The sequence below is a fragment of the Triturus cristatus genome, chromosome 5_2, assembly GCF_964204655.1.
Source record: "Triturus cristatus chromosome 5_2, aTriCri1.1, whole genome shotgun sequence".
Classification (NCBI taxonomy): Eukaryota; Metazoa; Chordata; class Amphibia; order Caudata; family Salamandridae; genus Triturus; species Triturus cristatus.
In genome coordinates, this window is record NC_140588.1 from 567,750,529 (window position 1) to 568,231,487 (window position 480,959).

Sequence of the window (480,959 nt, forward strand, 5' to 3'; positions counted from 1 at the left end):
GTAGCTTGGCTCGAGCAGACAGGCTTATCCCCAAGGCAATGTGTTAAGTATTTGCAAGTAACCACAACAATGACCCCCCAGTACACCACAAATGCAGACCACACAGGTGAGTATATTAAAAATATATCTTTATCTAGTTTCAGCAATAAAAATCAACTACCATAGCATTGCACATTAGTTTCTGGTTCTCTCCAGCTTTCTCTGGTTGTTAGGAAAATAAAAAGATAGTCTCTAGTCTCTTGTGTGACTTAGTATTCAAAAAGAATAAGTTCGTAGGCTCTCAGTATTTAAATAAACATGTTTCTCCAGCGGTGCCCCTGCGCTTATAACCGAAGCGCTCCTCTCAGGCTGCTCGGTGCAGGGTTTCTGCAGCTCTCGAGCGATGGACCAATCAGGTCGCGGCCCCCAGTGACGATGTCAGATGTCACCGGAGTCAGCCACTCGCAGCGCGGCTCCTCCGGCCAAGCCTCCACCAGCAACCAATCAGGTCGCGGCCTCCTCGCTTCTTTCTCCGCGGCTTTGCGGAGCGGGGAAAAGCAGCTACTGATCAATTTCGGGCCCTGGGCCGTGGCGGTGAATTGCGGGCAGGGTATTTTAAGGCGCCCAGTGTCAGCGGGTCGATCGAGACGCCGCCAAGCCTCACAGCAGCTCAGTTAGCACTGGGGACGCCCACAATCTTTTGGCCACAGCAATACACGTGCCGATGAGCACGTCGGTCTTCTCAACGCGGCAGCCGGTTTCAGGCAAAGATTAGCGCGTCGCTCTCAAGCAAAGCAGAGAGCAGCCAGCGCACTTCACAGGGCAGATGTTTCAGGAACTTGATAAACAGCCCACGATCTCTGCAGTACACAGCAGCCCAGGGGGGGACACAGCAGAGTCTTGAAGTCTTGGCAACCTTTCTGTCCCTGGGTTGCAAAACAGGAGGCCAGCTCTTCTCAGGCCCTTGGAGATTCAAAGTTGAAGACACAGCACACAGCAAAGTCTCGTTAGGTCAAGTAGGTAGGGTCACAGCACACAGCAAGACCCCTTCTCCTCCTCAGCTTCAGTTGCACAGCAGAACAGGTCAGCCCTTAGAGCATACAGCAAGGCAATCTTCCTTCAGTCCTTTAGCGGTCCGTCTTTCAGCAGAGGTTCCTCTTGATTGTAGAATCTAAAAATCTGTTGTCAGGGGTCCTGTACTTATACCCCTAAAAGTCTTTGAAGTCTTTGTGCAAGTGGGTCCTGAGCCCGGTCTGATTCAGTTCTGGGTGTTGCTGGAGCACTTTGTTTTCCTGGCTTCTGCTTTCCTTTCAGAGTGAGGGGCAGAGTCGTCAGCCGCCCAGCAGGAGGTGGAGCCAGCAGTGTGGCAGGCAGGCACAGCCCTATTCACTCCCAGGTGCTATCTCCTCCTTCCACTCTACTTGCAAATGCAGTCATTCAGCAAAGGGCTGACTCATCCAATCTCCTGGGGGCTCCCCAGCCCCTGTCACTCTCAAACCAGACAGTCAATCCACAAGCATGCCCAGGCACACAGAAGGGTCAGACAAGAGAACAGCTACTCTCTAAAAAGTACTGTTCTCCAGCTCAGGATTTAAAAACAACCTCTCCTAAAAGATGTGTTATTAAATGCTGAGCTCAGGGATATCAAACACTCATGTCTTATCTTGTTCCTATGAGAAGATAGGCTGATGGCCATTGGCACCAGCCTCCCCCATGTTAGCCTATGGAGCAAGATAACCTTGCAGCAGTGAACACACAAAATGGCCGCTGTTCACTACCAGAGCATGATACCTGCACTAGTACATGCTCTACCTTTTAAATACACTGCACCCTGCCCAGGGGGGTACCTTGGGCCTTCCATAGGGATGACTGATGTGCACAAAAAGGGAAGGGTCAGGCCCGGCCAGTGTGGACACTGGCCAGGAGGACATGGCAGTCCAGGGACTGCAGGCAGGCCTGCGGTGGCAGGCCTGAGACACCATTTTAGGGCTACTCGTGTGGGTGGCGCAATCAGCGCTGCAGGCCCACTAGTAGTATCTGTCATCACCAGCCCTGGCACACACAGTGCACTTTACTAGGGACTTCATGGTGATACAGATATGCCAATCAGGTATATCCAATCAATATGATATTTTACACAGGGAGCACTTACACTCTGGCACTGATTAGCAGTGACAGAGTGTCCAAAGCATCTAAACCAGCAAAAACGAAATTCAGCACAGCATCAAAAATCCAGGTAGCAGAGGCAAAAGATAGGGGAAAAACCCACGCCAAGGATGTCAGGTCTAACAGTGGTTAATTGAAAAGCCTGGTTGTAGGGAAGTGGAGTATTATGCAGTGAGGTTGGTTAGACTTCACCATGCAATACTCTCACAATACCCCAAAATAGGTCATTTGGATTCACGCTAATAAATCCCTAGCTCAGTCCTGGTAGTATGGCACAGAGCAGTCAGGCTTTGCTAGAGGAACATGTGTTAAGCATTTCAGAGTACTAACATGGACGATAAGTAATTGACACGACTCAAAAGAAATCTGATACCAATTTTATACAAATAAAGCAGATTTCTATATAAATTTAGACACCAAAAGGAAGACAATTGGAGGAGTATAACTGGAGTTATGGATTGTAAAAGGAAAAATAAATCAGCGGAATTCACTACTGCAAAACTTTAACGTTGTGGTCAATGGGAAAAAGCACTAGTGACAATTGGTCACTTGCAGGTTGAGTTGCGTGGAACTCACTGGGGGTTAAGGTGATGCGAGTCCCAGGACCAGGTCGCGACAGTCAGTTGATTTTTAGCTGGCTCGTAGGGAATGGGTGCAGAGTTGTCCTGGCTGTCACTGGTGCTGAAGAAGGAGCCATAGGGGAGACGGCTTTACTGCTTAGACTGTGCTGTTGAGGAAATGGACGCAAAAGCTTGACAATGGAGCCACTGAGGTGGTAGGTTGATGGTTCTGCGGAGTTTCCTCGAGGCACAGCGTCGAACAAAGGTAGTGGTAGCTTGACTGGCCACCAACAATCCTTGGCATCTCCGCCCTACCCCAGGGTCAGACCATTATTGGAGGTGACTTCAATGCAGTTATGCAACCGTCATTCGACACAACGGGTGATCCGTCTTCATTGCGTCTCACTGGTTCCAAGCGGCTATCCGATTGGTCAGCTGCCCTTGGTCTCTGTGATGCTTGGAGGGTTTGGAACCCCCGTACGAAACAGTACACTCACACTTCAGCGGCCCATCGTACCCACTCCTGAATCGATTTGGTCCTCCTGCCTGGCACTGACTGCCAACAGGTCTCTAGCATCTCTATTCTCCCCCGTGGTATCTCGGACTACTCTGCCATCTCCCTCCGCTTGGGAGGCACATTGATGAGGTACGAGCGGTTTGGCAACTGAACGCATGGTTTTTGCAGGTCGCGGACATTAAGGACGCGCTTGCAGTAGAGTTGCGGCACTACTTTCTTGCTGACCAGGGTTCGGTCCCTTCCTCGGGCACACTATGGGAGGCCGGTAAGGCTACCCTACATGGAGTAGCCAGAGGTCAGGTACACACAAAACGGGCGACACAGACTGAGCGCCTGACCCAGCTTGAGGCACAGGCTCTGCTGCTGGAATTGACGACGCTCAACCCGCCAGACAGCTGGTGGCAATCCGGGATGAGATCCGTTAGATCTCCCTGGAGTCAGCCAAGATACTATGGCGCTCCTCTGTGGCCTGTACGGTTGGGGCAACAATAACAGAAAGTTGCTTCATAACTTCATAACTTGGTCTCCTACCCTAAGGCTAACAGAATCATCCCTGAAATCCGAGACGCTGATGGGACTCACCAGTGCACCTCGCGGGTCATTGCCCATGCTTTCGCGGGTTACTACACACAGCTCTATTCCGCCCAGCCCCCCGAGGCCTCTCTGGTTGGCTTGCTGGAACGAGCAGGGGTCCAATTACCCCAACTTACCCAGGCGGAATCAACAGACCTGGATCTCCCCCTTACCCCGGAGGAAATCCATGGGGCTATTTCCCTACTGCACTCTGGGAAGACGCCAGGGCTGGATGGCTTCCCACAAGAGTACTATGCGACTTACCGAGACTTATTGGTGCCCCATCTGGTCAACCTCTTTCATCACGTCGCAGAGAGAGGTGCCTTTCCCTCCGAGACCGATGTCAACACTATAGTGGTCATCCCCAAGACCCAACCACCTTCTACTTCCTGTGCGGACTATCGTCCGATTTCTTTAATTAACACAGAAATGAAAATCTTTGCCACAGCTCTGGCCCAGCATCTCTGTCCATTGTTACACAATTGATTCATCCGGACCAATGTGGCTTCATGCTCGTGCGCGGTACTCGGCATTGTATACGACACCTTCACCTTGACTTGTCCCACCGTCATCTCCTCACGCCATACCTGCTCATTGATTTCGAGAAGGCCTTTGACATGGTTGACTGGGGCTACTTGGAGGATGTTCTCACCATGATGGGATTTGGCCCCCATTTCAGACGCCTCATCCTTGCCCTGTACTCCGATCCCAGAGTCAGAGTTCTGACCAACGGTGCCCTCTCGGAGGCATTCCCAATCTGAAGAGGCAGGCGTCAGCGGTGTCCTCTCTCACTGCTACTGTTTGTGTTGGCGATGGAGCCCCTGGCCTGCCTCATATGCAACGACCCCCAAATCCGAGGATGGTCCTGGAACCCCATCAGGTGAATAAAATCGCCCTCTACGCGGATGACGTCATGCTTTTCTTAGCTGATTCGGAGAGCTTAGGCCCGCGTTGCCTGGAGGTGCTTCAGGCCTTCGAGAACGCCTAGGGCCTATGACTTAACCCGCAGAAGTCCACTTTGGTCCCCCTCCATCCCTCGAGGGCATGCTTTGACTGGCAGTCTAGCATCCTTCTACGGAGGCTATTGTTCAAATATCTCAGGATCTGGGTGGCTCTGCTCCCGGAGTTGGAATGGACCCTCAACATTACACCCCTGATCACGAAAGCTAAACATGACCTTAAGCGATGGTAATCCCTCCATCTCAATCCCCTTGGAAGAGGGGCACTCTTTAAAATGATGATTCTCCCCCGCTTTCTATACATTTTACAGAACATCACCTTTCACCTTCCAGGTAGTTAGTTCCGAGACTTTGATGGGGTAATTACTAGGTTCCTGTGGGGAGGTGGGAGACCACGTATAGCCCTGGCCCGATGCCGGATTTCTCCCTTCGATAGGGGCATGGGCATGACAAATCTCCACCTCTACTACTTGGCCACCAGACTTATTGTCGTCCATGACTGGTTTACTGGCGGCTGGTCTGACCTGGCCTATCGGATCGAGCTCCACACTATGGACTTTCCGCAAATCCAAGCCTACTTATACAGGGCCCCTATCCCACAAACGATTCCACCTACTAGGGCGGTTCTAGTGGCCTGGCGCCCCGCCCTGCATTACAAGATATGGGACAAGAGACTTACCCAACATACACCTCTGTGGCATGGCACGTGGCTTAGTGCAACATCGCTCCTCGAGGGCTTTCGGCAGTGGGACCGGGTCGGGATCTCGTTACTTGGAGATGTCTGGGTGGGCAATCACGTTAGGGCCTTCTCAGACCTGCAACAGTGTCACTCTCTTCACACCACCCAATTTTACAGGTATCTACACTCCGCCACGCCCTCATTGCACACATACACAGACTCTGGGGTGGCAGACCCCTCACGATCCTATAGGCCTTCTGGGAGTTTTCGATGGCCTGGGCGGCTCCAGAGCCGACAAACGCTTCCTGGGCCCAGCAGTGGCGGTGGCTAAGCGAGACATCGCAGCGGCCTGCGCTCAGGCCAAACCTCTTACCTTACGAAAGTGCCAACGGGGGGTGGATTAGTGTGCGGCTCAAGAAGAAGCCCTCTTTGAGGCCTGGGGATATCCTGAGAAATGTCATAAGATATGGGGCAAATGGCTGAATCTACTGTCTTGAGTTATGTGCCTCTTCTTTCTCCTACACTGTTATATTGCTTTCCCAATGATGGGACAGGCTTGAAAGGTGTAAATTATGGTTGGGTTTTTTGCTGTCGGCCGAAGATGGACTTTGACTTACTGTGTAATCACCTACTGTCTATTGTTTGTATGTTTCTTACAAATGCAAATACATTTGATTATCCAAATAAAACAAGCCTTGGCAGTGGCAAGCACAGCCTTGAGTTATTTCAATGACCTAGAGTCCAGGGGAAAACGGTGGCCACCTGAAACTTGCTGGAGGTCAGGACTACATTTCGCACAATGCACTAGACCATTTCATTTTGGGTGATCCCTCAACGGGCCTGATGGCCAGTGATTCTTTGGTTCCGGGAGCGTGTTTTACCTGTGGACTGCAGGGGATTAGTGCCACTAGTCCAAGAGACTTCTGGCATTGCCTTTGGCTCTCAAAGGGGTCCCTCTGTCTGGGGGAAACAGTCGTTGATCCAGGACGAGCTGCAGTTGTGCAGCTGCAGGGTGGTTGCTACAGGTGCAAGCTATTGCTCTTTTTTTTTTTTTGCAGGTCGGGAAGTCGGAGACTCGGGTCTCTTCTTTGTTCTTCATGCAAGTCGAATCAGATCTGAGGTCCTGGTGCCAGGGGTGCCCCTAAATCCTAGATTTAGGGAAGTTATGGGTGTGGGTGCAAGTAGCCAATGGGCTACTGGCTCCAGTGGCTAATCTGCCCCTGAGGGAACCACATCTGGGTGTGTGTGCCACCTTTGCTACCCAGAACCCTCTATTCTGCCACTTTAAAAACTACCAGAAACCTTCCTTGGCTGCACAGACCGGTTAGCCCATCTGAAGGGTGTGGCTAGCCTTCTGGGGGTTAAACCTCCTGACTACCTAATTTGCCTGCCTACCAAGGTGCAAATGTGCCTGGGCAGGGGCATGGCTGTTTCCTCCTTTAGGAGGCAGCCTGAAAGCATATAAGAGGCAGGGTCCCTTTTAAGCTCACCGCCTTGATGTGCCACTTCACGAGCCATTGTGTTAGGGAGGGAGGTGTCACCTCCTTCCCAGCCAGGTCTTTGCTTCCGACTCCTGGGAGTATTCACACCTCCTGGCTGGGAGACAGATTCTTGTCTTGGTGGCAGCAGCTGCAGGCTGTCAGTCAGGGCAAAGGAAAGGCTGGGGCAACCAAGTGGGCAGCCTCTAAGTTAGTCACCTGGGTGCATTCCGCATTAAATCTTACTCTGTGAAGAAGTGGGATTTGATAAGACAAGTTGTTTGATACTAAACATGACACTTTTCAGTGGGACCATAATAGAGCTGGCAACCTTGGGCCCATGTTAGCCTATGCCCCCTGAATACTTACAGTAGCCCTTAATCGGAAGAGTCTACTAATGGGACATATACACTTGCATTTATATGTCCACACCTTTAATATAATGCACCCTACTTCCTGAGCTCAGGAGGCCTACCCTAGGGGTGACTGACATATATTAAAAATTGTGCAGGTCCAATGTTTTTTTGGGAGAGAGAACCCCCTTACTATTTAACTGTCACCGCCATGTGACTAAGTCCTCTGTTTAACTAATTGGCATCCGCATTCCCAATTGTGGAGTGATATACTTTGTTGATGAATCGTGCCTCGGCAATTAGGTGTCCTCGTTGCAGGTTATGCTGTATGTACTGCATACCAAGTTGTAAAAGATTGTTGCTTACCAAATGTGAGATTCACCCAAGTGATTGAGATTGTTGCACTCACCCATGCATAGATCCTGGCTGAAGAAAAGATTGTAACTGTGTACAAATTCAAAGTACACTTTTGGAGTAATGTATCACTTAGGCTCCTTTCCATGCAAAGGGGGTTCCCAATATCCGCCGGAAACCCCAACAACAAAAAACCCAGCAAATATGTACATAATCCTCTTAATGCTGTAATGATGCTGAAGCAGTTATCAATGATCAAGTGTGCAGCCCATCAATACTTGCCTGATTAAGTATTTTAAATGAAATGCCCTGGTGAACCAGCAGCTAGCAAAGCTGTGTTGTCTGAAAATGCAGATGTTGCATTGTATGTTGTACAAACTGATTTATAATGAGCCTCTGAAAGCGAGAAACAATATTGGTGCAAGCAGAAATGTCAAAGGAGCCCTAAGGAGGTGTGAAGAGACAGCATTGGATGCATGTTTGCACTGAGATTTCTACACCTCAACCTTGAACGGTTGTACCACGGAGAAGCTCATGTCAGTTGGTTTGCCCTGTTACATGCCACAGCAACCCAAAGGTTTGCATCTGTTTTTCATTCCATTGCCAAAAACCATTGTCCTCCTGTGTCACTTATCAGCCCAATAATGCTGGTAAAATGATTGAGACCACCTCACTGCTCACCCATCCTCCATGGGGCCCATTCATGCATCTGTAGATGCCAAGGTGTGCCTTATAATCTTATTTCCTGGTGACAGTTTATATGTTTTCAGGGTGGATGGAAGCTTACCTCTGCACAAGAGCAGATGCCATCACAGTTACAAAGCAAAGCACTTACTTAGGGATTTTATTTTCTGTTTCGGAATTCTAAACCAATTATCGAGTGACCAGGGAATGGACTTCATCTCAACCATTGTGCAGGAGCTTTGCAAAGTCTTTGGGATAGATCAGCAATCCCATTGCGCATACCACCAAGATTTCGCTGGCAAAGTAGAGAGGATTAATGTCCCCTTCATGAGATAGCAAAGGCATGTTCAGAAATGCATTTAAACTGGCCCAAAGACTTGCCCTTAGCTTTGTGGTCTCTCAGAGCCGTACCTACATAGAAAGCGAAGCTATTCCCTTATGAAATCGTGATGTTGACCTATGTTACCTTCAAACCCTCCTGTCTCTGCTGCCAAGGTATACTTAACACTGAATAATGATGTAGTTCTACAGTATTTCAGAAAATGTATATACTGTTTCTATGGTTTCCATTCTCAGGTCCAAGCTGCCTTACTTGAGTGTCCGACAGAGGCCTGCCTATCCTTCCAGCCTGGGGATTGGATCTCTATTAGAATGCATCAGAGAAAGGCTGCTCTGAAAACTCATGGGTGTGGACCCTACAGCTGCTCATAACCAACACAGCCAGTAGGAGTTGTGGTCTGACGACGTAGATTCACTCCTCAGTGCAAATGTGCAACACCTCCTAAAGACAACACCCCACCATCATCTGCCTCCAGCCCTTGCCTCCAACCAGTGGGCCAAGTCCCTATGCACACCCCCCTCATCCGCCCACCACAGCCCTCCATGTTGTACCCATCATCTCTCATCATTACCATCTCTCCTTGAGGTAAGCAGCTGCCTCCTGAAAATCAGATCCTTTTGTTGGTCTGGCCAGCAGTCTTTACCAGCTGCTTTGAGTATCTGGCTCTTGGTGGGATACATCACCACCGTGGAATGAGGAGTTATCAAAAGGCCTCACTGTACTCAACCTGTCCATAAACGGTGTTGCTGTCCTCTGTGTGAATAACTCCTACGTGCTGTTGCTTGAGAAATGCTGACCAACTCATCTTGCTGGATCTTAACTCAGTTGCTTGTTGATGTAGGGTGTAATGTGCCTTTGATCAGTGTGCCCCTCAATAAAAAATAAACCCTAAGATGACTTGCTCTGCCATGAGCACAGGCTGCAGGTATGTGCTAGTACCTTCCACCAGTCTTTCCAAGGTCTTGAAAAGAACAACAGTCTCTTTGACCATTACAAATCTAATGTTACTCATCTAGCTATGTCAGAACGGGGAATGATTTGCGAGCGCTGCAACCCAAGAAACCAAAGTGACTTTGTGGGCTGAAGCAAGTGTAACATTGTTGTAGAGACCATAAAACCTAACCTTGGCTGCCCCAAGTGCAGGCTGGAGTCTGGTATTCTGGCTATGAGACATTCTGTCATTCACCCTCTCCAGAGATGGTGAGGCTGTCGTAAGATTTCTGAAACATACATCTTCTTTTCCATTTTCTTTGTCTTTTTTGGTGTAGTGCAGGCTACTTGAGAAACTAGATGAAATGCTAAATGTTAGGAGTAGCAGCAGACACAACCACCATTACCTTGGGATTGATTACTGATCAGTTAGATGCCCAGAAAATCATGCTCTTACAGAATAGAATAGCTTTAGATCATCTCCACGAATCAGAGGGGAGCGTCTGTGCCATGGTAGGTACCAAGTACTACATAACACCTCACTTACCATACATGAAAAAAGTATCCACATTAAGGGTAGTGTTAAGAAGCTACATGAAACCCAGAATGGATTAGATTTCAACCTAAGTAGCACCTGATCTTGGTTGTCAGGGATATCCGGGAATTAGGAGATGAAAATCTTTGAACTAGTGGTTGCTGTAATTTTGATTGTGGTAACTTTATGTTTACTAAAACTATTAATGTGCATCATCCAATAACCTTGCACTAATAAAGGCTCTGTCTACATTTATACACTTGCTACATGTGAGAAGAATGAAGATAGCCGTGATAGACATAGTGATGAAATTAATAATGAAAAAATGAGAGTGTACAAAATTGAATTGTAAGAAGTTTTGCCTCGTGGGGAAAACGGTACTGAGAAAGCAGAATAATTTTCTGGTTAAATCTCCTGGAATAAGGTGTCCTCCTTACCATTGCTGGGACCTGGTTTACAGATAATCACAAAATCATAATCAGAAAATGAACAATGTCCACCTAAGCAGACTGAGAGTCACTACTCTTGCTGATTTCTTTTTTTTTTATTACTTTCTATTATCAGGATATACATGCATGCTATGCTTGACGCCTCTTAATTGATACATCCCTCCCTTCCTTAAAGGTTTTTTGCCAATGATGGTAAATTTTAATTCTCCTAGGTATCACTTTTGTTAAAAATAGGCCAATGGATGTACTGGTCCAGTCAAACAAAACACCTCCTATAGCACAATATGAAGCATCTGTTGTGAAAATAACAAGGATGCTCAACATTTGGGTGTCGCAAAATATAGGCACAGGAAAAGCATTTCACAATGTCTGGTCGGCCTCTTTCAACCATACGAAAGCAGCTTCTTTACACAGACGTTTGGTAATGGGCTTTAATATTTAAGGAAATTAATGAATCTTCTATACAAGTCAACAATGCCTGAGAAACTTTGTACAGCTTTTTGCAAAGGGTGTTGTCCACTATTGCTTACAAAGACTTGTCTATATTAATACATGTAGGAATAATCATGTAACCTAGAAAATATACCATAGTGGTATGAAAGATTATTGTTTTCTAGTTTATCAAATTGATGATGGTCTTTCACTTTTTCTATTATTGCTGTGACATGTTGTGCCTGTCTCTTAAAAGAAACTGACTAAATCAGAATATCAACTATGTAAACTATTCAGAACATAGCCAAAAAAACTCAAAAATCAATTGATGAAATGTAAAAGGTAGCTAGGGCATTACACAGTCCAAATGGCATGATCCAATATTCAAATAATCAAAACTTAGTGTGAAACTCAGTTTTTAGCTCACCGTTGTTTTGGACGATACACTCAAAGCTCAAGTTGTTTTTTTCATAATATATTTTATTGAGTTTTCATACCATATGGGCCGGCTTGAACCGGAAACGTAATGATACACATAATTGTTAAAAATGACATCAACTGTTCCGGTTTCCTCACCATGAATGGATTTTACACATTTGAAAATGTAAAGACAGACAAAAGTCCAACGGAATATAACATTTCGTATCGAAAACAATTGTTCTTGGTCCCATTCCCATCCCTTTTATTAAGGGCCCTGATCTAAAATGTGTAACTTTGATTGTGTGCAAATGACCTGCTTTCATCCTCCAATCGCTGTTCTGATGAATTATGGGGTTCCAGTGTTAAACCCCGATAATCTGCCCATCTCTGCCATATTTTACTATGTTTTTGTGGGCAGTCGCATGCCTTAAATAGGGGGAATTCTAGGCTCATATTAAAGTCCTCTGCCTTCCAGAGTCTTGCTATGACTCTTTTTGCTAAGGTTAGGCCAAGGAAGAGTAGATGTCACTTGTATCTATTCCTCCCTATGCCCTCGGTGCAGTGTAGTAGTGCAAGCTTGGGGGAGATCTAGGGAATTCCCAAGCCAGCACTTATGTTAAGCAAGGCTTACAGTGCAGGGTGAGGCGGTGCTCGATGTGGTGCTGGCAGGTTGTGGTAAAAGCGACCGAGCCGATTAGCGGGAGCTGGCGTCGGTCGGCCCAGACAACTGCGTGGGACGAGGCGTGCATCGTGAAACTTATGAGTGATGCCCCCAACCACGATGTGGTCACGGGTGTCGAAGTCAGCAGCGATGGCGTCGTGAGACCAGGATGGCGAAGTGAAGCGAGGCGGTGCGGAGTGCTGTGCCCACAAGTCACGGTGCAAGCAGCTGCTCGGTGGCGGCAGCAGCGTTTGTCATCGTAGGTGAGACCAGGATTGCGGTGCGAGATGCGGACAGTGCCTTTTGAGGAGCTGTCAGGACACATAGCCAGCAACGGAGTCGGTTGCGTTTCCCTTCTCTGTGGCAACAGAAACAGCGTTTCCAGAAGCAGTACCCAGAGATTGGTGAAGTCTTTGTAGTCCCAGAGACTTCAGAACAGGAGGCAAGCTCTACTTCAGGCCCTTGGAGATAATCAGCACAAGTAAAGAAAGTTCAGTCAAGTCCTTTCACTGCCCAAAGCAGAAGCAGCAACTGCAGGCCAACCCAACAAAGCAACAAGATAGCAAAGGGGCAGTACTCCTCCTGGCAGCTCTTCTTCTTGGCAAGTCTCCTTCACTCCAGCGAGTTCTAAAGTTCTGGGGTCTGGGCCCCAGTATTTATACACAAAATCACTTTGTTCTCTCAGGCAGAGAGTATCTGTGCTTAGTCCAAGCCATTTCTGTCCTCTATGGCCCAGCTTCCTGGCAGGTGGTGGAGACAGCATTGTTCAAGGTGCTCCAGCGGAAAATGGCAAATTTACATATCCTCCCTGCGTCACAGACCCGTCATCACACTTACTCATTCACACACGCAATCATTGGTGGGGCCCATAACACCAACACTCACACGTCTCACTCTAGTCTGCACACAGGAGGAAAAGAAGCGCTGGACATGTGGGGGTACCTTGTTACCTATCGGGAGAAATTTCTTTACATTATATACATTATATACATCAGTACATTTAGAATCCTAACTTTAACATCAAGGCGGGGGCGTGGCCAAGCCGCGAGCTAAGATGGCCGCACGGCGTTGAAGCTCCGCCATCGACCCGGCGCAAACCCTGCTTTCCTCGCCCTCCTGATGCGGGTGCGGGACGCCAGACACCGCCGCTGACCCTACTACGGCCCCGGAGTGCGCTGGGATGCAGAACGGACCTCCCGGGCCACGGGGGTGCCCGGCGACGACCACATTATCCTGAGGCCTAAGATGGTGGGCTGATCCGGGGATGGGGGACGCGAGTGCGAGGAAGGCGGCCGGCCGAGAGACAGGTACCCGGGGGGTTCAGGGGGGGGGGGGGGGCATTGAGCACCGTGGTGCTGTCTGGCGGGGACCCGCTTCTCTCCCTGTGCCGTTGCGGACCGGAGGACGACCGGGCGCTCGGCTCTTGCCTTGCGCTCCGGGCGCGGCCTCGCTCGTTATCTCCTCCCTGGGGCCCCGGGCTAATTCGGTCGGGGGGCCTGGGAGGGGTGGCGAGACGGCCTGCTAGCGGTGGGGGGGGGGGCGGTTGGGGCCCTTCGCTGGGCCTGGCACCCGGGCTGTCTCTGCCTCGATCCCTGGGCCCTCTCTGGGTTGGCCATGTGCTCCGCGGCCGGTTTGTGCGTTCCTCCCTTGCCCCTTCCGGCGGCCTCGAGTCGCGGCTGCTGACTACATCGCGCTGGTGCACTTGATGTTCCTTTGTGACCCTGCTGGCTCCATGGAGTTGTGACCCTTGCCTGCTGCACAGTGAGGTCGAGATCTGTCCGGTGCCGGTGGGCCCAACAACGCCCGTGGTCCAGAACAGCTTGGCTAAGGATTGGCCTGCGCCATTGGACTGACGCTCCATCGCACCGGCGCCTCCCCTGCTCTACACACGACTGGCTGGTGGCCGTCTGGCGGTTGTGGGCATGGGTCGCAAATACCCCAAACAGAAAACGCTGCAGTTTGAGAGACTGTCTGAGCAGCCCGCGGGAAACCACCCTGACATGCCGGACCCGGCCGGTGGAGCGACCGGCGGCTCGACGGCCCGTGCCCCGTCCCCGGACTGGCTACAGGAGATGCGCGCCGGCTTCAGGGCCCTGGATGGTCGCTTTGACGCCCTAGATAAGACTCTGGAAACTATGGGGGCCAAAATCCAGGCCCACGACAAGCGTTTGGGAGAGGCTGAGGCCCGGATCTCTGCAGTGGAGGATAAATCGGTGCAGGAGATCAAAAGGGTGGACAGATTGGAGCGCATATTGAAGGAAGTGGCCAGCAAAAACGAAGATTTGGAATAGCGCAGTCGGCGCAACAATGTGCGCATTATTGGGGTTCCGGAGTCCACGGCCACGGGCAGGCTTGATGTTTTTGTTGAACAACTGTTGGCTGATATCTTTGGGAGAGACTCCTTCACTCCTGGCTTCGTGGTGGAGCGTGCTCATCGCTCCCTGGGGCCGAGACCTAACCCGGGGCTTCCGCCTCGCCCGCTGATTGCCCGCATTATGAACTTCCGAGACCGCGACACTGCCTTGCGGCTTGCCAGAGAGAAGGGCGAGATTACCTGGCAGGGCTCAAGACTCTCATTCTACCAAGACTTCACCGCCATGGTCCAGGAGGCCAGGCGTAAGTATGCGGGGGTGAAGGCGGCGCTCCGGAACCTGGGCCTTAAATATGGCATGCTCTATCCGGCCCGGCTCCGGGTCGAGGTTGATGGCCGAGCTCGGCTATTTGACAATCCCGCTACGGTGCAGGATTTTTGCCGTACCTACAAGCCGCGCAGAGGCCCGCCGGGGGGGGATGAGGGTGGACGGTCTCCCCCTGGTAGTGGGTCTGCGGGCAGCCAGGACCTGTTCTCGACCTCCGGTGTCGGCTGAGACGGCGCCCGTCACCGAACTTTGCACTGTTAGACTTTGGTTATTGAGGGACGTATTAACATTTGGAGTATATTTGTGCTGCAGCGCTGGGTGGATTGCGGATCGTTGTCACCCCCCTTTGGTTGAAACCGATGGGACCGTTTTTTGTTGCGATGCTCTGCTTTCTACTGTTTGGTTACACTTGGTATTACTGTCTAGAGCTATGTTCTTTTTTTCCAGGATTGGGGTTGCCTCACGTTTGCGTGGTTTGGCTGGGTGGGGGGAGGGGGGTAGGGGTAAGCATTTTTGATTCTTCTAATATGGCTATGTGTGAACGAACTTTATTGATACACGGTGACATCCCGGTTTTGTTGCTCCCATTACTTGCTGACTGGCATCAATGGCCCACTTAGGTTTGAATGAAGCTCCTCTCAATCTATCGTTAATGACTTGGAATGTCCGGGGCCTGAACAACCGGAGTAAATGCAAACAAATACTGCACTACTTAAATCGGCACCGGGTGGACATTGCTTTTCTTCAAGAGACTCATCTGCACGCTCCAACGACCTCCCGCTTTGCAGCTTCCTGGGGCGCTCACCGATACTTTGCCAATTTCAGTAATTACGCCAGAGGCACTGCGGTGCTGATCCATAAGAGAGTCCCGTTTCAGTGCCAGACGTTTCTGGGAGACAGGGAGGGGCGCTACTGTATTGTAAAGGGGGTTTTGATGGGCCATGTTGTCACTCTTGTCTGTGTGTATGCCCCCAACACTGATTCCCCTGACTTTTTCCATGCGCTTGCGGCCCAACTGGTAACCCTAGCGCCGGCTGGCGTCCTGCTGGGCGGCGACCTAAACATGTTACTGGATGTGGGGCTGGATAGCACCTCTGGGGCCACAGATTCTAAGCCTAGGGCAAGGTGCGCATTCCAGGACCTTTGCCGTCGGTTCTCACTGACGGATATATGGCGCAGGCGAAACCCGAACACTACTGACTACACACACTTTTCAGGACAACACAACACTTGGACCAGAATTGACTACTGGCTCCTCTCCCCGGGCCTGTCCCCTTGGTTCCGCGCGTTGAGGACGTTCCCGAGAACGTACTCGGACCACTCCCCAGTCCTACTTGGCTTAGACGTTCCTCGTCCTGAGGGTTTTGAGCGGCAGTGGCGTTTCCCTGGGAGGGCGCTATTGGATGACCTTTTTGTACATGAGGTTTCCGAGGCGATAGAGGACTACTTCACCATAAATACTGGCTCAGTGGACTCGTGGGCAGTGCTCTGGGATGGGTTCAAGGCATATATCAGAGGGGTTTGCATAGCTAAGCACGCGGGGGTCCTGAAGGTATTGCGTGCAACAATAACACAACTGGAGACACAGCTAGACGCGCTAGACACTGAGGCGCAGCAGGCACCCTCTGACGAGGTATTTACCAGGCGCTTACGCCTGTTGTCCGACTTCTGGGAGGCCGCGGACAGGGAGATCCTTTATTTGGGGAAATACCAGGTTGCACGTAGGTATGGAGAGGGGGACAGGCCAGGGCGCACGCTAGCGCAGGCCTTACGACCACCATACAGCAAGTCCCTGATCGCCGAGGTGCGGGGCACGGATGGTGAGCTCCGCACAACGCCCGCTGAGATCCGGGACGAATTCCTGGCCTACTACACAGATCTATACACCACCAAGTTGGGTGACTCCGCGGCCGCTCGTGCGGCCTATCTATCGGAAATCGCTCTTGTGTTCCTGGATAGGGGCATGCAGGAGTTCATGGCGGAACCTATAACGGTGGCGGAAGTGCGGGGGGCGATCAAAGTGCTTCGGGGCTCTTCAGCCCCGGGCCTTGATGGCTTCTCCGCTGACTTTTACAAGGCCTTTTCTGATCTGCTGGCGCCCAAGTTAATAGAGGTGTATGCGGCGGCCTTGGAGCGTGGCTCCCTCCCGTCTACTCTGAGTGAGGCAGTCATTGTGCTGCTCCCGAAGCCGAATAAGGACCCGACGTTGTGTGGGTCGTACAGGCCCCTCTCCCTCTTAAACACTGCCTATAAGATCTTGGCCAAGATAGTAGCCAACAGGCTTTCCCAGCTGATGGAATTCATTATATCGCCCGCACAGTCTGGCTTTGTCCCCCGCCGCTCGACGTCGCTGAATTTGCGTACGCTGTTCACGGTTCTGCACAGAATTAACCCGACCACACCGGCTGCAGCGATCCTCCTAGACACCGAAAAAGCGTTCGATTCTTTAGAATGGCCTTTCTTTCTTTCCGTCATGGAGCGCATGGGCATGCCTGCGAACTTCCTGGCGACTGTCAGACTTCTCTATAGTCGCCCTACGGCCCGTTTGCGTCTCAACGGCATGCTATCTCGCCCATTCTCGCTCACGCGCGGTACGCGGCAGGGTTGCCCGCTTTCACCGCTCTTGTTTATTTTGGCTATGGACCCCCTGATTCGGCATTTCCAGGAGCGGCACCTCCACAGGGGTCTCCAGTTTCGGACGGGCCCATTGCTGGCCTCTCTCTATGCCGATGACACAATCCTGTATGTCAGGGAGCCGCAGGCCAACCTTGCCCCCTTGATACATGAAATCCTTCGTTTCGGTAGCCACTCGGGTCTGGGCATAAACTGGCATAAGTCCATCATCTTTCCATTGACTAGTGGCACCTCCCCATGGCAGTGTGAGTTCCCTCTGGAGTGGTGCCCGGACTCGGTGCGGTACCTGGGCATACAAATACATCTGAGCACGGACAAAATCATCCGCCTCAACTATGGCCGCGCGATTGCGCGACTGGAGACTCAGGTGGATGGGTGGCTGCGGCTCCCGCTCTCTATGTCCGCTAGGATAGCTATTCTTAAAATGATAGTGCTCCCCAAATTTTTGTATCTTTTCAACAATATCCCTATCCCTCTGACCCGGACCTTTTTCCGCACCCTGCGGTCCCTCATGATTAGACTGGTCTGGGGCGGGAAACACCCCCGGATCCGCTGGGCGACTCTCACACTCCCACAGGATCGAGGTGGCCTTGGAGTGCCTGATTTATATTTATACTACCTAGTCGCTCAGTGTGCACATGCCTATGCCTGGTATCACCCTGATGCTCGGATCCCATTCCTTCGCCCAGAGGCGGACTTTGTCCTCCCGGGTCGCTTGTCGGCGGTGTTGCCCAGAGGTGTCCCCAGAGACCCAATGGACATTCAAACGGTATCTACCACCAGCTGGGCGTGGAGCAGGCTCTCGCGCTATTTGGCTCAGCCTCTGCTGTATTCTTCTTCCCTCCCGATACCCAACCCTGGGCTGTTACCGGGCACGGATGAAGCACTGGTGCAACGAACGTTGACGAAATTTGACCTCACCAGGATCGGGGACTTATACCCGGGTGGGCACATTTTCTCAGCATCGGAGGACGCGCGATTCAGTGATGCTACATTCATGGACCGGTTCGTTCTTCGCCGGCTCTATTGCGCCGCCCGGGCGGAGATTAAGGGATTTCCCCTCGAGCCGACCTCCTTGGAACCCCTCACCACCCTGATTGACGCCGATACGGGGGCACATATTGTTTCCAAGCTGTGCAGGGCGTGCGCAGCACGGGTCCCCTGTACGGACGATCGTGCGCGGGAGGAATGGGGAACAGACCTGGGTAGGCCTATCACGGACGAACAATGGACGGCATGTTGCAAGGTCACCGACACGGTGTCACTGAACAGTCGTCACAAACTCCTACACTATAAATTCCTACGCCGTTGGTATATGACCCCTGTTAGACTCCATGCCATTGATCCCGCGCGGCCACACACCTGCTGGAAATGCGCTACACCGCATGCCGATTTTGCACACATGTCTTGGACGTGTCCGAGACTACAGACATTCTGGACACAGGTTCACAAGATCCTAGAAGAGATGCTAGAGCTTACACTGGTTCCCACTCCTGAGGTCGCACTGTTGGGGTATAGCGTCAATTTCCCAAAGAATGTCCGTAAATTGGCCTCTCTGGGGCTTCTCCTGGCCAAGAGGGAGATAGCAAGGCACTGGGGGAGGAAGACAGCTCCCACGTCCAAGACGTGGCTTACGGCCATGGCTTTCTGTAGCACGAATAGCGAGATCTACTCCAGTCTCCTCCCCACGATAGCGCGTCCTAGGGACATCTGGGGCCCTTATAAAACGTACATTGCAGGCTTACCTGGCTCGACCCCGCCATCCCCGAATCCCGGAATAGCTCCCACTGGAGTGGGGTAGGTTGTAACAACCAATGTTACGCAGATGTAGTGGTCCTGGGAGGGTGCGGACGCAGGGATATTTAACTCCTGGGGTCAGGTACGGTGCGCCACATGGCGTTTTCCCATGTTCGAGATATGAGCAGGGGTGGAGGGTGGCTTTAGTGCCCTAGAGACAGAGCACGGGTCAGAGATCCCCCTGGTTCAGGTTCGGGCAGGTGTCGATGATGGATTGGTAGATGGGGTCTTGTTGTCAGTTGCATTGATGATGTGGTATTGTTTATCTAAGAACCGGAAGTGTCACACAGTGGCTACTGATTTGCTTTTTGTTGCTTGCACAGCCGTAAACTTTGTATTATTGGATTTGCCTAATTTCAATAAAAAAATTCAAAAAAAAAAAAAAAAAAAAACTTTAACATCAAGGCACTCCACCACTTGGTCGATGGACCAATTAGTTGGACTGGTTGATGGTGATTTAGAACCAGCTAAAACATATTTAAAGCTTCGGAACCTTTCAATTAACTCTCAATACCTTATTAAAGAATCACAAACTCATTTCTTATTAATCAAAGTTTAGTTTATCTAAATTAGTTCACTCTGTGTTGGCGTATTCAGGATTACAGTCCATATCATATTTCTATTGAGCGATTTCCAATCTTTGATCTTGAACATAAATTGACATAACACTTATATTTACCTAAATTTGAATATTGGCGACCACCTCCAGAAGAACCCGTCAACCCACAGCAATAATCAAAATCCCTTCAGATGGAGTCGTCCTTTTATAATGAAAGAAAACTCAGGTAAGTCCAGGAAATCTCCTTCAGCACGATGCAGTCCCCACGATTTAGCTAAGGGACCAGGCGATCGCGCCAACGAACCAACAATCCAGCAAATCGACTCTCCACACCAACAGCCGCCGACAGCGAAAATCATAATACCACCCCCTCTTCCATATCCCTCTCTTTTATACTCGTTTCCTCCTTACTTTTAGGATAATGCTCAACAATTTAGGGGTATAAAGTGTTCGGATTGGCTAAACCCTCTGAAAATTGCAAGTCTCTTCAATATTCCCATGTTTGCCTGTTTCCCATGAGACCGGGTATGACATTTCTCAATTGTATTCTTTTTGGTAGTTTCACAGGCAAATGTTCTGAAGTAACAACATGTAAGCTTTCTTGTACAGGTCTCTCATTGTCCATCGGTCAATCACACTAGTTCTTATCTTGGCAGTCTTCCATGTTCCTATCCTTGACAAGGAACATCTCGTTTCTCGTCGGAGGTCGCTTGGAGATCTTCAGAGCCATCCGAGTCTGCACAGTAGACATTGCGCTCACATGATGGTGGCCACTTCCGAACTCCATTTTAAGTACTGCGGCCTAGTAGGCCTGAATGCCAACTTAAGCAAAAACAAACATAACAGTAATTAAGATGTAGAAAGGAAGATTCTAGTGTTAAACCCACTCTAATCCCAATATATATTAGTATTTGCCTAGCTTGCAGCATTATTTAAAGCAATAATACTCACCATTCTGCAGCAGTGTAAGCACAAACCATCAGAAAAGCAACATGAATCATGCAATTCTCTATTTCAACACATCTTAAGGTTAGTTTGCGTACCACAGTTCATCATTTAATTAGTTGCCATGCAATTAGCATTTTAGTCCCACGTGTATCTCGTGTTTATTAAGGTGCACTTGTAGATTAATTATACCACTCCACACAATTAGTACAAGTTAATATTTAGAATGATTACGTAATTAATATTTCATGCAAAAATAGAGGAGGTATACAAAATTTTGATTCACCTGCTCCATCAATCCCCCCTTTGGTGATTTTTAACATCACCACAAATCCCAATAAATGTCAAAAATGTTCGCGGAAATGATTACTCAGTTCCCTTACATTTTGTTACGTTACATCATAGTATCTCCCATCTCATCTTCTCTTGTTTTCTTGTACATGTTCTCTTTCCATTCGTCTAGCTCTATATCTCCTACTTCTCTTTCACTTATTTCCTTCTCTTTTCTTTTCCCAATTTCTCTTTTTAGTCTACTTTGTAATTTTCTTCTTTTTACACATACACACCCTAATCTTAAGATCAGTATCAGTATTACCACACAAGTCACTGGCATCAGTATTTTACCTACAAATGAACTACCTAATTTTGTTAATAAACCCTTTATAGTAGAAAACCCTTTACGAAGCTTCTCCCAAACACTTTCAACCTCCAATGGAACAATTTCCTCATGCAAATCAATTATATTCTTAATGTATTTCTTTAAATTTTGGCTCTCGTCAGGAATGTAAGTACAGCAATGTTGTACCTTCAGCATTCCACAGACTCCTCCCTCTTTGGCTAATATAATATCAAGGGCAAGTCGATTTTGCATTATCATGGCTCTCATGGCAACCATTTCGGTATTTACCATTAAGAACCCTCCAGCTGTGCTTGTCGATAAGCGATCCACAACTGTAGACAATTTTCTAATTTTATGTGCATTCAGAGATATTCCAACGGCTGGTATCAGTGCTTAAAAAATATCCCCTACGGGGGCGTGGCTTGCGGCCGTGAGCAATGGCCGCCACCTAGAGAAGCTCCGGGGACACAGTACTCTCCCCGATCGATCCGGGCATTAATCCGGCATCAAAATCAACCTAAAGGGCATACATCGGCATCCGGAAGGCGCTGGGGATCCGGTCACGGCCTCGGCGCGGCAATATTTAAATCCAAAAAAACGATTCGGCGGCGGCGCGAGGCGGGGCCTGGCTGTACGTGAGGAGCCGGGGACTCGCCTGGCCTCTGAGTCCGGCGAAGCGGCACTCTGCCTCCCCACGGCGCCCGGAAGCGCGCTACGAAAATCAGGTAACTGAGCTCGGCTGGGGCGGCGGGGAGTGGCACAAGCGGCGGACGCTCTCCCCCCCCCCCTGCTCTGGTGACTCGGGTGGTGCTGCACCGCCCGCCCTGGACCGGCTGAGGGCGAGGCAGGGGCGGAGAGGAGAGAAATAGGTGCACATGGTGGGGGGAAAGTAAACCCCAGCACAGAAGACCGGAAGGATCGCCGGATAACAGGGCCGCGGGGCCCCAGTGGAGAGGTGCCCCGAGGCAGGGGTGGGGGCCCGGCGACGACCAGATCAGTGGAACGGAAAACGGGGGCAGAGGAGCCAAAGGAGGCGTGGGCAGTCGGAGAGGGCCCTTGATTGCCGTCTCGAAGACCCTGCTGTGACGCTCCGCCGCCTGGGCATGCTGAACGGTGAGGAGCTGGACGGCGGCGCTGACTCAGGGAAGAGAGCCCCCTGGGGTGGTTGTGCAGAGACCCACAGCCTCGGAACCATAGCGGGTGCTGGGGCAGCGGGAAAACCGACAAGCCGCACACGGAAACCCTACCCCGTGGCAGGCGGCGGCGATTACCGTCTGCGACAGAGCTTCTCGCGGAAACATGGGAGGCAGGGGCCCGCGCGCGAACGCCCAGGGCAAGCTGGAGAAATACACCTACGCGAAAGAAACGCCGGCTTCCATGTCCAACAAAGAGATGCAGGAAAAAGCACCGAACCAAGGAGAGGCGAGTAAGGTGACACTTGAGGACATCATGACCGCGCTTTCTCAGGTCCAGTCTACGGTGGGCACCATATCAACCGATGTTTCCTTCCTGAGAGCCGACTTTCAAAAGAAGGCGGCACGAGTTGCGGAGGTGGAGCAAACGACGATAAATCCTTGGTTGGTGACACCACAGCGCTGCTTCGGAGGGTGACACACCTTGAAGCTGAGAACAAAACTATGGCGACTAAGCTCGATGATCAGGAGGGACGCTCCCGCCGCAATAACGTCCGCATTACGGGCCTTCCCGAGAGTGAAGGGGGTCAGGCCATGGATCTATACGTTGAAGACCTTATTAAGACACGACTCCAGCCGAGGGGATTATCATCCTTCTTCTCGGTCGAGCGGGCACATAGGGTGCCGGGTGGTCGGCCTAAACCAGGGGCACCCCCCAGGCCGGTGCTGGCACGCATCTTTAACTTTCGTGGCAGAGATGCAATTTTACAAACTGCAAGAGTGGCCCCACCAATTGGGGTGCAAAACTCACTCATCTCCTTTTTTCCGGACTTCACAGATGCAGTAACAAAGCGCCGCAGAAGCTTCCTTGAGATAAAAAAGGATCTCCGAAAAAAGGGCATTCCCTACTCAATGATAATTCCGGCGAAACTGAGAGTGGTAGCTGACGGAAAAACGTGATTTTTTGATCGCCCGGAGGAAGCCCGAGAGTGGCTTGAGGGGTGGCGACAAGTGGAAGGACGTCAGAGACCAAACAAACATCAGCAACGGCGACGAGTGGAAGAGACCTCCGAGGGTCACAAGCAAGCACGAGAAAGAAGCACGACGCGGGAGGCAGAGACGGAGAAATGAGAGGAGGCACCGTGGAACTTGCATACCTAAGCACGCAGAGACAAACACTGGGGGTGGAGGGGGGCTGCCCGGATTGTTGGCCGGTGGGGGTCGCAAAAGATCTTCTATGCATGAGGAACGGGCGGGCGAGGACAAGCCGATGCAGGGACTCATGGCGGCTTCAGACCAGTCTCGATTAACACTGGCCCTAAGGAAGGGGATGAACTGTGGTGAACACCGGACTTCTCACCCCCGACACACAAGTACTGTTACTGGGAGCGGGTGTAAAGCGCTCTGCAAACTTGGGGTGGCGGGTAGTTGTAAGTCCGTCTAGCAGGAAGGCAAGGTGGGGGGTGGAGGGTTTGGTTGTAGTGTTTTGGTTTGGTTCTATGTGTTCACGTTTTGTATGCAGGCACTTGAAAATAATATGTCCTCACGTAAGAATGGTAGAGTCTCCTTACACAAATATCCGTCCCAATGACTATGCGTCCTAATGATTAAGACAATGTCACAAGCGCAGTCTACAGAACCAGGGCAGAGATCAGATACAGGGGATAGATCCCTCACACTAATGACGTGGAATGTACGTGGTCTAGGAGATAAAATTAAGCGGGGTCTTGTGTTGCAGTGTCTTAAGCGAAGCTCCCCAGATGTGGTCCTACTGCAAGAAACGCATCTCACTGGGAGTGCATGTCAAGCGTTAGATAGATGGGGGTTCAGGATGGTGGCACACTCTGAGTTCACGTCGGGATCTAGAGGGGTATATTGGTACGTAAACAATCGCCACTTAAAATACATAAAACAAAGACAGACACGAGTGGCCGCTTCGCGGCGCTGATGGGTCAATGGGAGGGGCACTCTATCAATATAGTGTCGGTGTATATTCCCCCGGCGCTACAGGCAGTGGCGTTTCTGGCCCTGAGTGAATTCCTCCTTGATCTCCCGGAGGGGGGGCTACTGATTGGGGGGACTTTAATGACAGGGTGGACGGAGATAGGGATCGGCACCCTGTGAGGGAGCGGGTGGTGGGGGGGTCCCGACTCGGCGGATTTCTGGAGGCAATGGGGCTAGTGGACACCTGGCGACATCAACATCCCATGGCGCGTCAGTACACTTTCCACTCTGCGGTGCATAATAGCTTATCACGAATTGACCACTTTATGGCCTCCTCGGAGAGTCTCAGACAGGTAGACTCAGTGGACATCCGGCCCAGAGGCATATCAGATCACTCGCCCGTGGTCTTAACATACAAGTATCACCAAGGGGGAAGGCGGCGAATATTCCCCATATTTCCGGGTTACTTGAGAGTTCCCAAGATTATGAAATCCATACACAAAGCTACAAAGCAATACTTCGGGGATAATGTCGGGACGGTCCAATCCCCGTCCACCCTCTGGGAGGCCTATAAAACAGTGCTCCGGGGGCAAGCTATCTCGGATATCCCAGGCTATAAGAAAGAACAGCGTAGAGAACTCACTGCCCTAGAATCTGAGCTACAAAAGGCGGATACACAACATTCGCGGGACCCGACTCCTGATACGGCCCACGCCCTACGCCTACAACAACACTTATATAGGGAACATCTGAGGGAGGTGACTGAACGTGGGCTGGCAACAACAAGACACAAAATATATGAGACCGGAGATAAAGCAGGGAAACTGTTGGCGTGGCTCGATAAGAAGGAAAGGGATAGATAATGGATAACACAGCTCAAAATGACAGATAATGCAATGAACGCCGACCCACGAGCCATAGTACACAGGCTGGTGCAACACTTTCAGCAGGTGTAGACGACACAGTCAAAGATGACAATGGAAGAGGCATTGACATAAATCCGGGATATAGAGATGCCCAAGCTCGTCCCAGAGACAGCCCTCGCGTTGGAGGCGGACTTGACAACGGAGGAGCTACAGGTAGCAATTGGCTCCTTACAGACGGGAAAAGCGCTGGGACCTAATGGAATCCCCGTAGAGCTCCATAAAAATTTGGCAGAGACGGTGGCCCCGCACCTACTGAATATGTACCGGGATAGCTTGATAAAGGGAGAACTCCCGCGGGATCAACGTGTGGCCACAATAGTGGCGATCCCCAAGCCGGGGAAGCCCCCAGAAGACTGTACATCATATCGCCCCATTTCCTTAATTAATGCAGAGGCTAAAATATTAACGAAGGTCCTGGCGTTGCGGCTCACTCCGATTCTCACGACCCTGGTTCACCCGGATCAATCGGGGTTTATGCCTAATAGGAACACGGCGCTAAATCTGAGGCGACTACATGGAGTGATGGCCCGTGTACCTTATCTTCAGGAACCAGCGGTTATCCTGTCATTGGACACCCGTATGGCGTTCGATATGGTGGAGTGGCCCTTCCTATTTGCGGTCTTGACACACTTAGGGTTTGGCCCACGGTTTTGTGCGTGGGTAAGCCTACTCTATACAAAGCCGATGGCCCATGTAACGGCTAATGGACACATATCCGAGGACTTCCCACTGTCCCGAGGCACGAGGCAGGGCTGTCCGCTGTCACCATTACTGTTTGCACTGGTGTTGGAGCCACTGGCGGCATGGATCAGGTGGGAGCCTTAAATACGTGGACTGAGATGGACGGCAGACTGGGAAGATCGCATTTCGCTATATGCGGATGACGTTCTGCTTTACCTGGCCTCCCCTAGGCGCTCCATCCTGGTGCTTCTCAATTTGTGTGACCAATTTGGCCGCGCATCAGGCTACACTATCAACTGGTCCAAGTCAATACTTTTCATACTCCGAGGCCCGCCGCCACAGCTCCCGGAGGATTGCCCATTGCATTACTCGGTAGTGGGATTCCGATATTTGGGAATCTACATCACTCCGGATCCCGAAGAATTTTTTAAGCAAAATCTTTTGCCTCCCCTGGACCGTCTAAAAAGAGATGTCACCCATTGGGGGACTCTCCCCCTAACGCTGCTTGGGAAGGCAGCGCTTTTTAAGATGATGGCGCTGCCTCGATTTTTGTACGCCCTCGAAAATACGCCATACTCAGTGCCGCCTGCGTATTTCAAGTACATCGCGGCACAAGTCGCGGGGCTAATGTGGGGGAGCAAACCGGCGCGCATCGCACAACGCAAGATTAACAAAGGGTGGTTTGATGGGGGCATTGCGCTTCCGGACATCCAGCTATATTATTGGGCGGCGCACATGAAAGTCATTAATCAATGGGTACACGCTACACAGGCGAATCCCGCCTATAAGGCAGACAGAAGTGGGTTTGGGGCGGAAGGCATGATGTGCGCACTATATAACAGAAAGCGCACACCGATGCTATTCGGACCCACTAGGTTGACGGTTGACATCTGGCACATAGCGCATGCTAAAATGGGATGGGCAGGAAGGATAACACAGCTCACCCCTCTGTGGGTGACACAGCGGTTGGGCGGCTTGGGACACTGCAAGGGCTTTGACAAGTGAGATGCAATTGGAATATCTACAGTGGGTGACATGTGGCATAAGGGAGGGGTAGCCACGTTCGAGCATCTTAGGGCGCATTATGACCTGGCGCCCTCTGAACGCTTTAGGTACCTGCAGATTAGACATGCGCTGCGGGCGGCCATTCCGCCGGGCACAGAGGTCCCTGAAGCCACCCCCCTGGAGGATAGGCTTTTGACAGATTGCATGTATAAACGAGCCCTTTCCTTCACATATAGAAAGATAGTGAACAACCTCCCGGACCCTCACAGGGCACTCAGGGAAAAATGGACACGAGAGGTGGGCGATTTCGACGAATATGAATGGCAAGAGACACTAGCATCACCGCGGGAGGTGAGGATACCGTCCAGACTTAAACTGGTACAATTAAAAATCCTGCATAGAGCTTACTACACTAGATGTGTCCTACACACAATAGGGTCGGCACCACATCCGTATTGCCTGAGAAGTTGTGGGGAGGAGGGCACTCTCCTCCATATCCTGTGGGAATGTCCCAGGATAGCAGAATATTGGGTAAAAGTGATGAGGACTATCTCACAAGTGGTGGAAATATCACTGTTGCCCGAGCCTAGAAGATGCATTCTAAATGTGTGGGAGCCAAATGACCTCACCCGCCCTGCGCAGGAGTGGGCAACAATGGGGATAATGGTGGCAAAGCGCAACATCGCACAAAAGTGGGGAGCGAAAGAGACACCGTCATTGGCAGTCTGGTGTAGGGATCTTGATTTGGCTATGGTGGCAGAGAAAGCAGTATTTGTAAATAGGGGTTGCCCCCGGGAAATGGATTAAGATATGGGGGGTATGGAATAAATACAGGGGAAACATTTGTGAACCCCCTGAGATTGAAGTAGAGGAGGACTCAGACAATGAAAACGGAGGAGAGTTGGAAATGTAATATGAGGACACTTGCCAGTTTAAAGAAATGTTTGCGATTTTATAGTAACAAGTGCCACAATGTTCATCAATGCAAAGGTAATGATTACATGTATTTGCTCAATTATGTCCGAAATGTATATGCCTTGAGCAAGAAAATAATAAAAACAGTTTACAAAAAAAAAAAATATCCCCTACAATTTATGACCAACTTTCCCTCCTTCTACGTGTTAGTTGTCTATCTATTTTGTGCGAACTGTCCTCTCCCCTTCCCACATGAAATATTTTTGGGAAGACCAGGCCTAGGTAGCATGTACCATACCAGTGGTCCGGTAACCTATAATAAGCCCTGTTCCCACAGATGTAATATATTCCAGGGAATACCGGATCATTTCCTCCTTTAAATCCCCATCCTCCCATGATTTTATATACATCATGGCATTCACTTGCACCTACAAAATAATTACCATAAACAGTGTTATGTCTACTGATGCACAATTTCCCTCTCTGAAGCCAATCCAAGGCCATTGCAGGATTTGTTTCTCCCTTCAAATGGTTTTCCTTTTCAGCATCCCAAAATGTTGTTTCCATCTTTTCACCAGACACCTTTCTTTGCATCTTAATTTTCCTCTCTTCTACCATGTTCAAGACATTTTTTTCTTCTTTTCTCAAACTACAAGTAAGATTATTCTTAAACACTTCTTCTAACGTTAATTCTCTAGTTTCTAAGAAAAATTCACCTAAAATTCTGCCAGGAATCACCTTATTTAGTTCAGGGACTACAGGTATCTGTGAGAAAACATTATCTACATCAGTATAATAATACTCTAATTTCCCTGTTCCATAAAACAAGCTTGCTAATACACTACAAGTTATCCCATATGTCAAAGGAAGGTGATGATAGGTGACACCTTCTGACACCGATGCAGGTAACTGCATACAAACATAGCAATCTCTAACTTCCATAGTCTTTACATATTCATACAGCAACTTTGAAAAAACATTATTAGAAAAATCATTTATAGACCTATCCTTGTGGAAATCTGTTCTACCTACCAGTTTAGTAACATGGATATCATAAACCTCTTCTCTATTAGTCCTGTTTTCAGTGTGGTTTTCTACCCTTTAAAACGTCACCTTAAATGAAATCGTTATTGCTAATATAATCCATAGAAGCATTAGTAATCCTGTACAACAACAACACACTTTGCACCATCTTCGGAAAAACCCACATGTAAGTTTTCTACCTTCTATGTTTGCCATTTCGGAAATGATCAGTGTCTTTTGACTTAGCCTCTTTTCATTCACAACTTAATTTTCTCTAAACCTAAGGCTTTGGGGTCTACTTGGTTCTTTCAGTTACTTGTCTTCCAGTGTTTTAAATTCTCTGCGTCTTTCTTTGTCACTTCAATCCGTGCATGGATCGTCTTTGTCTCCGTTTTCACAATCTTGGTTCAGAACTTCCTGATCATCCGTCTCTTCTCTGATATCAGATAAGATAACTCTCAGGATTTCCGAATCTTCTTCTTCTTCAACCACTTCCGGTATAGTCACTCCTAGACTTCCTTGGCTGTCTGCTTCCTCTTGTATATCAGGAAGTGCCACATTCGTCCACTCTGGTGACTTGTACTTCTGGTTGGGTTTCTTTATTCTCCTCTCTCTTTTCAAGTGTGCCTGAAAAGTGTCTTCTGATTTCTCTTGACTAGACACTTCATTCACTTGTTCAGCGTTAGGAAATCTTACTCTCGTTAGTCTGTATCTTAATCTTTTAAGTTTATTAGGCCAAATTTCCTCTTTCAACGGTCTTTTCAATCTGTTCCCCTTCTCACCTCGCTCTGTTTCCAAGCCCTTTTCCTAAAGATTCGTCCTCCTTGGCCTTTTCCTTCACCTTCTTCAGATTATGTATCGGTTTGACTTTTACTTTCTTTCGATTTTATTCTCAGGGCCTCAGGTTCACTATCTACGTTTTTCCCTCCTCGTGTTTGTTCCATGCAATCTTCCTGCTGACTAACTGTCCCTTTTTCTACCTGGATGTGTGTTGTCCCTCCACCTCCTCGGGGGTCTTCCGCAATAATCTTACCCTCACTCTCTGTATCTAATTCCTCACCTTCTGTTTCAATGATTTCAGGCGGAATTTCTCTCGTGCTTGCACTTGGTACTTCTTTATCAATAATTTCTTGCTCAGTTTCTTCAATATTCTCTTTTATCCTTTCTTGTATTCCCACCTGTTCAGTCTCTGATTCAGAGCTAGTGTCAGAAATTTCCAGTCGTCTCCTCAGTGGTATGTTCTCTGGCTCCGCAACTTGGCTCAACTACGCTTCTTCAGTTCTTGGAGTTTGTCTTGTTCTTGATTCCTCTGATTCCGACTCAGAACTGGTATCAGACTCTTCCAAATACACTTCCTCAGATCGATTTATAGGACCAGGGATTCGAAGAGTATGACTAGCATGAATCCAATTCTTTACCTTGGCACACTTTACAGCAGGCGTCGTTGTCATAATCACTTGACGTGCTCTCCCCCAGCGTGGGACCAGACAATTTCTCCTTCTATGCACTTTGATTCGCACCCAGTCTCCAGGACACAAATCATGAGCTGGCTTCTTTTCAAGGGTGGTTGCATCCGGTCCAACCTGATGAAACACAGAATGAACGGAATCAGCCAACCCCTTGCAATAATCCAAAACGAAGTCATCAGATATAGGCAGTAGTTTGTTGACAGGAATGAAAACATATCTCATCGCTCTACCCATAATAATTTCATGGGGGCTCAGGCCAGTGTTCCTACCAGGAATCGACCTAATAGTCATGAGCACCAGAGGCAAGACATCTGGCCATTTTAGACCTGTGGCCAAACACATTTTTCCCAATCTGTTTTTAATGATGCCATTCATTTGTTCCACTACTCCAGAAGCCTCTGGACGTTAGGCACAATGCAGTTTCTGTTTTACATTCAATGCTTCACAAATCAATTTTATAATTTCGTTCTGAAAATGCTTAACTCTATCTGATTCAATCGTCACTGGGAAACCAAATCTAGGAATGTACTCTCTCAATAGGAGTTTCGCTACAGTAACTCCATCGCTCCTTTTAGTCGGGTAAGCTTCCACCCAACCTGAAAACAAGCAGACAACTACCAGAACATATCTTAGCCAATTACATGGGGGCATTTCAATGAACTCAATCTGCATTCTAGTGAAAGGACCTCACTCCCGTCCTATAGTTCCCAAACTCACCACTGTTTTCCTTCCTGGATTATATTGCTGACATATAAGACATCTTTGACACAGGCTCTCAGCTACAAGCCAAGACTTGGCGTTATACCAGGTCTGTTTGAAAAGTCTAATCATGGCATCCCTACCTATATGTGCCTGTCCATGGTACATCCGTGCCATGGTAGAGATCATGCTATCAGGAATTACTGGTCTTCCATCACGATAAACCCAAACCATGCCTACCTCGCGTGGTGCACATCCTGACTTTATCCACTATTTCTTTTCTTCCTCTCCTGCCTCTTCCGGTAACTGCCTCACCTCCTCCCAGGTATTCACAGTATTAGTAAAAAGCAAGGGACATGAGTTCATTTCCTTTTCCCGATTCCGATTCAAGGAGTTTTGGTTTCGCGCACAATACTGCGCTATGTCATTCGCAAATTCGTTGCCCGCAGACACATAGTCTGCACCCTTTGAATGGGCTGCGTATTTTACAACTGCAATTTGCTTAGGCAGCTGTGTCGCCTCAAGCAATTTTCCAACCACTTCAGCATTCCTGATCGGAGTTCCACTCGATGTCAAGAACCCTCTTTGAGACCAAATCTGTCCAAAATCATGCACCACTCCAAACCCATACTGAGTATCAGTAACCACAGTGACTCGCAGATTCTTTCCCAACTTGCATGCTCGGGTCAGTGCAAACAATTCAGCAGCCTGAGCTGATTTTACTCCTTTCAGGCAAGACGATCCCAACACAGCCGCTACAGTACATACTGCATATGCAGAACTCAGAATTCCTTCTTCAGTTCTTAAACATGACCCATCCACAAACATCACATAGTCACTTTCTTTCAGAGGCACATCTTTTATGTCCGGACACAGCTTAGTGCAAAAATCAAGCACTTCCAAACAGTCAGGATCCACATCATCCTTCACTTCCACATTCACAGCATCAGATAGCAATGTTGATGGATTTACATTAAGACACCTTACAAGGCTCACATTTGTAGCACCCAGAATGACCTTCTCATATTTAGTTAGACGACTATGCATCATAAATTGTGTGCGGCTTCTTGTCAAAAGGATTGCGACATCACAATTCCTTCACTCTGCTCCAAACTCTTACAGGTAGCAGCCACTGCTTTCAAACAACCAGGCAAAGCTACAGCTACAGGATCTAGTACAGCTGAAAAGTATGCAACCGGTCGTCTTAATTTTCCATGCCTCTGTACTAACACAGAGAGTACACATCCATCGCTCTCACTGCAATAAAGCTCGAATTCCTTTTCGTAATCAGGCATTCCAAGAGCGGGTGCTTCACACAAGCTGTCTCTCCGTTGTCTAAAAGCCTTCATCTCCTCTTTATTCAGTTCAAGGGGGTCTTTCACATCACTTTTTGTCAAGCGTACCAAAGGTTTCGCAATCAGTGAAAAGTTGCTGATCCACTGGCGACAATATCCCACCATTCCAAGAAACATTCTCACTTCTCTCTGAGTCATTGGTGCTCTCATTCCTTTTATTATCCTGATCCTATCTGCAGTCACTTTCCTCAGGCCTTTCTCAATCTTATGACCTAAGTATTGTACTTCCTTCTTACAAAACTGTAATTTTGATGGGGATACCTTAAGTCCGCCATCCGCCAAATGATTCAACAATGCAACTGTGTCCACCAAACATGCCTCTCGCGACTTCGATGCCACCAATAGGTCCTCGATGTATTGCACTAGTACTGAACTTTCGGGCATATTCAGATCTTCTAAGGACTTCTTTAGAATCTGATTAAATATCGATGGACTTTCTGTATACCCCTGTGGGATACGACACCATGCCAAAGTACGTTCGCCGAACCGGAACACAAAATTTTGTTGGCTATCGGGGTGCAATGGGATCGAAAAGAAAGCATGACACAGGTCGATGACTGTGTACCATTCCGCATCATGGGGAATCTGATACAGGATTACCGAAGGGTTCGGTACAATGGGACAGCAAGGTACAACAATTTTATTCACTTTTCTCAAATCTTGTACTATCCTGAAAGTTCCGTTAGGTTTCTTTAAACCCATGATCGGAGAATTACATGGACTGCTCATTATTTCTCTCATAATTCCCTGTTCAATCATCTTGTCTATTACAGGCGTCACTCCTGCAATTATTTCTGGTGTCAATTTATACTGGGGAATATATGGGTAGCTTACTCCTTCTTTTACAGTTATTTTCACAGGATCTACTCTTTCCATCAATACCATATCTTCTCCCGTGAAATCGGATACCTCGGGTTTCACTGTCTTCTTCAATTCCTGAGGCAATTCCTCTGGATCAAATACAACAAATGCCTCAGTAGTTTCAAGTTCCGAATTTGCCATTGTCATTCTATACAGTACATCTTCATCAGGAGTTTCAAAAGATATGCCATCTGGCGTACAGAAGATAGTGCAATTCATTTTGCATAACAAATCTCTCCCTAGCAAATTCACGGGGCTAGTGTCACACACGACAAATCGATGCATTTCGAAGAATTTCCCTATTTTAACTTTAACAGGATCAGTAAGATAAGTCTTTATCTGTCTATTTGAGACTCCTACTACTTGGATTGTGTCACCAGAGAGAGGAAGATTTTTAACGTCAGCTGATCTAACAGTTGAACGAGTAGTCCAGTATCTACTAGGAAAGTAATATTTTCATCATTTACCTTTCCATCCACAAATGGTCCTGTCTAGTCTACCTCTAGAGTTGCGCCAAGTACGCACTCCTCTTCCTCTCCTAGGCACCGTCAATAACTCTCTTCTGACTCACTCTCATCACGCTGCAGCCAATACTGCGAAATAGCACTAGCGTGCGGTAGCTTTGTTACCTGTTCCTCGGTGTAGAATCCTGTCTCATTACTGTAGCTCTGACGATTTACGGTCTGTGGAAAAGGTGGCTTTGGCACCTGACACTGTTGGGTAACAACATGCTGCTGTCGCGGCGGTTGACTTCTCACCTCATTCTGTACCTGTGGATTCAATGATGCATTATAACTATTAGCACTCGGGGGCAATTTACACTCGGATTTCCAATGCCCTAATTTTCCGCAATTATGACATGGCCATTTCTTTTTTGCTTCCTCTAAGCTGATTTGTCCCTTTCCGTTTCCAATATTAGGTTTTTGTCTAACTTGGCCCATGCCATTAGCTTGTTCAATCAGCTGGGCTTCTTGTCTCTCCGCTACCTTAACTTGTGCCCACATCGCCTTCTCTTTCAGTTTGCGTTGTTTGGCTTCGATTTCATCACTAAAATATTTTGCATGTCGTAACACTTCATCTATCTTTTTATTCTGCCAATCCACTGTATGCTGTCTGATCATTTCGCTTACCTCATGTCTTAAACCATAAACAAATCGATATACAAAATGACTTAAATCCTTCTCGCTAAATTTCTCATCACCACTGTATTGCTTAAAAGCTAACAGTAACCTTTCATAATAGGCGTGAACAGATTCTTTAACCTATTGGTGAGTTCAATCAATTTTTACCCAATCGGTTTCCTTGGCGGCACTTTGTTTTTCAAAAAAGTAATTACCTGTTCATATTTCCTCATTACCTTTGGATCAGGGGCTTCCGTCTTAGGATTCCTAGGGTACTCTTGAGTTGGCCAACCTATTGTAATTTTACATTCTGCCCATAAATCTGCAGGTACAATTATATCAAAAAGACCATTCAGATCTATCCACAATACTTTCGATAATTTAACAAACCTTTCCACCTGTACCATTCAACTGGTTTTTCTCTTAACCTCGGGAAATCATTGGTAAATGACAAAATATCCTGCCTAGTCCAGGGAACATGTACATAGCCCCCTCCTGGGATCTCCCTCATGGGACATTCAGTTACTACTGGCTCCTTTTCTCTTACCGGAAATGCCGAAAAGGTCTTATCTGTTGTATCCTCTCTCTTTCGGAACCACCTACTTTTCCACCTATCTACATCACCCCATTTCCTTAACAAGGCAATCAGTTCTTTAATTTGAGTCAGTCTCCCTGCAGTATTCAGATTTTCAATATATTTCTCAGAAAAATCTACTCTATATGGTTTCTGTAATGACCTTATTTTCTCAAAGTCAATACCCATTTCACTCGCTGTCTCTTCAAGTTTCTCATGCAAACTCCTCGCTCTCCAAGTTATACTTTTGCAGAGAAACATTAGCTCCTCATCCTGATATGCTTTTAATTTTTCAGTTGGAATAGTCCCTGCTATTAATTCTTCCAAGGCTACTTTTAATTTTGCCACATCTAAAGATTGAGGTTCTGTATCTTTCCGCTGTAAACTTCTTAGCCAATCACTTAATTCTTCAGAAGTGGGACCTACAGGGATTGTTTCACTTCTTATTCTCTCCGCATTTCTCTCTGGGGTTTCTGGTGCCGATTCTGTTGTCATCAGCGTCTTACTTGCTGGACTTTGATTTATAGTCAGATTTTTAGCAGTACTTAAACCTGATGTTCCTGCCATTTTTCCCCATGCATTTCCTCCAGCTCCACTTCTTTCTGTCTCGATTTGTTTACTACAATTGTAGGGAACTGTAAAACAATGCTCACTATATTTCTGTTTATCAAAGACAGGCATCACCAGCCCTAAAGTTACAGGTACAGTCACTGCTTCCATATTTTTGGTTACTTCTCTAATTTTCTCAGTTAATTCCGGAGTAGTTCTAGCTAGTTCAACCGAATTTTCATTTCCACTCCTAACAGGTTGTGACATTTCAGAGTCTCTAAATGGATTAATTTTCCCTAAATCAGGTGTCGTTTGCTCAAGATTTTTATTTAGCATGGTTTCTTTCACCGGCGCACTCGGCATCAGCAACGTAGAATTTGGTTGATACGGGGGAGGATTTTTATAAAACATGTCCTCTAGCACTTCATCCTCCGATTCACTCACACCATATTTATAACCTTCTGACCCTGTATTGTTTCTCTTTTCTGTACACTTTCTTCCACTTGTCTCTTCAGTATTTCTCAAAGGAAACATCCCATCAGTCATGTTTGCATTCCGCCATCTTCGGTCCTCATGACTTTCCTGCCCACATTGTCTACCAAACATGTAATTATACCTTCTTCCACTCCGATGCCGTTCCCTTTCATACATCTCTTCTTCCCACTCCGTCAAAGCCTTGAACTGAGTAGGTCTAGGTCTCGGTTCTAACCTCATCATTCTTTCTCTTAAGTTTCTTAATACAGCTAAACTAAACAAATCACTTTCTGGAAACGCTAGAACTCCAACCTCTTTTGTATACTTTGCCCAATTCTCTAGCCAAATACATGTATGGTACCCATATTTCACTACCATAAAAGATGCCGAAGATTTCGGTGGAGGAAGTATCTGTCCTTCCCTAGTCACAATCGGCTTATCCCTTTTAAATAGACTTTTAATTTTCCCAAACCATGATTTTTTCTGTTTTTCTCAGGTGGATCATAGTACATCATTTTTATTTTCCCTAGTTCTGAATCACTAGACTTTTCAAATCACCTCTCTTGCGACTATCCCGTATTCTCTCCAATCCCAGCGTGACTCACACTAACGCACCAATCCTATGCATCTAAGTCACTCCTGAAGTTCTCCAATCCCTGTGTGACTCACACTAACGCACCAATCCGGGGCGTCTACGTCACACTGGCAAATTCTCCACTCCTAGCGCGGCTCACACCAATCCGTGAAAGCTTCGTCTCTCTACGGCTGGCCAATCCCAGCGCGGTGTTTCTGACGTCAGCGTTTCTCTCTACTCCTGCTTCTGCTGATCCCTCCTTTACAAATTTTATCGGAAAACTTTTCTTACCTTTTCTTTCATCACAATCTGTTAGTAACAACATAAAAACACCACCATTGCCTGTTTCGCTAAGCCAAAGAGATAGTTTTGTTCATTTACACAAGAATTCTGTATTTCCGATCTTGAGGCAAGATGGCGGCCGGTGTTACGGCCGAGTGAGCTGGACCTATGCACTCCCCACGGTGACTTCCTTCGCTGATATGCCACGAATATGACTTGGTTCTAAAAAGCTCAAGGTTGACGTTGTGATCCTCCGGGGCAAAGAGGAGATAATGAGAAGTGGTGTTTGCGTAAGCGGCTGAAAAGTTACCAGTGATGAGCATACTCACCGCGGCGTCCGCTTTGATCTGGGCGCGTAGAGGCGTTTGGCGGTTTTACCTTCAACAGTGTGGGAATTGGTGCTCGCTCACTGTTTTAGCGGTTGGCAGGTCCTTTCGATCTGCTAGTGAAATGCCGCCGAAAGCAGCTCCCAAGATCTTGACAAAAAACCACAAGCCTCGCAGCGGTAAACCACCAACGAATGCAGAGTCTGCAGCCGGGGGACAGGTGAAGGCAACAACGGCTGATACTGGGTCTAACGATTCCATCGGCTCTGCCTCCAGTTCGCTGCCTCGCTCCAAGACCCCTCTGGGTAAGACTTCTGTATCCTCTTCTGTTGCTATTACGCCTGCAGTAAAACCCATGGCCCCGCTGTTTGTTAAACGGGCAGCCAAAGTCTTGACACAATCCGTAAACAAATCGACTGATAGCAGGATACTGCAACCTTCAGACGCTATCCTGGGTTCTCAACAGGAGGGATATAAATTAGCTGATATGACGGGTGAAACAGCGGTGATTCATGGTGATCGTCAATCAGAGATAGGAAACGCTTTGGATCCATCTGCAAACCTAGATTTGGATGTCGAGCCCCCAACTGTATCGGCTGGTCTATCAAGATGCATGCTGGGACTTGCAGTTCTCCCTCTCAAACCAGCAGTAGTTCCTATTGACTCTCTTGGAATGAGTTTGATACAAGATGGTTCAGGTCCTGGTCTAACCTAGATAATGACCCATTAGATAATTTTTTTTCCCTATCTGATGGGTCTACAACATCTGATGATGATGCGACCAGTAGGGATTGGGCGGAGTATGAACAAGGAGAGATTGATGATTGTATAACGGGAGGATATATGAATGTGGCCCCTCCGGGTGGTACAGTTCGGAAAAGCAAGATCTCGAGTGGAGAGGTGAACTATCTAGGAGCCACCTTACCTAATAACATCCCTGATGCCCCAGGGGAGAACTTGGCTTGGGATTATTCATTCTCTACCACAAAGCCATCCGCCTCAGGTCATGAAGTGGGCCTAGGGAATTCTGCCACATCTAACTCACTTGATCCTCCCAAATCTATTACGCTGGAGATGATTTACGACACGATGCTGTCGCATAGAGCGGAGACTAGGCTTGAGAACGCTAGAACACAGGGGGCCTGCCGTAAACTACAAAATGCCATAAGACGCATAAATAAGACAAGTGCTGAGATTGGCACTAGGGTAAATGAGACAGAAAGTCGCATCTCAGTTTTGGAGGATGAACTATCGGCTCAGAAAGGAGTGGTCACTGCGCTAAAGAAGCAAAAAGACGACTCCACCTGGAAACTATCTGAACTTGAAAATCAGATGCGGCGGAATAACTTACGAGTGTTGGGTATTCCGGAGGGGGCAGAGCGGGATGATGTGAGGCAATTTATCATCCAATTGTTTACAGAGGCTTTCCCGGAGCTTTCCCAATGGGATTGGGAGATAGAGATACAGAGAGCCCATCGATTCCCTTTTCATAAAAAACAACAAGCTACTCGCTTAGGACATGAATCTGCCTATCCTCGTGCCATCTTGATTTCAATTAATAATTTTTTAGCGAGAGAAGCTGTTTATGACCTGGCCAGGCCAAACCGTAAGAGATTGGCCAAAGGGGTTCATTTTTTTGTTAGACCTGATTTTTCTCATGAAACAGTGTCTCGTAGATGGCAGCTTCGTCAATTAATACCTATGTTTCAAGCTAAGGGTGGGCAGGCGTTCTTAATGAATCCTGCAAAGCTAAAGGTTGTGGTTCAGGGCCAGAATAGTTTTTTTTTCTCAGAAGTGTTGGCTAAGGAATATTTGCAACAGCTGGGCCCTGTGGGCTGAAGATAATGTGGCATAAGGTGATATATGGTGTTATAGTTATGGCTGTTTTTTTTCTTGTAAGGGGTACCGTGGGTGAGTGCTCCCAGTTCCCCATCACTAAGGACCGCGGTCCTATTGCCTCATTATTGGGAGGGTGTGGTGGGAAGGGGGAAGGTAGCTGGTGGGGTGGGGGTTTTTTTGGGTGGAGGGAAGGGTGGGATCCGGCGGGGTATGGGGGGAAAAAAAGGAAAATGATGTTCCACAAAAGGATTTTAGATTTACTCTGTTTGGTTTTCTTTTTTGATGCACTTATGATCGTGTTTACTAAAGGGCTTTCAAATTATGAACTCAATGGCTAATTTGAACTTAAAGATTGTAACATATAATGTTTGTGGTCTTAATAACTATGAGAAACGAAGGAAGATGCAAACTGAATTGAAATGTATTAATCCTGATATTGTGTGTATTTAGGAAGCGCACATTTCTTGGTCCTTAAGGCAATAGTTAGATGATTTGGGGTATGTTACTTTGGTGGCTTCTAAACAATCGGATACGACACGGGGAGTGGCCATTCTGGCACGCCCCTCTTTAGTCAAAACTGAACGTTTTTTGGCAGATATACATGGCCGATGGGCTATTCTTGATTGTTTAGTGGGAGATATGCGGTTTACCCTTTGCACTGTATATGGATCCAACCTTGATGAAGCAAATGTTTTTGATTTTTTAAATGGTGAGCTTGCTTTATGGCCTTCACCAGTAGTGTGTTGCGGGGATCTTAATATCCATTTGGATAGTGACTGGGCAAGCCCTTCTGCCCGGTTATACAGGGGTCGTAAACCTAAGGTTTTCCAGGCATTAAAGAACCTGATGGCTGACCACGGCTTGGTTGATGGTTGGAATTTCTTATACCCACAAGCTTCTGGCTATACGTTTTTTTCCTCACCTCACACTAAATTATTTCGGTTGGATTATTTTATTATTCCTGCTGCTTGGGCCTCCTGTAGTCAAATTCAAGTCTATCCTAGACTCTTATCTGATCATGCTCCTGTAGTTATTTCTTTATCAAATGTGGCTATTATAAGATATATTAAGACCTTTTCCTTTGATAGGAAACTTTTGCTTGATACTCTTTTTTTGAAGCATATGAAAAAATGGATCCCAGACTTTTTTCAACTCAACCGTGGTACAGCTGATCCCGCGGTAGTCTGGGATTCCTTTAAGGCATGTTTTAGAGGTGAGGTTCTCAGTTATGGCCTACATGCTCAAAGACTGCGCAAACAGAATATGATACAGCTATTTACCCAATTGCGGAATGCTGAGTTAGATCTTATAGCTCAACTTCAGGTAGCTGATGATCCTAAGGATAGCCTTGATAGATTAGCTCACTGTAAGGCAAAGATTAATCTTGTATGGGCCCAAGAGATTTCGCTTAAATATCATCTTTATAGGAAACAATTGTGTATGAGTTTGGGGAATCTTCAGGGAGATACTTAGCTCAAAGAATCCGTGCGAAAAATCAAATATCAAAAATTAACTCTATTTACAATGACCAAAATGTATTAGTTCACGAACCCCAAGCTATTATGAAAGTATTCCATCAATTTTATTCTGATTTGTATAGCCAGCCGGATGTTGGAGATCTCCCGCCTGACTTCGGGCTACCAGTACTAGAATGGGATAAGCTCGACCCTGTAGAGGCATTAAGACTGGATTTGCCATTTTCTACCGAAGAGATTGAGCATGCACTGCTTAAATTGCCCTCGGGTAAGGCGGCTGGACCTGACTCTCTTCCATCAGAGATTTATAAGACCTTTTTTCCAGAACTTCGAGAGGATTTGTTGAACACTTTTCAGGCAGCTAGACTAGGATTCCCTCCCCAGTCATGGGATGCAGCTCATTTAGTTATATTCCCGAAGAAGGGGAAACCTCCTGATCAACCAGGATCATACCACCCGATATCTCTGGTCAATTGCGATGGCAAATTATACGCTAAATTGCTGGCAAACCATATGGCCCCGCTTGTTGCTGGTTTGGTATCGCCGCAGCAGCATGGTTTTGTGCCAGGTCGGGGGACGGTTGATCACATTAATAGGGTCATTGCACTTCTCGACGTCGCGCAGGCTGATTCCAGATTTCTGGGTCTTGTCCTGCTCGACGCCGAGAAGGCATTTGACCGTGTGTCTTGGGGCTTTTTATGGGAGGTCATGGCACGCTTAGGGTTTAATCCAGGTTTTCTTCATGCCCTTCAGATCTTTTATCGGTCCCCTACGGCAAAGATATGTGCTATGGGTCTTAAATCAGAGGAGGTTCAGATTAGCCGAGGGACCCGTCAAGGCTGCCCCTGTTCCCCAATTCTTTTTGCTTTCTACATCAATCCTTTCATTAAAATGCTTGATCTTAATTTACAAATCCCTCCCTTTATAGTTCAAGATACGCAGTATAGCGTTCTCGCTTACGCGGACGATATAGCTGTCGTCACGTCTAATTTAAATATTGCTCTACCCGTTATAGAACAACTAGCGTAATGTTTTGGTAAATACTCCGGGTATAAGCTCAATAAAGCCAAGACACAATGTTTGTGTACGGATCAAACGACAGTTTCTGACAGTAGGATTGTGGAAGAAGTGGTTTATTTGGGTATTAAGATCAGACCTAATTTGGATGATTTGATTAGCGTCAATTGGATGGACATTTTGGATAAAACCAAACATGCCCTGGATTCATGGCAGAGTCTTCACCTTACTTCTACTTCTTTCGTGCTGTTCCTCTTTTGATTCCTAGATGTCAGATTCGCCAGCTACAGTCGGTTTGTGAAAAATATCTTTGGGCTCCAGGAAAAATCCGTAGAGCTTCACGTTTTATGACGCTTCCGCCTGCTCGCGGGGGGTGGGGAATTCCGGATTTTTCTCTTTATCAGACTTCTTGCTTACTTCTAAGGATGCGTATCCTCCTGACTGGTGAGGAAATGCCCAATGTGGCAGAAGCACCTTCGATCTATCAAATTATTCTTGGTTCTATTGCAAAAAAATGTTTGATTTCTAATATCGATGGCAGCTATTACAAACGCACTCGGTTTAAAATTATTATGTCCGCTTTTAATGTCTGGAAATCTGTTAGGAAAATTTGTAATATACCTAAATTTGCAATATATACTCCTCTTAGTGCACCATATCTCTTACCCCCTATTTTTGGTGATTCAGTTATGCGATGTTGGTATTTTAAAGGTATTACATGTTTGGGTGATTTTGTTTCTGCGGAGGGTGTTTTTCTTTCTTTTGATGCATTTAGACAGAAATTTGATTTATCTAATAACCAATTTTTTTAATTCTTACAGATCCGTGACTTTCTCTATAAACGTACTACGCAGCTGTTATCAATCCGCATTATTGACGCTATTAGATCTCAATCACGTATTAGAACTATCTATAAGGAGCTTTTAGAACGGCTTATAGATGATATTGATAAAACAAATGAGAAGGGGTCATGCCGGCTTTTATCTTCGTCCATTAGCATTCAAGAATCTATTAAGATGGCCCACATGGTTCTTTATTCGGCGTCACTAAAGGCCCAACTTTATAAAACTACTTTTAATCTATATCGTACTCCGGCGGTGATGATGAAATGGGGTAGCTCTTCTCAATACTCTAATTCGGGTGAATGTTTTCGTTGCAGAGCTTGTAATGCTGATATAGTACATGTTTTTTATACTTGTCCTTCCTTAATATTTTTTTTAAAATCAAATTTCAAGCTTTTTGTCTGATGTTCTTGGTAAATCTATCTCACTATCATCGAACTTAATTTTATTGGGTATTGGGGATGAAGCTACCCAAGGGCATCCTCTTTTTGAGTACCGTTTTTTTCTCTTTATTATAGCAGCTGTGATACGTTTGTCAATTGCCACGGCATGGCTGCAGCCACAGACGCCGAGTTTTGATATATGGCGTACTAAGTTATTTAATTTGTATAATCTTGAAATTAGTATGTATCTGTTGAAAAAACCACGCAAGAGGCGATTTGGTCTCACTATCTGGCGTCCGTTAAAAGATTATTTCGATGAGTAAATAACTGTGTTTAGCCCTGCTATATACGACAAGCATATGATGACTAATTATTATGGTTTTTTTTTATTTCTTTTGTTTTCTGTATTATATTAATTTTGTTGGTTAATTTGTAATTGAATGTTTGTTGTGCAACATCAATAAAAAATAAAAAAAATAAAAAGAATTCTGTATTTCCAGTAGGCAGCGCTTACCTCTACCCTACCACAGAATTATTCCGTTTTGCGGATAAAGTAGCACTTCCCTCTACCTTACCCTTCTAACATGCAAAAAGGCTAACCGTTTCTCTGGGGATAAAACACATCCGGAGACTACACTGCTCCTGAGAATTAAGGCCAGAGTTTCACGAGAGAACGTGTGCTAACGCACTCTTGCACGTTCACACAGTAAATGTCCCTAGCGATAACACACAACGATGTTACCAACTCGAAACCAGACAATGCGTTGTGCGACTTCAATTGCCACACATTTCCCCGTGTACATACAGGGCAACCAGACAATACCCCGTGCGACTTCACTTGTCACACGTTTCCCCGTCTACATACAGGGCAACCAACTTCCTACGTCCCGGAAGTTTTCAAACCAATTGACAACATAAAACGCAACACGACTCAACATAGAATGTTAGAACATAAATCAATAATCACCAAACCAATGCAATAAAACCATAACTCTGCTACCAGAAAACTGCTACAGCGGAAAAGGGCAAATTTACATATCCTCCCTGCATCACAGACCCGTCATCACACTTACTTATTCACACAAGCAATCATTGGTGGGGCCCATAACACCAACACTCACACGTCTCACTCTAGTCTGCACACAGGAGGAAAAGGAGTGCTGGACATGTGGGGGTACCTTGTTACCTATCGGGAGAAATTTCTTTACATTATATACATTATATACATCAGTACCTATAGAATCCTAACTTTAACATCAAGGTACTCCACCACTTGGTCGATGGACCAATTAGTTGGACTGGTTGATGGTGATTTAGAACCAGCTAAAACACATTTAAAGCTTCGGAACCTTTGTTAACTCTCAATACCTTATTAAAGAATCACAAACTCATTTCTTATTAATCAAAGTTTAGTTTAACTAAATTAGTTCACTCTGTGTTGACATATTCAGGATTACAGTTCAAATCATATTTCTATTGAGCGATTTCCAATCTTTGATCTTGAACATAAATTGACATAACACTTATATTTACCTAAATTTGAATATTGGCGACCACCTCCAGAAGAACCCGTCAACCCACAGCAATAATCAAAATCCCTTCAGATGGAATTGTCCTTTTATTTTTTTATATATAAAGTTTTTTTATTATTTTGCTTTTCAATCATCATCATAACATCTTCATACTTTGCATAGAGTACATGCCTATTAACTGCCCTCTACCCCTTATGTACAAAGTTGTTATCCTTTCCAAACATAGGATTAGATATTATCATCTAGGCAATTCTTTACGGTATCTCCTGGTACAGCGACAGTTATTGCATACTAATATCAATATCGCTCAGCCCTCCCCAACAACATAACTACTACCCCCTTCCCACCCCTACCCCTATCCCCCCTCCAGTGTGCCCTCGCTTCTGTGTACAATTTCCAATGTGAACTGGTCTATGGGGTTTGCCTGAAATGTGCCTTCTCTGTGGTATGACCTCCCTCCCCATGTTACCTGGTACTCTCCCTGTCTACAGCCCTTCCAATCCTCGCGTTCCCCCCACTGCTCCCAATGGTCCACAGTCTAGTGGAGGGTCAGGTTCATCTTCCAGGTCCCTGTCGGGCCTGCGCAGCGCCTCAACTAGCGCTTCCCAGGCACGCGCCACTTCCAGCATCGTCTCTTTCTGCGATCTATGCGCCAGCCGTAGCTTAATCACACTTTCGCTCGCTGCCCACTTAAGAAATTCGTGTTTCCATCTCTGCACCCTAGGTCCCTGACTGTGCTTCCAATGGCTGTTTATCTCCCTTTTAGCTATTATCAGTCCCAAATCTATAAATTTGCTGGTCACTTTGTTGTGTTTTGTATGCGGGAACCAATGCAATAAACTCACCCCCATATCCTTGTTAAGTGTTCGCTCCGTTGTCAACTCCAGTGCCGTAATTACTTATCCCCAATATACTATCAGATTCGGGCAGGACCACAGCATATGCCGAAAGTCTGCATCTTCTGTCCCACATCTAGGGCAGCTAGCTTTCTCCACCTTGAAGATCTGCTTAATATGCTTCGGGGTCATATATGCCCTATGTAACACGTAAAATTGTATTAGCTGGAACCTAGCATTCCGTGTAATCTTCCATGCTCTTTCCACTAGTTAAGGCCAAGTAGCTTCCGGGAAGTACCTCTCTAGGTCCTGCTCCCACTTCACCTTTAGCCGGTCCAGCTGTTGCCTTCCCTCCTGTTCCATTCTCCTATTAAGGCACGTGACGGCCTTGAACGTGCCAGCCGCCATAGCTACATATTGGCAAACCAACGACGTCTCTGGTTCTGTCAGCCCCGTCTTCCACCTGCGTTGGATCCCCGCCACCAGCGCCGCATGCAATAAGTAGTGTCCCCGCGGCAGGTCATATCTATCTCGTAAGCTCGAGAACGGCAGTAAGGCACCGTCTTCATAGAGGTCGCCCACCATAAATACTCCCCTCTCCTCCCAATCTCCCAGAGCAGACCAATCTCCTCCGTGGGGTAACGCTGTACACGCCCCTATTGGGAGCTCGGGCGCATAGGGGCGCTCCACTCCGTGCTTTTTATGACTCCTGACCCAGCAACGTTGCAGTGTTCTCTCCTCATTAGTAATGGTATCTCTACGCAATCTCTGCCCCAGCAAGATGTAGGAAAGCACATGCCGCGGTATCCAGCAGTTATTGCCTAGGTAGGGCCCTCAAAACGTCGCTGCCACTGCCTGTATGACCCACTGGAGCTGGGCTGCCAGATAGTATCGTTCAAAGTCCGGTACTGCCCAACCCCTCGCCGCTCTTGGGCGCATCATTATATCCAGGGCAACCCGTCTCCTGCCGTTCCCCCATTAGAAATCTCCCACCATCGCTTTCAACTGCCTGAACATCGCACCAGGTATCCATATTGGGAGGGTCCTAAAATAATATAACTGTCTCGGTAACACTACCATTTTTAACAAGGCCACCCTCCCTGCCACCGACATCTTCAAGGTAGTCCAGAACTCCATACTCCCCTTGACTCCTCGGATTGCCCGACTAATGTTGCCTTCCAGGAGCCCGTCCTGCGTATGATAAATGAGGACTCCCAAATAGGGCACTGTGCCTCCCATCGGACCCCTTGCTTCCAGGCGCAGCGCCGGCTGGTTCGGTCGCACTGGGAATAGAAAAGTCGTCAGCCAATTGACCTGCAGCCCTGACCTACTCCCATACCCTGTCAGCAATTGTTTCGCCGCTGTCAGAGCCTCTCCGGTGTCCTCCAAAAACAGTAAGAGATCGTCTGCATATAGCAAGATGTATTGCACATCTCCCTGCAGTGCTAGGCCCCGGTACTGCTCCCCCGCTCGCGCCAGCATAGCTAATGGTTCTATCGCTATTGCAAATAGCAGCGGGGAGAGAGAGCAGCCCTGTCTCGTCCGCTCTACTTTATACGCCCGAGGAATTGTCGTACCCGTTCTTACTCTAGCTGTGGCCCCATTATAAAGAATCCGAGTCCATCTCGTGTAGTCGTCCCCTATTCTCATTTTCCCCATCACATAATGTAAAAAAGACCATTCTAGGCTGTCAAAGGCCTTTTCGATATCTACAGCCAGCACCGCTGCTCCCGGCATAGTGTCTCGTTGTTCCTCTAAGATACGCAGGAGATGTCTAATATTGCCGGCCGTATTCCTTTTGGGGATAAACCCCCCCGATCACTGTGGACCAGGGAGGCCATATAAGGGAGCAGTCGCGTCGCCAGTATCCTGCTCAATATTTTATAATCCACCGTTAACATTTATAGCAGCCTATATGCTGCTAGCTCAGCAGAGTCTTTGCCTGGTTTTAAAAGGGGAATTATAATAGCCTCCCGAGTAGTGGTTGGCAGCGTTCCTGCCTTCCAGGCCTGCTTATACAACGCTTGCAGCCGGGGCGCCAGTATGTCCACAAATGTGGCGTAGAACTCGATTGGTAGCCCATCAACTCCCGGGGTCTTATTTCGGGTCATGTGCTTGATTGCTGACCGGATTTCCCCTAACGATATCTCTTGTCCCAGTGCTAATGACTGTTCCTCCTCCAACTGGGGCCAAACCAACCCAGCAAAATAACTCTCCATATCTGCGACATCTGCCGCCCCCAGGCTACTATACAGCGTTGCATAATAGCTCGCGAACAGATCGTTTATTCCCTGTTGGGTATATTCCATCGTAGCTGCCGTAGTTCGGAGCCCCAGGATTGGCGTTCCTCTGATATCAGGAGAATCAAGCCGCGCTAAGAGCTTACCCGTTTTGTCCCCCTCGTCATGCATTCGTGCAGTATATGCTTTACAATCAAACGCCCTGAGCCTTTAAACTTGTCACGCTACCTCTTCCCTCGCTCCCGACACCTCATCGTGGTCCCTCTCCTCTGTGTGACTACACTTCTCTGCTTCTCGCAACCGCTCATCTGCCTCTGAATATCATCTAGCAAGGTTTTCCGTACCCCCACCTTCTGAGAAATACATATCCCTCGGACTACTGACTTGAATGCCTCCCATTCTGTCGCTATTGTTGTCGCTGTATTTTAATTTTCATTAAAATAATGGGTGATCCCCTGCTGGAGCTCGACCCGGAATACCGGGTCTTCTAGTGTTTCAGGGCACAATCGCCAAGTTGGTATCAACGCCCGTTCTTTGCGCCATCCCAGGTGGATCAGCAGGGGGTTATGATCTGACAATGTTTTGCCCAAATATTCACTGTGTTGCACTTTAATACATACATCAGACGTTCCCAGCATCGCATCTAGCCTAACATGCAAATCATGCAGACCCGAATAATATGAGTAATCTCGCTCTTGCTGGTGCTGCTCCTGCCATATATCTATCAAGTTCCAATTTGACTGCCATCTCCGCCTCTTATCCGCAAGTCTCACACTCGCCGACTCAAGCAGCGGCGGGTGAGATCTGTCTATGGTTACATCCAACCCTGAGTTGAAATCACCCCCCAGAAGCAACGAGCCCGGCGCGTGCGCGGCCATGACTCCAGACAGGCGGTCAAAGAAACTTCCTTGTTCAACATTTGGGGCATATATACTCCCTATCATGACGTCTACCCCGTTTAAGCGCCCCGCCAGCAGGACATAGCGCCCCTCAGGATCAATCATCTTGTGCAGCAGTTGGAATGGTACTCTCGCCCTGATCCACACCAGCGTACCTCTCACGTATGCCGAATAGGTAGTATAATACACCTGCCCTCGCCATCTGCGCTGGAGCACCCTTCCCTCTGCCATTGTGAGGTGCGTCTCTTGTAAGAGAGCAACATGTACTACCCGGCGCACCAGATAAGCATGCACCTGATGGCGCCTGGTCATAGTGTGGAGTCCCCGGACATTCCAGGTTATGCACTTAAAGGCAGGGATGGAGGCCGTTATCTTATCATCTATCCCCATCAGTCTGCCGTGTCATCTGGAGCACACTGGTTCCCCCCCGATACCCGTAAACGTAACTAAACACACCCCAACTCCTCCTCCCCAGGACAGATGCCCCACACTGAACACCCATCCAAACTAAGAAAGTAACCAGAGTGCTCAGACCCCGGAGGAATCTCAAACACCCTATGACAATGGGGGTAGGCGCAAAGGTCCAAAGAAGCCCAGTTCGCCCCGCACCCGCCGAACCCCAGCTTTTAGTAAGCTATGTCCTCCCCATCCAGCAATATACAGACCAGTTCGGCAGGAGTCAGCCTCAAATGTTCAGGAGTAGCTAATCATAAGTCCACCAGCTCATCCGCCGTCCTCGCCGTCACATGTGGCAGCCGCACACTGTCCGCCCTTGAAGCATCCGAGTCCGAGCCGTCTGTGCCCCGCTCCGAGTCCCCTTTGCGGCTCTGCGAATCCATCCCTGTCTTGGATAGTGCCACTACCGCCTCCACCGCTGCCGATCTCTCCTTTTCTGCTTGTCGCAACGTTGGCCGTGGGGATCCCGTTCGTCGTTTCCGAACCTTTGGAGTGCGTCTGGGTTTAGGCTGTGCCAGGACCCCCCTTCCTTCATGAGTTGGTTGCGCGACTCCTGCTCTGTAACGCTCCAGCCAGTCCCAGGCATCCTACGGTCTGCTGTGAAAGTAGGACTTGTCGTCAACCAAGATTTTTAAGTTCGCCGGATACATTAGGGCATACTGCAGTCCCTCTTCACGCAGCACCTTTTTGACCGCCAGGTAGGATGCCCGTTTACGCTGTACTTCCCATGTGTAATCCGGGAATATTGTTACAGAAGCATTGTCTACTTTATACGGCCCCTTCCTGCGCGCCTGGGCCAATAGCCAGTCTCTGTCTTTATAATGCAGCAACTTAGCGATCACCGGTCTGGGTGGGCGCCCCGGCGCTAGCGGTCTCGCCGGCACTCTATGCGCTCTTTCCAGCGTGTAGAAAGGGGTCAGACCTTCCGGTGCTACTACAGTTTTCAGCCAGGTTTCCAAGTATTCCAGCATGCTCTTTCCCTCTATTCCTTCCGGCAAACCCACCACGCGAATGTTACTTCGCCGGTTTCTCCCTTCTGCATCCTCCGCTCTTTGTTCCAGTGCATGTATCCGATTCTGCACTTCTTTCATTTGGGCCGTTAATGTCTTAGTAGTCGGTTCCATGCCTTCCAGGGCTGTTTCAGTCATTTTCACTCTGTCTACCAGCTTGCTGTGTTCCGTTCTCAGTAATCCCAAACTCTGTGTTACTTGTGCTATATCCGCCTGCAGCGTTTCTCGCGTGGTTGTTATGGCTTGCAAGATCTGGTCGACTTGCTGCTGCGGTAGGCAATCAGTTGGTGTCGGCTATGTTACCTGCTCAGCCGATGAGCTCGCCTCTTTGTCCCGGGCCGACTGCCCCCCGCCCTATTTGTGTCGGGTTTTCCCCATCATGCCCGTAGGACCCCCGTCTCTTTACACCGTCTCCGTAGATATCGTGGTCCTGCAGATATCAGGTCCAATCGCGATGGTCTATCCCGCCCACTCCGGGCGCTAGTCGTGGTCTCCAACGAGGCAGTACGTTCCACCGCAGCAACCCTTCCCGGGGCTCCTTCCCACCACCGGTACACTCCCTGCTCGCTTCCCTTCCTATCGCCGTCCAGCCCCACTCATCGCCGTCCAGTCCGTAGGGGAACCACGCTCCGGCCCATACACTCCGCGGGACTCAATGTTCCAGGTCTAGCTCCTCTCTCTGCGCTTGTTCGCAATAAATTTGCCACTCTGGGCTGCCGGGCTGTCGAGGCTCAAGTAGCAGCTCGTTACCGCACTCCGGCGAGCGCCTCTGAGTCCCTCAGCGCCTCGCCAGACTGCCAGCGCTAGTTTCTTGCGCTCCGGGCCGGGCACTGTTCAGGGCCCCCGGCGCAGCAGAGGGTCGTTCTCGCTCTTCAGTGCGATGCGATCCGAGCCGGGGCTCCCCTCCTCGCTCTCTGTAATTGCGGTCTCCTCCGCACTGCTGCCACTCTCCTGTTAGCCTCCACTCCGGCTCCCCCCCTGTCAACTTTTGCGCCTTCTTCCTGGGCCAGGAGGGGAGAGAAAGTGTTCCGCAGTGGGCCGTCGTACGCCGCAGCTCCGTCTGCAGGATATGCCGAGCTGACGCCTCTCAGAGCAAGCTCCCCGCACACCTCATCGACCTCCTCGAGCCACTCAATCGTCCTGCGCCTGTGCCCAAGCCGCCGCCTCCACCAGCCTCTCGGTCGTCGCCGTCGGTTCACGTCCCACGCCCGATGGAATTGTCCTTTTATAATCAAAGAAAACCCAGGTAAGTCCAGGAAATCTCCTTCAGCACGACACAGTCCCCACGATTTAGCTAAGGGACCAGGCGATCGTGCCAACGAACCAACAATCCAGCAAATCGACTCTCCACACCAACAGCCGCCGACAGCGAAAATTATAATACCACCCCCTCTTCCAAATCCCTCTCTTTTATACTGGTTTCCTCCTTACTTTTAGGATAATGCGCAACAATTTAGGGGTAGAAAGTGTTCTGATTGGCTAAACCCTCTGAAAATTGCAAGTCTCTTCAATATTCCCATGTTTGCCTGTTTCCCATGAGACAGGGCATGACATTTCTCAATTGTATTCTTTTTGGTAGTTTCACAGGCAAAAGTTCTGAAGTAACAACATGTAAGCTTTCTTGTATAGGTCTCTCATTGTCCATCGGTCATTCACACGAGTTCTTATCTTGGCAGTCCTCCATTTTCCTATCCTTGACAAGGAACATCTCGGTTCTCGTCGGAGGTCGCTTGGAGATCTTCAGAGCCATCCGAGTCTGCGCAGTAGACATTTCGCTCACATGATGGTGGCCAATTCCGAACTCCATTTTAAGTACTGCAGCTTAGTAGGCCAGAATGCCAACTTAAGCAAAAACATGCCTCTCTATAACTGAATAATGTTTTTCTGCATCTCTCAAAGCTCTTGAGGCGTAAGCTACAACCCATTCTTTGCCATTATCTCTTTGCAAAAGGACACCACCTAATCCCATACTGCTGGCATCCACCATGATAATGCATTGTTTACCACACATAAAAGGTTTAAGACATGGGGCTTTTACTATGAAATCCTTTAAATCTTGGAACGCTTTAGACATATCTGTGGTCCAATTAAATTTTGCATTTTTCTTCAATAAACACCTAAATGGATCTACTTTGGAGGCAAAATTAGGTATAAAATTGGCATAGAATTCAATGAGACCCAAAAAAGCAACAAGTTGTTCTTTAGATATAGGTGTGGGGGCATTTATAATACTTTCAATATGATTGCGTTTAGGTTTGATTCCATCTCCGCTAATTGTATGTCCTAAATATTCTACTTCTTTTTGTTTGATCTTACATTTATCCAGACGAAGAGTAAGACCTTTTTGAGCTAAGGCATCAATTACACCTATTAAGTTTGAATCATGTTCCTCATTGTTTTTACCATAAACAAGGATGTCATCCTGAAATGCTATCGCCCCATTTAGGCCCTCCAAAGTGTCCCTCATAAGCCTCTGAAACACTGAAGCTGCGCTAGCAAGACCAAAGGTAATGCGGCAATACCTGTAAAGCCCTTCAGGTGTGATGAAAGCAGTGATATTTTTAGATTCTTCAGAGAGAACAACTTGGTGATAAGCACTAGCCAAGTCAATACAGGAAAACACCTGAGCCCCCGCCAGAGTGGAGACCATCTCATGAAGATTAGGCAAAGGATGAGCATCCACCCAAATTGCATTATTTACACTGCGCAAGTCCACACATAATCTAAGCTCACCAGAAGACTTAACAGAAATCACAATGGGGGAAACCCAGGGTGATGACTCAATTGGCTCAATAATGTTCTTACTGCATAACTCCTTAAGCATATCCTTCAATTTGCCCCTGTAAGTGAGAGGAACATTTCTTACTCTGTGGCGCACAGGAACTGCATTATCTTGTAACCTGATGACATGTTCGAACCCTTTGTATCTTCCTAACTCACCACTAAAAACGTCGGGAAAGGATTGTTTCAATCTATTTACAAACTGAAGATCTTGATTGTGAGTGATACCACAAGAATCTACTACGTAGACAGGGGGATCAGCTCTAGGATCAATTTTAATCCCATCCTCGTCGCCAGTGTAGGAAGAACTGCATTCACAGAGAAAGGAATTACGGACCAGAAACGTGTGAGAAGACGTGGCGTTTAATATGCGTCCACATGCAATCCCGTTCAGGCTCAGAATGCCGTCTCCAACCTCCACCCGCAAATACCCAACCTTCTACCATGTCTTTCAAATACAAACATTCCTTCCACAACACGAGATAGTCACGAGCTGGCATGCATGGCTCCGCTCGTGACTACTCATGACAGTAACACGTTCCCAACAATAACAGTAATTAATATGTAGAAAGGAAGATTCTAATGTTAAACCCACACTAATCCCAATATATATTATTATTTGCCTAGCTTGTAGCAACATTTAAAGCAATAATACTCACCATTCTGCAGCACTGTAAGCACAAACCCTCACAAAAGCAACATGAATCAGGCAATTCTCTATTTCAATACATCCTAAGGTTAGTTTGCGTTCCACAGTTAATCATTTAATTAGTTGCCATGCAATTAGCATTTTAGTCCCACGTGTATCTTGTGTTTATTAAGGTGCACTTGTTGATTAATTATACCACTCCACACAATTAGTACAAATCAATATTTAGAATGATTACGTAATTAATATTTCATGCAAAAATAGAGGAAGTATACAAAATGTTGCTTTACCTGCTCCATCAAAGGCAACCAGGCCCATTCAGGTGCAAGGAAATTTCCTTTCACTACTCTAAATGCAGCCCAGGTCTATTCAGTCCAGCCCTGACTCATCCAGGAAAAGCAGGACACACCTCGACCCCCCCAGTGGCTGTCTGAAGAGAATGCACATCCCTAGCCCCTGTCACTCCACAGCCAGACAGTCAATCCACAAACCCAGCAGAGGCCCACACACACACACACACACTGAAGAAACAAAGGGTAAAGTAACATTATAGTTTGGTGAAATATTCACCTTTAAAGTCTAAAAACCACTGATATTCACCATTATCTCAAGTAACTATAACTCATGCCCTATGGTAACTATAACTCGCGTCCCACTATGCACAGTGATATTATCAATAATGTCAAAGAAGATGTCAGGAGTGATGTAATATATCAGGTAATTAGCAGTGCATTGCGAGGGTGCAAGTTATAGTTACCTTACTGCAAGAGTGATGGGTTCCCCAGGGGGATGGAGTCCTCAGGGCCATTTATGCTCAGGGAGGGGGTTGCACTTCCCCCTCCCTTTTGCAGATGCGCCTGGGCACCGGGGATGGGGTCCCCGAGCTGAAATTGGGCGGGGGAAGCGGGAGCCATGCGGCACCCCTCCTCTTTGGCATATTTGGCCAGGCCCGGGGGATGGGGCCTCCAAGGACAAAACTGGCCCAGGGTAGGAGGGCCGCCTGGTGACCCTCTGCATATTGGGCTGGGCCCTGGGTCTCCAGGGCTAAAATCGGCACCGGGTCGCATGTCCCACTTAACAACGTGGCCTGGCCTTGGGGGATCGGGTCCCCGGGGCTCAAAATGGCCCCTCCCCAAAATATAAATATTTGTTCGCATAGGGACCTAGCCCAGCTGGGGGGCTTTTTTAAAAGAAGCACAAGAGATTGCGCTGGCTTTTTTATATTTATTTTGCCGCTGCTTTGCGGATTCTCCTTGAATTTGTGGCATTTTTTTTTTACGTGTTTGGCCCCAGGATGGGTCCCTCTAGACCAGAGGTCTTCAAACTTTAAGGTGCCGAGACCCGCCTGTCAACATTTTCAGTCGTAAGGACCCCCTCCTGACAAACATTTCTAAACCTGTAGGCAGGGCTACTGGAATTATGAGACAGGTGAGGACCAAGTTACGCGACAAGCTTGACTAAATTGTGTGGGAAGAAAATGTAAATAATGTTATGTGATGCCGCGTTATTTTGGGATAGAATTGCTTCATTATTTGGACATTTTTTGCAATCTAACACTGATGAAAGATTTCACCCCATCAGTACCAGTTTATAACCAAAATACAGCAATTAACATCAGAAAGATGTCTAGTCAACCTTTATGATGGGTCTTCCACTCCACAGGAATACCTGCTGCCACATTAGAAGCTCCCCTGGCCCTGGCCGGAAGCAGCAGGGGTCCCTTAAAACCCTGGCGGTCTTGTGCAGAGCTAAGCAGTTTACTCATGCTGCTTTCCTCTCTCACTTTGCAGGCCATTTTCTTCCACCTCTTTTTACAACTTCTGAACTCTCCCCATTCAACTTCTCACTTCACCCTTCATCACCTCCTGCCATTCTTTCTTTTCACTGCCCTCATCTCTTAACAGTCTCTCTGGCCCCGTCACCTCCTGTGCCCATCTGCACTTCTCATTCACCTCAAGTCTCTCCATTCAAATTGTTGTCTATTTGTATCTTACACCTCTCCAGTCCCCCCATTCATCTTTCACATCTCTCCTTTGTTCTTCCACACCTTCTTGAACCAATGTCCCTCTCCTGTGTTACCTCAGCACCAGTGCTTAATTTGAGCAGGTGGTTTCCGGTGGTCTGCACTGGCACCTAATTGTGCATACTGGCACGATGACCGTCTGCCACATGGTGGCTCTGTCTGTGTAATTTAGAGATGAGTAGAACAGCTGTTTATTAATTCAATATATATTAAAAACGATGAACTCCAACACCCATGCCATTCTTATAGCTTTGGGGGCTTGAAATAGTCACACTTGAACAAGTGTTATGGTTGGTAGTTGCGTAGGTATGGTCATTGGCTGCACAGGCAAGGCAATGGGTGGGTGGTTAAAGTTGCAGTGGCCTAGTGGTGAGGTCCCTGGCACATGTTTTATTACAAATTAATCACTGCTCAGCACCCACCCCAGTACTCCCTCTCATCCCCCATTGCTGTTGTCCCTCACCCATGTTGCATCAAATTACTTTTTAGGTCACAGATCATCTCTCAGCTATCTTCTCTCATAGTTTAACAGTAGCCCTCCTCTGGGCCCTCAACTTTAGCTCACACTCACTTCTTGCGTGTCCGTACTTCCCTTTGGCACTTCACATTTCTCCTCATCCCTGACCTCTTCAATCGAATTCTCTCACTCCCTTGCTGTCCTTTCCCATCCTCTCATCTCTCCTCACCAAGCACACGGGTTGGACCCGTATGCTCCTCTCGACCTGTGCCACTCTGCTTATTATTCCCTAATTCAGGAAGGTACAAATTGTCGGTCTCACTGCTTTAGTGCACGCCGCACAGTTATGGAACGTGCACCCTCCTTTGCTTCGCTCCACCAAGAATCTTTTATCCTTTAAGAAGATATAAAAACCTGGCTCTATGCTCTGTAGGTCACCCCATTTGGCTGGTTCTCCTTCCTCTTCTGTGTGTTTCTCATTTGCCTTCAGGCAGCAGATGGCTATAAGCCCCAGGGCACCTTTTGGTAACAGTAGTGCACTACAAATGTAAATAATAATAATAGTCAGAAGCAGGGGAGCCACTAGACCCAAACTTCACGGGGGGCCTACACTCCCAGGCAGGGCTGGCCCTAGCACTGGTCGCATACAGTGCAACAGTCTTTTTTGGTGCCCTCTCCCCCGTTTCTTCCTTTTCCATAAATTCCCTCAGTACCACTCACCAACAATGCACCTCATCTCTCTGTAGCACCTTTCTGACAAACATTTAATTTTTTTATAGCACTACTCATAGTTTACTCACACTCAGTCCTGTGCTCTGCATAGTACATGTTCTTTGTAGCAAGCACATTAACCCTCTGCACTGTGTGGATGACAAGAGTGCCCATGTGAGTGCACGGCGAGCGATGCAACAGTGTGAGAGTAAGGAATGAGGAGTGACTGCAGGGTGAGTGAGGTGCCCATATGAATTTGGGTGCGGATGTAAGTGCAGAGTGGGACGAATGAATGCATGGTTAATGAGGGGCTTGTTTGAGTGAGTTGCAAATTGAGCAGTGAGGGGGGACAGGTGAATGAGGTGTCACATGAGTGCAGGTGAGTAGTGGGACTGCAGGGTGAGGTACAGGATGAATAGCGTACGTGCACTGTGAGTGCAGAGTGATCACTGTGAGTGCAGGGTGAGCGTGAAAGTGAAGTGCGAGAATGAGAAGTGAGTTCTCTGAATGCAGGGTGCATTCCCAGACACTTGAAGTAACTCATCATATTATTGACGGCGGCGTAGGGTTTAAGATACAAGTTAAACTATTGGTATTATGGCATTAATCAGGAATCGAGGGTGAAGGAAATAAATAATATGCTGATCCTGCTACACACTTCCAGTCCTATGGTTAGGGTTGCCTGCTCATTATTTTGATGTACCAGATGGTACAAAAATAAGCAGTCACCTAAAGCTTTATATTTCAGCACTATCTGTGCGTACTTGGAACAGCAAATATAAATAGAAAGCCCTTTTAATTGTGTTCTAGGGCTGCCTCAATGACCCGTGACTGATAATTAAAGGGAACAAAGACAGAAAAGTCACATTACAAATGAATGCATATGATTTTATTTACAATCCTAAATGTCCAAATGGAACAACGGCGGACCTCCAATGCCACACCTCACACCATTTATTTATTTATTTTATTGTTTTATAGAGCACGAACGTGACCCGTGAGGGTATCAGAGCGCTTTACATGGTATACAGAGGTGAACAAACAAAAAGTCTAAAGTACAGAAATATACAAAAATATACAAAAAAGGTTGGCGAGGGGCAGGGGTGCTGGGAACATAGGGGGGAAAAGGGGATACAAGTGTATGGGTATAGTCATAGTTGGAATCAGTAAAAACAAAAGCCCCACATATTCTCGGCGGGGTGAATTGGTGATCTGAGGAAGAAGCGATAGTCTTAGATTCGACAGGCACACTGTGGTGGTTGAGGGCAGGCCTTAGACGAGGAATTTACCTATGAGGAAAGTTTTGGCCTCCTTCTTGAAACGTGCTAGAGAAGGGATTCTTCTGATGGCGGGTGGGAAAGAGTTCCAAATTCTTGGTGCAGCCCCGGTGAACGCCCTATTTAAGGTTTTTTTTTCTGAAAAAAAGGCAGGTTGGAGCAAGAGGTTTTTAGCGGACCGGGAGTTCCTACTTCCTCCAGATACCACTAGTTTCTGTGCCAGATAAGCAGGGGAGTTTGCGTATAGAGCCTTGTGTGTAATGCATGCCAGTTTCAACTGAATTCCGGCCTCTAGAGGGAGCCAGTTCAGCGCTTTCATATGTGGAGAGATGTGGTCGAATTTCCTGGTGCCGGTGAGTAGTCTGGCGGCTGCGTTGAGGCATGCTTTTAGAGGTGCCAAGGAGATCTTGGGTAATCCTATAAGGGTGGAACATCCATATTCCAGTTTGGAGATGACTAGTGCTTGAACTGCTATTTTTAAGTCAGGAGCATCGATGAAAGGTTTCAGCTTCCATAGGTAGCTCAGGTGGAATCTGGCTGATTTAGCCATTGAGTTAATGTGGTCTTGCATGTTCAGGTTACAGTCGAGGATTATGCCCAGGTATTTGGCAGAGTCCACAATGGTCGGCGGGCAGTTTAAGGCTGTGATGGCCTTGATCCACATCTGAATCTCTGGGTTGGCTTTTGACGGGGAGATTAGGAGAAATTCAGTTTTCTTTGCGTTGCGTTTGAGTTGGTTAGTGGCTAGCCATTGGCCAGTCAGTTTCAGGGTCTCATTCAGGGAGAGGATCTCCTCGAGCAATGAAATATTGATGTATATTTGTGTATCGTCCGCGTGCATACGGTAGGAGATGTTGGTGGTACGAACAACTTTGGTGAGTGGCTCTAAGTAAAGATTAAAGAGGGTGGGGGGCAGGGTTGAACCTTGTGGGACTCCAACCGTGACCACCACTTCCAGTTATGCATTTCGCTGTGCAATCAACCCAAACGCAAGCCGTTGATTAGCGTCACTGTGTTCCAGATCAAACAATATTTAATTGAGTGGGGGTGCGCAGCTCAAAGAGTCCAATAAACAGATATTAGTAGAAAAGTGACTTCTTTATTCCAATTTTAACATGATCATCTGTTATAAAACCGTCCGGCCAACGCACTTCATTCTCATATCGGGAACTTCATCAGGGCAAGAAACATGTACGTAGTGGCAGTGTCCAAAAGTGCTACACAATTTCTGTAATCTACGCTAATAAGTTAGCGTAACTTCTCCAAAAAGACAAAGTATTTCTTCATGTCCACTTTGTGTCTCTTTCAAATTTCCAATGATTCAAAGAGTTAAGTGTATTGCACTTAAACCCCTGTATCCTAGATCGTACATCCAAAGATTCCTTTCTTTACTTTTCTGTCCGTCCCTACTTTATATTTCTTTTTTTTTTTTTGTTTTTTTTTTTTGAAACCGTTTATTGCAGTTTGAAAAAGTTACAGGTATGGGCCTACAACCACTCGGCCGGCCGCTAGAGTGACAAAAGCATTTTGCATACATACAGTAAGAGTCTCTTGGCAGTGCAGATTAGCAAAACAGGAGAAATCAATGTTGCAGGCCGCATAGCTCCATGCCCACAGTACGGTTCCCTTTTATCAAAACAAAACAACACAAAAAACCACACCCGCAAGGCAACCCGCGATCCAAAGTGACAGCACGTGCTCCATAAGTGGGGGATCCCAACCAGCAGCAGAATTCTGGAGAGGGGAATGGGAATGGATCAGGGACTGGGGGACCGCGTGCCCAAGGCCGAGGGAGGGGGCCCATCTAGGGAGACGGAGCAGGCGAGGCAGCCGGTAGCAGTGGCGGCTCACAAATACCCCCGCGGTAGGCGTTCCAGGGGCCCCAGATTTTCACCCACGCCCCAGGCTTACCCCTCGCCACATACACCACCTTTTCACGAAACATACACCAATCCATATGTTCTTTCCAGGCCAACACCGCAGGGGGCCTCTGGGATCCCCACAATTGAGCAATGTCACGCTTAGCTATCATGTATCCCAGAGTCACCCACCGCGTCTGCGGGACCGAATAGTCATTTGGTTCCCACACATTCAGCAAGCATCTCCTCGCTTCAGGCAACAGCGCGACACGTGTAACCACACGCAGGACCTCATGCACACCACGCCAGAATCGCTCCACCTTTGGGCACTCCCACAGTATATGCATGAAAGTTGCCAACGCGCCACAGCCACGCTTACACATTCCGTCACCAGCAAAGCCCATACGTAGAAGCCTTGGCCCCGTCACGTAAACCCGGTGAAGGATCTTAAGCTGGACGAAACGAAGGCGAGCCGGGATGGCCACCTCTTTTGGAGAGGCCACCGCGGAAATCCAATCCTCGTCGTCCAGCTCTAGCCCGTCGGCAACCCAGGCCTCGCGGAGACTAGTCAGCAGGCACGATCTGTCGTTGATCAGTTTTTTATATATGAGGGAGATCGTGCTGTCTGGGACATGGCCATCCAGCACTCTGTCCTCCAGGGGGGAAGACTCCGGAATGGACGCGACATCCGGGAAGACGGAGCCCAGCGCATGGCGGACTTGCAGGTACCGAAAGTACTCACTGCCCTGCAGCTGAAACTCCGTCTGCAGCGTCGCAAAAGTCTTGAATCCCCCCCTCGTCCAGAGATCTCCCACAGTGCTGATTCCGATCGTGTCCCACTTCTCAAAGCCCTTCGATGTCCACAGGGAGCCCAACCTCTCAGACGCATATAGCGGTGACGCCCGGGTCAAACGGTCCTTCCACCCCATAGCTGCATTAGCCGCGTGCCAGACACGCACCATGACACGCGTCGGTCCCGTCAGACGGGGGTCGGGCGCGGCAGAGTAAAGCGCTCGATTGTAGTCGCCACCGGGCAGGAGCATCTTGTCCATCTCAAACGCCGGGTTCAAGGCGGGCCCGTAAAGGCCATGATTAATTGCAGCCAGTTGGGTGGCCCAGTAATACCGTTTAATGTCCGGGAGGGCGACCCCCCCATCGTACCACGGGAGCGTCAATTTAGCCAGAGCAATGCGCGGCCTCCCGTCCCAGAACAGGCGCCGCTGGAGGCCCTCCACCTCACGGAAGTAGCGTGCCGGAACCAAGTCCATAGTATTCTGGAGGGCGTAGAGGAAGCGCGGCAAGGACATCATTTTAAACAAGGCCGCTCGGCCGAGCGGCGAAAGCGGCAGACGCCGCCAGCGCACCACGTCCTCCTTCAAGCGCTGGAGGGGGGGCAGCAAATTCCGCTCATAGCGGGCCTCCGGGTCAAGAGTGATATATATACCCAGGTACCGAAACCCCTGGGAGGCAATCTGGATCGGACAGTCCCGTGGTAGGACCGGAGCCTCCCCGGAAAGCACATATACACAGGATTTCGCCCAGTTGATGACCAGGCCTGAGTTGCGACCGAAGGAGCGCAAAACATCAACCAGGACGATCAGTGATTTACGCGGGGAGGCGAGATACAGGAGGATATCATCAGCATAGAGGGACACACGGTCCTCATGCTCGGGGGTCCAGCGGAGACCACGGATGGAAGGGTGCCACCGCAGCCACTCCGCCAGGGGCTCCAGGGCCAGTGCAAACAGGAGAGGCGACAAGGGGCAACCCTGTCGCGTGCCCCGCCCCAGCGCGAATGGGACCGAGACTCGCCCATTCACCACCACCTGCGCCAAGGGGCCCGAGTACAACAATTTGACCCAGCTAATAAAGCCCGGTCCAAATCCAAATTTCGCCAGCATCGCCCAGATGTATGGCCACTCAAGCGTGTCAAACGCCATGGTGGCGTCCAAGGACGCCAAGATGGCCGGCTCCCGCACAAATGGGACACGCGCGAGCACACCGTGCAAGCGCCGCAGATTGAGCGCCGTGTTGCGGTGTGGTATAAAGCCAGATTGGTCTTGGTGGACCAAATCGCCCACCACGCCAACCAACCGGTTGGCCAACACCTTGGCGAGGATTTTGGGCTCCGCGTTCAAGAGCGAGATCGGCCTATAGGATGCGACCCGTTCACGGGGCTTCCCCTCCTTGTGGATCACCACGATTGTGGCCAGACGCTGGTCCGGCGGGAGGGAACCCTGCGAGTGTGCCGCCAGGAACATCGCGCGCAGGTGGGGCGCCAACACATCCGGGCGTAGCTTGTATAGTTCGATGGGGATACCGTTGGGGCCCATGGCCTTGCCGGATGCAACCGAGCGAATAGCCAAGGCAATTTCGTCCGAGGTGGGAGGAGCGTCCAGCGAATCCCTGTCCTCCACCGTAAGGGAGGGCAGTGTAATGTCCCGAAGCAGGGCATGGGAATCTTCCTCCGAGCAGGGGGAAACCGGGGAGTAGACTTCGCGGAAATAATCCGCAAAGCAGGAGACAATGGCTTCAGGCTCGGTGACACACGCACCATCCGCACTCTCAATCAAAGGAACCACGCGACTCGCTCTCTCCCTCTTATCCAACCACGCAATCAATTTGCCAGCCTTATCACCCACATCATACAATCGCCCCTGCTGCTCTCGACTGAGGCCCCTGGCCGCCTCCGTGACGAGGGCCCGATAGGCCGCCTGCTTTAGGTGTAGAACATGCAGCTTGGCATCTGTTACCCCGCTCCCCAGGTCACCCTCCAGTTCTGCAATCTCGGCCTCTGCCCGGGTCACCTCCTCCCGCTCGCGCTGCCGGGCATGGGAGATAAAGGAGAGGGCCTCCCCTCTAAGAACTACCTTAAAAGCCTCCCACAGGGAGATGGCCGAAGGGACCGACCCCACATTCTCGTCGAAATAACGCTGTAAGGATTTGATCAAATCGGCACGAATGGTGGGGTCGCGCAAATACCATGCATTGATTGGAGCCACCCTGCCATCCCCCCTCGGGAAGACATCGAAATGTAACAGCAATGGGGAGTGGTCTGAGATACCCCGCGCCAGGTAGCGCACCTCCCCCACCCTCCCTGCATGGGCCGCCGGGACCAGGATGTAATCAAGCCGCGACAGGCTACCATGGGCACCCGAGTGGAAGGTGTATTGCCGCTGTGCGGGATGCTTTAGTCGCCAGCAATCCACCAGGCCCAGTGTGTCTAAAAGGCCGGGCAGCCACGCCTGTGCCCGGGGGAGGTCCCTGGGGGGATGGCGATCCATAGACCCAGAAGCTACCGCATTAAAGTCCCCTCCAACCACCAGCAGGCCACTCGGAAGGTCCAGGAGGAGGCGACCCAGGTCCGCAAATGTGGTGGCTTGTAACCCAGGCGGGACGTACACTGATATCAAAATAAACACTCTACCCTCCATTCTTCCCACCAGGACAGTGTAGCGTCCCCTCTCATCATGGCGCACCTCATCGATCTCCAACGGGAGCGAGTTCTTGATCATGATACCCACCCCCCGCGAGCCCGAAGTGAAGCCAGAATGGGCCGCCAAACGATAGCCCCGCCGATTCATTGCCTGAAAGGAGTTACCTATAAGGTGTGTCTCCTGCAGGAAGACAACATCTGGTGAAATACGTTTCAAGTACTGCAGGACCACACCACGCTTAATCCTGTCCCCCAGGCCGTTAACATTCCATGACAACACAGTCAAATCCCTACCCCCCATCATACGTCGAAACAATCGGTCGTCCCCCACAGAGCATCTTAAAAACAACAATACAGTAGCGGGTTTGCCTTGCGGTGCAAACAAACAACACACCCCCCCCACCCCCCCATCCCAACAGAACTCCCCCCTCCCTGCACCCCTGCATGAGCCCAGACAGCCCCCCCAAAGTGCAGTGTGCCTGTCGCCCCATAGCTAAAAACTAACTAGTCCCCCAGAGGAGGAGGGAAGCCCCCAACAGATCCCGCACGACCTCCATAGGAGGGGAACATATGCAATCAATAAATGGGGAAGGAACATCGTCCAGAGCAAGGCCTATTCAGTCACCCCTCAATTCTGATCCGGCGGGCCCTCCTCGCCAGCCGCGCCCCCCCCCCGCCCCCCCGGCCCCGATCTCCGGGCAGAGTGTCCAACCAGTCCCCAGCCGCCTCGGGCCGGTCAAAGAAGTGCGTGCGACCATCCACCTCCACCCTCAGCTTAGCTGGAAAAAGCATTGAGTACTTAAGGTTCAGGTCCCGTAGGCGACGTTTAACACCAAGAAAGCTCTGTCTCTGCTTCTGAACCGCCGGAGTAAAGTCTGGGTAGAAATGCACATCCATGTTGTCAAGCTTGACCGGTCCCTGTTGCCTGGAGGTCTGGAGGATAGCATCTCTGTCCCGAAAGTTAAAAATCCGGGCAATGAGAGGCCGCGGCGGGGCACCGGTCTTAGGTCTGCCCCCAGGGACCCGGTGAGCACGCTCCACCGCAAAAAGCTTACTCAGCCCCCGGGGCTGGAGATGGGTAAGGATCAATTCTTCCACAAAAAGATCTGCCGCCTCCGCCTCTCGTCCCTCCGGCACCCCCACAATACGGACATTATTCCTCCGGGCCCGACCCTCGGAATCCTCCAGTCGCCGGTCCATCAGGGCGCTCGCCTGGCCAAGCCGGCGCACCTCCTTTTGGAGGGCCACCACGTCCGTCGTGAGGCTCGTTGCGGTGTGGGCCAGGGAATCGACCCGGTCATTCGTTTTGGACAAGTCTGCCCTCACAAGGCTCACATCCACCAGGACCGAGTCTATTTTTTGCGCTAGGGTGTCGAAACGCTGGCCCACCGAGGCCTTCATCTCTGCGATGGCGCCCATGACGTCCCGGAGGGTCAGATCCACAGGCTGAGCAGATGCCTCCGTCGGGCCCGCCGGGGATGTGCGCGATGTCTCCGGAGAACCCTTCTGGAGAGTGTAGCGGTCCATACTGTTAGCTTGGTGCGCCGTGCCACGGCGGGTCGTCTTCACCTTCGCCCGGTCGCCATCTTGTTTGGTGGACATGCTTGCTCTCCCACCGTCGTGCCAAGCTCCTCGAACGGGCCGCTATACCAATTCACGGGCTCCGGGGGGGGGTGGGGGCGACCACCGAACCGCAGGTCAACCCACAGCCGGCGGGTCAGCCGGGCACTTGGACAAGACCACTCCACCGCACCCCGCTCCGCAACCCTACCTCGCTTGAGGGCAAGGAGGGCGCAAAAGCGAAAGTGAAAGTGCGGGGTACGCAAGTCGCCCAGCCTTGCCCGCCGCTGTTGTTCACTTTGTCCCCGGATCGCCCCACTACTCCAATCCGGGGGGCCGGCGAGGAGAAGGCCGCAACCTTCGATCGGTGCTCCCACCGGTGTCCGGGGTCCGATTCGAGCCCGAAAAACGGGTGGCGCCTCAGCTCGGGTTCCCCGACACAGTCCCCTCAACAAGGACAGGATATCGCCAGGATTAATTTACTTTATATTTCTTATCATGAAATGCATTCTCACACTACTACAGTAAATGTAAAATACAAATGTAAAGAATAGGCAGAGTGAGGGCCCAGGGGGGTACTTGAACTAGAAAAAAAATTAAGCCTCGGTAACCAGTTTTTCAAAAGGTATGTAAAGATGCAAATGGTCTTTAAAGACCAGTGAAACACTCAGGCGTGCTGGAGATAAGACGGCAGACACACCCCAGCGGAGCCCACAGCAGCTGGAGATGAGACACACGACGGGGAGGAGGGCGGCTGAATCCCTTGTAGTCCTATGGGCCTGGGCAGAAGTGTGACTGGGAATGCGCGACCCCCTATCCATCACACCACGGCCCCCCTGGGAGTCGCGCCCTACACTTTGAAGACCCCTGCTCCAGACCTCATTACCAGGCTTAGGGGATCAGGGTATTCCTACCCTGCCCTCTTATGTCTTTTCTTTTGCATTTTTCTTTTTGAATCAGGAGAGTCCCAAGTCCTAGGACAGCTGCCACTACTTCCTGGTTGAGGTGGTGGCAGTCAATCAGATCTCACTTTGAAATCTATCGGGATCAATGGAGCCTCCGCGTCCCTAGATATACGAAGTTGTGAGCACTAATTGAACAAAAACTACTAAACGAATTCACACTAAAATACAAAAAGCACTCTTTCTGGAACTAGATCTAGCTTTCTGCCAAAATGTGGTGTAAATCAGTTCAGCTGTTTCGGCTGTAGCTGTGTTTAAAGTTCCTATGGGAAAATGAATGGGGAAAATGCGTTTTGAGAGCACCCTCATTTCTCGACCCCCGCTTGGTGGATCACCCCGAAACGTTTCATGCGCAAACTTGGCAAAACAGGAGAACTTTTTTTCAAAGTTTTGTGGAGATTTGTCAAATAGAACTAAAGTTATTAGCAACACAAAAAATGCATTTCCTAAGGAAACAAGGTCCTAACTATAACTACCCCATGGCAACCACCACTGGGTAACATATCCTGCATTTTATACATGCAGTTCCCTTTTCCCAAACTAACATGGGCTACTTTTATTTCCTCCTTGCAACTTCCTGTTCCTGGGTCAATAATTTTAAGACACTATATAGAGAAACCTGGAATTGTTGACTAGTGCGTCAAAATGTGGGTTTTTCCATAGTTGACACCCAAAAAAATCTTGCCTCTTGTGTTTCATCTGCCTGTGAGTTTTAAGGCTTTTTCTGATTCTATCAGTTTTTCTCTTCAAAAGTTATGACGTTTTCTTCAGTCTGCCATCTGCCTTTCTTCCTCTATGAATTAATCTTGAGCCGAAGGGGGAGGGTGAAGGCTGCCGACCATTTAGTCGACTCAGGAAAAGTAACTGTTGCCTGCAGAACCAGCTATTGATGGTTGCTTCATTGATCATGTATGGAGTAATAACCTCTTAACCGACCTATATTTCTTTTGGTGTCACAGAGAGGAAAACCTTGGATGGAAGGTGCAGCCACAGAGGATCCGCGCGACTACAGCTCGAGGCATAGCATCACCAAAGAAATAGACGAGCAACTCCTAGCTCACCCGTGTCTCCCTGGGACACACAAAATTATAACAAACGAAAGAAATCATTAATGTGACCTACTACAGATATCAAGGATTATACTAATTGTGGACACTTTTATGGTATAATATTCGTTTGATTGGAAGCCATAGGGCGATGAGAATATGAAGACCTCTGATGTCTCGCCTACAATATTCCCCTTTGTAGCACTGAAATAAAAAACTGTTTGTTTATTGGTCCTGAAGAAGGTGATACCAAAATACAGTTCACCGAAACGTACGTAGACCAGCTACAACATAACTGGACGCCAAACCCGACAAGGATCGACTAAATCAGAATAAAGGAGGAAACACATTTTGATTTGCTATTTGTTATACTTGATTCTGGGAAACAAACAAAAATAATTATATCCCAGTTTAATTATTTTATTATACACACAACTGCTTAACAGTTAAGGTTTTTTGCTTTTTTCTTTTCTTTTCTCTCTCTTTATTGTGCGGTATGACTGTTAGAATGTAAGTACGTCTGTGAGGTGAGAATGGAGAACTTATGGTGCTAATTGGGGTTTTCTTATTTGTCTAAATAACTATGACTTGATATCTATGAATATTATGTTTACATCAATGATTGTATGTACATATATGTTTTAGGATTTACTGCAAACTACAAGAGAAATTATAGAAATGAAATAATAATGTATTTTGATATTTTTGATAAATAAAAACAAAAAACTAAAAGTAAAATGATCTTGTAGACAACGAGTCTTTCGGTTATGGGGAACTATTGATGTATTTGCATTAAGATTTTCTGCTCAGCATTTATTGACACCAAAGAAATATAGGTCGGTTAAGAGGTTATTACACCATACATTTCTTTCCCCCCCCCTCTTGGACCTAAAAGTAAGCTGGGATAACCTTCCTTTCAATAGTTGCTTCATTGATCATACAATCACAGATCGCCCATTACCGATTGCCCTCTTGCTGGACAGGCAGTTGCGGATCATTGGGATGCACTCCTGATCTTCACTAGGGCTACATTGAGGGTGTGAGATATAGTCGGTGTTTTTAAAGGGCTACACCCTTTCCCTCCCTGCTCTAATACTGATTTTACACCTCAACTCCATCCATGATAGAGGGTTTCCACTGGGGAACGATAAAAAGTTTGTAAAAACAAGTGATCTGTACACAGAGGTGGTAATTAAATCCTCTGAGCAGATGAAGGACGAATTAGCTGAGGTGAAGTTCAGATACAGAAGAAAGCATCTGTGAGTGTGACACTACTATTAAAGCGAGGGTCACAAGACCACTTTGAAAAACGGTACATGAGCAAACTAAATTTCAGAGAGCTATAAATTCCTCTGATCGAGGCTAAGGGGCAGTGGAATTAGGTTCCCTGATTGGCCTTTGTTGGGGTTCTCCCCGACAGCTCACTTGGCCTAGTTTTACAAAAAACAAAATCATTACAACAGGTAACCCATAAAGGTGGTGCTATCTTTAGCAAGGGCAACACCTGAAAGCAGGGTAAAATATCCTGCCCTGCTGCCACATTCCGCTTCAAGGAGAGGTGGGATTGTCCATGCTAAATGTATGTGCTTCTTTATTTAGCAGGGCCATGACCCTCAAAATGGTGGCAGAGCACGCCAGAGAGAGTTTGCAAATATCACATACGTTGCAGTCTACCAAAAGTATCAAATACAGCGCCTACAATGAATCCAGTGCGACTCTTTTAATGGGGGTGGAGAGGTGCAGTATCTAGTGTTTGAAGAGAGGCCTACCATATTCAACCCTTACTTGCGAACATCGGGGGAGCCTCATGTTGTGGCAACATCGACTATAGTATATGTGATGCGTGCCGCTTTAGGTTCGTTGCAAACATTTTGGTGAGCAGGCTAAGCGAAGGCGGGCTGGCAGAGAGTTCCTAATCTTTGTGGCTTGTCCAGCTAAAGCACGCTTCCATGATGATATTTTCTTGAAGGTGGGGGTGTCGAGTCCGGGGATTTAATCTGCTTCTTGGTGATCTTTTTCCACCTGAGATGATCAGTTTAGGCGCCAAGTACTCCGGGGTGTATGTAAGTGCCTTGAATCTGTGGTTGTATATGTGCTACTGACCTCAGGGCAGCCGGGAGAGAGGAACTGGTTGGACAGATACCAAGTGTGCGCCCATTTCAGGGAGCAGGCAGACCCAGGGGGCACAGATGGAGGTGAGCTCGGAGACACCGCTCCATTGGACTGGCAGATGTGTTATGAGGTGGATAAGCTAGTGCTCATCTGGGTCGGATTGGGAAGGTGGGCAGTCGGGCATTGGGCGATCGGCCGGTGCTTTAAGGGCACCAGTGGGCCCGTTTTTTGGGCCCCTGTAAACCTGCCCAAGAGACTTACTGTCTTCCCCAGGCCTCTGTAACATGGCGCCAGCATCCTGGGCACTCTCTTGACCTGCTGTAAATTGAGGCGGAGGGCCTGGTGTTGCTCTGGCCTTACAGGCATTCTAGCCTTGGTCCCCTGCCTTGTGGGGTCTGCCTGGCCAGGAGCAGTGTCACCCACTGCCGGGCCATGATCTTCAGGTTAGGGGGGAGGGTGTGACTATGTAGGGGCCTCCATGGGGGGGGGGGGCAAGGGAGGAGTTGATTTTGTGGCAGTACTGCCATTCTCACCTCAGGCTATGGTGGGCTGGGTGGGGGTAAGAGAAGCGGCCAGTTGTTGTCACCTCAGCCCCAGTGTCTTTTAGGCCTTGTTAGGAGGGGTGCTGAGCTTAAATAATTGGATATGGCTTTACCGTCAATTCTTAAGCGCTGCACACAACTGTGCCTACAAAAGTACAGAAATTACAGAGTGGAACAATGTCAGTGCTGTAAACGAGCATTTACAACAAAACTTAAATGAACAGTACAGAGTAAGAAGATGTCAGCGAGGCTTAAAGTAAGTGCACTCGTGTGGCAACACCAGATGGGCCCCTGACTGGAGGTAACTGAGTAAAGCTGAATTAAGTAGTGCATTATATCATGAACTGAACGTAACCTGTAAACTGTGAGCAGAAAGACGAGCTTCCTAGGTCTAATGATCAGAGGCTCCTATGCTGTCAGACAGAAAAGATGTTATGCAGCCATAGAAAGGGGTTCCTGAACCAGTGTGCCACTAGAAGATTTAAAATATTTAATTTAGCAAACTTTTCTCTAAAAAAGTAGTCTAATGAGACTAACCAGATGGTGATCCATGAAAGGGACGATCCGGGAATGTGGGCCACTTTTTTGGTGAGCGCCCTGGCCGAACTATTATCCCAATCCGACCCTGGCACACATTGATGCCTATTGTAAGGGTACTGCCAAGATCTGGATGGAAGAGGAGGACATTCACCTGGGAGGCTGGACAATTTCAGTGTGCAACGGCCAGAGATGGATTTAATTAAACGAATGCACTCCCCTGTATTCGATCATACATGACGCAGTGATTGCCCACAAACACGAATAAAACGCACAGCTTGCCTGACAAATTAACAATGCTCTGCAGGGCTCAGACCTTTTGCATGCGTGCGCCTCCTAAAAAGACGCATCAGGTGTGCCCGGCTCACGGCCTCTTCCTCTTTGGAGTCAGTCCTTCTTGGGATGGTTTACTTCTTTGGAGCTTAACGTTGGCCGGTCTTTTAACTCGTATTGCTGCGCGCCCTTCTGTGTCCCTCTCTTCACACCTCCATTGGTCTTAACGGGATGCATATCCCTGCGGAGGGGGTCACCAGCTTGTCTAGCTGCCACTTGTGTGAGGCAAATATACGTATCGGGGAAAGAAAAGAGCCGTCCGTAGCCCTAGCTGGGCTCAGCCCGCCCCGCGGGCTCTCTGGGGACAGTTGTTTTGCCTCTCATATATTTTCTGGGAGCCTCTCCCACCTCCCCGGGGCTCTCTGTGGACAATTGATATGTATGATCCTCTCGGGAGCCTCTCCCACCGCCCGGGCGGGGTGGTTTCTGTAGAGAGTGTGTCTGATCTTTCCTGAGGGGGGCGTATTCCCCTCGGGGGGGCTCCTTGCGGACAGTGTTCATCCTGGAACCTCCCCCAGTGCCGCGAGGCCCTCTGCGGAATAAGCCAGGCCCTTTCTAGGAATCTCCCACCTCCCGGACTTCTCTGTGGACAGTGGCTCTCCCTTCGGACAGCATCTGGTCCTCTCTAGGAATCTCTCCCGTCCCGCGTCCGCCCGGTCTGCGGGCAGTACACTCTTCGCCCTCCAAGGAGCCTCTCCCACCTCCGGGGTTCTCTGCGGACAGTGGCTGATCACCCCTCAGAGCCTCTCGCTGGATCTCTCTACAGACAGTATATGGTCCTCTCGAAGAGTCTCTTCCACCTCTCGGACATCCCAGTACACCCTCCAGGGAGCCCCTTTCAGTTCCCGCGATTCTCTGCGGCAGTACGTAGTTCATCACCCCCGGGAGCCTGTCCCAGCTCCCGCGGGCTCGTTCGGAGAGTATCTCAGCCTTGGGACTTCTCCCTGGTCCTGTCCGTGGACAGCGTGCGCCAAACCTTCCCTGGCCTCTGCGGACACTGGTATCTGATGCTCGCGGGGAGCCCCTCCCAGCTCCCGGAAACCCCCTGCGTGCAGTGCGCGCGCCCTGCTCTCCCCCTCCGCGGGAGACGCCCCCACCCCTGCCCCCCGTAGGGGCGCCTCGCCTCACCTGCTCCCGCAGGCCCGGCCCGCGCAGGGGGTGGCGCTCGGCGCCGTGGGAGGAGGACCTCACCCTGAAACGGCTGACTCGCCTTCTGAGTCACGCACGGCGCTGCTGGGAGTTGCACTTCTGCTTTTCGGACTCAGCCTGTTTCTTCTGTTTGGAAAGTGGAACATTCGGAGGCGGCGGTGGCTGACTGACTGACCCTTCTCGGAACCCCCTGGTCGCAAGGAGTGATACGTCTTCCTAGGTTTTGCGCGCTCCAAGAGCAGCGGTTCTCACTCTCCGCTGGATGCTCCCTGTGCACCTGGACGTGGCCCTGGAGGCGAGAGCCGGGCCCCCCTGAGGTATGTGGCTGCCAGCGGGTGGGGGCCCCGTGTGTGCGCGCTGCTGTGGGAAGCCAGGCTTTCAGGCGCTGAAGAACTGTCAGAACTCTTTATCAGATATGGAACAGTCTATTTTTGTTTGAAACGTAAGTTGTTCTGGTGTTCTGTGCTGGGAGGGGGGAGGGGGGGGCGGTATATCACATTATCCCCAGCTTTCAGGGGATCTTCCACTCTCACGTTTTACTTCGCCAGGCATCTGCCACGCTGCATTTGACATCTACAGGTATGATACCTGGCTTAAAGTTACTGTACTTTGTTTGTGCATTTAATTTCTGTAAGGGCGGGGGCATATAGCCCTACATGCAATGCCCAGGAAGAGGCCATGCGTATTTACCTTTCACCTCGCCTATCCTTTCCAAAACGTGCTTGGAGGAGGTCGGGCAGGCGGTCTATCGTCACTAGACCTCTTTGTCTACCGCTCTCCATATAAGATGTGTACAGTCGTCCAAACACCCCTTTGTTGTGTTGCACAGTGTGTTTTATGCAGCTGTCTTGTGATCGTATCTGAGTTTAGCTGGGGGTCGAGGCAGGCATCTTCCATGTAGCCCGGGGCTGCCTGCAGCCGGTGGTGCGCTCGTCTCCCGGCTGCATCGCCTGTCCCTGTTAATAAGCAACAGTTTATGGCCCTTGGTTGTTGTCAGTGAACCTATCGTTAACCCCAGACCTGTGCATGTGTCACCCTGCCCGGGGCTGGTGGGAGCCGAGGGTCCGGTGACCTCACAGCCCCAGAAGTAGCCTCTTGACGGAGTCTGAGCCTCACTTCACCAATTTTTAGTTAAAAGGTAACCTTTCTCCTCTGTACTCACAACCCCCCCCCCCCTCACGCCTCTAATTTCAAAGGAGCCAACATTGCCATGTCCAAGGTCTTTCGACCTACTGGTTACCAGGAACGAGCTTTGCTTTCTGCAGAGACCTGATGTACAGGGTTATGGGGTCACTTCACGTCATCAGGGATGCCATGGCCAGTTCCTGATGTTTACAGATGACTGCTTTCCGCTTCTGTTGTTCTAGATAATTCAATAGAAGTGAACAAAGACGACAACTCCCAGAATGCATTAGATTGTTAAATTAAATCCCTGGGCGGACAACTGGTGTATCTGGTGACATGGAGTCATCTGGCATTCGAGTGATGTGAGAGCGAGGGTGTGATGCTGCCATATTGCTTTACACAGATCTCTTGAGTTTTTCAAATTCAGTGCATGAGAGGCCCATGCAGTGTTTTTTTATTGTGGTATTTGTAGTTCTGTTTATCTAATTTTACAATCAGAATGCAAATGCTGGGAGGTTGAATTTGATTCATGTCTGGTAGCCAGTGCTGGGATTTCAACCCTCAATGGGTTGGGGGGGGAGGGGAATTGGCGTTATGGCACTTGTTATTGGATTATTGCACATTTTAGCATTTTCCCAGCTGCATGTTTTTAAACAAAATCTAAAAAACACTTGTTATTGAGGGCTTGATATGTGTGCTTGTACATTTTCAAGAAATATCTCTTCTCTCTCTCTCTCTCTACACACATGTATACATCTGTTGCTACTTCGCTGATATCACATGCATTTTTAAGTTTCCCTTTTGTTAAAGCCCAAAGTTAGCAGGGAACCCTTCTCTGAGCTGCGTGGGTGTGAGTATAGAGGGAAAGGAGCCCTGATGCCCGACCTGCATGCTCTGTGCATCCCAACTGGTTACTCCGGTCTCTCTGCCTTGCAGCGACTGGCGTAACCAGTTGCCGGATCAGGGCTCGGCCTCGCCTGGGTTGGGCCTGCTGTGAAGTCATTGCTCGTGACCTCTGCGAGAAGGATTACTGGGCCCTGCTTTTGTTGCCACACCTGTCGGGCAGGCGGAGATTAGCACAGGTCAGGAGTTATGGCGGTCAAAGTCTACACACCTGACGAGAGGTGTGTTGGTTAGGCATCAAGATTATAGCCAGACTGTTTGGAGGCCTCTGAAATCAATCCGCAGGCCCCACACAACAACGTCTTTATTGAAACCTGCAGGCTCAGAGGTATGAGCTGTCAGCAGAGACGCGTTTCAGCCTGGCTCCTCCCTCGTCTGGGCCTCCTGCAGGTAAATTGGTAAAGAAAGGCTGCACTTGCAGTACAGGAGAGCAGCGTAGGCGCACTCCAAAGTACCCATCACGAGGCCTAAGCACTAGAGCATCGGGCCCACTGATGTAAATATAGTCGTCATGGTCTGATGCAGGATAGCCATAGAGAACCAGCACACCTGGCTCACTTTTTACCATGTTACTCTACAGTGTAACAGTCTCTTTTCCATGATCATGGCTTTTGTACAGACGCTCCTGCCCTAGCACCATAGAAAATGTTACGGTGGCATCATTTAGTTATCAGGAAAAGATGCAACCTCAGTAAGGTGAGTTCCGGTAGTAAGACGTTTTAGGTTAGTAATTGGATTGTCAACAGTGGGAAAAGTGAAAATGGAGATTTCATCAAAATGCAGTAGCTCCATTTTGCTTGTTGTAATAGAAACCTGGTCTTCAAATGACCCCAAACCGATGTGCGTCTTATTGAATAATTTTGAGACGCATAACGTTTTACAAAACCTCAGCAAAAGTGTAGCGGAAAGCCTTTAGCAACCAACTGCGGCACACATCCGCCCGGCAATATTGCATGTGAAGCGCTAATCCATAGCTGCATAATCCTCAGGCCCACGCCGTCTCGCGCGTAAAATGTTTTGTTGATCCATCACCCACCTGGTCCTGAAGTCTGATTTGCTGACCGCTAGGAAGCCCAGTTGGCATGCATGATGATGATCAATACAGACCCAATGCGATATGAGTATCTGTTCTGATCATCCTGACCATCTTGCTATCTAGCAGTTTCTTTCCAATCCAAGAGAGGTACATCCAATTTGTTCACAAATATCCAATTAAACCACTCTTAACTGTTTGCTGTATTCTAGGTTTAAAAAATGAGCTGGCCTATCCAACCGTCAGGTTTCGCAAGCCAGCTGGAGAGGAAGTACCAATGAAACTGTTGGCACAAACTTTTTATGAGGAAGGCACTTTCTTAGTGCTCTTAAATTCAAAAATATACTAAGACGACCTTAGTTTTTCAATTAAAGAATCCAATGCCTTCTAATGTTTCTTTCTCCATCCAGTCAAAAAAGTATTCCAACCCCTTCTTAATTATATTTCAAACCCTGTCACTACAATAGCATATCCAACATGTTTCAGAAATCTTGGTTTCTTTCTCATGGTGCAATTTAATAATGTAACTTCGTACAGAATTTGCTGAAGATAATCTTAAAAGGGTCTTTAGTGTCTATAAAAGGTTGAGAAACTACATCGGTACCCCGTAGAAGAAAGGGGTGTGTAGGAAGAGCACTATGTGTCAGGGTGCCAGACAGCATCAACGCTCCTTCTAAAAACCATCCAATGTAGGAATTGTAACATTGAAACAGTGACCTGCAGGCAAATATTAGAAGAATTAATGACATATATGAAGATATGTCTTGTGGAGAGTAGAGTGTGGTTGCCAGTGCTTAAAAGGGAAATATAAAAACTGCAGGTATTCACTATTTAGAGTGCCTATTTTCTCCTGAAAAGTGTAGGTACTGCATTAAATGTACTGCAAAAGTGCTGAGATGTGCAGGTACTCTCCCTTTCAAATGAAAGAAGAGCAGGTACTCTGTACCGGACAGCACCTGCCCATTTAAAGCCCTGGTGATCTCCCATGGCAGGAACCCGAGTTACTAGTTTTGGCCATGAAGGCCCCTTACACTAAACCTGGGCCTGTTTTCTCAGACTTCCAGCTTCTAACATTGGCGTATTTTATGACGTTTGTTCCTTCTTTCAAAGTGTGAGGACAGCCCTTGATGGCATTATGCAAAACATTGTTTGGAACCCAAAGAATACCATCTGTTGTGCTCGATCGGGGGAACAATTCTGTGCGAACGGGTATTCTTCAATTGCATCTGCAAAAAAAGGATAAAAAAACGAATTTGGACCCAGAACACCCAAGCAGTTTTCCACACATTTCCAGTCTCCCATTCCAGATTGCTGAAAAATGAGTTGTAGTTCAAGCAAACCAATTCTTTGAATCCAACAACAGTTTCAAGTATCTGAAGAAAGCTTCTTATTCTGGAAGGGGCACATCATTGCCAAGGATGAGTCAGATGTATGGCTCATTAGAACACTGTTGGGGACCTAGATATTTTTGACCTTTTGGTGACCTTTGACGCCGTCAAACACCACGGCCTACTCCATGAGGTCACTGAATGGTCAGAGACCTTTCTGCTGAGAGGGTCCAATCATTTTTACGTTGTCTGATTTTGAAAAACCAGGGCTCAAGATACCCACAGTAACCGGCATTCTTACCTTTGTTTTTCAATGCATACCTTCTACTGCTAATTACATTTACATGTGGACAACACCCAGATTATTGTGCAAGTTCGGCTCACGATGGAACAGGATGCAGATTGTCTGTCTGACTGGTCGCCTCCTGTCAGTGCACAGATGCCTCGGCTGGCTAAAATTACAAGCAGCAAAAATGAGGTTGAGATGGTTGGCCGAGACTCAGCAAATCTGGTTAGGCTGGTTAAAACCATATGGGCAATGCCCACCATAACCGATGATGTAAGCAGAACCGAGGGATTTGCACTTAGGCAAGGGTCTTTCCATAGATGCGTCTTACCCATTGTGGACTGCGTGCACTGAGTCCAGCTAGTGCTGCATGAGTCGTCGGACAGATGTTATGTTGGCCTTGGGAGACGCAGTCTAAACAGATTCCGGCAACTTGAGAAAACAACTGCGAGTCTATCCACAGAGAACATATATTATGCTAAAAATCTAAGTTCCAATAGGCAGTTTAAGGCTCTGCTTAGTTCACTGCTACTGTTTGAAACCAACCCAGAATTCCTGTCTAAAAGCTTTTAAAAACATGTCCTTAAACTGGTTTTCCTTGCAAGTAAAACTTTGTTCTTTTGAGATTCCAAAATTTCGCAACCGAATGCCAGGTTTTTCCAGTGCACGTGCTTGCACTGGTTCTCACACACCTGTAATCTGGAAAAGACAGAGACATAAATAGCTCTTTTGTTAGAGTTCAGATAACGTGCACCTATTTATAAACTGTACATGTCATTCTTATAGCGCCAAAAGGCCATTAATGCTTAATCATGCACTTCGCAAGAAAAGTAGCCGTCTACTCCACACACTCTGCTTGCTCGTGACACACACCCCATGCATGGCCTCCAGCTTTACTCAGGCCCCGTCTGAGTCATTAAATGTTTTCCCGTTTAAGCACTGCCTTGTCTGCACGCCCGTTATCTGTCCCGAAAGATTATCAATTGGTTATTGGTCCAGGACGCAGCAAATTGCAACAGCCCTGACTTTAAAAAAACAGGGAACCATTTATTTGTAGAAAAACACATCTCGGGTCATATTTTTTTACACTTTCATTAAGGATTAAAGCCTACTTCCAAAACTGCAGTATTCAGAAACCCCGGCGACATATAATTTACTACATTCCTGTGTCCCAAGGTTAGAATTGCACTGCCTTTGGGACAACAGTTCTTTGTGCTTACATACTTACCACTCCATGACTGGTGAGCGTACCAACAGTTTTACAAGTGATAACTGTGCCAAGAGCTCAAACCCGCCTTTGCCTTCGGGCATCCTTTGTGAAGACAGTCCTGGGAAATCCTTCTAAATCCTGAACCTCTGGCCCAGACCCATCTCCTTCACCCTACAGAAGATAAAGCCAGCCACAGAAGCCACCTGCACCCTACAGACAAACACCCCTGGAAACAGGAGGATGAAAAAACAGAAGAGGTGAGAGCCGCTGGCATCCTCCGGGGCGAGCTGGAGCCCGGGGCCTGAAAATGCCCAGGTAGGCTTGGGGTTAAAACAGGACAAAATTGCCAAGCGCGACCATCCGGAAGCGCGCCCTTAGGACCCGGCTCCCCCCGCCCGTGCGACACACCCCCCTTCTCGGTGGCGTGGCCAGCAGCCGATTGGCTGCCGGGCAGCGGTTGTTCTTCCGGGGCAAAGCGACGTTGGGCGAGCGCACGCTTCCGGTCAGGATGGGTGGAGGTGGGGCGTAGGGGCTATTTAGGCCCGGTTCTCGCCTCCACTCATCCTCTCTTACTGCGAAGACGACGACGACTCCGAATCTCGTGGCGTGGACTATCGTGGGGGCGTAGGCGCTGGTTGGCGAATCGTTGGGGCCTCCTGTTGGTCGTGGATCTTGTCGGCGGGTCGGCGGACTGCGGATTGCGCGGTTGTTGTGCTACTCGGTGCATGCTGGTGGGGTCTCGAGGTGGCAACGGAGCTTGGTGTCGGGTCCGGTGAAAAGGTCAGGTAAGGTGCTGGGAGGGGTGAGGATTCGGGTCCATCGTCCGGGGTTCTGCGGGCGGCAGTGTTAATTTTATGTACTGCTCCCACGGGGCTCAGGGCGAGTTGGTGGGTCCTGCTCCCCTAGCATCTGGGCTGCGGGCGAGGCGTGTGGGTTGGTTCTCCGGGGGGCAAAGCAAGTGTTAGTCGGGGATTGGGTAGCGTGGTGTGCTGCTTTCGTTCTACACGGGACCGGGGTCCGGGAGTAGTCCGCGGCGTGGTGTTGTGGTTCGCATCGGTGCGAGCGTTTGAGCGGGAAACAGATCCCGTTGCAGCTCACAATCGGTGCCGGGGAGGGCTCGGGTACGATCCGATCGGTCGCAGCAGAGAAAAATAGCGTGCCTGCGTGAGCCAGTGCTTGCATTTTGTATTTAAGCGCCCATAGGCGGGGTCAGTGGGGTGAAGCAATTCAGAATCCGTTCATTGCAGCGTTGCTACGTTGAGAACTGCTTGTAGGGTGCGTCTCGTTTTTTCCCCTCGTAATTTGGGTAGAAGGGGGAGCGTCGTGGGGCCGCCCAGGATACCTAATCGCCTGATCCAGCCGGGGCAGGATGCCTCCCAAGAGGAATCAGAAGAGAAAAGGGGGGGATTCCGAGATAGCACAGCTATTAAAATTGGTGCTAGCGAAGTTGAGTAGGGATGAGGACAGTGAGGAGGACGCGGGGGGGGAGGCTCCCGAGTCAGACAGTGAGGGGGTTACAGAGCCGGTGGTGCCGGAACGCCCGCGAAGGGCGATAGTACCGCCGAAGGCGGCCTTTCCGCCGTTGGTTAAGAAGGCAAAAAGGGTCAAGAGGAGGAAAGAGTCGAAAGGGGGTGATGAGGCCGTTCCAGGGGGGCAGGAGTGTCAGCCGGCCGTACCTCAGCAGGTGATAGAACCTGCGCCAGCAATGCCCCTTGCTCCTGTGCCTCCTTTGCCCACACCTGTGCTTCCTGCCCCTGTAGTACCATTACTAGCACCTATGCCACCGCCTATGCTTCCTCCTGTAATTCCAGAACCCATAGTGACCCCACAAGAGGGACCAGGGTGCAGAATGCAGAATGATCAAATCCGGGGACGGAAGTCCCTCGCGTTTCTGAGTCTCCACAACCAGATGGCGCAACTGCCGGATCTTCAAGCCACCGACGCCTCGCCACAAAAAGGATGCCCTCTTCAAACCGGCTGGTTTCACCACTCGTCTCTGCCGCAGCCGAACCGTGGCGCGCCGCACAAATGAATGCCCCAGCACCCAGATCACCTTTGTCGACATACTAAAAATTGATGGAAAAGAAAGCATGTCAGCATACGAGAAACCTGCCTCCCATTTCTGTCACAGCAACTCTGGTCGCACATAGCGTTTGAAGCATGATGATGTCCAGCGCCCCACTTTCTTTACAGCCTCAGCCGGCAGCCCAGCTCCCGCTGCGAGGGTTGCTGCCCCTATCCTAAAGGAATGTGATGAATACCCCGTGCAGTCCAGCCCCAGAGCGCCCAAAGCCTGCTTAAAGACGGCATTGAACTGGAATTTTGACAAACAGGCGCCCTGTTCATGAAGAAACAGCGCCTGCCCCCTCCCGCTGGGGCGTATGGCCAAATAGGCCTCCATATTGGCTACAGGACAGGCCAAGTCGCCGGGGGCCGGTGATAAGCAAATAATGGATCCCTTACCCAGTGGGTCAGTCTTAGAACGCCTCAAGACCACCTCCAACCTCCCTGGGACTATCCTAGTGTCCTGCCATTGCAGTCCCCCTGTCTGATCCTCCCTAGACGCCCCTACCAATTCCCCTACTCGAAAGGCCCCGTAAAAAGCTAATGAAAAAACTGCCCTGAACAGAAAGCACTCGTACCGTGATGTGCAGACAGCCTGCAACACTGCCAGGATGTCCCGTAACAATTGCACGTTAAGGGGCCTTCTCGTATCCTTCCTCAGCCCTTCTAGTCTGGCCCACCCAGACAGAGCCCTCCTCACCATAAAGTTAGCCCCAGGATCCTGAACCCCTGCCACCTTCGCAAAGAAACCAATTGCTGTTACGCGCGCCCTGGCATAAGAAGCTGCCCTGCCCTGGTTTCTCAATATCATTAAATATTCGCACAGCGTCCGCGCTGAAAAGAGAGACGAGCAGCTTGGGCTTGCTCGCCCCGCAAAAATCCTGTAATCCCTGAAATGCTGCTGGTAGGTTCGTCTCGTGTTGTTGCTCAAAGATGCTCCCACTAGCCCTGCTAATCCGGCACTCCAATCCTCCATAGAGAAGCTGGGAAAGCCGTCATCTGCTCGTCCGCCAGCGGATGGTATTTCCTGAAATCCTGCAACTTGAGGCGAGACAAACAGGGTTAAAACAGGACAAAATTTGTGAGATGGGTTTTTAAACCTATTTGTGCAGGCGTCTCAATTCTGCGCGCCAGGCTGAGACAGTGCCAGAAGCAGGCTGCCACCCGCCAGTCACAAAATGCCCACCCAAAATCGACAGTGGTGTTGTGCCAGCGCCATTGACCTCATCAGCCTGAACTAAACCAGTGGTGTATCATAAAGTGATGGCCCCCTGCAGAATGTGTTGCGGGGTCTGTGTCTCCCTTATCTCACAGATCTGCATTGGCTTTGGTCTGAATGGTGGCCTCAGGAGGGACTGGGGGCACCCTGATTGGTTAGGGCCCCCTGCATGACGTCCCTGACCTAAGCGTGCCTCTCCACATGTTGGGTGGCGGGCTCTGCAATTGTTTTTGTCGCTGCCACTTTTGCTGAGAAATTGCTCGAGAGTTTTTCTAAACAATATCCGTAAACATGTTTTCTGATGTTATGTCAGAGACTTCCCCCTCCCTTCAGTTCCATCTGATGGTCTCTGCGACTCTTTTACTGAACAAAAAGGTTTCATTGTGTTTGTTCCCTTTAGGATTAGGATGTCTGTCATACCTCTTTGCTCCTTTAATATGAGCATCAGAGTTAGATATCAGGTATTACTATTAACCAACTGCAAAGCATTTTGAGTCCCGACCAAAACATTTTAAAAAGTGGCTACAGTGGAAAAGGCTTGCTTTCTGAATAAAATGCATCGATGAGAAAAATAATGTTGTGTATAATGAATGATGTGGTGTACTTTTACGATGTAAAACACCCTTATTCCTTGCAGTGCTCGTGGGGGGCAAAATGATACCCTAGGCAAGCAGGTAAAAGCATATAATAATAATAATAAAACAATGTATGAAGCGCATGGCTACTTCGGCAGAAGTGTCCCAACTCTGAGAAGGTCTGGCTACCGAAAGAAGACACAGAAAGCCTGAAGGAAACCCGGGAACTGTTTAAAAAAAAAAAAACACGTTTTGGGTTTTTTCCGGAATAAAAACTCTTGTTTTAGATAATCTGAGGTGCAGCAAGAGTGAAATACTCCTCGTGTGGAACGTAAGACCACTTACTTTCTACATATTTTAAAGAATTGGTAACAACAGGTTAGCAGGCGGCTGTCCTGTCAAGCCAGACCTAAAAACTAGGAGGCGTCACGCTGCGTGGTGTTGGCAATTCTCCGAGACGCCGCTGTGGGTAAAATGGAAAAGCCGTGGTTGGGACCAGGATGTTCTCTCCGGTTGGGTCCGGTGTTGGCATCTCTCCTGCCTGGTGTTCGAAGGGAGGCCGCCGGAGCTCGGGACGGTGGTATGTCCCGAGTCTCAGGGTGAAATGAAGAAGTGGATTTTCAGGCCTCTCCGGAATAACCGAAAGTCTTACTCCGATCTTCAGAGTTTAGGGGGGCCGATCCGGGGCCAAGGAGCCCGTGCATGGCGCGATCTGACTGGCTGGTAAGACCGGCCTCTGGAGGGCTGATATGGCTGGGGGAGCTACCAGGGGTGCGGCCAGGCCTCGCGGATTAGGCACCGTGTTTAGAAATGGGATCATTCTTGGACAGTGAGGATGAAAGGCCGGGTCACGTAATAATTATTCAACAGTGTCCTGCCAGGTTACTGCATCGGATGCATCATCCCAGCGAGCGATCTTATTGACACTTGGTAGACGGGTACTTGTGCCCATCTTTTTAGGTCTCGCCTGGCGAACGCAGCGCGAAGCGCTGCTGTCCACCAGCGAGATCGATTGTTGCTGACTTGCCTCGGAAGTGGCAGTGGCGTCACTAGGGTTGGTGTCACCCGGTGCGGGTAACTTATGGTGTCACCCCCTCACGACTTACTGCATGGACCTCCTCCGCTCCGAGTCCGCCAGTGGACACAGTTGGCAAATAACGGGACCATACAGAATCCTTAGTAACGTTTGTAAATGTGGGTCCTATATTTACAAAATGTGCGTGTTAACAACAGTGTGATAATGATTCATTAATCAGGTTGTACAGTGGGCTACCTGCTAGTCAACAGTTTATTGGAATTTATAATATCATAGGTATGGTACTTTTTACTGGTGTGGTGTTCCCACTATCCAGCAACACGATATAGCAGTGGTCGAAGTGGGGGAAAAAAAGTAGGGGAACTGTGGGCGGAGAATCAGAGGGCGGGAATAACCCAAGGATTGGATCAGTGGGCAGCAGAATCCTTAGTAACGTTTGTAAATGTAGGTCCTATATTTACAAAATGGGCGTGTTAAAACAGTGTGATAATGATTAATTAATCAGGTTGTACAGTGGGCTACCTGCTAGTTAAGTTTATTGGAATTTATAATATCATAGGTATGGTACGTTTTACTGGTGTGATGTTCCCACTATCCAGCAACACGATATATCAGTGGTCGAAGTGGGGGAAAAAGTCGGGGAACTGTGGGCGGAGAATCAGAGGGCGGGAATAACCCAAGGATTGGATCAGTGGGCAGAGCCAGAGGCGTGGCCAGAATGCGCAAACATCCCAATTTTTTGTATTTGTTTGGTTTCACTGCCCAGTTTTATCAACCAATGGATACACATGATTATTTAAGGTTATAATGAGTTATTGACAGTAAAATGTGTTCACAAAGTGGGATATGCTTCTAATCGCAGAATGTCCCCAAATACGATAAAATGTGGAAGCACAAGCCATTTGTCTCCGAGCCATGGAGTTTCTGTCATCAGCACTTCTCCCTTTTCCAAAACAGCAGTTCAAACATGAATGGCTAAAAATCCTAGTTTCCAAATGTTTTAAAATAATAATGGCTCTGCCATATTTGCCTCATGATGCAAGATGTGCATCATGATCTGACCATTTAAACTAATAAATTGTTTGTAGCTCAAACGTATCAAAAGTTAATAAAAAATGTGACTTGTGTTGCTGCGGAGTAGATGACAGTTAATAGCTCACTGATCTATGTTAGGATTTTAACTTATAAACTGCAAGTAACAAAAGGATCTCTGTGACAAAAGCAGTAGCCCACTGGCCTCTTTACATTATGTGCACTTTGTGATCTGCATGGTACATGTTCTTTGCAGCAGGTACATTAACCCTCTGAGCTACCTTTGCATGAGTCAAATCTTCCATTAGACAAAATTCCGATCTCTCTCTAGGAAGAACATTAATCAACTGAATCATCATGACATTTTTATTGTTACCGAAAATTACTGGAGGCCAGGAAGGAGGCAGCAAGTGCTTTTAGAACCATAATATACTTGCAAAAATGATGCCTCCACCTAAAGTGAGCACCTGGTGCGGTCACACCGGTTGCACCGCCCTAGAGCTGGCCCTTCTCAAGGGTCCTGTGATCTCAGTGACAGGGTCACTGTTCTAGGGTGTACTGCTTCATAGACCTGCCCGCAAGACTGGAGGTGAACTTCAGTATGAATAGTGGTGGACAAGCCTTGAAGGTTAACCTACACTTGTCATGCTAGGGTCCACCTGCTGGTGCTACGACACCGGGGCTTCTAATGTCTTGCGAAGCCTTCTAAGGTCTAGCATGAGATAGTGCTCTCTCATGAGAGTGGTCTGGTGGACTGGTTATTAAGGCTGAACCTGGTTCCCCAGTTCCAAATTCAGCAGCTCTGGCCATAGTGCCAAATCCCCCCCCCCCCCCCCCCCCCCCACTGAACACCATACTGCCCCACTGAGAAAAACTCAGACTGCCTTTAACTTCAACCCAATTGTTGCCGGCTATAAACACCTGGATGCGGCTCAATTTAAATTACGCACTGGGCAAGAGCAATATGTGGCCAAAAAAAAAAGTGACAGCATCCTGGAAAAAGCAAACAATCATAGGGAATGCAAAATTTTGCAAACCATGTGAAATGTAAGCAGGAACAACATGGTTACCTTAACGCTTTTACACTCACTGTTCAGAAATCAGTGAGTGCTTTTGCCTGAAAAGTTAAGGACATGACAACAGAGCCCTGAATGGACCCATTTCAATGTCCATTGCTTATATCCTTACAAAACGTAAGCAGTATGGTAAAAAAAGACAACATCCCTAGATACAGAGCAGCAGTACAAATTTTGTTTTTCAATCCTCACATTGCAGTACCTCCAGGATTGGTGCACCAGTTCCAAGCCCAGGGAAAACAAAGCCAAGACAACAAAAATAGCACTTCACTGGCAAACTCTGTAAAAGTGGCGCTAATGTGTTTGGGTGTGAATAAAATCAATCTGGACAGTTTGCTACCACTCTGTCTTACTTTATTTAGTTATTTATTTTTCATATTTTTAAACTATTATTCCCGATGCTGAATTTTTGAATTAAATGTCAGAAAAATACGACATTGATTTCCAGCAAAAGTGATTTTCTTTTTTGGATCCATTTCACCTGGAAGTAAATAAAAGAAAGGAGAGGAGACAGTGCGCACAGGCACCTCCTCCTCCTAAAAGGTTAGGTTGCTCTGCGCCCACCGGCCCTGTTGGTGTCACCCCATGTGAGGGTGTCACCCGGTGCGGTCCACACCCCCCGCACCCCGATAGTGATGCCGCTGGGAAGTGTGACAGGAGATGGGCACGCGCAGGCTTTTGGCGGATCTGAGTTGGTGTACGCGCTTACAGCCACGCAGCGTGCACATCTCCTGTCCCCCTTCCCTCGCAAGCCAGCATGCAGTTTCACTTTTTTTTTTTTTTTAAACTCTCCCTTTCATTGGAGCGGCCCGCAACGGCGGGTCCGCTCAGGAAACAAACATTGACACTGTGCCTTGGAGAATCCCCCACTCACCCGGTCTGCGGGGAGAATCCTCCTGAATGGCGGCTGGCTGCGCTGGTTCCGGAGCACTCCAGCTCCACTACTGCCAGCACGACGCGAGGCTCTCTCCTTAGGCATGGGAGCCCCGCACAGCTATCTGCCGCTCTTCACCCGGGCCCCCTCCTGGGACCCGGGACTTCAGCTCCCGCACTTCCTCTCGGGCGCCGGGGCTCTCTCTTCACCACGGGAGCCCTGGAAGGGGACAGGCGCTGTCTGCACCGGCCACACGCGCCACCACTGGGCATGCAAAACTTACTGGTACCGCGCATGCGCGGGCAGCCCTCGCCCTCCCGGCCTGGATGTGGAGCTGCTTTCTGTTTTGCTTGTTAGATTGGTTCGTGAAACGCCTTCACGGGATCCCTCAGATTCTCAGCAGATTGTTCTGTACACGTGGGCCCTGCCTCAGGCGGTGTGAATCCGGTTCAGGTGCCGGGAACGATAATATAGTGTTTGTAACTGGCAGGGTGTGTAGGTGTGAGTGCACACGTCCGCCATAGGCTACTTGCTGTCCGGTTGCCTAGGGCTGACACTGTCCGGCTTTGACCGTTGCCCAGAGCCACAAGACTGCTCAGCTGGCGTCCTCTTCATCGGAGGCTGTGCGGAGTCGGACGGTCCGTGCTACATCCTATGCGTGACGTCCCCTGGAGCTACAAGCCTGTTTCTATTGGCCGGATAGATGAGCTCACCAACGCCGCGGGACGGCTGGCCTGCTTAGAAAGGGCCGTAAGTGGTTCATCCAAGGGCTGCTGGCTTTTTAGTGAGACCTGTGAAATGCTACTGCCTGCTCCTAAGCCCGAAGATCCGGCGGCTTGCTGCCTTGCCTAATGAGAGGTGTACATTATGGGCAGAGGCATCCATGCTAGGGACTCATGGCCTGCTTAGCAAGGCTTGATAACTGGCGACTGTGTGCCGAGGTACAAGGCCGCTGGTCAATATTGTATTCTTTTGTAATCTATATGCATTTAAATAGCGCATTCGCGGACAGGTGGCACGCCACTAAATAGGGGAATGCTTTGTTGGAAGGTGCTGTCTTACAATGTGGCCTGTGCTATATGGGTAGCATTGTGGTTATTTTGTTTGGTTGTTCATGGTGATGCTCGTTTTTATTGTCGATTACATTTTGTTATGGTAGCCTCGGCTGCAGGACATATTTCTCTTTATAAATCTATTCACTGTGTCATTTTAGATCGGAAATGCTACAACAACTAAATCGGCAGCAAATGTGTTTCTTGGGCTGGCAATCGATCAGCAAAGTTGTATGCCAGTGACCAAATACCCTATCTAGCAGTTTAAGAGAATTACGGCTGATAAGCTGGTTCTTGGTATTTCTATGGACACAGAGGTACGGGGCTCCATCCAATTTAAAACAAGCATTTGCAATGCAATAGGTCTCGCATTTGCGAGAGTTGGAGCTATTGGCATTGTAAATGACAATGCCTTTTATTTATGCATTTGAAAACCTGCAAGCTGTGCCTAAACAAGCACTTTGTACTTATAGTCCTTGCTTATGAGAAGCAAGGCTGGCAGTCACCTTTACTGCAAGCCTTGCTTCTCGTAAGCAAGGACTATGCATACAAAGTGCATGTTTATGCGCCGCTTGCAGGTTTTCAAAACAAATGAATAAAAGGCATTGTCATTTACAATGCCAATAGCTCCAACTCTCGCAAATGCGAGACCTATTGCATTGCAAATGCTTGTTTTACACATACTATCATAGGTAAGAGAGACCAGTGACCTAAAGAAATATGCCCAGGATCACAGAATTGTGTGAAAGATTGGTGCCCGAGTCTAGTATTTGCAGAGCCCAGTATAACCCAGCGTGTCGCGTTGAACAGCAGTCGAGGCCCGTCTAGTCAGAATGGACCAATGAAGGGAGAGGTGCAGTGGAAGGTACTGAGTCCTTTCAACAGCTGCTACCAAACCTTTCTGTAGCTCGTTATCAGACCTGTGCCGCGCTCTCAAATTTGCCAGGTCCATGCGCGAGTAGAACCTCCAGACCAGGATTTTTCTTTGCGTTCTGGGGCATTTAATACTGCTTTTTCTTATAAATTCGTCTTATTGCATATTAACCGCTTTCACATGCCTGTTAGCTCTTCACAAAAACAAAAAGTGCCGATTTGAGTGTAGGCTTACAGATATGTCGCAATTTCCTGTGACGTTTGCATTCACCTCATACATTTACCACCACAGTAGGTCGTTGGGTGCCTTCTACTGTGCATGCAGCCGGATGCCCTACCTTCAAACTGCTTCAAGTTTATCACGCAGGTCTCCCCAGGTACCCAAACCGTCGACGTATCTAGGGCCAGTTTGTACCATTTCTACCCCTGACTTTCTAATGAGATGTTATTCACATCCGAGAACGCAAAGCGAAAGCTGTACTAGACGAGTCACTCACCCTGGGAAGGGAGAACTTCCGAGCTCTGCCTGAGTAAATAAACCAGTTATGCTTCTTTCTTTTGCTTTCTGTACTTGAAGTTCTGCAACCATTATGGAAAGAAAGAGAAACTGCAACAATCTTTATGCACAAAAAGCAAACACAGGGGAGCGGGGGGGGGGGGGGTGAAGGTGTCAGCTTTTCACCTCTGTGTACCGCAAGTGTTGGAGAATCATACTTGTCAGCTCACTTGGAGTGACACCCTCGGCGAGGCCTGTCTTTCTGCCTACGTGACTGCATTATGAGCAGGGCCACCGGAATTATGCGGCAGGGGAGGCCATTATTATGCTGCTACACTGACTAAATTATGTGACAAGAAAAGGCAAAATATGCGGCACAATGCAGCAAATTTTGTGATAGTATTAACTTTATTTTGTCATTTTTACACTTTCTAACACGGTCTGTGCATAAATTGCACCTCATTAGTACCAATTAAACACCCAAATATTGTAAAAAGCAACAGAGAGGTGACAAGGCAACATTTGCCAAGGGCCTTCCACTACATAGCAACCCATGTCGCTGTGTTTTAGTAATCATTGAACCGTTTGAGCTAGAAACTATTTTTTTGTATTAGAATCTACATATTATGTAGCGGATGATGGATTATCTGGCAAATGCGGCTTATCCAAAATCACGCAAAAAACGCAGTGGCCTCACAATCGCATAATTCTAGTGGTCCTGGTTTATAGGACATGTAGTTTACCCTTTCCGGTTCAAAGTACGGGCTGAAGTCCCAGCATGCAAAGTGCGGTTAGCTACAGAGCTAGGGCTGACTGTGAGTGTGGTACATAACATTGGCCTTCTGCTCAGCTGTGACGATGCTAAAGCTTGTGACAAAACATGAGCAAGCCAGTGTTACTGTGCTGGGAATCCGACTCGCACAAAGCCAGGGATTGCAGTACTTCCTGAAAACCGCAGGTTCAATCTGTCCTGGGTGAGTTTTCCTCGTGGTTGCAGCCGCAGCCTTTGTGCGCCGAGGGAGTGGCCTGCCAGCAGCTATGCATGGCATGTAAGGGAGTTCCTCTGTTTGCTTGAAGGGTTGGTTAATTACTGCCCACCCCTTTAACAGTTTCAATGCCTTGTTCTCACCGGGCCAGCTGGAATGGAGCAGTCTGTGCCCAGGGCCAGAACTCCACCCCTTCCCCCAGCAGCGCTTTAAGAGGCACAGAGCACAGGTTACTAGGCACTACATCACGGTGCAGTAACTTTCCACAAACCAGCTACCTCTTAATCACTTGTTACAGCCCACAGACCATCTACCTCTCAGTCACTTGTAACAGTCCACAGACCAGCTACATCTCAGTGACTTGTAACAGCCCACAGGCCATCTACCTCTCAGTCACTTGTAACAGTCCACAGACCAGCTACATCTCAGTCACTTGTAACAGTCCACAGACCAGCTACCTCTCAGTGACTTGTAACAGCCCTCAGACATGCTACATCTCAGTGACTTGTAACAGCCCTCAGACCAGCTACATCTCAGTCACTTGTAACAGTCCACAGACCAGCTACATCTCAGTCACTTGTAACAGCCCTCAGACCATCTACATCTCAGTGTCTTGTAACAACCCTCAGACCAGCTACCTGTTGTAGATAAGGATGACACAAAGGCACGTAACGTTATCAGTAGGTTTATTCCTCACAAACACATAGAGTCGCAGTGTCCCTTGCGCCTCAGCCAGCAGCAACCGCCAAACTGACTAAGTCGCGAGGAACACCGCATCACAGTGGAACACTCGTACAGTGAGATTCCACGGAGGCACGCGGCCTCAAACACCAGTGGAATCATAACACTGCCTCTCAGTCACTTGTAACAGCCCTCAGACATGCTACATCTCAGTGACTTGTAACAGCCCTCAGACCAGCTACCTCTCAGTCACTTGTAACAGCCCTCAGACCAGCTACATCTCAGTGACTTGTAACAGCCCTCAGACCAGCTACCTCTCAGTCACTTGTAACAGTCCACAGACCAGCTACATCTCGGTGACTTGTAACAACCCACAGGCCATCTACCTCTCAGTCACTTGTAACAGTCCACAGACCAGCTACATCTCAGTGACTTGTAACAGCCCTCAGACCAGCTACATCTCAGTGACTTGTAACAGCCCTCAGACCAGCTACCTCACAGTCACTTGTAACAGTCCACAGACCAGCTACATCTCAGTGATTTGTAACAGCCCTCAGACCAGCTACATCTCAGTCACTTGTAACAGTCCACAGACCAGCTACCTCTCAGTGACTTGTAACAGCCCTCAGACATGCTACATCTCAGTGACTTGTAACAGCCCTCAGACATGCTACCTCTGTCACTTGTAACAGTCCACAGACCAGCTACATCTCAGTCACTTGTAACAGCCCTCAGACATGCTACCTCTCAGTCACTTGTAACAGCCCTCAGACCAGCTACATCTCAGTCACTTGTAACAGTCCACAGACCAGCTACATCTCGGTGACTTGTAACAGCCCACAGGCCATCTACCTCTCAGTCACTTGTAACAGTCCACAGACCAGCTACATCTCAGTGACTTGTAACAGCCCTCAGACCAGCTACCTCTCAGTCACTTGTAACAGCCCTCAGACCAGCTACATCTCAGTGACTTGTAACAGCCCTCAGACCAGCTACCTCACAGTCACTTGTAACAGTCCACAGACCAGCTACATCTCAGTGATTTGTAACAGCCCTCAGACCAGCTACATCTCAGTCACTTGTAACAGTCCACAGACCAGCTACCTCTCAGTGACTTGTAACAGCCCTCAGACATGCTACATCTCAGTGACTTGTAACAGCCCTCAGACATGCTACCTCTGTCACTTGTAACAGTCCACAGACCAGCTACATCTCAGTCACTTGTAACAGCCCTCAGACCAGCTACCTCTCAGTCACTTGTAACAGTCCACAGACCAGCTACCTCTCAGTCACTTGTAACAGCCCTCAGACATGCTACCTCTCAGTCACTTGTAACAGTCCACAGACCAGCTACCTCTCAGTCACTTGTAACAGCCCTCAGACATGCTACCTCTCAGTCACTTGTAACAGCCCTCAGACCAGCTACATCTCAGTCACTTGTAACAGTCCACAGACCAGCTACATCTCGGTGACTTGTAACAGCCCACAGGCCATCTACCTCTCAGTCACTTGTAACAGTCCACAGACCAGCTACATCTCAGTGACTTGTAACAGCCCTCAGACCAGCTACCTCTCAGTCACTTGTAACAGCCCTCAGACCAGCTACATCTCAGTCACTTGTAACAGCCCTCAGACCAGCTACATCTCAGTGACTTGTAACAGCCCTCAGACCAGCTACCTCTCAGTCACTTGTAACAGCCCTCAGACCAGCTACATCTCAGTGACTTGTAACAGCCCTCAGACCAGCTACCTCACAGTCACTTGTAACAGTCCACAGACCAGCTACATCTCAGTGATTTGTAACAGCCCTCAGACCAGCTACATCTCAGTCACTTGTAACAGTCCACAGACCAGCTACCTCTCAGTGACTTGTAACAGCCCTCAGACATGCTACATCTCGGTGACTTGTAACAGCCCACAGGCCATCTACCTCTCAGTCACTTGTAACAGTCCACAGACCAGCTACATCTCAGTGACTTGTAACAGCCCTCAGACCAGCTACCTCACAGTCACTTGTAACAGTCCACAGACCAGCTACATCTCAGTGATTTGTAACAGCCCTCAGACCAGCTACATCTCAGTCACTTGTAACAGTCCACAGACCAGCTACCTCTCAGTGACTTGTAACAGCCCTCAGACATGCTACATCTCAGTGACTTGTAACAGCCCTCAGACATGCTACCTCTGTCACTTGTAACAGTCCACAGACCAGCTACATCTCAGTCACTTGTAACAGCCCTCAGACCAGCTACCTCTCAGTCACTTGTAACAGTCCACAGACCAGCTACCTCTCAGTCACTTGTAACAGCCCTCAGACATGCTACCTCTCAGTCACTTGTAACAGCCCTCAGACCAGCTACATCTCAGTCACTTGTAACAGTCCACAGACCAGCTACATCTCGGTGACTTGTAACAGCCCACAGGCCATCTACCTCTCAGTCACTTGTAACAGTCCACAGACCAGCTACATCTCAGTGACTTGTAACAGCCCTCAGACCAGCTACCTCTCAGTCACTTGTAACAGCCCACAGGCCAGCTACCTCTCAGTCACTTGTAACAGCCCACAAGCCAGAAACTCTTCAGCGCCTTATAACAGTCCACAGACCAGCTACCTCTCAATCCTTTGTTTGCCCGTATCCTTGCCTGTGACCTTGAACAGCTCTAAGCTGCCCTTGGCTAGGTTTGCACTCTACAAATCCCGCAGACATACGCCTGGTTGTTTCTGCTCTGAGGTTATTCCAGGTAGCGCTGCCCTGGTCACAGAAAGCCTCAGAGCACTTTGCAAATACAATTGTTATTGTATCTGGAGCCCCTCAAACACCAGGTGCTTTGCGTATGAACATGTTGAATGAGGTGTGCTGCTGGCACCAGATGACTGCTGCTGCTTGTGACTGGAAGAGTGCTTGGTGGCACTGGTGGCACTGGTGTGATCCGCAGCCAGCTCTGTGGTGTTAGCCAAGACCGCAAGACGCTGCGACTTGAAGTGCCAACGCCGACTGAAGCCATCCTCGTGACATGAGGGCCACCTGACGGCTGTGATTTCCTGGGTTCTTTACAGTCCGCTGATAAACCACATGCAAAATAAGGTGATTGGCGCAGGACGGGGCGTTTGTTGGGTCAAACGCCAGTGCCCTCTTAGAAACTGCCTCAGGGTGCCACGGTCGACCCAGTGCAGTAACGTTAAATGATGCCCCCCCATCCAGAATGTGATGAGGGGCCCCTGAGTCTCCCATATCCCACAGATATACATTGATTGTGAGAAATGGGGCCCCTCTGAGGGGCATGGGCCCCTTGCGCCACGCCCTGTGGGCGCGGAGAGGGGGGAGGGGCTGCTTGGACGCCAGCTCGCATCTCTTCATTTTGAAGTGTCTGATTCTTGGAGGTTGGAGCGTGCCCGTCTCGCCCCTTATCCAGCCAGCACCGAGGACTACCGTCGACCTTGGGCAGAGACGGGCTGTCTGTGCTCTACAGGCCGGAGTGTGCACGCCTCCCTGGTTTCGTCCGAGGACAGGGAAAAGACTGCAGGGCTGAGCCCCGGACCTGAAAAGGCGTCCTTTATCAGACGAAAAAGCCTTGAGTGATACGGGTTTATTGTGCCTTTTGGCAGAACCTGGGTCGACGGAACAGCCTTTCTATTTATAAGTCCGTTTCTAAACAAAATATACCAGTGTTATCTTAAAGTTCTTTTTGACCTCAGCCCTACTAATTTTTGACATTAATGTATACATTATACGACGTGTTATTAATGAAGCCAACAGTTTCACAGAAAACGCTGATAAAGAGAAGTTATCAATAGCGCCTTAAAGCCCGTCCTGTGGTCACCCACGGAGTCCACGTTCTACAAACCATTATTTTGTAGTACTTACTCCATTCCCACGTCGAGCACTGATTTACTCCAGACCTTGACCAGGAGTCGATGTTTGAGTGTTTCTTTCCTGGAGTTTGGAGAAAGGAAATCTTGTGAAAGCCACAAATGTACTGGTATGTCGATGGAACCGCCTTTCCAGGCCATAGCTGCCCCAAAACACCCGCTCCCCACCCACTGGGAGAGGTCTTGAAACTTAATGGCAACAGGTTTAACTACCTAATTTCAGAGTAAATATGTCAATTTGTATGTACTCCTGTGGCAACTTTTTCTCGCGATCCATGGCAGACAGGGGTTACCGAGTCAATGTCAAGTCCGTGCTTTCTTTTTAAAAGCAAAAGTAATTTACTTTCAAAACACAACAAAATAGTGTGCATACAAACTCGGAAGCTCACGCAGTGTGAGTGACGGAGTCCCCCGGTACTAACTTTGGCTGCCACCCAATAGTAAGGAATCAAAAATAGACAGTACAAGTGGAGGTGGGCGAGCCGAGCCAAGGGTATGGCTTGGCACTTCGAGCCCTACACGAGCCGAGCCCTGAATGCCTAAATCATGCAACAAACCTCACATAAACTATGATAAGCCTTTTCTAAATTTAAAAAAAAGTGCATTTCCTAAACACGTGATAGCTTTGAAATCCCGTCACATTGTAGCACTGCAGTGAGAAGTACTTAACAAAAGTGATAGTTTTTAAACATGAATTCCTTTCGCGGCCCACCTCCGCCCTGGCGACAGTGCCTTAGTAAATTAACAGGCAACACAGTTGTCACGTGAATCCTGTGTGTGGCCCAGACTCGTATGGGCGGAGTAACATTCCTGTCTTTTACATCAAACACCAGGTTTTTGTACAGATGGTATTCTGAACTCGTGTATTTGCAGATGCCTTCGGATGTGAAAGTGAAGTAAAAGGAGGATCGATGAAATACAATCAATATTTGCCTACAATTACTCAATTTGGTTAAACGGGGAAGCCGCTTTTAATCCAGATTTTCTGGTTTCACTTTGTACAAATTAAACACTAAATGAGTATCTGGTTGTCTCTCATGTTTTCCTGGAATGTTAATGCTTTGACACACATTGTAGCACACAAGTTGCACACGAAGAGCAGCAACAGGACCACTTTTGTTCCAAGTTTTGTTGCTGCGGCTGACCCTTTCACCTGACCTGACGCTTGGGCGTTGCCAGCAGGGGTGCCCGAGTTCCCCTACCAGCAGCATGTGTCTTCTCGTTGCTTGTAGTGCAGCCGGAGCCCCAGCTCGGCCTACCGGCGGCTGCTGTGATATCATTGTGATCAAACTCTCCTGGCAGTAGAACGCATGCGATTGTAGCCCAGTAAACTCCCAGAAGGTTTTATATGGCAGCCTCTGTAGTGAAAGGAGATTTTCATGCATTAAGTCCCAGCCTGGCAGGCACAGATGCTCACAATCTATCTGTATTTATGTGGTAGAGCATGCCACACACGGCAATAGCTTCGGGTGTGTTATAATAAGTCCCGTTATTATTATTCCTAGTATATTATGGCCACCGGAAGTTATATCAAACGGTGTATATGACCTTCAGATGGCCAATGATAAAAAAACTCAGGGGTTGATAGAGGACAGTGAGTGAGACATGACCAAAGCATTAGAAGTGTTAAAAAGAATATTGCACACTATAGTTGGGATGTGCGTGCCTCGGTCTGTTCTTGGATCCTGTGTACCTTTTGACCCCTCTCACAACGAGTGTAGCACTCAACCCCCTCAGACCACACGATCAACTCACATTAAGAAATACACGAAAACAAGACCGCGCTCGCCTATCTGCAGTGGGACTCCGGGATGTGTGAGGGTCTGGTTACGCCTCTGAAGGGGGAGGCGGCGGGACAGCGGTGCTGTCTGGCCCTCTGGGGCATGACCATCCCTCCCCGACGCCCTCGCAAAGACCGCGCTTGTTTTACCTGCCCAGGAGGCACATTCTTCGCCGCCTCACCCCATGAATGCCAGAGGTCCGTAGAATCCGGCCCCCTCCTCGCTGCATCTCGTGGACGGCGTCTAGGCAGTGTGTCACCGCAGTGGGGGCGTGTCCAGGGATCGTGGAAAAACCCTAGACGAAAACAGCCAACTTAATGATGACATACCAGGGATTCTGCAGAGCCATCTGGCGCTGCGCGACATCTCGTCTCTTCTGAAATTTAAGGCAAGACTTTCAGATTGTGTCAGTGGCGTAACGCAAAATGAGGGCGGCCCCTTGCAGAATGTGACGGGGGCCCCCAGAGTCCCCCACATCTCAGAGCTATTCATTGACCTTTGGGCTGAATGGGACCCCTTGAAGGGTTGGGTTCCTTGGAAGGTTGGGCCCTCCCGCGCTGCAGGAGTCTACGTAACACCCCTGGAGGGTTTAAGAGACAAACTGCTTTGTTTTGAGGCGTGGGGCCATAAGGAGCATTCTAAACCTTGTCCGATTCACCAGCGCTCACTAGTTCATTCATTCACATATTTGGCTTTTGGCATAGCTCCAAGCAATCTGTAGATTGATGCTTCAGAGCGCAGGTTAGCGCACAATGCATGTTGTCATGCAGTGCTGACGTTCAGCGTTCTCCGAGACATACTTTATGTGAGTTATAGGAGGTAGAAGGGCCGTCACCAGGGAATTATAACTTAGTGACATTGTTTGTACGTGCTTTTTGTTATGTGCTTTTATTTAGTGCTTTACTTCCACTTGTTGTTAGGTCTTGCCTGCCAACAGTGCAAGTGTTGTCGCTGCAAGATGTATTGTTCACTATAAGGGGCTTTGATCCCTCCCATTGCTTACCATTCATAGGCTCGATTTTCACTCTTATTTGCTGTCTCCTAACTGGCTAGCGCTTGCTGATGTCACTTCCTGTTCTTACATTTGGAGCATGGACCAAGTAATACTGATTTAGTTTAATCAGTGTCCTTCCGCTGTCCATCCACTGCTTGCTGTGATTCGGGTACTATTTGCTTTATTCTTCCTGTCCATGTTGCTGCTTTCGGTCTCACCCCCAACTTGTCAGTGTCACGTTTTCCCCTCTCTCATCTTTGTATTGCTTCTTACCCTCCCACCGCTATCCATTTTGCTTCTTTCCTGCCCCCCCACCTTCCTATTGTTCTGTAATTCTTCTTCCTTACCACACCCCGTTGCTTGTGTTACCTCCCTGTCATAAGAAAAAAAAACTATGACGTGGCCAGTGCTGGCTTTCTCACAGCACTTTTTTCACTCATCCATTGACGTTCTCACCCCCCTCTCATTGCCCATGTTGCCTGTTTCCACCCCTACCCGCCAGTTGTCTGAGTTGCCCACTCACCACAAGAAAAAAAAGCGCTTCAATACTGTATGTTTGGGACACAATCGTAATCCATTAGGAACTGTATGTGGTGTAGCAGTCTCTAAAGATTATAGGACATTATGTATTTTATCAGTACTACCGCTCCATATTTAGTAATGGGAGGGCGCGTAGCTGGAGGAACACTTAGTTTGTCTGATTCAAAAAAGATGAACCCACAATGAAGCCAAGTCAGCCCTTAACCATAATAATCTTTTCGAAGAATTGTGCAGGATGGAACGTGAATGCCTATCCAGTCTTTGAGACATGGTTGAATAGAGGAGTGACTTAGTGGAAAATACCTTACTTAGCTTTATGTGCTGGGTAAAGAGGGAAGCCCAGCAGTCTCCAGGAACAGTGATCCATTATAGCTTCAATTTTCATTGCAAGAGACAGAATGTTAACTTTTCGGTCCTGATAATGGTTCAAGGCATCTCGTCTTCTAGAGCCAAAATGACCCTAACTGGAAATGATCCTAAAACACAAAGGTTATTTTAACTTCTGTTCAGCGCTCCAAGTTGTATTGAGAAGGACAGTCTATTTAAAGTGTTTTTGTGCACTTTGTTTTTTGTCTCCCACAATTTTTACTAATTCATGTGTCCTGTGTGATCAGAATACATCGGATGTATGTCATTTGTAATACAACTGCACCATTCCATCACTCACCATGTAAACCAGCCAGAGTATTAAGATGGTTGATCATTTCCCCACACTGTATTCTGTGGAGGGTGGAAGCAAAATATGAATGCCACTTGAACTGACCAATGAAGGAAGAGGGCTGACCAAAAGTTCTTGTATATAGATGTGCCTCTTTGGCATGCATTTTTGGGAAAATATGTGGCTGACAAAATGGCTAAAGTGGTTTCTTGCCCAAGACCTAAAAAAAGGATGTTAGACCAAGTCAGGTGATGGGTGAAAGCAAGGATGCGAGCAAATGCCAAAATTGAGTTCTAGGTGTTAGAGAACCATAGTTGACTCCTGAAAGAACAGTCCCACTAAAGCTGATTTGATTGGCTCTGCACTCCGAAGCTCCACAGTCCTTTCTTCTGAGACAGAGAGTAAATTCCTGGAAAAATGATCTGTAGATCATGAAATGTTGTTGTTCCTTTTTTGAGTCTACCTAAACTAACCTTTTAGCCAGGTATGGCATTTCCTTCCATAAATGCCACATGTTCATGAATCCTTATCCAGTCTCACAATTAACCCCCTTGCTGCATGTTTTCTTAAGTTTCACCTTGACATTTAACAGCTGAGTAGTGTCTTGCAGAGATCTGCAAGTACATCCCCTGGGTAGGCACTCCAATGGGTAATCAAACTAAGTTGATTCATGCGAAAGCGAATCCTTTTAAGATGCGTGTTTTTAAATGCTTTTATTCAGCAAATTAGTTCAATTCGATATTGTTTGGCATATCAAATGTTCATTTGTAATCCATACTAGCAGATCTATGAATCTTGATCTCCTATGCATTTCGGGCTGGGACGCCCTTGGTCACGGAGCACTGTTGAGGAAGGGAGGGAGGGATGAGTCAGTGAGGGTATACCGCCTGGATTTACACGTGCTTAATGTGACTAAGTGCAACAATAACTAAAACGGGTGTGTTTGCTAACGTTTTAGTGACTGAGTGAAGGTACTGGGTAGTGCAATGGAAATTACTGCGTGTGTCGGTTGAATGCGCGCTGCGCAATGACATGCTGGGTTCTGTAGCGCTGTGGGCGAAGAACACTTACTTCGTAGATACCGGTGGCAAAGCGTGCCGTCCATCGCTTAGTCGATGGGTCTGCGTGTGGTGCGGGCGGGTGCTCGTTATGTTTAAACACTCGGTGATGTGACGTGAAGAAACGTAAACATAAACAAAGGACTACTCGGAAGTATGCACGGTGGCGGCCATCTTAGAATGTGGGGAGATAGAGTACAGGTAATGCAAACTGGGGAGAATGCAGAGAGACAATGTCAAAAAACAGAAGTAGTATTACATGAATAAACAGTAACATAATAAGCAATGCATCATATTAGTATTACAGGTAACAACTATACTCAATACGGTCATTAAGACCATGCGGCTTCAGAGTCTGTAACAGATAAATCCATTCAAGTTCTCTTTTTAACAAGAGTTTATGATTGTCAATCCCTTCTCGTTTGGTGAGGGTTTCAAGTACTATGAATTTTAATTGGGCGATGGAATGCCGAGCCTCAGCAAAATGCATGGCGATGTTGGATTTCTCAACTTTCAGCCTGATGTTAGATTTATGCTCGTTGAGGCGAGTTTTAATTTTCCGTTCGGTTTTACCGATGTACAGCTTTCCACAGGGACATTTCAAAGCATATATCAAATTCATCGAGTCACAGGTAGCATCAACTTGAAGTTTAATGTTGTGACCTTTCATTGGGTGCTGAATACTGTTGCCTTTGATGACACTATTGCAGTGATTGCAATTGAAGCAAGGTATGGTGCCACGGTGTTGTGTGTGGGTTTCAATGGGTTTAGACAAAATTTCCTTGAAATTTCTGCTTCTTGTGTGTGCAAAAATTGGTGGTTTCTCAAAAATGCCCTTGAAGTCGGGTTCACTTTGTAAGATGGGCCAGTGCTTCCGTATGATCTTCTTGTATTTAGGGCTGGCTGTGGAGTATTTGGATACTATCACCATACGTTGTTCTTGCACTCTATTGCTTTTTAAAAAGCTATCTTCTCTGGTGATGAGAGCAACTCTAGATTGTGCTTCATTCAGAGTATGTTCAGGATATCCTCTAGCACGGAATTGTTCACGCATCTCATTAATGCGCATGATGTATGTCTGTTCGTCTGAAACGATGCGTTTAACACGCAACATTTGCGAATATGGCAGGTGTTGCTTCAGGGACCCTTGGTGGAAGCTGGAAAAATGTAAGGTATTGTTTCTGTCTGTGTTTTTTCTGTGTAAGTCGGTAATGAATCCCTCCGGTGTGATCTTGATATTGACGTCAAGGAAGGAGATATCTGTGTCACTTATGTGCCATGTTAGTTTTATTCTTGGATCTTTGCTGTTGATTTCTGTTAACAGATCCTGAAGAGACTCTTTGGTGTTGGACCACATGAAAAACAGGTCATCTATATATCTGACGTACATTTTGGCATGATCTTTGAACTTAGAGTTGGTATATATGTACTGTTTTTCAAAGTTCTCCATGTACACATTTGCATACGTTGGGGCAGCACAATTTCCCATCGCCATTCCGGATAGCTGTAAAAACCATTGATTGTCTAGCTTGAAGTAACTGTGATAGAGAATAAATATCATCAGTTCCATGAGGAAGGCCTGCATGTATGTCTTTATCTCACTGTTAAGCAAAATTAGTTCGATGGCTTCAATGCCTCCAAGGTGAGGTATAGATGTATAGAGAGAACTCACGTCTGCAGTGCATAAGATCAGTGGTGGCATATTGTTGACTTGGATGGATGATAGTTTCACAAGGAAGTCTGTAGTGTCTTTGATATAACTAGGTGTGTTAACAATGAGAGGTTGGAGGTACTTGTCGAGAAATTTGCCTGTATTCTCATGTATGGATCCTTTTGTTGACACTATTGGTCTACGGGATGGGTCTGTAAGATTCTTGTGTATTTTGGGACACATGTGGATCGTTGGACTTCTTGGATGTTCTGTTATCAAGTAATTTTTAGTTCGGTCTTCAATTGTACCAGCTTCATGGGCTCGATTAATGATTTCTTTAAGTAGATTCTGGAACTCAATGGTGGGATTATTGTCCAGTGCCTGATAGGTCTCCGTATCTTGTATATGTTCCCATAGTTTTTGTGTGTACATACTTGAGTTCATAATTACTAATGCACCTCCCTTGTCAGCTTTGGTACATTTTATTTTGGGGTTGTTGGCCAGTGCTTTAAGTGTGTCACGATCCTTGTTGGTAAGGTTGAATGCTCTCCTTGGTGCTTTGTAATTGATCGTCTGTAGATCGTTGCGTACTAGTGTTTCAAATAAATCAATACATTTATGACTACATGGAGCCTGGTAGGTGCTGGGGGGTCTTAAGCCTTTAAGCTCATCCTCTCTTGTGCTAGTTGTGGTGTTTGTTACTGGTAAGACATTGTCAAAGAAATGTCTAAGTCTTAATTTCCTTGTGAACTTAAAGGTACTGACCTCTAGTTCAAGCAAATTAGTCACAGTGGTTGGAATGAACGAGGTACCTCGTTCAAGCAGGTTCATTTCATGGCTCGAGATTTGTATGTCAGAGATGTTAATCACTAGACTGTCTTTTTTGGTTTCAAGTCCTTTTTGGCTACCATGCTTCGGGTGTTGGGTGGGCTTTTTTCTTTGTCTTTTGGCCTGGCTGCGCCTGAGTCTTCGAGTTCGGTGGTGTCCACCTCTAAAAAATGACTCATCGATGTTTGCTCATGACTAGTGGTTGAGGTGCTAGCTCTTTCAGAACTTGGTGCTGGTCTTGGGCCAGTGGTGGATTTTCTTGAAGTGCGGCTAGTGGTGTCGGAGTCAGAGGATGATGTGTCAGTTTGAGCATTAAAGGGTTTGTTGCGTCGCCTTTGGGCGTACACGTCGGCCCAGGAGTAAACCTCATCAAGCTTGTAATCAAGCGTGTCCCGTCGGAACTTTCTAATTTTGCGTTCATTGATGTCTTTTTGGTGTTTGTCCAGAATACCTTTGATGTCTTCTAAGGTAGACGATAGTTCCTCGGATGTGAGAAGATTTTTCATTTCATTGTCAATTTCTTTCATCTCTATTTCCAACTCTTTTAGAATGCCGGCTAGTTCCTCCACTATCGAGTATTAAGTCCAGGCTGCACTTATTCAATATTCCATTCCATTTTTCTAGGAAAGGTTTCGAATTTTTGCAAAGGGAAGGCTTCAATGCTATGCGCAATCCACGTGGGATTCTGAGTGCCCGGTGGTATCTCAGTAATGTGCTCGCGTGCAGCTTTTGGTTGATATGATGCTTGGATAGGTATAACAACTGTTTAATGCATTGTTCCTTGTTACGACTGGTAGGAGCAGGGGTGATGTCTTCCTCAATCAGTGAATATATTCGTTGTCTCGCAGTTTCATCATATGCTAATGTATGGGCTCTCGCTTCGGTGCTTTTACTAATTTCCTCGAATTGCATTGTGCTTGAAGTGCGTGCTAAACCACCTCGGGGCGGACAAACGTCGGGGTATCTACGAAGCAAGTGTTCTTCGCCCACAGCGCTACAGAACCCAGCATGTCATTGCGCAGCGCGCATTCAACCGACACACGCAGTAATTTCCATTGCACTACCCAGTACCTTCACTCAGTCACTAAAACGTTAGCAAACACACCCGTTTTAGTTATTGTTGCACTTAGTCACATTAAGCACGTGTAAATCCAGGCGGTATACCCTCACTGACTCATCCTCCCTCCCTTCCTCAACAGTGCTCCGTGACCAAGGGCGTCCCAGCCCGAAATGCATAGGAGATCAAGATTCATAGATCTGCTAGTATGGATTACAAATGAACATTTGATATGCCAAACAATATCGAATTGAACTAATTTGCTGAATAAAAGCATTTAAAAACACGCATCTTAAAAGGATTCGCTTTCGCATGAATCAACTTAGTTTGATTACCCATTGGAGTGCCTACCCAGGGGATGTACTTGCAGATCTCTGCAAGACACTACTCAGCTGTTCATTGATGGTGTTAGGACGGATAACACCACCCTGATTGCGCACCCAGACCTTATTGAACGAAAATACCTTTCACCTAGCTTATGCAGTGCACCACCCACGCCTCTTTCTGTACCTTGACATTTAAAACATCCTAGAGGTTCCAATCAACACACCACTCGTATTCTATGATACATTTCATATCCTACAGCTATCCAGCTCAAAAACAAAGAATGGATCTTTTTGAAGATCTCATTTTTACCTACACGCTAAAAACTGTCACATCCTGTGTGGGGATTCAGCTTGCAGGCCCACTCACTCACAAACTGCACAGCCTGCATCATCAAACTATTAAGCACTGTAAAGAGATCATAGGTTAAGAAGGATCCTTAGGCCCAACAGGCTTAGTGGTGGTTCAAGTAAGAGCCGCATCCTCTTCGTATGAACCTTCCAACCCTTCCCTGCAGCAAGCAAGGCTGCCTGTCAAATGACAAGGGAAGCCAGTCTGTTAGGCTATCTGAAGTAAAAAATAAAGTGATTAATGGGGTGCTTGAATTATTCTTAGCCACTGGTAATTACTCGAGGCTGCATCCCAGTCCATCGTTTATATGCCCACAAAGCAACCTTGGATTAGATCCAGCCTCAATCAAATCAGTCTTGATCCTGCTCCAGTAGGTTTGATGGAGCCCAAATAAGTGGTTCTCAGTTACTCTGTGTTGGCAAAGGTCATTTGTGTGTATGTGGCATATCCAAGTGGATTGTGCCCCAGCTAGGGTGAGTTTAGGTGCTCATGTGAGATACTGCCTGTTGAATATTTATGCAGCAGGCCCAGTGCATTTTATATATGGGCCTCTTGCATAAATATTCAAGAGTGCTATTTATCCTCTAGGGCTTTAGTAGCCAGAGGATTTTCTCACCTGATCAAGTCTCCCACCCACAGTGCAAGACACACCCTCAGCCTAATATTCAGGAAACCGTACATTCACTACAAAGCTATCCCATTTGTGATTGCCCTGAAAAACAGATATCGAAGAGTACAACGGAGAGGTGCAAACAGTCATATCACAAAAACAACTCTTTACCACACTCGCTTGACCCCATCTTTTCCAACAGCAACCACGTCCCCTTCAGCCACACCACCGAACTCCACTGGACTGACCACCGCTGTATCCACTTCTCCTTCGAGAAACATACCACGCACAACCACCCTCAACGCATCCCCCACCGCAGCTGGAACAAGGTCACCGAAGATCAGCTAATCACCACCCTCACCCGAGACCCACCTACCAATCCCACGACACAGCTGCCCGCAACCTCAGGCAATGGATTGACGACTGCGCCAACACTCTTGCCCCGATCAATAAACCCTCAAACAGACGTACCGACAGAAGGGCCAACTGGTTCACCACCGACCTCCAGGTATCCAAGCAGACCTGCAGTAGACTTGAGAAGAAGTGGTGCCACGAACAGACACAGGACAACCACGCCACCCTCAAGAACGCCAGCCGCAAGCACCAACAACTCATACGAACCGCCAAAAGGACCTCCATCAAGGAACACATCAACAACAATGCGCACAACAGCAAATAGCTCTTCAACGTCATGAAGGAACTCGCCAACCCCAGCTCCAGCCCCAACGACATCCCACCGTCGCAAGACCTCTGCGACACCCTAGCCAACTTCTTTCACTGCAAGATCAGACATCCACGACCGCTTCAACATCCAAACCCCCTCCTACAGCCGCCGACACCCCAAACCCACGGCCCCCAGCCATACCGGCCTCCTACTCTCCTGGAACCACGTCAACGACGACTACACCATCAAAATCATGAACACCATCCACTCCGGCTCGCCATCCGACCCTTGTTCCCACCACATCTTCAACAAAGCAAGCTCCATCATCGCACCCCAACTCCGGAAGATCCTCAACCGCTCCTTCGAGACAGCCACCTTCCCAGAGAGCTGGAAACACGCTGAGATCAATGCCCTACTCAAGAAAACCAAGGCAGACCCAAAGGACCTCAAGAACGTCCGGCCCATCTCCCTGCTCCCGTTCCCGGCAAAAGTCATTGAGAAGATTAACAGGCAACTGACCCACTTCCTCAAGGAGAATAACACCCTGGACTCGTCCCAATCCAAATTCTGCAGCAACCACAGCACCGAAACCGCCCTCATCGCCGCCACCAACGACATCAGGACCCAGCTGGACAACGGTGAAACCGTGGCCCTCATCCTCCTGGACCTCTCGGCCGCCTTCGACACCGTCTGCCACCACACCCTTCACACACGCCTCCATGACACGGGGATCTGCGACAAAGCCCTGGACTGGATCACCTCCTTCCTCACCGGCAGAACCCAGAGAGTCCGCCTCCCTCCATTCCGATCCGAAGCCACCAAGATCACCTGCGGCGTGCCCCAAGGATCATCCTTCAGCCAGACCCTTTTTAACGTCTACATGGCACCGCTCGCCAACATCGTCCGATCACATGACCTCCACATCGTCTCATACGCCGACAACACCCAGCTCTCCCTCACCAAGGACCCCGCCACCACCAAAACCAACCTCCGCGAAGGAATGAAGGCCGTCACCGAAAGGGTGAAGAACAGTCGCCTGAAACTGAACTCAGACAAGACTGAGGTCCTCATCCTCGGCTCCACCTCCTCCGCCTGGGGCGACTCCTGGTGGCCGGCCACGCTGGGAGCTGCACCGACACCCACTGACCATGCACGCAACCTGGGGTTCATCCTGGACTCATCCCTATCAATGACCCAGCAAGTCAACGCCGTCCCCTCCTCCTGCTTCAACACCTTACGCATGCTTCGCAAGATCTACAGATGGATCCCCACTGGAACTAGAAGGACAGTCACCCAGGCCCTCGTCAGCAGCAGACTGGACTACGGCAACGCCCTCTATGCAGGAACCACGGGCAAACTCCAGAAAAGACTTCAATGCATACAGAACGCCTCCGCACGCCTCATCCTCGACATCCACAGCCACATCACTGCCCACCTGAGAGACCTGCACCGGCTCCCCGTCAACAAGAGGATCACCTTCAAGCTCCTCACCCACGCTCACAAAGCACTCCACAACGCCAGACCAGCATACCTCAACAACAAACGACTCCCCTTCTACACCCTGAACCGCCAGCTTCGCTCCGCTGACCTCGCCGTCGCCACCGTTCCACACATCCACCGAACGACCACCGGCGGCAGATCACTCTCCCACCTTACGGCCAAGACATGGAACACCCTCCCCATCCACCTGCGACAGGACCTGCTGACCTTGAGAAGACTTCTCAAGACCTGGTTGTTCGAGCAGTAGTAGCACTACGACCCCCCCCCCCCCCCCCCCCCCCATAGCGCCTTGAGACCCTCACAGGTGAGTAGTGTGCTCTACAAATGCATTGATAGATTGATTGACTCCTGCAAAATAACCTCGCCAGAAGCAACCCAAAAATGCTTTGCACATATTTGCCTGAGCGTGCATTCGCATGCTTAACCTTGCTGTACTTTCAGTGACATTTTATTCTACAAAAGAACTAGTCAGCTAAGAAACTCAACTTGGCTCACCAATGCTTTTACCTGAATATAGTAGAGGCAGAAGGGTAAAATCAACATTGTACGGAAATGTCTCTTTTTTGCATGGTCATCCCCAAAGATTTGGACTGATGCTGCTGTTTGTTGGACTCTGAGTGCACCGAGGCCTGCTAACCAAACCACAGTTCCAGTGTTCTAACCCCTTCCAAAGTGTATCTTAAATTGGCTATGTCCAATTCGCATTAGCTGACTTAATTATAAGTCCCTAGTATATGGTACCAAGGGTACCTGAGGCATGTAAGTTTTGGTGTCCACCCAGGGATGCAGCACTGATTGTGCCACCCTGTGTGTGACAAAGTACAAAATGGCTCCTAGCCTGCCAAGGCAGCCTGGAAGAGCAGTTTTAAAACTGCTAGTTCGACTTTGCCATTTAAATCAATGGGAAAGCCCCCACTTCCCTTAACAATAGATAAAAGTCTCCACTAAGTAAGGGCTATATAACCCTAAGGCATGTAGCTGTATATTGTTATGTAGAATATATCATTTTTAATATATCCTAACAACAGCACAGATTCAAAATTGTTGTTTTTGGGGTGGGTAAGTTAGTTGCTTATTGGCCAACACAGAGTTACCTGCTAATCTCTCATTCCGGCTAACTTCTGAATGGGATTACTAAAATGGGTACTTCAAGGTATCCAATTAATCATGGTATTAAAGCAGACATGATACCCAATTCAAATTCTTCACTTTTAAAGAAAGGCAACTTTTAGAAAGTTGCCTTTTTAGGTGGATTCTCCCAGTTGCTGGCCACCAGACAACCTTCTGCCCTCCTGGGCAGTAGTGTGAATAATTCTGAGGCTGAGGAACAATAGTAGCCTGCTACATGGGAAGGTGTTACCACCTCCTTGCAGGAGGCTACACAGGACGTTGGCCCAAATGGCGAGCTTTAAAGATGAAGCCACCTTTGGTGGGCAAATGGCGATCACACTCATGTAGGGTTACCCTTTGTTCAGGTGGACAGGCTGGCGGTGGGAACAAAGAGGGAAAACCAGTGGCCAAACCATTTTCTCACATGGCTTGTACACCTCTAGTGTAGGCTACCAAGCTCCTAACATCCAAGGAATTGTTCAGACATCTTGAGAGTGGGCACAGTAGTGTACTATGGGATTGCTAAATACTACACATAGACAAGTCATCAGAGGGCGGGAGGGATCCAGGCTAGTGACTGCAACCTCCCCCCAGGGCACTCTCTGGACATAAATATGGCACTCCCAGCACCCTGCACCTCCAATCATGACGGAACTGGAGAAATGACTGAAGGAGAACTGCCCTCCTGGTCCCTGGACTTGGCAAGAAAGGCTACACGGACTGCACCTGCTGCACCTTGGACTAGCATAGAGAAGACTGTGCCTGTGGCTCCTGGAATATTCACTCATGAGCCCCAGACCAAAGAAGTGACTACAAGGGACAGTCAGCTGACCCCATGCAACCAGCACCATGGTCATCAAAGCTGAAGTAGCCCCTTCCGCAAGTCAGTAGCCACATTCTTCGAATCACCGCTAGCTCCCAATGGGCAACCAAGATACCAAAGGCTGAAAGTTGCACCGTGTCTGCTGGACCTGTGAGTGTCATCTGAGTCCAGATCCGTCACCAAAGATGGACACTAGCCTTCACCAAAGAATACTGGTGAATCTGCTATGTACAGAGATAAGTAACCCAGCAGCTGGCCTTCTACTGGCTCCAAGAGGACTTCGAGGGACATCAACCCTATGGCCAGAGTCTCCTCACCTTACCCATGAGCCGAGGAATAACTGCAAGGACACCCCCGCTGTCTGCACAGCACCCAGAGCATCTTTCATCATCCTCTGCATTCTGCATCCCTAGGACTACTACATTGAAGTTTATAACAACCTTGTTGTAAAGTGTGTAACTGGCCTTGAGACTGCTTTATTGACCAGTTAGCTCTCCAAATACTCCTTTTTGGATTCCCTGACATTCCCCCTCTAGGAATTGGTCACCCCACTAGGGACAGAGTAGCCAAATACAACTCCTTCAAACTTTTCAAAAGTTTCTAAACTTTACGGTTACCAATGCTTGTTTCCAGTGTTTGCTAAAAAACTGAAATTTATGTTTTACTTAAAAATGTATATCTCCGGAACCCTACGCTGGATTTTGCTCATCTTGATGTCTAAAAATTCATAATGTGTGGCTGTTTTATTTTGTTGTTTGGTGCTTTTTAAATGCTTTACACTAGTTCATTTTTTCTAAGCCTTGCTGCTCGAAATCATAGATTTCAGTGCTTAAAAATTGATTAGCTTACGCAAAATCCTATGTTATATCTGTACTCTCCTGGACCATCACTGATATGTAACAAAACTCACGCTTTACTGTATCGCCTACTGATTGTTCTGTGCCAAATGTTCAATAAAAATAATTTAAAAAAAAAAATGTGATTAGCAAAAATCTCTGAGAACCGACAGTTTCCAAGACACTTAAAATCAACACGCCCAAACTCTGCCTCCAAGTAACATCAGACGTTCTGTAACTTACTCTCCCATTTCTTCATTAAAAAGATAACCAAATCTGAGGTGACATCCTCCTAAGTAAGACAAATGCCCAACCTACAACTCAGACAACCCTATCAACACCAAACCACCACCAGTGACATTTGAAGTTACCCTCGGCGACATTGCATTTGTCAAGAACCGTGAGAGTACAACAGCCACAACATAATTCCTACTGAATACTAAAAAAAGTATGAACTCCATTGCTCACAGTATTGTGTCCCCTACCAACAAATCTCATCAGCCATGTACTCCATGAAACAATCTGTTATTACACTTGTGCTAAAAAGGCATTCTTCAGTGCAGGAAACCTCCCACAATACACCAAATCTAGAAAAAAACATAATATAACTTTGAGGCATCTAAACAATGTCCATCTCTTTTCTTCAGTCCACGCCGGTCTATCTTCTGCCTCAACCATGGAACTGCAAACCGCACTCCTCAAAATATTGGACTTTATTCTCTACATTGCCACAAAAGGAGATCATGCCTGCTGGCCTTAATGTAGCTGAGGTCTGCCTATGACATGACAGTGTATGGCTATTGTGTTCGCTATTGACTGCCTCCTGTGTACTGCCTCAGGGATCCCTGCCCCAACCACACATTCTGGTAAATATTTACCTGCTTTCACTAAACGATAATAAAACACCGAGGCTGTCTTTACCATTCCTATTCTGAAGACAACTGAGTGTACCTGCATGTTGCAGGCATTCACACCCAACTCCTTGCCAGAGCACTGCCTCCAGGTCATCACATTCTTGAAGGTCAGGAACTTCTTCTCGAGGTCACAGGTACAAAAAACGATCTAAAATTCCTAAACTCAAAGTAACACATGAACACACGCGTCACACACTCAGCAATCCGCCTACCTTTCTTTGACCCTCATAAAAGCTCCCCAGAAACAATAGTATTTGAGTTGTCCCAAAGTTGTGATGACTCCTGGTGCCTACATCGGAATAACAGTAGTTGGTTCATTCCACCACTAGTTTACCATTTATCCCTGCAGATGAAAGACTAGTGGTCCTACAGTGATATATGCACTGACTACTTGAACTTGGGATGGGCCACATTTTTTGAGTGTATAATTAGTAGCAGCAAAATACCTCGCTATCATGAGGTCCACTGGCTCTCGTGAGTTCCTGGGCAACCTTTCAATTTGCTACCTCACGCAGAAGTGTGGTCACAGAGAAACAGCCAGTGGCGGCTCCTCTGCTATGGCGGAGGAGCGTCGCCCCACTGCTTTCAAGCAATGCGAGAAGAGGAAACATAACATGATAATAACTTTGTTATTATCATGTTATGTTTCCTTTGCAGGCGGAAGGGTGGGCAGGGCTGCACTCCTCACATAGCAGGGCAGGGGCAGAGTGGTTTGCCCACTCAAGTCCGCAATGAATGTTTGGTCTGCCCTCCCGGGCCGCCCAAAACAGTTATGCGCACTTCCCTGTTATCCATGCAGGCTACATTACAGCTTGCATGGAGAACATGCCCACCCCTACAGCTCCTGAATGAGCGCCGTGTCACGGTGCTCAGACCAATCACAATGCTGCATTGCAGCATTGTGATTGGCTTAGGGGAGGGAGCCTGGCTGCCTGCTTCCTGTTCCTGGAAGCAGACTCAGGAGAGCAGGAGCACAGAACACGCAGTACCCGGCTTCGAGGTAATTTATTATTAATTTCTAAAGCCCCGCTCCTCCTCCCCGCGTGACATCCCCCGCTGCCTCGGCACCCACGAGCCATGGAGCCTGCCCCTGGAAACAGCCAAGTACCTCAGCAATCCTTCCAAGGATGACCCACAGCTCTGCAAATACAAACTAGGGTGCGCTCATTTTTGTGTCATTAAGCAAAATGACACATGCTGCAAGCCCGGCATTTTATGGGGGGGCAGGCGGGGGGGCGAAAATCACACATGACAGTTATGGCAGTTTATCACATTTTGTTCATTGGTCTTGTTTTCTTGCTCTTGTGATAGGATTTTTCCATGACTGGACTGAAAATAACATCCGGCGTAACATTGGGCATTTTGCGTAAAAAGCTTCACTTATAATAATGCTGGACAGTTCCGGCAATGTAAGATGGTCTACGATTGGACCATTGAAGACACCTCAGCCAATCCTGGTGCGCCGTGCAGAATTCCGAAGTTGAACTGATTGGCAGCGTCTTCCGCGTGGGCCATTCATTCTCGTGGTGGGCAGGGCTTGGGTGGATCTACGCAAGACAAGAGTTAGTCAGGGGGCTCGGCGGTGACGGGTGTCCTTATCCGGGCAGGCTAGGCTGCTGCCTTATGCGGCTCTGGATGGGACAGAAGAAGGGAAGGAAGAGTGTGGTGGCCGAGCAAGGCCGGCCACAGATGTTCAGAGTGAGCGATGACTGGCCCTGGTCAAAGGGCAGTCTGTTGACTAGTGACAGGGCCTGGTTGGTGCCCATATCCTTGGGTTTCTGCCTGGTCGGTGACTACCATATGGGTCTCGACAGGATACTAGAGGTTGTTCTAGAAGGCGTGTCTGCCTTATCTAGCATTTACACTTTTCCCATTACTGTTGCATTAACTCATCAGGGTGTAGAACTGCATGGGAGGCTTTTGGGCATGAATGGCTGGGCAGGTCACGTTCCCCATGGTTCCCTTGTAGTTGACATGCTCCATGGCATCTACATACAGATCCTGTTCTGCATTGGTCTTGTGCAAGTGACAGCTACAGTGACCAGGCGAGCAGGAGGAGGTATTTTCCCAGCACTGTCAGTGACTGTGTTGAGAGTCAAAGAGCACGTGTTTTTTAATGTTCTTGCTGGAGAGAGATCGGAGTTTTGTCTAGTGCAAGTTTTGACTCACCAGTAGCGCAGAGGGTTAATTGTACCTGCTGCAAAGAGCGTGTATCATGCATATTACTGAACCTAATGTTGCTAAAAGGAGATAGGGTACAAAAGCATTCTTATTAGTAAAGCTAACCCCAATCACTGTGGTACGTTTTAAACCGGAGTTTCTACTTCTCCATACCAAAAACCCTTAAAATATACTGCCTCCTAGTACATCTGACATGTGACCGCTACACCTTGTAATCCTCATTGTTTTATTTAGCGTTTCCTAGACTGATTTGCACATGAATGATTCATTGTCTCTGTGTAATGCGTCTGTGATAAGTGCTCTGACACCCTATACTGGTATGAGCAGCGCTATAAAACACAAAGTATTTGTGACAGAGGGACTATGGAGAGATGAGAGTGTGAGGGAAGCCGTGGAGAACGAGGTCATGGGGCCCCAAAAAAGATTGTTGCACTGGGCGCCATCTGCTGGTCATGAGAGAATAAGTTATGTCTGTCACTGTGCTGTTTGAGATTGATAGTTTTCTGCAGTTGGGAAGGTGTTATCAGTCTTGACTGTATGTATGTATGAAATTTAATAGCACTTTGCTTATTTTATAATGCAAGCAACAGTATTTTAAGTAGGTGGAGTTGAATTATACTAATTATGTGGGTTGGGTGGAGCTTTGGGGCTGTGGGTGTGGTCAATTTTCAAGTAAGTAATTGATAGCTGCGCTGCAAAGTCTCCCTGGAATTTTTTCTCAAATGTTGGCAACTGTACACGAGATAATGCCAGTGTAACAAAATGTCCCCGGGGCCTACATTTACAATATTGCTGAGCAAGAAACACTGCTCCACTTGGGTTACATTCTCCACTACCTTTGCCGAAGACTCCCTTGTAGTGACTAATTGTAATGTTTTTTTTAACGTTTAGTTTGGCAGTGCTGCAGCAGAATTATTTACTATCCCGCGTTGTAAAACTGAGCATTCTATCCATGCAAATACACTTAGGCTTTGAGGTAAACACCCTGGAAACCTGTTTTATGTACCCACTTCAGTTCTGGATCCAGGCCTTGAAGGGCAGGAGTGATACAGCTGGCTTCAGGGAGTGACCAGGACATGGTTCTGATGAGGTGAAGGCAGAGTGAGTCTGATGGTTGCGATCGTGCGCCTGCGCCTTCCTTCACTTCACTGTGCTCCAGTATGTATCCACTTACACAGGAGCAGCCTCCTGCATACTAACGGGCAGTTACCACCAGCTTGTAGTTAACAGCAGCTTGGCTTTATAGAGCACACCCTATTGCCCCTCTAACCTTTCTGACCAGAACAGAAGGTAACGTAACTCAATTTAATGACTTGCGAAGGATGGCCAAGTCTGCCCTGCTGGGATTTGAACTCGTGACCTTCAGAAGACTGAAGGTGACGGTGGGAAGTGTTAATTCTTTAAACCACCTTGCCGACATAATCTTAATGGTTCGTGTAAAACAGTGTGCAAGCCAGCATATGGTGCAAAACACATTCGTGAACTCACACTGATAATAGTCGCTAACATAATCTGCACTGAGGCACAACAAGACTCCCATGTTAATGTTATTTGCACCAAGGTGTCGTTTTATTTTTTTCACTTTATTACCCCATCGATCTCATTGACCCCTTTTGTATGCAAATAATGTATTTGCATCTCAAATGTAATTGTCTTCAAATGTTCCTTAGTTACATCTCAGGGGGATAGAGGGGGTTGGGTGACTTCAGGTATCCACCCGCTGGATGTTCTAGATCAGTGGTTATTAACCTGAGCAGGGGCAGCTCCTCCTCAAGATGGGAGGAGCAGAGCCCCTCCTGCTGTGAGCGCAGCAGGCAAACACAAATATTTTATTTATTCGCCACTGCATCATGTCCAGCATGTGGGTAGGGTCGAATCCTGCACATGCAGGAGAATGCACTGGTCTACAGTGCGCATGTCGGATTGGCTGGCCGTCTTGCAACGGCCAACCCGACATGCGCACTGTAGACCCAGCAATCCAAAGGCTGTGAAACAGCCTGAAGATTGCTGGCACAGGCCCCCAGCCTCAAAATGAGTGCTGGGTAGCCTGCTCCAACCAATCCTGGAACTACTCCTATGCTGATGATTAGCTCCAGGATTGGTTGGATCATGTTCCACTGAGCAGGAAGGAACTCCTTCCCTTTCCTGCTCGTGGACAACCAGAGAAGTGCCGCACCAGTCGTGCTCCCGCTGTGTATTATGGTGAGTTGTGCGCCATCATGCCCCACCATAATTTATAAATGATAGCCGCATCTGAACCAGCGCTCCGTGACACCTACTGAGGGAGCCCAAAACAGTTTACAAAATTAAACAGCATCAGCTGATTAATAAAGTACATATATATATATATATATAAAAAAGCAGAACATACATTTGAACCTTTTAAAATGCTCTGTAAATGTGTAGGAATTTGAAAATTGGAGCCTAAAATTAAGTTGACATCCTGGGCTTGATTTGTGGAAGCAGCTCAAGTACAGTGAACGAAACTTAGTGTGGATTATTGGTGGCCTCCAATTGAAGCAGCAGTGGTATGGCCAACAAAAGGAGCGCATGCATTATGAGCAAAAAAGACATGGTGGTATGCGACAATGTAGCGTATCGCTGCATCTTTTAGAGTGAACACTGATCTGAAAAGCTTCAACCCTCAGTGTAAACTGGCATTTCAATTGAGGTTCAAATCATGGAGACTTATTAGGCTGACATCTCTGGCGTTCAGTAGTGATTCAATGAGGGTTCACACAACTCAAAGTTAAGAAACACTGGCCTAGAATACTGTTGACACTTTTGCTTTAGCGAAGAGTCCATTAAAGGGGGTGTTCTAAAAGGGGGTTTATACAATTAAAAAGCAATTATTCATGTGCTACTGCAATTAATGGTTACAATTAATTATTTTAAAATGATTTCCCACCTGGGCATCCAAAGACATACGGCGTGAGGAACATCATCACTATTTGTGCACGTGGATAAGCAGAATCCTGGGATGTCAGCACCATATCTGTATCCAGAAAAGGATGCAGTGTAGGGCCGATAGCTCTGGAGGATTCAGATGTCTCTTGGTTGCAACATAGGTGCCCCCCTGAACTAGCATTCGTAGTTGGCAAGTAAGGGCAAAATGTGGCATGTATTTGTCTTTTTGGGAAGTGTATAATAAATCAGCCTGTAGAATTGAGGCTTAAAAAGAGGATGAGCTTTCTAAGGCATTGGCTTATAACCTGTGGTCTGAGGGTGTCTACTTGGGGGGTTCTATGACAGTTTTGAAAATTAAATAATATTACCAGAATAATAAAGTGTGTATATATACATAAAAAGCAAAAGTGAAAATGTCAAGTTCTAAAACATTCTTTAGAGGTGAAGGAACTTGAAACTGGAAGCTAGCAATTAGGTTGTTATGCTTATCTTCATTCCTTGGAACAGAACAAGTGCAGCAAATGGAATCTAGTAAGAATTGGTGGCCTCAATTGAAGCAGCACTGGTTTGCGCTTACAAAAAGAGAGCACGTATTAGAAGCAAAAAAGAAAAAGTGATATGCTAGAGTCTAGCATTTTGCTCCATTTTGTAAAATTAAAATTTTAGATTTTCACATTTTTATCTGTTTGTGAATTTAAATTAAGTATTGCATGTTTTGAGACTTTATATGAAGTATACCTATTATTATTTTTGTGTATTGTTTTAAGGTTCAAATTGTAGACCTTGCTTTTGCAAGGTTTCCAGCTTCTAGTAGTGGTTCACTGGGGATTCACATAAGTTAAACGTTTATTAACTACTGTTCTAAAAATATTTGTGCCAGTTTAGGCCTTTTAAGATAAGGCTGCTGCGACACAGCAAGGTTAAGGGGCACTTGGTTGGTTACACGTGGACATGAATGTGCACACGTGTGCAGGCTACACATGTGAGAATACCGTTGTGAGCAGCACAGTCACTGTGCACAGGTAGCCTGGCACAGAGGGGACTCTACAGGATGTGTTATGGTTCTGGGGTAGGCCTTATAATGTTAGTGTACACTAATAGGGAAAGTCAATGTGATTTACTGTTTTGTCCGTAGTGACACTTAATTCTACACCTGGAGGAAAACTGCCTTGGAGTACCTCAAGCGCTTCCCTTTGGCCTACAGAGACCAGTGATGTATCAAAATGGGGCATAACGTGCGAGAAAATCAAATCTGCAAGTTCCACAAATGAATCTTTCCAACTTATGGGTCATCTAAAATGGTCAAATTTTTCAGGCTCAACTTGGGATCAGAGTCCAGGCCTTTTGTCACCCTGCTGTGCCAAGTTAACTACATTTCTCACCTGCAGCAGGAACAAAGACCTCCACATACAAAGGGAGTAATTAACAGTGCTTCACTCCACTCCTGAGGATGAAATGGGTAGGGTGATATAATCTGCATCAATCAACCAATCAGCTGCCATACTGTACCAGGGATGGGCCGGACAAAGTCCACTGAACAAAGTAGGGAACCCAGACATCTGGAGCCAACACAAGAGGGTATTTCTCTTTGAAATGTTGGTAAGAAAGGCCCTGATAGTGATTTTTCACCTTTGGCAAAGATAACCGACTTACTATACATGTTTTTGTGACCCCTTTAGGGGGTCAAAGGTGATTATGGGATGTCATCTATGGTATTTTCCATCTTCCTATGAACATATTTTTAAATTACCACATAGTATTTAGTAGAGTGTGTGTATGTGTGTGTAATAATAAATGTACTTTTCATTTTTCTAAAGAAAAAGCACTGACTGGACAGTCAAATCAAATCAAATCAATCTTTATTCGGGAGCCAAAAAGGCAACCATAAAAGTACATAGAAAAACAGTTGACAAAAGCTTCAAGGTTTTCAGCGTAAAAGAAGCAGACATATTAAAACCAAAGAAAATATTTAAAAAGTAATTTAACAAGTCACAAATTCTGCCTATGTCTCACTACCAATTTCAAAAAAATAACTGTTTGTTTAGCAAACAACTCGGTGTCCAGTAGTTGCAAGACAAGGAAGGCGGGACGACATCTGCGTAAACCCCAAATTTTAAAAATCGGGGTTAACCACTGCTTTCTCAAGTCGTTGTAAAAATTACAAAACATTACTGTATGCATTGTGGATTGAGAAGAACTCCTATCGCAGGGACATGGTTGAAGATGTCTTTCCCAAGATTTAGAAATAGGAAAGGTAACCGAATGGTGAAAAACATTCAGTCTAAGCCTTGTTAAAAGAGATTTCTCATAATCAGTAATGTTAAAAGTCAGGTAGGGCTGAATTGAAAGAGTCGTTTGGGTCAGTAAGGAGTATTGAACTGTGGGTTTGTGGGCTTCGCTAGTTAACCTCAGGGATTCAAGCTGAGCGAGGCACAACTTTTTAAATTGCTTCCTAGGAATTTCAGCAATTTTCGAGGGGGAAAGATAATACTGGATCATGCCCAGATCACCTAAGAATCTCTTTACATAAGCAATCCATCTTATGTACTCTATCCAAGGCCATACAGTCTTTTATGAACCCTTGGGTAAAGGTAGTGTCTATAGAGGTCCAAATGCGGTGCCATAGTAACAAAGGTTGGATCCTTATTAGATCTGCTACAAAGGGCAATCCTACTTCTAAATGGCATACATAGGTTGAGGTAGACCGCGGGACTGCAAGAAGAAATCTTAGGAATCTGTTTTCCACCCTTTGGACCTCGTCAATCATAGCGTAGCCCCACACACCCGCCCCATAAATTACGCTACCGATGCATTTTGCCTTGTAAATTTCCAGGAGTTCAACAGTGGGTCGTCTACCTAATTTGCCGGCGAAATTGACCAAAGCGGCAGTTGTTCTTGCAAAAATGAGTTTTCTAGACTCGATGGCACTCTTCCAGGAGCATGTTTGATTGAAAACAATACCCAAGTATGGGTACGTGTTAGTACTCTCTATTTTTTGGTGATCTACAGAAATAGACATTTTGTTCTTTTTCGATGACCCGAGGGACATTATAAATGTTTTTTTAATGTTAATCCTCAGGTCCAAGTTCTCCATAAATGAATCGTATTTTGTGAGGGAACGCTGCAGTTCAAGCGGGGTACGCGCCAGAACTACAGCGTCATCCGCGTAGAGTAGGGCCGGTATGGGACGATTGTTTATGGTGGGGAGGTCCTTTGCCCCGGATAACATGGCTTTCTCCAAGCCGTTTGTGTATAAGTTGAATAAAAATGGGGCCAGGATGCATCCCTGTCTAACACCGCGCTCTACTCTAAACGGTTTTGTCACCTCACCCCCCAAGCCATATCTCACGCGGGCTGTAGCATCTGAGTACAGTCCGCGCAGGAAAAGTATTAGGGGCTCCTCTATTCCCATATTCTCCAGGATGATCCACAGTTTGGTGTGGTTGACACAGTCAAATGCTGCGGAGAGGTCCACATATGCCAAGTAGAGGGCCCCTCCTTTAGCACTAACATATTTGTCTATCATCAAGGAGAGGTTAAGGGCTTGCTCTGTAGTACCCAAGCCCTCGCGAAAGCCATACTGAAGATCAGAAAGAACTTTATTATCCAGTGCCCATTGCTGCAAGCGCTCTAGGATAATACGACCGGCCACTTTCCCGAGTGAGTCTAATAAAGAAATAGGTCGGTAGCAGGATGGCAAGTGACGGTCCCCCTTTTTAAAGATGGGGACAAGAATTGATTTAGTCCAGGAATCAATGGGGCCTACTGCACAAGAAGCTTGTAAAACCCTTGTTAAAATTGGAAGCCATAAGTCCATCATGAATTTAAAAAAGTCAATTGGGACCCCGTCGGTGCCCGGGGCTTTACCATTTTTGCTAGCTTTTAAGGCTTGTTCCACCTCCTCATATCGAATATTAATTGACAGAGGGAAATTCGGGGTACATGATCTGGAAAGTGTTAAAGGGCCAGCAGTTGAGGGAAGGCTGAATATCCGCTCAAAATATCCAAGCCAAGTTTGTTCGTCTATTGCAACCTCAACTGTTGGTTTTGGCGCAGAATCAGTTAGAAAAGGGGATTTCACAACCTTCCAGAAGGCAGCGGTGTCCCCAAGAATTTATGTTTTATGTAATTGATCCAGGAGTTCTTTCTTTAGGTTATTTTCCCTATGCCTTAAAGCTGGTTTATATTTAATTCTGGAGGCTGCAATTTCCTTACTGTACCTTGCCTTATTTTGGCGGACAGTTTTTAAATTCTTGTGCGCCTTGGAACAGCAAGAATCGAACCATCCCTTAGGTTTTCCATTTTATTTCTTTACTAATAGGGCATCCTTTATTGCAATCAATAGAGTTGCAAAGTTATCCATGATTCCCTCGTTAGAAATGTCTGGATCAAGACATTTGTTGATCACTGGACCCAGTTTTTTGACTAAAGATATTGTAATAGACATGGGTTCAACCTTTTCCCATCTTAGTGAGTATCCGTTCAGTCTATCTAAGGTTAGATTATTTTGGGCTAAAGTTCCCTCAATATTAAACCTCTCTCGAGTATTAGGATTTTTTAAAACAAGACTAATAGGATAATGATCGCTAATGGCGATATCGTGTGTTTTGCAGTTAACCTCTTCAGTGCCCATGACGAGCTGGACTCGTCATGGGCCGCGGTAGCGCTGTGCCCATGACGAGTCCAGCTCGTCATAGACCCCGCCCGCTAATGCAACGGCCGGCACAGGGCGGGGAAAGGGGCGGGCACTGAAGGGGTTAAAGAGATCTTTACCTGCTGCCATCGAGAGAAATATAAAATCAATGGTGGATGGCCTGCCTCTTCCATTAAAAGTTGGTAACACGGGTGTGGGTGGATTCAACAAATTATTAGCTAGTGTAAGATCTGTTCCACTCAATATCTCATTCAAGAGATATCCAGTAGAGGTGTGCGCGAAGTGAGGTATTGGATCATCATTCTCATCCACTATGCCGCACACTATATTATCACTATGAGTACAAAGATTTTGATTAAAATCCCCACCCCATATTAGAACTAACTCCTTGTGGGTTTTTAAAAGTATTTCTTGAAAGTGACCATGTAATTCCTTAGTTACATTCGCCAAATCGGAAGCAGAAAGATTATTATAAAAATTCACTAGAACTAAGGCTTTACAGGTATTCCAATGAAGAAGAAGAATTTGGAAATTTGCTTTCAGCGCTATTGGGACTATTGATGTAAAACGGAGGGTGTTAGAAACAAAAATAGTCAGGCCCCCCTTGGCCCTGCCAGAGGGAGAAGGTAAAGCTGGGGAAAAATATGTTTTGAAGCCCTGGAGATGTATTTCAGTGGAAGCCCAAGTTTCCTGAAAGCAGAGGATATCAAAATCCTGAATGAAAGTAAGCCAGAGGTCGTTCAAAACCTTTGAACGGAGGCCAGCAACGTTCCAAAATAAAATATTAAGCAGTGAGATATCTTTATGGGTCACTCCGTCAGGAAGCAGTCTTGACGAATCAACCTGATTAAGAGACTGAACAATGGGTGAAGAAAGGGACCCAGATGTTTCAAAGCCCTCAAGAAGATGGTCCGACTCTACACTAACGGGAAGTGGATTACACATTGGCATAGCTGACAAGCCATCTGATTTAAGTCAATCCACTCTCTGCAGATCAGAAAGTTGATCATAATGATTGAAAGTCGGAATATTATAACATAGTCTGGGGGCCTCATTTCTAGCCAGAGCTGTTAAATCACGAAAGTGTATGTCTGATAGGTGGGAAAAAGGTTGGGGATAGAAGAAAGTCAGATCCCTAACTTGAATCTTGGATTTGGCACTAGATGGAAAAAAATTACAGATATGGTGGATCACTCGCCTATCCCTGAAGTTTATTACGATACAATCTCCTGAGATATCCTTTGGCCTGTGGCCCACCCAACTTAACCTTCTTGCGAATAGAATCTCTCCGGACATAGAAATGGGTAATGGTCTATTCGTATTCAACCAATGAGCAACTTTATTTCTTAGCTCAGAAAAAGTTTCTAATTTGCCCTGTAATAGCTCTGGTACCCCAACTAGGACAACAGTGTAAGGAGTTGATTGTGGGGGTAAATCAATATGTGAGAGAGACTGCAACGGGGTTGGTTGTGTGGAACGGTCCCTAGAGGGACCTAGGGTATGAGTGGTATTTGTTACACGGCTTACGGGCTCAGCGTCCCTGTATGGGGCAGCTGCCCCTGTTGTCCTGGGTTCGGAAATCCCCAAGGGAGCTGATAAAATGTTAGTGGGCGGGATGGACAATACCGGAGTGGTAGAGCGAGTTGGTGTTTTTTACCAGAATGTGAATCAATTTTTTGTTTATCCTTGGGGTGTAGGTTAGTTTCCGCTTGGCCAGAACTAATATTAGAAGTGTGCATTATTTTTTCCATATTGTCCATTTTTTCCCCTAAACATTTTACCCTTTCCATGAGTGGAGACATTAAGGACTTCATAAGATGTTCAATTCTTTCCAATAAATTCTCATTTGAAAAGTGGGAAGGAACTGGGATAGGTAACTGATCAGGAATATTTACGTGCAAGCCATTATCCTGGGACGGTTTAGCTGCACTCAAGGTTACATTTTTGGTTGCTTTTTTCCCTCTCGTGGCGGGGGATTTCGGGGTTACCTTTTTATATTTGTTATCGCCAGTGGCGCTTTTCCGAATTGTAGCAGGCTTTGCCTTTTTTATATTAAGCCCATCCCTAGTGGGATTTTTTAGAATGGACCTGTTTTTTTGCCCTCTTGTTATCACCCTTGGAGTATGAGGTAATGGAGTTACCGGGGGGGTTGACCCCGAGGAAGAATTTATGGGTAAATCACAAAATGAAGTTAGGGAAACAGCTCCTGAATGGGGAAGAAAGTCCGTAGGCAAGTCATTGGAAAAAATGGTAGGGGACTGAGATAATCTGGGTAGATCTGGGGTTACGGCTGGGGGGTCAATAGCAGTGATAGATAAAGCAGGCTGGGTGGTGGAGATGGGGTGGGGTCCCGGTAAAGCCACAAACGACGGAGCTAGGATCGAATCTTGAGAATTAACAGTTACAAACGAAATGTTGGCAGCTTGTGGGGGAAGAAAACTACCAGCAGGTAAGGAAAGGCGGCGTTCAGTGTTTTCGATTGCATTGGCCACCACCCCTATTGTCTTCTGTAGCATGCGATCAATAGCGGTCAGACTAGGTAAGGGTTTAGTTGCAGGCCCAGTATGATTTTTTACGAGTGTTGTGCCAGAATGGTTTCTCCTACTCATGTTTTCACTGTTACAAACAGACAGAGCACGGGAAACAGTAAGCGGCAAAATAAACTAGCCAATATGGGTGGCCCAACCCGACCAGTCCGGCCACTAACGGCCACACACGGTCCCACCCTTGTCCCGGGCTTCTCCCGGTGCGCGACCGCGCGCGACCGCGCAGCGGGAGTGGCAGTCAGTTAAATGTCTGGGGCGGGAAGAGGATGCAGCTGATTCAGGTTACGGGGCTGCTGGTCCTCGCAGTCCCGACCTCAGCGTCAAACCGCCAGCAGCTTTCAGAAGGGTCCTTGAGTCACACACAGTAAAACTGGAGATTCAATGAAAAAGGCAGGCTTCCAAAGAGTGCACAAGACTCCTACGGCGAACGGCTCCCGCGAAGCGGGGGCCGTGAGCAGTTATGTAGTGGCTGGCAGCGGGGGCGGGAAGAGGATGCAGCTGATTCAGGTTACGGGGCTGCTGGTCCTCGCAGTCCCGACCTCAGCGTCAAACCGCCAGCAGCTTTCAGAAGGGTCCTTGAGTCACACACAGTAAAACTGGAGATTCAATAAAAAAGGCAGGCTTCCAAAGAGTGCACAAGACTCCCACGGCGAACGGCACCCATCAACAATCACCCTGAAGCACCCCGAAGCAAAGGAGGACGCACGCAGGAGGACGCCGCAGCAGCAGTCCTGCAATCCTGCAGCTCCACAGCTCCACCGCAGCATGTGAAGCATGAAGAGCGTCTCCCTCGCGATGCACCTGGAAGTGCTGGGGCGCTTGGGCACTGGGCGCCAGCCACGAAGAAAAGACAGGCAGCTCCTGCAGCGATGGGCAGGCTTTTCTAGGCAGGTTCTCCACAGCACATCGCTCCCCGCGGCCTTCCGCGGCTCCTGCCTGCCGTCGTACAGCTTTTCGCGGCACCCCCTGCGGCTCCAGCCGCATTCACACTTCGTTTTCAGTTCTTCCCTGCTGGGCACTGAGACCGGAGCCGGCGAGAGAGGCCCTCAGGTGAGGCGTGCGAGCCCGTCAGCTGGTCACTCACCTCGCTCACCTCCGGCTGGACAGTCATTTATTGAGTGTTCATTTTTGTGTGCCAGCTAACTGTGATTATTAGCCCGCACCACCTCCCCTGAGAAGGCCTTGGACTGCTCTGCTTCAGTACGCTGAGAAAGTCAAGTGCTCTAATTGGGTGCTTTGTTCCCAGTAAGGGGGATTATAGTCTCTATTACTTGTGCAGGCCACACAACTAATAACCCAGTTTCCTACAATATGTCACTGGGAAGAAACCTTCAGGACTTGGAGGCCTGGGAAGGGGGGCACAGTGGTTGTACCACTACTTCCTCAGAACTGTCATACTCCTCTGGCATCCTTTCTCCATAGCGCCAAAAACCTACAGGGCTCTAAGGGCTGGGAAGAGGGATACTAGAGCTCTACCACCACCTCCTAGCTGTCAAACTACTCTGGAGGCATCCTCTCTCCATAGCTCAAAGAAACCTACAGGGCTCTGAGGCCTGAGAAAAGGGGCACAGTGGTTGTACAACTATCTCCTCAGAGCTCTCAAACTCCACTGGCATGCTCGGTCCATAAAACCAAGAACCCAACAGGAATATAGGGCTGGGAAGATGGATACTGGAGCTCCACACACCTCCACCTCATAGCTGTCAAACTCCTCTGGCATCCTCTCTCCATAGTGCCAAGAAACATACAAGGCTCTGAAGCCGGGGAAGAGAGGCACAGTGGCTATACCACCACATCAGAGTTGTTGGACTCCACTGGCATTCTTTCTCCTTAGCTCCAAGAAACCTACAGGACTCTGAGGCCTGAGAAGAGGGGCACAGAGGTTGTACCACGACCATCTTAGAACTGTCAGGCTCACTGCCAGGCAGCATGTACTGATGCTTGATCTTGATGAAGACTGGGACATGGCAGCCGCTATGTGTTTCAAAACAGAACGTAAAGAGGAGAGTAAATATGTTTTTACATTGGCGGACAAACATTGCATGCTTAGGTGTGATCACGCCCACATAATTAAATGTACTTAAACCGTAATGTTACTAAATTGACAAAATGCATGTCCAGGGTTTTAAGTGGGATATAAAGACTGGATGGGGCGGTATGCGGGGGGACTCTAAAAGGGGGTGGCCAGTGTAATTAAGGGCGTGGCTTAAAAACACGTAAGCTAAAAATCTGTGCTTAGCATAGTGTGCCGTCCGGCTGGTATTTTGCTGCTTCTGTCATTGCATCCAGATATATCATACAAGTTACATTACACCTACAGCAAGCCAGGACTATTGACTTTATCAATGATTGTTAGTTGCATAAGATAAATAAGCAACAACTACGGCTTTGTTGTATAAAATATGAAAATGCTCCAGTTCTGAAATGAGACTGTGAAAGAACTATAAGGAGTCTCTTTCAAGTTACCTCAAAGACAATGAAGGGTGGTACTGCTGCAGAGTTAAGATTTGTTTGTCACCCTGAGAGCGAGGGCAAAAATGGGTCAGTCTCACCACCTGCTTTTTTCAGAACTGCCGGTGCCTAGCACCGGCGGGACCCGGTCCACTTACAGCCCTATGCATGTCTAAACCATATTTAGTATGTATGGTACGGTAAAACAGACTCTGTGACTTTTGACCTCCGTGCCTTGTGAGTGACTTCAAAGAGCTTGCTGAGAAAGTGTCTTCTGATATGTAAGCAACCTGCTCTTTACTTTAAAACGGTGCACGTGCAACGACGCTACTGCTAAACAAGTGTATGGAAACTGTATCAACCCTCTGCCGAGCCGCTGAGTGCAACCCTTAGACGTACCTTGTCGACTGTAAAAATGTTGCTTAAAAGAAATATTTGAGTCATAGTAAAATTGTTGCATAAAAAGTACTCTAAAAGTTCAGACTGATGTATACATTCATACAGAATTGATAGCTAAGAGCCAGATACCTCACAAAAATGTTTTGCGATTCCCTTATTGCCAATCTTTGCGATTCGCAATTAGGGAATCTCAAAACGACATGCATGAAAGTGTGCAGTACACTTTCTGTGATTCCTAAGGTGTCGCAAATGACCTACCTCATGAATATTAATGAGGTAGGTCGCAATTTGCGACCCCCTAGGAATCTCAAAAATCACAGGGATGGTGGGAGAGCAACAGACATGGGGAGATTAAAGTAAAAAAATTGAAAAGCCAAGGTGGGGTAGAGGGGAGCAACACGAAGCGTGTAGGTTGTGGGGCAACTAAATAAATCTTTTGTCGTAAATCGTTACCAAGAATAGGCATCAAACTATGAAACTGTGAGGTTGCAAAATCCTCAATCCACGCCCAGAACAGGAAAAATGTCAATGATTCATGGTATGTATGTTTGTATATGGTATTTCTACAGTACAAACCTAGCCAAAAGGCAATGGTGAGCAGAACATGGTCAATGGCAAGCGTAAAGTCCATGAGTAGTAGGAGATGAAACTTGGTTGTTGATGGTTAATGCATTGTGATATAGTGTTCTTTAAAGAGGTGAGTTTTCAACTCTTTCATAAATTGGCATCGTCTGGGCAGTCCTGATGGATATGGGAATGTTGTTCCAGATCCTGGGTGCATAAATGGAAAAGGCCTGCTGGCTTGTTTTTTTCTTTATTACACTTCTTAGTCTGCAGTCTGATGGTGTCCTGGCTGCGCATGGGGAAAGGCCACCATAGATGGTGATCTTCTCTGCAAGTTGAGCCAGAGTGTTGGTCCAGATGGCTTTGTAAATGCTGCAGCTAGTTTTGAAAATGATGCGGGCCTGCAAGGGGAGTCACTGGAGTTCCACCAGGGTAGTGATGATGTAATCATACTTCTTCAGGCCCTGGGTGAGCCGTTGGATGTCTGACATGGATGAGACTTTCAAACTGAGTTGTATATCACCGGCATGTTTGTGAATTTTGATGCTGTCAGTAGAGCACCAAGTGGCTCCATGTAAAGATTCAAGATGAACGGAGACAGAATGGAACTCCCCTGGGGGACTCCACAGGTGATAAATATCTTTTGCAACCTGAAAAGTGCTTATGTGAACAAACTGGTGTCAGTTGGAAAGGTATGACGAAAGAGAGAAAGCACTACCATGCCGCCCCTCCCTGTGATCAATTCACGTGGCCTCCAAGTGGAGGATGCACATAGAAATTGGCACAATGTCACAGAAACCATTGTTTCAGGGCAGTGTTGTGGAAAGTTCATGATAATAAGAGGAATCGAATCATACCTATGCACCATGATGCAACAGAAAGTGACGGGGTGTATTTTAACAGGTGTCTTGCAGTGTGAGGCACTTAGCGTGTGAAAACAACATTTAACATTTGAAACCATAGTTTCTTACACATGCTTACATCTAAGCAGTAGATGTGTGTGATCTTGTACACTAGCCTTTTTGTGCTCCTTTTGTTCGCCCAACAACTCCTATCACAGCCTATAATCAACATGGGTGTTTCGCACTGGTGCAGCTACAAACTTTATTTCTAGCTTTCCAGTTGAAGAAATAGTCGGCAGCGTATTGTGTTTGCGATTTGCTCAGACTGGAATGTTTTCTCTTCTAGGGCACCAACGTTATGCAATGATGCTAAATGCTACATGCCAATGACGTTAGATATGTTGATACTAGAGTGGCCAGACTAACTGGTTTTTGCTTTCCGTCTTCTCTGAGTTGGGGCCCATCTTGGCCTTTCCTGTCCTTGTTGCTGCTGTGCAACCACTCCCTATAGCATATGCTTGCTCCTTACAAAGCTTTACAAAGACTAAAACAAAAACATGGGCTTTCACTGGTAAGCCAAAGGTTACCTAGTGTTCTATCAGTGCCTGTCATAGGACTCAGCAATAACCTGTATGTTTCTCTCCATGTCCACGTGATCTGCTTGTAGATACAGATTTATCTACGTGGCCACCAAAAAGCACACGGCTTGAGGGCTTCAGATGGTTAAGGTGGAAATGCTGGAAACCCAGCTACTGGTTCATAGCCCTGTCATCTGCTGCCCCCATCTAAAGTTCCCTGGAAGGCCACCTGTCAGGGACAGCCTCACGCTGAAGCGACTTCTGTCGTTAACAGTAGTAGTATTCTCAAAGGTGTTGCAATTAATACCACTTAATAATCATCAAAGGAGATGTTGTGTTGATTCTGTAGAAAAACAGACAATAAAAGGCAGAACTTTAAGAATTCTCTCTCTCTCTCTCTCTCTATCTATCTATCTATCTATCTATAATAAATAAACAACTCCTCACTCAGAAAAGGAATGACGACGCCACGTCTTGACAATCTATATCGGATTTTAATCTTCGGCAGTGTCGGACGCGTTTCGCCTGAACCAGCAGGCTTGTTCACCAACAAAGGTTTGTAAAAAAAACACCATTTTAAAGCTGTGCACATGACCAGTCACATGATAAACTACAAATGAAGTGCAACGAAGAACAGACTCGTAGTTCATTTAAAATTCACCATCAAAGCAAGAACAAGCATAACGGAATTAGTGTGAGTAAAAAATCCAAATAGTTCATATACTTTTAAGTTACCCTACGTAAATACGCAATGAATACTAAACTCCTTATTATTTAATTCGACACACAAAACCGCAAACGTTGCCCTTGTGGGCATGCACAATGGTTCTTGCTACCGTCTGTCAGATTTAGCCCTAGTGGGCATGCACTACACATAATTCTGCAACCTCTTGTAGCGAATATGAACTCATCTTGTTCTGTATGATACAGTGCCACCCAGTGTAAAACTAACAAAACATTACAATTACACAAACATGTTTAAAAAAAGAGATTACGGAAAGATAGCAGTAATAGCATCATACTAATGGCCTAATTGGTAACTTGTCTCAGTCCCTTATAGATGTGTATACAGGTCCTCCTCCATGTTAAGGCCTGACGGGGCTCTGCTGTTTAGTTCCAAAATATAGCGGGATTCCAGTTTTCTTAGGTTTTTTTCCCTATCACCCCCTCTAATATTTGGAGCAATCGCATCAATGACAAAATATGTGAGGCCTAGAACATTATTCTCATGGTGTTTTGCAAAATGCCGAGCAACAGGGTACGCCTTATCCCCGTTTTTAATAGCTCGAAGATGCTGCAGGATTCTTTTATGGACTGGTAGAATTGTGCTGCCCACGTATGATGAATTACATGGACAGTTAAGTACATATACAGCAAACTCAGTTTTGCAATCATATTGCCCTTTGATGTTTTTTTCAATTTTAGAGCAACCCGTTACATACTTTGTAGTATTTTTACCATGATGACACGCTTTGCACTTAGTGCATTTGATAAAACCATTCTTGCGTTGCAACCAAGAAGCTTTGGGACGTGCAGCTATGGGTTTGGGTGCCATATTACTCACAAGCATTTGTTTGAAGGATCTAGCTCTTCGAAAAGTTATTAAAGGTCTAGCTGAAACTAACTTGTTTAACACAGGGTCGTTACGGATCAGGTGCCAATGTCTTGCCAGAATATTTCTTACTTGGCCATGTTGTTCACTATAGGTTGTTATCATTCTACACTCATTTGATCCCTCTTCCCTGCTCTTGACTTTCTTACTAGACCCAGTTTTTTTTAATAGAACATCTTCTTTTGTTTTATCCTTAACTTTATGGACAGCTGTTTGAATACATTCATCCCCATAGCCTCGGGATTTGAAGCGGGAATATAGATTTGCCAATTCAGTCTCCCTGACTTCATGCTCACTACAATTACGCATAGTTCTCAAGCATTCCCCATAGGGGATGCTTCTGATCAAATTATGCGGATGAAAACTTGTTGCATGAAGCAACGTGTTTCCTGCCGTCGGTTTCCGATAGATTTTAGTATGTAGCTTAGCATCTTTTACATACACTGTAAGATCAAGGAAATTGACTTCTACATCACTGATAGTACTTGTGAATTATATATATATTCACTGAAAAAACCATAGGTTTCACACACGTTATAGTTAGGAATTAGCATTTAAAAAACCTTGCAAATTCACTGAAAAAACCATAGGTTTCACACATGTTATAGTTAGCTGGACATTTTACTGATAAAAAACCAATGAAATTCCCCCGTTATAGTTAGTGCAGGCAACTATAACTCACGCGACCGCAATCCTCTGCTGATGCTAATACTGTATTTAGACACTTATTTGCCCATGTCTTCTTGCATTAATTTTTAGCTATACATATATTACAAATATTTTTTTTTCATAAAGACACATATGTCATCAGCAGAAGATTGCGGTCGCGTGAGTTATAGTTGCCTGCACTAACTATAACGGGGGAATTTCATTGTTTTTTTATCAGTAAAATGTCCAGCTAACTATAACATGTGTGAAACCTATGGTTTTTTCAGTGAATTTGCAAGGTTTTTTTAAATGCTAATTCCTAACTATAACGTGTGTGAAACCTATGGTTTTTTCAGTGAATTTGTACGTTTTTTTAAATGCTAAGTTACTTTACGCCATTCGTGGCGTTGCGCGCCCAGTTAACGCAGTTCGTTCCGTGCGCGCACAGTGAGCACGCGGTGCGCTTCGCGCACCGTGCGCCCACTTTACGCAGTTAGTGCCGTGCACACACGGTGGTCACGCGGTGCGCTGCGTGCACCGCGTGCCCACATTATGCGGGATGGGCCATGTACGCACGATGCGCTTCGCGCACCGTGCGCACATGGGGGACATATTATGCGCATCTTTTTGAAATGTATTCTTTGTTAATTTTATTGTTGTTATATGCCATGCACAAATGGTGCCCTTCGGGCACCATTTGCACACGGGGTGGAGAGCATGTGGATAATTTTTTTTTTTTTATAATTTTTACCGTACGCGTACGGTAAGCGTAATCGGCGAATTTCCGAAAAAATTTTTTTTTGGTTTTTTGGGCTTGAGGGTTGTTTGGGGACCCCTATATCAATGCTGGGTGGTTAGGATGTGACGAAACTGCCTCTTTAGCCATTTTTTGGCTTCATTTTTGCTGCCCAACTCAGAGAGCGAGAGAGAAAATGGCGGCCGCCGCTTCCTGGTTTCGACCGATTCGAATGTTTACTAAGATCTAAGAGCCAATCAGAATCGCGCTCGCGCACGCCACCGTACGCGTACGGTAAGCGCACCGTAAGCGCACCGTAAGCTGGCTCAGATATATATATTGATTTAAAGGCTATTTTCTCAGAATCTACTGAACAGATTTACACCAAACCTACAAAAGGCACTTCCTTGACCTGAGGACTAGCTCTCTGCCAAATTTCAAGTAATTCTGTTCAGCCGTTCGGGCTGTAGCTGTGTCTAAAGGTCCTATGGAAAAATGCATGGGAAAAACGCGTTTTGGGACCCCCTTTTATCTCAGCCCCCGCTTGACGAATCCCCCCGAGACTTTCAGGGTAGGAGCGGAGCGTAGCGCCCCACCTATTTTGAAAAATTTGCGAGGATTCGTCGACCGGCGCCAAAGTTATTCAAAATAGAATGTTGCGGATTTCCTATGGAAACAGGGTCCTAACTATAACTACCTACTGGCGACCGCCAGTAGGTAATATATATATATATATATATATAAGTTTCCAAGACGCTCCCTCTGACTGCCTTGGGACCCGTGGGAGTTGGCGTACTCGCCGACGGTGCACGCCGGAAAATTCCTAAATCCGTAATTGCCAATAGTCATACGCTCTCAGTACCAAAAGATTCCACAGTGCAGATGGTGCGGCAATGAGGGTGTTTATTCACAACGCGTTTCAACTTCAGAAAAGTCTTGATCAAGTTAATAAAGTGCTCGTGTTACTACCTTGCTAAGTACTGTTGGGCAAAGAAATGAACAAAGGACAAACTGAGATTACACCGTACAAGTGCGGCAGACATCTTGGAAAGGTCTGAGCCTGTGAAGTGATTGATGTGGTACACCATAAATATCACCAATGCAAAAATATAACCTAAGCTGTTTCAACACTGCGACAGATAAAACATGTCAAATGTTGTCTCTTACACTTCAGAAAAGAGATTGTCTAAGTAATATAAATGTCGGACAAGTGTCCAAATGTATAGTTTGCAACAGACAAGCAGTATTTTCACACCTAAATTCTAAAATAGAGCCAGTGACATAAATAAGACCATATGAACATCAATTAAGAACGGTATTTCGAAAACAGTTCTAGTCTATATTAAACCACACAAGTTATGCAAGTTATCTGGGCAAGTGCCCCTGAATGTCTCACATTATCTGACCACAATTGGAAAGGGTTATAACTTCTAAATTTAGGCCAAAGGCACCAGGACGACACAAGATGCAGCAGCACCTGCGACCTACTGTTGTTAGTGGACAACAGTCAAGTTGTGAATAGTCGTGACTTTGGAGTCCTAGCCCGTAAGATTTTTCGCAGCTGGTATCGTACTGGCAGTTGGCAAATTTCCTCAACAGACCAGACCAGGATTACGATCCTTGCGATGTCTATATAATAGAAGTCTGTAGATGGACACATCAGTTCCCCCACATTCTTCAGTGGTGGAAGTAGAGAGACCCAGATGGAGCATTCTTCCTCTGACTAGAATTCTCGTGAATATAACATCACAAAATGAGATGCCAAGAAAGTGATGGTGACATGTTGACAATGCTTAGGCGAGGGTACTAAGCAGACTGAGATGTTGTGAGCAATCGCTACTTTTGCAGTGAGTAGAATTGACACTGGTAGCTTGGTGTTCCAATGAGTGAGAGATGTATAGATGAGTATCCTGTTGGACAGGTCTAGCTCTAGACGAGGACATTTTTTTTTTATTTCAATAAGATTTTATTGAGATTTTTGTCATATAAAAAACAAAACAGAAACACACAAAACTAAACAATTAGTCATACAGTAACATAGAACATGCACAAAGTCTGTGAATTTCTACTATCTAAGGTACCTTCCGCTTCCCTCTGTTTCTTTATAGTCTGCCCTTCCCCTCTATTCTAGACGAGGACATTTAAAGCGAGACCCAGGTGCAGAGTTTCAACGCAGCGCTTCAATCGTGATTGATGGAGGGCCGTTGAACATAAGAAACTTTTCATAAACCTTTCATAACAAAACACCACTTTAAATATGTTTCCTTGAAGCTCAATCACCCACATGTATGCGATGATGGCACGAATCATTGATATTAGCTGATCAGGGTGTCTGGAGATCAGAAAACAAGAAGTGGTGTAGAAAATATAGAAATACACATTTTACTAAAGTACTTTGTGGAACTGAATTGAGTTGAACTAAGGAAGCATGCTAATGACATCACTAGGAGTGGTTAAAATGTTTCATGAACTCTGAAATGGACCCCTTAAATACTGACTGATGGAAAGTAAGGGAGGTTTGCAATTTCTTCACTAGATTTAAGGATGTTGAAAAATGTAATAGGAATAATGTTTTTGTTTGGACTCTGAACTGGAATTTGTCATACTGGGATTGGGGACTATTTGGATTTTCCCAAACCGGAGCCCACAAACAGCCAGTCGTAGGAAACAACTGCCCATAAAAAAGACCTTGGAAGAAAGGGTGCCTATGCGAATGTATACCAAACGTGCCATTACCACCGAATTCTAAATTAGGCCCACAGTATCTGGGATCCAGCCCCTGAGGGGAAATTGTTGTCTTCTGTAGAAAGAGTAAGTTCTGTCTTAGAGCGTCTGTGGCAATCCTCGGTGCCTCTGAACCACATATAATGCATACATAGGCTGTTGGTGTCTGATATTTTTCAGTTCATTAGCCCAGGTGGTGGGTCAGTCGAGAGCGATCAATTTTGTGATGTGGCAATATATACACACACACACTCTCTCTCTCTTTACTTTCGCTTTCTTATTTGAGAGTATTGCTTAAGCGGCCTGTAGACCGTCAATGCAACAAATTTCATAATATAGGTCATTTGTTCCCCTTGCACAACCATTACTCAAGGGGGAAACACAATACAAGTGAGTGCTCACTAAAAAGATAAAACCGCTAGCTATGCAAGGTAGGTCGTGCTGCAGGTTTAGCGCGAGATACTGCTTTTTCTATGTATGAGCTCATAGTTAGCTGTTTAAAAATAAACTGCAAATAAACTTAAGTTTCTGTTAGGCACGACTTTGTTTTCCTAGCAGAAAAACAACGTGACTCTGCCATACAATGTGGTGGAAAGAATTATGTTGTGATTCACCATTGGAAGTGTTGTAAAAAACGTCATTAGAGACGTGGGCTGTAAAAACTGCCTGGCAACCAATCAGAAGTTCCTATTCTATAAAGGCTCGGTGAGTCACCGGAGGTCAGTACACGGTCGACCAAAGTATGACCTCATCTGAAACCATTCCTATTGGGCGACAAAGGGCCAACGCCCCTCTTCATGCATTGTGGTTTGTGTGTCCAGAGCACTGAGGAGGCCAGGAAGAGTGTGAGGCAAGGGATATATGGATGGTACAAGATCACAAGCCAGTGTGCGCTGAAAGAAATGAGTCTTCAATGCTTTAACGTTGAACCTCTGGCTCTAGGTCATACAACTACTGGCCAGGGTGGAGTCTCCCTGTCTGAGGACCCAGGCTGTTGGATTAGGTGGCTAGACCAGTGCCTGCCAGAGAGGTGCACGCTCTTCTTGTGACTAAGGGACTGGGAAGAGGACGATGATGAGGAGATCAATGTTGCCAGATTGGGCTATTTCCCGCACAATTGGGCGACTTTTTTCCCAGTTGTGCGGGGAAAACCCATGCCTGGCGGGGGGCTACTTTTTGGGCTAGATTTAAAAGGGTGTGCGCAATTTTACTGGCCTGGCCTGGGCGGGCGCCGACCACGAGGAGTCCGTCGCGTTATGGTGGCAGTCACTGTCAGTGGCAAGCGCTAACTTGTTACGTAGGGCACAGTGCACTCACTCTTATTTTGCACATGCGTGCTGCAGGGGTCACCTAGCTTTGTTGTTAACTTGTGTGTGTGCGGGCCAATGTGGGGGTCCCCCAGGGCCGTAAATCCAGTAGCGCGCGAAAACGCTACCAATGACGGCCCTGGGTATCATTTTTTGGCCAGCCCCTGCGGTTCTCTATAATGCTGGGACTGCGTGCGTGACGTGAGCTCTTACTTTCGGCGCGGCGCTCGGCTCAACGGTGAACGCCAGAACGCATCATCATCATCATGAGGAGTCGGAGTCGGACGCACGTGGTGTCCCTGCTGCTGCCGCCTACTGTGGTCCACTGGTGGTCACCCAGGCCACAGGCGGCGGCGGGTGGTGCTCGCAGGCAGCGCTCTCTGCGCAGCGCAGGCTAGCCAGCCCAGTGAGCCCACCACCAGTCGACAGCACAGCCTGGAGTCACGCAGCACAGCAGCAGCCAGCAGGCCGCCCGGCGGCGCCCGCAGTTGCTGAGTCCGGACTTCGACGCCCGACCTCAGGTGAGTGAGTCAGAGGCGCAACTAGAGCCAAATTTTTGAGGGGGGGTGCTGAGTCTTTAAGCAATAGACAGAGTGGAGATTGGGGCAGGGAATTAAGGGCGCGTGCATTTGTAGGTAGGGTGACCAACCACCGTCCATAATTTGGACCTCTCCGGGGCAACGTGTAAACCCCAGCGACACTGTCAGAGGCCGTGATTGCCCGTCAGCTGAAGGAGCAGAGGGCGGCTCCCGCCCGCTGGGGGGAAAGACAGGCTGTGGGGCAGCCGAGAGAGAGACCGGCTGGGCTCACCCGCACACGGCACCGCTGTGGTCCTGCAGGAGGGGCTGACTTTAAGTTCGGGGTGCCAGCTGAGGAACAGAGTTCGAGACCCCTGGCTGCACTTTGCCCACGGGCAGATGAAAGGAATGTGCAAACACGCCAATGCTGGTACAGAATCTAGTTAATTCAAAGAAGCTGGTGAAACAAGTTGAAAAGAAGGGGCTAGAGTTCTTTCAGTCTCATCATTTTAGAAAAGTGCAGTTTCAATATTATATTCAAGGAAACCATGGTTGCTGCATTTTTATTTTATGCAACTAACAACCATTAACAAAGCAAATGGTTCTGGCTTGTTGTAGGTGTAACATTACTTGTTGTGATATATATCTGGATGCAATGACAGAAGAGGCAAAATACCAGTCCGGCGACACACAATGGTAAGCACAGATTTTTAGCTTAGTTGATTTAAGCAACACCATTAATTACATCAGACACGCCCCTTGGAGAGACCCCCAGCTTTTTCATCCCGCTTAAGGCCCTGGAAACACCATGTCACAATCACCTCATGGCCTGGCACTGTGCATCATGCATGACTCATGACTTCCACTTTTTCAGATTGCCTATGTGAAGGTGCATAGTGAACCCTCCCCCACCCTTTGCCTATGTGAAGGTGCATAGTGAACCCTCCCCCACCCCACCCCTTGCTTTAGGAAGACAGCAAGGGCGAAATTCTTGATGGGCCTCTTCTGTCTGCAACTCTGCAGACAAAGGCTCAGCTCATAATTAAGAGGAAAAGGTGGGCGAGTGAGTAAGTGAAGGGATGGCTGGATGGCTGGATGGATTAGTGAAAGGGTGAATGGATGAATGAAAGGGTGAATAGATGGATAATGAGCGGATGGATGGATGAGTGAAAGGGTGGCTGATCGGTGAGTGAATGGGTGGATGGATGAGTGGATGGATGAGTGGTAGGGTCAATGGATGGATTCATGAGTTGAAGTATGGGTGGATCGAAGAAAGGAAGGATGGCTAAGTGAAAGGGTCAATGAAGAGAGAAAGGGAGGATGAATGGATGACTGAAAAGGGGACTGGGTGGAATGATGAGTAACTGGATGGATGAGTAAGTGAAAGGATGGCTGGATGGGTGAGTGGATAAATAACTGGATGGATGAGTAGATGGTTGGGTGGAAGAGTGGATGGATGAGTGTACGGATGGATAGGGTGAAAGGGTGGATGAATGGATGAGTGAAAGTGTGGATGGAGGGATGGATGAGTGAAATGATGGATGGAAAGATACGTACATTTTCAAATGGATGAATGTTTGGATATAGATGGAATTACTTATACACTATTACGCGACCTCCTTTGATGTGCCTGTAAAACGTACCTTTTGTCCCGAAGTTTTGTCCTGAATTTTGACCTCCCGTCCTGAATTTTTGTCCTGAATTTTGACCCTTTGTCCTGAATTTTTACACTCACCGTCCTGAATTTGCACCCATGCCAGTTGGTCACCCTATTTGTAGGAAGTGATGAATATTGATAGATGCCAGGAAGTTGACGTAGGTAAAGAGAGTGTTTTAACACCCATACCAAAACTGACCACATTGGTTGTTCGTAGGCCAGCCCAGCTTCGAAAATGGTCGTGCAGGGGCCACCCAACCTCGCATGCTCCTGCTGGCAGCACCGCGTGCATCTGTTTACCACTGTCCTGGCATGGATCTGACACTCCGTGCTTCACCACATTGCTGATGCCAAGGCGCGCACTGACGCACACTGTTTGCTGCTCAAACTGAAGCTGATTTCGGGGGGGGGGGGAGCTGAATCTTTAAGCAATAGGCAGAGTGGAGCTGCAGGGGCTCTTAGAAGTCGCAGTGAGAACTGGTCTTAAAAATTAATAGCATTAAGGCAGGTGCCCAGCTAACACCCTCCCACCATCTGTATATTGAACAGAATGTATATTTGTCGTTAAAATTGTTTCTGATGACAATTTGTGCATTATTGGAGACTTGCTAATTTGGGCTGGTTTTTGGGTTGAAACTGGTCTGATTGGGCTTATTTTAGGCTTATATTTGAGCAGCTTTGGGCTTGGGACGGGTCTAAAAATCTGGCAACACTGGAGGAGATACTGATGCAATTAGGCCCCTGGGACAGCTTAGAGTGCCAGAGCACGTGCTGCAGCCTACAGTCCGCCGTGGACTGCTTGGAGGATGCAGACTGAAGTTGTAGTGAAATGCCTCGTCCTTCTGGGTTTATGAAAACTAGCACCATAGAGTTGGATAACAGTCCAGTAGGGACTCCAGAGTGTAGAGGGTTTATACGCTTGTACAACACGGCTCCTCACTTTTAATGAAATGCTACTTGGAACACACATTGCTTGAGGGCCTGGGTACTGCTGCCAGTTTGGATCTGTGCTTGTTTTGTCACTGGAGGGGGTTGAGCATTTTGCTCACCTGGACCCCGGGTTTATAAATCTGATAGAACAGGCCCTTTCCAAACTCTCTCCTCTTCCCCCATTTCAAGCGATGCAGCGTCTCCTTGTGTCACTAAGTTGTTGTCTAAAATGTATTAGTAGAGTGTGATGGGACTCGGATGGGGGCTGTGTTTCTCCTAGATGTAGTGGTGCAGGTTACATCATTGCTCATTGAAATGTATGTATAGCTCACAATCACTATGTGTCTGTCTCTAAGCGCTAATATGAACAGGCAGCGGGCTACCCTTACTGGGGTCATTGGTATGCCTGTTTGAACATCCATGTTTTGATGCCCAGCAGTGAATAGATGGATAGGTAGAGAGTGCCACAGTTTTGGGGCGTGCACACAAAAACAACAAAATCTAGGCCCCCTTGACAGATGAACTAATGCAAATCTCAGTGGTCTCGCAGGAAGATAGCGAATCACCCTCCCGCTTCCTCGTGCCACCTCCCATCCCGTCAGCAGGCACTGCCTGAGGCCCGCAACGCACGATCAGCCTGTCCGGCGCGTCTTTTGAAGAAGGCCACGCTACGCACATCGCACCCCCCTCTCCCCCACACACTTCCCCGAACCACCTTTTAGACCATCTTGGTGGCATAAAGCTATGGAAATAACAAAACACAACAGTGCCGCAAATCCTCCTCTTTATAATTGAATCTGCCCGTTTATTTCTATGAAATCACTGAAAATCCCAATGCACCGGTATCCGGCATTGATTCCACGCCGCAATGATGCCGTTTTTAGGGAGTAAAACATTTTACTCCATTCCGAGGGCTTATCCGCGCCTCTCAGTGACTCCAGGCCGCTTCTGGCGAAAAGACAAAGGCCGTGCCCATGTCAAACAGTGCGCTCCGAGGGTTGTGGTGTTCTACCCACGCCCTTGTCAGCCAGTGTCTACACGTGGCACGACCGCGTGAGGAAACCCTTTCTGCTCGCCCGTCGACATCCTTCTACAACCTGTTCCTTAAAGGAGCAGGCACCGCAAGTCGTCTCTTTGTTTTTCGAGCGGTAAGTTAATAAGTGGCTCGTACTTGCAAAGGGAGAGAGAACTTACTGGAAATGAAAAGTGCAGATATGGTCTGGCGGAAATTGCAATTACAAGTTCACGAAACGTCGTTGATTCTCAGCGCCTGGAGAGACTCTCTCCTCTTCGAGTCGGTGTAATGTCACTCACGCCCATGCTTGGGCTCCTGTTACACCCTTTGTGTCGGGTGCTGTGATCGGTCTCTGTCTGGCAGCCGATTCCCCCATTCATTGGCACTACTTATGAACTGCTCATTCTGCAAACGGGAAAGGTCTGTTGCTCCTTAAATAACAGGTGATACTTTTTGAAAACTTAGCCGTTTTGTTTTATCAGCCGTGGAGGGATGACATTTAGAGCCAGCCCTGCACAGATCTGAACCTCGAAGGTGGGCCCTCGCCCCCCGCCCTCAACCCACAGAGCTACCTTGGCTTGTCTTGTTTTTAGCTCCACCCACTTCTGCTGTTCAGAGCAAGTTTTACATATAAACCCGTTGCATTGAAAAGGGCATTGCCATGTTGACTAGAGGCACATGGTGACATGAGAACATTATAAATATGTGCGATCTCCAATGCTTAAAAATGTACACACAACGAGGGGGTCATATACGGATACAGTTCCCCAGCCCTGATCAGAATCTAACCCCCTTGAGAGCTCCCCCAATGTTGCTGGCTAGAGACCGAGTTATGGAAAGACTTCTCCCTGTGACCTTCACGGCCTGCAGTCTTTGACCTCCGTCTCCCTCGTTGATGCAGGTGCCGATCCTAGGGGGTGGGGGGGGGGGACTTGTGTGCTCTCGAGTCGGGTCCTCCTGACAGTTTGCCTCGGAGCAGTGGACTCGTATCTCACTCAGTTCGACGTCTTCTGCATCACCTGGGGTGAGGGTCCCTGGGAGGGGGCAGAGTGAGAGGGGGAGGGGTAGAAATGGAGACCGAGGAAGACGAAGCACGGTGAAGGAGTATGACCTCATTATCCGGTTACCTTAACTCTTCTCTCAGACATATTCCTCGCGCCCTTTCTCCCGCCCTCTCCACCTGCGTCACGAGAGCGCACATGTCAGATTCTGTGACATGCGTCTTTTGTTTGCATCTGAAAAGATGCCAAAGGTGAGATTTGAATCTAGTTTGCATTCTCGGCTGGAAGAGATCACCTTCCCTGTCCTCGCGGGGGGTAGGCAGGTGCAGCCGGATGCAGGATACAGCCAGGCCGCAGGGGGTCGGCAGTTCTGGCACGAGGGCTTTGTGCTCGTATTACTTCTCAGTCTAAGGGCTTCATGGCGAGCTTTGCAACAAGTGAAAAATTGGGCGCAAACTTTTTTTTTTTTTTTTTTTTTTTTTATAGTTGACGGATTTTCACTGCTGAACCCCCCCAAGACGCGCAGACATTAATCTCTATCTCGCTCTCTCTCACTGAACTACTGCCTATGCCCTGAATATCATTCCACAGTCATTCGCCATAGTAGTAGGTGATGCAAGCTGTGCATTTTCCACTTCAATAACAGCTCTCGTATCTAAATGCAATTAAATAGTCTTTAACTTCAAAGCACCGATGGTAAATAACCGTATCTGCCTCTCCTGCTGCCCTGCAACCATCTACTGCCACACGGACTGGTCCAGTAGGTACCTTTTAGCAATGGAACTCGGATGCTTGGCATCTCGGCTCGGGGGTACTGCTCCAGCTAAACATGATGGAAATGAACTCTGTATTCTAAATCTAGGCAGGACCCACATCACAGCGACAGTTCCCCCAGAAGGGCAGGCCTTTGGCCTTGCCACCAGAATCCCTGTCACCCTAGTTCTGTTAACGTGGAACCAAGAGGCACAGTTTTAATCCCATTTGGCCCAATTGTGTGCTGTTATGAACATATACCTCTGCTTCCTGTTTTGAAAGATTGGTAAGATTTGGGGGAGGAGAAGGGACCAGTCTCATGTTATATTCACCAAAATGCAATATAGTGGCATTTTTATCCTGTTGGCTGCAAGTGGCAGGGTGCTGCAGTCTAGTTTCTATTTCTTTGGAAAACTGTTTCCTCCTGCTGCCCCTGTTCGCATATCTGAAAATATATCAGCACTTTGAACCTGGCTTCATTGACGAAATAAACATGAAGGGCCTGCACCCAGGACAGGTCCCCATCATGATGCTGGGATGTTTATGGGCAGGTGCTAGACTAGCATCACCACAGCTGAGCATACCCCTAACGCGGCACAGCCCGGGACCCCCCTGGAGCTGCAGCTCCTTCCTCTCAGCCGCTGATGGGTACCGCTATCACAGCTCCTACAGGGCTCAGACAGTAAGAGCTGGTGGTCCCTAGAGAGGATGTAAAGTGGAGTGGTGCCAACATTCAGAGCCTCTCTGTGGGCAGCGGGACAGGAGCCTCTACTGCAGGACAGACGCCCAAATACTGAAAACAACGAGACCAGAAGACCATACCCCAAAAAATACTCACCTGTTGGATTTTATGATCTTGATTAACAATCATCACCACTGAAATCCCTTTGCCAGTTTGGAAATTTTGGTTGCTGGCTCAGTTCCTAAAATTATCAGTGCGAATCATTTATACTATTTCAATGAAGCCCTGAAGAAGTCTCTTTTGAGACGAAACGCGTCGGCTAAGATTCTTCATGTCTATGTGACCATGACTTCTCGTATCCATGTGACCGTACAATAAAGAAAAATATTTTTTCAAGAAGAACCTACTGACGTCTTGGACATTTTTTAATTGACTTTCCTTGAACGGTGCTGAACCCTTTTGTATGGGAAATTTGTGACAGGACCTGGTCCTAGTGAGGAACATAGAGGGGAGTGTTCCTTGGTTCTCTGCACTGTAACAATCATACATGAAGCAAACACTTTTCATTTGTAAAGTGCGGTATTTATAGCCTCTACCCTCATCTTGTGTGTATCAAATACAGGATTGTTGGCCACCCTAGCCATGGCTCATCCAGCCCAGGTTTCTTCTCTGCATTTATGGAATTTTAAAATGGGTTAAACCGCACTAGACATCCCAGCATGCAACGACTGAAAACCCTGGACTGGATGAGCTACTCACGCAGGGAAGTGGGTAGCTTGAAAGTTGTGGCCTGGTAGGCACAATACTGTGTGCAACATATGTGCAGAAGCCTTTTCTCATTGAGTATATAGTAGTCAATAGTAGGTGTGAATGGTATTTTCCTTCATTTTTTGTGCCCTTTATTATTGTCCTCAACATTTTGTGTGCGAATATTCTCCAATCCACTGTTGTGGGAGCACAAGAGAAGGCAGAGTATTTTAAATGAACACCTATTTTAGACATCTTTTTGATCCAAGGCCTCGGCTTGAGTGAGACTGTACAGTCGCTGTAGGTATAATCACCTTGTTGTCGCATTGGAAGTGTATTTTGTGCAAAAGGGATTTCTTTTAGATCTTTCGGAGCCGTGACGCTTGTCCCACCTGAGGCCACTTGAACACGGGCACGCGCTCCGATGAGCGCTTCTTGTCACCCAGAGCAGCTCAGCCTCGCTAGGCACATCCCTCCCCAGCATCTGTTTGTGGATGCTGATTCCGGCGTTTCCCCCTAATGTGGGATAAGCGTTTGCAGACCTGCTCAGACAGGAACGGGCCGAATTCCTGAGCCAGGGCATGCTAGGGTAATGTTCAGCAAGGCAAGCAGTCGAGTCTCGCATCCATTTAACGCGCCTGTGTCCGGCGCACGGGTTCAAGCTGCGCCGCATCTGTGACTTCGGACTTTCTTCTCTGGAAGCTCTCGCGGACGCACCACTATTGCACTTTATTTCCGACTTTATTTTGTTTCTTACAAAGCACTTGGTGCTCAAAACGAAAACAATAAGAACACTGCAACAAAACACAAGTTCATCGGACAACTTTTGCAGTAAGAAGTTACCGCTTCGGGCTCATCTCCATCCAGGTGACTCCTCTCTGCTGCAACCCAGGGCGCCTCTCCGAGCTTCACGAATGACGCCTCAACGCAGTTCGGGAGCTGAGTGTTTGGGCTTACTTGCTGATTGTTGGCCTGTTTTGTCGCCACCGCTCCCAGGGCAGAAGATTGACACAACGTGGCAACTGGATTCAGGCTGCGTTGTCGCTCCTGAGCCTCGGAGACCTACCAGGAAAATAAACTTTGCAGTAAACCTGAAAACTGACGGCGCTGGCGTGCACATCTACCCTCCGAGAGTAACAGTGATGATAGGATACAACACATTGTGGAAAATATAGCTCGTAATACACAAGCACTCTTGTTTTCGGTGGTACCTCGGCCGTTTGTGAATGTCCTTTTATGTCACTTTTTATTGGTTGAATTTTACACCGACTGTTTTTAAGTGCCCTATTTTACCTGGCTTGCCTATTGATGTCAGATGTTAAAGGTGCCACCAAACTAGATTGGTTGATTTGTAAAGTGCTGATACACCACCGCCACGTTACCTCTTTGCGGTAGGACACAAACAGCGCAGAAATCCCTCGACCTAAAGGTGGCTGCATGGTCATTAGCAATCCTCATTGGTGGATTAACAGAAGAGGAAGGTTTTGAGGGTTTTTCTAAACGTGACTTGGTCTGCAGCGGCCAGTGCTTCATCTGTAAAAAAAACATAAGTGCCGGGGCTCTCGTCAGGAGGCCACTGCAGCTCCCACCACACATTGCCTCTGCCATGCTGCCAAATATAGTAACACAGCAACTACCAACCATCACACTCCTACAAGTGTGCCAATTCAGACTATTCCAGACCCCAAAGCTATAAGAATGGTTTGGGCGGCAGGTACTTGTAATTTTTAATGTACATTAAATTAATAATTGAAAGCTGTTGTGGTTATCAGAAATTAGCCAGACATCGCCGCCTTGTGACACTGTCACAAGCGCAGGTGTTGACAATGAAGTTCCGGTACCGAGCACCAGAAACCACTGGCTCAAATTAAGCACTGCTGCAACCGGTTCAATATGGAGGGGCTAGGCATTCCAGTGTTTGCGTCCAAGAACCCAAGTGCCAGGCCTCTGCATCAGGCATGCCTAAAGCCAGGTACTTGGAGAAAGATATGGGAACCAGTGCCAAGAAGCCCAGAAGACCTATACTTAATATAGAGTTTCATAAGCGACGGGATCCCATACAACAGAAGGCTCTGTGGAACAGAATGAGAACTTTGAATGGGGCTTGCTGTTGAGTAGAGAACCAGTGCAGTAATATACGTGAGGCAGAGACGAGAGTCAAACCTGTTCTGCAGGCGAAGTGCATAAATATGGAATTCTCTGAGACTTGGTTAGGAAATAAGCTGGTGGGCCCAATAAAAAGTATTCCTGTAAATTAATCAAACCATACATAGTAGCAGAAGCAACAAATGTACAATACTATGCCTTCGTAAGGAAAAGAGGAACTTTACAAAGTATACAGAGTAGCAGTAACTTTGCTGATCATATGGATTAAAGAGAGATCTTGATTTAGCCCCACATTAAAGGTCTTAACTGTAACTGCCAGAGTAGAAGCACAAAGCAAGGGTCCAGTCTGTCCATCCATCAAAGCTCTAGCTCAGCTGACTGCCAGGTTAGCTTGTTTTAGACTATTCTGCATCCAAGCTTAAAGCCCAGTGCTGACCCCTAGAGTAACCATTGTCTGCTCAGCTTTGGCACCGCTGGCAAGTCCAGTTCCCGGAGGGAAGGGTACCTGTTAACCAAGGTGGTGGGCACCAGTGATGAGCACCAGTCGCCACCACAGCTAGAGACCAGACCCTCTGGCCTGCTCCAGGACCCGGTGAAACACCTGACCCCCTGCCTCTTCATCCTACCACTACAGCTGCCTAGCGTGTGGCGCCTCCTTTATGTCTATTGATTGGGGTACCTTACTCCAGGATATTATCCATTTGCGGGTCTCCGAGTGACCGATGCAGATTTTTTATGTTGACGAATCTTCCTGCTTGCTTCCACTGGGGTGAAACTGGTCAGTTTCCACACATGTGCATTGGTCCCACAGATCCGAGGTCTGTCCTTACTGCTCTGAGGCAGGCACTACAGGCATTGGAAGCCCTCAGTCTTTGTTGTGATTCGCTGAATTGTCTTTTGTTTAAGCAGATCGCCGTTCCCTGCTAAGTTGCATCCTCGTGTGTGCGTGTGTGCGCGTGTGTGTGTGTGTGTGTGTGTTCACACACTGTACGGTACATGACGGGTTGTTTTCTTTCCTGTCATTATTGATCTAGCCTGCCGCACTAAGTAAATAAACCAGTTCGCAGCAATGGTAGCCTCATACGGTTAGTACACCGTGTAGACATTCTGTGAGCGGGTTGTTTTCCACCAGCTTACAACTCGCTCCTCATTTCATCCTTCCCAGAGGTTTTAGACTAGTCGCCTCTCGAGCACAAGCTATCCTAAAGCAGTGTTGTGTGCACCCGGTTCTGGTTGAACTTACATTACTGAACCGTAAATATGTAAATGGGAAAGTACTATTTCTTTATTACAGTATTGCTAGAAGGCCTCGCCCAATGGCAACATTTATTTTACATCGCACATATGTACACGATACTCAGTTGCACATACTTACATTGCATTTTACGTGTTTTCAATTCGAGGCAAAGGAATGAAGGAGATTTTCCGAGGAGATGGTTTTTGGTCATGTTCTGCATGTAATGACACATTTGCTAATTCATTGCTTGCGAGTGTCAGGGTGGTTTTTTGGGATCATTGGCCCCAGGGCCGGCTTTAGTGCTGGTGGCGCCGTGTGACACTTTTTTTTTTGTCGCACCCCATCTGCCCGCCTCCTCGGATTCCCTCACTGCCACCCAGCAAAAGTGCCCCTCATCTCTCCATAGCCCCTCTCTCACATACATTTCACTTGCTTTAAAGTGCTGGTGTTGGCTGGCTTTACTAATCCACTCAGCTATCCACATAAAACAGATCTGTTCTTTGCAGCAGGCATAATAACCCTCTGCGCTGCTTTATGGCGAGTCTAAACTGCCACTGGACAAAACTTTCATCTCTCTCTAGCATGCACATTAATGGCAAGAATTATCATGACATTTTAATTACTGCCAGAAACCTGGATACATTAGCAAACTTGCAGCAGATGCTTTTAAATCCTACTTATTGCTAAACACAGCGCCCCCTCTGAGGTTAGTGCACCCCCGCCCCCCCTTCCTCAGCGCCCAGTGCGGCCGCACCAGTCGCACTGCCTTAAAGCCGGCCCTGATTGGCCCCTTGTCACTATGGGAACTGTTTTTCTGTGGCTCAGCATCTTGGTCGTTGTGGGGTAGAAAGGGCCATGTTAATTGTCATAGCACAGCACTGTTCGCTGACATGTCGACCGCAGGCAAGAGATGACGCAAAGGGCCATGGGAGACATGCTGCAGTCACAGGAGTGCGGTGGGCTGGAGGGGGTGAGGCAGTGAGTGCGGTAGCATATGTAGGACAAGCCGTGTCTAGCGTCTTTCCTTTATGACACACGTACGAGGCTCTTTACAGTATCAAACGGAATGCAAAATAATGCTTTTTTATTACACCTCAGTAACTGCTGGGGCATCATAACTCTAGCTGGTATTAGTTTATATTTCACAAATGTTGTTTACTCCGATTTTTTTTAAAGTAAATATTTCAAGAGAACGTACAGTAGTGTTGAAATTCTGACACTAAGCACACTTGTTACTGGATCAACTCTTTACCCATCTGCCCACCCACACAGGGACACAATGTATTCTTCTGAATTGAGGTGTACTTCTACTACGATAGTATTTTTCTCAGATTTTCCCGGTAATATTCAGTGATATGTTTGTGTGTGTTCCATAAAACATGCCTCAGTGCTTACGAATAGAAAACTTATTTATTTAAAACAAGAATTGCATTTTAAAAATATCACAGTGGCGGCACATGCTAGCCTCCACCATTTTAGGCCTGGCAGTTTGGGGGGACTCTCCCCATGAGCGGGGCTGGTACTGATTTGCATGCGGCGGGCCTTTGTCTAGTGTGGCCTGGTGGACGAAGAACGGTGGACTAGAATGCTGAATGCTGCCCGACCGATCGCCAGTGGCTAGAATGAAGTCCAGCGTTGTATCCATCACCTTGGTGCTGTTGACCCCATTTTTGGAAGCAGTTGCCTCCTTTTCTCATTTATTGCGTTTTCCTGTAGTGCCCAGGGCTGGGAAGGGTGCCTAATGTTATGCAAATTGATGGTGAGGCTAAAATGCATCCAGAAGTGCCGTGCACTGCTGTATGTTCCGTTTCAACCCTTCCTTGTCCGTGGGAGCGGAGCATCATCTTGTGTTTCACAGGGTCCTGCTGGCATCAAACGCATGGAACAATCCACTGTCCAGAATCTTCGCCAGCCGAGGGACTAAAGCCTGCTGGTTCGTGATGGCTTGCCACCTTCCCTTGAGTTTGGCATGCTGCTGCTCAGCGCTAGCTTCCACTTGTTGAAGCCCCTCTACTCTGAGCATCCTTTTTGTTCAGCATGTTTCTGTACTGACTCAGTCATAGGATGGCTCAGTCAGACTTCATGCTCTTCGAATGCGCTCTCTTTGGACGCAAGGGATCGGTTGTTATTGGTCTGAAGCGCCTGCTTCTCTAGGTGGTTTAAGGCTCTGAGCTAGGTTTACCAGCAATGATGCGCCTGAAAAAGGACACTTAATAATTATAATGAATTATTTATTAAAACTTTACCTGAAGCAAATCTAAAGGAAACTTGGTAAATGCAGTCTAGTCTAGATTAGCAGTGATAATTTTGAAGCCAATTCATCATCAAAGTTGATAATCAGGTGTTGTTATGGAGTGTTTGCTATCGCGTTAAATTGAGTTCTGTATTCACGTGACACAAGGTTGTCACTGCTGTCTTTTAATTAGCCGCCTGCAAGTGTATGAGGCATCCATTTTCAGGGTCGGACTGGCCTATACGGCAATCAGGCACTGCCCGATGGGCTGGCCTGACAGATTAATGTGTTGGCTGTTTTTTAGTAGTATTGGGCTGGTTTTATGTCCGGTGGTTAGGGTTTTACTATTATCCCTGATATTTCCCTTTTTTTTAGCTACATGCTGCGCTAATGTGGGCCACTTTTATTTAAGGGCATGGGCCTATTTTTTGTCCCTGTCCGACACTGTCCGTTTTTGGTTGATCGCTTGAAGTGTAACAAAGTATTTATCAAGCAGAAGGCTGAGAGGACAGGGAGTCGGGCTGAATATTGAATCGGAGATACCATCATAGCAAGCAAAGAATATTCTAAATGGGTTGATGGGTGAAATCAATTATTTTAATTCTCGAATATGAGCGAGGCTCTCTTTACTCAGAAAGTTTGCCCCATTTGGAAAACCTGCCAATACAATGATAACAACAAGGGATATGTATTGGATTTATAATAGAGTATTACCTAAAAAGCCACCTTTGTTTAAAATAGAGAGTCAATATTCAGCTTTTTGATTTTCAAATATAGCAATATTTTCAGTTTGGAACCGAGCACATAGCAAAATCAGCTGAAAAACGTTGTCATTAGTTAGACTGCTAGAGCTGTCCATCCCCAACGAAATGAGTGGCGCGGTCTTGTGACTTGAGATTTGCTCCTGCCATCTTGTGACGGGCTTCAGTCTGTGAACCCTTGTCCTGCCATCTTGTGACGGGCTTCAGTCTGTGAACCCTTGGTCATTTGTAACCCGTATTAAGACTGCGTCGTGTACATTTTGATAAGGGAGCCAGCCACAGGCCAGTGTGTGAGGCTTGGCGGAAGGCTTTATGCTGTGGCACAGAGTGTATTTAGAGGGGTGGAGGAGATTAACCGTGGCCAAGAGCACCGTTTACGGTCAGTGCCAGGGAGGGCAACAAGACCTGGTGTTGAAGCAGAAAATGAGCAGCTTGCGTCACCTACTACTATGGTGAATGACTCTGTAGAATGATATGCAGGGCATAGACAGTAGTTCACGAATAGCTTTGACGCATCTTTTGGAAGTTTGAAGTCTACGGAGCGCGTGATGGCTGCGCGTAGATGCATCATTATCCTGGAGCAAGGCGAGCCCGAAGCATACAGAAGGATGCTCCTCAGCGAAAGGATCACCCGTCTGTCCCTTAGGGGCGCGGCGGGCGCAGTACGGTGTGGCGTCCTTCACACTGAGTATGAACACAGGTACAGAGGCGGTTCTAGGTTACTGCGGAAGGAACACATCCGGAGTCCAGTGTAGATGGTGACAGTCAGACCTCACAGATATCTAGGTCCTAGAGGTCTGGTCTGTCCACGTTTAAGAGGTACCCCAGTACGGAAAGAAGACCTCATGTCGCTGAAGTGCACAGATGATTACTCGGGAGGGTCCGTGCAGACAGCAATGCCCCTGGAAGAGGGAAATAGCGGGAGGTAAGGGGCGAAAGAGAATCTGCCAGCTCGGACTTGTTCTTGGCGTGCATTTGGTTTTCTAGGCGTGCTTTTCACATATCGAGTTAGGACTTTCGTCTGTAATATTGATAGCAGGTAGGTGAAAAGAAATCCTTATTTCGGTGAACAGTTAAAAGATAGAAGCCAGCCACTTTTCTTTGAAAAAGTACAGAGAGTGCAGAGGGTTGACGCCTGATCACCTTATCTGCCGAATCATGTGCAAGAACGGCCCTGAAGACAACCAAACCACAGGTGGAAGCGAGGACAGCTCGGGCAGTCCAAGCAGAGGACACTACGGGCTCCATATGCAGGGACCTCCTCCCTACGAAGGTGCGGTGTGTACCCTGTTTCCAGAGACCTGGCGAGCCGGATGGCCCTTGAAGCCAGGGGTTCAGCCTTCGCAGATCCCCACTCCCGCTCTGCTGTATTAAGGCCCTCATTTTGTAAAACATAATGTCCGACGCCTATCCTGCTGAGTAAGTACTCGCCTTACCCAGTGCATCCACGATTCCTCGTCCCTAAGGCCTGGCGCTAAGCCCACTCATGCTGTAGTGGCACACGGCTGTGCATGTAATATATATATATAACACATGTGCCACACACATTGTGAGTGCTAGTGCGAGGAATGAAGCATTGGAAACGCCATGAAGCATAGCTTGTTTCCAGAACGTCCATACAGTGGGAACAAAACATATGAGTATCTATGCAAACTGTTATGCACTCAGACCCTACAGACATCCATTTTCACATAGTTCAACAGACAGATACCCAAACTGGTATGGGGGAGAGAAACAAACACACACAACACCCACCCCCACCCCCGTGCAGGAGGGGTGGTATGTGGTGCACGTTAGTAGCACACATGATGGTGTTGGTGAGAGGGGCACAGCAGCTGTGCACCCACGAACCATTACTGATGCACCTAAGAGGCGCACAGTGCCGCGGGGAGCACTGGGGCTGTGCATCAGGGATCTCTGGTCATTCTTCATGAGGTGAGCAGTGAGTCTACTGTATTTCAGGAGCAACGGATGAGGAACAGTAGAGGGACACAGCATTGTGCATCATGAAAACGCTCTCTCATGCAGCAGGGGGTACTTAAGGATTCTGGGTACAATAGGAGAAGCACGTTGATGTGCCCCTTAGCATGTGTGACAGTCCCGGGTTTGGGGTCAGCGACATTGTGCACGCTGGCACTTTTGCCTATGCTCACAATGGTAACTATAATGTCAATTTCTGTTGGCTAACAATGCAAAGACATACTGGAGGGGCCACAGAATGCAGCTATCTCCCTTATAGACACCCATTAGCTGGTTACAGTTAGACAAGGCAAGTTGTAAATAAACATGCATACGTCATATATTGTTTAGGCTTGCCTGTGTTCACTTTCATTGCATGCAGTAATGAGGGTGCAGCTGTAAGGCTGCTGTGCAGGTAGATAGACCATGATATTCATATCTTCACAGAAGTGTAGCCTTTTCACACCTCCGCCTTCTGCTACAGAAAAACACTTGAAAAGAAAACACGGTATTGTAAGAGCCCAGTGAAGAGGCAGCGCTCCATCCCTGGAGCGTGGTACAACCGTATCCAACACGTATCGCCCCCAAAAGGCTTTAGCTCCTTTATAAATGTGTAAGTTGAAATGAGACGTCAGCCCTACGTCATCTCTCTGTTTATGGTTGGCTTTCCTGAGGGACCTAAAGTTGTTTCAATCCAAATTCTGAAAGTGCCATGCCTTACCCTGCAAGGCCAATCCGGGTGCAGCTATATATAGGGGCTGTAGGAGCAAGTGTGTCCATGTTCACTACTGCCAGTGTTAAGTACTAATGTCTGTTATGAGTCCCTATACAAAACAAGTTGTTATAATTAGTATTTACATTTCCAGGTGAATGTGATGAGAATGATACAAGAGTGTGGATGGATGCCAGTGGGAAGTCTTGGAAGCACACCCAGCGTACAGCAATGAACGAGGGCAGCTGGCGTCCCTGCTCTCTGGTCAACTGGAAAGTTCTATTTTTGTAGAGGTTGGGTAGTTGTATGCTGTTTGCACAGTCCTCTCTATTGAGGTGACACACTAATGGGTGGTATTACGAGACAATCCAAAAGGGTATGCAGTTCCTAACTGTTACTGGGGGACAAGAGGGTTGGATGGTCATGAGTTACAGGGGGAACGGGCAGTTCCTGCTGTTGAAATTAGGATCCTCACATGCTGGCTGGGTGTCATGCTTCATCATAGGGCTTTGCTCCTCGTCAGGTCGGTGCTGCAGAAGCCGCGCTTTACTTTATTTCATTTTGCTCTTTCCTCCAAAGAGGCGGCATTAGCCGTGATTCGTCCTCTCTTGTTTTGACTCAACTCTGCTAATGCCGCTGCTTATTTCACCTTTCTCGTTCTATAGCCTACTCTCCTAGAGGCTGGCTGTGCAACTCTGATATACACGAGCCATGCCTCGGCACAAAGTCGTCTTCGGCACCGATACATGCCGTACAGTAGGAACTGCATACCTTTTTTGTACTGACTATTGTTGGGGCACGTATGCTGGACCTCTAAAAGCCCTTTGTCCATCTTTTGTGAGGTATTACGAGACTACAGGCAATAGGGTGGAGTGTGTGGGTTCATTTGAGCAAAAAGTAGATGTTGTAAAGAGAGAGGTTTGCAGAGTACACATAAACATGTAGGATGATGAAGGGGCATTGAAAGGAGGTGACCAGGCAGCAAGGGAATGTTGGATACAAAGTTTGTATGTTACTATGTCTCCAGCCTCTACATTGATTACCACTATATGCCCTCCGTCCACTGCATCGTCAGACCTTATATTGTCTCCGGTATAGATCTGCCTGTAATTGATACCTTAATCTTACTTTTAATCCTATAAACTGTAGCCTATTTCAAATACCTTAAAATGACAATGCAATGTTATGCTATGCAGGGATGTAATGTAGCGGTCAGCTGGTGTAGCGGGTGTGTATTGTTTTGCCCACGTGCACCAGTAGCATGGCCCGAGGGAACAGTGGACCTGGCCAGCCTATCTTCTGTTTTTCATGGACCATCGTTAAGTCCACAGTTAACATCAACAACTATAATAAAGAGGGCACGTCCGCACTGTTCGGGGCAGAGACCTGAAACGAAAGTGCCCGTGTCCATGTCATCCTGCGCGCTGCTCCGCGCCTCCAGGCCAGGGCCTATGCTTAGTGTAACAGGGTGCACCAATTCCTGACCCTTCCTCCCCCAACCCCAGCATGCCATGCGCAGACATGGGAGCTGACCGCGCCAAGAGCAACAACCAATTCTTATTTGTCACATGTCGCTCGGCAATAGGAGCTGTGGGAGCGCTCAATCTGGAGAACATCAGTGACCAGAATGTGTAATGCCGCTGAGCTGATTTTGAACTAGAATGTCCATGTCCCAAAGTCTGCTTATAACTAATGTATGCATATATATACTTCTTGTCAAACCACAAAAATTAATAAAAGAAATATAATGTAATGTACAGGGTGTACCAATTTATTTATATAAAAATGGATGAGGCAGCAGGGTTAGTTATCTAAGGTCTTTGAATATTACAGGTGAAAGCCAATGATGATTCATTGCACTAAAACCCTGCATCCCATAACCTCCTGTTTAATTTTTTTTAATAGGTGCCTACTGTGTGACACTTTCCCTGGGCGCTTCAGAGTGCTCCAAGTCCTCCGCAGTAGAACAACAAGTATGAGGTAAGTGGATTCCTCCGTCCGAAGTAGGCTTTCAGTGAGCTCATCAATGACATTTATTGCCGGTTATTCTTAGTGAAGTGAACACAATGTATATCTCCCTTAAGCTTTGTAAAGTAGTTTGGGTTTCTGTAAATGTCATGGTAGACCATCCCATGGGGTTGAGCCCTAACTTTTAAAAGGCTTGGCAGTGCCTTTCAGACTCGTGTGTTGTGAGTCGGCAATTGAAGGCATCGGCTAGCCACGATGGACCTTTGATGCCCAAAAGGTTTATTTTTTGGAGGTCAAAAACTGAGTTTGAAAAAAACGAACCTGAAGACTACATCCAGACACTTACTGCGATGCATGCTTTTAGTGGCGGCCAATATAAGTCCCTGAAGACTGGGCTAATATAAATCTGAGGTGCTTATGCTCAGTCCAAATACAACATTTTAGATCCTTTATTCGTTCATGCTACAGTCCAAAAGCGGCAAGAAGCATATGACACAATGGCCTCGACAAGTCACGACAAAATATACAAGCAATCGGTAGACAAACACAGGAAAACATATGAATTAACAATGCATGCAAAAATATAAGTAACCACAGGTAGTCCGTCTTCTGAAGCAGAGAAGACAAAAATAGGTCTTACTTTATTGGGGCCTTTGGATGGAGCTACAGATACTTGAAGAATTGAAACTTCTGATCTGATCCTTAGTTTGTGTTGTCTTTATAGGACCGCCTCTCTGACGTGTTACCAGGCCACATAATCGGCTCCTTCCCTCCGTCTGACATTTTGCCTCACGCGCAGGCATGGGCCAATAGGCTGCGCTTCCAGGAAGAGCTCTAAAAACCCAAACAAATGTGAAAAAGAGATCATAAAATATGAAAGGTATCACGATTAATTGTTCATGCACAGACATAAACAATTATTGCACATTTGACAGCCCCTTGTAGCACGCTCTTCTGAGACAGACTCGCAGGTTCTTTGCTTCAAAGCTGTCCCTGCAGCAGAGAGAGAAGTATTCGTTTCACATCTCTCGGTGACTTCCGCTTTCACAACTTCACGGACTACTCTTATCTCGGGTGGGGTTGTGGTATTGCCACCACAGAACTAAAATAGTGAGCGGCAAAAACCGAACATAATTGCAGAAAGAAAGGACGCTGGCATTGGAGAACGAGAAACCGGGCAGGACGGTCGACTTAAGCGATGGTGCCTGTGGAAGAGGGGTGTCTACCATGGCGGACACGGGATAATCCTGAACAAACACATCTGGGGTAGTGGAAGGAGTCTCAGGTACGCACTCGTCTCCTTAGCAGACATTCCATTTTTCCAGTGATCATTACAGCCCTTGGGCCTTAATGTGGTGCTATTGCTGCTATTTGGGCATCCAAATGCACGTGCTCGGCTGGCTGTCTCACCCACGCACACCCCCCCCCCACACACACCCCCACGCACACACCCACACATCTGCTGCATAATGGGCTACTGGGAGGAAAGGTAAGGGGCTTGGTACAGCCCTCGAAAATCTCCCATGCAGCTCACAGAAGCTGACCCTTTCTTCAAACAGCGCCTCATCACATTCACTCTAGAGCAGAGGTCTTCAAACTTTTGTAGGTTGAGCCCCCCAAGTGAATTTTTTTAGATGTTGGGCCCCCCACCACCTGACAGAAATTTCTGGAATCGACCGCCACGTGCATATTCGGGGCATATCCAGCAAATAATGTTCAATACATTAAGAGTGTTTGGTAAACTGCAGGTATGTGAGTGGGTGTGGTGAAATGACAGAGGCTTATTACACAGCTCAAAACACCACTTTCCAAGAGCGGGTGAATGGTGTGAGTGCATGTGATCAGTTTGAGCGCATTGTGATCGCTGCGAGTGCAGAGTGATCACTGTGAGTGGAGGGTAAGCGGGTGAATGGTGTGAGTGCATCGGGATCAGTGTGAGTGCAGGGTGAGGGTGAAAGTGAAGGGCGAGAATGAGGAGAGAGATGTGTGAATGCAAGGTGCAATCCCAGACACTTGAAGTAACTCAGCATGTTATTGACGGCAGCGTAGGGTTTCAAATGTGTTAAACTATTGCTATTATGGCAGTAACCAGGGATCAGGGTGGAGGAAATAAATAATGTGCTGATCCCTCAACAAACTTCCAGTCTTATGATTAGGGTTGCCAGCTCATTATTTTGATGTCACAGATGGTATAAAATAAGCAGTCACCTAAAGCTGTATTTTCAGCACTTGTCTGTGTATACTTTGAACAGCAAATATAAATAGAGAGTACTTTTCATTGTTTTCTAGAGCTGCCTGAATGATCAATGACTGATAATAAAAGGGAACAAAGACAGAAAAGTCACATTACAAATGAATACATTCTTCTTTATTTATAATCATATTTAGTGTCAAGACAAGCAATTTGTAAGCTGTTTAAACACATGGCTGCCTGGTATTTTGCGCGCCTGCCTGTGTAATTTTAAAAGAAACTTTCAGGGACGTTTTATGGATTTTGGGGGCCCTGGGCCAAATGTATTTTGGGGGCCCCTGTTCGGACCAGCTTTGATTTTATGATCCCGTCTCAGCTCTTTCATGCCTTCTTTGGTCAAATACTAAATGTGTGTACATCTGATATTCAGTGATAGTGATGTGTGTTTTTAGTATGTAACACAACTGCAGCTCACTAATATTACTGCAAATAATCTCTGTCACACCCTCCCATTTCTCATAAGTGAGGTCCTCTATTGAGCTTAAATAAACCTTTTATATGCATGACGCATAAACACATTTTGTCTGTAATAGAGTCTTACACATTAAAAATGAATAGATAAACACTATTTACAACATTGTGTTTAAAAATTATTCAAGGTCATGAGGGCAAGACTCCATAGAACAGAGCTGGCTATTTCAGCCACCCTCACCCCACCCCCTTTGAAAGGCTGGGGCCCTGGGCCAGAGCCCACTTTGCCCATGCCTTTAAAGGTCTCTGGAAACTTTGTCTCCTTTCTGGGAAGAGCTAACTCTCCCAGGAGGGGGTTAATTCATAAAGCTGAAATACTTCAGCTGCAGTGGGAGGCAGGGGTCTCCTCCGCGATGATATCAAAAGCAAATGAACAGGACTGTATTGGTAGGCTTTTGGTTTTCGCAGACGAGAAGTCCTGCCTCCCACTGCAACTGAAGCATCAGCTCTATCAATTAACCCCCTCCTGGGAGAGTTAACAAGACAAAAGCATGGGCACATAGTGCCCCATCGATTTCGCCTCCCTCGGGAAAGAAAGTAAGATTAGAGTGGAGTGCGCGCCCCCCCTGAGATGGTGTGGCGCGCCCCACAGATTGAAGAACTCTGCTCTAGAGAGAGAACACACCCGGTGATGGAAGCCTCCAACCATCTGAAGAGTACTGCCCAGAGTACCAAGGGTGCCGCAGTGCCATACCAAGGCCACCCTGTGTCCCATATATAGGACATTCACCACCAAACAGCCTCTTCACGCTAATATCCTAGACCTAGTTCATGAGAAAAACTGATATTGAGCAAAAAGTTGCCCTGGTATCTCGATGGGGCCAGTCAGGGGCATTCTGGGGCAGGTAAATACCTGGGATTATTCTGGGGCACTCATGACCAGGCCCCAAGAGCTGATTTTGTTTCTGGAGTGTAATAAGTCTTTCACCGCTCTCTGGGGAGATTTCACATTATAGCCTCTTCCACCGGTGCCACACTTAAATCGACTGGCCGGTGACATCAAAACACCTTTTATGTGTGAGGGGAGAGAGAATATCAGTAGAGTGGGAATGCAGATGTCAAAACCTGTGAAAATTAAAGAGCGTTCGCATCTCACCTTTGATCACACAAAATATCAAATGTGAAGACTGCTCACCACAGGACTGAATTTGCCCCCAGACTTAGCTTTGCAAAGTTTACAAATGTAATTTATAGTGAAATGCTTTTAAATTTAACGATTCATATGTAAACAAGTGTTTTTAAATGATATTGGATTATCTGAGGCAAATAGGCGGTAAGCATGTTAGAAACATATGGAATTAGACAGCATCAATTTCTCTCTGAAAACCTTCTTTGCATGTTTATTAATTTCTCCTCGACACTGCAATCAGAAGCGGTAATATTTGCTTTAGTGGTTGTTGCATAAGGAATGTGCTGGCTTGATCACGTCTGCTTTAAGTTCTCTATTGAGAATGAGTTGAACTCCAACTGGTTATGTCTTCTAGACTATACACAAATTCCACATTTCAGCAATTGGAACTCTTCTGCCTTCCATCAAGTCTTTATGGCCTCTGACATTCTTCCTTCAGTCTTGCCCTTGTTGATTCGTCAATCGTCAAAGGTCTCAACTAGATGGCCCTGCTCCAGATCCACACACCTATGACCGTCAAGAAGAAGGCTCCATTGCCTACTGAAAACACAGAGAAAGAGCTATTGAATTGTGATGCTGCACGCCTCCAGTGCAGCGCATTCACTTAGGTCTCTGGGTTATGAGGATGCTTGTATCCAAGTCATGAGTCCCATTTTCAATAAAATAGGTGAGACATTGAGGAGCCTACCCCACCACACATTTTCTTTTGAGATGTATTAATAACAGGTGCCCCCTAACCTTGCCCCACGGAGTTGACACCCCAAGACCATTCCAGCAACCTCATGCCATTGTTCAGCAATCAAAATACTACCCTGATTGTTAACCTTGCTTTTCCCACCTCCCCATCTTGTACACTATTCTCCGTTCCTCCTGCCTGCCTCTCTGCATGGTTACCTGATGTCAGAATCCAACATCAGCAGTGGTCGGCACAGGTAGGCAAGGTGGGGTGCGGCAGGGCGCAGCAAGGCACGGCAGGGGGGAAATCTACAGACTACGGAATAGGTATTATTTAATTATACTTATTCCGTCGTCTGTCAACCAAACCCCCCCCCCCCCTCCAACCCCGACCCCACTGCGTTTACCTGTGCCGGCTGCCACTGTCCAATATTATCAAGATCCTATCATCCTTCAAGAGATCATCAACCCTACTGACTCAGTGTCTGCATCCCAGCTCTTACAAACTACACTCCTGAACATTAAAAGAAAGGTGCTTCCTGTTTCCAGAAGCAAATACCAAAGATGTACCCTATTCGTTTGACACCACCAGCCCCAAATTCCTGCTTGATCACTCATCCTCGCGTTCTGGCATGGTACGACTGCACTTGCAAGCTTTACAGCCTTCTTGACTGTCACCCACCATATCAAAATGGGTTCTAATCTAAGAGCCACCGCAGTTTTCATTTGTGAAATCCATACGATTCCACCCTCTGCCTTAACTTCTTGAACATCTGTATGGCCCCTGTCCAACCTTCATGGAGGGCACAGTAATAAGTATCCCAAGCCTGCTGAAAACACCCAGTTGCACAGCGTTTTGGGTGAGGCTCAGAGGTGGCCACCAGGTTCCAAACTGTGTTAAGGAGACCCAGACCTGCAGAACTGGATGCAACAAAACTGACTGAGTTTGGTTTGGCGGATCCCAAATTTTTTCCTTGTACTTGGTCTGACTTATTGGCCCCCACCAGTTCTGAATTAAGGAAACGTGTGCACTGTTCAATAAGGACCTCACTAAATCTACCTTATGCAACCGCTACGCACATTTTCCCCTTTCTTCTTCCCATAGAATCACCCTGGTGTTGGTGGTAGTGCTGTCACATCTGGTCTACCAAAACAGCCTTTCCCGTAGTCGCTAAATGTCCACTCCCAGTAGGTTGCGGAGAGCTCATACTCTCACTGCTCTTCACATTTTAGCCTAAGGCGATATGAACCCATCTGGTTCCCTAGCAGATAGAGAGCACAGTTAAAAACCTTGTGCTTAGTTCACAAGGCTGTGCATGATTCATGGCGTAAGAAAGTTTTTCTAGCCATATTTCCCAGCTAAACATTCGAGTCAATTACTCTGCAGGACTCTACCCACCAAAACGTGAACGATTTGGTGCCAGGTACAGCCATTTTCAAGGTTCTACCCTGCGGAACACTCAGCCACTGCACCTCAGACTTGAGGATGATTTCATAACATCCTGTAGGGTTCTGAACCCTTCTGCTCGGCCTATAACTTGATAGCTTTACCAAGGCTTTCAGATTTCTCATTCGTATACTGTTTACATCAGAAATCAATTTCTACCCAGTTGTGAGTGATGAGCAGGGCTGCTGTAACTATGTGTTTCTGTTTCTATTTCCACATATTTATGGGTTGGCTGCATTTGTCACATAATCCATCATCTGCTGTATAATCTACAGATTAAAAAAAAAATAGTTTCTTGCTCAAACAGATGAAAAGTTATCAAATGTTGTGATGTGTTAGTGCAGTGGAAGGCCTGTCGGAAGGGTTACCTGCTCATCTTTCAGTTGCTTATTTCTGTATTCAGTTGTTAAAGGGGTACAAGTGAAGTAAAACATTTGCCCAGATAGAATTACCATGTGCAAAAAAGACAGAAAAGGAAATACTATCCAAAAATGTGCTGCTTTATGCCACATAGTTTGGGTTTTCTTGCCGCGTAATTTAGTCAACCCTGCTACATAATTTGGCGCTTTCCTGTCGCATAATTCCAGTGGCCCTGGTGAGAATGGCATCCTCACCTGCATTAAGACTCCTCTGTCTTCTGGTCGATTCTCAAGGTCTGCATTGCTGCCCTGCCCATATTTACTGCCCGAGACCGTACCACGGCGTGCTGGTTGGCTGCTTGCGACCAAACCTTGTTTACTCTCATGTAATAGGGTTCTGAGATGGCAGCAATGCGGTATGAAGAGCTTTGTAGAACATTACAAAGAAATAAAATACTCCTAATATGCCAGCAGCCAATGGAATATGATGTTGATCGGTTCTGCAGTGATGTCAGTTGACGTGAACTCTTGCTTCTCTGCACCTTCTAAACTGGTGATGCAGTTACAGTAAGCACCATTTCCCCCTCTTAAGACGCATCTCAGAATGAAAGGATGAACAGCTACTTCCCTTCTGTGCTATCAGCATCACCCGGGAGATAGTTGGACAGCCCTTGCATATCCCGATTGGGTTGTTTGCCTGGCGCTGTGACTGTGACTTCCTTGAAGTGGTCCTGATGCTGACTGGCCTTACTGAAGCATGTAATATGGCAATTGTTACACAAGGTGACAGGCGGGTTATCTGGTATTCATACAGCTGGCTATACCAGAAAATGTTTGCGCAACCAGTGTATATTTTCTTGTCACTCGCGAGATCCGCTGTAAAGTGTGCTGCCCTTGGGTGCTGTTGATGGAATTTGAAGGACTCATGGCTTTTGTTGGTTGATAGTATTTTAATTTCTGTTTTTAAGGAGGACAGAGCTGTATGTTCGTTCCTGACCTGTTACAAATGTCTACCGTGGCTGGCTCTAGAATTCCTTTGCTGATTTTAAATGGTCTTATTTGTGATCTCTTCTGTTTGGGAAGTGCTGTTTTCTTTTTACATTCTACTGCTTTTTTCAACTTATTTTCACCAGTGTTCTAACCTTCCTTTTTTTTGTATTTAAATCCACTAGCTCCGTGGTCAGCAGTTTGCATTTTGAATTAGCGTCCTTCAGTTTGAGAGGGCAAATTTGTCTATATTTTCTGTAGTTAAGTATTAAATTAACGTAGTAGATTTACTTTTAAGGTAAGGGATGGTAGGGCTCGTGTGCTATGGCCGTTTGATGGGCAGAGAGTCAGTTTGGATATGGGGGCTGCATAGTAAACTTGAGATTTTTTGTGGTGTCAGAAGGAATAATATTATATGTGTGTCTGATTGTTTTGGGTTACTCTGTGCCTGGACGCAATCAAGTGAGCGTTATACCACTATGTAAAAATATTAAAAATGCTTGAGTTCTACAAAACGTCCTCGAATGGCATTTCGATGCCTTTGTAGATGGTGGAGGTCCTATATATATAGATCAGTGACTGATCCTCATAAGTGAGTACATTGACATATCCTGCTCTCAATAACAGTGCACGAGGAGCCCAAGGAGGCGGGCCATTGCTAGGATGCTTGCCTCCCCAGACAAGTGACGTTTTGCAACCCCAGTTCACTGTCGAATGAATCACCAGTGATGTCTGTGGGCTCTTGTGGGAACCCCGGCTCATGGTCCCCTAGTATTCTCATCAGCTGGGGTCTCCTCCACCGTTGCCAAAGGTAGGTAGCTTGATTGATGTACACAATACAGCGTCTTGGGTCCCTAAACTATCTGGAGCTTCTCACTTCAGAAATGTCTGTAAACGGTGCATTTTCGAAGTTGTGTTTTCTGTGAAGGCTTCCCCAATATGGCAGCCGTCACTCTGTGAATCAGAAGTGTTTGCATTTGAGACGCGTGGCTGCTTCCTAGACAGAGTCTCCTGTGAGTTCTCAGCTACTCTTTCAAGCCCATAACAGAGAATCTCTGAGCTGGTGTTCCTTGGCATATGTGTTCTTGTTTAATGATAGGAAGTTAGGGCACCCTATGTAAGTGATATACATTTAACACTACTACATCAGTACCTGCATTGCCACATTGGGTTCCCTGAGGCCAGCCTATCTACACAGAATATGCTCATTAAACTGCAGCATGTGGACTGTGTTTTCTGCACTGGGTTCTTTGTTGGCTTGGCACCTTCACGTTGAAGTTCTCCCCCAGTTTTCCTCGCTCACACTGGGTAAAATCCTGGCACTTAATATTGTTTGTATCGCTCTGTTCTGCCTTTTTTCTTTCTGCTGTAGACCTGCAAAATATTTTTAATGCACTTCCATAGGGTGTGTAAAGTAGGTCATATTATCATCTCAGAGACCATGATGGAACTCAGAAGGATTTTGTAGTAGAGGATGCCACGGCTCCCAACCTATCGGAGTATCCAGGGAGATGGCTCTGTTGCCCCATCAACCCCGGAGGTGGCCATACCCAGTTCATCAGACTGTTGCTGATGCACTGGAAAGAGACCAACACAGAATGTGACTAGTCTGGGCTAGCTGGTCTTTTTCTCTTCAATAACTTGGCCTCTTGCATTAGTTATTGGTTCTGGCTTGACAGTGCGCCTGCCTGCTGACCTCTTTTTTTTTCAATTGGTCAGCTTCTTTTAACAATTGCTTTGAAACAGTGCTGATCTAACTTTGATCGGCTAGGAGGTGAATACATCTTTCAGTTCGTGCCATTAGCAGTTTGGCGTATAATTCCACTGCCTAGGAAGTGGTTCTAATACATCTGTAAAGTACACTCAATCATCACACATTTTGTCACATTCGAGTATTTCTCTTGTTTATGCATTATATGCAAAAATTAATCATTCTGTCTTAGTTTTTTTCACTGCGACCTACATTGGTTCACTTTACAGCAAATGTAATTGATACAGTTTAATTGAGAGGAACATCCCTTTGGCTCTTTAGAAACCACATTCAGCCATGTGGCCTCTGATAAGATTTAGCATGTCCACCAGCTACCCTGTGTCTGCCACCTGGCTGCTACTTAAATAAAAATTCATTGTGCACAGAAGGTTTGGCAAAGTCCATAGGTCTAGATTATGAAAATGCATGCCAGTCCTATTGATTTTACCAGTGCTTGTTTTCAAATGTGAATGCTCGGACATATTCTCCTTCATCATGTTTACCCCCAAACAGGCAGCTGTGGTCCATGCTTGAGTGACCCGGGCTTGACTAAGGAAGCAATATGTATCTGGGACTACCAGAGAATGCAGCAAACATGATACAGGGCACTCAGAGTGCAGCTGTGAGATTATTGATGAAACTTTGGAGTCCAGCCCATGTCACTCCAACCCTGGCTAACTCCAATTGGCTGCTGGTGATAGTGCAATTTAAATGTTTGACCATTAACCTTAGGGCCATCTATCAGATGAGAACAAAACTGCAGTTCTTATTATGAATGTTCCTACCTTAGGATGTTACGTTATTCGCATTTGTATGCCACCAACCAAAATTGGTTCCTTCAGGTTCATATATAAGAACATTACACTTTGAGATATGATTGTTGTCCCATACCTGACTTGAAAACATTCAGAAGTCCACACCGACCAATAAATACCAAACTTTTTTTACAAATACCTTTAAGCTATTTTGGGAGTATTTCAATGGTGGTAGGGCATTCATGTTATCTTTTTCATTCTAAATCAAAACTGTGCAGTTCTGCCTCAATATGTAGGTTACAGGGCATCACTTTAATAAAGCAGTCGAACAAGAAAAGAAACAAGTATTTGCAATGCAATCGGTTTCGCCTTTGGGACCTTATATGTATTTTGCTATGCAGTACATTAGCCTGGGTGCTGAAACATCTTCTGTTCTTTAACATGGAGGGAAAGTAAGCACCAAACTGCGTAACAAGCCAGGTATGGGAACACCTGGAGCGAAATATTGTCTTTCAGCGGGAAATGGTATAGTCCAAAGTTCTGTTTTTAATATAAAATTAGGGCCATCGGTGGTCATATCATTGAAAATACAAGATTTGAAAACAATATTATGGTCTGCGGGTGCTCGTGGAAGACCATTTCTATGGACTGGAATCTAGAGAAGGCTAAAGTGATTCTGGTATTTTACTGACCTCTGCTGGTCATTTTTAATCATGAAAGTTAAATAGAGGCAGTTGCCAGAAAAATTTTAAAAAAAATATAGTCCCTAAGCAGAAAGCAATTCTAGTATTTTACTGACCTCTGTTGGTCATTTTCTATTAAGACAGTTATATAGAAGCAGTTGAACAGAAAAAAAGTCCCTAAGCGCAAGTAGACAAGTCCTAGGGCTGAATTCCAGAGCCCACAAAGTACATACACATATATATATATATATATATATATATATATATATATATATATATATATATATATATATATATACTAAAGTATATACAAGAGGTCTTGAATGCTCGACCTAAAAATGAAACCACTATAACATATTTGGAACAGTGCATGCCTGGAATCCTGGCTGTGCAAATATTAGCATCTTTAAACGCAGATCTCTGTGTAAAGGAGTTTTTCTTGGGGGTGTTAACCAAGGTGTCAATTGGGAAGCAATTTGATTCCATGAACATCCAATACCTGAAGGACTACCTAGAACTGTAGTTTACCAACAGCAAAACCTTCCACATTGTGCCTATTAACATTAAGCACCCATTCTAGGTCGTTCACTGAGTGCAGTGATGTCGGATTGTACCTCTTTTCACAGTTGGTTGTTTACGTCCACCTCTTTTTCTTGACCATGCTGAGCAATGCGTTCACAATTTATCTACTTCACTATAGCTGCTCGCCATCTGTTTGTTAGTGGAGCCAGGGTGGATTTCCATGTCTTAACAGTGGCTCTCTTTGCCAGTGACAGGGTGAGGCCCTGTTCTCTGTCCTCAACTTTCCGAAGTTGTGGGCGAGCGGACAGGCCCAGTAAGAACCGACCAGGGGTGCAGAGATCTGGTTTATTTAGGGTCTTGGTGAGGTGTGTGGTTACCACTGTCCAGAAATGGGCCACTATGGGGCACTCCCAAAAATCTGGAAATATCCTGCATTTTGAAGTATGCATTTGGAGCAGCCTGCTGTTGATGAACTAAATCCTCGGGTAACCCTTTTGGGAGGCCAAATAAGTAATACGTAAACAATTAAATAAAATGTATTTCATGTTTCTATGGACCGAATGTGTATATTCAAAAAATCTCATCCATTGCGCATCCTCCAGTTCATTGTTTAGGATAAGCTCCAGTTCTCTTCTAGTGGAAGACAGTTTGTTCCTAGAAATTAAGAGGAGAGCTCTAGAAAACCAAGTTAGTAATTTATGTTCTTTGCCTATTGTGAAAAGGTGCAGCGTCACTCTGTGGGCTTCATGTATTCAGTTCCCCAGTGTGGGTAGTTAGAAGACCGTGTGCGTCAGTCAAGTCTGTTAGGGATTGAATTTCGTCCAGGAGTTATAGTCTCCTACAGTCAGTAAACCCACCATTGTCCAAGCCTTCAGGGTTTGGCTCGGAAATGCTTGTGCTCTTGGGAGACCCACCTACAGCAGAGCTGGGGCCTAAGGGTGAGTGGATTTGGTTTTCAGCAGACATAGCCTCCAACAGAAGAAGACGTGCTGCTGAAAAGCGTTCAAAATACTGTAATTGTTTGAGGGTATCAAAACATGTTGGTAAAAAGGTACCCTGCATTTAGGCAGTGAAGGATGGATACATGGAGCTGCACGCCTTTGTAGTCTCAGTGAGGAACCATGATTGCTATGGCCTCATAGTACATTTTCTGTCTGGGTGCACTTTTGTGTAGATCTCGGAAGGCCATCAGTCAAGTAGGAGGAAACATCTTTTGATAGTGTCCGTTGTTTTGTTGGTGTCTGGAGAACAGCGTCAGATCAGTATCCAGAGAAAGAGTTTGTGGGTTCAGGGTAGAGATTTGTTCATTAAAAGCAGTTTAACTACTTTTTTGAATGAAGTGATTGAAGGGATCAGTCTGATTTCCGGGGGCAGAGAGTTCCAGATTCTCTGGGCCAATCTGGAGAAGGCTTGGTTGTAGGTTTTCTTCTTTTTATTACATTTTTGAGGTTCCAACAGTAAGGTGCTGGTGCTTCTAGATGATCTGCCACCACCAGACAGTTCCAGTTTGTCAGATCGGTACTTCGGTGTATTGAAGTGTAGGGATTTGTGGGTCATGCATCTAAGGACTGCTAATGAGTGTTTTTCTTCCCAGCCTCCCTCCTGTCCAACCTCTGGTATGTGGTGGCATGGGTCAGTGGGTCCTCAGGACATAAACCACAGCCAGTTGTCACTGTGGATTCTGGGGTCACACACTTTGCATTCCTCCAGGGAGAAAATCCATGATCTCACCCAGCCCGATTTCACCTCTGTTAAAGCTGACTGACGCATTCACCCTAGAGGAGGCTGAAGCAGCCATGAATGCACAAAAAACCCTTCATCTGGACCGTGTTCTGATTGATCCTCAAGTCCGACCTTGCTGTGTGAATGCCCTTAAAGTATGTGTGGAAATGCAAGTATTGCACTGGGATTCGTCCCTCCATCCTCTTGGACCATTGTAATAGTCCACATATGTCGGAAGCAGGATTTAGCTAATGCCAGAAATTACTGACCAGTTTGCCTGTTTGATTCCATGGGGAGACTATTTTGTGAGATGATGATTCTCATGGGTGCAATCATGGGAGGTGAAAGTAATGTCCTTAGTGGGACCTATGCTTCGAACCTTTTCTTATTAATATGAAATCCGTGAATACTTGCTCTGTTTGCAGCTGGAATATGACTTGGAATCCTTCAACTGGTCCAAGTTTCGCTCATAAACACCTTGGTGCGGGTTGACTGTTGCCTGAATAAGAGTATGTGTGAACCCCATATTCACTGAAAAGTGAGAGCTGCATGGCTATTCTTTGGCTTTTATCCTACTCAATATATTTATCACTTCTTTGACTTCTTCCTCCAAGAAGTGGCCTTGAATATACCTACATTTGGAGCGGTTCCTGTCCCCATGCTGCTCTAGGGCTAACTAACACTCCCATGTGCTTGCACAGAGAACGGCCTTTCAGACTTCTGGCATGCTTTGAGAGATTTTGTGAGATCAACCAAAAAATAAAGTATACGTTAGTGGGAAACCATTCCTCCAAAATACGAGGATGCAGAACAGGGTTCTCTGGGAGCAAGATGCTCACTTTTACTACTCGCGTTTCTTATTCTCAACTATGGGGATATTGTCTGTCACGTAATGAAATCTAAACTGATTTTCATATCAACTCCAAGAAATTGTTCTACTTTTGACGACTTTGGGATCTATGAAGCTTTAGCAATATACACTAAGTCAGTTTGAGTGCCTTACATGTAGCTGAACTATTGGGGCAATTTTGGTATCTCTGGAAAATCACTTAAGATCTTTCAAATGTTGTCCACAGGCGGCTCTTGCCTTCTGTCTATGGGAAGAACTTGGTGTTAGGTATTGCTCGCAGACAGCTCTATCGCTGCTTGTGTACTAGCTTCACCTTTGGGCCAATCCTAGAGGCTTTTTGAAAAACAATGCTGTGACGGATTTACTCAAATGGCAAATACCTTCTTTGGCTACCATTCGTAATGAATGCACCAGCTGGATAAGATTTATTACACTTTTGGTCCCCAGTTGGCACCATCATAAAGACATTGGTATGGGCAGTGTATAGCTTTATAGGATATTGAAGTTGTAGATACTAGTAGCCTTGGCATCATATTTAGACATGAAAACCCTGGAAGTAAGGGAACCTGAATGTACCTACTGCACACGCACTCTCTAGATTCTCAACTAAATTGGGAATTTTGCATTTGGCCCAACGAATACAGATGACGATTGTGCAATAAACTTTATTTCATGTTTCATTGCAGTGCCCATGCTACAAAGTTCTTTAGACAGGATGCCTTGTTCCACTGTTTAGGCACAATAACATATGTCCTGTTTCTCTGCAATGAAATTGTCTCTCGCCACAGAATCCCATGCTGTTGATTCCATTGTTGTAGAATTTACCAAGGTTCGTGCAATCTATTCATTTTTATTGTGGTACCTTTCTATAAATTGATTTTTTTATGTTAGTCCCTATGTGTGAGTTGCTTCTTTCCTCGCATGACCCACTGGTTTTGTAGTTTGCATTATTCACAAGGAGATGTTGCTATGAGAAATAGGCTACTGGAGTTGTTTTATTACTTTTTATTATAAATCAGTATATTAGCATTCAAAGTATTTTGTATATTATAACTTGTATGAATTTTGGGAGGATATAACGTGCAACAGTTTTAATGGAATGATATGAACCGAAGCAAATGTTTGTGATGGTGGTTGAATTCTCGTCCAATTGCACTTTGCAGATGTTCCTGAAAGCACTTTAAACCCTTTCGCTCAATAAAGTGAAATAATGCAGCAGGTGGATTTCTGAAATGTGCAATTTAAAAAAAAAAAAATGCATTCATCTTTTATTTTTTTAATTTTACATTCTCTCATTGACACATACATCTTTGTTTTTCAATTTTCCATTTTTCCAGTAAATAACAATAGCATAGAGTAGTTTTTTTGTGGACTCCGGTAGCATACATTTGAAAATAAAGAAATCTAAGAGTGTATAATAATGACGTTAAATGAACCACAATAACAGCCACTTCATCTATGCAATAATTCTCTATGGTCCTTCTTCAGTTTCTGCTGCAGATATTGTCAACATAAAAATGGTATGATCTTGGGCAATCTAGAGCATGGCGGTAAACGAGCGGTAAGAAGCAGCCTCCAGTCAGTCGGCCATCATTCAATTTGTCATCTGTTCTCGCCCTTTCCCTATATATAGGCTCTACCTCTAACCGCTCCTCAGCATCTATGAACTGCTTTTTGATGGTGGGATTGAGGCTCCTTACCAAGTTACCAAGCCGTGATAGCAATGCATCTGTTTCCAGAATACCCCTCAATCTTTAGTGCCGAGAAGCCCTCAGGTTAAAGTGCACTCATAAATACATTAGTTGTAGCCCAACGTCTGGTAAAAACTCTCATTGCTGAAATTGGACGTGAAGGGAGTATACATGGAAGTCCCTCTCACGGGTCCTGAGGCAGTCAGTGGCTCTCCGTGGTGGGTCCGTCAGTTGTCACTGGTGCTCCATGACCGAAGATTCTGCTCCACCGTGGAAGGTTAGCCGACGCTCCCTTTGTGTTCGTAGCTTCGTCGGGCAGTCAAGGCTTGGACTAGGCAGTGGTAGAAGGTCGAGTCCAGGTACAGTGTGACGCAGTAATCGTACTCAGTAGAGATAAATGTCCAGTCAGCTGTGTTGCTTTCAGTGAAGCAGGACAGTAAGCAATCGGGGAAAGATATTACACTCAAGGAGAAGATGAACAAAATGAACGTAGAGATCCCAGCTCCTTCAGAAGCTGAGCCATGACTCTGAACTGGTTTGGGGCACTGGAGGTCGGCCCCTTATTCATTGAGCACACCTCTATGGAAGCGTAAGTGAAGACTGTCATCTTCTAATCCGGAGCAGTGCAAAAAGCACGTGTTTGGAGGAGCTAAGATATCCATTTTTTGTGTCGGTCGGGGAGCTATAGTGCATTTAGCAGAGTGGGGTAGAATCCGTGAAGTCCTCCATTGGGAGGGGCACATAGATGAGACCATCAGGGGGTGGGGGTGGGGGGGATTAGTGGAAGAGAGCTTATGAATAACTCAGGTGCTGCAGTGTGCCGCCTCATTCTGATACTATGTCTTACTTGAGCAGTGTTGCAGCTTTTCACGTGTTGCACATATAGCAGGCTTGCAAAGCATTTATTCTTAACTAGCAGATGATGCTCCCTTCCCATTGGTTCTGTATTCCAGATTGATGCCACATGCCACGACATTATGACTTTCCCTGAAATATTTTAATTCGGTCATTACTTAATTCGGGATCGTTTGTTTCGCCTGGGACCAGAGAACTGTCCTCGCTGCTGTCTTGGACCGCCAGAACTGGGATTTTACCTGCTTCCAACGCTGCTCCTCGCCGGACCCGCTGTGCGGGTCCCGCTTCGTTCTTCCCTCTTGCGGTGACTCTGCGTGCTGTGAGGACCTCTTGGGCATTATTGCTGTTGTTGGTGTGTGTGTGGGGATCACCAGGGCTGCGAGCTGACCCGCAGGGACTCAAAGTACCAGGAGTCCCTGCGTGAGGTCGAGACCCGCAACACCTGGGTCGCTCTCCCTGCCTGCCCCACCCCTTCCTCAGCAAATAAGTTCCTGCAGCTGTGTAGCACCATTGGGATCGTTTGTTTCGCCTGGGACCAGAGAACTGTCCTCGCTGCTGTCTTGGACCGCCAGAACTGGGATTTTACCTGCTTCCAACGCTGCTCCTCGCCGGACCCGCTGCGCGGGTCCCGCTTCGTTCTTCCCTCTTGCGGTGACTCTGCGTGCTGTGAGGACCTCTGGGGCATTATTGCTGTTGTTGGTGTGTGTGTGGGGATCACCAGGGCTGCGAGCTGACCCGCAGGGACTAAAAGTACCAGGAGTCCCTGCGTGAGGTCGAGACCCGCAACACCTGGGTCGCTCTCCCTGCCTGCCCCACCCCTTCCTCAGCAAATAAGTTCCTGCAGCTGTGTAGCACCATTGGGATCGTTTGTTTCGCCTGGGACCAGAGAACTGTCCTCGCTGCTGTCTTGGACCGCCAGAACTGGGATTTTACCTGCTTCCAACGCTGCTCCTCGCCGGACCCGCTGCGCGGGTCCCGCTTCATTCTTCCCTCTTGCGGTGACTCTGCGTGCTGTGAGGACCTCTGGGGCATTATTGCTGTTGTTGGTGTGTGTGTGGGGATCACCAGGGCTGCGAGCTGACCCGCAGGGACTCAAAGTACCAGGAGTCCCTGCGTGAGGTCGAGACCCGCAACACCTGGGTCGCTCTCCCTGCCTGCCCCACCCCTTCCTCAGCAAATAAGTTCCTGCAGCTGTGTAGCACCATTGGGATCGTTTGTTTCGCCTGGGACCAGAGAACTGTCCTCGCTGCTGTCTTGGACCGCCAGAACTGGGATTTTACCTGCTTCCAACGCTGCTCCTCGCCGGACCCGCTGCGCGGGTCCCGCTTCGTTCTTCCCTCTTGCGGTGACTCTGCGTGCTGTGAGGACCTCTGGGGCATTATTGCTGTTGTTGGTGTGTGTGTGGGGATCACCAGGGCTGCGAGCTGACCCGCAGGGACTCAAAGTACCAGGAGTCCCTGCGTGAGGTCGAGACCCGCAACACCTGGGTCGCTCTCCCTGCCTGCCCCACCCCTTCCTCAGCAAATAAGTTCCTGCAGCTGTGTAGCACCATTGGGATCGTTTGTTTCGCCTGGGACCAGAGAACTGTCCTCGCTGCTGTCTTGGACCGCCAGAACTGGGATTTTACCTGCTTCCAACGCTGCTCCTCGCCGGACCCGCTGCGCGGGTCCCGCTTCGTTCTTCCCTCTTGCGGTGACTCTGCGTGCTGTGAGGACCTCTGGGGCATTATTGCTGTTGTTGGTGTGTGTGTGGGGATCACCAGGGCTGCGAGCTGACCCGCAGGGACTCAAAGTACCAGGAGTCCCTGCGTGAGGTCGAGACCCGCAACACCTGGGTCGCTCTCCCTGCCTGCCCCACCCCTTCCTCACCACTTACCTTATTACTGGTCTCTGTTCCCGCTGCGCGGGAGCGCCCGGGGTGAAGCCCGGGCAAAGGGCGGGCCGTCTGAGGCCGGGCTGGGCCGTGTCTCTTTCGCCCGAGCAGGATTGTTTGTTGGTGGTCATTACAGCTGTCAGGGAGTATCATGGCTTCAAGTCCCACTGTTGGTATATCACTGTTAGCAGGGGGACTGAACCAAGGGACCCTAGATGGTTATTTTACTAGGACTTTACTAGAAGCTGATAGGGAGCAAGCACTGGTTGAGCGACGAATTGAGCGTCGTCGCTCGATTGAATCCATGAAGGGTAGACGCCCATCTTTAGACCCCCTACAATTGATTGTTTCACCTCCTCTGAGTATCCTTAGCTTATCCGAAGGCCCTGATGTGTCTCAATTAGACAGCACTCCCGTACTCTTCAGCGAAAAATCTCCTGTACCTGACATAACTGCTCCTTTGTCTCTTATTCCTGTACTCCCTGTTAGAGGCCCAACTACAGTGGTGGAGATTCATCATGAGCCATGTCCTATAGTTGTAGGGACCGCACATGTGAATAGAGCTAGGAAAAAAGCGACTTCTAAGGTGCTGGGGCCCCCTCTTAGTAAAAGGAGAAAGAGGGGGGGTGAGCAACCTAAAGCCAAAATTAGTCACTCAGACTTTGGTAAACCGTCTAAATCTTTTGTATTGTCCTTAGATAAGCCAGCAACTACATCCCTACAGGCACAACCTACGGGGAATGAGGTAGTATCTCCTGCTCTCCTAGGTGGCATAGAACAGCTAATCAAATCCCTCATGTTCCCTATCAAACAAACACTAGACAGGTTGGAACAAAGGTTAGGGACCCTAGAGCAAACCATTGCTGCTAATACTGGGTTGTTAAAAACTTTTGAGAAATCGGTACTGCCCTCTCCAGCTCCCGCAGCACTTGCTGCTATTAGTACTACTCGCAGCAAAGAGGCAAATAAAACCACTAAATCCACCATTAGTGTTAAGCAGAAGGCTCCGCCTAAAACTATTGAGCAGCCTGCACAGAATGATGATAGAGTAGCTGTGGGGGGGCACAGTATTCTCCACCCAAAACCTGATAGCAATAGAGGGGTATGTAATGCGCAAGCAGTGACCACAGAGTATAATGGGCGTACAGTTGAGCTACCCCCTGAATCAGTACCATATGTGGTAGTCCTTACTGGAGTTCCCGCGCTAGCAGAAGGTACAAGAGAGGGTTTCTTCCAGCTAAAGCACAAAGTTATGCATTGGTTGGCCCTGAATAGACCTCTCCCCTGTAATATCGATGGCGATATCTTGCATGTTCGGCGCCTCCCGTGGCTAGGTCGCAGGGTTAAGGACCTACAGGGGGATATTATTATTGTCAACTTCAGAGAGCAGGGAGTTGTTAGGCATATATTAAACTGGTTCCCGGGGAGTGGAAGTAATCTTATCACTCCCTACGACCTAACGTATTTCTATCCAAGACCCCTGGTAGGTCCCCCAGTAAATCCTGGGATCTTAGCTTGTGATAGACCTAGTCATCATCCCGCACCCCGAAGCAACTGGCCTGTGCCCCATGCATTGTACCCCTTGGCTCCTAAAAGATCTGTTGGGTGGCATAATATTCCACAGAGTCAGTGTGGTCCTAGATGGAGAGGTATAACAGGCCCACTGACTCCACTGACCCCCCTGGATGTGTCAAATAGATTTAATGCCCTCTCGGGTATGAGCGATTGTGATTGACAGTCAGGGCCCTTAGGGTATTCTATACCTGCCTCCATGGAAGTGGAGGGATTGGCTGACCGTGGTAACACCCCTAAGACGCTGTTACCCGACCAGGGATTGTACTCTCCAGTGGCCATCCATTCTCCTAATCGATCCACACTAAGCAATCCAATAGTGGTAGCGGAGGTTGTGAATTCAGACGACACTAGTGCTTCTTGTATAAAGAATACTGCACATGTACAGGGAGGGTCCGATGGCAATGGACCGATGATGGGGGTTATGTGTTGGAATATAGCGGGCATTTGTAGGAATCTGGACCTCCCCGAATGGCACTCACAGGTAGAACAGCACTGTATCTGCATCTTCCAGGAAACTTGGAGAATTGAACCTGTATACAAAGTTGGATATTCCACATATTATCTGCCTGCCCTTCAGTCACCATCTGGGAGGGGCCGGTCTTCGGGGGGACTCCTCATCTGGGTGGATATCTCTTTGGGGTGTAGTATTACTCAGAAGTATAGTGGCTCAATGGACATCCTTAGAATCTCACTGAAAGGCCCAGGATTTAGGGGGCACCTAGAGATTCTGAATGTGTATGCCAGAGGTACTAGAGGTAGCTCTCTTTCCCCCACTATAGTATTACTGGAGAAAGTCTTAGATGAGTGTGGTGAGGATGCCCAAGTTATGATTGCAGGAGACTTGAATTGCACGTTCGAACCACTTGCCGCAGAAGATATTCTGGGTGTGGTAGAGGATGATGTGAGGAGGGGTATCCCAGCATTATCTGTTGAGCCGATAAAGAGATGGACAGAGAGGGCGATACAGTTAAATTCTATGACCCTGGAGCACGGCCTGCGAGCCATTAATGGAAGAACCACCTCTGACCCATTGGGCAGTCATACATATAACAGGGCTAACCATTCTTCCCGGATCGACTACATCTTGCTTGATTTTGACCTTTGGCAGTCTGTTGTGGATATGGCTGTAGTACCTACCATAGATAGCGATCATAATTTCCTTTCGCTTTCCCTAAGGCACCTATGGTCAAATCATAGTACCCCAACCTTATCACCAGCCAAAAGGTTAACATCGGATGTCACCCTGTCTAATTGCGGTAGGCGTCTCAAATGGCGGAAAGTAGCCTCTGACGCACCAAAATTACAGGCCATAGATCAATTTTTGGAAGCTACACTAAGTGAGATGGCAACAATCTCCTTAGATCATTCTGCTATACCCAGGATTACGCTGATGTTCCAGGAGACCATCAATTCGATTGGTAATTTTTTCAAGGCGCAAGTACGTGTAGGTAGGCCGGATGGCCACCCCAGGTCAAAAGATAAGCAGGGGTGGTATACGTCAAAATGCAGAGAATTGAAGGCGTGCCTTATTCAAGCTGTTAGGACAAAATCGCAGCCCCTTGTGCTGCAGGCTAGAGCAGAATACAAACGAGTGATTGGCATTGCAAAAAAGGAATGGGAAGACGAATACTGGCAAACTCTAAGAGAAGCAAGCACTGGGCGGGATGCAGCCCGTTTTTGGAATACTATCAGGGAAAGGAACAGACCTGATAGTAACTTTATAACGTGCAACATAACTGGTCAGGCCTGGTTCGAACATTTTACTAACTTGTATTCGAATCTTCAAGAGGCATTTGCCCCCCCCCCCCCCCGCATCCTACGGACCCCTAGTACCCACGAGAAATGAAATGGTTTCCCCATTTACAATTAAAGAAGTAGAACACGCAATTGGGTGTATTGTGCCACATAAAGCAGCGGGACCTGACGGAGTTCCGGGGGATCTGCTGCGTTCAAACCTGCAGAGGTGGGGGAAGCTTATTCACCTTCTGATTAGTGCAATCGACAAAGGAGCAGCCATTCCCGACTCTTGGAAGGGGGCAGAGGTTGTCCCTATCTTTAAGAAAGGCCGGAGGTACGACCCTGCCAACTACCGACCAATAAGTCTATTGGATTCAACCCAGAAGGTTGTGGGAAAGGTGCTCCTAGAAAGAATCCTCCAATGGATTAAGGACGAAGAGATTCTGTCCGACTATCAGGCTGGTTTCAGGGCTGGAATGGGCACGATAGAGCAGGCCTTCAGGCTCTTATTACTATATTGGAAGGTGGTAGTGACAGGCGGAGGCAGTCTTTATTTGGCATTCATCGACCTGAAGACTGCCTTCGACCTTGTGCCCAGAGAACAGTTATGGGGCGTGTTAGCTGAAATGGGGATTCCACTAAACATCCTCTCCATCTTAGTGCTCCTGCATGATGGCAATTATGCGCAGGTACGTTGGGGTACCGATGGCCAGAAAACTAGCAGGATCCCAGTGGCAAAAGGGGTGCGTCAGGGCTGTGTCCTGGCTCCAACCCTTTTTTCACTTTATGTGAATGGGGTTGTGGACCATCTACACAAACAACCTTCGGACGCACCATCATTGGCAGGGGAGAGAATTCCCACCCTTCTCTTTGCCGATGATACGCTTCTAATCTCAAAAAGCTCGGCGGGTCTACAGAAACTTTTAAACAACTTTCAGACCTTCTGTGACCAACGGGGCCTAGTAATAAATACAAATAAAACTAAGTACCTGGTATTAAACTCCCCCAAAAAATTAGGCCGACCCCCTGTTCTTAGTGAAACCCCTCTGGAAAGGGTCACTGTTTTTGACTATCTAGGGATCCGTATTACAGATTCCATGCAGTGGACCCCTCATTTATTAAAAATGTCTCTTAATCATAAAAGGGTTATAGGGGCACTTGTTAGAGAGCAGAGATCTTCTTCAACCAAGCCCATTGCCCCTGTTCTGGATATCTACAGGGCAAAGGGAGTTAGTTCCGCTTTGTATGGCGCTGAACTTTGGGGTACCTCTAACATCAGCGTCCTAACTAGGTCTGAGAATACGTTTTTAAAATGTATTATGTCTCTCCCGCAGAGTACACCCACGCTACCCCTCTTTTTGGACCTTGGTTGCCAGCAAATTAGTGACGTAGCAAAACTGCGTCCACTGCTTTTATGGGCTAGGCTATGGCGTGTCCCCGAACTCGCCAAGTATGCTAAAGGCCTAGCAGAGGTGATGTCGATGGTAGGCTGGTGTAGGATCAGATGGCTTACTGATGTCAAGTCTATGCTTGGCAAACTAGGCCTTAGTGAAGCTTGGGAAAACAGGTCTTCCCCTCCGAAAGCAGCCTTGAAAACCTTATATTGGAATTGGGTTAGAAGCAGAATTTCCACGGATCCTTCTCATGGTAGGCTCACAGAAGAATTTTTAGTGCATAAGGACTCACCCTGTTTGGAGCTCTACCTGGATTTGGTCTGGAAGCCATATGATCGGCCCCTTTATTTTAGATTTAGAGCAGGGTCCCTCCCTGTGCGTGCCCTAACATCTTGCTGGAAACCGCCCTACCAGACAGTTGCATCTTGTCCCTCCTGTAGCACTTCCAAAGAGACAATTGAACATTTTCTTTTTGCGTGCCCGACCTATGTTAGCCCAGGGCAAACGTGGCTTAAGCCCGTGTGTAGGGCCTTGGGCACTAGGCATTCATCTGTGGCACTTCGAATTTTAATATCAGATACCCGGCCCTTGTATGTTTTTAGCCTCTCGAAATTTCTGTCATGGGCTTGGTCAATCAGGGCAAAACGGCTGTTAATCACTGTTTAATTGATGACTTTTAATTGTTTATTTGTTTGATAACTCGCTTTTCCTTTTTTGCATAAAAACCTGTATTTGTTTTTCTTGTTTTTAGATACAAAATTTTAAACGATTGTGCTTTTTTTATCTGTCGCTTTTATGATGTAACAATCGAAATAAAGCTGTTGACTGACATTACCCAAACAATGACAGACCATTTTAGTTTGGGGCACAGATTTCTGTAGTTTCCCAAGTGTAATGCACACAGATAACATTTGTTGATGCCTTTGCATTTTATGCAGTATTTTCAGTCACTATGCATGCTACAGGCTTTCTTTATATTCTTTCTGACATAATTATTGATTTAATTAAGATCGAGCACGCTTTACAAGTAAACACCTGTAGTGACGTGGTGTCTAGCTAAAGACCATCTTTAGTTCAAGATATAGAAGGATCAAGAGTTCCAAGATGGCAGCACAGTTCTTAAGTCATGTGATCCCGGTGTAGTGAGGCTCCTTCGTGAAGATGGGGAGTGCTCGCAAATAAAGACTCACACACAGGTTTTCAGGAGTAACTGCAGGGGTGCCAGAGTATGACTTCGCCCGTATCGTTACTGCTTCCACGACACTGTGCCCGGTATTAGGATGTACGCATGTGTGAACATGATGACGCCACTTGTGTCACATGACACACTACATTTCTCCCCAAATGTGTTTTTCTGTAAACACTAACTTACAAACACAACATATGCAGTCCACAACGTTGCCTGCTAAATCTAACCCCATTTGGAAATTAAGAGGACACAAAGTCTGTCAGTCTGGTGGACGGCTGTTTGTGTGGCCTTAAGTGATTGGAGTGTTCTGTGTCTTTGGGGTTAGCGGATTATGTTGGGCGCTTGTCAGTCTCTGAAGGTGAGGGTCCTAGGCTAGCAGGGGCTTCTCCCTGTTAAGCATCCTGTCATGACCAAACCTATCTCCAGAATAGTCGTCGGGGAGTCCTCTTCATCAATACCCCGTCCGCTTTCCATTTGTGAAAGGCAGATATATTTCTTGTATCTGGCCATATCCTTGTTTCGTGGTCACCATAGTCCCTCAGATGTGGGCCACCAGAAAAGGGTGTCCTTCAACATGAAGACAACCCCCCCCCCCCCACCCTCCCCCTCACTCTCTCTGTTACGGAGGAGCACATAGTCTCTTACAGTAATGTTTTACTCATGTGCCCGTCTGTGTGACTTGCATGGGTACTATTTTGTGTTCAGGCTGGCTGGCAATCACATCAAGAGGAGTGGGCGACCATGAATGAGTGTGGGGGAATCGCATCTTATGTGCCCGATCCAAACAGGACTTCACCCGGTGATTGTCAGGTAGTACTGTGGGATGTTAACCTATAGGCACCTAGGAACCTGTTCTGGCAGCTACAAACTCTTTAGCATGCATATTGCTTTTAGCAGAGTCAGGAAGTTAACTAAAATAGACAGCACAGGCAGGGAAAAAGACGGATAGAAGAATTACATAGCTGACAAAATTGATGCCACAAACAAGATGGTTTCAGTTTATGCTAACCGAGATTATTTGCGATTTCCACATGCTCAGAGTTGGTACTTGTCACAGTCTCTACAAAAGGAAATTTGAAACCTGCGTCCGTTATTACCAGCATGTGGCGGCCACCTGGTAGTGACATAAAGTCTGCGCTGACGTCGTGCCATAACTCAAAGCTTGGTTCTTCTGTGATGACAGGGGCAGACTTGCCAGGTGCACTGTTCACTTGGCACTGGGCCACAGTCTGATCCATGTAGGTGTCAATACCTAGACACCACATCTTTTCTTGAAGCCGTGCTTTTGTTTTGGTAGCACGCTGATATCCGGTATGAGCTAGGTCGACAAACCGTTGTTGCAGTACTGAAGGGATGGTGAGTGGAGGCCCTCTGAGAAGAATGTCCTCTCCTGTGGTGTTTAATTTGTCTCGCATGTGCAACAGCGCCTTCAGCTTTCGGTTGCTGTTCTCATCGCAGCAGCCTATATCTTTGAGAAAGTGTTATCACTGGTTGTCACACGCTGCTGTGTATGCTCAATGGAGGCAAGGATCATTCTGCGTAGTTACGGCAATGTTGGACAGCTTGGTGGTGCGAGGACAGATAAACAAGGACCGCCCACTCGACATTTGCTCCAGCATGACCCGTTGTCATTGCTGGGTCTGAAAGCCGGGGGTATCTGGGGAGATAATCAGCTGCTTTGGTACATCTTGGCTTGTATCATAGGGTGAATTGATATTTTTGCATTGGTACACCAACTTTTCTATTTATGTAGGCGGGTGTGGCACTGTTCCTTCAAATAGAGGCATTAGTGGCTCGTGGTCGATGGTGGTCTTGAATCTTTGCCCATAAAGACATGTGATAATGGGTGCAACCCAGTTTAATCGCTAGTGCCTCTTTTTCAATGTGAGTGTCGGGTTGTTCTGTGACCATGAGAGCTCTACTCACTAATGCAACAGGTTTTCATTGGTCAGGTCGGATATGTTGACTCAACAGTTCCCAGTCCAGTGGGGCTGGCATCGATGATGAGCTCAGATTCATGAGTCAGATTAAAACATGTCATCGCCCTATCTTGCAGGGGAGCATCTTTTATACTCTGGAAGGCGCCTACTTCTTGCTTCTCCCATCACCAGGGCATCAAAGCCTTAGTGTGTTCTGGGAGTGGGCCTGCTAATGTGGCTAGGATTGAACCTTCCACAATACATCACAAGGCCCAAAAAATGCCTAACTCCATGAGGAGACTTAGAAGTGCAACGTCCTTGATGTCTGTCACTTTTGCTGGATCAACTCTTATTCCCTCCACAGGGAAAATATAGCCTTTGAATTCCACTTTCTTTTATAAAAACCGGCATTTCAATTTGTTGAGGGCAAGTACCATGTCCCTAATCCTCTGGAGTCTGGCTGCTAGTCGTTCCGAATAAGCTGTGATGGTGGGGGTGTCAATCAGGATGTCAACGCTGCCATTTGTGATACCTTCCAACCCTGTGATCATCTCTCGTATTGCATTTTGAAATCGTATGCTGCTAATGAGGTGCCAAAATTCAGGCGGCGTTATCGTCCGAGGTCCACATGGGTCAAAAATGTTATGTAGCAACAGTCTTCTTTTAGTTCTAACTGATGGTAGCCAGAGTTTAAATCAACCTCTGAAAACCACCGGGCTCAATTTAAATCATTGATTAGGGTTATCTGTCATTGGAGTTATATGGTGCTCTCTGTTGATTACCTTATTGGAAAGGTGAATGTCAGTGCAGATTTGGATGTAGCCTGGCTGTTTGGGCTTGCTCTCTACGACCACTGGTGAGACTCAAGCAGTAGGACCTGCTACTTTCTCAGTGACTTCAGCGTTCTCAAGTATTTGCAACTCCTCAACCGCTGGACAGATGTGAAACAGGATCTGCCTGGGCTTGAGGGTAACAGACTTTATTGAAGTATCAATGTGGAGCGACACAGGAGGCACCTTAAGTGTCCCCAGCCCTGTGAAAAGGTGTTGGAATTTAATGAATGTTTCCTCCACCCTCCTACAATGTATAGCTGATGCAAATTGAAGTTACTCGGCTGTGTCACAAGTGAAGAGGAGCTCCATTCCTCTGGTGGCAACATAAAACTTTGCCGTATAAGACTTCTCTGCATACACCAGCGAACATTCAAATATACCTTTAACAGGGATGAGAGTGGATCCCACATATGCGTAGATCTTGACACAGTTGAGCCATAGTATGGGTCTGATCGGCATTGCTTCAAGCTGCCTTTTGCTCATTTCATTAACTGAGGTGCCTGTGTCTAAGAGGGCAATTATGGTCATCCCAGGCATGTGAATTCAACATGTTGTTCGTAATAGTTTGGCATGTTTCATGTATTCACCAGCACACGAGACGAAGATTTTTTGTCGTCGTCTTTGGGTTCCTCATCTGCAAGGTGGTTCCATGAAGTAAGTGTGAGATCAGCAGCCTCTGTGATTGCCCATGCCCCTTGATGTCATGTTCTGCATTTTCCATGTGACGGATTTAGGTGGCGCCCACATCTGCAGACTCTGATGAAGTGATTGAGGCGTTGAGAGTTGGAGCATGTTTTGTTCTTGGCTGGGGGAGTCTTGGAGCGGATGGGATGAGAGCCCTCAGTGGTTCTTTGGCTACATATCTGTGCGCTTTCGACCCAGTGTTGCTTGTGGCGCTCTGACTCTTGGGACGGCTCAGATGGCCTCAGTCTTGATGGGTCGTGCATCGCATGCCTCGGGCTTGTTTATACATTTACTTCAGCAAGTTCTATTTGCTCAGCCCAGTTTTGAGACAGTTCGTACGACCTGGCTAGCATGAAGAAGTTGCCCTAGGGTATACCAGCATCCCGGAGAATGTGGCATTTGGGGGTGGCCAACCTGCACCCCTGAGTTTGAAGTGTTCGAAGTCCGGATTCATTTGTTGGTCTAAATAGGTGTTAAGCACTGCTACTGCGCCATCGTAATCCGCATCCCTTCCAGTGTTGGGTAGATTAGTGAAGAGCTTGCATATTTCTTCTCCAGCATAGTGCAGTAATAGAGACATCTTAGTTTCTCCGTGCATCACTTTGGTTGCTTTAAAGTAATTGTTAAGGCTAGGGACCCACGTGCGCCAGCTAGGCCCTGCCAAGGCTGGCTCGTTAAGTTCACTGACAGATGGCAGGGGGTTTGCTCTCTCACCCCGCCCTTCCATGTGGTGCTGTGGCCGATCCCACTGAGGGACACCTGAGGTTGTACGACAGCAACTTGTGCTTGCAGAGCAGCACTTGCCTCATCTTGGTGCATTGCAGCAGGCATTTGCAGCCAGTAGTCGCGCATGCGCGCTCAGGCCGTACAAACACCAAAGAGAAGTGATCCCGGCCAAACTGACAAGCAGGGAGTGCAGGCAGTTGAGGGAGGCATGTGAGATGTCAGCCGTCGTTGTTAATATAGTGAGGCTCCTCCACAAAGTTGGGGAAGCCTCCAATGCACAGACCATCAAACAGGTTGTGAGGAGTAACTGTGAGGTGCCCGAGACAACCTCGCCAGCTTCTTTATTGATTCCCCCTGGTGCTGCGGCCAGAGTCCAGATGTAGTCATGTTTGAACGTCACCACTTGTGTGTTACATGACCCATTACACCCTGGACTCATGTGAGTTGTGAACAGGGATGAAAAGGATCCCTGGAGTCATTTAATTTGATCAGGGAAGGATAGACCTCAAGCACTCCTTTATGTCCGGAGACAGAGTTTACTGCATTGCACCACACTGGATCAGAAATGGACTGGTTCTCGTTTAGGCTAAAGGCAAAAAGCATACTCAGATCATGCTGGTGCCTCATAGAGAGGGGCGAGGATGGATTCATGTGTAGGGTATCTACATGAGAATGCAAACAAGTCGTTAGTGAACCTGAGATACCCCCGTGATAGTGTCTCTCAAGCGTTTCATTGTTGCAGTATTAAGAGGCTGGTTGTACAGGGATACACGATTGTGAATGACAGTCTTGCTAACAAGCCAAGCTACGATACTGCTGCGCTGAGGTTCAAAAGGTGCAACATAGCTCCTACCAACTGCTACAGAGTGCACATTTGCTGGGCTTGCACATTTGCTGAGCTTGCACCGGGTAAAAACACTTTGCTTATTGCTGTTACAAGATTTTTGAGCAAGTTACAGTGCTGGAGTATTAACAAGCTCACTGTGTGCTCTCGCAAGCTCTGGCCTGCAGTTGGCTGTCCTGGACCACAGCCGAAGAAGAATCCGAGCGCAGGAGAATGGCGCTGTCCTACGTGGTAGTGAAACAACCCTACTCCATCAAGAGATCAATCAATCTATCAATACTTTTGTTTAAGTTAATAAAAACTGTAACAAAATTCCAAAACAACTTTTAAAATGTTAACTAAGAAACGTTATGGCCATCAGTATTCAAAGTCATTAATTGTGCATTATGACTTGTCAATTTTGATTCCTGTGGGCACACGCCATCAATTACTCTAAAATGCTACAATGTCATTATGATCCAACTAGTAAGATTTCATTTATAATGAAGTCCTCAATTCCATTGACCGAATAATGCAGTAGATTAAATCGATAATGATTCGTGAATTTTAAGTCAAAAATCTTCACAGGGTGCTGTATTTTTTCCTAAGACCTTATTATTTTTTCATAAAGCATCAAAAATGTCTTTAATTTACAGTTGAGCTGAGGATCAGTTGGGCCAAGACCCTTAAGTGTGGCTGTCCTACAATAAAGAATGCCTCTAATGTTAAAAGCTTTTTTTAAGAATGAATCTGGACTAGATTTTAAAAAGGGACATACACAAATCAGATGAATAAAGTCCTCACTGCTGCCCCACATAGACCACTTGAGATGATTATTACATCTAAAGGATGGGCAAGTGTAATGCAGGAATGAATATTTGGAACTTGATACACATTTTTTGTACAACAGGATAAGGAGGCCTGTAGAACGTTCCCATCTGCAGAGGTTGTGAAAAACTATGCTGCATCAGATGTCTCAGTATTGCATTACTTCCGCCTTCACAATCCTTGCCTGCTTCCGTACCGCTGACCGTACTGTGCTGCAACTTCCCCTCGTGCATCGACCGGTACTGCAGCACTGGGCCTCTTCACAGCCATTTAAGTTTTTAGCTTTGACCATGGGCACAAAGATTCTTGGAACCAGCACTTTTCAAAGTGCCTGTACTGAAGAAACATTTCAGAGGGCATCTGTAGGTGAAGCTTCTTCTCGAAGTCTGCAGCACTGGGCAGGAAGCTGGAGTCCCAGTTTTGCCTCTTAGCCATTTCTTACATTTACCTACCCTTCACATATGTCTACTACCCCAGCACTTATTCATGAAATGGTCATTTGAGTATGCCCTGAGCGGATACTGATATTTTTGCAAAGCCACTAGCCTCAGAGGCAAACCAAGCTCTTAATTGGATAGTTTATCAGGATCAAATTTGTTTCAGGGATGCTGTAAAAGTGTTTTAAGTTGTTACTAAATATTACATACCTGCCAACTTGAAGAACAATCTCACCATGTGAGGAGGGGGCATGGGCCTTGAAGGGGGCAGGGCCTCGTGCCGAGAAGTACCTACGAGGCACTTTTGAACCCCAACACACCTCCACACCCTCCTCCCCCCAAAAAAGCTTGCTGAGACTGGTGCCGATGTCCTGGGGTATTTTTACACCCCTTAACGAACATCAACAGTTCAAAACCTCGGAAAAAGAGCTGGAAAACCAATATTTACAGTGGTTTTCATTTCATTTTCCCTGCCACCGTGTGATATCGGCTGCTCACCGGGTGACCGGGTGATGGGAGCCAATATTGTGTGTCACATGGTGGAACCATGTAAGTTGGCAGGTATGTTATTACCTTTGAGTGAAGTGAAATTATTCATGTGCTGTCAGACGCTGTTTGGGGGCCCACGGTGCATACAGGGGTTGCTGGGCCCCAACTGTTCAACTGTGGTGGTTGAGGTAGTTTGCCACTGGGATCCGTCCTGCTATGGCTCTGCAAACTTAGCTGAGTGCCTCATGTGAACCACAGAGCAATGAGGACGAGCAGTCCAAGGCTTCTCAGGGACTTAATGGGGGCGAAAAAAACTCAGAAATCAACAGTCCAACAACAGATGCAATAAATGTGTTATCCAGCCCAGTGTTTATCTTATCGGTATGAATGTCCTTTATTATCACAGTAAACAATAGTATGAGACAATTCAGTTGGGTGCGGTTGCCAGGTCACAATTTTAACCATAATGCCTTGTAAAATGACCCACCTGCTCTGTCTATTCTAGGAGTGGTTATCCTGTCTATAGACCTATGCTAATGCAGTTATGGGCACGGATCAACCATTAGGTCTCTACTCCCTCAGGGTAGCTCACAGTTTACTTCAATGGTTTGAAGTTCAATTGAAAGGATCACTTAGGCAACATTCATATTTCCCGCTACAAAACACGTTCTGCAAGTCTGGCTTGGTAGGGCACTCATTTGGCTAACAGTCACATCGGCCTCTCTACTCTCGCTTGGTAGGGCACTCATCTGGCTAACAGTCGCATCAGCGTCTCTACTCTAGCTTGGTAGGGCACTCATCTGGCTAACAGTCGCATCAGCGTCTCTACTCTAGCTTGGTAGTGCACTCATCTGGCTAACAGACGCATCGGCGTCTCTACTCTAGCTTGGTAGAGCACTCATCTGGCTAGCAGTCGCATCGGCATCCCTTCTCTAGCTTGGTAGGGCACTCCTCTGGCTAGCAGTCGCATCAGCGTCTCTACTCTAGCTTGGTAGGACACTCATCTGGCTAGCAGTTGCATCAGCGTGTCTACTGAGATGGGACCACAGCGGCGGCTTCGCTTGAGAGTGGAGGTGCAGTGGTGGAGCAGCACAGCAGGCCGGCTCTGTGGGCGCCTATCCTGACAGGTAAAGACCAGATGGGTAGGAATACAAGCCTATTTGCCACAGAGGGGACATTCCCTTCCCAACATCAGCTGTTAACGGCTTATGGATAATCTTGACTTTATCCCAGGTGAGTCGTCCTCCTTCGTTGAATTTGTGCCTTTCGTTATTCTTCTTCTCATGGTGCTCTTTTACAGCTTCCTGGAAAACTCCACACCCTGGCACGCTGCTTGGCACTCCTTGGAGCAACCAGTGACTCACAAACGTACTTTGTGTGTTCAATGATGTCCTTTCCCAGTTTGCATTTCGTAAGGGTGAATTGTTTGTGATACTTTTTAGGCTCAACTTGTCAATGAAACAAAAAATTCAATCAGTTGGTAGTTGTGGCCATCAATAAAAGTGAGTACTTACTACTGCTGCTGCATCATTCTTGGGGGATGATTTGGATTCCACGTTGTAAATGAAGGATACTGATTGGGCAATTAAAAATGAAAACACATTCTGACTCCATCCCTTCCCAGCTAGGTTTGCTACTTGGCGTTACCAACAGGGGCTGAGATACAGGCTCCACGCAGAACATGCATCTCAGACAAACTACATAAATTTGATGGTTTCATAACCAAATATTGAAGGGGAAATCTACAGATGTGCGGCTTTCATAGTTGGACATTGATGGGATAAATTATAGGTGCAGATCTTTTACATTTAAAGATTCTGAAATTATTTTAATTTCGCACAAAATAATTGTACAGAAATTGTGAAATACCCAGATAGGTTATCCCATCTTGAAAGTGCTGATGTGAGTAGTTTTACACCTTTTATTCCTAATCAAGGATGCGTTTGCACAAAATCGCTTCAGATGTTCTGATATAATGATCAATTGGTTTTCTTCAGACAAATAATGCTTTTAGAAAATGCGACCTCTATGTTGATGGCTTTAACAGAACAAATCCAGACAAAACTTTACATATTGGAATAATTCTTACTTTGGATACGACTTCAACACCATCTCTAGCCCTGTTGGCTATGTCGCCGCACAGCAGTGGGCAGAGTGCTTGCCTAAAAATATATACTCTCTACTGTGTCAGAGCGACTCAGCCTTTTGCCTGGTCGAGGCTGATAAAAAGTAGCACGTTTGAGTTGGCTCTTAAATACACCTACTATTCAAGGGGCTAGAGAGAATTCACATCGAGGTTTTTTCCTACATTAAGAGTAGTATCATGTTAGGAGTATGATTCCCAGGTATGGTCCTCTAGCAATACACCCAACAGGTGTGTGTTGTTACCAAGGGTGGTGGGCAGGGGATGGCCCAGAGCTCCATGTGCTGCATTACACTGTTGTTATAGTAATGCTAAGGGATAAAGTAGTAACTATTCCTTTTGGGGCTTGTAGCTTATGAGGTGCATGTTGTGAGGCTGTGACTCAGTCTCTTATGCATTTGTGCCTTCAACATGCGCTTTGTCAGTTGTGAGAGGGGCACTGATGTCCCTGGCGTTTTTCTCTTCAGCGATGGTGGCTACGTCTTATATCAGTGTTAGAAATTGAGGTTTCTGGTTGGCAGAGTTATGCACCCTGTCCAAGCAGGAACCACAATCCTGGTCAGGGTAAGTGTAGTACACACTAAATGTTTACCTTTGCTCACCCTCTGGTAGCTGGGTACAGATCAGTCGGGCTAAACTAAAGAGGCAATTTGTAAAGTATTTGTGCACACAAACTAACACAGTGAAAACACCACAATCGTACCCAACACCAGTTTAGAAAAGTAGCCAATATTTATCTGAGTAAAACCAGACCAAGATGAACATACACAAGTCCAGTTATCAATTTTGCAAGATTAAACAAAGATTCAGTGCTTATAAATCCATCGCTCCATCTGGGGCTATCTAGTCGCGCTTGACTGGGGCAAATCCAAAAGTTCCGTCCAACCACGATGGAGCACGGGACAGATTCAGGAGTCAAGCAAACCCACTGAAATTACATTGGTTGCGTAGAAGCTCAGGGGCAATGTGTTGAGCAAAGGAGGGGATGTGTTGCTATTGACGGCGATGCTTCGTTTCTGAAGTCAGGCAACCTTGTAGATACGTGTATGTCAAGCAGCGATGTGCGTCAGACCAATGGGTCGATGTCGAACCGCTGGTCCATAGACAATATGTGCAGCACAGAAGCGATGCGTTGGCGCAAAGCTGTGCAGGACTGGGAATACATTTCCGATATCAGCGATGCAGTATCTGAGACTTTGCAGATGCAGCGCCACGGTATCACTGCTGCTGCACAAGTCATGGCTGCATTGCAAGTTGTGGTCATTGCGTCACGCAGTCTGCGAGCAGTGTCCACGGCTTTGGTGCAAGCTGCACTGATGCGTCTATCGCAGGGAAATGTGCCGGTTCCGATTGACACGTCAATCTCTTGGGTTGCAGCACCAAACACTCCCTTTCAACGGCCCGGGACTGGATTTGGCACCACTTGGCAGAGCAGGACTCACAGCAGAGGAGCCCAGGTATCTAGATACAGGTGAGGTCTTTGATATCCCTGAGACTTCAGAAACAGGAGGCAAGCCCAGAATGCCCTTGGAGAACCTTTAGAGATGCAGGTTGTAGAGAGTCAAGCCCAGTCCTCCCACTCCCAGGCAAGAAGCAGCAGACCAACACAGCAATGCAAGCAGCAAAGTGTCAGTCCCTCCTGAAAGCACAGCAGCTCTTCTTCATGGTACAATATACTCTGTTCCAGAAGCATTCTGAGTATATGGTGTCAGAGGTCCTGTGGTTATACCTATTTTAGCCTTTTGAAGTAGGGAGACTTCAAAGTAAAGTCTGTGTAGTGCACAAGACCCTGCCCTGGCTCCAGACGCACTACAGAGGGGTATGCAACCCTCTGTGTTGGAACAGGCACAGCCCTATTCAGGTGCAAGTGTCAGCTCCCACCTCTCCCTCTAGGTCAGGAAGACCCATCAACCTGGGAATGGGTCATCAGGATGTGAGTGGTACACCTCAGTTCCCTTTGTTAGTGACTGTCTGGAGGGAATGCCCAAAGCCCAGCTGTCACCCGCCCCAGACGTGTATTCCAGAGACAGGCAGAAGGCGCCAAATGGTTAAACTAAGAAAATATCAACTTTCAAACCCAGAGAAACCAAACTTACTCTTCCTATCTTTTCCCAATTGGAAGTTATACTTGTAAAATTTTACAAGACCGGTCCAATAATAACATATGGAAGAGATAGGCCTTGCAGTGGTGAAAAGCGAATGTAACAGTTTTTCACTACCAGGGCATGTAAAACTTAAAAGCGCATGTCCTACCATCTATGTACACCGCACCCTGTCAATGGGCTGTCCAGGGCCTACTCTAGGGGTGACCTATGTGTAAGAAAAGGAAGGTTTAGGTCTGGCAAGAAAGTTATATTGTGAGGTTTAAATAAGGGTTCAAAACTGCACATACAGGCTATGCAGTGGCAGGCCTGAGACATGTTTGAAAGCATCCTCATGTGGTTGGCACATGCAATACTGCAGGCCCACTAGTAGCATTTGATTTACAGGCCCTGGGCACATGTAGAGCACTGTACTAGGAAATTATCAATAAATCAAATATGCCAATCATGGAGACATCAAATGCTATTATATTTCAGACCAGGACACAGGCTCTTTAGCACTGGTCAGCAATGAAAAAGTGCAGAGTCCTAAAGCCAGCAAAAATGAAGTTTAGCACACAGTCAAAAACAGGGGCCAAAAGGCAAAAAGTCAGCGGAAACCACGCCAAGAGATACCATGTCTAACAATCACTATTGCTGTGGGGGATTTTTCCCCTAGGCTTGCTATGTGAAGTTGTTTTTGATCACCTCCTATCAGCCTCCTCTTGAAGCTGCCATGTATTCTCTCAAACCAGTGACTAGGCTGACAAAAACAACCCATCACATACCCATATCTTCAAACATAGTGGGACCTTAGAGCTTTCAGGCAAAAGGTTATTGACATTCACTGAGAAACTGTTACTTTTCATTAAAAAAACATGATTTAGACTTTTACAAAATCTATTGTTACTATTGGGTCTGGTCAGGATGTGAGGTGCCTGCTGGTTCTTTAAATTCTAGACTCCCCATAGGTTTACATTTCAGCCATACAAATAATATTCACTGAAAACGCTGTATATACAGATCAGGTGTTTGTGCCTAATGTCGCCATTTCCTGTACATAGAAGGCACAGGAGAAAGAGGCGCCTAAATGTTTGGAATCTGTACAGTTCATGAGTGGAATCTCACGAGAAGCTGATGTAGGTTCTTCACTCAGTATTCCTGCCTGAAGAAATGTTTCATTCTGCAGCTCCCCTGCGATGGGCGTATACAAATCATGAGATCCTTGTTGTGGATTTTTCATGCCCCATTTTTGTTATGCGGATGAGAGAAAGGGATTCACAACAGTGCTGAACTTGCCACAAAGCCACTTGGTGATGTCTGTACTACTAAATTAGGAAATATATCAACACATGCCCAAGTAACCTTTCAATGACCGGATCCGAGTAGTAAGTATGAACAGAATAGGACACAAAGTTAGTCTCTCTCTTTCTCGCTCGCTCTCTCTCCTATCTATCTATCTATCTATCTATATATATATATATATATATATATATATATATATATATATATAATCAGTCACCACTGGGTGGTTACAGTTAGAATCGTGCCCTAAGGTAACTATAGCTCGCGCCCTCGCCATGCACAGCTAATATCCCTACATATTACATCCCTCACAACATCTTCTTTGAGATCATTGATAATATCACCGTGCATGGCGCGGGTGCGAGTTATAGTTACCTTAGGGCACGAGATATAGTTACTTGAGATAACTTTATAACTTGTAACTTTCAATGGTTTTTAGAGTTTAAAACAGAACGCGGGTGTGTGTGTGTGTTTGTGTGTGTTTTGTTTGTTTGTTCGTTCCTCCGGTATGCCCCAAAATAACCTGAGTAGGAAAGCAGCGCCTCAAACTGTAGCACAGAGGTTAGGTCGAGTGTCTGCCTGGAACATAAAGTAAGTTTGTAAAATGAACATGTGGGTCACACCGGCATTGCTCGCTCTTTCTCACACCGCGGTGCTCTGCGAAAAGGAGGGCGAGGGAAGGAAACGGATAGAGCCGGTGATTAGCATAAAGCCCCCGCTGTCGGCAGCCTGCACCGGAAATCCGACACACCATTCATTCTCAGGGTCACGAAGGCACAGCACTGCGACCATGAAAGAGTCTAACGCTGAAAAGGCGAAACATGCCATCTCCCGAAGGTGATATTGGTGCCTAGAAAGTAGATATCTGCTGGTAAGCAGGTGCCACGGGCTCTGGACTTATGTATTAACTACAGAGACGTTTTGCCAGTGATTGAAGGTTCTATTTATTTTAAAAGGTTATCATTCCTGATTAAGATACATTTTCCAAAACGAAAGACTGCTCTCCATGAGGCAGAATAGTCGTCAAGAAATGTTTGCAAACTAAAATGACCTTTTTAATAACCCGCTAAAGAAAATTGTGTAGCCAACATTCTTTTACTTTTTGATGTTTAAATTGTTTCAGGAAAAAAATATTACTCGTCTTTGAAAATTATTTTACTACTGCGTGCCTGTGAAGCAGCTCTTACTTTTTTTCCTAAATAAAATGTAAGTGAGAGGAGTGAGACCTAAAAGACCGTTGCTTGGCTTGGCACTCAGTGCCAAAAGCAGGTCTGGTTGGCATCAAGAGTAGGTAGGGCACAGGTGGTTGGCCTGACAGTTGCTTGGGGAGACCCATCTGGTAAGAGCTTCCCGTGAAACTAACATACCAAAATGAATCCAAATGAAGCAAAGCGAAGAGAACGGAAGATTGTTTTGGAATTCTCCCACCCTCAAATATCTGTTGTCTCTATAAATCAAAGAAATTCTGATGCCATCCTGAGTTTTCAAGGAATTAGAGCTGTGCCTTCGACACCCAAACCAGAGACTCACCATTGCTCAAGAAGACCCTGAATTTTTTTAGAGAATGAGTGATGCGAGTAGAGACTCACCTAAGTCTATAAAAATACCCAGACCTTTTAAAGACAAAGTGCATTGTGAGTTCAGCCCTCGCCACACAACTCTGGAGAGACATGGATGTGAGGGTGATCTGGCTGCGACATCTGTCACCCCATTTGTCGCTAGGGTTGATTTGGCCGATATGGCTGGCTAGGCGGGTGTCCCCTTACTTCCTCACCGCTCCTTGTGCGTCCCTCCCAAAGCTGTGCGCTCGGTTTTAGAAGATGGCTCCTCTCCGATAGAAGATCCAGTCTGTCTCCTGGGTGTACGTGTCGCTGAGCTCCCCTGCTAGTACCTCCAAACAAGTCTCAATTCTGGCGGGTCATAACCCTGGTCCAAGAAGAGAGAGGGAAATGGGTAGTCCTAAGCACAGACTCCCACATCAGGAACAGGCAAACAAAAGACAGGTGCCCAGAAACAGCAGAGAGGGCAATGAAAGGTTGCCAAGCTTTACACCTACTTAACAAATTGTCCCAAAATTCATCATTCATGTTTAAGGAAATGCAAAACTGTTGTAATGTAATGTTGATTACAACATCACGACCTATCATGCCATGATTCTATGTAGACCGTCTTGATGAGTGTCTAGGAGGTGCCATAAAGCTAAAAAGATTTTTTTTTAATAACTGCTAGCTCAGTCGGTAGAGCATGAGACTCTTAATCTCAGGGTCGTGGGTTCGGGCCCCACAGTTGGGCGAAAAACACTTGAGCCTTCCATAGCTCAGTTGGTAGAGCGGAGGACTGTAGTGGAGAGACAGACATCCTTAGGTCGCTGGTTCAAATCCGGCTCGAAGGACTTTTGCTCTTGTCCGCTCGTTCACCATGCTGCAGTCCGTCGTGCTCCGTCGTGTCGCCCGTCTTTACTTCGGTGAGTCTGCCGGTTACTTCCCTCTCGCCCCGGCCTTGTCCCTGGGCAGTACCAGGAGACAGGGCCCTGTGGTCGGCGTGCCACGGGCGGGGGGGGGCCGTGCTCGGGGAAAGAGTTTATGAAGGGGCAGGATTGTGTGTACGTTGAGGGCAGAATGCTGTGGGTCGCGTGTCGCGAGGGGAGAGTAGAGTGCGAGGGGGCTAGTGCTCTGGCCCTGTGCCCCGTGCTCCTTGTTGTCCACATCGATCGAGCGTTGCCGCTCAGTTGCGAAGAATCCTAGCAACAATTAGAGCGTACTCAAATGTAACCCGGGTGGGTTTTAAAGCACTGAGGCACGTTTGACCATTCTGGGGGAAGAGGCTACCACTTTTGAAACAGGGGGCACAAGATATGCCCTAAGAATCGCGGAAGATGTTACTGGCAAATGATTGTATTTTAAAATACCTCACATAGCAAGCCGGTATCCAGGCTATAAAGACTATTTCTAGAAGTACCTTGTGCGCTACAGTGCACAAGTTTCCCGAAGAATTCGGAAAGACATTTTACATGAGAGCAGGAGACTGTGTTATCAGGTACGTGACCGTCTCCAGAAATCCGATAAATGTAATTTATGAACCGTGTTACCGAAATCTGCGAGGTCACGCTTTTGTGTTTGTATCAACACATAGGCTACCATCTTACAGGGCGGCAGGGGGCGCACCATACCCAAAGAAAGCCAAACATTATCTACAGATTATAAGGCTGCCCGGGGGGGGGGGTTGCGCAGCCGCTCGCAACTGAGCGGCAACGCTCGAGAATGTACAAAACACGCACAACAATAACAGTGACCATGAGTCGCGGGAGTCATAGTTAAAACATAACAGCTTCAATCCAATATCCTCCTCAGAGCAGCCAGAATGTCTCGGCTATCGGGCAGCGTGTTTTCTATCTCACACATTATCCCCCCACCCTTACCTCAGACTAAATAAGGGCAGCACTTAAATAAAAATAAGAGGAAACGCTCTCACGCATATTACGTTCTGAGGTCACAATAGGTCTTCGCCGGGGCTGAGCCACAGTTCTGGCGTGTCAGCGTTTTGTTAACAACGGGGAACTAAAACGCTACGTACCAGAATGCGATTGTCCTCGACTTGGGCCTGTCACTTGCGCCTATTTCGCAGCATTTTCTGTAGTCAGCTTAGCAATCAGTCGAAAAGTAATAACGCTGGTAGGATGGCTCAGTGGATTACGGTGGTTACGCAATGTCCGCAAAAGGCGTATGTTCGAACGCCCGCAGCACTATCTCAAAAGTGTATTTCTTGAGCCCGGGGGTCGCGTCCAGGCTAAGGAAGTGGTCCGTCGGCTGCGCTGCCGCCTCTAGTGCAGGACACCAGGGTTCGAGCATCGATGTCGCGTCCACATCATGTAATTTTGGGCAAATCACTTAATCTCGCCGAGCCTGAATGTGTTATGTAAATACGGTGCTATGTAAAGCGCTCCTTATGCAAAAAAAAAAAAAAAAAAAAAATACCACGTTTTATCCAAAGGAAGACTGACCCTTTGTTGGCACATCCACTCGTACAAAACCTGGTAATGAGCCAATCTGTGACCATAAGATCGTGTGCAGGGTACTCCGCGCACAGCCCAGTCCATCTCCTGATAGTGCCGTCCTCTTGTACATTCATTGTGCGCGCGGCGACGCGCCCTTTCCACCCGGGCGTCTTTGTACGAGCACCACAAACCGCCCTAGTTACCTTCCGGCGGACCATTGAGCTGTGGAGACTGGCTTTCAGTATCGCCCGCTACCAACACAACGTGAAGGCTGTGCTTCGTCGCGTGCCATTGTAAGACAGTAAATTACCAACTATTAATGATACGTCATCAAAAGGTAGCATCTCGCACCGTGGTCGTACTATTGTAGCAGCACACTCTCCACGTTTCTCCCCGGTTACCCCGATCTTCAGTAGCGAGGGAGCTGTAGTGTCCGGGGAACTGGGAGATAAACTCAGGCCTGTTATGAATGCCTAACATCCATGATTCTGCGCGATCACCTCACCTCCATGCATGTTGGTCAGAGCAGCAGGGAAGTGATATTGTCGTTTCATCCTCTCTTCTCTTCCTCCTAGATCGTGCGAAGGTTCGTGCGAAGGTTTAGGTGTATCAGACGATCACGCTTGCTGCCGGAAAGGGGTGTAAGTGTGCCAAATGGTGGGGAAGGAAGGGGAGAGTAGGCTCCTGGCTGGCTCGGCCAAGGACAATGTCGCCCTGGGCGCGTTTTAACAGCTTTGTTCTTTGTATGCAGGAAATCTGGGACAGCATACGCTCTGAGCTGAAGGAGGTGCGTTCGCTTCCGCGAGAGTAAGTAAGAGCGTGTGTGACGGCGCGGATTGGTTAAGGGTGGGTAGGGGCCGGTCTCAAGTGGTATTGGCCGATGCTTACGTTCATTTCTCTTTCAGGTTAGGACCCAGTCCGAGATGGATAGTGAGGGCACCCCAGCGCTCTTCTCGACGCCGTCCCAGGTCGATGAGACCCAGCTGGGCAATTCGCAAGACGCACAGTTAGCAGCAATTATTGAGATGGCCAAATCCAAAGGACTGGCCTGGGTTGCAGACCTCCTCAAGGCCAGCTGCCCTGATGACTCTGGGGTCATCTCTGGGGGTCACACGACGGGACAAGAGTCGAACGAGGAGGCGGGACCTCCCCGCCCCAAACGAATCCGCAGGGCCACAGTTAGAGACTTCCCGGCTGAAGGAACTGCACACAGGGTCCGCTCTGTGCCCGCCGTCAAGGGCTCTTCCGGGCTTCCGCCCCCGCCGTCCCCGGCTGGCCCGCCACCACCGAGCAGTTTAAGCTCTCATGCCACTAACTTTGCATCCAGGGAGGATCTCGCCAATCTCAATGAGACCCTTAAAAATTTCATGGAAGAGGTCAGGGCGGGTTTCTCGCGGGTAGCCTCAGCCGCGGGGCGGCCGACTGCTGACAGTGCGGGAGGGAACCCTTCCGCTGCAGCCACTGTTTGGGCACCACAAGGGACATGTCGTCAGGCCCCCGAGCTGTCCACGGTGCCGTGCACACCGCCTATTTCCTTGCCCAGAAGTGCAGAACCGGCGGCGGTGGCAGGGCCTGTCATGTCCGCCAGACAGGAGAGGGCGGCTCCCGCTGGCCCCCCGGCTCCAGGGCCCCTCCCGGCAGGGGGTGAGCAGCGTCAACCAGCAGGAGGTGAGCCGCTAACCGGGCAGTCTGCTGCCGCCATTGATACCACCGCCCCCCCCCCCCCGCCCCGGGGGGCAGCGCGTCCACACAACTAGCTAGCGCAACAGTACCACGCTCACCACTGCAGGTCCCAGCCAAGAAGGAGTTTACTCATGCCCCGCTCCTGTCTGGCCATAGCTCGCTGATCTGGGAGGTCCCCTTAGCAGTAAAAGAATTCATCTGGAGGCGTGAGTTTTTAGACATCTTTTCACTACTTCTGCTGGGCCAGCATGGGCAAGACGCGCGTAGGCTTGGGGGGGAAGGAGGACGATAAGAAGGTCAGGTTCCAGCAGTGGCCGGATAAAACAATAGATAACTGGCTAGCCGCCTTTTCCATTCTTCAATCGGTTATACTTGAAAAATTTCCTGAACAGGGCCAGGCCTTGGTACTGTACCAGAGGCTAATTCACACAGAGGCGCAGAAGTGGGGCGGGGAAGGGTGGCTCAATTATGACATGGAGTTCAGAAAGAAGATGGCCATTTGCCCAGAGATGGAATGGGACCAGAAAGAGGTACAGCTGTGGATGGACCACATGGGGTCTCGGGGATCCAAGAGTCCTGCCTCGCTTCCAAAGGGTCAGGAGGAGGGGGCGGACAGCCAGGGAGCTCCCAGTTCAATGTTAAGCACGCGAGGCAGTCCTTTCGGGGGGGGCGTAGAGGAGGTGGCAGGGGAGGGGGGGCCAAGCGGGTCTCGCCTGGGACTTGCAACCTTTTCAATGCCGGCGCTTGCTCTTGGGGGGTCAAGTGCCGTTTCCAGCACTCATGCAGCAAGTGCGGGGGGCGTCACCCCGCTTCCTCGTGCCAAACCAAACAGGACAAGAAGCCTGCTGACTCCTCCAAACCATCTGCTTGAGTCGCCCCCACTCCTTTCCCCAGCTGCGGCCTCACCCCTCCAGCACTCTCCCACCGATCTAGTCGCCTGCACTCCTGCGCCCCTGGCCAGCAAGGGTCCATCCCCGGTCATTCTGGACCGCATGCTAGAGTTACTCAGACTGTACCCCCTCTCCGCTGACAGTGCGCTCCTGCTTGAAGGCTTCTCGCTGGGCTTCACCATCCCTTATGTAGGTCCCCTGTCCGGCCGCGATGCGGAGAACCTCAGATCTGCCAGGGTCCTCCCACAGGTCTTAAAGGAAAAAGTTCAGAAGGAACTGAGGCTGGGACGGGTGGCGGGTCCTTTCAGGGAGCCCCCGTTAGACAACTTTGTAGTCTCCCCCCTTGGCTTGGTCCCTAAAAAAGAACCAGGGTCCTTCAGACTGATTCACCACTTGTCTTACCCAGAGGGGAGCTCAGTAAACCACGGCCTTCAGGAGGGGTCATGCTCGGTGTCTTATTGTACATTGGATGTCGCACTTGACCTGGTAAGGAGGGCTGGCAAAGGAGCTTGGTTGGCGAAGGCCGACATTGAGTCGGCCTTTCGGTTACTACCAGTGCACCCCAGCAGCCAACACCTGCTGGGTTTCAAGGTGGACAGCATGTACTACTTTGACAAGTGCATGCCCATGGGGTGCGCGGTTTCCTGTGCCTTCTTCGAGGCCTTCAGCTCTTTCCTTCAATGGGCCTTCCAGCACACTTACAGCGTTTCTGGGGTTTCCCATTACTTAGATGACTTCCTATTCATCGGGAGGGATGGCACTCAGGAATGTAGGGCAGCCCTTGTTGATTTTCAGGTCCTGATGCATCATCTTGGCGTTCCCTTAGCCCCTAGGAAAACGGAGGGCCCGGCTCAGGTTCTCTCTTTCTTAGGGATCGAGCTGGACACAGTGGCGGGGGAGGCCAGGCTGCCAGCCGACAAGGTGCGGGACCTGAGAGATCAGATTAGCCAAGTGGTAGGGAGGGAGAAGGTTTCCTTGGCTGCCATTCAGAGCCTTCTGGGGAAGCTAAACTTTGCTGCCAGAGTCATCCCCGCGGGCAGGGCATTTGCGCGAAGGTTAGCTAGAGCTACGGCCTCGGTGAGCAAGAAGTACCACATGGTTAAATTGAACAAGGGGATGCGTGAAGACCTAATCATGTGGGCAGACTTCCTAGTCAACTTTAATGGGGCTGTCATCTGGCGCGACCCCTGGGCCAGCAGCCGGGAGCTGGCCCTCTTTTCTGATGCGTCTGGCCGGGAAGGGTTCGGAGTGATTTTGGACAAGGAGTGGTGCGCAGAGAGATGGCCTAACGCCTGGCACAAGAAAAAGGTCACGTCCAAGATCACCGTCCTGGAACTCTTCCCAATTGTGGTTGCTTTTCATCTCTGGCCCAGGGCTCTGGCCGCCAAACGGGTGCTTTTCTGGTCAGACAACCTGGCGGTGGTGCAGGCCATCAACTCCCAGTCTGCCAGCTGCCCCCTAGTCCTGTGTCTACTGCGAGAGCTTGTCAGGGCCTGCCTATTTAACAACGTAGAGTGCAGGGCCAGGCACATTCAAGGGATTTCTAATGTTGCCGCTGACTCTTTGTCTCGTTTCCAGTGGCACCGCTTCCGGGAGGCCTGGCCGAGCGCACGTCAAGAGGGGACCCCTTTCCCGCCGCACTTGTGGCGGCTGCTGAAGTGGGACCACGGATGAGGGAGCTGGGAGAACGGTCCTTAGCCCCCAGAACTGCGAAGCGCTACGGGAGCTGTGTCACCCTGTTTTGTGCAATTACAGGGGGCTGGGAGGAGGATCAGGTGGCCCTGGAACTTAGAGTCCAACAATTCTTGCTGTGGGCCAGAGGGGAGGGCAAAACTCATTCCTGGATATCGGGTCACCTCGCTGCCATCAGCCACCACGCCAGACTGAGGGGTCAGGCTGATCCCACCAAGGCTTTTGTGATCAAGGCAGCCTTGCGAGGGTGGGCCAAACTGGTTCCGCGATCCCCTGATCCCAGGTCCCCCATTACTTTCTCACTGTTACAAGGAATGTTGGACTGTATGGATAGGGCCACCCACTCAGGGTACGAAGCTACACTGTTCTCGGCCTGTTTTTCCCTAGCCTTCTTTGGTGCCTTCAGGATAGGGGAACTAGTGGCCCGCTCAAAATCTGACTCCTCGGGGGTGGCTCTGAATGTAAAGGACGTAGAACTAGAGCCGGGGTGCTTGAAAATAGTCATTAGACAGTCCAAAACTGACCAGCTAGGGCGAGGGAGGGTAGTGGTGCTACATGGCTTGGGGGATGAGAGATATTGCCCGGTAGCTTGGGTCAGAACCTACCTGCCGCTTCGCCCGCGGGGGGCGGGTTACCTGCTGGTGCATCAGGATGGCCTCCCGGTCACGAGATTTCAAGTGGACCACATCCTCAAGGCCTGCCTTAGGCTGTCTGGCCATGAGGTTAGGGGCAAAATATTCAGCAGCCACTCGTTCCGCATAGGTGCGGCCACCACAGCGTTCCTGGCAGGAATGCCCGCAGAAGGTATTATGATGGTGGGGCGCTGGCAATCGCATTGCTTCAAGCGGTACATCCGGCCCTAGGGGTGGCCGGGGGGGGGCTGTGGGTCACATTGGTTGGGCTGTCTAGTCGTGACCTACAATCTTATTAGGCCTCCCCTCCTTCGCTGGTTTCCTGATTGACGTATACCTTGACTGTAGATGTGCTGATTTTGCTTATGTTTTTCGCTTAATAAACATATACTCAAAACCAATTTTCTCTTTATTAGGTATGAAGGTGTGGGTAATTGGTCACTCAATTATTGCAAGACTGGCACATTGGGCGGCGGCAAGAGAGTGGCAGAATGGCTTTGCCAACACGGACATCACGTGGTTGGGTTTCCCAGGCTTGCGCTGGTGCGACCTGTTACGGAAAGTGAAGCAGAGACTCCGGGGAGGGTGGCTCCCGCCCAACCTCTTGGTGGTTCACCTGGGGGGGAATGACCTCACATCACTAGGAAGGAGAGCTCTACTACAAGACATGAGGGATACTTTCTGCAAGTTGAGCGTGTTGTTGGGGCCGTGTGAACTGTGGTGGTCTGAGATGACACCACGCACGATTTGGCATGGTGCTCGCTCAGGCGACGCCATCGAGGTATCTAGAAGAAAGGTTAATAGCGCTATGCGCAAGTTCACTGAGCAAAGAGGCTTTGGTTTCATCAGGCATGGCCTTCTGCATGCCAAATCAACGGGATGTCTGAAAGGCGATGGGGTTCACCTCTCGGATTTAGGCATGGAGTTGTTTTTACTGGATCTAGGGGAAGCACTGACAGCTGCGGGTTGCTAATAATAGGGGTCTTGGTGGGGGGGCCCTGGTAGTGACGGTGGCCACTCCCAAGGCTGTGGAGGAGTTACAGGGCGATCCAGGGTCTGCACATACCAAGGGGTATAGCATGCAGCAGCACCGTGTGGTGCTAAGCCAGGATACCCAGGGATCTTTTAGCGTGTCCACTGGAAGACCTACGGCGCCCCGCTAACCGACAGGCGGTTGTGGGTCTGAGCAACCGGGGGCTGCCATGTATGCTCCGCCCACCCATCACGGGGGGGCGTGTGAAGCATGTGGACTGGAGGTCCACGGATGGGAGGGGGGGGACCCTCCCAACATTTGGTATACACCAATTGGCGTTGCCATGGTGACTCTAGGCTTATCAGACGGGCAGGCGGCATGGGGCTGGCCTGCCCTGGGATCGCCCGTAAGATAGCCCACCGTGTTTGCATATTTATTATGCTAATAAACCTGCAGCAATATTTCTCCACTTACATTCAGTGTCGTGTGTTTTATTATGATTATGTACTGATGTGTGCTGTGATAACGGTTGCCGATATTGGCACTATGTAAGGCTGCCCGGGGGGGGGGGTTGCGCAGCGGCCCGCCCCTTTGAGGGCGGCCGCCTTAGTGCCACAGGAAGGCACAGGGGTGGGAGGTCGTGTCCCTGGGTTTGACCAAGGGAGACCCCAGACAGGTAGCTGCTTCCGGCGGGGAGGAGCTAAGGGGGGTACATATTCTGTCCCCGCCCCCTCCTCGCCCTCTTGTCCGCTCGTTCGCCTTGCCCGCCCATCCGCTTACCCGGCATCCGGAGGGACAAAGGGGGGGGAGGTTTTTTCTAACAAATTTTCACTTTGTGTTGCAGGAGGAGTTACAGGGCGATCCAGGGTCTGCACATACCAAGGGGTATAGCATGCAGCAGCACCGTGTGGTGCTAAGCCAGGATACCCAGGGATCTTTTAGCGTGTCCACTGGAAGACCTACGGCGCCCCGCTAACCGACAGGCGGTTGTGGGTCTGAGCAACCGGGGGCTGCCATGTATGCTCCGCCCACCCATCACGGGGGGGCGTGTGAAGCATGTGGACTGGAGGTCCACGGATGGGAGGGGGGGGGACCCTCCCAACATTTGGTATACACCAATTGGCGTTGCCATGGTGACTCTAGGCTTATCAGACGGGCAGGCGGCATGGGGCTGGCCTGCCCTGGGATCGCCCGTAAGATAACCCACCGTGTTTGCATATTTATTATGCTAATAAACCTGCAGCAATATTTCTCCACTTACATTCAGTGTCGTGTGTTTTATTATGATTATGTACTGATGTGTGCTGTGATAACGGTTGCCGATATTGGCACTATGAGTGATGCGAGTAGAGACTCACCTAAGTCTATAAAAATACCCAGACCTTTTAAAGACAAAGTGCATTGTGAGTTCAGCCCTCGCCACACAACTCTGGAGAGACATGGATGTGAGGGTGATCTGGCTGCGACATCTGTCACCCCATTTGTCGCTAGGGTTGATTTGGCCGATATGGCTGGCTAGGCGGGTGTCCCCTTACTTCCTCACCGCTCCTTGTGCGTCCCTCCCAAAGCTGTGCGCTCGGTTTTAGAAGATGGCTCCTCTCCGATAGAAGATCCAGTCTGTCTCCTGGGTGTACGTGTCGCTGAGCTCCCCTGCTAGTACCTCCAAACAAGTCTCAATTCTGGCGGGTCATAACCCTGGTCCAAGAAGAGAGAGGGAAATGGGTAGTCCTAAGCACAGACTCCCACATCAGGAACAGGCAAACAAAAGACAGGTGCCCAGAAACAGCAGAGAGGGCAATGAAAGGTTGCCAAGCTTTACACCTACTTAACAAATTGTCCCAAAATTCATCATTCATGTTTAAGGAAATGCAAAACTGTTGTAATGTAATGTTGATTACAACATCACGACCTATCATGCCATGATTCTATGTAGACCGTCTTGATGAGTGTCTAGGAGGTGCCATAAAGCTAAAAAGATTTTTTTTTAATTTTAACTTCATAACTAGTCTGGAAACGAGCATTTTTCAAAGCCAATAAGTCTGTTTTTTATGTGCTTATTCATGTAAACACAGACATTCACTAATGCAGTTTATCAAATTAAAGTCAACCATATTGGTTTGCCCATGCTGGAGAAAAAAGTAACTAAAAGGGATTTTTTTAATATGGAATGCACTGGAGACCAATAATTGAATAGAACACAAATTGTGATGATTGAGTATACTTTTCAAATACAAAATAATCCCTTGTGCGTGCCAATGGCAGTTCATTGAAGGTGAAATTAGTATCGCTGGCATAGCTCGCGGGCACGGGGCGGGGGAGAGGGTCATTTGGAGGGAGGGGGATGCACAATATAAAAAGAAATTTAAAATATAATAAACTTACCTTGCCACCGGGTCCCGCATCTCTGCTCCTGCTATCCTCGTCGAAATCGAGGAGCAAGAAGCACAGCTGGGCCCCACTGACCAATCACAATGCTGCAATGCAGCGTTGTGATTGGTCTGAGCGTCCTAGTTCGATGCTTAGCCAGGGAATGGAGGCTTGGGCATGTTCTCCACGCAGGCTGTAATGCAGCCTGCATGGAGAACATGGAAAGTGCGCATGACTGTTTTGGGCATCCCGAGAGGGCTGGCCAAACAGTCATGTGCACTTAGTAGTGGGCAAACTACTCCTCCCCTGCCCTGCTTCGAGAGCAGAGCAGCCCCAACCACCCACCCGCCGGCAAAGCAACATGGAAGCATAAAATTATAATAACTAAGTTATCATTTTATGTTTCTGCTTCGCACTGCTTAAAAGCAGTAGGCCGACGCTCCTCCGCCATAGTGGCGCAGCCGCCACCGCCACTGGAAATGATACACCAAACAGCCAATAGCATGAAGTTAGAGGGTTATACTCCTCTAAGTGGAGCCAAAGTCCACTCTAAGTGTACTTTGAAAAAATTGGTAACAATACAGACATCAAGCAGACAACTGGGCTGTCAAACTAAAAAAAAAAACTGTAAATTTATCACTGCCTTCGAACAGAACAAACAAAAACCAATGATCCCCCTGGACATAAACTCTCCTTGCTCTGTGGATCACTCCCACCCACCCGCTACATTCTGGAATGTGGACAGCATATTAAGTCCTGCTCCAATCCCCTTTTTGTGTTGCATGTATACTTGGTCAATTGTCTGGCTGAATCCTTACTAAATTCCATATGTGCTCTTATAGGATGCTCTCTGTAGCAGATAGTTTTCGGTTTGATGCCTTAATACCACCTCCAATGAATACACATATGTCCACCTATATTAGCATTTGAGAAAGTAGGCAATACTTTACTCATAACAAGTGGGATTTATTACAATTGTGCTCAGCGTCTGGCTGTGGTTGCAGGCAAACTCTCAGTTTCAGTAACTCCTAAACCACACTTATTCTGAAACTGGTGTCGTTTTCTACTTTTTATCTCCCTGGCAATTGGCCAGTGGATGACGGTGTTGTTGTCCACAATGTGTTGCGTGTTACTAGTTACACATTCATTCACTCGCTCAGAAGAGGCTAATGGGACTGACTGAGGACACAGGTTGCAAAAGAGAACGATTGGATTACCAGATAGTGGCTGGTGACAAATAATATATAAGAGTTAAGGGTTAGGGTCATAAGAGGGGTATTCCACCTGAGTCAAGCCAGGGAAAGGGCCACCCTCCCCAATTACATGGTCTTTGCTCCGCTTGCTTCAAAAGCCTGTTTGAACAGATAAATTATCACGACTTTTCTACACAGCAAGTAATCTGGCTTTGATTGCAAGGAAAGATGGATATTGTTCAGGGCCCTTAGTGGGGCTGCCCCTGTGGTTTTGCAGTTTGAACGGTGTTTGACCGGTTGTGGAACTTGCCTCATTGGGCTTCCTAGTGTGTGATTAAAGGGGAGGCAGTTGTCCGCTTTGGTAGCTGCTTCGACTCTTACTCCAGAAAGCATCATATGTGGTGCTGAAGATTTTCAGATGTATCTTGTGTTCCAAAGGACACACATTTTAGGGTGATGTTCATATAGTCTTATTTTTCTGTCTACTCATACTCTGGTTAGTTGGTTTGGCATTCATTGTACATTTTCATTCGTTTTTGGGGAGGTCTGTGTGCTTTTTGTTGCTGTGGGCCACACTTTACCATGGGATATGGATCTGTTAATAAAAAAAACATTTTACTAGCATGAAAACGATTATTTTACTAAAAAAAGGAATGTGGACAGGCAACAGGAGTGAGGTGGGGAGTGGGTAGGGGGACGCCATGGCGAGTGTTCATGGAAGAGGGGAAAGCAGCACACGAGGGACAGAGCAACACGAGGGAGAAAGCAATATAGAGCAGAAGGAAAATACACTAAAGAGTGCCAGAAGCACACGGGAGAGAGAACAGGAGAAACACACAAAGGAGAGAGCAGTAAAACAGAGACATTGTCGTACCATGCTTAACCATAAAGGAGAAATATTTCTCTAATGCTGAGCGGTGTAGGATACACCTCAGCCAGTCAAAAGTATGGTAAAGAGGCTATGCTCCAGGTGAGGGAGCAAAGACCAGTGGAGGGAGGCAAGCCATTGAATGAGAAGTAGGCACATGAGAGTGACATAAAGTCAACCCCTGGTAAGCAACAGGTGGGCTGTAAGCCCACGGTACGTTTTTGGGAACCCCAGAATAGGTCTTTAGCTTGCCCTGTCTGGTAGGTGAGACCATAAATGTAGTGTTGTAAGGTGTGCTTTATAAAAAAGTTAAAGCCTTCTTCAGCTACACCTCTATAATATAGACTTGCAAAATGGCCCACCACCATAGCAGAATCTCTTAACTATTGCTGGAGAAGAAGGCCGCCTAGTACTATGCTGACAAATATCAAGTGTGCCTTTCACCACATCTGGTTTTTGTTGTTCTTTTTTACTTCTTTCAGAGTGCGCTGTCAAGCAAGACTGGCATAGCAATCGGCTTCAGTTGATCATCTAAGCAGTGGAAAACCTGTGGACAATTCATGCCAAGAAACGGGAGGACCCAGCAGACCACCATGAAGTAAAACAATTCAGCAGCTCTGGATGTGCGTAGTAAAGAACATTTCAGACCTAAAGCGGACTCTCTACTGTGCCCAGCTTAGGATATCCCCAGCAGTCTATGAAATCTACCTCACGCCGCGTGTTTGCAGCATGGCTACGGTGCTTCAACAGAATGAACTTGTCTTTGAATTTGCCAGCAACGGCATGGATGAAATACACCAGGTACTGGGGTAACAAGTATTTTAAGTGGGCATTGTACAGTAGTTGGGTTTGTAAAACAGTCTGTGTGCATCGTACAGTAGTTGGGCTTGTAAAACAGTCTGTGTGCATCGTACAGTTGTTGGGTTTGTAAAACAGTCTGTGTGCATCGTACAGTAGTTGGGTTTGTGAAACAGTCTGTGTGCATCGTACAGTAGTTGGGTTTGTTAAACAGTCTGTGTGCATCGTACAGTAGTTGGGTTTGTTAAACAGTCTGTGTGCATCGTACAGTAGTTGGGTTTGTTAAACAGTCTGTGTGCATCGTACAGTAGTTGGGTTTGTTAAACAGTCTGTGTGCATCGTACAGTAGTTGGGTTTGTGAAACAGTCTGTGTGCATCGTACAGTAGTTGGGTTTGTTAAACAGTCTGTGTGCATCGTACAGTAGTTGGGTTCGTGAAACAGTCCCTCTCATTTCAGATGCAGTCCTGCAGAGACTCTCACAAACCAGGTAGTGCAAATCAGTCCCCTTAATGTCACACTTAGGATGGCTTGGACATGGCAGTGCAGCAAGGCACTGTGAGAACCATAGGCTGTATGCCCTTAACAAGGTTTTAAAATAGAATGCAAGAAGGACAAGTGTACACGTATATGTTTGCTATGTATGACTCCAATAGAGAGCCTCTATTGTTTATTTCAGTTTCTGAAAGTCATAACCCAGTGCTATGACATCGCAACGTTGATAACTAAACTGGTTACCCACCGTTGCGATATCATAAGGGCCTTCCAGGCCTGGTGGCAGGGCTCTGAGAGCCTGTCAGCTCAGCTCTGCTGGTCTGTGTTGACTGAAAGCAGAACGCATTGCTGCAGGAGGGCGGAGGAAGGTAGTGGGTTTGGTTACGGGCAGCCGGTGAGATATTTATTTTTCACATTTGCGTCAGGGAGGAGAGGGCATGCTATGTATAGCTCTCCCATTATGTATATCTCTCCCATTATCCTCTGCCCCTGCACAGTAGCTAAGGGACTGAAGATCTTGGGGGCCATACATAGCATAAATCTATGGATGGGTAAAAAGTGAATTACGGAGATGTTTTTCACCTCGGGGTTCTGATTGACATCATAGACAACTCGAGCTTTGCTCTCGTTGTCTATTTGATGTCACTCAGAACCCCTCGGTGAAAGGCATCCCCGTAATTAACTATTACCCACCTATACTTTTATATGTTTACTACATATTTGCCCCAGCTGTGGGATTTAGAATTCTGGATACTATGCAAAGCTGTAAAGTACACATTTTGCAGTGTGTATAAGTGTGTAAGAGTCGATTCCTGGGTGCTGCATCTCTGCATAAGGTTAATCATGGAACTATGGGGGTGCATTGTTACTGGCAAGCATCATTTTCTTTCCTTTATTTTTATGCATTATCTTCTTCCATTTTGGAAGTGCCGAGAATGACGCTTAAAAGCCTTTATAGGTGTATACAAATCTGCTTAATTCCTGAGGCAGTTTTAATATTATATAAATGAACGTCCTTGGTCCAGTCACTTTACAAAGTAAAATGTCGGAAATGAAAAGTCAGTACATACATGTTCCTATATCTACACATTGAGCAACCACCATTATCTCTAATGCCTTCTCTTCTGCTAGCCCTTTTGGCTACTGGCCTCCCACATCTCTCAAATAAGGGACCTATCCGCACCCCATCTGGAGCCCCTAGTCCTAAATGACTAATATCACTTTCTTGTTAGCACCCACCGGACCTCCTCCAAGCTTCCCCGGCTGGATACCAGAGACACCCCAAGACCTAACCCTTGTTATCTATCGCAGTAGTCCTAAATTCCCTAGCACTTTGACATTATTCAAACTTTGATTTATTCTGGCAGTCTCCCAGGCAAACACACTCATTTGTTGATTTCTGGCAAGCCAGTTCTGTGTGATACAACCTGCTCTAGCACTTCGGTAAATGTATTCATCCACATTTCTGTCTTTAAGAACAGCACATGGATCTAATCTTATCAGAAGTAATCTGAGTTGCTAAATGTTATATCGTTGTACTTTACCAATCAAATACCCGAGGCCACTGAAAGTAGATGAGTCTTGGAAGCAACATTTTCTGAGATGACGTTAGTATCCCTAGTTGATGGACTGGATAAGAGCGTTTGTTTGTAGCTGTAAACACAAGCCTTACATATTTGAATGTAATTCACAGAGTTAGGAAGAATGGTTCCTTCTTTGTTGTGAAAATATTTTGTTTCAGTATTGATGGAAATGCACATTTATTTATGGCACAGACTTTGTTCTCAAAGTCACAGTTATTTCTAGAGACACTCAAAGTTTAGATGACTCTAAGACACTTTCTGTGATGTCTTCAGAGTTAAAGTGCTTCCTACGGAGATGTGTAAGAGACAAGTAATGTACTATACCCTTCTGCAGGGATGTTTCATAATGAAAAGTTGTGCCTCCAGAGATCCTACAGTTTGAACATATAGCATCTATGCATGTTTATGTCGATGAGGATCAGGACAGCGCATATCTCACTACAGAGCAACAGAGCGCTGGACAAATGGGGCAACAGATAAGAAGTGTACAGAAGAGGGGGGTGCAGGCAGGGCAGGGGAATGACCAGCTGTGAAAGGTCACATGCACAACGGGTTCTTGAGGAGGTGGTCTTCATCTTCTTCCTCAGGAGAAAGAATGAGGGCTCTTGTCTGATCCTGGCGGGAAGACCATTCCAGATCCAAGGAGCGTAGCAAGAGGAGTATCGGCGTCTTGTCATCTCCTTCTTGTACCTTACGGTCTGGAGCCTCAGGAGGTCACTGTTGAAAGTCTTCTGTAGACCAGATATGGCGAAAGCTTGACTTTAATGCTTTAGGAATGATGAGGTGATGCGGCTTGATGGAGTAAACCAACAACTACAACGTTGTAAAGCATAACTGGGATGCACAGAATAAGAGATGCGCATTGTATTACAAGATGGGTACATATGGTATTCCATATGTTCTACAAGCTCCAAGTTAGAAGAAATACTATTATATGCTGTCCCTGTGCCTTCACATTAGACAAAGTGATTAAATACTGGCTTATGAAAAACATTTTGAATATGATCTGAATATAGATAGTTTTATTACTTTGAAACATATTTTATTTAACATTAGGATATTTTTACATCGGTGGGCATACAAATATACAAATATTTGGGTACTAAATTTGACACAATGCACAGATTAATTTGCCTTTGGTTTAATCACAATTTGCCTTTTCTTTGCTGCATTATTTAGTCAACCATGCCGCATTATATGGTACTCCAATGCTGCGTAATTCCAGTGGCACTGCTTTACACCTTCCTTCGTACAGAAATCAGTGGCTTCTTCCCCCTTCTCACATGCTCTCAGACAGTACTGTATCCTTAGCTGAATTAATAGCCACGGAATGTGCTTCCTTTTTTTTTTACCTGTAGAGACCTTTGTCTCTAAATATCCTTCAGCACATATGTAAGAACCCCAACTGCCCTAAGCTGCTGAAAAAGCAAATGAAAGGCACAGTTGGTCTCAACATTTCAAACGGCGCACCCTCATCAAGTCTCAACTGCTGATTCCTAGATCGGACCCTTGTGTTGTTGTTTTTTCTGAACTAATTATTGTCAAATTACTTAGAGTCGTGACCTGTCACCACCTAATTCCTCAGCGCTCTTCTCCACCTGCCCACTGTGTCTGACCTAACTGTCTGAGTTTATTCAGCCCACTGATATAACAGGGTGGGGTTTTGAAGCCCAAGGGGCTTCAAAAATTACAACAAATATTACCTCTTTATCTCTTTTATGGACCACTTGGTCACTCCCTACCTGCCTCCTATTCCTCTTTACGTTGGTTCCGCTTCTCTTACCAAGATGCCCTGTAGTCACATAGATAAGTGGGCAGGATGTCTTCAAGCAAGGATTACCAAGGTGCCCTGTACTCGCATAGATAAGTATGCAGTCTGTCTTCCATCAAGGATATGTGTGCAGTCTGTCTTCCATCAAGGATATGTGTGCAGTCTGTCTTCCATCAAGAATATGTGGCACTCTGCCTTCTATCAGTCTCTCCTCCCATGAGGGGGTGGATCTGTGACTGATGACATCTGAAGCGAGATCTTTGGCGGTTCTTCTTTCTAATCTTCTACTTATCTTATCTCCCGCCAGGATTTCTCTCTGCACATACTCACGCCTTGCCATGTAACGTGATCTGCCTCACTCACTTCACTTTTCTGGGTTTCTGGCCCTAGTCTATTTGTTGAGGTTTTTTTTCCTGAATTACCTCATTTACATAACGCACTGCTCAGTTCTATAGTCATTTCTGTGTATTCCCCTCTGCAACCCCTTCATGCAGTAGAAGGTGTACCTCCTTGAACTCTTCCCTGTTGCATGGGGGAAATCAAGGGGAGGGGCACACAGCTCCAAATAATGGACTGAAAGACACGTACGTATACTCATGAGGTGACCGGAAGTCCCGCTGTCCGGGTTCCGGTCATTTTTATTCCACTACTAGATGACCGCCCTAATGGAGACACACCCACTAAACATAACATTCCACCTATATTTCAAATGAAAGAAACAAAAAAAAAAATAGAGAGAAAAGAAAAAAAAAGAGAGAAAGAAAAAGAAAGAAAATGGAAAACAACCACCTAGAACACTGGTTGAGACTTAAGATCAACACAAAGTCCTTCAGGCGGGAGGAGACTGCATGGCATGGTTGGAGGTGATACCTCCCAGCCCCGCGCCGACCATCGACCTCCAGGGCGACTTCTTCACTGGTCCAACGTGGGCGCGCACAATCATCAAGGACTTCCTGGGTAAGAGGTTCTGGGGCCGGACAGGTAACCGTTACAGAAGGGTCCAAACCTAATGTCCCTGGCAAAAAGACCTCATCATCAGGGTTTTCCAGAGAAACAGACACCATCGGAATCCACCTTCCCATCCGGAAAGGGTGTTTCTATCCCTGGTCTCGGATCTCTGTACTCCTTAAAACATGATACATTCCTTGTGATGGTCTCACCTGACCTTGGGCCGTAATCATTGTTCCTTTCACAGCCTGTATTACTCAGGGGTCTAACTCAAAAGGGAGCGTGAATTTACCCCATGGACAGCGGTTCTTCACCATCACTGCATCGCCAACAACAAAGGATTTTGTCTTTGCTCCACGGACCCTGGACATGTGGTCATTCTTGGCATGCCGTTGCCTCAGTTTCACCACAACACAGTCTTGTAGGCTTGATGACTGTTCCACTTGAGGTATGATATCACTCACCGCTCGGTTAATACAGAGAGTGAGCTGGCTGGCTTGGGTTGTTGAGTGGGGTGTGAGTCTATACTCCCTCAGAAATGTGTACATTATTGGGAAAAGAATCTAGAATAGAATTACATAAGATTTCATATTTAACTAAATCAGTGGGGGATGAGTTATATTTATTACGTAGATCATCAAATGATAAGTATTATTGTGGTAAATATCCTTTAATTAAAAAATACCCGCTTTGATCAAGGAATTCCAATATTTTACTGATCAATTTAATTTTAATTTAGGATTATGCCATAATGACATATCAATAGAATAGGAAATAGTTGATTGGAAAAGAGCATCTAAATCATGGAAGATTAATTTTGTAGATTTCAAAATAGTAGAATTCTTAAGCAATATTGACTTGTTAGACATCGTTAGTAAAGTTGGTAATGGAAATGGTTTTATCAGATTCTTTTCTATAAGAAGCCAGGTAGGGAGATTATTTAGATGGGAATGATTAAACCAAAGAGAACTCTGTTTTAATATAAACGCTTTATGATAATTTAAAAAAATATGGTAAACCAAGCCCTCCATTACATTTAGCCATTTCTAATTTTTTGAAGCCTATACGGGCAGTTTTAATATTCCAAAGAAATTGAGAAAAATGTTGATCAATACTCTTATAAAACTGCATAGGAAATTGACTAGGAATCATAGCTAGGGAATAAAAGATTTTGGGGGCAATTACCATTTTTATTGAATCAATTTTTCCCCACCATGGCAAATGGGGCGATAATTTGATACAGTGGTTGAGTCTTAGTTAGGTTTTGGAAGAACTATAATCAAAGCTTTTTTTTTATCTTTTTTTATATGTAAATAGTTAGCTCAAAGCCTTCAAGATCTATTAGCATCAAAGCAAAATTTAGCTTTAGTATTAGAAAGTTGTATACCAGCTCTTTTGCTTAATATGGAATTAAACTCCTAACTCGCTTTTGCAATTTTATTTTAATTTGAAGATCATTAGTTGTTATGAAAAAGGCTTTCAAATTTCGCAATTTGTTTATCTAAATCTTTCATTTTAGATTTGAAAGATTTGTTTTCATGAGCAATAATAGTTAGATGTCCCTCTGATATATGCCTTAAAGGCATCCCATCTAGTTACCAAGGACGTCGAGCCTTCTGGGTTAAAATCAAAATAACCCTGTAGTGCTGATAACATTTTTGCTTTATTATCATCACTAAGAACAGTATGAGAATTCATACGCCATCTGGATTGAGCTTGAGAGTCTAACCCAAATTGTAAGGTCATAGAAATAAGAGCGTGGTCAGAATTATCAATATTATAGATATGAGGATTAATAACTGAGTGAATTAATTGACGAGAAACCAAAAAATACTCTAATCTTGAATGAGAGTTATGAGGGTTTGAGGAAAAAGTAAACATTTTCTCAGTAGGGTGATACAGCCGCCAAATATCAACTAACTTAGTTGATTTAGAAAAAGACTTTAGTGTAAAAAAAAAGCTCTGGGCGGATGGTGTTTAGTTTGGAAAACAGCATACAGCGCTCTCCATCAACCTCCACAGAGTGAGGGATGTCCAAGACATTGACTTGCGGGATCCGCTGTCCCCTACGAGCAATAGAGCGACACACCTTTGCCAAATGATTGAGTTTATTGCATGCAGAGCACTTTTTTCCTTGAGCAGGGCACGGGCCTTGATGGGGAAAAGGCCCACCACATCCATAGCATGTCCTGTTGGATGTAGGTGTCTTGCCACGCACCATCTTCCTAGCAGAAGTATCAGACGCCATAGCATTGACTGGCTCCACCTTCACCTGGCGCTGTAACAACGCTTCCATGCGCGCCGCCTGCACCTTAGACAACTCATTTGATCTTCCCATAGTCAGCATGTCTGCCATGGCCATCTCTGGGACTTGGAGTATGTGCTCCCATAATTTAGCAGAGGCACACCCCTGGATAAATTGCCCATTCGGCAAGGTGCACGTACTTGCTAGCTCTTTTAGCCGAGCTTAGACATCATCTAGAGATATATCCGGGAGTTGTCTCGCCTGTCGCAGGAGGAATCGCTCGTAGTCTGGGTTAGTGAGATGTCCAAAATGTGCGGTCAAGGCTGCTTTCAGGGTTGCGTAGGTATGCGGCGGTCCAGCTTCCACTACTGATTTCCCAAGCTTGTGGAGCGCAGCATCACCCAGGTGCAGAAGCATGGGACATTGGCTTTCAGCTGGCAAACCCACCACTGCAAAGTAGGTCTCAAGGCGCTCTAATCAGTCCCTCCAGTTAGCCGCCTGCGCTGAAGGTTGCCCATCAAGTAGTAACGGTTTGACAGGTGGCACACTAGACATGATGGCAAATGACAGATGGTAAATGACAGATGGTGAAGTACAGATGTCCTACACACACACACACACAATAAAGTCTCAAGTTCATGAGATGTCAAATTGCCTCAAGTGCCCACTCAAAACACAGATCGCCTTCCACTGTATGCAGGAAATCTCATGCAGCACCGGATCATTGTAACAGTATGTCAATTAGTGTCCCAAAACACAAACGTCATACCTCCTTACTGTGGTTCTCCAGGTGTCTGTCGTTTTGTTTTAGAACAAAAACCTCAATGTCCTTCTGACATCCGCATCCGTCGTGCACCAAACCCCAGAGTAAAAATACATTCACTACGGCGGCCTCCAGACATTCCGAGGTCGCAAACAAATAACCTCCAGGCCCCCATGAGGCGTGGCACAGCCGCCCAACGCAGGGCGGGCGGGGCCAATCTCCGCAGGCGATGTTCACCAGGCAGGAACACAGCACACTGACAAAGGCGGATAGCGAAACATGACAAACACCGCCTCACTTGCCGCCGATGCTGCACACCACACACTGACCAGGGACACCACCGCGAAATGAAGGCAGGTAATGGTGGCGGCAGGCACCAAGGCAAATCCCACCTTCGTCGCCAATTTGTTGCGTGTGGGGGAAATCAAGGGGGGGCCTCACAGCTACAAATAATGGACTGAAAGACACGTATATTCATGAGGTGACCGGAAGTCCCGATGTCCGGGTTCCGGTCATTTTTATTCCACTACTGGGTGACCGCACTAACGTAAACACACCCACCAAACATAACATTCCCAAATCTCCGTCTCATGGCTTCTTTGCAGTCTTTCTCATTCGTTGCACCCTTCTGTGTTTGAACGTGCACCATTTCACACCAGGTCTGTGAATAGAAACCAGGGGTCTTCATGCACAAACAGACACCTGTTTTTCTGGTCCCCTTAGGAGATCCCCGACTGCAGTGTTCATTGTGTTACGTTCACTTCATCTGTCCGGACAAGTGGAGACGCCCAGGCCCTGTTACTCCCATTGTGTGGGTGGCCGCATTCCATCACTCACCTTGAAATCCCTCCCTGGGGGCAAGGCTGCTGCCTGTACTGCTTCTCACTTCTTTTTCCATGGCCGAGCCCTGGCACTCCTTTGTGCTGCTCGATAGCAGCTCTGGTACCCTGTAGAGCCCCACTTCAGCCTCTGTCAGACGTGTGTTTGTCCTCTCTTTCCTGCTGCACGTTTTGGGGCATCCTGTGCCCAAACATTTTCTTTTCAGTCTGTAACTCGTCATCCACAAGTACACTCTTTCGTGCTCATTTTTTTTCTGGTGACTCAGGTGCCCACCTGGTAATCTGGTGCTTTGCTTCTGCACTGGGCCCCTCCCTCATCATCGCAGTGAGGCACTTAAGAACCAAGCCACTGCTCTTCCCCTTTATTTTCCTGTTTTTTTCAGTACCTACCTCATCCCCGTTCCTAGTTCCAGCCCCTCCCTCTCCAGGATGAGGAATTACGGCAGGTCAAGATGGCTGCCAGAGCCCCTGTGGAAGCTGACCTGTGCGGCAGATGCTGTTTCTGTGCTGGCAGAAGCCCTGTATGTTTGCCACTGTTCACCAAATGCCCCAAGTCACCCCTTCCCCTCACCGTTATGAGGACCTTCAGACCACCCTCCTTAGCCCACCCTTCTGAATGACGGGAAAGAAAGTGTGACTTTCACTTCCGTGGCTTGTGCCCAGAGCTGTTGGTAACATCCATCGGCCAGCCAGAAAGGCCTCGACACATTCTCTTGCATCCACCCAGCATAATTTCACTGCCCTAGAGGGAGAGTTCCCTTACTGTCCTTTTCCTTCCCCCGCATTTACAGTTCTCAGTTACATTGAGCCTACAAAATCTTTTAGTCACTGGACAAGGCGTACACGCCCTCCGATACCTTCACTTCAGTACCGTTCAGTGAATGTATGTTCGCCCTTACAAGCAGGAACACTTTCCAGCTAAGGCCTAGCAGATGGATTAGTAGCCCCGAGGCTACAGGGAATTGCCCAACAAAACAAAAATCACCTGACATGTGAGTCACAGTTTTATTTAACTGCAAACCTTGCAGTGTGTTCCGTGGTTTTGGTTTCGAAATAATTCATGGGCGGGTTTGCGATTGCACAATAACTGTAAGTCCCAGTAAGCAGTTGGAGGAAGACAGACGACACCCAGCCGTGTCTCACCATACGTACTATTTTTATCATCAAAAAAATTGACATTGTTTCAAAGTAAACTGCTTGAAATCCGTCCCAACGTCCACATAAATACACAAAACCAAAGACACACAAACTGCTCTAAAGGTGAAGACACAAACGAGCCAGCAGACTTGAACACAGACGCACGTACACAGAGAACCGCAGACCAACACATTTCTTTGTGTGGCTTTGTTGAGTGTGTGAAACTGGTCCTACCTGCTTTCAGAGTGCGATGGGCACCTAGTACAGGGATGGGAAACAGAAGAGGCGGAAATGAACCAACTGCTATGTACCACAACCAGTTTAGCGTGCTGTGCATCAGCTGAGGAAGAATGCTGGCTAGATAATGCTGGTTATAAAAAAGAACAATTATTGCACATTAGTTGGAATGCCGAGTGCAGGATAGCCAATCCTACCAATCAAAATACAGCCTTTAACCTCCGGTAATGGCTCTCCGCCACAGCTCTCAAAATATACAATGGCCTTTTTAGAGTGGCAGAAGCAGGGGCGATGACGGAGCTAGCACATGCATGTACTAATAGCATTAGTACTCTAAGGAGCAGTCAATAACTCTTGTTATGGCCCTTACACTTAAGATGGATGAGGGCCAGTAACTAGAGTTGTTGACTGGCTTCCTGGTTATCAATGCTACAATGTCACACACAGTAAGGTATATGCATAAGTTGCCTTATTAAAAATGGGAGATAAATTAATTAGACAAGTTGGTGTATCAGGGCTCGAGAAGGGCTGTTGTAGGTAGATATTGGCATTTTGTGCTAAGAGCCGTGAAGAGGGATGATAACTGCCATTTTACCGCCCAATAGGGTATTTAAGGTTAATCAGAAGCTTTCATCTGAGGCAAGATGAGAGGGAGGATCATCACTGAGTATTCTGGATTTGCATGGAATGGGACTGATTAGAAGGTGTCTTGAGAAAAGGAGCCTCGATTGGTGGCGCCTCCAACAAACCATGGGCAATTCAGCTTTCAACGTTTGTGTGTTGGGAGGTTGGATATACCATTGCCATTGACTGTTCGGTGACAGATCCTGCAGTATGAAAGCAGGAACTGGCCTTTGACAGGTCCTGCAGTATGAAAGCAGGAGCTGGCCGTTGACCGGTCCTGCAGTATGAAAGCAGGAGCTGGCCTTTGACAGGTCATGCAGTATGAAAGCAGGAACTGGCCTTTGACAGATTCTGCAGTATGAAAGCAGGAACTGGCTTTTGACCGGTCCTGCAGTATGAAAGCAGGAACTGGCTGTTGACCGGTCCTGCAGTATGAAAGCAGGAACTGGCCGTTGACCGGTCATGCAGTATGAAAGCAGGAACTGGCCGTTGACCGGTCCTGCAGTATGAAAGCAGGAACTGGCCTTTGACAGGTCCTGCAGTATGAAAGCAGGAACTGGCCGTTGACAGGTCCTGCAGTATGAAAGCAGGAGCTGGCCTTTGACAGGTCATGCAGTATGAAAGCAGGAACTGGCCTTTGACAGATTCTGCAGTATGAAAGCAGGAACTGGCCTTTGACCGGTCCTGCAGTATGAAAGCAGGAACTGGCTGTTGACCGGTCCTGCAGTATGAAAGCAGGAACTGACCGTTGACCGGTCATGCAGTATGAAAGCAGGAACTGGCCGTTGACCGGTCCTGCAGTATGAAAGCAGGAACTGGCCTTTGACAGGTCATGCAGTATGAAAGCAGGAACTGACCTTTGACAGGTCCTGCAGTATGAAAGCAGGAACTGGCCTTTGACAGATTCTGCAGTATGAAAGCAGGAACTGGCCTTTGACAGATTCTGCAGTATGAAAGCAGGAACTGGCCTTTGACCGGTCATGCAGTATGAAAGCAGGAACTGGCCTTTGACAGGTCATGCAGTATGAAAGCAGGAACTGGCCTTTGACAGGTCCTGCAGTATGAAAGCAGGAACTGGCCGTTGACCGGTCATGCAGTATGAAAGCAGGAACTGGCCTTTGACAGGTCATGCAGTATGAAAGCAGGAACTGGCCTTTGACAGGTCCTGCAGTATGAAAGCAGGAACTGGCCTTTGACAGATTCTGCAGTATGAAAGCAGGAACTGGCCTTTGACCGGTCCTGCAGTATGAAAGCAGGAACTGCCTTTGACAGGTCATGCAGTATGAGAGCAGGAACTGGCCTTTGACAAGTCCTGCAGTATGAAAGCAGGAACTGGCCTTTGACAGGTCCTGCAGTATGAAAGCAGGAACTGGCCTTTGACCGGTCCTGCAGTATGAAAGCAGGAACTGGCCTCTGACAGGTCCTGCAGTATGAAAGCAGGAACTGGCCTTTGACAGACCCTGCAGCACTAATGTGGGATGGGGGAGATATTTCCAAAGTCAAACAACGACAAAGCATTACTGGGACCATTTTAATGTTGGTTGAAAGAACATAAAAATTACCAGGTTGAGGTCAGTGGGGAGCTATTTGGTAGAACTTGTCAGTGCGTTCCAAAATCTGAGGGCCACACCCCGATAATTCTCAAGTGTCTGTGGCTTGTTGACGCTCCACATTTACAGGAGTAGTGCCTTCTTGATGGAAGTGATCTGCATCTTGTGAGATTGAGCGTTTATCCACCAAATGCTTAAGAGAGATGGGGTATACAGCTTTGTAGATCAGCCAGGTCATCTTGAACAGACATTTGGCTTGTGAAGAGAGCAAGGCTAGGAACACCTGATCAGAACATCCAGTGACTGAGACCCGAGGATTGTACAGCTCTTATCAAGGCAAATCTTTTTTCTGTAGACCTGTCAACAGAGCATGTCCGCGGTCCAGCCAGATTTAAATGTAGTGTGAGAAGCTGGCCTGGTATATGCTGTCCACTAGTTATAGTGGGCACCTTGTATCAGTCCAAACAACCCTTATTGATGATAGGTTTAAAGACAACCTTTATTGAAAGCTATCCTAGTGGTAACTATGGAGAGCAGCCTTCAGGCTAAGTCTTGAAGGAATGTAAAGCAGCTTGGTTTACCAGATTATAACCTCTTGAATTACTAAATGAAAGGAGTACCACACAAGGTATATATAAAATATATGTATTTATTTCTAAACACTCACTACTAATCCAAATATTCTTTATTCGATGAAGATTCATCATAAAAGAGCAATTAATAACACAATACAGTATAAAATTTCCAAACAAGAGATTAATAAAACACAATTAGCATTAGACCACTTAAGGGTAAGCACAGTCGCATATCAACATGATGAAAATCCTAACCAATACTCTTAACTAATAAGTGGTTCAGAATGGGTTTTACAACACCTCATGCGGGATCGCCAAGCGTTGCCCAAAAATTTTGCGACTCCACAGACCATGGCAATCGAAGAGGTATCGGTGGTAAGTATCCGCAAAGCCGATACGTGGCATCTAACGCCCAAATTCTTACATAATGGCTTTAGCCAGATCCTCCTAGCAACCCTATAAGCTGGGCAAGCAAAAAAGAAATGTGCCACTGACTCTGTAGGGGCTGCGCAGCCTGGACATGAGCTCATTTTGCCGACATTCTTTTTCCACCCCGAGGTATAATCATTTACTGGGAGGATCCCAAGCCTAACCTTCAAGTAAAGAGATCTATCTAATGGCTGCTCGATGTAATCCAAAAAAGGTTCAAAGCTCCTTGACCACTTGAAGGACAAGAAGCGCTCAGTAAGTGAGCCCACAGAACTACTAGAAAGTGTCTCCTGCTGTACTAGATTCCAGTAGAGCTTTTTAATCACCATATTGGGCGGAGGTGATTGGTTTGCCCATGAGTCGCTCAAACCCAGGAGCACCACCAACCGCTTCAAGTTGCTCAGCGACTTAATCCTATTATTGGTATTTAGCTGGATTAATTCATCTAGGGCAGCCGCGTAATCCAGGAGCTCCCTTGTCCTGCACAGACGAACCCAGAAAAGTAACGGGCGTAAGCGCACTAGATCCTTAAGGGGGCGCCTGCCCATGTCAGCCCTTAAAGGAATTAGGGGAGTGGAGACTGGGAGGGCTACTGCGTCTCTCAAGAACTTGTTTTCAGCTCTGTCCAGCTCTGCAGTATTTTCAAACCCCCATAATTCTGAGCCATATAGAGCGGACGGGAGAACTTGGCCTTCGTAAATAGTTAGGAGCGGTGAGAGGGGCTTGCTTTTAGATTTGCGATATTCACTCATAACCGCCCCAGAAGTTCTTTTATAATTTAACATCATTTTAGCCAAGTGATCCTTCCAGCTCATGCGACTATTGACCCTGATGCCCAAATAGTCATAAGAGTCTACCTGCTCCAAGGGCTCTCCATTTAGTAAAAGGTTATTTCTAAATCTGGGTGAAGGTGCTAGAGCCATGAGCTTAGTTTTTAGAGTGTTGATAGTGAGACCTCTATCAGAGCAAAAGGCACTAAATCGGTTCAAGAGCTTTTGTAAGCCAGACGGCGACTTAGAAATTAAAATAGTGTCGTCGGCGAAGAGGAGAGTGGGGATTTTGACACCTGCCAGGGATGGGGCGTCAGCTGATTCTTCTCTTAAGTAATCCACCACTCCATTCACAAAAAGAGAGAACAGCGTAGGAGCCATGACACATCCCTGGCGTACACCCCTCTTCACGGGGATCTTTTCAGTTAATTCCCCTTGGGTACCCCACCTAATCCTGGCATAATTCCCCTCATGGAGATGCACAATTAAACTCAAGAGGGGACCAGGAAACCCCATATTCTCCAGAACCTCCCACAACCTCTCGCGTGGTACCAGGTCAAAGGCCATCCTAAGATCAATGAAAGCCAGGTATAAACTACCTTTATTGATAGTAACCGACTTCCAATAGATCGCGGAAAAGCGAAAGACCTGGTCCATCGTGCCCACCTTTTGCCGGAACCCTGCTTGGAGATGTGACAACACATGCATTTCTTCCATCCAGGTGCCGACCCTAGATATGATTACCCTGCCAACCACCTTCTGTAACACATCAATCAAACTGATTGGTCTATAGTTGGCAGGGTCGTCTCTGGCACCCTTCTTAAAGACAGTAATTACCTCCGCTCCCTTCCACGAAACTGGGACAGGGTAACCATGGGAGATGAGGTTCATTATTTTTGCAATGAGTTTAGCCCATAACTCTGGAGCCTCCATAAGGAGGTCACCAGGTATCCCATCTGGGCCAGCTGCTTTCTTAGGTGTAAGATGACTAATAGCTAGCAGCACCTCCGATGGCAAAAAGGGTTCCCTGACCGGGAGCGTGGGGTGGACACTGGAGGCATAAGGAGTAGGGGCAAGGGAAGTTTCTGACCCACCATAAATTGAAGAAAAATGGGAATGCCATTGCTGACCTGTTATATGGCTATCTAAAGGGCGAGAGCTATTCAGCCTGGCTTTGTTAATCAGATCCCAAAACAGCGAGGAATTCTTTCCTTTAGAAGCTGTCTTGAGGTCTTGCCAGCGTTGTTCTTCCCATACACGTTTTGCTTGCTGCAAGGCCCTAGCGTATTCTTTCCTGGCTATACTAACCCGGAGTTGTTTCTTTTGACGCAAGGCAATTCTAATCTCATTTCTTGTAGCTTTACAATGCGCCGTGTACCAGGGATTGTTCGATATAGCTTTGTTGTTAACCCTGCCACCACTCTTGACCTTATTATTCCCTTTTAAGAGGAAAAATTCCCCAACTTTCTCCGTTAAACTATTGTATGCCTGGACAAAAAGCGTGCCCTGTTCAGGCGCTAGGTCCGGATCAAACACCCCCATTTCTGTGCTAATGTCTTCAACAAACGTCCTGATTTTTATCAAATTGTGGGCCTGCGACTGAACCTTCTCCCACTTAAGTCTTCGATTACCCTGGAAAGGTATCACCTCCTTAGTAGACCTCGGGTGCGATATCCTCTCTGTTATTCCGCCTCCCCCATCTTATCGACATGCATAAGGGATTGTGGTCACTGTCCTGTGAAGGAGTCACCACCATATCTACTAGATCGCACCATAATTCCACGTCTAATAAGATGTAATCAATTCTTGACGGGCTGCTTAACCTATTAAAGGTCATTGCCCCATCAGGGTCAGAAGGGGTCCTACCATTGAGAGCCCTGAGGTTATGTTCTACGGTAAGGGAGTTAATCTGTATAACCCTAGGTGACCATTTCTTGATTGTGGGCAAAGACAGGGACGGGATTCCCCATCTAGAGTCCACTTCCTCTATACCCAAGGGATCGTCACCTTCTAGTGGTTCAAAGGTACAATTAAAATCCCCTCCCACTATAATTTTAGAGGAGGGGGGGCAAGTAACCAATGCCTGGTCTAAAATAGATATGGTATTTGAATTTATGTCCCCTGTGGTACCTCTTGCATAGACATTAAATAGGTCAATCCTACTAATTCCCCCCTCAAGGGAGATATGTTGGATGTCGCAACATCCGGAGTCGTGAGTAGTTATTTTAAGGTTCAGGGCGATCTTGATCCATACATGCAGACCCCCAGCTGGTCTACCCCTGCCCTTACTCAGGGCTGGTATGAAAAAAGTGGTGTATCCCGATTTATATAATGGAGAAACGCTCCATGTTTCCTGAAATATGCATACATCGAATTGATCGATGAAGACATTCCATTCAGGCAAGACCAACTTTCTTTGCAGACCCGCCACGTTCCAAGAAACTAGATGTAAAGCTTCATTATCTTTCAATTGCAAAACTGAGGGGGTAGCTGCAGGCCTGTCCAAGTCCAGCATGGTTTGAATACCTATAGGTTCTGGTAGGACTAGGTGGTCTATCATCGAGGGGATTACAACACTGTTGTCCAAGGGGGTAGAGGGAGGGGTGGATACGTTCCCGCCGCTAGCAAATCCACTTATAGTTGTTGGTCCTGTGATAGCAGGAACAGCTCCGTGGGCTTCCATACTCCTCTCACAAGCGGTGTTCTTGGGGCTAGATAAACCTATTGGTCCCCCACAGCCCCGAAGGGGCTTTAACCTTCAATCGCAGTCAGCCAGGTTAGAGAAAGCTTCAAACCTGTTCGTCAACACTAAAGGATTAGAAGGCTTCACATTAACACCTCCTCTGTTAGAATTCCTATTAAAACTAGGAGGGATATAGTGCCACCTAAAAGGATCAGTAACTTGATGGGTGTGTGAGGGGCCCGAAAAGTAGTTTGGCCTATATGTGCCTGATGGAATGGGCAATAGGGAGGGTTGCTTAGATGGATCAGAAGGGGGAAACACCGATGATCTAGGGTAAAAATAGGTTAGTGCATATACTTAACTACATTTGCACCAAAGATTGCCCGCCTACACTCCACGGGTGTTCCGTGAGCTGGCCCTTTGTGTTTTTTCTCGTGCAAATGTTGCTCGGGGTCAAGGCTACAAGTAACCCAAAGCTCAGCTGCAGGAGTCGTTGAAAAGCTGATGCTTCTGCAAAGTGACGCGGTGTCCAGGGGTTCGGGTTGCACGGTCGCCACGAAGGATACGGGCCTCAGACTTGCTGTGGGCACTGATCGACCTCGAAGTCCACGGAAACCCACATCCTGTGTTGCAAAATTCTTCGGAGTCCGGCGGCAGCTTCGGAGATGCAAACTGGTCAGAGGCGTCTTTGGTGCCTGCCTTGCAGGGGAGTATCTCCTTTACTCCAAGGGAGATTCTTCAGTCATCTAGTTCAATGTAGATCGTCGAAGTTCCAGGATTCAATATCAGAGTTTCGTCCAGGTGTAATCTAAAGTCCTGTAGCCAGGGGTTCCTATCTTATCTTATACCCAAGGAAGGGGTGGGACAAACTCTAGGGGCCCACCTACGGGAGGGTCAGGAAAGAGGGTTGGCTACACCCATTTCCTTTGTCCAATTTCGCGCCATAGCAGGGGCTGGTAGCCCCTGCAACCGGTTTGAGCTGGACTATGCACAGGGACACCAAATGTGCCCCCAGTGCTGACTTCAAAGCACTCTTGGAGTGCACCCACCCAGCCCCAATACACTAAAGCCTGTCTGGGAGGTGGTGACACCTCCCTGTGACAGGAAACCTATTGTCCAGGCCTCCCCTGCCATAGTTTCGTCCAGCAGGAGGAGGGCAGACTCATGTCTGTGGCTGGCAGCATCCATTTTGTGATGCCAGGTTTCTGTTAGCTGGTACCGGGTAGACTGGTGCTGTCATGTCTCTCCCTCTAGAAGGGTGGGATCATACTCCCACACCAGTTACTGGTGAGGGGGTATGATTCCAAGGTGTTTGACACCAAACACGACATGTTTCATTGCAGCCATCCCAAAGTTAGCATTTACCGTTTGGTTATAATGCACTTAAGAGTATATGGTTGGCTGCATCACAAACAACCCCGGAATAAAGGTTCCGAAGGCTGCAGAGGGGCTCTGCTCAAGCATGGGCACCCTCTCACATAAAACCCAGCACCCTGCCTTCAGGATTGGTAAGGCCTTCCATAGGGGTGACTGATAGGTTAATATGTGCAGTGATATGGAGAGATATAGTGGACCTATATCTCAGTAAGGGGTGCATGCACCACCTTACCCAGGCTGCAGTAGTAGTCCTGTGGTGTCATTTTGGAAGGCCTCCCAGGGGTGGCATAATACATGCTGCAGCCCCTGGTAGGCCACTGGGGTACCTATGCCCTGGGTACATAGTATACCATATACTAGGGACTTATAAGGGAACCCCATAATCGAATCTGGAGTGTACCTTAAGTACTGGTAATCAATTTAGAGAGGAAGCAGCTAGGCTGGGGTCCTGGTTAGTAGGGCCCCAGACAGACTAAAGTCGAAAAGCAGTGAAACATCAGCAAAAAGTGGGGGTAACTATAAGAAGCAGATCCTACTCTCCTACATGTAGTACAGATATAGTTTAACGGTCTAATTCTGCTGGGCTGTCTTCGCAAAAGGCAGTGTTGGTTTCACACTCCTTCCACCATATTTGTTGCATATGGACAGGATGACTCAGTAAGATAAACAATGCAGTTGACATCTGCTGTGATCTGCAAGTCATGAACTTGAATTTAATTGACTTCATACGAAAGGGGGGGGCGTGGATTTGGATCTTTCAGTTTTAATCATGTCAGCACTGGTGTGAAAGAACAACCATTCTCCAGTTGCTTAGCTGTCGATAAGAATTTGGGTTTCATGCTGTTGTTGAATATCACATGATCAACAGTGCACATGGCTGTACCTGGACTGGAGTAGGCTTTATTCTGGAACGCACAGGAGGTATAGGAGACTGAACAGTCTCCTGTGTCGAGCATGCCAAAGGTCACATTCATTTCTTGCTCAGTGGATGTGTTCATGCAGCATTCTTGCTGGACTGACAAGCCCCAACTAGAGATGAATTTCATTGGTTGCTGGTTCACACAGTTCTCAATGGTTTTAGGGAGAACCAAGGACAGTAAAGGTTAGGCATACAGCATGGGGCAATAGGTCAACCGATGTGATACTCTTACTGTCTTGCACTGCAAGTTATTGCATTGTTCCTGATCAAATGTCCACAGTGGCCTGAAAAGGAGCGCACTTAACCCCTTCGCCGCGGCAGGAATTCCGCCGCGGCGCTGGGTGCGGGGGGGCGTTTGGGGGCAGGTGCGGTGGCGCTGTGCTCGTGACGGAACCACTCCATCACGAGCCACGGTTGAGCTGTGCTCATGACGGAGTGGTTCCGTCACGTCTCCGCCCACTGCGCTAATCGCCCGCACAGGCGGCGAATTAGCGCCGCGTGGGCGGAGCGGCCGCCAACGGCCGCTGCATGACAGAACCACTCCGTCATGAGCACAGCGCAACCGTGGTTCATGACGGAGTGGTTCCGTCATGAGCGGGGAAGGGGTTAAGTGTCATGGCTTGTGTTCCAGGACTACTGGAAAACTCCTTTATTTTCATATTCTATAAATATTTGACTTTTGTGTTTATTAGTTTTGTTAAAACAAGAGTTTAACGAATTGTACACTTGCCAATGCCAAGCCTTTTGGCTTTGCCAGTGTGTTCTATTTAAGGATATAGTCTTTGGATGGGGGCTGGTAAGGAGTCTGGTGTGGGGAGGGTTAGTAATGTGAAATGTAGTGTGTGCCATCTTGTTGTTGACTGCAGTGAGGCATCTCTGAACGTGCTCAGTGTTTATGGTCTGATATTGTACGTTTTGTCTGCAGTGAATACAATTGGTCCTGTGCATTTCTCCACTGAATGGGAATCACAGCTGAAGGGAGTGGGTTAGAGATGGGTCTTATGTGCAGGAGTCTTTGGGCAGTTGCCTGCTGCCACTGTGCGTGTGCCTTGATGTACTTGCCTATGGCCTGGCAGGTGTAATGTTTACATATTCCCCTCGGAGACAAGAGTAGACTTTCTTGTACATATACGGCTTCTGAGAACCAATGCACTACGATTGTTTATCTTTTACATCTTGTCGGTCCGGCTACCTCCGTTGAGTTGTGATTCATGGTAAGACTTTTGAAGCAAGACGTAGGGTAGTATACTGCACTTAAGATTCTCTACTCTAGGTCCTTGGATTTTCTCTGCAGGAGCCGAGTGTGCCTTTAAATGTTTGGCAGCCATCTCCTTGCTGGAGTTATTTATGTTTCAGACACCCTGTTTTTCTGTTGCTTGAGTTGGTCCGTGGAGCCTTTGTGTTTTAATGTTTATTGTGAAGATTGAATGGAGGGGCTTGACCAGTTGAGTAGCATCACCTACCAGCATTGGAAGCCGAGGGCTTCAGACATGAGTAAATCAAGGGTTACTGTAGTGTAATTGCTAGTCCATGTTCATGGGACTCTGTGAACTTCCTTCACATTGAACAAACATGAGGTATCGCCGTACTATGAATGAGTCTATAGCACTGTTTTAGAAGTCTTCTCAGACCTCCCGAACGTTCCTTCGTAGAAGAGAAAGGCTATGGCGTGGACTCTACAGCGGACGATGATCTTATAGATTTGTCTACTTTGTACCATTTATAAAACCACATTGACTAAATGTGTCACTATGGGGAGTTGAAGCTTAACTTTCTGCACCAAAATGTATTTTCTCAGAAGATGATATTGGTGGAAAGCGTTAGGCTTACAGGCAGAGATGTCCAATGTAGATACAGATGGGCTGGATATTTAGAATTACCCCTATGTAAATAAGTTCAGTTTACAGGATTCTGCTTTAATTTCTGTCTGATTAGTCTAAGCGGCTAGAAGCACTCACATCCCACAGGTACATCTTGTTTTTGATTGCACTAGTGCCATCACGGTCATTCCAAGTGTCGTACTCGCGCTCAAACGCAGCAGATGTTACGCCTAAACCCTAGTCTGCTGATTCCTAATGTATACTCTGTGTATACTGTGCTTAGGGAATACTTTGAGGCCCCTGCAACAATCCAATCACCCGACTAGATGCCAACCTGGTTTCAAGGCAAGAGGCTCTCTACTGTGTTGCAGCGATGGCATTAGTCAGAGACACAATTAAGTTGACAGTAACCAATAACCACTGGATTAACCACTAACCTTGTGCTCTGTGGCATTGCGATACTCCCCATAAAGTGCAATGCTATCTCATTCGAGTAGTACATGCTATACAGATGCTATTACAATACAATCAGTCCCTTTCCTATCCTTTTAGCCATGTTTTACATTTCATCTGCCACCTGGCATAGGTGGGTTATATTGTATTGCAGCTTTTCTATAGCACTTCACACCTCTTTGTTGGGTGCCAAAGTGCGTTTTTGGACAGATAGCACACTGCACCACGAGGGAGCGTGTGCTTGGTAGTGTTGCTGTTGGGATCATGTGGGAAGCATTTTGGTGTCTTGCAGAGTGACCAGAGAGGTGGTCTTCTCTTGTCCTGGGGCACAGCACCTAGCAGTGTAATGCAGGAGGAGGTGTAAGAGAGAGAGCACACACAATAGAATTGTAATTAGCTGGTGGTTCTAACATACTGTGCATGCCCTGTGTATCTTTTGTGGTTTCTATTATGCAGGAACCAGGGAACATAGCGTGTTGTGGGGTGAAGTAGGAGGGACTAAAACATTTCGGTTTCTACAGAACACTAATCTAGGCAGGGGGATGCTGTTTGTGTGTGCACCAAAAAAAAGGAGCAATCCAAGAAGGCCCAGTAATGCACATGGCAACATGCACAGAGATGCTGTCTAACGAGTAGAATGATTCCAAAACAGCAAGAATAGAAGTTAGCGGCATTAACACTAGCCCTACGTCTTATTAAAGGAAGGGATCGTGCCTGCTGTTCTACAAACACACATCATGAGCGAGGAAAGAAGTGGTACCAATGTGGCAAACCCGACCAGAAACTATACAACCTTCATAAGGGCCCAGATTCCACCTACTCCTGCTAGGCTGAAGGAAGCCAACATTTTAAATAGGGGTTCACACACTAATTCTCTGTTCTGCTTCCAAAGGCAGATGAGTATCAGTCAGGCAAACCCTAGTCAAGTTATATCTCAGACCCTAGCCAGACCAACACCCTACACGTGCAAGGGTGTGAGACAAAGCACTTAGTAGCTTCCTGCCATTCCTCAACCCTCCATGTGAGCTCAATAATTCTCATAGCTACCAGAGACACTTTCTCTTTCCAGTTTACATGAGGATGCATCCGCCTGCCTTTTTACATCTACCCAGCCAACTTCCACTTTCATGATTACTAGTGAATGACATTTCAAGGTTAAAAAAGAGCATGTGGAGAGAGGGGTCCTACCCTGCTTCAAGTGTTATGGCTAAGACAGCAGTACTCTATAGGTTTGGTAGCTCTCATTTTGTTCAGTCTTATCCCTCTTCTTTTCTGACCTGTCAGTGTTTGGAAGACCAGCTTTGATGTATGTCTTTGCAAGTAAACCTTCATTCCAATCTGCTTTGCTTGGTCCATTTCCACTCTTCCACTCTCCAGCCCCTCATTTAATTTGCTCTCATCGCTAGGCCATGGTGGGTTCCTGATCGAATAATACTGGAAATTCCAGAGGTGCCCCACTTGCTAGCCTTATGTAACGAGGCAATAGTGAAAGGCCACTTCCCGAGTGATTGAACATTGCAAATATAGTGGTCCTGCATGGGGCCAGGCAACACCCCGAGGACTGCACGCCTTACCGCCCAATTTCCCTTATCAATAGTGAACTCAAACTAAATGCCAAGGTCCTGGCCAACAGACTCCTTAAAGTCTTGAACAAGTCGATTCATTTAGATCAAAGTGGTTTTAAGGCCGGCGCAGCACGTGGCACTCTATTCAAAGGGTGCACGCGGCCTTGGCATATTGACATCGTAGGTCCAAGCGCCTTCCTAGTTATTGGCTGTGAAAAAGCCTTTGATTCTCTGGACTGGGACATCCTGTGGGAAGTGTTACAGTGCTTAGATTTCGGGCCCGCTTAGTGTCCTACTTATGTGCACTTTATGCTGCCCCCACGGCACAGTTGCGGGTCAATGGGACCATATCAAGGGCCTTTTAAATACAATGTGGCACCAAGAAGGGTTACTGCCTATCCCCCTCTCCTGTTCCCTCTAGTGATATGCGTCCACTGCGATGCCCAAATGCGGGGGTTTTAATGGGGCATAAGTCTGGAAAACCGTAATCGCCTTCAATGGGAACAACGTCTTACTTTTTGTCTTCAATCCTTGGAATCGAGACTGTGTGTTATGTAAAAACTATACGGGCGAGCCTCCAGGTCTATTGGTTAACTGGACCAAGTCCCAGTTGGTCCCCCAGACTGGATTCTCGGAATAGACGGCCTGGCAAACCTGGTGCTGATCCGTAAGCTAAGCTATTTATACCTGGGCCTATACATCTCATTGCTTCCAACACTTACCTGGTCCCTTAACCTTACGCCACTGGTCAGCAAGATGCGGAAAGACCTGGAATAATTTGCCACTTAACATACTGGGAAGGATGTCACTCTAAGATGATCGTCCTACTGCAATTCTTGTAGGCCCTGAAAATTTCCCATACCCGTTTCCCAACAGTGGTATGCAGGTATACAAATGAATGTGCACTCCTTCCTTTGGGCGGGCCAGGTTCCACACATTGCCTTAAGGAAATGCATGCAGTCAGTCTTTGTCGAGGCATTGTAGCCTCGGTTTTGTGTTTATACTACCGGGCCTGCCAGATTGTGGTTCTGAATGACTGGCTCCATGGAGGATTGGAAGACCCAACCTACAATGTGGAAATGGTGTCCATGGGGTGGAATACTGTCATGGACAGGTCGTACGGCGGTCGTAGAGTGATATTTTTGATGTGGAGATTGGTACAGCGCTGGTCTGGTTGCCCTGGTAGGATAACGGGTCAAACCCCCACCTCTGGGGAGGCTACTTACTGGGCCAGGTCGCCAACCTCACCAGAATTGGTAAATAGGATCTGATTGGCGTATCTCCTGAGTGTATAGATCTCTAGTTATTATTTCCCCCCTCTTTATTCACCCCCTTGAGTGCACGATTGGAATTTCCGATAGGCTCTTTAGAAGACAGCCAATGGAGAGTTGGCGATCTCCTCTATGTTCCGTCTGAGCCAACTGGAATTCCTACACATCACATACCTGACACCATTGAAACTATGGCAGGCTGGCGCTCATCCTCTGCATGCTCACACTATGGTGTGGAGGCGGCAGACTTTTGACCCGAGCCTGCCCAGTGATTGAGAGGTCATCTATTTTTCGCTACTTGTCCCGAGTATTGAACTGATCCATTGACATACCCTCTCGCATAGCCCATCTTGGCCGACAGGAGGACTTGGAAAGTAGCAGGAGTTATGACTCTATGTTGGGTCTGGGGACATTAATTGCTAAAGGGATATTGCGTGGATGTGGAACTCAGTGAACCCACAGACTGTGCCGGCCTGGCATGCGATTATGGACTGGTGAGCAACACCAGACGAACCTATTTACAACTCCAGAGGCTGCCCCCTCAAACACAAAAATATATCGGAAAAATGGAGGGGCTTCTATGGGTTGCAAGGTATTACGTTTTAAGTATGCCTGTACTAGTTCATCTTGAAATGTTACGGATCGCTCGCACTGCACTGCTAGTGGTTTTCTTTGATTAAATCAATAAAAGCTAGTTTATAAAAAAATAAATCTGCTCTCACCGCTAAGTTTCATTTCCCTTTCTAGACGGCTCCTAGCTCAACCTCTCTGAATGCTGGCTCTAGCTAACAAACTGTGTTGATTGAGTGTGCAGGAGACTGAAACCTCTTATCTGCATATGAAGTGGAAGTGCATGGAGGTATGCCAACCAGGAGCATCTTGACTAGGGTGGCTCATGTAAGACCAATTTGGTCTTACATGATTGAAGTACAGCTTGAGTTGTTTAACCTGAGAACCCCTTTAAAAAATTGAATTTTCAGGCAGCTGACTTTTTGGAAATTATGAAAAGAGTTTTTGCTTACCCTGCCTCATCCTACAGCATCTGTCTGGAAGAATTATACTCGTGGCCACGTTCCCTGGCACCTTTGCTCTCCTGAGATTTTTTTTAAAAGCAGCCTCTGTCCTCCTACTCTTAACACAAAGTCATCCCTTGATGTTCTGGGTCAATTTCTTGGATGTCTTCATCTTATCCCCAATTGCTAATGACCTTGGTAAGTTTGCCTGTCTCCAGAGCTGGCTACCATCACACTTTCATCTTACCTTTTCGAAATCTGCTTGTCTCCTGACAAATAGCTCTATGTTGTGTGAACACACAGCTGCTACAAAGATGGAGAGATCGTCAGTGCCCCCACGGTGCTAGCATCTTGGTCTTACATGGGCACTGCACTTCCGGGGAGGGAGGGAGGGAGGGGCAGGCTGCCACAGTCTGGCCTCTGGTGGTATTTCTTTCATCAGATGTTTCCTTGTGTGAAGAGGCAATCTGATACCCTGATACTGTAGGGTTGCAGGTAGTTTCTCCTAGAGGTCTGACACAATGGGATCTCGGGTCACACGCCGAGAATCACATGATGCTGTATTGTGAAACTGAGTGATTGCCTGTCCACTTCACGTCACTGGATACCTCGGGAGTATTCTATGTTATCGAGTTAGCTTGGTGTCCATGAAAATGTTTCCCTTCAGGGTGTGTAGAGTGAAACTCCTAGTGTCAGAGGTGAAGGGACCCTATGCATGAGATCAGCCTGGGTGGGTGAGGAGGTTTGCCTGTGAAAGGAGTCCAGTGCTCCTGAAGCCTGTGCACAGACAGCACTGGGAGTGGCTGCCTTCCGTTTCACGCACTCGGCATCCTGTTCGTAACTCCATTCAAAAGATCTCCACGGGCAGCTTATGAACAAAACGCATGCATTCGACTAAAAACGGGGGCTGCTAACTTTACTGAGTTTTATATTGCCTAATATTTATTCATATTTCCTTTTTACAAGGTCCAGGACAAAATAACATCAATATATGCTTCCATATTTTTTTATTTTCTTTATAAACTTTAACAATTTATGTCCCCTTTTTCCAACATCACACTCCAGTGAGTCTGCTGTGCCTGCTATTTTAACAAGTATTTAATATAGGTAAAAAAAAAACTGTTTATGCAGACATTAGATATTCCTTTTGTATTTGAAACAAAAGCCCCATTCCAGCTATATCCCCACAGGGGCCCCTCATTTCCTTAGCCACCTCTCACCAGCTCCCCGTGGTGCACATTATTATTGACTTTACCGGCAGGGAGAGGGCCCTGGCAAAGAACGGCTCAGAGGAAGGACTCAAGGGCGCCCTATAGAATGTTACCTAAAGATACCTCACTGGAGGAGTCCTGGTCATGAAGCTGCCTTTAGAGAAGCTTCAAGGGCCAATGAAATGAGGATGTTGGAGCGTCACTAAATGCCCTCGCACTGCATGTGTGACTGAGGTGTAGCATGTTTACCCAACCTTTGTGACTAAAGATGTAGATTGTTTGTCCAAGTTTTGTGACTTAGGGGTAGCATGCTTACCCAATCTCTGTGACTTAGGGGTAGCATGCTTACCCAATCTCTGTGACTTAGGGGTAGCATGTTTACCCAATCGTTGTGACTTAGGGGTAGCATGTTTACCCAACCTTTGTGATGAGGTGTAGCATGTTTGCCGGACCATTGTCAGTGAAGTGTAGAATGTCTGGTCGAACTTTTTGTTGACATGTAGCCTGTTTGCCCGACCTTTGTGACTAAATAGTAGCATGTTTGCTCAATTTCTTTTGAGAAAGGCATGCTAAGCAAGCAGTTGTAAAGTTTCTCTCTGCATCAGTCCTGATATTGTTCTTTTCTGTTTCTCCCCAGCTGGATGATCCCTCGGTCTTCCCTGCAGTGATAGTGGAGCAGGTGCCGAGCACAGACCTACTGAACGTGTACTCGGAGCTGGAGTCCGATGAGGCCTCCAGTGGAATTATGGCCGACCCTATGGACGAAGACGAACAGATTGTGGGAAATATTAGCCTATCAGGTTTGTGTGAAAAGAAAGTCTGATGCTGCAGGCTGCTCTTTTTTCCAAAGTTTAGGTCAATTGAGGAGTCTCCTCTAAATCAGAGGCTTCCCGTTGGTTTCACGTGTTTTTTCCCAAAACCTCAACCACGGATTCTAGACGCTGAGCTTCCTCTCTGTTCTCCGGCCTCTCCATTCTTGGGTGTTTGCATGTTGTTTAAGGCTTTATTTCAAGTATATATGGCTTTGGATGAAATCTAAGATGCTGCCTCTCCGTGTGCACATTCCAATAGGGTATCATTCATTTAAGGTAAATGGAAAATAATTGCCTAGACGTCCTGATATTTAGAATTTGAGAAACAACAATGCTTTCCCACGTATTCGTGCGTTTATGGAAATGTATCACTGAAGATCTTAATATTTTAAACATGACCGATATTACGGCAGCCATTGGCTGTATCCGGTTTCTGCAAAACTACCAAATGAAACATTGTCAAAAATACCTCTTTCCAGCAATGTCAAGACAAGGTAGAAATAATGCTGAAAATGGGAAATGCACCCTCTGTGGGACAACCTTTACTAAACAATATGATGAGATAGCACAAAGGCTGGTTTCCCTGTTGGGGGATCACACAGCTTATGACGGTGAAGCGAACAAACTTCATTTGCATGGAGTCACTCCCTATAACACGCATTGGAAAAGCCAATAGGTCTCGCCTATATGAGATCAATAGGCTTTGTCAATGTTTCTTAGCTATGTTGCAACATGGCTGAAAGTAAAGAAATAAAGCTGTATGACACAGCCAGCGTTGACTGCATCATAATGCTTTTTTATTTTTATTTTTACTTTCTGCCATGCCGCACTGAAGCACAATATGGCTAAACAAATTGTCAAACTCTATATATCTTGCATATGTGAGACCTGTTGGCTTTGCCAATGCTTTTTTCATTGTCCGAGCACTTCTACACCATTGAACAGGCTACCAATATGTAAACAAATAGGATCTCAGATATGCAGGCATTGGTGAGGTTTTTGCTGGGTGCTCTGCTCAAAATAGCATTAGAGGTTGATCTCTGAATTGTTCTGATAAATCTTTGAGTGTTACTGGTTGGCTATATACATACCATAGAAAGGGCCATCCTTACGTGATGCGTATCAGCGGGTCACGCTTACATTCAGAATGCAAAGCCCTGTTCCAGATAAATAAAGGCATATTTTTTACATTTTCCAGGAGATGTCTTTTAATCACAGCATACTGCGCACAACTCTGTAGGATTCCTATTGGGGTTCCTGTGTCTGCATTGATAAAAAAACAATCCATTAATCTGTATGAGTCCCCCATTCTCCAGCTGTTAAAAATGTGAGAGCTCTATGGCACATGCGATGGCAGTTGCCAAGAGCGATGTAACTGCGTCACTGCGAGGAGGCTAGAAAGAAATGGGTAAATTAGGCTTCTTTGTGGACAGCCCTCAAACAAATCACTCTCTCTCGACAAACTCCATTATTGCGAGGAGCCCTTCGTGGAGCCACTGATGAGCTACTTTAAGACAGCTTTCTGTGGTATGCTCCGTCATCATGCTGTAAACCCAGCAGCTCAGCAGCAGTCTGCATAGATGTAGTCACGGCCACAGGGGCACATAAACTGATCTGTGATTTGTGGAAAGGTTAAATGGGCTGGAGTGAGTACGTGAAATTGAATGAGTCTGGGACACCTGTCGGCCTCTGAGGCACCAGCCCGGTTTATTAACTGGCTAGTTTGCCATTATGCCACCATCTCTTTCAATATACTGCATATAATTATATCTGTATTTTCTGCTCTCACCAACAACCACATGGGGAAAACCTAATTTAAAAGAAGACCGCAATCTTGCCATACAGTCCAATATGAATGCACGATTTAAAACAAACCAAGGCAAAAAAAGTTTTCGCAACATGCAATGAAGCGAACGTAGCATGAACGCAATGTCAAATTTCCCATGCTTGTGTGGGAAAATGAAACCATAGGTAGACGTATAATATACCAAAAAATCAAGGGCTTTCCAACAGACAAGAGGAGGAAGCTAGGTTTCAGTAACAAGGAAAACAAGTGCCCTCGGAAGACAGCTCCTCACATTTGACCTCAGTCTTTGAATGCCGAGCAAATGTAACAAGATAAGTGCAAGATTTACAGGCCTGTTTATTACAGAAAACGAGTTAGTAGAAGAATAATGTAAACATGACATTTGCATAGGGAGGTACGAACTCAAGCTGGACAGCTGGAAGTGAGTTACAAACCACAAAGCCAATGGCAGGTGATGGACAGAATGCATTCCCAGGTCAACTTTCTGAAACTCCACAAGATGTTTTTCGCATACCACACAGCTGGGCTATCTGGTAGGCTGCGACCTAAAATCGAGGTCTCTCTGCCTGACAGTGGTGAATGCGTATTTCAGAGCCCATAGAAGCAAGGAGAAATGTTGCCCACCTTTTGCCTCCGAGGTTAAACACGATCTCACATTCAGATGGGCGATAATACATTTTTGTAATGAGGCCTGAATTAAGTAAATGAGCTAGAAGGGGTTATACTGGTGAAAAGGTTACTAGTTACATGTGAGGGGGTGTTGCTGAGTAACCGGTTGGTCTCAAGAAAAATTTTGTTTTTGTATTCCTGTGAGCATCCTATCAAAGCCAATTGTGGATTTTCTTCATACTTTGTGTCTTGAGATTGTATTTGTTTAGATTTCTGTATTTTAGTTTTTATAATTGTGATTCCCACAACACATTAGGCGAATCATTTTCCCTATCTCCAGAAAAGAAGCCAAAAGCAGGCAAGGCAAAATAACATGAGTGCCAACTGAGAATATGTCTGAGGCATGTTTAAATAAAAACTATCAGATAAATGTGGCCTTTGCAATAGACAGCATGGAACTATAGTAAGTGAGCTGAGGCAACAGACTGGTGGGCTACTAAAGCTCGTCATTAGTCCTTCCTCACCCTTTATTTAAAGCCAAGTAAATTCAGTAGATTCTTTGGCATTTGCATGGATTCAAACAAAAATGTGCAGCAGAGCCTAGTTTAGGAAATTGTTACTGAAATTAAACTCTCAGTGCATAAATGTACTCATTCCCGATAAACCAGGCCTGACGGGCCACCAGGTGGTATACCATCTGCTGCAGTTTTTGAGGACCAGCACCTACAATAAGTCCACTAAAGGGCAGACCTGCGTTGCATTCACATCTGATCTGCTGGAAGGGTGTGGCTTCTGCTCAGCCCTGCCAAGAATCTGAAGTGGAATGTGGCACATAGGAAGAGTCCCAGGCATAGTGAATAATCGACATCTGACGTGGATTCAGCCTATTGCCTAGGAGGACCCTGAGCAGCAGTTGTCTCTGATATGCGATAACCACACATTATGTAAAAATGATGTATTCACTGTAGACTGCTGGTGAGTTAAAATTTAAGTCAGTAGCTAGTGTAAACACCACCTACTCTCCCTGCCTGAGTGGTTACGGGCACAATGGGCACTTACTTGTAGCTTAGGCAAGGCTGAGCAGTTGGCAGTGGGTTGGCAGGCCTGGCAATGGCATTAATCATTAAATAACTACCATCTTCCAAATGAATTGTATCCCCTCTAAGGCAAGGAAAGGAAGTACAGGAGCAGCTAAAAGTGGGCACATTTTATTGGGCAGGAACCATAATGCAAACAATTTCCATTCCTATGGTTCTGAAACAGGTAGTCATTTGACATTTAAAGTGGTCATCTTGCTATTAAACATTGATAGTATTACTTTACACTTAAATGAGATCAATACCAAGAACAGGATCAGGATCTGAATCAATAAGTGTAACAGTAGCCACATTTACAAAAAAATTCTGGATTCAAAGCAAAAGATCACTTTCACAAACCGGCTTTGGAAGTGCACGCTGTGATCAGTCTACTGTAGAGAAATGCCCGAGGTCAGCTGAAAAGTACACAGAAGAACGCAGGGACCTCTGCCAATGAATGCAGTAAACAAAGAAGAAATCCCTTGCATCTATATCCTAAGTGAGTAGGTGTGTTCCCACTGGTATTAACTGCTAGTGAGTAAACAGTCCTAAGTGAGTAGGTGTGTACCCACTAGTATTAACTGCTAGTGAGTAAACAATCGTGCTTCAAAGGAATTCTTTGTCATATATGAAATATAAATGATCTGCTTTTCTTTGGATTATATGGCTTCTCTGCAGTACTGCTTTTTCAGCATGCGGCTTTAAATAAAGATTTCAAAGGGGGAACTGGAGATACATGGTCAGGTGGAACACTGTTCATAATCCAGAAAGGATTGGAGTATCCAAACCAAGAGAGAGAACGAATCTAATCTCATACATAAAGAATAGATCAAGCCAGTCTAGTAATATGCTAATTGTAGGCTCAGGTGAAGAGCAACTACATATGGACTGCCAGCAGCTTACACCAACCCCACCTCATCATAAGCGCAATCACTCACCAACCATAGGAAAGGCCATAATCAACCTGTGTAGCAAAGGGTGAGGTGAGACCTCAAGTGGTGGGCTACACTTCCACAGCTGACTGGTTAGAAGAAGGGTCAAAAGACCCACCACCCACAGTGATGCACCCTGCAAAGACAACCCAGACATACTTCAACTTTACACTTGTTTGGGTGGCAGGTTACCAGGCCTACCCCCCAAGACACCCATCTGGAAGGAAAACCCTACACTCATTCCACACCTTATTTACTCATTTGCCTAGTGCCTTTCCATGGACGTGCACCATCGCCCAGTTTTTAGGTAATCCCAACAACCACAGACGAGCTCTGTACCAAAGTGCTAAAGAACAAAGACATTTGTAAGCATATGGTAAACAACAACTGTGGAGAAGTGTGGCTCACTGGTTAGAGTAGGCAGACCTGGAAGCAGAGGTCAGCCCGGGACCAGGGTTCAATTCCCGGCTCGGCTGGGTCTTGAGTCCATAAATTGTCCATGGACTCGATAATTCTCGCTCCAGTGCATACTCGATTCATGGGTTCACACTCTGCGACTCTGGGCAATAGCTTGCTTAATCTCCACAATGGCCCCTCGCGGCGGGATGCCTGGCTTTCACCTTGTGGATGCCCTGCTGGGTCATCTCACAGGGGAATACCAGGACGGGTTCCCTAAGCAAGCGCTTAGAGACCGGTTGGTGATTTGCGCTATATAAATATCTGTACATTTACATTTACATTACTGGATCTGGCTGTACTTGATATGAGATTGTGGGTCACTTTGAAGAAGGAGACCTGTATTTACTGTTCTTCCTGGATTCTACATCACTGTTCCGACTTGTTGCATTCTAAATTTATCAAAGCTCTGCTTAACATTGTAGCAGCTTCTCCCTTGTGGTGCCCAAACTTGTTTACTATTAAATATCGAAATCACTGGAAGTAAATGTGCAAGACAAACAGTAACACAAGGAAAACACTGTTACTGCATCTATAAAGATCAAATACCACTCAAAGTAGAGCTATACGGGGGCGTGGCCAAGATGGCGGGGTGAGCGGACGCTTCCTCCCGTAGCTCCTCCGGCCCGGCCAAGCTAAAGCCCTTTCCTTATGCTTCTCTCCCCCCGCTGACGCTCAGCGCGGGAGAGGAGCGTGGCGGAACATCAGGGGCATACACCGGTGCTGTTTTTGTCCGGATCGCCCCGGGGAAACCCCCCCCAAAAAGTTCGCCCGAGATCACGGAACGACGGCGGCGAGCCCGAGGGGCGGAGCGTATTGGAGAGCTGTCCGGGCGCCTCGGTTGGGCCTGGTGCTGAAAGTTGCGGCCTGGAGGGGATCTGGCCCGCCGCTCGACGGTGACTGAAGGAGCCTGGCGGGAAGGGGCCCGACGGTGTGGAAGGCTTGGGACGGGTGCCCCGGCACTCGGACTGGCGATGGCGACACCTTGCACTGCGGAAGCCCTGACCCCTAGCCGAGGTACGGCGGACTCTCTGATGGGGTCGGACCATCTGGCCCCCTGTGCGTGACAATCGGGGGCCGGGGGTGGAACTTATTTTACTGCGGGGTGCCTCGGAGGCCCCGGAGGTGTCGCCGGGCCTAGTCGTTTTGGCTTGCCCCGACCGGCCGCCATTTTGTCCCCGAAGGAGCAGTGGTGGCGGCCTCCGCTGGAGTCCTGGCTGCTGGCTGCGGGCGACCTCCCGCTATTGCTGGATTGACTACCGGAGGGATGAGCTGTTGGGACCCCTCCTCTGCGGCCCCCTTGGTTGTCTCACGCTAGCTCTTGCGGCTGACGGTGACCGGACTAGGCCGCCATTTTGTCACCTGTGACGCAGCGACCTCACTTGTGGGGGATACCCGAGCCGAGTGCTTGCCGGCGGCTGAGCATCCCTGGGGCGCCTGGATCAGTGCCCGACTGCGGAGCTGGCGATGTCTGGAAAAGGAGGCCCGAAGAAAGGGGACCGTACTCTGCCGGACATGCTTGGCAGGGCCCAGCACTTGCGGGACAGGACACAGCCCTCACCGGGGCCCTCCCGGGCTCCGGCAGATGTGACTGGAGGGGAGCCACCCGTCACGAGGGCCTTTATGGAGGAACTGTTTAGCTCCCTCAGGGAGGACTTCCAGACACTGAAGCGGGAGGTGGCCAGCGAGGTCCGAGAAGTGCGCAGAGAGGTGGAGGGCCTAGGTGAGCGTGTGGAAGCGGCGGAGACGGAGGGCCAACAGCGAGCGGAGGAGATAGTCCATCTCCAGCAGGACGTTCTTCGCCTCCGGGAACAGTGTGTGGAGCTCCAGGCCCACTCTGAGGACCTTGAGAATAGATCTCGGAGGAACAACATCCGAGTGCGTGGCGTGCCGACTGCGGATGAGGGGTCCGATCTGGGGGGCTACCTGCGGGCCCTGTTCCGAGAGATCCTGGGGGAGGCCACGGACTTTCCCATCAGCATCGACAGGGCGCATAGGGTTGGCCGTCAGCGCCAGCCATCGGCACCCCCACCGGACATTCTGGCCTTCCTGCCCGACTTTCCACTAAAGGAGCGTATCATGGCTGAAGCCCGCAGGAAACAGCCCCTGACCTTTCGGGATCGGCCGGTGGCGCTTTACCAGGATCTCTCCGCCATCACTCTGCAGAAACGCAAGTCCTTTCGGATTGCCACTGACTTTTTGCGCGAGCATGAGACGCCGTACTCTTGGGGTCACCCCTTCCGCCTGATTTTTCGGTGGAACGGAGTATTACACCAGCTACGCTCCTTGCAAGACATTTGTGGTGTCCTGGGGCTCACGGCAGCGGAGGAGGAGGGAGCTACGCCGTCGTGGAGGTCCTCGGAAGGACGGAATCGGCGGAGGTCAACGAGGCGGCGCTCAGCGACCGGTGCAGGGCGCCCGGACTCCCCTACCATTAGGGCGGACAGGGCTGACGCCCTGAGGGCGGCGGCCGGGGACTCGACCGGCTCCTCTAGCGTGGCCTTGACGGCCTAACACACACTCCGGGGGGAGATGTCTTTAGCTTCTTAACATGCTTGGCACGGGGCGGGGGGGTTGGGGGGAGCGGGTGGAGGTAAGTGGCTGGACGTCCACTTTGCTCTTTTCTACGGACTTGCCCTTTTCGGGGCTTGACTGAGACTATGGGGTGTTTGAGTTTGGGGAGGGCTAGTTGCCGAGGTTGGGTTTTGGGTGGGGGAGGGGGTTGTTTTGGGGTTGGGAAGGTCCCGTCCGATGTTGTCTATGCCCGCTTTGTTTTGGCTTGTCCCGCGCTGCGGCCCCGCGCGCCCCACCCGCTGATTCCCTACCCATTGCATGGCGCTCCCGATCCCTGCGAGGAATGCCGGGCCTAAAGGTAGTGACCCTTAATGTTCAGGGTCTGAATAACCCGGTGAAGCGCAGAGCGATTCTGTCGTTGCTGCAGGGGACGCAGGCGGACATTTGCCTTTTGCAGGAGACACACTTATTGCCCCGAGACTGCCATAGGATGCGCTCTGCTAAGTTCCCCACCCAGTTCTTTTCCTCGGCAGCGAACAAGACAGCGGGGGTGGCCATTCTCCTAGCGAGCTCCTTTCGGGGGGAGGTGTTGCATAAGTGTGCTGAACAGAAGGGGAGGCTCCTTGCGTATCGCATGCGCCTGGGAGGCATAGCATTTACGGTTGGCTCCGTTTATAGCCCAAACGAGCATCAAGAGCGCTTCCTAGATTCCGCGCTGGTGGATGTCACTGCTTCCCCAGACCGACACATTATCTTGGGCGGAGACCTCAACATTGTCTTTGACTCTGGGATGGACAGATCGGCGCAGCGCTTTCCGCAGACGGGGGAACTGTCCCAGGCTGGGAAGGCCCGGATTGCGGAAATGGACTTGCACGACCTCTGGCGCTCCCTGCACCCCACGGATAGGGACTACTCTTTCTTCTCGCACGCACACCGCACCTACTCACGGCTGGACTACCTCCTGGTGAGTGGACCGATGCGTGCCGCGGCCACGGCGGCGGACATCGGGGTCCTGACCCTGTCTGACCACTCTCCAGTCACCGGCGTTTTCCGGTGGCCGGCGGCCTCCCCCTCTCGGGGGGCGTGGCGCCTCCGGGACACACTTCTACACAAAAAATCGGTGGTACAACGCGTCGGGGAGGTCATACAGGACTATCTCACTCACAACAGCAACACTGACACTTCGCAGGCGACACAGTGGGCGGCACTGAAGGCCGTCCTACGGGGGGAATTCATCTCTATCTCTGCAGCCGAGAATAAGGAGCGGCAATTGAAGAGGGAGGAGTTGACAGCCCAAGTCCGGGAGCTTGAGCAGGTCCACCGCCGTACGGGAGCGCCGAGGGTATGGAGGCAGTTGAAGGCAGCGAGGAAGCTCCTCTCGGCTCTGGATCTTGACAGGGCGGAGTACGCCGCCTTACGCTTGAAACATGCCTACTACACTGGGGGGGACAGGTGTGGCAAGCTCCTAGCACACCGGCTCCGGGTCGCGCAACAGCGCAGCGTGGTGAAAGAACTGGTGGGTGCGGACGGGGGGGTTGTCTCCGGGGACGCGGAGGTAGCGGAGACTTTCCGCGGCTTCTACGAGGCGCTGTATGCTGAGGAGCCCTCCTCGCCACGGGATGCCGATTGCTATTTGGAGTCGGTGACCCTCCCGGTATTGGACCCGGCTCAGGCGGACCACCTGGAGCGGGACATCCATGTGGAGGAAGTGATTTCGGCTATCGCGCGGCTGAAACATGGCAAGGCCCCGGGCCCGGACGGGTACACGTCGCTATTCTACAAGACTTTCTGCACGACCGTGGCCCCTGTCCTTACGCGGCTGTTTAACTCCTTCTCCGAACCGGGAGCCATCCCTCCGGATCTCCTGAGGGCGACGGTCGCGGTAATCCCGAAGCCTGGGAAGGACCGGGCCCTCTGCGGCTCGTACCGGCCCGTCTCGCTCCTAAATGTCGACCTCAAGTTGTACACGGGGATTCTCGCATCCAGGCTGGGTCCACACCTCCCCGACCTGGTGGAGGCGGACCAGGCTGGTTTTGTGCCCGGTAGACAGACGGTTGACAACACCAAGAGAGTGACGCATGTTCTTGAGAAGGCCTCAAGGATCTCGGGGGAGCGGATGTTGTTGTCCGTTGATGCGGAGAAGGCCTTCGACAGAGTTCACTGGCCGTATCTTGAGCGGGTCCTCAAAAAACTGGGAATCGGCGATAAGTTCCGCACCATGGTATTTAATTGCTATAAGCATCCTTCAGCGTCGGTGCGGGTAAACGGGTGTAGCTCTGGTGGCTTCGCCATCGAGCGCGGCACGCGGCAGGGCTGCCCTCTCTCGCCGCTCCTGTTTGCCCTCTACATGGAGCCGTTCGCTCAGAGGATCCGTAATAATCCGGATGCTGTCGGGGTCCGGATGGGCCAGTACGTCCACACCGTCAGTCTCTACGCGGATGATGTCCTGCTGACTTTGGACGACCCTAGGAGGTCGCTGCCTGCTTGCCTCCGAGAGCTGGACGCCTTTGCGGGGGTGGCCGGCTTCAAAATGAATATGAGCAAGTCGATGGCATTAGACGTGTCCCTGGCTGCGGAAACCAGGAGGGATCTTCAACGGCTCTTCCCCATGCAGTGGTCCTCGTCCACGGTGCCGTATCTGGGGATTCTGCTGGCGCCTACATTATCGGAGATGGTTACGGCCAATTATGCCTCCCTCAGCAGGAAGATCAAGGACGAGCTTGGCCGATGGAACAAAGGCCTGCTGTCCTGGCTGGGGCGAATCGCGGCGGTCAAAATGACGGTGCTGCCCCAGATACTATATCTTTTCCGAGCCCTTCCGCTCCAACCCCCGGTGGGCTGGATCCGACAAATGCAGGCTGACATCTCCCGCTTTGTCTGGCAGGGCCGCAGGCCACGCATGAAGAGGGTCCTCTCCACGCTTGCTCCGGAAGCGGGGGGTCTCGGCATTCCGGACCTCCGTAAGTACTTTCAGGCGGCACAGCTTCGCTATCTGGTGGAGTGGAGCAGGTGGGAGTCCGACAAACATTGGCTTTTTCAAGACCAGGCAGTGGCGGGCCGCACCTTACAAGAGGTTCCATTCTTGCGCCGCACGCATCGCCCCCCTAATCTTTACGCTTCCTTTGTTACGCGGGTCCCCCTGCGTGTGTGGGACGCGGTCTGCGAAACCCGGGGCCTCACCACCTTCCCTTCGCCGCTCACGCCCATTGCGGGCAACCCGGACTTCTCCCCAGGGATGGAGCCAGGGGTTTTCTCCCACTGGGTACGGGCGGGCTGCAGGGCACTCTTTCAGATTTATGGCCCGGAAGGCGTGGTTCCTTTTCAGCAACTCCGCCAGGAGTTCGGCCTGACGGAGCTGGACAGATTGCGCTACATGCAAGTTCGGCATTGGGCCCTCCAGCCTCAGGTGCGTGCCACCGCTGCCCGTCCAATTACACCGTACGAGCGGTGGTTGGCTACTCGGACCTCCGACGCTAAACTGATCACTGATCTGTATAAACACCTACAACCCCCGCCGTTTCACTACTACAACCCGGGGAGGGAGCGTTGGCACAGGGAATTGGGTAGGACACTCAGCCACAAGGAATGGGACCAAATTGCGTATCGGGCTCGGCACTCTGCATATCACACGGGCCTTACGGAGACATTCACTAAGGTGTCCACATACTGGTACTACACCCCGGAGAGACTGTATGAAATGCATAAACACACTGACAAGGGGTGCTGGCGGAGCTGCGGGCAGGAAGGTACCCTTACACACATTCTATGGGATTGCCCAGTGCTGACCGCCTACTGGAAAGAAGTCTTGGACGAGGTGGATGAGCACTTTGGGATAGAGCTGCCGCGACTCCCGGCGTATGTCCTGCTGGGCCTCCCCAATGACCTAATGTACCCACTGAAGTCCCGCAGGGGTAGGCAGATTGCAATAGCGCTGGGGTCTGCGGTTCAGAACATCCTGATCCACTGGCGCACATCCACCGTCCCCTCCATCACCGGTTGGTTGCATAGGCTCTGGCATGTGCTGGGGATGGAGAAGCTGTCGCTCACGGTTGCGGGGGAGATAGACCAATTTGAAGAGCTATGGCAACCCTTTCTAGCGCTGCTGTCCACTGAATTCCGGGAGCTCACCTGCCCGAGGTACCTTAGGCTTCTTAGGCTGAGGCCGCCGGTGATCCCGGCGGACTAGCTTACATGTGAGATGGGGACCCCCGGGGAGGGGGGGGGAGGCGGGGCTTCCTGGTTAGGGCTACTTTGATGCGGGACCATAGGACGGGGGGGAGGGGGGAGGGTTGTTGTTTTGTTACTGGGAGGATGGGGGATGGGAGGGGGGGGATTGTGTTCTGTTGAGGTGTTGATGGGGGGGGATGCTCTTGCTCAGCTTTGGGGTGTCGGATACGCGCGTGGGATTCCACAGCTTGTAATTCTAGCGTTCAGTTACTGTGTTCTTCCCTCTGAGCCACCGCGCCACCTATTGCCAACCCTCTGGAGATGCATCCCTTCTTCTTTGACTGTATTCCATGTATCCTGCCTCCTATCCCCCTCCCCCATGGTTTGTCTTGTCTCAATAAAAACGTTTTAAACATAAAGTAGAGCTATACAATGTGAGCTGAGAATCATGTTTTTTAAAAAGATATTGTGGAATGCTCCCCATATTTTGATCTGTGTGTCCCAAAATGGGTGTGATGTCTGCATTGTCCAGTAGTGATATGTCAACAATAGCCAAGGAAAAACATATATCCTGTTTCCAAAGGTTGTGGAACATTACAATTCGCACAAAATTCCACAGTGTAAAGAAACCTTTCTAAAGAGAGTAACCCGAGTTAGAAGAAATTCTTTGAATGAATGGGGACCTAACTGTGCCTAGTTGTCGAAGATTGTACTTTTCACGACCGAGGAGACATTTCAGAAGACCGGATATTGATGAACCCAAAGGAAAGTACATGAAACGCTGTTTTGGAAGAATGATCATACACTTGCGAAAGCAGTCAGGGTTGCGAAAACATTTGAAAAGTCAAGCGAGAACATGCAGCTTCGGAAAGAGACCCAGCCCTAAGCCAATGCAATTGAGAGATGTCTCAACTCATACATACTCATCCATAGGTAACTTTGCCATGGAAAGTTTTACTCATGCTGTGCGAGGGAACAGGTTTGTAATGGATGCAGCAAGACCAGGCCAAGTATCAGTTCAGGAAATAGCATTGCACTGGTGGTGATTTAAATTATGAATGTCATGATATTGGTAGCTATGTGAGGATATAGCTTACAAAGATGCTCGGTTGTATGAAATTACATAGGTAGTAAGGGCAGTTCAGAGAAGAACTGTTTAATTTGTTAGCCAAAGAAAGCTAGAAGATTATTAAGGGTCATTCCAGTAAGTGGTTAGACTAGCAGTAGAAGGTTAAGACACTGACCATTCTTACCTAGATGGAAACGTTGCAGTTGATTCGCTTGGTTTAAATCCTATGAATCAAGATAAAGGCCACATGTGAAATGGGTATTGGCTACAAATATCCAGGTTCAGGGTGTGTCAGAGATGGAGTATTCGATCAGACCTGGCAATTCTAAATAGTTGGAAACATATCCAACATACTCATAAAAGACTCACCTCTCCAAATAAAGGTTTGGAAACAATATATGAAGAGTCACTTATGAAAAATAACATGCTTCCATGGCTATAACAACTTAGCAATGTTGATTCCATTGAGGGAACTATGGCCCTGATAGACGAGTATAAAGACCGGCTCAGATATAGAACTATGACATGTCTCAGTCCAGTTTGTCCTTCAGGACTGACAAAACATCTCAGGACTGGTACTCCCGGGAGCTGCATGGTCTTAAATGTGTATTTGGGTTGTCTGTGGTTAGGTGACAGAAGTCGTTAAGTAAAGCACACAGGGTGGTAGTGCACTCAGCTAGGAAGGCATACCTGAAAGCTACTGAGGGAGCACAAGGGACTTGAACAAAAGAATTGTTTCAAAATTCTGAAAGGAGTTAGCTAGATTAGCTTAACCATTTATAAACAGTAACAAGTGCAGTAATTCACAAGTATAATATCAGCAAGACAGTTGAGGATGATCTGGGGCCAGTCCCTCATGGTACAGCTAAGAGACGCAATTGAAGCGTATTCAGCATAGTCGACTTCCGAAACACTGTCTAGAATAGCTGTGACTTCGGAGTTTGTGCTGGTCAGAGTTGCACCTGAGGATACAACCCCTGTAAAGAAGGCTTGAATACTGCACATTGTTGAGAAGACCTGGCCCACCACTGTAATTTAGAATGCACAAGCTCAGGCCAAAATAAAAGGAAAATAATAGACATTATTGTACAGTATCATCACCCAATGCCTACATGGTCGGGCCAGCTTCTGACCTACAACTAGTGCACCTTTCCTGACAATGGTAATGGAGGAACCTGTGGCACTGCAGCTAGTCCAGCATCTCAAGAGGTTCTCCCTTTTGTGTGATACTTATGGAGCTAGTGGCTGGCACACCCTGCAGGGAAACCAAAACGGATCTAAAGGACCTCAAAGAACAGCATGCAAGAACTTGTGAAAAGGATGGTGCTTCATTGTTGCTCACGTTGGATTTGTCCACTTTCTGAAGGCTTTAAGAAGTAAAAGGAAGGTCAGAAATGCGTTGGGTGGGTTTACATGTTTCCTGAATAAAAGGACATCTGAGGTCAAACAGGTGATTTTGTGGTACTTCGGGTCACTCCAAGAAAAGAGGTTTGCAAAGTTCTCTGCTGGCCACAGTATTATAAGTCTGGCATTAGGACTGCTGCAAAGTGGTTTAATGTATGTCCAAGCCAAATGAAAATAATGTCTAATACGTGATGTGGTATTAGCAGTGCATTTGCTGGCTTTGTGATTAGTAGAGTTGCAGGCGGTATGCTTCAGGAACTGATTTTTGCTTCTATTTTGTATTCTTGTTTTTGTTTCCTTATTTTTTCAGGGAAACCTATAGCGCATACAAAGAAAATATAGGAGTGGCAAGTCTAGGCGTGTCTACCAAATGGGCTGTATCCCTTAAACATATTTACAAAACATCTTGGCATTAAGCTCTGTAAGAAACTGGGAAGGAAATGGATGGGGGAAGTGAAGTGGACAGAGGAGGAACAGGGGGAATGGGAATACACTGATAGGCAACAATGTTTTGCATTATGAGTCACGTATGTTCTCCATCACCCACCATAGCCAGGAAAGACTTCAACTTCAACTTGTATGAAGATGTGAACTGTATCTTCATGCACCACTTTAACTTTGAATGGATGTCACAGGGATCCCTCCAGATCCTGCACCAGTAAGTATTTTCTCGATTTCTACCAATCTTAAATCCTTTGTTGAGTTAACCTGCTATGATTGGGGAACATTACCACTCCGGCTCTGTCCAGTATTGCCTCCTGTTCTCTAGTGCCCCCAGAAATGCAATCATTGTTCCCTTCAATTGAGTATTGGATTGCCTTTTATGTGCAGGTAGCCTAAAAGCCCTGTGTACTTTGGTCCTCTGCAGTGAATCAGGAAGCAAACCATTCTTGATTAAGGAAGTTTGTTGAGCAGGGGGTACTCCTTTGCCAACCTGGGAATGGAGGTAAAGCACACAATATTGTTGCATCATTTCAGTTTAGAGGAGTGTAGCTCAGAATGATGCAGTGATGCCATCTTTGGTAAATACCACGGTTTGCAGTGTGTGTTTGAGCTTTGACCATACATAATTTTGGAATGCTTAATAGCATCAAAAGATCTGTATGCTCTTATATTATTGAGAATCCAATAAAAGTAGCAATGGTGAATCAGTTACATGCTTCTGATGGATATTGATAACCACAGATTCCTCACCTTTAGAATATCCCGTCACTAGACTGCATCTGAAAGTTTTCACAGCAGTGCTCGCACGTGCTGCTAGGTGGTGATGCGTGGCTCCTCACAGACTTTGTTCTCACTCAGAAGTGGGGGACCGAGCGCCATATATGTGCCATCCCTGCAAGCTCGCATCAGTTAATTTCTTTCTGCACCTTCAAAGGTGTATCCAGGGCTTCACTCCTCTTTTTCCAGGGAATTGACAATTTATTTCTTTAAAAAATTGAAATCCAGTGTGCAAGGGAAAGATGTCCCCACCTAATACTACGTGGTTCAAACCATGCTACAACTGCTGGAAACAGATGTTGGTGATGGACTCCATGAAATTTGCCTTAGGTATTTGGGCTAGGGCACAACTTCAGGTCGTGTGAAGCATTTGCTCTCATGAACCGAAAGGTGAACCAGGACGTAAAGCCAAGCTGAATGTATCAAAGCATCAGAAAAAGTCCTGCAAGTCCTGCTGCTGCTCGAAGTCGAGGGTGCGGAATCTTTGCTGCTCTCAAAGCCATTCCTGTGGCAGGTCCTCTTTGCGGTCAATATTATCTTGTAAGTTGAAGTCTAAATCCAAGTGGAAACACCAGAAGACCAAGCAGGGCTTGTCCCCATCTCACCACTCTCTACCCTCAGAGAAGTTGCAAGGACATTAGGTTCCACTCGGTCTTGCTCTGGACCTCCAATTAATAAGCTGATGTCACAATTGATCCTGTTGTACCCTGAGTTCTCACAGCAGATATAGGCCTTTAAGGAGGCCATGTTTCACATTTTTGGCATTCGTCCGGTTCCTTCTGACACGCCTTTGGGTCCCAAAGATCCGCTAGGGCCTTAGGTTACCTCTAGAGGATCCGTCCTCAGCACAATCTATGCCGACTTACACTCAAGCGCCAAGACCTGCGATGGTCCCTTAGACTTTGAAATCGATCTGACACTGGTGGTGCGAGAGAAGAACCCCTTTCCTACACTGATATTGGACTCCGAACCAAACTAGTCTCGCCCCCAACCGAGGTTTGGTTCCAACTTCTCCATTCCTATGCACCCGGTTCCTATACAGTCCGTTCCAGACAAAACACTCCTCTATCATGGAACCACTCTCAGTTGCTGTACCAACTTTTCAGTTCTTCTAGGAGATGACAATGGGGATGGTATTCCCCAAGATTATGATGGTTTCAATTGACTTACAGAATGCCCGTGGGCTTGCTACTTCCCCTGATACTGGGTTGGTTTCTCTTCTTCCTCTGTGTCACTAACGGAAGAAAGTGCTTCCTTTGCAGTAGTAATTAGATGGGCTGCTGAGGTTCTGGATCTACAGCTTCATTCAGTAGAGATCAACACTAATGTTCTGAATGACATTTTATAGTCTGGTCAGGTTTCTCTGAACGCTCACTGCTATTCAACGAAATTCTAGCAGGTACATTGACGGGCACCTGGCCTAAGCTTTGCTCTTGCCCGCCACTAAGCAGGCAGTGAGCCAGATGCCACAGACTGGCACCAGGATTAGCTACCTTCCTAGTCCCTACCATTGCGGCATCAGCCTCCAACACATTTTAGTTTACCTTTGTGGCACGTTTACCTTTGTGGCGCACATCTGCCCTGCTGGAGGCAGAATCAAACATTTTCTCAGAGAATGGCAAACTATCATGTCTAACGGATGAGTCTTCCAGATTGTTCAGCGGCCTATGCCGTTCCATTCCTTGCTGACCCACAGCATATTCCACACACATGAGAGCAGCTTTCAGAGGAGCACCTGCCCATCTTGTTGCGAGAGGTGCAGGCTCTGCTCTTCAAAGCAACCAAAGAGATAGTACAAGAATTGGAAATAGGGACTGGTTGTTATTCTCCTAAGAAGGACAAAAGCATTTGTTATATTTTAGATTATCCATCTCTGAATGCCTTCCTATGGAGGGACGAATTCAAAATGCTCACACTGGCCCAAGTTCTGCCTATCCTGGATCTGGGTGGCTGGATGGTTGTCTTGGAGCTACATAACACATGCTTTCATGTGCCCAACCTGTAGCCCCACAGACATTATTTGCAGTGCAAGGTCAGCTAGGAGCATTTTCAGTTTGCTATGCTACCCGTTGGCCTTACCCACACCCTTTGAGTGTTCACAAAAGTTTTGGCAGTGGAGAAGGTTGGGGATCCAAGTTTTCGGCTACCTTGACAATTGACTGTTGAAGGCAGGCTCACCACAGTCAGTAGCAGACCACCTCCAGACCATGGCAAAGCTGCTGACATTGCTGGGGTTCCCAATCAACGAGTCAAAGTCACACCTAACTTCTTTGCAGAGGCTTTCTTTTAAGGAGCTGTCCTGGGTGTTGTGCAGTTCAGGGCCTTTCCTCCATCACAATGAATTCCAGACATTCGAGCTATGGTCCAGATGTTTCTGCCTTTGGTCCCCCGGATCACGGTGAGAACACCTCTGAGGCTTCTTGGCCTGCTGGCCTCATGCATCCTGATTGTCCAGTTCACCTGGTAGCATATATAGATTCTACAGCATGATCTGAAGTTTTAGTGGGCCCAACACCATGGAAACATGTTTGATGCCTCTCTGGTTTCGAAAGAGACTGCACAAATTCTGCTGTGGTGGCTGCTCGATTCCAACCTGACCAGCGCCAGACCCCCTTTCCTTCCTCACTCAGAGCTGACTGTGATGACCGTTGCGTCCCTGCTGAGATGGGGAGTTTATTGGGAGAGGTGAAAATCAGAGAACTCTGGTCTATGGCAGAAAACCTGCTCCACATAAATTTTATAGAGCTGCGGGCCATTCGCCTGGCGTTTAAAGGCATTCTGTCCATCAAGGGAAAGGCTGTGTAAATTCTCAAGGACAACACCACTGCCATGTGGTACTGCAACAAGCAGGGCAGGGCTCTGTCCTGGGTCCTGTGTCAAGAGGTGTTATGCCTCTAGAGTTGGTTGAAGTGTCATGGCGTCTTCCTGATGGTGAAACACCGGGCATGATCTTTAAAGGACAGGGTGCAACAAGCTCAGCCGGCGATGCCTGATGGATCACAAGTGACATTTACATCCTGAGGTGGTGCAGGGCATCTTCCATCAGTGGGCAGAGCCATGGTTTTGATTTTTCCCCACCATCAAGAACACGTAGTGTCAAAAACTGCTGCATGTTGAAGTTGCCAAACATGCTTTCTGTAGGAGACGCATTCTGGCTAGAGTAGAGCATAGGACTTCTGTATGCCTTCCGTCTCTGGCTCTCCTGCCCCTAGTTTTTAAAGATAATCAGGATAGACTGAGTCCAAGTTATCTTATTGGCTCCAGATTGGGCCCGGAGCATGTGGTATGTGGAACTCCTGGGCATCAGCATTAATCCTGCATCAGAAAGATCTTCTGTCGCAGCAGCAGGGCAGGGCATGCAAACCTGCACCATCAACACCTTTTGTTCAGTCTACCTCTCAAGGTTGTGGATGTCTTCCTCGCTGACAGGCGTCCTCTACAAAGTCCATTTATGTCAGGTGCTGGGACAAATTTGTGGAATCTGCAATACAGACCAGTTACGTGCACCTGATAAACTGAAATATTGGTGAAGCACCAATGCAGCATTGGAGAATATCAAAGGACAGTGTTTTAAATGGGCCAGGGACTGCCAGGGCTGAGCTCTGGCAATAGAAAACAAGCATTTGTACTGCAATCAGTCTCGCCTTAAGGACCTTATATGTATTTATCTAAGCAGCACTTTAGCGTGGATACTGACACATCTACTGTTCCTTAACATGGAGGGAAAGTAAGCACCAAACTGCGTGACGTGCCAGGTATGGGAACACATGGAAAGAAATATTGCCTTTCAGTGGTAAATGGTATAATCCAAAGCTTTGTTTTTTAATATAAAATCAGGGCCTTCGGTGGTCACATTACTAAAAATACAAGATTTAAAAAAATTATTATTGTCTAAGGGTGCTTGTGGAAGACAATTATTATGGACTGGAATCTAGAGAATGCTAAAGTGATTCTGGTATTTTACTGACCTATGCTGGTCGTTTTCTATCAAAAATGTTAAATAGAGGCAGTTGTCAGATAAATTGGAAAGAAAAATAGTCCCTCAGCAGAAAGCAATTTTGGTATTTTACTGACCTCTACTGGTCGTTTTCTATCAATAGAGGCAGTTGAACAGAAAAAGTCCTAGGGCTGATCTCCAGAGCCCACAAAGTACATACACATATAAGTATGTACTAAAGTATATACAAGAAGTCTCAAAAAGTTCGACCTAAAAAGGACACTGAAACGTGGCCATATGGGGCCCTCTATTTCTTTTTTTTTTTTTTGTGCTTGCAGATTAAAAACCTGTAACTATCGCATAGCCTATCACCATCACTAAAAAGTCTCTGTGTGACATAGGAAGTAAGCAGTACATGGTCGGTTTAGTTTGGGTGTCTGTGTTAGTTTAGGTCAGGGTGAAGCATATTCTTATTGGCATTTCCGGTGGTCCATAAACCCTGCTGCCTGCTCTGACCAGCCTTTGTGACTATCCACGATGTACTTGTCATGCTCGCCCTTGCCCTTGTTTGTTTTTGGATCAGCCTGCATCCCACTTGACACCAATTGCTGCTCACTGTGTCTCCTGCCTCTCTGCCATGGCCTTGTTTGCTGGGGCTTAATGATGGGTTTCTGTGAGAGCTCTTTGTGTATTATATCACCACACCGGAGGTAAAAGCCACAGGCCTGAATTCTAGGGAGCCAATCTCCGGGATTCTGTGATGTACTCTTTGCAGTGTGCACAGCATGAAGACGGGGGGGGGGGGGGGTGGGGGTGCTCAGGGTGGGAAAGTTGAGCTCAGAAAGGCTGGAGCTTTCATTAATCCAGGGTTTAGTCCTATTGGCGCTTAGAGGCACAACAGTCGCTAGATGTTGGTAGAAAGCTTGGGGCTCAATGGCATAAAGAGGTTTTTAAGGCCGATCTAGCACGGACTACAGGGTATGTACAATACTGTATTTTTGTATAAGTGATATGCCTTGGCCCTGTAAGCGCTGGGTGTGTGCCTGGAACATGTGAGCGCTGGGTGTGTGCCTGGCCCTATGGGACAATGGTATGTTCCAGGACCTTGGGAGCAAAGGATATGTGCCTGGCTCTCTTAGCACTAGGTATGTACCGCGATCAACACCGCTCACGTCCAGAAGTATAACTTTGTGACTGCAGGAATTGCTTGCAACCCATTGAACAACACTCTGGAAATTCACACATCTTTATTGTAATGATAAAATTGAAAGACAGGATTGAGACAAAGCATTGCATTATGGTGCTTTGTTAAACTAGGGCCAGTGGTGCACCAGGTGGTCATCTTGTCAAGAATACTCTTTTAGCCATGGAATTATGATAAAATCATGTATGAATTAAAACTGTTCTCTGGCATGTCCTGAGAATATTCCCTTCAAGCTATTTTCCCCATGTTGAGTCTATTTTGTAATTCTCACATAATGGAAAATAAGTGGACAAATACAGGCAGGACATGATTTTTCCAAGATCAAATACTTTTTTCAAGAATGAGGAGACGTGACATATTGCTACACAGCTCCAGGGAAATGTCCTGTGCTCATTATATCACCAACTTATTTTGGTAAAATCTGGGTTACATGCAAGTCTACTGGACCCCAACAATTGGTGGACGTTCTGCTGTTTGCCAGACCAAGAGATCTGCCCACCTTGTGAGGTCTCCAGTCAAGATTTTTATAAGCATGGTCATTGTTTGCAAGTAAGGGGCAAAAGGTAAAGGAGTATCTCACCTCGACGCCTGTGTGCCATGATCCCTAGCGTGGTGTCGACATGCGCTCGATGCTGGGCGGACGATGCGGGATTCTTCCATCTGGTGTGGTCCTGTTCGACCATAACACCATATTCAGCTACTGTGTTGCAAGTTATTTGCTGAGTTGTGGATAGGACTTTTGAGCGTACTCCACAACTGTATTTGCTTGGCCTGCATTTCTGCTGCACGGCCCAAAAGGTGACTGATAGATTAATGGATCTGCGCTTATACTTGCCCGTAGACCACTCTCAAAGAGCTGGAAATCAGCCGATGGTGTATGTATGTATGTGTGTATATATATATATATATATATATATATATATATATATCTATCTCTGGCGGTCACCAATAGGTAGTTCTAGTTAGGACCTATTATCCATAGGAAATCCGCAACATTCTATTTGGAATAACTATGGCGCCGGTTGACGAACCTTCGCGAAATTTTCAAAGCTCGTGGCCCGCTCCGGTCCTCTCCTATCCTGAAAGTCTCGGGGTGATTCGTCAAGCGGGGGCCGAGAAAAAAGGGGGGTCCCAAAGCGTGTTTTCCCCATGCAATTTTCTATAGGGACCTTTAGTCGCAGCTACAGCCCGAACTGCTGAACGGAATTACACCAAATTTGGCAGAAAGGTAGAGCTTGGTTCACACTCGTGCCTTTTGCTTAAATGGTGTAAATCCGTTCAGTAGATCCTGAGAAAATCAAAAGTAAAATCATAGATATCTCTATGGGCGCGATGGATCCGCGCACCCTGCCAAGCACGAGCTGTATGCTAATTGGCTGTCAACACTCCAAACCAGGAAGTGTTGGCAGCCATCTTGCACCCGAGGCACAAGAAAAGAGAAGAAAAAACGCGCAGAACGCAAAAAGGGGAAAGGTAGAAACACCCTGACCCCCTAGCCCTGCTTAGGGGGTCCCACACGGACCCCCGGGCCCATATTTTTTTTTATTTTTTTTTTTAAATCGTCAAAATCCGCGCTGGGAGCGTGGATCCTGCCGATTTCCCCCCCCCCCCAAAAAAAACGAAGCGCGGGCTCCCCCGGGGGCATGTTATAAATAGTGTGGGGGGGCCCAATCCCCCCCACACTGCCCCGGGGACCTCCACCCCCGGGGCAAAGTATGAATAAATGCTGGGGGGCACATGCCCCCCCCCCTGCAGTCCCGGGGACCGCCACCCCCCGGGGCTTAATAGTTTATTGTGGGGAGCCTCTAAGGCCCCCCGAGCCCCGGAGACCGCCACCCCCCGGGGCTCAGCTTTATTAGCATTGCGGGGGGCACACAGCCCCCCCCTGCAGCCCTGGGGACCGCCACCCCCGGGGCTTTCTTTAAATATACATACCTTGTGTGGGGGGGGCTCAAGCCCTCCACACGCCCTGGGGACCGCCACCTCCCCGGGGCATTAAAGATTCAAAATGGGGGGGTCTGTCACGGAACCCCAGCCCCGGGGACCACCACCCCCCCGGGGCTTTGTAAAATATGGGGGGGGCCACGCGGCTCCCCTCCTTGAGCCTTGTTGTGGCCCTGGGGACCGCCACCCCCCAGGGCCAGCTCCTGCAGTGTCCCGGGGTGCCCATTCCCGGGACACTGTAGTTTGCTATGGCAGGGCGGGAGCTCCCGCCCTGTCATAGCAAATTGCTTTGCTATTTGGAAGAGAGAGCAGGAAACCTGCTGTCTCCTCCAAATAGCAAAGAAAAATGCTTTTCCACAGCGGGAGCAGCATGTTAGCTGCTCCCCATGTGGAAAAGCAATGCCGTCTTCCGCAGGAGGCGGGGAGCCGGCTGGGACCGTGGGGGGATTTTGGACCCCCCCCCCACGGTCCCCAACGGAGAGGGCCAGCCCTGGGGGATGGGGTCCCCAGGGCCACAACAAGGCTACGCAGCCCCCCTTCTTAAAATAAAAATACCAGCATCTCGCCGGAGGCCACGCCCCCTCATTTCAGCACTCTGCAAACGCGCCCCCTGGCGCGTTTGCGGATCGGGGAATGAATTCCCCTTGAATATTGGGGGTCCCTGGGGGCCAACTAGACCACCAGGAACCTCCAGTATGCGCCAGGGGACTGCGTTGCAGAGAGGTGTTCTGAGGCCACGCCCCTTTTTACACCTCTCTGCAACGCAGCTCTGTGGCATTTAATGGAGGTAGGCGATGTGGTAGGTGCACCCCAAGGACCCTCAGGATTCAAGGGGGGGTAATCCCCAAACTTAAAACGTGCCACGGGGCGCGTTTGCACAGTGGTGAAGGGAGGGGGCGGGGCCTGAGGTGATATGTGTGCAAACACACCCTGTAGCGCGTTTTAAGTTCAGGAATTAATTCCTCTTCAATCGGGAGGGTCCCTGGGGGCCAACCAGCCCACCAGGTACCTCCAGTAAGCGCCATGGAGCTGTGTTGCAGAATGTTGTAAAAAGGGGTGTGGACTCTGAACACCTCTCTGCAAGGCAGCTCTCTGGCACATACTGGAGGTACCTGGTGGGCTAGTTGGCCCCCAGGGACCCTCGGGATTGAGGAGGAATTTATTTCCCAATTTAAACCGCGCCACAGGGTGTGTTTGCAGACATGTCACATCAGGCCACGCCTCCTTCCTTCACCACTGTGCAAACGCACCGTGTGGTGCGTTTTATGTTGGGGGATTAACTCTCTTTTAATACTGAGAGTCCCTGAGGGCCAACTAGCCCAAGAGGTATCTCCAGTATGCGCCAGGGAGCTGCGTTGCAGACAGGTATTAAGAGGCCACGCCCCTTTTTACACCTGAATGGAACGCAGCTCTGTGGCGCTTACTGGAGGCACCTAGTGGGCTAGTTTGACCCGAGGGACCCTTAGGATTCAAGGGGACCTTATCTCTCAACTTAGAACGGCCACAGGGCGGGTTTACACAGTGGTGAAGGGAGGGGACGGGCCTGAGGTGACGTGTGCAAACACGCCCTTTGGCGCGTTTTAAGTTGGGGAAATAATTCCCCTTCAATCCTGAGGACCCTTGGGGGCCAACTAGCCCACCAGGTGCTTCCAGTAAGTGCCACTGCGCTGCGTTGCAGAGAGATGGTGCAGGCTGTGCCCCTTTTTACACCTCTCTGCAATGGTGCTTACTGGACGTACCTAGTGGGCTAATTTGCCCCTACGGATACTCAGGATTCAAGGGGAGTTAATCTCCCAACTTAAAACGGCCACAGGGCGTGTTTACACAGTGGGGAAGGGAGGGGACGGGGCCTGAGTTGACGTGTGCAAACACGCCCTATTTGAAGTTGGGGAAATAATTCTCCTTTAATCTCGAGGGCCCATGGGGGCCAACTAGTCCACCAGGTGCTTCCAGTAAGCGCCACTGTGCTGCGTTGCAGAGAGGTGGTCCAGGCCGTGCCCATTTTCTCTGCAACGTAGCTCTGTGGTACTAACTAGAGATGCCTGATGGGCTAGTTGTACCCAAGGGACACTCCGGATTCAAGGGGACTTTATCCCCCAAATTAAAACGGCCATAGGGCGTGTTTGCACACGTCAGCTCAGCCCCCCCTTCACCAGAGTGCAAACGCGTTTTAAGAGGTAGTTTTAATACCCCTGCCCTATCATATACTAGGGGCTTACAGAGGAGTTCATGCTAATAACAGGGGTACTGTAACACATAGTGTTCCCTAATGTATGTAGGTGTTTTAACTGTATTCTAAGTGTCTTTTAGCATAGCACTGTCTCTAGGAATGGTTAGTCAGTCGGTTACCACCAGTACCCATCTGAAAAAGTTGAGGGTACAGGATGATTTTGCAACACAGACTCTTTCTCCTCCCCTGTTTCGTCTTTCTGCACGTCTTCCTTCTTCCGGCACTTTTCTTTGTCTTTGAGGGCTTCTGTAGCGTCTTTCTGCATTTTCTTTTTCTTATTTCTGTGTGTTTTTTTCTTCTTTCTTCACATGTCCGATCTCTGTAGGCATAGTTAGAAATTAGCATTTAAAAATCCTTTGAAATTCACAGAAAAAAACATAGGTTTCAGGGGTGTTATAGTTAGCTGGACATTTCACTCGTAAAAAACCATAGAAATTCTTCTGTTATAGTTAGTTCAGCTAACTGTAACTCGTGCCCCCGCAATGCACTGCTGATGACGTCACATATTACATCACTCATGACATGGTCAGTGACATCACTGATGACATCTCAAATGACATCACTGATGACATCATCCCTGTGATAATTTGATGCATCTTCTCACACCCTAATATAAGCTTTGATACACCCACTCTAATTTACAGACTGGCATTCTCAAAACCATAGACACTCCAACACCAATAACTACATACCCACTTACTGATTCTTAGGTCTACACACCCATCCACTCACTCACCCGTACAGTCACTCATACTTATGGTCACTCATTACAGGACTATCATATGCCCTCATACACCTATATAGACACTCACACACCGTCACTTATCCACAGAGGTACTCACACACCTACTCAGTCATGCAAATAATTCATCACACTGCCATTTACTCACCTATAAAGTTATACACACACCAGCTCAATTACTCATACAAATACTATCACATTCTTACGCTCTTATACAGTCAATGATACAAGCACACACTCATCCATACAGCCACTCTCACAATCACACACTCTCTCACTTATAGCCATTTATGTACTCCAACACACATATATACTGCCTTTCACATATGTAGCTACTCACATATGTACCACTGAAATATGCATTCACTCACTAACACAAGCATACACACACTCACCCACCCATACAGTCCATCACAGATGCACTCTTGAAACCATGCACCCAGTGAATCACCCACTCACACATCTATGCACAGTCACACACACCCCACCCACACAAACACTCAGGCACCCATACAGATACTCAGACAACCAATCTATAACCCATATAGACACTCATGTAGCTATTTGCAAACCCATGCAGCCGCTTACACACCAACAGACAGACGGATACAGACATTCACACAGTTTAGTCACTAACCCATGCATTCAGTAAGATACGTTTAATCACTCACTTATAGTCAGTCACGCACCAACAAAATTATCAATTCACTCACTCATTCTTCAATATGACTTTCCCTATATATAATAAACATATTTAAACTTTACAGAAACACACAGACACTGGATGATGTCATCAGTGATGTCATTTGAGATGTCATGAGTGATGTCATGAGTGATGTCACTGACCATGTCATGAGTGATGTAATATGTGACGTCATCAGCAGTGCATTGCAGGGGCGCGAGTTATAGTTAGCTGAACTAACTATAACGGGGGAATTTCTATGGTTTTGTACGAGTGAAATGTCCAGCTAACTAGAACACCCCTGAAACCTATGTTTTTTTTCTGTGAATATATATATATATATAGCCGGAACGCGTGTGTTGATATTTGCCTTGGAAACGCAAATAAAATGAAATTCTTTTGATTGAGCTGGAGTGCGCAGCGTGTTTTCTCCGTGAGGGACGTAGTAAATTGGAATATATATATATGTATATATCTAGAGAGAGAGAGAGAGAGGGAGAGAGGCTCAGACTGGTGAAGTGGGCAGATTGCGAGAGGGAAGTCATTCGGAAAGAAGTTAGGGGAGTGCGGAAGGCTCCAATACGGCCAATTAGGGATGACATTATAGTGACCTATTACTGAATAGACGCCGGAAGACCAGTTGTGGCTGGGAGGTGCCCTTTGAGACATCCTCTCCAGCAGCTGAGGCACTAATATCGCCCCCTTCCCAAACAGTATCTACCTGAATTCTCGGAGCTTTGATTTTTTTGACTGGCACTGCACTATTTGCTGGATATGGCTGGGATCAGGCGCGCAACACCCATTGGACTCAAAGGGCTTCTCTATCGGGCTCTGTTTTGTGCCCTGGCGGTCCGTTTTTTGTGGACTGCAGTGAAAGCAGGCTCATCATGTGAGCGTGCTCACACTGCTCACTTCTCACTAGTGAAGAAGTTACGGCATGACGTCATGCCAGGTGAGCGTAGTAGGGGAAGGGGAATCCTTTACAGTGAGTCATTTTCTCTCTGGATTTCCCTTCTCTTTTTGAAACTCAGGAGCAGCAACTTTGTCCTGGTGTCACCAGGGCTTTAAGTGGAGGCTTTTTCAATATTATATACAAGCCATGGTTGCTGCTTATTTATCCTATGCAACTAACAACCATTGACAAGCCAATAGTCCTGACTTGTAGGTATGATGTTACTTGTATCATATATCTGGATGCAACGACAGAAACCCCAAAATACAAGTCCGGCAGCACACTGTTCTAAACACAGATTTTTAGCCTGAGTATTGTAAAGCCACGCCCTTAATTAAATAGGCCACGCCCCTTTAAGAGCCCCTCCAGTTTTTTAATCCCACTTAAAGCCCTGCCTCCTCTTCTGTTTCGTTGTCAAAGTATGCTTATTGCGGCCGCTGGGCTGGCCTTCCTCTGCTGTGTCAAATTGATGCTATCTATGTCACTTGATGCTTCTGTGCAGAATCTTTTTAATTCTGGTTGCCTAATGGACAGTCCTTACATCCCCCCCTGTTTTGTTTTGTAGAAGAGTAGGTTTGTGTAACAAAAATACAAAAAAAAATGTCAAAGGACTAAAGGCAGACCCGGATTGCGAGGACTTTTCTCCAGGACCTGTGGCAATAGGTGATTACTGGACAGTATCCTTGGTGCTAACTACTAGTGGCCCACCGCCTAACATATATTTTCATTCAAGTTGTCTTGTCACTCACCAAGGATAGCAATAGCAAGCAGTGAGACGCTGTTTACTTTTAAATGCATTTTATCAAGAGTTTTATTGACTATGGACCAGAATTATGGTGCTGTACAATATGTCACATAATTATCTAATTGTTCGCTGGTTTGGTTATTCTTTGTCCAGTAAGTCTCTATTTATAATTTTGGCAAGCACTCGATTCTATTTCACTTCTATAAGGTCACGCCATTAGTTGCGTAGGCCATGCCTCCTGTGGAGGGTTCTTAGTTATGCTTCTTGGGTTACACTCTTTTAGATCTTTTTTTACCGTTTTTCAGTACCACTTACTGCACTTTGAGGGCTGTCTGTCGACGATCCAAGCTCAGGGTCACAAGCAAGTAGCCCTTCATGAGGGTAGAGTGTAGTTATCCGATGGTGACGTGTTTAGAAAATGCTCTGACAACTTCAGAAAAACAATATGTACCAAACAGAAAATGTCCCACGTCAGTACGTGGTCAGCTAATGACTGTTAATGCCTGCCTAAGAACCTATATGGCATTATATCATCAAAATGCCACTCCGGTCGGATTGTTAACAGGCCTCTGAATACATGCACATGCTGACAGGACTGGCTTCCGCGTTGGTGGTACCTGGCGCGACAGTCTTGCTCCACGGATTGCCTCACTACCACGCTCTAATGGTGTCCCTCATCTCCCCGCAGCCCCTCTCGCAAATGTATTGCATTTTTTGCATAGTGCTACTCATCCCAATGTATGGTTTCGGAGCGTTTTATATTACACACATGTATTATACCGAAAAAATGAATCAAACAAGCGTTTTAATCACTGTATATGACATGGTACATAAGACAATGAGAGCTACAAGGTGTAGGAGTCGCACGTCATCAATACTGGTAGGCATTTTAAATGTGTTTAGTCTGGATGAACATAGGATTTAAAGCGTAACACAGTGGGTGGGGCTATATATATGCTAATCGGAGTTTATTACTGCCCTGAAGAACCCTTCGTAACCTGAGAATAACGAGAGGTCAGGGAAAAAACAATAACGTTCTAAACCTATGACCCAGTTTGCATGCTTTTTTTTGACCCAGGTTGATGACTCATTGTGCCTTATTGGAAGGATTGTAACTTATGAACTGCTAGTAACTTAAGGATCTCTATGACACCAGCAGTAAGCCCCTGAGCAATCCACGTTAAACATACATCGGTGATCTGTATGTTACATGGACCTTGCAGCAGGCACATTAACAGTCTGACAAATGTATGATGAATCAAAACTGTGGCCATACAACACATAATCTTCCCAGCAAGTACATTAACCACTAGAGTTATCCAGTCATTGTTATCTCCTGAAATGTGCAGGGCACACCCAGATCTCTGCAGGCTGCTCTTGTCTCGCCTGTCACGCCACACCCATCTGCTGAGACCTCCCCGCAGAACTCCCCTCCCCCCCCCCTCCCCCTGTGAGTTTGGCATCGCGCTTTAAGTAGTGCCTTGATTCCCACAGGCACTCGCTGAGACCGCTCTGTGAAGATGCTTCATTCTTTAAGGAGAAGGCAGCATTACTTGACAAACCAACAGCGCCAGTGGGCTGGTAACAAGTGCTGGAGTTCAGAAAGAGACAGGGCCATAGCGAAAGATAGGAACATCCCAGGACTCGCCTTGGAATGAGAAATGAAGGCTACCTCATTGAAAACAGGTTGCATATGTAGTTGATTGAGTAATACTGTTACAAATGTGTCTCCCCTGCATCTTCACATGCCATCTGGGTAAAATCTCTTCTATGCATGGGTAAACCTCTTAGGTGTGAGCAGCCAGGCTGCTTTGAGCTCTGCCAGAGCTCCAAGGAAAGTAATAAATGGAGTTCCCTGCACTCGCCTGCACATGCTGCTAAAGCCTTGGGATGTGACCCTAAAGTGCACTCCCGCTTTTTTTCTTCCAGATGACGCGTCCTGTCCAGACACTTCGGCTGAAACCACGGAGGCAGCAGAGATTCTTCTGGACATCGAGTCCCCAAATAACATCTTGGACGAAAAGCGCATGCGTGAGTTATTCCCTCTTGGTTGCATTGGAAACACGTCATTTTGTTTTACTTCCTCATATTTGAACTTTGAGCTGGGAAAAAACACAAGTGTAGAGCAAACAGTCCAGGAACGTGCTCTGCAGATATATGCAAATTACACAGTGTATAAGACCACACAGTCTGTGGTCAGTCCGACTGGATAAAATGGGAGTTTTCGATCAGTGGAAATAATCCCACTTTCCATCGCTAATTTCACCGGTAGTCATTCGTGCCACAGCTAATGATTAATACTTTGTTTGAAATTGGTTGGTGTTTCGCTGCGTACCACCAAATATCAGTACCAGAAAGATACCTCTGTTGAGTGCTTTTTCAGACTTCTAAATCTGGCCCGCACATGTCCAGATCCTACTGCTTGGATCACGCACTCGATTGAGTTGTCATTTTCTTTTCTAAACTTTCAGTTCATGGCTATGGGACATATTTGGACGGAGACAATTCATCCCTCCCAAACTATATTTTTATAAAACCATCTGAAGCCGAGGAACGACCCAGTGGTATGGAGGAGGATGACTCTGCAGATGAATCATGGCAGAAAAATGGCAGAAAACCACAGAGAAAAAAAGGTATGGCAAGTAAACTGTCTTGGGTTCTGTTATTCATCAAAGCAGTGAAAGAGCTGAGCGGCATCTGCTTTGAACCCTTTACAGACCTAAAACAGTCCTTTTTGCAGGATAATCCAAATGTTTCCATTAGCCCTTTATGCTGCGATTAAAATGTATACCACAGATTATGTGTGCATTTATGCTATATAGCTATCGTGATAATTTGACTTGGTTCCGGTCCCCTGGTCCTGCGCGGGACACCCCGGTGTATTGCTTTGGTCACCTTAGGAGAAGTAACTCAGTGTTGCTGACTTTCACCAAGAGTTCTTTTATCTTCTTTTTTGTTCATTTGCAAAGAAAGATTGGAAACATATATTGAATTAGTGGGATCACAGCAGCCTAGTGGTTCGCCCAGTGCTTTGGGATTTCTGTGCTTTCTCGAACATTTGGGTTTGGATATTAATGTCATTACTTCCATTTACCCTGTTTTTACTTTGATTGTCAAGGCTATCACTGTCTTTCTGGGAAAAATCCACAAGTTAGTCCCACAATACACTTAGAACAGAACATAGCAGGGCGTCCAACATAGGCCAGGCACGCATTGAGTGGCTGTAATGGGCCCAACAGCACTCTACAAAGCACATTATTTTATAAACCTTTTTATTGGCATTTATGTAATAGTACATACAACACATCTGTTATTGCAGTTGATATTGACTTACAAGCAAGATTGCACAATCATGCCCTATGTTGACGTTTGAGCGTGTAGACCTAGAGTATGTAGGCCCCCACTCAGTCTTTGAGCTGGCGACAGTCCCAAGTGGCCTGTGTCGAAGTATAGCTAACCAGCTTGCATGGTGGGCGCTGCGCCTTGCTGGGGTTGTGGGGTGTGTCTGTTCCCCCCTTGTACTTTATCATAGGGACGCGCTTAACAGACCGACTGGAGGGCGAGTGTGTGCCTTTGTTCACCTGCTTCCTGCCCCTGCTCCCTGTAACTTTCATCGACGCCGTGAGGGGAACGGCTGCAGAAACTACATCCCCCCAGCACCACCAGGGCCCGGCGCATCGCTCGACGTCATCGGAGCGAGCCGGGGCCCCACAAAAGACGACAGGAGCCTCCGCAGCGCGGGACGCGTGCGGGCGGCGCCCGGGCGAAGCCCGGGCCAAGGGCGGGCCCGTTTGAGCCCGTGTAAGGCCGGGCCCTCCCTCGTTGAACTTCATCAAAAGGTCTGTTACTGCTAGATATTTGTAAGTTGTCTGCTCATATTTTCCTCGGATATAGTGGGCTTAGCCCCCCAATGTGCTATATTTATATAATCTGAATTGGTGCTTAGAGTACTTGGTGGCCAATTGAGACTGTATGCAAGGAGTTAATTAATCGCCCCTGAATGATGACTACCGCTCCAGTAATAGGTCGGAAGTCCCTTGTCGGTACACTAGACCAATTTTTGGTAAGAGCTTCCTCTATTTTGGACAGGGAGATTGATGTCACTGAGAAGCGATTGTCGCTGGGTTCTCTTAACAATAAACGCTCCTCGCTGGGCTATTTGTCACAAATACGTTCCCCTGCTCGCAATATGGAACCGGGAACTGATACCGGCGACGCAAGCCTTGTGCTGGATGCCCCTGGAATTAACTCCCCTTGTCATGATTCACCAATGTACTGTATCCCAGATTCTGAGGGAGCTAACCTCAATACCAGATCAAAAAAGGGCTCCTCAAATCCACCACAAACCATTGGTGTGTCGGAAAGTGTAAAGACTAGGTCTGCCACGAACTTAAAGGCTAAAGCACCCATTTTGATTAACAAAGAAGGCCCGAAAACCTTGAAACCCAAGAGAAAGCGGAATGAACCGCTAAATGCCGGACACACAGCGAAGTCCAGAAGAATCAGCCTCGGGGTCACACCGGTGAACATTCCTGATCCCAAAGGAGTAACTTCAGCCAGTGGGAAGGAGAGTGTTCCAATGTTGCCTTCTTTGATTCCGCCTAAGGACTTGCAAAATCCGGGTGAAGATTTTGGGGGGAAATTGGAGACAATCTTCTATAAAACTTGCCAACCAATTTATGATAGGTTGGATAGTATAGAAAATAGACTGACTTGTTTGGAGCTGATGTGTTCTTCATCGCAGTCCCGGCAGAAATATGCCACCAACTGCCGGGGGTGCGAAAAATCTACCGAGAAACCTCCAAACAAAAATGTCCCAACTACTGATACTTCACCCACTCTTAACCCAACTATTGCTAAAACTAACCCGCCTGACAAGGTAACTGGGAACACAATGCACACCCCCTATGTAGGTAACCCAGAGAGAGGGGGGAATTCACAAGCGACAATTATTAGTAGCCAGGCGACAAAAGAAGCAGAAAGGGAAGCTTATAGCCTCCTAGCAACAAGGAAATATCCAAACATACACCTCCCCCCTGAGTCAAGCCCCTATGTGATAATATTGGCAGGAGTCAAGCCCTTGGGTTTAGACTCTAGGGAGGACCATAGGGATCTGAAGAATAAGTGTGTGTATTGGCTAAATTGCAATCGCCCCTTACCCCAGAATGTATCAACAGAAATCCTCTTTGTGCGCCGAGTCAACTGGGTGGGCCCCAAAAAGAAAAATATAGAAGGAGATTGTGTAATTATCAATTTTAGAGATCTAAGGGCAGTTGAGCATATTCGCCACTGGCCGAACTCAAATCCCTGTTCTCCTATTCTCTCCCTGCCTTTGTCCTTCTTTTATGGCAATTACCAACAGCCCAACATAGTGGATTTCGGCCACAGAGATATTGATACATGGCCTAGAAATAACAGATACCCAAACGTACAGTCCGATGGTATTGGGTCCTCTGGCCTGGAAGACTGCGATTGACGACCAAACTCTTGTAGGTCAAGGAAACACCCATGCAACGTAGATGTAACTCTTGTAGAAAAACGGGCAGCTTGCTTTACCCCAACTGAGGATGATAATGCTGGCACAGACATTATTAATCAAACATTACCGGTTCTGCGCCAGCTGGGGGAAACATACCGGTCACCATCCGGGATCGGACTTATAGCTCCATTGAGTTCTGCCACAGTGGCAGTTGGTACAACTGGTAATGTCGAGCTTGATATTCCTACTAATGTGAGTACTAGTAGTACTAACAATTTGATTTCTCTAGCAAAGGAAAGCTCTAGTCAATCACAAGGGATCCCAAGACCTTATAAGGATGGACTGTTAGCAAGTGGACAATTGTTAATAATGTCCTGGAATATAGCAGACCTAGGCCAAAAAATAGTAGATCCTGAATGGTTGGGTTTTATATCAAAATTTGATATGTGTCTCTTCCAAGAGACTTGGCTGACAGATCCCCTGTTATGCAGTGGTTTTCTCAACTATTATATCTCAGCCTCAAAAAGAGGTAGAGGTCGCCCATCAGGAGGGCTAACTATATGGATCAAACAAAACCTAGGATGCCGAGTCACTCAAAGTTCTATCATTAGTGAAGACATCTTATCTGTAAAGATTGTTTCAAAGGACGGGGTAAACCTCGAAATTTTTAACGTTTACGCACGAGGTCAGCAGGGGGGGAAAAAGTCCCCAGTAGTACAATTGCTGGAAGAACTAATCGACTCTTTGCCCTCAAACTACTTACCTATCATAGCAGGCGACTTTAATGCCTCGTTTGAGCCCCTGGACCATGACATATCTCAGCTTACTGCTGAAGAAGACGCAAGTTGGGGAATCCCACCCCTTGAGATTGCCCCAGTAAAAAGGTGGTCCGGGGCAGCAATCCAGCTAAGCGGATTATGTCTAGGGAGTCATCTGAGAGCAGTCAATGGCAGGAGCCCGTCTGACAAATGTGGCTCAAATACCTTTGATAACTGTCGTAGGGCAAGCAGAATTGATTATTTATTGATTCATGCTAAACTCTGGCCTTATTTTATAGATATGGAGGTAGTTAACAGAATCGAGAGTGACCATCACCCGCTAGTCTCATCATTTAATTCATCTTTACTTGGCGCTATTGAAAAGCTACAAACTATACACGAGCCAGAGCACCACCTGTCTAATGATATGCGCCACTTAAAATGGGAACGGGTTGCCGACGACCCAGAGGTTCTATTAGCGATAAAAGAAGTCACTATTGCACTGGAAGAACCGGGTTTATTGGCCGAGGGTCAGGACTCCCACCAACGCATAGTGGAAATTCACGTAAGGCTTTTTGCGGGCCTGCGGAAATATTTCCTCAAACCCGCCCCTACAAGGAGTTCCATGCCCCAAAGATAAGTGGGCTGGTATAATAACAAGTGCAGGAAAGCCCGGGATGAACTAGGTAGTGCGCTAAAACAGAAAGATCCAACTCTCGTAAGATTTGCCAGATCCATTTATGGGAAATCTCTCAAAGAGGCAAAGGTAACCTGGGAAAATGAAATTTGGAAGGATCTCCTCGAGGCCTCAAAAAGCAAGAATAGTAAAGTTTTCTGGGACACATATAAATGGGATAGGGGTGGTATAGCAGAGCGACCACAAAATAGTGTGCCACAGAACGCCTGGTTAGACCACTTCAAACCCCAATATGCCGCGCCCTCCCAAAATACCCCTACTGAGACCTTACCCTATGTATTTTACAAAAAGGCCATATTTACACTTAAGGATGTGAATAGAGCACTAGACGGAGTTGTCCGGGGAAAGGCCACGGGAATGGATGGCATCCCTGCTGACGTGTTCACTGATGACAGAAGCCTCTGGTCCAGCTATTTCATGCGACTTGCCAACGCAATTGTTCAGGGAGCGGAAATTCCGCCCTCATGGAAGGGCGCTGAAATTGTCCCTGTATTCAAAAAAGGAGACAAATCAATCCCAAGTAACTACAGACCAATCAGTTTGATTGATTCGGCCCAAAAGATCGTAGGCCGTATGCTTCTTTATATAATTCAAACTTGGATGGATGACCACGACATCTTAAGTCCAATCCAGGCAGGGTTCCGCTCCCGGACAAGTACAATCGACCAAGTCTTCCGTTTTGTTAATCTATACTGGAAGACGGTGGTCTTGGGGAAAGGCGCCCTCTATGCGGTCTTTGTGGACCTAAAAGCTGCATTTGATTTGGTCCCAAGAAGCAAGCTTTGGCAGGTCCTGAAGGAACTGGGAATTGCACCCGAACTTCTCACCGTGATCATCCGCTTGCATGAGGGAAACGTTGCCAGGGTGCGCTGGGGTGGCCCGGGGGAGGTGACTGACGACTTCCCGGTTGACAGGGGAGTGAGGCAGGGGTGCGTTTTGGCGCAGACCCTGTTCTCGCTCTTCGTCAATGGGGTGGCCGGTTGGCTCTCGCGGACCCCCACCGACGCGCCGATTCTGGCAGGAGTGCGTATCCCTATCCTCATGTTTGCGGATGACACGCTGATAATCTCTAAGACCCTAGCGGTTTGCAGAAGGCTGTTGGGCGTTTCGAAGAATTTTGCACTGAGAGGGGCCTGGAGGTAAATACGGGGAAGACGAAGTTCATGTCTTTTAACGGATCAAAAACCTTTAGAGGGAAAATATACATGAACAAGTTGCCCTTGGAGGAAGTGACATCATTTACATATCTAGGGATAACATTGCAAAAAGACATGCGTTGGGGTTGCCAATTAGATCGTGCCGGCTTACAACATAAACAAAAAGCAGGGGCCTTGCTGGCTAGATTCAAAACCTAACTTACTAAGCCAATCTCCCCAGTTTTAGAAATCTATGGAACTAAGGTCCTGGGCTCATGCCTCTATGGGGCTGAGCTCTGGGGCTTTAACAACTTGAATAGCTTGAAAGCTCTAGAAAATGCTTTTTTGCGTAAAGTCACAAACCTTCCTTCCAGTACACCACTGCGGCCGCTATTATTGGACTTGGGCAAGAAAACCCTGGAACACCTGGTGAGGCTACGTCCAATATTATACTGGTGTCGTCTCTGGTGTACTGATGAATTAATTCATTATAGGAGTGGCTTTATGAACATCATAGAATCTGACAGGTCCCAAAAAATACCATGGCTGTTAGGAATAAAATCTCTTTTGGGAAGTATAGGCCTGTTAGATCTTTGGAAAAACCCTGCAAACACCGTTTTCCCATCTAAAGAAAACCTGAAAAACATGTATTGGGAATGGGTTTACAAGTTGGAATTCACCCAAGGCCTTTCTACCCATTTAACAGCCCGTTTTCTTGATCTAAAAGTTCTTCCCCACTTAGAGGATTATTGGGATATTATTGAAAAAACTTCTGATCGCAAGTTATATTTCCAGCTGCGGGTGGGTACACTACCCATAGCAGAATTCACCTCTAGATGGGGGAGGCAAGGCAGTAATAATGATAAGTGTTACAGATGTGCTGAATTATGTGAAAATATCGGACATGTCCTATTTTTCTGCCCTATGTATGTGGCACCTCGTAAAAGATGGATACAACCCATCTGCAAGCTTTTGGGTACCAGAAGATATGCCATAGCTCTTCGCATTCTGTGCACCGATCCTACTCCCCCAACATGTATAGCAGTGGCCAAATTCCTAGGGTGGGCCTGGAGTATAAGAACAAAAGCCCTGAGGCTAGCTGCCAGCTCCTTTCTTTTGAACTAGCATTGATCTTACAAATTTCCCATGGAGAAATACCTTGATATCGAGAGCTGGAGAGTTGGGGTGTGAATGTAATGTCTAGCTACCTTCTGTATACTACAAATCGACATGTTTAGCTTTTTTAACTTTTATATTTTATAATCCAAGCTCGTCGGCCATTTATAAATTTAATTGCAATTTTAACTTTTTAATTAATTTATATGTATCTATATGTAATGTCTGTAAATGTGCTTTTATGACTTAATTGCCGAATAAAGCTAATTGAATATCATAGGGGTTATGCGATGTCAGCCGTGTGTTAACCATGAACAAACTGGGGATATATAAAACTGGGGTGCACTGTGTCGCAGATGATGATTACTTATAGTATTTCTCCTGAGAGCTATGCCATTGCGAGGTATCATGCTGGAGTTACGCAGGTGTGGGGGGGGAGGGAGGTGGGATCACTGCCCGTGCGAGGGCGTGGTGATGAATCAGTCGTGGCATGCAGTTGCGACCTGTCGGGTGTCTGGACCCCCTGTACGTCTCCCTGGGTAGTCTCAATGGCCATGGGAGCCCTGGGGGAACCGATCGTCCGCGGTCCCACCTCTGTTATTGTTTCTTGCTCAAAGGAATGTAGTAGCATGGCCCAGGGCATGGAAATTGGGTGTTTGGAAAGTCCCTGGACTTCCTACGCTTGGAGTAGTCCTTCTTCCGCCATACCCCACTGTTTGACCGTGCCCACCCATGCCGCCAGGGGAGGACCCTCCGGTGCCTTCCAAAGCACCGTTTGGCCAGGAGGAGCACCAAGGAAGCAAATCGCCTCTCTCTCTACAACACACATTAGACAGAACTCTGTACATACAAGCACGGCAGACATGTCATCAAGTTACTTACTTCACATCTTCATTTGCCGGGTTGTGGACATCCATTACAAGTGAGGAAATACACAAGCAATGTTGTACAACTCCACCAGAAAAGGAAACAAAATACCACGGGTACTAAATGTGACCACACACCTTCTGCAAAACTGAATGACATCTTTGTCTGTGATGCAAACATTTAGAATTATACCCCGGACTATAGAAAAGCATCACAGAGCTATACTAATGATATATTGTGGACAAATAAGTGCTAATTCTCAATAACAATATTTTTACTATTGCAACCTCTGATACATTGTAACGTCATTAAGTTGTCAGAGCTTGAGCACATTACAGCATGAAATTGCTCGCACTGGTCTAAATGCGAGTTACCATTGAAATGCATTATGGTACTCGAAGGCCGACTTCATGCAATGTAGCTCATTCAGAAGCCACTACACTTGAAAAGTGTACGTCTTTCCCGCAAACCTTGTAATCGCACTGCGTTTACCTTAATACATGGCTGTCATAAGCTTTGTTCCGTGTGCATCTCACATCACGATACGCTGCTGCCTTAGCATTCGTTTGGCTTATGTAACACAGTGTGTGTTACTATTGAAATGTATTGTGGTTGGTATCTGAATGCACGATGTTTCACACTCAAACTTATGTTCGTATTAAATAAGGACTCCACTAAATATTGTACATATATGGTTAACAACATGGTTGTGTAAACAAGCACTATTCATTTTTTTTTTTTGCATTCATGTGATTCTCATTTGTATAATATATGCAATGTCATTGTTGAGTCTATTTTGTGGAACATAGTATGTTTACTATGTCCTTTTAAAAAATGGTGATTGGTGATGGTATATACTTTCGTAAGGAAGTAGGCACTTTACTTGAGAGGCTGTAAACCTATAACACGTTGTCGAGGCATCGTGGTATTAAAGACTTTAACATTGTGAGGAGTGCCCTGTGTAATTTAGCATCAACTCATAATGGTTGTTAATTTTAAATCCCTGCCTCCATTGTTTTCTATGGAAGTGTTGTGGTACCAACCACTGCTTGGCCATGTGTGGTGAATGACTTACTCAAAGGCTGAGCTGGGCTGAAGGACATCTATAGCTGTTTTGAAACCTTTAGGATTGTACCAACATTAGAAGTGTATTTTGTGACTTGCAATGTTCCTACTATTGTGTGGGTGTGTGTTTTGTATTTGTGTCTCTTCCAAACTCCCTCCTTAAATTTTCCTTAACCCAACCCTTTTTGAGTGATTAATACCTATTTTCTCACCACACCCTGTGGTCCCCCCCACATTGACTACAAAGTAGCTTACATGTGTGGAGATCTGTAATAAAGACGAAAATCCTCCAAAAAACCTAAGCAGAATTCAGATGTATATCTCCAAGAGGCTTACAAGTCCAAGAGAACAATCCCAGGTATCCTGAATACAGCTGCACCAATTCAAAACTAAACGTCCCCCTTTGGAACAAACATTACCTAACCGCATTCCACGCATTTGAATTGCATCACTAATTCATATACTACAAGATCTCCACCACTGTGGTAGAGATCTCTGCAAAAAAAGATAGGAGAGGCAGAGGTTTCCATCTGTAGGAATGTGAACTGCATTTTTCTAGCATGTGAGTAGTGCTACTGTAGTATTGCTTTACACCAGTGCTTTCCAAACTCTTTAGAACCATGACTGACTTTTTAGTATAAACAAAACATGGTCACAGTTCCTAAAGGGGAAGATCAATGCTCAACAATCTGACTATGGTTGTGAGTCATTAGTCATTGTCTCCAAGGGGTAGTTGAGTGTGCTAGAGGTGGGTGTGTACTGCAGCGCCACCCACACGAGTAGCACCGCCCAATGATGATGCTTTACACTCGTACGAGTGTGTGAGGGCACATAAGCAAAAAAGGAGGTACACCCCCACTTCTAGCACACTCAACTACCCCTTGGAGACAATGACTAATGACTCACAACCATAGTCAGATTGTGGAGCATTGATTTTCCCCTTTAGGAACTGTAACCATCTTTTGTTTATACTGACTATCTTAGGAGCATTGGTACAGGACCTTCCTTCATTTTCTCTAACTAGCTCCTCATCCCTCCTCTTATGTTAGTGTATAAAAAATTACTTTTTAGTACGACAAACGTTTGCGACCCACCTACCAATAATGGACGTGAGGAGGTTGATTTTTTTTTTTTAATGTAACTAAAGCATTGTGTGGTAGTGCATTGTCATTTACAGACAGCACATTTTCCATTGAAATGGTCATTACATTTGCACAGATCTAGTTTTATTGCTAAACTATGTTGCACCCAACAGATAATATGTAGAAATCGGGTTTCAGTGAATATTGATCATTTGTGTCTCACCAAGTAAAGTGTCTTGATTTTTTTCTTAGTCTGTTAAAATCTTCGTGTCCATCACACATCAGAATTACTAAAAAAAATGTGCTTGATTTTTTCCTTTCCTAGCTGCTGAATGTGTTCAGTTCATTTACAGGCATCTATATTTTGTTGTTTCTTACAAAAAAATGACATCTGTCAAACTTGCCTTTCACATTTGATGTACCCCAGCAAGATTGTTACATAGTTGACTTTACTTTTCTTTATCTGGTTGTAAAGTTAGAGGAGCTTGTTCAAGAAATAAGCAGCAGAAGACACAGCCTGACATTTAATCTCTGCCTTTAAAGCACAGCAAATGTGACAAAATACATACAGAATTGAAAGGCATCTTTATTTATTGCTTGGACTTTTGCGACTCACCAAAAATCAGCTCATGGCCCTTAGGAAACACTGATTTACACACTACAAAATGCAGTTTGTGAATCTAGCCAATATGGTTTTCCGTAGTCCTGAAAAATATGACTCAGAACATGAGGAAGTATTTAGATTGTCAAGTAAGAAGCACTCTGAGTCAGCGGAGACTTTTTGCTGACTTGATAAGAACACGTTCTTTTAAAATTCCCAATGACATACAGCACGAAGGACCAGCTGTCATTTTTTCTTTTTACATTTTTCAAATACAAATCTTGAAACAATGTATTTGTTTTTTCAAAAATGTAAAATCAGTCAGGGAAAAATATGGCAAACATAGTGCTGGGCGCCTTGCCTAAAATAGGGCTGGCCCTTGGATACCATGGAGACAATGGTTTTGCAGTGGCTGGTAGCTTCGAAATTGTTTTCTACAGCAGAACCATCTGAGGCTTTGCCATTGGAAACTCCGCAGTTACCCCTGTAGGAAGCTGACTCTTTATATACTATATCAAAAAGAGATATAGTGTGCAAAGAGTCCAGTTATTCCCTTACGAGTGGACATGGGCTTGCTCTAGCAAACCCAAGTTGCTCTTCTAAGGGGTAATGTGGTCGAGCTGCCTTATGCTTATCAGAGCGGAGTGTTAGACATCTTTAAATACACACAACAGTCAATAAATGATGCACACGACTCAATATGGAGATCCACGCCAATTTATAAATATAACATGTATCTTTATATATATCTAGGCCCCAGAATCGATACAATCAGGTAAGCACGTTTTTCAAGAGATACTTTTGCATTTAAAAAGTCAACAGTACATTTTTTGGAGGCTGCAATGTTATCCTATGGGAGGAATAATACAGCATTCAGGTACAGTACAGTGACTTATGAGACCAATCTCCTGGACTTAAGGTGGGTATGGGGCAAGGTCCAAGGCAGCATCAGCAGGTCACCTCCAGCGGCATTAGGGCGGGAGTGTGCAGTGGTGCAAAACAGCTTCAGGTGTGCAATGTGAGTCGATGGAGATCGGTCTTCGGGAAAAGAGGTTGCAGGTTTGCCCTAGGAAACCAGTCAGGATGAACCAACCAGAGGGTTCAAGTCTTGCAATGCTAGGGGATGTGGGGACACCTGTGGTCCTGTTCTCCTCGGGCGGGGGTGTCTGGGTGCAGAGGGTCTTTGAGGTGTCAGATTTCTTTGTCTGGGAGCACTCGCAGCAGAAGGGGCCTGCAGACAGAGCATGCAGGCGAAATTGGACAGTTCACAGGGGTGAAGCCAAGGTGTACTCTGTCTCTTGAGGGCTTGGGGACCACCCTGACACCATTGGCCCACTTCGACTTGGGCTGGGGGGTGCAAGGGCAGTGGTGCTTGACAGCGTCAGGTTTTATGGTTCTGAAGTCCTCACGGTTCTGCTTAGGGTGTCTGCAGGATGCAGGAGAGTAGCTCTGCTGCTCAACGGGTGTCCTGGATCTTTGTTGAAGGCAGGCAGTCCTCCCAGGCTTTAGGAGGCATAACAGCCGCACGACGAGATGACTTTGGCGCAAATACGTCAGGAACAGCAGACAGGCCGGCAGGGCTGGAGCCAGGTCAGGTAATCCTCCATCAGTCTTTGCTTTCACAGCTCTTCAGTGTCCTCCTTCGTAGGTAAGCAGGATCTGCTTCGCTGGTACCAGGGGTCCCCTAAATACTGCATTTTAGGGGTGTTAGGGGTGTTTAGGGTAGTAGCCAATGGGCCACCTATCCTTGGTGTCACTATGCCCCCTATATGACCACTAGCTGTGGGAAGTGGGCATAACCCTGTCCCAGAATTCCTAAGTTTGCCATCACCAAGATGGCTAACTTTTAAAAGTCGCCTCCACCTCAAGCAGCTCTAGCCTGAGGGTGGACACGCCTATCTGACCATCTAATTTTCCTGCCTATCCAAGTGTTAAAGGGCAGTGGACAAAGGGAGTCGGCTTCCTGTTTTATGAGAGATACCATATTTGCATAGTCCAAAGGCGTTGGGCTCTTTGAAGCTCCCCTTCCTTGGAATGCACATCTGAAGGTCATCTTGTGGGAAGGGGTGAGCCTAAAAAGGCTTGGTTTCTGGCCTCCTGAGAGCAAAGGCCCTCACACTTGGAGGGGTGGTGGTCAGAAACTCATCTCTGGGGCACTTTCCTACAACCCCGTCCTATAAAAGAGAAAAGGGTTGGTGTCCCATCTTCTGATTTTTGACAGATTTTTGACAGATATCCCATTGCTGCCCACTTCTAAATAAGACCCCAAATCTAATCATTGTATTTTCAGCAGCATAATGAGGAGTGAGTCTGTCTAAGGCTTGATGTATAATTGCAGGATGTTCGCTTACAAGGACCCGGTATGCGTTACTCCAGCTAAAGAGAGTCGTTTACCTATACAGCTCTATAATACACAACAGGTCCTCTATTGTTAGGGGAAATGGGACTGGGGCAGGATCACGGTGGCTGGTGCTACACTGCAACTGTTAACAAGTGACATTTGTTTCTATTCTCTGAGGGTATTCAACATTTCTGTAATTTTAATTTCTGTAATTACACAAACTTTCGGAAAAATTGAGTTAATTTACTCAAAATGTAAATCTGGCGTTTAGAACTATGGTTTAGTTTAAAATGTGTCCTTGCGTCCGTTTTGGTATTTTGACAAATGGTGAAATAAAGATCTGGGTTTAATGCAATTCTGGAGCTATTAACTTCTCCCTAGCAGGGCTACCTTTAACAGACCAAAAGCAGCAAACACTCGCGGGTTGTTGGAGTCAATAATCTAAATGACTGCTCTTCTGTTGGGGAGCCGTAATCTGTTATGCTAGAGTGCTTTGCACGAGCATGATCCCTCTTTGGTGGACCCTGCAGTAGAAGGGGCATTCCAACCCTTTGGTATGAACATAGCTGGCGGAACTGGTGCTATTTCGTCTACCAGTGGATGTATGCAACTATGGGCCCAACTTAAGAAAATGACTGGCCCTAATTTTGGCAGAAATTCTCAGCCTTGTTATGATCTACTAGAGACCGCAGACCTGAACGGGTTGAAGACAGGTGTGGCACCTTTCATGGCGCTCACCTGAAGCAGATTTCCGCTGTCTGCACTACCATCGCCACCACGCGACACCACGCGACAAGAAGGCCTGGTATCGGCAGTCCCAGGCATTCTTCAAGCTTTGCAGAATAGTAGTACTGCACTGTTAGTGTTCTGCTACTACTGGTGGGGATCTTAACACAAATTCTAGGTTAAAGCCCTGATTAACAGAGGCTCCTTGTATTATTTGTTTTGGGGTCGTTAAATAAACAAGCATTTGCAATGCAATAGGTCTCGCATTCACACGATTTTGAGCTATTGGTATTGTAAATGGCAATGCCTTTTATTTATGTGTTGGTTTTTAAAACATAAAAGGCATTGTTATTTACAAAGCCAATAGGTTAAACTGTGCAACCCCTTCCCCCCCAGTAATTATGTGTCCATGAATCCCTCCCCTCATTTAGTATCCACTGCGCAGGTTACCTGCACGTTCGTGTAAGTTTGATGTGTAGAAAGGATTCGCGCATTGCCACTTTCAGGCTCAAAATTAAGTCTGACCTAATTTGTGAAAGTTGTCCCACTTTTGTTGTTTTTTTGCAGTTTTATACAGCGCGGACTCGAGACAGAATTATTGGAGCGCTGTAAAAGAGTACCAGTTAAATTATATGAGATCATTATTTTTTAGGTGTGGTGAGATTAAGTTTTTTGCCCAGAATCATAGGGTGTTGAGCCAACGAGTTCAAGGATCGGCAGTTTTAGCGTGATGCCACATCCTCTCCTGCATACATTTCTTTACATATCTCCTCCCCCCTTCACAGTTGAACGGAATTCCTGTGAGTTAAGGGAGTTATAAATCCATTTGAAGTAAATGGCAGAAGAGCAGTTTTAGTTGGTCGATCACATTATAGTGAATATAGGGAAATCCTGCACTGAGGATGGCATAGGTTTGCCTAGAGGTTTAACTCAATTGAGGTTTTTGGATGCGTTTGACGTATAAAGAAGGATAGTGGGAAGGGTTTCACAATGTCAGTCAAGAGTGCAGCTTGGTTTTAGTCTTTATAAACAGTTTGGTTAATATAAGTATTGTTGGCTTCGTGTATGCAATTTTAGTGTAACTGAAGACACGGAAAGGTGCACGTGTTTTGCCATCGTTATTTCTTGAGATGTAAATAGCGTTACTGGAGATTTATGCAGTCATTTTCAGCTTTTTAAAAATACACAAATATACATACGTGTATATAAATGCACACATGCATATATGGTGTGAATATTCCAGCTACACATGCAATTTTGCACGCAGTCCTTGAAGACCCGGAGAATGGGGAGATATGCGTGCTACCGTGAAAAGGGCACATACGTGGCAGCACATTCCGGCTCCACCCCCACCTTCAATAAAACTTCTCCAGAGCCGTGGGTTCCCCTCCTTCTACTCGTCCACGATGCAGGAAAATGAACCATCCTCGCAGCCTTGAGAGCACCATGGAAACTGCTGTTTTTTGTGGAAACGGTAGCCACAGTAAAGTCATTCGACTGCCTCCTTTCCTTTGAAAACCGAAACAAAACGAAGTTAGGAATGTTTTCGAACTACGGCGTCGACGAGATGCTCGGTCGAATTTCAGACTTTTGGCTTCAGTCGAGGTGTGGGAAGATGGCTTTGCACAGTTGGTTTTCATTAAATGCAGCATCTGATAGTTTATTTCAGTGCGTACAGCAGAGGTATTCAAACTTGTTAATGCCCACCCCCCCACAAGTGTTTAGAAAACCCCCCAAAACTGTGCCCTCCCCGGAAATTTTCACAATGTGATTATCAGAAATAGGGGCGGGTGGTAACAATGTACCTATGGAGCTCTGGGTTTCACTGCGATTAAATACTGCCTTTCCTTACTGCACTCCCTCCATTCTTGCTGCTAATCTCTGGGTATGCTTGACGCAATGTGGCGTACACTCCATCTGAAAAATGCGCCGTCCAATTGCTTCAGGCAGGCACATTTAGAAAAAAAAAACCAAGACTTCGGAATCATGATCCGTCATTACATGCCTCCTTAAAATAAGAAATACCCTCACGACAGCCGTGAAGCAAACGATCCAGTCCTGAAGGGCTGTCCCAAAAGGAGACGGGGCGGGAACAAAGAAGCCTGATTTCCAATCGGAGGCCACCGTTTAACATAAGCGATGACGCCAGCCAATGAAAATAATGGGTGGGGCTTCAAGTCCCCTTCTGAAATCTCCTCTACCACAATATGTCCCGCAGAGCGAGCACCGCATGCACGCTGCAATGCTAGGCGAGACCTTAAAAACAGCCTCTCCCATATTCTACACTCTGGACTTCCCTCCCCTGTTCCTTTTCGAAGACCTTGCTACTGCATGTGAACTCTTGAGTGATCATATCCTTCAGTTTCATTCTCTTGACACACTTCTGCTTCCATTTTCTTGTTTTCATAATCATATTTTGTTCTTCTTATGGGTCTAAAAGTAATACCTCAGTAGAAGGAAGGACAAATATGTCAAGTCCCCGCTCGGTTCCTACTTGTAAATGAAACTGAACAAGATCTTCATCTCCACTGTAGCCAATCTTATTTAGTTCTAAATGTTTATTTTTTAGTCAGATCAGAAGGCTATTTCACTCTCCTAACTACCCTTCATTGTTTTAAATGTACTGCTGATTAAGCGAAAGCCAAATCTTTTTGTGAAATTAATTTCGATTTTCTTACACAGGCTAAAAAATACAAGTATTAAATTTCAATTTCTCTCGCGTTTTACTAAATGTACCCGCAAAAGACATCAATGATCCCTGAGGGGCAGCTCCATGGCTTTTTGAGCTGGCTGTAGGCCGCAGAGTAGGTCTTCTCCTGGGGTCCAAAGCAAAGTAAAACCCATTATAGACCAGATGTATCTTTTTATTTTGCGTTTGTTTTGCTGAATTGTATCTTCCTCCCTTGACGCTCCCAGTGCTTTTACAAATTATTTTATAAGGCACCGCGCCTGTGGCCCCCAGGGCAGTTGTCTATTTTTGAGATGCTAATTTGCCAGGTGTGAAGCTATCTCCAGAGGTATGTTGGTAATCTGTTGTGTTTGCATGCTGTTATCTCTTTAGCATCAAAACCAAACTACATATAAGAGGGACGATATGGGAAGAACACATGCACATAGTCTGTTCGCCAGACCACTCTGTCCCAAAACACACTCCTGATGTTTCATTACAACAGATATGACCTCATTCTGTTAGGCACTTGCTTTCATGCATGACAGGCTGAGCTTAAAGCTTCTTGAGTTGTGTATTACTTTCCTTCCACAATTTCATAAGCTCAAATCTTCACTTCTAGTTATAATATTATAAGACCGCAAACTACCTCCATCAGGCATGGCCCTTCAGCTTACTGTGTATAAAGATGTGCACCGAATCACCTTCTGCAAACCGTGTTTTGGGAAGTAAATACATAGCGATGCTGATTCAAGAGTAGAAATATGGGTAGGTTTAGCAGATGAATAGGGAGGGCGATATAGGAATGCGAGATAGGACTTTTTAATTTCTAGAAAGGGTGCCATCCCCTGGGGTTTAGAGGAACCTCTTCTGCTTTCTGGAATTCTGGCTTTTCCAACTCCTGGTCTTATGTAGCTGGATGCCCTATTCTGTTTTGTTTTATTAACGTGCTAGGTGTTCTAAGCAATGAACTGATCACCCCTAGTGCCAGTGACCACGGCTTCCTTTTTTGCTATTACCACTATGGGACATGGCCATAATTTAGATCAAGTTTCCTGCAAGCGAACCAGTTTTAGAACAGTACTGTGTTGCCTACTTTCTTTATACAGCTGGCTTGTAGCATTTCTGGTGATAGGCTAGGGTAGACTAATGTTCTATAGCCTCAGTTTCCCACCAAGATACAAAAGCTGGAATGGTTGTGGGGCTATCCAAATGCTAAATCGTTGGGTATAACTGGTGGATGAAGTGAGTTTCTTTTTGAACATTTTGGGGAAAATACCATATTTGTTCTGTTGCTGCTCTTGGACAGTATGTAAACTTGACTTTACTTTCCTAATTATCTGTTCCACCTCTCCATTAGCTTGTGGCCATTATGTAGTTGACTTTCTTTGTTTTATCTCCGTTTGCAACAGATTATCATTAAAGTTGTGACCTTGAAATGGGGGTCTATGATTCGCTATCAGTTTCTCCAAATTGGAGATAATTTGCTGCAGAAAAAAAACCTCACTTCCAGATAATTTGAGAATCTATGCAATGCTACAAAGAGGTAGAATCCATTGGGTAGCAAATACATATTTATTACATCGCTAGTCCAACCGCTTGACATACGATGCATTAAGCTATTATTGTTGCACTGTCCAGTCAAACCCTCAGCACGACTGCTTCTCCTTTAGAAACGTATTGGTTTTGCCAGTGCCTTGAGGAACCCTAAGGCACACCACCATTTTGCTAGTTAGAACACTTTTTGACAACCAGTCTGCAGGAGTACCAGTGTAAGCAATTATAGTAGGCGTGGTTCCAGTTGTGATACCTTGATTTAACACAAAGGCACCAGTTAAGTCTTCACAGGTTTCAAGCTTGGCTGGATGATAGTCCAGTTTTTTCTCTTTGTCTTCAGGATATCCATGCATATCTTGAACTAGCGGGTCTGTTTGTGCCTTCCCATTATGGCAGACACCTAAATCTTGCAACGAGCCCTTCAGTCTCAAGCTTTTTTATCTCATCTCTACCTCTACTTTGACATAGAAAGGTACACTGCTGTGTCTTAAGAATTTCTTCCACATGCTGCACCACTTGATGTCCTTTAAAACTATTAATACCCCAGAAGAATGTCTTGTAGGTCATTGTCCTGGAGGAAGATTGTAAATTGAATTCAACTAGGTACTCAGCCAGGTACTATCTTAGAAGTATCCCACACGACCACTCGTGATGAAGACTCTGGTTCTAACCAATCTGAACGAGGGACTGATAGGGTCTTAATAATTCCCTTCTTTGTGCATGGTTTGAATGGATTCCTGAATTAGGGAGTTCTAATTCCTTGAAGACCTTAGATCATTTTCGGCTGTAGTTTAGGTCGGACCAGGGTGCTAGTTGATGGATACAAAATGGCCAGATGAATCTTAGCACTTCACCCAATGACCAGTTTTTAGTGTTTTTAAAGGATATCCGGGGTACTCACTAATAAAGGAATTCTTTGGGTATACCCCTGGGTGTTTTTAACTATAATTACTTAAAACGGGACCTGAGTAATTGTCCTGAAACAAGATTGATAAGAACTCCCAGGGCAATTTGTTTCCTTGGCCGATCCGCTGGGGATTTTTGCTGTTCCTACCCCAGTGTGAGAGCTCACCAAAGATGAAGCATGCCTTGATACGTTAAGGGTGTGACTATTTCTCAAATATTTTTTGATGACCCTATCCTCTTAAGTCTGAACTGTAAATTAACAGCGGTGACTATAAAATCCTCGAGTATATTTTTTGTGTTGCTCTCTATCCGGTACACATTTCAGCAACATACCTGGCCCAAGGAGCACTTGGTGCCAGAGCTTGATGGAATAAAATTGCTGGATACATCTCATAATATGTGTTGGCGCTGTCACATGTGCTTACCAAGTGCCAGAGGTGGAAATGGAAAGCACAAATAGACTTTCTCTTATATTCTCAGACTGAATATTTCAAATTTAGTGTGCAGTAGCTGACTAATTGAATTTTTCTACAGATGTATACATTTGTACAGTGTGCTAGTGAGGCATCGCGTCACTTTTTGGCATTTTTGGGATGGTTTTCAAGGTAGTTTTAAAGGGTTCCAACACCGACCAAAGCCTGTTTGATTCTGGAGAGCTCTGCAGTCAGTTCAGTGAATGAAGTTGTATCTCTGTTACGTGAATGTGTCTGAATTAAAGAAATATAAGTTTGATGGATTAAATTGTAGGGCTGCTCCAAATGGCTTATGAGACTTCTCCGGCTCTGCGCATACGCAGTGAGTATCAGATGTTGGCGTGTGGTAGGAGGCTGGTGGAGGAAAAGCTGTTGGGAGAGCTGAATGGCAGTGTGTTGCATATTTTGGTGTGTTGGATGTTTGATCAGAGTTCTGATTTAACGTTTCCTATCCACGGATAATGTATGGTGTGGTATTTTTTGGTGTACAGTGCTGTCGGTGGTACTGTGATATTCACCTATATGGCACGTCTGTGCGGTGTTGTGGGAACGTGCAATATTCTATTTCAAGTGTTACGTTGGAAGTTATGCTTCTCACCCATGATTATGTACTTGGGCTAGGGTGAAAGGTTTTTAAAACCAAAATACAGGACATTCCACAAATGTAGAAGTAGGACTATAATTTTGCATTAACCAAGGGGCACAGAATGACTTTGATAGCGCTCACCAATATAGAAAACACAGTCAATGAGGCACTAAGGGGTAATTAAATGAAACTGCGACATCCAGAATCATCTCTGTTAAGTATATTGATTTCAGATAATAGTTGCTACCTAAATCTACACTGAACCCCATAAAATCATATCTCTCTCTCTCTCTCTCTCTCTCTCTCTCTCTCTCTCTCTCTCTCTCTCTCTCTCTCTCTCTCTCTCTCTCTCTCTCTCTCTCTCTCTCCTCTCCCTCCTCTCTCCTCCTCCCCTCTCCTCTCCTCTCTCCTCTCTCCTCTCTCCCCTCCCCTCCCCCCTCTCCTCTCCCCTCTCTCCCCTTTCCTCTCCCCTCCCCTCCCCACTCTCCCTTCCCCTCCCCTCTCTCCCTTCCCCTCCCCTCTCTCCCTTCCCCTCCCCTCCCCTCTCTCCCCTCCCTCTCTCCTCTCTCCTCTCCTCTCCTCTCCTCTCCCCTCCCCTCCCCTCCCCCCTCCCCTCTCCTCTCCTCTCCCCTCTCCTCTCCTCTCCCCTCTCCTCTCCTCTGTGAGTGTGCTGGGACATGGTGGCTGCGTTGCATGCTGTAAAAAGAGCAAGTCATCATGGACCCCAAGTTTCCCAAGAGTTTTCAGTCCATTCTGGGATTTGTAGATCTGTTTATCTTATTATTACATCAGGACTACAAGTCCCAGAATGCAAAGGAAAACCTGAACTGAAAAAAGATACTCATGCAAGTCCCCTGGTAACTTAATAACTCCATAATATGTTTAGACCAGTAAACTTCGCATGGGAATGATGGTATAGGAAATAAAGAAGAGACACAGGTAAAGGTTGCTCCTTGCACCCGAAACGCAGGAGCCAGACTGTTTTATTGAAGCTGGAATAACGTAAGCTTCAGTTGGAAGCAATATGGCCTGAAGGCCAAAGTTGCCCTCTTTGGAACTAGGGAACCAGGTTCGACTCCTAGTGTCAGCTCAGCATCCTGTGATTCTATGGACATCACTTAATCTCCCTGTGCCATAATCATTAATATGATCTGGTGCTCATTTAAAGTTGTTCAATGCCCTTGGGCTGCATTTGTGCTAAATAAACAAAGGAACTGGAAAAATAACAAGCCGTGGCAAAACCAGTACGTCTCGCCTATGCAAGAGCTATTGGATTTGCCAATATATTTTAGCAACATTGTACACCAGCCTGGCTGCTGTTCAGCATGGCCAAAAGTTAGTGGGGGAAAAGGAGCGTGGAGTGTTGTAAAGTGGAATAGAGTGCAGTGTTATGGAGTGGTGTTACATGATGTGGAGTGGTGTGGCACGATGTAGAGTGTTGTGAAGGGAGTAGAGTGTCGTAAAGTGGAGTGGCATAGTTTTTTGTGGAGTGTTGCAGAGCACAGCGGGGTGCCATGGAGGTTGATACGTAGAGTGTTGTAGAGTAGAGTGGAGTAGATGGTCATAGATGGGGTGGCATATAGTGGAATGGCATAAAGTGAAATGGAGTGTTGTAGAGTGGAGTAGTGTCATAGAATATAGTAGAGTAAAAAGGCATGGATTGGCATAGAGATAGTTAGGTAGAGCTTCATAGAGTCGAGTAGTGTTCTAGAGTGCCATAGTCGAGTAGTGTTGTGGAGTGGCATTGATTGGAGGTTTCATAGGTGTAGAGTGGGGTAGAGTGGGAGAGAGTGCAGTGGTGCAGAGTAGCATACAGTGCAGTGATGTAGAGCAAAATAGTGAATAGTGTCGGAGAGTGCAATTTTGCAGAGTAGAGTGCTAGAGACCGCTGGCGTAGAGTACAGTGGTGCAGAGTAGATAGAGGGCGTAGAGTGCAGTGACGTAGAGCGCAATGATGTAGAGTGACGTAGTGTGCAAAGGCTTGGAAAGCAGTGGCACAGAGTATAGCTGTGTAGAAAGCAGTGGTGCAGAGTTTTTGGTGCAGAGAGCAATAGCACAGAGTGCATTGGATTTGAGTAAAGTGGTGTTGAGTGCATTGACATGGAGTGCTGTGGTTTAGATTAGAGTGGTGTAGGGTGGCGTAGAGTGCAGTGGCGTAGAGTGTGGTGGCATAGAATGAAGTTGCATAGAATAGATATTTCAGAGTAGAGTGAAGTGGCGTAGAGTGGAGCGGTGCAGGGTACAGTACAGTGGCATAGAGTAGTGGTGTAGAGTGGCGTAGAGTGGAGTGGTGCAGGGTGGTATAGTGCAGTGGTGTACAGTAGATAGTTTCAGAGTAGAGTGGAGTGGTGCAGGTTAGAGTGCAGTGGCATGGAGTATTGCAGAGTAGAGTATAGTGGCATACAGTGCAGTCTTGCACTGTAGATTGGGGTAGAGTGTATTGGTTTTGAGTGAAGTGGCATAGAGTGGATTGGTGTAGAGTGGAATTGCATGGATTGGCATGGAATGCAGTGTCGTAGAGCACAGTGGTGCAGAGTAGGTTAGAGTGTATTGGAGTAGAGTTGCGCAATGCAGAGTGGAGTTGTGTAGTGGCATACAGTGTTGGTTTAGAGTAGAGTGCAGTGGTGCAGAGAAGAGTGCCGTAGAGTTCAGTGTTGTAGAGTGGAGTGATGCAGACTGTAGTGGCATAGAATGAAGTGGCTTAGAGTGCATTTTGCATAGATTGGTGCAGAGTGTTGTAGAGCAGAGGGCGGTGGCATAGAGTTCAGTGGCAGAGAGTGCAGTGTTGCAGAAAGTGCACTGGTGTAGAGTGCTGTGGAGTACAGTGCAGTGGCATAGAGTACAGTGGTGCAGAGTAGAATAGAGTGGCTTAGAGTACAATAGCATATAGTGCAGTGGCGTAAAGGGTTGTATAGTGGTGTAGAGTGCAGTGGTGCATTGGTTTTGAGTTATGCATGGTGTGGTAGCATACTACCATTACAGACAACACATCTTCATTTGAAATTATCAATACTTTTGCACGGACATACAATTTTACTGATAAAAGTATACGGCGCACAAACAATATTGTGTGGAAATGTCATCACCTAGTGTATTGATTTGTTTTGATCATATTAAAATATTTGTGTCCATTACACTTCAGAATTACCCAAAAATGTGCTTCATTTGTGCTGTGCTTTTATGTTTCTGATATATTCTGAAATATCTGCACAGTTCATTTACAGACATTTAAATGTTCTTGTGTGCCAGAAAAAAAATAACATTGTACAACCTTCCTCAAGCACACCCCAGTAGCCATCCTGAATTGTCACAGTCATCCTCTTACTTTAGAGTCAGAGAAAGAAAAGTCAACACCAAGCCTCATGGAAGAAAGAGTCTGACATATGACTAGGGCCACTGTAGTTATGTGGCAGAGAAGCACCAAATTATGTGGCAGGGATTACTAAATTATGTGGCAAGAAAAGCCAGACTATGCAGGATATTGCGGTACATTTTTTGATCCAATTGCTTCATTATTGTGCCATTTTTACACATGGTAATACAGTTAGGGCAAGGATTTCACTTCATTAGTATCAGTTTAGCAACCAAATACAGATAAAAGCAACTGAAAGATGGCCAGTTGACCTTTTTAAAGGCCCTTCCATTGCACGTTTCTAGAAACTTTTGATCCGTAAGAGCTAGATAAAATGTTTTTGTTGAAGTCTCCAAATTATGCAGTGGATGACGGGTTTTGTGGCAAATGTGGCAATTTCAAAAGTATGCGAAAAAAGCTGCAGCCGCGACATCGCATGATTGCAGTGGACCTGCATATGACCTCTGTCTTTGAATGCACAGCAAATCTGGAAAGATGACAGCAAGATTTAAAGGCCTGTTTACAGAAATCCAGCACTAGTGCAAAAATACAGTAGATCGGGTTTGGACAGCGCATTGAGCAAGCTCAAGCGGGACAGCCTGAAACAAATAGAGGCAGCAATTAGATTAGAAAGCAAGCAATTGGGAGTTACAAACCCAAAGCCAATGGTAAGCAAGGTGTGGAATGCATTCTCATGGAAGCTCTCCTAACGTCTCCAAAATATCGTTAGCAAACCTTTGGCTTCGACCTCAAAACTAACCGTCATTTCTCCGGACTAGTGCATGTGTACGCAGGCAGGCTCACTCTGACAGGAGCGGCGGCTGTCTCCGCTACAGTGCGTTTCTGCGCGGGAAACTTACGTGGCGCTCGAAATTGGGTTGCCTTGTAACTATTGGCATATGTATATTAAGCTTACAACCCCTGATGGGGTTTTGGAATATCTATATTGCGCTTATAACACCTGACGGGGTGTTGAAGCGCTTTCTAATGAGTTTTCGTTTCAGGTTAAAACCCCCAGGGGGCTTATTTACAAGCCCCTTGCGCCACTTTTTCATCACTTTTCCAATGTTATAAATGAGGCAAAAGTGGCGCAAGGGACTTGTAAATCTTCCCCAGGTGTTTTAACTGGTCAACTGCTGGCCCACAGTAAAATTCAGTGGTGGGTCTCTCTCCCAAGCACCTTATACATTTCCAAAATGAAATGTAAAATCGCATGTCTACTGCGGATAGTTATGTCCAATCTTGTCTTGACTATATTAGACATATTTATAAGTACCTTAGAAAAAACAGTCGGCAATTTTAATTCGTATTTTCGTTCAGTAAAACTAATGCTAAAGCGTCCTCTTGTGGATAGGAGAGGAATGAATGTTCCTAGAGAAACTGCGAGGCAGACACCGACGTGGTCTGCCAAATCCTGTCTCTGCACCCACCTCCACTGTGCTGCCGACTACCGCACCGCACGTGAATTCGTTTTCTCCCAATGGTTTATTCCCGCAAGTCCAACATACACTCCTTTAGCCTAGCACAGGGGCATGTTACTCGATACTCTAATTTTCCTAGAAGGGCACGTCCATTCGTTCTGTACTCGTATCGTGTGGTGTACCGCCTCCTAGATCTGCTGGTACGTCACACCCTGCTCCATACTTACATTCTCTTGTCGCCGGCTAATTCATTTTAATAGCGTATAGTATTACTCGCTATAGATTCGCGTATACAACAGTTTTCTTTCTTTTACTTCAGTTTATTATTTGTTTATTCTTCGTAGAAGTTCGGGTGCTGCTGTTATATTATTTAGGGAACTGGAGAGAGCTATTACCCCCAGGTCCCTCCGGTCCTCGTCCCATTCCTTACAAAGTGGAGATTACTATCTCCGCGACAGAAAAAAAGAACAGGAGCATGCTGGGATACCTAACCCACTCCCTCCCGCTGGGAGTACATAAGCGGTACCAGCCCAGCATGCAGCCTGTTCTTTTTTTCTGTCTTCCGACAGAATGGGACGTGCTGTTACTTACCTATGTGTTTCTTCCTTGGATGTCTCGTGGGCTGCTGGGCTGTCCTCGACGTCCTGTTTCCGCGTCTCCTGGCAAGCCGGGCTTGCTGGGAGTCGCGTTGATTGGTGCCCGGCCCTTTGCGGCTGGGGCGCCGGACCTCCGGATTCTTCTGGGTTGAAGCGCGCGTCTTCCTACGGCTTGGCCTTGCTGGTAGACGCGCTGATGTTGCTGTTCTGGGGGTCCAGGGGCTGCGCCGGGCGGTGCTCCTGGTCCCCCTGCCTGGTTTGATGGGGTGCTGCTCGCCTTCCTTCCTCCCGGTAGCCCCTGCTGATGTTGGTGCATGGGCGGACCTTGATGGGGGTACGGTCTCTGGCCGGTTGCTGCATTCCTCTTCAGCGCCCAGCGCTGGTGTCTTGGAGGGCGCCTGGGCTGTTTCTTGGGGGCAGGGCGCTGGTTGGGGTGCTTTCCTGCCCCTGGGGTGAGTACCGCATAGCGGCTCCGCCTTTTTTCCTTGTTCCTCTGGCTATGTGGTCTGTGCTTGCCTGGCTGGTTCTGGCTGTGCGCGGTGGGCTGCTTCGGCGGTCTTGGCTTGGGGACCTGCGCGGCTGCTGTGGTGATATTCTCGCCTTGCTTGCTGGCGCTTCTGGTGCTCTGGGACCCGGAATCCTCTGGTCTCTCAGTCTGCTGGTTGGTTCCGGTTGGGGTCTTTCCATGCTGGCTTGTGGCGCTCCCTGTTCCTGCTTGCTGGGTTGGGGGCATTGCATGACTTTCTGCACTCTGTCTCTGCCTTGCTTCCTGATGCTGGGGGGGGGGGTTCCTCCTCCGGTTGGGGGTTCCCTGGCCTCCTTGTTTTCCACTTGCTCGGCGCTTATTGCTGGCTGGCGTCTGGTCGTTGGAGTTGGGGGTCAGTCTCTGTTTGATGGTGTTGGCTATTCCCCCTGGTGGGTGCCGTGTAGCGGGTTTCTTTTTTTCCCGTGCTGTGCTCTTCTGCTGTGCTGGCTTGCGGCCTTGGCTCCTGTTTTCCGCTGCTGGGGGTGTGCCGGGGCTGGCGGGTGCTGTGGCCGTCCGCCCGTTCCCCTGTGCGCGCGTCTGCTCCCGGGTGCTTCTTCGTGTTTGGGTGAGGTTCGGCCTAGGTTCGTTCCTCTGGCCTGTGGGCTTCTGGCCTTCCTGCCCTGCGTGCTTTTGTTCCCCCTGGTTGGATGTCCACCTTGGTTGCCTGTTGCCCGGCTTCTTCCTCCTGTCCGCCCTGTTGGTTCATGCCTGTTCTTGTGGATTCGGGCCTGGTGCGTGCTTGTCTGTGTGCCTGCCTGCGACTCCTGGTGCTGGGCTTGCGTTCTTCCGGGGGTTTTGGCGTGGCCCGTGCTTGGGGTGCCTTGTTTCTTTTGCCCCCCTGTGCCTGGCCGGTGCTCTGGGCTTCCCTGTGTGGGGTTTCCTGGCCTGTGGCCTTTTCTCTCTGCTGGAGCCAGGTCAGTCTGGGTATTACGGCTGGGCGCTCAGGTGCCCTTGCGTTTGCTCCTGTCCTGCCCTCCGGCGTGCCCTCCTGCCCGGTCTGGTGGGCTCCTTCCACGGCGGGTTCCCTGTGGGTGGGGTTCGTGCTGGTTGTGGGTCGAGGTGGTGGCTCTGCCGCCCCCGATGTTCCCCCGTCTGCGACTCCTCTGCTCCTGCGCTTGTCCCTGCTTGGGTTTGGCTGGGTCGCTACTTGCGTCCTGGGTCGGGGTCCTTGGTGCTTCCGGAATCCCTGTTTTTTGGGTTCCGGGGGGGGGGGGGGCAGGGGGATGTTGTGTCCCCCTCTGTCCTGTTTGGCCTTGTCCTTGGTTGACGGTTGGCTCCGGGGTTGTCCTGGTGGGGCCCCTCATGGGCTTTCTGGCTGGTGTTTCAGATTGCCTCTTGCCTGGTGCTGTGTTGTGTTGCGCTGGGTTGGCTGGTGGGGTTTGGTTTCCTGTTGTGGTTTCCTTTTCCCCTCTTGTGTCTCTTCTTTGGGGCTTGGGGTCCTTTGCCTCTCGATGCCGCTCATTTGTCTCCTGTGGTGGCTGGGTGTTGTGGGTCTTCCTTGGCTTCTGCCTGGGTGGCTCCTTGGTTTCTTGGGTGCGCTGCTTCTGTGCCCCAACCCGTCTGTGGGTTCGGGCTGGCCTGTGCCCTTCTTTCCTGCTTGGGGGTGCCGTTACTGGTTTCCTCCTCGACGTGCCTTCTCTTAGGCTTGGCCGGTGGCTTTGTTGGTGGGGCTGCCGGTTGTGGTCTGGTGTCGGCCTCCCCTGTTGTGTGGGTCGCGTTGCTGCGTCCCCGCTCCCTTTTCGGCCTTGTGCTGGTGGTTGGCTTTGCCTGGGCCCTGGGGCTGTGGTTTTCCCCTTGTGGGCCTGTCCTTGGGCTTCTGCGTTTCCCGCTGTTGTGGGTCTGCTTTCGGCCTGTGGTGTCTCTGGCCGCTGCTCTTTCTGGCTCTGCGTGGTTTCTTCTGACCTTTTGGGTCTGTTCCCTCTCCCTCCGGGGGTTGTGCGCCTTTGGTTTCTCCGGGCTCCTCTCCTTTGGTTTGGGGGTGCCTGGGGTGTTCCGGGGTGCGGCTGGGGCCTCGGCTCTGCCTCTGTGGCGTTTGCTCTCTTACGGTCCTTGTTTTGGCCTCCCTTTGCGGGCTCGCTGCCTGGGTCCCTGCCTGGGTTCTTCCCTGGCCGCTTGTTCTCTGGTGCTTTTGGGCCTCTTTTTGGCCTCTTGATGGCCGGTGGTTCTGGCCCTGCTGGTCTGGATGCCGGGTTGGTCCTGTGTCCTTTCCTGTGCTGCTCTTTTGCGCCTGGCTGGTGCGCTGTGGCCTTTGTGTTGGTTGACGGTTGTGGCTCTCTTGGTGGCTTGGCTTGCATTGGTGCCGTTCCCTGGGACCCTTCTTGGTTGGGGTTTTTGGGGTTGGGTCGGTTGGCCCTTTGCCTATCCTTTTGGGTTCTGATGCTCCGTATTGGGGTCTTCCGGGCTGGCTGGCTTGTTGGTTGTCCGGTTGGCTTCTGGGGTCTTTCTGGACTGCCTGCGTTGTTGGGCTGTTGGCCTCCTTGTTCGTCCTTCCTGTTTTGCCCTTCTCGGGGTTCGCCTTGGGTGGTTCCTTGGTGTCCTCCTGTCCTGTGGGTCAGCTTTAGGTTGGTGGGGGGTTTCTCCTTCCTGGTTCTGGGGTTTGTGTCCCCGGTTCTGTGTTAGGCCCTTGGTTGTTCTCTCTGGGCTGTGCACTGACCGTGTGTGGAGTCTGCTTGGGTTGCGCTTGTTGCTCTCCCTGGCCTTGCTCGGGTGGGTTTCTGGGTTCGTGTCCCTGTGTCTCCTGCTTTTGGTTGCCCCGGTCCTGGCCTCTGGCTGGTTCCTGTGCCCGGGGTTTTCTTCTCTGGGTGTGGCGGCCTTGGCTGCTGCCGTCTGGTGTCTCTGCTGGGGTTGGCGGACTGTCTTTCCTGCCTTTTGGCCTGGGCCTTCTGTGGGTTTTCTGTGCCTCCGGTTCCTTTTTGCCGCGGTTGTCGGCTGTTGGTCGGTTGGGGGGCCTTGTCTGGGTTCCTTGGCCCCTTTCTTCCTGTTGTTGTTCTGGGTCGGTGCCTGTTTTCTTGTCTGGTTCCTCCCTCTTCGGTTTTTGCGGCTCTGCTGGTGGCTTCCCCTGGTGTGTTGGGGTTGGTCCTGTGGTTGGTCGCGTTCGTTGTTTCACTGGGTTGGGGGTGCCTCTTCGTTCTCCTCTTCCTTCCCCTCGCCTCTTGGTGTGGTCTTTTGTGGGTTGGTCCGGCTATGGGTCGCCTTCTTCCCTGCTCTGGGGGGTTCGCTTCTGTCTGGCCCTGCTGTGTTCCTTCCTGGACCTTTGGCCTGTCTGCCTGTTCTGCCTGCTCTCGTGCGCCCTTTGGCGTTGGGCCTGGTTGTCCTGTTTTGTCCCTGTTGGGGCGGCTGATTGGTGGTGTTCCTGGCTGGGATGCTCCGTTGGGGCGCTTCGGCTTCTCCGGGCTCCCTTTACCTGGTGGTTCGGGGGTGGTTTTTCTTTCTGCCCCTCTGGGGGTTCCCTTGCGGCTTGCCTCTGGGTGCGGTGATTCCTTCGGGCTTGCCTGGGTGGTCTTGTGCTCGTTTGCGGTCCTTCTTGGTCGTCCCCTGCTTGTTTTGGGGTCTCGGCTCTGTCAGCTTGGTTGGGGGCGTGGCTGGTTGTGTGCTCCTGTCTGCGTTTTCTTGTGGGCTCCCTTCTGTTTCGGTTGGGTGCCGTTTTTTCTCGGTCGGGTGCCCCTGGCTTTGGTGGGGTTCCGGAAGGCCGGGTTCTCTGCTTTGGTATTCTCCACTTTGTAAGGAATGACCCGAGGACCGGAGGGACCTGGGGGTAATGTCCTATTACTTACCGGTAATCTTCATTACTCCTGGTCCCGTGGTTCCTCGTCCCATTCCTTACTTCCCTCCCTCCCTGGCGGCCGGCCTTCCGGTGTTTGGCTTGGTATTTTCAGGCTGCATGCTGGGCTGGTACCGCATATGTACTCCCAGCGGGAGGGAGTGGATTAGGTATCCCAGCATGCTCCTGTTCTTTTTTTCTGTCGCGGAGATAGTAATCTCCACTTTGTAAGGAATGGGACGAGGACCTACGGGACCAGGAGTAATGAAGATTACATATATATATATATATATATATCTATATATATATATATATATATATATATATATATATATATATATATATATATATATATATATATATTTTTTTTTTTTGGGGGGGGGGGGATAGATTCGAAAATAGTTGTGTGTAAGTCTTCGTCCTCTCACTGGTACAATTCTCCTGCCATGGGCAGTGTCTGTCCTTCACACTCGTACTCTCTACAAATGCCACTGCTGAGAGGAAAGGACAACCCCCGATTACAAAGCAGAGGGCTGCATTAAAAATCGGTGTTTATAAGCTTGAAGTTTGGTATATCATTCCAGTGGAAGTGAACAATAGCTTTTAACATGGTCATTTTGCCAGACTCCATGGGGTTACATGTTCAGCTGGTAGAAGCATACCCAAATCGAAAATACAAGCTCCATTCTATCTTAGTAGTAAAGCTCCGTTGGACCCTTGGTTACATACGTCGTGGAAGCTAAGGTTAGGTGTGTCCATCGTAGACAAGTCTTTACCTGTACACTTTGGTGCACCGCCAGAAAGCTATTGGGGCATACTGGTGTTCAGTGTACTCTTCCTTGTACTTGGGGCGTCTGTAATTTTAAGAAGTCTGCTATGTTCTTTGAGGGTTGGAGAAGCATATCTATTATACAGATCGGAGTAAATAACCACTCCTGTTTAGTTACAACTGACATGTGTAACACACGCACCTACGGTGCTGAGGTCACCACCTCTTAGCAGGCCATCCTCGGCTCAGTTTTGGCAGGGAACATTTTAGAAGGTACAATATGGAAAAGTTGGACTCTGATATGGATTCATGTGCATCCTGAGGAACTGTGTTGTAGAACCAGAAACCAATATCAACAATGTAGACATAGCAGCATCCCATTCAGTGGCGGCTGTTGGCAACAGAAAGTGGCGAGGCAACGCAGGGGAAAATAATGATACAAAAATCCACTTACATGCCGCTGCCGGCCGCCTCGGTGCTCCTTCGTTCCTGCCAACCACTCCGCACAAGCTTCCAGAATCCAAACCCAATCCAGAGGCTGCTGTCATGCTATTACCCAGCATGAGAGCAGCTCTGGGATTGGTCTGAGTTGGCTGGTTTAACACTCACTCAGGCACAGGCAGTCTGTGCTTTTTCTCCACTCAGCTGTACAACACAGCTGGACTGGAGAAATCTAAGTGCGCATGTCGGTTTCGCGGTCCTCAGATGGCCGGCAAACCGACATGTACATTAACAGTACCCACCCGGGACTGAAAAATAAAATGATAATTAAATCGTTTTATTATTTTATTTTTCATTTTCTTGTGCTGAGTAGTGGGGCGACGCTCCTTCGCCATTACGGAGGAGCCGCCGCTGATCACCTTATAGACAAATGTTAGGTGGAGAGGAAGTGCCTATTAGGAAATGGAAAAATGTGATTTTAGGTCAAATATAATCAAGCCGCAAGGGGTAGTAGCATTAGATGACAAGGTGTCGCACATCAAACACCATGTATCAGTGGTGCCTTTTTTACTAGGGCTTTCGGGCTCCGTCACGCTGATTTCCAATTCTGTAACATTTTTTGCCTCACTGCTTGCAATTTGCGTACAATACATGAAGTGCCGGATGCTTATTTAGAGCATAGTACGACAACCTCGCAATGATGGGAGCCTCAGTGCACATGTGCAGGATTTTTTCACGTATGGGGTAGCTTTATACAGCTTTTACATTTCATAAGAAAGGTGCTGCAGCAGTGGTTTTGATTGGCAAATATGAATTTCATTCCAAGTGGGCGCTGCACGCTGAAACTATGCACAATGCGTCCCCCTTCAATGTTTCCATGAAGAGACTGCCTGCTAGTGGGGCACTGTAGAGCAGCAGGTCAATGAGGGTATAAAATACCACCACACCATGGACGTAGGTCACCGATTCTGTAGCTTGTGCCTTCATGAAGGTCGTGAGTGGAATGCAATACTAACCTTTTGTTTGCATAAGTGCATTCATTGAGATCATGGCAGTGTATATTCAAGTCTCATATTTGTTCTTGGTAAGGCATTACTGTACTGCTCTTGGTAATGTAGATTAGATCAACCAAACCGTTTTGGAAGTAGTTTAATAGACAGAGCCTCTTTCAGGATTATGTTCAATTTAATCCAAAGTAAAAAAAATAAATGCAGTTTTGTCATCTCTGTGCATAACGCAAAGCACAGTGTTTCTGGTGTATTTGCAGCATGGACAAATATGTTCCAAACAATTAAATAATGACACGAGTCACTCACTTCTTGGTAGTAACTATGAGATGTAAACTGCAAACAGAGGCCGAAGGTGTTACTGCAGCGAGGGATTTTACTGCACGGCAGATTTCATGTCTAAATCCTCATTCTGGCAGTTTATTAAAATCACTGAGTCCATCTTAATTTACTCCTGAATCTGGCTTTCAGGGAGCAGCTAGAATGGAGAGGCCGGAGAACGTAGAGAAAGCTCCCATCCATGGGCCGTGCTACCCTAGGACCTTGATTTCAGCACCTCAAACCAAATGCTAAAGATCTAAATTCCTTTGCCTCAGATTTCAATGCATGAATAATTACAGCCCTTGATACTATAGCTCCTTCTAGACACCATCCCAAACACCCTCCTGCACCATGGTGCAAAGATCAAATATAGCAAGCTAAGCACTTCTGCAACTTGTTTGAACAAATCATGAGGAAATAGTATAAATACCGGTATAAAATTCCTTACAAACAATTGTTTCTTAGTTATGCAAATCTTCCTATTTCTGCTTATAGTATGCTTCCGAAATCAACAAAACCAAACAAAAAACCTTTGCCATTGTAAAGAAGTTTACCAATTACCTCATCTGACATTGGTTCGATTGCAAAATCTAATGTCTTTACCAAGAACATTTCTAAAATCTATTATAACTTTTTCACAATCCCCTTACCACACTCTATGCTCTGCGCCTGATCTTCAGTCCAGGCCCCAAGCAGAGCAATCCTGGATACATTCGATCTTCTAAGCCAAGATCAGATTCAGTCTCTTATGAATACGATCACTTCTGGGTCCCCCATGATCTGTCTTCACTTTCTATTCTTAAGCTCATTATTGAGGAAGCTGTTCCCTCCTTAATGCATATATCTTAACTCTCTCCCTCCCAGAAGCATTTCTACCTAGCTCCTGGAAAACTAGCTAGGTTATTCCGCTGCGTATTCTACTGCACTCTCTAATTTCCAGACGATTTCTCTCTCCACATACCCGTTGCAACTTTTGGAAACGTCAGCTAATTTTCAATTATTTCAAGACTTCACAGTATTGGTAAGCAGGCTTTAAAATGACTACATCCTCATCACAGACCTCTTTTCTGCAGTCTGTCTCGCTCCCTTCACCTTCTCTGCGAATATGTCATTACAACGCATTCCGTTGCAACGCATGCTTTTACTACGCATGCGTTACAACGCGAATGCTTTACCACGAATAACATTTATCACGAAAATGCATTTACCACGCATATCGGTAAAAGCATTTTCGTGGTAAATGTTTTTTTTTAATTTTTAATAATACCCCTGTGCGACCCCCCAACCCCCCTGTTTTTAATATTACCTTTACCACACATGCCTTTACTACGTATCTCGTAGTAAAGGTATGCGTGGTAAATGCAATCGTGGTATCCATGCATGCGTTGTAATGCATGCGTGGTTACTGTTATGCGTGGAAACGGCCGCGTTGTAGTGGCCGTTTCCCCTTCTCTGCCAGCCCATTGAAACATGGGGTCACTTAGGGGTCATCTCTTAGCCCCACCTTTTTTATCATTTATCTTCATCGCTTGGCTTTGTTTCGGTTGTGAGGTCAGCTCATACACAGACAACACTCCGATTATGTTTTCCATTTCGTTCGATACTCTTGACAGCCCCAACACATTTAAAGCCTGCATGAAAGCAATTGTTGATTGAATGTAAGTCAATTGCTTAGAGCTATATGGCGACAAGACTGAGGTGCTCTTCTTCAGCTAAAACCCACTAGCCTGGTGACCTGCGGAACTTTGCCTCTGTCATACACCGGTTAATTCAACCAGGAACCTAGGTCATGGATGACAAACCTTTATTCTCCACACGTCTGCCATATGGCAGCAACATGTGTTTATTTCCAGAGCCTGTTGTGCAATATCTTTCTTCTGCTCTGCACTGATCTCAGAAATCCGTGGTACAGGCTTACATGGCTTCCCGCCTTCTCTACGCCAATTCCCTGTATTTGGGGTCTCCCAAGTGCATGATCCCACGCCTCCAAATAGTCCAAAACACTGCAGCCAGATTCTTGCTTAACTTTCCTTCTCATACCTCTGTCGTGACACATTTAAAAGCCCTTCACTGGCTCCCCATCCTAAAGCATATATTATTCGAGCCTGTGTGCTACCCCTACAAAGCAGTGAACTCTCATGTCCCCTCTAACTGAGAGCGAAGTTCTCAGTGTAGTGCCTGCCTGGCACACTCAGGTCATCTGCCAACAAGAAACTTGTCCTCCCCGAGATGATGAGCAGCAGATTGGAGGACGCGCCTTCCTCTTTCTCGCCATTAAATACTGACCCTGTCTTTCCATGGAGTTGGCATTGGCTCCCACGCTCTGACTTTTCCAGCAAAGGTTAAAAACACGACTATTTTACATTCTTTTCAAGATCTTCCTACAAAGATGACTCAGTCTTTCAGTCCCCGCTTCCTTGTTGTTTCGGAGTACTGCGCAACATCTAGAAACATAACTGGAGCACAATCGTTATCCATTCAAGCAGCTGAGTCAACTGATCAATTATTTTAAAAACTGTCGGAACGACAGAGGAACAAGTCTAAAGACCAGGCAGAGGCCATGGCAGAGATGTTGAAAAACCCACACAGAGATCAATGTAATGTGTTTCATTTGAGTTTTTCTGGATTTTCACAGGAGCCAGTACCTTACCCTGCAGTATGCTCTGCGGACCCCAGTCTTGTGCAATTCCCAGCTTGGTCACATTTCTTTGACTTGAAGACAAAGGAGCGCATTACAGTATATCCCATAGCAAGCTAGTATAGAACTAAACTGTTCCTACAGCTTTATCGGTCCATTTTATTGGAAAACATCAAGAGCATACATCGTGGTTACAGAAAAGGTATCATCTTGTTTGGCCCATGTTATGCATTGATGCCTGCTGTGTTTGTCACAGCTATCTCAAGTGGTGCCTGTGACGGAACTAGGAGTGGCGGGAAGATGTGACATTACTGAAGTGCGCTCTTCTAAAAACTCACAGGTTGACCAGATCCAGTGGCTGTACAAGTTCTTAGTTCCAATATCAGCAACATACCCCTCCCGCAACTGCAGCAATCCCATAAGAAAGAACACACAAGACACATTGTTTGTTGGAGAAAACATTGCTGCAGGTTTATTTGCATAAGAAATATGCCAACATGGTGGGTCAATTTACGGGCGATCCAAGGGCAGGCAGCAGTGACACCCCTAATCTGCCCTACCCACCCGAAGAGTCAAATTGCACCGTGGCCCTAACCAATCGGTGCTCACCATTTTGGGGACTGCCACTTACATCATATGGACCACCAGTCCACCCATTTACTCACGCCCCTTGTGGGGCGAAGCGTATCCAGGCAAGCCCCTGGTTGCTCAGGTTTACAACCGCCCGCAGGACTAATGGGGTGCAGTCGTTCCTCCGGGATCCTGCCGTAAGGACTTTCTGGGGCTGTTTGGCATTTGCACCATTGTTGTGCTCCTGAAGAGGGTACCTCTATGTACCATTCAGCCTTTGGATCACCCTGTAACTCCGCCTGCAACACAAAATAACAAGTTAACAACCAACCTACCCTAGCCATCACGCCGGTAGGGTGGGAGACGACGTGATGTCACAGCGAAAAAGGATCGCCAGGTGGGCGGGAGAGGTAGACATACCTGGCTTCCAGCCCACCGTCGCGCCGGAAATGACGTGTGACGCGCCAGACCCAAAGAAGGTCCAAACACTAGACCAGAGGATTATCTGCCATCATGTGGCACTAAGGTGGCCGCCCTCAATGGGGCCCCCTGTGTGGGCGTGAGTAGCCTCATAGTGCCAATATCAGCAAATACCCATCCCGCAACTGCAGCAATCACATAATAAAGAACACACAAGACACATTGTTTGTTGGAGAAAACATTGCTGCAAGTTTATTTGCATAAGAAATATGCCAACATGGTGGGTCAACTTACGGGCGATCCAAGGGCAGGCAGCAGTGAAACCCCTAAGCTGCCCTGCCCACTTGAAGAACCAAATTTCACCGTGGCCCTAACCAATCGGTGCTCACCATTTTGGGGATTGCCCCTTACATCATGTGGACCACCAGTCCATTCATTTACTCATGCTCCTTGTGAGGGCGGAGTGTATCCAGGCAAGCCCCAAGTTGCTCAGGTTTACAACCGTCCGCAGGACTAACGTGGTGCCGTTCTTCCTCCAGGGTCCTGCCGTAAGGACTTCCTGGGGTTGTTTGGCATTTGCACCCTTGTTGTACTCCTGAAGAGGGTACCCCTATGTACCATTCAGCCTCTGGATCGCCCTGTAAATCCGCCATCCATGGCTCTGAGTGTGGCACCTATCACACTAGGGCCTGCCCCCCACCTGGGCAGGCATTCTTACTTACACCCGGCTGATTCTACGGCATCTCCCAGGACCAACAAAAAAGGTCTATGCCCAACCTAGACAAATGAACCCTGTCATCATCAAAACATCCAGTGGACTTGGCATGCAAGAGGTGTCTGATAAATCCCAAACCCCTCTGTTCTGTGAATTTGCACATGGCACTGTTTACTCTCCTGCAAGAGATTTCCACTGCCTCACCAGACCTGGCCCCATGCCACACTAAACGTGGCGTAATCTCAGACCACCATAATTCACATGCGCCTAATTGGTTTCTCAACTTACACATAGTGGATTTTATCACTTGATAGCAGGACCTTCCTACCCAGGAAAGTCAAGTCATTTACTCATAAGTTGTCCTGCACCCCTATTGATACCTGGTGCTACACCACTCACTCGGCCCTTGCCGGCTTTATGGGCAGATGTACCGCTTGAAACACTGGGATTTCCACCGCCCAACCTGTCTGATGCGGTCTGGTGACATGCCTACCTTGAATGCTGAAGTGGCTGTCCCTATCCTAAAGAAATGGCTCAAACGCATGCCAGGACCCGCATTACCTGACAGTATTAAGCATGGCTTCATAACTTGTTCTACCTGAAACTCAATAAGGGGCGTGCGGTTTGCATAGATAAATAAGTAGCCTCCCCCAGGGGGTCGAAGGGCCAAGTAAGCTGCGACCAGGCCCACCGGGCAGTTCCTTGTGTCCCCCAGTTGATGTAACCAGATCACCTTCCCCTGCCCTGCCTGGTCAGTTTGGGCTCTTTTAACTAGGATTTTAAGGGATTCTCCTTTGAGCACTGCATCCTGTACCCCTAATGCAGCCCCAGGTCTATCATACTTGGACCTTGCCACTAATTCACTTATTCTCAGAGCCCCAAAAAATGCCAGGCTGAAAGCTGCTGAAAAGAGGGCGGCTTGGAAAGAAGAAAAGGTTACCTTGTCTACTACATTGATCATGCCCGAATTCAATGGGGGACCTGGTGTCAGGGGCCCGGGGTTCTCCTCTCGCCCAACCCTTTAGCGCCGCCCTGATGAGGAAAGACTTAATGGTATCGGTCTGGCCCTTCAACTTAGCGTAATGACACACTACAGTCTGGTGGCCTGAGACCCAGGAGTGGCTCTTGCACTGGTCCTTGGCCCACACTATAAAGGTTTGGACTTTGTGGTCCAAGGATGTGATCTCCTCCTCCCAGGTGCCCGCCACCTTGCAGAACATAACGTAAGCTTTGTAACACCTCCTGGTCCCTGGTGCTAAGGAAATCTCCCCTAGTTCTCTTAGTTGTCATTCCACTGGAGAAGGAACCAGAGGTGCGGTGGGAAAGGGGTCATTCTCTCTCTCACCCTCGGCCACGCCTCCCAGAAATGGCGCCACTAAAAACGAGAGAGCGCGTCAGCTGTCACATTCTGCACCCCTTGGAAATGCCTTGATCTGCATTCCACATTTTTGTACAAGCAAGCCCACACCAGTTCCCTCAACAAGCAAAGCACCAACGGACAATTTGCTGTTTGCATGTGTATAGCCTGAACCACTGCCATGTATCTGACCAGAAAAGCACTCGTCTGGCTGCCAGCGCCTCCGGCCAGAGATTAAAAGCAACAACTTTTGGAAACAGTTCTAGAACTGTTACATTGGCCGTGAATTTACTCTTGTGCCATGCATTCGGCCACCTTTCAGCGCACCACTCGCTCCCCAAGATTGCCCCAAAGCCCTCCCTGCCCGCTGCATCGTGAACAGGCATAGCTAGATGACTGAAACGTTGAAGTTGGCCAGAAACTCTGCCCACATGCTGAGGTCTTTCTTCATTCCTTTACTCAACCTAACTAGATGGTGTCTCTTCTTGACTTTGGCCTTGTTCCTGGCTAACCTCCTCGCAAAGACCATCCCAGCTGGATTCACTCTTGCTGCAAAGTAAAATTTCCCTAAGAGGCTTTGGATAGACATCTAGGTGACCTTCTCTTTTACCAGGGCTGCCTGAATATCCTGGGTTAACGCCTGCACCTTGTCTGCCGGCAATCTTGACTCAACCACAATAGTGTCCAGTTCAATCCCTAGGACAGTCAAGACCTGTGCTGGGCCCTCAGTCTTACCTGGGGCCAGTGGGACCCCTAAATGGTTGGCTAACCTACCAAAATCCAAGAGAGGCTTTCTGCATTCCTGCATGCCCTCCTCCCCAATGAACAGGAAGTCATCAAGGTAGTGGGTAACCCTTTTCACATCATGGGGAGAGGAGTTGGCCTAATGGCTAGGGCGGTTGACCTCGAACCTGGGGAACTGGGTTTGAGTCTCGTCAATGACGCTGAACATCCTGTGATTCTGGGCAAATCACGTAATCTCCCAGTGCCTAACAAAAATGAATGTGTCCTCATGTAATGCAACTGGTGCTATGTAAAGCGCTCTGATACCCGATTCGGGTCAAGTTCGCGCTATATAAAACTCTGGAAAAAAATAAATAAATAAGTCACCTGGAGCGCCCTTTGCAAAAAGCAGCTGAAAGCTTCAAAATACACACAGGAGACTGCGCAACCCATGGGAATGCATTTGTTATAGTAAAACATGCAGCCCAGTTTGAAACCTAGTAAATGTTGACTACTCGGGTGGACAGACAGCAAGCGGAACACTGATTTGATATCTGCTTTCACTAGCCAGGCCCCCGCTCTCCTGACAATCTACTGCTACATCAAGGGCGCAATATGACACAGAGCAGGTACCTTCTTCCAGACCATATTTAACTGAGTCGCCTTCAGAGTAAGACAGACGGTATCAACCTGAATGTCCCAGGATCCTTCTTTGGGACCACCCCCAGGGGGGAGACAACAAAGGTGTCCAGCGCAAGGGTCCCGCCAATCTACCCAATGCTCATTCTTTCTCAACCTTGGCTTGCACCACAGCCGAACGCTCTTTCGCTGATCTAAGGTTGTCTGCCTCTCGACTTGCTAGGGTGCCGACATATGGGATCTTAAATCCAAGGTTAAAGCCTGACAACAGCAGCTGAATGTCCTGCCTGTTGGGGTAACGGCAGAGCAATGGGATGAGGCGATCGAAGGCTACCGGAGACGAACCCTTGTCTGTGCAATTGGGTGCTGGGACGCCATCCAACTGAGGCTGGTGTGCGCCATATTGTAGGGGTCAGGGAGAAGGGGCGAGCTGTGTTGCGGCGCTGGGGGCGAAAGGAGGCGGTGTGGGGCGCAATGTTCCTTCTCAACTGTCTTCCTTGTTCTTGCCGGGGGGCTGCTGCTTGTGCTTGCTGTAACATGCAGCTGCTGGGTGGGGGGCCCCACACTTTTTGCAAGTGTGTGCAAATATACACGACTTCCCCCAGGTGCAGGCCCCGGCGTTGTAAAGCCCACAGGTCCCTGAGAACCTGTGTTTGAAACCTCCCCTCTTGCTCACCGCCCCTTGCACGCCTCAAAAGGAGTGTTTAAAGTTGCGCCTCCCAGAATGAAACAAACCCCTTCCTGCTGAGTGCCCACCCTGGTATTTGGATTGGTATTCCTTGTTCTGCGGAGTGTGCTTACCCATACGCCACATCCATAATTGAACTTTCTCTGGTCCCAACGCATCTGGGGGCACATGGCCTCCTATCGTAGTTATACCAACCAATGCCGCCCCCACTTGAGAGCCTTGTTGTGGATGGTACGGGAATATTGGAAAAAACCTGGGCCCAAGTGAGGGTGTTTTTCCATTATTACTGCAGACAGTATGGAGAAAGCCTGGAGCCAGTTTTCAATTGTCTTCTTCGGCCAGGCTTGATATTTAACCTTTTTCTCATCCTCCTTCCCGCCCATCTTCCTCATGTCTAAACCATCCAACCCATGCATAAGGAGTGTAAAGATGTTGATGAACTACCGTCGCCATATCCCCTTCTTGGCTGCCAGGGGGACCTACCACGCTAGGAAGCAATGACTAGACAGCAGGGGGCAACAGTAATAGGAGGGGGGGTGGACTGGTGCCGACAGCGGTACCCTCTGGAAGTCCAATCTGGCATCCAGGGTGACTGGGGCTGAAGTACCGGGTTTTTAGAACCCAGCGGTGCAGGGGGACACACCCTAAGACTTCGGGTTCTTCCTGTTTCAGACCTACAGAAACACAGAGTCTTCTAGATGAAATCAAAGATCGTATTTATTGGCTGCAGACCAATCACAGGTATCTGAGAAGTACAACACGATGTATGTTCTCAGGAGACTGCTCCCGAACCAAAAACCAGTCTTTACTTATATACACAAAATTACGCTTGGGGGCAACACCGCCCCTGTTTTACAAGTGGTCATTCACATATTTTAGTTTCAAAGAAACAGCAGAGCCATAACGACAATCCCACATTTCAGTTCATTAAGCATACAGTCATTGTACCCAGCAAGGCTCAGAACCCTCATCAGATAACAGCGGACCCCAATAAAACGGGCACCTCCTGCTCGTAAAACAAGCCATAAAGTAGGAAACAGAGTCAGGTGTGAAATAGCTTAGTCAGAGATCGTGTGCGAAAAAGGACTTTATGATGGGTTGAGCCCTGATGCTAATCACATTAGGCCGCGAGAAAAGGAACTGGCCGGACAGGATTGACCTCGGGCAGCGGAGTCAGTTTGCACGGGTCAGAGAGAAGTCACAGAAGGTGTACGTGTCCTTTAGGCCTAGGCAGGGCCTTAGTGCGCAGCCTATGTGAGGGCAACCACAAAATGGCTACTGTTCTAAAATGGAACCCTAGGGTTCAATATGTGGTATCGTATGCACGGTGAATTCATCAGTGAAACATGACGAAAACACTCATACATACAGCGTTACTCATTTGCGGTTCGCTGATACCAAAATTGGCATGGTGGGACCATGCCACCGACATGGTTCCGAATTTTACAGTACCACAGGGCCTCGGCCGGCATCACCGGTGCCGCTGCGAGGGGGTCGCTGGCGTACCCGGAGTTGCCTCTGGCCTAGCAGGGGAGGGTGTAGATGAGGAGGAAATGGATGCTGGCGCACCACTTATCAGTGCTGTAACAACTGTTGTCAGTTCAGGTCCCGTTTGCTTACCCACCTCAGCAGGAGTTGACGGCGTGGCTGCTGCGGGGACCAAGCTGGGTGTTTGAGTTTCATTAGACTGTATCCCCACACTTTCGCAATTGCTTGTCCTACCTCCCCACTACTGCTAGGATTGTTGTGGGGTGACGTGGGCCGTGTCCTGCCATAACGGATTTAAATTCTGACATGAAACTGATCATAATGTCCATGAGCTTATCCATTCTGTCCATACCATCAGTGTTTGCTGGAGCTGCACCCCTGTCCATCATAGCCCCAGGCCCTGGCCCGGAGCATGGGTTGTTGAAGTCTATGGGACGACTTCCCGAGGGGTCGATTGTGCTCTACCTCTAGGTGCCGACGGTTCGGCGGGGAAGTCTTTGTTGGTGGGTCTGCATGCCCGCTTCGGCCTAGAAGGTCCTGTGTCTGAGTTAGTCTGCTGCTCAGGGACGGGTCCGTCGATGACGACTCCCGAATCTTCCGGCTCGTGCGAGTTCACGATTCCTTTAGCCCACGCCAAACCCATGGTGTTGGCCAACTGCAAGAACGCAGCCCAACTGAGAAAATAGGGGGGAGGGCCTGGCTATCCAAACCGCTCTTTGGGACGAAGGCCACTGTGTGAGAAAAAGCTGCGTGTGAGACAAAAAGTCACACCTACACGACTGATTCACAGGCTGGCCCAACGTGCGACCCATGTCTACCCCAGGTCCTCTCTCCACACCCTGCTTCCCTGTACTTACTTATTCTGTGTATTGACCTTATCATAACCTGATGTTGGCATTCGCCCTACCGAAAGCTTGACGATTATTCTGAATGCGAAGATGGAAAAACAACACATTAGCCCCTGTACCCCTGCTCATATGCAGCCATTCTGTGTTGTTCTAACCGGGTTGCTAACTCCAGCTAGTTCTCCGCCTCCGAACTTCCTGTCCACCTGGTAGGAGTTACAGGGTGGGTGTTCGATCGCTACCCCCCCCCCCCCCAGCCTTATGCACCTGCGTATGCATACCTAGAAAAAGCCCCTGTGATTCCTCTCTCCTGCGAGACGGCTGCCTAGTCAAGGCTTGCTCCTCCTAGATACGTGCTGCTCCTGTAAATAGATTATTTCATTACTTCACTTCCTCAAGTCCCTTGGCCCGACCCATGTTGCCCCTTCCTAAGCCGCTGTTAGCTTCGACGGGTTTCCTCTCCACTCAACCTGTACCTGCTGTGGGCAACCTGGTCTGTTCGTGCACGCTCCCAATGTTGCCATTCTCGATAGGCCCGGAACTGTAACGCTAGCTGGGGACACACGATAAAAGTTAATGCTCACCTCCCCCTACATCACGCCAGGTAGATCCCACGCAGGAAGTGCCTGCGCCCTATCTGCACCTTTTCCATCGCCCAACTGCTCACTGGGGAGGACGGGGCGCGAGACTGCGCCCCACGCACGGACAGTCCCTGGCAACGATTATTTCCTCTATCCCCCTCATCCCAAACCCTGGACTGGCCATTCAGTCTCTGAACACAGCGAGGCTGGAGAAAGCCTGGGTCAAAGGCCTCACCTTCGTGCCCACCCTCAGGCCTGCACTATGTGCCCTGCAGTGAGGCCCCCCTGATGTGCCTGATTGGTGTACCCATTTGAATGCTTAAACTAACCTGCACTCTATTGCAGAGTATATATGTTTCACCCTACATTAAACATGCTGCAACAGTATGCAGCATTTTGTATCAGCCGTATTGGAACGTATTTCTCTCTCATATTATACTGCACTTTTAACGTGCCCGTAAACTTTGGGCGACTTCGCGTCACCCTCTCCCGCCCCCATGGTGCCGCCAAGCGTGCTACTGGTTGGGGCGGAAGCAGCCTAACATTAATTTCACCCCAGAAATCACCATACATTACCTCTCTGGTAACCTGAACCCCTAGGTCTCCGTGACTCTTCCGTAGAAACGCCAGGGAGTGCCTACCCGCTCTCGTGGCAGCCTCCCCCGCACCTGGCAACCCAAGTGAGGGTCCTGCCTACCTCGGTGCCCCCCCACCGCTAACGCCCCAGCGGGCCATCGACCTTGTTGGGGGGGGAGGGGGGGGGGGGTTATTGCGACAATTACTGGGTGCTAGCAGAGGCTGTGGTAGCCCATGTTCCCCGCTGCTCGAAATCGGGCACACCACCAATATGGAATTGCCCCGGGGAGCTACGATCCGGCCGCCGTCCCGCTCCAGCACAACAGCTGCCAAAGACCGCAACAGTCAGGCCAGGAAGCCACCTCCCCTTGCACAGTCATGTGAATTATGGCCCGAGATTTGCCTCCCGAAGTAAAACCCTTACTCCCGCCAATCGCTGAGCTGCAAAACAGATACGGGTGCAACCCAAATTGTTATGTAGACCAGACGTGCGGTTCCCAACACTGTTATCTTTTGGCTACGTTTTGACTAATGCGGCCGATGGCACCCCCTCGCCCCCGGCCTACAGCCCTGATCTGTGAGGTACGGAACGCTTACTTCCCATTCCATCTCACTACGTCAGGATGGCGGCTTGGCCGCTGATCCGCCTGGCTCACTTCCCTGTAATTAACCAGAGCTCCCAAGCCCCATGTTCAGGCGTGGCGGTCAAGCTGGAGACCGCGCATCCTGAAGCGGGCCTTAATTATCGCTCTCACTGTGGGCAGTCCAGCCTGGGAGAGGGGTACCTGGATACCTGATCGGGGAGGGAAAATAAGAAATAAGGGGAGTGGGGGTTGGGGCTTTCGAACTTACCTAGAACTCGCAGATCCAACCCAACCGGACACGGCGCAGTGCGACGAACCGAAGGAGACACCGCAGCCCGGAGGGAACACAGACGGCGTGATGTCTCAGCAAAAAAGGATCGCCAGGTGGGCGGGAGAGGTAGATATACCTGGCTCCCCTGGGGGGCAGATTGGGGGCTACTACCCCCATCTGGGGGGGGGGGGGGGGCAAAAAGCCCACTAGACACCAGGGAATTTTTTTTAAAGTAAAAATGGGGGTGGGGGCTGCCCAAAACGGGCAGGCCCATGCCCCCACCCCACTCCCCAATTATTAGTCTTGATGGGGCATTGGCCCCTAATCTGCCCCTTCGGGGGGCGGAAAGCCCACTAGACACCAGGGATTTTTTTAGAAACTATAAATAAGGGTGGGGGCTGCCCAGAACGGGCATGCTCATGCCCCCCCCAAATTATTACAGTCTTTCTGTCCCCCCCGGGGGGCAGATGGGGCATTGGCCCCTAATCTGCCCCTTCGGGGGGGGCAGAAAGCCCACTAAACACCAGGGATTTGTTTTTAGTTTTTTTTTAGGGTGGGGGCTGCCCAAAACGGGCTCGCCAATGCCCCAACCCACCTGCCATCATTACAGCCTTTTTACACCCCCTGGGGGCAGATGGGGCATTGGCCCCTAATCTGCCCCTTCGGGGGGCGGAAAGCCCACTAGACACCAGGGATTTTTTTAGAAAGTAAGAATAAGGGTGGGGGCTGCCCAAAACGGGCATGCCCATGCCCCCCCCCCAAACATTACAGTCTTTCTGTCCCCCCGGGGGGCAGATGGGGCATTGGCCCCTAATCTGCCCCTTCGGGGGGGCGGAATGCCCACTTGACGCCAGGGTTTTTTTCGCGTAATTTTATTTAGGGTGGTGGATTGTATTTAGGGTGATGGCTGCCCGAAACGGGCTCGCCAATGCCCCCACCCCCTGCCACCATTACAGCCTTTCTGCTCCCCCTGGTGGGCAGATGGGGCAGTAGCCCCCAATCTGCCCCCCACCCGGGGGGGGCAGAAAACCCACTAAATGCCAGGGATTTTATTTTGGACCCTTGCCTGTGGCGGATCCTTAGGCCTCCCACGCGAGTGAGGCACCGTTTTTTTCGGGAGACCCGGGGGAATGCTGGGTGGTAGGAAATTTGTGTCAGCCCGGTGATGCCACAACCTTCCCACACAAAAATGTGTGAAAAAGGTGTTTTTTTTCAGGTAAATTTGAGGTTTGCAGGGCATTCTAGGTAAGGAAACGTTGGGGGATCCACGCAAGCGATACCTCCCTGGAATCCCCCGGGTGTCTAGTTTTCAGAAATGTGTGGGTTTGGTAGGTTTCCCTAGGTGGCCGCCGAGCACCGGGCCAAAAACCCAGGTGACCCCCCCCCTTGCAAAACCAGGTCGTTATGAGGTAGGCAATTTTGATGTTGCCTCAATACGTTTTGGGCCCTTGCCTGTCGCGGGTACTTGGGCCTCCCACACGAGTGAGGCACTGTTTTTATCGGGAGACCTGGGGGAACACTGGGTGGTAGGAAATTTGTGTCAGCCCGGTCATGCCACAACTTTCCCACACAAAAATGTGTGAAAAAGGTGATTTTTTTTCAGCTAAATTTGAGGTTTGCAGGGCATTCTGGGTAAGGAAACGTTGGGGTATCCATGCAAGCCATACCTCCCTGGAATCCCCCCGGTGTCTAGTTTTCAGAAATGTGTGGGTTTGGTAGGTTTCCCTAGGTGGCCGCCGAGCACCGGGCCAAAAAACGAAGTGACCCCCCTTGCAAAACCAGGTCGTTTTGAGATAGGCAATTTTCATGTCGCCTCACTACGTTGTGGGCCCTTGCCTGTCGCGGATACTTGGGCCTCCCACACGAGTGAGGCACCGTTTTTATCAGGATACCCGGGGGAACGCTGGGTGGTAGGAAATTTGTGTCAGCCCGGTGATGCCACAACTTTCCCACACAAAAATGTGTGAAAAAGGTAATTTTTTCAGCTAACTTTGAGGTTTGCAGGGCATTCTGGGTAAGGAAATGTTGGGGGATCCACGCAAGCCATACCTCCCTGGAATCCCCCGGGTGTCTAGTTTTCAGAAATGTGTGGGTTTGGTAGGTTTCCCTAGGTGCCGGCAGAGCTAGGGTTCAAAAACTACAGCTAGGCACTTTGCCAAAAAAGGTTCCTTTTTCACTGCGAAATTGAGGTGTGTCCACAATGCATTTTTCACCGTTTCCTGTCGCTGGCACTAGGCTGACCCACACAAGTGAGGTATCATTTTTCATGGAAGACTTTGGGGAAAGCGGGGTGGGTGGAAATTTGTGGATCCACGCAGATTCCAAAACTTTCTTTATCAGAAATGTGGGGAAAATGTGTTTTTGTTTGGCAATTTTTTAGGTTTGCTAGGGATTCTGGATAACAGAACCTGGTGGGAGGCAGTCAAGTCACCCAATCCTGGATTCCCCTGGGTGTCTAGTTTTCAAAAATGTATAGGTTTGCTAGGTTTCCCTAGGTGCCGGAAGAGCTATGGTTAAAAAACTACAGCTAGGCACTTTGCCAAAAAAGGGTCATTTTTCACAGCGAAATTGAGGTGTGTCCACGTTGCGTTTTGCACCGTTTCCTGTCGCGGGCACTAGGCCAACCCACACAAGTAAGGTACCATTTTTCTCGGAAGACTTTGGGGAACACGGGGTGGGTGTAAATTTGTGGATTCACGCAGATTCCAGAACTTTCCACCACAGAAATGTGGGGAAAATGTGGTTTTTTTGGCAATGTTTTAGGTTTGCAAGGGATTCTGGGTAACAAAACCTGGTGGGAGGCAGTCAAGTCACCCCATCCTGGATTCCCCTGGGTGTCTAGCTTTCAAAAATGTATAGGTTTGCTAGGTTTCCCTAGGTGCCGGCAGAGCTATGGTTAAAAAACAACAGCTAGGCATTTTGCCAAAAAAGGATCATTTTTCACTGCGAAATTGAGGTGTGTCCACGTTACGTTTTGCGCCGTTTCCTGTCGCGGGCACTAGGCCGACCCACACAATTGAGGTACCATTTTTCTCAGAAGACTTTAGGGAACACGGGGTGGGTGGAAATTTGTGGATCCACACAGATTCCAGAACTTTACACCACAGAAATGTGAGGGAAATGTGTTTTTTTTTTTATACAAAAGTTTAGGTTTGCTAGGGATTCTGGGTAATAGAACCTGGTGAGAGGCAGTCAAGTCACCCCGTCCTGGATTCCCCTGGGTGTCTAGCTTTCAAAAATGTATAGGTTTGCTAGTTTTCCCTAGGTGCCGGCAGAGCTAGGGTTAAAAAACTACAGCTAGACACTTTGCTAAAAAATGGTAATTTTGCATTGTGAAAATGTGGTGTGTTCACGTTGGGTTTTGAGCCATTTCCTGTCGTGGGCACTATGCCTACCCATACAAGTGAGGTACCATTTTTATCGGGAGACTTGGGGTAATTCAGATTTGTAAAGGAACTGTTATTACCTATTGACTTTCGATGCATTTCTGCCTTCCAAATGAAAGACATTGTGTAAAAAAGAAGTCATTTAACCCCTTCCATGCCCATGACGGAACGGTTCCGTCATGAGCATCGGTTGCGCTGTGCTCATGACGGAACAGTTCCGTCATGGACCCCCCGCGCTCGAACCCTTCAGCACCGCGGGGGAATTCCCGCAGCGCTGAAGGGGTTAAAAAAATGACTGATAATTCTCATGCTAGTATGAGTATTCCCAATTTCGGAAATGTGCAAATATCTACTGTTTCTAAACTCTATATTTTGTTCCCATTTCAGAAATACATAGGTGTCTTTAATACCGATTTTTCCATGTACACATTTTTACAGAATAATTACTATATACCCGGTACATAATAAAAAACCATTGCAAGTTGCTGCTCAGTTTTTGGCACTGGGTTCGTCGGGTTCTTGGTAAACCTACAAGTCCTATATATCCCCACAACCAGTAATGTCCAGCGGATGTAACAGTATATTGCTTTCAAAGAGCTGTCATAATTAGAAGAAGTTACAGGTGAAAACGTTGACACAAAAGGCTGTTTTTTTCAACTAATTTTCAATTTATCCTATATTTAACTGTTTGTTTCTATAAAAAAACCTTGATGGAGCTACACAAATGACCCCTTGCTGAATTCAGAATTTTGTCTACTTCTCTAAAATGTATAGCTTTCCAGGATCCATTATTGCTGTTGTACCCATTTCTACCATTAACTGGAAGGAGGTCGAAAGCACAAAAAATAGCAAAAATAGGCTATGTCCCAAAAAAATGCCAAAACTGTGTAAAAAATGTTGGGTTTCTGACAAAAGTCTGGTATCCCCTAAAAGCTGGGAAAATGGTGATTTCATCCCCACAAACCCTTTTTTGATAACATTTGCAGGGAAAAACCCAGATGCTTTCATTTGCAGCCCGTTTTTCCCATTTTTCCCCCAAAAACAAAATTTTGCTGTATTTTGGCTCATTTCTGTGACCCCTCCAGGGGAATCCACAAACCCTGAGCACCTTTAGAATCCCCACGATGTTGGAAGAAAAGGACGCAAATTTGGCGTGGATACCCTATGTGGTCAAAAAGTTACATGGGCCTCTGCGCGCACTACCCCAAATAGCCCAAAAAAGGCGTGGCACAGGAGGGGGAAAAGGCCTGGCAGCGAAGGGGTTAAATCTACTCAAGTAAAACTGTTTAAACAAAAACAGGGACCTGGCTCGTCACAACTGTTTACTGTGGGATAGTAGACTTGAGAGTCAATACAGATGCAAGGTGCTCTGTGACACACAAGGCGTGGGGAGAGTGGCAAGATGATAAAAACTGAAAGGGAAGGAGGAAGCTGTGATCTTGACACAGTTTCTTAAACAAAGAAACCCAGCATTTCTCAGAGTGAACCATTAACCCACTTTCCAGACAGAAATAACTGATCGGTCTTAAGTTCGCCTTCATCTTCAAACTACTGCTATTGAGGTTCTTTTTTTAAAAACTAACCGTATCTTTAGATTAGTTTTCTTTTTTTATATTTTATCATATGTAAACTGTGCATAACTATACTTTTAGCTTTGTGAAACCCAATGTAAATAACCAAGTAGCTAAAATTTTGCACTTTACTATTAGTCGGACATTGATAAATCCGATTTTTCATTTTCAGTTCGAAAAGTGAAGCTCTCCCGACCGTCCTCGCCGATCACGTCCCCCAGTATTCCAATCAAAAAGAAGACGAAAGACGGGAAAGGTTGGTATCGTAAGTGTCATTCAGTACAAAGTGAAATCCACAGGCTTGTGACTTACTTGTGTCTACACTTATGAGTCTTTGTACTTCACCATATTCCTTCTTATGTTATGAACCAGCTCCGCTATCTTTTATTGACTAGCAGTACCCTGCAGCTGAATTCTTGGGTCACAACACTTGTGCTTGAGCGGCTGGTGATACCACTTTACTATCACTGTGATGCAGTGCCTAATTTGTTTAACCATGAGTGCTAGGGCCCAAAGTTTTACTCAGAGGTCTGCAGCCAGCGCTTCGAGGGTGCTGAATACTAAGGCTGAGCAGTCTTAATTCCACCTCTTTCTTCTTTTATCCACCACCAGACACTCCTTGCTCCTTTATATTGTTCTTGAAATCTTTTTCATCCCTGCTTTCTCCCTTTGTCACTATTTTTCCATCTTTCTCTCCTTCTTCCCCCTTTTTTATTTTTTCCTCTCTTGCTTTGAGTGAAACTCTGGCGAGGAAAAATAAGTGCTGGTTCCCAACAATGAGTGCAGACAGGTCCCATCTGCAACCAACAGCTCAAATTAAGCACCGCTGGGATGATGTAATTGCAATTCGGGATATAATACCTACAATAAAGGTATGCAACCTTTCCTGGCATGGCCTCTCATGTTACCCAAATATACCAAACACTTGTGACCAATAGCTCCACCAATATTGACTTCCCGAGGGCCACCTGGAACGCTGACGTGGGTCCGATCGATAATGATGATTGGACGTAAGCTCTATCATCCCCACGTAAGGTGGCAATTTCAACTAGATTACGATATATTCAGTTCAAATATCTGCACAGGGTATATTTCACTATGCAAAGACTTTGGAAGGCAGGATTGATCACATCTCCCCGTTGCCCTCCTCCGATTGACACCGGAGGCACCTTTATGCACACAGTCTTGGCATGCCCTGTTCTCGACTATTTCTGGCGGGGGGTTCTGACATGTCTTGAGGAGGTGTTAGCATGGAAACTTCTGAGATTCCCCACATTCACAATGTTACATTGCACAGAGGGTATTGGGGGAAACGGGTACAAAATACATCTTCTTTTCCTGGGTCTCACTTTGGCTAAGCGTGACATTGTCCAACATTGGAAAGCAGTGAAAGCTCCCCGTGTATTGCTCTTGAAAACTGGCATGGACCATCCAATTGACTTAGAATTTCCGGTATTTGTGGCAAAAGGTTGTCCTGAAAAACATACCAAGATTTGGACCAGATGGACCACTTTCAGGGGCATCCCCATGGAAATATGAGGTCTCAGAAGGCCCGTCAGACGGCAAGGCACCAAGAAAAGTGTTAAGTCGCAATAACTGTTCATCTAATGGGACACGATAACTTTGATGAAGATTAAAATTGTACATGTTCTATTAGCCGAGATACTTCATGTTATGGGTTAAGAGTTGGGTTGGGGTATAATGTTTCATGTGTTTACTCTGAAACACTCAAGAACAGACGGGGGTTTGCTATGCAATCAAATTTTCGTCAAATGAAATTGTATGCCATATGTAGTTGGAACACTTGGAACCCTAATAAACTCAATAAAATTTGTTTCCCCCAAAAAACCAAACTCTAACAATACTGGTGGGAAGCTGCGACTGTCACAGCGTCCCAGGAATACAGGCGCTTTGATGCGTATGCATTTAGAAATTTCCCAAGGGGGAAAATGTAAAGCACACGTACAGTTGCAACTGCTTATTTATTTAATCCAAGGGGAAAATGTTTTTCCTACTGAGAAACCTCTTCCCCTAACTTTACTCCCACAATTGTTGGGGCTGCTCCCTCCCTTCGACCCTGAAAACGTATTTAGTCTTGCTGCTAATTAGAGTAAATCGCTGACCATTTTCAAGGAGTGAAACTACCAGCAAATGTTTTGGTGAGTAGCCACAAACTTCAAAGTTTGTGCATGTTAATTCTCGGTTTCCCCGACAGTTTCCTAGCAACAATAATTTTACCGTATGTACTGCTAATGCGATGACGTTTGATAACGTTTGATATTTTTTTTTCTTTTCCATCTTTTTTTAGGTAACACCATCTACCTATGGGAGTTTCTTTTGGCACTTCTTCAAGACAGGAACACATGTCCTAAATACATCAAGTGGACACAACGGGAAAAGGGTATATTTAAATTAGTAGACTCCAAAGCTGTATCAAGGTTGTGGGGGAAACACAAAAATAAACCGGAGATGAACTATGAAACTATGGGACGAGCACTACGGTAAGATTTCTTTGAAAAGGGCATGTCACCCAGATCTCTAAAATGTGCTTTCCCTCAGAGCAACTCAGCCTGTTACTATGGAATTTTGAGGCGGGCCATGATTAAAGCAATGACTTTTATTAAATACTTCTGTTTTTTTTAAATCCAAACTTTACTCAAGAGTTCGCTAGGCCACTCTATGAATAGTAAGCTGGTCTTACATGTTAGCGTCAGCCCTTATGAGAGAATATTATACAGTAGTGACATGTATAAACTTGCCTAATTATGCAGATTCATATTGTTACATAATCTTCAACTGTTGTCTTCTTATACAGCATTATTTTTCTTCTAGGGTAAATGTAACTCCGCTTATTTGTATGTCCTTATACAAGTTCTCTAGTGGTGCCACCCCCTCCCACCGTTCCCTTTAGTCACCCTTAATCCAGATTGAAATATCAGTGAATACTGAATATTTATCCTTGCTGAATTGTGGGAGCACCATCAAAAATCGTTACCCCCAGCTGCACCTTAGGAGCGTAATCCGAACACAATGCTTTCACTTTCACGTGCCAGTCTTTGTAAATGCTGCCTCCTTTTATTACTTTATAAATTTTACCTACTACCTCCTACTTGTATTACTCGAGCTTGATGTTGGTGATGCAGGACTCACAAGGATTGTTTGAATCGGATTTTTCTTCTGGAAGGACCTGTCGAAATCCTATCCGCCTCCGAGACCAAGGTTTCCAGCTCCAGTATTTTTAGGTCTCGTGAGCCAAAGGCTCGAAGAGACATTTTATATGTGGGATTTTCAAAGTGCTACCCACACTTTTGGCTGGCCTAAACCTTGAGTGCACGAGATCACATGCACGTGCACAGCTGCTCCTCTGCTAATTGCATTCCCCCCTCCCTTCTCACCCAGTCCTTTGATGCTCTGCTGGATTACTTTCACTTTCGCTGCTTTGACCCTTGCATTCCCCCCTCCCTTCTCACCCAGCCCTTTGATGCTTCGCTCGCATCTCCCTCCTCCCTGGGTGTGAAGGGAGACAGAGACATCCTCCTTAATTGCTGTTTCCCCTCTGAGCGGAGAACACATTGGGTCCTGTGGACACGTTATTGATCAGCTCCAAACTCCATTGCTCTCAAGTGACCATCTGTCAGAGGAAACAAGCAGCAGGCACTTAAATGACCTCTATACATAATTATGCTTTATTATATGCCACATAATTTTACACCACTCAATGCAACACAATTCCACGCCATGCTACACAATTCTATGTCACATAATTCTACTCCACATCACATAATGCCACTCCACATCATGCCACATAATTTGACAGAACACCACATAATTCAACAAAGTGTAACATAATTCCACTCCTCCCTAAATGACTCCACTCCACACAATGGCATTCCACATCACACAATTGCAATCCAAGTTACACATCTGCCCTTCATGCCACACAATTGCTCTCCATGCTGCACAATTCCATGTCTCACAATTCGACTCCACACCACAGAATCCCACGCAACCAAGTTCCACGCGACGTAATTCAACTCCACACCACATAATTTCATGCCATATATTACCCCTCCAAGTCACATAATTCCACTCCACCTATTTTCAATCCACTCCATACCACATCATTTCACCCCATGCCACATAATTCCACACCACTCAAGGCTTCGCAGTTCCATGCAACACAATTCCACATCTCATAATTCCACTCATGCCACAAATTTCCACTCACACAATTCCATGCCACATAATTCTACTCCATACCACATAATTCCACTTCAGTGCACAACATATAATTCCACATCATGCCACATACTATGCCACATAATTTCACTCCCTACAACATAATTCCACTCTGTGTCACATAATGTCTCTTCCCTTTCGTGCCACAAAATTCAGATCAACATATTTCCACTCAACTCAATTCCTTGCCATGCGACACAATTGCACATCACATAAATCCATGCCATATAATTCTACTATATGCCACACACTTTCACTCCACACCACATAATTCCACACCACGTCACATAATTCCACTCCACATCACTTAATCCCACTCCACACAATTGCACTCCATGTCACACAGTGGCACTCCTCACAATTCCATGTCTCACAATTTCACTCCATGGCACACAATTGCACGCCATACAATTTCACACCACACAATTCCATGCCAAAAAATTCTGCGCCACTTAAAGCCAATCCATGGCATGTAATGCCATGCCACACAATTCAAATCAACATAATTCGGCTCAATGCCACATAATTCCACGGCACGTAATTCCACTCAACACCACACAATTCATTACCATGTCACATAATTCCACTCCATGCTATATGATTTCCACTCCACTCAGTGACACTCCATGTCACCCAATTGCACTCCACATCACACAATTGCATTTCACGCCACACAATTCCACGTTGCACAATTCCACTCCAGTCAACACAATTACACTCCATGCAACACAATTCTGAACCACACAATTCAACTCCATGCCACCTAAGTACACTCCACCCTCATATTTCCAATCCAAGCCACATAATTCCACTCCATGTCGCATAATTCCAATCCTCTCAATGCCGCACAATACCATGCCAAACAATTCCATGCAACACAATTCTTCTCCACATAATTTCACGCCACCTAATTCTACTCTACACCACATAATTCCACTAGTCAACACCCCACAATTCCATGCCACACAATTCAACTCCATCCCACATAATTTCACTCCATGCAACATCACGACGCCACATCATGCTACATAATTCCAATCCATGAGACATAATTCCACTCCATACCACATAATTCCACATTGTACCACACTGTACCACCTAAATTTAATCTCCCCAAATCAACATAATTTCACACCACACAATTCCACACCAGACAATTCCATGCCAGACCATTCCATGTCACATCTCATAATTCTACTCCACGGAGCATAATTCCACTCCTTGCCACCTAATTCTATGCCACACCACTTGATTTCACACCATGTCACATAATTCCACTTCACGGCACTGAATTCCTCTCCACACAATTGCACACCACGTCACATAATTGTAGTTCACGCCACACAGTAACATGTCTATCTCAGTGAATGCAAAATAATTCCACTCCACATAATTCCATGCCACATAAAGTGCTCTCCACTTCTCATAAATCCACACCACATAATTCCATTCCATGGCACACAATTGCATGCCACATAATTCCATACCACACCCCATAATTCCACACCACATCACATAATTCCACTCCACCCCCATACTTCCTCTCCGCAGAATTGCACTCCATGTCACACAATTGCATACCACGCCACACAATTCCATGTCTCACAATTTCCCTCAACACCCCACAATTCTAGGCCACACCGTACAAATCCACACCAATTAATTCCATGCCATACCACATAATTACACTCCATGGAACGTAATTCCATGCCACATAATTCCACTCCACTATTAATGAATCCACTCAATAACATAATTCCACTTAGCGGCACATAATTCAAGTCCACCACATAATTTCATTCCATGCCACATATTTCCACTCCATGACATATACTTCTATTCCTCTCAACACAATTCCATGCCACACAATTCCATGCCACACAATTCCACTCCACACAATTCCACTCCACACCATATAATCCTACTCCACGCCAACTAATTCCACACCACATCCCTTAATTCCACACCATGCCACATAATTTAACTCCAGGTAACAGAATTCATTTCCATACAATTGCAGTCTATGCCACACCACGCCAAAGAATTCCACATCTCACAATTCAGCTCCATGCCACACAGTTCCAAGCCACTCAACATACTTTCATGCCACATAATTTCACCCCACACATCATAATTTCACTCTGCATATTTCCACTCTACTTGACAACACGTAATTCTACTCCCCTCTACGTTTGCAGAACAAGCATTTGCAATGCAATAGGTCTCGCATTTACGCAAGTTTGAGCTACTCACATTACAAATAACAATGCCTTTTATTTTTGTTTTCTTTTTCAAAACTTAAATAAAAGGCAGTGTCATTTACAATGCCAATAGCTTAAACTCGCGTGAATGCGAGACCTATTGCATTGCAAATGCTTGTTGCTATTCCTTCCTTGGCCAGTCTATGGGAAGCACAAAAGCCAGACTTTTCACAAGAAAAGGCAGCACTTCTATATAAAATTATCTTGTTGCCACACGACTTTCTTCTATGGAGCTTTCAGTTCCCTAAATATGAGAGTTGTGGAATATTGGTCTTAATTGGCTCTGGCCTTGGAAGCATTTACTCATGATTTTAGCAAACTCAGTGTCTGTAAATCTAAGGCCATTAAACTACATTGAAAAGTTTTTGTTTCCCTCTGTAAATGGCTAAGTCTTAAACTAAAATATACTTTTCCACACCGGTGGGATTTTGTAGCGTGCGGTTCCATTGTAGAATAAATCTGAGCTTGTGAATCAGGCGTATTCTCGGTATGTATATTTAATCGCAATAGTCTCTTTCCCACTTTTTAGGACACGTCCTGGCTATCCCTTTTATAGTTGTGGATCACTTTATTATATTTGAAAAAAATGGTTTTAAGAACACAATGCTTAGTTATTATCTTTTGTTATTGCAGGCTTCCAATGTATTATTTGGAGGATTCACCACTCGACATAACTTTTAGTGTGACTTGACTCCTAGTTGCAGTACACCAACATGTCAAGTGCATAGATGCTACACTGCATTGGACATATGTAAGGATGTATTACACTTTCAACAGGGTAGTAAACATACATCACTGTGCAGGAGATGTTGCCAAGTAATGTAAATGCTATGTCATCATGTAAATTTGATGTTAGTAAGAGTACTATTTTATTATGGAGCGATATTACAGAAATCCATGGTAGCTACGACTTCATAACAATGTTAGGGTAATGAGCATTTGGCCAATGGATGGAACTGGGGCCCCATCAGTGTCACTGCAAAGAGTTTGTGTGGCAGAATCACCCAGAAGGAAGTGTGTTTTAACAACCAGATCTAGTTGGAGCAATGTCATAAATCAATTCAAGGAGCCAATGGGTGAGCACTTCCACCTGCCAATCTTCAGTCCTGGTCTCGAATATCAAGTCACCTGCTTGATATCCGGCATAATCATCCCTTTTACAGGAAAGTGCTTGAGGGCAGCGCTGCTGCAACTCAGGGCTACTGTCTATGCCCGCTGGATGAACAACTTCAATGGCTTCTGGCAGTGGCGGCTGGTGGAATTTGAAACTGGGGGGGGGGTGTATGCATAATGAATGAATGTATGCGAACAAGCGCAGCGAGCGAGACCGACGGCAATAAAGGGGGTTCAGGGGGGGTCTCCCCCGTTAAGAATTTTTTTTTAAATTGCCATCTTTTTGGTGCGATTTTCAGCACTATTTCTGGGATAAATGGACTAAAAATTCAGCTCTTCTAGGCATTCATAAAAGAAAACTCATACATTATTTCAGAGAATTTCTGGGTTGCCAAGCAAGTCTGACTTCTGAAGAGGGCTAAGGTACTAAGCAAGACTGCTTTGGCTCTACCCTTTCCAATAGAAAACACTAGTTAGCGACTTCAATGGACAAACTTGGGGTCTAGGGAGAGTCCCTCTCCTGAGAAAGAAATTTTAAAAAGATGTTGGGGCTCCGGGAGCAGCTCTACCGGGCCAAGGGCACCTCGAGGTTTCCGTGGGAGACTTGGTGCTAGCGCTTGATTACGTAATATTGGTTGAAATGGCTCATGCACGGACAATTGTATTACGTTAAAATATAATGTTGGTCACTAGAAGGAGAGTAACCGGAGCAAGCCACCATGTGCGGTGCTAAGTGATCCCATGAACCTGGCTTCCTCTGGGGTGGTGAGCCCAGGGAAGCATGGAGGCGGCACTTTCATCGAAAGCTGCCCAAGCCAATCCACGTCACAGCTGTGCCATACAGCGATGCCCTCATATCTGCACAGGTAAAACATACCGGTCCTTTCCCTTGTCGTGACCAATAGCACTAATTGTATAGTAAGGAAACAATAATCACCCCGACACACACACACACCCACACCCACCCACCCCCCACCCCCACACACACACACACTTAACCAGTGCATGCCAATTCTGCAACATTACCTGAGCCAAATGCTGAGCACTCCGGCAGAAGAGTGTGACAAGTACAAAACACTACCACAGAATACAGCATTATAAAATGACGAAACAACAGCAGCATCACGGTAGTGTAGAGAAGACAACAGACAGCATAAATGCTGCACAATTTTGATTCAAATCCTCCCATTACTATAGGAAAACTGCACTGGAGTATGCTAAATACGCAGTGTTGTTCTATGAATATTGCACAACATTGTGACAAGCACACGTACAGCACTGTGTTATGCAAATCCAGAGCATTACAGCAGGAATATTGTAATTCAGTTTACAAAAGTCATAGTATGGCCATAAAATACAGAACTATCTTGTATTAAACCCCCAGGACTACCTTGCGGATTCTGCACTACAGTGCGCCACATCTGCATTATGGCTACATTAGTACTATGCTTTTGTGTGCCAAATCGCCAGCATGACCATATTAATACTGCACTCGCCAGTGCCAATATTACAATATTCTATAGAAACACTGCACAACTGTTTGTCAAACTGTTCTGCAGTGTGCTACATTCACATTTCTATAGTAGTATTTCACCGTAGCAAGCCACAGCATTATCAACAGAATGCTGCAGTACAGTGTGCCAAAATCACCCAATCACGTTGAGAATAGTGCACTGTAGTGAGGTAAATCAACAGAATGGCCTTGCATACTATATTATAGACTTCCAAATGCACAGTATTACCATGGTACACTACAATAACTCGAATCTACATCACTGCCACGTGAATACTGTCCTGCTGTGTGCCAAATGGATGACATGTCCATACGAATATTACACTCGAGTGAGCCAGTGTCACTACGTATCTATAGAAACGTTGCTCTGTGTGCCAAATTCTAGAATTGCCGTGGGAATGCTACTCTTGAGCGTGCTACCTTCTCATTTTAATTGAAGCGCTTCAGAGCACTGCCAATGGGATGTTGAACTACAGTGTCAGGTGACTGGAAACTCCACACACCACCAGCAGCGTGAATAACTTGAAATTAGACAATACTTTAAAAAGGGGCATTCTTCAAATACCTTTGTAAACAATAGCCAAATGGTGAGGCAATAAGTGACAATATACCAGTTTACTTGCAAAATGTGGACAGTGACACCTTTTGCTCGGTCTCCGAATGCAGTCTGATTCCTTTCCCACGCGCACTAAATTGCGTGACCCACAAATTCACACTACCTCACAGGAAGCAAACACGAAATTTTTCTAGTTAATATGTCAATAAATGAAACCGGAGCCCCAACGTCCACATGTAATGCAACAAACGATCAATCGCTATTAACATCCAAAAGAACACCCAGTATTTATAAAGGGGCACGGTGAGGAAGTTGTTCCACCCATCATATAAACAACTGAGCAAAAGTCCTAAATATGCGCTCTAAAAACTCACCTCTCACGTCCCAAGGGAGGGATCCTAGTCCCAGATTTTCACTTGTAGGAGCGGTGGGAGGGGGTGTCACGTTCTTTGCAGAAAGGCACACTCATGCACAACCCAGACTCTTTCGATGGCTGTTTTTTTTCACTTGCCCGGCATGGTAACTCTTCTGTAAATCCTGTCAACCATTCAGGAGGTGGGCAGCTGCAAACTCCCTCTCTCTGCCCAGGAGGTCGTTTACCTTTGACACAGAAACGTTAAACTGATTAAAAGGAAAGACCCAGAGCCGGAGGGTGTCAGTGTCTGATGTGATATGGCGGTTATAGGAGGTGCTTCACTGGGAGATTCGATGAGAGTACATGCAAGCGGGTGTGTGTTTCTGAGGAAGAGGAGCAGCAGCAGCTAAAAAATGGAATAATATCTTCCTAATACACACACCGGGGGTCATGCACGGCGCAAGGGAGATTAAAATTAAGCAATTTACCGGGTCCGCGCCGTCTCTGCTCCTCCTGGGCCGGGTCCGACTTCCACGTTGGCACCATGGCACCTTGGCAAGTACCGCCTGCGTCTCAGCCAATCCAGACGCTGCTCCAGGCGCACTAGGCTGCTCATTAGAAGAGCGGCATGGAACAACCCTCACTCTTCTAATGAGCAGCGCCTAGTGCGCATGTTCGGGCTGGGTGCAAAACATTTAAAGCCCTAAACAGAACATGCGCACTCTTGGTGTGCGCTCCGCCGACCACCGACCTGAGGCGGATACATGTTATCGCATTCGCATCAGACACTTGCAGCTGAACTCCTGTAGTGCTGCCCCGCCCCCTTCTGAACAGACTGCCTCCGGCGGCCAGGGATAGATTTGCATTGCAAATGTGAGTGAGTCAGAGAGAGTACCGGCAACGCTCCACTCGAGTGCGGTGCCGCCATCAAATTAATTTAGTGGGGCAACGCCCAAGCGCCCTAATGGACGCACCTGTCGACCTATCGCAGAGCGCCTCTTTCAGGATCCTCGTGCTGTATCTTAAGTCCAATCACAGCAGCTGATACTGCCATTGGAGCAGGCCTCCGTGTCTTTGGCTTCTCCTCTAATACCACCCAGGAGCAAACGTCTTTTGTTGGTCATGCTTATGATGTTGTTACTTGTACTTTGCACAAACCTGTAAAATTCGAGGATATCCCATAGAAAGTCCGGAAGAACTAGTGCTCCGAAAATGCCCCTCCTCACACCGCTGCCAGTCCTTAAGGTGGACTGTGGAACAGTTCCCAGCCGGCATCTTCGCAGGTGGCAAACAATATTTTGCATAGTTTCAAGTGTCAAAAGGAATGAAGGAAACGCGCTAGAACAAAAAAACAAGCCTGAGAAATGTAAACCATACATGAAGAAAAATAACTTTAAACATAATCCAGTTTCGAAACCATATACCGTTAATGTAAAATCGAAGCTTTATATTAGACGCCAGTGTTTTGCATGACATGATTTTCAATCATTTGCTTCCCTTTAGAGAGGATTAGATTGCCGAAGAGCTGTACGGCTCGACGCCTTCAAGCTTGTATATCAGTTTTTCCGGGAATTGTTCAGTGTGTTGCGGAGAGCTTAGCTGCACATTTTGAAAAGTGCGTGTTTTCTATCTCATTCTAGCATTTGAGGCACGAAGTTCACACGGCAGCATGTTCTGCCCTACGCACTGCCCTATTCATGGCCACAGCTTCCTAATTCTTGTAACTCGAGTTTTGACGTGATTCAAATCGCTTCCTGGAAAGAAAGTGGCTAATCAGCGGTTTCAGTTTGCGCATTCCTTCTTTGGATTACCCAGCGTGTTTGCCAAGCTTCTGAGAGAGATTTCCTTTCCGTGATTCAAGAATCCAGTGAATCAGGGCTTGTGCGTGACGATGCGCCCTCAATTTGCAATAAAGCAGAAATTGTGCCACGATCATCGGCTTTTCATTGGTGAAAGGTTTTTTGACATGTACCTTAGCTGCATCACGGCTCACCGACATTACTCCATCGTTCTGTATCCGCATATGTACCACCTGTCGTCATCTGTGGAGGCCTCATTCGGATCTCTAGGGAAAGCCCCACACCATTACTTTCAAACATTTGAACACTTTTATTTTATTTTGAGGTTTTAATGTCACGATACTTGGCTCCGATTGCTTCTCAGACTGGAAGGCAACATTTAGATCAGGGGTCTCCAACCTTTTCTGTAGTGAGAGCTATTTCTGCTCAAGAAAAGTCTTCTTGAGCTACTAGCAAGTTTTGTAACTGTAAAATAGTGACTACACTATGACCACCCAAAGCAGGATTTTCAGTAGTTACCACCCAAGTATATCAAGTGCGGTTACCAGCAAAAAATGCTGGGAGAAAGTGAATCAATAATTAAATGCTTTCCCTTGACTTATGAAGTAACATTCAAATCTTGACATGCCCTGTGGCACAAAGGACTTATGCACAGAAGTACATCTCCCCAGCTCAGCTTGAATTATCATTCACCAGTTTCTGAAAATTTTCTCTTTAATAACACTTTCCGCTGTGGGCAAACAAACTCAATTTTCCAGAAAAACACTATTTTTGAAAACTTTTGGGAAATGCGCAATCTCAAAACATCAGCTTGTCATTTTCATCATGTACACTCGTGTACAAATGCCTCATATGGACAGACTACTTTGAATTCCCAGGTATTACATTCATATGCCATGGATGCTCACCATTGCACCGTGGATGCCTGTATTATGCCAGTGATGCCCACCATTGTACTAGGGCCACAGTTGTGCCAAGGCTGTTAACCATAAGGATCAGGGATGAGACCATATATCAGTCATAACCATTAATATGCCAGGAATAGGTACATATAGGCAAGTCATGCTCTTACTATGTCATTGATGGCTGCCAGTATACCACAACTAGACCAAAAATACTAAAATAGTCGAGAATGACCATTATTATGCCATTGTCACTATTATGCTGGGAATGGACACAGTTATGCCAGAAATGACACTCTTATGATGGGGGCTAGCATATACATTTGGCGGTTCTTGATACCAGGCATAGTTTCAGGAAGCAATAGTGTTTATTATGGACACACATGTTGATGAAGCTCTTAATTTTCTCAGGTCTGGATCATACCCTTAGGTCTTCAGCTGATCCTTCATCTAACTGACACGTTTTCACTTTAACTCCTGCAGTCCTACACTTTAGTGGGTCAGCACTGATTACTGCTCAGGCTGCTGTTGCCATATTTCTTTGATGGTGCACTGTTGTGACTGATAAAGGAGGGACTACAACATGGCCAATGTCCTTGTGGCTTAATTATATCGAGATTGACTACAGACTGTTATGAAGCAAGCCCTATAAGCAGACACAGTCTGTGTTTGAGTGTTAGTATGAGTTACTGCCATAAATGTGGCTGGCTGTCACTCTAAGGGTCTTGAGATGGACAGTGCTGCCTTCCTTAATAGGCACCTACTCCCTGAATTTGATACTGAGCTTTACTTCACCTCTGAGAGCTACTATGAAGGTACTGGCGAGTTACCAGTAGCTCTCGAGCTACTCATTGGAGACCCCTGATTTAGATGTTGTTGACTAGATTGGAGTGAACTCCAGTGCCTGCTGCAATAAACAGTCATTGGCACGTCAATATGTCTCGCCTACGTGAGCTGTGGGCTTTGTTTATGTCTGTTAAACCTGTTGTAGAGCAGCAGCGTCGCAGCGCTTTTTTATTGCATGTGGGACGGGAGAGAGAGTGGGTTATGGCAAGCAACAACACAAAGCAGGATGGGTGGGTGGGGTCAAGCAACAACAAAGCAGGATGGATGGGTGGGTGGGGTCAAGCAACAACACAAAGCGGGACGGGTGCGTGGAGGCAAGCAACAACACAAAGCAGGTCGGGTGGGTGGGGGCAAGCAACAACACAAAGCAGGACGGGGATGGGGGCAAGCAACAACACAAAGCAAGATGGGTGGGTGGGGGCAAGCAACAACACAAAGCAGGACGGGTGGGCGGGGGCAAGCAACAACACAAAGCAGGACGGGTGGGTGGAGGCAAGCAAAAACACAAAGCAGGACGGGTGGGTGGGTGGGGGCAAGCAATAACACAAAGCAGGATGAGTGGGTGGGGCAAGCAACAACACAAAGCAGGACGGGTGGGTGGGGGCAAGCAACAACACAAAGCAGGACGGGTGGATGAGGGCAAGCAACAACACAAAGCATGACGGGTGCATGGGGCAAGCAACAACACAAAGCAGGACGGGTGGGTGGGGGCAAGCAACAACACAAAGCAGGACGGGTGGGGGCAAGCAACAACACATAGTGGGATGGGGCAACGATAATATGGATCACAATGTAGAGTAGGTGGGTGGGCACAAGCAACAGCAAGTGGGACAGAGGGTAAGAAACAAAAACAGAGCACAACACAGGGTGAGTGGGAGTGTATTGAACAACAGGGAGAATAGGTGAAGGCAAGCAACTACACTGTGCTGCAAGCAACAATACGGAATGGGGCAGAGGACAAGCAACATGGAGCACAGTGGGGATAGTTTGAGGGAAAGCAAGAATCATGGACTGAGATAGGGAAGCAACAAATGGAGCACATTGGCAGGTGGGTGGGGGCAAGCAACAACACAGAGCATAACGGAGGGTGGGTGAGGGGCATGGAAAAACACAGGCACAATAGGAGGGGGCAAGCAGCAATATGGACAGTGCGTTGGGGCAAGCAACAATGTCAGCAGTTGTTGGGAAAGCAACAACACAGATGGTGGAAGGGCAAGCAGCTACACTGACAGCTGGTGAGGATAAGCAACAACAGGGACAGCAGGAGTGGGCCAGCAAAAACACAGAGGGGGACAAAAGCACATGGGTAAGAGAGAGCACACGAGGAAGGTAGTCTGAAAACACATGCATGCTTATGGAGTGCTTCAACAAAAAGAAAAAAATTGCTTCAAAAGCATGAGCAGTGGGAGGACACAATGTTCATGCTCCAGGGAATGGACAAAGACACACAGAGGAAGTGAAGCTGGCACATGCTGACTAAAGAGAAGCAAGAGAATGACAATGAGGCCAGCCAATGGTATGCAATGGGTGGTCTCAAAGCCCACTGTAAGCTAACAAAATATATTGCATGTACTGTCTTAGGCAAGATTTAATGAAGATAACACATTAAAGCAATTTTCATCCCAATTTGTGCTATTAGTCCATTTTTGCTTATTAAGTTGGTTACTTGCCACAAAACCACATTGAACATTATTAGCAATCATCTCAACTCCATAAAATTGCCCCACAGAAACAGTTTGTGCCCATTTTCAGAACCACTCCACCTTCTAAATAAAGCCACTAGAATCTATTTTAGATTGTTCTGAACATTGTGAATTTGGGCCATCTTGAAATCCATCTGCTTCTGGACGACGTTAGGCATATCTCTTTCAGCAACATCTTGGATGCTGCCCTTTGTGACGAGCACTATTTGAGGAAAGGCTCCACTAAGGTAAGTATTCTACACTTGCATCCAGCCTTTGTGTCCCACAACTCCCATTGAACAGCTCTCCACTGCCCTGCAGAGATGCCTGTGCTTTAGAAGTATGCATGCATAAAAAGTTTAGTATTTGTAGATGGACGAAAACTTTACAGGCATCACGCAAGACATCTTTATAGTCTCCTACTCAGCTGTACTAATTGGTGTGCAAGAGACGTACTGGGGATGGCTGGTTGTGTGGTGAGTTATACCCACTGTAAACACAGGAACCAAGCAAAGGAATGCCCAACGTAGTACTAACTTGTTGTGTCTCCCGCATAGATGATAGTGCATATGTATACATCCATGCACAGAATCAGAAGGAATACAGGTGCAATGCAGTACACAGAGTTAAGATCAGTGGTGAAGTTTGGGATACTGAAAGGTAGATGTCACTGCCTAAAACTGGAGGAGCAAACTGTGTGGCCAAGAGACATGCTGCGGGATCATCGCCAAAGGTCCAGTGTTGCACAACATTATAACTAGTAAGGGGTGTCCAACTGAAATGGTGGACAGCGATTTGGATGATGCACCTCCTGGCCCTCCCATCACCCACAGATCCAAGAGCAGTGAAAGCTGTAGATGGTAGAGCTTGCAGGACTGATGTGACCATCACTAATTACAGAGGTAATCAATACATGTTAAATACAAAGAAATACATGTACGGAGAATATCTTTGCAAACATCATGATCCTGTTTTTCCACAGACGTCAAAACAAATATGACAACACTGTCTCAAGAAGGTGAACCATAACCATGTCATCACATCAACATAGTATTTAATTACTATCGCCTCTGTCCGCATTATGTTTTTCACTCATTTCCCCTGTGGCAGAGTTGTCACTCTACCCACCCAAGCGCCTCGTGTGGTGTATAGTTGTCACTCCACCACATATGTGCTGTTTTAACTGGAGCCCACCTTACACCACCTCTGTCAGAACAACCCTGATAGCAACATTGGCAATCTGCAGCTCCTTTCCCTGAACACTTCTCACTTTAGTGTAACATTTCAGCCGGCAGGTTGGCTGTCCTACTGGCCGGTTTGGCAATAGACTGACCACTCGCCTATCACTGAGGGTACAGGAGAAGATTTGTCGATGTGGCTACTTTCTAGGTTGAACCATGCTCTCAATGAGCTCCTGCATGTGTATGAAGCTCGGTTCACCACCAGTCCTGTAACTTCTTGTCTCCTGCTCATAAATGTCTCCTTTGTGTTTGTGTATGATGTCAAATCATACCGCCTCCTGCATATGTCATCCACAGTCCTTTCATCACACCAGTAACATTTAATCTCTGCTAAGTGTGTTTCCAGATGTAATTTTTAGTGGCCTCTGACACACTCAGGGAGGCTTCATCATCAGTTTGTCATTTTCACCAAGGCAATCTTCCACTAGCATTTAGAGTTTATTTTCAGTGAATTTGCTCTTCCCCAGTCTTCCTTGCCACGTGGCTCCTTGCTAGCCATGCTATCTCAGTGCCTTTGGCAGGACTTGTCTCTCCAGTGCTACCCAAGGCTGCTGATAACTGACGATGCACTGCCTGGTTCAATGATGTAACGAGTGACTGCTGAAGCGACAGTTGCATGTTCTGATGTCATTCAAATCACAATTGGTTTCCTGCCACTACGTACATAGAGTTGAGAACCTGTAAATAGTGAGCCAGTTGGATTTGCTATTTAGTAGTATGAAGTAACTGCGTGTCTTAAGCTCCCGACTGATAACTATTAACCAGAGCATTCAAGGTGCCAAAAAATGGGTAAATAGATATTTAAGCATAATTAAGGAAAGAGATGATCTTGCAGGACCTATATTCTCTGATCTGTTGCCAAGTGAGGCAGCAAACTAGGATGTGGCATCATGGCCAGAGCTGCCGACTTTGGAACTGGGGTACCAGGTTTGAGTCTTGGCATCCAGTCAACTACCTGTGATTCTGGATAAATAACTTAATCTCCCTGCGCCTACATATATATATATTTTTTTAATGAGCGTGACCTTGTGTAAAGCAACTGGTGCTCGTGTAAAGTGCTCCAATACCCTCGGGTCGAGTTCGCGCTATATAAAACTATGAAAAAAGTAGATGAAGTGGCATCTAAAACTGATATAACAGGTCCCTTATGGGCTCGTAGGAGGCCCCATCCTGCCTGAAGCGATTAAATACTCCCCTGCGCAAACCAAGCCTACAGAGCAAGGGAGCCTAGCAAGGGAGCCTTTCCTCCCACAAACAGAAACAATGAGGGCATTTACGCCTAGCAAGAAATAATCCAACAAAGTTCCATTGATAAAATAGAGAAATTCAGTTAGGAAGCAATTTAAATTCTGTGTAATGTAATAGTTTATTAGACTCTGAATCCTTCTGGTGTTTGCGAGAATCCATTTATCAAGTTCAGATTATGGCATGGAGATTATAAAACTCAGATGTAGCTGGGTCACAAAGTTGTGCTCTGGGGATTTGGAGACCGCTCAAGATCATGTACATAACTGAGAGTTTTACATCTTTACATTACATGTTTTGTTTCTTTTGTTTAAATTTGTTTATTGGTTTAACAACATCATTATACATTGTAGACTGACGACATTTTCTTGTCTGACACCACTTTCGTATCTAACGAATCATTAAACAAATTATACATTACATACAAACTGCTCTTTCTTTCTGTTGACGCATTTCCAATTCCACCATGGGGGATACTACAGGCTCCCCTCGATATTTGTTCCATTTTTCCCACTTCCGATCCCATTTTTTTGGGCATCCCCTAGTTACAAAAACCTCAGTTTCCGTCAGCATGCATCTATCTAGCTCCATCATCCATACATGGGCCTGTGGTGCATTACCTCCCCCCCTCATCCCCTAGCAATCTCCCGTTTAACTAATGTGTATCCTAGCGTCGTGAATTTTTTCTTCACTTCCGTTAGGTCCGTTGCCTCCCCTATATTCAATAAGCCCATTTGCGGCGTCAAAACAAGTTCCTCATGTAGGGCTTTCTGCATATGCCCTGAGGCCTCCTCCCATAGGACACGTACCACCGGGCAGCTCCACAGGATGTGGTAGAATGTGGCCCTCTGGCCACACCCCCGCAAGCAAAGATCATCCGATCTGGAACCTATTTTTGCTAGTGTCTGTCCTGTCATGTATGATCGATGCAGTATCCTGAACTGAATCAATCTAAATTTTTGTGTGATGGCTGCCTTTCGAGGGGACATAAGGGTCTCCTGCCAGTCCTAGTCATCCATCAACCCCAGATCATCCTGCCATTTTTCCCTGAGTCTCAAAAAATTATCCGGGAGATTATTACACAGTTTCTTATATGTAAGTGATATTACTTTCGAGGTTAAGGGCCCGTCTAGGAGCCTATCCTCAAGTGGTGTAGATTACGTTATGTCCACAAAGGACGGAAAGGCCGCCCTTAGAGCATGCCGAATTTGCAAGTATCTATATGTTTGCCCACGAGCCAGGTGATATTGCCGTTGGAGTTCCTCACATTTGATTATAGCCCCCTGTTTAACCAAATCTTTGACCATCGAGATGCCGATAAGGTCCCATTTGTCAAAACCAGGCTGGTAACACAGCATACCCAGTTTCTGCATATGCCAGAGGGGCGTTACCTTTGTGAAAATGTCTGCCCAGCCCAGGCGAGAGTGTACTTTATGCCAGATCTCCAGTGTATGTAGGGTGGGTCCAAAGAATCGCCCCCTGTTTCTCCTGCCACTAGCATACAAGGCCCCCAGATATCCAGACCTATCAGTTTGATAACAGTCCAGAGCGTATGCTGGGTCATCTGGAGGTTGGTATATCCACTGATTAACAGTCGCTAGCTGTGCCGCCCAGTAGTAAAGTTGCAGGTCCGGCAATGCACTGCCGCCATCATACCAACTTTTAGTAATTTTCTTTAGTGCCACCCTCGGGGTTTTCCCATCCCAAAACAGCGTACGGACCTCTCCATCAACTGCTTTGAAATATGAGTCTGGAACCTTGTGCGGGAAAATTTTGTAGGATATATAGGAAGCGGGGTAGTGCCAGCATCTTAAAAAGCGCCGCCCGTCCCGACAGCGGTAGGGACCTCCAGTGTTTCACATCTGCGCGTAATCTGGCCAGTGGGGGGGCTAAATTGGACTCGTAGAAGAGGTATGGATCTGACGTAACAAAGACCCCCAAGTATCGGAACCCAGTTGCCTCCACCACAATCGAGCAGCTCGCCGGAAGCTGGGGAACCTGACCTCTCAACATGTACAACACGGACTTATGTCAATTAATCGCATATCCCGAATATTTCCCGAAATTTCTAAAGATGTCCAGCACCACCCTTCTAGAGATGTATGGGGAAGCTAAGTACAACAGAATATCATCCGCGTAGAGAGATATTCGATCTTCTACTCCCTCTGCCCATCGCAGCCCTCGGACCATAACATCCCGGCGTACCCATGCCGCCAGGGGTTCCAGAAGGAGAGAAAATATCAACGGGGACAGAGGGCATCCCTGCCTGGTGCCTTGTTGTAGTCGAAATATCCGGGACGTATGCCCATTCACCCTCACTTGCCCCAAGACATCAGTATACAGCAGCCGTACCCAGGCAATAAACTTGGGGCCGAGACCCATCTTTTCCAATACTGCCAACATGTATGGCCATTCTATTGAATCAAAGACCATCAAGGCATCGAGTGACAACAGCGCAGCATCCTCCTAATGACATTACATGTTTTTTACAATTACAATTATGCTTACAATTTAGGGCTCAGGAATATTAAGTGAGCTGCTGAGAATTACACAAGACTAGATTTCTCAAGTACCCAGGCCAGCAACTACAAGACCATATTTCCAGTTCTTCTTAAAGAGATTAATAATTGCCCTTTAATCTGTTTTCTAGCATGTCTATTCTTGAAAGTAAGGCAGCCGAGGCATACAGTAAAGTTATTTTCCCAGAATCTCCCCACTATGGTTAAATGGGAAAGTCAGGACTCCCTCATCTCATGTCATGGCCACTAGGCCATGTTTCCTTTATTTTTACTCAGAGAAACCGAAATTAAAGCTTTAATTGTTTGCACTAAAATTCATCCTCTCTGGTAGGGGTGCCAAGAGAAAAGGTCCAAAGAACCATGAGGGCAAGAAATCCAGGAATTCTGCTCGACTGGCATGTAAATCTCATCCCAAATCAATCCTATTGTGCAACGGTCACATGAGTTTGCATTTATGACTATTCCAAAGGTTCCTCCTTCTACTCGATAAAATCTACTATGTGGAGGTCTTGGTAATGGATGTAGGAAAGTAGGATCTGCTTCTTATGGTTACCCCCACTTTTTGCTTGAAGTTGCACTGTTTTTGACTAGTCTGACTGGGATCCTGTTAATCAGGACCCCAGTCTATCTGCTTTCTCCTTTAAAAGGTTACACATGTACTTTGGTACACTCCAGATTGGATACTGGGGTACCGTTATCAGTCCCTAGTATATGGTAGAGGTGTGGCGCAGCAGGCCAGGGTGACTGACTCCGGAACCCAGGGCTCACGGCTTGATCCCCGGCGCCGACGGCAGATTAGCCCAGCACCATGTGACTCTGGGCAATAGCTTGCTTAATCTTCCCAACGGCCCCCAGCGCCTTAAGACCCTTACAGGTGATTGTTCCCGCTTTACAAATGTGGAATATTATTATGGTACCCATGTACCCAGGGCATAGGTACCCCAGAGACCTTCAATGGGCTGAAGCATGTATTATGCCACCCATGAGAGGCCATGCAAAATGGAACAAAAGGTTTGCTACTGCAACCTGTGTAAGCCGGTGCTTGCACCACTTACTTTAGATATAGGTTCACTATATCTATAGGTCACTACACTTAAAACGTATAAGTCACCCCTATAGCAGGCCTTATTAATCCTCAAGGCAGGGTGCTGGGTTTTTAGTGAGAGGGTGCCCCTGCATGAGCAGAGCCTCTACAGCCTTCGGAGACCATTCTCCCGGGTTGTCTGTGACTCAGCCGGACATATAGCTAGAGGTGCATTATGACCTCGCGCTAAATGCTATCTCAAAAACGGCTGCATAGAAACATATCGTACCTACCCACCGGTAATCGGTGTGGGAGGTATGATTCCACCCTTCTGAAGCTAGCTTCGTGGGGTCACTGGTCTATCCGGTGCCAGCTTTCTCGACCCGGTCAGCACAAAATGGATGCTGCCGACCAGAGACACATTTCTGCCCTCCTGCGGCTGAGCCAAGCTCGAGCAGAGGAAGGTAGCACAATAGGCATCCTGTCACAGGGAGGCGTGACCACCTCCCAGACAGGATTTAGTGTATTGGGTTTGGGTGGGTGCACTCTGAGAGTGCCTGAAAGTCTGCACTCTGGCACATTTGGTGTCACTGTGCATAGTCCAGCTCAAACTAGTTCAGGGAGCCGTTGGCTCCTGCTCTGGTGCAAAACTGGACAAAAGACATGGGTGTAACCACCCTTCTGTCCTAACAATCCCTAGGAGGGTCCCCCGAATCTGTCCAACCCTAACCCAGGTACAAAAGGGGTTACCTGCCTGTAAGACTTTGGATTTTATGTGGACAAGATTCTACAAGAAGAAACCACTGACCTTCAGCCGTATGGACACTCTGGACTTCGACTGGGCCCGACTTCGTCTCCCTCTCCGCCCAAAGCTTTGTCTGTGCCCTTGCTCCATACAGGCTCGGTGCAGGACCTCAGGTGCCCTGAGGACAACCGAAGAATCTCCCTTGGAGTGAAGGAGTCACTCCCCTGCACTAGCAGGCACCTTAACGCAACTGACCGGTCTGCTGCTCCCAAGCTCCTGCGGATTCCAGCAACAGAGGAGGTGGGTTTTTGAAGGTCCCTGAGGTCGATTTGCCCTCTCAGCAAGTTTGAGGCCAGTATCCCTCGTGGGGACTGCATAACCAGAACCCCTGTGCACCGTGTCCATTTGCAGTTCCATATGCTTGTTGGCAATTCCTGAGCTTGTGCATTGGACTCCGTATAGTCCTGACCCTGAGCAATATTTGCACCAAAGAACTCCAGCCTCTTCATGCCAAGTGCTCCGTGGGCTGGTACTTTGCAAGCCGACTCGAGGTCCACTCGCGACTCCTGGTCATTTGGCCTGTGGGTCCTCTTGAGGGTCATCTTAATTTCTATGGGGCTTCCCTGGTTGCGTCAGATGTGCCCTGACTCCCCATTGCTTGGTGAGTCCCCTGGACCTTGCTGGTCCACACTGTAACCTGCTTGACCTTCCTGCATGGGTTGCTTTTGCCAAGGCTTGATGGTGCTCCAGTCGGACACCGACCCCTCAGCACTCGACTTCCTTCGTGGGACAGCTCGCATCTGGCTCCTGGTCATCCTCGAAGTCTCCTGGTCCTCGTGGCTGCAGAGTCAAGCATCCCTTCTTTTTGCACCTGAAGCACCCAACATCAGTGAGCATTAGTCTATCGAGCCCCTAGTCACTCTGAAGTGACCCAGACTCTGTACCCTCTGCTTTCAGGTTCCTTCCTTCCAGAATCCAGGCTTGGATTCCACCAGACCCTCTTCACCTTCACGGCAGCAGTACTTCTTCGCAGCCCTCCATTGAGAACGACAGCGGTTTCCGACACCACTCCAGACCAGACCTAGACCTTTTCCCTTTCCGTAACTTCATACATGGAGTATGAACAATTGTTTATACTAGAGTGCTAATTACTAATTTGGGACCTTTTTAGATGTTAAAAAGAGGCCACACCACAGCTTAGCAGAGGTCAAGGACATGCACTTCACATGCCAGGATTGCACTGGGACTGAATATAGGCCCGGGCACCAAACTAAGTGACCCCTATTAGAACGTCAAATGGACCCGGCTCCTCTGGGATAGGTAACTCGGGTACTACGGTATCCATGGGTGGGGTAGCTCTCCAACCTCTTAAGTTCCAAAGGGTTTCCTTGAAGTCTTCCTAGAAGGGTCCTTAAACTGTGAAATTGCAACCGCAACTTCTCCATAGAATTGTACAGAGCCTGCAGTTGTGTTAGCGTACTGCACCCGTCCTCCGTGGGGTCCATATCTACTCACCTAGGGTGGTTTCTTGGGGTCCCAGCGATTCAACGAGCTCCAGACCTTGTCTTGAACCGAGTCGTGGTTGTTATACCACTATTTTAGTATATGGTTTGGTCTCCCCCTGGAGCCCACGGTGTATTGTGCTACTTACAGCTGTTCTATTGATCTCGTATTGTGTGCTTTGTGTTCTATCCTCGTGTAGAGGATACTAGAGAGTGTTATATTAATAATTACATATTTTTATATCTCTACTGTGTGGATCCCCTTTCATTTAGTCAATATAGGAGGTGATATTCTGGTAAAACAAGCTGCTTACATTCCTTCAAGATTAAGCCTGAAGGCTGCTCTCCACAGCTACCACTAGGATAGCTTTCTAAAGGTTATCTTTGACCTTGTACATCATAAGGGTCGTTTGAACTGGTACAAGGTGCCCACTTTAATTAGTGCACAGCATATACCAGGCCAACTTCTCACAATGGCACAGCTGGGATAATGTAATCTGGCTTGCACTGGCCTTCGCAGAACATTCATGGAAAGAAAGAGGCAGATAGACTTTGCTTGAATCTCCACAAAGATAACCGCATAAACTAGCCTGAAAAGCATGTCCCTGGCTGCAGGTGGAGTTTATAGTTGATTTTAAAGTTCTCTCAAGCTGTGGAATGAATCCCATGAAATGGACCTTGAGGGCAGAGTCCAGTTATTGCTACTTCAGAAAATTCTTAGCTATTCCGACTACCTTAACCAAAAGCTAGATTTCACAGTAAGGTGCCATCAAAAGCAGATGGAAGCCATGCATCGCCTTCAACTGGAATCCTGCCATTTGTTAATTTACTTTAGCTTGACATACAGCTTTCTGAGTTTACCACAAGCTGAAGTGCAGCAGTATATAAAACCTCAAAATAAGTAAAATATGTTGTGAGGTAGGCTGAGGGAAAATGTTTCTGTTGTCAGACGAGATTGAGTCTACAGAACATCTGCAAGGTCACCCTGACTGTAATCAAAGAAATATATTGAATTGTATATTAGATGTTTAAAGCGGAAGGCAAGTAAAAGTCCTAGCAGTTATCTTGCTTGGTATTTATATTAAGCAAAGCTGCTGAAACAACTACAATCCTGATTGCTCATCAGCATTGCACTCTGTGTGTGGTTTTTTGATGAAGTGACGTGAATCTTAAAAGGAAGCTGATTTTGTGGTCCTCTGACTATTGGATTACCTGGTGGTCTGTCAACAGTAGAATGTCTTTAAATATGTTTAGAGATGAAGGAATAAGACCCTCCAGTGCTCTTAAGGTATATTTGTTTTAGTGCCGCCCGGTTCGCTAAGAAACCACACGTAGCAACTTACTTATATGCGAAGAAATGCTACCTGCTATATAAAAGGAAGCGGATCTGCTTTATGAAATGTTCATGCATTTAACATGTGAACACTGGAGTATGTAGTTTTAGTGCAGTGGAGACCACATAAATCACTGATACCTGCCCTTAACAGACCTATTTTGTTTCTGCAGGTACTATTATCAGCGCGGGATCCTGGCAAAAGTTGAAGGGCAGAGACTTGTCTATCAATTCAAAGAGATGCCCAAAGACCTGATTGTGATTGAGGATGAGCCACCAGACTCTGTGCCTGCTAAAATCCCTGGAAATCATCATTCCATCACACACCCTCAAAATTCAAGGAGTGGATCTCCAGATACACTCCCTAATTCTAACAAGACTCCACCCCCTCAGAGCCAACCAATGAAAACCCAACCTATAAAGAAGGAGAGACTATCACCCACACCCGCACAGCAGGTTTGCAAACTAAACCAAGAACAGGCCCTGTTTACCTTTCCTGTCTCTCAAGTGAAGCAAGAGGCTGTGACTCTGCATAACACTGGGTAAGTAGCAATTCATGTGAATTCCTAATTCCATGCACTTTAAGCGTTTTAGATATCTCTTATTAATGACGGAGGTCAAACGTGTAATTGCTGCTGTGGACCACAGGAGTCAGTAGGTAGTCTCTATAACATCCCTTGCTTGCTACATTACAAGCAGTAAGGAGGTTTCAGAAAAGATTTACATGACTTACACCATGCATGCTACTCGTTTGCTTACACATTTACGGCACAGGATACCCACTGAAATGTATATGATTAATTTCCCTGGCAGCTGTGTGAATGTTTACTACCGAGAAACACAAAAGCAAATCTTACCTCTTTTTGTGAATCATCAAACAGTCATTGGTTTTGTAACTGAGTGTTTAACAAGTGACCTACCTTCTTTAATACACTTTCTGGTTGATACTATATTTAACTGTCACCATAGAAAACTTCGCAGGTGGTAGACTGCATCCGGAAATGTTTCTCCAGCAATGCTCCTGGGCACTGGTAGGTGACATTGTATAAAACTGTGCTGGCTCCTTACTAACCCACAAGTGACAGAGCAGTGCCATATATAAGCTCCACCCCAGCTCACCAAAGTCAGTTTTTTTCCTTTTCCCTTTCCGTAACTTCATACATGGAGTATGAACAATTGTTTATACTAGAGTGCTAATTACTAATTTGGCACCTTTTTTAGATGTTAAAAAGAGGCCACTCCACAGAAAGGAAAGGTGGGAGGGCAGTAACTTATAAACGCAGATTTCTCACCTTGGAATAGATACTAAAGCAGTACCTCCCCAGGCGGAGGGTCTGTGAAGTGGATTCAGCCCAAGAGGTCTTGCTGGACCAAGCGGGTGAAATGCCCTTCCTGCTGTACCTAGCTGTCAAGGTAGTGTGCACTGATGCCCACACCACAGCTTAGCAGATGTCAAGGACATGCACTTCACATGCCAGGATTGCACTGGGACTGAATATAGGCCCGGACACCGAACTAAGTGACCCCTATTAGAACTTCAAATAGCTGAAAAAGTTGCCCATATTTGCAAATCAGGGCAGTTTTTACTTGTAAAGACAAGCTGTATAGGTGTTTTGCAAGATATGGGAGACTGCTTGTATTTGTGATTGCTGCAGGCAATATTTGTGGGAATAGAGAAATCATCAGTAAAAAACAGTCCACCAGCCCATAGACAAGCCCACAAATAGCCCAAAACATACACAGACTTGTCAGACTGGCCCATTGGGCACTGCCAGATTGCCCTTTAGGCCCACCTGACCGCGCTGCATGCCAACACAGTAGTAACAGCCTAATCTTGGTGGAGTGGGCCTCAGACCTCCGGAGGCTGCTTCTTGGCCACTGTGTATCAGTTCTTAATGTAGAGAACTATCAACCTTGATAGGGTCCTCTTCTGCACAGCTTTCCCTTTCTTTGCCCCCAAGAACCCCACAAAAAAAGCACACAGTTCTCCTTCGTGTGATCAGTATAAAAGCCTAAAGCCCATTTGCGGCAAGCCAGTGGGACTTTTCATTGTACTTTGAAGGGTGAGGGGGGGCAAGAACGCTGATAGGGTGATAAATTGACCAACATGAAATGGCTTGAGGCAAGAAGTCTGCCAAGTCCTCATACTAATGTGTCATCCGCACACTCACTTGTGATATCTGGAACATCTACACATACCACTCTCCAGCAGGTGGAAGATAGGAGAATTGGGTGCACCCTCCCTTATGTCAGTTCTCCCTTTTGAGATGGCTTCTGCTGCATGAAGAGAAGAAAATTCATCCACTGACCTTCAATACCTGTTTTTCCCGCCGCAGTCTTTTCGTGCGTTTGAAAAACAAATGCATTGCCGTGGAGCAGCTTAAGAATCGATGCAGCGCCTGGCGTTCGGCTCCAAGATTGCCACAGCCCAATTTGCGAGCACCATGTCTCTGATGTCTGAGGCACCCGCTCTGAATCTGACGTCGGACCTGCTGTACGACTGAAGTTTCGACACATCACCTGCACCGCAGCTGGGAAATCAATGCCACACCAGTTTCCCCACCGCATTGACCAAGCGTGGCCGGATTTTCCACGCGTCACACCTTTGTGCCAAGTCTTCATCGACGTTGCCCAGCAGTAAGGAACTGAGGCCGCTTGTCCGAAACTCGACACATCACCTCCCTTCGCAGAAGGAAATCGATGCATCACCTGCCCTGACAGCAAGGAATCGATGCAGCACCTCCTCTGGCAGTAAGGAATCGAAGCATCACCTCCCCTGAAAATAAGGAATTGACGCATCGCTTTGTTTTCAGCGGCTCATCTCCCCTGCTTTCGTCTTTTGATTTTGTCGTATCCCAGGTACTTTGCACTAAAAAGTGACTCATCCATAGTTTTCTATGAACTGAACTGATTAAACTTTCTAAAAGGGATATCTTTACACGTGTATGTTGGATTTTTGTCATTTTGATCTTGTTTTATTCAGATATAGATTGGTTCTTTTTCTAAACTGATGTGGTATCCATTTGAAGTGTTTTCACAGTTTTACTGTGTGTTTATGTACAAATGCTTTACATATTGCCTCTGAGATAAGCCTGACTGCTCGTGCCAAGCTACCAAGGGGGTGAGCAGGGGTTATCTTAGCTGTGTAATCCCCTTACCCTGACTAGAATAAGGGTCCCTACTTGAACAGGGTGCCAACTAGAGACCCTCATTTCTAACAATCTACAAAGAATCCTGTGGAACACATTCACGCATGTTGGCGGAGCATATCGGTCAGAGCTTTTGCAAAAGTGCCGGATGAGAGGGCATAACCACGCTAAATGCAGAAACTCTGCATCCAGTGCTGCTCATCGCAATCAGTTAGCAACCACCCTCAGACCATAATTCCACAATTTGACAGGTATATAGTACATTTGATGTAAGAACTTAAAGTGAATAATGCACAAATTACAATTCGGCATGAGCATGCCTATCTGTGTGCAACAAAAGACCCAGTCCGCCAGTTCTAATGGCAAGTTAAGTATTGCATTCCATTTCTCTAGCGCTGGGTCTGGGGCTACTGATCTGTCATTTTGTGTTGCAACATACAATTTAGTAATATGTAGTGTTGGTGAGTAAGGTTTATTGGGCACAGAGTGTAGGGGATTCCCTGGGAAATTGGGGCTTTAACTTTTGCATGGCAGCCAGAGGCAATAGTATTTGAATGTCAATATTTGGGTGTGCCGTTGCGTATGTGAGCAAGAGCAACGAAAGTGCTTCCGGGGTAAGCGTTGCCCATAGTTTTCAACCCTGCCTTGTCAAGCATGTCCACCGATCTATCCTCCTGTGTGACTGATATGGCTGGGTGGAACAGTAGGGGAAGTGCTGGAGAATATAGAGGTTCCTTGTTTGCTCACGCCCTAAGTGCCCACCGAGCCCTCGTGGTGCAGTGAATGGTATTGATCTTACGTGACACATCCACACGTCTGTGTGGCAGGACGGTTTGGAGCGGGATGGGAATGGCATCATGCTCCACTGCTGATGTGGTGAGTATTAGTGGGGGAGATGCCAGTAATGTGCAAAGTGGGCTTGGGCACACAGAAAATATAAGTTTGAGGCATGTGTGCTGTAGATACACATGCTTTGCATAAGTCCGCCATCTAGTGTTGGGCTCGGATGATTGCTAGTTGTTTTTGTTCCAAGAAGTTTGCTTCGAGTCACAAGGCTGTGTGACTCCTCCTCTTGGAAATACTGCACATGGTTATCAATGCCATCTTCAGATATATGTTTTTCCGTCGATGAGTTCGGATGTAGTATCTCGCGCTCCAGTTCGAGTCTCCTTCTGTCCCCTTTCATTCCGAGATATATACTTCGACGGTATTGTTTCAAATGGTATGATATACATCTCATACTAGATTTCGTAGTGGGTTTTCGACTCGTCTCTTTGGCCTACGATGTGTGTGTATTGCTTTAGACGCCTGCCTGTGTGCTAATGCAAATGCCCCTGATTGCTTCCCACAGTGTATCTGACCCGTCCACAGAGCCAATATTCTTATCAAAGTATTCAATAAGAGCTGAGCATAGTCCCTCTCGGAACACTGGGTCTAGGAGTGCTGACGCCTTATGAACAATGGTTGCACTGTAGGCCATTTAGAGTAATGTACGATACACACAGAATTAGGACAGCATTTAGCAGCACAGTGATGGCAACAAAAACAATAAAAAAATCAACACCCACTCGAGCATCACAATCATGCCAAAGGTAGTCCCACAACCCAAGAACCTCTCAGCAACCATAATTTTACCACACAGTAAGAACATTCGGGGCCCTCCCTCACGGGGACCTTCAGAGTCCCAGTTTCCCTCCAGATGTCTGAACGTGGCTGGGCGGGCAGCTGTGAACCGGCCAGTATAGTCGTTCAGAAAGTCAAGTGCAGAGCGTCCCCACTTAAAGCCCACTAAGTGTAAAGCAGAGACAAACCAGCAGTTCAAATTTCCAATATATCTGCACAAAATCAGTAGCCACTGTCCTCCACGTAATCTTCAGACTGCTTGTGTCATTCTGGGTGAGTGTCTTAAGAAACTCAATTTCCTCTACGGGGGTCGCAAATATAAGTTCTGTGATGGTCTATGCATAGGCATGCCGGGAAGGGCATAGCGTAGGTTATTTCAGCTTTTTGTAGTTTATTCTTGACAGGAAGAAATTCATTGTGGGCCGCTTGCACCACTACTGTGAAATTCAGGAAGAAGGCTATGTTGTTGCCCTGGTTTGTGAGATCCATCTCGCGTGCCAGCTGGAGTACCGCATCCGAGTCTATATAGTTGGCTAGTATTGCTATCATCATGTGTGGAGGCACCCCCGGGGACGTTCGTGCCATGAGGGACTAGTGCACTCTTTCCACTACCAGCGGGTGCGACAGATTTTCCGAGTGGTCGTGGATTTATTAACACCAGTGATGCGTAGGTTATTGCGGCTTAAACGCGCTTCTAAATCCTCATCTTTTGCCTGCATGACTGCAAGTACCTTTTCCATATTCAAACATTTTGTGCTCACTGATTGTAGGTCATCTTCTGTAGCAGAGAAGAGCTGCTCAGCTGATGTGATTCGTTCCATCTGCTTGTGCAATTTTGTCAACTTGTGGTCAATAAACAAATTTAACGGGTCCATTTTTTCATCATTGGACTGTAAACTCTGTTGCATGGCCAGCAGCATGGTTTCCAGCGCAGTCACACCCTGAGGTGCAGTCTCTTGCTCATGGTCTGATAGCGCATCCTTTGAGGGCCTAACAGCGTGCCTGGTTTCAAAGGTGAGGCGATCAGTGTTCCCCATGTACACATAAACTCCCAGCCCAATACTGTGTGGGACAGAGGCTCCTGGCCACAGCGCTCGTGTGCTGAGATGCAGTGCTCCAAGTAGTTTACAGCAGAGGCTTTTTAAAAATTATTATTAGCTTTTATTGAGAATACAAAAGAAGACAGAGACCTAACGTTCTTGTAGTTACAGGCATCAATCACAGTTGGTTACATTGAAGACAGTTCCGGTAGCCTATGATGCAGCGCATTCATTATAATCACTAAACATTGTGCAATGAAAAAGGCTTCTCCCCACATCTCAATGTTGTACCCTCCTATTACTTCAATTGAAGCAGCAGTATCGGCAGCGGGCCCTGAAGCCAGGACTGATAGACCATCCCATCCCGAGCCAGAGTTATTACATTTCATGCATACGTGTTATGTTTCAGGGGAATTGGCACTCTGTGCATTGTTTGACTTGGTAAGCAAATAAGTTTGATAAAGCCCCCAGAAGTTTTTCGGTCTATTACAGGGAGGTAATAACTCACTGTAGTGTTCCGTTTGTGTGCTGCCATATGTCATATCGTGTGTCCATCCCTTCAGGGTGGGGGTCGGGCCTCGGGACCCGCAAACGCCTCTCTTCTCCGTGCCATAAGAAGCCCCATGTCTACTAAGCGCCGTATCCCCTTAGGTAAATGCTTGGACTACCCCAATAGAGCAAGCATAGGGTCAGGTTTAAGTGTAGAATCAATGACTTCGCCAAGTGTTTTAAAAATCAATTCCCAGAAGGACGCTATCCTAGGGCTTGGCCAGGCCAGGTGATAAAAATCTGCTGTGTTCGCACCACAGGGTTCACATTCCGCCGAGTCACGTAACCCATATCTGTAGAGCCTCTCTGGAGTGTAATATACCCGATTCAAAAATTTGAAGTGTATTAACCTGTGACACCCATTTAACGAGATACGCTTCGTATTCACGCCGCAATACTGCCTAGTTTTGTCATCAATTGCTCGATTCAGATCCGTCTGCCATGCAAACCGGGCCTTCGTATAATGGTTGGCTCTATAGCCCTGCACTATTGTATACAGTTTGGAGATAATGCACACCGATGAGACAGCTTTTATCACATATGTAAGTGAAGCAACCTCAGGTGATTCTTCTAAGTGAGGGCCCAGTAGGTCTTTCAGCGAGTGTTTCACCCTGTAAAATTGAAATTGCGTCAGTGCAGTTGTTGTTTGTCCCTCTAGTCTCATGTCTTTCCATGATATCACTTTGCCTTCGTCAAACAGCTCCCCTATGTAGACAGCAGAGGCTTACAGCAGAGCGGAGCGGCACAGAGGTTCTACACCAATATTTGTTCCAATGTCCGGTGGTGGGGCCAGCAAGCCTAGGCTTCCCAAATTCAGGCCCGAGCTACAGCAGTGTTCACAAAGCATATTTTAAGGGATAAGTGCTGGGCCATAGAGCACATGATGTTCAAAGGTCTCCCTTCACTAACTTTCCTATGGCCTGCAGGCCCATGCTGCCTGCCAGGCACGTTCACCCATCTTCAGGCTGGAGCCTCTCAATCAATGCTTTGGGTGCCGCGTGGCCCTCTCCAGGTCCCCGGCTGTCGATGGCTCACACCAAACTGGCCCCGCAGACCCCCTGGTGAGTCAGGCCTTCTGCTGCATCGGGTGATTCTGTAGTCCTTGCTGCTGCTGCACACTCACAGTCAAGTTCACTGGGCCTGCGCAGCATGCACGTCTGTTTGCGTTGTTTCACCTCCACGGGGCTCTGGCAGATACCTCTATGCTGGCAGGTCACTGCGATGTGCCACCAGCGAGTACACTGATATCTCGACCCGCCATCACTGGCCAAGCATGCCGCTCACCTCAGCCCGGCCTCCAGATGACTGCTCATGCAGCAAACCCATTGTAGGCCGTTTTTGCTCCATTTACAGCCCCAGGGCTCAATTTTCAGGGCGTTTGTCACCTTTGCTCTCAATGTGCATGGCCCCCAACATTGAGGAGGCATTCATGCCAGATGACAGGATTACGAGCAGATAGTTTCTCCCGGCCGGCAGAGCTGCACTCAGGTGTGGCCTTCGTGTTGTGGGCTCTCTAGTGCCACCGCCTTACTGGTTGAAGCCTGAATGACCAGGCTTTCTGCGGTAGGATGTTTAACAAAACCAGGATCCCCAGGTGCTGGCCTGTGGTGCCTGGGCTCCTGCCTATTCGCTGGCAGGCAGGAACTGAGCTTTGTCCAAGGGTCCTTCAAGGTACTGGTGAGGGCCTCATTAAAGGGGAGCTGGAGTTCAGATGTGGCTGGCCCAAGCTGCAAAATGTCCTTAAGGATGTTCCTTTTGTTCTTAACATGTTGGGAGAACTGTTGTACTTTTTGTAATCTTGTAGTGCAACTGTAGTAGAGATTCTGCTGAAGTTGATTCAGCGTCTGCCATTGGAATCTTAACCAGATCCTCTCCTAGCATCTATAGCATGATTTGACATGGAGGGGCCGGACAGGTCTTAGAGCTGGGATGGAAGTCTGTACCAGAACAGGTATGAGGCCCAAAATGGTTCCCAAGAGGTCATATGGCACAGAGGATGGATCTACCTTTGGTAACCCAACTGAAGGCCCATGCAGTTACTTGGGTCCGAAGACATGCCAGAGGAAACTGGAAGAGTGCTAGAAATCTGCAGCATGGCCTCTTTGAAGCCTGCAATCTACTGCAGAATCACCATTGGCTAGAAAATCTCAGGACGCACTAGGATCATTTGTGGAATCAGCTCCACGACCGTGGCCTTAGAAGGAGACTGACTTGCATCATAATTAAATAAATATTTAAATAAACACAGCCGCTATAGATAAAGCAGACCGCCATTAGTGATTCAAATAAAAGGGGGGGTCGTGCTGCAACGTAGTGGGTGGAATAGGGGCAAATCATTTAACAAAATAGTGTTAACAGCCAATATAAAGCAGACCGTGTAACAAGACAAGTAAAAGGTCCAGTCGTTAAGGGAGGTTACAAATGCAGACACGGTGGTACCAATGAGGGACTAACAAGCCTATTCAGGAATGAAAAGTAGCGCTTTTGCAAGGACGGTAACAGGAGCCAATTGAAAAGATGGGTGGAGCTTCAAGTCCCTACCTCCATACAGCATGCCTCTCAGAACAGCGCATGCGCTGCCAAGGCTCAACCGAAAACGACTAGGTGCAGAGGGTGAAAATTGGAATGATAGTATATATTTCCCTTTCTTAATAGAAACAAAAAAGGCAGTGTAATCGAGAGATAGGAGGAGGGAGTCAGTCGAAGAGCATGTGTGCAGAGAGAGTGAATTCTGCTTAATAAAACACAACAGTCATTTGTAGAATTATTTTATTTTAGCAATCCATTTATTTTTACCTGCAGAATAAATTCAGTCAAATCCCTGAATATGTATAAAGAAAGAGGAGACCAGTAGACAACATATCAACACAATAATTATAATATTTAAAAGAAAAATAATCCAAAATGAGTTGCTACAAACAAGAAACCCGTGACGGCGCAGTGCTCAGGTATATCAAAAATGCAAAAGTGAAGGTTAATAAATGAAGCACTGAAAACAAGGAACACATTTCTGTCAGCAATGTGGTATCGGAGATTAAAGAAAGATTACATATTAAATCTCAAGAAAACCCCTTATGAGATGGCAATGACGGTCCAAATCGCGTCACAATCGATGTTTCAACAGTGGGAGTGATTTTGCAAAGGATCACCATCCTATTGCCTGATAAGTCACTGCTTCTAAAAGGCTTGCATCGCTGGAGCGAGGTTAGTTTCATATGAAAGTTGCTTGAAACGTGCCTGAATCTTACCAGCTCTTCCGGCCTTTCAAATTTACAAGCTGTCAAGAAATGGCCCTCTTTTCCTACAAGCCAGATATGTGACAAGCTGTTCTTCAGTCTCACCTGATGACAGAATGTGATGCCTTTACTTGGGATCCCAGGGATGTCATAAAATACCGGGAACTATTGTCAGTTAATGAAGTTTACCACTGATGTCCTGAGCCTCAATACAGTTGCACTCTGACTTTTGGACCAAGTACTCCTTTGTACACTTGACTGTCGCAAAGTGGCGGGTTGAGCAATGATGGCTTGTTCCATGCGGTTGTGTAGGGTTATTTTATCTTGTGTTTTACTGATCTTCAAAAGCAGCAGAAACAGTAAGATCATTAAACATAGCAGTAGGTTACAAAAACTCAACATAACCTATTTAACATTTCCAAGGGGTCTACTGTTCAGCAGAAGACAATATCATTTATCACTTTGTCATCAATACCCATTGAGAGGGAGAAGTCTGTGACACCATTTGTGGTTTCCCAGCAGGACACCAAAATTGAGGAGAGGCTGTAAAGTCATACATTGAGGATAAAAAAAGGTTGGAGTACGACGATGAAAACGTTATTTGTGTTTCGATCGCTTGAGCTCTTGGCTGCCTCTTAGTTTTATCAACATGCTTTGTGATTTATCCCCTTCTGGGTAGGAGGACTCCAAGATTCTGGCTACAAAAGCCAATCACCCGCAAAAGACACTGTTGTTGAAACCAACTCTGGCAAGCTCCCTCTTTCAGTCGTAATTGTCCAAAAACCTGCTGACTTGTCTAAGTTAAGCATGTCAAATTCTGGATTGGAAGAGACATTTTGTCCAACTATGGCAATGTCTGGGTTTTTTGGATTGCACCCTGGTATTTTCTTTCGGACAGATATTCTGAAAGGTCAGCATTAATAGGTTTTCCGCACAAGACGACGCAGGTTTGTGCCATTGTCATAAATCTAATATCATTATTTACTGAGTATGACTGATACTTTTGGATCACATGCCCTCGCCTGCATAGCGCTGCATTGTCTTTAGGGTGGATTGTGAGGTGCTTCATGGAGTCATGTGAAGCTGTGCTCTGCAGTCTCTAGCTTTGATACGAAGCGTGACACATTTACTGACATTTGGATATCGATACGCCCTTTCCCTCTTCAGGCAAGTTAGTTAATATGTATTTTTATTTGGTGGCCACTATCTATGAATATTTTAATTTGTGTCTGCCAAGACTTCATAATGCTCAGTTTAAAAAGATTAATTTCTTGATTAGCCATTCAGCGAACAAACAAGAGAGTAGCTATTAGTTTGAAACAGGCTGCTCTCATGAAGTTTTACACAAATATTGTTTTTAAATACCTCATGATATTCTAAGAAGATATTTCATTTACAAAAGTACTTCTTTAATTGTTTAGTAACCATTTATTTTGCTACCTAAGTCAAAATAGCATTGAAGGAGCCATTCATTAGGGGTTTGTGTTATATTAGACGTTGTATGCTTGGGATGAAGATATCGTGCACATAAATCCCATGTTGTGACAGGGTTGCCTGGGAAGAACCAGACCAGTGGGAAGTCAACACACGTCATAAAAGTCACTCTTAAAGCACCTAGTGATATACATAAACAGTGGTGCGCATGTACCATCCCAGACATCTTTACATAGTGCTAACTGTTGGTTGACCTACGCTTCAATCTAATTTGCCTGCTTCTTATTCAGTGGTTTTCATGAATCCATCTCCGGTAGAGTAGCTATTTTGCCACCCATTAGTTTGGATGATTTCCACTGCTTGCATTAAGGGAACTACTTTTCAACATTTTAGGTCTTGATGAGACAGTACATGCCTGTTGCTTGTGATACATTTTGTTAGCTTGCACTGCTTCCTTTTTGGGCACTACTTTTTAGGTCTTGCATGCCGACAGCTGTGAGAAATAGTGTATTCTATAAGGATCTTGGAGCCCGCCCCTTGTTTGCCAATCGTTGCCGTCTTTGTCACTTGTATTTGCGGCCAGCTGTTGCCGATGTTACTTCCTATTCTTTCGTTTGAAGCAAGTACTGATTGATTTAGCTGGATTAGTGTCCTTTCACTTTCCATCCACTGCTTGCTGTGATTCATGTACTATTTTTTTTAATCTTACCCCCACCTGCTGCCTGTGTTACTTCTTCCACTACTAGCCCCACCCTTGTCCATGTTTTTTCTCCCTTACACGCCCTACCCGTGATCATATAGCTTCTTTTCGCACACCCCCACCCTCTCCATTGTTTTCTGTGCTGCCCCTTACCCCCCCCCCCCCTCCACTCTCCCCCGCCGTAAGGAAAAAAATGCAGCATGACTCGGACAGTGCTGGCCAAGTAAGTGTTTTCTTTTGTTACCATCCCGTTTTCTCCTATCGTCCCACTGTCCGTGTTACTTGTTCCCACCCTACCTCCCACTGTTCGTGTTGTCCACCCCTACCCGCACTAGTGTTTTTTTTCTAACTTTACTTTTAGCCATGGTCTACAGCCACGCTGCCATATAACATGGCTAAAGACATTGGCAAAGCAAATAGGTTTCGCATAGGCGAGAGCTATTGGTTTTGACAATGCTGGTTTCTTTTGCTGAAGCATTCAATTCTAGTGCATGCCTTTTTCAGCAGTCTCCCTCGTGTATTCTTTCCCCTTGTCTTGCTGTTGCCCTGTGCGTGTGCTTCCTACCCGCCCTTTTGTGCTTATTCCCCCTGCCCTTGCAATGCTTGTTCTCACTTGTGATTCTCGCCCCAGTTTCATTTTGCGCACTTGCACCCATGCTCTCCATCTTCATTCCCCCCACATGCTCTGTGTTGCTTACCCTCACCTGTGCCCTCAGTGTTCATTTCCTCACCCCTGCCCCTTAACCCTCACACCCTCCGGGGTGTTTGCCCTCCACTCACCCTGTGTTTTGCTTCCCCTCTCTTCTGTGTTGCTTCTCCCCACCGGGTACACCATTTTTTGTTTTTTCTTACCGATCCAACTCGGTTTGGCAAACAAAATGGAAAAAAAGCACTTGTGTCGTTTTGTAGATGTGTGCATGTCTGACCTACGGAACGGCCGATCATCGAACGCTTTTTAAAAAAAAAAATTAAAAAGCCATACTACACAAAATCCTTGTGGGATATTTCCTTCAAGAAATCATTCAACCCACCTGAAGTAACACAACAGATTTGAACACTCCTTTGGTATCAGCACCACCGTACGCTGGACGAGTGTCACTGTTCATGGATTCATTGACGTAATAAGCTGACATCACCTGGGATTTTACTAAATCTCCTGAGAAGTACTTTACCATACACTCTTGTGCTACACTCTCAACCAGGAGAATTGAGTTGTAGATGGGGCCAGTGGAATTCAGTGGCCTTAGCGTTTTCCACAAAAATATAGATTTACTACAATTACCACTTTACCCATCATCTGACTAATTTGCAGATTATAAGAAAACTAATATTGTTTCTAGCTCAAACAGATAAAAAGTTTCTAAAAGCGCAGCAGCAAAGTTGCTGATTGATGCATTTAGGTGTTAAACTGAAACGAATGAGATGAGTTCTTTGCCCAGGCACTAATAACGTGTAAAAATAGTGAAGTAATATTGTTACAAAATGTGTAGCATTACCCCTCTTAATTTTCATTTTCTTGCTCCAAAATTTAGTCAACTGTCACATAATTTGGTCTTCTCCTGCCACATAATTCCAGTGTGCCATGGTTCTAGTCCTAGTGTAAGAGAGGGGTGGAAGCCCCACTCAAATAACACACACAATCCTTGTCAGCGTGAACCTCAAAAGTTACAAAATTAACCTGTGCTTAACCCTCTGGTAGCTTCGCACAAAGCAGACTTAACTTTGAGGCAGTGTGTAAAGTTTTTATGCAGCACTCAAACCGTTATAAAGTGAAAATCCCACACAAAAAGAATTCCAAAATAATTTAGAAAAATAGAGTAGATTTTAATAAATAAAGAGACACCAAAACGACCAAAATCCAATCTCGAACCGGAGATGTGAGTTTTTGAAATGTTAGGTGGAAACGGTGCCAACAAGCACCACTTGCAGTTATCTGGTCTCGCTGGGCCAGCGGAAGTCACATGTTTGGCCCAAAAGTGATGGAACGCAGGTTGTATACAGGGACCAAGTTAGTCCTGCTAAATTGTTACCTTCTCAAGACAGCTTGAAGAGTTCAGTTTGCGTTGGTGGGGGCTGCAAATGTGTTGTTGAGAGGAGAAGCATAGCGGGCGCCGCAACGATTGGTGGTGTAGCCCAAAGAGTGGGGCGTCGCGGTCATCATGTCAGCACAAAGTGCAGGTCCTGTGTTGGCGGTCATTGCGGACTGTCGCTGTGGCCCAACCAGCAGGTTCTCCTGGAGCTTTGCATTGGCAATCGTCACAGGCAGTCTATTCTCAGCACAAAGAGGTCTCTTTGAGGTCAGGAGTAGTTCAAAACTTCTTTATCTTCATCTTTTCTTCAGGAGTTGTACACTCTGATTCCAGCCAATGACCTGGGACGTATGGTGCACCTTTTAGGGATCAGGAGAGACCAGTTTAGACTTATGAATTGTAATAAGGTAACCCAGTGTTAGGGAGAGATAGCCTTACAATAGTGAAAAACGACTTTAGGAGTCTTTCAGTGCTGGGACCTGTAAAACTTAAACACATATGTCCTATTTTTAAATACCATGCACTTTGCCCTATGAGCCCTGAGGGCCTTCCTTAAGGGTGACTTTTAAGTATTAAAAACGAAGCTTTAGACCTAGCAAAGGGTTTATTTTGCCATGTTGAAATAACAGTTTAAAACTGCACTACAGGCTGCTTTGACGGACTTGAGACATGTTTGAAAAGTTTACTTTACCGGAGTGGCACAATTTGTGTTGCTGCCCACCAGTAGCATTTAATTTACAGGCCCTGGGTACATGTAGTACCATATACTAGGGGCTTAGAAGTAAATCAAATACTCCAATCATACCATGGTTTCATGGGAGAGGTTAGCAAGGAGAAAGTGCAGAGTTCTAAAAGTCAACAAAAACGAGTTCAGCAGAGAAAGGGAGAGGAAGGCAAAAATCTGGAGTGACCCTGCAGAAAGGGCCCGATCCAACGTGACCCTCCTCCAGCAAAAAGCTAGGTAGACTAATCAATATCTTGATGGGCTTCCCTCCTCAGGCTGTAGAACATGAACAATGGCCCCCCTTCTCATCTGTGGATCCCACCTGTGAGACTACTAACTTCAGTTTGCTCACATATGTGTTCCAGTGGGCAGACAGTACCACCATGGCCAGCAACGTGATGTAGCCCATTCACCCCTCGGGTCAGACATTTGGCCCCAACCCAAGGAAAACTTGGTGTATAAGGACCACAACCAACAGAGGCCACTGACGAGTATCTATGTCAAGAGCCAGGCCTCGGGCTACCCACTTCCAGGTGAAGGAGGATCCTTGTGGGGTACTTGGGCAGGCATCACTTTCAGTATTGGAGCCAGCAAGGAGTTCCCTTCTTGCCCCTGAGGTTTCCCTGGCCTTTGCAGATTCTCAGAGTAGAGTAGGGTGCACCACCCTTGGGTGTTGGGCACCCTATTTCCACTCTGCTTCCCACCAGCTCAGGTGAGGTATCCTGAGACAGGCCTCTAAGCTCAGGGCCTGCACCACAAAGCTCAACAGGTGCCTGGCAAGGTAGGACTTTCAGGAGGGAACCATCACTCCTCTCGAGTGACACATTCGGTCTGTCTGGACACAATGAATTCGGGTTTGGACTGCATCAAGACCGGACTTCATTGCTCTGATAGGTCCAGATTAATTTCTTGAAGAACTTTGAAAATTGATACATGATATGTAATTACCACTTGTGACCGCCGAGTCCACTTTCTATTTCCCTCTGTTTATATACGACCAGGTACCATGGCTTCCTGGACACGACTATCTGGTTTATCCTCCGAACCAGCTGCTGCATGCAACAGCCTATTGTGAATGTCTCCCAGAACCAGGCTTCAAGGTTAGATTACCTGCCATTTGTGGCCCTTGATTGTCTTTCAGGCCTCCTTGAAAACTCAAGTGAAAGTAGTGGCCAACATTGAGTAGGTCACAATCAGGTTGCACAGCTGTATACACATAAGTACCTTAAAGTAGTACACTCCCACCAAAGTAATCAATTGTTTATCCATTTTATTTTCTCCTTCTTGTTCAACACTTATCTTATTTTCCATCACGTCAAAAGATGTAAAATTCGTAAATTAACTTTTAGCATATTACTGTTCTTAGTATTGCCCGTCCAGGCCTATACATGAACTCGTTCCGAATTTTGGAATCCTCCACTCGATACGATACACATCTACTCAATGCATTTCGGTTTGAAATAAACCTTCATCAGGAGTATCTACACGTTAAAAATACGTGTATGAGTCACTTACATTTACAACCCCAGTGGTATCAACAAATGTAATTGGCCTGACTTCCCTTGTTTCTTTTGTCCCATCCGGTATCGACTACAAGTGCCTGTAAAACCCAATTCCATTCCCTTAAACATCTCACCATTCCCAACTAAAAACTTCAAATCATGACATGTGACCCCCTAAAAAAAAACACAGTGGTGAACATTACTTGCTTTTTATTAAAAAAAAACATTAAAAAACATTGGCCTTAACCCATGCACCCTAAATCAACGGACTCTCTAGTTGTCTTAACCACCATCGACCTCTCATCACCTCTATCCTGCTTGCCTACCCCCCAAAGGTACTAACCCATTATCCGTCACAGATTTAAACACCATGCCCGTTCCCCGTGCATACCTGATGTCTAACGTGCAGCGCTTTGCCTTCCTCAAACACACTCGTAGTATCTTAATTAGCAACCATGGTGACTCACTCAAACTATAAATAGATGTTGCTCGCCCCACCTCTAGGGTCATGAAAACTCGACATGTTCAATTTTTTTGCAGTCTGGAGCCTCTGTTATCTGTTTTGAGTATCCAGCTCAATTTAGTTAAATATTGAGATACGCAACTTTTTATCCACATAGTTTCCCACACGCCCCATCCGGTGGAGGAATAATCAGTAAGCCGGGTTTTTGATTACCATGTTGCTTGAATTACACAATATATTAATTTCTTTGTTTGTGTACTGGGTTTGCAGCAATGCTTCCTTCCTTCCTATTTGCTGCCTTTTAGCACCACCTCACTATCAGTAAAAGTATTTCGTGTTACACATATAGCCTTTTAGTATGGGATATCAAACGTCATGACCTTACTTTCAGTTTTGTTTTTATGTTTCAAGTTGTAATTTTAATTTCATATTCATGCCTCCTTTTTTTGTTTGTTCAATTCATTTAGTTGTCTTCTGTCCTGATGATCCTTTAGTTGTGATGAATCGAAATGCCGTCACTTGACCCATGTTGTGTATAGTTTTTATATGGGCAGTGTCCATAATTGATAAGTATATTATACACTTTGCACTATTGTATCAACGATTGAGCACTTTCTCACCACAATAAATATTTATTATTGGATTTAAGTTGACTAGTCCCGATTTGAATTTTGAATAATATAAAAGTTTTGAAAAAGGAAAAGAATCTTCATTTCTTTGTCATTACGTTTACCATAGGGACCGATGTTCCTAATAACATGACATACCCTAGGTACCTACGTAATCTAGGGTTGCACAACACTTCTGTCAGAACTGGCAACCCCTGATCCACAGGTCCTCCCACCATGAACTGTCTCCACCTCCTGTACCTGCATCCGAGCCTCCGTACTCTCTATTTAGGAGTAGTACCCCCAGAAACCTGCGCTTTCAGCACTCCCTGGATGACCTTCCCTCCATCTCTTCGAACACCGTGGTCACTGGGCATCTGGGGACTGAATGTGACCCTCTCCTGGGCCACTTTCTCGCCAGAACCTTGGGAAAGTGGACCCTTCTGTCTCTAATGGACTCTTTATTGCCACTGCCACCATTGCTAGTGGACCCTGAGAGTTGTTTTTTTAGGTTCAGCACTCAGCCTCACTCACCTCTGGCAATGCTTCAAATCTGAAGTTAAAGGTAGCTGTATTTTTGTGTATCTTCTGGAGCATTTCGAAAAAGCCAGTCATTAGGTTGGAGTAATCTCAGAGGGGGGGATGTATTCTGCCTCCTTTCTCCTTCCGGTGTTTGCCTATAGCCACGTCGAGGGTTGAGGCATCATGGACAGTTGCCCAAAGTGGGTTGGCTGCCACTGAATGGGTTTTCAAAAAATGTCCTCGACTTCATACTTAGATGTCCCTCTCTTCGCTACTCCTACCATACATTTTGTTATGGAGACGTTAGGTAAAGAATGTTTTGTGCGCTTCCACCATAATCATCCCTCAAACCAGGCATGGTCTCTGCAGCGGCCAGCTCTCCGAAGAACACCATGCTCTCAGCTGCAGAGTCTAATGCAGCAGGCAATGTATCCCCAGAATTATCTGCCAGCATTTGTCCCACCAGTGTCCCAAGGTGCTGCACGATCCCCTCGGGGTTTTACTCACTCTCTGCTCAGGTTCTTAAAGTGCCACAAATTTTCTTTCATATTCTTGGCAAAAAGTTGTAACCAATTGCTTTTGGTCATCTCTCTGGTGAAGCATGCATGTCTGAACTTCATATGCCAAATGTCACACAGTTGCAATATTAGCCACCCTACAGGGTGGTAAGGGGTTAAGGGGTTAGACACAATCTGAAACAGTTTACCCTTTCCTCTGTTGAAAAAATTGCAACTGGAATAAAAAGTGGGTCAACAGCTCCCAGTTTTATATAGCGATGACAGACAGGGGCTGTGGATCCCCAGTCTGATTTTTCAGAACTGGGTTGGGTCAGTTCCCTTTTCATGAGTCCTCCTTAGGCTGGCTTTCTTTGTCTTGAGTGAAGCTCCTCATAGCAGGATGCACCCACAAGAGGTGTGAGCAGTCTGCAGTCTATTAACAGTCACATCTGTCTATGTAACACCCTGACAACAGATACTGCAGTCCCACGCTTCACTTGTGTGTCCACCAAATGGCAGTTTCAGGAAGACTAATCAGCAGGCTGCTGTATCAGATAGGACCTAATTGAATTTTTATGGGAAAGTCTGTTTCCTATCACCACCTTTCAGTGTCTGGGTTCATCCCCTCAAGTCTCGAGAACGTCAGCAAGACATTTCCACCGTCTGGGAAAGCACCCTCACCTCCATCTTGTGCACATGAACAAGCCAGGCATACATAATGGAAACCATGGGCCTGTGTCACTCGGGCACTTATGTACACATGTACATCTCGACACTAGGATTCTGGGTTCCTCATGACCAGCACAATTTTGGATTAATACGGAAGTATGCTCGCATTCACATGATTAGGAAAAAGACTTGGTCAGAGTGCAACATGTATGCAAATGTGTGGTAGGAACAATAGTCCTGCTGTCACCATGAGGGTTCACTTGTTATCCCCCTCCTGGTTCAGGACAAGTCCAGAACCCATCATTATTCAAAGGAAAGCCTAGGTCTTTAGAAAAACACTGGATTAACGTGAAGATGAGACCAAAATGGAATAAGCAGGGTAACATGTAAGGGACATTCCCATTCCAACAAAGATGGTCTCTACCTTTTGCATTTCCAGGGCCCCTCGAAAGCTGTATGAGTAAGATGACCACGCCATCACCTCCTGTTCTGGTCTTGCAGCCCTCCAGAGACCAGTTGAAGAATGGCTCTGGACATTTCCAAAGAAACAGGAAAAGGTGGGCTGGGTAATTATCACTGGGACTAGATGAAAGGGGCTTCCGCCAACATACTTTGACAAATTGCTGGGAGATAGGAGATAAGTAAGCGCAAGCTCAATATTGGGAGCCTCATGTAATGAACTCCACCATTCACTGATGCCGGTACGCAGGTTAAACTAACACATGTGCATACAATCTTCAAATATGGCTCAGAAACTGTGGAGGTGAAGGAGCCGAGTAATAGGTGAATGCACAAACTTTACCTGACTAGAGCTGACAGGTCCTCCCTTCATTTGGGTTCAAATATTAAGGCTTCACCCCTGACTATAGATTATGCTGCCACCAATGTCGGTCTCACAGCCTGGGTCGACAGGGCAGTGGCCACTTTCGCTAGGAGCGGTGCCTCTCATCAGCATTTCCCTGATGTCTCACAAAAGTACAATGGAAGTACACTTCCTTCTAGCTGGAATAGTGAGATCACTGGGCATGAAAGATGCACCACTCTCCAGAACATGTGCTATTTAGAAGACTTGTATCTCTAGATGGATATATAATCCTGTCAGGAAATGGGTTTATTTCTTGATGGCGAATACATCTGAAAGAACAGTAAGGCCACGTGAGACTTGGTAACATGTCGAGCATGATGGAAATTTGACTGACCGTACTACAAGTTACATCCTATTACGAAAGCTGAACAAGTTAACAGGTTTGTTATACAAATCGATGTGTGTGGAGATTGTTTATTTAATGTACTTTAATCTTGTTGATGTTTTCAATTTGCTTTTGTTTGCTATTCATAATCTTTACATAAAGACAGTTGAGGTAAAGACATAAAGACAGTGGAGATAATTGGATGTTGCTAAATGGTCATACAATGCAACCAAATTTTCCGCAAGTAAAAAAAAAAAACACACACGTTGTTTTACTACTGATTGGGTGAATGTACAAAACATGCTTCTGCTTACATCAGAACACTATGTAGTATAGCTGCAAACCTAACAGAGAGATGTACAAATCTTAAACTTTGAGACACCAGTGTTATTTATTACATGTTTCTCTAAAGTACACACTTTCTTTTCATTTATACAGTTCCCTAGAGATGGTTTCACCAGGTCCACAGGATATTATTCCCATACAACCTACCTCTCTTCCAACTTTCAGGGTAACCAGTAACCCCATCAACCCATCGCCTAACAAAGCAGTGATGCAACCCATGCCATCCGCCAACGAATTACAAGATGGAGTATTTCTTCAAGCAGCCTTACCGCCACCAAAGGGAGGACAAGAAACACCACGCCATCAGTTGTTTTTGAGCAGTCTAACATCAACGGATAATAACTTCACAACATACATCAATGCCGATTCACAGTTTTCAATAAATAGCCTAGCACAAATGCTGGCCCTCAATGGCAATGGACAATCTGTAATAGCACAACATCCCGGTACAGTCATTGCCACTGTAATTAGAACTGCAGAGCCCAACACGATGAACCTCAAGGAGGAGGTGTTGAGTGCTCAGTACATTCAACATTTTCTCTCGGGTACAACCAATGCAGCTGGAAAAACAGTGCTCAACAATGATTCCACAGCAGAAATGGGTCAACCCAATCCAAACTATCATCAGTTAAACAATGTTGTGTTAAACGGTTCCCAAGACACCAAACGAATGCAAAGCAAGCTCGAGACTTCTTCTAACTACGAGAATATCACTAGAACAAATATTGGCCTGACTCCAGTTGCTGAGTTAGAACTAAATACAGACTCCTCAGTTCTTCGACAATCGGAACATGGGCTTGGTTTGCACGGAAACTTTTTGGAAGTCCCAATTACTTCTCAGTAGCATTGCAACAGCTCCTTGACTAATAATCTCTTAATTTTCAATGCATTCTTCAACAGTGCACCAAGCAACAGAAGGGTGACCAAAGACATCCAGATCAAATATTAAAATCTATCTGTTCTCTCCTATAGGGTATTTAATTGCTTCGAGAAAAAGATTTAGTTTACATGTCATCTTGAGATCAGGTCCTCCATGCGGAACACAAGATTAAATAAAATAGTAACATTTCAAGTGTTTTTGAAGCAGCCAACAGCACTGTTTTAAAAAAAGATATTTTTTTGTTGATTGTGTTATAGAACATTTATTAATTTGCCGTTTGGGCTTTGTCAATTCATGTTAAAGTATGCACTGCCGTTTCAATTACTTTTTAGAGCCAGTATCTCATTAATTGTTTATCAAAAAGTCTTTGTTCTTCGGGCTCAGGTTCCCCTTAGAATTACAATTTGTCTACATCTTGGGTGTTTTCTGTTCCTTGTCTTTTAGCTGTCTCCAAAGAGAAGTATAGCTCACACTGTGTTAGTCCTTCATAACACATACATTTATGCAGTCTTGGTTTCTGTGCATTCGCGAGGAGGTCTTTATAGTTTCCCACTCTAACACAACTTAACAACTGATAGTTTGTCCAACAACACCAATACTGAACCTGTAGTTTGTTTTATTGCATTGTCTACAATACATCTGAAACAAATAATGATATATGATCCAACACTTAGAATTGTTTTGAGAAGTTAAATTCAACGGGACATGAAAAAATCATTTTCACAACTGAAATACAAAGTTTGCTCTGCATACTTCAGGATGTCTATTAGACAACATGAACTCTACAAATAAATCATTCGCATCCTCCTGCCATCTTAGGCACTTTGAGAGCCATTCACTCCTGCCATCTAGTGTGGGGCTCGAACGTGTGCAATTCTTTTTTCCTCAAGGAAGTCTTTTGAGTCATGAGGTACAGTAACTCCTATGACTGGTAATGTGCATTGGCTCCATTGTTAGATTGTTTCTTCTGCCGTCTGGTTCGGACGTACATCACTAAAGCTCTGGGTTGATGCCACATGGTCCACATCATCAGGGCCTCCTGGTTCTTCCACTCCTGTTGGCACGAGACAATTTGTCTTTTTGCAGTTGGTTCGCCTATGTCGGTTCTGCATCCAAGATCCTGTCGACACCCGGTTGGGGCCTTCTCATCAGTCTTCGTCCTCGAGAATGCACAGACCGTGATGGAAAGTCAAAGTACCTGTGGACGGATCATCACAAGGTTTGCAACCTTTGCTTGCCGCTGGAGAATGATGAGAACTTCTACCCACCTGCCTCGCTTTCTGATTTAAAAAAAAGACCCTCAGGTACAGGCAAGATCGTTAATTTGCTCAATGCATAGTGGGGCAGCAACAAGATGATGACACCCACACATCTTTGGCGAGGACATCGAAGAGTAAGCAGAAACCAGTCTTTCTTCTGACCAGACACTTCCCTCCAGCCAATAAGTTCTCCCTCAGCCCCTGACACCAAAGACCAGCAGCCCTAGCCGGGCCAACGTCCGAAGGCGTTGACCGTGAGAATGATTCCACAACCTGGTTCACATCGACCCCCACCAACAGGTTGAAGACCGATTTCCGGGGGTCAGATTTAAGGCCCACAACTCAGCCAGCATTCTTCTGGTGCCCCACTGCCTCCCAGCCATGCACCGAACTGTCGTAAGTGTTTGCATCCTACTCTGACTCCATTCCCTGTTCGAAACAGCCACATTAGACCCATCCTTCCTCTGCACCGATGGCTTTCTTGACGTTAGAGCTGAAACAGCATTCTGTGTCAAAACCTTCCTCGAAGCTGAAACCTACTTTGGCGTTCAGCTGACCAACAAAAATTAATTCCTCTGTAGACTCTGAGAAGCATGAACAACCTATTCTGCAGCTCCTCCATGAGGAGTTCGACATTCAGCAGAAACAATCTTCTATTCATCTGCAAATGGGGATGATTTCTGCATAAACACCAACACAGGTGCAGGAGACTGTTCCTCACAAAAGGAAGGTTACCTTTGAGGAGCAACTCGCACTGGAGCCCTAACTACCTCCAAAGCCCAGGAAACACCAAGACAGGGGCATCAGGTCTCTCCCTTCTCACTCCCCTCCGCCGTTCCTCCTTCTCTACCACATAGTCCAACGTTGCCAGCGGGTTTCCCACATTCATTCTATTTGGAGGGGGATGGAGGGGGGTGGGGGTTAGCCTTTCAGATCCTCTGTTACCCTTCTGACATTCCATATAACCCCGAGCCCTGGGATGGTCCCTGGGCCGAATATAACATTGTCCCCCAAGGGGACAGTGACCTTGACCTGTAACCCCCAAAGCCATCCCCTCCAGATGACACCACCTCTTCTCATGAGGTTATTTACAGGGCAGCCACCATCCACAAGGTAGACCTTCGCACAATTCAATATCGCTCCATGCATAAAGGCACACTCAGGACACCTTCAAGGACCCTGTGAAGCCCAGAGTGTTTACTCTGAGGGCGGATAAAAAGTATAAGCCCTCCTCTTGGACCCAGCTTACATACAGAGTCCACTATCACCAGACTTGGTTGTGCACACTGCACTTAAGTGAGCTAATGCCCAAGGTACTGGTGATGCCCCACCGCCAGACAAGGAGTAAGAACATAGACGTGGCGGGTAAAAGAGTGGCCACATATCTGCCACCCATTGGCATATCACCAACTCTGTCAGCTTACTCTCCAGGTGTGATACGGCCCAGAAGGGGGACCTGATCCACAGCTGGCACAAGAGTTAGTCGCAGAGGGCCAGACTATATCTAATTCTACCATTAGGTGTGCTGTGGATGCAACTGACACCGCTATCAGAGGTATTACCTCAAGCATCCTCATTTGCCGTCATGCGTGGCTTCGCATCTCTGGCTTTAAGCCAAAAGTCCAGCAGCATCTGATCAACCTGCCTTTTGACAAGAAACACCTCTTTGGACCACAGGCTGATCAGATGCTAGAGAAAATCAAGAAAGACATAGCTAAGACAATGGGGGATCTTCCGCCCTCATCACCACATGGGTCTTTTTGTAGGTCCCAGTTTTGTGATGGCGCCAAAACCACCTCTCCGGAGGCTTCCACCTTCTATCATAGGCATCAGTAAACCTTCAGGGATTACTCCCGGGGTGCCTATAGAGGTAATAACTCCAAATGCAGGGGTAGAGGGTGTGCGGCAAAGGGGTATGCTTCCACCAAACAATGACTTTCCTAGACCACACAACACCTGTTGGGGATGCCTGCAGGGGTTCCTCACATGCTGGCAAACAATCACTTCAGATCAAGGGGCCATTTTCATTGTAAAGCAGGTTTCCTGTCTAAAACTCTCTGCTCCACCACCAAACAGTCCTTCACCCTGCGCAAACACTACCTCTCCACAGAATATCAGCGCTTCCTACAAGAGGAAGTACAAGCGCTCTTACTCAAAGAGGCCTTAGAGCCTCTTATGCCACACCGGCGTGGCAAAGGGTTGTACTCCCTTTACTTTCTAATCCCCAAGAAAGATGGGTCCCTCATGCCCATCCTCGACTGGCCCCTCAACTAGTACATCCTGTTGGAGCATTTCCACATGGTCGCACTTTAAGACGTCATTCCTCTGCTGCAACACAGCAACCAAATGACCGCCCTGGACCTGAAGGACATCTATTTCCACATTTCCAATTCACCCTTTTCACCATCGCTATCTCAGGTTCGTGGTAAGTGGACAGCATTTCCAGTTCAAAATCCTCCCCTTCAGGGTTAAGTACGGCATCCAGAGTTTTAACAAAATGCCTTGCAGCGATAGCTGCTCTTCTTCAGAGGAGCAGCGTCCACATCTTCCCTTACCTTAATGACTGGCTGATAAAGAGTGCATGCAGGCAGCAGTTCTAGTTCCACACCCAGATAACTTTAAATCTTTTACACCATCTAGGTTTCAAAGTCAATGTGGTCAAGCACCACCTCCAGCCCCTTCAAATACAGCCCTTTCTATTGACAGTTCTCATTTCGGTTACCAGGAAAAGCTTACACCAGCCCTGCACAGGTTCAAGCCTTCCAGCTTCTGCTGCCTCTTTTCTAGCCAAATTGCCTCCTAATGATCAAGACTGTAATGCACCTCCTCGGCACAATGAATTCCTGCATCACCATTGTTTCCCATGCTCGCTTAGATATGCGCCCACTTAAAGAGTGCCTAGTGGCACAGTAGCCACAAGTGCAGGGTCTCAGCACCCAGCGCTCTCTGCACTGGCAGAACAGCAACAACCTGTTGGCAGGGCAGGCCCTTTATTGATCCGGTTTCCCAAATGACCATTACCATGCATGTCTCTGTCATGGGCTGGCATCTGCAGATGTGACCATTCAGGTAATGTTGACACCCCTCAAACAGGGCTTCCACATCAATTACCTAGAGATAATGGCAGTCCAATTAGCACTCAAGAGTTTCTTCTGCCAGGTACATCGCAAGGGAGTTTTAGTCAGAACTCACAAATGACTGCCATGTACTACCTTGGGAAACAAGGAGGCACGCTCTCTCCCCAGCTCCCTGCGTAAGAGCACAGCACTTGGTTTTGGGCGATTCACCACAGAGTACATCTGTTAGCAGAGTACTCCAGTAATGGACAAAGATTTAGCAGACCTGCTCAGCAGGATATGGCAACAAGTCCAAGAGTGGGAACTCCACCAGCGTTCCTCGACTAATATCTGTTCGTGGCTGGCGAAAATGCCAAATGCCCAAGCTTCACCTCCAGGGTTCAGCACCCACAGTCTTTGGGCAATGTACTATGGGTGAACTGGCCAGGGATATTTGCCTATGTTTTTCAACCTCTCTCACTACTTCCGTACATGGTCCGGAGGCTCTGGCAAACATCTCTCAACCTCATCTTCCTCCATGGGCCAGACAAATGTGGTTCATGACCCACCTCGAGTGGTCTGTGGTCACCCTTGAGAGATTGGTCAAACCTTGTCACTCAACACCAGGGCACAGTTAGGCACCTCAACCCTGGCCAGCTCAACCTTGCAATTTATTTCCCGCGGTCCTAGAGTTTGGTCACCTCAGTTTACCTTTGAAATGTATGTCCATCCTTAAAGGCTGGCTTTCCCACTGCACAAGCTTGCTGTGCAACAGAGTGGAAAAGGTTTTTCCATTACTGTCTACCACAACACATTAATCCACTTAATCCAAAAGTGCAAACCATTGTTTGCTACCAGTTTCATTTGAAACTCTCAGGTCTTGCTTACATGTCCATTTGTTTACATTTGGCAACAGTTGCAACAATTTTTACAGAATAGGGAAAACACTTCATTGTTAGAGTCCCTGTCATTAAAGCCTTTATGGAAGGTCTTAAAATGGTTATCCCCCCAGGGTGCCCATGGCCCATATATGAAATCTCAACCTAGTCCTACCTGGACTCTTGGACCCTGATTTTGAGCCTCTTCACTCTTGCCATCTCCAATTTCTAACTTGGGAAGTTGTGTTTCTAGTTGCAGTCACTTCCCTCAGGTGTCTAAGTGAGCCCCAAGCCCTCTCTTTAGAAGAACCCTTTTTCCAGGTTAACAATGAAAAAGTAATCCTTAGAACTAACCCAAAGTTTCGGCCCAAGGTGGTTTCTCCCTTCCACCTCAACCAGACAATTGAGCACCCGATGTTCTTCCCACACCTGGATTCAGTAGCAGAGAGAGCCTTCCATGCACCAGACGTTAAAAGGATCCTTAAGACTACATAAATAGTGCAAAATCATATCGTAACACACAAAAACGTTTTTTTTTTTTTTTGTTTGTTTTTTTTAAAACCTTTATTGACATTTCACTCAATTACACATACGGGCCTACAACCCCCGGGGCCGGCCGCTAAACAATCAGAATAACAAAAAGCAGGTATATCACAGTCAGTACCTCGGGGAGCAAAATCTCGACGCTAACATACTCTCAGTCTCTGAACAGCCCAAGTAGGAAACCAGGATAATAAAGGTTTATATTTTATAATAGAAAAGGATGGAAGGATCAGGTGCCAAACAGTTTCCCAGCAGCGAAAAATGGCAGGCAGAACGATAAACGTAAACAATACACAGCAGTCTATCTAAGCTATGGCGCTGAAACAGGAAGTTCAGGATGTGGAGGAATGACACGGCCATTTGCGCCTGCAACCCCCTGCCCCAAGACCCAGGAAACTCCACGGAAATTATGGCACTCCGGAAACAGCAGTGATTAACAACAAAGGAGTACTACCATGCTGATCCCAGAAAAGACAAAGAAAATAAGAGAGGAAAAAGAGGCCATAGAAAAAGGAGGTGAAAGACTAAAGGATCCCCCCCCCCAACCCCCCACCCTGCACCTCTGCAGATGGGTACGCCCCCCCCCCCAGCAGTGTGCCTGTCGCCCCGGAACCAGACCCGAAATATAGAAGAAACAGAGAAAAGAAGTGGGAAAAGAGCCCCCACCAGACGGGGGGGCAGAAAGAGTATTAATAAACTGGAGGAGGGCCTACAAAACACGCCCCCGGTTTCTCCCTCCCGCACCACACGGTTTCCCATAAAGCATACAATAATGAACACAAAATCGACCCTGTCAAAGAGGAGTAAGGAGCATTACACGCTTGGTACACTATCAGTTATGCCGTGCGAGCACACAACTCCCGAGCCCGCCCGCCTAATAGGTGACCACCTCGGAAGGGTCAGCATCATCCTTGGCCACTCTTTGCAAACCCACCCATGCATACCCCCCGTCCCAGTGCCATGTCCAATGTTACCACGAAGAGAAGTGTCCAACAAAACTCAGGAAGCGACACACACAGGTAGGGTAGAGGGCTCCGAAGATCGACACAGTCAGCTCTAGGGAGGATCGTCTTTCCCGATGCCGAGCCAGGATTTACCCTGCACACCAGGCCCAGGAAGGCGGAATCAGCCAGGGCAGGCGACCGTTGCTTGGACGTTGCCTGGGTCGTCGGAGACCGCGCACGGGACAAGGCCACCACCCCCCACTCAGGTCCGAAATCTCCGGAACAGACCAAATCCACAGCCAGCTGATCGCACGTTAATATACTGTCCGGAGGGTCCAGGCGTGCACTATTCACAGGGGCGGCCACGACAATGTCCCCCCGTGCGCGGCGTGAGAAGTCCCAGTGTACCTGGGGATAGGCAGGCGGCAACTGTTCCAACGCTGATGTCACTCCATCAAGCTTGCTCCCCAACACCCAGGCTCCGTGAATCAGGGTGGAGTGAAGGGCACCGAGAGCCCTGAGAAGGTCACCGTACCCCAGTACAGCTCCCGGCGCTCGCTCCGCTACGCTCCTCAGAGTCGCACCCTCCCAATCCTGCTGCAACCCGGTGTACAGGATGATGGGCTCTGGCGTACCAGAATGGCTGCTGGGTAGATCCATCCCAGAGCGGGACCGGGGCTCAGGCACAAGCGCCTCGGGTTCCATGGCACCGGTAACTGGGTTCCGAGGGCAGGCAAACAATGTGTCCGGTGTGTGGTCACGGGCCACAGTCGTCCCCACCACGGACCAGCGCCCGCGAAAATCCGGGAGCAGCCCGCAAGAATCGGGACAGGTTACGGGCGGCGTCCGGGCAGCTCACCAGCGAAGGCTGAAGCAATCACCGGAGAGTCTTGGAGTTGCCACCTCGGGCACGCACTCGTTCAGCTATGCTTAGTGGTAGGAGCGACCACGGCGAAGCGCAGTCTGACATTCGCACCACTCCGGTAGTCCGACCCCACCCAGTCACCAAAGGCCGTTGTTGTTGCACTGCCGCCCGGCCACGGCGTTCACTGGAGGTCCCGGCTCCGGGGCTACGCAGGCCGCAAACTTCAGACGGACATTTCTCCGGCGGTACCGCTGCCAGAAACTTCGGGGTCACACGGCCAGTTGCCGCTCGCGTTCACCAACACTGGTAGATAGCGCAGGCTAAGGATCTCGTGCAGGATATATGTGCGGGGTGCGGAGGTTCACGGAGCCGGGAGCCTACGCTGCCGTCCCGGTCGCCATCTTGGCTCCTCCCACACAAAAACGTTTTGAAGTCTTCCCTTAACCACACAAAGGCAGTACCATTTCAAAAGCAGGGTAGCTCGGTGGTTAGGTAAGTGCACTCAAACCTGCTATGCCAAGACCAAAAGACATTGCCCTGCTCCAGCTAGGCTGCACTCTACACATAAGAAAGTAGCCTCCATTGCTTTTCTGGGTAATATCCCAATAGCTGAAATCTTTAAGGCAGCAACTTGGTCCACCCCACACACCTTCACCAATTACTACAGTGTGTATGTTCTAGCATGCTAACAGGCTCATGTTGGCCAGGCTGTACTACATACACCTTTTCAATCTTCTGATACACCCTCTTGCTAACTACCTCTTGGGTAAGAACTGCTTTACAGTCTATGCAGAGCCTGTGTATCTACAGCTGCACATGCCTCAAACGAAAAATGTTAACCTGTAAACATCTGTTTGTGGCAATGTAGATTCACATGCACCCACCCTGCTCCCATGAAGCTTTCAGTTGTTGCAGATGCTTTTCTTTTTTCATCTCTATATTTACTTGCATGGCCATCTTCTTTCATGTCTGTTCTCCATTCTATCCTTACCTGCCACTCGGGAAAACAATCCAACAATGGAGCCCATTCACATTACTAGTCAAAAGAGGAGTCACCTTCAGACTCAAAAGACTTCTTTGAAGAAAAACAAGTTGCGCACGTCACAGCCCAATACTAGATGGCAAGAGCATGTGAATCTACAGCACTACATGCTACGAACTGAAGCTTACTATGCAAGTAACATTATCTTTCCCCACCAGCAGTTGGTGTTTAAATACACCTATCCATCTTTGATTGAAAAGGCATCTGAACTAATGGCACTATGATTAGAACTGGGATGCGAAAAGGAGAAGTGCTATCAACAAAGTCTGAAGCCAAGACATTGGTAATAAAAAATATTTGAAAGTCTGTAAAGTACATTAGCAATTATCACTTGAATCCCCACAAAGTAGCTGTTTGTTTACAATATTTTTGCACACAACTGCATTCTTCCCATTGGTTTCAAAAGCCTTCTGGTGCAATACCAAGTCTCTTGGATGCGTGCTCAAATACTTCCATTTTTATGAAGAGTCTCACATTTAAACAGTGCTTTTCTTGGTTGACACTTAGCGTCTGCTTTGAGTTTCCACAAGGATTCGCACTACTTACCACCTACGCTTAAAGATATCTTTGTCTTCTGCATGCAAGGTTGAAGGTAAAGATAACCATGAAAAGAGGCTTGTTTTTCATCTCCTTTGCAACCTCACTGCACAGTAGAGTTATGTTCTTCGTAAGAGGCCCCTGCCAGCCAAGGAATGATATCTTGGTGCCTGACTATGCCAGGTCTGATTTCCTACGAGGAAGGGTTTACATTTTAAAATGTATATTTTGAAGACCAAGCATCAGCTTTTTCTCCTCACTTGTATAGATATATATAGATTTTGTGCACAGCAAACTAAAAAAAAATGCCAAATGTCATTTATTTGAAAGTGGTGAACATGCTTTATAAAAAAAATAGCAACAGCAGAAGGGAAAGCAGATTTCAGCAAAGGGCAGATGTCATTGCTGTTGATAGTATAATTGTTTTACTGTGCTCATCCTTGATCGAGAGTGCTGAACCTTGTCAATGAATGTGTCGATAAACGTGGTCCAGGTTTGAGACACTAACCAAAGCACATTCGTCACGTAGTCTCTGCTCCTGAAGTGAGATTTGCGTTCTGCACATGGGTATCAAACTCGCACATTATTATAATCTAGACCACAATAGAGTATGCCAGGAAGCATCTATGTTGCGGAAAATGCCATGTTGTCGCAACAAAAACCACTTATACATTTGGAGGGAATGTGCCAACAGAGTGACCGAAAATATAATACTTAAAGCAAAACAAAAGAACTACTTTGCAAATATATATTTTTTTAAATAAAAGAAAATATTTTGTACATTTTAAACCAATGTACAATAGTGATGTGTTTCCTAATGTCAGTAATCCTTGTCCAGGAACAACATGTGTATATATTGGAATAGGTGAGTGCAAGCTAGCAATATTTTTACTACTGGAAATTTGAAATGAAGATGCTTGAAAAATGTGAAACTGGGACTTAGAGATTCCAAAGCTGCAGATAGTTTAGAAGCAGGATCAATTGCATATCACTTAAACGTCTATTGCCTTTCTCAGGTCCTTTTTATGTATTTCTTAAACCTTGTTCTCAAATGCCATGTAATTACTCACGTTATAGATGCCTTAAAGAGCAAGATTGTAGTTTGTTACCCTTCCTTCCTTACTTACTTAAAAGGCTTACTCTATGGTCACTTTATAAATATTTATTGTTTAAATGTGTTGGGATGCTGCTTTGATGCTGATGAAGAACATCACATACGCACATTTTACACAACCCTTTCTAAATTCAATAACCTTTTGTCCCTATAGCTGTTTCCAAAATTCCTAGCTGTAACCGGCATTTTCAGTCTGTTCCATCAAAAAATAGATAAAATAATGCCTCAAATCTTCTATTTTTAGATTGCGTGTAGAACCTAATGACAATCCGCTTCAATCTATTTTTTAACATGAACTCGTTAAACGATACCCTAAATGCCTTTGGAGTATATTGTAAAGATAAGGCTCGAAAGTGCTGAGTGTGGCAAACGATACGTGGAGGTAGTATTTAATTTACAACTGTCTTTGTTCAGGGATGAAATGTAAACAGAAGTAATCAGGTTAGGTTTGGACGGCCTTATATGTTCTACTATCAAAATACAGTGCTAAAAACACTTGTTAGAAGAGCTGTTTAATATGTCTGCTTGTGCTTAAAAAAACATTGCCAGATTCTGTTTCCGTTTCTTTTGTATGTTATGAAATTCTCTTTTGTATATTCTTTTATGTTTCTTGAACTGTAATCATTATTCTTTAAATATTGATCATTTATAAAAAAAAAAAAAAGGACGCAAAGGAAACCTTTTTTTCTTCTTTACCCTGATAGACATCAAGGTTTTGGGTTAAATGTTTTTTTAAACTTGACAGATGTTCACTCAAAACTGGTGTCACAAATGAGTAGGCATATTTTGACATATAATGTTGTGCTTTCTTTCTGGTAATCTTGATTACCCTAATTATCCTTCCTCATCCCAGTACTTAAATCCATGCACCATGTAACTTAGCTAAAACAAATAATCACTGCCTCTACTTTACTCTGTCCTCCCCTCATTATCCATGCTTCTCCAAGGACCCAAAATTGAAGAAGACCCATCATGCTTACTATCTCCCCAAAGCCCTTCAATGAGTGTCGGGACTTCGGTAGATTGGGTGGAGACACAATTACTGGGACAATGAATGATAATCTGATTAATGAAGATTACCTATAAGTGATTCGAAAAACCTCCTCAATCCTACCTCCTCTCAGTCCGTGAAGAAGGAGGATATGCCAAAGTAACATAACTTGTCACTCACAAAAAAAGACACCAGCGCTAGTGTAATACAGCCTATCTATTAAATTAAGAATGGAATATTACAGTGTAAACTCAATCTTTAAGACTAGTTGTGAGTACTTGGTAGACATCCCAGGACCACTGATACCTCAAATGTAAATGGCAATGAAAATGGAGCCAGAGGCACTCACCCAAGTTGCAGCCCAACAGATGTTCTTGATGAAAGCCCTGCAATCTCAGCCCACAAAGTAGCCAATCCCATGCGCAGACTGCCCCTGCAGTGAGCCCAGTAAAGAGTAACCTCATGAAGAATAGACAAAAGTGACCACCATCTTTTTATAACAGCTCAAAGATGAAGAAGCTTCAGGAATTTTCCTAAAAGAACCAATATTTTCTTTTTTTATAAATGTTTTTATTAAACATTGTGAACCAATATCTTGCGTTACAATCAAGAGGAGGTAGTACAATGTGATATATGGCAATTGCCTTTCAAAATTAGCACCATACGTAGATCATCTCGAGTTACAGCTTTATGGGGAGAACGGATCGTCAGCGGTGTCACAACTCGGAGGGGTACAAATATTCCCTCGATAGTCATTCCATGCATTCCCGACTTGGGACCATTTTTTGGGGCAGCCCCAGGCCACATAGACCGTCTTCTCCCTAAACATACACCAATCCAGGTCTGTATTCCACGCTCCCACCCTAGGTGGCTGTGCAGCTCCCCAAAATTGGGCGATGTTTCTCTTTGCTAACATTAACCCCAATGTGACCCATAGTTTGCTCTTAGTATTCAGATCCATGGGTTCCCATATGTTCAAAAGACACCTCTTTGCTTCGGGTTGGATGGTGACAACTAACACTTCGCTCATAATGTCATGTGTTCTGCGCCAGTATGGTTGAATAAGTTCGCATTCCCATAATATGTGCATAAAGGTACCTATTCCACCACATTGCTGTCTGCAATCTCCTGTCGCGATGTTCCCCATACAGACTAGACAGGGCCCCGTAATATATACACGATGTAAGATTTTCAGTTGGACAAGTCGGGCCGAGATTGCTACTTCCCTGGGGGAGGCAATTGCTATCTGCCACTCCTCGTCATCTCTTTCCAGGCCGTCTCCTTCCCATTTTCCCCTTGTGTGTTGAAGTGGGTCAGACCCGTTGTTAACTAATTTCTTATATGTCAGTGAGATAGCCCTTTCTGGTAAATAGCCATCAAGCAACCTATCTTCGAGTGGCGTGTATTCTGGGGGAGTGGACCCTTTCGGCAGGTTTGTCTGTAGTTCATGTCGAACCTGCAAATATCTAAAATAGTCTGAATTAGCTAGGTCGTGCTCCTGTTGCAAGGAGGCAACTCATCTATATGTGCAAAGATTTATTGCCGCAAGGTGGGCAGCCCAATAGTATCTCTTAAGATCGGGGTGACCAGTTCCTCCGTCGTACCAGTTTAGTGTAAGTTTGGCCAACGCTATTCGGGGTTTCCCTTTACACACTAGGTCTCTCTGCAGACCCTCTATTTCTCTAAAGAAACTTGGGGGAACTGGATCCATGGAATTCTGCAATACGTATAGGAAGCGGGGCAGGGACATCATCTTAAATAACGCCGCTCTGCCCAGCAGCGAAAGAGGTAGTGTTTGCCAGTGTGCTATATCACGCTTCAGTCTTTGCAGTGAGGGACGCAGATTTCACTCAAAGCAAAGGTTCTGGTTTGAGGTGATGAAAATACCCAGAAACTGAAAACCGACTGTGGTTATCTGTATAGGACAGTCTCGGACGGGGTTGGCTGGGCCCCACTAAGGACATAGGGGAGGGACTTACTCCAGTTTATGGAGTATCCGGAGTACCTACCGAAGGCAGCGAAGATATCAAGCACACTTATCAAGACGCTTTAGGGGAGGCTAGAAACAGGAGAATATTGTCCGCATACAGTGAAATATGGTCCTCCCACCCGGCCGACCAGCGCAGCCCTCGTATCACAGGATCTCTGCGAATCCATTACGCCAGCGGCTCAAGGGCGAAAAGGAGCGGGGATAGCAGGCAGCCCTGGCGAGTCCCCCGACTCTACTCAAACACCTCAGACTTCTTGTTGTTAACTACAACTTGCTCTAGGGGTTCAGAGTAGAGGAGCCATACCCACTGGATGAAATTGGGCCCAAATCCCATCTTGCCTAGGACTGCGAAAAGGTATGGCCACTCAGTAGTATCGAATGCCATGGTGGCATCTAGCGAAACTATTATCGCATCCTCTTGGATTTTGCCAATCCTCCCCATCACTCCATGCACTCTACGTAGGTTCAATGTGGTGTTTCGATGGGGCATGAAACCCGATTGATCAGGGTGTACCAAGCTGCTTATGACTTTGACAAGGCAGTTAGCCAGGAGTTTAGCTAATATTTTGGGCTCCGCGTTACGCAAGGAAATTGGCCTGTAAGAGGCACAGTCAGTCTTTGGTTTGCCTGTCTTGTGGATAGTGATCAGCGTGGCTATCCTCTGGTGTATTGGAAGGGTTCCCAGTCGTTTGCTTTCTTCGAACATGCCTCACAGGTGCGGGGCTAGTTTGTCTGGCCTCTGCTTGTAGAGCTCAATTGGTAGGTCATTGGGGCCCAGGGCCTTGCCCGACCGGAGGTTCCTGATAGCTTGTGCTATTTTGTCATTGGTTAGATCACTTTCCAAGAGACTTAGGTCATCCCCAGCTAGAGTGGGAAGCGTAATGTCTTTTAGGAGCAACTGGAAGTCTTCTTCAGTATATGTTGTACTCGTGTGGTAGACTACACTATAATGTGAGGCAAATTGATTCGCGATGGTTTGAGGGTCTGTCACTGATTGTCCGTCTTTATCAATAAACTCTGGCACTAGTCTACTTGCCAATTCTTTCTTATCTAACCATGCGATTAGCTTCCCCACCTTATTGCCCAGGTCATACACCCTGCCATCCCTTTCTCTACTCAGTGTTTTGGCCCTATTAGTGACCAGCGCTTTATAGTCTTCTTTTTTGAGTTGCAAGATGTGCAATTTCTCCTGGGTAACCTCATCTGCAAGGTCCTCCCCCAGCCGGAGGACTTCGTCTTCCCTGTCGACTAGTTCTTTTTCCCTCTCTTTCCGAGCCCCGGCTATCAGGGAGAGCGCTTGTCCCCTTATTACAGGTTTAAATGCCTCCCAAAGGGTCTGGGGGAATCAACTGATCCCTCATTCTCTTGGAAGTAGTGATCAAAAGCTTGAAGTTGTGCCTTCCGAACTACCGGAGTGCAGAGATACCACGGGTTTATAGGTGCAATTCTCCCCTCTTTTTTTTGTCCTAAAATCAACTGGGCCCACACTGGAGAGTGGTCGGAGATACCCCGCGCCAGGTGTCTTGACTTCCTGAACAGATGCTACTTGGGACGCAGGGACAAGGAGATAGTCAATACGGGAAAGGCTGTTGTGTGCTCCTGACTGAAAGGTGTGGTGGATGCTGTCTGGGTGAAATACTCTCCACACATCTGCTAGGCCCAAGGCCTCCAGGAAATCGGGAAGCCATCGATGCGAGGTCCCGAGCACCCGTGGTGGGTGGCGGTCCAATGTACCCGAAGCCACTGAGTTAAGGTCCCCACCTAAAAGAACCAATATTAAGAAACAAACTCTTGCAGTGCTGGTATACAGTGGGCCATTTGCGGTTTGGGAAACAGCCAGGTGATACCAAACCTCCTCTACAGCTGAAGAAGCGACAAAAAGAAGAATTTCCTGATCCAGTTGGAAGGAAAATATCACCTTGGTATTTTTCTAGTTGCAAAACCAACCTATTGTGGAAGAATTGCAAGCAAGGTTCCAAGTATAAAGTTCTCGGATCTCCTACTACTAGAAAAAGCCCTTTTAGAATCATAAATGTGAGGGAATCGTCATCCTGAAGTTTAAAGGGAGGAAGCAGCAGGGCTCCATTCACCAGAGGCATATCGCAGGCAAAGCAGCAACAGACCTAAAGGACAACGACCAAGAGAAAAACCCTGCAGTGGTGGATTATTCAAGTCTTGTATTTCTGAGAGATGTCTCCGCCCCAAAGAGCTCTCATTGCTTTTGCAGCTGCCTACTGGATCGAAGAGTGAAATTGCTAACCCAAAAAATTGAAAAACCTATTTTGCCTTTCAGCTACAAGGGCTTAAGGAACTCTTTGAGCACCAGTAGGAAAAAGAAACCCAGTGATGGTAGTAAGTATGCCAAGTTGGCAGCCAGTGGGATTTCTGTCAGGTCAGCCAGTGGAGCAGTAACCTGCGAGAGAAGAGGACTCTGGAGCAGACAAGTGAATTATCCACTCTGAATAAAGAGCTATTTGCCTCAGTAGTGAAAAACATACCATGCAAGGCCAGAAGGAGACACTTAGCATTACATCTTCCTTTTGGCTGTGAAGGCAAACCAAAAACTAGAAATTTAGGGGAAGGAGGAATGCAAATAGCAGAATAGGAGGGCACCGAGAGGCAAAAGTATCCACCTCCTATGCTCCTACCGAATGTTTGACACTAATATTGCTAACAAATGATTGTCTGCGGAACTGCCATCTAGATTGCTAAAGAAGCCAGGTCCAGAGAACCTGTTTCTGACTGCTTGCTGGCATAAGCCTGGTCTAATATATTGTCTGAACGACTACCTGACCCTGCAAATGAGAAGCAAACTAGAGGATGCCAGAAGCACTAACAACAGCCTTTCAGTTGGAAGAATTAGAGCAACTGAAGGGAGCAATACTGACATACCACCAGTGTTGCTTCCCATCTTTCTCACATAACCACTAGTGCGGAGAGAGACAGAGAAAGATCTCTTTCCAGTCTTGCTCATGATAACCACCATTGTATAATGGTTGAGATGTTGCTGGTAATAGGTATCAGGATCTTTAAATACAGGGAAAGAGGATTCCAATGCTGGAGCAGATGCTGTTCCAGCAGACTAAAAATCCCAATCTAATTTGCTCTTGTGGAATTGGTACCACAGCATGCTTTTGAGTCAAGTTGTTGTTCCCTTAAAGCAAAGACCGTTGACGAGGACTGTCCCTCAGCAATGCCAGACGTCTACTCTTGAATTTGAAAGAACCTCCAGAAAATGTAACTGGTATCAAATTCAGAACTCACGATTCTGTGATAGAATCTGCCAGACATGATGGTGGAGAGAGATGTCTTCTACCATAGCGTCACGCAGTGAAACGGCATAATCATGGCTGGATTTTGTTTTTTCAGAATGAGAAGCAGTTCATTGACCAATTCTCCTGCACCCATTTTTGAAAGGAAAAAGGCTAGACTCTACTCTGGCCAGCTGGGGCATAGGGATATCTGGGACAGTGTCTGTTAGAATGCCAATAGGAAGGCTGCAAAGGCTTGGGCTACTTCTTGAAGACTTAAGTATGTTCCCTGTTCTTAAACGGACAATTAAGTTAACCCTCAAACAGGTCTCCGAACAGCTGATTCACCAAGAATGGCATCAGAAGACAACCTGATTTCTGGGCACTCTTTGCCTTCTGGTCTTAAAGGTGAATCTGTCACTGAGCTGCAACATTGCTTACAAGTGGAGAAGGTGGAAGCTTTGACAATATCACAAGCAACGTCTGAAAATGACATTACTCTGAGTTCCATCCCTGCAAATAAATCAGCACCATCTTCTCCAGACTGAACTGTAATAGCTATAATCTGAAAATTCTTGACCAAGGGCTGGAAAAAATAAACATCAAATACATCAGCTTGAGATGCCCGATTCAGGCCAGCAGTCTGGTCATGAGGGCTTGCTTCACGCATTTATCAACTGAAGCATCCTCTCAGACATTATAAGCCATCCATGCTATTATTCAATGTAGTCTAATAGAAGAAAGTACATCTTACCCTTAGTCATAGGACAAAGTCTAAGGAATCACAGTAGAGCTTGCTTTTTTCAGGGTCCTTCCACTCACTCGAAAGAAGATCTGAGACATTAAGATTTACGGACAGGTGGAAAGGAGGATGCAGTTGGAATTGTTGATACATACCTGAACTAGTGATGTGGGCAGTTCAGCCTCTACTGTAAACTGAAGACTTCATGCTAAATCCCAAAGCATTGGCTGCAGATTGAAGTGCTTCACAAACTGGCCCTTGGGAGAAGGGTCAGGATCTTTGATCTAATCATCACTGGGAAAGGCCAGGAGTAAATGGAGAGGATAATTCCCATGATGGGCAAGTGGAAGGAGAGGAGAATTCGGACTAGGTCTCCCCCCCACCAATTCACTTCTGGACTGCTGATGGGCTTCAGATAGAGAAGCAATCACAGCCTGAATATGGTCAATGGTAATAGCAGAAATCCTAGTCTCAACCTTGCAGAGCTTCTTCAACCCATCGTCCGTAACGTCCCGGTTGGTTTGACGGCTCTTGGAAAAGTGCTTTCTGTGCTCCGATGTTACACTTCAGAAGGTAGTGTGCACATGGACCATAGGGCATGTGGGCTCCTAAACAGTCTGATAAGAAGGCCCCTCAGGCTTCCGATCCAATGTCTGAACCTTGGGAAAATATGGAACAAGGCAAGAAAGACACCTCATCATGCTGCCTAGTAGTATGCATGATGAACTTGTGTCCCTGAGAGGACATAAACATACGAGTCCCAAGGCATGATATGTATCCTACAGACTGAGGTACTTAATTCCCAAACCCATTGCCAGGGAAGAGCGCTGCTGCTCTTTTAGCAGACTGTCCACATGAAAGCTTCCTTTAAAACTGTACATTTTGGTTTATAAATTGTAGCCTGAGGAGTCCGAACAAAGCCTCGTCCACAGACTTGCTCTGCAGAGGAGAGGGCGGAATCCAGAGTCATTCCCTTTAATTTGTGCTTCAACAAAGGCAGCTTGACTTGGCAAATATGAGGATTATAAATACATTTTGGCTTAACTTTTTCCACATGAGTCTGGGAAATGAAATGGGAAAGTGCCCAGCATCATTTAAACAATGGATTAGCGCCTTGAGACCCTCACGGTTGAAGCAGTTGCACTTTACAAATCCTGATTGATTGATCCAATGTGAAATCTTAGATCTGCCCCAAAACAGGCCAGAGGCCCTGGAAGATCATGTAGAAACGACCCCCAAGTGGCCAAGAAAAGACACACTCAAAGATCAGAATGCTTTTTCTTTTCTTCATGTGCAAAAAAGAGAAGGATTTGGCGAGCCATGTCCCATGTCGTACTGTGTGGGTCAAATGGAAGAACAGGACGAATTATGGGTCTCTGCCTGTTTTGGCTCCTGGAAGAAGGGTGGAGCCAGAGGGTAAGGCTCTTTGTTTTAGTTAGGTCATGTGGTGCTTGAGGGGAGGCCGGGTTACCTCATTCTGTAAGGACTGGGTCAAGGTATGATTGAAGAAGTAATGGATCTACAGCATACTCTATACTTCATTGAGTAAACACTGCATAACAAAACAGGCTAAAAGAAAGGGAACAGATGAGCCTCGTAGGTGTCTATTTTGAACAGATCTACAGACCACAAGTTATTGCCAGTTTTTGGGGGAAGCCTACAGAACATCTGGGACTATGCAACGGAAGCACTCACAGAATATTGGCACATCTAGCTAGAAATGTATGGGTGAGTTTATAGTTAATTTAAGAATGATACTTCACTTGCCCTTCAAGCCCATCCCAAACTTTAAAAAAACAAAACTAAGAAAATGTATGGTACAGCATAGACTGTTGGTGATTGCAGGAGAATGAAGGATTGTGTGACCTTGTCTGTGAAGTGCTTGACTTCCCACGCAACTCCGCTGAAGTAGCTGCTGCCCCTGATCCTTGCTGGTCAGAGTTCGAGGCCCTCCTCTACCTGTAGGAACCCGCCTGCACCTCAACCCTGGTGGTCCAGTGGGGAGCTTATCTGCTCTGCCCTCTGTCTCTCTGCCTTCTGATCTCTCTTTTCCTTTTTCCTTCTCTTTTTCCTTTTTTCACCATTTTGGTTTCTGCTCTCTTGCACCTTTTTTCCCTGCCCCCTCCAGCGCCAGTTCCTGCTTTCCTGCCTCCCAGCTGTCCAGCCGTACCCCTCACACTACTTATGGTGGTGGTGCAGCGGGCGTACCCAAAGCAAGCCTGTCTGTGCCTGTACCACGCCCAGCGACACGGATTCTGGTTGTTGGACAATTCACCGCTACGACGGCAGCACCCTTCACGCTCTCAACGCCGGCGCCACACTGCCTGCCGCGAGGCATAACCGATGGACACCCAAGGCCCTTTTTCCTGCAGGAACTGCAGCCGCACTGTCACCTGTAAATGCACACCAGCACCCCCCCACGCACGATCAACAAAATCCAGACTCTACCACCTCAACTGCATCCTGCTCAACACACGCTTCCTCCACAAACACGCTGTGGAGATCTGGGACCTGCTTGACTCCATCAACCCCTACATAGCCTTCCTCACGGAAACCTGGATGAACCCTACATCAGCCCTGGACATCGCCACCGCTATTCAGGATTGCGACAAGATTATCCACAAGGACCACATCAACTAACTGGGGGGAGGCATCGCCATCATACACGAAAGCACCCTCCATTTCACTTCCCACGTGGACGACTTCTCAGCCAACATGGAGCACCTCAACTTCCAGGTCCTGACCAACCCGAGCACTACCCTCTGTTGCACTCTCATCTACAGACCCCCCGTACCACCTCCACCCTTCGGCGATTCCATAATCAACTTCATCGCACCCCATGCTCTCGCCTCCACAGACTACATCTTCATTGGTGACCTCCGCTTTCACTGGGACAACTTCAATGACAAAAACACCTTGTTCAGCTGGAAAACCTCGCCACAGTTGGACTCAAACAACTGGTAACATACCCAAACCACTCAGCAGGACACCCGCTCACACCATCTTCTCCGCCAGCAATAATATCACCTTCAGCCACACCACAGAGTCCAGTGAAGCGACCACGGCTGCGTCCACTTTGCCTTCACCAAATTCACTGTACACCACCCTCACTGAAACCCTCTCCACTGACATCTAGACACCAACACTGTAGCAAATCTGTAACTGTGGAACACGCACGCGACGGGCTACCAAGCCATTGCTGATATTGTCCACCATATAAAGGTCTATGGAAACTGGGATTCCTTAATACATGGTTGAAATCGACAGCGTCTTTGTGAATACATTCTTTTGATACTTTGTGAAGCCCTGAAGAAGTCTCTGCATGAGACGAAACGCGGCGGCTTTGTTTTTCTGTTGTAAAGAAAAATAAAATAAAGAGAAAATCCTTTAAGAAATCCACATCGGGAATCTGGACATTTTTTCTTGTGTGCCCACTATTTCTTGAACATTGATGTTAACTGCTACAACTCGTTGAATAGTGCTGAACCTTTTTTCGTGTATAATGAAACCAACACTGTAGCATGCAACCTCCACCGATGGATCTTTGATTGTGCCAACATTTTGGCCCCCCTGAAGAAAGCCCCTAGCAAGGGACACAGCAAGAAAGCCAGCTGGTTCTCTCCTGCCATTCATGAGACCAGACGCACCTGTAGACGGCTCGAGAAAAGATGGAGGAGTAGCAAGATCCCGAGAGACCACTCCGCTTTCAAGACCTCGTTCACCACCTCATTAGAACAACGAAGAAAGCAGCGATACAAGAAAGGGTCAAAGCCATCGTACTCAACAGCAAGGCACTTTTTGCCGTGCTCAAAGAATTCGCCAGACCCAGCACAGACAGCAGACACCCCCCCATAGTTCTGCAACAACCTTAGCACCTACTAACACCGTAAGATCAGTTAGATATACAACAGCTTTGACTGTTGTGATACCTATTTTTATTTCGTTATTTAAGCAATTTGTAGAACGCACAAATACCCTTGGGTGTCTCGGTGCTGTGGACTGTGTAGAAGATCGAGCCAGAGGTGGGGTGTCTATTGATTAAAAAGCCACGTTTTTATCAGTTTCCTGAAGGCAAGTAGAGTTGGGCAGGATTTGATATGCAGAGGGAGGGTGTTCCACCATTTGGCAGTGGCGACAGTAAATCTTCTGTCACCCCAGGATACTTTTTTGTGCGAGGGACCTTAAAAAGGTTGGCCGTTGATGAGCGCATGGGTCTATTGGGAGTGTAGACACACAAAGTCTTCTTCCAGAAATCTGGTCCAGTTTTATGGATGGCCTTGACCCATGACCCTCTCACCCCACTCGCAACCACCGCACCCCACAACACTGGACCCAAACAGACCCTACTCAGCTGCGCCCCCCCTCTTAGAGGACGGCACCCTCAAGATAATGAAGAGCCCTGTTCGCATCACATCTTCAACAGATCAGGCATCACCATCACCCCCGAACTCCACCACACCATCATCTGCTCCATCGATTCTGCCACCTTCCAGGAAGACTGGAAACATGCAGAAATTAACCCCATGCTGAAGGAAACCTCTGCCAACCCAACGGACCTCAAAAGCTTTAGACCCATCTTGCTTCTCCTCTTCCCAGCCAAGGTCATTGAGAAGGCCATCAATGCCCAACTTTCAGAGTTCATTGAAGCAAGCCACATCCAGTACCTCTCCAAATTAGGCTTCCAAAGCAACCACAGCACTGAGACCGCCCTCCTCGCCACCACCGACGACGTCGGTGCCCTCCTCAACTGAGGCGAAACAGCAGCCCTCATCCTCCTGGACCTCTCAGCCGCCTCCGATACCATCTCTCACCACATACTATGTACAAGACTCCACGACGCCGGCATCCACGACAAAGGACTGGAATGGATCTTCTCCTTCCTCACTGGCCAAACACACAGAGTCAGACTACCTCGGTCCCTCTTGCAACCCCCAAAGAACAGCTGCGAGTTACCTCAGGGCTCCTCCCTGAGCCCCACAATTTTCAACATCTACATGGCCCGCTCGCAGACATCATCAGGATCCACGTACTTAACATCGTCTCCTACGCCGACAACACCTAGCTGATTCTCTCCTTCACCAGCGAACCAACAATGTCCAAGAACAAATTTCACAATGGGAGGAAGGCTGTTGCTGCCTGGGTGAAGAAGAGCTGCCTCTAGCTCAACTAAGAGAAGACCGAAGTTGTCATCATGGGCTCCATTCCCTCGCCTGAGACGACTTCTGGTGGCCCGCAGTACTTGGAACTTACCCCACACCCACAGATGATAAACGGAACCTCGCCATCCTCCTGTACTCCTCCATCACCATGAGCCGCCAAATCAACGTCGTCTCATTATCCTGTTTCAACACACTACGCCTGCTTCAAAAGATCTTCAAATGGATCCCCACCAAGTCCAGAAAGACTGTCACCCACATTTGTCAGCAGCAGAATTGACTGTAGACACACTCTAGACCGGCATCACCCAGAAACTCCTCAAGAGACTGCAAAACATCCAGAACACCTCCGCCAGAGTCATCCTCAACATCCCCTGCTGCAACCACATCACCAGCCACCTAAGGGACCTCCACTAGCTCCCAGTGAACAAAAGAATCACCCTCAAGCTCCTCACACACACCTACAAAGCCCTACACGACATGAGACCTGCGTACCTCAACCATCGGCTTGCATTCCGCATACCCACCAGAAACCTCTGCTCCGCCCAATTGGCGCTGGCTACCGTCCCACGTATCCATAAGACCACAGCATGACAAAGATCCTTCTCCTACCTCACAGCAAAGACCTGGAACACCCTGCCTCTTCACCTCAGGCAATCACCGTCACTGCCTCAATTCAGGAAGGACCTCAAGGCCTGGCTCTTCGGCTGAACCACACTGCCTCAACTGACCTGCAGCTCCCCTCCCACCCCAGTGCCTTGAGAGCCTTATGGGTGAGTAGTCACTCTTTACAAGTTTTTGATTGATTGTGTGTAGTAATGGAGAATGTATATCCTTTGAGGAGGATGGCAATACTTCACAAATTCCAGGAGGGAATTAATACAGTGCCAGAGGCATGTCAAAACCATGAAGGATACTTGAGCTGGGTTTCAAAAACAGACTCATATTCAGCATATACAGATATCTGAGATTGAACGTTCAAGTAGACACATTAGAACCTAGAATGACATGGGATATCAACTGCGCTGAGGAAATAACTTGCTGAATGAAGACAAAATGTATATATATATATATATATTTTTTTTTTTCAAACATATCAATAAGGTGTTGCACAATAACAGATTTAAGCTCATCCAATTTAAAGCACATAGAACTTATTTGACACCAATAATGTTACAAAATTTAAATGCAGCAGGGGAACTGGAAGTTTGTATGTATGTGATATTTTTATAACACAAACGTTAACAGAGTACTGTAGAAGGTGAAAGGTGAAGATACAGTCAATGACTCATTAGAGGAGTAGTTGGGTTCCAAGAGCAGACATGAACTGTTACTTTGTCGTGAGGTAGTGTTCTTAAAAAAACAGGTGGCTCTTCAGCTCTTTCCTAAAGTGCAGAGGTGGATATCGAATATTGTTACAGAATCTCATTGCATAGATGTAGAAAACTTTTGTCCTTGTTTTTAGGTCAAAGCGGAGCTGTCTGGTTTGCTAAAGGCATCTTGGGGACATTCAGAAAGCTTCCTTAGGAATGCATTCTGCCCTTTGCTTACCACTGGCTTTGTAACTCATTTTCTGACTTTCTAGTTGCTGGATTTATTTGTATTGGTCTGTCCAGGGCGAGCTTGTACCTCCCAAGAAGCAAAGCCTTCTCACACCAACTCCACTTGTATTCTTTCACAAGTGCTCCTTTCTATAAACAGGCCTGTACATCGTGTTATCTCTTCACTTTTGCAGTGCCTTTAAAGACAGGGTCAAATATCAGGCTCTGTCTTCCAGGAGCTTGGTCTTTACTTTTCTTTCTCGGACTTCAAAGTGAGCGGATTTATGTGACAATATTACTGGATACTGGGGGTAGGAAAGTTTTTTGTTTTCTAGCACACAACATTTCAATCAATCAGGATTTATAAAGTGCGGTGAATCACCCGAAATGGTATCCAGGCGGTTGCATGTCCCAGAGGCCTATTCGAACAGCCAGGTCTTGAGGGCCATTCGGAATTCCAGTAGTGAGGTGACGGTTCAGAGTAGCGTGAGGAAGCTGATCCAGGTCTTTGCTGAGATGTGGGAGAAGAAACGTCCTCTACTTCTGCTTCGGTAGATGCGGGGGTATGGGCAAATGAAAGGGAGGCGGAGCTTAACCTTTTCGATGGTTGGAAGTTCAGCTGTTGGTTAACGTATGCAGGTCTTTGGTTGTGTAGAGCCTTGTGTGCGTGGGTCAGCAGCTTGAATTGATATCTCTTCTGTACAAGGAGTCAGTGGAGTTGTGCGAGGTGGGGTGTAATGTGGGTTCATCAGGAAGGCTGAGGATGAGCCTGGCTGCTGCGTTCTGTATGGTCTGAAGTCTCTGTAGGAGGTGAGTGGCGATTGCTATATAGATGGCATTGCCATAGTCCAGTCTGCTGATGATGAGGGCCTGTGTCACGGTGCGTCACATGTGTAGGGGTAGCCATTTGAAGATCTTATGTAGCAAGAGTGAGGAGGCAGGTGGAGGGGACAGCGTAGATCTGGGATTTCATGGTGAGCTTGTTGTCAGTGATGAAGTTTTTTGCGTGGTCAGAGGGAATTGGTGCAGGTCCTAAGTCTGATGGCCACCATGTGTTGCAAAAGATCGGTATTTCTGTCTTGTCTGTGTTTAGCTGTAGGCGGTTGTTGGAAGTTGGTTCTGGTAGTGTCGTCGGTGAGTCAGAGGACGAGTTGGGTGTTGTCTGCATAGGAAATTATGTTAAACATTCAAATTACTTGTGCAAATATTTCACAATATATCAGAATTATGAACGCACAAATGAAGCACTCTTGTTAATTCTGAAGTGTGTTACAAACAAATACTTTAACATGATCAAAGGTGCGTGGCCAAGATGGCGAGCGGGTAGGACGCAGCCCGCTCGCCTCCCGATCCCCGCCTGACGGCCTGGGCGCTTCCCGGCACAGTTCCTGAGCGGCAGACCCCCGGAGCCATAGTGGTAGGCGGCAGGCGGCAGGCATACGGTGCCAAGTTTTCAGACTGATCCCTGACGCCAATCATCAAGAAATGGCATCCTCGGGCGCCTAGCTCCCAGATTCAAGATGGCGGCATGGCTCCCATCGAGGGCTCAAGGGGAAGGCTGACGCACTGGGAGAGCTCCCACGAGACGTTCGAGGACTCTGGAGACCTGTCGGCGCTTTGATCCAACAGGGGTGGCACAGCGGACACCCTTCGGTGGCCTGGCGAGGGAGGTGAGGACAGCAACAGTTGGGCCCTGAGTGGAGGTACCGGTGCCCCTGAGAGCGGCCTGCCTGGCGTTGCCTGCGGGGCCTCGGTCGGCAGGGCCGCTACAGCGACGAACAGAGGCGGTGGCCGCTAGACTAGAGGTGAGGGGCCCAGTGCTTCCCGCGACTCTTCCTGCCAGCGAGGGCCGGTTCTAGGACTGGGCGCATATCCAGATCGCTGCCTGGGACAGAGGGCGGGTGTTGGCCCTGACGGATGAGCCCGGGGCCCCGCGGGGTGCAGTGGAGGTCCCCGGTGCAGACATCGGACGCTCCCGATTGCAGGAGGCCCGGGAGCCGGAGTGGTCTGAATCGCGGCCTCACAGTGACCTGCCTTTGGTCTGAGGCCTTGTAGAGTGGGGGAGGTCCGGTGATAGCACCCCGGCACGCAACGCTCCACCGCTCTGGAAGGGGAGCTTTTCTACAGGCCTCACTACCAAGCTGTATTAACTTGGGCTGCTCGGTGCAGGGTGTCGGACAAGACGGTGCATCCAGAGTAGTGTGGCCAGCTTTATAGGCGACGCTATTGCTACTGCACGACCATAGAGGGGGGCGAGCTGAGGACCCACCCCTTTGACCAGGTGCACAGCCAATGTGGCCCTTCTGTTGACGGCACCTGGGTTAAGCATTGCCTCGCTCTCCCTCAGCAATAGAAGGTGTCTCCTACAGAGATATTATGCCCGGGCCCAACCCTGCTACGCATCTGACCTACAAGCGCCTCAGAAGGTGAGGCAATCCCCGTACGGCACGGGGAGAACGCGTCCCTGGGCCTCACCCATCCGCCTAAGGGGAGATCCCCCTGCATCAGCGACTGCTTTACCCCCACGTCTGAGACCCAGGCATGTCCACTATGCGGGGAACGAAGGAGAAAGGAAAAGAGAAGGGGAAGGATGATCGGACCGTGAAGGACCTGTTTGCCAAGATGTCGGGCGCAACTGGTGGGGGGGGGGGGGGGGGGAGGTGTCTCCCCGGCTCAATCTGGGGGGCAGGAGATGGAGCAAACGGACGAACCGGTCACGAGAGCCTTCATCTCCCAGTTATTTTCAGCCCTAAGAGACGATCTCCATACTCTGAAAAACGACTTCGCCGATGAGATGGAGGTGCACAGGGACCTGGACGCAGTGGGCGAAAGGGTGTCTATGAAGGACCACGAACAATCTTGCGACGAGGAAGTCTAACAGCGGCAGCAAGAAGTGATCCATTTGCAAGCACAACAAATTGATCTCCAGGCCCATGCGGAAGATTTCTGTTTCGCCATGTGCTTCAAGAACCCCCAGACTTTGCTATCAAAATAGACAGGGCTCACAGAGTTGGTTTGCAGCGGAGGGCCCCAGCACCTCCTCCTGATATCTTGGCTTTTATGCCGGACTTTCAGCTTAAAGAGCTTATCTTGCGCAAAGCATGTGATGTCCAGCCCTTAGTTTTTAGAGGTCATACCGTCGCTTTATATCAGGACTTGGCGGCTACCACCCTTCAGAAACGTAGGGACTTTCAACTGGTCATGACCCATCTCCGCAACCAGGGTGTCTCCTACTCGTGGGGGCATCCATTCCGCATCACTTTCAAATGGGACGGCAAGTTAAGGCAAATGCGCTCCCTGCAAGAGGCATGCCAGCTCCTGGGCATTGAGCGAGCCTCATCGGACAATGCCTCGAGTCAGGACAAGAAATATCAACTGGGACGGTGGCAAAGAGTTGGGGGCAGGAGAATATCGGGGACCCCCTCGAAGCCGAATCCAGAAATGATAGCGCAAGAGCGTCAAGCAGTGTTGGCTTCCTTGACAGTGGAGTCTGGACTTGGGGCCGATGCCTGAACAGAACTGGGGTCAGATAAGTCTACCAGAGCATAGCTGGGGGTGGCGGGCGGGGACACCGTCTGCCACAGATACACTACACTGACTGTTTCACCGGGAGGACGCGGTCTCGCACTGTGGCTTCTGGACATTCTGTGTGTTTTCTTTTGTTGGGATGGTTGGGGTTAGGGAGGGGGGAGGGAAGTCCGATATCCATGATCAACAGTTGCAAGACCTACTGGGGTACTCTGATGCTACCACAATAATGCTACTATACTATCCCTGGCACCACTCATACGCATACTGTGGTTCTCCTGGACAGGGAATTATGCTCACACTTGGGGCTCCGGCTAGATTGCACAGTTTCCCTCTCCCCTTACCATGGTGCCTATGAAAGTTCTTACAATTAATGTAAAAGGGCTTAATAACCCGGTGAAAAGGCATGCGGTCTTCTCCTATTTGGATTATGCGGAGGCAGACGTGTGTCTGTTACAGGAGACGCATCTCCTGCCCAAGGACACCCATCGCATGCGGTCACAGGCCATTTCCTCTCCAGTACTTTTCCTCCCTGGGGGAGAAAAAGGCCGGGGTGGCCATTCTCATCTCTAGACGATGTAAAAGAGTGGTGAAGGAGAAAGTGGCAGAGCTCAAGGGGAGGTTATTGGCTTATACTCTTCAATTTGGTAATCAGCCCCTGGTGATTGGCTCCATCTACGCCCCTAATTCAGGGCAGGAACCCTTTCTCCATGCTGCCCTGGCAGATGTACTGGCGCCGCAGGGGTCCATGACAGGAGGGGGGGATCGCAACATAGTTATGGACACTGGTATGGACAGGTTACACGCATCCTTTTTTCAGGGAGTGGAGCTCTCGCGGGATGAGAAGGAATGGATGGGGGAAATGGGCTTGATCGATATTTGGAAGGCGGCTCATCCCATATCACGACAATACACATTCTACTCCCACGTCCATAAGTCCTACACCCGTTTAAACCACTTTCTGGGGACCAGGGAGGTAAATGCTGCAGCGCGGGAGACATGCATTGAACCTATGGCTCTATCTGACCATGATGCTCTATCAGTACAGGTTCTGCTGCACCCAAACACACACCAGAATGGAAGTTGGCGGCTTAAGGAACACATGCTCCACAATAAAGAGGTAGAGCAGCAACTTCTTATCTGCATTAAGAACTATCTTAACATAAATGACACACCAGACATTGCAGTTACGACACTGTGAGAGGCACTGAAAGCAGTGGTAAGAGGGGAGCTCATAGGGATCGCAGCGGCCCACAACAGAGAGCGCAAAGAGGTGAGATCCACATTGACAGAACAGGTACGGGAGCTTGAACGGGTGCATAGCAGGACTGGGGCCCCTCGAGTCTGGAGACAGTTGAAGGCGGCGAGGGCACAACTGGCCGCCCTCGATTTGGATAGGGTGGAATATGCGGCTGTCCGTTTGAAACACTCCTACTCCGTCGGGGGGAGGGGACCGCATGGGCCGGCTACTGGCAAATCGATTGCGGGCCCAGAGACAGCAAGCGCACGTTTCCTCGCTCCGAAGAGGGCGGGGGAGGAGAAATTAGTGGGGATGCAGAGATAGCACAAGAGTTCCTGGACTTTTACCAGAAACTCTACACTGCGGAATCACGGCCTGGCCGCGACACAGCGGCTTTCTTGCAGTCGATCTCTATATCAGCATTATCCCCCGCCCAGTCGGCATCATTAGATGCCGCCATCCGCGTAGAAGAGATCATCATTGCAATTTCGCACCTGAAATTGCTTAAATCCCCGGGCCAGGAAGGGTTCCCTTCTCTTTTCTACAAGAAATTCTGCTCTATCCTAGCGTCGATACTGACTAGGTTTTTTAATACGTTCGGAGACTCAACACAGATTCCGGACACCATGCTGGCGGCAGCAATAGTGGTATTGCCTAAGCCAGGAAAGGATAGGCAACAATTCGGCTCATATCGCCAGATCTCTCTACTAAATGTAGATTTCAAAATCTTCACAGGCATCCTTGCGTCGCGCCTGAGCCCTTATATGCCAAATTTGATAGAACCCGACCAGACGGGGTTCATTCAGTCCTGTCAATGCAGCGATAATACAAAGAGAATGTTCCATCTCGTGGATAAGGCCCACCGAACACAAATGGACGTCCTACTGTTAACGATTGACGCAGAGAAAGCATTCGATCGGGTGGATTGGGGGTTCCTGGGACGCACAATGGAGAAGTTTGGCCTGGGGGAGCGGTTTCGTGCATGGGTGGGTTGCTGCTATGCCGAACCTACGGCGTGCATCAGGGTCAACGGCATGTCTTTCTCACACTTTGCTATTCAGAGGGGGACCAGGCAGGGATGCCTGTTATCGCCGTTATTATTCGCTTTGTACATTGAACCCTTGGCGCAGCGGGTTAGAGATAACCCAAGTATTAGAGGGATCCCCTTTGGGGGGGGAAACTCATCCCATCAGCCTCTATGCTGATGATGCTTTGGCGGTACCCAGGGTCTTCCTCCCCGCATTCATGGAGGAGTTGGATGCCTTTAGCCAGGTCTCCTGCTTCCGGGTCAACGTGGGCAAATCTCTGGCACTGTTCCTCAGTGCGGCCGCGCCCTCCACATCGCCCTCGCAGCCATCCACAGGTGATTGGCTAACTGGCATAAAAGTGGCAGATACGATTCCGTATCTCGGCCTAGAATTGGCGGCGACGGTTCAACAAACAGGCCAGCTGAATTACGCTAGGTTGTTGCGTGAAACTGTGAAAGATTTAGGGGCAGATTTATGACGACTGGCGCATCCCTGCATATCAGCAGGGATGCGCCAGTTATTATGCGCCACAGCTGCGCCACCATGGATGCGCCGCATTTATAATGCGGCGCACCATGGGGCAAAAACGGCACAGATGCGTGACGCATCTGTGTCGAAAAGTGGCGCATTGCTGGAGTTGCGTCGCAAGCGCGACGCAGCTCCAGCAATGATCTGGGGGGCCCTATCTGTACAATGCTGCGTCAATCCTTACGCCTGCTTCAAGCAGGCGCAGGGTTTTGACGCAGCATGGGCCTAAAAGTGACTGAGTGAAATCTTGTAGATTTCACTCAGCCACTTTTAGGAGGCGTTCCTGCGCCGGAACGCCCCCACCTGCACTGGAACGCCTACATGTGGCGCAGGGCTTTACAACGTGACGCATCTGGGAGATGCGTCACGTTTGTAAATGCCCCGCACCATGGCGCAGGATTTGCGCCGCTGCTGCGTCACAAAAGTGACGCAACGGCGGCGCAAAAGTGCCGCAAGTGCAACATAAATCTGCCCCATAGGGTCTCGGAGCAAGCTCACTTATCTCTTCTTGGTCGGGTAGCCACGATTAAAATGTCCCTACTGCCTCGGGCACTTTACTTGTTCAAAACTCTGCCGGCTCAGCCTCCTGCCGGAATGCTCACATCACTGCAGCGCCACATCAATCAATTTGTCTGGGCGGGGAAGAGGCCGCGGATGAGCAAGGCCCTCGGCTACATGCGCCCCGAACATGGGGGCCTTGGGATACCGTATCTCCTTACCTACTATAAAGCGGCCCAATTACGTTATTTAGTAGAGTGGGCAAGGCCGGAGTCAGAAAAGCGGTGGCTTTTCCAAGAGGGCGCTGGCTGCATTCCCTTGTGGAAGGTCCCCTTTCTCCGGAGGTCACAGCGGCCGTGAGTCGAAAAACTAAAGAGGGTCCCTGGGGTACTTAATTCAGGGAGAGGTGGGCAGGGAAGAAACCAATAATGAAAACCTCTCCCTAAACATTAATTAATGCATAGGTAATACATTCTAAATAAGAGACAGCAACATTGTCCCACAAAACAACTGTTTATAAATTATTTATTGTATCAAAAAGTCTCGTTTTTTAAAAATGTATATGTAAATTCATTTATATAAAAAACTTTGCTGTACAGAATTCAAATAGAGCAACCCCAAAACAAAGCAATACAAAAAATGTACAACAACAATATGACACCACAAACCACACGGACATCAATTACACCATACATAACCCAAATGAGAAAAACATAGATTGTACACAACACACTGTATTACAAAAAACAGTTACATTACAAGAATGATTTCAAGACTAAAAACAGCGCTGATGCGCGTTTCGGAGTGGAACCTTTGCCAACAGTTCCTTCGTCAGGGCGCAGCAGATACAATTCACTTTGTGGTCAGATTTAATCTGTAGATCATGAACAATTTATATAGCGTGGTGAGAGGGGCTCTGTATCACATTACATTCATGTGCATATACATAATCTGTGGGAAACAATGGAACAGAGTATAAATGATGATATTCAAATTATCAATTCATAAGGGGCTGTGGAGGAGGTGATGCTAAAAAACCGAATACAAAGTGCAAATAGGACCAAATAAAGGATGCACATAAGGTAGGCTGGACAGATCAACCCAGTGATGGAAAAAAAGGAATGTGCAGATTGCTCAATTCCCTACTCTGGTATTTACAGTAGATAACCAGTTAAGAAAAAATATAGGGAGAAATGGTAAAATCCTACGATGAACCTACTACGTAAATACAGCCGTGAGGATGCTCAACCACCTATGGGGTCAAACTGTCGAACTAGCATCAATCAAAGAGGGAAATCTGTCGGTATGGACACAGCAGTCTGCAAGTAGTAAAAATAGCCACTAAATGATATGTTAATCGCTACTTTAAGGTATAACCACTACCTAAGGCTCCACCTATTACTCTACTACTGATGTCTCAAAGGGAGTTAACAGTGCTAGGTCTATGTGAAGTTAACTGAGAAGGCCGTATAAAGAGAGAATGCTAGCAGGTTAAAAAGAGTGTCTACATTAGGGTGCCATTACATGAAAAACGGGACCCTTAGTAGAGCTGTCATTATTATAACAACAGCATTCTGCAAAAAGCTCCCTAGGCAATAGAGAAGACTGCAAAAAAGAACAACTACCGAATGCTTACCCCAGGGTTTTAACGCTATATGATAGCGAGGGAGCAACCAAAGAGATGGCTTCTGGATAAAATATGGGTAGTTCTTAATATTCCACAGACGTGATTACTGGTGGATCTAAAAACCTTTATAGTAGCACCAATACAAAAAATATATTCCCTTAAGTATTGAGTTAGACTAAGTTGAAGACAGTTTCAGACAGGCATACGAAAAGAATATCCTGCATACTTACATAGTGATGTGCAGGGGATGATGTAGAATATAAAGAGCAGGAAACCTTGGCTATCGATACTAAGGAAGCCCTGAACAATTCATGGCCAGAACTAGTAAAGACAAGCATTTATAATGCAATGGTCTCGGCAATATTATAGGTAGAGCTATTGGTATTGCTCATTATTTTTGTATCCCTAAATAAATGGCATTTTCATTGTCTTGATGCCACGTCTGAACCCTCTTGCGGAGTTCAAACACTTCCTGTAAAGGTGCTCAGCGCCGGGTGACCGATGCACTGAAACAGCAGCTCTGGGCTCATGGAGTGAAATAAGGGTGAACCACGCGGATCTCAGCCTCCGAAGAAGGTCATGTTCTCACGGTCACTCGACTGGGCGCCCCTTCTCTGCCCACATCTAGAGGCTTTCACCAAGAACTGAGCTAATGATTATCGACTCACCAAACACAGGTCAACAATCACTTGAGTGAGGCTCGAATTCATGAAAAATGCCAGATTTCCTAAAAAAAATGTTTTACTAAGAGACCCTATCTTTCCTTCGGAGGATGAAACCAGCGTCAGGGCTCTGGTGCGCAGGAGCGGAGAGAGAAGGGGAGGGAGGAAAGGGTAGAGCGGGGATCACATGGGGGAAAGAAACGCAGCGGCGGTTTTCAGATTCGGGGGCGTGGCTAAAAAGTGGAAAGAACACCAAAAAACACGCCCCCGAATCTGAAAAAGACGGAGCCTATTTGGAGGGACGGCTCTCTCCTCCAATGGCTGGCCTCCGTTTAGGTAGCCAGCCAATGGAGGAGAAGCAAAAAGAGAGGCGGGCTAAATAGCCACTCTAGAAAACATTAAATCTCCGACTTCCGGTTCTGCCTTCGGCAGACCGGTAGTCCTCGACCTAAAAAACAAGACGGGTGAGATTTCTAACTATATGGATCCCCACCTGAGGGAGTAATCCTTAGTAGGCCATCTCCTACAGAATGTACATAAGTTATAGAGCTTTCTGGGCGGCAGAATAGGTGGGGTCTCTGCCTCCGTCGGGGTCAGCGGTAGGAACCAAGAAGCGTCCCGGATTTTATAGGCTGAATGTAACTACCGCAATTAGAACTCAAATCGCCTGAAATACTTCCTGGTGCGGAAGCATAGAGCGGCAGCTGCAGTTCGGCGGTATGGGTGAAAACGGACGCCATGTTGGCGGTGGTGAAAGTGTAAAACCGGCCGCCATCTTTGAATGTATGCGAATAGACAGAGCCTGCAAAAGCAAGGTTATAACGCACAAGAACCACGTCGTACTTGTGGTAATAGACCACATATTATAAAAGAAAGACAAGATCATAAAGAGGCAGATTTACAAGCCACTTGCGCCACTTTTGCGTCACTTTTCCCATGTTAAAAGTGACGCAAAAGTAGCGTAAGGGGCTTGTAAATCTGCCCCAAAGTGTCTATAATAGAAAGAAAACATATCAGATCCTGGGTACTAGTGCTACTAGACCACAATTTACAAATTAACAGCAAATATATAATGTGAAAGTGTATACAAGAGGACGTTACAAACATGGGGTAGGCAGGAAGGAAGCCAACAGTTGACATGAGTTAGCAACACAGATGCCAAGGTAACATAGGCAGCTGCGGATAGAGAGCATCTGGTGTGAAAAACTGACGGGCCCTTTCTCAAAAGAGAATACATAGGACAAGAGTCATAGCACATGGTCTAAGAAGCCGGAGAGGCAAATACCAGATACATAGTTAAAGTCCATAGGGAAAGGGCAGCAATGCGGGTAGACAGATCATAGCAATGCATTTTGCCATGGTAAATGTTCATTATTATTATTATTAGTACTATTTGTAGAGCGCGCGGCTACCTCCAACGGAGGTGTCCCAGCACTAGCAGCACGAGCAATGATGTAGCCAGGAAAACTAATAATGCTTACGTCAGGTTAAACAACCACGTTTTCACGGCTTTCCTGAAAATGCGTTCCGATTTGGCCTTCCGTAGATGTTCAGGCATAGAATTCCATAACATGGTCGTTCTTACCGAAAAGGCCCGGCCCCTAGTCCTAGCTTTCCTGAAGTGCGGATTTACCAGTAGCTCCTGATGATTTGACCGCAGCTCCCTAGTTTGATGGTATTTCTGGAGTCTTTGCTTGAGGTACAGTGGACCTGAACCTCTAGTTGCTCTGTAGGCCAGGGTCAACGCCTTGAACTCTTTGCGTCTCTTAACCGGCAGCCAGTGTAGGCTCCGGAGGTGGGGTGAGATATGGTGGCGATATGGCACGCTCCTAATGAGCCTTGCTGCCGCATTTTGTATGGTCTGGAGTTTTCTAACTAAATAGTCTGGCATACCCAGATATAGTCCAGGTGTGAAATGACTAATGCATGGACCACTGACTTTCTACAGTCCATCGGCATTAGATTCAGAAGTCTTCTCAAGGCTTTCAACTTCCAGAAACATGTGGAAGATACCTGGCAAATCTGAGATTTGCCTGATAGGTTAGAGTCAAACTTAAATCCCAAATTCCTAGCTGAGGTTGCAGGCAGGGGAGGGGGAGTTCTGCGGGCCACCAAAGTTCTGACCTGGGAGGGGAAGATTGATTAACAAGCATTTGCAATGCAATAGGTCTCGCATTTACGCGAGTTTGAGCTACTGATATTGCAAATGACAATGCCTTTTATTTTTGTTTTCGTTTTTAAAACATAACTAAAAGGCATTGTCATTTACAATGCCAAAAGCTTAAACTTGTGTAAACGCGAGACCTATTGCATTGCAAATGCGTGTTAGAACTGCTGGTGCTAAGCACCGGCAACACCCGGGCCATGTAAAGCCCTCCCGGTATTCATATCTTACTACGGCGCACGTTCTTTATAGCAGATCTCGTCAGCAGGAAGGTGCGTTTACTGGAAAAAATGCTAAATTCCCTTTCTAATTAACGTGGCGGAATCAGTTAAATATTCAGCGGTGTCTTCGAAAGGTGGATAGGGCCGATTCAGAGCCCGCCACCTAGCGAAATGTTGCCACTGAAAGGCCGGTAGTGAGGACAGTATGTCATATGCAAGGAGGGCAAGTCTGGGGCAATGTTAATTATGTTAAACCAGTGCCTCCGAACGGCGATGGAGGCTAGAGCAGACATCACAGGGTAGAGAAGTGGCTTTAAAAGGCAGAATGGGCTGGGGCAGAGTCTGTCACGTGCCATGCTCGTGTCTGTAATGGAAGCCCGTTCCTTGTGACACTTTTGCCTCTGAACAGTGGCGTCGTGAACCCCCTCGGGGTGTTGTTGACAGTTGTTTATGAGCCTTCCCTGTTTGCAGCTCTGTAAGCAAAGGGCTTCAAAGGAACACAAGCATTGGCATTGCCAATAGGTCTCGCTTTTGGGACCTTATAAGTATTTAGTTATGCAACTGTTGCATGGCTAAACACTTATAAGGTTCCAAAAGCGAGACCTATTGGTTATGCCAATGCTTGTTTCAGATTTGGTATCGGGGAGGGACACAGGCTCAGGGAAATAAAGGGGCCCAGAGAAAAACGGAAGTACGGAAGACAGATGGGTGGAGAGATAGAGAGAGGGTGAAGGAGTGAGAGAGACAGGGGAACTGCAGGAACAAAGAGGGTTAGGAAAGGAGAGAGAATGAGATAGAGAGACTCAGAATGAGGGACACAGAAAATGGTTAGGACGAGAGAGAAACAGAGAGGGAGAGAGCAACAAAGAAATCCAGTAAGATTGAGAGAAGGGTGGGGGAGATAGAAAGACAGAAAGAAACAGCGAGCGCGCACACAGAAGCACCTAATCAGGCGCTGGGCTTGCTATATAGTCCACTACACATCTCTGTGTTTTTACTTTTGATGAGAAGTCCACATGTAATAGTGTTGCATTACAAATAAGCTAAAACACGACAACACACCGTGAAAGCAAACCAACATCTCATAACGGCTCATGCAATGTCTCTTGACGTGCTTTGCTGAGGATTTCAGAAGATGCTGTCCAGAATAGTGTGAAAAACGCACCCGGATTTTGACGACAAACAGTGATTTTGAATGTGCAGTCACAAGAAGCCAATAATATACACACCGACGCTGCAGAGGGGAGAGGCCAGGAGAAAGTTATCGCGATCGCGATCACTCCGAAAGCGAAAGTGATCGCGATCGCGATGACACGCTAAAGCAGCGGGGGGAGGGGCATGGTGCTGAAGGCTGGCGCAGAAAAGGCAGATGGCTGGGCTAGAAGGGAGGGGGAATGCGGGGAGCAGCTGTGCGAGTGCACGCCATCGTGCACTGACGCTTGTAGCCAGCACAAAAATGTGAGATCTAAAGTAGAAATGTGTGCAGCACTGCTACTTATGATAACTAAACATCTTCTTCACTGACTTTTCTTTTTGATTCCGTATCTTCCAAAACCTTTCTGAAAACCAAAAATAAGAAATGCAAGAATGGTATTATGGTCTTATTTAAAAGTAGTAGGCACGGTAAACTTTATTGTGATACAATGACCCCTCGTTTAAAGCATAGTTTAGTAGGAGAGGAGCAGTGTTTAAGATTTGGGAAGGAGAACGATTAGAAGAAGTTATTTTAGGTCAAGTCTACCCCAAACTAGGAGGGGCTAACTGGTTGTTTATAAGGATGTGCATTCTTCGTGTCACTGCAGTAATGTTCCGAAATTAGAAAAAACAGAAACCTGTATAATTCTGCCTGTGCGCGCCATCAATGCTGCTGACACCCACGTCTACTTTCACCAGACACGAAAATCTACGTCAGGGTGAAAGAAGAGTTTAGATAACTGTGCCACAAGCCCTCAAGAAGCAGCATGGTGCCGAGAGTTGATTAACCATACCAGTAAAATACCATAGGTGCTTATTTTAAAGTGCTAAAACATTCAACATTTCACGGTTTCCGATAATGATGTCCCAGCAGTCAATGCTTGAATTCAACCTAGGCTTTACTACAGAAAAGGTGCAGCTTTTGAGCCAGCATGAAAACTGCTCACTAGCCTCAAGAAATAGAAGCATACTCCCATCTCGCTGCTGGGCGGGTTCCCCGTCATGAAGAGTTATGTTAAACACCTCTGTGATCGTACATATGGCAATATGCCCAATTCATTCGAACAGGTCTGCCAAATTTAGTTGAACCCTTTCCCCAAGTTACCTTATAACAAGCCATTTTGCGCATCTTCAAGCACTGTCAGGGAAAGAATGTGTCCTTGTGTACCGTAACTGTGCTCATGTAAAGCGCTCCTATACCTTCGGCTCGAGTTTGCGCTATATAAATCTGTTTAAAAAAAAAAAGCAGCTAAAGCTATCTCGGCACCGGCCATCATGCTTAGAGAACTCTCTTTCTTGCATTACCGAAGGTATTGGAGTGCATTATACGAGCACTAGTTACGTTACACAAGGTGACACATTTGTTTGTAGGCACGGGAAGATTAAGTGATTTGTCCAGAATCGCAGGAAGCTGAGCTGACGCCGCGGCTCGAACCTGGTTCCCAGCTCCATTCAAAGTCGGCAGCTCTGGCCGTACGTCCACAATGTCTCCCGGGTAACATCATATTAAAAAATGCAGGCAGTTCCCGTTAGCACATTTTACTTGCAACGGAATACAACACCCCCTCAGCCACACCCATGACATGGGAGCCCACTTAACGAAGCCTCAGTACCGGAGAGCAGTGCTTACCGGACTGTAAACAGTCTGAGGGATGTAGCCGATCCCGAGCCATGCTATGCTTCTGAGGAGACGCCTAATCCACGAGCACCGCCCCCTGCTCTTTGGGAACGTGCCATAACACAGGCCTGTCCCAGAGGGGAAACACGCTGGGCAATAGAAAAGGGGAGGAGACAAACGATGAATGTCGCTCGTGCAACAGTGGGTGAAAGCAGAATTAAGAAGGAGTTGTATTTCAGGCAATATGCACAAGCAACAGTAGAAACCTCAAGTAAACAAGCAGACAGTAGCGCTTGTAACAAGAAAGCTTGCGCTGTCTATGACGTCACTTAGAACCACGAGCTGAATAACACCCCCATTATTCACAGTTGCTATCGGTAATTTTATTTTGTATATTGAAGCTAACGAGGAGGGAGTAGGAGGGGGGAGTGGGGGCGGGCACAGTGGTGCGGGCCGCAGTTGTAAAAGGCAGGGAGAGGGTGAGATTGAGAAAGGGAAAGATAGGGATCAAAGGAAACAAGGACGACACCTAGCTAGACAATAGGGATGGCAAATGGTGTGCACTTTGATGTCCTCAGTGGCCGCGCGGCTCACTGAGGACATCAAAGCAAGTGATCAGGCAGTGCTTTTCAGGCTGCCAAATGGTGCGCGCGCCCGGGGCACATGCACTGTATTTGGCGGCCTGAAAAGCCACTGTTTGCACTTCCAAAACTGGCTTACTATAAGTCTCGCCAGAGCAGCGCTAAAGCGCTGTCTCAGACGAGACCTAAAAAAAAGCACCTCAGTTTTTTCTGCATTTAACTTCATGCAATTATCAGTCATCCAAGTTGCCACTTTCAGCAGACACCGCTTAAAATTGGCGATTGCCACCTCTGAGTGCTCCCTAAAGGAGAACACAAGCTGAGTATCATCAGCGTAGGAGATGACCTTTACCCCCAGTTGTTCAATTATTGGGGATAGAGGAGCCAAATAAACATTAAAAAGAGAAGGGCTCAAGGCCGAGCCCTGCGGAACTCCACAAACCAAGGGGCTGGAAGAAGACACATATAGGCGTAGGAACACTTTCTGGGACCGACCCTCCAAAAAGGAGCAGAACCAGCTTAAGGTAGTTCCTGTCACTCCCAGAGATGCTAGTCTATCTAGGAGAATTTGGTGCGACACCGTATCAAATGCTGCGGATAAATCCAGCAGCACTAGCATCGCACAATTACCTTGATCCACAGTTTCCCTAATAGTTTCCGCCACTTCCAGCAGAGCTGTCTCGGTGCTATAGCCCGAGCTGAAACCCGACTGAGAATCATGAAGAAGTTTGTGAGACTCTAAGAATTCGGCCAGTTGTATTTGGACTTCCTTCTCAAGTACCTTAGCTGGCACCGAGAGTAGCGAGATCGGCCTAAAATTCTTTAAGTCTGCCGGATCAGCATTGTTAGAGTCGGGGATCTCTGGTTGGCGCAAGGTTGCCCTTGTGTCAAGCAGGAACCCTCTCCTCCACGTCAGGGCGCAGGATAACCCCTTGCGAATGACCCTTGCTCACCCTCTAGGTGCGTGGCGTGAGCAGCCAAGGCGATTCCTCAGGCGTTGTAGGTTAAGCACTTACAATCATACACACAGTAAATACATCAATCCCCCCAGAAACGGACACCAGACTTGGATATATATAAAAATACGCTTCTTTATGTAAAAATAGGTATATATATCTCAGCAGACTTATCACAAGACCAATAACGTTTTCGCTAGGCCACCAGGTTGTAAAGCAGGCAAATGTTCTTTGTTCGTAGCTTCAAATGGAGACCTTGTAGTCTCTTGCAAATGTTACTTGTGGTTCCAGTACTCACAGAGATCGGCTCCTGCGAACGGGGAAATAAGGCGTTGCGGGCCCCGAGCCCGATACTGGAACTTCTTTCGTGATGTGGAGAGTCGGCACAGGTCGGTGCGACTCTCAGCTTGGGAAGTGTTCTTGGGTCCTCAATCAGCAGGTGTGGGCAAGTAGGCAGGCGCGGCCAGCGACCCTTTAGCACGGCGGTGCCGGAGGGTCTCCACAGCGGGGGCGGCGCGGCCTGAGATGTCCGGGGATAGCGAAGCGGGGTCGCAGGGCACGGTCAGTGCAGCTGGATGACCCGGCGTGGATCACAGTCGTCGGACGGCTTCCGGCGGGAGGGGTGATAGCGCGGTCAGCGCGCTCCAGTAGCAGGCGGTGACAGGGATGCAGGCGGCCTGGCCCGGGGACAGAGAGCGGCTCTGGACGGAGCGGGGCTCTCACGGGTTTGAGGCAGGCAAGCTTCTGAGTGTCACGGCCCTAGGAGGGGCGATGAGGGGCGCAGTCTCTTTCCAGCGGGATGCACACACGGCTCGAATTGGAGGACGAGCAAAAGCACAGAGAACCCACTGGTCCTGGGGTTCAGTTCAGGGGGCAAGCTCAGATCAAGCCCTTGGAGAATGTTCAAGCACAAAGTAGCAAAGTCTTTTCAGTAAGTCTCTTCCTCTCCTTTCTCAGCAAGGCAAGCAGCAGGCCAGCTCCTCCAGCGTCTTCTTCTCCTTCTAGTCGGGCAGAGGTTCTTTGTGGTAAACAGGATTCTAATTTCTTAGGAGCCAGGCTCCTACTTTTATACCATGATTCTTTTGTTCTTTAGCGCCAGGGGGCCTGGGCCTGGCTCAGTCCAGTTCTGGAGCACTTTGTTATGGTGACTCTCCTCTTTCCTTTCAGCAGCAGGGCAGAGACATCAGCCGCTCCACAGGGGGCGGCGCCGGCTTTGTGGTGGCAGAGCACAGGTCTATTCAAGAGTCAAGGTGTACTCCTCCCACCCATCCTGGTGTCACCTCTCTACCCACCACCTGGCAGCCAACCTGTCTCGGGGGATTCCCCAACCCTGCTCCTTACTGTTGCTAGGCAGAACACACACACACAGCAGAGGCGGACTGAGATGGTCAGGTCAGTAAATACTAACTTTCTAAAAGTAGTATTTACAAACCCAGGATATTAAAATAAACTTGGCTACAAGAAGTATTTTACTATTCTGAGTTCAGGCATACTAAACTTGACATTCTACCATGCTCTATGAGTCCACTGGGGTCACAGCGTGTAGCGACTCCAGCAGCCCATTCTGGCCTATGGAGAGCAGGTAGCCTTCAATAGTGAAAAACGAAAAGGGCTGTAATTCACTACTAAGACATGCCACACACATCAGGGCATGTCCTACCTTATGCCTACAATGCACCCTGCCCTTGGGCCTACCAGAGGGGTGGCTAATATGTAGTTAAGGGAAGGTTTAGGGACTGGCAAGTGGGGGCACTTGCGCAGTCAGCGCGACAGTACCAGACTGCACGCAGGGTCTGCGGTGGCAGAGCCTAGACACACTTTACAAGGCCGCTTCCGTGGGTGGCGCAACCAGCGCTGCAAGCCCACCAGCAGCATTGGCATTCACAAGCCCTGGCACCCCTGGTGCACTCTACTGGGGACTGACAGTGAATCCAATAAACCAATCAGGGACATCAATTACAGGTACACTTTACCTAGGGAGCACTTGCACTGCGGCACGGATTAGCCGTGGCGCAGTGCCCTGAGCGGACAACACCAGCAAATCAATCGAGGCACACCATCAAAAAGTGGAAGGGAAACTCACGCCAAGGTGCCAGGTCTAACACGTGTCCCCTCCAGCTGAAATGTGGGGAGAACTACCCTTGCCCAGGGGGTTCCTCGTCACTAAGGCGGAAATACCTGGACAGACCGTCAGCGTTGGCGTGATCTGTACCAGGACGGTGTTCCACCGTAAAGTCCATACCCTGTAGGGAGATGGACCACCTCAACAGCTTCGGGTTCTCACCCCTCATTTGCATCAACCATCTGAGGGGCCTGTGGTCCGTCTGAACCCGGAAGTGAGACCCAAACAAGTAGGGTCTTAGCTTCTTCAGCGCCCAGACCACAGCAAATGCTTCTCGCTCAATTGCACTCCACCTACTTTACCGTGGAAGTAACCTCCTACTGATGAAGGCTACGGGTTGGTCCCAGCCCTCCTCAGTCATCTGTGAGAGAACAGCCCCTACACCATGCTCTGAAGCGTCTGTCTGCACTAGGAATTCCCTGGAGAAGTCAGGGGCCAAGAGCACGGGCGCCGTGCACATGGCAGTCTTCAGGGTGTCGAAAGCTTTCTGACAGGTGTCAGTCCAAATCACGTTCCTGGGCTGCTTCTTGGAAGTCAGCTCTGTCAAGGGGGCAACAATCGTTCCATAGCCCTTGACAAACCTCCTGTAGTACCCAGTGAGCCCCAGGAAGGCCCTCACTGCGGTCTGCGTCTTGGGGGGTTCCCAAGCCAGGATGGTCTCAATTTTGGGTTGCAAGGGTGCCACCTTGCCACTCCCCACTTGGTGTCCCAAGTACACCACGGAACCCTGCCCGATCTGGCACTTGCTTGCCTTGATCGTGAGGCCTGCTCGGCGCAGAGCCATCAACACTTCCCAGAGGTGGCGCAGGTGTTCGGGCCAGGTGGCGCTGAACACCGCGATGTCATCCAGGTAGGCGGCACTGAACGCATCCAGCCCAACCAGTACCTGGTTGACCAACCTCTGAAAGGTGGCAGGGGCATTCTTCATCCCAAATGGCATGACTCGGAACTGGAAGTGCCCATCTGGGGTAGAGAATGCTGACCTCTCTTTGGCCCCATCGGTCAAGGCGATCTGCCAGTACCCAGACGTTAAATGAAACGTGCTGAGGAACCGGGCAGCCCCCAGCCGATCAATGAGCTCATCAGCTCTGGGGATGGGGTGCGCGTCAGTCTTCGTTACTGAATTGAGTCCTCTGTAGTCCACACAGAACCGGAGTTCAGGTGTGGCTCCCGGCGCAGCAGCTTTGGGACCAAGACCACGGGGCTGGACCAAGGACTGCTGGAGGACTCAACCACCCCTAGCGCAAGCATTTTGGAGACCTCCTCCTTGATGCAAGCTCTGACCCTGTCAGTTACCCTGTAAGCCTTGTGCTTCACAGGTAAGCTGTCTCCTGTGTCCACATCATGGACGCACCAATCTGTGACACCAGGAACCAGGGAGAATCTGTCGGAAAACTGCCCCAGCAAGTGGCGGCAATCTTCCTGTTGTTCGGGCGTCAGGGTGGGTGAGAGGTTAACTCCATCCACTGACCCATCTTTCTCAGAGGCCACTAAGAGGTCAGGAAGAGGCTCGGTCTCCTCTTCCATTCCATCATCAGTGGCCAGCAGCATGCCCACTTCGGTCCTCTCTAAGTGGGGCTTAAGGCGGTTAACATGTAGGACCCTCAAAGGGTTCCTGGGAGACTGCATGTCCACCAAGTAGGTGATAGGACTTTTGCGCTCCACAACCTCAAATGGACCTGTCCACTTATCCTGAAGTGCACAAGGCTCCACTGGGGCCAAGACCCACACCCTTTGTCCAGGTTGAAGCTCTACCAGAGTGGCATTCCGGTCGTACCACCGCTTCATCTCCTCCTGGCTGGCTTCCAGATTTGCCTCAGCAAGTTGCCTGAAACGCCGAGTCTGGTTTCGGAAGGCCAGCATGTAGCTGTATACATTCTGGGGAGGTTTCCTGGGAGATTGCTCCCAGCCTTCCTTTACCAAACTCAGAGGTCCTCTTACCGGGTGACCATACAGAAGCTCAAAGGGGCTGAATCCTAGAGACTTCTGTGGCACCTCTCGGTAAGCGAAGAGCAGGCATGGCAAGAGGACGTCCCACTTACGCCTCATTGGACCGTCCAGGCCCATGATCATGCCTTTGAGGGTTCGGTTGAATCTCTCAACCAACCCGTTTCCTTGGGGGTGGTAAGGAGTGGTGAACTTGTAAGTTACCCCACACTCCTTCCACAGGGATTTCATATATGTGGATATGAAATTGGTCCCCCTGTCGCTCACCACCTCTAGAGGGAATCCCACTCGGGAGAAAATTCCCATCAGTGCCCGTCCCACCACGGGGGCCGTCACTGTCCTCAGAGGGATGGCTTCAGGGTACCGGGTGGCATGGTCCACCAAGACCAGGATGAACCTGTTGCCCAGGGCTGTCTTGGGGTCCAGAGGCCCCACAATATCAATACCCACTCGCTGGAATGGCGTACCGACCACAGGGAAAGGTTGCAGAGGAGCCTTGTGCTTCCCTCCGCTCTTACCACTTGCCTGGCAAGTCTGACAGGTTCTGCAGTAGGAATCTGAATTATTGTGCATTTGGGGCCAGTAAAAGTGGGTGACAAGCCTGTCATAGGTCTTGTCCATCCCCAAATGTCCTGCTAACGGCACATCATGAGCCAGCCCCAGTAGGAAGGTTCTGAACTTCTGGGGTACCACCAGCACACGGGCTGACCCAGGTTCAGCAGCCTTAGGCTCGGAATACAGGAGGTCACTCTCCCAGTACACGTAGTGTGTTTTGGCCTGAACACCATTGGCCTGGTCTGCAGCCTGCTGCCGCATACCCACGAGAGAAGGGCATTCTTTCTGCTCCCTGCAGAATTCCTCCCTGGAGGGACCTCCTTCTTGCTGCCAATGGGTCAGCTCAGGCAGGTCTCCCAGTTCGGCAATCTGTTCCCCGGTAGGCTCCAGAGCATCCCCCTCAGGGTCTACTTCCTCCTGGGCCGTGGGAACTTCGGGGGCCGGTTTCCCGCGCCTCCTGCGCCTTCTCCCTAAGGCCGGTTCCTGGACCTCTCCCTCAGACTCCAGGACCCTCTCAACACCCCTACTGGCTGCCATGGACCGGGTGGTCACGCACGCCCAGTCGGGTAGACCCACCATCCGCAGATGCGTGGTCTTCTCCACCTTTTCCCAAGGGGAGCTCTCCAGGTCGTTCCCTAGCAGACAGTCTACAGGCATGTCAGTTCTCACAGCGACTTGTAGAGTACCAGAGACCTCCCCCCACTCAAAGGGAACTTGAGCCATTGGACAACGACTCTCTATGTTGTCAGCATTGACAACCCTACACTAGGCATTGGGTACAATCTGCTCTTGAGACACCAGGTGTTGCCTCACCGAGGTCACACTGGCTCCTGTATCTCTAAGAGCCTCAACCTTCTTTCCATTGATGGTCACTACTTGCCCATATTTCTTAGTGTTAGAGGGCAGGTAGGTTACAGGGACCATCTCACTATCTCCTAGCGAGACTAGGGTCATCTGCCCGGGACCCCCACCCTCCTGGACTGCTACCTCCTCCCCAAAGTTAACACTAGCTACTTGCCGGGGTGGGGCACCAGTGGGTGCGGTCTTACCAAACAGGCGACACTTAGGATCAGAGGCAATGTGACCCGGGTCACCACACCTATAACAATTGAAGGGCCCCTTTGGAACAGGTCTACCTGTCGGGGCCCCGTTCTGCTGCGGGGGTGGGGGAGGCTGAGAACCCTTCTGCTGGTTCCCTTGGGAATTACTTTGGGGGCCTTTTTGGAACCCCTTCTGTTTACCCTTGTCCCCCCCACTCTTCTGCTGGGGACCCTGCCCACCTTTGGCGGAGTCTCCCACTGGACCCTTGTGGACCCTGGTGCTGAGCCAGCGGTCCGCCTCCTCAGCAAGCTTCCTCGGGTTGGACAGCTTGCTATCAATCAGGTGCTGGCGTAGCTCAGCAAAACATTGACTGGACAAGTGCTCCCATGCAATTAAATCAAGCAGCCCTTGATAATCATTCACTTTGCTACCCTTCACCCAACCATCCAGTGCTCTGCAGAAAAAAGTTACATACTCCACATACGTACTCTCAGGGATCTTCTTAGTCTCCCTGAACCTCTGTCTATATAGCTCAGGAGTTAACCCATACCTGGTCATTAAAGCTTCCTTCATATGGGGGTATGAGGCTTGGAGATCTAAGGGTAAATCTAATAGTGTGTCGCGCCCTTCAGCAAGGAACCTTCCCCACAACCCCGCTCCCCAGTCTTTCTCAGGGACCCGGTGTGAAGACATGGCCACCTCATAGGCTCTAAACCACTGCCCTATGTCATCCTTTCTAAAATACTCCTTTACTACATCTTTGGGGATGTACACCTTGGACTCTACCTGCACAGGTGGAGTGCTGCCACCAGAAGGAGCGGTGTCCAAACTTTTCGCCTTCAGCTCCAGCTCCTTCAATCTTATATCATGATACATTTGGCGTTGTTGTGCCTCCAGGGCCAACTTCTGCTTTTCCATTTCCATTTGTCCTGCCAACTTTGCCATCTCCATTGCATGCGCCCTGTCTGCTGCCCTGTCTGCCAGCTCCTCTGGCGACCGGACTCTGCTGGGCTCCTCAAGGTTGTCGGGTGGAACGATGTCCCCCGCATTCCGTGGGTCTCTTGACTCCTTCCAGGCTCTCAACGCCTTGGTGTACTGGGGCTTCCTCTTGAATCCAGCATGGGGAACTCGGAATTTTACACTGTAGCCTTTCAATTGCTCCATCGAGTAGCCTTCCAGTCTCTCCCAATCCACCTCATCTATTCCAGAAATCACAGAGAGCGCTCTTCCAGCGGAGAGTGAGCCAGGCATGGTTGCAGTAATGGCAGATGTCTCAACAAAGTTCCAAAAATGAAAACCTGTGGCTGCGTTACTTGGTCTGCTCTCACTATCTGGTGATTAATAATTCACTGTATGCAAATTACAAGTGCAAATCCGAAATCCCAGCCGCTGCCAACAATGTTAGAGTCGGGGATCTCTGGTTGGCGCAAGGTTGCCCTTGTGTCAAGCAGGAACCCTCTCCTCCACGTCAGGGCGCAGGATAACCCCTTGCGAATGACCCTTGCTCACCCTCTAGGTGCGTGGCGTGAGCAGCCAAGGCGATTCCTCAGGCGTTGTAGGTTAAGCACTTACAATCATACACACAGTAAATACATCAATCCCCCCAGAAACGGACACCAGACTTGGATATATATAAAAATACGCTTCTTTATGTAAAAATAGGTATATATATCTCAGCAGACTTATCACAAGACCAATAACGTTTTCGCTAGGCCACCAGGTTGTAAAGCAGGCAAATGTTCTTTGTTCGTAGCTTCAAATGGAGACCTTGTAGTCTCTTGCAAATGTTACTTGTGGTTCCAGTACTCACAGAGATCGGCTCCTGCGAACGGGGAAATAAGGCGTTGCGGGCCCCGAGCCCGATACTGGAACTTCTTTCGTGATGTGGAGAGTCGGCACAGGTCGGTGCGACTCTCAGCTTGGGAAGTGTTCTTGGGTCCTCAATCAGCAGGTGTGGGCAAGTAGGCAGGCGCGGCCAGCGACCCTTTAGCACGGCGGTGCCGGAGGGTCTCCACAGCGGGGGCGGCGCGGCCTGAGATGTCCGGGGATAGCGAAGCGGGGTCGCAGGGCACGGTCAGTGCAGCTGGATGACCCGGCGTGGATCACAGTCGTCGGACGGCTTCCGGCGGGAGGGGTGATAGCGCGGTCAGCGCGCTCCAGTAGCAGGCGGTGACAGGGATGCAGGCGGCCTGGCCCGGGGACAGAGAGCGGCTCTGGACGGAGCGGGGCTCTCACGGGTTTGAGGCAGGCAAGCTTCTGAGTGTCACGGCCCTAGGAGGGGCGATGAGGGGCTCAGTCTCTTTCCAGCGGGATGCACACACGGCTCGAATTGGAGGACGAGCAAAAGCACAGAGAACCCACTGGTCCTGGGGTTCAGTTCAGGGGGCAAGCTCAGATCAAGCCCTTGGAGAATGTTCAAGCACAAAGTAGCAAAGTCTTTTCAGTAAGTCTCTTCCTCTCCTTTCTCAGCAAGGCAAGCAGCAGGCCAGCTCCTCCAGCGTCTTCTTCTCCTTCTAGTCGGGCAGAGGTTCTTTGTGGTAAACAGGATTCTAATTTCTTAGGAGCCAGGCTCCTACTTTTATACCATGATTCTTTTGTTCTTTAGCGCCAGGGGGCCTGGGCCTGGCTCAGTCCAGTTCTGGAGCACTTTGTTACGGTGACTCTGCTCTTTCCTTTCAGCAGCAGGGCAGAGACATCAGCCGCTCCACAGGGGGCGGCGCCGGCTTTGTGGTGGCAGAGCACAGGTCTATTCAAGAGTCAAGGTGTACTCCTCCCACCCATCCTGGTGTCACCTCTCTACCCACCACCTGGCAGCCAACCTGTCTCGGGGGATTCCCCAACCCTGCTCCTTACTGTTGCTAGGCAGAACACACACACACAGCAGAGGTGGACTGAGATGGTCAGGTCAGTAAATACTAACTTTCTAAAAGTAGTATTTACAAACCCAGGATATTAAAATAAACTTGGCTACAAGAAGTATTTTACTATTCTGAGTTCAGGCATACTAAACTTGACATTCTACCATGCTCTATGAGTCCACTGGGGTCACAGCGTGTAGCGACTCCAGCAGCCCATTCTGGCCTATGGAGAGCAGGTAGCCTTCAATAGTGAAAAACGAAAAGGGCTGTAATTCACTACTAAGACATGCCACACACATCAGGGCATGTCCTACCTTATGCCTACAATGCACCCTGCCCTTGGGCCTACCAGAGGGGTGGCTAATATGTAGTTAAGGGAAGGTTTAGGGACTGGCAAGTGGGGGCACTTGCGCAGTCAGCGCGACAGTACCAGACTGCACGCAGGGTCTGCGGTGGCAGACCCTAGACACATTTTACAAGGCCGCTTCTGTGGGTGGCGCAACCAGCGCTGCAAGCCCACCAGCAGCATTGGCATTCACAAGCCCTGGCACCCCTGGTGCACTCTACTGGGGACTGACAGTGAATCCAATAAACCAATCAGGGACATCAATTACAGGTACACTTTACCTAGGGAGCACTTGCACTGCGGCACGGATTAGCCGTGGCGCAGTGCCCTGAGCGGACAACACCAGCAAATCAATCGAGGCACACCATCAAAAAGTGGAAGGGAAACTCACGCCAAGGTGCCAGGTCTAACAAGCATCTTCTTTCTTCAGGATTGGTTGGACAAAAGCTGTTTTCCACTTAGTCGGGTAGATGCCTGTTTTCAAAGAGGAGTTCCAAATAAGGTTGAGAAAGGGGTTTAGCCAAGAGGCTAAAGTTTTATAGAACTTAGGTGGGCAATGGTCGGCTGGGGAGCCAGACTTAACTTTGCACAGCTCCAGCATAGTGATATCTAGACTGAAAGGGCGAAAATCCGACCAGCATTCCACATGCTGATTCGTAAGCAAGGTCTTAACTGATGGCCTAGATGGAATTGTCTTGGGGAAGGAGGCATAAATAGTTTGGATCTTAGACTGAAAAAAAAAAAGCTATGTCTTCACATAAACTGGCTGAAGGGACAATCGTGCTTTTTAAGGGTTGTGGCTTCAAAAAACCCCTTCACAATCTCAAAAACGTCTCTTGAAGAGTTATCGGAGGCTTTTATTTGATGCGCGAAATATTCCTTCAGGGTGTTGCGTTTTAGTTTGTGGAATCTTTTTAATGCTGTTCTATATGTACACTTGGCCTCTGCGTCATACTTTTTTCGCCATGAGCGCTCGAGTCGTTTACATAGGCTTTTCTCCTGATGGAGTCCCGACGAAAACCAAGTGGCTGTTGGTTTATTTCTGTCCGGTTTCAAGGTTTTAATGGGGGCTGCTTTATCAAGAGCGAAGATAATCCAGTTGTCAAAGGCCAACGCATCATGATTGGGGTCTCCTGTAAGTAGGGGGGGGAATGTTTCCTGTAGTTCTGGACCCATACATTTAGGTAGAACCTTCCTCCAATTTCTTCTATCTTCAAACTCTAAACTGGGCTGGCTGGTACCAACCAGGCCAGTTAGAGTTAAGGGAACCAGTCGATGATCCGTCCAGGTCAGTGGTAGAGGATCCCTCACCTTAAGGGTATGATCATTAGAAAAAATCAAATCCAGTGTGTGGCCGGCTGTGTGGGTAGGTGCAGACACCCTTTGTATCATGTTTAGCCCTGAGAGAGTATCGGCCAGTTGTAGGGCCGAGGGGCAGTTATCATTGTCCATATGGACATTGAAATCACCAAAAACTAGAAAATTGGAGTATTTTAGGAATAAGTCTGCAATGATATCAAACAACTCCTGCCAATGAGAGGACAGGGAGTCTGGAGGTCGATAGACCAATAGTCCTGCATGAGAAGATGTAGGAGACACTCTAATGCAAAAGGACATCGCCTCTATGGATCCTACCAGCTTAATTTTTCTTGACGAGATCTCCCAGTCTTTCCTAAGAATCACTGCTAATCCACCCCCGTCTATTATCCGACCGATTGGCTGCTACCATCCTGTAGCCCTCCGGGATAGCTAGGCCTATATCGGGATTAGAGCTCTCTTTTAGCCAGGTTTCAGTTAAAAACATGATATCCCAGGAGTTCGCTTCTGAATTAAGCCAAATGTCATCTGCATGTTTTGGTAGAGATCTACAGTTAATTAAGCAGGCCTGCATCTCCAAGCAGGGCATCTGTGGGTATGCTGTAGATGGCAATGACAGAGCATCAGCCAAACCCCTGCCAGCCTTCCTTGGTCTCCTCTCCAAGCCAAAAGAACAGGCCTCACATTGTAGTCCCAGATAGTCCATCCTCCACTCCTCTGTTGAGAAGTCTATACACGATGGGTTCGAGCACCCCACTCGGGAGAAGGCGAGTAACTCCTCTCTAGACCAAGCAACTCTAGCTACAGTGCTGGTTTGGGCAGTGTGGCTAGCACTAGGTGAGTTCCGATCGCGGACGGGCGCAGACGGGCTTGCCTTTGGCGCGCCATCGGCGTGTCCGCTGCGCGTTTGTTTGAGTATGGCACTTATATGCGAATTCCACCCCCGGAAATGCGAGTAAGAGGAGAGGAGCCACGTCCCTCCGCATCAATCGGCACAACAGCCGTGGCGGACCGGGGACGGGCACAACAAGTCTAGGTATGTGCAAATTAAGCAATTTTAGAAAACAAATACAGCAAATACAGAGTAAGTTTTAAAAAGTATCCTAGCTGTTTAAAAGCAATTTCAGTTCCTACGAGCCGCATGCATTGCTGCTAGCCGCTACGCGAGCCCTCCAGTCTTGCCACTTATATGCGAATTCCACCCCCGGAAATGCGAGTGAGAGGGGAGGAGCCACGTCCCTCTGCACCAATCAGCACAACAGCTGTGGCGGACCGGGGACGGGCACAATAAATCTAGGTATGTGCAAATTGAGCAATTTTAGAAAACAAATACAGCAAGTACAGAGTAAGTTTTAAAAAGTATCCTAGCTGTTTAAAAGCAATTTCAGTTCCTACGAGCCACATGCATTGCTGCTAGCCGCTACGCGAGCCCTCCAGTCTGCCGCTTATATGCAAATTCCACCCTCAGAAATGCAAGTGAGAGGGGAGGAGCCACGTCCCTCCGCATCAATCGGCACAACAGCCGTGGCGGACCGGGGACGGGCACAACAAGTCTAGGTATGTGCAAATTAAGCAATTTTAGAAAACAAATACAGCAAGTACAGAGTAAGTTTTAAAAAGTATCCTAGCTGTTTAAAAGCAATTTCAGTTCCTACGAGCCACATGCATTGCTGCTAGCCGCAGTCCTGTAGTAGCAGTCTGGAGAGTGTACATCCAGTACACTTCTCTCTTGTGTCTCAGGCCATTAATTTTGTTATCCTTGGGATTGTGGACTTTTTCCAGGAGAATCCATCTGATGTCAGATTCTGAGTGTTGCTTTTCTTGCCAATGTTCCACAGGAGGAGCCCCTCTCCGTTTGTTCCTAATAGCAGACTTATGCTCACTGAGCCTAATTCTGAATTCTCTGCTAGTCTCGCCTATATAGCCCTTATTGCAAGGGCACAGTATTAAATAAATTATATTGGCATTCCCTTGTGGAAGGTCCCCTTTCTCCGGAGGTCACAGCGCCCATGATGCCTGATGGGCTCTCCGGTTACTAAGTCGGTACTGGTGGCCTGGGATGGGGTGGTGACATCCAAGAAACTCAAAACTTTTCCTTCTCCACTGACCCCCTTGTTTGGCAATAGCGAATTCACCCCTGGTATGCCCAACAAATAATTTCGAGACTGGCGCAATACCTTGTGCCGCTCGGTGGGCCACTTATTTGATCTGTCTGGGGTGATTTTGTTTAACCAATTGAAGCTAGAATATGGGATCCCTGAGACCGAGAGACTGGGGTATTTGCAGTTACGACATTGGGTCCTCCAGCCTGGGATGCGGGAACAGGGGAGTCGCAAAGTGACCAAGTACGAAAAATGTTTGATCACTAAACTTACGGACAAAGGGATAATATCAGAAATGTACGATATGCTCCGGGGTGGGCCGGGCTCGCAGGCTACTCCGAGCCAACGGCGGTGGGGGACAGAGTTGGGCAGTGATCTCTCTAGGAAGGACTGGGAGGGCATTTATTACAGAGCAAAGCATACTGCCCGCAATGTTACTAGCATTGAGACCGCTATGAAGATAGCGACATACTGGTATCTAACACCGGTGTGCCTTCACAGGGGCAACCCCCAAAGGAGTCCCACCTGTTGGCAGGGCTGCGACAATGAGGGTACTCTGCTTCACATACTGTGGGATTGCGCCATGCTGTCCACCTATTGGTCCCAAATTCTGGACGAGAAAGACAACTTGTTTGACACTAAAATCCCGCGGCTCCCGGTGTATGTGGTCCTAGGCCTACCTAACCCCGTTACATTTCCCCTGAAGAGCAGGAAAGGGCGACAGATGGGGTTAGCACTGGGGCAGCTCTACAGAACAACTTGATGCATTGGGGGACGAATACTCCCCCCACCTATGTGGGGTGGCTTCACCACATATGGTACATCATTGGGATGGAACGCTTCTCTGCCACATTGAGTGGTTCAGCTGCCTCGTTCCAGAAACTGTGGAGTCCATTTTTGAAATTGCTTTTAGCGGAATTCAATGAAATCACGCTGCCCAAGTACCTGAGGGTGCTGCGACTCTCCGACATGGGGACGGAACTGACACCTGCCTCCAATGGATGAAGAGGACTGTTCGAGTGGGGAGACAAGACGTGGTCGATCAGGGGCAGAGGGATATCGGATGGGGCCTGTTTCAGGTTTTTGTCTTACATACACAGTGCTTTCCATTGCAATGCAAGATTTTTCTAGCCCTGACAGTGATATGAATGTACGAGTTTCTTTGTAAGCATTATACCTCTTTTACATTGCTAACACGTATGTGCGGCAGAGTCTATTGCATACTACTGCTACTGCTGATAGTATGTTTTCTGTTTTTGAAAATGCTAATAAAAACATTTAAACTAACATGATCAAACAAATCAACGCACCAGGTGATGTCACTTCCACAGATTCTCGTTTGTTCGCTTCATAATTTTGTAAGTAAAACTGTAGGTCTGTGCAAATGTAATGGTAATGTGTTGTCTGTAACAGCCGTATGCTACCACACCATGCATACTCCCCAAACAGCCCCTTCTAAACTAATACAACTTTTGGATGGTGATGAAGGCTGTTTATCCTCTCAGTAAAGCTCAATTTTAGGATGTGCATCGTTTCCCAGTAGAATAGGTCACCTACGTCAGTAATTTTCCTTTAATTTCGGGACTTGTGGTACTGGTTTTATAATGGTCTCACAAGTACTAGAAATCCCAGCATTACATGGGGAAAAATCCTGGACTGTATTAGATACTCAAGCATGGAGCTGCGTAACGTATGAGCACTGGTGAAGGTGCCATCCATCCTAACACGCTGAGCATCATGTTGATGTTGGGGAAGGGGATGATCTTCTCCCATAATATTAGTATTCAGTGGGCACAAGTCAATGGATAATGTTAAACATTGATGCCACCTGCGGACCAACCCCATCTGAGAAAACCATTCAGCACAGTCAATGTAAAGTACATAAGTGAACATCTTTAGGCACAACAGGACCCCCTCCTCCCTTAAAGCATGTAGTGGATAGTAGTAGTTATCACATGAACACTGCTAACTGACACGTGGGGCTAGATACAGTTGGGTGAGGATGCTTTTGAGTAGTAATATCACTGTCCTTTTCTACCCCTGCCATGTTAACCGCAAAAACCTCCTTTCAGCGCTCCTCAATTCTGATGGAGTTCGTAGGGACTGTCTGGTACCTAGATTACGGCTTTTTTTTCTTCTTCTTTTTTTGCAGATTTATAAAGTGCGAACTCGACCTGAAGGTATTGGAGCGCTTTACATGAGCACCGGTTACGTCACACAAGGACACATTCAGGCACGGGGAGATTAAGTGATTTGCCCAGTATCACAGCATGTGGACGCGACCCAGAGGCTCGAACCTTGGTTTCCAGCACCACCGTGCTCTTAATGTTTCAGGAAATTCTGAAAATGTATATTAGGAACGCAGTTGGCTTTAATAGGTACTTGGTTACTGGATTACCTGGGTAATTTCAGCTCCGAGTGGTTTTTGTAAGACATTTTACTTCCTTCTCTACCTATGTAGGCTTTTGCTGCCAAGTCCCACTTCAGATTCCCTTTTGAGCCTGCTTTAGTGAACCCCTGCTCCCTGGTTTACACTTAGGTCTTTTGTAAGCCTCCTGATCTGGGTTGGTACCGGGTCGTGATTTTATGTGAGCAGAAAGCTGTTCTGATGTCTGACATCTTCTTTAATCTTATCTCTCCAGTTTTTATCAAAACTATAAGCAGCGTGAAATATTCTCGGTTTGTATGAATGCAGAACCTCTTTCTGGAGTGTGCTGCTGCAGCTGGACTGCATGCTGCCCCTCCATGGACATTCGCAAGTGGGTTCTACTGCCCTGACCAAGGGGTTGGGGCTCCCCACTGTCTTCTTGTGGCGAGATCCGTGCTCCACTCAATTGCTATCGACCAACTTGTTCTGTTGTGGTCAATGCTCCCCTGAATGGAATTCTTTTAACAGCCTTCCGGTCCATGTGGGCTGTGTCTGCTTCCCAGCCTCCTGGAACTGCTGCCACCTCATACTGAAAGACCATAGGCCCCGGCGAGGCACCTTTTTTAGGGTAGTACTATACTAAGCAGTGCATAAATTTAAACGTTGAAAAGAAGAAAAAAAGATCATAAGGCTCATAAGGTTAGTCGATGCCACCATGTTCCCTTCTTTCCAAAAGATGTTCACTTATCTAATAGATATGAAATCATGGCTGGAAAGTACAGGAGGAAAATTGACACAGATCTGGTCCCCATGCAGGAACTAGCAGATCAAGATGTTGAGAAAACATTTCAGACAGGGTTCAACCTATGTTAGATTTTCACCACCGCATGAGAGGGGTTGTATAATCATACATTGGAAAAAACAATATCCTATGCCCTCTGCCGCCTATGTATTCCGCCCATTCCTTCCAAATCTTGAAGTGTTTCTGGGGGTGTCACAGTGATAAATATATCAAATGCTCGAGCCCCATACTATGGTCCACACCCTTGGCCTCGGCCTCCACTGTGGGCGCTTCTACTTCTTTTCATGCCCTGGCGATGTCTCAGTTGGTGATAACTAAACCCAGCCACAGGAGTGCCTTCTGGTAGGGTGTTCCCCCGAGGGCGCTCAAGATTGGGGCTGCTTGGAGTCCAACGATTTTCTTGGAAAGAAGCCAACAAGCCTTTTCAACTCCAAGTTGACGCGGTGCACAGGGGATTGGTTATTGCAACCCCCACAAGAGATATTGGCCTCAAACTTGGCGAGAGGGCAGGGCAGGCCTCGGGAGCTGTGGAGAACCACCACATGTGTTAGCAGAACCTTACAGAGTCCGGAGGAGCTCGGGGTCAGCAGACCGGTCAACTTAGTTTCGGTGCCTGTGAATGCAGGGGAGTGACTCCTTCACTCCAAGGGATATTCCCACAGGGGTCTTTGATGCCCACAGGCCTTGAAAGGTTCCTGTATGGTGCACAGGCACAGACGATGCAGCAGACTGGAAGAGAGACAAAGTCGAGCCCAAAAGAAGTCCAGAGCACCCAGATAGTAGAAGAAAAAGTGGTCTCTGTTCCGACTCTTATCCCATTTTTTTTTTTTTTTTTTGAAAACTTTTATTAACCATAGTTGCATCAATTGGCAATGTACAATTCTGCGCCAGAGCATCAGGTCGGCAATGTTCGAACACATACAGTCAGATGATTAAACACAGCCGTTTAGCCGACAACCCGGAGGTCCGGCGGCGGAGTTCAGTGGAACCTAGATAGAGGATTCAGGTGTGTACATTGCGTGTAAGCGAATCGGTGGTGCTTTTTCTGATATGTGTCGCGTCGTTTCTCAGCTAAAGCGCATTGTCCGCGTGTGAGGGAGGCGCTGTGTATCAGCCCGCTGCGCAGCATTGTCAGCTAGCTCCTAGGCTCACAGGAGGATGTGTGTTGGGTGCTGGGTTGTCCGTCAAGTGCCCTGGTTTGTGGGCATCGGAGTCCCGATGGCCCGCGTGTAGCGTGGGTTGGAGCGCGACAAGGAGGTTGTAGCATAGCTCGCAAGGATGCGCGTGGTGACTGTTGCTGTGTTGGAACACATGCTCTGCTAGGGAGTGTAGCCAGTCGCCGAGCTGTTCCCCGGGTGTGCAACGTAAACTTAGGGATCAAGGCCAGGGTCGAGAACTCGTTCCGACTCTTATCCCATGACGAATCTAGTGACCTACACCCAGGTAAGCCCTTAAGTACCCTAAGGAAAGGGTTGGGACGATGAAGGGGATGATAAAGGGGCCCCTTCCAGGGGAGGGTTTGGACAGGGGAGCAGTTACTCCCATGTCCTTTGTCCAGTTTCGCACCAGAGCGGCAGCCTACGGCTCCCAGGACTGGTTTGAATCGGACTATGCATGGACACCAAATATGTCCCTCAGGCAGACTTAGTGGCGCTGGCAAGCGCACCCACCTGGTCCCAATACACTAAATCCTGCCTGGGAGGTGGTCACACCTCCCTGTGACAGGATGCCTATTGTTCTGCCTTACCCTGCTCCAGCTTGCCTCAACAGCAGGAGGGCAGAACTCTGTCTCTGGTCGGCAGCAACCATTTTGTGCTGTCCGGGTCTAAAGGTTGGCACCGGGAACACTGAGAGACTAACTGAGAGGTCTTCCAGTGCTTGGAATCATACCTGCCACACTATTTACGGTGTGGGGGTATGATTCCAACATGTTTGATACCAAACATGATAGGATTCATTGCAGCCAGTTTCAAGAGGGTCATCGCATAATTATGCGGTGCCCCTCTATATGGTATATGGCTGCTTCACTAACAACCTGGGAGAATGGACTCCGTAGGCTGTAGGGGTGTCCTGCTCATGCAGGGACACCCTCTCACTTAGTAACAAGCACCCTGCCTTCATGATTGCAAAGGCCTGCTATAGGGGTGACTTATAGGTTTTAAGTGCAGTGACCCTAGATATAGCAAACCTATATTTTTAGTAAGTGGTGCTAGCACCAGATTACACAGGCTGCAATGGCAGACCTGTAGTTCCATTTTGAATGGTCTTTCATGGGTGGCATAATGCATGCTTCAGCCCATAGGGGACCTCTGGGGTACCTATGCCCTGGATATCTTAGTGCCATATACTAGGGACTTATAGGGGTACCCTAGTATCCAATCTGGGATGTACCTAAGTACTGCTCATAACAATTTAGGGAGAAAGCAGACAGACTGGGTTCCTGATTAGCAGGATCCCAATCAGACTAGACAATCACAGCTTAGTAGCAGGCAAAAAGTGGGGGTAACCATAGAAGCAGATCCTACTTACCTAAAATAGGTTGTAGCACCCCATCAATATCTTCCCAACCAAATTACTAAAGATCTTTCTCTATATGTGCATGATCCAAAACATTTACACATTTTCTGATCAAGTAGAACGCTCTTTTAATGTGTCCACGCACAGAATATGACGTCAGCAGAAGGTGGTTACTTAGTGGAACTGATCTTTTGAACTCACTGTACTAAAGATCGTCAAATGTGTGACAGTCAAAACTCGTTTTCCACACAAGCACAAGGTATTTTTCTACGTCTTTAAAGTCACATTCTTCTTCTGTATCAGCAAATCCTTTTTTAAACTTTACAGGTTCAGCAATTAGAGCTCCAAGCTTTGTTCAAATTTTGCTCATAGTATGATCACCTGTAAGAATATGTGCCTTGATAAGAACACATCTCTGGGTTAAGGTTTGTGTACAGAATATGAAATGGGATAATAGCTCACCTGTTCCAGAACGTATCCATAACAATGACAATCCTTGACTTGTGAACATTGTAACAAATTTAACTAGCACAATACTAACATCTGTCATTTGACAGTGCAATGAGTCGTTTGGAAGCATTTCAAACAACCCAGTCAACATTTGGCAAAACACAAAGGTCCGCTTCCTCCAATTTGCTGTTAAGTTTTTGAACAATATGGCTCATACCTTTTGAATAGCTCTCTGCAGGCACCAGCTCCTCATTGACAATCATTCCTCTTGCAATAATTGGAAATCAAGTGTTCACTAAAGCATCAGCAATGTTTCGGGGAGTTAACATCTCCAAGTTCATCTTGTTCGATGTTGATAACCAGAATTTACCAAGTTGCACAGGTAGAATTGTCAAATTTTTGATGCAGGCAAGGTCAATTGTTCCACTTGTAAACATTTGTGTGATTCTCTCACATTCTTTGTCAGATAGTTCAAGATAACTGTCGAAGACAATGTGCAGTTCTTGCAAGGTGCACATTGACTTTCATATCTGTAGAACAGTATGAACGACCTCTCCGAAGTTTTGCATTGATGAAATCTTCACTATTCGCAATTATGACATATAGTCTGCAACAACAGCAGATTTCAATGAGGACACATTTTCTAATTGAAATTCTTCAAGTTGTTTATCAAGCTCTTGAATGAGCTTGTGCTTCACTGGTTTGGTTGCAGTATTTAATGATCAAATAATATTTTTGTTGGAGGAAGATCATGTGACAGAATGTCCTTGATAAATTCACGCGTTTATTTTGTTATACCCATCTCTATGTGCTTACGAAAATTGTTTTTTTTATAACCTGTTTTGTAATAGCTGGTTGGACGAAACTCTTACTATAGCATTAAAAGCGTGGAAGTTTAGCTTTAGTGATGTCAAACAACTATGTTTCATTCAATACAAATCCCTCCTGCGTATAGTTTCAACCCATGTTCCAGGACTTCTAGTGGACATGTCTTTATATCTTTATCCACATATTGTTTGGTCGCAAAGTTGGGTAGTCACACAGGCTATAATTTTTAGGGTGGTTGCTTGCTGCTGTATAAAATGAAGAAGGCTGTCAACATGTTTATTAAAAGGGTTCCTCTCTTTCCTACAAGTTCATGGTGTTGAACAGTTTCACTATGGTCCATTAATTTTGAATTTGTCATCTCTCTGAAAACATTGCGAATAGAAAGGACTTCATGGTAAACTAGCTGCCATTGAGCAACATATTCACTTTTACGTATCTGACTAACAATTCTCTTGTAGCTTTTCTGTGATCTCTGGTTCTAGTTTTAGAGCCACAGCATTGACCCTTCCCTCTCTGTCTGTTTTTCACCACAAAATGTCTTTGGATAAATTTTCAGTAGAGGTATGGTTTTTCTACCTAAAGCTTCCTGTTCTAGCTTCTTCACTCTTTGCAAATACCAGGACACATATCTAATGTAGTTTATGCAATCAAATTAGCAAAACACAATAATGAGCAACTCCACAGTCTTCATGTGCAGCTCCCAATCACCTTCCTGATCAGCATGTACCAAGTTTTTCACTAGAGCTATGTGTAGTATTTTCCTAGTACTTGCATCGTTCTGATTTTTCTATACATCCTTTGACAAACTCTATGAACTTGATTTTTCAAGTTTTCTGATTTTGAACTGAGTGTTTTGAACATTTCCTCGCTTTGCATTATGTCTTTTGGATGAAGTGCACCCTGTGCCCTGTTCACTTCTGAGATAAGATATGCAAAAACTAATTTGTCATTCTTGTTCAGGAAAGCATTCCAACGCAATGTTTCTATAGGCGCAGAAATGAAGAGCATATCGTGCAATAAACAAACAATGAGTTCCACTCAATACTGACTGGACAGTTTTGCTTTCAAAGATTTTGGCCTCTATATGTGCATCGTCTATACCAAACCAACTGAGAACTTCCTGCACACTACCATGCAACTTTTGTCGTGTGGAAATTGGCCATCGTTAAATAAAGATCATCAAATTCTACTGGACTGCTCATAAAAATGTCAGCTATAATACGGAAAACACCTTAATCGCAGAAAATCGGTAATGTAAACTGGCCTTCAAGCTGAGCATGCACATTTTGGAACTTTTTTAGAGCTGTGTATACTCTTGCGTAGTTTGTGACTAGAGATGGTATTACTGTTAAAAACCCAACCTTCATCAGTTGGATAGTATTCTGGGAGACCAGCGCATGAATTCCAGCCCACAGAGGAATTGGATGTTTTTCATGCTTTAGTCTGCATCGAATAAGCGATATAACTTCATTTTAATCGGCTTTGTGGACATCAGGTAGAAGAAAATACATATCCTCAGCCACTTTGAAACTTTCTGGTAGAAAGGGACGTTTTCATGGGTCATGATGATTTTGCACACGTTGGCAAGGCAGTTGAGTTATAAGTTTGCAGCTTCATTTGTTTATGCCTACAGCTTACACAGATTGTTTTCAAGTGGCTACTTTATTAATACAGCCCTGATAAAGCACCACTGCATTATTGTATGCTGAATGTTCCAGGCAAAGAAGACTTGTCTTCAAAATCAAAATTATAAAGAGCAGCAATTGTAAATCCTTTCCTGGTAAATTGACTTGGATAGTGTGCTGTCGGATTCACGAGATTTTACTGCATGAGCTGCTAACAAGTTCCTGCTACATACTATGTCATTATAACTTGTTGATACTCCAATCCTATTCATTAAAGTGATTAGATTTCTACTTTTGCACTTCTCATAGATTGCATGGGCAGTCATGTGTAGCGAAGTTTTCTTTTTGCCATGATGCAATACATAAAACCTGGTTTGTAAAAGACTGTACATTTGCACAGCATAAGCCAGCCTGTTCATGGAATTGCCTTACACTTCTTCGCTTATATCTTCAAAGCCATCATCAATGTTGTTGGCTTCTGTTCTGAACTCAAGAACTTTAGTTTGTAACAGTTTTGCTTTCCGGATATTAAACAATGATGTAAAAAAAAATGTTAAAACCACATCAGGCCTTCTTGTTGACACTTATAATTTGTGGAGCTCTGGGGCAACACAAATTTTGTCATTAAATCAGAAACCTAGATTTTTCAGGACTTTTCGAAAAATGATTCCCGCTAATTTTACTGCATCCTGCGATCTTATTTTGGCAGCATGAACTTCAGCAGTCAAATCAGCTGAGAACACCATAAGTGACTCCATCCTTTTGTTAGACTTACAAAAATAATTCTGCCATTGTACATTCTCACCAGAAAAAATCTTAATTTCATTATTATGCATCAATACAGTTTAATCAATGTTGACCATTATTTCTCTGATCTGAGCGTGAACCCGTAAGCCAGCATTCAAGAGTGGTTTTAAAACTTAATTTCCTTTTTCAGAGAGAGGCTGGCGGTTACGTTGCTGCTGGGAGCTCACTGTTCATTCAGATTTTCAAATGTATGCACGCATGCAGTTTGGATGGGCATACAAATCCACTGCAAATACATTCAACTGGCTGTTTAGATCAGATACTTGGCTGAAAACGTCATCTTGGAAGAAACTAGATGCAGATAAAAACATGTTTGCCCTTAGAGTCTCACGTACTCTGTACTTTGTTCTTCCATCAATCTCGTTAGCCCTTGCTCTTGCTAAACCACAGATTAACACATTGAAGATCCTCTGCTTTCTGATCAGTTGTTGGAGGTGGACGAGGGGGTAGCCATCCATCTTTTATGTGGATGTCGTCACTTTCTCAGAAGACTTGGATACTTGTTGTGATTCACTGGTTTCTGCACTTTTTTGATTATTTTTTTCCAGGCTTTTTTCCCATCCATTGTATATGGTTTGTAGTACTTATTGTTAGAATGATAAAATATTCTTTTGTGAACTTCATCTTGGGAGTATTTCTGCGGCATTTCGAACTCTCTTCTGTCCAGCCTCAGTTGATATTTGCTTTTCTTTAGGATTAGTTTGACATATGACACATTTTTCTTCGTTAAGGGAGTACTAAGATTTTGTAGTTAGCAACACTCTGTTAGGAGGTAAAGATCCTCTGCTACCACCTGCTTCGCTCAGGTTTACAAATCTGAATAAATAGAAAACCTGTAATAAAAACAATATTAAAATAAATTACCAATATGATGGCTAAAAGACATTATAGAGCCGCCATTTTGGAAAATGGTGGAAGGGTTGCTCTGAGGAGTTATTTTCTGTTTCCATAAGACTACTTGACCCCCAAAAACCTATGTGTTGACACTAAAATTAAGCACATAGGTCTCATGGTTCCTGAAATATTATACCTTCACTGCAACACATTTGCCATTTTTAAAAAATGTAGTCCAGAAAGATTTGGCCTGAATTAGAAATGGCAAAGCTAAATTACTTCACTAACGATACAAAAACACAAATCAAAAATGAAAATCTCTTGACAACAATTTTTTTATGGAGGTATATCAAGGGGCCGGGACTAATATCTGTGGCACTAAAGGATAAATCTGTTGCATTTAAGGACTTAACCTGTTCAATAAAATCCGACCAATGAAAGGCAGTGGGTTCTTGGGAGGACCACCCAGCAGCTCCAAGAAAGCTTAAGGAGACATTGAGGGTTCCCTGGGGAGGTTTTTAACTGGGTAAAGAACATGTGGGGGGGGGGGAAAGACCAAAAAATAGACCGTATGGGCCCTAAATAGGTTGTGCAGGGTCTGGTGTAAATGTTAAGATTCTATTGATACACAAAAACTGATGAAAATCTGATTAGGTTTGTATCCTGGAATGAAGTCATGGAAAAGACAGAGATGCATCTTGGAGCTTTAGAGAGACTGTGGTGCCTAACAAATCATACCCCAGGAGATGCACTTGCCAGACCGGGAATGTAAAGCTTTGTTGATGAATCTGAGATGGATTCATTCAATAATATGTACATGGCAATCATGCTTTATTAAGGGTGTAACAGAAACTCCAAAGTCCAGGTGCTAAGTTCAGAGGTTGATGAGCAAGGCAGAAGGGCTATTGTGGCATTGCGAATAGGATACAGTCAGTTCAAATGTGCTGGATATAACGGTCTACATGTTGATGACTAAGAACCCCTATGACAGTTAATTTAATAGACTGTTGGAATATAAGGAGTCTCCAACTTAATCGTTATCTAGATCCAAAGTCCGGGCACACCAGTGGAGGCTCGTGACTTGAATGTAGATGGCCATAAATGTTATTGTTTACAATGTTCACAGCATGAAAGAGACCGCCCAATTGTCCTAAGGTTTGAACAGTGCAATGTAAAAGTTGAAATCGAGGGATCATTCCCAGCTTACCCTCTTGCCCAAATTGTTTGATACTAGGCAAATATTGTATTTCACCGAGACTCCTTTTTCCATATTTATAACATATGAGAACCCCTTAAAATACGAGTTCAGGATATGTGCTGTCGAAAAACAAGTATGTGATTTAAAAGAAAATAATTTAGCCTCATGTATCATAATAAACTAGGCCACCTACATGGTGGATAAGACTACTGACTTGCCTCTTAGTTTACTAATGCCATTGTTGTTAGGGCGGGGGGCAGGAATGTTTTTAGGTTAATGTTTAAAAACTATCACTTTTAAAATGCCTCTCAATAAGGTGAAACACTTTTGCAAGTTAAAAACAATTATCTTTTAATAGAATTTTGAAGAAACTTTATCATATAGTTATATGATGTTTGTTACATGAAAAATGTTTCAGGTCTTGTCGTGCATGGGTTCTAAGAGCCAAGCCTGACCCATGACTTTACTCTCTCTTTTAATTTGTTGACTTGGCCACTATTAGTCAAATGCCTTTATGGCCACTTCGCTAACAGAACTATGCCCCTGCATGCACACATACTCCCACTCAAACGGACAAAGTCATAACCACGAACGCCAGTCCGCCACTCATTATTGTGTTTTAAGACAGTATTTCGTTCCTTTAACTTAATGTTGCACAATGCGCAACACTGGGGGTGAAACTGCTGTGTTAACTACTGTTAGTCGCAGAGCAGTTTCACCCTGCAATCGAGCTTCGTGCAGCAGTCAGAGGGAAGAGAACTTGTGTTGACTGGAATGGATTACCATGATACAGACTGCGAAGTGAAATCGATTGGGTTTGTCAAGTTGTTGTTGTTGTTTTTTACATGTTAGACAGTGGTTGATCTGCTGTGCAACATGGCTTAAAGTAAAAGAAAGAGAAAGCAATATGATGCGGTCAATGCTCGCTGAGTCATAGCACTTTTGTTTACTCCATAAAAGTGCTTTTTTCTACTTTAAGCCATTTAGCAAAGCAGCTGAACTGCTGGGTAACATGTAAAAAACACACTGACAAAGTAAAACTGTTGCATAGTTAAAACCTGTTATCTTCTCTTTTATTTGAGTTAGGACTCCGTCTTGTAACAAGTAATTTTCCTATTCTTCCCTGAAAATGGCAACAAATTGAGATGAACAAGATACTTTTATCTGGGGCCCAAGATCAAACACTCCGCTGTCAACTGCCAACCTTGACAAACAATCTGCAGCATAGTTTCTTGTTTCTTGAACGTATTCCATTTTGAAATTGTACTCCTGTAGACCTAGTACCCATTTGGCTATTCTGGGCGTAACTCTTTCTATACCCTTGGATGAGAATACTTAAACTAGACATTTGCGATCGGTTCTCATGGTAAAAGGTAAAACCTGCCAGAAATATTTAAAGTGGTTAGTGCCCCAAAAGCATGTTGGGAATTCCTTTTCTACTGTGGAGTAATCGAGTTCTGCATCCTTGGGAAATCTGGACGCATAGCAACTATGTTTTCAGGACCACTGAGTATCTGTGATTAGAGTGCTCCCCAGACCCTTGTTGCTAGCATCAGTAGTGAGTAGGTCTTAAATCTTTTAATCCTGGGAGCATTAATGATGGCTTCTTTTATGGCATCAAAAGCTATTTGTTGATCTGTGCCCCATTCAAAGGGAACACCATTTTTAAGTAAGGATATTAAGGGCTGGACTTTGTCAGCAAAGTGATCAACAGATTTGGCGGATTATTCTGCCAATCTCAAAAAGGTTTTAAGTTCCTCCTTATTGGACGGGAAGCATGCATGCTTGACCAAGTCAACTAGACTCAATTTAGGTTTGATCTCTTCACTTGAAATAGTGTGTCCCAAATATTCTACAGATTTGCCCCCAATTTTACATATACCCTTTTTTATGTTGAGACTCGCATCCCTGAGGGTGCTGAGGAACTTTCTCAAAGTATTGTTATGTTCATTTGCTGATTACCCAAAAATGTGTATGTCATCCTGAAAGCATAAGACATTTTGAATGCGTTTTAACATGCGCTGTATGACCCTCTGAAAAACTGCTGCAGTGGACGCAAGACGAAATGGTATTCTGCAGAATTGGTATGCACCAAATGGTGTGATGAAATAGGGCAGCAGCTTGGATTCAGGATGCAGAGCTACTTGGCAACAAGCTGAAGGTAGGTCAAGGATGCCAAACATTTTTTTGTAATGTAACAATTTATTATTTCATGAATGTTGGGGAGAGGATGCCCGTTAACCCATATGTATCTATTTAAATCTCTTGGGTCAAAGCAAAGCTGTATGCTATGCTTTCCCTTTATGTGGCTATTACCATAGAAGCAAGTCATTCAGAGCTTTCGATTTTTTCTATAATGTTATGGCTATGCACGGATTCCAATTCCCTCCTAAACAGTTCTCTACTGAGAAGTGGTACAGGGCGCGGCTTGTGTATGACAGGGGCAGCATTGGATTTCAATTTGATCTTGTGAACAAAGTTTTTCAATAACCCAATTTGTCTCTGAAAACTGCAGAAAACTCTTCACATACAACTCCACCCACTACGAAATAGACAACTAACAACCCCTGTTCAGAGCCTGAATAACCTCACTGATGACAAGTAGAGCTCTACAAATCTGACTGATCTATTTTGATACCCAGGTCTTTCGGGTGGTTTTATCCTAATAAGTGTGGACCTCTTTAGGAAAAATAGACTTTTTCTATGGTATGATAAGTGTAGTGACCTGGGGTCAGGGACAATAGGACCCTGCACTCGGACCTAGGGGAGGGGGACAGAGACCGGACACCACTTCCGGTCAGGGAGTGGGGTGGGCACTCGACTGGACGAGGGCAGAGGGAACAGACGTGCCTGTGGGCACGAGGCAAGAAACCAATAAAGAATCCAAGCATCACGTACCTGTCTCAGCATGGGTCATTTCGCTGGACACGACAACTGGCGACGAGCAGGTGGGATCCGGAGCCACCACAAGAAGCAACCTCGGGACCACGTCCACGCGGAACCAGGAGCCCACCCTGGTCCGCCGATTGACGAAACGACGTCGGGAGCCAAGACGACGACGAAAACCAGGAGCCTACCCTGGTCCGGCGGGCCCCAAAGAAGAGAAGACGTGAAATCGGAAGCCCACCCCGATCGCGAAAGAAACGGAGCCAGGAGCCCACCCTGGTCTGTGTGCGACATCCACGGCGACATCGGGAGCCCACCCCAGCCGCATCAAGGAGAGTGAGGTGAGGGAAGTGCTAAATAAGCACCCGATAGTGGAAAAGCCGCCCGCTGACTAAACGAGAGCCTGAGCTCCAGCGCGAAATCTCGCGAGAGCTAGGCGGCCATCTTGAAGTCAGGCGGGACAGCCAATGAAGAGCTGAGGAAGGCCCGGCGGCCATTTTGAAGTCTGACAATGCAATAGATAGCAAATCTCGCCCATAGAAGTACCGGCAGCCATCTTAGAGTCAGGCTGGACGGCGAATAAGAGGCTGGAGATGGCCAGGCGGCCATTTTGAAGGCAGGCAGTAACAAAGGTCAAGAAGAAAAGGTGAAAATAAAGAATTAAAAGGAAATTGCAACACAAAAAGGAAAGAAGGAACACATTTTTATAAACGGAAGACAAAGGAAAGGGAGGACAATGGCCAACGAAAGTGACAAACCCAGTGTACAGGCAATATTTCGCAGACCACTACCATTCAGCATTTCGGAACCCCAGACAGGCATCAGGTGGGAATGCTGGATTCAGCAATTCGAGCACTACATGCGTGCCACAGACGTTGCAGAGGCCAAACACTTTGACCTCTTTTTAAATCTCGCAGGAGATGAAGTAGAAGAACTGCTCACAACCTTCCCCTGCGACAAAACAGCGACGTACAAGGGACTGATACAATGTCTCACAGAGAAGTTCAACCCGCAAAGACACATCGACTTCGAGAGATACACATTTAACACTGTGTGTCAACGAGCAGAGGAGTCCCTCGACGATTTCGCGCCAAGACTGCGAAAGCTAGTAACGTATTGCGAATTTGACAAGTTCGACAATGAACAAGCGATACGATTGCACAGCATCGAAGGTTGCCAGTCCGTGGAGTTCCGCACACGTATTCTGAAGGATCCAACGACGCTGGAGGCAATACTGACAATGGCCCGAGCAGAAGCAAGAGCAACGACACAAGCCAAAGAGATGGAGCAAGGAAAAGACAGAAGGGCAGAACTAGCGAATCGCGTAATGGGAAGCAGCAAGAAAAAAGACAGCACACCACCAACGCCAATGAAAAGACAAGAAAGAACATGCTACCCGTGCGGCCTTGACTTCCCACACGTCGGTGCATGCCCGGCAATGGGCCAAAAATGCAGAAAGTGCAACAGAGACAATCCCTTTGCGAGTGGCTGCATGAGTAGACAGTTTAGGAACGAGTGAGGAAGACCGGCAAGACCGCGAGCAGCAACGAGCAGGCATGCCAGGCACATGGAGACCGCAAATCGCAGCTCCTCAGGTGAATCGGGAGGAACAGTCGCGTCGGAAAGGGCAGAACGGCTGTACTTGATGTCAGATGCACTCAAGGAGGAACGAAGGCCAGAACACATCAACACTGTGGAGAGGCAACAAATAAAGAAAACAGCAACTGTGGAGATTGATGTAGGATGCCACAGCACACGCTTCGTGCTTGATAGTGGGGCCACATGCAACATCATGTGCACATCGTAGTACGAGAAGATGAAGATAAGACTGCCACTATCACCATCGACCGTCGATGTTTTCACCTGGGGCTCGAACAAGCCGGTGGAAAACATGGGGTAGTTTATAGAAACACTAACGTACAAGGACCGGTCATGCAGAAGAGAGATACATGTGCTACGGGGAGACATCCCAGCACCATGCCTACTGAGCAATGTAACGGCGCAGGTAATGGGCCTCCTGGCCATGACATACCACATGTCAGAGAAACGGAACATTCTACAAGAACATCCAGCCATACTACAAGGCCTGGGGAGGCTAAAAGGGAAACAAATAACATTGCACATCAACGAGGCAGTCAAACCTGTGGCGCAGCATCGCCGACGAGTGCCCATACACCTGCAACCTCAGGTAGAAGAGGAAATACAAAGTCTGCTGGCACAAGACATCATTGAGCCTGCAGAAGGGCCGACTCCCTGGGTGTCTCCCATAGTGGCGGTTCCGAAAAAGAACACCTCAAAGATCCGCATATGCGTGGACATGAGGATACCAAACACAGCCATTGAAAGAGAACGACACCCTGGGCCACACCTAAACGACATGATAAGCTGTCTCACTGGAGCATGAGGATTCTCGAAGCTGGACCTGTGCAAAGGATACCATCAACTGGAGCTCGACAAGCAATCGAGATACATTACCACGTTCTCCACGCACATGGGCCTGTTCCGCTACAAGCGACTGAGTTTCGGCATATCATCAGCTGCGGAGATATTTCAGGAAACAATAAGGCAAGTGATCAGGCCGGTAAAGAACAGTATAAACTACAGAGACGACATTCTGGTGTTTGGTTGGTCCGTCGAAGCACATTACAATACCCTACGTGAAGTATGCCTGCAGCTGGAACAAGCCGGACTAACATTAAACGCTGACAAATGCGAGCTGGGAAGAAGTGAATTGGTATTCTGTGGGCATATCTTCTCGAAAAAATGAATGAGGCCAGACCCCAGCAAGGTAGAGACATTAAAAAAGGCAAATCCTCCAGTAGATGTTGCAAAAGTGAGGTCTTTTCTTGGTCTTGCTAGTTACTGTGCCCGCTACATAAAAGACTTTGCCATGGTGAGCACACCACTGCGGGACCTGACAAAGCAGGGTAAGAAGTTCATCTGGTCACAAGAATGTGGCTGGGCATTTGAAGTCATCAGACAGGCCTGATGGCCTTGGACCACCTTGCCTACTTCGATCCGCTGCAATGCACCGAGTTGACTGTGGACGCCAGCCCGGTAGGAGGACTAGGGGCAATCTTAGCACAACACCTGCCAGCCAGCGAAGCCGGAAACATTACAAATGTCAGATCTTCCAAAGGCAGTATGGACAACATTGGCGGCAGACTTCTATCGGCCGTTAGACACGGGCAACTATCTGCTCGTGATCATTGACGAATACTCGAGGTTTCCCAAAGTACGCCACGTCTCCTCAACATCAGCAACTGCGACACTACCGGTACTAGATGACATCTTTGCAGCCTGGGGATCACCAGAGACACTAAAGACAGACAACCGTCCTCCATTCTCAGGGCAGGAGTTCAAAAAATTCATGACCTACCTAGGCATTCATCACAGGAAGATAACACCTCTGTAGTCACAAGCACATGCCATGGTAGAGGGGTTCATGGGCAGTATAAAGAAAGCTGTCCAAAGAGCAAAACTGGCACAGATCTCTATAGGACAGGCGCTCTGTCAAGTACTACGAGACTATAGAAACACCCCCCACAGCTCCACAGGGAGATGTCCAGCTGAGTTAGTGCTGGGAAGGACAAGCAGAACACGGCTACCACAGCTAGAAGCGAAGAGGCCATCAGAACATAGCAGCATTGCTGCCAGGGACCAGGGGGCAAAAGAGAATATGAAAGCATACGCGGACGACAGAAGACATGCCACTACAGGGCACCTCAAGCAAGGAGACCAAGTGATAGTGCGTCGGCGGCAACGGAGAAAGTCTGACAGTCCTTTCTACAAAGTCCAGCTAATAGAAACGGAGGTCAAAGGGCCAATGATCACGGCAGAAGCAGGCCCGTACCGAATAACTAGAAACAGTTCTAATTTCAAAGGATTGAAGACCATCGACGAAGACGGAGAGGACGCTGTGGCAGAGACCACAGGAGCACAGGAGAGAACAAGAGCAACAGACAAGGAAGGAAGACGGATGGACAAGAATGAAGGAGAAGAAGAGGAGTCACAAAAAGAAAGGGAAGGGACTTGTTAAAAAAGAGTGAGCAAAAGGACAAAAAGACTGATCGAAGAAATGTAGCGATGGGGATAACTTTATGTCTCTCCATTCTTTCAATTTTCCATATCTCTCTCTCTATCACTATCTTTCTTTTCCCCTATCCTTTCGACACAATACAGAAGATCTCGCTCTCTCTCTCTTCACATTCTTTCATGACAAGGGGGGGGGATGTAGTGACCTGGGGTCAGGGGCACTAGGACCCTGCACTCGGACCTAAGGGAGGGGACAGAGACCGGACACCACTTCCGGTCAGGGAGTGGGGCAGGCACTTGACTGGACGAGGGCAGAGGGTACGGACGTGCATTTGGGCACGAGGCAAGAAACCAATAAAGAATCCAAGCATCACGTACCTATCTCAGCGTGGGTCATTTCGCTGGACACGACACTAAGGAAATCCTTAATTTAATCATACAATTTAGAGTGATAGGATCTCTATTGTACCCTTCTGGGTGAATGTCAGGGATTTCAAACTGTTATCCCCTCCCTGCTAGCTGTTCATCAAAATCTTTTCTGTTGATGTATCTATATTGAGAGCAAGAATCAGCAAAAACTTTAAAAGGAACTACATCCAGGTGAATGTCACATGTGGGGTATGTGGTCTTCTTGTTATCAGCTTCATCCACCTGGATCACACCTTTAAATTTTGAAACCGTTTCTCTAATCTGGCATTATGGCCTTCATTGTTATCTGCACTTTGACAAAATTACATCTCATTACATTACCTGTATACTACACTCCCTTGCAGGACAACAGGGATTTTTGGCTAAATGCTTGATGCCACTACATCTGAAACATTTCATGTTATCAAATGCTAGTTTAGGTTTGAATCTGCGGACATTTCTTATTTTACAAACATCATAAAATGCTACGACATTATTAAAGTCATTGGTAACTTTGAGGGCTCACTCGGTGGCTTCATTTCTTTCACACAAATGGCAGTGTGTTCAATGCTTTTGCCAACATTTATAGCTTCTTTCGATTCGAGATTAAAGGTTAATAACCTCTCCTTTACTTTGGGATTATTGATGCATCTAACTAATTGGTCTCTGATAAGCGAGTGGGTTAATGTTCCACATTCACACTGACGATAAACCTCTCAAAACTGCAGAACAAGAAGCAGCAGTTTCACTCTTCCATTGAATTCTACTACAAAAGTGTGCCTTTCACAAACTATATTGGTCTTAACTTTGCCTGGTCTTCTAATTTATTAAGAGTTAATTGCTAAACATCTGGGTGAGCCCCTTCTCCTGCTTCTAGCGTGAGTTCTAGTAGATCTATCAAAACTTTACTCTCTTGTCTCCCAAGGTTGTGTAAGAAAATAAGTTGAATACATATAGGGAAAAATGTATCTCACTTTACGGCAATGAGGTAGGATTCAAACACCTTAATCTACCGTTCTCAAGGTAAGTCCGATTCTCCAACATTATTATGGAATGGTCGTGGCTGGTTCTTTTCTTGAAATTGAACAATCAGACAAACAGGTTAGTTAGTGACAGTGAGCCTTTCCTGTGAGGAAGTTAAAAAATGTCTTAAAAACTCCTCAGGTGTCTTTAAAATATAGTTAATTGTTCAGAACTAGTCCGGTCTTTTGTGCTTGTATACCGTTGAGTGGGGAGCGAGCGGACTGTTTACCCCCTGAGCTCCTTTTGTGTTTCTCATTCCCAAAGTAGCCATGATAACAATTGCAGGAAGTGAGGAGGGTGGGGGAAAAAACTAGCATGTGGAGACAAGAAAATTACTACAATGTACAATTAGTTACGTATGACAGGACAACTGTCTATATAGAAAGATTATGTATTGTATATTTAGCACCCAGACGGTAGAAGGTGGGTATGACAAACATGAGTGATCTGTATTACAGGAGAAAAAACCCATAAAACCCTAAATGTATGATAAAGGGAATAAGAAAAATATTAAGGCGTGGTAGAGACAACGAAAGTCTGTCTAGTAGTACATTTTTGCGACACCTCTGGAAAAACTGTTACTGCAGAATCAGCACACTATTTGTGCATGTAATATATGTATAATTTTATTAAAGCTTGGCATAAGATCCTACTATTACTGTTTGACGAGATAAAGCACTAGAGACAGTATGTGACATTATGTGACGCAATTCACTACAAAAATGGAACACTGGTAGAGCAACTAGATTTACTGAGAAGCTCAGAGGAGGTATGGTTGAAGTTGATATTTGAAGAAGTGTTCTGACCAGGCAGCAGGCAACTCTCGTAGGCCGTGTAGGACAGTAATCTACGTGGACCGATTTCACAGAGGGTGGTGCAGCCCCGCAGCCCAATCCGCGGAGGGAGGTGGTACAGATGTAGAAAAAGCTCCTTTGCCCTTCAGGAGGGATAGATCAAACAAACAAGCATTTACAATGCAACGGTCTCGGCATTGTTAAAGTTAGAGCTATTGGCATTGCTCATGACATTATTTTTGTTTATGTTTTTAAAACATTTAAAGAAACGGCATTGTTATTTACAATGTCAATAGCTTAATCACTCTCAAAAGCGAGATTTTTTTATGCGAGCATTATTTGGGAAGTTTGGCAAATCCCTATTTATGAGGCAAACGCTGCAGCATCGCAAAATGCCAGTGGCCCAGACTAATATGCATGATTAGTATTTGGATTCCATGCCCATTCCATCTTTGTCCTCTCTGCTGAAACTGCTGTCTGAAGTGTCAAATTTTATTAATAGTAAACAAAAATCGCACTACCGTGCCTGGGCCAGACTTGGCGTTGATAATGATTGTTTGAAAAGGGAACTTTGAAAGGATACGAACTTGACCAATTCTGGTTTCAAAATATAAGAGAACACTGTAGAGGCATGCGTCTACCGACTGTTATATATAATTTGGGATATATTTCTTAATCTGTCGAGTTCAGCCACTGCATGATTATATTGTTGTCTCTTTTTGAAACTCAGGAGCAGTAACATTGTCGTGGTGTCACTAGGGCTTCAAGTGGATGCTTTTTCAATATTATATACAAGCCACAGTTACTGCTAATTTATCTTATTCAACAAACAACGATTGGCAAAGCCAATAGTCCTAACTTGTTGTAGGTATCATGTTACTTGTGGTATCATTATGCCTGGATGCAATGACAAAAGAGACAGCAAAATACAAGTCGTATAGACCCCGAGCAACACCGCCCCCCACCCCCACCCATTTTTTTGTATCCCACTTAAAGCCCTGGGTAGGATACTCAACAACAGGTCCGAACTGGAACCCCAAAGTAGGCCTGGCAATTATGTCGGACCAACTGGAGGGTCATGGGGGAGGTTAACTGTGAAGCACTTTTGCAAAAGGAAACGCCCGATGCCCGGGCAAGCCAGCCCGGCCCTGCTCAACAACCCCGTTCTCTCCCGCATTTACCTGTGATCAGGCGAGCAACACCCATTGAACTCAAAGGGCTTCAGCCCCCCCCCCCCCCCCCCCGTCGTGTGTGGCAGCCCGGGATGAGACCGCTTTCCGGGCAGACACAAAGCCGCGCCTGAGCACTTCACAGGTCTTTAAAAAGACCATTTGCATGTTAATGAGGCCTCGCTGTTGCTTCACCCCTTCTAAGAACCCCTGCAGCTCCACTCTGCCTAGATTCAGCCCCCCCCACCCCCGAAATCAGCGCCACTCTGCCTACTGTTTAAAGATTCAGCCCCCCCCTGAAATTTTTGCTTATCCCCCCCAACATTAACTAGCAAGTGATTTCGCTGGTCGTTTTTTCACAAGCTCTGAACTTTGGCAGTGATGTTTCCCCTTGATAGAGAAGTTTCAGTTTCTGTATTTGGATTCCATGCCCATTCCTTCTTTGTCCTCTCTGCTGAAACTGCTGTCTGAAGTGTCACATTCTATTAATACTAAACAAAAATCGCACTACCGTGCCAGGGCCAGACTTGGCGTTGATACTGATTGTTTGAAAAGGGAACTTTGAAAGGATACGAACTTGACCAATTCTGGTTTCAAAATATAAGAGAACACTGTAGAGGCATGCGTCTACCGACTGTTATATATAATTTGGGATATATTTCTTAATCTGTTGAGTTGGAGTGGTGAATGTTCCATGCCACATTTTGCCATCAAAATTCATTTCTACGCAAAACTAGAACCGGAAATGAGGCAAGACGCCGAGTTGTAGCACCACAACATAAAAGGAAGTTAAGGAGGTCGAAGTACTGTTTGCCAGAGCGGAGACCATAGTCCAAGAACGGTTCATTGTGGCAGAGAAACCAGAGTACTATAAAATAAATGTTCGTGAGGGAGGGGGTGGTTTTCGTAAAACGTGCCTGGCGCTCGGTAAAACAGCTTGAATTGTGTAACGATGACCCGCGAGCCGAGAGAGCGTGCACAAATGTTGATGTGAGAGACTGAAGACATTGAGAGTTAAAATCTGCAAGCGACAATTACTTTTATTTTCTTTGCTACATAAATGATCGAATTTAATGGTTGAGTGGCACACACAAATCTGACGTTTAACATTGCTGATGAAGTAGAAAGCCTCCCAGCGACCCGTCCAGCCCTGTCAGCGGCCACATATCTTTCTGCCATGTCCTATATCTCCAGAGCTTGGCCTTATCCGGGTTAATTGTGAGGGCGTCTTACTTGAAAGGGATAGCGGCTCCTGGGCATAATTTCATCCAGTCCCCGGATCCGATTTCCAAGGGATCTTAAGGTATTACAGGGAAATCAGGGGGCTGATTACCTGGCCTGCTGCTATGCAATCACACCTTTCAGTACTCATTACCCGCACCCTGAGGAAGAGGATGTCAAGAAGCGGCCCTGCCGCTCTGTGCCGTGCGGCTGGGTGGTTTTCATCACAAGGCCGTGATTTAGGGGGACACCAGGCCTCCCCTCGGCGCCTTCCCATGTAGGGAATGGATCACCGCCCGCTCCAGCTGTGTTCTCCCCAGGAGTACCTCCACCCATCCCCACCTGTGTTTCGGCCCCTCCACCCGGACTCATTCTTGATCTTATTCCTCCGAGATGTGCTTCTCACAAGAGAGCACTTACTGGTGCGTTACTAGTGCACGCCCCTATGTGCTTCCCACAAGAGAGTGATGGACGCCCCGCTGTGCGCATTACTAGTGCTCTCCGCGATGTGCTTCATGCCCCTCTGCGTGCATTACTACTGGGCTCCCTTATATGCTTGTGAGAGAAGTCCCGCCTGCCTGCCCCAGATGTGCAGCTCAGTGGCGTGTCCAGCCACGACACTACTGTACTGGGTGGATGTAGGTCCACCCCTTAGCAGATGTGCTACTTGCGTCATAGTCTCAGCTGTGCCGCGTCCCGGGGAGCCCCTGGCCGAGTTCCCTCTGGCGTGCATCCCTCCCTCCCGTCTGTGCGGCGCGTTGTGTGGTGGGGTCCGCCCACTTCTCGTTGGGGTGCCCCGCTTGCTGGCTCTGACAGCCTTTTTAGAAGCATTACGCAAGGACGTACACCCCGCTTTTTAGGTTTTTTACTTATCGTGAACGTGCAATGAACGGATAACTGCGGCAGGCGTTAACGTCTAAAACGAGGCTCTAAACCAGTACGTAACATGCTTCTAAATATACCACTTTCTTATCTCTGGGGGGAACGTATTGCTCCTTGAAGTGTTTCTAAGCGCTGCAATCAGTGGGGAATGCCCTCTGTCCCACTTCACGGTACTGTCCCCGGAGTTGCACTTTTGCTCGAGTTTGGGGCCTCATGGCCGGTTGTCTCCCAGCACCCTCTGGGGAGCGACTGCCCCGGAAGGGATCGTGTCTGGGACGGCGCTGGTGTCTCCGGCATCCCGTGTCCAATTTCAGTGTTGGGTTTCTCTTCACTGCTCAGTGCACATCTGCACCCCGGGCTCTCCCGCAAGCTCTGTAAAGCGATGAGGGAGTTTCCTGCCGAGCAGGACTGACATAACTGAAAGAACAGTCAGCTCGCGAGGCTGTGGTGTTCAGAAGCTCTGCAAGATGCCACACACGACGTTTACCAGATGCATTAAGTGGATAGGGCCATCAGAAGCTATGCTGCGGTAGGGATCTCAATTTAGAATAGGTCTCCACTACCCTCACTACCAACTTTCCTTCTGCTCTCTAGACCATTCTGCCCAGGTCCCACTCCGAAGCGGCCCTAGCAGTGCGCCTTTCTCCGAGGCAGAGCAGAAATGCCTCGGAGAAAGGCAGCGTCGTTTTCGGATTCGGGGGCGTGTTTTGCTGTTGTCTCCTCCTTGAGACTTCTTGCAAAAAACACGCCCCCCGATCCAAAAAGGACGGGGCCTAATCTGAATGACTGACCTCTTCTCCAATGGCTGGCCAGCATTCAAGAGGCCAGCCAATGGAAAACAGGGGAGAAGAGGGGCGGGTTCAAGCCCCTCTTCTCCAAGTCATTAAATCTCCGACTTCCGGTTCTGCCTTTCGGCAGACCGGACGTCCTCGACCTAAAAATAAGTGGCAAGGTTAACAATACGCAAAATCGTGTATTACAAAGTTTCCAATCTGTTAATTGGCAGGGGTGCAGATCCTATTGGGTGGCCGCAAAACTGTGAATATGGCAAGTCTCCAAATTAAAGTAAAAAAATGTGTGTTCATATAAAGCATACGAAGAGTACTCCAATCGAACAGCGTGAATAACAGCGACCGATGAGTGTTAGGCTCTCATTGTGTAAACGTGAGTGAGAGGCAGCGCTTTGAGAATGGTTGGCTCTTCCTCCAGAAGGGCAAACCACATTTCTCTGCAAAGTCTGTGGGGTGCAGATTCCACTGATTGATAGGTCGGGTCGGCTTGTGGACTTGATGTATGTACTATTGCTTCATCTGTACAGCTTGTTGGTTTAGGGGAGGCTAGACAGGGTTCATACTGGTTGCATGTGACGATAGGCACTGACTGTTATGTTCAATATTTTAAGTAAATGCAAAAATGAAGGTTTAAAAAAAAAAAATGTCTGGCGGAGAGCAGTTGTATAGGTGCGTAAGCCTGAGGTAAAAGGTGGCCCTGTAACTGTGCAGGGCACTATGCCAGTTAGGAGGGAGGCACAAGATGGCAAGGTATCCAAGCTCTGCTCCACTCCTTCGATAATTGGGATGGTCTGATGACAGAGCAGCCCTTTGAGTAGACGCCCTCCCCGCCATGAGGAATCCAGTGTCAATGTCGAATGCAAGGACATACTCACAGTGCACAAAGGTCAGTGCTGAGTCAAATTAAATGTAGAGGCCACAGTCTGAAAAGCTGGCTCCCGATCTCAGCGAAGGCTAGGAGAGGTTGGGCCACAGTGCCATGAAAGACCACTCAAGGTCCCTTGTAGCGCTGCACTGGTCCTCTGGAAAACACCTGGCCAGAGAGCAATCTACAGCGGTGGAAGTGCAATATGCCCCCTGCGCAGAATTACATCCTCGTCGATAATATTACGAAATGAGAGGCTTTTATAATGGAGAGAGGAGATTTATTTGTCGCACTTCCAATCTCAGAGCAGGTAGAACAAAAATGCCTCTCATCAACATTCTATAACGAGCATTCCTTACAACAAACCACTGATAGCAATCAGGGGTAGAAGGCAACATAGTATGGGAAAGATTGGGGGGGCAGGGGGTAATGTTTCAACAACTAACAATGTTTTTTAATAAAAGTTCAGTGCCCGTAAGTTTTTCAAAAAAGTTAAACTTAAGGTTTAAAAAAAATGGTGCAATTGTTTGGTATAACATCAGGTCCTGTTGGGTGATCTCTTATTACAGCGAATCTGACTACCCGGGTACTCCAGAATGCCTAAAAGATGTTTTGAATGGCCTGCTTAAGGAGGCTGGGTTAACATTTGAGGGCGTTCTAATTGAGGATGATGGCTTGAAAATATGGGTTTACCTCTGCACCAAGACCCACAGGAATACTCTCCAGGTTCAACTTTCTTCAATCGTCGTCATCGACTGCAACACAAAAATGGGAAAAGACCATGTTAGAAAAAGAACCTCGAGAAATCCTGAAATGGTATGAATCCAATAATAAGACCTCCATTGCATACGGTGTGGCATGGATTATTGCTGAATCAGCAGTTGGAAAACTTTTGGCAAGTATCTTTTAACATTCTTTAGTCCACTGTCTAACCTGCTACTCAATCATCTCTCGACTTTGCTCAAGGCGCACTGGACCACATAAGGGGCCTCATGTAGGTAAATAAATTTTACCGGTTCTTAAATACCGAGCCGTACCGAATCGGTAAATTAGAATCGGTAAGTTATATGTAGGTAAAAATTCGGTAACAGTTACCGATTCGGTAACATTCGGTAATCACGAATCGGAATTCACCGAATCGGTAAATACCGAGGTGGTATTTACCGATTCGGTAAATACCGAGGTGTTATTTACCGAATCGGTAAATACCGAGGTGGTATTTACCGAATCGGAAAATACCGAATCGGTATGTACGGATTCGGTAAATCAAATCACATGACTTGACGAAACAGCTAATCCAGTGCAACGACAGCCCACCCAACCAGGAAGTGCCCACACCCAGGCAGGTGTACATAATTAGCCGAAGTGGCCACACCCAGGCAGGTGTACATAATTAGCCGACCCTGGAGAAGCTTGGAGTGCAGAGGAGAGGCAGGGAGCCGTTGCATGTGCGAGCGGGTAAACGAACAGCATGTCCAGCCAGAGAACACAGAAAGACGGAGGGGAAAGGAGGAGGAAGCTGAAATTTAGCCCCAAGGAACTCCAGGTGCTGGTGGAGGAGGTGGTGAAGCAGCACCAGAAGCTGTTCGGAAGGCAATCCCTGCAAGTGCCTGAGGCTGAAAAGCGCAACATATGGCTGGCCATCCAGGCGCAGGTCAATGCTGTGGGAGTGACCCACAGGGACATTGAGGTCCTAAAAAAGCGCTGGTATGACCTCCGGATTGTAACCAAGAGGAAGATGGGCGACATCCAGAAGGAGGCCAGCCAGACCGGAGGTGGAACCAACAGGGCACCTGCCCTCACCGAACTGGAGGAGCTGGTGGCGGCCACAATCGAGCAAGAGAGCGTCGTGGGTCTTGGGGACGCCGACAGCTCTGCCAGAGCCGCAACACACCAAGGTAAGACGAAAGCACAGCAATGTAGCCCCCCCTACCCCTATCCCACATCCCCCATTGTGAAACGAGAATCACACTGCAGTCCACACGTGTCAGTGCAGACAGGCAATGCATTCCGGGAGATGTAGTCAGGGCAACACTAACCATGACGTAAATGTTACAGGGCAACAAGGCATGTCACGCACTCGAGGCACAAGGAGACAGGGGACATATTGGAATGTGAAATGATTTATTGTGACGCTTGCAATGCAGCCCTTCGGGGACACTGAGCCAATGTTGTATTTCTGTCCACAGATGTGACATCATGCAGGACAGGGCATGCTGCAGGAGAGACGGCACACCGGCCACATAAATCACCTCTAGCCAGCACCAGTTCAGACCAGGGAGCAGGCCCACTGGCAGCCGCACCACCAACACAGCCAGCCTCGCCGCACACAGAGCCAGCATCACCTCACCGAGAGCCAGCATCACCACCACCAGAGCCAGCATCGCCACTCATGTTCGAATCACCGGCCACATCTCCGCTTGCAGGTGTGAGAATGAGGAGGCGTCCAGCAGCCAGGCTACGAGCCTTAGACACCTCGTCAGACGACAGCATGGGCCCAGAAGACCGCACCGGGCCCCAGGAAGGGAGCCATGCCACTGTGCCCCACACCTCACAGGCAGCACAGACGGAAGCAAGAGGGCGCCGCAGGTCGCGTGTCCAGAGTCCACCAGCACCCACTGACGGCCATGGTGTCTTCTTGGGGCTCGAGGGCCAAATGTTGAAGCAACAGCGCCTGCAATCAAAGGCAGTCATGTCAGTCCAGAGGCACATGCGGGTGATGAAGACAACATTAGTCAACATGGACACCAACATTAGCGGCATGGCTGCGGGCATTCGGGACATGTCCCAGTCAATCCAGCAGTTGTGCAGCAAATTAGATGCTGACATCGAAGCACGGCGCCGGGAACGCCAGAGCAGGGACACTACCAGCAGGGCACTCAACCGTCTGGCAACTGCGACTTCTCTACTGTGCCGGCGCTCTGTGACGATGCAGGAGGGCCTAACACAGTGCTGCAGCGACCTGTCTCGGGGGATGGTGCAGGTGACAAGTGCACTAGGGGTGCTATTGACTAGTCAGGCGTCGACAACTGCTGCAGGGGATGCTGCGGAGAGCATCGACACCAGCAGCAGCATCACACCCCCCGTCCCAGAAGCACGCAGGAGCAGCAGGCGGCTTGGGGTTGGCTCCAGTGAGGATGCACAGGCCGTGCAATCCACCACTGCAGCGCGTATGCGCAAACATTGATGTAGCCCTGCTTAGCCACTTCCCATTGGGTGACGTAACCCTGGACATACTCCTTGTATAGATGGTATATTGCCAGATTGGCCTGTTCATGTGTTCATGGCGTGGTGCCACATTAAAACTACGTCAGGACTTCTCACAACTCGCTGTGTCCCCTTACTTACTCAGAAATAGTTGCATGTGATACCTGCCCGTCTCTCTCTCCCATCGATTGCAGTTGGCACTCTAGCTGCGTTGCCCTCTGGCTGGCCTGACTCATCCTCGTTGTCCTCAAAATATGTCAGTTCCACATCTGTACCTTTTTTCGTGGCAAGGTTGTGCAGCATTGCACAAGTGGCAATAATCTTGCAGCAGGTGATGGGTTTGTACTGGCGTGCGCCTCCGCTCTTGTGCAGGCAGCGGAACCTGCTCTTCAGTAGTCCAAACGTGCGCTCCACCACATTGCGTGTTGTTTTGTGTGCCACGTTGTATCGTCTCTCACTCTGGGTTGCTGGGTGTAGGTAGGGAGTGAGGATGAATGACCGGCATGCATATGCACTGTCGCCTGGATGAGTTAAAGGGAACCATCAGTTACATACCTCTATGCACTATGATTTGCAGGTTTCAAGGGGCGTCACTGTTACTTACCTAGCAGGTATCCCTCTCCGAATTCTCCGGCACTCAGTCGTGTGTAGATCCCACTATTCTGGAAGATGTAAGAGTCGTGGGTGCTCCCAGGAAACTTTGCAACAATATCTGTGATGATGTTCCCTGCATCACAGATCACCTGCACATTGATGGAGTGGGTGGACTTCCTGTTCCTGTAGATGTGCTCTGTATCAGCTGGTGGACAGATTGGGATGTGTGTACCATCAATACAGCCGATGACATGGGGGAACTGTGCCATGTGATAAAAGTCTGTTTTTGTTTTCTGCAGTGCAGCCTGTGTGTTTGGGAAGCTTATGTAGTGGTGCATTCTCTGCATCATGGCATCCAGGAACTTCCTGAAGAAACGTGACAGGCAACTCTGGGATACCCCACCCACCGCAGCTATCACCACCTGATAACTGCCGAATGCCAGCAGATGTAGGCTGCAGAGCACCTGCACATGTGGGGGTATGGCGTGCGCCCTTCTTATTGGATGGTCCAGGAGTGGCTGTAGGTCCCTGATTAAGTCCATGATGGTTTCGGGGTCTAGCCTGTACCTCTCATGTATCTCTGCATCAGTCAGCTGGAATAGTGTGATGCGCTGTCTGTAGATTTGTTCCTCCCGTCGCCACACCCTCAGTCCTGCTGCCTGTAGACGTAGGCGCCTTGCAATGACGTACATAGCGGCCATGTTGTCCACGCTGTAGCATTTTGGGATTGCTCATATGCATTGTTGATGGTTACCACCTGCTTTCAATCCGTGTTAATTACCGACTCTAATTTACCGATTTTCTTGGATTTCTTAATTACCGAGTGCTCCTACATGTCATTTTCATTTTTACCACTTCATATTTACCACTTCATATTTACCACTTCATATTTACCGATTCGTTAATTATGTATTCGGTAACTCTGAATCGGTATTTTGGAATTCGGTAAATATGAATCGGTATTTACCGCCTCATATTTACCGAAAATTGGTTTTGGGACTCCTACATCTCACTTGTCTGAATACCGGTCGGTAACGGCATATTTACCGAAAATCGGCCGTTACCGACCGGTATTTGGCTACCTACATGAGGCCCAAGATCTCTAAACTGCCAGTCTCATGCAAAAAGTATGGCACCCCTAACGTAATGTGAACTTTTGTGCACTTCCCTTGCCTGTTTGCGGTCCGCCGCGGCTTGTGCCAATTGTTGCGGAGGGACGCAGCTCCTCCCCTTTGCAGCCTCATTTCCGGGGGCAGGACTTATCTATTTAGAGCCATGCAGATACGGGCATGCAGAGGGCGTGCCAAAGGTGCACCAAAGGCAAGCCCATCTGAGCCCGTCTGCATCTGGCAGGGGCTAGTACCCCTGCCTCTCCTCCCTCAACAAAGTATTATTAAAACAGGAAAGAGTTGCTTCAATTAAAAGAACCAACCCTAGATAAGCGTCTACACTTTATTAAGCCTGACAGTAACGTTACCATGTGTGCACATTGTGCTTTTAAACTGTCACCACCCCCACATTTTAACACTCCCACCCCCAACTCCCACAAAATGTTCCTTCTTAATTGTAGGTCGCTGCCTAAGCATGCAGCAGAAATTTCCATTCTCCTGGAAGAGGAAGAGCCAGAGGTATTGTTTTTAACAAAAACCCGGCTCACCTCAGGATCTTGGTCAAGCTCTTCCTCCAGGCTATAATATCTAGAGGCTAGACCGAACCTCCGGTAGGGGTGGTGGGATTGCCATTATTTTCACAAATCATTTGGTCTGTCGTATTGCCGGAAGCCCCTTACCAAATTGTGAAAACCTTGTATTCGCTATTGGATTTTCCTCAACGCTTACCCTGTCAGAAATACTAATTTATCGGCCCCCTGGGCCAATTTTGTAAAGCTTTACCTGACATTGCTGCTAACTTGGCCAGTACTCCCGCCAACTTTTCACTATTGGGAGATTTTAATCTTCATTTCGACAACCCGTCCCAGCAGCCCATAGCAGAGATAATAAACGATCTTGAGGGTTATCAACTCCTTCAAAAAGTTGTTCTTCCAACGCCCTCGAGAGGACACTTACTAGATCCCATCTTTTCCAAATGGAGGACTCAGTAGGAGGGATACCCATCTGAGTGCCATGATCTGATCATCTTCTGATTCCTTTCACCTGGTCCCCCAATCTTGCCTCGTCGCTCATCGAACTGGTTACAATTAAGTCACGTCCCTGGTCTAAACTCCCGACAGAATTATGGATCTCTGAACTAGAAAAACTAAGCCAGATCACGACCCCGATGTAATAACTGCCAATGAAAATTTTAATAGATGGATAGAAGGTTCCCTATAACCGAGCCCTCCCTATAAAATCTACCCAGCTAAAAACCTGGAATTAATAGAAGGGCCTGGTACTCTTCAAAACTCCGGGCACTGAATCAAACATGTAAAAAACTTGAAAGAACCTGAAGGAAGGATTTTTCCCCTAATAAGAAATCAGAATACATTGAAGCCATCAAGCTGTATAAGAAAGAAATTAAAATTGCTCAATCGGCATATTATGAAGAAAAAATATGCTCGGCTGCGAACTCACCGCATGAGATTTTTCGCATAGCTAAAATCTTGCTCAAAGTTCCCCCGCCCCCTGCGACCTCGGACATCTCAGGCTCACGCTGTGATAAATTGGCAGACTTTTTGCACTTCAAAATAAAAGACATTTATACGTCTTTTTCACCAATGGATGACCAAACATGGGACCTTAGCCCCCAATAATTTACATTCATCTTTGGAGGTATTCCCTCTGATGAATCTTGAGGTGCTTGGAAACATCTCCTAAAAAGTAAACAGTGGCTCGCCTAGAGACCCAGAACCTCTCCACATTCTGAAACAAGCAGCCACTTCTATCGCCCCCATTATATTGGAACTGATCAATGGCTCACTTGCCACTGGGGTGGTTCCTCCTCCCTGGAAGAAAGCAATGGTTAAGGCACTTTTAAAAAAGCCTAACCTTGACCCGGACTTCCTGGGAAATTATCGTTCTATCTCTCTTCTTCCAGGGATTAGCAAAAGTGCTGAAAAATGTTAACTCGGTTCTGTCTGCCTTCTTAGAGTCCCACAATCTTCTCCACCGGTCACTGACTGCCTTCCAACCTTTGCAAGGTACTGAAACGGCTCTGCTATCTGTTGTTGAAGAGTTGAGACAAATCTTGGATGCCGGAGGTACTGCAGTCATCATTCTTTTAGATCTCAGTGCTGCTTTCGATACGGTCAACCATCATATCTTGGTACACAGAATCACAAGACTCGGGGTGACCGGGGTCACACTGTTATGGCTACAGTCCTTCCTGGAGGACAGTCTCTTCCAGGTTTTCGAAGGTGATGTGACTTCAAAACAGTTGCCTCTCTACTGTGGAGTGCCTCAGGGGTCCTCCCTGACTCAAACTTTATTTAACATTTATTTGAGTCCACTAGCAGAAATCGTACGGCCTTTTGGGGTACATATGGTGACGTATTCAGACAATACGCAACTGGTGGTGGGACTTAACCATGCAGAGAATTCCTCTTCTAGCCTCTCCCCCTGCTTGAATGGGGTAGCCAAATGGATGAATGCCTTTTTTCTTAAATTGAATGGAGAAAAAACAGAGCTCACGATTCTGGGGAATTCATCCTTATTTGATCCCAATCTTATGGGGACAGCCAATCTGGGCACCGCCCCTGCCCCCAAGAGTCAAATAAAAAGTCTGGGTGTATGGCTGGATCGTAATTTAAACTTTAAGGCTCAGGCTCGCAATGTTGCAGCCTCTTGTCATGGCATCCTAAAGATGGTCTGTAAAGTACTCCCTCTTCTTCCCTTCCAGGCAAGGAAGATCTTGGTTCAGGCACTCATATTATCCCGCCTGGACTACGGGAATGCTCTCTACCTTGGGGCCCCAGCCATAACTTTTACAAAAGTTCAGACAGTCCAAAATTGGGCAGCTAGAATCCTTTTGGATATCCCGAGGTACCAATCGGCCAAATCTACTCTGAAATCTCTACACTGGTTACCTATTTGACAAAGAGTGCACTTCAAGGCTATGTGCATTGTACATAAGTCGCTAGCCGGAAATGGCCTCCCTAATAATTGCTCCATGGTCAGGCCCTACCGTGCTAGCAGATGCCTCAGTTCAGAAGATCTTCTTCTGGTTGTAGTCCCTAGGATTCGGAAAACCAGAAGTGGAGGACGATGGTTTTCATACAATGCTGCCAAATACTGGAATTCCCTCCCCCTCTACCTGCGCAAGGAAACCAATCATCTTGCCTTTCCTATTCTTAGGACACCCCCGCGCCGCACGGCCACCAGCTGTAGCGTGTGCTCCCCGCCTGCCGCTGCCCTCAGCCTCGCTGAGCCTGCCTGCTGACCACGCCCCCCGCCGTCGCTCGGTGTGGGCTCCTGCGTTAACTGTGTATTTTAGTATTTTTCTGTTTTTTTGTTGCCTCATTTAGGCATTTTGCCTCTTTTTCTGTGTCTGTGTGCCCCCCTGTGCTGTTTCTCCCCGTAGTTGCCCCTGTGCCCACCCGCCCCGCTCCCCGCCGCCGTGAGAACGGACACGCCCCCTTTTCCTTCTGTGCCCTCCCCGCTCCCGCCTCCCAGCTGCTCCTCCCTCCCTCGCACTTCGCCATAAATGGCGACCGTGCGTACGCGCAGTGTTGACGCGCAGCGGGCGCGCCGATTGTGCGCCGAAGGCGCGCCAAAGGTAAGCCCGTCTGCGCCCGTCCGCACCTGGCCCACGCCCAGCGCCCGGACCCCTGGCCCCCGCAGACACCAGCCCACCCGCCGGACCTACGCCACCACCGAACTCTACGCACTCAACGTCGGTCGAATCCCCGGATGCTACCGAGCCACCCCGAGACACACCCACGGACCCTTCAGCTGCCACTCCTGCAAGTTCTCCTGCATCCGGTCCTGCACTGCACCCGCACCCACCAAGCCGAGCACCAGCAGCAACCACCTGAAGTGCATCCTGCTCCGTCCACAGACACGGCGTAGAGCTCTGGAACCTGCTCGACACAACATCACCAGACGTCGCCTTCCTCGCGGAAACATGGATGAACGCCTCCTCAGCACCCGACATTGCCATCGCAATCCCGGACGGATACAAGATCACCCGGAGGGACCGCGGCAACCAGACCGGAGGAGGCATCGCCATCATCCACAGGAACACCATCCGCATCACGACCAACACCGACGACACCCCCACCCTTGCAACCGCCGAACACCTGCACTTCCAGATCCACACCGACCCCAAGACCACCCTCAGAGGCACCCTCATCTACAGACCCCCGGGACCACGTACACAATTCAGCGAAGACATCGCCGACTTCATCAGCCCGCACGCCCTCCCCTCCGCTGACTACATCCTCCTCGGGGACCTCAACTTCCACCTGGAGAACAACAACGACCGCAACACCACCACCCTGCTGGACAACCTCGCCAACCTCGGTCTCAAGCAGCTGGTGACCACCCCCACCCACTAAGCCGGACACACACTCGACCCCGTCTTCTCATCCAGCAAGGACATCGCCTTCAGCCACGCCACCAGACTCCACTGGACGGACCACAGCTGCGTCCACTTCAGCTTCAAAAAGAACACGATCCACCACCACCAGCAACAGGTTGCACGCAGAAGCTGGAACAGGATCACAGCCGACCAGCTCGCCACATCCCTGAGCCAGGACCCCCCCGCCAGCTCAGCGAACCCCAGCCAAGCCGCCAGCAACCTCACGAAGTGGATAAGCAACTGCGCAGACGACCTCGCCCCCCTGAGGACCGCGCCTAGCAGACCCAGCAGTAAGAAAGCACCATGGTTCACCGACGAACTCAAGAGCTCCAAGAAGAACTGCCGAGCCCTCGAAAGAGCCTGGCGCAGAGACCCAACACCTGACAACATGACCACCCTCAAGCTCGCCACTCGAAAACACCACCAACTGATCCACACCACCAAGAAAACCGCATTCAAGGAACGACTGGACAACAACGCACACAACAGCAAGGAACTCTTCAACATCGTCAAAGAGCTCTCCAACCCCAACGCCGGAAACAACGACGTCACCCCATCACAAGACCTCTGCAACTCCCTTGCCTCCTACTTCCACAACAAGATCGCAGATATACACAACAGCTTCATCACACAGCCAACGCACCCCACGACCGCACCTGCACCCCCCGCCACCACCCTCCGCGCCTGGACCCCGATCAACACCGAAGAAACCCGTCGCACGATGAACTCCATCCACTCCGGTTCTCCAACCGACACCTGCCCGCACCACGTCTTCAACAAGGCCGACGCTGTCATCGCACCCCACCTGCGGGACATCATCAGAATTTGACAGACTATTTTCTGTAATTCACATGTCCACAAGTATCAGAGATTATCAGACATCTACACAAGCCATCAAACAGTGACTCAAGCTCCAAAACGTTGAAAAGACACCTAAGCAGACAATCAGATACCACCCACACACAAACCTTTCCCAAACATGCCAACTGACATCTTTGCATACCAGCAGATACAAACACTCAGTCAGACACCCAAGCAAGATATCAAAATGTGTACACAATCAGACACCAAACATCATCAGACACCCATACACCACTGCAAGCCATCAAACACCCATTTACACCCTTAGATACTGTAACACACCCTGTCACCAATGCACCCTAAAAACCAACATACAAGGCCATCTAAATGCATGTTCTACAAAACTACGGTCTATACCCAGACCCAACATACACATATTCTCAAACACCTGGTACACTATCAGAAACAAAATCTGACTCTCAAACACGATCAGGCATGTGGATACTCGCTGAGTCAGTCTGTTACTCACCACAAACCCCAAATATCCACACACAGAACCTATTTTCATCTAAAAAAAAATGCACAAATCCCGAGACCCATCAAGGGGCCTACTGAGCCCTACTAACAACAAGCATTGTCATTGCCAATAGGTCTCGCTTTTGGGACCTTATAAGTATTTAGCTATGCAGCACAATATCGTTGGTGCAACAACATCAACTGTTGCATGGCTAAACACTCCTAAGGTACAAGGTTTAGCCCTGCAACAGCTGATGTTGTTGCACAAAGGATATTGTGCTGCAAAACTAACTATTTATAAGGTCCCAAAAGCGAGACCTATTGGCTATGCCAATGCTTGATTTGATTGCTTTATGTGATGGGATTTTTTGTGAAATTGTATATTTTTTCCCTTTTTGAAGGATGGGAAGATTAACTGATTTGCTCAGAATCACAGGGGTGTTGTGCCGAGACCTAACACGCATTGAAAAAGCCAATAGGTTACGCCTTGCAGACTATTGCCTCTGCCACTGCCTTTTGTTCATCTTGTACAGCATGGGCATTGCCAACCTTGGCAATGATTTGAAGCTATGCTGTATAGCAGCATGGTTACTGTGCAGCATGGCTAAAAATAATAATAAAATAAAGTACAATGATGCATCCAAGACCAACCCCTAACTAATATATGGAAAGAGAACATATGAGGTCCTAGGTTTGGACACAGAGGGAATCACCTAAAATAGCCTGCCCTGCCTTGCTGCTTGTCCTCATGTAGATATTTGTAGTAAAAGGTACTTGTCTGAAGCAGATCCCCACTGCTTTCCCTTAAACAGAAGCATACTGAACTGACATTATTTGAGCCATTGCAGCATGTGACTGTAGCCAGGGCCAAATATGCGATTGTGCGGCCGTAGCGCTTTTTGCACAATTAAGGACTTGCGACATAATCAGTCATCTGCTGCATAATCTTCAGATTTGAACAAAAACACATTCTGTTTCCAGCTCAACCGGTTCAAAACTTACTAAAACGTAGTGACGTGTTACCGCGCAGTGGAAGACCCTTTGCAAGGGTTGACTGGTCTCCTTTCTGTTGCTTATTGCTGTACTTGGATATTAAACAGGTGCTAATGAGGTGTAAACAATGACCAGACAGTGTTAACAAGTTAAATAATGGTAAAATAATGAAGTAATACCTTTACAGAATGTCCCGCATGGCGCTGCATAATTTACTCAACCATCCACAAAATGTGACCCTCCCCAGCCCCAGAATTCAAGAGACACTGCTGTAGGCTTGGCGCTATACAATGCTTTCTTGTTTGCGTAACATAGCACAGCACCAACAGTAAACCTGGCGTAGAGAGTGATGGAGAGTACAGAAAGTAAGGGGGAGGGCAGGCAGAGAATGAGGGCAGGAGGGAGAGAGAGATGTAGAAGATGGGAACAGAGTGCTGCTAGGATGGGGGGTACTCGGGTATCAGGGGTAGGACGCTGTTAAGCATGTTTCTTAACAGAATGTCCCGCATGGCGCCGCATAATTTACTTAACCATCCACAAAATATGACCCTCCCCAGCCCCAGAATTCAAGAGGCACTGCTGTAGGCTTGGCGCTATACAATGCTTTCTTGTTTGCGTAACATAGTACAGCACCAACAGTAAACCTGGCGTAGAGAGAGATGGAGAGTACAGACAGTAAGCGGGAGGGCAGACGGCGAATGAGGGCAGGAGGGAGAGAGAGATGTAGAAGAAGGGAACAGAGTGCTGCTAGGATGGGGGAGGGGGTACTTGGGTATCAGGGGTTAGGACGCTGTTAAGCATGGTTCTGGTAACAGTGCTGACCCTCACTAACCTTTTCTTCGTTTACTTTTTGGTTCCAGCGCCATGAAGCTCCTCGGAGTGTATGCGTGCTTTGTACGAAATAAATGATCTGGTACAGACTAAGTAAGGGAAGGGGCTGGACTGAGTGCAAGGGAAAGGAAGGAAAAAGCAAGGGAGAGCAACAGGGAGCAGAAAGTAAGGGAAGAGATACAGCAGTGGACGGGGAAGCCAGTAATGGCAAGGGGGGTTAGAAGATGGACAGAGGCAGGCAGGAGGACGGGAGAGCAGGAGTTGAAAGGCAGAGCGGGAGGAGGATGGCACGGTCAGAGGCACAAAGTCGTCCTCATTAGCTGTCGATTATGGGATTGTTTTCCCCAGCGAGCTAATGTGCTATGTGGCGCTATACTTTGATAAAAGTGCTACCCGGTAACTATGAATAAACTGTCTCGAATTACATGAAAATGAATCTAAATGGTTCTAAAAAAACTAGTAAGAAAGGGAACAGAAAGGTAATGAGGTGTAGGGGGGGGAATTGCAAGGCGGAGAGAGGCACGCAAGGCTTAATGAGCCTTGACAGAAACACATGGCGGCTGCGCGCGTGCACACGCACGTGAACGCAAGCTTGAGGCCAGCAAGCCTCTGGTAGCACTTTGAAAACCCCCTTGCTAAAAGTCGAGCAAGCAGCTGCGCTGCTCTAGGCTCGACCTAAAAAGCGTTTGGGTAGGGTGGATCTTTCAAAAGAACACAGCTCATCTCATGTGCATTTAGCATTCTGAGGGTGTGTATTACCAGCAGTAGGAAGCTGAGAATGGAGGTGGAGATCATTGCACACTTTGTGCATGTAAGAAAGGGGACAGTGTGCAGTCTCTACTGTCTATGGCACCAATACACCTTGGAAGACCCTGCCGATATTTAAAAAAAATATGGCACATTATAGATCAAAGGGTGGGACAGTACTCTAGGCAAATCTTCACAAACTGATACATTGGTTAAAAAATACTGCAACACAAATATCAAACCAAGTATTAGTTCCTTTACACACGACAAATAATATTCGGTTATGTTTCATTTTCTCTAATTGAGATAAACGCACCCAGTAATAGAAGACGGAAAAAATATCACAAAGTCTTTAATTTCAAAAGTATTTGGTGGTTAACAACTATACAAAGTGATTTGCATATCAGAGTCAAGGCCCAGCAAAGTTCCTTCAGACATCTGTTATTCTTCTGATGCGGTATTTGCAAAAGTCTTATTTATGATAATATTGGAGTCAAGTAACAAAAGTAGTAATAAGTGCTCACTATTAGTTTAGTCTTTCCACAAGGCTTTTATTTTATTTTTTTATAGTTGTCTTTATACAAATCCATCAGATCATCGTAGATATGTCATTGAAATACAGGGACAGCCAACATCTATAGCAGTAGTCCTATTTCATAAAGACTGTAATCAACACACATATATAACAAGCATTTGCAATGCAATACGTCTCGCATTTGCGAGAGTTTGAGCTATTGGCATTGTAAAATACATAGGCTTTTATGTGTTTTGAAAACCTGCAAGCAGTGCGTAAACACGTACTTTGTACTTATTGTACTTGCTTACGAGAAGCAACACTGGCAGTAAATCTCTGTAATGTGATACCTATTGTATTGCAAATGCTTGTTATAGAGCCTATAATGCTTTAAAGATTGCCAAGTTGAATCATGTTATTGGCTGCTCACGGGCCAGACTATAACTGTGGATATGGAGCATTTTACTGTACTAGTGAATGATGTAGTTAGGTCATAGACACACAACTGTGTGTTACAAGTGAAACTGATCAACTTTATGGACAAACGACATAGGGAGCTTTTTGGGCTTGGAATGATCTGAGGTCATCACGTGTCTACCGTTAGCAGCTCTGGAATACAACGTTAAACAGTACATGGTTCAACAAAGCACATTTGAATCGGTCTACAGAGTTTTGACTGGCAAATCCATGCATCTCTAAGTAAGAACTGGTCCAGAGATTCCCACAGGCAAGCACTATAATCAATACGCTGAGGGCAACGTCGATCCAACCTATCTATACACAGCCAGACAGATTTGATTTGAATGTATGATTTATGAAGTTGAAAAACACTAAAGCAATGCAGACGTAAGCTATATGGATTGTGAAGCAGTTTATAATGTAAAGGGAAAATGTATAAAGTGAAAGTGACAAGCTCTCAGTTCCATGCATTTATCTGGCCGGTCAGCTCTAGTCAAGCATGCAGATGGGTGTTTTGGTCGATTTGCAGACACATTAGGTAACACTTTAAACTGACTAACGGCGACCATGTTGCACATGACAATGAACCACCCCAGCTGTGCAATTTGGCCTGTAGTTATGCGGTTGATAGTACAGGCTCCCTTCTCTCCGTGCGGGCTCAGCTGGCCCAGTATAGGGGAAAAGCCACAGCCGCGCACACATCAACACAAATGTAATGATGGATGGCAATACAGTGTACACGTGAGGCTCTGCAGACTGACACCAAAATGGCTGCCTCATTTAACAGTGGCACACCTTTTAGAGATTTTTGTTTCTTTTAGAAAAGTGAGTTGGCAGCACTGGCCCAACCTTCACACCAGCAGATCCCAGTGAAATGGGGACAACTTCTTTTAAGGCAGCAATATAGGAGATGCATTTTCTAAATCTCTTAGGTCAAAGATAGTTTTCACCATCTCCTTCCAGGTGGAAATTTCAGGTGTAGGCAGGGGTGTAACGCCTGCTTCTGCAGTCTGTGTTCAGCAGCAAGGGCTCCATTTAGACCAAGGGCTATGGAAATCTGTGAGAAATAGGAAAATCATGAGCCCTCACCACATTCTGCAGGGGAGACCCCTCATTTGGGGTACTGTCACTGGGTTGAAGTATTGGAGCCGACATTGAAGGCAGGGCTTTCTCCAAGAGGTTGTAGGGCAGAAATGCACTGAAAAACCCCACTTATGAGAAAAGTGAAAGGGGTGGTAGGCAAAGAAGGGTAGGGAAAAAAGAAAGAGCGAACTGGTAGAAGAAAAGACAAGAGGGTCAGAAGGCAGGAAATATGATCATAGCAGAGAAAATGAGGGAGGATAAAAACGTAGCTATGTAATAACACAGGATTCACTCTCACATGTTTCTCTCGTCTGCTCATGTGTGATTTAAGTGTGGGAACATGGGTAGGCTTCGTAGTGAAATTATAAGCTGGACATATGCCCCTTTTCATAATGGTTATCAAATTCCTGCCTTTGTTATCGGCCTCTAAAAAAGCATGAGTGAGCTTCATTCCCCCGACAATTACAACACGTTTTATTTTTAACTGCTAGCTTCTTATTTTTGGATCATGGCCCTATTAACATACGCCAAGTTTGCCATAGTCACAAACAAGGTGCAGTGCACCTTGCCGATGGGGGAGCACTCTTCCATTGCTTTGGCATGTGACACATATTTTCAGATATGAAAGGTTTGGATTTTGCAGCTCAAATCACCACACAAGGCACATGCACACAGAGTAGAGTTTCAGACAGCCCAAAATAGAGCAGAACCTTTGCTGCACGAATTGCCAGACGTTTTTCCAGAATCACGGTAAGACAATAACAAGCATTGGCATAGCCAATAGGTCTCGCCTTTGGGACATATAAGTATTTAATTCTGCAGCACAATATCCTTGGTGCAACATGAACTGTTGCATGGCTAAACACTTCTAATGTCCCAAAGGTGAGACCTATTGGCTATGCCAATGCTTGTTTTATTTTGAAGCCCATTTATCATATGTTTAACATGACATTTTTGCTCGATGTATCTGCCTCATATGCTGAGGGCTCGGCTCGTGTTATGGTTGGTGGAGGCAAGCTAGATCCATGCCTCGGCTCTGCCTGTTAATTCACTGTCTCGTCCAACTATAACGTGCACAATTATGCAAATGGTGGCATCTGTATACGAATGAAGAGAGGTTTCTATAGCGGTTTTATATAGCGCAAACTCGACTAGAAGGTATCGAAGCGTTTTACATGAGAATCAGTTACGTTACACAAGGACACATTTATTTTTTGGTAGGCACGGGGAGATTAAGTGATTTGCCCCGAATCGCAGGATGTTCAGCCGACATCGAGGCTCGAAAGTGGTTCCCAACTTCCAAGGTTGGTAGCTCTGGCCGTTAGGCCACATCCTCTGTCAGACTGAGGGGTTCACTAGACTTCACTTCACTGCCTTCCAGGGGGTGGGGGTGTTTTCTATAGCAGGGCTCTACAGTCAAAGCAGTGATTTACACAGAACCAATTCCCAGAAGCCAACACTGAATGCGAAATGCGCAGCTTCTTTATTACCCATCTTTTGATAAATGGTGGATTTATTTAAACCTCGGATTACTTATTGAAGAAGAGTTCAGGAGAGAAGGGCAGGGGAGGTCTTTTAAATGTTCACTCTGGAAGCAATAAACGTAAACATCGAGTTGAAACACTATCCTGAGAAATGGCATGTGCCCTTTTTATTCATTTTAAATGAGAGAGGGAGAGGTTTTTTTAATGTATAGTTTCATAGCAGCGGCGTCTTAAAGATAAGGGCGTGCAGTATGTAGAAGAGAAATGATATGCAGGACTAGGTTAAACCGGATTACTAAAACTATGATGTGTTGGGAGGGGGAGAGGGGGGCGTTACCTGGGCTCTTTGCAATACACCAAATTGCACAGCTGGTTCACACAATTTTTACTGTTTCAAGCACATCGAGATGAAGTGATCTGTCCAGAATCACATGATGTACCACGCGAAGCGGCAAAGCCACGACTGAACTGCAGATATCCAGGTTGCAAACTCTGGCTCAAGATACTAGTCCGCATCTCCCATTTAAAGCAACTCATAAATTTAACAAACCTCGGGCGATCCGGTGACTGCATAGAATTAACAAGTTATCTTCCAATACGAGACACCTCTGATGGCCAGGAATGTTTATGTTCTGTCAAAGTAAAGTCCTATCGCAAGAACAATCCTGTACTACTGTTTGATTCAATTTCCATTGTGGTGCTCTAGCGCACATGTGCACTTTTTGTTCTATATTTAAAGCGCTTTCCCATTTTCGCATACCTTCTGAAACAAACAGAATACACACGTAGACTTGTCTCAATACATACACGTTTTCTTTGCGTTTCTGGGCCCGAATTGCATGCGCTGCCTGGGTGGTATTTTTTTAATGAGGCGCTATTTTACATAGGCGCAATATAACACAGGTGTGCTATATAAAAAGAACGCACAAGGTAACATTAGTAAAGGCTGGATAACAATGCATAACGTCGCCCGAACATTCTTGGATTGCTTAATTTATACACGTGCAGGTGCTGCAATATTTAGGTATATGCAAATGTTCATTGTAACTTGACAACCGGTGCATATTTCGTTGCAAATGGCAAAGACGTTTTGCTCCACTTTCTTTCTCCGTCGGTACTTTTTTGCGCAGTAGGGCTTACTATGTGTATTACGCCCATGTTAGCACACATGCACATGCGCCCGTGAAAGGAGTATAGTAGGAAATCCTCTGAATGTGTGTCAGGCCTTGAATAATGCCCCCCTGCCGAGGGCAACGGCAGGCCTCGCGCAGAGATGCCATTTCTAAAGGAGTTTTGCACGTGCACGCTGGGATGACATCCGAGAGCCGCGAGCCCAGACTCTGCCCTGGGATTAAGCAATTACAGGGCATTAATGGCACTGGAAGCTGGGTCATCAAAGTACCAAAGGATGGAGAGCGCCTAGGGGGAGGCGGAAAGAGCGAGGAAGGGAGAGTGAGAAAGAAAAACAGGGATGAAGGACGAGTAGAAGAGGAGAAGGGAGTGTGAAAGTGCTAAAGACTATTGGAGAGGGATTGAAGGAAGAAAGGAAAGAGCACAGAGACGAAAGAATTGAGATAAAGAAAGGCGGGCTTTTGGAAAATTACTGGTAAATACAGAGAAGGGGTGCTTGGCGAAACAGGACATTATTCATTATAGCCTGTAATGAACGAATGCACACTGTTTTGTTTTAAAATCCAATAAACGAATTAACAAATATATAATGGGGAGGAAGACATGTAGCAAGCACATTGTAGAACAAGCAAATCGCTGGGCAGAAAGGTAGGAAAAGCAGGAGCTTCTGAAGGAAATAGAGATACAGGGACTAATGAGGGTAAAGAGAATGTCTCCGTGAGCCTTGTGCTCGGCTGGCGCCTCGGGCATGTTTACTACGGGAATGCAAAGCCATTAATCAAGCAGGATGGCTCTGTCTCCCTTCACGCCCAGGGAGGAGGGAGATGCGAGCAGAGCATCAAAGGGCTGGGTGAGAAGGGAGGGGGGAATGCAAGGGTCCAAGCTGCGAAAGTGAAAGTAATGGAGCAGAGCATCAAAGGGCTGGGTGAGAAGGGAGGGGGGAATGCAATGAGCAGAGGAGCAGCTGTGCACGTGCATGTGATCTCGTGCACTCAAGGTTTAGGCCAGCCAAAAGTGTGGGTAGCACTTTGAAAATCCCACATATAAAATGTCTCTTCGAGCCTTTGGCTCGCGAGACCTAAAAATGGGGCATTGATTCTGGTCCATAAGCAGTCAGCATACTTAATAAATACAATGCTAAAGTTACTGACGTCATAGCAGCTCAAGGTGCAGTTGACAAGAGCACATTTAAGGCTGTTCTAATAAACCTGTTGTAACCGATGAAGCAGCAGGTGACAAAATACTGCTACTTTACCCACTGACCCTGCATGACCCTCCCCCTACCATTGCAATTGTAGCCCCTTGTGGGTCACTGCTCCAAGCGCTTTGAAGTCCCAATCAACAGCATGCAGCACTCTACAAAAGCAATTAAGAGAAAAATCATAAATAAGCGTTCCCACTTGCAGGCGTAGTTTTGCTCCATTCAACCTGGTGCCAACCAAGAAACGTTTGGGATGGCACCAGGAAAGGTGCAAAGCTTTGGCACATCAAAAACATCTCATGCCACACTTCTGCGGTTCCAATAACTGTACATAAGTGATTATGTTGTGTGTATTTGTGTGCTGATTGCCAACATGTCTATGGCCACGGAGTACAGATATTACCCATTTAATGGTACACAATACACACAGCACCACACTGCAGGAACCGAAGAGGGTGCGGACGGGGGGTGCGTAGGGATTGGGGGGGTGAAGGGCTGCAGCACTTATGTGCAAGTGGCACGAACACTTGACAAGATTTACAAACCATGGGCACAGCAGCAGTCTTGATTCACAATCCAGAAATAAGGCTACACACTAAATAATGTGTTTTTCTCAAATCTGCAACTACTTTGAAAAACACAGGGCGAAAAGAATGGTCTGTGAAAGCTATTTTATGGTGCACTTTGAAGACAGGAGTGTTTGGAGCGAGAGCCGGCAACACTACCACAGCAGCTATATATTTTATCGACCTTTTGTCTTCTCTGGGAGCCAGGGACAGCACATATTGTCGCTGTTCTTGCGGTGCAGGGTTAACTCCTTGCAGGTCAGCCCAACTTTTATCCCAGGGATCTGCTTCTAATAACCTAACTTGGAGCCCTCCCTGGCTCTCACCTCAAGCTAGAGGCTATGCTACGTCATGCGCTTTTTATAAAGACTGCTCACAATGCCATGTTGCCCTGTCCAGTGCGTGCCATCTTATGCCAGCCTTGTTTGCTGGTCAGCAATATGTACACTGTGATGTTCAAGCTCATGGTAATGATGCAAAATCAAACTAAGAGCAGCAGAATAACACAAGCTTTTGAAAGTGAAGAAACAAATCAGAAGAGCATTGGACTGCAGGTTGGCCGCACAGCTTACATACCTGCACGCTGAACAAGGGACTGTGAATTGTCGTGATTTGCCGTGTGCTCTGGATGGCTTTGCGTTGGGTAAAAGCCTGCTCTGCCACCGAGGTCTGGCCTGAGCACGCCATGCTGACAGATAAGGCGGCCGTAAAGCTGCGCTGTAGACAAAACAGCTAAGCGAGCAGGAACCAATTAAAAGGAGACCGTGTTTTTTTTTTTAAATTAGTTTTTTTGTAAGACAAGTGTATACATACCTGTTAGAATTTCATAGTACGGGTTTCAATTCCAAATCCATCATTTATACAAAATCCTACAACCTGATGGACGCAGAGAAATCATAAAAGCAATACACATGCACCGCTATAACTGGCATATGTTGGGGGGGGGGGAGATCAGGGTAATGGCGTTATTAAAGGCAAAGTGAAACACGCCCAATTGTGAAACAAACCCAATTCCCCTTAAAGGAAGCCCAAAACCAAACCAATGTCCTACCCAAAAATGTACATCGACCTCAAAAATTGCCCAAAAAATTATTATGGATAGAGCAGCTGACTTTGAAGCTTGGGAACTTCATTTCAGCTTGCGCTCCAATAATTTTAGAGTGTGGGACATAACTGAGAAAAACATGCAGTCAACAAACAGGCAAATGGGAGTGACAAATGCTGCTTTAACATGCAACCACAAGCACACAGTAACAGAGCAGGAAACAAAGAAAACAAATAGTCCCCCAAATAGCAGAACAACCATAGAGTAATGATACTGTAGTTAGTCCCTGCTGCCTGTGAGGAACGGAAGAGAAAAAGGAGGGACAAAGAGGCAGAACTGACCATTAGCAAGCAAGGATTTTTAAAGGACACTGACAGAGACAAATTAAAAGCAAAGGGCAGAAATGGGAGGAGTTGAAACTCCACAAACCATCTACAACAGGTCGCTAAGCGACAGCTTGCACTGTCTACGCGTGACCTAAAAATAAATTGCTGGGTCTTAATATATACAATAAATTGAAGAAAGTAAAATGAAGAAGCACTAATACTCGATGGCATCCAAATCTGGCCAATTGATTATCTGTTGCCAGTATATAACAGTTATGCACATTAGTCAGTTCTGAAAGGTACAATCCGGGTGTTACGTTCGCACTGTTCACAGGTAGTTCTAATAGTTATCTTTCTATAAATTTGAAATAAGTCCATAGTTGTCAGATATTGCAATCCCACAGGTTCCATTCATAATAAGTACATTATTTATTTTTTAAATCTGTTTTTATTTATTTCATTTTTTTGCAAACAGTAACATAGTAAAAGCGTCCACATGTCAACACAAGTTACAATATCAGATTAGGGTTGCTCGTTTGTTTTAAGCATAAAATGACTGGAGGGCATGTCATGTTTCCATGGAAAAAAAACCTGCTAAAATTAGTACGTCTGGGGGCTTTTGGTGGCAATATACATACATATATGAGTTTTACCGTTACCCTGTCCGTATAATGGCAGGATACGTGCCTCCAGATACGGGAGGGATATTAGGATCGCGTAGGTGCTCCGGCCTCCAGCTTGTCGCGCCAACAGTGCGCCCCCCCCCCCAACCTTGAACAACCTCAATAATAACAGGAGGTGGAGGGGATCCAAAGGGGTAAAAGGAATTCTAAAAGGATAACATGGCCCAACCTCAACACCCCCCCCCCCCCCCCCACAACATGCATATAGCTAAGCTGGTACTACAGCAAACCACAGTTATGAACTGAGGCTAATATGCTGATGTTAGCTACTCCCTCTCGTGTTCATAATAAATACATTATATGAATCACATTTGACATTACTTATTAATCCCCAAATATCTTAATCCGACATTTCTATGTAACTTCTCAATTTCTATTTTGTATTTTTGACCACTGTTCGATCTGACAGATCGATCAATTATGATTGAACGTGAGAATTAGGTTGCTATGACCCTATTAGTCCCAGCTAGATATAAAAACTACTGTTATATAGATATGTTTTTGTTTTTATCACATCCGTTATTAGTCAATACTTCCCAAATAATCTCACATATTTCTGGTACCACTCCTAATTAATATGTTTAGCTAGTTAATAATGCCGAACTGTCAAAATCACGTGTTTCTGGGACCCCTCAGATTTCACAGGACATTATATCATAGCAATTTAAAGATATCTCAAACATCACTACACTCCAATATTGTACCCTTAGTACCTGAATTATACTAACATCACCACAACTGTAGTATTATGTGCATTGGCCTCACCTTATAATTAGTTTTGGTGCATTAGAGTCCAAGTATTACCAATGAGTGAATATACAAATGGTTGTCCTCTATTGATATAATATTGGGCCTTATGCAAGGCATCCCATTAAAAAGATACTGGAGTGGCTAAAATGAGAAAGAACCTCTTAATTAGTTTAAGGTTAGCTCATTTTTTTGAGTAAAAAGTACTTAATTTTTCACTCAACTAAATTTCAAAAAGTCTGCTCAAAGTTTGAATTCCAGTACCGTGTCACTGCCAGTTGTAGCTGAAAATGTATGCTTTATGTCTTTCTCGTTAAGTGGCCAAGGCACGGGTGCACATCTGGAGAAGGAAGGTATCTGAGTTGCTCGTTACTAAAGATTCAATTCAAATGGATGCATCAAAGTAAGCATTATTCTACAACAAAAAAACTTCAGGTAAAATAAATATAAAGACCAGAAAAATAAGCTGTTAACAATCTAACCTGCCATATCAAATGTAAGTGTACTCTATCCTCCAATCTATTGTGCTAGTGTAACTATTATGTTTTTGCTATTTCACTGGACCAGCTATATAGTAGAGTGAAGCAAAGAAAAAAGTGATAAGGAATTATAATTAGTAATCTTTGCCGTCATTACTCATCAAAAATCCAAATAATTTCTATACAAGATCTTAGGCCCCGATTCCCAGAACTAACTTAAGACAAAATCCTAAACTTACTACCATTTTGGTATTCACAGAATACACTTACTATTTGTGGTATTCACAGAATGCACTTACTACTTTTGGCATTCACAGACTGAACTTACTACTTTTGGTATTCACAGAATGGACTTACGACTACTAACTTTACGTCCGCACTCGGGTCGGAATTTCCGCTCCCGGAGCGGGAATTCCGCACCCTGGGCAGGAATTCCGCTCCCGGCCCGGAATCTCCGCCTACGGGCCAGAATCTCTGATTCAGGGCCGGAATACGCGAACTGTGGCCGTTGATTATTTTAGCCAAGGGTAAACACCTGTCCAAGTGCCTACCGGTCCAGGGAAGACATGGCTTGGCAGTTCGGGCTGTACTGTTCCCATGAGGCACAGGGTCAAGACTGATTTTCATATGGCCATGTCTGAACTGGGATGGCGTGGTGAGCAAAATAACGATGGATTAAACCCAGATCTGTGACTGGGGGTGATTGTTTTGCCAATGTGCAACATTCCGTCCATCATCTTGTGTGTTTTGCTACCATCCCCCACCATGCATTAGCTGACACACTGCAGCCAATCCCAGCCAATAGCTCAATTTTGCCATGATGTTGCAAGTGGCTACCATCCCCCACCACGCTCCAGCTGAAGCCAATTAACACTAATTGACCAGCACCACAAAAAATATAAAAGCAGCATACATTGAAGGAACATGTTTGGCCACAGAGAATTTGTGTGCACAACGCTGACATCGGCAGAGAAAAATGGAACTAATGAGGAACAAGAACTTCACTGCAGAGGAGACCACCATGCTTGTGGAGTATATAGTGAGGCACCACAAACGCCTATATGGACTCCCACCCTACTGCACCAGTGGCACACAGAAGGCAGCCCTACGGCAGCAATTAGCCACTGCTGTCACAGCATTGGGGGAGGAGAGGCGCACAGTCCAGGACATCAAGAAGGAATGGCAAGATGAAAGGCAGAGGGTGAAGGAGAAGTACTCCAGGATCAAATTAAACAGGATCCTCCCTGCTGCATACTCTGGACCCCGCATCCGTCTCACCCCACTGGAGGAGGATATCCTTACCACAATACACCCCCACTTGGTCCATGGGCTGCCTGTTAGTGACGTCCGCTACATGGTACCAGATAAATGGGATGAAAAGAAAAAGTGCATGAAAAGATTGTCTGTGTTGCACTTTCATTGTGAGTAAGGAAGTTGTCCAAAGTGTATATAAAAATATAGTCAGTCAGAGACTCATGTGTCACCCTCTGTATGTAGCACCACATGTCCCAGAATCCTTTGCATTAGAAATGGCAAATCCCTCCCCCCACTTTTGAAAACATGGGCACAGTACTGTTGCCGTATATACACAACCCAGCTAAGTAGCAATTGACAAATATTAGCAGGGAAATGAAATGAAATGAATGAAATGAAATTAAATGAAAAGTAGATTTATAGAGCGCGATTGCTGCCCGGGGGCGTCCAAGCGCTAGGAACCAACAGAGGTAGCCTGGCAGAGTTGCTAACAGAGAATTACTGAGGGAGGTTGAATAGGAATGTTTTTAACTGTTTGCGGAATGAAGAAAGGTTGGGGTTGGCTCTAAGATGTAGGGGGAGTGTATTCCAGGTCTTGGAGGCATTGTAGGTGAACGTCCTGCCGCCAGACCTAGTCTTTTTAATTCTTGGGGCAGTAGCCATGCAGGCCTGGCTCGAGCGGAGACTTCTGCTGGGTTGATAGTGGATGACTAGGTCACGGGTGATCATAGGACCTGTGTCCCAAAAGGCCTGGTGGGCAATGCACATGGCCTTGAAGAGGATTCTCTGACGCACTGGCAGCCAATGTAGGCTGATCAAACCCGAAGCAGTGTGCGAGCCGCACAGTTCTGCACTGTCTGAAGTCTACGCAAGGTGTATTCTGGAGCACCAAGGTAGAGGACATTGTTAAAGTCTAGGCGGGACTGTATCAAACCCTGGATGGCTACCTGCTTAGCCTCCATGGGTAGAAGGGGGAGAATTTTCTTTAACATCCTAAGAAGGCCAAAGCAGGTAGCCGAGAGTTGTGTAGCCTGGATGTTAAATGAAAGGGATCTATCCAGCCACACCCCGAGGCTCTTGATGTTATCCTTGGGTTCTGGAGGGGTGCCTAGACAGGGGGGCCACAAAGAATTGAAGAAACTGGGGTCAGAGGGGCCCAGGAGCATCAGCTCCGTTTTGTCCCCATTTAGTTTGAGGGATGATGAGGACATCCAGCTCTTTACCTCCTCTAAACAATTTCTAAGAACGCCTAACATTGGCATGTCAGCCTCCTGTGCCAATGAGACCACCAGCTGGGTGTCGTCTGCGTAAGAAATAATCTTAACCCCAAATGGACGGACAACCTCAGCTAGTGGCCTCATATAGATGCTGAAAAGCGCAGGGCTTAAAGAGGAGCCTTGTGGGACCCCGCACCTCAATGATCTGCTAGTGGACACTGACTCACCATCGAATACTCGAAAGGATCTGTCCTTCAAGAAGGACTTGAACCAAAGCCAGGCTTTATCCTTGATTCCGACACTAGACAGACGGTTCAGCAGGATGTCGTGGCTGACCGTATCGAATGCCGCGCTAAGGTCGAGGAGGATCACTGCCACTGATCCTCCTTGATCTAGGATTTTTCTGGATTCCTCAGTGACCACAAGGAGGGCGGACTCAGTTCCGTGTTTGGGTCTAAAACCCGTCTGGGTGGGGTCTAACAGTTGGTTGTTTTCTTAGAAATTCACCAGTTGGAGGTTAATGTATCTCTCCAGGATTTTACTCACCCAGGGGAGCAGGGAGATAGGCCGGTAATTGCTAAAATCTGAGGGATCCAGATTGGTTTTTTTTAACAGGGCTCGGACCATGGCCCGTTTCCAGACAGGAGGGACAGTGCCGGAGGTGATGGATACGTTCAGGAGGTCCATTATGGTTGACAATGTGATCTGGGATGCTGACATTATGATATCTGGCGGGGCTGGATCGTCAGGGGATCCAGATTTTACTTTCCGAGCCACGGATTCTAGGGATGCAAGATCTAGAAGGGGGTAGTGGTCCAGTGTGGGTGGAGGCTGTAGTGGGGGGTGTGCCATAATTGTATTGGCTCGAGCTAAAGGGGAGGTAGCTAGGGGGGGGGAGGAGGAGTATATTTTATTGACTTTTTGGTGGAAAAACTCTGCTACGTCATTACAATGGACTGTTGATTTTGTCTCGTGCAGGCTAGATGGAGGATTGGTAAGTTTTTTCACGATTTGGAAAATTTCTTTGGGTTTTGATTTGGCTAGAATAATTCTATTAGAGAAGTATGCAGCTTGGGCGGCTTTGACTTCTGCTTTGTAGTCATTGATTGAGTCTCGGTATCGAATTTTTTCCTCCGGAGAATAATCTAGACGCCACTGTCTTTCTGTTTTTCAGCATTGGCGTTTCTTTTCCCTGAGAGCCTCGGAGTACCAGGGGGCGGTTTTATGGGAGCGTTTCAGCGTGATTTTACTTTTAGGGAGGGTGTCTTCAAGGGTTTGTGTAATCCAATCTTCATAAGCCTGATTGGCTAGACAAGGATCCTCATTGTAGAGGGGTCGGTTGCTGGCGAGCTTAATGGTCCATTCGTTGACTGGGAGGCGTGACCAGACTCTGTCGAGTCTTATCGTGGGTCTAGTGGGTGGAGGCTAAAGTGTGGTCCAGGTGAAGGGGACCAGTAAATGATCCGTCCACGGGAGGGGAATTGGTAGTCCGGCTACAAGGTCTACACAGTTGCTGAACACGGGGTCCAGCAGATGGCCCTTAACGTGAGTTGGGGTCCTGACATGTTGGATTAGTTGCAAGGCAGCTAGGTCATCTACGAGCGTAGTGACTATATGATCCAGTGCAGAATCGAAATGAAGGTTGAGATCACCTAACAGAGTGAAGTTAGATGTAGTGCTAACGCGTTCAGCCACAATCAAAGAAAGATGATTGTGGGACTGCTTAGGGGGGCCTGGGGGGCGATAAATTAGTGTTCCTGAGAAGCAGTTATTAGGAGAAAGTTCGAGACTGAAGGCTAAGCTCTCACAGTCAGGGATTGTTTCCGGAGTAGTTCAGCAGTGAAACTGTTCTTTATAAATGATTGCTAGGCCTCCTCCTCTCCCCTCAGGTCGGTCCTGCCGAGTAATTTGGAAGCCTGGAGGGAGGGCTGTTACTAGAGCAAGGTCGGAGTCTGTGGCGAGCCACGTTTCCGTCAGGAATACTATGTCTGGCATGCGTTCTTCTAACAACAGGGCAATTTCCGCCCTGTGTTTAGGCAGGGATCTGCAGTTTAACATAAACATACAGTACTCGTGTGTCAAGTCTAGGGCCAGCTTAGGTTTAAGGGTTAATTTGCATTTTGGACAGGTTTGTGGAATGTCTTCTGCGTGATAGAAATGCAGGGGGCAGTCCACAACAGGGGGCCTAATACTGTGGAGGGTTTCAGCGCTGTAATACCTGGTCTTTTGAGACTGAGATGTAGGGGGTATGGCCCTAGGCCCGGCGCGGACGAGCGCAGACGAGCTTGCCTTAAGCGCGCCTTTGGCGCGCAATCGTTGCGCCCGCCACGCTCGTCCGCTGCGCCTCCGGTAGATGCACATGTTTATAGGGCAGTGAGAGGATGCGGTGGCGTGACCTCACAAGTGGGCGTGTCTTGTGGCTAGGCGTGGGGAGTGGCGGCAAAAGAGACAGAGAGACTCTCCCGCGTCCGTGCTGATTCCGCTGTGCGGGGATGCCTGCACCAAGTAGATCGGGTGCCAAGTATGTCGGTGAGTGATTTTTAAAACAGATTTTCACACAAGTTAAAAAATGAAATGCGAGCGAATTCTACTCCCGGCTGTGCCTCAGGAGGTTCGAGTTATCTAATGCGGCGCTTGTATTCAGCGCGCTTGAAATAGTTGGTGTGGGGGGCGTGGCCTCACAAGTGGGCGTGTCTTGTGGCTAGGCGTGGGGAGTGGCGGCAAAAGAGACAGAGAGACTCTCCCGCGTCAGCGCTGATTCCGCTGTGCGGGGATGCCTGCACCAAGTAGATCGGGTGCCAAGTAGGTCGGTGAGTGATTTTTAAAACAGATTTGCACACAAGTTAAAAAATGAAATGCGAGCAAATTCTACTCCCGGCTGTGCCTCAGGAGGTTCCAATTATCTAATGCGGCAGTAACAATGCGACACGCAATTCAACTCTTGCACCACCACGGATGTGCCGCATTTACAATGCGGTGCACTGTGGCGCAGGGATAGACAGATGTGTGTTGCATCTGATGGCATTAGGGGGTGCTTTGCTGGAGTCATGTTGCAAGTGTGACGCAACTCCAACAATGTCCATGGACCGCCCATACCTAACGTTCTGTACCACTCCTTACGTGTGCTTCAAGCAGGCGTAAGGTTGCGTCGCAGCAGCCTCAGAAAAGTGACTCCGCCTGCCTACATCAAAGCTGACGCAGGTTTAATGTTGCGCAGGCCTTCACAATGTGACGCATCCCCATAGATGCGTCACGTTGTGAATAAGTTGAAATGTGTCACCTGTATTACACCACCGCTGTGTCACAGAAGTGACACAACGGCAGTGTAAATGTTTTTCAAGGGGCTTGTAAACCTGCCACAAATTATCCAAGAACTAAATCACCCTGTGCCAGCCTAAATCACAAAGCAGAAGGTGAGAGAATCATCAGATCAAAAGTCATACACATATTCTGTTGTTCATTTCCCACCCTGCCACGCCGTTACATCCCCAACGCACCACTGCTCCTACCTGCCCCGTCTGCGGCAGTACTTCACAACACTGTTAGCATGCAGAAGAAATGGGGAAATCCCTGAAAAGTTCCACAAGCACATTTCCCATTTGGTTACTTTTCTCTCTTCTCACCCATTGACACATTCAGCCAGAGCACAGACAACTGCAGTAGCAGAGGTCTCTGCATCTACTGGGAGAAATTGACATCGTACAGAGAAAGGCATACCACCCTCACTAACTGGTAAGTCATACTGGCCAGGAGATGGTCAAAATGCATACATTGTCAGGAGACGACAGAGGGACATATAATGCCCACATTAAAGTCAACCAGAGATGAAAAAATAGCTGCATTACTACTGGAGTTGTCAATGGACATTCACCTTTAGTAAATGATATTTGTGAACAGCGAAAGACTAAATATAACATGTATTGGCTCATCATACCTTTGTAATTGTGGAACATAACATGTATTTCACCAATAGTCCCAGACCTGGGAATCCAATCCTGTAATCGAGTGCCACAACTAATCAAAAGGTGTCCCCACTATATTGTAATAGTGTCTGTAGACTTAATCAAGAAATCCAATTTGCACCCCGGGGGGGGGGCCTAGCTTCCTGCGGTGGAGGGCGGCGTTGGCGCGATGGGCGGGGGCTGAGGGTACGCTCCGAGTGCAATTGGCCCTTCGGAGGGACGATGAGAAGGCACTAGCGACGGCCCGGGCGTGGGAAGCGTTGGTGGTGGAACTTCAGGGGTTGATGTCTGATGCTGGGGAAGGGGAGAGCACATCTGATAGGCAGGAGGTAGCGGGGAGCGGGGAGTAGAAGGGGAATGGCGGTAGGCCCTGGACGTATACACCTTGGCTCGGTATGGGGGAAGGCTCTGGTTGCTTAGGGAGAGGTTGGGCTCCCGTACCTTATTTATTAGGGAGGAGGGGCACATCAGAAGAGGGGTAGGGGACGGGGGCACACTGACATGGGGTGGGGGGGGGGAAGGGGACTGTGTGGGAAGGATGTTCCTTCTCCTGGATAATTGGTATTGCTGATAAATGTGCGGTACTTCCTGGACGGGTGGAGGTAATGGGATGTTTGTTGAGTTGTTGATTTGGAAAACAATAAAAAACGTTTCAACAAAAAAAAAAGAAATCCAATTTGCACAAATATGGTAATGATGAACAAGAAGTGAGATACCAGTGTCAGTACTATTGGCAATGCATCCACTGTCCAACTTCAAATGTTTCCAATATACATTAAATTGCCTAGTTCACACAGCTGGTCATGTACTTCTTACATTGGCTGGCTTTTCTGTTGGCCATCAACAAAACACGATAGTGGATCTTACCTCAGGATTCGTAGTCATGTCATTGTGATATAGGTTGCATCTAGGTAGTGGGCCCATTCTAAGTTATATGTGGGATCACTCATGATATTAATTATAACACACTTCTGCAACGGTGGTGCCCACAACTGCTTGTGCTCATCCTTTGTGCCAGAAATTGAGTGCATCACATGTGGCTGCAGAAATGTAAAGTTGCAAAACACACTTATCATTTTAGGTACAATGAGGTCCTCCCAGAATCAAAGACACAAACTGACTTCTGCTACAAGGTTGGCTGTGACATCTGTTCAGGGACCACACACTGTTCCGGTGCTGGGCCAAGGTAAGTAAACCCAAGAATAATTCAGGCTGAATGCTCATTAAATGTGCCTTTCACCTCCACCGTATGTTGTATGTGTTGCACAACACTGTTGTCCTGCATCACAATATGCATTTGAACACATGCAAGCTCAGACCCTGGTGGCTAATGAAAGGATGACACAAAATGTATGCCAAGTGAGTGCAGAATGGACATACAATAGTACAATGTGTCATATGAAGTGACCAAAACACAACAGGCTTGCAATTCAATTATAGGAAAAATCCCTAGCAAAATATATATGGTTAAATTATAATGAAATTGGTATGGCTGAGGCCCACACTGATGCCAGTTGTGTACCTTTGAGATGGGTGTAGGGGCTGCTAAGGTGAATCTTCATACAGTTACACATGCAAAATAACTTGGCTGAAGAGCAACACGCTAATCCAGTGCAGGCGGAAAGCATCAAAGCTTCTCAGCCTATCCGCAATGTGTGATCATAACCAAATGTTGCATTCTGCTTGCCTCCTCTCCTACCGTATTCACATGTATAGGTGAGTGTTTGACATAGGAGGTTTGGATGTCTGCTGTACAAGACACCATCCGTTGTCAACTAAGTAGTAGCATGATGTTGGAAATAGAGTATGCAAAGATAGGACACTCAAAGGATGGACATAAGAAATCTGTGTTCTCTCATTCAAAAATGAGCTGTGTGACTTCATGGGTAGGGAAGCACAAATGAGCAACATCATGTCCCTGACTACTGGACATCTCACACATGAACTCCTTTCTGACTTGTCAACAGACAACATTACACTCATGAAAAATGTTAGTCTTAATGGCAAAGGTGAAATCAGTGTAATGCGGAGGAGTCCTGGTCATTTATCCCCTTCCTTGAAATATCAGTAACCTTCTCATACAAGTTTGTCTGTTGATGTGTCATCTCATTGATGCCAGTGCTGCATGGAGGTAACAGCTGGCAGGCTGCTTGTGAGCGGGTGCCCACATGTAAAGTCCATGAGGTAAACATGCTGCACATTGTCCTGGATTATCTGCAAATGGTAATTGAGAATGACATGTTGGCTCATAGCTTCCATCTGTTGTAATAAAATATGGACATGTATGTCTCATCACATCTGCTGACAGGATGACACCACTGCGGACACCATCCTGGAAATTGCATGACATCCTGGCTGCAGCAGTGAAACCCTTGCGCACCTGTCCTTCAGATAATTCTGGCATGAGGTGTGTCACTAGCTTAGATTACTAAGCCATGACAGAGATCAAGATCCCCTTCTGCATGGAATCAGCAGTTGTTGTTTACAAAGTGAAATACAAATTAGGAGTGTCATGTGCCTGTCTGTCAATTAGTGATGCAGATCATTGAGAATGTTGTCACTTCCCTGTAAAGCTGCTGGATCAGGGACAGCTATGTCTACAACATCTATGAGGAAACAGGTTCAGCAGGTGACACCAGGGGGGGGAACGCGAAGGGACAGAAAGTTGTGGCTGGAGCTGGTGAGTTTGCTTGTATCATGTACATCTCCGTGTAACACCTCAGTGCTATGGTGTGAGCTGTCATTTGTGGTGGTACCCTAACCAGGTCACATGATCCTCAGGCTGTTGATGCTAAAGTGCAGTTAATACAACCCTTGTGTTGCACCACATGTAATACCAGGTCAATCACTAATACGGTTGCAACCTCTGTGTTCCAGGGGATGTCGAGAATGAGGATGACAGACCTACGACCAGTGGGGCTCGACGGGGAATCAGAGGAGAAAATCTCCTGATCCTCCAAGCAGTTATTTCGGTAGCAAGTACTGCTCAAGAGGAGGAGGAAGTTCCTGAGGACGTCGACTTGGTGGATGATGAGGACAACATGTCCATCCACTCCGGGGATGACGATTCTGATGCCAATGAGAGCTATCGTGCCACATTGCCAAAATTAGGCACGGCATCACATCCTCCGCCAAGCAACGTTCGTCAGCCTCCTCCCAAGCAAACAATTGCCTGTCCCCAGCATAGAGCAAACCAGCCACAGCACCCATGCATCCCAACACAGATATCACTCCCTCACAGCCCTCACGTCCAGGACCAACATGGTGGTTCCCCTACCCGCTCTTCCCTATACAGCGTATCCCTGCCATCCTCTCTACCATCTGGGGTAAGTACCAGCCCTGTTGTGGTGCAGGTATCCCCAGGGCACCATTCTCCTGCCCACAGGCTCCCACCTGCCACCCCCTCCCCTGCTGTTGGACCTGCTCATACCATCCATGGCAGACACCTGCAGAGAGGGCCTGCACCTGGCTATGGTGGCCAGTGGGAGCAGGACTTCTTCAAACAGCACACAGATGTGAGGCAGGACATTCGTGCCATACGGGCTACCCTGTCAGACTTGTCTGAGTCCCTGTGGGACATGGTACAATTCCCTCAGGTGGTGGACAGGCTGAGACAAATTTTGGATAGGATAGATAGAACTTGGCAGGACATGTCTAGGAATATGAGAGACAGGATATCCATCCAAAGGGAAGAGAGTGCAAGACACCATGCCTTGGCCATGAAGATGATGGAGGGCATGCTGAAAGTGATCCAAAGTCTCCCTTCACGGTCAACGCAGGGAGGGGAGCCATCATATCTGCCTGCAGCACAGCACATCCACACACCTGTACCACCACCAGCACAACACCAAAGCAAAGGTACACATCCACACCGGCGGCCTGAACAGGCACTCCCACCACCTGCACAACCACCACCAACACCTGCACAGGCACTCCCCCCACCTGCACAACCACCACCAACCCCTGTACAGGCACTGCCGCCACCTGCACAACCACCACCAACCCCTGTACAGGCACTGCCACCACCTGCACAACCACCACCAACCCCTGTACAGGCACTGCCACCACCTACACAACCACCACCAACCCCTGTACTGGCACTGCCACCACCTGCACAACCAATCAAAATAATCTTTATTTCGGTCATAGACCATAAAAGATAAGCAATCCACAAAGACATACAAGCATAAAAAAACAAAAAAATTGTTACAGTACATAGAGAGTAAGTACAATAAAGATTAGATTGGTTGCCAATTAATTCATTAAAACAGTAGGTAAAAGTTTAAAAGATTAAAATGTCATAAAAACAGTACATTATATCGACAAGTTCGAGGCTAAAAGAGAACTTCTCCTTCGCCACACAGCATACCAGAAGCGTGATAGCGAAAAGACTATAGGTAATGCTGTGTCTGTCTTCAAGATTCTGTAGGAAACTTTACAATGTATGGTCCCCAAATTCCTACAGAGATGACAAAGCCAACGTTTTCTGATGGATTTGTATGTTGGGCAAAAAAAGAGAACGTGTAGTTCAGTTTCGCTAGGGGCTCCGCAGGTTGGACAGTCAGGGAGATTATTTATCGACCACTTCCCTGTGAAGGCTCTCAAAGGCAATGTTCCATACCTGAATTGCATATATAGTTTTCTAGAGGCATTAGGCTCCATCAGGTCAAGAACTGGCTCTATTTTGAAATCTTCTTTGATATTAAAGAAGTCCGTGGTCAAAGAGCCAAATTTATTATTGGTTAGCATCATATTTTTTTTATTTAACCAAAATGCATTTACCAATTCAGCTCTAGAGAGTGTAGGAGCGTGGGTTTCAGGATGGTGCCATAGTGCGGGAAAGCCTAATCTAATAAGCTCCCTTTTGATATAAAGAAGCCACGGTATATTATCTATACCACGGGGGGGTCATTAACGATTTTAAATCGTTTTGATAATCCACTAGCTCTGGAGTTGCCCACAGCCTGCGCCAATACAGTAGTGGCCTTAAAGCAATTTCATCTTGGATAGACCTTACTCCCAGGTCCATTCTAAGTGGAATAAGGGGGGTGCTGGGTGGTAAGGACAGTAACGACCTTAAAAACGAGTTCTCTGATCTCCCAATGTCTCCAGTTAGGCAGTGCCCCCATAGTTCAACCCCATAGAGAGATGCAGCCCGTGCTTGTACTTTGTATATCTCAATGGTGGGTGCTATCGGTTTTAAGATGGAAGCTCTATATATTTTAAGGATCCCACCGCAAGTCTGCGTGAGTCGTAATTTAGCTTTTGCTAGCTGGGGACCCCATTCCATCCTATCCGAAAGTATGACACCAAGATATTCAAAGACTGAGACCCTATCCAGTGTAACACCATTGAGAGAAGGGTTTGGACCATTGTTTTTGGGCGGGTTGCATATCATAAATTTTGTTTTTGAGGAATTAACCTCAAGGCCTCTCTGTGAACAAAAATCAGAGAAACTATCAAGGGCACGTTGAATCCCCATAGGGGATTTAGACACCAGGAGGGTATCATCAGCAAACATTAGTGCGACCACCTGCTCGTTGTTAAGTTTGGGGGCATCGATGTCCTTAACTCCCCTCAGGTGGGGCACTAATGCATTAGTATAGAGAGAAAATAGGGTTGGGGCCAGGACGCATCCCTGTCTTACTCCACGATTAACTGTAAACTTTGGGGTCAAATTACCCCCCTTACCACACCTGACTTGGGCGAAATTGTCATTATGGAGCCGTTTTATAATCCCCAAAAGGCATGCAGGCATCCCCATCTCAGCCAGGACCGCCCACAAAGTTTGCCGAGGGACTAGGTCAAAAGCTGCTTTGAGATCGACGAAGATAAGGTAGAGGCTGCCACCCTCTACCCTCACGGTTTTCCAATAAAGAAGTTGTAGTCGTAAAAGTTGGTCCACCGTGGATGTCTTCTCTCTGAAGCCAGCCTGGTAAGGGGTTAGTATTCGTTTTTCGTCCATCCAGGCTTGCACTCGATCTAGAATAATACGTGCAAAGAGCTTCTGGCTGACGTCAATTAGGCTGATCGGGCGGTAATTGCTAGGCAAGAGGGGGGAGCCCTTCTTGAAAACCGGGACTATCTCTGCGCCTGCCCAGGTATTCGGAATGGGGGCACCGTGAAGAATGGCGTTGTAAAGTAAGCAAAGGTATGGTATCCACACCTCGGGTTTATGCTTGTAAAGGTCCCCAGGAATCTTGTCAAGGCCTGGAGCCTTTCCTACTGGAAGTCTGTTTACGGCCTTTTCTACCTCCCTGGGAGTTATACTATCAAAGACTTCGTTAATCGCATCAGGGGGGGATGGAGCCTCAGTAGTGGGGGCCAGCGGAGCATACAAACTCTGAAAGTGATCAACCCATTGACTCGATGCAATATTGGGATCATCGGCTATACAGCCTTCCTTTGATTCTGATCTCACAATTGCCCAGAATTCTCTCATGTCTTTTTTAATAAGAGCTCTTTTAATGTCCTCCCATTTATCGTATTCCCAATTCTGCTTTGCCACTTTTATGGTCTGCTTATATTTAATTCTACTCATAGCGACCGCTTTCCTATCGCCAGATTTTAATGTGGCCAATAGGGCTAATTTTGCCTTTCTGCATTCATGGTTAAACCAGGAGAGTGCCATTGCGGTTCTCTTTTTCCTGGAAATCAAGGGATTTAAGTAATTTCCCAACATGTTAACTAGCCCAGTATGGATTTCGGACACATGATTTTTCCTGGTATCACTGTCCTGGTCTAAGATTTGGCACATTTGTGCAAGGGCATTACATGTGGCCGAGTAGATAAGGCTGATTTTATCAGGGGATTTAAGAATCAGCGTCCACTTAAGGCGTCTTCTGTCGCCAGAAAGAAGTAAGGGTCGGGGCGTACCGCTATTTTGCGTGGGACTATTTTCCCTCACTACAGTCAGATCAAGGGTCAGCGCATTGTGGTCACTGTCATGGCGAGGGTGGATCATAAAATCCATAACCCTCGTCCACATTTTGGCCTTAACCATAATATAATCAATACGCGAAGTATGGCCTGGACGATTAAAAGTATGTTTACCCTCAAGATCCGACAAAGAGCGCCCATTGCAGGCTCTAAGTGAGTTAGATAATGTTAGGGAGTTAATTTGCAGGGCTAGTGATGTCCAAGCCTTGACAGGTGGGATTTGGAGGGCCGGTATGGACCATTGTTCATCTTCCTCCCTAGTAATTGGGTCAATGAGCCCCGGTAGGGGCTCAAATTGGCAATTGAAATCGCCCGCAACAATCAAAGTGCCCTTATCTTTTACTGATTGGATACATTTGTCCAATAAATCTAATGTAGGCGATTCACTGCCAGACTTAGTAGGACGGGAATAAACATTAACCAAGATAATGACCGACCCTGAGGGAAACGTAAGCTGGAGACATTGGAGATCAAGTGATTGCGTGGCAATTTCAAAGGTTACACAACCCAAATGCGACCCTATAAGAATGGACAACCCACCAGATGGTCTTCCTCTCGGACCCGAAAGTGCTAGAATATTAGTTGTAAAAAAGCCCTTTATTCTAAGTTCTTCTTTTGCCCAGGTCTCCTGCAGCAGACAAACGTCATGCTGGTTAATGAAAGAATTCCAGTCGGGGCAGAGAAGTTTATTTACAGTGCCCGCGACGTTCCAAGATAGTACTTTTAATTGGTTATTTAAATGGGGATTATTTCTTTCAGGTCGTGAGACAATAGGCAAGGAAAGAGAGGAGTGGGTTGTCTCCTCACTTAATGTGGGTCTAGAGGGGATATATTCAATAGAAGCAATACTATTTAGAAGGGTGGGATGAGCGTCCAGGACCAACATGGTGGTTCCCCTACCCGCTCTTCCCTATACAGCGTATCCCTGCCATCCTCTCCACCATCTGGGGTAAGTACCAGCCCTGTTGTGGTGCAGGTATCCCCAGGGCACCATTCTCCTGCCCACAGGCTCCCACCTGCTACCCCCTCCCCTGCTGTTGGACCTGCTCATACCATCCATGGCAGACACCTGCAGAGAGGGCCTGCACCTGGCTATGGTGGCCAGTGGGAGCAGGACTTCTTCAAACAGCACACAGATGTGAGGCAGGACATTCGTGCCATACGGGCTACCCTGTCAGACTTGTCTGAGTCCCTGTGGGACATGGTACAATTCCCTCAGGTGGTGGACAGGCTGAGACAAATTTTGGATAGGATAGATAGAACTTGGCAGGACATGTCCAGGAATATGAGAGACATGATATCCATCCAAAGGGAAGAGAGTGCAAGACACCATGCCTTGGCCATGAAGATGATGGAGGGCATGCTGAAAGTGATCCAAAGTCTCCCTTCACGGTCAACGCAGGGAGGGGAGCCATCATATCTGCCTGCAGCACAGCACATCCACACACCTGTACCACCACCAGCACAACACCAAAGCAAAGGTACACATCCACACCGGCGGCCTGAACAGGCACTCCCACCACCTGCACAACCACCACCAACACCTGCACAGGCACTCCCCCCACCTGCACAACCACCACCAACCCCTGTACAGGCACTGCCGCCACCTGCACAACCACCACCAGCCCCTGTACAGGCACTGCCACCACCTGCACAACCACCACCAACCCCTGTACAGGCACTGCCACCACCTACACAACCACCACCAACCCCTGTACTGGCACTGCCACCACCTGCACAACCACCACCAACCCCTGTACTGGCACTGCCACCACCTGCACAACCACCACCAACCCCTGTACAGGCACTGCCATCACCTGCACAACCACCACCAACCCCTGTACAGGTACTGCCACCACCTGCACAGCTACCACCAACACCTGTCCAGGCATTTCCACCACGTGCACAACCAGCCCTTGTCCAGGCACAAACGCCAAATGTGCATACACCATCTGCCCCTGCACATGTAGATCACCCTGTACAGGCACATGGAAAATACCCACCTACACTTAGGCGACAAGCCCGACCTGACGTCTCACAGCGATCATCACCTCCAAAATTGCGATGTCGCAAGCACGATCGCCAGTGACAAGAACCCCAAGACAAATTGACCACGTGAATATGTGTATAGAAAAAATAAAGATCTACAAAACTAAGATTCTGTGGTGTATCATCCTGTATAACGATGTAGGTGGCCTAGGGATGTGAGGATGTATGTGTGTGTGTGACACAGTTACAAGTGTAACCCATCATTGCATCAAGCCATTATGTGCATACCAGATGACTCAACAAATAAGTGTCCATATTCTGAACCAGACAATCAAAATGAAGTCAAACAAGTTAAAGTAAGTAAAATTCCTCAAAGATATTTACGTATGAACAGAAGAACAACCGTCCGTTTGGAAGGGAGAAAGGAAAACAAATGATGATCTTAATGCAGATGGAGAAGGGAACTTGGATTGGGGTGGGGCAACAAAAATATAACACGTCAGGGAAACCAGTCTATTTACAAGGGGAAAATGAAATAATTGTTCAGGACGACGTCTCAGTCAAAAGCCAAGTGTCCTTCTGGTCATCCTCTACTACCACAATATCCAGATCCTCAGAGTCTGATGTAGGCACACAGCTGGCGGGTGCAGGAACAGGCACCACATGGGTTCGGGACACACGAGGAGTACGGGGAAACAGTGTGGGGCAATGGACAGGGAGAGACATTGACGGTGGTATGGAAAGGGATTTGAGAGACAACAGACAACATGGCTGTAGCCATGGAATTGATGCTGGTGGTGAGGGTGGCCAGAGATCGGACAATGTCCTCTCGCATCATGCGTATCTTCAGACACACTTGTAGCATGATGCGAGCGGACATGTCTGACTGACCCTCACACATCCACCTCAAGTCCCCTTGCACAGCCACAGGAGGAACAACACTGGGAGGGGCCTGGGGGGAAAGGAGGGATGTGGTGCCTCAGGTCCGGAGCCAATGTTGTGGTCGAGCTGGCAGCTACGAGGAGGGGGACTGGTTGCAGGGGATGCAGCTGGAGCCCCCGATGGAATGAGGGACTCTAGAGGTAGGGAGGGGCTGATGGCAGTCCCAGATTGGGTATTGGCCTGCCCCGGGGACACCTCTTCAGGACCCACAGGTGAAGAGTCTGGGGGAGAGTAGCTCTCCACCACATGAAGGACAGAGGTGTCGAGTTCTTCCCCCCCACCTTCAAAGTCCACAGCCTCCACCCGGGAGGTAGCACCCGAGTTGTGTTCCTTGGCAGTCCGGGTAGGCGCAATCCCCTTGCCTCCTGATGTTGAGGGTCCCTCCTCATCCTCTTCTTCCTCGCTGGTGGAAAGAGGGTGTAGCCGCCGGTGCACTGATGGCCTCCCGCTCCAGACCTGGTCCTGCTGTTCTTCCATTTGGCCAGCTGTGCCTGCTGAAATGTAAGCAAAATCCTGATGTGGTGGTTGTTTCATGCAGGACGAGACACATACATAGATGAGCCAAGGTCAGACTTTGTTTTCCTCTGATCACACTTTACAGTTGTCAGTGTTTATGAACTTACATTACGTGTATGTTCACTGTCATTTACTGAATTGAGTCTGACATGGACATCTCACGTGAATGTTTGTGGCTTACACAACTGTATTGGCCAACCCTCAACCTTGGCATTCTTGTGATCTGTGTGTCCTGTCACTGCTGCATGTGCAGGTTCCAAAACCAGTCCACCAAAGGAGAACATGAAGAGTCCAGATTTATTTGAATTTGGCCATTGATATGGTGTCGCAGCTATTTAACATTTGCTTTGTATCATTGTATAGGACAAGACAAGTGCCGAATATGGGTCACACATCCACATAGGGTCTGGGCTATTTCTTTAGCTACATTGTGAGTCTAGCCTTTTGCTGTCCCCATACATAATCTGACAATCCAGTGCCACATATTGGCTTTGGTGACTGATAAGGTAGAGCAGTACACCGGTGAACAGTGGTGCGTCGTTGTGACAGCTCCCTGTACATGTGAAATGTCATACAGGCCACGTACATGTGAAATGTCATACAGGCCCCTGATTTGATTTGATTTGATTTGATTTTTGCATTTGTAAAGCGCGCGATTGCCCATAGGCGTCTTGGCGCCCCTGAGGGTGAGACGTCTGTCAGTGGACACACCTTGAAAATGTAGAAGCACTTAAGAGTGATGCAAGGATCTCAAAGTCTGTCTTGACTCCATGGCACATGATGATCTGTCTCAATTGAAACCCATACTCTACAAATGCAATGCAAGTCACAGCATCCAATACCCTTTGGCCTGCCGTGCGCACACTGGACAGTGTGTGTACCATTGCTCATCCAATGCACACATCAGTTATGATTTCCTTGTTTCAATGGTAGTGGTGCTGGCAGAGCAGATTTCAATATGAATGCACAAGTGTGTCTCATTTACCCAGTTGTCATGAAGAAACTACAACTCCCAAAATGCACTCTGCCCTGCACAGTCCATATGCCACAGTGTGCCTTTTTAATCTTGGTGACTGCTGCATGGACACTGAATCAGTGAATGGAGGCATGGGACACACAATGGTACAGCACTGTTTCACTCACATCATACACCCAGACACATATTGCATATGATGCATTTACCAGGTCCCTGCTGCTCATGCTCCTCCAGCTGAGCATGAAGGGTCGGCCAAGCTGCTCGCAAGACCCTCCTGTACAGTCGGGAGAGGCGAGGACAATGCACATGGTGCTGGGAAGACAGGCCCACCAGCTCCTCTGCCTTGTGCCGGGACCAGCGTTTTAGGTCCTCCTATCGCTTGCACTGCAGCGCTCCCCAATGTTGGCCCATAACCTGGCCCGGGCTGCATTGCTCAGCTGGTGTTCTGGGTCCCCATATAGCTGAGGATATTTGGACAGCACCCCCTCAGCTAAGATGTCGAATTCCCTTTCAGTGAAAGGGGGTGCTTTCTCTTCATAACCCTCAGCCATTTTGGGGCAAATAAGTAAGATGAGAGCAGCAGGATGTCAGAGGATCTGATCTGTGACAGAGAATGAATATGTAACAAAAGCGGGAATGGACCATTTAATGACATTTCTGCAAGGACAGGGGGGGGGGCCTGACTACATCAAACCCCAGTTTCACTTTCTCCTACTTTGCATTATGGTACATGTAGTCCATATTGAGTGCTCATTACCTGAGTTGTGTGATGTGTTACGTAACATTGGGGTGGAGCAGTGTGGATGTATCACAGACACATGGTGCCTGATTCACCCATGACATCATCACTCACGTTGTGGGCCCATCATTTGCGGGGGGGGGGGAGGGGGGAGAGTCAAATCTGTTGAGGGCACAGGCCTGAGAATGCAATGGTTATGGCCTTTTGTGATTAAGTGACCCATCCTCATAAAATATGGGTATGTCTCTCAGATCATGTATCATTTTTCATCTGCGTCAATAGATTCTTTAGGGACATCCACTACACTGATCGCTGACATGGGCACATGAGCTGAAGCACGCTCAACCTTTTGACTACTATGAAAACAGCTGTGATTTATATTCAGTTAGTGTGGCTTGCAAAGTCGTCTCAGGAAGGAATTTATTGACAGAGTCGTGTATATCCAAGTTTCATCATTGACAACAGACAGCAAACCACATTTTGTCCATGACACTACAGGTTGCTTATGTGAAAAACGTGGCAACGAGCTGATCACGGACTTGCATGCCCTGACCTCGGTTACGTGCAATGGCCCGGTTTCCCAGATTCAGAGCTAGCCGAGGTTCCAGCGGTATGTGTAAGCCATGCGTTAAAGCAATGTTGTGCAAAACACAAAAGGCTAATATGATCTTGCGCACGACTTATGGGGAGTACAGCAGCACACCCCCTGTATGGTCGAGACATCTGAATCGTGACTTTAACAGACCAAAAGTGCGCTCTATGATGGCTGGAGTCCGTTTGTGTGCCTTATTGTACCTACGCTGAGGTACAGTGTTTGCACACCTGTAACGGGTGAGGAGATGTGGGGAGAGTGCATACCCAGCATCGCCTGAGTGAAGAAAGGGCAGTTGGTTACATTTCCCTCTTTGATTTGCACAGGACATGATCTATACTTTAGTACATGCAGTATCTGTTGGGCCATGTATGTAGCTTTATGATTCTTATTGTACAATGGTTAAAGTTGGGGGGCATTCAGACATTTCAATAACACATTTCCCTCATTTTTAATGCTTGGTACTTACCCAGTAGCCACATGTTGCCAAATTCTCCCGCAGCCATCCGCCGGACAAGAGGTGACAAGCGGAATATGAAGCTGTCATGGGTACTGCCTGGGAACACCGCATGCATATTAATGAACCTCCCACTGGCATCACAGACAGCTTGCACATTGATAGAATACCATTGGTGTCTGTTGCTGAATATGTGTGCAATGCGGCGGGGTGGCTGAAGGGCCACATGGGTACAATCAATTGCACCAAGCACACGTGGGAATTGTGCAATGAGATAGAAATCTCGTGCTGCCCTTTGTCTCATGGCCAGTGTATGTGGCATTTGTATGTGGTTGTGGGCTCTAGCAGTGATGTATCTCAGTACCTGATGCAGGCACCGCGACTGGCTCGCCTGGGAAATGCCCACATGGTCACTGGAGACCCTTTGGAAAGACGCAGTGGCAAAGAAATGGAGAGCAGAAAGGATCTTGAGATATGCTGGTATTGCATGTGAGCAGCAGGTCACAGAGTCAAGTTCCTGCTCCCACTCACATACCATATCCAAGATGACTTCTGGAGGGAAACGGTACCCAGCCCTTACATCTTGGATGGACATTCCAAATAGGTTGATCCTCTGTCTGAAGATCCTCTCTGCTCTCCTCCTCAAGTAGTTTTGCCGTATGGCAAGGGGCAGTGCAACAAACACATTCAGTGACATTTTGAAAGGGTTTGTGTGCGTCTGCTCAGCATTTATACATGCTGCAGGGCTAGGATTGGCTGCAGTGTGTCAGCTGATGCATGGTGGGGGATGGTAGGCACTTGGACAGGTGTTTACCCTTGACTAAAATGATCAACGGCCACAGTTTGCGTATTCCGGCCCGGAATCAGAGATTCCGGCCCGTAGGCGGAGATTCCGGCCCAGGAGCAGAATTCCCGCACTGGGTGCGGAATTCCCGCTGCAGAAGCGGAAATTTCAGCCAGAGTGCGGACGTAAAGTTAGTAGTGGTAAGTCCATTCTGTGAATACCAAAACTAGTGAGTTCATTCTGTGAATGCCAAAAGTAGTAAGTGCATTCTGTGAATACCAGAAGTAGTAAGTGCATTCTGTGAATACCAAAATGGTAGTAAGTTTAGGATTTTGTCTTAAGTTAGTTCTGGGAATCGTGGCCTTAGTATTTGATTCAACCTATTCATACTGACCGAAGCTCTGGTATAAGGTGATTTAAAGGATGGCTACTACTTTATACAATGCTGTTAGACGGCCAGCCTTAGGGTGGTCTTCTTGCAAACATTTTGTCTTCTCCCCTCTGGCTTTTCTGAATTCTTTTTTGTGGGCCCTAGGACTCTGTGCACTTTACCACTGCTAACCAGTGCTAACATTCTTGTGCACACTCTTCTAAATCTGATACAATTGGCTTACACCCAATTGGCACATTTAATTTACTTATACGTCCCTAGTAAAGTGTTACTATGTATAATCAGGGCCTGTAAATTAATTGCTACTAGTGGGCTTGCAGCATTTATTGTGCCACTGTGAGAAGTTGGCCTGGTATATGATGCTCACTAGTTAAAGTGATCACCTTGTACCATGCCAAGCAACCCTTATGGTGTGGTTGTAAGTCAACCTTTTCGGACTAGCTGCCCTAGTGGTAGCGTAGGCTAAGCAGTCTTTGAGGCTAAACTCGTGAAGCGTGTTAAGCCAGCTGTTTTACCAAATGCAACCCCCTTTTATACCAATGAAAGGACACCGCACAGATATATATTCAAAATATATATGTATTTATTTCTCAAAGTAACCCCTAGTCTCTTTATGAGCACAGGAGCACAAATCGTCAAACAAGATTACAGTAGAGTACACAGAAGTTGCACTTTATATGGATAGGCCCTGGTGGCCGCTCGAACCATATACTAAAATAGTGGTATAAGTACCACGAACAGAAAAGGGAAAAGGCCTAGGGCCTCTAGAATCGCTGGGCCTACAAGGAGCTAACTTCAGTTAGTGACCAGGAGGTCCACGGGTGGCGTGTGCAGAGCAAATAGTCACACGCGTGCTCCCATAGGTTTCAATGGGTGCATAAAAAGTATAAAGTTATTGCAAAGAGGATCTTCCGGATGGACTAGGAACTCAAGATTTGGAACACAGGCACTAGAGATGTAATACTACACTTGGGCACAGGTGTGCCAGCTTTACCTCACCCACAGGAAGCGGGTGCATAGGCCTCGAAGTGCGTCGGGTTTCTTCCATCTGTTCCGTGGAGCTTGAAGACAAAGATGCTGCAGGCGGTCGGTCCGGGAGAGATGCAGTGGATCCACGAGTGGATCGGAGATGTTGAAGACCTGTAAGCAGAGGGGACAGTGTTCACAGTCACTAGCCAGTGACCAGCGTGGCACCAGGTGGGTACCAGGCAATGTCGGGTGCAAACAGGAAGAAAGGTGTAGCTTGTCTCTGCAGCCACGTGGTCCCTGGAGGTCGACGACGTCCAGGAGTCGGTTCACGAGCTGTCCCACGCAGGCTCTCGCTGTCGGCGGTGTCGGCGACTTGATCGAAGCAAACAAGCCTTGGCAAAAGCAATTGTTGTAGGAGATGAAATAAGCTGATGGTTCTTGACCAGCAAGGTCAGAAGGACTGCTCCTTTGGAGGGGAGCAAGGGCCAGTCTGGAGCCACCAGACCAGCGGTGTATTTCGTAAAGTTCGTCGCCAAGATGGCTACTAGCCAGCGGGCCAGCAACCGGTTAGGCGCGTCGAGTGGCAAAATGCAGAAAGGCCCCACGCAGATCGTGGAGATGCTGGAGGGCTCACCTTTGGTGCAGATGCTGCTCGAGGGTTAGGCTTCTCAGATCCCAAAGCACAACTTGGAGGGAGCCTCGGTTGTTGCACTTGTCAGCTTGTCGTGGTCGTTTCAAGATGGCTGGCTCCACGTGTCTCGGTGCCTCCATGGGTCTCCTCTTTTCAGGGACTGTGGATCGGGCGGTGAGAGGTCTGGAGGTCCAGGTCTTGTCAGTCTCTGGGCTCGGGCTCCGGCGGGAGGCGGCGGCAAAGCAGACGTTGATTCGCTGGATGGTGCTTGCGTTAGCAAGGTGGTCACTCCCTGACCACAGGGGAGATTTCCTTCAGTCTTCTGTGCAGCAGAATGTTGAAGTTCCCGTCTTCTTCTTAGTTTCAAGTTGATTCCAGGATGTCTGAAGTCTTAGGACACAGCTCCTACCTTTAAGCGGATTCTAGGGGCCGGACTACCTGCTAGGTCCCTCCCTATGGGTGGGACCAGGAAGGGGGGTGGTTACACCCCCAATCCTTTGTCCAGCTCGCCCCAGGCCCGGGACCGGTGTGCCCCAGGACCGGTTTGAACTGGCATATGCACCGAGGCTCCTTGTGAGCCACAGGCATGTCTGGTTTCTTTCAAGCCCTACCTGACCAATACACAAAATCCTGTCTGGGGTGGTGCATGCACCTCCCCTGGCAGGAAACCCTTTGTCCACACCTCCCAAGCTGGAAGGACTCCCAGCAGCAGGAGGGCAGACTTGTGTCTGTGGTGGCAGCATCCATTTTGTGGAGCTGAGGCTATGTCTGATTTTACCCGGGTTTCAGGTACTGTACATGTCGTGTCCCTCTAGAAGGGTGGAATGCTAACCCCGTCGCCAGAATTGGCGAGGGGTTAGTATTCCAATTCGTATGACACCTTACTCGACATGTTTTGATAAAGCCAAACCAAAGATAGCATTTAACCGCGAGGTTCATAATGCACTTAAGAGTATATGGTATGACGATATCTGGAAACAGTAGAAGGAAGTTGTTCCGACCACTGCAGACAGGCTCAGCTCATGCTAGAGCACCATCTCACAGGGAACCAAGCACTCTGCCTTCAGGATTGTTAAGGCCTGCCATAGGAGTAACTTATAGGTTACCAGGTGTCCCATTTAAGGTTAGGTATAGGTATACTACACCTAAGTAAGAGGTGATTACACCAACTTACCCCAGCTGAGTGAACAGCCAGTTGTGTCAAATTGTTAGGCCAAGCCTGGGGTGGCATAATACATGCTTCAGCCCCTGGCAGGCCTTGGGTACACCAATGCCCTGGGTACCTAGTGTACACTGGTACAGGGGCTGACAGGGTGATCCACTTCCAATTGGTTATGCACCTAGGGTGCATGGAGTCCATTTTAAAGAGAGAACAGCCAGGCTGAGATCCTGAATGGCAGGATCTCAGGCCAACTAAGTCGAAAAACCAGCTAGACACTAGGCAAAAATTTGGGGGTAACCATAGTCAGATATCCACCTTCCTACAGCCACCCACTTAAGTAGCTTTTTAAAAACATGTCTCAGGCCTGCCATTGCAGCTTGTGTGCATTTTTAAACTTCCTATTGGGCCTGACTTAACCAACCTCTTGAAATGCCTAAAGCTCCCTTTTGAGTACATACAAGTCACCCCTAACGTAGGTCCTTAACAGCCCATATAGCAGGGAGCACTGTATGTAAATTAATTTTGTACTACTGCACAGCCTACCTCTCCCATTGGATAACATTGAGTTATCTTATCACATTTAATAATTGATAACAATTGTTTGGAAACAGGTCTTAATGCCATGTCACAATTCTTAAAATGCCTCTTTTTGAAAGTTGGCATATTATTGTTCTAACAATTTGGTGTCTGCATGACTAGGTATAGTTGACCTTTGTGTATTCCTCCCAGGCAGTGTCAAAAGGGGGACTTGGTTGTTGGCAGGATGTGCCATCCTGACAGGATGGGTGGGGGCAGAGCTGTCACCTACCACACTTGCACTTCAATAGGGGCTGCCTCCTGCACTCACAAAGAACTTCACACTAGCCTTTTGTTACTCCGGACACCTAGGAGTCTGGGCAAAGGAAGGAAGGAAATTCCAGAACCAGATGTGGCGGCGGGAGGGGGGAGTCACACTGTTTCTCCCAATGGAAAGCTTGCACCAGGAAGGAATATTGGACCCTGAGACCCATTCTTCAGAACACTCCTGGAGCTAAAGACTCTACAAGTAAAACTGCCCAGCTGTTTAAGGACTGCCCAGCTGTTTAAGGACTGCCCTGCTGCCCACCTAGCTGCTTCAGCACAGGACTACCAGAGTGTCTCCAAGGGCCAGTCAACTGGCTTCCTGTTCTGAGCTATAGACACAGAGCAGACTCCTGACTGGGGGCTTCATCAGCACTGATGCAGCACAGTGCATCCCAACGCAAGTCCTCGCATCACCAGCTCCAGTCTGGAGGTCTCACTGGAACAGATGCAGTGCGCCATAGCTCGATGCAAGACCTTGCATCGCAGCTCCTGATCGGCAGCTTCCTCAGCACAACACATCTCAATGCAAGCCTCTGCAACTCAGCCCTGGACAGGGGGCTTCTACGACCTGAAGCACTGCGATGCATCTCGACGCCAGCATAGCACCTCCTAAATCAGCGGCTTCGCCAGCACCAACCCAGCATAATGCATCTCGACGCAGGACCATTAATCGTAGCTTCTACTCAACAGCTCCTCGATGCAGGGCAAGGCAACAGACTTTGCATCTTGATTCCAGGGACACATGGTACGATCTCAGCAGGTCAAGCTGGGTCCTGTGCCAGTACTGCCCTCAATTGCTGTAGGCCTAAACTTGTGACTTTGTCAGGCTCCAGCACGACCATATAAACATATTTGCCACTACTAGCTTCTAAGCAATTTTCCTTGTGACTGCATATCTCTAGTTGTACTGATTTGATTTGTGTTTTGGTATCATTTTATTTACTAATTTTACTCTACTTTTCTAAAGTGGTGTGGGATTTTTGTTATGTTGTATTTTCACTCTATTATTGTTTGTGTGTTGCATAAATACTTTACATATTGCCTCTAAGTTAAGCTTAACTGCTGTTGTGCCAAGCTACCAGAGAGTTAAGCACAGGTTAGTTTAGTGACTTTTGTTGTTCACCCGGACAGGAATTGTGGGTGTTGCTTGAAAAGAGTACAGACCCCCACCAAAAAAACCCACAACTTCTCACATTGGTGTTCTGCGGTGAGATTCAGTACTTGTGTTTGTACAGTGCCATTCCGTGATTTTCTGTAACATTAAAATCCCCTATAAATAGCTAGATACCAGATTTGACCTATTTTTTAAAAAATTCTCCTTGATTGGTCTCTTTAGCTTTTTCCAAATTCACTTTTGTTCCATCTGACTTTGTGCACTTGTGACACTCACTACAGCATGCATGGAGTTTGAGCTCAACAACCTGGAGAGCTACACTGTTGCTAAGCTCAGAGGATTCTGCACAGAGAGAAGGCTTCCAGAAAACAGGAGTTCCAAGACGTAGGAGCTACATAAAGCCCTCAGAGTCTGGGAGGATGCCCACTAGTTACAGGCCGCAGCACAGGATGAGGAGGTGAACTTTGAGGAGGAGAGGGGTGATGACAGCCCCCTGACTGTGGCCCTACAAGAAAGAGAAAGACGCAAAGAAGTGCGGCCCCCTGCCAGATCCAGGGCTGACAAATGCAAAAAGAACAATTGATGGACAGAATGCAGAACAATGTCATAACTTCACCATGCCTTTCCAGTTTGGAGCCAGTCA

At 47.3% G+C, this 480,959-nt stretch overlaps 1 protein-coding gene across 4 annotated transcripts; it reads left to right on the forward strand.

The window, feature by feature from the left end:
• Positions 1-71,140: 71,140 nt before the first annotated feature.
• Positions 71,141-360,592, forward strand: ELF4 (E74 like ETS transcription factor 4). 4 transcript variants are annotated; one of them, XM_085607648.1, is made up of 10 exons: positions 71,141-71,453; positions 150,921-150,995; positions 201,940-202,258; positions 229,169-229,331; positions 258,964-259,065; positions 259,506-259,667; positions 308,510-308,593; positions 310,646-310,838; positions 333,386-333,754; positions 353,587-360,592. In XM_085607648.1, the coding sequence occupies exons 3-10, from the start codon at positions 202,079-202,081 to the stop codon at positions 354,335-354,337; spliced, it is 2,004 nt and encodes a 667-aa protein (XP_085463774.1). In that variant the 5' UTR covers positions 71,141-71,453; positions 150,921-150,995; positions 201,940-202,078; the 3' UTR covers positions 354,338-360,592. The 4 variants fall into 4 exon arrangements, with proteins under 4 accessions (XP_085463774.1, XP_085463773.1, XP_085463771.1 ...); XM_085607647.1 differs by having other exon boundaries at positions 71,190-71,578; positions 353,587-356,603; XM_085607645.1 differs by having other exon boundaries at positions 71,203-71,453; positions 308,510-308,602; positions 353,587-356,603.
• The last annotated feature ends 120,367 nt before the right edge of the window (positions 360,593-480,959 follow it).

What these genes read in the sequence shown, in the direction of transcription:
- ELF4 (XM_085607645.1), top strand. Translation starts at nt 202,079, where the DNA reads ATGTGCGTAGTAAAGAACATTTCAGACCTAAAGCGGACTCTCTACTGT. An exon ending in GCATGGATGAAATACACCAG is followed by an intron (nt 202,259 to 229,168) that starts GTACTGGGGTAA and finishes GTTTCTCCCCAG; the next exon opens with CTGGATGATCCCTCGGTCTT. An exon ending in GTGACTCTGCATAACACTGG is followed by an intron (nt 333,755 to 353,586) that starts GTAAGTAGCAAT and finishes TCATTTATACAG; the next exon opens with TTCCCTAGAGATGGTTTCAC.